Source organism: Onychostruthus taczanowskii, unplaced genomic scaffold (assembly GCF_017590055.1).
Source record: "Onychostruthus taczanowskii isolate IOZ18803 unplaced genomic scaffold, ASM1759005v1 scaffold33, whole genome shotgun sequence".
Taxonomy (NCBI): domain Eukaryota; kingdom Metazoa; phylum Chordata; class Aves; order Passeriformes; family Passeridae; genus Onychostruthus; species Onychostruthus taczanowskii.
In genome coordinates, this window is record NW_024500683.1 from 2,182,299 (window position 1) to 2,703,232 (window position 520,934).

Consider the following 520,934-nt stretch of genomic DNA (forward strand, 5'->3'; position numbering starts at 1 on the left):
CGCCGGTCCCCGCAGCGCCGCCCGGCGTGGCTCCGCGGCCCGGGACGGGGAGGAGGGAGGGAGGGCAGCTCCTCGCGGCTCCGGCGGAGAGGCCGCGGCTCGGCGGTGCCCGCCGCCGCCCGCTCCCTCGCTGCCTCCCGCGTCGTTTGTCTCGGCCGGGCCGGGCAAGCTGTTGCTCTCGCTCCGAGCGGCGGAGAAAGTCGGCGAGGCAGGCGGGCCGGTGCGGGCAGGCGGGGGCCGCGCCGCCGGGAGCCTTCGCGTCCCGGGGCGCGAGCGGCAGAGACAGCGGCGGTGCCCGCGGTGAGGAGGGCGGCGAGCGGCTGGCGGGACGCGGCGCCCGCGTTCTACGCGCGCTCCCGGGAAATGTCCATGTAAGTCCGAGAAAGTAACAAAACTGCCGTAAGTCCCGGCGGCGGCGCGGGGGAGGATCGGCCGGCGGCGGGACCCCACTGCGGGCAGGGAGCGCGGCCGGCCCGGGCGGGGCAGCGCAGACGAGCCGCCGGGTGTCCCCCCCGAGGGGGCGGCGCGGCCCGGCACGCCGCTCCGGCGCTTCCGCCGTGTCCCGGCCTCGTGCGGCGGCGAGGCAGCAGATCCCAGGGGCAGCGGCGGGCCTGCCCTTCCTGCGGGCTCCCCCACGGCCCCCGTCAGCTCCGGCCCCGGCGCGGTGCGGCCGGAGCGCAGCGGTGCCGCCGCTCGGTGCCCGCGCTGCGCCGAGACAGCGATGCTCCCCCTGCCGAGCGCGGCCCTTTTACGCCCCGCCGCATCAAGGTGAGCTTGCGGAAAAAAACACCACCCACCCCGGCACCCGCAGGCGCGGCCGCACCGCGCTGCCCGCCCGGCGGCCGCACTGCGCCCGCTTTGCCCGTGGGTTATCGCCCGTGCTCGGCGGGCGACCCCCGGCCATCCCTCAACACTCCCCCCGCACCCCGCGGCCGCCTGCTGCGGGCAGTCGCCGCCCGTGCCGCTCGTGGGGCCGCAGCTCGGCAGCGCCGGCCGTCCCCCAGGATGCCTGGGAGCCCCGCGCTGCCCCGGGGACAGGACGAGACACCCCCCGGCACTTCAGCACCCACTTCACGAGAAATAGCTGCATGTCACTGGTTTTGCAGGCTGAGCGCCACGATGTGCAAATGTGACACTAATTCCTGAAGTGTTAATGAAAAACAGTAAGGTGTATGCTAATGTTAAGCGAAATTCAATAGAAACATTCAGAAAATAATTTTCAGATTTTTTTTTTCCTTTGTGCTGTGTAGTTAGAGGCCAGGCTCTCAGGCTTTGATTAACACACAGTCTTCAACTCCCAGAAAAGAACAAACTGTAAGACTCATTTCACGTTCTGGCAGTGAACATGAACTTGTGCCCCTACTAATGCAACATGGACACATCACCAGTGCTAATTCATTGCTACGATGTGTCCAATGCCATTCAATCGGATGTCTTTAAATGACGAGTTTAAACTTCTTCCTGTCTTCACTGCACTTTCTCCTCCACTGCAGTCCAGTTCACACAGGAACTTTCTAACATGTGAACTACAGTGGCCACTCAGACTCGTGATAAAGGATGGCAGAAACAGCACACATGTCAAAACAGATGTTAAGTAGTTGATACAACTATCCACAGAAATCCCATTAATATTTAAGCTTTCCAGTGGCACATATCTACTCTTCTTTCTTTGAATTGTAAATTGGGTTAGTTAATCCTTCATTTACTACTTGTTTGCATTTCCCTGGTTTGATATACGCAAGTGTTTATACTCTTCATTTTTCTCATCCCTGTGAAAATCATTTACAGCTAAAGATGTACAGCATGCCTTTACCATCAGCCACTCCTCCAGAACCATGCTTAGATTTAAACTCTAGTGGCCTTAGTCACTTGATTTGAGGGCTGACACTCAAATTCTGGAAAGCCAAACTTCAACTGAGAGCAGATAGTCCAACCCACTGAGCCAGGCCTCTGCCCCAGGGGCACTAACCCTTGAGCTTTGTTTAATTGCTGGGGTGGGCAATGGCACAGCTCACAGCAGCACATGTGCATCACTGTTGATAGGACTGAGGCTTTAAACTGAGGATCTGGCCAATAAACTATGAACATTACTGAACTCCAGTTCCTGATGTACTTTTTGTGATCCATTAAGAAATATTGTTATAATTCTGTGCCCTCTAGTGGTGCTTAAAATCATCAATTAATTTAAATAATCATAAGGAAAACAGTCTGTGAGCACAAGTTGAGCCAGTATTGAAATGTAGCCATAGATTCCAGAAGAACTAGAAGCTAACAAAAGTAAAACACTTAGTGATGAATTATTTTATTTTTTACAGTGTGGGAACAAGTGTATTTTCCCATCTGTTATCTGTTATTAAATAAGCCCTTCTAAAATTATGTATTATGAGAAGACATTTATGGTAATTAATATAATCCCTACTTGTTCATATGTCAGATAACCAAGGCATGGTCTGCTGGTTGAATACAGGGACCAGGCAGCTGCCAGCGTTCTGGCAGGCAGAGGGGCTGTGCTGTGTAACAAAGCCAGTCCTCATCTAAGTATTTATTGCAAAATACAGGTCTGCATTTATAGGACAACAAATTCCCCTGATATTTTGCCTTCAGACTATATAATACCTACAGAGATGAGTCGTGTGAAATTCTAGCATGTCCACATGGTCCAAGGTCATCCTGGGTTCAGATGTCAGTAAGAGGATCTACTTGACGAAATCTCCAAGGCAAGAACATCCCAAGGAATCTTGGCTTCTCAAGGCTGCAGGTACAGTATATCACACCTGCAGAGGGACAAGGAAAATGGCATGCTAAAGTGCAGCTTTAGAGTCAGTGTCACTATACTTTATGGCAAATATCAACAACATATTCTTTTGGATTTTAGAAGACGGGTTTCAAGATCGCATTGCATTTTCCAAATGTGTACATCCAAATGTGTTACATATCCTGCCTTTTGGAAGGATCAGCTGATATGTATAATCTTTTTTGATCAGGAACCAAATGTCACATATGTTTGGTATTTTCAGGGTTTTCTTTCCAGTGAGTTACTGTTGATATGTTGTCTTACATCAATGTTTCTGATTTTATATTTTAATTAAAGAAAGGAAGTAATTTAAACAGCAGTGGTAGTCTCTTATTCCCTTATTTATAAATATTTTTTTTCTGTAGATATACACTTCTTCTCTAAGGCATCTATTAGGGCAGTTTTGGGGTTAGCTACACTGGAATTTTAAGCAAGCCTTCACAATGACTACGTTTGCAAATAGGTAACAGGAATACTGAAATACACTTGGTTTAATTGTGATGTAGGGTAGATACTAATAGAAGGACTTTGTTGCAGGGTAAAAAGAGGGAAAGGAAGACCAGTCATGTTGCAGGACACTGACCAGAGTTCAGGAAGCCCAGTTCACTGCTTTGCTCCATGTTGCCAGGACAGAGAGGATCTGGAGCCTATCCATATCAAATCCAAAGTACCTGAGCTTGTAGTTGCCTCAAGTCACTGACAGATGCTTACTGAGCTGATGAAAACCAGCTGAGCACCTATATGGAGCTTTTTATATTTATATGGATTTGAAGAATCTCTCTGTCGTTGTGCCTGAATTACATATCTGTCACAGGGGGTGGTAGCAATTTTTTCACAGAGAGAGGGATTGTTAACATAAATTTATGAAACAGTGTAAGATGCTCAAAAGCAGGAAAAGAGGGAACAGTAGAAATCACGTACACACTGTGGCTGTTCGAAGCAGAAAAGCAGCCAGAGTGCAAGCTGGAGGGCCTCTGTAGCAACACCTGCAAAGGTCGGTTTACCATGGTATCATGTTTTGAGTTCATTTGAGTTCCTTGTTAATAACCTTTTTCACGTTATATAATAGTGCAAGGTATCATGTATGCTCTAGTTTTGCATCTCTTTGTAAGATTTTTAGCTTTCTACCTAATTGTATGGAGGAGGGGATACTCATAGCCATTCTTGGTGACAAGCATACAAGAGTCAGGAATAAGTTGTCAAAGCACATAGCTGTTAGGAATAATTCATTTATTTTGTTGACCTGTTGTGTAGCCTATAATACACGGTATGCACCTCCAGGAAAACCCAAATCAGGCATTACTATTGTATAATAAACCATGAGCAAAATGTCAGATGAGGTGAACAGCATGATAGGATGCACATTTTAAGCTGTCCAGTCAGCACATGGAACATGCTCGCAGCTGTAGTAGGGCTCTGATATTAATATGAAAAGTGTTGGAATACATTGCACTAATATTCCAAGATGTTGGGATATTCTCCTGCAAGCTTTTTCACATAAATTAGAGAAGCAAGACTGTCAATAGCATGAGGCATTCATACACTGAACTTAGGAGAAAGGATGGCTTTCTTTCTCAACTTTCCCTTCTTCATGAGATCCCTTAACCCTGAACTCAAGGGAGTACCTTCAAAAGAACTGTAGTTTGGTGTGTCATTTATGTGTTGATTTATGTGTTAAACTGCTATGAGGTGCAAACTTTGAGGAAGACCTGCCTCCACAAAGAGCTGTCCTGTGACCAGACTTTCATTCCAAGCAGTCCATCTCTGTGTTACTACCAGCACAGGCTAAATTTATTGGAAGACAAGACATGGGTGGCTCACTCACAGTACCCGTGCCTACTTGGCTGCAGGTATGCTAGAAACTGCCTGGTAACTACACCTATGAAAACCAAGGCCAGTTTCCAAATTGTTAGTAATGGACCCTTCCTCTGCTGGAAGCTCTTTGCTCCTTCCCAGCTAGAGGAACAATTTAGCCTCCTCTCCTCACCTGGTCGTGATCAATGGCAGAAATTCTGAGCCTTATTTCTGTGCTGACTAGCCTGTCTGGAAAAATGTTCATTTTACTCCCCAACTTCTAGTATTTCCTGTTACTCATCAGATATTAATCACCAATAAGGGAATTAATTAATTCTATTAATTCCTACTTAAATAAAGAGCTAAACATCACTCTCCATTAACAAGGCAAACATCCCTCTAAAGCCATTATCTGACCCCAAGACATGCTCTCCTAAATAGCTCTACTGTTCACCTCCTTTATTTCCTCTTTTGCCTTCTGGGGGTTTTTTGATGGGTGTTTTGTTTGTTTGTTTGTTTACTATTTTGTCTTCCTTCCTTCCTTCCTTCCTTCCTTCCTTCCTTCCTTCCTTCCTTCCTTCCTTCCTTCCTTCCTTCCTTGTCTGGTGACAAAACAAAACCATAACTCTTGAAAGGTGCAAACCCTGCCACAGACCACTACCATTCTTTAATCTACCAAAACAGGTTATGTGACAGAAAAGAAAAGAAAAAAAAGAAAAGACAATAAAAAATGAAAAGAAAAGGAAAGAAAAGAAAAGAAAAGAAAAGAAAAGAAAAGAAAAGAAAAGAAAAGAAAAGAAAGACCAAAACACAGAGTTTATACCAAGAACTGCAGAACAGTTTACAGTCCCAAACTGGGAATATAATACAAATAGAATAGAATATGAATAGGAGTTTTTTCTAAATAATGGTTTGTTTTCTCGGAATACATGGATTTTCAAAATAATACTCCCCAAAATACCTAGAAGTTCTGAAAAAAACATGCCAATCAAAAATGTCAACATTTATTGCAGATTTTATAACCTAACACTGTTTCTACATATGAAAATAGATCCTTGGGATATTGTCTTAAAAATTGCTTGTTTTCAGGCAGAACAGTATAATTTGGTTAGCTTGCATGTCAGCAGTTCCTTCCAGCAGGCATGATAACAACCCACAGCAGACCTGAAAAAATCCTGCAAGGTCAGAATACAGATACTGAGAAATTAATCAAGAGGATTTTTTTCCCCCAGATTTCTAGTGCAGGAAAATAAAGATCTTGTTGTTTGGACCTATTTCTGGTTTCTTTTGGTATGGAGAAAATATTTTGTGAAAGATTCATTTGATCCATAGAGTTAGCAAAATCCTTTAAAACACTGTGATATCTCATCTTAGGCATCCAGAGATGTACCTGAAAAAAGCTGGTGGCAGATAAAATATCAAAATATATGAGGTGTATCTCATTATGAGCTTTTCCTTTAAACTACAGTGACCTTTATTATTTACCAAACATGGACTTCTGGCCATCTCCCCTCTCTCCATCTCTGCATGTCTCTTCCACTTGTACTATTGCAGCTCTGATTTTGAAAATTCCTATCCAACTATGGCCTAATCTTTGAAGCATTGGCATTTTTGGACATCAATATTTTAGAATCACCTTTTTTTTTTCTCTTCCAAAAAATACAGAGGAGCACCTCAGTCTTCAATTGATTCAACTGGAATCTAATTTGCATTTATGTTTTGCATTTGTTGTTTGTTTCCATTTGCATTTGTTGTTTGTTACTATATACTAAATAGTAGATGGTGGAGATGTGCTGACCTTTACTCTCCATGATCCAAATAATTTTTAAAAAAGTCTGTGCTGAGTAGCATGGAGTGACCCAACTGCTTCAGGTGCTCTTGCCTCAGAGATCTTACACTTCAGAACTGCTGAACATCTCCAGGTGCTGCTCCTGGGCACCAGAGCCATGTTGAGGCTGGAGGGAGTGCTCTGACCACTGACCACTGGGACAGGTTGGCTGCATCACTAATTTCACCTATGGGACACAAGAGGAGATGCTGTCTGTATGCTTTTGGAGAGTTTAAAAGATTCTGTGTTTGGTGCCCTGGCTTCTCTGACCCTCCTGTGAAGATGCTGATACACTTCATGTATTATTGAGATGGTCTAGTCCTATCATAGGAGTCTGGTTTCTGCTCTTGAAATAGGACTTGAAATTTTAGGGGCTAAAGCACAGAGTCTACTGTCATCTAAAGTCTTTCTGAAGTTCTAAGAGGGACTTTATATTGTCTAAAGATCATCAGTTGTTCATTTACATACAAATGCTCTTGCCTCTGAAGTTTTATTTATAGCATAAATATAGGACTCAAAACCAAATTGTAATTCATTGTAACTGAAGTAATATTCTTTCTAAATGACATTTAATCACTAACCTAATATATTCTGAAGGTGCATTTTGAAATAAAAAAATAATTTATTGCCTCTTTTCATAAAATTGTAAAGACATTTGGCCTTTTTGATGTGCTGGTTCAAATAATTTGACAGCATCTATGATCCTCAAAGAATTTGAACAAGATGTGTCCTCTGAGTCACTCAGGTGACATAACAAGAACTTACTCATAAGCTAGAGGCACCACAGAAAGCAGCAACAAATGAGAACTCTGGCAGCATGTGCTTCCATCAGTGTATCAGAGGACAGGTTGGAAACCTTCAGTAAGAATGGTATGTGTGAGACTCCTCCTTTCTACCACTGTGTTGCTGTTGAATTCAGTGGGATTCATTCCTGCCATGAGGTAAACCACAAAGAGATGGAGGCAAGAGTGTCTAAGGTTGAGAGGGCCCTCAAGAGCTCTTGTTTGATGAGTAAAGACACTCAGCTGGAGCTGTTGGAACCATGGCACTTCAGAAAAGAATACCTTCTTTTGCTTCTACAGGCATGGTGAGGCACTTACACATGTTCCTAAATCTAATCCTCAAGCATGCACTTCAGAAGTCTTAATCAGGAGAAAGGTGAAAAACAAGAAAGGAAATGTTAAGAGGAATCTAGGTGATCTAGTGAGGCTGTAAGATAGAAACAACAGCGAGAGAATTTACAACAGATAAGCAGGAATCATAAACATGGGGAATGAGATGATAGTTCAGAACAGGGTTTTTCCCCACAATGCTCAAAGGGATGATCTAACAGTATTACTGAAAAAGGTTGGAATTAATTATTTCACTTCAAAGTGGAACAAAATTAAAGCTGTGATATATCTAAAGCTATCTTGTTTTGTGTATCCACATATATCATTGTCTGCAAGGAAACATAGGAGCCAAAAGTGGGTTTTAATATCTTTGTAGGGCTGGGGAGAGGATGATTAAATGCTATAGACCAGACTTACTAGGCAAGTATTTGCATGAAAAACAAGATGTACAAATATAGGTATAAGGAAAAACCTTCAATATTTTACCATGAGGGTGATCAGACACTGGAACAGGTGCCCATATAGGTTGTGAAATCTCTATCCTTGGAGTTTTTCAAAGCTTAGCAGGCCTCAAGGAACCTGACATAAACTTGCATTGGGCAGGTTGAAGTAGATGACCTCTAGAAGTTCTTTCCAATCTAAAATATTCCATGAGTCTAGATGACCTTGGGCAATGAATACTTTATGACCTACCCTGTGAAATAAAAACCCATTGATAAGTTTGACCTGGTCAATACTCTAAGGACACGTAAGCATCTATCACTGCTGATACCCTGCCCTGCTGCAAAATCACAAACCTTACGTGCAGGGGGCAGAGGGTTGAAAGCATAGCAGTGGTATCTGCCTTCCATGTAATAGCTCCTCCAATTGCCTCTCTAAAAAGGAGAGAGGAGCAGACAGAATGACAGGAGAATGAGCAGGGAGAGGCACCATAGCACAGTCCCACGTGAGCATAACACTGAAGAACAGCACAAGACCAGGTGCCTGCCCTGTACCTCTACCATGGGTCCCAACTCCCTGCAGCCCACTGACTTCCCATTCCTTTCTCCAGCCCTCCCTGCCATAGCAAACATCCTTCCTTTTCTCTCCTTCTTTTAATTGTGAGATGGTTTGAACTTGGCTGAAATTTTTGCAGCATGAATTTTCAGTATCAAGATATTGTGGGTGATTATTTGTTGGAAACCTTATCCACAAATAAAAAAGGAAACATTTAATTTTATTTTTTTAATAAGGGACTAGTTATTTTAATTGCCCTTCATAGTGGACCATTCAAAGAAAGCATTGAGTGCTCACAATTTGAATATCATGTTTTTGTTAACATTTCCCTGCTAGGGTGTTGAAATCTCTAGTCTTTTTGAAAATCCTGATCAAACTTTACCTCTGGTTAATAGGACATTCCCATTAAACCCATTTATGTTGTTTAATTTAAATAGGGGTCAAATCCTGACTCTATTTTGTTATTCTGCCTTAAGATTTTTATTCTGCAGGGAGGTTCATTGGTTCCAACTAATGAGAAGAAGAAAACTACCAGCTCAAGTTGATGATACCATAAATGCTTGGAATGAAAATTAAACATTATTATTAGCAACTTTCAGCAGGGTTTAAAGTGTTGAAACTTAACCTTGTCATGTGGATCCCTACCACTTAACTTTAATGAGTAACCAGTAGCTGGAGAGTTTCCTATATCGTGTGTGCAGTAGCTGCTGAAGAGAGATATGACATATTATCTAGATTGGTTTATAGAAACAGCTATCCTATCACTGCCATAAAGAGGGAAACTAGAAATTTAAGCCATTATCTTCTAAAAGGTTCACTATAAAACTATGGTTCTAAAATTGCTTTTATAGTGTAAAGATCATGTACTGGAAGCAAAACTCTTACATATTTCAAAAAGAAACGATGGCCTAAGTGATAAACACGGGTGGTAAGTAAAACCAACAAGCTGCCTTTATAACTCAGTCATAAATGGTTATCATAATTATTCTATCTTCTTTATGTTACATACTGATAGAAAAACTTGTTTTCATTTTTTTTTCTTCTTCTTTAAAATGTTTCACAGAGCATTTGGAGCAGAATGGAGAAATAGCTGAAAGCTTAGAGATGAGTGTTTTGGAACATTTTGCAGAGCACACTGTCTGGGGCCATAAACACACGATTCAGTTGTAACCTAAAATATCTTATTGAAATTGTTCTTTCCATTCACCGTTTCTTTCCATATTTAAATCCATACAGATAAGGATACCTCTCAATTTCCAGAGTGAATCTGTACACTTGAGTAGCATAACAGTGGAGGCAGTTTCCTGCTGAATCAAATGGGCTTTGGAAAGTAATAAACATTTTATTGCTTATTTCTGCTCAACTGACAAGGAATTACCAACTTTATTTTCAAAAGAGGGGAGCATTTGCAACACTGAGGATAATTTTGGAAGACCAATGTTGCTTTAGACCCCAAGTGATCTTGATTAGGATCTTATTCCCTGTTACAAAACAAACAGGTTTTCTTTCATTAATATGGTATGTGACAATATCTTTTGCACATTGCTTTTGCTTGAGGAGCCTTATTAAAGGCATTTTGGGTTCATGCACCACATTAGTTAGTAGTAATAATTTCCACTGTGTAACCTTACCTTGTCTTGCGTAATTATTTGCTGCCCACTGAAGCGGCACATTCTCTTCCTAAAGAACATCTTTGAAAGCAAACAATGTGCTTTTTAAAAGGAAAAAAAATGACAGTAAAAACACACATTATGGAGATGCTCCACAGCCATGAAGACACTAAACATTTCATTTCACTTAAGGCATCCCAACCGTCCGCTTTAGAAAGATGGAGCTGGTAAACTGAGAAGCTGTGGGGAAGGAAAGGAAAGAAAACCAGTGGCCCTAAATCTATCTGTATGTGACACCGTCTTTAGCACTGCGATGCTGCTGGATGAACACTTGCAACCGAGTGCGGGGCTGAAAGCATCCTCCGCATCCTCCGCATCCTCCGCACAAACTGCGACGCCCGGCCCCGGTGGTGCCCCGATCTGTCGGTCTCTGTTCCGGGGGCGGCCTGGGGGGCTCGGGGGGCTGCGGGGGGCCGGGACCGTCAGTAGCTCGGTGCCCTCAGCAGGTGGCAGTGGCGTCCCGCGGCCGCCCGGCTGCGCGGACCCCTCGTCTCCCGGCCGCGGGGCTCCGCGGCGCGCAGCAGCGGAGTGCGCGGAGAGCGGCACGCGTCCTGCTTCCCCGCTCACCCCCGCAGGCAGCTGGGTATCGTAACAAATGTGAAGTAATTCCTCAAAGGAATTTCAAAGAAAAAAATCATGTAATCGCAAAAAAAAACCCAACCCAACCCAACCCAAACTAAAAAAACCCACCACCCCCCCCCCCCCAAAAAAAAAAAAACAAACAAAAAAAACCACCACCAAAAAACTTAGCACGAAAAACTCCACAACCCCCACAAAACAAATCAGAAGTATGGCTCCTTATCCATTCGGTCCTTTCACCATCATGTCTGTGACTGGATTTATGTGTAAATGATGGTAAAAACATAATTGGAAAAGGCAGGGGGTTTTGTTAATTTTGCTCAACATGAATTTAATGCTGCTGTGGTTAAACACTTCTGTGGCTACTTACACAATGATTTAACAACATTTCTAGTCTTCAGCTACTACCTGAAGGGAGAGGATATGCAAAGAAATATCAGTGTAAAATGTATGCTGAAACAATTACATTCAATTACATTTCAGACAGGGAGTTCCCTATTTATTTAAAGTTCCAAAATATTAGTCATATGAATGTGTTGAGTTTACAAAAGCACAATGAAATCTTTTGTTTTCTATTTCTTTTTCACGTATTTCATATGGTTCTGCAACACCATTTTGTATGGTATCTTATGTGTTGTAAAGTAGTCTTAAGTTTAACTTCTTTTATCCTCTCCTCTCCTCTCCTCTCCTCTCCTCTCCTCCCTCTCCCCTTTTCAATTTTTTGTTATTTTAGGGGTTTTTCTAATACATATGGTTCTCTAGTTAAGAGACAATAAGGCAAGAGTGATGGAGTGTTGATTTTTGTAGGTTATATTTATTTGCTAGCACCTGTTTATGAATTATGAAAATACCTATTTTTGTCTATTTGGCTCATTTGCATATACTGTCTGACAGTTTTCTGCTTATTTTCAGAAGTATCCTCTACTGAAAACTGTGGCATTTTTGGGCACTCATCTGCTGGCTGGTAAATGATTTCAAGTGAGACACCATTTAAAAAAAAAAAAAAAGGTAGTCTTGTGATTTGGGGCCTCAGGCAACCAGGAAAACATACATATTTTATGGGGGAAAGAACAAATTTTCTTTATTGACAATCACTTCAGGAACCTATCTCTGGAATCCACAGAGGCATATTGATTGACAGTTCCTCTCCACCTGTTCACTGATGATGATTCATTTCAAGACAGAAGAGGAAGTAAGCAGGAAGCAGAGAAAGGAAGGAGGCGCAGTTTTGGGAGTTCTGTGTATCCCTCTGAGGTTCTGTGCATTCCATCAGAGAGGAACTGCTCATGGTTTCCATGGCTGCACTGCTCTGTTTGCCTCCTGCAGCATTCAATAACACCTAACTTTTGTGTATTCTAATTGCTTCCCACTGGAGAATATTTCCAGGCTTTTGCTTTTTTTAAGGTCAGGTTCTATCCCTGGCTTTAAGTCTTCTAAAACTGATTACTGCAATGCTTTTTCATTAAAATGCATGATCTGATGAAAGAGGCTGGTACAAAGGCAGCAGAGTAGCAGAAGTCTGACTGGTAGGCTGTGGAAATGCAAATTCCCACACATTTTCTGTGTTACACTTTCCAGCTGTCAAACCATTGCACTAGATCAGATGTTTGCAATTACTTAAAATGAAGTCTGCAGCTTAAAGATTTCTTGAAGAACATGAAACTGCAGGTAAACAAACCTAAATTATGAATTTAATATTTACATGCACTCCTTCTGCCAGAATAATATAAAGAAGACTAAGCATTTATATATTGTTAGTTTAAATGCAGCCTTACCCTACAAACTTTTACCACTAGCACATATGAAATATGTTCCTCCAAGATTTTGTCTTTCAATTGTCTGTGTAAATGTGGGTACCTATATTACTTCCTCCAATCATCAGAATTTGCTTCTGCTTTGGGAATAATATTTTAAAAAAGACAGAAGGTCTGGAAGACTTTGTCTCCCTAAGGATCATGGGTTTTGTGATTCCTAATGTGATTATTTCAGGGTCTTGTCACAGAGTTCTGACAAAATGCTTAAGAGCAGACATGGTTTTTTTACACATAAAATAAATATTCCCGTACCACTCCTGTGATGGTTACACATTGTAGATCTACTGCACTGCTACACCTTTAAATTTGTTTATTAATGATTTAAATTCTGAAAAGTTATAAGACTCTATTTACAAGTGGCATAATGGTATTGAATAGCAATTGTGAGGTTTGTTTGGGTTTTTTTCTAATTTAAATAGAGAATTTCATGGCATTTATTGATCCCTAAGTTGTCCTTTTCTGCAGAAAAGAAGCCCCAAACCTTGCTTTTCCTACCCCTAACTTTGCTCAGTTATTCAGAGGGCACTAACTTTTTCCAAGGAGACAGAAAGGCAAAGATACCTACAGGAGATATCTGGAAAGGAGCTTAACTGTGAGCGTCCCACCACATTCCCTCATCTTCAGTAGTTGTGTTACTAAAGTTGTGTTCAGCATTTGCCATGCTGCCATTTAGCACATTTCTGTCCATTTTGTTCCAGACAGCTTTGTCTGAGTAAAGTTGAGATTTGATACTAGCTTCAGACATTTTGTTCTTTCACAGAGACATGCAGAATGGGGCTTGACTAAGCATTTTTTCTATGACATGAGAACAGCAGGTTTGTGGCCAGATCACTAGAGGGATTTCTCTGCAGTATTTTTAAGAACAATTTAAGATGGAGGGTTTAAAAAATAAACAAGGGAAAAGTTAATACTAATATTAAATAATTTTTCTAGAGGAGCTGTGAGCTTTCTGCATTTTTTATCATAAGAGCATTTGTCTGAGCTAGTAATTCAGCATACTGAGGAGTAGAATATTCAGGATTTTTGTTTCAGCTTTGTTGAAAACTCTGCATTTTAAGTACTCTAGTTAACTGCTCAGTTGGAAGTTATACAGGCAATATAGTGCGTTGCAGGAGAGAACACAAAAATGCACAGCTCCCCTTTTCTAAGCTAATGGGGAACAGGACCTAAAAGAAACTCAGAAATTGGCTAGAATTGTGTTAGGGTCTCAACTTTAAAGTACTTGTATGGAACGAGTTAAGAGTGAGAATTAATTGAGGGTTTAGAAAAAGGTAAGACCTTATGAGAAAGCATCAAAATTAAGACTTTTGTTTTCTTTTGTTTTCTTTTTTTTAAAGATTTCTTGTTTTCTTATTTAACTGCTGATGATTTTTCTTGGATGCCTTGTGTATGAAGGACAGTACACCAATCCATTAGTTTGCTAGGAGCTCAGTGTTTTCTTATCGGCACTGCCAGCAGCCTCCCTGAGAAGATGTGTAGAAATTACTCAGCAGGTCTATATCCCTCATTTTCCCAAATGTTTTGGAGTAATAATTTGTTATTTAAGATTATGTTAAATGAGATCCCCATCAATTTTTGGCAGTTTGCTGCTATCATCCTTGAGGTGATTTAACAGCCTAGGATTATACACATATACTCTTCCTTCCTATTCTGAAACAACAGTTTGCTTGCCTCTTCAGTGATCTACCACAGATGGAGAAGACTGTTCTCACAGCCAGGATAATTCTGACACGAGAGGCTGTTAGTGAGATGTTTTTTATATTTGTCATTGTGTAAAATACATCTATTTTAATACATGACTGAGAGTAAAAAAAAAAAAATTATTACCACAAAGTAAATCAATTAAATGTTCTTCTTATAACAAATATGCACCTCTAACAGAACATTTTGTATTATGTTGGTATTTTGCTCTACAGTACTAACATCTGTTATTAAACACAACCAATCAAAATCTGGCTCAGTCACCCTGGAGATAATTTTAAAATGCCTTAAAAATTTTAATTATGTATCAGTTGAGCACCACTTTAAAAAAACTCAACAAAAATCAGCCCTGAGTTTGACTTATTGACTAGTTCAATATAATATCTGAAAGACTGCAAGCACGTTGTCGATATTTGAACAAACCAAGGTTCTTCTACCACTTTGCTCTTTGTCCCTTTTCTTATCACTCACATGGCACAATGGCTTAAGCTGCCTGGCTTGAGCTGTAAGAGGCATGGGAATTTGCCAGATGCAGTTTTGGGGAGGTAAGATAGAATCCCCAAGTACATTTCTGAGGGACTATGAAGGGATGCAGTAGATTGTGCCTCTGGCCCAGTGTCAGGCTCATGGATTTTGGTGAGCTGGCCCTCTTAGTTTACTGTGCCACAGATGCTCAAACACTTCCTTCTGCTTTGGGCCACTTCAAGTTATATATTAAATACCTTTTCCTGTGAACCACAAGGGAATATTAACTTTCAGCTTGTCAGTAGGAACTATTGTGTGTGCAGCGCTTCTGACCATTTTACCAGCTGGGAATATGGACCTGGGGACTTGTTTCTGGCCATAGTTCATTGGCAGATTACGCCATAGTTCATTGGCATACAAGGCTGTTATTATTAGCTTTGTGGAGAAATTACTGAGCAATTGCTTTTGTTCCAAACCACAAACCACACAGTATGGATAGTGTAACATAAAGCATATAGTGTCTATGCCTTAAAATATCTATTCTCTGTGTTTATTTTTTCCAGAGTCTTGGTATTCTTTATTAAATCTGTAGTTACATTTATGAGAGACAGGTGAATTTAGTTTTCTGGGTGCAGATCTGCCAATCCAGTGGAGTGCTTTATCTTTCCCTCCCTGGAGATCTACTTCTAAATGCAGTCTGTGTAACTGTACTGTAGTTTGTTTGTATTTCTCTGGTAGAACTGCATAGTATTAAAAATCAACATGGAATGAGTTGTATATAGGCATAGTTTGTAGCCTCTCCCCACATTTGATCCAGTAAAGACTGGATGTCAAACTACCAAGTATCAGAATTCAACTACACAACTACAGTTACAATGTGTGGGAAATCTTTCCAATGCCTGAGTGCTATTATTATAATATAGCAGGACTACTATAAACAGCAAGTTTTGTACAAGTTTCTAACGGGTTCTCCTGATAGTTTTCACTGCAAACTTCTTCTAAAGTAGAATTTATTTCCACCATTAAAAATTAAAAAACCCAACTCAACAACCTCCCCACCAAAAGCCAAACAAACATACCCAACAAAAATACAAAGAAAAAGTAGGCATTTCACTTACTATGTAGTTTTTTATTATTTTCTATAAATGTTGCTTAAATTATTGGTAAAAGAGCTTATGTGCATGTGTTAGTATATATAAATACTGTCAGAACTTTGTTTACTTAGCTAGTTTATTGGGTAAAATAGAAAGGGGAAATAAATTTGCCATATACTTTACAATAAGCAGAAACCAAGAAAGAACATAAAGATTATCTCAATTTGTTTATATAGTTGGCTTTATATAACACATTTTAAATCATTTTGGTTTTCCTACTGGCAGGCTGATACTCAGCCTGAGGATATCCTGTTCTGAGGACAAAACCAAGAAGAATCACATTATAAACTAGCACTGTGCAAGCCCTGATTTATTCCACTTCTCAGTTCTTACAGATTTTCAACAAGTCCTGTGTATCTGATTGATCTTTGAAGACAGAAGGGCACAGAGGTTTGCACAGCCACAGTTTGCTTTTGGAAACCCTGCAGTAGGTTCTGACATGCTCAGCACATTGGCAGCTTCCATTTTTCCTGACCAGGAGCTTCATTTGGGCATGCAGACTTGCCTGAGCCATTCCCTTTCTTGTAAGAAATGTCATACTGTAGTGTTGTCTGTCATCTGTTCCTTCCAGAAGCCCTGCCAGTTATCCTGCCTGGGCATGTCATCCCCTCCCCTTGCCAATGCTCTGTGAATGTGAACAGCTGCCACAGCAAGAGGGACACCATGGGCTGTCAGTGTTCCAACAGCTGGAGAATGTGCAAGTTTGCTTCTCATTTTTAATGCTCCACACAAGACTACCCATTGCTGGCAGTAGATGTAGTTCTAGGAGGGTGAAACCACAACATCAAGCAGAGCATTGACATCCTCTTTGTGTCTATTGTTGGCCATGGTCTGTGTTGACCTGTGCTGACCCAGAAGTGCTTCCGCAGAAGCACTCCTGAAAAGGTTTGGGATGAGGACATCAAGTGCATTCCTCAACATTCCTCAATCATGATGGTAAGAAACTTTAAACTGTGCTTAGATCTGCTCTGCCACCAACTCTGTTTTATTGCTGTCATATAGGAGTGGCAAGGTAGCAGGTCATGCCAGCAATTGAGTAGGAAACTTTTCATATTCCTTCCTTCTGGCTGGCATCAGACCTTTTCTGGGCAGTACTGGGTGCATGCAAACGGTTGAAGCCAACTGAAAAACAAGATCAGACTTGGTGACAGTTTGGACCATAACTTACCATTACTGTGGCCAAGGGGTCAGGGGCTCTGGATCTCTTTGGGAAGTTTGGTCCCTGACAAATCCACTGTGCCACCTCTGAAAAACATAATCTCACCTTCCCAAAGCCTAAGATCTTTGTTTATTTTGCCTCCATTTTTAGAATAACATCCCTAAATTTCACCTATTTCTGCTTCCCTTTCTCTGCTGATGCCAAGGTAACTTGGCAGAGAACCATGGGCAACCACTCTGAGACAGCTAAGACCATTTTGCACAAGCCAATGGCCACTGCATGGTTGCAGGAAAATTTGAAAGGTAAAAGCAAGACTTGAACTTTTCTCAGGCTTCAAATTTTCACGAGAAGAACATCTCCATCTCCTTGGCAGAGTGGATAAGAGTTGTCTGAAGAAAATACTCAGACAATGTGTAGTTCTTTTGTTTCCGTTCTACTCTTCAAGAATTGCTAAATGGAGCCACCAGAGAGAAATGTCTCTGAATTTCAAGCTGACACTCAAAAGCTGCTTTTCTTAAAGCTCTGGTGTCTCTTCACATTTCCAGGGTAGACATCAGGGAGTTATTAGAGGCCATTTAATCTGTAAGTCTGGTAACATGTCTGCTACATAACTTAAGGCAAAGCTAGAACTATAAGGAGAATCTAAACCGCAGAATTTTTTAGGAACATTTTGATCCCAGTTCTAGAAAACTTGAATATTAATATGTTCAGCATAAAGAAAAATACATAGTTTCAGATGGATCAATTCTTTCCAATTTAGATTTTTCACACATCTCACATATATCTATATGAAACACAAAAACTGAAGTAAAAACCCATTGCCAAAAAAAAAAAAAGACTTTCATTCAAAGATGTAAAAAGAGTTATTTTGACATTTTCAGTCTTCCAACCTGTTTTTTTCCTCACATAAATGAAATATGAGTGAAAAAGACAAGACTTCACAAAACATTTGAAGAGAATTGTACTATTTTAATAAAAACATGTTCTGCTAGTGGTTTGATTATCAAGTGTAATCAGAATAGAAGGGTTTGTTTTTGTTAAAATAAAATTAAAATAGGAAACTCTTAGGTAATTACAGTATACAGCAGCACTCAGTTAACTGGCAGAGAATCTATAATGGCAACTACTTCAGAATTTATTTCTCAAACAGTCATTTATGTTATCCATCAGTCACTGATTTCCCAAATACAAAAGATAAATTTTTGTGATACTCTTCAGCTCTGGAAGATAGAAAACAAATACCTGAATTTTGAAAGAAATATTTTTAATAAGGAAAATTTTCTTCTGCTGAGATTAGATACCTCACTGTGATTTTTTTAATTTTTAGTTAATTTTACTGGAATTTTGAATTTTTTTATAGCAGCATGTGTAGCTACATATTCCACAGAATTATTCCACAGAATTTGATGGAACTATGGCAGTTGCTTGCATATTTGAAGAGCAGGGATTTTACTAAATGAAGGATATCAATGCAGTTGCTCTAACAGGTAATTATGCTTCATGAACACTGGATTCTAATTAGAGAAGAACAAGTCCCTGGCAATAGCCACCTCCTTATACAGTGAATTAAAAAGACAACTAATTGGCAAATATGGTGTGATACTCTATTAAGTACATAATCTTCTGTATCTTTTTAGCCCTGTTATCATACCCAATTTGCAAATTTGATTTAGAAATATAAAGGACATGAAGTTTATTGGACCCACCTGCCCAATTCTGGAAAACTTGTTTATTGTGGAAGAAAAGAACTGAAAAATAAGTCTGTTTTTCCATGCCATGAAACACCTTGAATATACAACACCTCACTGATGTAACTTACAGAAGTGTAATGTGTAAACAGCAGATTAGGATACTGTAATTAGGGGGTTTTCATTGCATCAAAACATATCTTAATGATTAGTCTTATTATGCAGCCTTTTTTACATATAAGTTTCTTTCAATGAAAGACAAAATTATAAAGTACATCAGCTCTCCACATTCAAATTCTAGAAAAAATAGTTAATAAGGGCAGATATTAATATCATATTAATGTAATTTCTCCACACAGTAAAAATGTTCTTCACATTGAACCCTAGTTTATCCCATACAGGTAAACAAATGAAAAAGGTGTTCAACACTGAACAAAATACTTCTGAGGGAAATACAGTAATCTATTGAAAGGTTAATTAAAAGTAGAAAGACATTTAAACATTTTTTTTTTTTTTTTACAATTCCAGTGGGTTTTTAATGGGTACTAAAGGGCATAGAAGAAATATCAGTATTGTTTCTTCTACATCATGAGTGATCTTTCATGACTATTGAATAAAAAACATGTCACTGTCACATAGGTGTGATATCCAAATAAGACTAATCTACAAGTAGAAGAACACTCCCCTAAAAATGTTGTGAGGTCATCTCCAAGTTAGGCCTAAATATAAAAAACTATGTCTAATTTCTCTACATGAAAATACAAGATATGGAATAGCAAGTTAAGATGAAGGAAACATAGTAATTTGTTTCTTAGGCTTCCCACTTAATCTTCCTGCACATAAATATTAATTTCCAGTATTTTCTCATACTTCACTTAGCTTTCTTTACTGCAGCAATGATGGTAATCTTTGTTGTGTCAGGCACCAATTTTATCTTAAAAAGCAGTGTAACTTTCTGTCAGTAATTCCCATCCAAATCCCTGCTGATGTTAAATCTGGCATGAGTTCTCCACAGATTTTTTCAACTAAACAACTAGTAAACTTTGAAAATATTTCAATAATAGTGAAAGACATGTTTATTAACTGTGGTGCCCCTTCAACATCCTAAATATTACCCATGTCTTCCTACAAACAAACCAAGTGACTTGCTGGTGACCAACCCTTCCACCCTCCATCAGAAAAGCACTACTGCCATCCACAAAGAATGGGACGCTGTGGGCAGGGCTGTGGGCAGAGCTCCCTGCCTTCAGCACCTCTGACTTTGTGGAAACTGTCAAGTCCAGAAGAAAATACAGCATTTACAGAAACCCATCCTCCTTCTCGTCCTCCTCATTTCTTCTCCCTTCTCATTTTCTCCTTTTTCCGTGTTTAGGAAGAGGCCATCTCATTTCTGAGGAGCCTGGTGACCCAGGAGTGGCAGAACACATGGATATACTCCCTGCTTTGACTGGGACAGGGAAATGCAGTGGTAGGGACCCCTTCATTGAAATCCTGACTGCCAGCCACATCATGCTGGAGGCGAGGAGGACCTGGCTTGGGACCTGGCTTTGCTTCATGAGCTGACAGCTGTGTTTTCCCTTTCTGCAGAAGGAAAGAGAGAAACGGAAAAGGTGTTGTGTCATCTGAGAGAGCATCTCTGTCATCTCCAGCTGGGAATGGTGTCCTTTGCCTGCTGCAGTGTGCTGCAAACCAGCACTAGAGATAAAGATTGCCAGAGAGGTAATTTGTTGGCAACTTGTCCTCAATCAGGCCTTCTGTGAGCCAAGTTGCCTAAATTCCTCTGTCTACATGGACTGTTCCTGCTCTTTCCAGAACTGATGCTGTCAGGGGTGTGCTGTGAAGCACCCTGAGACTCCCAGGTCTTTATGCTGAGAATGGCAATGATTTAGTGAAGAGGTGCAAATGGTTACATGAGTGGAAAGGGGTGAGGAGCACCAGAGAGAGAATGTGTCTGTCTGTGCATGACCTGCCATCACTCTGCAGATGTTCTGTGGCCTCCATGAAGTAATGACCTTGGGAAACATGTTCCTCTGCAGCTTCTGCTTAGAGGTTTGATGCCTGTCCCTGTGCACTCTAGAGAATAAGCCACCCCTCTGACAACAGGGGCATCTAACAGGTGCCTTGCCCAGGGATTACATCTATCTACAAAAGGCATAAGAAAAATGTCAGTTTGTGATGTATCACTCAAGTTCTTAAATGATTGAACAATAATCAGCAGTGATTCAAAGGTTGGTTTAGACAGTTTTCTAGAATTATGCAATGCTTTTCACATCTCATATATATAAAAGATAAATTAGCATAACATAAATGTTATAATTTAGTGTACGTACACATTATTATATACATAACACATGCACACACACATTAGCATTCTTGTTAAAAATATGTACAGCTTTTTTATTTATAAAGAATGGAGAGTACAGTCAAATGTTAAGACCCTGAAAAACCCACATGCCAAGGGAATGCCAAGTAATCCACCAGCCCTGTTCTGTGGCAGGTGGCTTTGAGGGACTACCAGAGGAACCTCATGACAGTGAATAGAACTGACTGTGCAAATTGTGACTTTTCTTCCTTGGAGGAGTTCAATTTGGATTTTGAATTGCTTACTTGAAGCACAGGGTCTTCAACACACCGTATTTCTGGGTTTGTTTTTCCAATTCCTTTTGTTCCCTGTTCTGCATTGCAAATATTTTGTTTACAACAGGTAGCGAGGGCTACAGACAGCCCCTGCAGAAGGCAATCCAGTGAGTTGGTAGCAGACAAAGGGACTGTCTTCTCCAGAAACAGCAGCCAGGTTAGAATTGGCTTTTCCTCAAAGCTTTTCATGCTTCTCTTGAATTGGTTCCAGATGCCAGGCTGGCTCCAAATCAGGATGTAGAGACTTCCAACTGGAAAAACAAGCAGAAGAGGACACCCTCATATTCTCACATTCCCAGTCAACTCTTTTATTCATTTCTATTGATAAGCCACTCCCAGCTGCATGTATCTTCTTCTACCAGATAGAATCCTGTGTGACTGTCTCAGGCATTGTTCTGCCCTTGCTGCAGGACAGGACTCCTGTATTTTCATTTCTTATGAAAAAAAATAGTGTACTCAATTTGTGTTTTCCTTTTCGACCAAGAAAGCATCTGGGATGCGTTGTTCTAATCTGCAATTTTTATTTAAACCCTTTATTTTAATGGATATCAAATGTCAGTCTGTTTAATCACTCAAAGGATTTTACTGTTTCCTCTGGATTTTGAGCATTTGTTAGAGCTTACATGTGCAAGGACAATTTTCATTTTTTTATATCATGAAGGTATAGCTTCAGTTATTAATGGCTGAAGACTGTGGTGTCTTCATTAATGATGATGAAGCCCTTACTTCATGGACTATTTCAATACATTTAGAACAAAGAACTGCTCAGTATAGGAATTCTTCTTCCTTTTGAACTGACCAGAAAAATAGCAATCTGTTTCAAGAGGTGAGATTTTATCCAGAGTGGCAAAAGAGTACAATATTCTGGCCCTAAGATATAAGAATATATTTCATGCTAAAATATTGGAAGTTTATGATTACTTAAATCATATTCTGGTGACTTCTTATGAGGAATGACGCCTTAAGTTTTAGCTTTCATATTTTTTAGATTTTGTGCTGCCTAGGTGTATGGCTCTGAAATTCATATTAAGTGTTAGTAAGCTCTCTTCACAGAGTAGGTAGACAAAACAATCCTTTTCCAATTTAAGACCAAGGACAACCGTTACAAGCTTCAGGCCCAAAAAGCATAAACAATGACAGAATGAAGAGAGAAAACAAGAAGGATGGGACTTTACAACCTGAAGCTGTAATTGGACAATTAACCCCAATATGCAAATGGACCAAGACTTATAAAAGTGTGAAACTTCATGACTGGTCATCCATTTTGTGACCATTTTAGGTCCATCTTGGGTGTGGCCCTGGCCAGGTCCTTGTGCTGCCCAAGGTGTATCCTTTTAAGGTCTTTCAATAAATACCTACTTTCTTCTCGTTCCAGGTCAGCCTCTCAAGGCATCAGAAGAACTAAAATCTTTCTTAAAATAGGGAAATACAGTAAGGGATAGATTAATATATTTTTTGAGGGGGATGTTTTCCATCTGCAAAGGAATCCCAGCTAGTGCTTGCCAGAGTTGTCCTCCAGCTCCCATGGCAGCAAAAGTGCCAGCTACCGAAAATGTGCCCATATCAACAGAACTGGGAAACATTTCAGGATCCATAAGACACAAATTTCTGTAGAAGGATTACTATAGTAAATTGAGGAATCTAACCTTGCAATATTTACTGGGTACAGCATGACACGGATGACTTTTTCCCCTTAGCTTTCTTTCCTTTTCTCTCCCCACTGTACCTTCAAGGCATTTAGAAATAACTTAGTGCTGAGGATTTTTTATGGTTTTTGCTTATATAAAATACGTCTTTATAGTTTTTCTACCAAAAGTAATGACATAATATAAGTGGTTTCAAAATAACCCTATAATATTTGTTCTGAAGGAAAAAAATTTACCTAAGGAAAATTGTTTGGGAGTCTTTAAAGTGTATCCAGTATCCTCTGGATATTATTACTGTACAATCTCTAGTAATTTTCTGTAAGGGTGTTAGATGTTTCCTCTCTTCTGTGTTTGAGGTGGTTATCAGACTTCAGACTGATAACTAAATTAAGAAGACTTAAGTATTTTTAATAATTTTTGGGTGAAAATTAATGGAGTGTAACTCAAAGAAGAGAGGTTAATTGAGGCCTTTTTAAATATAAATAAGTGCTGTTAAAAAAAAGAAAATGATATGACAATTCTTTTAGAAGTGATGAAAATGAGATCACAATCTTCAAAGTGTATTAAAGTGTTTTCACCAAAATATTCTGCTGTTGGTTAAAATAGGAATCTAAAGCTATAGTTGTGCTCCCACAATTGCTTGCATGTTTTTCCCTAAGAAACTCACCACAGATTGAATTGGTAGAAGCTGATGTGCGTTTCTTTTTCCAGGACTGTGTCTGACTAATGTATTAAATTTAGAGTGTTTTTCCTGACCTAGGTGATACTATAGGTCTTTTCACAGAGTGAAATTGCAGGTGAACTTGTCTGATCATTTCACCCTGACATTTAGAAACAGTATGTCTGGAAGTTTTGCTGCCACTACAAAAACCTGAAGTAGGCAATCATCCCTCTTGAGATGAAGAACAAGGTTATGATACCTATTTCTGAAACCTCTTTAGGAGCTGAGTGTTGGGTTGTTACTAAACACATCATACTTGTATTGCATCCAGATTATCAAGTACAATAAATAATCATAAATGCTGTTTACAATTGAGCTTTGCTATTTCTCCTCATACCCGTATACAAATACTGGTATACAGATACCTGTATAATATATCAGTATACAGATACACTGTTTTCAGTAACTCTGAAAATTCCTCTGAAAGACAATTTGGTACCTACAAGAAGAGTACAGACATAAGCTGACATTAATGTGGCCTCACAGTGTAATGGAATTTCAACCATTCCCAAATATCAGTAACTTGCAAACTTGATTTGTCCCACAATTAAGAGTGGGCCATCCAAACTACTTATTAAAACAAGGGCTTAGTACCAGTCTTATTCCTTTTTCTTCCAGTTTTTGGAGGGAACTTACTTTAGATGTTTTTCAGCAGAATTTTAATATTTCTCTTTTGTCTTTGACAGTAACTCTCCTTTCTCCTTCCTTGTTCTTCAAACCCATATCATCCTGTCCTTCTTTCATCTACTTTTGAATACTACCATCTGACAGAAAAAAAAAAATCCAATAAAGGTCACAACAGAGTCACATATCAATGCCATCTTTGAGAATGATGCAGGATAAATCATTGTCTTTGATTTAAGGTTGCACTGTCAGAACCTCCTGAGTTCTTCAACACCATTTGCAGGGTTGGCAGTGAATGGTTGCCAGACATCATGGGCAGCCACAGGGAAGGGACTTCAGCTCTGTCAAGGTCAGTAGTTTCTGCTGTTCAGCCCATGGACATTTGTGTGCTAGGCACTAACAGCTCTCACCTTAGCCATGTTGTGAAGAAACGCCTTTCCTACAAGCCCTTCCCTTTCTCTCCATGAAGCAAGTCACACTCTTGGTGCATTAAGGAAAAAAGCCATCCAAGTCCAATTATTTACAAGTAATTTTGTTAGCTGTGATTCAATGTTAGGACACTGTTCACATCTTTCCAGAGAAAAAGTCCACAGTGCAGAAAACATAAGAAAAATGCTTTTCAGAATTTGTTCTGCTGCATAAATGTTTATTGAATAATATCTTCCCATTGCTACTTTTGTAGCAATGGGAAGATATTATTCAAACTTGACATTCCTGTGATGTACTGCATTTTCATAGATGGGAGTGATGTCTAAGAGTGGTTTTTAGCGTTCCCCTAGGAGAAAAATTAAGCTGGTAAAAATTATTTAGTCTGTTCACTTTTCTTAAGGCATTTCCTATGGAAAAATAAATTGATTAGTTCTTTGGGAATTGTTGGTTGTTGGGACATTATCTTCAGCATCTTAGTAATAATTATAGCTTTAAAATACATATCCGATATATATCTACTCAGATATGGCATTCGTTTACAACACCTAAGATGTGGATATATTTTAGAGGCTCAAAGCAGTTAACATGGTTCTGACCCTACCTATTCCCCATTTCAAGATAGACTGCATGATAAAAATGTCCAGATGCGATCCTCTCCCATCTTGACCACTTTTTCAAATTGTACCAAAATTCAGGTTAAAGTGAAAAGTGATATTTGAAATTTAATAATCCTTGAGTTTGGATCTATTAGCATACAAATCTTGGCAGGCCTAGCTGGGTATCCCTAGTATCCTGAAGAGCAAAACCTGTTTGTGGTGAGTCTGTGCCTGGCCCACAACGTTTCCACCTCCTGTGTCTGGCGCATGCTGAGCCCTCAGCTCTCAGCGGTGCTGTCTGAACCCTGTATCTGTGCCAAGGGCACTGCCATGCTCTGCTCAGCACATGAGGAAGTGAGGCATTGCCAGCCAGCCCTGCCCCAGGGCTTCCACCATCATGTGGCCAGACCTCTTCCTTCCTGGAAGTGCCAGTGTTTCCCAGCTCTGTTTTCCAGGGACAGTGCTGCTGCTGACCTGCAGGAGAAGTGTGGGAATCCACGATAGCCAGGACCAAGAAGGACACGGAGCCTGCAAGTGAGACTGTGCTGTGGGACCTTGCATGGTGGGATCTTGGTGCAACGGTTTTGTATGGCTCTGGCTAATTCTACAGCCCACCTGACTCGCAGCAAATAAATGCACATGAAAATCCACTTTGTTTAAAAAAGAGGACAATGGCACACTGCTTTTGGCACAGCTCTGGTTGAGGAGTGATTTCTTCCAACCCCAGTGTGGCATACAAGGTAAATTGCTGTGTTGGTTTTGCATGGCCTTGTTTTTGGTAGCGGGGGAGCCACGGAGGTGGCTTCTGTGAGAAGCTGCTAGAAATTTCCACCATGTCCAGCAGGAGATGGACATGCTACTGACGGAAGCTGGGCCCATTAGAGAGGTTGGCAATGCCTCTGTGATAATGTTTTTAAGAAGAAAATCAAAACGAAGTGGGCACACACAGTTTTTTTTCTAGTCAGAGGAGGAGGTGAGAACATGTGAGGCAAACAACATGGAGACACCAAGGTCAGTGCAGAAGGAGGGGAGGAGGTGCTCCAGGCTCCAGAGCCGAGATTTCTCTGCAGGCCATGGAGAGACCATGGTAAGGCAGCTGTGCCCTTGCAGCCTCTGGGGATCCATGAGGGATGCAGAAATCCACTTGCAGCCCGTGGGGAAGGTGCCCATGCTGGAGCACATGGATGCCTGGAGGAGACTGTGGTCCAGTGGGAGACCCAGTGGGGAGAGAGGGCCCTGTTTCCAGGCTGGAGCAGCCTGTCCTTGCAGGATTGCACCCTGTGGAAGAGACCCACGTCACAGCAGGTTTGGAGGGCTGTGGGCCCATGGGAGGGACTCACATTGCAGCAGGTGAGGTCTGGCTGCTGTTTGTGAGCAGGCCAACGCTGGAGGAGTTCCTGGAGAACTGCCTCCTGTGGGAGGGACCCCACGGCCCCACAGGGGAAGGACTGCTCTCCCAGAACAGCTGAAGAAAATCTCAGTGGTGAACTGACCAAACCCCCATACCCTGTCTCCCTGTGCTGTCAGTGGGAAGGAGGAAGGGGCCTGGGGGAGGAAAAGGTGTTTTAAGGGCTTATTTTACCTCTCATTATCCTCCTCTGACTCTGTTAGTAATAAATTCACTTTGTATCTTTAAGCTGAGCCTGTTTGGCCCTTGAAGTGTTTTCTCCCAGTCCTTACCTCTACTCATGAACCATTGTTAATTTTTTTTCTCTCCTCTGCCCAGCTGGGGCAGGGAAGGGTCAGGTGTTTGGGGGCTGGTGTTTGGCCAGTGTCAAACCACAACAATTGCATATTCTTTATGAAAATTAAAAATAAACGTGGAGTGACGTGCAGCCTTGGGCTGTGTGCCTCCAGCTACTGGTTTGAAAGGAGTCCTGCTGGTTCTAAAGTAAGCTTGGCACCCAGCTCCCACATAAACACCCATGTTCAGCTACCTTACTTCAGGTGTCTTAAACCCACCTCCTTGAGGTGGGAATCATTTACCTGAACGTAAACATTCAGTGTCATTGCAAGGGCCATAGAGTTTAAACGCCCTAGGACATTTGAGTCCTCTGAGCCATCTGCTATCTCAAATTGAATTAGCAGCTTGTACTTAGGCATCATTCTCTGTCTCCAGTCCAAAGTTTCAGAAATGAAAAGGGGTATAAATCCTTTCTTGTCCATCCCCCCAGTTTCTCAGACAAACTGGAGTCTCTTTGGGTTCATCCTAAGTTCAAAATAAAGCACATACATAAAATCCAAGAAGGATCCCAGTCACTGAAAAGAATTCTAAAGATGAAGAAAATTAACACGGTATCAGGAAAACCTCAAGTTTCATTTTTAAGGGTGAAAATAGACAAAATTCTGATAGAGAATAATGCCTTTGGGAAAAAAGAAATTTTAGGACTTAAACCAAGAATTTTGACAAGGCCTCAATGACAAATACACTAGGGAAAAAATTTATATTAAAGTCGTAAATAAGAGTCTCTTACTGCTAGAACTGACAGAAAAGAAAAAGCTGCAACTTTAAGGTTTTAGAGTAGCTTTCTGTACTTGGGGAATGTAGAATATTTTCAGTGTAAACAAAGAAAAATGGATTTAAATTCTGGGAAAAAGAATTCTTGGTGAGTTATCCAACTGAAAATTATATATGTCAAACATTGTTTTGAAATATAGATTCATGCATGATATCTCAGTGCTTTAAAATCATGCTGCAGTTAGTTTCCTAGCTCCCCATCATTTGAGGCTATTCTTCATCAATGTATACAACTCCAGTAATGGCAAAAACATAAATAAAATAAATTAAATTAAAATAAAACAAAACAAAATAAAGTAAACCAAAATGAAATTACATTTTAAAAAAGAGAAAGACCTTTTATGTTTGCTAAGAGAGAATACATACTTGTGACTGAATCCAGGATTGGCAATTAATATTTTACAGGCTAGTGATCAATATGCTTATCTGCCTGAGATCGAACCTAAATACGCTGTAATTTTATTTTATACTTAAAATTCATCACACTTGGCATCCTTGTATCCCCTTATCTGTTTGGATGCTCTGACTCACCAGGAACAAGAATTTAATCCTCATTATTTCCTTGCACTACTGCAAACTGAGTTCTCCCAGGTAAGTGGAACAAGACCCATAGGAAATATAAATATTTCTACCCTGCCCTGTGCAGTTGAGTGTGATGGTCTCAGGTGCAAGTCATATTTTTCTCACACAGGTCCAATATCAAGGATAATCACAGAAGTGCTGAACAAGTGAGGATGATGACAGCTAAGGGGTCTGCATCTGCTATCTTGACACATATTTTGGGAAGCCAATGGGTGAAGAATTGCTTGGGTAGGCTTGCCCAGCCCTAGTGTACCTCATGTAAAGGTCTAGTGGGGTAGGTTTAAGAAGACGGCATCAGCTGTTCAGCACATTGGGGCAGAGTGCTTCCAGAAACATCCATATTTAATCTAGGATAAAGTTTTAAACAGTGATTTTGAGGCTCTAAATTATAGACTCATTTGTAAAACCCCTTTGTGATTGCAGTTCCTGGACTCCTTTCTTAGAGGTAAAAAACAGATTGTGCATGAAACAATCTAAATGCAAAATGCCAGATTCAAAAGTGGTGTCAGCAGCTCCAATGCGTACAAGGATCTCAAGCTTATCCAACCAAAAAGAGCACTCAGAAATTTTGGAAAGGGAGAATGTCTCACCCTCTGGTCTTTGCATTAATTTGTGTGGCAGGGATTTGAGATGTTTCCAAAGACCATCCATGCTTCAAAGAAAGGAGCAAAATCATTCCACAGAAGACAAAAATAGACAAAATAGTTAATCAAACCTCAAGAGTGCATTGTGCCAAGATGCTGCCCAAAGCTACAATTAGAGCAAGCAGGGTTTCTTTAAACAGGCAGATGTTCAAACAATAACACATTGAGAGGAGGCCATGGCAGCTCACAATCAGCCACTGACTCTGTACCTGTGGCTTAGAAGACTGGTTGATCTATGAAATGGAAACAGTTAATTTCCAAGGGAGAAATTCAGAAAAAATCAATCACTATCTATCAGAGGAAACCAAGTGCAGGCAGCCACACCAGTGTGTAGGACATGGTATCTGGGAGCCATCTGTGCCCAGAGCTCCCAGCTGGCACTATCTACACTGCAGCCCTGCCGTGCAGTGACAGCCCCAGGCCTGTATGTGCCAGGGAGTACTCCAGCCTGGGAGACCTTGGAGTGTGCTGCAATTGCTCAACATCACTCTCAAGGAAGCTGTGAGGGTGTTTGCAGAACATGAAATTCCCAGTGGTAAAGGGTGTCAGGTGGCAAAATTCTTATTTAGTGGTTAAACTTAGGGTAGGAAGGTTTTTCTCCACTAATAGGTGCTGTGGAGAGTTAGGGTACCTTCTCCTCCTGGTGTTGTTCAATGCCTGTTTTTCTGCAAAAGCCAGAGGAAGGTTTTGGTTACAGTGCAGGTTTGTTGTATGGAAGTGGTCTTTGTGGGTGGAGAACTGGCTGACACATGAGCGCTCCTCTGAAGCAAAGCTCCCATCCTAAATAAGAAGGGTTGCTTTACTGAGGTCAAGGAAAGGCACCAAAAAAATTAAATATTAATGTCTTTAGGGTAAGAATGGAAACATATAGCTTGCCCAAAGAAGCTTTGCGTGCCCCATCATTTCCTTCCAGTATCTGGAGGGAACTTACAAGAAGGATGGGGCAAGATTATTTACAAGAACATTTAGTGACACACCAAGGGAGAATGGGTTCAAATTGCAAGAGTAGGCTTAAATGAAGATATTAGGAAGAAGTTTTTTACTGTGAGAGTGGTGAGGCACTGGGATATGTTGCCCACACTTGGCAGTTGTGGATGTCTCACTCCTGGAAGTGCTCAAGGCAAAGCTGGATGGGTCTCTGAGCACCTTGGTCTAGTGGAAGGTGTCCCTGCCCATAGCAGGGTCTTAGAACTAGATGATCTTCAAAGTCCCCTTCCAACCCAAGCCATTCTATGATTCTACAACCATCAGACATGCTCAAGGTCACATTGGATGTTGTCCTGATTAACCTAATGTATTGAAAGATGACCCTGCCTATGGCAGGGGGCGTTGGACTAGATAACCTTTAAAGGTTCCTTCTAACCCAAATGTTCTGTAATTCCGTATTTCAAGTCAGCATGCGTAGCTTTATGAAGAGGCAAATTGTGGTGCTGAGTGATGGAAAATACATGATTGCCCTTCAGAAGTAGAAACTGATTCATATTCTCTGCTAAGGTGGGGGAGTGGGTCATTTAGGTCTGCGTTGGAGGAGCAAGCAGGCAACAAATATTTTCTTTTCATGTTCACAGGAAACATATTCTTTCAGCATCACTTTGTAGGTCAAAATTTAATTTTCTTTCCATCTTGCAGTCTTAGACAAAGAAGTTTTTGAAATACAATTTTAAGAGACAGTAAAAAAAGACAGCAGGTTCCTGTCAATGCTTAAACAGCTCATAGACCAAAACAATTTCTACTAAAAATCAGCCCTTTCTTTAGACATGTTTCTTCATAGATGTCAGAGTCTGAAGGTTGATATTAGTCATATTTCAAATTTCTGAAAGTGGTATTCTTAGGAAAGTCTGAGCAATAGTAATTGAAAAAATTCAGGAAAGTTAAAATTATGTACAGTCAGTGTAGTATAGTAGCACATTAATTTCATATGTGTTATATAAACAACAGTGTAGCTATTGATTTTGCGTAATTTCACTTTGATATTTTCCTCTGCCATTTCTTGTCTTTGTCTCCATATGATGATGAAATTTCAGAGAAACAGGTTTCAACACACTAAGAAGTAAAAGGAAATGAAAATAGTTGAACAAGGGGTGACAGCTGAAGGTTGCAGCTTGGAAGGTATATGGCATTTACAAAACCACATAATAAATGATACATTTGAATTTACATGCAAGATAGAATCCCTCAGGACTCTTGTGGAGGTCCCAAAATTAACCTCTGAACAAAGCCATTAGATTCCCACAAGGAAAGGAGCCTACCTGACCAGAATGACATTCTTTAGGACACCTAAGCCCAGCAAGACAGGTAAAAGAGAGTGAGAAGGGATAGAAAAGTATACAAGAGCTCAAAATGAAATTCCACAAGGAGATAACACAAAAAGCTGTGTACTCTTTGCCAAATAGCACTGCCAATGTTAAGCATATGGAAAAGAAGATACAAAACCTTGGACACACATTTCTGTGGTACATACACAGAGGAGGAACAGCAAACACCACCATACTGATAGCTCAAACAAGCTTCATGGGGCAGTGATGACAAATGGACAGTAAGCCTGGGAGCTAATGGGACACAACAATTCTAATATGGGCAGAGGAGCAGAAGCCAAGGTGGTGCCAAAAGCAAACATCTGCTCTGGGGAGAAAACCCAGCAACAACCTTATGGACAGGAGAAAACAATGTCATAATCCAGTGTTTATATTCAGGGTAGCATCAGAGAGTTCTGTGTCAGTGTTCCTCATGTGCCTTGAGACATCACTGACTTTCCCCAGGAATGGCCCATTCTGCTTCCTGTTGAGCTCACTCACCAGCCAGCTTTTGGCTTTTTGGCTTTGCTGTCCATCTCCTTTTGCCATGGGCTACTCTCCTGCTGCAAGTCTGCAGCTCCCTTTACCATGTCTTTGCAGCAGATTTTTTATTTGCTCCTGTGGTGTCCACTTTGTTTACTTGTGTGTGGGAAAAAGCAAAAGGAATATTAAGATAGAAATATATTTTCATTATCTCTTCTCAGTTTCTTTATTGTATGATGTGTTTACACTCCATTTTACAGAGTATAGAAAACATGTTCATTTAATAGTAAAGACAACATGAGAAATGGGCCAAACCTCTTGGTTTCATCCAACAGATGCCTTGACTGGAGATGGCAGGGGAACCTGCTTTGTCAAACATGTTCTAAGATTCTGTTCAAAGGAGAAGGAAGTTCACATCTGTCTTCTATGTTCTCAACTTGAAAAATCCCAGCAATCCCACAAAACTTCCTAAGTCTGAGGCAAGAAGATAGGGAAGTAGGCTCTTTGATTCAGAACCACACAAAAGCAAAAAGAAGAATCAACAACCATCCAGGCAGGTGCAATTCAGTCCAGAAATAGGACCCTTCATTTAGACATCAACTCCAAGATGCTATATATTTACACTAAAACTGTCTTATCTAGAAACAAGAGGAATATTTCTTTAAATAAAAGGGTTTTGGTTTTTTTTTTCTGTGCTTAGTGAACCAGGCTGTAGTAAATTGGTATCTTGATAGAGACAAAATACTCATTCTGGCCCTTAAAAAAAGGAAGAGATTAAAAGGGTTGATGAGATTTCAGTTGTGAGTTGCTATGATGATAAATGCAAAACAAGTTTATTCACTTGTTGGCTCTAAGGAAAGCATTTCACAATGGTGTGGTTAAAACTTAAAAACCCCAATAGAATAATCATCATAGGAATGAAGTAAAACCAAGCTTCCAATAAATGAAAATAAAGAAAGTGGCTTTGGTCTTGGTCCATGAGTGAAAAACGTTTCATGTTTTTATTTATGGGAGGCCACTATTAGCTGACACTGACCATAAACCACATGTTGACAGTGCCAAAAGGGGCCTGGCAAACCACTCTGCTGCCGCTAAGAATAGAGCTTGGTTTTTTTTCAGCTACAAATGTATGATTTGCAAATTGAATGCCAAGTGGGGAAAGAACTAATGGTTGCAGACACACTCAGAGCATTTTGACAGTGCAATGAAGCTGTGTCAAGAGGTATGTTATGTCCTGTGAATCTGAGTAGAAATGTGGTCTGCTTTCAGGTGAAAATGAGGACTATTATTCCTGGCACCATTGTTAGGAACAAGATCCTACAAAAAATAGTCCTGGAGAATCAGAATGGTGTATTCCTAGACCTTATTGTAAGGCAAGGCCTTCAGTACTGTTGAGATTTTATTTGAAAGCACCAAGATAATGAATGCCAAGTTATTACAGAAAAAAGAAATGCTTCAAAGGACAGGTATAAGGATGATTTACAGAATCAAAATCCTGAGAGTAGGGCAAAACTTTATTGTTGACCTAAAAAGAACAGTTGCTTTCATTAAGGCTATTTGACTTACAAAAACTACAAAGAATACATATACAGGAAGGTGTCTGAAAGACCCAGTGCTTACAATGGGAGAATACATGGCCATTAAGGAAATACAGGTAAATATAATTGTTTATGACTAAGGCTTTTTTGTAGTCATTCTGCCTTCTCTGAGACTACAATACTAGACAATAACCATGCCTGAACAGATGATCATAAACATCTATTTTTGTGGAATATATTATTCATTGTCTGACTATAGCATGCTCTTGAATAGATATGAGTTTGCAGTGAAATTTGACTTTTAAAATATAATTAACTAGTTCAAATTGTCTCTAGCCTAAGTAGCTGAATAAGTTAGTGACAAAAATTTTGACAAGATGGTTACTTGGGATAGGTACATATGATAAAGGTGCAGACGAAGTGTTTTAACACAAAAGGCATGGCCACAAATTATTTACTCGGAAGAAGGCAGCTGCAGGCAGGCCACAATTACCTCATGATGAGGTAGCAGAACCAAAGCACAGCAAAGCCAGAAAGAGTGGATGAAGCACTGCCTTAGAAAACTGGGGTATTGCTGTGGGAAAGCCACAGGTCTAGCAAAATTGAAAATTGCAGATAAATTTTAATGTAGATGAATATAAAAGGATGGAGAAAAGCAACTCTAATTAGATACTATCTACTAAAAGACTCTACCTAGATCAGTTCTTACATCTCAGGAAATGGATCATGGAAGAAATGTTAATTTTTCCGCTAGGATGTCTGCTCAGTAGATAAAGCAAAACATTACACATTATTAGAAAAGGGAAAGAATAATTTTTTAAAAAAGATAAAATGCAGGAGATGGCAAAGATGAGCAGGAGTATGAAAGAGCTGCTTTATAAGAAGATAGATTAGCATGCTTTAGCACAGGAGAAAGACTCCTTAGGTGAATATTTTAAGAGTGCATGAAATCATAAGCATCATGGAGGACATGAAGAGGGAGTGATTATTCACTGGTCACAACAGAGGATGCTGAACTTAAGCAGCAACTTTAAAGCAAACTCATGCAGTCAAAAATGTGCTGTGGAATGATTGCTACAGGATGTTATGGAACCCAAAAAGGTAAATTGGTTCAAAGTGACTGATAAGTGCATGGGTAAAAAGAACATTAAGAACCATAAAAACTCAAGTAAAAACACTGACAACTGGCACGTTGCAGGAAGCTGATGCAGCAAAGGTGCAGCAAGGGTAGCATGACCTTATGACACCCTTTTTTTTGTTATTGAGAACATAGATGGGACTATGGACTATACAGACACCTTATTTTAGCCTGAGCATAAATCCACAGAGGTCCTCATTAGTGATAGTGTTCAGGATCTGTGCTTCAGAATATATGGAGAAACCTCCCAAAAACCCATGAAGAGCCTAAAGACCACAAATAAGAGATTTCTGAGCATATTTTAAAAGGGGGACAGAAGGAAAGAGCTGTAATGAAATCAAGCATCACTCATTTTGTTATCTGTAGACACTTTATTGCAATGTAAGATTCAGAGATAAAAAGTCACAGAATCCCAGAATCACTGACCATTTGAAGCTGGATGGCACCTCTGGAGATCATCTAGTCCCTGCTTTACAGCAGTGTCAGCTACAGCCTATTGCCTGGGATTGTGTCCAGCTGGGTTTTGAACATCTTCACAGCACCCATGTACTGCCAGCACAGAATGGGCCAGAATTACATCCACCCTTAAAAGCTAAATCTGATGTGTCAGGGATACATTTCCTGGGGAGCTGTGATCCATGCCCTGCCACATTTCACCACCACTGCAGAGGATATGGATCTCTGTTCTGAGCAGAGATACTGGCCCCCTCTGTGTGTTCTCCTTCAAAACCTACTGTGTCTGGGAGCAGACTAATCAAATCAGTAAACCATCACTTATTTTTAGTTTTGCTCTGGACTTTTAAGCAGAGTGTCAACTTTTGGCAGCTCTCCTTCCCAGCAGATGCATGAGCTGCACTCTGTTCTCCAAAACAGCTGGAAATGTAATTAAGTCAAGATGCTGTGAAGGTTCTCACAGATTAAAAGGGAAAACTCAAGTCCCTTCTTTCTACAGTATCATTAGTCTCCATAAGGAGACCTAAGTCTCTGTAAGGTTCACAAATGTTCACCTCTTCATTCAGAAGAGCACAAGGGCCCAGGACTCTGTTTGACAATGTTCTTAGTTGTCTAAGTGTAGAAATACAAAATACACAGTTGTCCTAAAAATTTCTTATTCTGTCCTTCACTTTCCTACTTATAAAATAGGCACAATAAACTTCCAGCCCACATGGTATCTGAAGTTACGAAATAATGAAAATAAATAATGTAATCTAAGTAGCATAGCTTTGTTCAGGTTGAGCTGCTCAACATGAATGGGTCAATTTCTAATTTGAAAATGTTTTGCTGGAACATTTTTTTTTGTTTTCATTGATTTTTTTCCTAGTCAGAAATTAAAAATATAGGACTACTCTATGCAATTTCGTGTAATGTAACATCCAATTCTTGCACAAGTCTTACAGTCAATACTACTAGAATTAATGATTATGAGAAAAACCTTCTTTGGAGGCTAATTTTAAGAGTGTGCTGTAAACAAAGGCTAAGGGCACATGCTGAACAATCCAGGATAAAAATTTTTCAAGTTCCTATCCTTTAAGTAAGATGTCATCCATCCTTTTGGGTAAGAAAGAAGTCATTTATTGAAGAAGGCATTTGTTCAGGTAATTAGACACTCTATGATAGCACATGCCACATGCACGTACAACATGAAACTAAAACAAAGTTGAGAAGGAAACTTTAATTAAGCTTCCTAAAGTTAAATAAGAAAAATTTTAAGGGGATCCTACAAGCAGCCTTCTAGGACCTATGACAAGGTCATCAAGAAGACAGAGACAGGCTGGCTGAGAGAGAATGAACATCAATTGCAACAGGACAGTGCTCAAAGCATGGAAATAGAACTTTAGCAATGTGAGAGTGGCCCAGCAATGGAGCAGGTTTCTGGGGGACTGCACATTTTCAGGACCTAACTGGATAAAATCCTGAGCAACCTGGTGTGACCTCCTAGCTGACCCTGCTTTGAACAAGAGGTGGGATTAGCAACCTCCTAGACTTTCTTCCCACCTGGATTATCCTCTGACTCTGTGAATTTGCTTTTTTCTTCCATTAGACTGCGTGACTTTGTAAACTTTTGGTTTTTATGCACAGGAGGATTGCAAAGGTAGCTCTTTGTGATTCCTTCTCTACCTAAACTTCTTTCAGTGAAAAATCTTCAGTCACCAAAGGCCATCTGAAAGAAACTGAGCACTGATTTCTAAGTGCTCTTTCTAGATCTGCCTGGCAACATAAAATAAATATTAATAGTGATCCCTGCCACTATGGATTGCTGAGGAATGGCCCTTTCCACTGAAGTTTTCAAACATGTCATATAGCACTATCGAAATGGATTACTTTCTTTGCAGCCTCTGCCTCTAAATTTGAATGTGCAACAAACTGTGCTAACTGTTGAGGAAATTAGGACTGAGTCAATTACAGCTTCAGCATTTTGTTTTATAAAGCTATACAGATTTAGGATAGGCCAGTGATCTTAGAGCATGTGATATCACAATCCTCCCCTCAGCCCCATGGCAAGTCAGCATCCTCTAGCTTCACTAACAGTGAAAGGGATAAAAGGATCAGGAAAAATAAATAACTCCAGAGGATACTTAGGGGATACTTTCCTCTTTGCTTAGGGAAGAGGAAAACCATCGTCTCTCCTTTCCTATGTTTATAGTGAAAGAGACCTTAGAGATGAAAAAGATATCAAGACCAGGGTGTTCTCCCTGAAATTGAACTTGGAGAGATTTTTAAAGTTCATCTGGGTAGAATTTTCTCCCTCTCAACACTGGCTGGGTAGATTTTTTTTTTTTCTGGTGAATATTAATTGGTAGGATTTCAATCTGCCTGCATTTAAATAACAAATTAAGTACAGTTGTATTGAAAGGTTTTAATAATGTTTCCCAGTCACAGAATGGCTCAAGAACCAAAGCTTGTCAGGACTTTTCAGGAATACTCAGGATATTAAAGATGCAAATTAAATTCCATTAACTGCCTGAGGGAACTGAAACCTGCTCTCTTATTTTCTTGAGGTAAAGTAATCAAACAATTTGGCCTCATTCACATTGTGATATGAAGAATATACATTTATCTTTATTGCTAATGAATGCAAGAACATCAACAGGGATTAGAGAGAAAGCTCAAACTAGAACTGTCCTACTAGGCTGGAGACTGGAGTGCTCTAGAAGGATATTGAGCATGGAGGAGAGAAAAGAATTCAGCCAGCCCTAATGTGGGTGATAAATCTGATCCCTGAACCTATGGAGCTAAAGCATGAATTTACTACATATTTTATGAAGCTAATGCTTTATTTCTTTGGCTTTTCTTTCAAATACCTTAATGGTTTTGTTTGTGCCAAATTGGAACATTCTGTGTCAGAACATCAGTTTTATATTCTTGCCAAAGTAAGAACGAAGAACCTGGTTGGTTTCAATTATATTTTTATTTCTCACTCCTTGTTTTACTTCAGAACTGAAACAAACACAAACAAACAAACAAAAAACCAAACAGTAATTCACGTAGAGCTCTGTGGCAAGTTTGCAAGAGTTATTCAGCTTAGAGTCAGAGCTGCAGAGTGGCTTTCAACCCTGGAATAAACAGGCACAGCTCCTGTTGGTTTTAAAGTTTGTCCTGGTAACTATCCAGGGCTGCATTGAAGCCATGGAATAAAAAATCACAGAATAATAAAATCATAAATCTGACTGAAGAGGAGCTAACAAAAGTTTTAGACAACCATTAAATAATGCACCTTTAATGATCCAGACACAATAAAAGCAGTGTTTCTAGAGGTATCAAGGGTTCTTTTTGCCCTTGTCTGACTTGCAATGTATTTCTATCTCAGATTACTGATAAACCCTGGAAATAAAAGGAATTTTCCTTCTGCATGTATCTTTCACATCTCAGTTCAGAGATGGTACATCCTGTACCTTAGACTGTGTCAGGATCTACTGTGCTTCTTTCTGATCTATTCATTCCTTTCAGTCTTTAATGTGCAAGATCCTCTGTTATTGCCATGGGGATAGCCATTAAGTCAGAAAACTGTTTATTTCATTTCAGGCACTTAAATGGTAACAGTAGACTCAGGTTCATTCTAGTTTTTTACTCCTGCTAAGGATAAAACAAATCCTTCATTTTAAAGCATACTTTGATTTTCAAGTGTGCATTTGATTTTGTTTGCTTCCACCAGCTTCTAGCAATGAATGATTCTCAGAAAAAATTATCTTTCTTTTTCATACCATAAATTTAAAAAGGAAAGATATGTTATCCTTTTTCCACTTCAGTTGTTTTCAAATTTGTACTAGATTTAAAAAGTCTCTTCAGACCTCCATAGCTACCAGACATGATCTCTTGCCAGACCAATCAGACTTTCTGTGAAATAAAGTTTCCTGTCATATTAAGGTACAGCTGTCATATTAAACCTCAGTGCTGTAAACAAGCATTTGCTGGCAGCAGATCATAAACAGAACTACAATCTATGTACCTCAATTTTCCACATGTCTGGCCAAGAAAGGTATCTCTCCATGACATCATTCCATCTCATCAATTTCCCTGTCTCTTTAGCCTTGCAAGGCGTTCATCCTCCTTTTTATTTCTTCTGCATTCACTTCCCTTGCAACCCCTTGAATAATTTCTCTGTGCCATTTTGGTTACCCTGTGCAGCCCAGTGGTGACTCATGGAAATGTCTGTGGACTCCTTGTCTATTTATTCTACCAGCCATATCCTGTTATTTGTCTGTCTCTCAACTATCCCTGTAACTGGACACCTTCTGCTTTACTTACAAATGCTTTTCTTGCTTAGGATTTTCACTTGTGAACAGGCAACCATAGTGTTGCCTTGGTGTTTTTCCTGCCTCTGCTTTTCTATGTTTTACTGACCATAAATCTGGAAGTGGAAACTGAATTGTCCTCTTCTTACCTCGGCTATGAGTTGTTTGCCCTCTTCTTTTGCTTCAGGGACCCTAGAGCTGACAGAGGCCAAAGGACTGTCCCTGTAACCCGTCTCATAGTCACTGTATGGTGTCTTCAGTGCACCCTGCAAATGGGTTTTCTTTATCTGTACATCTTGTATAACAAAGAAATTAAAATATTCCCCAATCATGTATATTTACAACTGAATGATTTTGTTCCTTTGTCTCTAAAGAAAGGACAGAAGTAAAGGAGCAAAGAATGAAAAGACAGAGGAAAGGAAAAGGCAAAAGATCATGTCTGTGTATTTTCCTTCTTCTCCCATAAAATTTCCTATTTCTTTTTCTAGACACTCATTAACTAGAATACCAATTGCTTAGATCTGAGGGAAAAAAGGAAGGTATTCTGCACTCTCCTGTCTCTGACGCTACTGAGACTATCGTTAGAGAGGGCATTCGTAGGATAGAAGACCCTAATGCCATGTCTCAGTACATCTTTTTTAGCATTTTTGCTACTAGTATTTTTAAATGATAAATCATATTAGGAGCAAGTATATTCTTTCCCTGTTCTATTAGCCTTGGCAGATATTTTCTTCCTCTGTTGTCATCTGTGCTTTCTAAGAACCACAGAGATCTCATCCTTGTGATGCAATTTTCTTCAGTCTGAGGTTAACATTCCACTGCACAAAGACTTCTGAATTAAAAATAACAAAGAAAGTTTCTAGGGCATTGCTACACCAACTGTACCTGTCAGTCAGCACGGCTCTAAAGAAACAAGGAACTTGATACTTCTGTCTCCCACAATCCTGCTTCAAAAACTACATGCTCTGGTAAGGACTTCAGAATCAGTTAGGGTCTTGAGCACAGCCAGAACTCACAGTTCCTGTAGCCTTCCCTTCCAGTCTGCCTGCAAAGACAATCCCACTAAAACACAGCACCCTGTAAAAAGCAAAATCTATTCTCACTTGCAGCTTTAGGCACTGGCAGAAAACATGTCCAAAAAAGAAACATTTATTATGAGTGAAACGTTTATTATGAGTGAAGTCACCAGGGCAAAGCAGGAACCCTCAAAGAAATCTTAATGTTTCAGTATTGTACTGAGACTATCTGGCAGTTAAAGAGTCTAAGATATTTTTATCTTTATGGTTAAACTCTTGGACATAATCACTTTTATGATCAAGAACTTCTATCCTACAAGCCCACTGTTTGTTAAATGCTGCAAAAGCTGTTAGTCTCATTCAAAAATATTCAAGGCTGACAATTATCATAATTTCCCCCATGGAGATTAAAATAATATCAAAATACATACTAACAAAAATTCAGATAGTAAGAAGACATGAAAGACACATCCATTTTGACTGAATACACCATACACTAGAGAACATTTTCAGCAGCAAGACTGGAGATTTCTTGTCACAAAAGTGAGAGGTCAAAAGTATTTCTGACACAGAGCTGAATGACATTAAAGTTGTAAGCCACTAGCTTAGCATGAACTTTTGTGGAGTTTCCAAATATCTTAAAATCAAAAATCCCACCTTCTAAAGAAACTTTTGACTTTTTGGATATGATTCACATAGACTTATTTTTGCCTAAGCTGGTGATAAAATGCTGCACCTAAAAATCAGCCTTTGAATTTTGCAAGGTGGTAAGGATGGATTTGACTCCACAAAGGCTAAGCAAGATCTAGAACTCAGGCCACCTACAACTAACATTTCTGTGTTTTCAATGATTTACACTCACACTTCTACACCATAGACAGGAAGCACCTCTTCCTCTTTTTAAAAGCTATGATCAGTTAGACACTACTGATATGTGTTGTTGATATTGATAGAATTACAATATGCTTGTAATTCTTCTGGATCAGGGGCATGTAGAGGCCTTTTCCTGAGCTTTTCTCTATAACTCTTGGAGGAAAAAGCAAAATAGAGGTATCTGTTGACACAAGCTACACTTGCAGGAAGGAGACAGGGAATCAGTCTTCTGCAGAACATTTCTTGATATCTTGCTGTTTTAAAGAATTAAGCTCTTTTGACCTCCCCACTTAAAAGAATTTCCTATGTTCACCTAAGATGTTATTTTCCTTCCATTGGGCTTTGTAGTAACGATATGCAATTCCTTCTCTAACTGCCATTCAGGAATACTTGTTCTGGCTTGATTCAGCACCTGAGACACCAAATTAAGTCACTGCCCAATTTCTTACCATTCATTCATCAAAAGCCCAAACTAAGTAATAAGCACAATGCAGGAAGCACCTATTAAATGTCTGTCATTCTTTCAAAAAAGAAGGGATGGATAGGATTAAGTCTGGAAGAACAAGTGCAGAAATGGATCCTGGTCATTCCTAATGCCCTGAGCTGGTGTTGCAGACACCATATGCTGCAGCTCTTAGACTCTGAAAATTCTAGGATGCTAGACATTTTTTTTTTTCCTTTTCTTCTTCTCAGTAATATCAGTAAAGTAGGAAAACAATAGTAAACTTCTCTTTTTCAGAGACACCCTCTGGCCAGTTAATAAATGATTCTTTCTAAAAAAATCTTACTTGTTCAATTTACATTCACATGGCTGCCTGAAGACAGCTCCTTTCCCTAGCCTGCATTCAACAAAGGAAAGTCTCATACTGTTCTCCTACTGATCTTGCACTTCAGACACCAAAACACAGTATTGATGTTTGCCTGTTTGACAGCAGAATGCGTGCAGGGAGTAGGGGAAACAACCTGCAAACAAACAAAAATAATCATTATACTAAGAGAACTATCCTTAGCCGAGTTTCAATACTAAGCACTCAGCAAAAGAGAAGAAAGAATAAATGGCATGTTTTCTGGGTTGCAAAAACAAAATTATTCACTGAAAGGGGGGAAATATGAGTACCAGGATGCATGCTGCCCTTTTTAAATATCAACATTGGATTATGGACTCTAGCTCAAAGCTAAGTGGACTGAAGGAGGGATAACCCTTGTCTACTTCAAGGCCAGCACTGAGTGTGGGCTGGTTCTCCTGCAGCAGCCTGTGCCTCAGTCTCCATGCCCAGGCAGACATTTACTCTCTGTACAGACCCAAATCCCAAACTAAAATATAAATCAAGATGGAAGGTACAGGTCAAACTTAAAACCTGAAGGCTTTGATCTAAATTATTGCAGGCACATGACAGGCACTACTGAAAAATAGCATTCCAGTAATACAAAATATCACCACCTTCTGTCATTTGTATAAAATCAATTATTTTTTCATATGTAAGCTAAAGGATGATGTACACTTTCACAGCAAATGTCTCACAGATTTACTCAAACACCAAAAACTTGTGGTGTTTTCTGCACACCTAAGTTTAGAATAATGAATATAAGGTGAGGAAAGGCCAAATAGAAGCTTTCTACAAGCACAACTAAACCAGTGCAAGCAAAAAAACCCCCAAAAAACCAAAAAGCACAAAATTACTTGCACAACTAAAGAAAAAAACATTTGGTGATTCTGTGATCTTGCGAGCCAACCCTTCATTGTCGTCAGTCCCAACTTCTTGCCCTAGCCTTCAGAGCCTGGCATTTCTGAAGGCTGGACCTGCTAGTAAAGACTAAAGCAAAGAAGGTTTTCAATATCTTACGCTTTTCTATGTCCTATGTCATCAGGACAATTGCTCCTTCCAATAGATTCCCTACATATTTTCCCTACTCTTCCTTTCATCACTTACCTACTTATAAAAAACCCTTTTGCCTTTGGATATCCCAAACCAGATTCCACTCCAGTTGGGCTTTGGCACTCTTAACCCCCATCCCTGCATGTTCAGACAGTGTTTCTATATTCCTTCTGGGCTACCTCTCCATGCTTCCACTTCTGTAGGCTTGCCTTTTTGTTTGAGATTTGCCAGAGGCTTCTTGTTTGTCCATGAAGGTTTCCTCACATTTGCCTTTCTGCTTTGGTATAGACTGTCCTTAAGCTTGCAGCTGGTGATCCTTGAATAACAACCAGCTTTCTTAAACTTCTCTTTTCCTCTTCATCTCATAGGACTCTTTCAAGCAGATCCCTGAAGAGGTCAAAGTCTGCTTTTTATTCTCTGTTGAAACTGTCAAATGTCCTTATATCATCCCATTTGCCACTTAGATTTGCACAGAAAATAGAAAAATTAAAAATTTTTCTATTAATTAATTTCATCAATTATTAATTAAAATTAAAAATTAAATTAAAAAAGAAATATTAAAAATTAAATTTAAGTTTAAAATTAAAAATTATTAATTAAAATTTAAAAAATAGATTGAAAAGCAGAAGAGAATCAAAGATGTGTCCTAAGTCATGTCCCTCTAATTTGTAATAAGATATCAAAATAAAGACATGCCATTAACAAAAAACCACATACACTAGATTTCACAGACTTTCCTCTTATCCATTATCAGCTTGTCTAGTATGCACAGCAAAATTAATTCTAAATTATTGACAGGAAATGACTAAGTCATTTAATGATTATACCATTTATGCACCTATAAGCATCATATATACACATATTAATATATATCAATATGATACACACACCCTCCCAAAATATTTGTACACAGACAAGTATGAAAATGAAACCATTTTAAAAATTGTAAGTTGTGGTAAAAAAAGGATGTGCCATTTCTTTTTCTGTTTGGAGGTAGTATTTAGAACAAGAAAAGTTTATGACAGTTTACATTATTCTTCTAAAATTCCAGGTCTAGCACTGGAAGAACAGATGGACAAAAACTGTAACTTATATTTTAAAACCAGAACAACCATACACAACCAAACCAGAAAAAATATCTGATGTATAATGTCTAAGCAGGACTGGCACATTTAAATCTATTGAGAAACACTATGGAATGCTTTAGAATTTAGGTCATTAGGTAAAAAGTAAAAGGAGTCTGATATTATATATAATATAATATAATATACAATAATAGATCTTTATGTAAATAAATGCAATTGGAAAAGATTTTCTAAAATAAATTTATTCAGTTCTTTACTGAAATTCATGCTGAAAACATTTTACTTATCCACTAGCTAAAACAAGAACTAGACGTAGAAAATTGAAATTAATGTGGCTGTAGAGTGTAACTCTCTATGCTCAAAATCAACAATTTTCTGTATCACTGTTGCTATTATCTAATAGGTGTCAAGATGAGATATTATGATAAAGATATATCTTTATCAAGATATATATTTATATACAGACATTATATATATATATATATATTTATATTTATATGTATATATGTATTATATTTTATTTTTATATATGTTTTTATCAAGATAAAGCCTGAATGAAAACTGAATTTTAGGACAGAATCAAAAAAATGGTGAAGGCTAGAAGGGACCTCTGGATATTATATGGTCCAATCCCTTGCTCAAGCAGGGCCACCTATAGTTGTTTTCCCAGGACAATGTCCAGATGGCTTCTGAATATCTTCAAGGAAGCAGACTCCAAAATCTGGCTGGACTACTTCATGTTCTCAATTTGTGATTATGAGATTATTATAAAAGGCATTTGCAATGATAATCTAATTAACCATGTTTTAATATACCCGGAAAAAGGAAATTAGTAAGCAAAAGAAGTCCACATGATAAATTAAGATACTATAGCCAGCAGCAGATCTATTACTAGAACTGTCAGAGTATATTTCTAGTAAGAAATGATTTCACACATGCATGGAATTATAGAGCAACTTAAAAGAGCACATTGGCAGAATGAGTCACAATAGGTGATAGACAATGAAAACCCAGAGGAACTGCAGGTAAATGTCTGGCCCTCTTTGTTGCAGTCACTGTGTGCTGATACCAGAGTTTTTACACCCCTATTACCTAATAAAGCTGAGTCTCACCAGTCTCAAGAACAATCTGTGCAGTGGTGTACATTTGGATCTGCAGAGAGCTTATATCAAGGATTAAATCCCCTGAATACCTTGACCAGTGATTTAGAGATAATTTTTAGTGAGCTGAGTGGGAAGTTCCTGTTGCATTGCCCAGTGGGTCCATCCTCAACAAGGACAGGGACTTGGCACCACCCAGAGTTCCTGCATTTGCCCCCAGCACAAAGAGATGAGAAGAACTGGGACCAGTACATGCATGAACCTAGCTCTGCTGAGAGGATGCAAATACTGAGACAAAGGCTAGGGATCACAAAAATCCTGCTGATCTGCCAGTTTGAACCCTACTCCAGGATATAGTACTATTTTCTTCAAAAGTTTTGCACTGATCCTCACTCTTCATAACTGCTGGGTTATTACAGCAGCCCTCTGCATCCTGATTTCTAACCCAGTTCCTCTCTTGTACCTTATTTGGGTGCTCTGGGCATGAGGCCAGTACTGACTTTGTTTTGGTTTTGAGGATCAAAAACCATGCTTGGTGGAACAATTGGGACTTCTGTCAATACATTGCCTGCCACTCCAAATAAAAGTTAAAGAGAACAGAGTGCCCAAGAGCTGTTTCAGGCCCTGGGTCAAAATGATTCAGGCTTCTCACACTTCTCAGCAGCTCTAACAGAATCTTATCAGAAGTCCCCTGGGCAGCAAATTGTTGTGATTACAGATGGCTTTAATACAGCAAAATTGAGAAAATATTTTAATATGCCGTTCTTATGTGCCACCAACTTATGTGCTTAATGTTTCTTCACTACATAATCTCCTTCTCTTTAGCTCTAACTGCATCTGTTGCAAATTTGCTTTTCTTAAGTAACATTCTATTAAAGGAAATTCTTGGCAGAACTGTGCACCTGAATTATCCTGTTGCAATTTTATATTTGATTGTCCAGAAACCTGAAGTGAGTTTGGCCATATCTGCTTGGGATAATCATCATCACTGTATTTCACCTCTTCTCTGCAAATATTTTTGTTGTGTTCTTGCAAGGATGAGAAAGAATTCTGTAGAATTCATTAGGCTATTGTACTTGGCTGTGCAAAGAGCAATGCAGAAATGTAAGAAGAAGATTAGGAGTTTGGAAGAGATGACTTTTTACCAGAAAAAGCAGATCCCACCTAAGAATCATAACTACACTTAAACAGCTAAATACTTTTTTAAATTTGGTTTTTCGTAATTCTGGCAGAACATATGTTTCATTTCTCCAGAGTCAACAGAGCCTTTTACCTATGTCTTAAAAAATGCTTATTATGCTCATAAAGGAACTAACATTAAAGGATCTGAGAAAATATTGCTTTATCCTGCTGGGAAAAATGTTCCACTATGGTAACTTAGGAAAAATAATCAAGCTTTTAGGAGTCCCAGTTCTTTGAGACAATAGGACTTGATGTGCTGCAGCTTCTGACAATGGATTGCAAGAGCCTGATAATTTAGAGACAGGCGAAGTAGAGAGTAGCCTCTCCCAAGATTTCCAAGGTAGGACAGGAAACACTAAACCAATTTAGAAAGATAATATGACAGAGATAGGAAACAGATTTTAAAAAGGTTACTACCCAGCTGTCTCTCCTTGGGAAGTCTCTAGTATCCAGCTGGGTATTACTTCAAAAAGCTGGTCCCAGCAAAGGTGTCTCTCTCTGCTCTTTACTGCTGATTTTTAAAACTGAAATACTGTTGCTGAAGCAGAGAGATTTATTCAGTGTAAAATAGTTTATTAATTCTTCCCTTATCTTTGATAGCTTCTTGTTCTGTTCATGGTAAGTGAATAACACACTCATTTCAGGGTCTGCATTATGTTTCTCATTACACACTGACCTTGGTTTGGTACTCCGTGACTGATCAGCACTGGTCTTTTTTCAGTCCCAGAATACAGAAAATGGCATCCTCACCCTTCTACTCTCTCTCCCATAGCTAAGTAACAAAACAGCAGCAGCCGTGCTAGCTACAGGCACAGCATGATGCTCTCTGCCACAAACTATGCACTCCAGATCTTTCAAAGCTTTATAGTGTTTTCTCTAGGTATTGATGTTCTTGGTCTCAAGGAGCATCTCTTTGTTCTTCTTCTGTACAGCATCTGACTGATGGGCCCCCCATCCAGGGCCAGCTCTCACAGGTTTTATAGTGATGTTGTAATAACAACAGTAGTAAAGAATAAATGCCACCAAGTCTCTGTGTTTGTTGTAACCAAATGCACAGAGATGTTTAATTTCTCTCTTGGAAACTATCAAGAAAAGAAGTTGCCTAGCAAGAAATATTAGGAAATATGTCAGTCTTAAATTAACAGTAAAGCATAACTTTCAGATTTCTTAGTTGCACAAAGTTGCCTGTACCTGAAAGACACAGCAGGAACATTTCTTTCTCTCCCTAGAACTGATTTTAGTCACTATCACTGGGATGTCCGGATTGATATCTTCCATTTGCAATCTAACCACCTTCAGTGTCTTCACCTTCCACCTTCAGTATCTTCTCTCTTCTGTAGTCCTAAGATGATTTAGCCTTTTCAAATTACTAAAGACCACAGAAATCTAGGGTAAATCAAGGCTGTACAGAATTTCCAGTCTCTTAAAAAAATATGAATAAGTCAGAATATTTTTTCTATCTGAATCCTATAAAAAGAAACATCAAAGCCATAACCAAAGGAATAAAAATATTTCTTACAGAAATATGTTCAAAATTCAAAGTTTTAATGTTAGCATCCAAATAAACTATTTAAAACTGTGGAATAATGGAATGTGATGGGACCTAGTCAACATTTTCAAATGGATTTACTTTTCCCAGTAGTAATTTCCCAGAGAGATCAGAAGGTGTCTAAACTAGAAAATGTGGGTCTCATTAGGATATAAATAATTAGAATCATAGAATCATTTAAGCTGGAAAATTAATTTAAGACCATCAAGCTCAAGCAACACTGCCAAGTCCATCACTAAATTAATAAATAGAGAAGCACTTGAAGTGACTGGGCAAGATGGAACCAAAGTAAAAGGGTTTATAAACAAAACTCTCTTGCACTCATTGTGCTATCATTTTCTGGATTGCTTTCATCCAACTCTAAAGCTTTCTTCTCGGAATCATACTGTGCCTGTTCCTTCTGGCTTTCCAGGAGGACTTCCCTCTCACCTCCATGGATGTTGGCTGTGTGCCTGCTGCCTGCCCTTTGTGCAGCCCCAGTGCAGAGGATGTCCTGCTCAATGTGTCATTTCTCCAGCTCCTCTAGTGGCTTTTCAGTGCCACCCTATGGGGCTGTGGGCAGGAGCTGGCCCTGCTGCCCTTGCTGGTCCCAGCACCCTTCACCCACTGCTCTGCAGTCAGCCAGATGGAGAGAAAACCAACCCAAAGTGTCACCAGAACCCACATGAAGGCGTTAACATATACAAAGCACCAAGACTACAAATCTGCTTTGTACATCTCCCAGTCTTCTGGTCTGATGCCAGGTGAGATCTGAAATTGCTTGTACTGCATGTATGGTCATTTAGGATACTGCTTCCAAAATTGTTTTTGGCAGAGGGGTGTGGAAGGTGGAGGAGCAGTGCTTGAAAGAAGAAATAATCCTTTCCTTGAAGGAGTTAGTTTTGGCTATAAGGATTTATTACTATAAAGCATACCTCTGTCATACCCTCTCCAAAAAAAACCTCACCTCAATTATTCCAGATAATTGCAGGAATAACAAACTAGCTAAATAAACAAATAGTCTGTGAACAGAAAGCTTGGTTGTGTTTTCATTTGTGCTCTGCACTTCCAGGATCTTGGCAGCTGGGTGTGAAATCCAGTGCCTGAGAGCACAGATCTGTGAGACCCCAGCAAGACTCTGTGTGAAGCAGGAGCTCCTGCCCATCTGCAGGGGTAACACAGGCATTGTTGGTGGGTCTCTAATAAATCAGCTGAGCAAATTTCAATATAAAATCTATGTTAGAAGTATTCTTCAACACTACCTGTTCCTCTTGTACCCAGAAGCTACATATATCTTCTGGTAGAGCCCAGAGACTGAGCATCCTGTCAGGGCAGTGTGTGTGGATTTGTTTGCTCTCAGGTTGCTAGGAGATCTATTCTTTCTCAGTTCTACCCTCAGATAAAAGGAGATGACTACTTCCACACTACAAAAATAAAAGAATATTTTTTGTCTTTTTTCCAGGGGTTGTGAGCACTGCTTCAGCACCAGACCCTCGGAGAGACAAAGTTACAGACTACCATTAGCCTCTTTTGCTAATGAGTTTTTGGGTGGGAACCACCCACACCTCAAAATCTCAGGACAGGAATGGGAAAAATCATGGTGGTGAGCTACTCCCCAGAAGGAACTGCTGTTCCACTTGCGTTTCTTATACTGTGAGTTTGAATCTGTGGACCAAAAGGCTACCTAACTTTTTTTCAAGTTCTTAGGAGAAAAAAATAAAAAGAAAAGACATGGGCTTAGATCTCCAGTGACTCCAATGGGCAGGACAGCAAGCCCTGAAGAACCAGATCACTAAGAAACTCAGTTTCTGCTGAACCCTTTTGGGAGAATAGTACCTCTAAAACATAAACTGCTCAACTGTTTGAAAAAGAGCATGTGTTTATGTAACTCACCAAACCAATGAGATGAGAGCTATAGATTAGCTGGAAGGGAAGGCAGAGGTGCTCTACACCGTATCTTGTTATTTCAAAATGAAAGAAAACATTTTCTGCATGGTAAATTTGATCTGTATATTTCATTTAGTATTAATCTTGAGGTTACATTTATATTAAACTGTTCACATAAATCCTTTTGCCCTGGATTTTTCAAATATTGTCACATTTAGGATTATATTTTGTCGTTGCTTATTTAATAACAAGTACTTTATCAAATTCTGCTGATCTTTTTAACAGATAGTACACAGTAACCAGGCACATTGCTCAATAAAGTGAATTGTTAATCTGAATGCCCAGCACTAATCAAGTATCCTTTCTCTTAGAAATAAAGATGCTACAGAATGGACATATTCTGATTTAACTGTAGGCATTAATTAGAAAACAAGCTAAATTGTGATTTTGAGTGGGAGTAACTCAAAATTTTTTTCTTTGTTAATTAGAAATAAAATATTTGTCTTTCAAGAAGGGCCTATAATCATTAAGTTGGGTGTTTTGGAGCTGCACAATTTTTTAAGTCATCATTTTAAAAATAAAATATTTTCCATTCCCACTGGCAAAATTACCTGACAATGAACCACAAATATTTTGTTTGGACTAATATTTTTGAGGTCCTAAATCTGACTTCTAAGCTTTGTCATTTGTAAACATTTCCATGCCTACTTTACTTAATTTGTGTTCAATAGTTCAAAAGAGATTTTTGCAATAGTGATCCACTTTTTCTCTGCAAGTTCACACCTCCAAGGAAGGACAATTGATGTGAGCTGGCTAGCTGTTTTCCTTTCTCTGCATTACTTGTCTTCTTCTTTTCTTTATACATTCAGTTATGTAGAATTTGCTTAGAGGTTTCCTTTCCGTAACTTTCTTTTATGAGTAAAGAACAGATTTCTGTCCTTGGGACTACATGGTATGGCTTTGTTCTGTTTGCATCATGTCAGCTTCAACCGGGGCATTTCAAAGAGTCACTCCAAGAGAGACAGACTGATATTTGAGTAATATCAGTGAAAGCCATAATAAAAAAAGAGAGAAAAATAAACTTGAGCCCTTTAACTTATGCCTAGGTACCAGAATACTAGTTTTATTGTGAGGGCTGAGGTCCTGATTAGAAAAGGTTTGCTTAACATTTTTGAGAGAGAAAGGGAGAGAGCAGCTCATACCACTGATGACACTATTATCTTGCATGTCTTTACATCTATTTACACTGCCATTTTATTGCATATTTGCCACAGAAAAACTAATAACTGCAATTAAGGAAATCAATTCCTTAAAACAAATTGGAAGGTGTGGAAAATCTGAACTTCATCTGATTATTTCAGCTTACTCATGCTAAAGCCTTAAAGAAAAAAACCCCCACATATTAACATTGTGACTAGAAAAAGCATTGGATGAAGCTGACTTAGTTAACCTTCTGGGTGGTTAGGGTGTTTAAAATCTTTCAGTGTTAATGGTCTGAAACATAAGGTCATAAAGACCATTTACCATGGAGAAAGAGAAAGAGGAGTATAAATGCTCTATTGTATTTATTCTTGAATGAATTTGTTCTCTCTGACTACTTTTCTGATGCATAGAGAAAACCTGAAAGTGACATATGCAACCAAAAATATCTTACTGACTGGGGCTGACTGTAGCAGCAAGCTTTCTATCACTAAACTCCAGAAGAAGAGGTTTAGGCCATTTCTCTGGCAGTGGGCAAACCATCAAAACTGTTTTGGTGCTGTCAGCACCAATTGACAGAGCTCTCATTTGCCTGTTTTTTTCCCCTCACAGAATGAGTTAGTTTGAGAGCTGTTAATGTGGTTCATTGCCTTTGTCACAGACAGACACCCGTAGGAAATGTACACTTCAAACTCCCCCAAACCAACTTATCCATGTTTGCTTTGTTATAAGCAGATAATCAGCTGAAAGTACTATAAATCAAAGACTTTGTAAGTACATTAACATAAGACCTTTCAATCAAAGTGGTTATTTAAGCCTGAGTTATGAGTGTGAACCATGTCTCATCCTCTTCTTCAAGACAGCTTTTCAAGAGCAAACTGAATTAAGAATTACATAGAAATCTTTTTGGCACTATTGCTTTTTTTAAGAGATTAAAAATTTGTTAGAAAACATTCTTTCCATCCCTGTGTGATCCTGTGTGTATTGGCCAATATTTTTAAACACAGAATCCTTGGGCTGAACACATTTGAATATCTACAAGTACTAAATATATGATCCAACTTTCAGATATCCTCAGTAACCAAATTCACAGATCCCATAAAACTGCAGTTTATTTTTTGCCCTAAGTAAATACAAGAAAATAACTGTAAGAGAGCAGGATTCAGTACAGGCATATTTTCTTTTGAAATTTCCATCTTGGCAGTAAATGGCTACTTTTTGTGTCATCCTGTTACTATTATACAGTTCTTCCAGACCTGACTGGGATATTGAAAAGGGTAAGATAAATTTTGTTGAACAGAGCTGTACAAAACCATCCAAAAAAATAACCTTGATTCTAAATACTTGGCAAAACAACCAAGCAAAAAAAGGTTTAATTTGGTTTCTCTATTAATTTCCTAAACTAATTTCTATATTAATATTAATTTCTCTATTAATAAATTCCATTTAATTTGGTTTCTCTAACTCTTTCATTGTATCTTAGCTCAACATTTGTGCTTTCAGTCATGAGGTCCTGAGAGTCCAGACCTCTACCACTGCAGTGAATGATGTTAAAAATCAGACAAATCTAAGCCAGCTGAACCTATGTAAAAGATTCCTATTATTGAAAAAATTTTGGCCTCATTACTCAGTCCTCCAAAAGCAATCTCTTTTTGGAAGTTCCAACCTTTTTTTTTTTTAGCCATTAAATATACAATATTAATATTTACCACCACCCCCCACCCCTTCCCCCACCACACATATACACCAAGTAACAAGTAGAAGTTTAGAAGCTGACTCAGAGTTCTGGTTTTTCCTGTAGAACCCCATTGCACTCCTTATCTCTGTCCTTGTTCCTGTCTTTTATCCCAGCTCCATCCCCTTTTACCTCCAGTTTCTCCCATATATGCTACCTTCTTATATTTATTCTCATATTTCCTAGTGCAATTTCTGTTTTATTTCCAAGTCACATAATTTCTAAAGGGGCAAGGGGCAGAATGAAAAGGGACTGGCTTGAAAGTCTTGACTGCCAGCCAGGAGGCCAAAGGCGGAGGGTGAGTGTTGAGCTCACTCAGCAGCCTTACCTTAAATCGGACAACAATGGGGACCATTATTCATTATCCACTGCTCAGGTTTCGGTAAAAACTGTAGGAGTTTAATATCTTCTGGACACCTAGCTTTCTATGACAGTTTACTGGAGAGTGAATTAAACTGGTCACCTCTAATCCTCTGGCATAAATTTCTCCTCACTGTGGGATGCAGTTCACCATATACTGGAGAGAAAACACCCTTCTGGCCCTCCTGAGGTTTGCTATTCTGTTCCATTCTTTGCTTGTCTGCTTTGCTGTCCTGCTCTGTACTCTTCTCTGCTGTACTCTTGAGCAGTGATGGGATTGTTTCTGAGTTCCCTTTGTGGGTTAACTCATAAATCCTACCTCTCTTTTTCTTTCCCTGTGCCATGAGAGAAAATGGGATGTAGTAAAGGAAAAGGAGTACGAACCACATGCAATTAAAAATATTGAACTAATTGGATGAAGGGTAGTGGGAGCAAAAGCGAGTGTAGAGATAGGAATCTAGCACCTGAAGTAGTTTACAGTAGATTTCAGATGTCATTATTGAGATGGCCCTTAAAGTGTTTCATAACTTAAAGTGTTTCATAACTGATGAAGCAAAAGGACACCATAGAAAATTATTACTAAAACTTTAAACTCATTCATGTGCAAGTACCTCTTTGTAAGTCAAAGATACCACTCATGGGTGTAAACTTACTAGCATATAGGGTGTTAGAAGGATCAAAAGCATTATCATGGAGAATTAACGGTGTTGAGTAGAAATCTATTGCATTCCAGACCCTAGTAAGAATCTAAAATACTCAGTTTTCATTGCCACACTAAGAGTTTGTCAACTACACCACCTTAGTCTTTTAAGATAAAGAGTTCTTAAATTCATATCCTTAAAGGATTTTATAAAGATGTGCAGGACTGTTCATAAAAGAACATTAGTGCCTGCACAGAGACGAAGGTATTTTTGGAGGATCTTTAAAATATAACAAAGCAGGAAACAAATAAAAACAAGAATGGGAGATATTCTAATTAAGCCTAAACTAAGAGAATATTCCACTGCTTGCTCTTCTTTATCTCTAAGTGTTAGAGGTGAAAAAAAAGTCTCATTAGAATTCACAGGCCTGGAGAGCATGGTGCTGACTCTGGTTTCAGTAAACCTATCCATCTTCCCCAGTGTTTTTCTGGGGCTAGCAATTTCCAAGTATTTTAATTAGTTCTTGTTAGTTTTGCTTTTGTTTAGTTTTGAAGGATTTTTAAAAGTTGTTAGAAAAGTCTGAAACACCTACTATTTTTTAATCAAAGCAGTGAGTTTCCTGTAGAGACCAATAGCTAACATTCCAGCAGAAGAACAGACCAGTGGCATTTCCAAGGTGGCAAAGGGGCAGTGCTGCAGGCTCTGCTAAGCCTGGGCTCTGCAGCCCAAGGGCAGGTGGAAACCATGGCTCCATGCAGCCCCGCCCCACCAAAATTGGGTGCTGCAGTCAGGTGCACTTGTAGACGAGAGCAGCGGAGGTGGTGTCCCCTTGTCCCCACCCAGGACAGTAAAGCAGCACTGTGGGCCTGACATCCCTGCACCAGGGGCTCCTCAAGAAGGGCCCCTCGGGGACAGGGCACACACCAAGTCCCCAGCCAGTGAGCACCTGCACATGGAGTCAGGCACAGGCACCTTGCACACCTGAGGCACACCTCTGCCCCTTCCAAGTGTTCGGAGATGGACAAGTAAGAACACCATAAATTAACTTTCCTGAGGTGAGTGACTTCATGTTGCCATAGTGACCAGAGACTTCCGTGGGCAGTCCTCAGTGCCTGTGCTGACTCTCAGCCCCCATCAGTGGCCAAAACAGCTTCACCCAGTGTCTGCACTTTTATGGAAATTCATCACAGACGCTGCAAAAACCACCTGTAAACCAGGCAATGCTGCTGCTCCCCACAGCATTGCCATCACACATGCTGCCTGGGGAGCACTGGATGACACAATGTCCTGCCAAAACAAGGATGGTGATAAGATCTAATTGCTGCAAAACTGAATAAAGCTCACCCTGTGAAGGAGCCAGCAAGTACCACATCTCTTACTGGAAAAAATCAATACAGTGAGGAGATGGGCCTGAGATTAATGGGATAACATTTCAGATGCCTCTAAAGCTGGATTCTGGGACCCGCTGTTGTGACTGAAGCAATGCATGGACTCCACATCACAGCTCTGGATGAGGGAAGCAGAGAGGAGTTGTGCTTCTCCCAGTTGCCCCATTGCTTGTGTGCCCTCAGGCAAATGCAGAGAGTTAAGCTGTACAATAGGAACAGGACACAGGCAGCAACTTCTTTGATAAGTACAGAAAAGGGCAGCCAAACACACAGTGACCTTATTTATCCTACCATCAGCACTAATATCTCAGGAGCTCTTTTATTTTAGGTAGCACCATAGTGTTAATATACAATATTAATACAAATAGAGCCAAAATTACTTTTGTCATGGAGTAAATTTTGCATATATGTGTATATATATTCTCCTTGGTTCTTTCCTAATAACCCACCTATTAAAATGAATAAACCAGTGCTTTTCTTCAAGAAAATGCTCACATTCATCTCAAGTATCCTTCCTACATGCGTGATATCTCGTGCATTTGCTGGCTAAGTGGCATGGGTGTGGTATATTTTGTAGCCAATGCTTAGCAATATGAATGAGAACATAAGCTAAGTCTATGACACTTAGCTAGTAAAATTTTTGCTTTATTTTGGCCTGAAAAGACAAATATCCAAAAGCCACATGACACATGCCTGCAGGGAGCAACTCCTGGCTCAGGCATATCTTCCTTTCCTGACACAGGAGCTCTGCACAGTCCACAGAGATGTGGCTAAGCCCTCAGATCTGGCAAGCTGGGACAGTGATCTCCAGATGTTGGAAGGATGCTTCTGGAAGTATGACTACCACATCAGTTTTTAAACTTAGGAAGAAAATTATTTTCTGCATCTCTTCTCTCCTTCCTTTCACAGCTGTCTCAATCTCTCACTTATGGACATTACCACCCCTTCTCAGACATTTTCCTCTACAGTTATGGATTTCCTTCCCTTTGACATGAACCCATATTTCATATTAATTTCCTATCCAACATTGTTTGTTTCTTTGCCCTGGGTATTTGCCTTATTATTGCACTGACCTTCATCTCATAGTCATCCAATTATTCACTTCTGTGCAATTAAACAATTGGATTATCTCCTGGCCACTAACACTCATTTTTTACATTATCAGACAGGAACTACTGTGCTGTCTTACACATTGTTCTCTTTTCCACATGCTTGGGAAACGTTCTCCAAATTTCCATAATGCCTACAAAAATTTGATAATGGCTATATTCCTGTTGCTGCTAACTATATCTACCTGTGTTATCCATGCATTTCCCCTTCATTTCTCTGTTTTATGCCTGAGCTGCATTTTTTGAGGTACAGGCAGTCCTTTTGGTTTTGTGTTTGAACACTGTCTATCATGACTAGGTACTGATAATGATACCCTGAGAACACCACAAAAAAACCTGTGAATTAAATTTCTGTTAAAATTATGATCATGAAACTGCTATTTAATTTTAACATGTCTCTTGGGACATTCTTTTTTATACAGTGTGTAGAAGACAGCAAGGTCTTAAATGAGACTACTGCCCTGCTGAGTGGAGGAACCACTAGATGCTCTTGGAGCTGGTGTAGGAATAGCTGCTACCCAGGGCTATTAGTACTTCACAGAAACACAGAGCAGCTGAGACTGAGACTGCTCTTTGGAGTGTCTAGTCTATCTCTTATGGTCAGAGCAAGGTCAGCTACAGCAGGTCACTCAGGGTCTTGTCCAGTCAGTTTTTAAATTATTTCCAAGAATGAAGAATATACAACTGTCCTGTGCAATCTGCTCCAGTGTTCAGTCACCCTCACCATGAGAACAGCTCCCAAATTAGTTATCATAGAGATCAAGGCAAATGTACCACTCAGGTCCTGAACCCAGATGCATTTTTAGCCCAGTTCTACTGGGAAGACTTCTCCCAATTTTCCAGAGAGGGTGAAAATTAAAACCTTTTAACATTACTCAACTGGTCCAGTAAAACTTGTCCAACAGTCCCATATCTGCATCAATTTCCTCCTCATAAGCTCCAGCAGCATCAGTGATGTGTGTGAATATCTGCTACTTATGAAGAATCTGAAAGAGAGCATTACCACAGATGACAAAATTGATGATGCCACACACCTCAGGTTCTAGCAAAAGAATCAAGACACTCACAATCCAAGTAAGAAAATCTCTTCACAAAAGAGCTGGGCAGTAGTGCAAGCTTCCCTGAATATTCGAGAGAGCTGATTTTCTTTAAATGTTTGGTGATATTTATCCTCATTGAGAAGTATATTTCTTTGACAAATACCACAAAACATTTCTCAAAATTTTGGTATTAAAAAGAAAGATCTTTTCTCATGAAAGAAAAACAGAAATAGAGATCTTTTCTCTACTTGACACTTACCTAAAAAGATACATTCCCTAGCTAAAATATTTTTATTTATGAGGTATTTCATTTAGGCAATGATTAATTATGGAATATTTTGTTCTAACATAGGAAAGGACTTCTGAACTCTGTTTTTCTCTGAAAAATTTTTCATTGTGTTATGTTGCAGTTTTAAACTGCAGAAGTCCAAACAGCAAAAGACAGAGCTTAGAACAGGAGCTCCTCTGTTTAAAAATAGCTTCTAGAATGCTGATCTTAAATTGTTATTGTTTTCAATATTTAGCAGCCCTACCCTGGTTTTATCAATGTATAAAATTAGACTTTAATAAGATGCACTTGACACTGCTTAACTGAACATTGCTAATGGCAAATTTTAAAGACAAATGGGGATAGTTCTTCTCTGTTCCTATTGGGATTTTATATTGAATAGAAGCCAAGCATTATGAATTGTGTTAGCTGGTGTCAATGTAATAATTTCACTCAGTTATAGATATTTTCATCTCATAAAAAAACCCCAAAACAAAACAATGAAATGAAGCATATGTAAACTTCTAGTAGTAGATGAGCTCTCTGTGGATATACTTTCCTGGTTCAGTTCACAGAGACAAGTGTTTATGTGATAAAAGAGGAGGTTTCTTTCTAGCCTGGGAAATCATGTGAAGTTGTTTTCCTGAGATCTCTGAAGTTTCATAAATAAAACAGATTGTGGATTTTCAATTTTAAATCATGTCTATCAGTCATAGGCTTCCACTTTCACCACTAACTGCTCTGCTGACTCACTGGCTGACTCATTCAATGAGTTTTATGCTGCTCAGTATTAATTTAGCTAAGAGAGAAGCATGCCATCAAGCATTTGCTACCTTAACACACATTCTCTCTCTTAACTTTGACTTGTAGTTAAATGACAGAAACCAGAATTGGACCAGAACAAGGAAATCCAGGATTTGCTGCCCCGTAAACTTTGATCCTGTCAGGATCAAAGGTCGTGCACTGGAGCAGCACATGGCCAGTCCCAAAAGTACTAGATGTGAAATGAAATGTCTCTGGGTGTTGTAGCTTGGTCTCAGTCCAAGCTGCCACTAGTTACACACTTACATTTATCATGAAGTGAGACTTATAAAAATGGTGTTGAAACCCTTCCAGAGGCTACATTGCAGACACTTTAAATATTTAATATAAAGTGATATTTTGAATATTTATGGATAGAATTATAATTGGATGTTTTCCTAAGGTTGGAACTTGTTTTTCCATTCTTTTTAGTAATAATGTATAAACAAATAAAATCTGGGACTATACCAAAGACAATAGCTCAATCCCTTGCTGTTTATGTGTTTCATATTAAGTTTTTCTGAAATCTTAACTTCATAAAGCACACCCAGTGAAAAATAGACAAAAATTGTTTCAACAAATAGTGCTGTTTGAACAGATTCTTATCATATAACGATGGTCATTTAATAATATTTTTTTTTAAGATTCCAAGTCAAGATGAAATCCTGTTACATTATTTACACTACAGCAGCTTTAACCTTCCTTCACCCCAACCTTAGCTATAAAAGGCATCCAAAGACAACAGGAGCAGCATCCTCCCTCTAATTAAAGTAGAGCTGGCCAAGATATAACTCAAACATTTTTCTCAAAACACAGTCAGGGTTGCAGGCTGATTATCCTTCTGCTTCTGCTTTTTGTCAGTTGCATGCCCACAATTTTTAGTGAGTGGGGGAATACATAAGTATTTGGAGACTTGCTGTCATCTGACCTCATTTGCTGATACGCTCAAGGGAGCAAGAAAAAGCAGCTCACAATGGAGGTGACTGCATAGATGACACAAGAGTTTGGAAATGGTTAATCTGTACCCTCAGAGACATTCCTAACACATTCAGTGTCCCAGGGACACTAAGTCCACTGTTCTGTATACAACAGATCTGAAAAACAGTAACATTTAAGTTCCTATCTCTTGGACTGACAGGCTTCAATTTTTCAGACAGTTACATGGTTTTGAGGTAACACCTTACACATGCTGTTGACAAGGAGAGTCTATCAATAACAAATTACAGAAAGAAATTAGTAAAGTGCCACAAACTGATTTCTCAGTTCAAAGCCAGCTTAGGAATAAGCCAGGTAACAATTTGTTCTACATCATAGGCAAGTACAGGAGTAAAACCCTCAGTGGCCCTCAGCACCCAGTGTGTTAAACTCCCTAAGACATTTGGGCACTGAAAAGTTGGAAGGAAACCAACCCAGGAGGGTTCAGAGCTATATTATGGAATTCAAACAACAACACTCTGCCTAAATCCCTTGTTCCAAAACCGCATCTTTTTAAGTCAAATATCCTTTATACAATGTAGACTAAAAATTTCACTCACAATCAAGGATCATATTTCTCATATACTGCTTGCTTGCTTGAGACCACAAAAGTATCACATGGAAGAAGGAGGAAGGAGTTGAAGCCTACAAGATATCAACCACATGTTACTCATGATCACCACTCAAACCTGGGAGTCTGGATCAATCTTCTTAATTGATGGTGGAGCACTGTAGTGATGAAAGCACAGAAAATGCCACAAAGAATTTAACAGTTTGAGCTTAGTGGAGAAATTGGAAAATGAGTTATAAAATTCAGTTAGGTGTGAATAGAAACACAGCACATTTCAGTACAGCAATCACAATCTATTGTTGTTGTTTGAATAATACTGGGTCTGGAGAAGAAGAATTTGCATTTATATAATTAGATTTCTACAATGAGCCCAGAGAAGTCAAAATAAGATTTTATGTACTTGATTTTTCTATTTTCTCCTCTTTGATTGTTTTTACAGAAGAATCTTGTATTTTAGGTACATTTAGTTGCACATATGAAAAAAGACAACTTTCCTGCAGATGCTTAAAATTATGCATGGAGCTGAAAATGCAAGAAGCAAAAACAGAACTGAGGGAAGGTCCATAGCGAGATTAATAGAAACTGAGTAGCTGGGGTCGGCCCTCTATAATGCCACAGATGTTGTTTATAACCTGCACCTAAATTTTCCTTAAAAATGGGTAAAATATCACTTCCTTACATCCTGAGCGTCCTCAGGAAGAAGAACAATATATTAAGACACTACTGTAATGAGGCCATCTAAAGGATTTATAGATAAGAAAAACATCTGCTGCCTTCTGTAACAGTCTTTCCTCTTTTCCCTATCTCCTAGGCAGCAAACTAGGCTGTGTTACAGGCAGAGATATTTAGCTCTATTCTAGCATGTGCAGAACTTTCGTCACATTTTGTCTAATCAAATATTTTATCACTGTATCATAAGCCACACCTGGTTCCTGTATAAGAAAAGCAAAATTTCTGGCAAAGTGTATTGTCAAGCTTTGAGAACATTTGGTTCAAAATAGGTACTCCTTTCCCATCTGGTCTGCAGACATTCACAGTCTACCTGGCTTCTGCATGGCTCTAAGGTAAGTCAAGAGGGAGAGAAAATCAGGTCAAGAGTTGTTTTTCTCTCTGCTTCCATTGCCAGAGGCACAGTTCAGTCTGACTTCTAGTTCACTTGCAAGGCTTTTACATAAAGCTTTACAGAGTTGTGCTGGTAGATGCTCTCACTTCAATTAATACAGTAGATTCCCTTTATTCATTTAACAAACTTTCTTCTACTTTATAATAAAAGTCCTGGTATGATAAAAGGTGCTGTGACAAGTTTGAGAAAAAGCTTACCACTCCAAAAACAGAGGTCAGTAGGAGAATTTGGGTGCCTGACAGCTTTGCAAGCTTTACCAAGATTTTCTTGGGCAATGTAGACCCTATGCTGGGACTCATGTGAAGTTCTACTACTGCCACACGTTCATAATGTGGTGTAAGCTGTAACACAGCTTAACTATGCTTCTAAATTTCTCAACACTTCTTAACTCTTAAGGAGTGGACTTTGCCAGCTTAATACAATTTTTAACACTGGTTTTTGGTAGTGGTTGTATATTACTGTATCAGCATAATGACATGAACTGAAGAAACAGCAAATTCAAAACAGAAACTCTCCCATGTGAAATTGTATTTATGCTGAAGAAGGTCACCACCAGGACTGGAAATCTAGCACACAGTGATGTGCCACTTGAGGTGCACAGGAAGGGAACAAAGTAACAGCCAGCAGCATTAACTTGTTACTTAGACAACTAGTTCTAGTAAGGATAGGGATATACCAGTATAAAAATCTGTTCATTGGGGATAGGAAGACTCAGGAATCACAGATTATAGTCGTCTGGAAGTCAGCATGAAGTAGTGGACATGGTTTTCCTGACTCTTTTTCATCAGCTTCATTTTTTCTCACCTTTGGCTTCATCCCATGCTCATTCTCTTTTGCCAGCCAGTGCATAACTTTTCATGTCCATGTCAGTATTTTTCTCTAGGAACATAAAGTGGCATGATCAGCTTTGTGGAATAATACATCTAATTATCAAAATTCTAATAGCAACTTTAAACAAAGCAGCTGATGAATGTTTTACCCCTAATAGCATGCATTCAAATAACGAAAAACAGTTTTCTTTCTGTGCATGCTAAATAAGTCACATGTCAACTTCACCTGAAATATTGTAGGAGACTTTGATTTCTGATTTCTCTGACATTTCAGCCATGATTGCTGGACTTTCAGGTCTAGGAACTAGAAGAGTTTGCTCTCCATTCTGTATTGTTTTGTTGGATAGCCCAGAGCAGACTAGAAAGAAGTATTATTCCTATAACAGACAAGTTGAATGCTATTTTCTATTGCATGAACCTTGGTACTTTCTCCTGATTAAATCTTCTGTAGAGTACAAAGTAACTTTTTAAACACAAAAAACATGCCATTTGGAAAACTTGGCTTGCTGATGTTTTTATCTCCTATATTCTGTGTCATGCTTTGAAGTCTAATGAGGCAAGCCGCTCTGCACTCCTTAGGTAGCAGTCTGGAAAAAAGGATTTGTGAAGCATTCAGGTGCTTCCCTTAGTTAGGAATTAGCTTCTTTTTTGCTAGGAAGATGTTAGATTTAGACTTTTGAAGACTGTTGAGTGACATTCCCTTATGTTCATACTTAAGAATTCTATGGAAAAGCACATGAAAAGGGATAGGAAACATTACTACAACTAAGAAATAAAGAGATTTAGGCTCTAGAAATCTTAGGCAGTCTTCAATGTAAATAATTCTAAATTCATATCTCCATATTTGCTTTTCTCATCATTAACCACTATCTGATTACATCATTATGAGATTCACATTATTCACTATAAGATTTCAGAATGGAAATCTTGGAAATATACCTTGGTTTACATGAGCATTATCTAGAATTCTTATAAAAGCACAAGGTACAATATGCCACACAGGAACCACGAGATTTCAGAGGCAAGGAGGAAGAAAGTGCCAGACATGTTTGCACAAAGCAGATGTCTTTCTGGGTCTGCTATTCATGCTGTTATTAAATGTGCTATATGTAGTTTTTAAAAGAAACTGGAGATATGGGTGTCACTGAACAAAGTATAACTTACTGATATTGTGTACCACAGAAGAATATTTTTGTAGCCCCAAAAGAAATTCAAGGAATTTAACATGAGCAGAGTGAGAAGGGACAATTGGTTAATGGGCTGTCTATGGAGCTCTGAAGTACTGAAGGCACTTGGCTCCAGCTAAAGCCATCTGGAATATTTCCATTTGTACTCAAATCTTAACAAGAAAGAAATGTCAGAAGGGGGTAGGTAGAGTCATATAAAACTTAGGGAGCCATCTGGATGCCCTAGGAAGTATCTGGAGCCCCAGTTTTTGCAGCTAGGACATGTCAAAGAAGAATGCAGGTGGCATGTATAGAAAACAGATAATAAGAAAAATCATTAAATACAAATAGAAATCACATTCTATAATTATCTTATTTGCAACTTTAGTCCAAAAAGGTCTCTAAAAACCTGATGTTAAGTCTTGCTATCATTTGTTTCCTCACAGAGCCATTTTTGTGTCAGGAACAAGATGAATCAGGATGGACTCAGCAAACATGGGATATAATAACAACAGTGACAGCCAGGAAAAGATGGTGTGCACAGGGCTCAGTTGTTCTGTGTGAGGCAATGGACATCCTACCCCATCCTCTGTTTGGACAGCCAGGAAAGAGCTCAGGGGAAGGCAGCATTCTTCCTCAAAGGAATAAGGGAAAGCTGCAGCGCACAGGTCCCATGCTATAGCACTGCCACAGCCCCTTACAGCATTGCCCTGATGTAAAGAAGGGAAGGTTCAGCTTGGAGCAGAAAGACACACTTGATGCTGGCTGTGCAAAATGCTGCAGGCCTCCCTGACCTGCAGACCTTGAAGTGTAGTGGAAATGTGGTGAAAAATGTCTGGATTGTGAGATTTGTGCTGTGTGGTGGCTTTGCATTATTAATTTGGGGAAGTAGTTCCTAACTTTGAATCAAAGCAAGTACAGAAGGCTTGTTCTGCTCTCCCCTGTTCTCGTCCCTCCCACATACACACTGCTGCACTGTCACATACAGAGGAGCTTTAGCAGCTCCAGGAGAGCTAACCAGGATCAAGCTCTCTTCACTTAGATTGCCTTGAGAACTCAATGTCAGAAGAAGGTGAATAACAGACAGCAGTTTCTTATCTGCTATGGGAAGTTGACACAATATTTCCCTAAACTGGATCTACCTTGACCGGTGTCTGGAGGGACAACATTATCAGTGATTTCCAAAGCTTTTCAGTGGAACGTGGGCATTCTGCCATTTACGCACAAATGAATAAAGCATACCCAAAACTCTCCAAATACAAACTCCAGGTGGACAGGCTGTATTTTGTGTCTTTCCCAGCTATGGAGTGCAGTCTACATTTTTTTTAACCTAGGAAGTACAAAACCCGGAAAGTACCACTCTCTTCAACACTCGGTCCATAGAGAAGGACACGTTGGCAACACTGCGTAGGCACAGTCAACATCCAACAGTCTGGGAACTGAACGTGTGCCTGTTCTAGGACTGAGTGATGAAAACCCTCTTTGCTGCAGCAAAATTTCTTGTCTAAATTAGCATAGCAATGGCCTTGTGCTCCAAATGTCCTGAAAAAGGTGTGGACTTCCCTCCATGCAGTGAATTCCAAGCTTGTGAAATGTGGCATCCTGCCATGAGAAGCTGAATCTCAAAGTGACCCTGTTTCACCTCCGGCTGGTCAGCTACCTCCCGGCCAAAGCTGATCAGAAATTGTAACAGCAGGGGAGGAGAGAAAGTAAGTGTATTTATAAAATCTTTTTCCACCTCCCTTGCTCAAAAATAGTGTCATCATCCCAATGCTTAAGAGCTCATTTTTTATTGTTCAGACAGAAAGCTCACAAACAAATGCCAAAACAAAGCCATTTCCTGGGCCAAAAAGACCTAGGGCTATTGCCCACAACCTAAGCCAATCTAGCTACATTGACAGGAAGGCAATCTGATTTTCTTCAATAAATCCACCTGTACCTCAATTTCACTGCCAATTGGGTTCACATTCCAGCTGAACTGCCAGAAATCATTGCTCTTGAACAAATTTGCAAGACAAAGACAAAAACAGGCCTTATTCACTTCAAGTCTTAGCACCACAGGGTTTGAGAGCCTGGTACGTCAGCCAGTGTCGAGCTTGGGCCTTGCTCAGAAAGCAAATGAACTTTTGCCCTTCCTCAGGGAATGTACATAGCAGTGTGGGTGCGCTTACCAGCACCTTGAAGGACTGGGCTGATCTTTGGATGTGGTGTTATATGAAGAAAAATTAAGTACAATGATAGGAGCACTGTGCTTGAAGTAGGAAAGCTTGCCACACCCCAGCAGAAAAACACAGAAATCTGAGTTCAGAATACCTGTGGGAAGCAATGGGACCAATTGTGATTTTGATGATGCTGCAGGTGTGCCAAATCTTACAAGCTGCCTGTGGAACCACTGCCATTGGCAGCTGCAGATGCTGCCAGCCATCTCAAGAGCAGTGATCTGCATCTGCCAATGAGAGAAGCTACCAGAGTGAATTATCACTGCTGAACTGTCAGGTTGCTGGGGGCTAGGGGGCACTTAAGGAAGGAGAGACACCCCAGTAGAACTGCCCCACTCCTCTCGAGGTCAGCAGCAAAGAAACAGATTTACACCCCTTGTTTCCTACCTCTTTTGTTTCTGTCCCATACACACTGTCCCATACACACAACAGATAACTTCAGTTTGGATTAAAAAAAAAATTAGAACATCCCCCCACAAAGAAAAAAATGACAGAGCATTCATGAAAGTGAAGTTCTAATGCAGAACAACAACTGCAGGAACACTGTGAAACCAAGTAAAAGCTATTCTGGGCTCTCCTTCCATGGTAACTTTACACAGGAGGTGCTCAGAAAGCATGAATGGGATGCAGGAGGCAGAAAGAAAAGGCCTAAAAGTGATGAAACAAGCAATCAGAGCAGAAACCTGACTGTTTCAAGTAAATTAATACAGATATTGACAATGTCAACTACTGCATCAATATTACTGATAGACAAATTATTTATTAGAGGTTTCTGATCATTTTTCGAAAGCAAGTGATTTTAAGTGCTGCACAGAAGACAAATCCTAGCCTAAGAAATTTTCAGTTTTGCTTGCCAAGATGTCTAGATAACAAGTGTCATTTGCTGTTCATAGCAGTGCAGCACATAGCCACATATCTCCTCTAGCCATGAACTGAAATCCCGCTGTGTTTAGGACTCTACATATAGTTGGAAGTGAAAGAGATGGGAAACAGCCAGATACAAGGAAAAACAACACTTTATGAGTAAATACTCTTGGCAGAGGAGCCATGATCATAATTTACAGTTCACAGAGGTTTTGTAGGCCCTCCTATAAAGATGGGCTGCCTCAGGAGCCTGACTCCGCGTTGCTTCAGTGCAGGTGAGAGAGCTCCTCCGAACATGAGGACCAAGAGGTAGAAGGTCATACAAGCTGGTATTTGAAAATTTTAGCAAGGAGCACTTGAAGAAACCAATTAGTGGTGGCTACTGACTTTCAAATTTAAAAGACAGAGAAGACACAGATGACAGGATAAGAGGCATATGAATCTGACTGCAAGTCCAAAAGATCAGATGCAGCAGAAAGAGAGATTGTGGGGTGCAACAGTAAAGGTGCTGACAAAAGAACTAGAGAGTAGGAAATGTGAAGCAATTTAATCTAAAATAACAATTTTTTTAAAAACTCAAGATGGTAGAGCATAACACAAATGTCCTTATTGTATGAATATAAAAACCCCTTTTACGATTTTTCTAATATGAATATTTCTTTGTAAGGAAAATTCATCAAATCACTAGCAATTCCCATAGCAACATACAGCCCAAGGTTCTACCACTACCCTGCTTCCAATCTGAAAAATTTCACAGTCCCTTTGGAGTGGCAATAATTATTTCCCCAAAATAGTTTCCAGGTACCAAAAGAAAACCTGATTCTCTATAAAATCCAACTTTGAATGTCCTACTTTGAATTCAAAGAATGGCATTCATATGCAGCACTAAAAAGACATAAAATGTGTTTTAAGGCAAATAAATATATTTACTTAGGTAGCCCAGGGGAACACACAACTGTGCAGTGTGGTCAGTAGCTACTGATGTAACTACTGCTACACAAGCATCTGACTGTGAGGGAAGAACTGCACTATGGCCTTGATGTGGAAGCCAAAGTAGTAATTTCATTTCTGACTGCTAAGCACTATTCGAAATAGCCACAATATATCTATAAAAAGAGGATCCCACTCTGTATTTTCATCCCCTATTAGAAGGTGAAGGTTTTTAATGTTTCTTGGCATTTAAAGATTTTCACAACTTAGGTTGTGGACTGTGAAAATGGAAGTATAAGATAAATTTGGGATATCCAGCTACAGCTCCATAATGGTAAGAGGTGTCCTAAAAGTTGGGACAAGAAGGAGCTGCTGAACTGGCACATTGCTCCTGCCAGCCACAAAGTGTTAGTATAAGCACTGAGAGAAGCCATTAAGCAGCCTTGTCTGGTCGAGGAGAGCTGCCAAGGGATATATATCTTGAGGCCTTGACAGTGACTCTTTCACAGTGTGCCATTTGAGGATGATGCATAGGGCTGTACTCAGTTCATCTATTTGCTGTAAGCAATGCCTGTATACCTTGCCTGTTTGACTCGGTCCTCATGATGCACAAGGTGGAGCGAGGCTGGCAGATGTAGCTGGGCTCTGCAAGTAAGGCTGGGAATCAGCTGGAGAGCAGAGGACAAGGCTTTCACAGGCTTAAAGTGCATGCTCAAGTCTGTGTTACCATTCTGGTGCCTTCACCTACCTCAGCCTGCTATGAAAGAAGCTGCTGATAGGAAGGATTGCAGACATCCAAGAACATCTGCAAAATGGGAACAATTCCACAGTGAAGAAGTTGATGTGTCAGCTTAAGGTTTCTAACCTCAGCCATGGCAGCAGCTTTTGTAAAAGAAGGCTTAAAAGCCTAATCTCCCTACAAAGCAAGGATAACAGCACTTATTATTCAAGGGTATTTTACTAAATACAAGTCTGGACAGGGATGGAAAATGAAGACTAAGTATTGTATTAATAATGATTAAGACTAATGCTAATCCTGCTTATATTTCCATATTAGCTTAGCTTCTGACTTGAAGCTCCACTGCTTCCCTGCTTTTAACCATCTGTTTTTCTCACCTCTTACCTTGACTTTTATTATGTCCTTCATTATAGAGCCTAGACTTGATGCATCTTTTGTTTATGTATTTTTCATTTCTCTATTTGTTCAGCAAAATTTTTAGAGCTCATTTTATGGAGAAAAACATCATTAGAGTCCAAGGGGCAAAAACATCATTAGAGTCCAAGGGAGATCTTCACTGATTGAATCTGAAGTTATCTGGCAGCTTTAAGGGGCTTTTGGTATGAGATTGAGTCTGACACAGAAACGGAATTAGACCTTGATGTCGCTTTGATTTTTTAAGATTTTCTAAGCCTTCTGATGTTTGCATTCTTGTATCAAACTTTCTCACACACTTTCTGTAAACAACTTATTGTTTTGCATTCTTTTATGGAGGAGGAGAAACTTGATGGACTGTTGGTTTGTCCAGTGTCCTTGGAGAATTGGCACTTTCACCTTCCAATCCACTGTCCCCTTTGGAAATCTATAAATGTTAGAGTCAGAAAATAAACTTTCCTTTTTCCTGCCTTGAGAGCAACAGTGTGTCTGAGTCGTGTTGTCTCATGTCCTATAGTAACAACTTGACATCAAACTTTCCATAAAATAGAAATCTCAGTAGGGGAAAGAACTTCTCTCTTTAAGATGGAAAGTTTTAACAGGAATAATACAAATTCATTGAATTGCTTGCATTGTAGGAGGGCAGGTGACTGACAGACAAGAAGTGTTGAGGTATTGTTTTCCCTCCTGTCTCACTTGGCAAGGTTTTCTTCACTACGGAGCTGTTTCTCCCCTTGCAAATACAACAGTGTCTTCATCATAGATTAGTCATAAGGGGATAAGAGAAATTCAAGTAGATCATGCCAGCACACCTGAAATAGCAATGCAATATCGGCATAAAAACCCTAAGAAATATCAACTGAGTCTTTGTCTTATGAATTAAGAATACTTTGAGAATCTATGGGTAAAATAATGAGTTCAATTTTTCCACATACAACAACTGCATAATGAAATTTATCAATTTTTTTTTTAAATCAGGGATCTTTAGTTGTGAGGGAATTGCGGTATACACCTTTTTAAGGAGAGAATAGCCTGATCCCAAAGGCTGGCTCTTGGACTGAGCTGACAGAGGCACACCCCAGCTTTCCCGCAGAGAGTAGAGGGACACTCCTCAAAAGCTCTTCCTCTCTAGCTGAGTGGCTGAGTAAGGGCATTCAGTGACTAAATGTGCTCATAGTTATGAAAACAGAGGCAGAAGGACTGCCTGCCACACAGCTCAGAACCCCACAAAGGAAAGCTCTTTCATGCATTGATTGACCCACATTTTAAAAGCAAATGGTCTTCTCTACTACAGTCATGAACTTTTGTCATGCTTCAGGCAACATTCTCCTCATAATTAATCAGAATTTCCCATATATAGGAGTCAACAAAAGTAGGGCAGGAGCTGAAAGCTTTCCAATAGCCTGGCTGTGTCGCTCCCTCTGAAGGAAACCTTTCAGCCCTTAGAGAAGTTACCTTCACCCACAATCTGCCAACATCTTGTTAATAAGCAAAATACTCCGAATTTGCTTATGTTTGAGATGTGAGGTATTACAGAATGCTACCTGCTTGATGAAGAGCATCTTTCCAGAGTACCTGGTCTGCATGAGGCCTTTCTGGAGAAAGCAGAAAGCTCTCTCTTACAGCAGAAAAGAGGGGAAATGCTCATCTAGCCTCCAATTAAAAAAAAAAAAAACAAAAACAAAAACAAAACAAAACCCAAAAAAACCCCCAAAACAAAACAAAACAAAAAACCAAAGCAAAACAACAACAGCAAAAAACCCCAAACATTGGGCTCCTCCAGTGTGACCTAGAAAATATAAATGCACTAGTATTTTGTGATTATTCTCCATCTTCCCTAAAGGAAGAAGGTAAAATCACAATACAGCCCATTAGGGCTGTTAAATCATGTTGATTTTACCAATGGCATTTCTGGTGCATGTATGTGAAAGACATGAAATGCATCTTTTATCTGGATGAATAGCATTTGGAACAAGCCAAAGAAGTTAATCAGAGACATTTTTGTATGAAGTAATGTGTGAGAATTTGCATGCTTTTACCTTGGAGAATGGGCAGTTCCATTTTCTTTCCACTCTCATTTTTTATGCCAAAATAATGATTTCAGGACTCAGCAGAGACAGATAGTTCCTATCTAGTTGCCTGTTTGTTTCTTTCAGTTGCTGAGGATTTATGCAACCGATGATTAACTCATGAGTTACCACAGCAGTGTGTTTAGTCTTCGAGGTGGACTGAACTTTTGCCATTTGAAAATAACAATTCTTCAGAGGTTATGCCTAAATAAAAAAAAAATCTAAACCTGAGATTTGCAGGAAACTGAGTCTCAAGAAACTTCAAATATCCTGCAGTCCACGAGCCCCACGCCTTCCCTCATCTTCATTCTCTTCCTTCTCTCAAAAGATCTCCATGTCACTAACCTCTCACAGCCTGTCCCCTGCTGCAGCTTGCCTTTTCCTCCGCCTTCATTCATTATATCTTGCAGATTAAGGTGAGGAGACACATTATCTGAAAACTTATTTTACACATAAAGGGTTGAGTGCCAGAATTATGAAAATCCGATATATTGGTCTGAAACACTAATGGTGAAAGACCAGCTACCACTGACAAACCCCCAAAACCAATCTAGCTGCCCAATGAAGCATGAACAAATGCAGCCCAAACGTCTCCAAAATAAATAAGAAATATTTCTTCACCCCCATATAAGATTCAATGTACTTCTTCTGAGTGGGACAAAGGAAGGCAACTCTATCTCCCAAGGCTTCAAACCAGCTCCCTTTACTGCATCCTAACCAGAAGCCAGACTCTAGAACTATTTAAGCCAGCAGAAATTCTGACATCCACATCCTCAGCAAAGTCCTGGACTGGATTTGATCCCGTTTTCCTGGCAACACATATTTGAAATAAATATTCAAGTCTGACTCTATTTTACCCAGAGATTCAGAATGGTAAAGTCAGTGTTTCATGTATTTGATTAACACATAAAACCAATTTCTCTTATCTTTTGTGGCTTCTTGAAACACATCTACTCTGCTATACTAGATTCCAAAGATATATTGTTTTGATATGAGACTGCAGTAACACTCCCTTTTGCTTCAACTCATTTTTTCATAATGTCATGTGACACAAGTTGCAGATGTGATGATGGACAGTGAGTTCTGTTGCTGGCAGCAAGGAATATTAGATGTTGCATAGGCAACATGTGGAGGAATAAAGCACAAATGGGGTAGTAAAGACAGCCTTGTCCAGTCCTGCCTTTTCTCACTCATTTTATATCAGTTTCAGGCTTCAGCACTTTTCTTTTTAGCACTGCTTGTGCTTTCTTCGTGGATGACATCCGGTTTACATCAGCACTTAGCTTAGTGAGACAGCAGCTACTTGTCTACATTTCTCTTGAGATACCAAAGGCCAGAGAGGCTTTTGGGAGTCCAGTAGGATAATTCAAAGGGAAGGGTAAGTCGATGAGGACAGGGAACAAATACAAGACACCCTCCTGAGCCTCAGTAACCTGAATGGTAAGGAAAGACAGGAATCCCTGCAGAGCCACAGATTGAACTGCAACTTTTGAGGGCTTTACTGTCCCTCCATAGGACATTTTAGTATTTGGGGATCAGGGTTGGAATGAATTACTTAAGGTACACTTTTACTGTAGCTTCAGAACAAAAGCATGTGTAATCTTCACGCTGGAAAGGCATAAAACCCCAATGGTGTGCCTGGTAGATCCTCTAAGAAATAGTTTTAGAACAAGAAATACCCTGAAGGAGAAAGGGTATTTCATCCACATGGGATTGTCATCCACACAATCCAAGGCATAACACAGACTCAAAGTATGTTCTCATTTTATATAAGAAAAAACAGGCAAGAGATATTCCATGAGGGGTCACCAGGATAGAGCCAAGAAGAGCAGCAAGAAGTCTGGCATCCCAATCTGGCTTCCCACTGACTTCTGGCACGTGAATTCTCACTAAGAATCTCAGCAGTGGCAATTTCATGTGCTGTCCAGGCTAAATGAGCCACCCTGGCCCTGATGATGCACATTTCATCTTGATGAAATCAAGCACTTTTAATCTAAATGTATCTAAAAAAATCCCCACTTCTGTAAATATATTCCTATATTCCTTCTGGACAAATGACAGTAGGCATGACACAGAAGGCATGACACAGAATCAAGGAATCATAGAATGCTTTGGTTTGGAAGTGTCCTTAAAGATCATTAAATACCAACCTCCCTGCCATGGGCAGGGCCACCTCCCACTAGAGGTGGGAGGGCACCTCCCACTAGATCAGGTTGCCCAAATCCTTTATAGCCCAGCCCTGAACATCCCCAGGGATGGAGCACCCACAACATCTCCAGACAAACTATTCCAGTGCCTCACCACACCCACAGCAAAGAATATCCTCCCAGTATGTAATCCACACCTACCCTTTTTAAGTTTGAAGCCATTCTCCCTAGTCCTATCAATAAATGCCCTTGTAAAAGTCCCTCTCCAGCTCTCTTTGTGCCCCCTTTAAAAACTGAACGGCTGCTATAAGGTGTCCCCAGAGCCTTCTCTTCTCCATTGTAAACAACACCAATTCTATCAGCCTGTCTTCATAGGAGAGGTGCTCTAGCACCCTGATTATATTCATGGCTGTATATGTATATATGTGTGTATGTACATATATGTGTTTTCACATATATGCTAATGATTTAACAGAGTCTTTGAACTTTTCTCCTGCTAATTGTGCTGCCATGTAGAATGACCTAGGTCTTTCTTGAAAATTTTAGTCATTTTGGCAACTTAACTGGCAATTGTCTTGCCATAAATAATTAAATTTCATTAGGACATAACAACAGAAATGCAATTTCTCTCTCTCACTGAAGAAGAGCCCCTGCCCCTCCAGTGTAGCACAGGCTTCATAAACCTCTTAAAGGATTAATTTTTTTCTGAAATTACTTAATTTGTTTCTCTCATATCATTAAAACTACTTAGTGCAGATCTTTATTTTTCAGCCAAGTTTATATTACTTGTCTCATAATCTAGAAATATTATTTATATTATATTTGCTGCATTTGCATTGTAGATGGGATTTTTTTGGGGGGTGGGTCAGTAAATATTGAAATAACCAGAAAACATAACCATTTGTTTTGTTCCTTGTTAGCTTGGCTTGTACCGCAAATATATCCTCTTATTCCTTCCTTTTTTTTTTTTATTTTAAGAATATATAACTAGGGTTCCTTCTTCTATTGCTGTATTTGTAAAACAATTTAAAACTGTACCATGCTAGCTCAGCTCTGTTACAAATATAGCTTAGAGCACTCTTCTTCAGGAAAGCCAGTAAGCAAGGACAGAGATTGCAGAGGGAAGTGGTAAGAATGATCAGAGAACCAGAAAATGTGATTTCTGAGAAAGTCTTAAAATGTTCAATGTACAGGGAATGAGTCTGAAGGAACAAAACGGTATTCAAGCATTTTGAAAAAAAGATGTTTCACAGAAAGAGGAAAAACTATTTTCTCTGTGTGACAGAGCAGACAAGGCAAGAATAAGTGGGCTTGATTGTAGAAAGGGAATTCATACTGGATATAAGAATAAAACCCCAATAAGAAACTCTGAAATACAGTGAAGCACTGGTTTCATTACCAGATGAGCCCTGGGAGCTCCACTACTAGACAATTTCAAAACAGATATTTTGGCAAATACCTGTGAATAATGTCAGAAATGCAACTGATCCTTCCTCAGAGTGGGGGTGAGTGATCTTTTGAGGTCTTTCTGAGTGCCTTTTCCTATGATTTAGTGTTCAGTCACATCACTTAAAACACAATATGGAATATCATTCTTTGTGGCAAAATCTGAGAAGGGAAATTAAGTGAAAAACTGGACCCTTGCTAAAAAGAGACATGGAAGCAAGAAAACAGTAGCATCAACAGACACACTAACCATAAATCTTAATGACTTGAATAGAGAGTGAATGGTTCTATGAAATGAAAACACGTAGTATCGTTTATTAGTTGTTAAAAGGATTTCAAAACTAAAACATAAAGCTAAAGCACACAAATTATATTATATTTAGCAAATTAAAATGGAATAATTTATGGTATTCACTGCAAGATATGTGACATGTACCTTACACTAAAAAAAACCAAAAAAGCCAAAAAAGTCAAGATAACAGTATCAGGAAAATTTGTAAAACCCACTTAGAGAGACAATTTTATAAGAGGAAGACAATGCTCAATTCCATCCCTTTGCACTTTCATTTCAATGAGGTTTGTCATTACCTGGCAACGCAGCAGGGGGTTCCTTTCCAAGGGCAGTGGGGGAGAAACCTGGTGCACACAGGAGCTCTCTGACTCCAACACCCTGCAGCACACCTGCCATGAGATTTCCGGGCTCTTTTTCTGCATCATATCGGAAAAGAGAAGGCCTGACCTAAGTTAATGTAAAGCTATGGAATTTTAAAAAATGTTGGTGTCTTAATGGAAAAGTATTACAAAACTGCCATTGGAAATTCCAATATTTGGAACGGAACCTGCCCAGCACACAAATAAGCAGCTTGCTCTTTCTTTCCTCCAGTCATTAAATTGATTCCAGAGACAATCTGTGATCTGAAAAATATTCTCTTCTGTAAGCCCATAAGCACCAATGACAAAATTTTGTCCATTCAGATCTGTAGACAACTGAAAACTGGGACCTGTGTTGTTTCTTATTTACATGAACAGGCTCTGGAATGGCATAAGTCTAAACAAAATGGAAAGATTTTACACATAATATGTTTCTTTTTAAGATACCAATGAAGAAATAGACTACTTTGTTTTTTTTTTTTTTTTTTTTTTTTTTTTTTTTTTTCTTAGCCATGTTAATTTGGCAGCTCTAAAGGAGGAGCTTCTTTTTATCACTAAAATTAAGTTCAACTCAACTCTTACAGGGAGCACATTACAGACAAAAGCAATTTCCCAGTCACTTTTCAGACTGAAATGGCAGTTAAGATTGAAAGACATACATTGTGTTAACAGTAAGAGAAAGCTGGAAGAGAAGTGAGAGAGGTTTCAAAACAATTTTAGTTTGGAAAGGAAGAAAAATTTCAAGTTTCCCTAATGGCAAAAGGAAAAGCATCATCATTTCTTTAAAAGTTTTGTAAAATAAATATCTGATAAAAAGGAAGGAAGGCATATTTTAATGGTAAAATGTACTTTAAGGTTATTTAAAGGTTGTAATTTTAAGGTTTTTCTGTAAAAATATTTTAAGGTTTATTTTTATGGTAATTCTAAGGCATTGTTTTAAGTTGCAATCAAGTGGTAAAATGGAGGACAGATGACAGCAGCTGGGCTGCTACTGGCTCACGAGCTCATGGCCACCATCAACTGAAGCAGCTCAGGATACAGAACACATCCACAGCCACAGGGCTATGGCTGCAGGAGAACAGGTGCATTTTTCTTCTTAAGTTCTACACGAGCCGTGAGTGTTACAAAAAAAACCTTTCAGGTTTCTTAAAACAGTTGTGGAAGTTCCTAATATTGCAGGTACTTTCATAAAAATCATTTTAGCCAAGTTCTCCAACATCATTTCAGCCTTGCTTTGGGTACACTAGGAGCTGGAAATGGAATGTGGCTTCTCTCACTAAATTACACTTACAGAGGGATGAAAGATACATTTCAGCCTTACCACACAACCCTGAATAGTCCTCAGCAAGGCAGCCAAATAGGCACTGGTTTTCTTACATCTGCAAAACTGAAACAAAATTCAGGCAGAAACAGCCACAGTGCTACCCCAGACCCTAAATGTCCAGTTCCATTATGGATCACCATTCCTCTCCACTACAGTCAGACCTTGAGCTGCTAACTGAAGAAGATAACCAGGTCATGTGTTTTGCCAAAAGGGTCAGTGTAGCACATAATCTATTTTTCTTTACATAAACCACCAAAATTCAATAAGTATTACAGTGCAAAGGTTCTCATCCAACTCTCCTTTCACAGGGGCATATGGAAAACACAATGCAATTGTGCAATGACCATGGTGGTTTAAGGGGACCATGCAGTGCTTCGCAGTGGACTCTCATAGTGGGCAGTCCAATTCCAGTAGCCTGGGAATACTTGTTGTGCCCAATGTCTTGTAAATTACTCAGGTGAGACCTGTGGCTCATGTTTATCACACAAGACCTTGAAAACACCAGAAAAAACTAATTTGTTAGCACTTTATTAGACATTCTTGTATGTCCTTTCATTTGTCCTTGGAGACAGGCAATACAGGAAAAATTTAGTAAAGAAAAAAGAAAAAATGACACTATTGACTGCTCCACTGTAGGTTTGTTAGAGGAGCAACACATTAGAGGTGATACCTGTTTCAAAATAAAACATTTTCATTGTGCAGCAATTGTACAAGGATTTACCATTCTTTCCCTCAGATTCAGAAAACAATGCCCATGGGAGTGCAAATCAAATGAACTCAGCTGGGAAATGCCTGACTTCCAAGGTGGGCAGAGACCTGGGAATGGAGTAGAGCAGCACAATTCTGGTGTACAGCATCCAACAACCTGTGGAGCCCCTGAGTGGATTATCAAGACCCCAGATGCAGCTCAGGTAATTGGCCATTCTTCTGTGAACCACAGAAACAAGGATCCACTGCAAGAAGGGGAGAGAACAAACCTGGATGAAGATACAACTCAAATACTCTGGATTTCTGGTCTGCTTTTAATAATTTTATCAAGCCTTCTCTCCTCTTTACATTAAATCTCTTCATAATATTTATGAAATATCTTGTTCCATGAAAATTTATGTTAATTGGAATTAGTCCAATTTCCAAATCTGAGTTGAGTATGTTTGGTCAAAATGATGGAGGTTGTGCAAAGAATAGAAAAAAAATACTCTTACCATCTGCTAAGACTTTTATTTGGACTTAAGAAGCACATTTCAAATCCCTCCTATTGCCTCAGAATAGAATGCATGCAGGATAATCTAAAGGAAGTTCATTTCAGTATCAACAGGTCAACCTGCTTCCAACTGTATGAAACATTTACTACTGACCAGAGCAGGGACTGATGGTTGGGCATCCCCAAGTCATGACTTGCTGATTGACAAGTGTTTCCACATCCTCTAAAATGGGACTTTTCAGCAGAAGAAAGGCTCTATAGCACAGCAGCTACTGGGATGACAAAGATCCACTTAGGATTTCTGTCTCTAATCAGGAAGAATAAGGGTGAACTTATCTCAGATATAATCAGCATATCCTGGCCTTATGCATATCACTCATAACAGCACCTTCTGAAGCTCCTTTAAAACTATTTGTTAAATTTCTGTTCTTCCCAAATTGTCAGTTGTTTCAGGTTTTTTGGGTGGGGTATTTTTGTTTATTTTTTATTGTTTGGGGGTTTTGTTTGCTTTTTTTTTGTTTTTGTGGGGGTTTGTTTGTTTTTTGCTTGTTTGTTTTGGTTTGGGTTTTTTCCCCAAATCTTCTATCTTAGAAAGCAGCAGCCCCACAAGCTCATTTTGCTGCAGGGCAACTCATATATGTTGTTTCTCTGATGATTAAAAACCATCTACTGCAGTACAGTCTGACAGCACACCTTTCAGGTTCTGTGTTAATGCTGACTTCTATTTTCAGTGGTTTTTCTCCCTCCTTAGAACCTACAGCTTTTATCTTCTGGTCAGAGCAACCTTAGGGAAAAAAAATTCACATTTTTCTGTCTTATCTGCCACTCTACTTTCTATGAAAAAGTTAGAGCAAGCCGCTGTCCAAAATTATTTTTTATACTCTGTATGTTTTTAAGGGTATGCACAGCACAATTCTCAAAGTAGCTTTACCAACAAAGTAGAAATCAATAATAAACTGTAACTTTCCCCAATTTTTTTTTCACATTCTGCTTCATTCTCTGTCCTGCTGCACCCTATATCTGCTCCATCTATGGATCCCTAAATATTTCTTCTTGCTCTGACAGTCCTTTTGCCCACTGGCATCAAGTGCAAAGGTAGTGAGGATGCTGTAGAGACCCAGCTGTGAAACAGCCTGTTCGACTTACAGATGTGGCAGTGTGGACTCACTGTGACACTGAATGCAGGCATAGAATAGAGCTCAGTCCCCTCACCTGCATGTTACTTAGAAGAGCAAAGCCACCTCTGTAAGCCTTGTGGCGTCCTTCTTGGTCTGGAGCCAGCAGATGCTTCCATGTAGCCCCTGCAGGGAGTGGGGGCTGAGCTCTGGGGTGAGCTCTGGGGTGAGCTCTGGGATGAGCTCTGGGGTGAGCTCCGTCTCAGGAATGCTGTAAACAATAGCAGCCCTTCAGCTACCACCACAGGACCTGTCAGGCACCAAATGGGATGGTGGCAATCAGAGGGACAGAAGGTCCCAGGATTCTCCCTTTTACAGCTAATCTGGTCATTGGCTTCTGCCACTCATGCCTCACATTCACTTAATGAAAAATACACAATATTAAATGAAACAGAAAATAATGGAGCTATTCCATATCTCATTTCCCCATATAAATTTGTATTTCGGAGCTACAGAAGGATCTTACTAATGCCAGCATCGCTTAGAGATCCATGCTGTGTTCAATTGCCTTGTACTCATCCTTGACTTTTTGGAAATGCTTTGGACATAAATGCTTTGTGCACCATGCACTTTAAAACTTAGCTGTGTGCTGTGATAAATATTTCATTTAAGCTTGGCTTGGGTCTCAGATGTCTGAATTCCTCTACGCTGTGACCAGAAAGCTTCTTTTCCTGCTTACCTCTGAGATTTTATCAGCACAGCACTGTCTTTTTCATCATCATCACTCTGTAAATATATTTAGAATTTTATTTCCTTGGTGGCCCATGTTCCCAGCATGATATACCATCATGGAAAAAGGCAAATGCTCTGATAAAATCTTGATGGTTTATATAACCTGTTTGCCAATCTGGTTCTTTACATCATAGATACTCTGACGAACCTATTTAACGAAATTGTTTCTGAACCTCACACGCCTGTAAATCAGATACATTTTCATTCGTATGATTTTTACACTGAAATGGAATGTGGCTCATGAACCTTATATTTTTACAGATTGGAAGCTGATATATCTGTACACCCAAAGGGGTACAATGCTTGATGCATAAGAGAAATATGACATTTGGTATACTCAGCCAATTCCTTCAGACAGCCAGGCTGGACTCCACTTTCAATCACTGCCTGTCCTTTATCCAAAACTCAGGTGCTTTTCCTATTATTTAATATCCATCATACTGACTTTTTTTACATAGATACCTATCTAAGGACACTGTTGGACACTTAGTGCAAATCAGCAAGTTTTAGCAGTCTAAACCAAGATCTGAAACACATACCCATAAAGGAATGGAGGAATTTACTCAGGGAACCCTTGATCTGAGTCCCAGTCACAGCAAAAAAGAGAATAACCCAGTCCTCTAATTCACATTTAAGATAATTGTTGAAAAGTTCAAATGTGCACAAGGAGTAAACCTGTCATGTGCTAAGGGAACTGCAGGAAGGTAAGCTGCCTGCATGTTACCTGCATGTTTTTGATAACACTCAGATGCAAGTTACTATGACTGACTGGCATCACATCCTGCTGCTTCTTATTAGTGTTGGTTTGTTCGCTTTCTGAAAAGGAATCCTACTAAATAAATTTCATTTTTTTTTCCAAATTTGTAAATTCAATTATTCAGCAGCATTATCCAGCTGACAACCATCAGAAGTGAGAATATTTTCTGAATGAGAAACAGAAGTAGATTTACTATTTCTTTATGCTGCTTTATTTTTTTTCAGATGTTTGACCCAGCACGAGAGAGATTTAGCAGACCATTGCACAGCCTTGGCTTTCCTACCCTCATGTTGATTTATCATCAAAGGTTGCTCATTTGTCATCTAACAATCTGCTTAGTGTAAATTAGATGTGGTACCTTTTAAGACAATGATTTATTTTAAACCTAACTTTCCAGATCCCAGCTTTTTGGTCACTTTTGGGTAGAAATTAGATAAATATGCCTTCAAAATTTGCACCATATCTGCTTGTGTCCAGATCTTCTGCAATGGCGAAATGAAGAGCAAGACAGTCCTCCCTCCTTCCCTTTAGAGAACTGAAACGGACTGAGCTTGGAGTCTTACTCTCCATTTTCATATCATGTAAAAGAGTTTAGCCTGGGGCTTCTACTTTTATGTTCTTTTTTTATTTTCCTCCACAAAAAGTCAGATTAAAGAAAAAAAAACAAAACAGCTTCTTTTTGAAAAGGGAAAATTGGAAAATGTAGGCAAAAAACATTTTCTGTAATATTCTTCCTAGCAGTTCTTTGGCTAGAATAGAAAGCAAAAAAAGGTCACAACTTATATTCTGATGGAGGAAAAAGCCCCAACCAAAGAACAAATCTCAGCTCACCTGTTTTTATAACTTTGGCAGACACAGCATTCAGCATTTAGACCTTCTCAGAAATCTTCATAGCATTTTCCTCTACTCCAAGTTAGCTCCTACTTAATTTTTTTTTTTTTTGCTTACACCAAACCAAAATTGAAATAACATCCAGTCACACTTGTAGACAAGCCAATATCCAGAATAATTATTTTTCCTTTCATAAACAAGCCTAGCAACTTGCAACCTTAACATGGTGGCCACCAAACAGTGACATTGGTTGGTGAGGTGATGGGAACAGCAATAAAGGCGGCCTGATTAGAAGGGGGAAATAACTTAACAGAAGAAAATATCTACTGGAAAAATACTCTCAGAGGAAATGCCTGCCAGCCTGGGGACTTTGAACCAGTGAATCAGGATCATCATCAAGGAGTGCTCATCTGGCAACTTTGAAGTACATCTGAGTACCTAGAAACTGGAAATCTCCAGAGATACCATAATAACTACAAACCCAAGGAACTGTAACAACAATTTATTATCTGAAAAGGTGACAAAATAATCTGGAAAAATGGGAAAACCTCCTGAGAAAGTATGAATTAGTACATGTCATTGGCTCTTCTATCAGCAAGAAGATGATAACAATTTGAAAAAAGAAAATGGGTCTAAAAGAACAGAAAACATTATCATCTATCATCTGCCCTAGATGAAAACCGCCAATTAACATCTATTTGCTGCTCAGGGTGGTGGTGCCCTAAGTACTTGTGTCTCTGTGATACAAAAATTACTTATATTTTTTATCAAAAATTGAGCTGTTTTCTCTCTGACAACTTCCTGTGCTGCACATACGTTTCATTCCCTAAACAGGTTGAATTCTCCACATGAACTTTCTGTGAAATCTTGGACTGTCATTGGTGTGCCTCTCTGACCCCAGTTTCCATCTCTGAAGACTGTCTCTGTTACATTGGTTCCCTTTGGACCTCCTTCTGGGGTTCATATGATTTGTCCTCCCATTTATGGACAGTTTTTCTCCTTCTGATTTGCTTAATACTGACATTATATGTTCACATAAGTAATATACAATAAATACATCTGCTGTTATACTGATAAGTTGCTTTACTAATGTTGAATTTTTAGTAACATGTAACAATATATACCTACTTGGCTACTGCTAAAATACTGATGGTCACTCTAGCTGATTGTTGCTATACTGCTGATAGATGCTATACTATTGATTGCTAGTCTTATTGATTGCTGACATACTAGTAATTGCTAAGAGAAATTTTTAAAACTTGGGAGGTACATATTCCCTTTATTAAACATAGGCTAATTTGCTAAATCTTTTTTTTGTGGTAATAAGTGGTATATTTTTAACAGGCTGCCCAGGGAAATGATGAAGTCATTCCTGGAAGTATTCAAAAAAACAAGTAAACGTGGCAATTTAAGATATGGTTTAGTTGACACTGTGGTATTCGGTTAAAGGTTGGACTTCATGATCTTGGATGTTTTTTTCCAGCCTTAATTATTCTGTGATTTTATGATCTGTATTGAATCAGGGAAATTTAGAGGATAAAGTCTCCATGCCTTTATGTATTACAGAATCTTAAAAACCCATGGTTGTGATTTCCACACGTCCGCAGGCTGGGAAGCCCTTCAGGCATGACATGAGGAGGAGAAAAATCAATTTCCTCAAAGAGCTCAGAGCCAGATGTATGGATGTGCTTGTGAGGTTGGCATTGGTGATGTGGCAGCACCACGGCCAAGATGGGTGAGCTGAGAAGCAAATGTGGAAACTGAGAGCACAAACACATATGGAAAAACTATAAGCAAAATGATATGAGTAAAAATATGCAGTATTTCTGTATTTGTGAAATAACTAAACTTGATTAATTTTGCAGATAAAATTGTGAAAATTATTGAATGTTGCTAGGAAATGATGGCTGGACTTAGCGCTTCCCTCCGCTACCTATGTGCATTTCATGAAAGGAAAAGCCAATTGTTTCCATTTGGATTTAACTCTTGCTTCTCTTAAACCATTTCAGGTTCAAAACCTATTTATTTACAATGCCAATTTGCTTTTAGTTCTCAAGCCCAGTTTTACTGCTCACCTGGTAGTTGTTTATATAGGCAGTTGCTAAGGAATAGGAAATGAATATTCTTCATCTCAGCATATGAAAAATCAAATCTGCTACCTCGCTGCTGCATTTGGAAGTCTACAGCAAAGACAAACATATGAGATAGGAGAGAATGAGCTTTAGCACATCTGAGCAAGAGCAGTGCTATGAGCTGATGGAGATAAGATGATTCTTTCACTGTCAACCTCCCAAAAAAGGTAAAAAAACAGTTTTAACCATAGCTGCTTGGAAAGGAGTTTTTTTTTTTTTTTTTCTCCCAAGTACTCTTTTTATCTGTTTAAATAAAATCTGGAGACCTGAAACTTTGACATTTGCTCATATGGCCCAAACATGTTGCTGCAGAGGAGCTTTCCACTGCTTGCTCCTGGAGCCAGGTTCTTCCCTCATGCACTCTCTTCTTTGCAAAGATGCCAAAGCAGACCCGTTGCCACAGTGCATTTCAGGAGACACCATCATCCAGCAGCTTGGTGAGGACAGCAAAGGCAAGAAACAGCCAAGGAGTGACTCCCACAACCATTGGCAACAGTGCCAAATGAATTTTTTCCACACATCTGGCCAAAATGTTTTGCCATTTAGTTTTTAGAGGGAAGAGAAAAAAACACATAAATTTTCCATCCAAAGCAAGTGCTGTCTTGTGAAAAGAAAACTCTAAATAGAACTTCAAGAGAGTTTTGACAGAGATTTTCCAACCAGTGGTCAGGTAGAATGGAGGGTGCAGAGACAATGGTCGCACAGGCAGTATCCCCTCTTGCCCTGGCAACTAAATGAGAGGGAACAGTGGAGGTTGCTGGAAATCTTCACAACTCCACAGCGTCACTCAGGAGGGCCTGACCTCCTTTGCTGTGGAGGCCATGCAGCAGTCTCAGCACCCTGCTGACTAAAGAACCTCAGAAAAGAAACTAAATTATGGCTCTTGGTGCCTGAAATCTGGAGTACTAAGAGGGGCCCTGCAGGTCAAGGGTTTCTTCCTGAAAAATCAAATGTTGATATTATTATCTTCTTTCATGTGTGTTTTCTGTCTTTTTATGGTTCTGATTAAGCAGCAATATTCTTCTCACTACAATTTATGGATAAAGTTGCCCTTGCTAAGAATGAAACCTCTACAGCAGGGATGTATGCCCATGTTGGTTATTTTATTGCTTTTCCAAAGTGCACTGTTTGCAAAGAAGGTGGCTGCTCAGCATTTTTTCCCCCACTTTAATATCTGCAAGATTTTTGTCTTGTCTTTTTCTTTCATGCACATTAATTTGAGAAATAAGCAGGAACTCTTTCTTAAATCCAGATAAAAAGGATGCATAAAAATTACCATCTGTGCAGCTTCCTGGGGTGGTATCCCCACCATGCTCCCCTAATCTAATAAAACTAAAAGTGAGCAAGATATTATTATTATCCACTCGCTACCATATTTGCTCACAATGGCCAATTTTTCCTTTTAATAGTATGTAGAGGTAACTCACAATGAACCCCAATATCTGTATCTTTGTCCATGTAATCATTCCAGTTCCTCTTGTGTACCTGCACTTCAAAATATCAGCTCTGAATCTCTTCTAGAAACAATTTTTATCAGGTAAACAGCCTTTCTTCATGGTCCTTTCCCAGGCAGATTTAGAACACCTCTTCTCAAGGCTTTAATTCAGCTCTCTTTCTTAAACTTTTTTTTAAAGAAAGACTGAGTTCCTTCTGTAAGTCTCCTAGGTATCATGTACTATATAATTTCCTTGACTTTTCTTTTTCTCTGAATTCTGAAACTTACTAAATAACAATATTTCAAAAAAGAAAACAGTATCTAATATAGTAGTGCATAGTGTGCATTCAGGCTGAAAGGGAAATAATTTATTACAAAGGAATTCTGCAAAAGAAAGTACTCCTAAGAGGAACATTAAACAACTCTTAAAAGATTAAAAACAACATATGGTATTTTTCCTTTCTTCCCCCAATACTAGCTCGACCAGACACGTAATTTAGCTTTTTATGATCTGGCATCAGCGAGTGCCAGTTATCATTGTTCAGCTCCCATCACACAGCTCCTTAACAGATTGCAGTATAGCTACAATTCATTAGGAGAACTTGCTGCTGGCATGGCCACTCCAGGTCTCCAGCTCTCCTGGGGAGTATGTGGTCACTCCCCAATGGAGAACTCTCAGCTGGCAAAAGCCAGCAGGCTCTGCAGGACCCTCAACACATATTTTACCAGAGACTGATTTCATTTAACACTACATAATGACAAAACCTCACCAGCAATGGAGGTGTGGAACAAGCTTCTGAGTACAGGAGACAGCTACAAGTGGTGAACTTAACAAAATACAGGAGCTCACTAAGTCTTTTAGCTGTCACCTAAATGCATAGCTGTCATAGAAATGTTCGAGTATCTTGCTGGAGCTACCACTCTGACACCATCCAGCTCCTCCCAGGGACAATTCAGCAGCTTCCAATGTGACATTGGCCTTGAGGGGGCCCAGCACAGCACCGGCAGAGCTGCAGCTTCAATGCTGTGGGATTTTGAACTTCTGTCTATCCAATAAATCTCATTAAAGGAAGCTAAAAATAGAATACCATTATTTCTCCATTTGCTTGACCAGCAAGTGGGAGGCCTGTGCTGGGGACTGGGAGAAGCAGCCTGTGTACGTGTCTGCAAAGACAAGGAGCTCTGTCCAAGATGGATTTTTATTAAGCTGAGTCTCAGTGAGAAAGTTGTTGAACTCTAAATAACCCAATAAAGGCTTTTAGCTGACATATTATTAGAGAAAGTACATCTTTTTCAGACTACTAGTGATTTAAACATTTGTGTTTGGCAAAGATAAAGAATTAAAGTTAATTGTCAGAGTATGCAGATTGTATCCTCTCTTACAGAGCTGGTCTTAAAGCAGAGAAGGCTTAATTCATACAGTTGCAATGAATTTTTGCTTAATAAATCCCTGTCTTTATGTATTTACAACAAGAAATGCTGAATACATTAAATACTTTCATTAGAAAATTTTCCTTCACTGTTGTTTCTTCTATTATGTCTTTGTTCATAATGAATGAAGAGGTAAGATCTCCATCACATTTTTAATACTATGTTGATATGTTGTCCTCTATAGTTTCCAGGGACAAATGTAAAAGTGAAAATGCCTACAATGCAGTCCCAGTTCAAATGATATGCAACAGTGTTTTCCCTAAGAGTAAAACGCTGCCTCCTATTATACTTTTATAATTTGGCCTTGTAATCCTGTGATAGTCTGTTCATGTGTCTCTTTCAGAAGCCCAGCAAAGCAGGAAAAGACTAGTGTCTTCACAGATCCTGAATCACAGAATGAAAAAGGATTGTTTAACTTGATTAAAACCATTCAGTGAGTCCAACTAGAATTAGAAAGAAGATCACAGAACTGACACCTATTATCCACTGTTCCTGCAGTCTTTCTTCACCTCTCAGTTCAGGGGATCTTTTCATTCTTGTATTTTCTATTCAGAATACTAATTTTTTTTTTCAGTGCTACTTTCATGCTCTTCAAGGAACTTAAGCCAAATTGAAAACAATTTCAGAAAAAAATAGATAAAGAAATCAAACCACAAAATATGAAAGGGGTCTTCTTTATCCACATGCATAAATTTTGTGCAGCTTCTTATTTCATCTTCCATCTTTTACTGGAAAATGTTTAAAGACAAGGGGGGAAAAGGTACTATAAATCATAGAAGGAAGATTATTTTCTGTAATACTGGAGATGTTTCTGCCAAAACATCTTTTATAATGTGCTTTCTAATGGATGTTGTGATCTTAAAATGAAATAAAATAGCATAAGTTAAAATTACATTCATTTTGCTATGAGGAAAATGATAGCTGAATTAAAAAAGGGAAATATCATCTGTGTTCCAAGGTGATTACTTACACATGTTTTAATACTCATGATTTCGAAAATGCTTATGATTTTCAGATCTGATAACAGACGGAGTTTTTCCTCACAAGAGAATTTGAGGCCTCTGTTGTTGTTTTTCTGGGTGCTACAGTCCAGAGCCATGAGGCAGATTAGCATTGGAGAATCTGGACAAGTGCAGCCCAGGCATACAGAAAAGGGAAATATAGGGTCTTTCATAAGCAGTAGAGAGTTTCAAAAGTCCTACAGACTATTAAATATTTCTCTCAAAATTAATTTAAATTACTTGTTTTAATGACATAGCTTGCCAATCCATCCAGCTGCAACCAGTAGTGAGTGAAGCACAGTCCAGGAGGTTCCTGGAAAGTACCAGTGACAATGTCCTGCATAGGTGCTGGAGAATCCTCCAAGGAATTGTGTGCTGTTACTACACTAGCAGGGAAGGCCTCGTTGGAGATGTGAATGTTGGCCACAGCCTTGGCTGCACTGACAGTGAGATCGGGTAAGGAGGGAACAAGCAACAAGTGAGATGACAACCATGGACTTCAGAGACATCATTTTAGCCTCTTCAGGGTTCTCCTTGGAAGAATCCCTTGGGAATGGGTCCTGCAGGGAAGACGGATCCAAGAGAGATGGTTGATATTCACAGATCACTTCCTCCAGGCTCAAGAAAGATGCCTCCAGATGAGCAAGTAATTGAGCAAAGGGAGCAAGACAACTGCAAGGATGAATAAAGAAGTCCTGTCATTACTGAAGTGTAAGCAGGAAAAACATAGGAGATGGAAACAGGGTTAGGCCATTTGGAATGAATACAGAGAGACTGTCAGAGTAAGGAGAAATGAGACAAGGAAGGCCAAGACACATCTGGAATTAAAACTGGTCGAAGATGTCAAGGACAGAGAACAAGAAAGGCTTTTACAAATACATCAAAAACAAAAGGAAAACTAAGAAAAATGTGGGCCTGTTACTTTGTGGAGAGGGGACCCTGACAACAGAGGATACAGAGAGGCAGAGTTATTGAATGCCCTCTTTGCACTGGTCTGCACTGACAAGATCAGCCCTTGGGAATATCTGACCCAGGAGACCAGGGTAAAGGAGTGTTGGAAGGAAGACTCCCCTTCATCGAGGAGGATTGAGTTAGAGAACACTTGACATCCATAAGTCCTTGAGCCCTGCTGAGCTTTGCTGTTATGCAAGGTCCCCTTAATTTTATTTTTTACCTTATGTTTAACTTTTGAACTGTGAAAAAACACTGTGTCCTTTCAATCAGAAAACTAATAAGCTCCTTCAAGTGGCTCACTAGTTTGCAAAACTACTGCACCTACCTTCCTTACCTTCCTCTCACCTCAAGTTTGCTCCTGATTCTTTGAGAAAGGATGGCTTGGGCATTGAAAGAGAAGCCAAATATAGAGAGAGATTGAGTACTATATAGCATTTTAATACAAATGTGAGAATAGCAACTTTTCATGTCAATGTATTTTAACAAAATGGTATGATTCAGAAATGAAATTTCTTGTCCTCCTCTCTCAGAGGACCTGAGTGTTCAGGATACGGTGGGCATCAGCGTAGACAATGAGAGAATTTAGGATTGTGCAAATTGGATTTTTGAGAAAAAAGACAACTATACAACCTTTATTCATGGGGCTGGAAAACCCATTTCATCCCTGTGCAGACATTGGCTGGTGTGGGGTGAGGGTGACAGCACCCACAGAAAGGCGAGGTATAACAGATTTATCAGATATATCAGCTACTGTCAGAGGAAATTGCTGTGTTAGGTGGCCTGGAGGTAGTGCAGGCAGTGGTGGCTATAGCCTGACATCTACAATATTATCTAATTATCTTTTCACAGAATCTGAAAGAAGGACATTCAGTCTTTTGCTGGGACTTTATAAACACCTCCTTTTTAAGTCCTGTATGAAAGCTCTCAGCAGCACACACCTCTAAGTAGCACCTGAAATTTCTTCCTCACAGCCCTCTGTGGTACAGGATAAAAGCATAGATGGCTCTAACTGCATTTTTAAAAATGTGGTTAAGAAAATTAATTGTGCAAATTCCTTGCCTTGTGATTAATATTAAGGAGGAGAAATCTCAACTACTAGTCAAAGCTTGTTCTTAATAAGAGAACATTTGTACTAAAACAAAATGTCAAACATTTTCTGGTCAGCTGCATTCTCAGCTTGATGTGCCTCCTACTCTCCCACAAGCTCAGCATCACCTGCTAAGCTCCAGAGTGAAATCAGGCCTACAATCTTGGTGGCTTTTCTAAAGGGTCCTGGTGCCACTGGGGAGTTATAGTGCAGTAGTGGGAACAGTCAGCCCCTGCAGAGAGTAGGAACAGTAGGAAGGCAGGAGACCAAGACTAGGAGGGACCTGAGGGGAAATGCACCTTTTGGATCTGCAACTTTGGAAGAAAGATGAGAGTTGGAGAATACAAGTGAAATAAATACAGATAATATACAAGACTATTTTTAAGAAGGTTTACTCCCCACAGCCAAAGGTATTCTTTTCTACCCTAGGGAAAGTCATCAAGGGGCACAAACCTAGAGAAGCTCTGGGCTCCACCAGCACCCCTTGTGCCCAAGGCATCTGGCTCCCTTGAAGCAGCACCATAAGACTTTGTGACCAGAAGAAAAGGCTGCACTAGAAAAGAAACGTTAGGTCAAACAAGGCATCTGCATTGACCTGTGTATTTACAAACTACATGTCCAACATCTGCAATTAACAGCATATACATCAATGACAGAAATTTGAAAAACTTTCATTGGAACACAATCAAAGAGATCTTCTTTTAAATATAACCCTCACCTGCAAAAAGTGTTATTACTGAGGAACTGGGAAGCATGAGGAAGTGGTAGCCTGAAAAAAAACAGATTACTCATAGCTGCAAGCAACAGAAAAGTGAGGCTTATGAAAACAACTGCTTCATAATCAAAATTATAGTAAGTGATAAGGCTGTGTATTCTCTAGTGTGGAAACTAAGGAGCTGTTTTCATATAAAGATACTTGGCTTATTAAGTTAACTGAGAAGGTCACAGTGAACCAGAATGATGTTTCCAAGAAACAAAACCCCAACAGTTTTCCTCATTATTATATCTATATTCCACACAGTGAGTAGGCACCTAGATGTTACGACTACATATTAGATTAGTTGCAATGATTTCATTGACACTCTGTGTTCTGCCTGGCTTTTTCTCTCTCTTCAATTCAGACACTAAACTGCCAAAGACAGCTGTAGTATTCTGTCAGTTTTACAGTCTACTGCAGGGAGAGAAAAACACCAAAGCTCAGATCCAGGTGCTCTGTGTCAGCTCTTCAAAGGCAAAGGTAGAAAGGTATTTCTGCAGGACCATATCTACCCACACCTTGTGGGGCATCTTTGCTGATTTACAGTGGGCACCTCAGCTGCAATTCACCACCAACAGACAGAGTTTACAGAGCTACTCAAGTGAAGGAAGGGTCTTCCTAAGCCCCTACAGCCCCTCTTAGTTTCATCCCATGGATCTGAGTTGTTCAATGATACCTCTTATGTTTTGGAAAAGCCCAAACGATGAGTTCAGGACCATTTGGATTTCAAATTTGATTCCGATTTATCTCCTTTTACTGACATCTGTTTTAATCTTTAATGAGGCAAACTGTAGTGTGCAATTTGGAAGAGAACCAAAAAAAAACCAGGGTTTTGATTTTCAGTTCATTTAAACACCAGACGGTCAAGAAACATCATCCTTCCAGCTAACTGAAGGCTGACTGCAGATTGCTGCTAATCTGGGCCTGACTTGTAAACTGTATTGTGATCCTGTGTCACCAATCTGCATGCAGCAGCCACACTGAAATGGAGGGTCACAAAGAAAACACATAATAGGGATACTTCAGCAAAACAAACAGGAAAAAAAAAACCACTGAATTGCAGGACCAGAATACTGCAACTGGAAACTTTCTCTAGCCAAAGCTTTAACCATCTTATCAAGCAGCTGTAGAATAAAAATTCCGATATGAAGAGCAGGGAACTCTTGGATTCTGTGTTTGTCTGGAAGGGCACATCTCCATGCTGCTGCAGGGGCGGCTTTGATTTATTCTAACATGAGCTGCCTTCACATGAGCTGAGATGGAGACCAGTGACACATCTTTCACAGCAACAAGAAAATTAATGTGACTTTATTTACCTGTCCAAAATCTAAAGCAACTACTGTGTGCAAACACACCCCAAGTTCAGAAACTTAGGGCACCATATGCTCCTTTTTCTAAGTACCTTCAATTGTGTTGAGCGCATTAGGCCCTCATTAAAAAAAAAATCTTGGCTTTATTTCCTGCTCAGAGGTTGCTACAGCACTGTGACAATCAAAAGAAGTAAGACTTCTTATATGGTAATTAATGCAGGGAGCCTAGTGAATTCATCGTGATTGCTGCAAATGTCATTTCTTGGGCCCACAGTTTGTTCTCACCATGGTTTTAATTTCTTTAATTTTTTTCCATGCTGATATCTGCACACTTGGTAAGACTAAATGGAATAGATGCCATTGTTTGGAAGCTGCTGTGGAGCTGACAAGTCCCTGGGAAACCTTTAACACCAGAATGATAATTTTAAATTGGAATCTGAGAAGACTATGGCCTGGCTGACAGTCAAATAGGGTAGAACCAATACCACATTATTTCTGGAAAAAGAAAACATCTTAATATAACATTCAGGGCTCATTAACATATATGTGGCAGAAAACTAATAAAACACACAGAACAGAATCTGGATTTGTTGGTCTGGACAGGTGAAGAAATAAGCTGGACATTCATGAAGAAGCAAACTGAGACAGATGAAACATTAATAATGTTTTTGTTCTCATGAGAGGTAAATATTCTGGAGGAGAACTAGGCAGGATGCTTTGGAAAGGCTGTGCAGGGGCTGAGGTCCTTCTCAACTGTACCATTCCTCTTTAGCTGTGCTACTTGGAAGGTACTGTTTAGCCTACAGGCAAGTTTACAATGCTGTGACGTGTTCATCTCAGTCTGAAAGCACAGAGGACACTGTAAGACTATAAACAGTACTCTTTTCTTTCTTTCTTTCTTTCTTTCTTTCTTTCTTTCTTTCTTTCTTTCTTTCTTTCTCTTTTCTTTTCTTTTCTTTTCTTTTCTTTTCTTTTCTTTTCTTTTCTTCTTTTTTTTCCTCTTTCTTTCCACAGTTAACTGCTGTCTCCATTTCCTCTTTCAGTTATTGCTAGAATTAATCTCTCCAGGGAATTCAACTGCAGAGCTCAAACTTACTGACTGTTGCCTCAATGGCAATGTGACAGACATTTGAATAAATATATAGACATGTAGATGTAAAGTGACAGAATTTTGTAAGTATATTTTAGTCCCTTAAATAATTTTTAGCCCAGCTTGACCTGGCCAGTACTACCAACTTAATAATTTTTTAATTCCCTGGGAAAGAAAGGCCAAGAATTATTTAATGATCTCTTTAAGTACAATATGTATTATATTTTACAAGAAACTGTATCTATGGTCTTTCCCAGAAAAGAACCCAAACCCATTGTGCTTTATAGGTTGTATGAGATTATTGCCAGAAAGACAGCTGAAGTTGTTCTGATATCCTTTGCCCAGCAAAGAAGGGCTGTCAGGGAATGTGGTGCTATCTCCAGCTCCTGCCTCTGCTGCTTTCCAACATCTGGTCTCCCCCAAGGAAGAGAAGTGGGATGGGAGGAAGAATGCTCCTCATGCCTTGCCTGGGAGCCATATGGAAAGTTTCTGATGGGAAGCTGGTTGGCAGCAAGGAAAGTTTATGGACCAAGTATGTGAGCCAGCAGAGAAGATGCTGGGTAAGTCTAAAAATGTCCGGGCAAAATATGCAAGCCAAAGTACATATACACAGGAGAGAGAATGCAGGGCAGCGGGTGGATAAATAGTAGAAGAATGAAGTAGCTGCATAAACATTACTGGAAAACTTCAGACTGGTACAGAAAGGGCTGTGAGGCCACTTAGACAATAGAAGGCTTCTATAGATGCACTGGGGTCTCAACTCCCACTATTGCCATGAGATCAAGGGAGCAGTTCAACACGTCACTGATGGGCAACTGAAATGTCCTCCTCTTCCAGGAAGGCAAGGGTCATATCTCCCAGCCTCTTACCAATGTCTGGGCTACCCTAAGGCTCTTCAAATGCTTTGACATGACAGGTACAGGCGACAGAATAAAGCTCTTAACCAGCAGAGCAGTGGAGCATGTCTTGGCTCATGGTATACAGCTGGGCTTCAGTTATGTTGATTTAAGCACAGTGGGATATGCCACGTGGTCTTTCTTGCATCCCACATTAGATCTGCCAGCCTTATAAAGCTGCTGGGTGACTGTGGTACCCCCTAGTGACTCCAGCTCCCTAGACATCTGGATTTCATCTCCCATGGCTGATGAGATTTAGGCTCCACTGACTACATTGACCTGCCTTCTCTGTTATGCTCAGAGTTTCAAGACCTATAGATTTAAAGACATTCAACTTCAGGTTTGCCATTCTTGAACTGAACAGCGTCCCAAAGTGGTTAACCACTTAATTATTGTTTTACCAACAATTTGAGGAAGATTGTATTGGCTAGATTGGATGGGGTTTTGTCTTGAAATATTTCTTGCCACTTAGTCTGTTAAAAGCAGTAAGACTTAAATCTGTAATGGAACCTATAGTTTTCTGTGCTCTGAGACATAGGATGGTTTATTTCAAGAATTTATCAAAGAAGCCTATCAAAGGAGAATTACTATTTTTTAAAGGTATTTGCTATTGCTTTATTATTTGAAGAGCTGTCTGGAAAATTTTAGCAAATTAAACTGTAAAATAAATAATATAGTAATTTTCAGTACATTTTCTCAGTTCTTGGAATGGTTGTAATTATTCCTTCAGAGAGAGCTCCTAGGGACCAAAATCTATTGCCTGTGTACAAAATCAGGCAAACAGTCCCAATCTCTAAAAATTTACAACCTGAATAAAATCCTAATCCAGAAACCCATTTACTCATTCGTTTTACAGTAAGTGTTTAAATAGCTAGGGCCTCTTAAAATCATGCTTCAACAGATGAGCTGTGTGAAAGTAAAATATGCTTGTCACTTTCTGAGTTTTGCCAGAATTTCCATAACTTATATAGACACAGAGCTTAGGAACATGAGAGCTGAAATTCCAAGCAGTATTTTTATACATACACATATACATATTCTGTCTGTGTGAGTGAGTGTAGTATAAGTATAGATCTGTGTATAAATATGTATTCATGTACAGATGTGTATCCAATCGCAAAGCCTGCACTACTGCTGAGAATTTTAGTCACTTCTGTGAACTGGAAAGGTCACTTGAGCTGCATGAATTCAGAGAACTTGCTCTGGGGAGAGAGTCTGGAAGCATCAGCCTATATAGCTGTCCAAGTATGGGAAAATAATTCTGGAATACTTTTTTCTTTAATAGGGATGAGCCTGAAAAGCAAAATATAAAGCCAAATCATCCCAAATGTAACAGAGTTTAAAAGTGAGTTATAAACTGATTTCTCAATAGAGAAACAGTCATTTGTCACTTGGAAGGGCAATCAGGAGGGTCCAGTCATAATACTGGGTAGGAGCCATCTCTCAATCTTTCATCCCCAATTAAGCCATTCATTAAAATACTTGACAACACTGTACTACATGCCTCTCTTTCACACTGCTCCTACTGACTCAGAAAGCTACAGGGGTCAGCTGAGTGGACAGAGAACAGTAGCAGTTTGAATTTTTGAATTATTTTCTGGATGACCCTTCATCCTTCTCTCCCACGTCAATGTGTATGTGAGCTTTCCTCCATGTCTGATGACTCTTTCAGGTCCTCAATGAAATTTGCACCAGTTACACAGGGCTGCAGATCAGATCACAGATCCCCACCTTTTGTGTCAGAGACTCCCATCTACATTTCACCCAAGCCATGACATTTGTAGAACATGTTAGTGAGCCATGATTACAGGAGCCTCCCTGCTCACCCATCTCTACCCAGTGCCAGCTGTATGGCCCCACAGGGAAGGAGATCAAAGGGAAACATATAATCACTTTGGGAAGAGTATTGCAGACGTCAGGAAATTCCCTCCACTGCCTAATGGAGTACAGGAGAAGGAGCAAAGTGGGCCGTGCTCGGTTGACACTGTCTGTTCCTTAAGAGTGTTAGCACAGACTGATGTTGGAGGGGACACTGAGTATGTAGTTTAACTGTAGTTGACATTTAATGCTCCAGGGCATTTACGTGCTGAGGGATAACCAGGATAGTTGTAATGTGCTTATTTATAAGGCACTGAATGCAGTACAGTAATCTCCTTTAAGGAATATTTGTTCTATTTTCTTCTTGTATTTTGTTTCCAATTCCTCAAGATGTAGTAGTTGCTCTTGGCAACGTTCTCCAGTTTCTTCCCAAAATTGATGAAGACAAAACGGCACATTTGAGGACAAGCCAGTTTGGAAATTAAACAAAAAATCTCCTTCCATTCAGTGGCAACGTCAGAGCCATAGGTCTTTTGCCTTGGTAGTTTCCTGAGATTACTGTCATCTATTACCAAAGCTACTGGGCCTTGCAGCAAAAAAACCAGCATGCCCCATTCCCAGGACAACCCATCTCTTAGCACATCCTGGGATGTGCACAGTCCTGCTACTCAGAAAACAAGAACTATTTCATCAAAATACTTGACGAAATTATTCTCTTTGAAGTTAACCATCTAACGAAAAAAAGAAATCCACAAAAATATTTTTATTTATTTTATCTTCATTCCAGACTAATTTAAAATCTGTAACCACATTGCTTCAAAAAAATGTTTTAAATGAATATCAGCTCTATATCGGCATTCACAGAAATTTTTATCTAACATTCCTGAGTGGATGACCCACAACTGAATAATGTTTCTGTGGTGTCCAGGTAGTTTAATAAAAACAGGAAAGCAAAATAGGCAGAAAACTTCACAATGGGGAAAAACAACAGTGAGAAAGACGAAGGAAAAAATTCAGTTATTCTAAATAAATCCTTAACTACATCTGCACAGTATTTAATTACAGGAAAAAAAGAAAATCAAACCCTTTAGAGACCAACATTTTCAGGCAATTGACCCATCTTGGCACTAACACAATCATATTACAGTGAAATAGAGTACTTAAGTCTGAAAAACCTTGGCTGTAAAACCAAATTTTCCTGAAGATGGATGGATGTGGAAGAAAAGAAATATTATTTGCTTACAGACTGAAGTACCAATTAGCAAAACTATATGCAAAATATGCCACATTGGTCAGAAAACATGTCACTTAAATGTAAGTTGCTGAAAAGAAAAATCACTTGGAGCAAGCAATGTGATAAAGAAGTTATTTGAATCAAGATTCCACCAATTCAAGTTAATAAGGGGTTAAATCTTGGTTTAGTTTTTTTAAAGAAATTTTACAAACAGTGTTGGCTTGAAAAAAAGCACATACTCACAGTGCCAGTTACAGACATTTGTACTTGTCAAGAAGGAAATGGAAACTTTCCTAGTAAAAAGATGTACAGCAGTGGGGCTAATGTTCTGATTTTGACCTCATATGTTAACATTAAAGCCTACTGTTGTGGCCTGGCCATCGTTTAGTCTTTGCCAGCAGTACAGTACATCTTCACTCTCTTGATTTTGAAGTCTATTATCTTTTTAACACATTTTATTTTAAGAAGGATCTGAATGCTTTTGTTGTAGAGCAGACAGGGGTGAATTTATCACAGGTCATCTTGCCAGAGATTTTTACCAACCTGCCTGCTCAGAGCTTGACCAATCAGACAGGGATTAAGTAAGAATTAATTAATAAAATATTTTATCCCTAATTTCTTAATAATTCAGATGGAGGTTGATAAATAGAATCAGTTCACAAAAAAACAGCTGTTAATTAAGTAAATGCAGTTAAATTTTACTCCAAAGAAAGATTATTTTCTTAGCTCCACATCCGAACCACTTAAAATTCCGTATTTGCAGTTTAAAGCTTACAAAGAAGCAAAAGGAGAAATGCTGTTCCAATAAAAACTGGACTCCAAGAGAGTTTAGGATGAAGTTCCCAAAAGCACTTCCCCATTACCTAATGGGGGTGTTACCACTTCTCTAGGAAGAGTGACACTGAGCGTTTCTGATCCCTCAGAGATGTCCTTCTCATCTCAGGTGGGCTGTGTCCTGTGTGGTTTCACAGCAGTACCCGCCACAGGGATGGATATGTCAAAGCTTGTTGCCTACAGTGTTGTAGTAAAGTGAGTCTGTAGTGGTTAAGCCACCTAGCCTGGCTGTGGGTGTAATACATCAGCCCAGTCTGGTTCATGGGCTGCTTTGCTCTTTGCTAGCTGACTTCAAGACAGGAGCATGGCTTCCCAGAGCCAGCCGCTCCACCTGTTACCTGTCCAAGAGGATGTTTGAGCTCTGCTCCCAGCCTGTCCCAGAAGGGTGGGGCAGCATGGCCACAGATCCAGCTGCAAGAATTTGCAGTGCTTTACTTCCCTGGGAGCCCATGGGAGCATACTGCAGCCTGTCACCACAACTCCCTCCTGCAGAACCTCCCCTGCCTCCTCAGAGCACTGAGTGTTCTCACCCAGATTAAGTACCAGGTTCACAATAACATTTGAATTTGAGCTGCTGACCCAAGTTAAAACTGAACAACCTGCTATTCACAACTCTTTGAAAACATCTTAGTGAACCTAGACTAAGAAGATACCCTATTTTCCTGTACTAGTAAAGGCATACTTCCAAAGATGCTCTCTCAATTGTTTTGTCAGCTTGTTTTGGTAGTATGGTCTCACCAGGTTTTATGTACTTAACACCAGTCTGATCCTTTTCCACCCAAAAGCAAATGAGGAAGGCCATTTCTGTTCAAGCTAAGTGTACATTTGTGTGAGATGTTTTAGTAACAGCAGCCTTGGAAGGTAAGGGCAACATGCCCAGCTCTATTTACAGAGGGGGCTGAGGATGTTACATATATTTACATATCATTATTGTAATAGGGAAGAGTAACTTTCCATACCTCTGAGAACTTCTCTTGCATCCAGAATCTAAAGAGACAGATCAAATGAGGAGTCTATCAGGAAAAAAAATGGTCTGATATAAAGGACATATAAACTGAGCGCAAGATATGACCAAAAACCCAGGGGTGGCGAACAAAAAAGATTATTTAAAATTACATCCGTAATTGTAACAGTTCCCCTTGTTTGTGTATTTGGCTCCTAGAGGAGATATTGTTAGGAAATTAAGGTGAACATACTATGCTGTTCCAAATGATAATTTTTATTTTTTTTAATACAATGCAGAGTAATTTACTTAAATGTAGGGTAGTTCACTTAAATGTGAACTTCTGAAGTTTCATACAATAAGAGAATCAGATATAAGGAAAAAAGTAAATTTGTCCAGGCTTGGCTGTAAGTACCCCAACCCCCTCCCCCAATTCAAGGACATGTGAATTAATCACAAAGCAACCTCCTCTGAGACTGTTCTTGCTGGAGAGGGGGACAGGCAGTAACAAGAGCCCTGCTTCTCTTCAGCTGGAAGACATTGGGAAGCAAGGGGAACACAGAACTCATGTAGGTAAGAGGGCTGGCTGGGGGAGCAATTACTGGGCACTGCCAGTGCAGTGGGCAGTGACAGATGTTTTAAAAATATGGAGAGGAATGTATAGGACATGGATAAGAAACATCAGATTAACAAGAACTGACTTTTATCTGTAATTGGTCTTACTTATTCATGCAAACATTGGTCATGTTGCAGGAGGAAACGCTCTAAGGTCTGGCCTCAAGTTCTCAGTGTCAAAGTTAATGGTGCCAAGCTCCAAGAACACTTTAACAGCCAACCTTAATGTCAAATATGTACTTTAACCACGTCCCAATAGAAATTAAAGGGAGGGGATTAAGTTCAGTCTCTCTGAGGACCCTTTTTCAAGAGTCTTCTGAGCTGAAACCTCCTCAGCTCCACTGTCAGAGGGCTTCTTCTCAACCCCTGGGAACAGCTGCAAAAGGAGCAGACAGAAAAGGCTCATGACAGCCCTAACCATATTTATGGGCAATGAAACATGCAAAACCCAGCTGGCATGTCAGGACGGTGATCAGCAGCTCAGTTAAAAGTATTAGTTATTGAGTTTGGTGAGGTCCAGGAGGCTTAGTCACACAGCAGCTTAGTCAGCTCTGAGTCGCTTCAGCCTGTCCCAGACCCAGAGGGATCAGGATCATTATGTGCAGAAATTCAGAGCCTGCAGGATGCTCTCCTCTCACTGAAAGTCTCAGTGATATTTATTGTCTCACGTGTATGCTCCATCCAGCACCTAGGTGGTAAGCATCACTCGGGCCAGTGACAGAGATCCAGGCCTATTTTCCCACATAGCTTACAAGTATAAACATCTGAAAATGGAAAGTTTTCAATAGAAACAAGAATACACCACATGTCATGGTGAGCCACACTTAGATTTGACCAAGCATTCTTTCCTGTGATTGAAGTGTACAATTATCACATAGATACGGGTTTCTCAACAGTCTCTGTTCCTTTTGGAAAGGATACTGTAACTTTCCAAATACAGCTACAATGACTTTCCCAAATAGTAGTTTTGTTCAATCCCTTGCCACAGGTCTTTGGCTGTTTCAAAATGGCTGCTGTGGCATAAGCTCACATCTTTGCATGGCCATACAAATTACTGAGTAGCTTATTAAGCTTAAAATAGGATCCAGAGTAATTTAGAGAGCATGTGAGCTTGCTTCAATACACACAATGTAGCTGCAGTGTTGATTGATTGACGTTTTTCTACAAGCCTTTTTTTTTTGGAAAGAACAAATATGTTTCTACAAATGCAGTGGAGGGGGATTAGCTCTGAAATCCACCACTGCTGCCTTTTGTCTTTCAGCCCATCCACAGAGTAACAAACAGAGCTGTCACTGTTCTGTTAGTTACATTTCTCTCTCTGCTCTTACGTACATAAATCCCTAATCTCGTATGTAAAAGCAGTGGTACACAGTAGGAAAAATCTTCTTTAGAGACGCCTTATGGAAGGTTTGGATTACAGCCCGGTTAGAACATTTAATAACAGCAGCAGCGTTCCCAAATTCCTTTTTCAGAGTTTTCACAACCCGTAAACGAAGCTTTAAACTCACATTGAAAATTGATACAATTTGTTTGTTGATATAGTTACCGTCATCTGCAGTTGTATAATTTATTATCACCTACTGCTGTTGGGGATAATAAAAGAGTGAGTGGGTTTTGAGATGTGAGTAAAACATGAGCACAAAATCTCCACTGGAAATACTGAGTCACTTAATAAACATGTAGACCACAAATTCATTGTACATTATTCATTACACAGGTTACAGATGGGTCTGAAATAGAGGAGTCTGCTTAGGTTTGTGTGCACATCTGCTCGAGCAGGGAAGAAAGGAGTCCAGCTCTGGATGTCACTTCAGCACATCCCCAAAGGCAGAAGCCAGAGGGAAAGCTTGAATGCAGCAGAATGAACTGGAGCCACCCCCAGGCCCATCAGCATGCAGTTTTATAGGTTTTGGGTAATCTCTAATGTAAATATTGTTAAAGATGTTGTTGAAGAAATAGTGATCAGCAGTGTCTATATTCTTATATGCAGCAGATAGGACATCAGAGATACCACAGCTTCTTTTTGAGAGCAGCAGCAGCAGCTGGGCCTGCACAGCCTGGCCTCCTGGTAAGCAATGCAGGTAGGGACAGAGTCCAGGTATGCCCACAAGGTGCTCTGGCTTGGTCATGTACATGTGCCAGTGCAATAGAAGCTGACCAAATGTCTGAGGGGACCATCATCCAACCCTCAGCTCCAAGGAACCTAATCCTGCCCTGAAGGTAGAGCCTGGGCAGCACTCACTCCCAACACAAGAGTCAGACCAGAAGCTAGAACTGCTAAGTTCAGCATTCATTTTAGACTCCTGGGAGACGAGAAGCATCTGCAGAGAGAAATGCAGGAGATGCAAGCACACTGGTGGGTGCACAGCTGCAGGGAACAGGGACAAGATGGCCTTAGAAAGTGGCTCTGAAGCAGGCCCTGCCTCAGAGCTTTAGCCAGACAAACAAGGGCAAAGCTTCTTCTTACCTGGTGCACTTGCCTAACCCAAAACAAGCAGCACAACCTGTCTTTTCCAGGCTGGAAACTTGCTCACCTGCTTGGGGGCGGGGGAAGAAAGCAAACCTTTGAAGATTACATGTAGCTCTGCCAACTTATGACACCTGTCATAACATGAATAAACTACTAGGAGTTTGCATTTGCCATTTGAAGTGCACTTTGTAGGAGAAATACAAGGAAATTGGTGCTCAGTATAAGCCCAAATGTTAATCCTGTGTGTGTTTTGGAATGGCGGAGGGAATAGGAGAAACTGTGGGAGTTCTATTCTAAGTAATCCCCACTGTTTTGCTAATTTATTTTCAGCCATGGACCATTCTAAGTTGTGGTTCCTGTGAGATAAGTAACCACTTGCAGATTTAGCCATCATGGCAGAACTGACAGACATCAGTAGAATTCCCCCAGACAGAAGCACTCATTTGCTTTTTCATAGTTTTGCTGCTGTATTAAAAAAGGCCAATTATCGGTGATTTCCAGGAAAAGCTCTGCAGTCACATTTTTGTTCATTGCATAAGCCTTTAGAAGTATCTCAATCATTAAATGTCTTTTATTGTTCTTTTTATTTATATATTTTTTCTTGTAAATGGTTATGCAGTGCTGCAGTCCAAATGTCTAGAAAGACTGTAATTTCTTTGGATCATCATAACTCTGTTGTAAAAAAATGGGCAAAACGCTTAATAGCAACCTTAGTACTTTTTTTACAGTCATGGTTTGACATTTAGATGAATGCTAACCTTGCTTACAAACATGAGGACATTCAAGCTCAGGTGCCAAGGCATGGCCATGCACTCCATCTGCGATCCCTTTGTGCAGCTGTCAGGGTGCCTACAAAATGCCAGTCAAAACGACAGGACCACCGTCTTACCCAGGAATCACATTACAGGCATTTGTATTTTCTCTGCATTTTACACTCTTCCTCACCTCTTGAAAAGCCACTGTACTCACTTGTAGTTGACAACACATCCATCCAAATTCAATCCTACAGCAGTTTCCTAGGTAACTGGCACAGAAACCCTCTACACAGCAGAACAAGCCAAAATACCCGTTAGCATTTCCACTTCTTTTCAATCCTTTTGAAACACAAAAAGATACAAAAAACCCACCACAAAAGCATTTAAAAAACCCAAAACTAAACCAAACCAACCAACAACAAGCAAGCCAATGACGAGGTAAGTTCAGCCACTCTGTTTAACCTTCATCCAGGACTTCCACATCCACCAAAAATTAGCTCAGATCTGGAGACAAGACCAATTTAATGTCTGAAATTATTTCTCAAGGGTTGGAATTCTTTGGGTTATCTTCACAGATCGCAAAGATCTTTCTAGGCTCTGACTCACACCATAATGTGGACAGATACTTCTGAATCATGCTGGGAGCTAACAATTTGTGTCTCTGCTCTCCTAGCACCTCTTACCGTAGCCAGTTTCCAGTGGGACTTTACAAGGGCTGCAAGGCAAGGACCATTAACTCCAGCCTACTAGTGTACTTCCAAGGAGGTGTTTCCTCAGATTGCCTTGTACTTCCTTCAGTTCAATACTCGCCTGGGATCATGCCAGCTCTCATCTCTAGTGCTCTGTATGTGGCTGCAGCTCACTTACCACTTTCCTCCATTCACCTCAAGAGAGACACTCTGCAGTCCCCACTCTGGGACTGATGTCTAGAGACTCTAGAGGAGGAACAGCAATAAGGGAAGGGGCAGAGGCCAGCAAGTGCATCTGGTTCGGCAGTGCAGCTGTGGTTGTGGCAGCTGTGGTGAGGCAGAATACATTTCCTTGTTTTGTGTGCAAGAGAAAGCCAATTCTTGCCCTTGCCTAATATCCACGTGTTGCATTTAAGCACTGGGAAAAAAAGCTGCAGCCTGAAGCCACAGGATCATAAAAGAGATTGGGCTGCAAAGCTACACTGACAGCCCTTCCTAGCATTAGCATGCACACACACACAGAGATGATCCCTACAGAAAGGTAATTAAGGTGAGGGGGAAACCTGGGAGTGGCTCTCATAAAATACCCTAAAGGGGAGGAGTGGGCTTAGGAATGTGCATCTGAAGGGTTTGGTCTGGTGTCAACTTTTGTGAACAAGTCCTGCTGAATCTTGCTCACATACCCAGGTGAAGCCAAGTCGGCAGGCTTTCACCAGCCCTATTCACAAGGAAGTAAGAGAGCTTCACAACTGGAGGCTGTAGCTTGCAGGCAAGGCCCTCCCTTCTCTGCCTGCAATTGTGATGGCTTGCTGAAGGGCAGCATGTGCACATCAGACTGGAGCACAGTTCAAAAGAAGTAAGTGTTGCCTGCAGCAGTCCTCACTTCAGAGCATGTTATAGCAGGTTGAAGGCTGCTGTAAGCTCTGCCAGTCGCTAACTAGAGAAGCTTTTCTAGCAACCAAGCATTGCCAGGACATAAGGATACACTAGCCATGTCCCCTGGCATGGCCTCTTTTCCTGGAGCTTGGGGGAAAAATTCCAAGGACACTTTCTGTTGACCTCCTGCATCTTACACAGGAGAGTGGAGCTCCAAGAAGATGGAAATACAGGGTAAAGTGTATGAAGTTTTGTCCTGTGATCTAGTGCAACACTGACACCGAGTCCAGCTGCCTTGTCACACTAGGTAATTTGTGAAATGGTAGGTTTTACAAGTGCAGACTTTTATGCTTGGGATCTTCCAAAGCATAAAAGGTAAGCACTTATAAAAAGTAAGCACTTCTCATTGCCATCTAACAGAGCACTGTTGCTGAAGATAAACAAGCAGGGGGGTAGCAAAGCATGTTGTTCCTTGTTGACTCTCAGTGTTACACCAAGTTGAGCAGCATTCTTTTAGTTGCGCTCCTTTTTTAGATTCCCAACAGCTGGGTTAGAGTCCTAAGCCAGGGTCCTGTGTTGTTACCCCACCGAGATTTGTGTAGAGAAGCTCTAGCATTGGCCTTAGGGCTTGGCCCTTTCACAGTTGCACTGTCTGATGGCCTTCAGCTGAACTGTAAGGTTCTCTGTGCCAGGTCAGTCTGAGCCCAAATCCCAGAAGAATTTAGTTTTTACTGTTTGAGGATGTTGGTGAGCTGAAGGCATAGACTTTAATCCATTCATTTGGCAACTTAAAGGCCACGCTAAGGTACATGGTGCTACACAAAACAGTCCCGTGCAGTTCCCTGCTTTAGGTCCTTCATGGTGCTGCATGCTTTTTTACCTTTTTTACAAGGTCAAACTAGACCTTGCTTCCCCAAATCCAGCCTGCTTTTTTGTCCCCTATGACTGAGCAAAATCTTTTGTTTTATGCCCGTGTTGCTCAGCTTTCTTAGATAGCAGCTAGATAAGCAGTACCTCAGTTTTTCTGACAAACTATTTTGGTTGTCAGCAGTAATATCTTCTGTTTTCTCCTTAAAGAGGTTATTATTGAAGTTTAATAATACTCCAGCACAAGGTTCCGCTGGTCCCAAGAAATTCTTCTGATGTATCTGACTTGCAGCTTAATCGGGAACTTACAAAGGTGTAGCGAGGGTACAGCACAGTCTAACAATAAAAGCAGCACTTGGAAACCAAAATGAGCCTTGTTGCCGAACGACACAGCAGCCTGACATTAATCTGTCAGAGCAGCCACTGCTAATAATGCAGGAATGGGGAAAAATGTGTTTTTTAAACACTCCTTAGAGGAACTACATTGATTTAAGTGAGTTCATAATCACTACTGAATCAGAGAACAGGGTGGACTGTTAAATGCAACCATTATTTCTTTGTATGCTTTATGATTGCCCCTTCAGAACTTTTGACTGTTTTGAGAGCTCTTACGTGCAACAAGCAGACAGGCACAGCCAGTGATCACACACCCGGATTCACTGCACACCCAGGGAACATCTGATACTTGGAAAAAAACCCCCTTAGAGCCGCTTTTTTTCTTTTTCTCTCCCACAAAAAGCGCCTGACAAAGGCCGACGCCCGCTGCCCGCATTCCCGCCGGGGCCCGCGCAGGGGCGAGGGGCGGCCCGGGCCCGGCCCCGCGCGCCTCACCCCCGTACGGGTTTGACGGCTCTTTGGCCTTTTCCGCTGCTCGCAGCCAAGCGCTGCCCCCGAGTGCGTTTCCCCAAGCAGATTTACGTCTCTACGTTGCTAACAGTACCTGCAAGGCCCGGGATGGGCAGCCCGAGGCGGCGGCTTTTCCATCCCGCTGCCGCTCAGAGAGCCCAGAGCCACCTGCCCTGTTACAGCCCAGAGCCCTGCCCTGCGGCTGCGCTTCTGAGGCCGCGCGTTTCCAGAAGATACCAGCTTTTGCTCTTACTTGCCAGGGCGTTTGCATTATGAAAATAAAAAATGAAGGGGCTCATCCGTGAGCCAGGCGATAGCCTTCTGTCATAGACGGTGGCTGTCACCTCTGCCGTTGCTGCACGGATCGTTGCCTCCTTGAAAGGCAGATGAAGCCCTATGCTTTGCATAGCTGGAATGGCTGGCTGGCCTCCTGCTTTGGGTGCTGTCACCAGAAGAGCTTTGCCACACTGTGTGCACTGTGTGTGTCAACCATCTTTTGTAACAAAAGCACTTTGAAATCAGTGGCCAAGTTCCACGTTCTGCCACACAGACAAAGCAAATACAGAATCCATAAAAATGCACAGTGTGCATGAGGTGCGTGAGGGGGGGAAATAGTGGTATTAAACCAGCCATGAGACCAGCCACGTCCAATCTGAAGAGCAGCCCCAGAGAGGTGAGGTATTCAACAGTGCTCCTCTGACTTCCTCCATTCACTTTCACTCTGTGAAGAAATGTAAATACGTGTTGTCAAATCCAACACGTATTCTTTGGAGATAACAAGATTCAGCTCTGAACTGGTATCACACAAAAAAATGATGGAGAACGAGACTAAGATGAGTGATGGTATTGGGAGGTTGGGGGGAGATACCCACCTGAAGAACAAAGAGAGAAGTTTAAGCTCTGCCATGGTGACATCTCCCTCTCCTCTTTCACATTTTGGACTTTGTTTGATGGAAGTATGATTTAAGAATGGCATAACAGACATCTAACAAGGAAGCCCACAGGTATAGTTGAGCTAAAGCTTTATATGGATAGCACAGCAGTGACATCTGTTGCAGCTGGAATTTAATTAAGTTTTGAGTTCCCCAACAAAAGAATATTTGATGTATTTCTTCCCTGTGTCTTTTCGTGCACATGGTGAATAAAAAAGGCCTGAGGGTTGCATTATTTGTTTTTAATATGAATGGCTGGTCTGTTCCACCGGTAGGCTTGGGGATCAAGTGAGCTGCTGGCAGCACTGGAGCAGAACAACTGAAAGCTGACTCTAGGCACCAAACTCCACTAAACTTTGCCTCACAGTTTTGCAAGAGCAATGATCAGGAAAAGGGCAAGAGGAGGGAATAAGAAAATTTCTTACATTTTTCAGAAGAGCAGATATTGTACTTCAGCTGTCTCACAAATCTCAGGGCTTTTTTCCTACCAGGTAAAAAGAAGCAAAAGAGGTCAAAAAGCCAGTCTCAAGCTGCTGTGAGAAGCTTGTTGGTGCTTCCTGTTCCCAGCAATTACAGACTTTATGTGCCTTTTGAGACTAGGTACAGAGCAACTCAAAAGATTATTTGTGCCACCAACTTACTTCTTCTGTTCTGGTTAACTCCTACAGAGTCACCTGTCAGAAAGTAAAACAGAGTCACATACAGAATCAACTAGGCTGGAAAAGACCTTTGAGATCATCAAGTCCAACCTGTGACCTAACACCACCTTGTCAACTAACAGTGCATGGTATCACTTTGACAAGCCCTACTGTTTCCAATACCAAACCAGTGAGGTTGGGCCAAATCCCTTGACCCTTCAGGAAGATGTGCACTGTGTCTACAAGGCTTCAAGGAGTGGCCACTTCTTTTTGAGGCTTTCAATCAAAAGGATAGGGCCAAGCAATTATGCCATAATATTTTTCCCTGGGTATCCCTTTTTGGTCTCCCCAGCTGAACAGAGGCACCATTTCTGTTCCTTCCTTCCTCCCCCTTTATGCTTCCCAAGCTTCTGCTCTGATGTTTCTGACTTACTGGTTTATCCATCACAGAGCACCTGACTTCTTTAACATCGTATGTGAAGCTTTATCAGAGTTGATGCAAAAAACTCTTTTACACAACATAGAACTTGAGATTAAATATACCCACCTTTACATCCCCTTAAAGTTGATCTCACAGGCAGTGCATGTGTCAGACCATTTACAAAGAAAAAAGCATGGGCAAGCTGTGTGTGAAAACTGCTCCATTAGAAAAAGCTGCCTCTGTAACACTGGCTGCTAACAGACATCCAGTCCTTCTGACCTGTAGTATGAGGGATCATTGCAAATATATTCTCTATCTGGTTCAGAGCTGCATTCTCAGGCCTTCAAAATCCTAATAAAGTATTTTTAAGCATTTGTTTTTAATTATAATTACCTTCTTTTTTTTGGTGTTGCCTTGACATTCCTATGCACTCAAGGGTTGAAGGGTTGCTAACTTAATCTCAGACCCTGTCTGTCACTGGAAGAAATGCTTCCCTTTCTAAAACTGGAGGATGCTGTTTGTGGGCTCTCTCTTTTGCTGCAGCTTTAACAGACAGCAGCCCAAGCATAATGCTGCTCCTGGCCTTGGCTTCTAACTTTGCTCGGTAGCTAATGTTTAGAAAACATTTCCCTCTAAGCTATCTCTCACTCTCTGAATTAGATAGCGTTAGATCTTTTTTGTTCTTACATGTTAGTGTAATATTGCTACATTTCCCCCTCTGTGTGGATGCTCTTTCTGCAGTACACAAATACAGTTATCAAACAGACTTTTAAAGAACTCTTTTTGGTATATACTGTAACATTTAATTGAATTGCTATTTTACAATATTTGCTGAATTTTAAAATCTTAATTTTTGATTTAAATTGCACGGCAGGAGTTCTTAAAATGTCTAGGATTGTCTTACTGCCCTCTGTATGAGCTTGTTCTATATGGAATTTTTATTCTGCCTTCCATAATCACTGGTCTAGTATGGACATGGGCTTCTTGGTTCTGTGGAGACCTCCTGAATGAAGCAGCCTAGGCCGGTCAGACCAGACAATGGGAAGGTGCTGGAAATGCAGAGGTGATAGTGCTGCTGTACTTCCTGAAGAGTAGGAGTCTGGAACATGAGGCATCTTCTCTATTAAAAATTCTTTGTATAAGTGTTGACATAAACTAAAAAAAAAATAAAAATCAATCAGCATCTTGCTTTGGCTCAGGAACTTTTATTTGGCTGTAGCTGAAATAGGGTGACAAGGTTCAATACAGAAGATATTCCTTCCTGATACTTGTCAGTGTAAAAAATGCTTTGGGAGCCAGGAGATGAAATCTTCTTATGTCATTTATATCCATGAGGACCTCACAAATGCTTTTTGAATATTTTTATTCTGCTCTGTCTGTATTTATGCAATATCTCTGAAATGGGGAATTACACCTACCCCCATGTAATTAATCACAAAATTATTAGTGCAGAAACCCATAACTATGTTCTCAAAGTCACACAGTATATCTCACTGATATAAATGAGAAGGAAATGTGAAAAGACTCAGTCTTCACGGAAATGAATGATTTCAGACTTAGAGAAAATCCACACAGAAGGTGATACCATACAGCCTTTCACTACAGACCACTGCTTTACCACGTGGGCCACTACTGAATTGTAACTGCATTTTGGCAGGGCTCTAAAGCTGTAGACATGTTAAAAGTAATCAGAATAAATAATTCCGAGTTATCCAATGGGCATTTGGCAATTTTTCCAGAGGCAATCTAAAATTTTCTGTGAAATTCTTAGGTGTCACTCTTCTAGCAGCAAGCAGCTGAAACCTCCCAAAGACCTGGCTCTTGAGAATGTGGTTCTTATACTTCCAGGTGTAAACATACAGCTGTATATTTGCCCTATCTGAATTTCCGTATTGGTAAACTGCTGTCTACAGATTTTGACAACTTTATGCTCTTTCCCTCAGTACCTTCTAAGACATTTTGAATTGACTAGGCAGAATTTGTAAGGTTTTATGTCTTAATTCAAAACTATGGCTTCAAAACATACCAATGACTATAAAATACCTAACTAAGGAGCATTTCATTAGGCCAGGGTCTGCAGCTGAATCACTACCATCACCTAGAAGGCAGTTTCCCCTCCTGTCTCTGCACCCCAGGAGGGAGTTTGGATCTCAAAACTTGGAAGACCATTTGATCTGTGCGACATGCCTGCCACACACAACCTCTTTCATAAGCATGGTATTTAACTTCCAGCATACATGGTCATTCCTGCAGACACTGAGAAAATTCATACATGACCTGTGCATTTCCTTCTCCTAGAGAGTAGCCAATGGAGTGGAAGTATTGAGACTCTACTCTTGATAGTTGTTGGAAGAGTTTTTAATCACTTAAAACAACCAGAATGCTCATCACCTGGCTGGAGAAAAAAGTCTCGTCCTTTGAGAACAGTAAACTTTCTTGCAGATTGCTTTCTGCTATGCTTGCAGAATGGGCAATGATGGAATGAGTGTTTGGGGCTTTAAAGGAAGACTGCTGTGACTTTCTTCGTTTAAGGCAAAAGAACAGCAAAAATCCTATAATTCTTTTTTTCCTTGAGTTAAATGGGCTGTAGATAGTGGAGTAAATGACTACACTGCAAACAGACAACTTCATAGAGGACAAGTTACAGGCTATAGGTAAAACCTTGGAGGACACAGAACAGCCACTGAAAGCCCTCTCTGAACTTGTCTTCTGTGTGTCTTCTGTAACCTATATCTGGGTTGAACCTGCCTTCTGAGAAAACAGGCAGCCAAACTGTACATGTAAATTTTTCTGTGAATTATGAAAACATGAGGTCATGAAGCTCTGTTTTTTCCCATACACTTACAGCAGTTCTGATGCCTCTCTGTGGTGAAGGCCAAAAGCTTCTTCCTCTGCCCACAAAGAGGGACATAAATTTGTATTTGAATATAAAATTTAGAACATTTACTCCTCAGAAAGAAAAGAACTGTGATTATATGACAGACATTTTGAGTTTAATAATATTTGCTCTTCTCCTGCATGACATATATATAAGGTGGTACTGCCTTCTTAAGGGAAAATCAAGAGTGAACTTCAGCTGATTTATTTATGTATTCAAATCCCAACACTCAGTTTTTAACAGGCAGCAGTCCCTGGGAAAGGAATCCAGCACAAAACTTGTCTGACCTAGCATGCTCTACTACCTCATTCCTGAAATCTTGGCATTTATGATCCCCGTTCATCAGAAACACCATAAATGAAATATTTTAGCATGTTCATTTGCTGCCATATTTTCTGTCCTCTAGGGGGAGATCAGCAATGCTGGATTTCATTTATTTCTCAGGATCAGAAAGGAAAAGATATCCTAGTATTAGACACAGTGGTCAACGTAATGAGATTAATAAAGTTGAGGGCTTCTTGCAACAGAATGAAAAATTCTGTATTTAAACAGATCACTCCCACCACACAGAATAACATGCCTTTTTTTTCAGAGATTACCATGTTTAATTAGTCATTTTTTCAGTATCTTAACCATGTATTCCGTTAAATAAAGTAATAAACAAAAGTGTTCAAAGTGAGGCAATACTGTCTTTACGTTATTATTAAATTGTGATCAGGTATCTGTGGGACATGGAAAACTAAAAAGAAGTACATAATCTTTGCTTCTCTAGCAAAATTTTAGTGCCAAATTCTGCTCTCAGGTAAATTTCTGTAAAGCATTGTTCATAACAGCATCACAATAGAAGGGCGTGTTCATGGTTTTAAAAAGTGCCAAAGGTCAGTAGTTGTTCTCGTATCTTAAAGGCTCAGCACACACCAAGTGCAGCCACAGCATCATTCCTCTCCAACAAACTGATTTGATTTCAACAGTTAATAATTTGGCTAATTTTTTTTTAACTTCAATTTGCCTGCTTCAACAAATGAGAGCACAATTTGGCTGCTTTCTCTGGGAAAAGGAAGCCAACCAAACATGACTTTCACCAGGCCTCAGTTTTTGGCCCCAGATTTCAACATACACTATTACAGCAATCAAAAGAACCATAGAAATTACTTATTTTACTGTTCCTTAACACGTATCACACAGTCCTGCAGCAAGCAGAATCACAGATGAACCTCAGAACATACAGAGAGCACAACTACTACACTGGACATGAAAAGGAAATTTTATTAAACATGTTTACATAACATGAGTTGGAAGTTCATTTAAAAGCACAGGGGAGTGTTAAGACAAGTGGTCAAAATAGAAAGATACTATCGAATTATAGCTAGTTGGTTTTTGTCCACTAAGACAGAACAGGATCTAGTAGTAGTGCACCAATGCTTGAGTTCTTCCTGCTCAGCAGGTCGAGCAGTAACCAATCTGTGCCCTATGGAAAGATGGGCAGAATAATTCCCATGTGTTGAGTAATAATAAATAGTTCACTTGGTGCAGGCAGTATGTCTATGAATTAAAACCTAGTGTGTACACAGTTTCTACATGTGTTACAGCCCCACAGTAGGAATCTACACCAAAATAGTTATTAGAAGGAATTTGGTCCGTACTACATCACGTTTTCCATAGGGTAAAAAATAAAGTCCATCTATAGACATTTAGCACCAGACCCACAGACCTAGCCTGGCTAAAACCTGCAAAATGTCTATAAGAAAAATGGATGGCTTAGATTTCTTGGATTACTTCAGTATAGTAATTACGAGCAAACTGTACAAGTACATGCAACATACAAGCTGGCCTATGTGGAACTAACATACATTATTAAATAACCTTTTTTCATCTCTTTTTACAAAACGTGCATGCAGCTTTGAACAGTTCCAAGTCATGCTGCTCTATTTGTGTGATCACAAAATTGAATGGCCTGTAAAAGGAGGGGAAACATATCAATGCACCTGCAGGAATCTGCAGTTCTTCGCACATTTACAGAATATCACAAGGGATTCAAGGCCAAGAAGAACTCAAATGAATAAAAAGCAAATTGAAATTTGATTTTTTTTTTTCAAAAAGTAAGATATCTTGCGTTAAAAAATCAAGCCTTGTGCTTGCATCAATCTCAAAGAAATGTAAACTAAAATTTGGTAAAAACATTAGTAAGTGCAGAATATTTCAACTGGAATCTCCAGTGAAACACTGAACAACTCATACCATGCTCTATCCAGGGCAGACAGGTGCGTCTGAATTGACACACATCAGAGAAGCCTGGGTACAGCTGAAAGTGTCATATGCTCAATTCATTCCTGGTCAACATTTTGGGAAGTCAAATATACATTTATACACAGAAACGTAAGTATTTCCTCTCCATTTCTAGGAGGAAAATTGCATTACCAGTAACATATTCAATGTCAAAATTAAGACTAAAGCTGCTTTATACCAGTCCCCAGCAGTAGTTGCAGAATTCTTCAAAATTCTTCCATGCAAAACATCATAAACAGAAAAGTTATATATATATATATATAATGCAAACATATCTGCTTTTTACAAAATAAAAGTGGCACTGTGATGATTTTTATTTTTAAGAATATAACTTAGATTGGTCATTTGTTCTGGGTTCCCATGTGAAAGACTTGTAAGTACCAGAACCAAGGAACGATTTGAATTCGCTGGAATTGTAACTGTGGCTGTTGAACACTTTAACGATGCTTACAGAGATATGCTTCAGCCCTTTTTTGTTTGGTTTAGAAAAAGAAAGGAAGGGTCTCTGTTAGCATTGTGAGGACTTCTACAAAACTAGCAGAATCACGTGGCAAAAAACTAGTGGAAGTGACAAGTACAGAAAAACTGCTGAAACACCAGGAAGGTAACACTGCTTGAGGGCTCTCTCAAAATGTGAAAAAACAACATTGTTAACAGAGTGAGAGCTTCCAGTTTGGGTCATCTTTGACTTAGGTCAAATCTAAATGTCCCTCTCTTTTTTTTTTTTTTCCTTTCTTTCCTTTTTTTTTTTTTTTTCATTATAAGCATCAGTGGTAGCTGCTAATAGATTAGCTGTATGTGATATACCTTTGTTCTGTCAATTTAAGCCATCTCTCAACAGACAGACATATGTTTGGATAACTACTACAAGCAAAAACGGAAGTGATTGTCTCTCTCCAACAATGTTTGTTGATCATGTGAATATCTGGTTCCAATTGTTATCCTGGGTGATGTTTTTGAATAGACAGCACCTGCTACTATGATCTAATGCAGGGAGGCCCAGTTGAACTTTCCAGAGATGACTGGGAAGCCCTACGTGTCAGGGGAGTCAATGTTGGATCCACAAGCGATGAAGGTGGAAATAATTTATACCAGCCTATTACCACGCTGGACAGATCCAATTCCTCCAGAAGGATCTGGGCAACTCCCATGAAGCATTTGTGGTCCATTCGGCCATAGTCTCCCCAGACTATTACCTGGAAGAACATAAAATTAAGGTTCATGATTGTCCCCAAATCCATGCTTATACAGGGTTATATACTTAAATCTGTGTATGTTCACTCTTGCTGTTATATGTGTTAGCATAAGGAAAATGTGAATGACTGCTCAAGAGTGAATGACTGCTTCCCTTTCATGGAAAAACCTCATGGCAGGACAGGAAGAAGAGTAACAAAAGAGAAATGTTTAAAGCAATGAGACATTTTGCAAGTCTCAAGCCACAAGGATGTCTGTAATGGTATTTATAAAATTAAATGTTTAGTGAGTTGGAATGGATTTACACATACTTGTTAAATTTAAGTAAACATGCAAGTGATTCCCCAAATGACAGCCTAAAATGGGATTAAGAAGAAACTGACCTGAAGGACTTTACCCTGTGGACTTTCCTCAAAAACCAGTGTCTGTTGGTACAGAGGATCAAGCGTCTTCCTTGCAATTCTTGTCTTCTTCTTAGCTATACATGCTCCATTTTCCAGTAAATACACTTTAACATATGGAGCTGCAAACAGAACATCAAGAATGTTATGTTTGGACTTACAGTGCACATCTGAAATGGAGGACAAATGCCTTAAAAGGAAGCAGAGTAGAAAGAAAATGACACACGTTATTTTCATTTCATCTTTGCAATTGTATAATCTGAATACAATTATATTCATAAAAAAGGTGACACAGCCCACAAGAATTCAATTTGATTTTTATAAACTTTGAATATAATGATCTAAGATCTTACTAACAACAATTACACTTCATGTCAGTCATTTTAAAAACATTTTCTTTTTCCAGGAGTTGACTGTCACTGACAGCTATTTTGGATTCTCTATAAATTCTTAGGGGTCAGAGATAGTTCAAAGCAAAAGGAACCTTTACGACTCTGCCACTCCAATGATACAGACACGAATTGCACTTTCATCTCTAGCTCTTAAAGAGATTGCAAAGTACCATTTTCACTAAATGTCATCTAAAATAACTGTTCCAGGTTTTAGAATAAGCAGTGGTTGGGCTATTGATTCTAAATCTTCTCTAATAATTGTTCCTATAGATAAGTAGAACTTCAGCAAATGTTCTTATAAAATTATACAGTATTATTACAATATACATTGTGTAAATTATTGACACTGACAGAAACACTAGCACAAGCTGCTCCCTTCTTGAAGCATTGTTGTGTATAGTTTTTTTCCCATACCTGGGGTAGATTTGGAGCCAGGTTTTTGTGTGAGGCCACGGGCTCTAATGACTTCTACTTCTAACTGGCCTTTTTTATCCACCATTCCAATCTGGATGTCACCTGAGAGGGAGAAGAAAGAAGCCCACATTTTAGAGAAGCAGTACAGCACAGGAGAAAGGTATAAGAGTGAGAAAGACTAGTTTTATATTATTCTTCTGCATTACTGTGCTTGTTGTGTCTCCTTATGATCCCTTTAGCTTCTCCATCCTTAAACAAGGACTAAATAATATACACTTAGGGAGCATGGTTCCCTTTCTAGGTATACAGTTCATACCAGCTAAAAAGAGGCATCTTTTTCTTCAAAAGTCTCCACCAAGCACACAGGTGACAATTTTTCAATTTTTATCAATATTCCATACACATTTTTGGTGTGACTAAAATGTCACAACATGTTAAAAAAAGAAACTGTTTTCATTTCTAAACAGTCAAACTTGTTTCCTTGCCTGAGTTTTGACAAATGACATTTCCTGCGGAAAAAGGGAACTGCTTACATTGAGACTAAGCACTGTTCTGATCTAGATCAATAAAACACAAGGGCAGTAAACTATGTACTGATGCTCAAAACATTGTATCTCTATGCTTTCATATATCATGGAATCAGCTGAGTAGAAATCTAACTTATATTAAAATAGATTAAAATAGGCCATTTAGAATAAAAAATGCACAGTATGACATGAGCAACTACGTGACACTTGAGCAAATAAATTAAATACATCCATGATACATGTGAGTATGTTTATATTTGATATGTAAGCTCTGATTGTATAAAAAAAAACCAAATTCACAAATAGCTGATCCTGAACTATAGAATTTGGAGTCTGGATTTAGAGAAACAGCATTTTGAAATTAATTGGGTGTGAGATTTTCACATGTTTCTCTAACAGCATATTAAAGCAGTGTTTATACCTTGGTATGTGAGGTATGACAGAACAGCAACAAAGATTTTTTTATCAATTAAACTTTGCTTGAATAAACACAGCCGTGTTTTGCACTAAAAATAGTTCAGAGGTAAATTCCAACAAGCCTTCTTAAGAGCACATCTCTATCTCATATCCAAAATAAAACATGCAACAGGTAACCAGAAGGGGGAGCGATAATCCAAACATCTTCAAATCATCACTAATGAAAGGATAGCACAGAGCAGATCTTCTAAAATTGTTCAAAAACACAGTGGAGTGCTTTTTGTGGGCCAAAACTTGAGCCTATAGTGGATAAAGGTCTAAAAAAAGTCAAAATAAATGTTTTACTCAAGTTATCTGCAGAAAAATCTTTAGTCACAAAACAAGATTACAGTAAAGAAACTGAAGAAATGTAGACACATATACATGCCAATAAAGCCATTTATATATTTATTGGACAAATAATCTCACTAAAAATTTTCTTCCAAAATAATAATAAAAATGCTAATTTAATAAGTTTACTGTTTATGAATGCTTTAGTAGCAGTCATTTGGATTTATACAGCAAGTTTTGCCTTAGAGGGTCCTCAGAGCATTCTCAATATAGGTTTCCTCTGCTCATCAGTTGGGAAGGGAACACTTTTTTGCAATTTTTTTTCCTGTTTCTCTCTCTTTTTTCAGATGTGTTTCAGTAGCCCTTCCTAAAGCTAGTTTACCATGACAGTTTTATTGAAGTACTGGCCATTATAATTTCCAGCAGGAGAAGTATTATTACAGTAGTGGATCAAGGACTCCTCAATTAGCATCCTAAAGCATGTCTAAGAACTGCTCATATATAAGTAAAAAACCCCCAAAGAACTCCAGCCCCAGATGTTTCCAAAGATACTTACACAGTTCTGCACTCTTGTACTTCTTATACAACTCATACCCTGTTCATAAAGAAGCTACATCTAATGCTGCTAAAGGAAATTACAGACTGGTCTGGAAAATAGAGAAGATCACAGACAGACCCCAGCAGCTGTTGTAGAAAAGGACTTTGTGTCTCTCACGACAAGCACTGGCTTTATCAGCGACTGATTATTGGTCATTGCAAATGTTTCCAGAAGATTCACTTTCTGGAGTTAAATGAACTAAACTTGGAAAAGTGCAGTTTGTCCAGAAGCCCTCTGTCACATCCAATATAATCTGTGTCAAGTAAATATGAACTCTGAACAGCTGAGATTTTGCAGCAAGCTACGATTGGAGAAGTCACAATACTTTTGTGTGGGAAGTAAAACCCCTATCTTCAAATTGCAAATAAGATTAGCCAGTACCTCAAATGGAGCAAATAGTTTCTCACCCCACTTTGGGTGCTGCCATGATAGGAACGCTGGTGACTGCAGATAGGACCTTCATGTTGACAATGAAGGAAGACACTTGGTAAAAATCCTTTAGGTGCTGTAGTCTGCCAGTGTGTGCATTAGTTGGTTGTCTTATTATTCATTTAACAGAGGAGAACATATCATTCTTACCCATGGCAGGGGTTGCTAGTGTTTGTCGGCCTACTAACTGTGCAGGTCCCAGTCCATCGAGGAAATCACTGAACTGACTGTCAGCACCCAACCGTACTCCAGGAAATATTAAACTGAAAAAAAAAAGAGCTGGTTAAGAATAAGAATAGGATTAATTTCTGTCATCCTACAGTATTTACCACAAAAGTACTACTGATAAAAGGCAAGCAGCTCAGGATGCACAACCACAAATCATTCTGCAGCATCAGGAATGATATGTTTCCCATGGACCCCAAAGCAGTGTAGAGAAACTCTGCACATCAACTCGAAGTAGTCCATAAATTAGGTCTTGCTAAGGAAGTCTCCAGGAGCAGTGAAGAGCTTGATAGGTAAATAGACCACAAATGACCTTGTATGAGAAAACATAATAAAAAGCTTAATGAAATTTCATAGCCTATACTTCATTAGTGAGTGTGTGATTTACATTGATCCAAACCCCATCTGTATCAGTTAGAACAAACAGGGAAAAGAGACGTACACACTAAATTAATCTGATTGCTGCAGCTGTTTAAAGAAGCAGTAAACTGGCAGGTAGTTAGCAGTAGTGGTGATCAGAGCTAAACCTAATGCCACTCTCGAAACAAAATATTCTGGCAGACAAATCTGGATCTGCAGTTGCTACCCACCCCTCTGTAACGATACAAACTGAACTGTAACACATCAGCACAGCGTATATGGAAACATTCAAGGCCAGGTTAGACAGGGCTTTGAGCAACCTCATCTTGAATACGGCCCTGCCCAGGGCAGGGGGTTAGACTAAATTACCTTTACAGGTCCCTTCCAACTCAAGCTATCCTATGATGCTATAATGTGTACTTTACCAAGCGGCTTCCTTATATTCCATAGTATCCACTTTTAAAAAAAATAGATATACAATCTCCAAACAATAACTAAAGAAAAAATCAAAGAGAGAGAAAGAGTGATCCATGGAGGGAAGACTCAGCTTTGACTTCCTTATAACAATTATGAGAAATAAAAGAACAGACTCTGAACCAAGTCTAGACAACGTATTCCCCAGCAGGTCATCTGCCACTTCTTCTTCTTCCTCAAATGAAATTCCCTATTAGACTGCAAAAATAATAACAAACTTCCTAATAAAACCAAAAGCACCTAGTATTAAAAGCTTTGGTTTCCGCACATCAGGCTTGTGTGCTTCAGCCATTCAATTCACAGTTCTTTGCCAATCCAGTAGTTGCATAGAAAAAGTCCATTCCTCTCTTGAAGACTAACTGTTCTTTCTATGCCTGCATTAAACTTATTGACTGTTGGTGACTGAAGCCGGTCAGAAAATATCATAGAATCATAGAATAGCCTGAGATGGAAGGGATCCACAGGGATCATCAAAGTCCAGCTCCTGGCCCTGCACAGGACAGCCCCAAAAATCTCACCAGGTGCCTGAAAACATTGTCCAAACACTTCTTGAACTCTGTCAGGCTTGTTGTTGTGACCATTCTCTGGGCAGAAAAACTTTTTCTAGCATCTAACCTAAATCTTCCCTGATTCAGCTTCATGCCATACCCTTGGCACTGCGTTTTTATTTAGAAAACTATTTATTTTTCAAAAGCTAAGCTTTTTCACAGAAATTTAGTTTTAAATTCTTTTTCTAAATATGGTTTCTTTAGATGGAGGAAGAAAAGAATCTCAAGGTTTCCAGTTCAACACCAAGATACTATCTGCTTCTCTCCCCAGTGGCACTATCCTTTCACTTTTGCATCTGCTATGAGATGCTTCTTGCTGTTTTATTGGGTTTTTTTCCAAAAAAGTGTTACATTTTGCCATAGGCTGACTAACAACATTGAAAATACTCACTTGAGACCACACTTCTGGCTATACATATGATAATGAAGGTTGGAAGTACATATTAATCTTAATGCGCATTAATTCTAATCCATTGAACTCCACGTAAGGGTCAAGGAAAAGAACATGACAAGGTACCTGGGGTGCAAGCACTCAGTTCACTTCTCAAGCTTGCTTTCCTCACTGCCTTACTCAGAGGATGATTCTCAAATCAGCAATTTATGGCTTTACCTTTCTGTCCTGCAGATGCCTGCTGTGACCTCCATATCCAGACCTTGGCTGCCCTAGCCCTGCCAAATCTATATACACACAATGAAGGTGGAACAGAGGATTAAGCTGTTCCCCTGAAAATGTGCTCAGCCTTAGTGCTGGGCTCCCACCTTTCCTCTCCACTGCTAACCAGGGAAACAGGCTCCCCCAGCTCCTCCCTAAAGGGTCCAGTTTATTTGGCCTTTTGTCACCAAGGTGAGTAACTGATGCCCTACAGATTGACACTCCAGCCTAAGAGAAGGGAAAGAGAATGGCAGGGTGAAGTGTTGAAAGGGTAAAAGTAATGGCCTGTCAAGGAATCATAATGGGGAAAACACTGGGATATTTTACTCTTGTCCCTCATTCTTCATCTGATCTTTATCTGCTTTGGTTTTGTATTAGTCATGATGGAGCCTGTTTTTCTTACATGGCTATTAAAATGCTTAGCATTATCACAGAACCATAAAATGGTTTGGATTGGAAGGCACCTTAAAAGTCATCAAGTTGTGATGCCTGTGCCATGCACAAGCACACCTTTCACTAAATCAGGTAACTCAAAACCCCATCTAATCTGGCTGTGAACACTCCCAATGATAAACCAATCCACAATTTCTTTGGGCAACCTGTTACAGTGTTGCAAAAAAAATTAGAGTGGTGAGAAGATCTGATGATAGAGGCACCTTTACACAGATCCTTGCCACCACCATCACAGCAGCCTCGGCTCTTTGTGCCTTATACAATATGCAGCAGCAATTGTGGTAACACAGTAAGCATACAAAAAGGTGAAGCCAAGAAGTCCAAATCTCTCATTTTTTCCCAGGTCTATAAAGGTGCGTTTGCCCACTCCCAATTTCCCCTTTATTTGGGAAGTCATCTTCTAAGAATTCCCTAGTAACCACTACACCTGGGCACACACAGTAGAGTCCCACTGTGAGGATGCTGGAATATTCCTGTACGTTTTTGTGTCAGAACTGCCTTTGTTCTCCTTTCCGACATATCAAATTGTTCAGCAGTGAATGGAAACAGCTGCCCTATTCCCCACAGCTGTATGTCTGACTTCAGCTGATGGGACAGCTGGGCTCTGTGTTTACAGCTCTTAAGAAGACACTTGGAACAACTCCAAATTAAACTTTCTTTGTATCTAGTACTACTGCACAGAGTTTCATATCACAGGGATTCACATAAAACATGTGAAGTTTAACTATGAGGTAATCCCAACAAATCTCAAAGAAAAAGCATTCCTGTGTTTTGTTTTGAATAATGTAATCTTAATTTAGTTGTCTTTTGATGAAAAAAATGCCTCACTGGGTGACAGGGAAAATAAGAATTCTTACGAAGCTCTGTCTCAGTTTCAATTTCCATGAAATTTGTGCTATGTACCTAAAATAGTTCAGTTTTTCAAATGTTTCAAGAGGAAGAATTTTTACACAAAGCTATTCCCCTCAGCTAGAATGTGGGACATCCCAAGTAATGGGAAAGAAACTTCTACTTTTAGAAACTTCTCCTACATTACTGATATTTTTAATGCCACTCACTTGCCCTCAGAGCTATAACTATTTATGCTGCCGTCAGTGGATTCTCGACTTGGCTGTCGAACCATACGACTTCTCATCTCTGCTGCCATTCCTGTTTCTGTGCTTCTCTGTATCGTGCTCTTTAGCTTCTTGCTGCCAGCCTCTGAAAGCAGAGAAAAAGAAGCAACAGTTAGAATAACTTACAGCAAAGCCTTGCAAGAATGGTGATCTGACTTGGTCTTTCTCATTTACTAACATAAAAAGACTATTCTGATTGAAGAAACAATTACTCTTCCTCAATTACAAACTGGAAATGACTTTTCTTTAAAAGGCTGCAATCTGAAGATCTTCATTAGGGCAAACTGTTACAAATTAGATGTCTTGTTAATAGCCTTTACACAGTTGATATGTAGACAGGTCATGATACTGTCTACTAACCACATACTTGGTAATATGCCTCTAGCCACCTTGCTAGGTTGAGTGACTGCAAAAGAAGATACAATTCTCACAGAAAAATTTAAAAAAGGGAAAACAATCCTTTATGCATTCCACAGAAAAATGTTAAATACTAAGATACATAGTATCAAAAATATAATGTATTTTGACTTGGCAAATTCTTACTTCTCACCACAAAATGTCTTCAAAGCAAACAGTGGACTTTACAGAACATATTATCTCAGTAGTTCTGAAACAGAAATAACTCTTGGGGAATTTGTTTGGAAAACCACAGAATAGTTAAGCTGGATAGGACCACAGTGGAGCATCTGGTTCAACATCCCTGCTTCCTAGAGCCCATTGCACAGGATTGTGTCCAAACAGTTCTTGAATATCTCCAGTGAGGAGACTCCACAACCTCTCTGGGCAGTCAGACTCTAGGCTTGCAACTGTAGGATTAGAAAGTAATGTAAATATTTTGAAATCGTTTAAAGACTTCATCCCTTTGGTCAAGCTTCTATCCCACGTCCTTTAAAATGCAATTTCATTTTCACCCAGAAGTTTTCATGTTTTCCTTGAGCAAGAAGAGCTTCCAGTCCTTTACAGGTTCTCTATGCATTATGGCTGATCTAGAGTGAATTCTGCTGTCACATGGCAGAAATCAGTCTTCTAGATGATGACAGTTGTTCTCAATGATCTTTAAATTTCTTCCACCAAAGCCACCATGTGATGCAATAACGTACTGTCTTCAAACTCATTGTCCTGGTTTTTTTTAAATTTAGTTCAAAATATGCCCAAAGTTCAATGGGTACATATTTTATCTTTTCTCTCAGAAAGTAATAGATATGACAGAGTTTCACATAAGTACATGCTACAACATTCTTCTGCATTTACCCCTTCATTTCAGTGCTCCTTTATTCACCCCTGGAAAATCTGCATGCATCTTTTTCATGGTCTGCTCAGGGAAACAGATGAAAAAGCAAATATTTCTTCCATCTCCACCTGCTGTGGAGACTGAATTGCTCTGAAAAATTTTTCACCATCCTGTTGCACATTGTTGATGTTTGAAACTGACAGATCTTGACAGATCTTATTCATCACAATAAAACTTAAGGCTTTTGTAGCCTCCACACAGCCTGCCCATTCCCCAGGGTGTTTAAACAGGCTGTGGAGATCAGCTGGCCCTTGCTCTTTGGGTCTGCAGAGCTGGTGGAGGGCAAGGAGAAATCATACCACAGAGCTATCAGAGTAACCTCTCTGAAGCTCTCAAGGAAACAGCAAACATGGCCAAAGTGAAAGAATTACTATATTGAGCTTAGAGAAGACACGCCCACAGTGAAAGGGGCTGAGGTTTGCCTCTTAAGCTTTTTGGACCTGGGTTTGTTTATCTACGTCTATTAAGCTGCCAAATGCCTCTGTGTAGAACAGATTAACTACTTCCACAGATCCTTTCCTCTCTTCTGAGGCCAACAGCTCTGAGGTTTTCCTATAGGCCACTACAGCTCATCCACATGGCCAGTCCTTGGTCAGCTGAAAACACATTAACCAGTGCTGCTGAATGTGTGGTGAAGTAGGGTAGGCAAGGTACACCAGGCAGACCAGGCTCCACTCTTACACAGTGCAGGTGGCTGTGGGAGGGATTTGTTGGAGATTCAGTGACTCAGTATGTAGAAACCCAAACACTACATTTGGTCCTGAACTTTCTCTTTAAAAACTGAGGGTGTGTTCAGCATGTCAATGCTGATAGGCAGGATCAGCCTGAAAAATAACTCAAACAGCACCTAGAAAGTATAAGCCACATACTGAGTTGTACTCCAAAGCAGGATTTTCACATTTTCTGTAGGTATGCATTTTCCATCCACATTGTTTTCTTAATCTCTCTCTCTCTCACTCAGCTGGATCTGCCTGAAAGTATGCCTTTTCAAATCTGCTCCTAACAACCTAAGAAAGCATATGAGATTATGTGGTTTACCCCCTGTCTCCATTCCCAGAGCCAGCCAGATCAGGAAGCATGACCTGGAAGATATAATAGGGTAGAGCCTGAAATGTGTTCAGCTGAATAGGATTAGTATTCAGGGCTCAGGAAAAGTAAATGAGGAGACTCTAGAGGTAGCTACAAAACCATCACGGTCCTGGCACTAATTGGTAAAGGTATGTTGTTCTGGACTACCTGGACAACATGGTGGGTGCTGAAATTTAACAGTGAGAGCCAGGTTGTTGGGACAGATAATAAATATAGCAACAGAAATAATAACTGTAAAAATATCCATTCACTAAATTACAAAAATTAATATTTTAGCTTTGAGCCACAGTAGAGATTGAAAATAGCAGATGGATTTTTTTTTTAAAGAGTAATGTTACATTGTCATAGATAACATTGGTACTCATCTTTAAACACACTTCTTTGCTCCACAGATTTGAAAAGCACAGACCCTGGAGAAGGAATCCTTGTGCATGGCCAAAATCTTGTCTTGCTGAGCTGCAAGTACCAGACTGTCTTTTTTCCAAATACTTTTCAAGTGACTGCTCTCTGTCTTACAGTCCCAGATTCTACTTCTTTCTCTGTTCTCAGCAGCATTTTTACTTTTCAGTTTGAAGAATCAAAAGCATACTTTTGCCTCCCCTTATAACTGCTATTAATACTCACAATGTTTCCCAGGAAAACTAGAGTTCTCCAATTTATTTACTTTTATAATCTCAGTCTTAATATTCTGAAGTACAATTAGAAATTTAACAGTAACCCAACAGAATGACGAAACACAGCAAGAGTTTTATGGCATAGAGAAAATTGCTTTTGCCCATTGATAAGAATCAAAATACTTATTGCACAGGTTTTGGAAGTTTTAACCTTGGTCACTTATGCATCTCATATCTTACATGATATAATACATTATATTTGCAATTTTAACACAAAAAGTCAAGAGATGGTTTATCTTGTTAGTCTGCTCCTGTAAGCTTTTCAGCAAAACCTAGTTCTGTGAGGGAGAGAGGCGCTTAGCATGCAGATGAGTTGGGAACTGCTTCTATTTCTAAAGGTATTTTGCTAAAGTGAACTCACTCTGGGGTACAATTCCAGTCCTGCCTTGACTGCACAATGAAATAAGGGATCCAAAACAACTACCAGTGTTTTCCCTGCTATTGATAATACTTCTTTGAGAAAACTTCCACTTTCATCTTGTATTACTTTCATTATAACAGCTCTGCATATATCCTTGGAATGCTGTCTTTACATGAATAATACAGGTTCATAAAATATTCAATCTCAATATCTATGCTATGACACACTGAGATTTTCTGCTCTTGTCAGGGTGTCTGTTGGAGAAAGCTTGATCCTGCTCCAAATCTTTATTAGTTTGATATGTGCAATTAAATTTTATAATACATCACAGTCATTTGCATGCACTGTGTAAATTACACTATATTCGTTCTCAGTAAAGACTGAGAATGTCTGTATACTGAATATCAGTCAGATGTAAAATTTACTCTGAATGGTCTATGTGCTTCTCTGCTGTGTCAACTGTGTAAGGATTTCTACATGCAGGAATGCAGACTGTGCATTAATATATTCAGATGTGCATAAATTACATGTAAACACCTGGCTTAACAGGTACAAGCTAGAGAAAAACTACTAAAAAGCAACTGTGATGAATATTTTTTCAGATTTAATAATTGATCCCAAAGCATCATAAAGCAGCCACCTGCAGCTACGAAATATACACAGCTTGTAAGCATTTTGCAATTAATCAACAGCAGCAGTCCTGCTGCAACACGCTGATGAGCGTGTGCAATGTGCTATTTCCATCTCTTATTATAAATACAGTCTATAGTGATTCCTGTTCGCTCTGACAAGAAACTGGCCCTTGATTTTGATTTTCCCTGACAAAAGTAAGTTAACAAAGACCAGCATCTGAGCAACAAAGCACAGCAAAAAGCAGCTGTGCTCTACCTTGTATCTGCACAAAATATCAAAGCATCTGATGTGTTCCAAATTTCTCTACAGCCTAATCACTCTGAAGTCTAGGAGCCAGGAGCTATTAACAACAGAATTATAGTGAGAGGGTCAATGATATTATCTAGAGATTTAAGGTGGCCTACTACAGATACTTCAAAGCTAGCTTTACATTCTAAATGTAAATCCAGTTCAGAGAGGACCATGCCAGACATTCGCCCCTTTCGGCCTCGCCCCACTTAGCAAAGGCATGGCTGCACATGGCATCACCATTGGCCTGGCTTTTCCTCTGTGCTCCATGTGGTGCCTGGAGGCAGTTACTACATTTTGCTCTTGTTTCAGTTCAGGAAGTCTGAAATGATGAGGGGCTGCTGGAGCAAAGCTTTCATCCAAGGTGCCAAGGTGCATATTACATGCCATGGGTCAAGCCTAGGGGACATACAAGAATGTGCAAGGACATGAGCTTGGCAGCTTAGTCAAGAGGATGGTATTAGAGACCACTGCAGGGCAGAAGACAATCCTGACATGACCCTCTATGTGCTGCCTGTGGAGAGAGGTGCCTTAAGTGAGCATTGCCCAGAGTCGTACCTGAGGGCAACTAGTTGGTTAGCACCCAAAAAAGAAGCAAATTTACACACATGCAGCACCCAAGTATGTGAAAATTCATGACTGGTTCAAAAGAACACACAAGAGAACAAAGCATACACCACTGCTAAATCTACTAATGAAAGGGATCATAGGAAGTGTCATTGCAGGGCTCAAGGGCAATTTATTTGCAGTCTCAAGTACACTCTTGCATTCAAAGAAAGCCTAAAAGGACTACAGATCCAAACCAGCTCTGACAGAAACCGGACAGGACTGTGACCATATGGCTGTTTTGTACACTGTGTGTGAGACACCAACAAGATTATGTCAACTGGAACAGTAAGGGTCAGCCTCAAAGATCTATAAAAAGAAAAGCCAAGGGCACATTTACTTCTGGACCTTTCTGATGTGTTAGTGATTTTTACAACTTCAAATTTAGCTGCTTGGAGACCTGCTAGGTTACAATTTCTGCAGAATCCCCCTCACTTGGCATGTAGTGCTTTTAAACAACATTGAAAAAGTGCCCGTTGGCTTATGGTCCTAAACAGAGACAGAAGAAAAAGAATAAACAGTTCAAAGAGTATTTAATTTTTTAAATGTGTACATATCTCAGATGAACTCAGCAGTGCATTGATCACTAAGACTGAAAGTACATAGTGACTATGGACAGAAGATAAATAGTAAAAAAATTGACATTTAAAAAAAAATTTCAACAATACAAGTTTCTAAACTTTATATAATGCAATATTCCCCTTTACTTTCAATTCTGTGTACTCTGCAATACTCTCCAGAATATAATTCTCTTTTTAAAAAGATGTGAAATATTATAGCAATTGTGCTTCTTCCAAATAGCACGCAAAATATTAAAAAAAGGGAGAATGCTGTTGATATTCTGTCAGATCCTGCATTTTAAAATCCAAATATAAACCATCATATACTTCTTCCCATCTCTATTTATTAAAACTAATCTACCAAAAAAATTTATACTAATATAAATTACAAAACCTTCTCAAAATAATATTTACCTTTTCAGCTGGAACAATTCATTGAGAAGAAATTTTATCAGAAGTTTGGAATAAACTGTATCTCAAAGCTGTATTTATAAAGTCACAAACTCATCTGGCAAACACCTTTCACTCCCAATAAATACTTTCAGATAATACACAAAAGATAATGCAATTAGCCCCTTAATATACACAATATATTTTTCTGACATATGTAGAGCAAAGGAACAAAAAGCACCAATCCCAAGAAAAGGAGACTTCACTGAATTCATGCCAATGGTTTTATCAATGCTTTGATGGCATTTTAGACATTGTACAGCAGAATCTCACCTTTTGACTGTATTTTTCACTGAAAATCAAACTTGCAGAGTCAGACTCTTAACAGTTTTAGATTTCAAAGCAACTTATCCAACAGCTCCTAGTGGCTTGCATGAAACAGGAGTAGCACATTGAGAGCAAATGACAGGAATAGTGCAAAGCATCAAAACAAAAGCAAACAAGAAGTGGAAAATCAGGCCATTTTTTACTACCTGACAGTGGTCTCAAAACTTTAAGCAACTGCTTTTACAAATTGTATCTCCTTTAAAAATCTTAGACATATTTACTGAAAAAAAAAAGTAGAAACAAGCATGTGTTTTATATGTTTATTCTGATACTTATGATTTTTTCATGTCAGGGAAGAAAACCTGTGTTTAACCAGGACATATGTATCTTAAGGCAAAACAAGGATATCTGGTCAGAAAAAGAGCAGTTATGGCTTCTGAAACTACTTTATGAAGATTAAGTTTTTTGTCCACATACTTGTAGTGAAGAGAAAAGAGCCCCTGTCTGTCAGCCAAAATGAGGCAATCAAAGATGATCTATAGCAATGAGTTTCTACTGCTGGGATTGTGCTAAGCATACTTTATAAACATACAGAAATGAAAGAATCTTAATTATCTTATTCACACATGTGCAAGAGCTATATAAAACCAGAATATGTCAGTGAAGCTGATAATAGGTACACGTGTTCTTCAACTCCTAAGCCATTTTCAATGAAATTCAATTATCAGAACAACAAACCCATGTTTCCAACAAATTATTTACTATATAAACGGTTTATAAAATATCAAGCACTCGCTTTCTCATATACTCTTGGCTTTTTTGTTAGATGGGAGGAGAATATGAGACAGAGCAAAATAAGAAGCTCAAAAGAGCTGTTAGCACTTCAACAATAACATTTTTAATTTAAAACACAGCCCTATATTACATTATTTTAACCAGCCAAGCCCTCACAGAGAACTGACTTATGGTATAGAGATAACATTTGTCCAAGGCAAGGGTGCTGGGACACAGCTTGCAATTAATACAGCAAGGGAAAATGAAATGCAATGCAGAAAAAAGAAAGATTTTTCAGATAAACTAAACCAACACTTCATTTTATTAGGAACTTATACATATTTAAGTGATTACTTTTGTAGTTTCAGACAGCCATTACAATTTTAGTAAATTTGAGTCCTTTTAATTAAGTCTTCACAATTATGAGTAGTTCAGTATTTATTATTAAACATAACACGACATTGTGATTAATAAAAGACAATATTTTACAAGATGATACCACCAATATGAAAATTTATAAGGCATCACTAATAAAGAAATTCATTATTATTGTGCATCTTCAAAAAATTTCCTAAGAACTATGTGCTGTACATGATGGCAGCCTAAAGTCTATTTTAATAATCTCCAAAAACCTGTCAATTAAAACACTGTCAAAACCACTAGTGCTAAAGTATCTTCCAGTAAAAAGATATTACATGCCTTTTTGTACAGTTGAAAACATTCTGAATAATAGCTCAACCCTAATACAAGTACACAGCATACTGATCAGGAGATATTACAGCTTCAGAAAGAGTCCCTTCCTTTTCATCTCAATTACCAACCAGCAAAACAATCTGAAAATGCTTTACCTTTCCCGTAGTTTGATTTGCTCTGACTGCAACTATCAAGCCATCTAAGTTTTATTTTACCACTACCAGCAACTCCCAGGTGGGTATCACATTTCCCTTTAAAAATGTTAATAACCAGCCTTTAAGAGATCATTTCTAATGTATCAGATCAGCATCGTACCACACCGACTCTGGATTTTCTTTAGTGACTGTAACATTGCAAAGTTGTAACTCCAGACTACCATACATTGCTAAATAAAGCAAGACTCATGAACAGGCTCACCACGGTAAAACACAGAAAATACAAGCTTACCTTTGGTTTAAGCAAAATTAAACATTGGCTACAATATAATCCTTAGCAAGCAGCCAGCACCTAAAGGAGCTTCACCTTTGTTTAAATAACTTGTGAGGTTTCTGGGTAGAATAAATCTTTGGGGTCCTGGCGTTGCCTCTCCCTCGTTATCCTGTAACCACTTGGCACCGCAGCACTGCGAGGAATGATCAAGTTGCTTCACTCACAAGTTCCTTTTACAACTGTGATTACATTACAGGGCCTTGCAGTGAAAAAAGGACTGAGCTACCTGCCAGCTAGCACTTCGTAATATATTGCTGAAAGGTTAAAAAATTCAGTCAGCAGTGCATTTTCCAGTTATGTGCAAGCAGAGAAAAGCATAAAATGTTCTTAGCAACCTTGGTCAATGGTCATGCATTTTTTTAATGCTGCTGGTCAAAATTTGATGAGGAGTCAGATAAATTCAGAATCACATTTCTCTGTCCTGGTGATTTTGACTTATTTTGCATGAATTTGGTACAAAACCACCTGAAACACTGCAAACCTGAGAAAACATCAAATTAGCCTTAAATACTAAGTTACAGTTATGCAGCAGAAAAGTCTAAATGATGTTACTGTCTTAGAGGGACTTGAGCACTGCAGAGTTAAAAAAGTTTCACTGCCTCTGAAATGCCCATGTGCATTCTGAGAACAGAATTTCATTTTTTAATTGTCTCTTTCATCTTTAATCTTCCTTTTGAGGAAATAGACTTTGCAATATTTGTTTCTATGTCAAATTTTTCAGTTTCTCTGATAGTCTATTCTGAAAATGTATTATAATTTCATTTTGCAGTTGGTTAAGAATCAATTCATTTAACACATCTTTATCAACTAGCATTTGAAATTGTAGGGACCAATGTGCCTTCTCAGGATGATTAGAGCCAGAATGGAGAAAGGAAATTACTCAGCATTTGTTAAGCCAAAGGAAGAGAATTATTTCAAATAGAATTATAATGAGGAAAAAATTTAAAACGTGCACAATACAGTTCTGTAGATCTTCAACTTATGGTAAAGTTCTGATTATTTCAAGTATCATTAAATAATTCAGGAGAAAAATGCCACAAATTAAACTGTTCATTTCAACTAATAAACATACAACAATTTAAGACTGCAAATACTGTAGAGGTGACAAACTCAAAATCCTCCCCAGTAGTGATGCAGTATATCTCATGTCAGTCCTATGCAGAATTTCCATGTATTTCCATTGCTTAAGCACAGATTTCCTATTTAGTGCAATAGTTTATCTAAAATTATCTAGAAGTTATCTTCTAGATAATTTTAGAAATCATGCTTAGAAGGTGATATTGCCTTTTTGAAAAATACATAGCTGTATGGTATGTAATTCTCTCATGATGTGTGTTAAATTAAAAAAAAAAAGTAAAATATTATTAAATTGAAAGATTAATCTCAATACAATACCATGGTAGGGATGAAATGCTGATGTTGGGAGCTGCTTATGTGTGCATGTCAGTCTCCCAAGACCTGTCTTCAGCCTGCACCTCGCAAAGGCTCCAGGACCTGCCTGCCACCTTGAGCAGTTTTACTCAAAGCACTGCACTTGTGTCAAGTGCACAGAAGTTCCCTCCCATACAGGCTCTTGCTTAGGGAAACTCAACAGAGGGTTAAAGTTGAAATAAAAAACACACACCGGGAAAGCTCCATGGCTCTGCAGCCTTTCAGAAAGCTCCTTGGGTCACAGCCTTTCCTCTTTTATGCTTCTTCTCCTAATCCCAGGAAAAATCATTCCAAATATTTCTTATTTGTAGGGCCAAACCCCCTTTCCAGGATTAAAACTGTTTGACTTACTCTTCTGGATGTGTAGCACAAAGGCTGATCAAAAACTTGGCTTGTTCTTCCACCACTGAATCCTGAAATATTAAACTTCACAAAGTCAATTTTTCTTGGCAGCCTCCAAAGTACCACACCTCAAATAACCTTTTATTTAACTTTCTACAACTTTAGACAAAATTTTGCATGTTGTTTTTGCAACCTTGTTTGCACTGCTGTCCCTTGTAGCACCATCAGTGATCCTACCGAAGTTTCAGCTATAGTAAACTATAACCATGCTCTTTTTCAGCCAAAGTACCTATGCTAATGCTTACTTTGCTCTTGAATTTTTTTTTTTTAAATGTAACTATCTAAAGTTCCAAGCCAGCTAGGTTGGGATGATGTGCAGACAATACCTCTCACCTTTGAGATCAGCCCAGGTAATAACTTCCAGAACAGAGGCTGAAACTCAGGAGATGCTCTTTCTTTTGATCAACTAGAGTTCAAATCCAGTTAATAGTGGTCCTGGTGCAAGAATTTATCTTTTGAAACAGCTTTTTATTCACAGTAGTAGTTAAGACAGGTAAGTAGTGAGCGAGACAGTCACTTAATGCTTCCATTTCCAAAGAGCTTTTTGTGGCATTACATTCACTCTGGTTTGCATTAGCTACAGCCATCTGTGGGTAAAAACATCTATGCCTTGGGCAGCGGATCTGTGCTAGATAAACACTGCATAACTCTAAGATATAATTGTTCCTTTGTGTTTATATTATTGAAAGTGGACAACTGCACACAAAGACCTGCTTCAGAGACACATCGTTCAGCCAAACTTCCCAAGTGAATGCTCCAGCATAACTCTGCTATGAAATCCTAAGGTTTGCATCCAGTATTGCTGGTTTATGTTCATTATCAAATACCCTCTGAGGAAAACACTACTGACAAGATATAAAAGTTCAGCTGTGCCACAGACAGACTCCAGCACAAAAAACCTGTCATCAGTACTGCTTTGATGTCTGGGCAAGGTAGGGAGCAGTGTGACATGGCAGGATTTTCTGTAACACCTTGCATTTTTCCATCAAAGGCAGTTATAGGTTATTTCTGCAGTTCCTATGGCTGCTCATTTCTCACTTTCCTCAGCTCTCCTCTCTTGGTTACAAACCTTGCTTAGCAAGGAAGCACTTGCCTTTCCAAATGGTGAAGCAGATGAGACAACAGTCAATAGGCACGAGGCAAAAAGCAAACCAATACAGGAAGAGTTGTTCTGTGATCTCCCTGGTAAATGACACTAAATTTTTTACTACAAAGCAAGATTTTTCACTGTGACTGTTGGGTTGTTTTATAATAGATTTATCATATAAATAATCTGTTAGAAACATGACAAAAAGCTAAGATAAATACAAGCACAAGGGAGAATTAGCCATATATATAATAAAATAATATTTGAGAGTATCTGAATTACAGCCAATAAATAGAAGCAGAGAGTGTGGATTTGCAAAATTTTAAAGCCCTTTCAAACATAAAGCAGAATGATATGGAGGAAAAAAAAGTGGTGCTAATACAGCCTATCTCTACAGAAAAAAAACCCAAACCTGATTCCCTCCCAAACTTCTAGGTATTTCTGAAGTGAAAACACTTCCAAACTGCTGTGCCAACTAAAATAGAACATTATATGAAAGACATGTTTTAATGCAACTGTGCATGAATGCCAGCAAGTTTAAGGATCAAAGGAACTTGTCTTGAACTAATACAATATCCAGAAATGTTGTTCCATGTATGCTAATAACAAAAATACAATACAAAGCTAATTTCACTACTTTTGAACCATTTAACAGGCCATTTTCCTCCCTGTGTATTACTCAAAAGCAGACACTATGATTGAGCATTAAATTTTCCTCCTGTATGGGTATAGAAGACACTAACAAACCTATCACAGATGAAGAAATAACAACCATTTAATGATAAACTGTAAAATAAAACTTGCACATCAGCATCAGCGCAAAAGAAAATGAGAAAGGACAGCAGAAAATTGCACAGCTCTGTACAAAGGGAAATTTTAAAATCCACATCATAATAACAAACATGAAAATCTGCAATGATCAATCAGCCAGTATGAATTCTGAATTTACTTGTGGGTAGCAGAGAAAAAGATGGCTCCCCAGAGCATACAGCACAAAATCAAAATGTAATTAACAAACCTTATTTTCATGGTTCTAGGCTTACTATTGGTTAAACAGAAACACGCCTTTTACAGTAACTTTAGACTCTATTACTCAAGCCAAGCAGTACTACATCTTTCCAGGGATTTCCATATATATTAGCTCATGGATGAAGATCATAAAATACAAAAGTAAAACAAACTTGCCTTTCATAGCAGGATTACACCATGGTGCTTGAATCTGGCAGAGCTAATGGTTTGAAGGTCAGGCTCTTTCGAACAGATGCACTAATCTCTTATTATCTCTATTACACAAATTATTTCAGATAGTATTTTTTATTGGAACCGAGAGATAAACCTCTATTTGCTGCCTAGGATTATTGTGATCATTAATGAGAGTGGTTCTTTTTGGGTGTGTGTTAAGTGTGAGAGGGTAGCTCCTATGAAGTACAGGCTGGTATAAAAATAACATTAGCCAATTAAATAGCAGGGAAAAGTAAAACACATAAATTCCACACAGGTAAGATGCTGTCAAAATAATGATTAAACATAATATATGCACAGAAAAAAAAAAGATTCCTATGTACACAATAAATCAAAATCACTTAAGGTAAAATCAAAGATCAGAGCACAGTCTTCCGTTATTATTAGGAAATACTATTTAAGGAAACATGCAGTTTTGTTATTATACCCTCTATAATAGGTCAGACTTTAAAACTCCATGGGTACAACAGAATCTAATATGACAGAAGATTTGAGATTAAACAACAAAAAATAAAAAGTGCATAAAGCATGGCTTGTTTATATAAAGCTGGTATTACTACCTTCCTGACTACGTAAGGTCTGATAGGACATAATACAATTATCTAATTGGTAGCTAACTTCTAATAAAATCACAGTGAAAGATGACATCAAGGGCATGCAAATATCATAAAACAGATTTTGTAAAGCTCCTTGATAAATTAAAAGAAATAGCTACTGCCAGAATAAGAACAATGTAAAAGTGAGTTTGAATAAACTTAAATATCATACATAGATATTTTAATAACTATTTTCCAGTCTTTATATCACCAGAATTATATGTTATTAAACACACCATCTTAAGGCTATGAAAAATATCAAAACTAGTATGTCAGGTATTAGAAAAAGAATATTTTTGAAAAAGAGTCTGCAATAACAAGATTTACCCTGTTAGTGACATAGCATTGAAGATATGTAATGAACACAATCTCCACCTTCTTCTGAAGTGAGTTTTTTGAAGTGAGAAGAAATCTGCATTTCAGTGGTAACAGGAGACAATGTAACTGAAAAATGACTCAAATCTATCATTTTTTTTACTTAATAATCCTTTCTCACAATGTGCCTGATTGCATACTTCTTTAAAAGAATATTTTTATTCATGATATCTCCTATTTTTCCCAGCTTCTAATATATGTATTTAATTTTTAACAAGAACATATTCTAGTGGAAAATTGAAAGCATTTCTCTCAAGTCAAGATCTTCCAATATATAGTCAGAAAAATTCTTAGAATAATTTATGTTTTTTCCATTGAAATGTTTAAGTAAAATCAATTTTTCTAACCCTTGCCCAGTGGTGGTCTTTCTCTGAAGACTGCACTATGTGAAATGCCACACTGGGAAAGAGGAAGATGCCCAATGAAGACCAAAACTTTTTCAAAGGCCTTAACATTTCTATACATTTTTCTGTCATCCTCAAAGGAAGTTTGGGCTACACAGAGTCACTGTGTATATCAAACAAAATATAAAAGCATGGGTTATTTAGAACAAATCTGAAATGCATGGTGTTGTTAAATATTTTCTTTTCCCCTACATCCAGAAGTTTTTTTTTTTGTCTTACATATTCACAAAATCATGCAGAATTTTCACCAAGTCCAAGTTCATTATGTATAGATCTCCATGGGGCAATTCCCCATGAAGCATACATAGGACTGGACCTCACCACTATGAAGATACTTAATATATCATTTTTAAAGAAAATTTCAATACTTTTATAATGTGACATTATTTGTTTCAACGGTAAGGAAAATAAAACACTCTAGAAACCAAAGTTAACTTGACTATAAACTCCTGTTCCAGCAAAATGGTGCCTGAAAATTTGAAATATTTGCTACTAGGATATGATTTATATAAAGAAGTCTTATGTTTTTAATATAACTCTCAATCTGTGAGTTTATATTATGTTCTGTTCTATTCATCCCAACAACACAATGATAAATAAAGCACCAACTCAGAATCAGGGTGAAATTCTGGTCTGCTTTTCTTCAAAATTACAAAGGGTAGAAGACATCTTGTATACACTTAAGAGATCTCTTATCATACCACCTTCCTATTCAGCAAGGCAGTTACCCACAGTATTTTCAGGTATTTTGTAGGGATCATTTTGACAGTGATAATTATTATTTTGGTAAAAAAACCCAGTAATTGTAATGAAAACATCTTGTTACAGAGAGTTCAGCACTGTGCCATCAAGGATAACAAATGTCACCATGCTATGTTCTGAAGTACAAAACATAAGCTAAAAGAACAGTCAAAAGGATGTGAGTATAAACATAACATTTGCAAGGCAACCCAGTGATGGATGAATCTGTTTTAATTTAATTAATGAGCTGTTCACATATCCTATGCATTTCTTCATAGTTCAACTGAGTTCCCAGCTTAAAAGACTTTAGGAATCTACTTACAGTCAGGTCCTGACTCAGCTTGTGGTCAACACACCTTCTATAATATAACAGTAAAGCACATCAACTAATCAGGTACTGCTATTTGCTCATTTAGCTAACTTTACACTGCAAGGAGTGATCTGTGGTATTTACCCTTAAAGCAAGTAACCTCTAAAGAGTAATTAACTAAAATCCCCCAAACAGAAACACTCTTACAGGGAGGACACAAGAAATGAAGACGCTAAATTAAGCCAGCCCACATTATACCCCAGCAGCACAGAGCTGAGTCCTACTTTAGCATGTTTGGGCATCAAACATTATATTGCTTTCAGCCACAGATCCCAATTTCAAGAAAGCTAACACTGTCCTGGTTTATACTGTAAACATTATTAAACATGTTTAATATGTAAGTGATATATAGATGCATTTTAAAGTAAGGAAATTTAATGTTCCACAGACTCTTTCCTTAAAACAATACCTCTGTGTAAAGATTACACACAAGTGGCTACACATATACATGCACACTATATTACTGTCAAACAGTTATAAATGTCTTTGAACCCCGCAGATAAAGTTGTAAGCTTTTTAGGAAGTCTTGGCTCTTCTGCAGACTGCGGGATTTTCAGAGGATCACTTGCAGTCCTGAAGTTTGCTCCTCAATAAAATGGAACAATGGCACTTACCGTTCCTTTGTAAAATGCTTTAAGGTCTATGGCTGCCAACAATGCAAAGAACAAAGAACCATTTCTACTAGTAAAGAGGTCTGACATGAACTATAAAATTCAGAACATGAATTAAGAGCACATAAAATAAATTGCACTACAAAGTCCAACAGTACATATTTAAATAGTAGCGATAGCAGTTCTTGCTCCAGTTGGGATTGCAAAATGACTGCTATACTCTTACTACAGCTCTAAGAGAATAGAAAACTTTGAACAACAGAAAAAAAATCTGCAAAAGGTCATCCATTTATTCCACAGAACAGTCTTATTGGGCTGCTAAATTCTTAAGCCTTGAAATCAATGGGATTTTTAAGCATCAGACTGTGAAGACAATTGATTTCTTAAAAGTAAGCATATCCCACCAGCAAAGAGGCCATTTTTATGCATAAAGAGAAACTACCTGTGCAGCTAACATGTTGACTGGCATGCCTGTGGGAAGCTCTTTAAGTGGAAAAAAGAATGTTACAATGCAAAGCATCAATGTTCACTTCTCAGTTTTGCAACTTCATTTCATACATAATTCTTTTAACAAAAAGTGATGATCCTACTTCTCTATGGTATATAGCTTCTGTCATAAGTACTGTCAATATTGTAGTCATGGGCACCACATGAACACAGATAAAGAGTAAAACATGAGAAGAAAGTCAGGAGATGTCACATCTGTCACCTTAAATTGATATCACAGAATCACAGAATTGTTGGGTTGGAAGGTACCTCTGGAGACCATACACACCACACCCCTTGCCACGGCAGGGTCACTCAGAGCAGGTTACACAGGAACACCTCCAGGCGGGTTTTACATGTCTCCAGAGAGGGAGACTCCACAACCTCCCTGTGCAGCCTGTGCCAGTGCTCTGCCACCCTCATGTTTGTTTATGGCCCTCACTCCTTGCCTGACACCCATCTTTGAGATATTCACAGGCATTGATGAGATCCCTCTCAGTCTCCTCTGTCACCATTTAGCCTCCCTTATGGGATCAGCCACTGATCCAGCTGGATATTTGATTTGCCTTCCTATTTCTCTTCCTCATTTTTAACTCAACTAAACTTCATGCTGTCCAAATATTGTTTGCTGTTTTAGCAACAGATTATTTGCATCTATAAGCAAAAAGTAATATTTAAACAATACTAAGAAAGCATAGTATTGACAAAAGCATTGGCACACAGCCCCCAGGTAAGAGTAAGATAACATTTTTACTGCTCAGTGTACCACCACCAGGCACAGGGCAGCACTGGGTGAGTGACAACACGTTGCAGCTTGCTGTGCTCCCCAGCCGCCCTTTCAAGACTAAGAGCATTATTATATTCCCATCATGCAAAAACTGGCAGTTCCATATCCTAGAAAAAAGTAATGTTTTTATTAATAGTACACACACGCAAAAAAAAATTAAACTACTTATACTTTCATCATAGACATTGTATCACAGGTGCTGGTATTACATATTCTACTTGACTGATGATGATGTATGAAAGGCTTGGATCATGACAGTTGTGCTGAGAGCACAATTAATTCAAGTCACAATAAATTTACATTTCACTGTGACATTTCCAAGTAGATGGTTATTCAGTTTTTGTTTTGACTGGAAAGATTCAAGTAATTACATAGTATTAGTTTTAATGATGACATTTGCTCATCAAAAAAAGTAAGATATTTAAGGAGATCACCAGACATTTGATCACATTTAAAACAATTAACCAATGGGCTTCTTAAACGTTTTCCACGGCACTACTTCTGAGGCTGACAACTTGACTTTCTTTAACATAAACATGTTAATGGTTCCTTTTGTGCAAAAAATTAATACAAAAATAAGAAACAGACACACACATAACTGTGCCTCTTGATTAGCATTCACACAGAGTCCAGCATTCACACAGAATCTTAGAAAACTACATCTTGTGGATGCTGAGCAATCAGCAGAGCAAATGAGAGAAACCACTTATGAGGTAGAGAGTTACAGCATCTCAGCAAAATTTACAAAAACAGAATCCAAAATCTTAATACAGTTGTACCTATGGAAAATAAATGTGCCAAAGGCACTCCTGCATTTGTAATTTCAACGTAGCTATCACCCAGCTATCACCCATCAGGTTCAACCCTGGTGCTCTGACACAGTTTGCTTATTGCATAGCTTTATTGCTTATCAGTGTTGCTTATTGTAGAGCTGCAAGAACAAGAATGTGGCTACTTTGTGTAGCCCAGAGGTGGTTATTTTTTAAGACCTCCTCTATTCAAGCAACTCTGCCCTGTACCTCTCCTCCGTGCAAGACAAGCAACAGAAAACCTTGCAGGATTCAGCTCCATGAAGGATTGGGGCAGCTGAAAGCCCTTGTTTCTGAGGGGGACCAAGGAAAGGGCTGGGAAATTAAGGGGGCTGGGCACAGCCAAGTAAGACTCAGCTCACTAAATTTCAAGTGTTTATAGATGCTGCACTGGAGCTGGTCATGCCAGACTCCTTTTAGAGCATATACAGAAAACCAGACATTTTAGGGGTCACTTAGTTTTTACTATTTCAGACATTTACTTGAAGATGGTTAAGCCATGCGTGGAAGTGAACATTTCTTTCTGCTGCCTAGAAAGCAAGCCTGAAGTGATGAACTGACAGCTGTGTTGTGGACACCTATACTTGTTTGGACTACTCCCAACCTTTCTGATTGCACCTCCTGGTCCACTTTGAAAAACGGCACCTTTCCAGTTGTCAAGGAGAGGGTTCATGTTCTATATCCCAAATCCCTCTCCAGCTCCTGAAGTACAGCTGTACCATGTAGGTCTATTGAGAAAAACACAATCTGAAAGAGATGGACTCACGAGATTCCTAGAAGAGCTAAGCAGTGGGAAATACTGGCTGGAAGATTTGTGCTCAAGTCTTTCTAGATGCAACCTTGGGTCTTTATTTTTTAAATTCAAAATGGAACAATACATGATATCAAATATTCAGTCATCAGCATTTGCACAGAAAGATGTGTCTCTGGACCACAAAGACTAGGACTGGAGAAGGGCTTTTTGCCCTCTACAGAGTGTCCCCTGGCCAAATCACTATACTTTAAATGGCATTATGGTAGCCTGCTACAATCTAAAGGTAGCTGACTGAGAAAAGTCACTCTCCTGGGATTTTGGCCATGGGCAAACTTTGGACCAGAAACTGCAGTGAGGCAGACTGGGAGAGCGTGCACCTTGGCTAAAAGGGGATTCCATCAAATTTCTTAACAATGTTCCCAAGTTGGCTATAAACATAGCTATCTCCAAGAAGCAGAGTATAGGGTAAAGGCCTATGTGCAAGCATGGAGCATAAAAATACCTCTTGTGCAAGAATAAATAAAACTATTTGCCACTATGTACATGCTGTTAAAGAAAACCATAAACTGCTACTAAAACTCATCACATTTTCTCCACCACCTTCTAAGTAACTTTTTCTCCTGGATTCCCCAGTCAATGACAAAGTTTCAACTCCTGTGATCTAATTCCTGATCTGTGACTATAATCCCTGCATAAATACATTAAAATTGCCTGTTCCAGCACATGCTACAGATGTTCCAACACATGATAACTCTCTTGCTGTGATATGTACCCAGAGCTGTGAGGTTTTCAACATCCGAAGAAAAGAAAGCACAATATAAATGCAAATCAGTTCTTCCAAACCCAGCTCTTGAGGAGGTTGTGCCTCACAAGGATCACTACTGAGAACTCTGGAGACAGGATATGGTTACTAGATTGGGTCCTGTGTGTGACCTTTCTGAAGTGATGACCCCTTCAGAATGCAGTGGAGTATCTCTACCTAGGCAGAAGAACCTGGTCCCTAACATGGTATGCCTCTAAGTTAAAGGCAACTGATTCCCTCAAAATGTTTTCCTGGTGAATTATTTCTTTTCCAGCAATAAATACTCCTTCAGTGGAGAACTTTAATTATGCAAAAAGCAAATCAACCCTACCAGTATAAAACCTGGAGGTTTTTTTCTATGCCCCTTGAACATCTTTCCCAGTTAATGTTTGGAGTCCAGACAGAAGAAAGCAGATGAGCCTTGTCAAAGAAATCTCCTCACCCTGCCCTGACCATGAACTCTAGAAAAGAGCTGTTCAGACAGAAGATCGTTAGTAGAATAACTTTTAAAGACAGAGTAATGGGTCAAATTTATCTACTTTTTTACATAAATCCTAGGTCACATCTATCTCTAATTAATTCAGTGTTTAAGTCTGGCTATGCTCTGAGAGAGACCACTTTACACTATCAAATCTAATCAAATGGTAGAACTATAAATAAAGTCACCAAGAGCCATGTGAAAACAAAACTAATGAAAACAGCGACCCTGATATTCTTGCCTGGAAGAGCTTTTGGGTATTTTAACATGCTCTGTAAACAGGAAATCCATTTGCAGACACCTGTGTTACGATAACTTGTCAATCTGACAAGTTCTGTTCTGAAACCAGAGAAGTCATCACAAATAAATGGATTGCCAAGACACTGATTCTTTTCCCAAAGACACAAAATCCACTATTAACACACCACCCCCACCCCCCCAGACTTTAAGTAGTGTTTCACACCGATATTTTCCAAGCACCACATAAAATCAAAGGTACCTAGTTAACCCAAGCTTCAAAGGCAGGAACTGTTTTGGGCACCCACCCTATCTTATCTAGCCATGAAATTTCTGTGCTTCACAGATCACAGAATTAAAGCAGAAAGACAACTGCCTCCTCTGGGCTTAGCACTGACCGGGCTCGACCTGAAGCAGAGTCAAGCTTCCATCACAAAGAGAATTTCTGCTAGGATGGCCAGACATGTAGAGCTTCCAAGAATTAAAACATCTAATTTCTAAGATTACTGGTAAAGTGAACCTTTTGAAGTGATTAGACATCAGAAACTGAATTTTTGCAATATGAAAAATGGCTGTATGGGTAAATGAAGTAAACTATATGTGAGTGTCTGTCTGTGAGCATCAAGAATGTCTATAAATATTAAGTAATTTCAAAGCCATTCTCAAGGTAACTTTGAGGATAAAACCACAACAGTTCATTGAACAAATACTGTAGTTTAATCTTTAGCCTTCTGAATGTCTTAATCATTCTATGGCACTACAGTTAAATATTTGTAGACTTCAGTCTGCAAATCTAAGCAAATTGTCCAATTTCAGTAAATTCAAGCAAGCTGAGACAGACCTGAGGATACACAGAAGCCACACGTACTGAAGTCTAAGTAACTGTACTGAGGTTTGTACAAAAGGAAACAACAATTCAACTTCAGCATTGCACAGTCTTTTTATGCTGTACTCAGAGTAAGTTATACCAAAAAACAGACATACTTAGCACCTAACACCACCAGAGAAATCAATACAGATATAAACAGACATTACTTTGCACTATTGGATGCCTTTTGGAAGTTATATGGAAATCACTTCTAAAAACTGCTTGTCAAAATAAAGAAAAGCTGGCAGAACGTTCAAAAGCCTAATGAAAATGGTAAAAACATGCCACAGTTGATAAAAAAAATATTTGTACTTTGACAACATGCCAGTGACTTAGAGATCCCATCATCTCTGACTTCCTGGGATTGTTTCTTTTCTTTGTCTTTTCTTGGCAATTTGAAGAAAATTTAAAGTGCAATAAACTGGCTAAAATGGAGCAGTCAAAAATCACTCAAAATCTAATTTAAATACTTTAAATACCAGTACATGTAAAAAGGAAAATACAGCATAAAAATAAAAGGATCTATTCAAATATGAACCTGTAAAATTCTCGCTAGTGAGACTGTTTTGCTGAGGAACCTGTCACTTCTGGTATGTTTTGGTGAAAGCCATTCACAAGCACAGGGAGCAGACGCTTCCAGGGGACAAAAGCCACTGCACATCAGCCACGTTTATGGATGAAGTGCAAGCAGATGCCACTGAAGAGCCAAGCCGTGTACTAAAGAAGAAGAAATTAATTGGGTGCCTCAATTCCCCTTTTCCTTCCTCCTTGTGTGTCAGACTGGTTGTTAGGAAGCAAGCTGGAACTAGCAAGTAGTATGAGGTGCTTGTTTTCATCTCTTCTATCTTTGTTCTATTTTAAGACTTGCCAAAGTGGTTATTACTTATGTTCATTTAATTTATATGCCATCTAAAGTATGAAGAGTACTCTGGGTAATAAAAGTTATACAATCAGAGATCTAATTCCTTTGTCTCACAGTTTACATTAAACTGCTGCTCCTTCTCTTCTTGGAAATAAAGTCAACATTGGACTGGCCAATAGCCCTGGGGAGCAGAAACGCTGCCTGACATGCCTGTGGGTGCAAGGCCAGGGCCTGTCCTTGTTTATCATCTGTCCACTCGTGTCCTGCAATGCTGCTGTTACCTGGCTCTCAGCCAGCTGAACCCAACCTCCCTTCCTGATATCTGAAAAGTACTGAAAAAATGCTTTTAAGAGTGTGCCTCAGCTGTGCTCAGACTCTTTCCTATCCATATGCAAAGCTCCTGCTGGAGAGTGTACATACCAAGAGGGATCTGTAAAGCTGGGTGAAAGTTTTCAGCTGAAATTTTTTAAAGAAAAAAAAAAAGATTCAGCAACACTGAAATGTTTAGTGAACTAATACCTGCTCTGACACTGGTAGCATTTTATTTAAAACACTCATATTCATTGATATTTTAAGAAATACTCAAGCTAGATTTTGTCCTTTCAAGATTGAATCATAAACTTTTAGGTTGGAAATAATCTTTCATCTACCTTAATAACTTGAAAAAATTATAATTTTTAAAAATTTATATTAATATTTTTCCATAACTATACTGAGTTCTGCGTATTTCATTACTTATTATACAGAATCTGGAGTATCTAAGGGCCATTAGCTGTATTGCAGACTTACATAGCTATCTTATATACAGCTTTTTTTATAAATATACTAACATAATCAGCTGCAGTAAAAGCAGCAAACTTTATTATTATTATTATCATCATCATCATCATTATTTTCCTTGGAAAACTCTCATAAAAAACATGTTTTTGTCCTAGGTTAGGTTTCTTGCTTTTTATTTGGATTCTGTTGCTTTATTATTATTATTATCACCATCATCATAATTTTTTTCCTTGGAAAACTCTCATAAACAACATGTTTTTGTCCTAGGTTAGGTTTCTTGCTTTTTATTTGGATTCTGTTGCTAATAGTTCTATCCCTGGCCAAAAAAAAAAAAAAAAAATTACTGAAAAAACTCTCAAAGCTTATCTTCCCATTCACATGTAAAAGTCCTAATAAGATTAAAATAATGTCTCTAAATCTAATGCTTCTTTGGATTCACTAAATGAATCTTTTTTAAACCCAGCCTACCAAAATCTTATCATCAAAAGTATGATTTTTAAAAATGTTCTATAAATGAAACGAGAAACAACCCCCCGAAAAAAAATAACTTCCCCCCAAAAAACATACAAACAACAACAATAAACCACCAAAAAAACCCCAACACAAACCAAAGAAACCTTCGAGATTTTTTACAAAGTCAGTTTTATTTTCTAAAATTTACCAAACTGCATAATTTCTTGGCTCTACTGAATTTAGGGATATGATACCTGTATCTGAAATATTGTGTTGAACAGGCTATCTAAATTAAAAAAAAAAAAATCAAAGTTTATGTTAGATAAGAAAAAGACTGCTTCTGAATGTAAAAAAAAAATCAGGTCTATCAAAATTAAACTCAGTCATCTGACTCTAAACAGAGAGAGATTTATTCTTCCATGAGAAAGGAGTGAATTCCTGCACCACAGAGGAAGAGCATTTTTCCTCTGAATCACTACAGGTACTCTAAAATTCTACAAGTTCCAGAACACAATCTGTGGATCTAATCAGGCATGAAGTATATGAAGAGTAATAAAATACAAGTTTTAGACTGACATTCTCTTAAAGAGAGGCACTTACATAGAAATTTTTAATGTGAAGATAGTACAGTTTTCTTCCCTCTTGGTAGTCCTTTGGCACCACTCTATTTCCTTTTTCTGTCATAACTTTGGTATCATTTCAACTCTGTGTTTATACTTGCACAAAGTAAAACTTGTGAACATAGTGTGAATCAGATAAGAAAGCAAATAAAAATCTTCTTTAAACAGAGCTCAGTTAGTCATAACTATAAGTAGGCCTTTTTCTACCTTTCATAAGAAAATACAATGTAAACATAGCAGTGAAGCTACACTTATTAAATACATTTGGCATATTTTGAAATTATACAAGACATGCATAACATAGTTTAGGCATAATCAAGATTATACTTTTGGAAAGCTATAAATTTTCCTAAACCCCAAGCTACATACATATTGGAAATAGCCCTAAGAACAGTTATGGCTGCAGTTATATTGGTATTTAAAAATCTAGGAGAAGCTGCAAATACAAAAGCGGAGCAATACTTTTGAGTACAAGTCAGGCAACTGCATAATAGGAGAAGAAGTCACAATTTGCATTTCAGGAAAAAGGAAAAGAACCACATGTAGCACTAATTCAACAGAGCAGTGGGACTTTGAAAATACTAGCCCTTATTAGGAAATCTTTTGGAAGATGAGTAACTGGAACTGAGCTGTGTTTCTATTCAGGGTAGCGAATTCCTCAGCAAGACGGCAACAGTAAATAAAAGAGAACATGCTTGCATTCACTCAAGAGTTTCAAAGAATTTAGTATCATTACTAGAAAAAAGACTTCCTCTCATGAAAATAATCTGGCATTTTTATTTTTTTTTTCAATATTCTTCATCTGTTTGCTCATTACCCTCCCCTTCTTCCCCACCCCTTGCAGCAGAAATATTTGGGTGTAGCAGCAGCTCAGAGTTTTTCTAGGACCAGGGTTGCTCTTTCCTGTTGGGTGTCAGGTGCAGAGCCCAGATCCTGAAACCATCCCTAAGGCACCATGACCATCCCTGCTGCCTCACTAAAGACTTTTTTAGATTGGCTGAAAAGATAAATCCTTCTAAATGTCAATCTCCCTACATTCTTCTTTTTGTGCAACAGAGCCATTATCCTCATGGATCATCACAACTGCGTAGAGCAAGCTCTAAGGGCCTGATCTGGCTAAAAAACCCAACCCAGATAGGGAAGACTGTCACAGAGATAATACTGAACAGACAAGCAAGGCTAATGAGGGAGCTGCAGGACAGACCACCACACTTCTGCTAGGCTGCTGAAACTTACTTTTCAAGTACACACAGTCTAAAGTTAAGAAAAAGAGTTTGAAACCCTATAGACTTAAGATAACAAAACAGAGATGGCTGTAGGTAAGGAAGCTCATGTGTAAATATGAAGCATTCTTGCAGAGATCAATGCCCAACACAAGCAGATATTTGGAAATGCTCCTCTAAGAAAACAGAAAACAACACTTGATTTACAGTAGACCAGGTTCAACCTGTGAGGTAAATCTATAGCTGTAAGAGTCATGTTAATTCTGAATTCCAAGCTAATTTTCTGAATCTGCCATTAGAAAATCTGGTATCTTGTAGGATTCCACTTGGATGAACAAGAGATGGCAATACAAAAATGTAATATCAGAAAAGAAATCCTGTGAAAACAGCAAAAGGGTATTATGCTAGATAAGAAACAAACAACAAGAAAAAAACGGAGCTTTCCCTATTGTGCTAAATGCTCTGAGAGGTTTAAGATACTTCTCTCTCTCTTCTGACTGTTAGAAACTTTATTGTAATTTTGATACAAATATAAAAGTTATTTGTAAACAATTTATACCAATTTGCTATTATAGCAGTTTCTGATAGTGCTGTCCTTCAGATTCAAAAACTCTTCTGCATTTTTTTATCTGAAACTTTTCATTACTCATTCCTAAAGGAATGAACTTGCAAGCTAAATTGACCCAGCTTTTCACTCAGCTTATTTTGTGAACATTCTGTGATTCAGTGAGTACTACTCAGAAAAACTATTCTGCCTTCAAGTTCACCCATCACTGAATCCCAGGATGTTCACAGAATAAGCTGAGTTGGAAGGGACCCACAAGGATCATCAAGTCTAACTCACAGCCCAGCACAGGACTATCCCCAAGGGTCCTTCTCCTGGATTACCAGGAACTGATATACTTTCTAAATCACTTTCATCATCATATTCTATCAGCATAAACACTAGCTCTCAATCAAATATCAACAAAATCTGCCTGTGGGTTTTGTCTTTAAATTCAACTAACAGACATTCTCTGTTTTAATAAATGCAGTTGATGCCTCCGTCCTTGCTGGTTTCTTCTTGACATCCAGTATTCCCTGATTCCCACGCTTTCTATCCAGTCTAATAAAAATAGATGATTTATTGAATTCTAGATAAAGTATTTTAAACTTTTGTCTAGCACTTATTTCTTATCAAATAAGCACAATTTCTTTCACTACAGTAATAAAAAAAATAGTCACATTATGAGATAAAAGAATCATGGTTAGAAATGCATCCTTGTCATTCAATCAATCAGTCAATCAGTCTGAAATGTCAGGAGAGAAAAAAGCCTGACCACTTCATGAAAAGGTTGCCACAACCCTTGTAAAAAAGAAACAGAATTATGCAAAGAAGCAATGGTGTTCCAAAAAAAGACAACAAACAAACCATCCTTATCCCAAAGGCCTTCCCCCTCTAGCATATTTTATTTCTTATTTATTATCTGCTTTTTGTGTCCATACTATCTAGACCTGTAGGAAACCTCTCATTTTACCATAAAATTACTACAAGGATGGACAGAAAAATAGTTCTACCAGCATTTCCAAACAAACAAACAAAAAAAACCCCTGAGAAAATTAAGAACTGATTAACAGACTGGGGGGTGGGGGGGAATGTGTGGTTTTGACTGTTTGTTTGTTTGTTGTTTGTATTTGGTTTTGTTTTGTTTGTTTGGGTTTAATTTTTTTTTTTTTTAATGCCAGTGTCTACTCTGAAATGAGGTAGCTCTGAGCCTGGAAGGCTCAATTTAAGCATTGCTTTGCTTAAATTTCCATGTTTCCCAAGCAAGCGGTTTTTTTTGCACAACATTGACTGCTTGTTAACAGTCACTAAGTACCTCCAGTGAACCATCACAGTCTCCATCAACAGAGAAATGGATGAGGTTTTATTTTCTAAATCTTTACCTTAACTTCAGTCATCCAGTCATGAGAGAAAGCTGCCTTGAGACCAGTCTTGGAAGGTCAATCTTGGAAGGTCAGGTGGGACAATCAATTGGATGAGGAAGAGCTCTTTAAGCTACAGTGAGCTCACAAAAAGAGCATAGATATACTGTGGGATGCACCACTATCAGAACTTTACTGCTCAGCAACAATTTCCTCACTTAGATGATACAATTATATCTGAAATTGGGAATTTGGAGCTTAATTCAAAAGAACATAGAGTAAGTCACTTCTTTTTAGAGCAAATTACAGAAAATGACAGAAAATATACTTTAGCAGGAAATTCTAAAGTATATTTTATTTGAGCAACCTGAGCAAGTTTTTGCTCAGGTTGCAAGTTACTTCCTGAGGAAACACTTCAAGATTCCCTCCAAGTATCCACTTCAGAGACACACATAAATGAAAAGAATTTTTCTTCATTCTGTTTTCACCTTGTGACAACACTTGATTTCAGCTCTGCTTCACGGTATGTAATCTGTCTCTGAAACATTAATGCCTATGGCTTCATATCAGGTTGTTGATGTTGAACTTCACCAACAGAAGATTGAAAGCAAATAACTTTGGTTCTTACACACAAAAATCTCATTGTGGTTCACACCATAAACATGGCAAGGTATGTTCGTTTAGAAAACTGACCTGGTGTCAGTGTAATGTCAAACTAGGAATGCTGCCCATTCTTCTAATCTCCTTAGCTCTCCTTCTCTACATCTCTTCCACCCTCATCTGTGTCAAAATAGTTGCAAGCCACTGCTGGCACTTAAAGAAAAGTGTGCTTCTACAAATAGATGATCTTTCTGAAGCACTATCTGCTGACCAGGGGGTAGAAAGCAAAAGGGAGGAATAATTTTGCTTTCTTAAGGTGCATGTCTGCACATAGCAGGAGAACTGAAAGGGATCCAGGGATCCCTTCTTTTTATCTGAGATTAGGGTTTTCCTTCTCTCCAGAACTCATTTTGCTGATGATAGCCCCCATATTGTCTCTATCCACTTTGAAATGCATTATTATGTCTCTATATATTGTACAAATTGTGTGATAAAATTCTTCCCTCCTATTACGCAAGTTTTCATCTCATTCAAAACAAATCCAGAACCCCAAATCAAAATGTGGTATGATCAATACTGTCACTCATTGATATGGAAAATACAAGGTAAGATTTTCTGTAGAAAGGAAGTGTTGTAACACAAAATCAAGACAATTAATGATGATTTTTTATTCTAAGCTAGTTCCCCATAATTTTTCTGTGATTTAAAGTTTAGTTGGTGTATTCAGAAAACTGGCAGTTACTTCTTCTGTGTATATGTGTATATTTATTTACCAAAATAAGGCTGACAAAGAAAGCTAGAAAAGTTGCATTACAGCTAAAATGGTTATGTATGCCTGGAGCTATTTTCAGTTTTCTGTGGTCATTTGGAGAGTTTTGCTTCTTTTTTCTTCCCTTTTCCTTTTCTTCTTTGTAACTGTGATAACATAAGAAGAGCTGGATTTTCATTATTGTCAGAAGAAGATTAAAAGCTTTTCCTGGTGAACTGTCTAATCTATCCAATTTGTGGGCACAATGAACAAATACATAGTAAGTAAGGATTTCACAGAACAGTTACTACAAGTTTTATGAAATCTTAAACACAAAAGGAAGGTGCAGCAAAAATACATAATGTCATTGCAGATTTACATAAAAATAGAAACCAATTCTTTCACTAATCATTTATAAGGCACATATTCTGAACAAATATTTTCCAACAGCACTGAACAGGGTGTGTAAAATAATGATTAATGGTCCCTCTAACTTCAACATGCAAGGATCTGCTCCACATGTGCAAAATACACATGTGTATATGTGTAGACACAAACATGTATGCACAGGCTCACGCACACACACTCCTTTTTCAGCTGAATAGAAAATCAAATCTTATAAATAATAGCTACCTTGCAGCAGTTCCATACACACCACTTCCATTTTTATATAACATCAAGCCCATGCAGTATGTTAAAAGGAAGAATTAGCTACAAAAAGTCAAATTCAGCCATTTTTGACCATTTCTTCAAGTGACAAAAGCAAGACAGTAATAAACTTTAGTGGCTTTGCAGACAGCAGTAAACTAGAATTTCAGATAAGAAATAAGAATATAGAACCTACACTTAAAAATAAAAAAAAAACCAGCGTTTTTATTTCTGATCTTCTATTTTGAGTTTTCAGAAACAAATAACTATGTTTGTTATGCTTCCCTTACTTACAATCATGCAAGTCAATGGAGGGCACATATTTACTTCTATATTTTTATACTTCCTTCAAAATACATATACTGCATCAACACAACACCTCCAGTTCCTGAAAATTTGTCCCAGAAGGTCCTACTTGGCACCACTTTTTGAGGCCCATAAATTTTCACACCAGTTCCAAAACTTCAGACCTTGACTATTAGAAAGAATTTACACATAATCAATTTAAAAGAAGTACCCAGTATATTTTATATTGCCAAAACAGAAATTTTCTATAATTCTCAATAGTGGAGACATTAATAAGTTGCACAACACATTAAAATGAAATAGACATTTTCAGGTTTCTCCTCTCATCTTGTATAATATAGGAAGGAAGGGAAGTGGGTCCCTGATTTAGAACATGAGTACTTATCCATTTGGCTAAGAACTCATGTTCTAAATGAGTTTTCCAATGTCATTTGGAAAATCTATCAAGTCTGATGTGCATGTTGTTCTAAAAAATGCATTAATTTAGTTCACTGATTTTTGACAAAACTCAAAATTAGTGACTGACAAAAAATGACACATTTTTATTTGCTCTGATTATGCCATAGATAATACTCTTAGCCTGAGTCAAAACAAGACAAGGTAAAGATGATTCTGAACTGTTTTACAATCATGAATAATACATAATCATGTTTTTCATATTTGATTTGCTCTTTGAGTTTCAGGAAAACTTTAGAAGTTCCATTCCTTGCAAAATTCCTATTGTTTTGAAATTTACTCTAAGCCAGACTTGGAGAGCTATAGTACCTTTCTAAGAGGATTAGGAAAACATGAGCTTTAAATAGAAGATACTGTGAAGTGCTTGGAAGTCACAGCTCAGATTTTAAGTGGATCAAAATATCAGCATAGAAATCCTTTCTACATGACAACACCACTTTTTATTACTTACAGAGCACGCCATTGATTCTGATACCTCTAAAATAGCATCTTACTGTGTACAACTATCTATATTCTAGTCTCATACTTAGTCACAGTGCATTCTTGAACAACACAACATTAATTACAGTTCTGGGCTTCAAATACACCAGTTTCATTTATCATTTGGTTCAACTGCATGATTATATACTTTGTGACTTAAAATTCATGAGTAGTGTAGAAAAGTATAACAATCTTCTTATTAGAGCTGACCAAGCTTTAACTGTGAAAGGATCAATTCCACTGCTCACCTGGCAATCAAAGAAAACCAGGGGAAAAGAGGGAAATATTTGATGATATAAATAAACAATATTGTTACTTACCTTATTTTAGATACCCTGACTATGTGAGAGGAATGCTGAAATATGAGTGCATTGCATGCTAGGCTGAAGCTTTTCCTCTTTGTTTTCCTTCTCTTAGTAAGAAAGGACCCTTAGGGTCAGGTCCTGCTCCCAATGAAGACAAAAGCAGGAGTCTTCACTGGGGTTCAGGAGCAGGACAGGGACTTTAAACATTCCTCTTCCCTTTTTTATCTTTCTGTATGGGCTTTTGTTCCTGGAGGCTATGCTGATATGAAGCTTTTAAGATTTCTGGAGTCACAATAAAGAGTTGGAAGGCTTATGCTCCTAATGAAGCATCATGTTATCATCTAATTTATCTGAAATCACTGACCCCAACTTGCCAGTATTACTCACAAAAATTAAAGTATTGTATTAACTCTTGACTTAAAAAACAAAAGTAATCTTTAAAAATGTATTTTATGCCACTACAGGTACAAGCTCTGATCCGAGTTGCATAACTGCCATTCATTTGCTCAGATTTCAGTTCCCACATTCATACATAAAAAGCTGGTCTTAGCAAACCATCATCCACTGCTGATACCAACATGTTGTCTCTTTGCATTTCCTGGCCTACCTGTAAACAAGGCTTCTAAGAGACAACAGTTTCCATTGATCAGGACAGAAAGTAACTACACCACATAATTCTAAAAGACATTTGTATATTGTTTCTTGCAGATGTTTAATAATCAAAGAAAATTATTATCTCAGAAATTTATTTACAGCTGGAAAATCTTCTCTCTTGAGTGGTCTATATGCACATACATGTAACACAGATGCCACAGATGAAATTATGGTAAACCACGTTTGGTGAGAGTCCTGTATCCAAAGAGTGTGTGTCTCACTCACCTGTTTGGCTAAGTTGAGATGTGCTTCTGCTCCTTCGAGACACTATGGCAACCACCTTGGCACTAAAGCTGGAACGCCTTTTCTTCCCACCTGTTCCAACCATGCCGACGGCCGTGTCCGACTGGCTCCCGTCAATGTGCTCCAGCTTGTACATCTCTCCGCTCACACTTGTGCTCTTTGTGATCCTCCCTGAAGTCCCCATCCGTCTGCCTTGCATTTTAGGAGTAAATGTACTACAGTTACAAAGTAAAAACAAACATGTTAATTTGTCTGTGTAACAGCATTTGCAAAAGCCTTACTTTTTTTTTAATCAGTGAATTAATTTTAAGCCTTGATACATTTCTGTTTATTTGGTTCACAAGTAAAAGCTTAATTTGATGCTCCTCGGAGTACATATTTCCAATACTATTGTTTGTCCTCCACTTTGAGGGGAACAAATAAAATGAACACTTCCCCATGTTTTTCAGAGCAACAGAGAGACACTTAAAAGTTATGTGAAGCTTTCCTCTCTGTATCCCCACAATACAGAAATAAATAAAACAGCAATTTTACAAGCAAAGAAAATTAATGTGGGGCAGTAGTTTAACACATGCATCTTATCAGTGCTGTTCACCAAAGCCTTAAGACCTAACAGAAATAAAAATGTCATCTAAATTTTCATACTTTTCACAGAGATCATGTAATATGTAGTATATTTTAGGTCTTCAGTCTCTCACTTAATTAAAGGTAAGTGCAATAATCACAGTATGAAGGCAAATAATTTTGAGGCAAAATCCCTAATAACCCACTAGAATTTTCATTGATTGACAGAAAAAGAATCACTCTGTCAGTTCTGTTTGAGTTCCTTTAGCTCTTGCATTGCATTTGAATGTTTCTATACAAATCCTTTTTCTGCTCCACTGTATAGAGGCAGGATAAAGTATTCACAAACACAGTTTAGAGAACAGTCTCAAATACACACAGGACATACTAATACCCAGTCCTAAGTCTGCTGTGACCAAGCAATGCCCTAGTTCTAAAGGCAATATAAAGTTAGTTGCCACTCTGTAGACAAGCAGAAATTTAAGTTGCAGCTGGACTCACTTCAGATGCAGTTGTTAAATCAGCCAAGCATGTAGGAAATTCCTTGACCTTGTATTGCTGATTAATAGACCTACTGGTAACATGCTATTTTAGGAATTTTTTTTTTCCTTCAGTTTTCAGTATTTTGAAGTCAAATTCATTTGTTAACCAATAGTCCTGTGGTCTCTCCCAGCAAGTTCTGTCCCCTGCAGATGCAATGGTCTGCTTCTGGCCCCATTCCCATCCACCCCTCACTACCTCTCCCCCAGTCAAAATTAGAAAGAGTGGGTTAGAGGCTTTTTTGTCATGGCAAGTTTCAGACAGACAGGAAATCAGGCCAGGGGAAAATGAAGGGTCAATGAGAGAAAATATAATATCCTGTAACTTCTATGGATCTGGGCCCTGGTGGAGTTTGAATCGGTCCTGTCCCAAGACAGAGCCAGGAAAATATAAAAAATTGTATCCCTAAACTACAATTAAAACAGTGTTGCCCTGTTTTACTGGCAGTTTCCAAGTTACTAAAGTGTGACCATAGGTAAGAGCACATAAAAAAACACAGTATCCTTTGAAAATGAAGTCGGAAAAGTTAAGTCTTTGACTAGACAACACTTAATAGAAAAATCACTATTAACCTCTTCATAGGCTTTTAACTATCTTCAGCACTTAGAATCTGCTCCTGTTAAGCTCAGATAAAAAAAACCAAAAAACAAAAAACAAACAAAAAAAAAAACAAAAAAAAAACCACATATACCATCAAACAGAAAAAGCTGCTTGACGCACCAAAGTATTCAAGAACACATTTTAGTGGACAATCTGATGTACACTGAGCTTAAAACAGGTTCTGTTGTGTTCCCTCCTGTCCCAGAGAAACTTGATTGACTGGCTTTTGGGTTTGAAAGGCAAAAATATGACATATGAATTTAAAAGTTTCTATATAGAATTCCTTTGTTTTATCACCATTCTCCCTACCACACACTCTCTCACATAAATGTGAGCGCAAACACAAACATGTTCAATCATTCTAGGAAGAATTTTAGATGGGGAAAAAACCCCAAACCTTCAAAAAATACCATCTTCCACACATATATACACAAATCTCAATGAAAAGTCCTCTAGGGTGAGAGAAGGCAACACGGCTAAATGGTTTCTTCTCTGGAGCAAGAGACACTTCCCTGTTTCAAGGTTCTAGGAGACGTCAGAATCACACAGGCCTCACTTTGAGAGATCTTGCTTCCTACTTTGATTACACTTTGATTACACATGGACAACTCCTTTCCACTCCTTTCCGAGATAATTTCTTTCTAACAGCACTGGGAATTGTATTTCAGTGACTGCTTCTACCTTGCCAACAATGGCCGCCCCGCAAAGCCCCTTCCCTTCTGTAGTCATTTTGTTCCCATTTTTAAGCCTTGGAGTTGTCAATTCTGTCAATTCTTGAATTTATGCATCAATATGTCAGTAAGAGAGAGGAAAGAAACTGAAAATACTTCTTTTGAGAGCATCTCTTGCTACATTAACATGTGTTTTGCTGACATACTAATCTATAAACCTATAATTTCTAGCACTAAAGTTCAATGGACTATAAAATCTGCCATGCAAATAAAGAATTATTTACCATATTATTGAATTTGCTCTACTCAATTGCAGGTGTGTATGAATACAATAAATACTAAAATAATGATGTTTTTATGCCAGCCTTCACATCTTTTTTTTCTTTTTTTTTTCTTTTTTTTTTTTTACAATTTACCTGAAATACTCTAATCTCACTCCTAAATATGTATTTAGGAGGCAGTGATGTCTATCAATTGAGAAATAACAAAAGATAGCACTGTAACTTCTGGAAAAAAATATTTTTGACACATGAATTCACTAATTCAGGGAACACAGAAAGCTTCTGAATAATAGAAAAAAATGCTTTTTTTTCAAAGACTCATATAAATTTCATTCTTGATTCTTTGCAGGGAGAGGGAACTAGAAGATTTATCTTAATTTAAAAAACTGAGAGAAATTTAGAATTCAAATTAATCTAGTACTTGTTTTTACCTTGCAAATATGAAGTCCTACTCTCCTAGGAAATATGTTCTAGTGTACTAGTACAAAATGGCTATTAATTTACTAGACATGGGCATAATGGGATAGTACCAAGGATCCTTCAGCTTCCTCTTGTCATAACAAAGCAAACAGATTAAGTTTTCTTTGTGTTCATCTAATCCCTGTGCTAGTTTGTCATTAACTAAACAGTCTCAAAAGAATGGGCATTTAAAATTCAGCATTCTTATACCATCTAATTGATTACCCTTAGAATACAATGTTTTACCATTACATTACTGATTATCACTTGAAGAAAAAGATCCTAGCTCACACTCTTGCTTTATGCACTACTGTTAGAGCTTAATTTATGAAGCACAAACAAGAAAAGGACCTGCATTAACATAGCCCTTTGCACTTAGCTGTTTTGATAATAACATACCTAAATTTTTATTTTGCTTTCCAGACTTGCTGGGATTGTTAAAACATTAGTTTAAATGCAGATGCAAGCTTTTGCAGGCTTATGGCTAATATTGGTAAATTATTAAATTATATTTAAACCTAATTATCCTAACAAAATAAATAAACTGTTTTCTGCAGAAGTATAATGAATATTTATCAGCATAAGTCATAAATTAATTAATTCACTAAATTTTTATTTACAATTATTTTATGATCTTTAGCAATTCTTCTGATGAATGGTTCAGCAAAAGTCTTATGTTATTTCTAAGAATTTCTAATTACAGTCATAACAAAATAAGTGATGTGCATATTAAGAATGACAATCTATATGGACCTGTGTATTACTTCACAGATATTCAGCATAGAAAAAGTGTAATTGGATTTCTAACTTATTTTTTTAATTTAAGTTAACTTTTAAAAAAAACTTCCCTCCAACCCCAGCAAGAGCAGAGGATCCTCCTCAGCACTGGGGTCAGACACTACCCCCAGGTTCCTGCATCAGCAGGGAAGACACTGCTCCCTCTACCAAGAGAAAAATGCTTATATTTGCTGCCAAAACTTATGCAGTTGAGACAAATCCCATCTAAAGTTGTAGCTGAACTACACAAGACATCAAGACTGTGTATTCACGTCAGCCATACGAGTTCTGAAAGAAAGCAACACATTCAGTTTTGCAAGCTGCCCCTAACTGAAAGTTGTATCTGTGGGAATGAAGAATGAACTTTTAAAGCAAAAAACTTAATCAAAGAGTAGTTTGAGTTACAAGATAGCATAAAATTAACCCTGAAACAAATTTTATGAGCACGCTATAAGAGCATTGTGGATTATACTTGCTTATATTAAAGTACAGCGCACTCAACTATTTAGAACTGACATCAAGCCAAACACCTCTATTAAATCATTATATATACATTTCTATGTACAAATAACTACTCTATACATATTAAAGATCCATAAAGGCATACTGGACAAATCATTTAATTTGAGAAAATTGGTGTATAGACATACACTCAGTATCTCTCAGTAATTACATAAAAAACCTGCACATTCCACCTGAAAAAGAAAGATAGTAAGACAGTGGTAAGAAAGCTAGAAAAATACTTGTCCATAAACTCACCAATGTATATCTGGAAGTATATCCTTTCACAGAGAAAATCTGAAATTATTAGCCATTGCTAAAATAACAGCATTTCCTTCATTCTCTGAGAATTACTGATGATGTATAAAAGAATATTTTAGGTGTTTATTTTCATGGGCCCTCATTTTTACTCCACCCATTTTCCCAAGAATGCAAGCCATGAGTAAATAAGTGATGCCCTGTGTTCCTTGCTGTGCAGATGATGCTGTAAGATCTTTTCAGGCAGTTGCAGCAACTTGAATCTTCCAGCAGAATCCCTGGCCCCCACCAGCACAAGCCACTGAGCCTCCCCTCTCTCCTGCCGACCGCAGCACCACTTTCTCACTCACAGCCCCTGTGGCAGCCTTTTGCAATGAGGTAGCTCATGAATACTAATAATCTCCTAAACACATAATAGCTCTGGACCAAAGGGAAGATATTTTTATAATGAGAAACATTACATTTCTAAAAATGAGCATCTTGTTATTAATATTATATGATATATAATCAATAAATACAATTAATTAATTATCTATTAATTTCTCTGGCATTCTAAGAAAATATTTATACTTTATATTATATATTTAATTTGCTGCAAGATAAATTACTGTAAATTTTAAAATAAATTTTTATTAATATTCATTAGCATTTAATAAATTAATTGAAGCATGGTGCTTTATGAACCAAAGGACAAATATATATTCTATATTATAATTATCTCTAATTAGTCAAAATAATATTTTAGACCATAAGAGTTAGTTCAATCAAATAATAATTTCGTACAGTCTGTACCAACTGGAACTACATATTGATTTTACATGCACATTGATCATATATTAGATTGTCCTAAGGCGAAATATGTCCTATGAAATAGCTACTAAAATCACAAAAAACCCCTTGCTTCTGCTGCCAAGTCACCATATTAAAGTCCTGTTGGTGTATTAAGATCAGTAATTTGTAAGTTCTATGTGTTACTGACAATATTCCTATATTGCATGGAAGTGCCTCTCAGTCCCTGTGGGATGACACATCCCCAGCCCCACTGTGTTCAGTGTGCAAATCTCACTGAGCAAAGGGCTGGAGAAGATTCCATTGCAGCAGCCTCCTCTGGGAGCTTAACTAGTTAAAATCCTACTTTGGAAGATCAGGAAATTTCCATATTGGAATACCACATACCAGAATCTGGGCTGTGACAATGCTTTTCTCAGGAGCATACTGACCGCTGAACTGCATCAGCTTCGCAGCTCTGACAGATTTCTACTTAAACTTGGAAAACTAGCATTTCTCTATGAAACAAAATAACAATTCAGAATGTAAGCCTGAGCATTACAAAAGATAAGCAGCTCTGAACTGTTTACCAAGCAAAAGATAAGAAGATTTTTTATTATTTGCCATGAACATTTCAACTTAATTTATGCTTTCTGAAACAAGCAGAGCAATTGTCTCTGTCTGTGGGAGCCCGTGTGTCTGCCTGCACATACCCAAGGCACCATCAGCCTGAAGCCAACTAATGGCACGAATCATAAAATGAAACCAACACAAAAGCAGCCACTCCAGGGGCAGTGCTCAGGGTTAACCATTGCTCTTAAAGCTGATGTGGAAAGGCTCATGTGAATCAAAGGACAAACAGCTCAAATGGCCCAAATTTGACTGCATGTAGCCATGCATATTCAGTTGAACTCTACCAAACATAGAAAGGATGTAAATCTGTATCAAGAAAATAGATATTGGGGGGGTGTGTGCGTGCATGCCAAACACAAAGATGTGTAGGTCAACACTGAACAAAGCTTTTTTCAGTATCAAGAAAGCTGAATTCACCAGTTTTTCTTTCTCTGCGTGACATTCAGGAGTAATGTTATTTTCCCTGTTGTTTTTTTTCCCCCTCTAAAACACGAGGCACTGAAGTACCTGTGGTGTAGCTGCTCTTCATGCAAAAAATGCTACATCATTGATAAGAAATAGATTGCTCACTGCTTCTTTTCAAAAGTAGATAACAGCAATAGGCAATAGCAAAAGAAAGGAAATGCAGGAGGAGAATCTGAAAAGCTAAATGGGACAGTGCAAGGTCAGGACCAACAAAAAAAAGCAGACAAAATTTTAAAAATATAGTAAACTGAGATGAAGATAAAGCAAGTGAGAAGTACTCTGAGGTCTGAGCCATGGCTAAAACTATTTTGCTACATTTCTTTAATCTAAAAATAACAAGTACTGATTGTTTAAAATATTAGCATAATGTACTTAAACTAAAAGTTTATGGATTACACTTCATCTTTATCAACTGCAGTAATTAAATGAAAAATCAATTAAAATAATTTTTCAGTCTTTTTGAAAGCATTAAGAATGACTGCTGGGGATGTGACAGTTTCTTTGAAAGAGGAAACATAATTAGATAATTAAAAATGCAGAAGCAATGCTCTGTAGTACATTTTTCATGTACAGATGTTCTGAAGGGATTAAAGACTCCATCTCCCTCCCTCTCTGACAGATATATAAAGCAGTTTAAAATGATGGATTTTCAAAAATCATTATCTTTAGATAATGAATAATTAGAACATTAATTACTCTGGTTTCACCTTGGTATTGTATATAAATGACCTCAGAACCAGAAGTTTCCATCTGTAATAGACTCTTTGGGGGCAAAGAGGATACATTCTATTTTTTAAGCAGCTTATCTAAAATGTTTTCATTTATATTGCCTTCATGGTAATAATTTGGAGGCTACTGCCCTCTATTTCCCCCTGAAAAAAAGCAGAAGTTGTGACTCAGGTTACATCAGAGTGCCTGTCCTTGGCCCAAGACAGATCACCTGAGCAACAATATTAACTGACCACAGCACATGCTCAATGTGTTTCTCTCTAAGGAAACTGGGAAGTGCACAGTTAATGCAAGTTTTTTGGAGTTTGGTTTTTAGCTGCAGTGGCTTGGACAATCAGAAACAAAGTAGGATTGGCAATTGACTTCAAGTGTTTCAGTGGATGCTTGCACTGTGGAGATTTTAGACAATAACTGCCTTGCCTGTTACCGGTATCTCTTCTGTTTGTCAAATGTGAAAAAATTAGGTAGAAATTTTTCATGCCTGGTTTCTGCCATGGTCGAATTTCTTCTTTAATTTTTTCTAAGTTCGAGCTGACATACCATGGCAGATTGCCTGACCTTTTTGAAGGAAATTACAAGGAAAAAACCCCAAAACCAAAACCAAAAAAACACCCCAAAACCAACAACAAAACCAAAATTACCAATTCACTTCACTTTGAGAAGTGGCCAATGCCTGACTGAAAGATTCCAATGAGGTGATCCTTCTATTTGGCACAAATAGAGTACCTGCCAGTTCCTTAGAGTACCTGTCAATTTGGTAAAACAACCTCTGTAAGTGACACCTCTCATGTTATAAGATTTCAAAGAGATCAACTGTTTAGATAGCAGGAAACTTTCCTGTTACAAAGTGACACTGCACTCACTCATAGGCCCTATTGCTAAATAGAGCATACATTTCCTGAATATTAATATTTTGTCTTCAGGTCAGAGGCAGAAAATCAGCACCTCCCAGGAATTGCACCTCCTGTCTGCTCTGCATTTGGGAGAAATTACCTGTACTGTCCAGGATGCAGGGAGGCTGCAATTGTTGGCCATCACGCATGACTCAAAACAAAGTCACCTAACTGAAGTACAGAGAGTATAAAAGACAATAATTCCTGGGAGGAAAGAGTTCATGGTGATACTGAAGTAGAAAGAGAATAAGAAAACTGAGGAATAAATTATTTTTATCACTCTTTCCAAAAACAGTTCCTAAAAATGCCTGTGGAAACTGAACAAAAGAAGTCTCTTCTATGTCCTATCAACTGTTTAGTATATTATGACCACCTCAAAGGATGGCCAGTTTATTATTTGTAGCCACAAAACGCTCACTATGCTCTCTGCTTTTGCAGAGAAAGCTTTTTCATGTGCCACCATCCCATTTTGCATGCTGAACTCAGCAACCATGCAACCTCTTACTCTGTCATTGGGTTAAACAAACCAAAACCCTAAAGAATCATATGTGTGAGTTTTGCTCCAAACTTCCCTCATGACGGGAATGCTGAATCCACAGCATCAAGACACAATAAAGCCCCATGCAACAGGCACCATATGAGCACCAACAAAGACATGTCTGGAATGACTTGTCACTAATCACATAAAAACTATGGGGCAAAGAGTGATTTCTCTGAGCAGTAATAAACTAGGCAAGTGAGAAGACCATTCTTTATCTTTCTACAATTCCTGCCTCATTCTCTAAACAAGTTCATACAAGACTTTATCCCTATGGCTTCACCTCAAAATCTTGATCAGGTTTTTTGCAATGTAAACACCCTTTTTTTTTTTTTTTTTTTTTTTAAATGAACATTATTACCATTCTGAAGTTTTAAAAAAACCCTCCTCATTTATCAGTTTTGATGACAGCTGAACGCAATTGTCCACATCTCTGAAGCTCTCAGTCCTTGCTAACCCTGCTAGGGAATTGGCAGTAACTACAAATTTAATTTTGCACTGTAATAAAACTGCATTATCTTTCAAGGCCTGCACTATTTGCTCTTATATACATGTTTCTTTATTTTAATTGTTGTATTTTAAGCAAAAGAGCAGTCATACTATTGCTACTCAACAGTTACATAAAGACTGACAAGTTTTCCATCAGCTCAAGCTTTTGGTGTACATAAAAACTATACAAGGAGTATAAAGTTTTGTTTGAAATGCCTCTCTGTGTTGGCAAAGATCATTTACTCCTCTAGGAGGAAATTGAATTAAGGCATCAGTTTGTTAAGCACACACAGAAGTCTCCCATCCCTGTTTTTAAATAAAGATATGAACTAGTTGTCTTTTTAAACCCAGATTTAAAATGTTACCCTTATGTCAATGTGTTCCACAGCCTGTTATTAATAACCATTAAAAGTGTATTAATTATTGAAAAAATGTATCACTGCCTTGAGTGTAGACTTGTTAAAGAGCTTAATGGGCTATCACTTTCCTGTGAAATTCACATTGTTTTTTGGCTTATACATTTCCAAAAATCCAGAAAAAAAGACTGTTATTTGTACATTTTAAAACAAAAGAAATATTGCATTGTAAATATACAAATTACTTTAATTAGTGTAGACTGGTTCTAGTATCTCTCTTTCTTAGAAAGGAGGAATTCCAATTTACATAGAAGAGGTAGGATTTCACACTTATGAGAAATATAGCCTAATCATCTTAAAAAATCTTGCACATTAAAATTGCAGGATCTACAATTTGTCACAAGAAGGAAATACCCAGGTCAATAAATACTCGATTTTAAATCAAGTTAAATTTGCAGAGACATAATTTTAAAAATAAATTGGGAACTTAGTATTTTGACCATTAAAAATGGAAACTTCAGAATAGAGAACAACAGCATTATGTCCCCGAAACCATGCCAGTTCACATTAAGAAAAGAAACTAGTAACTTCTCAATGAGCACCATTGCACTGGAGATTTGACAGCTGATTAAAACCAAATCATATTGAAGCATTGATTCTGGTGACCCATAGCCCAGCTGATAAACTGCAAGTGCAGCCATCTATAAATTTGCAAGACCTTAGCTATTCAGGCTTTGACGCAGGTATAATATGGAAGATAAATGGCAAATGAGAATTTGGATCAAGATTCTTTAGAAATGTGACAGCTGAAAAGGTTGATCTGATTCATAAGTGAAACTATACGCAGCAGAATTCATAAATTCTGCTGCTGCTGCAGGTATGTAATTTCACTCTGTGGTGCTTTAGGCCTGAGAAATATGGAACAGACCTTCCACAGTGATGCTTTGAAATGCTGCACATGGCAGAAGTTAAGCAGAAACCCAGGAAACACCCCTTTGAAAATGCCATTGAGGGCCAGCTTTCAACATGACACAGACTGATATTGCCACACCACTGCTTGTGCAGCTGTGGAGATTTGTAGGATCTAGCTCTTCATATATTGCTAACACCTACTTCTAAGCAAGAGACCCAGCTGCCAGAGCACTGTGGTCATGGTTACCTGATGCACACAGCTAGGCATGCAGGAGGCACGCAGGGGATTTGGTTTCTTTAAGCCTGCTTGGCAGTGCCACAGCACGTACAGCACACAAGGTGATCAACTGTGCCTTCTCCTATGACACCCTGAAGGCTCTCAGAATCCAAGAATGAGGAACCACCTTGACTTCAAGTATATGATGTCTCCTTTGCCAGACAAGGATCTGGGTTGATAACACCTTGAATAATTAAAATAGTATTTATTTGTATACAGAATACCAGTAATGAGAGCTATAAACCATAGGAATTTTACCTAGTATACACAAACAGATCCCTCTTATGCTGGGCTCCAGAACTGCACATTCCACTGCAAATTTGTATAGCTCAATCCTTCGTTTATATAATGTGAACTTACACTGGTTCGTTACGAAATATGGGATCAAACTTAGGCAGGGTACAAAATATTTGTTATACTCCACACATTTTCAGGATCTTCTCCCGGGTTTAGATAATGAGTGTGGCATAGTGAATATCTTCCACAAAGCCAGTCTGAAATTACTTGTGAATTTGTTCCTATTTTCCAGGAGATTTACTTTTACTGATGAATAAGCTTTAGTGGTTTGTTGTTGCCTCCACTAGTTCTGTTTGCAATATTTATATCAATAACTAAAATATTTTTCAATTTCATTTTTTTCATGAGTAAAGTGTCTTGACTATACCCTTAGTCACTGTAGCACAAATTCAATATAAAGATTTTAATTACTTTTGTAATTAAAATGAAATTAATGGATTTCTTTATTTCAACACAGACCTCAGTCTGATCAAATGCATGAAAAACCTTGGTGTGTTGTTTTCCTTCACTGTTATGACATGAAGTATAACTTTGCTCAGCCATCTCTGTGGTGCAGTAATGCTGCATTTTAGTGAATCAGTGTGCTGAGAAGGGTGGCTGCAGACCTGGTCTACAGAGAGGGTGGGAGAAGGAGTGAACAACTGTATTGCACCAGTCACATCACATACATTTATGATGTAACAAGCAGCATTATTGGCAATCCTAGAAGAGGTCAGGAGACCCTTCTCTCTAGCCCCTCATCACTATAAATTGTATCAAACTAGCTCCAATGTACTACATGGGGGGATGGAAAACCAATGGGAGAAAATCTATCTCCATTCCAGAGAGTGATCTCTGGCTAAATCATCTTGAGAGATCTGCAGCTCAATCCTGTTGTTTGTCCTCAGTGAGATGGCAAACCTCCAGTCATTTCACCTGGCTCCAAACTAAAGACACTGAGCATTTTGTGCAAGAGAACAGCATAATAAGCAGCATGAAATGAAAATCTGAAAGAGAGTCACAGAACAGGAGAGGCTGGAGAACCCTTTTGGAGATTGCAAGGTCTGACTCTCCTGCATACCGCAGCTGTGGGAAGAGCAGGTTGCTCAGGGTCATATCTGCTTGGGGTTTGGATATCCCCAGATACTGGGACCGTGCAAAATCTCTGTACCACCTGTTCCAATGTTTAATAAATTTTTGCAGAAGAAAGGTTTTTCTTGTGTTTTAGTGTGATTTGCCTTTTTCAGTTCGTGCTCACCCTCTGACTGAGAAGAGTCTGGCCTTTTATCTCCAGTCCCACTCTGCAAGCATTTATGCCTATTGACAAGACCTCCCTTGAGACTTCTCTACTCCAGGGTGGACACTCAGCTCTCTTGGCCTCTCTTTGTATAACAGACACTCCAACCCCTTCACCAGCTTGATGGCCCCTTGCTGGACGTGCTCCATATCCCTTGTACCAGGGAGCCAGCACGGGACTTAGAACTGCAGAGGTGTCGCACTAGAGCTACTCAGCTCTAATGAGTGGGAAGGATCAGGTTCCTCAGCCTGCTGGCAACACTCTTCAGCCCAGGATGGTATTGGTCTTCTTTAATGCATGGAGGCACTGTTGGCTCAGGTTCATCTCAGCCTCCAGAAGGGTTTTTCCTGAAAAGCTGCTTTCCAGCTGCAAAACTGTGCTCTAGCTGTGCGTGCCCAGTGTGCAATGGCACGTGGGGTTACTGCTCCCCAGGCACAGGATTTTTTCATTTCCTTTGTTGAACCTAATGAGGTTCCTAATGGCCCATTTTCTCCATCATTGAGGTCCCTCTGAATAGTGTCACATCCTCCTACTATATCAACTATTCCTATCAGTTTTCTGCTGTCTGTAAACCTGCTGAGGATGCATTCTACCCCATCATTCCAAACACTAATGAAGATGTTAAACAGCACTGCCTTAATATTGACCCCAAGCATACACCACAAACTATTTGCCTCCAAGTGGACTTTGTGTCACAGGTCACAATGCCCTGAGCCTGGCATTCACAGTTTCCAATTTGCCCCACTGCTTGCTTACCTAGGCTGTACTTCCCTAGTTTGGCTATGAGGGTATTTTAGAAAAGTGTGTTGAACTTAGCAGAGACAAGATAGAGAACATCTGATATTCTTCTTTCACCCATCAAGCTAGCCAACTAATGAAACAAGGCCATCAGGCTGGTCAGGCTCGATTTGCCCTTTGTAATTTCATGCTGACTATCCACAATCACACCCTTGTTCTACACTTATGTTTGGAAATAGTTTCCAGAATTATTTGTTCCATCACATACCCAGCGGTGGAGCTAAGGCTGACAGGCCTAAAGTTTCCAAGATCCCTTTCCCTTTTTGAAGATAGTAGTGATGATTCTTCTTCCAGTCTTCAAGAACATCCCCTGGGTGCCACGTTACAAAGATTATTGACTGGCTTTGCAATGCCATCAGTCAAAACCAGCTCATTTAGTATTCATGGGTACACCTCATCACATGTCAATAAGTTTTACATGTCCAGTTTATTTAAATGTTCCTTGATCTGATCATTCTCTGCTGAGTCCTTGCTTCAGACTTTCGCTTTGGTCATCAGTGTACTACAGAAACCTCCTGGATTACTTGTGCCCTACTGCATTGCTCAACCAGCAGAAACCAGGATGATTTATGTTCTCCATGAAAACCAGAACCTACAACTGGAAGAAGGCTTCATCTAATTCTTCCTGATCAAGAAGTCCATAGCAGACACCCACAATATCATGGCATTGGTTGGGCCTCTAATCCTGACCTATAAACTCTCAGCTGGTTCATCACCCATCTCTAGGCAGAGCTCCTTTCATATTCTGCTCTCTTACAGAAATGGCTTGCTATCCTGCCCTGTGCTTCCATGGATTGCAGCACTCCAGTAATATGAGCTATTCCACCACTTCTCTGTAATCATGATGAGACCATAGCCCTGTAGCTGTACAACAAACCTCTAATTCCTCTTGCTTGTTCCCCATGCTTTAGAGCACAGGCCATCCAGAGAGCCACACACTTGTGCTGATTTCCCAGAAAAAGTATGAGAGCTTTCCCTAAATGCTCTTCTCTCAATCACATCCTTATTCAATGTGCATAACTCTGGGTGGCTCCTCCCTGCCCTCTTTTGTTGTTTATGAGGTCCTGGCTGTCTCCATCTCTGCACCCATTGCCTATCAACACAGCAACCACTTCCTCACTTCATCACAATCATCATTTCTCTACTCCATCATTCCTGTTTTAAAGCTCAGGTGTACTGGAGTTAAGTGTCAGTGTACTGAAAGAACAACAGCTACACAGAAGTTGTATATTCTGTTCTGGAAATCAGGGAAGAAAATGTTTGTCAGGTAGAGTCTGACAGTACAAACTTCAGCGACATACAGAGAACACAAATCCCAAAAACCATATATGAGTTTGTGATACAAGCCATTCAGTGGCATGGCATAACATGTGAAATCAATTAGAACTGGTTTAAATCCACTATTACAACTCATTACATTATCCTCTTTCCTTGATAAGCTCATATAAGATATTTTAATTATACTTAAGCATTCAATTTAAAAAAGCGTGCAAAAACAGATTAAAATTTGGCACAGACATAATGATATTATATCACACATTGATCAAGATAAAAAACATAATTCTTAATAAGATCTGGCTTTCAAATTTAAAATTACAGATAACAGTAATATTCCTAATGCAGGGGCAATTTGTTTGAAATCCAGATACAGTGAGGCACATTCACCTTAAAAAAAAAAAGTTATTAAGTCTTTCATAAATTTAGCAGATTTTATTAAATCAGATTTAAATTAAACACCTTATGGTAGCTTGTTATTCCTCCAAAACAGAAGCCTCCACCCCACCTTTACCATGCAGGACAACTCCCTACTTAAGAGCACCAAGAAGTCCAGGTATCTTTCCATTAACAGGCTACAAATGAAAAGTGATGCAATGACAGACTCTGGCATAATTTTTTATTAAGTCAGTAAATGTCCTTCTTTGCCTGATCAAGTCCATATGGTGCTGATTAATTATCATGGGTTCTTACTTCTCAATCATTTGCATTAAACCACATTAAAAACATTTCCTTCACTTCATTTAGGATGTGAGAAATGTTTCAGAGCCATACACAGTGACGTCTCCAACACATGCAGGCACAAAGTACTGTGTGACTGTATCACAAATCCATAAAGACCATGATCAATAAAAGCAAATCTCAATAAAGAAGGACTGACTTCATTCATTAAATGCACACCAACTCCATATTCACAAATCTGATTCTGATTAAAACCAGAAGTCCCAGAACTTTTTGATCACACACCAAAAATTCCTGGTACATTTTTCTGCATTTCCAACTACAGAGCACAGCAGCTAACCAGATTTCCCAGAATGGTAACAAGAAAAATGCTTTGAATATTTTCATATACAGAGTAGCTTATCCATGCAAAGTCATTTGTTGTAACACATACCTGAAAATGCTAAACAAATTAGAAAGCAAGAAGCTATTTTATATACTTATATTTAGAATTGCACCAATCACTTCAGGTTACTAATCTGAACCCCGGACTACTCTTCAAGGTAAGGATACCTGTTGAATGATTAATTTAGTGAAATGGCTAGAACTGAGCTACCTCATTTGAGTTTCTATATGCTTAATAGCTTCATCTCTAGAATGTATCTGGAGAGCAAAAGTAAGTAGAAAAAGCAGTTCAGCAAACTTTGTCCTTAAACATAACATTATGCTCACACAGTTGCCATGGCCACTGGCCTGACACACTTCCAAATGAAGATGATGCTGGATAGGTGATTTCAAAATGACAAAAACAGGTAGACAAAACGTGCTACCCTCCCTACTCAACCATCCCACCCTATCCTATCCCATCCTATTTGATATATGTTAACACTGGGTTCTTTGGAGGCAAAAATGAAATTTGAATTTCAAATTACTAATCAAACTTGAACTTAAAACTTCTAATTTTTTGACCTCAAAGAAACTTTAGTAATTGAGAGAAAGAATCCTTTTAATCTTAAATGTCAAAAATTAAAGCAACCAATCTAAATAAGTCATCTAGAGTTTTTTCAACAATTAATACTAGAAAAGGATGATTCCCCTGCCTATGACACCCGTCTGAAGATGAGGGGAACCATCCAAGATAACGGAGGCTTACGGAAGCTAAAAAATAATTTAATAAAAACCCATTTTTAGGTGAATTCCACTGAAGATACATAGCTTTTAAGGCTGGATTTACACAGCATGAATCTTAAGATGAAAAAAATTGCTCCTAAAACAATCAACCTTTTCCCCAATCTTTCAATTTCTTCCTCATATTTTTACTGAAGGAACTGCATTGTATGTTATTGCTACACATTTTCTTCACTATGGAAATACTACCTGAATTTAGAGAAGATTAAAGCAAGCAACCAAAAAGCATCTAATTTCTGATTAATGATTCTGATTATTGATCCTGTGGACAGTATCAGGAAGGAAAGGCATCTGAATTACAATTACATCTCACTTTACTGGTCTAGAGTGAAGCTGAACTGGAACTCCCACTGCAGACACTTGGCTTTGTGTACTAGGTCACCCAATCCTGCACCCAAAGTGCCCTGCTACTCCTAAGAATGGAAGAGGTTGAGGATTTGAGTCCAGGTTTCACCCTTGCCAGGCTCACACAAGGTTACTGGCTCTCCCAGTCCTGATATTTATGATCAGGTATTTGGAACTCAAGGACTATTTCTGATAAAATCTGTTAAACATATCTGTGGGAAAAAATCCCATTTTTGTTGAACCTGACAAACACACTGTGAGAGAATCACAGAATTTCTAGGTTGGAAGAGACCTTTAAGATCATCGAGTCCAACCCACGTTCTAACACCTCAACTAGATCATGGCACCAAGTGCCACATCCAGTCTTTCTTTAAACACATCCAGGGATGGTGACTCCACCACCTACCTGAGCAGACGATTCCAGTATTTGACCTCTCTTTCTGTGAAAAACTTCCTCCTTAAATCTAGCCTGTGTCTCCCTTGGTGCAGCTTGAAACTGTGTCCTCTTGCTCTATCTGTTGTTGCCCGGAGAAAGAGACTGACCCCCAGCTCACCACAGCCACCCTTCAGGAAGTTGGAGAGAGTGATAAGGTCACCCTTGAGTCTCCTTTTCTCCAGGCTAAACAACCCCAGCACAATTCTGCGTCTATGAAATAAGGTATTTTGGTATGAAAAAAACCCTTGTAGGAACAATTCTGTGTCTATGAAATAAGGTATTTTGGTATGAAAAAAACCCTTGCAGGAGTCAAATACTGAAAAGCTAAGACATGACCAAATGCAGCATTTAAAGACATGAATTGAAATTACTTTAAATGTATTTATGGTTCCACTGCAGTGTTCTGCTGGATCATGGATTACTGCAGCTGTCAGCTTATACCTCCACCAATCTGAAATATGACTTTAAACATGCTTGTGAACATTCCTTGAAAAGAAAATGAGGTGTATCTAGCTCAAACACAGAGGCCAGTTTCTGAGTTTTCCTAACATTCCCTCCTTTTGCATAAACATACCAAACTCCTGCAGCTGATCTTCTCAGACACTGAGTCTGTCTACAAGTGTTCTGAGTGGCAAATGATGCCTTCCAGACTTATATTAGGCAGATTTCCTGGTAGGGATGATTTTGTTTTTTACAGTTCATAATTCTTCTTGTGTTTTACAATACCTAAAGTCAAATTTTTGACAGTTCAGGAACTGGCAAATGTAATCAAAGACTATCAAGCTAATCCTAGAGCCGTTGTAGTTGCTGAGAGTTTTGTCATCAAGTTAAATGAAAACAAAAACCAATGTGTGCATCCAAAAAAGCCCTAAGCTCAGAATAGAGTAGTATCAAGGATGAAAGATGTATTTGATTATTGATAATGGAAATGAATTAAACTACTTTTGAAAAAGAAATATCAAAATTACTACATGAATAATAGTTTAAAATCTAGTAATTTGTCACGCACATGAAAACAGCAAAATAAAGGCATGTAGGTAGGGAAAAACATATTGAGGAAGAAAAACCAAGCTTTTATGAAAAAACTGCTAAACCTAAAAATCTAGTAATATTTCTGGTGTAATACCTTACGGACATACTGATTACTCTCATTCTTAGCCAACAATGAGAGGATAGCCTGTGTTCAGGTTCAAGTGGGATATATACATTAATCTATCATCTTCTCATGGAAGTTTGCTTTCTGTTTAGGATGCACAACTGCAAAACTATTGTCATCTTAGGCCAGTCATGGAAGACAGTTTATATGTGCATAACATTTTTCACAAATTCTCGTGTTGTGGTTATCCAGTTTCAAGAATTTCTGGTTGTGTTCTGGCACTCAGTGAAAGCAGGAGTGGGATGCAATGGAAGCTGCATGGAGAACTCACCTGATCCTGCCCCGAGGGCGCTCAGATTGCTCTGACATAAAACTTGTGCTGCTGAGGCGAGAGGCACTGCTGGTTCGGGAAATGGCTGACACGTCACTGACATCACTATCTGATGATTTGGCAGAGACGTTATCACAACTTCTGTACTGATCTGTTTGTATATTATACTAGAGATCAAGAAAAGAAAGGGTGAGCAGTCTCATCAAAACAGAAAGCATTCATTGAGACAACACATGACCTAAGTATGACAATTCTCTTTAACTGCTTTTAGATATAACAAAATTGTATGATATTCAAAGATATGCCTACATTAAATAATGCCTTTATGTCTAGTGCAGAAATGAAACATGTTATTTATGGACAAAGAAGATACTCGGAATAAAATAACACACTGGAAATTAAATAGGCTGTTGGTTCTTCAGCGCACTAGAACTACAACAATGAAATATTTATATGAAATATTTATGCAGCAGACAGACATCTCAAGTATATGCATACCATCTATTTGGCTATAGACTATTTTTTACATTTTTAAAATATTAAAAATATATGCTATGAAATACCTGCACATAAACTGCATATGAACCTGAATTAAATGTAATGCTACATGAGGGTATTAGGGACTGATATCAGTTCCTATACTCTACAAAAAAAAAACAAAACCAAAAAAACCCAAAACATTTTCTATGTCAAAATTTCTCTTTGTAATGTGATACTAGAGGACTAGTTTGGCAGAATGCTAACTCAGTAAATACAGTCTTTTTTTCCAGGCAATTCCCTGATCTAGTTGCTTTTACATCTGCACATGCCTAAGAGCTAGAAGGAGGAATATGTGGACAGACATAGAAGATAGTTCACTTTTCAAATCAACTGTGACACCATCAGTCAGACAAGTACAAAAGGAAGCTTCAATCCTAGCAATGTCACACTTACCTAAATTTTCACTCATACAGATATGAGGACCAAATAGTTTTCAGGCTCACAAAACTAAAACTCACTGTCATTAGAGGAAGGTAGTCTTGGCTGGAAAGCAACTAAACCTGTGATATACTTCCCAGGGTACATTATGGGAAAACTATTAACACATAGGAGCACTAGGCAGTTTTTGACATGACACTCTAGGGAGTTCATTTTTTAGATCTGTGCTCTGTAAAATTACAAGTCATAAAAGTTTATTTGAGAATAATACACAAATCTGTGGCTGTCTGTGAATATACAAACTCCAACTAGGCACTGGGTTGCTGGCTGAATCACTCAGCAGATGCCATGACTTAATTTCAAAAACCTGGCAAACACAAGCTTGAGTTTGTACAGATGAATGTGTCAGGTCTCCTTTCCTTAAGCCAGGTTTATCTTCTCTTGCTCCAGTGCCTTTCAGCAGCTATGCTTGTGCACACTCGGAAACCTCTTGGTAAAACATTGAAGATAAAATGAGGAAGTCAATAGGAGTAGAGAAGGGGAAAGAATAAAGCAATTCTAAGCACCAATTGTAAATATAGACATCTAAAGGACAAATGGAGGTTATATACATTTACTGTCTCACTGTTTTTCAGGTGTGCATTAGAACACTGCTTAGCAGAAACTCAAAGCAGTACCCAGCGAAGGGTTCGCAGTGGCTGAGTAAAAACATCTGCAGGAGACAAGGCTGTGACTTTAAGAAAATGGGTAACAGAAAGGAATCAAGTACCATGATGTTCAAAAAAGTTTTCAACTACAGCAGGAATTTATCAGAAGGTTCTCTTTACAAGTGACTTCTGACTTTACTGAATATAAATGTCCAGTTGGGGGAGACTATGCTGATGTGTTTATTCAAATCACCTTTTGTTAATGGCTTGCAGAGTCTGTTAAACAATTTTGCTGATTGCTATCCTTCAGACTGCAAGATAAAATGGTAACTTCAAAATTGAAACACAAAGTATACTAATTCTTATCAGACCTCTTTCATAATAAGATATCATGTTTTCCTTCTAAAGTCTAAAAAAATATTCAAAGCAAGAATACAAGTTTGGAAACTTTTTACATAGGCTAAATATAAACATTCAGAGGCTAGAAAACTGAATGGTGATTTCTCTCCAGCTTAAGTTAAATCGCCCCAGTCCTGAATCAGACTTGATGTTTTATGCAAAATTCCTAAAGAATTCCTAAAGAATCCTTCAAGCTACTCTAAATGAGACATATAAAAATATGAAAACCATCTGAACACATGGAATGATCTGGCTTTCCATTAAGCTAAACAGATTTGCAATCTGTAAAATCAGCTCATTAAATATTAAATTTCTGTTGATTCCAGTGAAATAAGGATTTCACCCATCCCACAAATTGAGATTATATATACAAATTATTCCTTTGAAGTTGAGGTTTCAAAAAAATTCTTTGTTTAAAATATAACCAAACAACCTCTCTCAAATGCATGGGGTTTCTTAGATATAGTATCAGACTGTTTCAGAAATACCTCCATGCTTTTTTTTGTATTAGCTGAAGGCAATCTGACCTCTTCCCTCTGCCATTATAATGTCCAATTGCTTCTATTCCTCACCAATAGTCCATATTCTCTTTGTGGCTTTTTGTTTGAGAGTGTACACAGTGAACCTGCAGTAGTAGAAGACGTAGGTGGTCCCTGAGCAACCATGACAGGCTGCTGGAGAAGGCAGACTCCCCCACCAGAGAACCACCAAGGCCAGATGCAGCGACTTCTGGAAGCTGTCCTGCTGGAAGCATTTCTTCTACTTATTGAGGGAGGTTTTGGCTGCTGGCCTTTTTTCCAAGCCACACCTGAATCTAGCTGTTAGCATTCAACTTATGATTCAACAGAGGGACTGGGTATGTCAGGAAAAAGACTCTCTGTTTCACTTGTACTGAATTTGTTCCACCTTTCATGGGGTAGCTAGGTGGGCTGAGGAAGATGGGGAGAGGGGAGTGAGGGAAAGCATCCAGCATGGTTGTGCATCTTACTGGTTAGAATACTGGGAGAGAAGTTAGAAGTATCAGTTTGTGTATCAGTGGCTTTTTAGAGATTCAGCCTCATCAATTGACTGTTCAGTATCAATATGAAACCATTTACTGGAGCAGAGGTCTTCAGCCCTTTATGGTATCATCCTGTAAGTGGGGCTATGTAGATACCCTCACTCTGTTTTGCTCCCTATAGTCCAGCAGTCTGAAAAATTGAATTATTTTGTAGATATCAGACTGGCTTAAAAGACAGTTTTTAATATTTTGGTAAACAGAGAATTTTACAGTGAGATGGGACATAAAGAAAAAACTGAATCCATGTCTTCTACTTGCCTTGTATTGCAATTACACAGCTACTGCAAAAAACATGGAGCATCCCTTCCTAAATGAGATTTTCATGGAATGGCTGAGCTTTTCCTATCCCTTTATACTGTATGCCATGGCTGTGATTCCCAGGAAACTGAAAACCTTTCCCTTCACAGAAATAGAGATTAGCACAAAAAGTAGTGATGCTGAAAATTAATGCTGAGCGCTACAGAGTTTACATTTTACTACCACTGCTCCTGGATTTAGCTTTTTCTTATACCTGCTGCTCCTAATTAATTCACAGACTTCTACAGGAGGCATACAATTTGTCCTACTGATTTCCTACCTACCTCTGATACAATCTGACAATCAGTCATCATAGCTAACAGATGAACAAAATAAAGGCAATTTTGAAGTTACCCTTTTTTTCCCTTCAAATACAGAGAGAAATAAATAGCACTATTCCACAAAGCAGTGCTCATTAAACTGAGAATATTTTACTGCTGCAATACACCTGAATGTATAATTCAGAAGAAAAATAACATGGGCTAATATCCTCTTATATGGTACCTGCAATGAAGTAATGCTTGCAGGTTTCCAACTGAGCTCAAAAATAATATGATAAAGTTCTGCTGCAAAGCAAAAAAACTGCTGCTCTTTGAAACTGCTCATATATTTGCAATAAATTTCCCTGAGACGTTATATTTAAACATTACATCATTTTGAAGCTTCAAAATGAAGTATATTTTCAGTGTGACCACTTCTCTTTCAACTCTCTATCTTAAAGCTTATGTAACATTTCTTTTCCAAGGTGTGCAATTCATCACATTAAGAGAGTCAGTGAAGTTGGCTGCAACTTCAATAGCAATTACTAAAGAGTAGGTCTGTTTTTTTAAACATTAATAACAGCTAGTTTCAAATGCCAAAAATATCTGTGCTTTCCTTGCCTGCATTACAAAAGCAGACATTTATAAACAGCTGGAATGCAGTTCTTCCATTCACCTTACCACCTGTGGAGCTGCTGCTTCTTGCTCACCAGCAAAAGGAGAAAAAAGGGGTATGATGAACTGCAGATGTGTTAACATCAATGGAAAGAGCATAGACACAAACCAAAATAATGTACTTCACAAATTATTTTACAGCTTCTTCATGACTAACAATGTTAGCAATTTTACTGATTATAAGGCACATCTTAGAAGTTATTTAACAGTTCATTATAATTGGATTATCTTTCCTATTAGAAAGTATTTCTAATATGGAAGTATTCATATTCCTCGATTTAACTTCCAAAACCATGAAGAATGGTTTCAGAGCTTTGAAAATTAAATGAGTATGCTGTCCTTTGCAAAAAAAGCCCCAGGTGACTAACCTTGACAAATATATACCTCATTATGTGCTTAAAATGAGGAAATTAAATGAGAAAATAAAATGGGTTTAAAATGAGGTCATTAACATGAGGAAAGGCAAATACAGACCAGATGCACAGATTCATCCAGGGACTACACAAGTCTTGAGATCGCAGCTATCTTTTGAGGCAGACTGATCAGGAATTTTGTCAGAAAACACTGAATCCTCCACAAAGCACCTTCAGCTTTATGATTGCTCACATGGGGTTGCTCTGAATGCTGCTGGCATTCACAGCCCAGCAGCTGGCACCTTAGGGTGTTCAGGACTCACCACTGACTCCCACCAGCTTCTATCTCAGGAGCAGCTCATGCCGTGGTCCAGAGGCCACTAAGCACCAGTGATTCTAAAAACCCTTCCTACAATTGTATCCAACTCCTATGAACACAGCTCAGCTCCCAAACAGGGAACAGTAAAATTGAGTAAGTCAAACTAGGAGGAAATTGCAGTGAAGCTCACAGGTCAAATGAATGGAACTGACTAAATTCTGCGAAATCCAGCCAGCACTGGAGTGACTGTCATTTTAACACAACACATATTAAAGATTTTTTTCTTCAAGGTGGGTGAAGGGGACAAAAAGAAGATGTCACATCCATGTCCAAAAGCATTTTCTATATACAGCCCTAGATGCCTTACCCAGTATGATGTAAAACTTAATACAATCAGCCTCCTGTCAGCCCAAGTATCCTACCCAGCCCCTGCTTTAGACATTAACTGTTAACACATAAGCTAAGACAGCAACTATTGAGTTAAATCCACATTGCCACTGAACAAATGCCATGATTACACTTTTATGCTAAATGCTTTTCAATCACATACAGTCTTAAACCAGTACTGCATCTAAATATAGAGTGATATCCTTTTTAAGTACACATTACAGTGCTCTAATCAGTAACTCTCTTGAATAAACAGAACTTCCAAAAAAATGCTAAACCAGAGCAACTGCAAGCATCGTGTTTGTGTTCTATGTGGGCCATATAGAATAAAAACACTTACTGTATTTTGAATTAAAAGGATAATTGAGTTACACTGTAATTCACCTCTGTGCAAATCCAGAATTATGCCAACAAATGTTTTGATTCTTTCAAGCACTGAAACAGCACAAATATGTGCACACTAGCCACTACAGCCTCACCAATATATAAGAAAGAAGGCAGACATGTTTAAAGCTCTTCTTTAAATGCTTTTGAAAAATCCTCAGAGGTCTGGTGGTTTTTTAATTTTTTTTGGTGTTTTTTGGGGGTTTTTTTTTGGGGTTTTTTTTTCCTTTTTTTTTTTTTTTGTGTTTTTTTTTTGTTTGTTTGTTTTTGGTTTTTTTTTGTTTAGCTTATTAGAAGTTAACTGTTTCACATAAATTATGGAGTCTTTTCAGTACACTGGGAAGAAATAAAGATGTGAGCTCTGTGAAAATCTCAAAAGAGAGTGGAACAGCCATGAAGACATATACGAATGTTGCAGGGCAGACTGTTGCCTATTCAAAATCCATTAATGGATGTTAAAAATGGAAACCTGCATAGTGCATATTTGGAAAATCATTGCTTGCTTACTGTAACTAGAAATTTAAGAAACTGAGTGGGAAAAATTCCAAAACTGTAATGCATCAGAAATTGACAAGAAATTGCAAAGGACCAGTTACAACATCTCTGTTTAAAAAAGGCTTGTTTCAATATAAGAGAAAATTTATTTAACTTTCAGGAATTATTTTGTATATGCATAATTAACCATTGCAAATATGATCCAGTCCCATACTGAAGGAAAATTTTTGAATGGTTTAGAAAATTTTGTGTGTAATAAAACAAGCATATTTGCAAATGTAAAAATATTGGAAGAATCAAACCCATGTGAGCTGATTGCTCTGAAATGCAGAATGAACTATTTTCTCAATGTTCAGAACAGTATAATTTCTCTAATAAATATATTTATTTTCTGGAGCAATGGGAAAACACTGCTATTTAGGAAAGAAAGAAGCATTTTGGTTAAAGAGGGAAAAACTCTACTTGCAATTGCTATTTCTTGAATAGTCAGTAAATATTTCTTTTTCACTATTCCAGAATGCCTATTATACCACTTAATATTTTTTATTTTTTTATTTAAAGTCAGTCTTGTTTCTGCAGCTTTCAAAGATTTTTCACAAATTTTGGCACCAGAAATTGGGTACAGTCTTCAATTCTGAGAAGTCTCAGTCATCAGCTTTACCACAACAGCTGATATAACATACTACATTTTCAAATGTCCAAATCTTCATCTGTCTTGGCTATTTTCTTGACTCTTTCACCATTTTCTCAGGATAGAGAGACAGTAGCATAAGGTTTGCTTTGGTAGCATTTTTAAAGTGATGACTGTCACCATAGTGAAGTGAAGCAAAATTCTGAATAAAATAATTTCAGTGTTCTTTTGATTCAGTACTCATCATGATTTCTCTTTTGATTTGCACATGCATTTAAAACCAAAAGAAGACCCTAAAACCTCAAGATTCTAAGGATAAGAGAAATTTGTAACATTGCAGGTTGATGTTTTCTAACAAATATTTAACCATACATTGGAACTACACTGATCAAATAAGAAAAATATATTGGAGGGTCAAAACGATGCTTATCATAAATATTAGAGAATTAGGATTAAAAATATGTTTAAGAATGATAAATACAAAAATTTTAATCAATCTGTAACATATAATCTAACTCAGAAACCTGGCCTTTGACTCTGAACAAAGGTCTCTGGTCATCCTAGCAAAAGTCCTCAGATTGCGTATTGCCTCTCTCAAATGAAAATTTTACCAACCCTATTTTTTTTACCTTGTTAAGTGGTTGGGAAGTACCACAGAGACACTGCATCTCACCCTCTTACCCTGAGAGGACCTCTTTTGAAGGTAGCAGCAAACCCAGCAGCAACTGAGTTGTTTTAATTAAACAAATTCCTTCTTCTGAGAGAAGATCTCATTGGAAATTTCTACTGTTGAGTTTTTTAACAGCACTGATATCCCACAATTTGGCCACTCAGAACTTAAAGCCTTGTTTCTCTTGTTTCTCTTCTTTTTGAGAACTGTTCATTTAAGTTCTTATTAAAGTTGTCCGCATACTTAACTGCAACAAGATCTTGAACCAATCCTTCAAATCTGTTAGGTATTAAAATTTAGCTGCCAGATTTCCTATTTAACCATTCCAAAGTAAATTTGTGATTTTGCTTTAGATGAGTACCTCACTTATACATTATTTTAACCTGTATCTTCAGGAGCATCCAGCTCCTCACAGCTTGATTTGTAAGCAGCAGTGCAGATGTGCAAGACATTTTTATCAGTTTGCTTAGAACCCTATAGAGTTTAAATTACAAAGTTATGGTCTATCATTTTAGCCTTATCAAGAAAACAAAATCCCTCTTTACAACTTTGTTAACCTAATTTCAATATATTCTATTATCACAGAAATTCTTTATGCTTTTATTAGAAAAGGAAACCAAAGTAATCAGTAGGCACTTCAAGAAAGGAAATAATTTATCTCTGACACTATTAGGATGCAAAAACATTATACAAATATGTGAACATCTGCGTGAGATTGGACCTTGTTCTGTCTAGCTTTCTCCACATCAGACAGCAACAAGGGCCAACCTACTCTTTCATGGCCCTATTTTCCACACTCTAGGGATTGGAAATCTAACAACTTCATAAGCTAGATGTGATAAGCCTCTTTTTAACAGCTGTTGAAGGAACTTTCTTTCCTGAACTTTTTAATTCTGAAAAGCTTTCCTGAAGTTTTTAAACACATTGGTTTTTCCAGATTCATTTTAGTTGATGTCAAAGACTAATACACATCAGAAGGGGGCACAAGTGATGCTAAAAAGCTGTTACTTGAAAACATTTCTGTCAGGATTTAAAATACAGTGTTCTTGAAGGTTAGATAATATGTTAAATAAACAAGTCTACGCCTTCAATGTTAAAGCCAAAGTATCATTCCAAGACTACTGACTTTACCTTGGTATATTGCTCACGCTCATGTTCTTGGCTAGAACCAGACCCTGATGTCTGATTATAACGGTGCACTTTCATTTTCATCTGTCTCGTTCGCTCCTCCACTACTAAGCTTGCTGCAAAAACACACAATGAAAATCAATTAAAAATAGAGAAAAAGTTTTGGAAAAAGCAAATGGTTTAGCAACAATTTTAGCTCATTTCCATTTCAACAAAACAAAGAAATGTACAAACATGTAGAACAAGCAGGGTGTAAGCACAGAACAAAGGAACACTAATGTCAAGAAATCAACCACTTTTATTGCGCGAGTCTTTACCTGAAAATGGGCAGACATCCCAATTTCTACACATAATCAAGCTGGTGCAACAGATATGAAAAGACTGAAAAAACTTAAGTGGCAGGCTGAATGATACACCTGTTAAATATTCTGGATGCAAGGGATGTAAATCCATGATCATCTAAGCATGTGCTTGTTTAAACATAGAAAATAATACAGTAGCATTCTAATAATTAATGCATGAAACAGGTATTAAAATTTATTTTTAGAGTAATTAACTCCTCCTACTATCTTGAAACATAGCTAAGACTATTTGAGAGGAATAATTTCTCCATTCAACCAGTCATATCAAAACCACAGTAATTTTCTAGTAGTTTGGTTTTTTTTAACAAGACCTCCTTTAAAATCACTACTTTGTTCTGCAATGATCACCTTTACTTCAAATAATTATTTGTTGTGTTTTCAACTTCCATATGGCAGTGTTTCTTTAAAAACACGTATCTTGTACCTTCAAGGAGTTGTTGTGCTATAAAGAGCATCTTCTTCAACTTGAGCAAGTTATGGCAATTCATATTGGCTGTGCCTGCCACAGGCATTCGACCTCGCACTAACAGAGTGCTGTAAATGCCCCTGGGCCAAGGCTTCCTCCAAGCAACTTAACCTACGTGGTAGCAAATAAATTTCAGAGGGATCTATATATTCTGCTATTCTTAAGCTTCATAGCATTTTAAATTCAAAGCAATACAGGTAACATCAATACCATGAAAACTGTCACTTTTTAGCAGTTCTACAACTAGACCCAAATATTTATCAGCAACTATTCTAAATCACAGGAATTCGCTACGTTCATTGCGGTTTAACAGGTTATAACATCTCAGAAAAACTTCTTTTAAGTTGGAATTTTTTATGTGTCACAAATTCAATTTTATTTGAGGCACCGTCCACAAAATCTTCTGCTTTTGCGCCAATCGTGGATTTATATTGCTCTCTACAAAACAACTAATTTGTAAGTGAAAGAGCCCCTCCCCAGATCAGTGACAGGAGAGAGACACCTATATTTAAAGCTGCCTGTAATCAACTTGCAATCACAAAACACAGATAATTTTAAATTACTGGAAAATAAGTACTCTATGTATTTTCAATTAAGAAGTACTAAAGTTCTCATGTGTGGCTTTTATGGTGTTACTTATACATTGTGCCATTATTTACAGATTTTTTTTTGTCTGTCCTTTAGCAGCACAAAAATACAAGGCAAAAAAAAAAAAAGCACTACACTCAGGATTGGATATTTTAAACTATAAGCTACTGCACAAATCATCACAATTGTGCCTGCACATACCATTTGTAACATGCTCGTGGAAATGATAGAATGTCTCTGTGCTGATTGGGTATGAAAATATATACAAGGGCATCATTGTGAATTTCTTCCACATTTCTTATTTAAAAATAAGAAAATTAAGTACTTCAAACTAAATTAAAATTCTACTACAATTACAAATCTAAGGCATGAAATAAAATTATCATTATCTTCAGTCCCCCATAATGCAGAGTCCAATCTAGCAAATTCTGCACATGCAGAATGTCACACTGGGCCCAGCAATTATTCCAGATGACTAATTATGCCAGTAAATGTGTACCTTAATTGCAATGAGTCCAGTCCCACCATCAGATATGCAGGCACAGCTCCAATTACTTCAATGGAAGTTGCATGGAGGTATCTGAAGGCAAAATTGAGCACTTTAGGTGAAATTTTTAAAGATGGCCTCTTATTTTAAGGACAGATATGAAAGGATTAAGATAGATCAATTAGGGACTGAAGTAAAAAAAATTGGTATCTTAATCCTATCATACATGCATGAAATAGACTGAGGATATGAAATCAGAGGGAAAAATGAGACCCCTTTAAAAATTTAGCCCTACATGTGTATGGTGCACAGAGTAGAGTTACTCTCTAACTTCATTGTGTGAATTTTAGGTCCTTTAGCCTGTCAACTGTATGTTATATTAAATAATTTATATGATATGTTGCCCTGTATTACCTATGGTACCTGGGAAAGGATATTCTGTTATGTAATTTAGTGCTATTTCAGAGGTTACTACTTCAGTCAAGACTGAGTAAATATTCAATCTCAATTCTGTGATTCTTGATTTTTGTTATGTTTAAATCCTTAAGCTTAACACATTTATGCTCTGGTTTTCCTTTATATATATATGACTATATCAAAGAATGTGAGAACAATTAATGAGCACTGTGAAGTAAATCTAAATTCTCTAATGAAGAAATTTGATTTTGTGAAGTATAATGCAATTTAGCACCAATTAGCTGTGAATTTATTTCTAAGCATGCAGTTGCATGAAACTACTCTAGAAAATCCAACTGTGTTCTTTCCAGCTTTATTTACCATGAACATCTGAGCATATGTTAAATGTAGCTTAGTTGTGTGATGGAAAATTTTTATCTGCCTGACTAGTGGCTTGGGAAAACCTTTACAGGTTAATCATGAGAAGCAGAAAAAAGTCTAACACAGGAGCAAAAGCACATTAGCAAAACTGTAACAAGCATAGGTAACAACACCATATGATCACATTGCTTTCTTGGAACATGGCTGGTTACCACAGGTAACAAAAACTTGACATAAAAAGTACTTAGCTTGTCTCAGAAAAATATGGATCTGCTTTCTTTTAGGGCATCACTATTTACAGAGTGCTTTTCCTGGAGGTCTTGAGAGGTAGAACTACACAGTAATTTGCAGATCAAAGCACTGTAATCTCAAGACCTTTAGAGTGGCTCTAGCATTAAAAAAATGAAGATTTACCATAAGTTTCTCAAAATAGTGGTACAAGTACAATCAGTACCAGTTGTGCCAACGTGTTATTCTCTGGTGTCAGAAGTCACACTTCAAAGAGCTGTAACTCTCATGTCTTCAAGGGCTGATAATTCAGATGTGAGATTGATCAGTGTAAAAGTAATTGACAGAACTCATTGATCAGACTGCTTAAATAAAGGGTACAACTTTGTAGCCAAAGCTTGCTACTAACAAATCACGTGAAGGTTAACAACATGATGTACATAAACAATCAAGCCATGCAGGAGAGAAAAGACACACATATGAATGGAATCAAAATGTTATATTTCAATTCCATTAATCTAAACCCATCTGACTCCTGTAATCCCAGGGGTACTGGGTCTGGCTGGGATGGAGGCAGTTTTCTTCACAGCTGCCTGTTCTTCTAGTTGTGCCTAAGTGTTGATAACACACCAGTGTTTCAGCAATTGCTGAGCAGTGCTTGCATGGCACCGAGACCTTCTCTGTTCCTCATGCTGCAGCCCCCTGCCCTGTCCTGGCTTGCCCCTGCCCCCAAGGAGGCTGTGAGAAGAAAAAGGTGGGACAGGTGACCCCAACTGACCAGAGGGACCACTCCATACCATATAGCATCATACTCAGCAATAAAACTGGGGATAGTCTACTATATGCAATTCTGTAGGACACTACTCAAAGGAGGCATGGAATAAACTAAAGAAAATAGCTACAGATCTTATTTTCAGCCTGCAATCTACTCTCAAAGAAAATTAGGACAGACTAACAGGGGTTTTTTTTTTTCTTAAAGGAGATAGCCACTTAATTTTTCTAAGACTTCACCTGTTTACTAAGATTTTATGTGCTAGTCACATTCCTTTTAACATATGACTATAATGTTAAGATTTATAGAGTTATATATGGTGCCACTAACTACTTAACAGCCCTCATCTTTATTACTAACCTTAGAAAACTACCAAGGGCATGTTTCAACCCCTAAAGGATATTCAACTGAGGGAGAAGTTAGAAGTGGCTAGAATCCTAAATGCTCAGAATATACACTACCTTTTCCATTATGTACAAAATAACACAATAATCAATGTACTGTACTAATATATCAGATGTAGTAGGGCAGATAAAGTTTTCCTTTTTTCTTTAATGAAACCTTTCTAGACAGATGTGTCATATGGCATATTTCTGTTATCCACAGAATATGAATCTAACGATTCAAGAAATATGACTTTATAAGAAATTAAACTTGCATTAGCATTAACAATAGACCAACCCTACGAAAATCATTGAGAGCTACAAAAGCAGCACTAATAGTAGTGGCCAGTGAAAGAGAAGTAATTTTACGGTCTAGAGTTCTCCCTTTAAGGTTTAAAAGGAGGTCTAAACTCCATGCTAGATGCAAAATTCCCAAACGACGTGATGCCTTAAACACCCATCTATTAGGCTAACAGCATAATGCATGAAACTTATGTGGGATCATTTAAATAAGGATTGTATAACAGGCAGCAATAAGGAACTAGCAAGAAACAGCAAAAATGCTGTATCTGCCTTTCTAGTTCTAGTTTTTTTATTCTTGAGCTCTAACTCTTTGTAAATCCACTTCTTTCACATTGCAACATTCATCAAAGAGACTCTACATTCTGAAAATTTTGGAAAACAGTGTATTTGGTCAATATATAACATCTAATAAGAATCCCCTCATACATTTCAAAAAGGGTAGGTCAATCAGATAAGTAACAAGATATATGTTTAAAAAGTCAGGTGATTAAGCCCAGGAACAAATTTCCATCCCTTGCACGCATTAAGTGAAAATACCTTTCTAAAAGGACATTTTTGCTGAAAGCAAGTATGGGCTTAATGCCAGAATGACTGGTGACATTACATGGTCTGTGATTCAAACTGGTAACCATACTGTGCTTTTCTAGATGGTAGAGAAAACCTATGATGTCTTAGCACTGGCCATACCATTTTCTGTAACAATGAAGTCTACAAAAAAGGCAGACTTTTCTCTTGAGGCACTTCATATTTCTCTTCAAGATGGTCAAGACAGAACAAGGAGGTGCAGGCAAACATTATGACTTGGCAAACCTCCAAGTCTTGCCTGCACTATTGAATAAGCCACATAACAAAGAAACTGGCATCAAGATTTCAGATAGCTGCAACTCTTTCCAGAATATATCATACATCCATCCTTTATGATGCAAACTTTAAGAGAAAAGGTCTAGAAGTCTAAAATGACACAAAGATTTCTTACATAATGAAGTACTGAAAATTAAGTTGAAGTTAAAATTTATCTCATAAACTTATAATAACAATACTTCTGGGGCAAACCAAACAGGTTCAGGTAGGGGAACAAAGAACTTCACTTATTCCAGAAGACAAGAGATTTTGACCTATTCTTCAATTTCAGTATTCATATTAAGAGGAAAGGTTGAACAGTGACAAACAGCTACAGCTGTAGTGCCATCTAGAAGCATGCACACAGAATTTCTACACAGCAAAAGCTAAGAAATTAATCTGTCAGAGCAACTTAGATGCTCTGTGGATGGGAATCAGGGGGAAAATAACTATCTGGTTTAAGGAATTATATATAAATAATAAAAAATATCTGGTTTGAGAAGTGGCAGCTGAGGAAGAACCTAGGCAGAAGTTATGTCCATACCAAAGGCAAGGAAATAAAGCAGCAATGAGATTTGGATGGGAGAGTCCTCTAGTGCAGAGACGGCTGTGTGGCACAGAAAAGTCACACTGGTGTTGGACCAGGATGATCCATTTCAGAAATAATACAGAGAGTCTCTAGTTCATTTCTATTGATCCTGCAGGATGAGTTTTGCAGTATGCACACACAAAATATCCTTGCAATACATTTCATAAAAAAAATTAAAAATTCACAGCAAACTCTACCAAGAAATTTAAAAAGCACACAAAATCACAAGCAGATAAATGTTCTGAAATATAAGGTAAGTAAAACTGAAAAATCAGTTTGTTGCTGAGATGAAGAACTTTCTATGACTTCTTTGAGTCAACAACTTAAAAAAATAATAGCAACATGCAGATAGTGAGGGAGATGGCTCTGAACCCTGCTCTTCCTGATCAGAACCTACTGTAGCTACTTCAAGACTGTGTGCATGGATTTCCTTTCCATGGGAGCTGATAATTCTCTGGACCTCCTCCCAGTCATAACTAAGGCACATCAAGGCACATAGTCAGATTTCCAAGCTGGGAGATGAGCTCGGATCTCTCAGTACACACAGAGGCATGGTGGCCACCGTGAGATTAACAACTCACTCCAGAAGGAAGATATAGAAACCTGAACTGGATGATGCAACATTCAGTTCTTTCTCAAAGAGCTTCAGGGGTGATCCACAGAGAAGCTCCTATGTAAAAGGAAACAACAAGAAAACAAACACAGACCTCTTAAAATTAGGGGGGAAAAAAACCCAAAAAAGCAAAACAAAACAACAAACCACTGATTTTGGCAGCAAAAAACCCCCAGCATTTTCATAATCTGATGAAGACTTTATTGCAACCTTTTACATTGATTACATGGAACAGATGTTTGCTGTGTTGCAGACTCATATGGTCAGTGTTCACTTCTGTAGTATATGCTCTCCCTCACATTTATGTCTCCTTTCATAAAACATCCTGTAACTCCCCCATCCTAATCTCTAACTCACCTGTCTATTCTTTTTACCTCTTGTAAGAAGTTACAGTGGGCTACTAGTGTAAATCAGCTCAAATTAAGATATTTATGGTCCCCCAGATCTGCTGGCACTTCACTCTTCTGGCTGCTCTTTTTTTGCCCAGCTCTTTTTAGCCCCTGGGTTTCATCTGCCATCAGCTCCCTTGAGCCAGAGGAATCTGTGCATGTAAATATCCCACCACTTTCTACACATTCCCAGATATTGAGCCAGATCCAACCAAATCTTGTGTAAACAAGTTCTTTTACAAACCTGTTAGAGACAGTCTAGTTTGTCTGCATAAAGTCCATTGTTTTAAACAAAAAAAATCCACTGCAGCCCAAATCTTGACAGAGGCATAATCAACAAACAGGTAAGATTGATTTGTACTGTCCTGTTTGAGAGAAATATAAATACTGAGACAGAAATAATTTGAAAAATCAACCACTCTTAGCACTTTCTTAAGACATTTCATAGTATATTTGAAACACTGCAAAAATAACATATAATTGCTAACACCTAAGTTACATATTTCTTTTTAATCTCTTTTTAGCATTATCATGAAAACATACTTCTGTATGTTTGACATGGGTGTTGGAGTTCATACCTAATGGAGAAGTTGCTTTATTTTTACCTAAATATTCATTCCTTCAGAAAGTAAAGTAGTTGCAGGAAATACTTTGATTCAAGTTCAACTCAGCTTGGCTGTGACCCACCCAAGCCTGTATTCAGATCAGAATTTCCCAAGATGAGCAGGACTCTGGTATAAAGGTTAAAAATGTTAATCAGTGCTAGTAATATTTATGTAGCATAGTATTTTGATTTTAGCATTAAAAGGGTGGGGTGGGTTTTTAAAATTTTTTTTCTCTACATGCTTCATTTGGATTTTGAAGTAATTTCTACCTTCAGCTAAAAGGAAAAAAAATAGGACTTTTCTGCAATGTGGCTTGGACAGAGATGTAACAGACTACAGTTTCCACTTTATGGGACAAACCTGTTGTTTGAGCTCACTAATTCTCTGGTATCAGCACGGCATAAATTCATAGGAGGTGAGCATTGTATGTCTGCCCCTAAAACCTGCCCCACAACGGGAGTAACTTTCTGACATGGGACTTGCAAGTAGGACACAGCTCATTCTTCAGAATGTCCCTGCATACAAGAAATAGTTTCTGACCATCATCACCTTTAACTATTCCTAAGTCCACACCTAGGAAACATCCTTCACTGCTGCCAGGGACCATGGCTGCATCACTAGAAACACGTGCTGTGCAGAACTCAAGAACAGTTTAGGAAAAATCTTAAGTCTTTGAGTGAACATTAACTCAATCAAGCACCTTCTGAGCCGTGTAAAACATCATGATTACCTCTGTTAAATCCAGTATATTGCATTTCAATAGGAGCATGAGAAATCATGAGAGAAACCATTGTCAGATTCTAAAGAGGGGCATCAGATAGCATAGAGATATTTGAGAAACAACCTTTTTTGTACGTTAATGCTGTTAATTAAAACCTATACCCTGACATGGAGGATAATGAAGGAAAAGTCAGTATCAACAGTTGCCAAACATTTGTAAAAAATTACATAAATATTTACCTTTTGTGGAAGAGTTAAAATTCTCTTGCTCTTCAATGAATTAAATGCACGGAATGATGGAAACAGAAAAAGAAATCAGCAAATTTAAAGTTAGATAAAGAAATGTGTTACATGTGACAATGGCATGTACAGTAGGCAGTACTCCAGCATATGTAAAAGTAATGTAGAAAATTAAAGTGATAAACCATGACAAATAATAAAGCCTATGACTTTTTCTTTAAAATTAACAGGAACAATGATGTTACAGAGAAACAGATTGTGGAATCTTTAAGTATTCTACTAGAGAAATATCATCCTACCCAAATTTATGAATGACATAAAAACCTTGTTTTAAATATCACTCCTACTTCTGAACCACACAGCACTATTTGGAGCCTCTTCTCCAATAATGAGTATTACAAATTTATTTTCTGTTAACTGAAATCTATAATACTCAAAAACCACCAGACTATTAAAATTCCATTTTTAAGGAAAACATAAAAGATTATGAGCCTTGAACTCATTTGTGAAAGTTGGCAGTGCTGAGAAAAATACTCTTCAGCATGAGTAAAGATTCCACAAGCTGTCTCAAAATATGCAGTGCCACCTAATAATTTAAAAATAAACCAGAAATATGGAGACAAAACAAACAACACTGATAGGCTGAAATCTAAAACTGAAAGGACTTATTCTTTTTCTTCTGCCACTCAATTTTTATACTGATAGATTTGAAAAATTTTTTGACTGAAAAGGTTTGATCTTTTACCATTACCACAACCACACTCTCACTGCAATGACATTTCAATGATCAAGTACACAAACACAGAACTGTTTTCACTATCACTTCTTTTTCTTTTGGGATCTTAAATTGGTTAAATATGAAAAAGATACTTGCAACTCAAGGTATTATTTGACAACATACTGATTTTCTGTATGAAATTCTGATTCTTATTGGTTAAAAGAAAAAATACTGGACATCAAAACACTTTGTTCCTCTGCGACATCACCATTGTACAAATATCACACACATGAACTTTATACATGTAGTCCCCATTCAGCCCCAGCAGAGTCTTTATGTTCATGGAGTTTTCCCTCATGTAACAGCAGCAGCACACACACACACATGCACTTCACCTTCCATACAAGTGCTGTTCACAGCTTTTTCCAACATGAGCTAAGGTACAGCAACACCTAACGCTGGATGCACGTTTGCTTTGCTGGGTGCCACCACGTGAGCCCTACTGCTGCAAGCAGATGCCACTGGAAACACACACAGCCCCACTGCTCCAGTCAGCTTTACAGATGGTCTTTACATGGAAACAGACTGCTATTACCACAAACCTTACTTTCATTATGTGACTTCTGAAATAGGAAATTACATTGTCAAACTTATGTAAAAGAAACCCAATAGACCCAAATAGAAGGTAGATAGAGGGAGTAAGACCTGTTTTGCACAAATTACCTCTGAAAGATTGTTGCTATACTACAGCCACTGCACATTTATATTGCTGGTTCATTAATTTCAACAGTGTTGTTTTGTTTTGTTATTTACTTGCTAAAGTAACAATATAATCCCTACTATCTGCTGGTGTATTCACTTCCTTGATCAATACAACAATCAACCATTATGCAAAAGAGCAGAAACCCACCCTCAAAGCATATTCAAGCAAGAATCCCTGTGATGTTTGACAGCTGCAATGACAGAGGACGGACTGAGTAAAGATCACGGATGTACCCTTTATACGAAAGTATAATTTTAAAACCATGCAACTACACCACAAAGTTGTTACAGAAACAGCTAAAAAGCAAAGTGATTGCAGAATTCCCATCCCTCTTAACAATTGCACAGTTTCACTCAAACGTGATGCAAATAAAAATACAGTGATGCAAATCTCTTAGAGTCTAGCACAAAATGATATATTGAGAATACACCATTGTCCTTACCATGGCTTAGAATTTCACTGCTTTAGTCACTGAGCCAAAACATCTTCATAGGATTAGGTCCTTTTTTAAAATCATCCATTAACACAGGAAAAATCAAAACCGCTTCTTTAGTAGCATAAGTTAGGGAAATTACTATTAAATTGTGATGTCTTGAAAACACACACAGACACACCTATCTATACAGGATTAATTTTCCACATTGAAACTTCTCAGGACCTTCCAATACAACAGTGTACCAATCTTCCATTCTAAGAAATACTGCTGACAGGGTTGCAAAGGAAATAAATACAACTATGTTTTCCTTGAATATGACTGTAATAAAAATAAAAATCACATTGCCTAAAAATGACAGACGCCTACAGTCAACTGCAATCACTTTTTAAAACTTGCATGCCCTCAAGTTGCTATTATTTAGTTTGTATTTTCTCAAATATAATATAACTATGCCTCACTTGTACTCTAAAGTTATACAAAGTTGCTCTCCTCTTCAGAACATAATCACCAAGAAAACTGTTATTTTTTCACATTTTTTCTTTCCAGTGTGAATTATAACACTGTTTAAAGGTTTTAGTCCTTAAACTTGACCTTTTCCTCTACATTTAAGGTTGTTTCTCCATTCCTGATCAGTAGAAACTCTGTTTCTATAATGGAATAAGGATCACTACTTTGGTCTCCTCTGTAACAATTACTCCTGTGAGTTAGTTGTTTATTTTTTTTAAAGAAAGTATGTGTATTATGCAGGACCTTGTAAAACTACCTTGGTTTCTTTTAAGTTGAATTCCTATGATTCTCAGACTGCCAACTAGAGTAGTAACTAAGACAACATAATTTGGTAGAGATAAGGAAACAAGCTTTTGTATAGTTCTAAAATTGACAACAAAATGGAATGTCTGAAATACGTCAGCCAAGCCAATTGTAAGTGATTGTGAGCCAATCAATTGTAAGTGATCATGGATATGATCACTTAAAATTGATAGCTAAAGATTGGAGATTAGCACTTAAAATACCACTCTGTTTCTCCACATGAAAACTGCTACCAGTCAGTCACTCCTTCATTAAATCTCATTTGTTCCATAATGAGGACGTTAAAGAGTAATAAAATTACTTCACCGGATTCTTCTATGTCTCCTGAATGTGCAAGAGAGCAAATAAGAAGCCTATTCTTGATATACAAATATGCAATTTTTATTCAGCAATCATTATGCCTTGCATAACAGACTTAAATGCATATATGTATCTATATTTAGATTCATAGATGTATATATTTAGATGAGTATTTGACCCTCATAAAACAACATGATTCTTATGGAACGTAAAGAAGTACTTTACTATAAAAATGATACTTTATGGCATATCATACACGTTTTCCTTGAAATGCATGATGTCAAGATGACCATCAGAATGTAGGAAGAAAATGCATTTTGAAATATTTCCAATGACATTTGGATATTGCACTAGATTTTGACATCATCTGTATCTACAGTGACTGTGAATTTAAATCAATAAGGGTGCACACCTGTTCCAAGCACAGTTAATGCAAATCTTTTACAGACCTCAATATGTTTTGAGTTCAATACTACATTAAGGTTGGATCACTTCTGGTCACTACATTTGACCCTGGTACCCATTTGACAGGGATTATAGAGGTGAAACTAATATTAAAATCTGGTACTGTAAATCAGAGCAAGTACTGCAGTCTTGTGGCTTTAGTGAATTTAATTTCTAACAGTAGTATTAATTTAGACATACTAGTAGTATATGTACTTCAACAGATACTGACACAATTTTTTAAACACATATTATAAAATCTATTAAATTTAGTGCTCCTCTGCAAATGTTCTGAGCCTGAACAGAGCATTAAACATGGGTAAAGTAAGAAAAGTTCCCTTTCAGAAGCAAAGTCAGTCACGCAGACGAAACCAAATACCATGCAGAGAAGGAAATGTCTTTCAGCACTGATTCCATGTGCTGTGAAACAGCCCCAGTGACAGGCGGCACAATTTGCAACAGCAGCCAAAGCACGGCGCATCTCACCTGCTCAATTCATGTGAAAGGCGCGAGCGTAGTAAGCACAAGTGTAAACAGGAGTTCACTGAAACAGCATTACTTTACAAGTGTTCACGGCATCAACAACTTTATAAACCTAGAATAGTTTTGGCCTTCTGCTCAACTTTCATTTTTTCTTTCCTCTTCTGTACACATCCCATTTCTACTCATTTTCACGGTAAGTTCTACATTCATGTCCAATGCCTTCAACAAAACATAAACTGGTATTTTACTCTCACACACCAGTTACCAAGACCAGCAGAAAGATGATATATGAATATGCAAAAGAAAGCCAAATTAAAATTAAATTAAAAGCTAATTCATCATTATATATTGTGCCAAGTTCTGAACTGAAGTAGAAATATTGAAGAAAGTTGAAATTCATTACTTATTACATTTCCCTATAAAACTCCCAACTTGCTAATAAGCAGAAATAGAAACTCTGAATGTAGTTTGTAACTAGTCTATAATTCAGAAAGTACTAGAGCCACTACGAAACCAGAGGACCTGAATAGGAAGTGTAAAGTTAATAAAAGTCACTTATATCAGTATATTAGTCATTCAAAATAAACACATTTATAAAACAAGAGTACATTTTATATGTGCTAATTCAGGGGTTTGTATGTCATCACAGCTCAAAGCCTTAACATTAATGCAAACTGATTGCAGATTAATGCAAGCCATCATACAAGAAAACCTCATTGGTAATCTGCTATGATAAGGTGGTCATGGTCAGCAACTTTATCTGCTCGAGAATGTGATCTGCTAACAGTTCTGTAATGCATTACAATATTTCATCATTATAAGCATTTCATCAATTTCCACAAAGAAGAAAAGTTCTAGTATGTGGCAATCTCGATTGTTGCTTGTAGTCAATGAGAAAACAGGATTTTTTAAACACAGAAGAAAACATGAACGTACAAATACTATCCATTGTGCTACTTCATTTTACCATAACAGCTCATTCTCTGTGTGTAGTATGTTGCCATAAAAGGAAATAGCAATGTACATCCTTATTTGATCTTAGTATGTAAGAAACTTCTTCCATAACCATTGTCTTTTTCAGAAAAAAAAGCAGCACTCTTTGCCTGATCAGTTTATTCTTAAGCAAGAAAGAACTGGTGACCTGTGCTCTCACATTTCCCATGGTAATTGTTTTCATTGTTTATTCAGTGAACTACGAACCCCAGAAGAAAAACAGATCTGTGACATTTATTATTATTCTGTGTTAATAATGCACAACAATAAATATAAATCACAAAATAAGAAATTAGTAAGACTGTCAAAAAACCTTGCCCCAGGATTTTGTTTGTTTGTTTTTGTTGATAACATACTAGACATGTTGGAAACTACCATTACTCAAATAGAAAATTTAAACATGAAAAGGTACTAGAAAAGTAAGGCAATTAAACCACATGTCATAACACACCAGTCAAACTTCACTGGATTTCCCAAACTACAAAGAAGCTTTCATTCTCTTCTATTGCTTTACTGGTAGAATTATAGCATTGTACATATAGATATGCAAGAAGACTTAAAGAAAGGTAAGAAATTAAAGAGTCTGAGCTATCACAAGCTCATTATTTGATACCTTGCTCTATACTGCCACTTCTTACTGGAACTCGTGGTAGCTGTCTTCCCCTACGACTGCTGAACGAGGTGTCTGCAGGAAGAGACTGCGTGGGACTTCCTTGCTGATGTGTTCTGCAAATGATATTGAAATGAAAACGAAATAAGGCAAATGAAGACACATTTTATATTCTGACTTTTAAACACAAAACAAGTTGCAGGTACTGAAGATGGGTTTGAAAAAGTTCACATTTGGTCTATGCCATATGCACATATTCAGGTCTAGATACCTAGTGAACTTATAAGGTCTTACATTTAATTTATTTACCTACCTTCAGCTATAGAACTACTTTCTTTCAGTTTTTTTGTTTGTTTAACTTATTCATTTATTTGTGGGTTTGCTCTGGTTTGGGTTTTTTGTCATTTTGGGAATTTTTTGTTGATAAAGTAATATTGAAAAAACATTGAATGGAAAGCAGTTTTCTAAGAACCACTTAAGGATTATTACTCACAATTTATACACATTCTCCTGCACTGGCACAGGGCAATATAAAATGCCACTTTTATGTTTTATTAAATTTAGTATTCCCTTTACGGTGATGCAATAATTGCACAAGGCCACTGGACAGCAAGCATCTATTTCCATAGGACAGCATGTGTTTTTTCCCAGAACAAAATGAAGGAAAAAGATATTTAACATTTGTATTGGGGTGGGGAAAGGGAGGGTGTGTGTGCATGCAAAAGACTTTTAATCTTCATATCTAAGTAAATATCCTAAATCACTTTGGCTGAATTCTAGCTAGCACTGTTTCAGAACATTTTGGCTACTTGATGCCTTATTCATAGATACAGTTTCAGAGTGTAAAGCACCAAATACCTTTGGAACCTTAACATTTAAAATAAGTATGGGCACTTATAATAATTACAGGGAAAAGGTTTGAGAAAGTAAAACCAAGATGAGAAGCAGCAGGTTACTGAGGAGAGCTTACTGTGAAATGCCCTTGCCAGTTACAGTAATGTCACACTCACTATAGTGCACAAGCACTGTTTATCCTGTTGCAAGTAATAATTTGTAATTTAAAGTAGCACGTTTGTGCAACTTCAAAATACTGTTGGCTTTCACTAGGTAGATCAACTGATTTTCTCTCAGCCTGTAAGATCAGAGTTTGCTGTGTGAACACAGCAAACACGAGCTAACAAAACATAGAACAAAAGCACGAGCACAGAGTAGGCTATGAATACCTGGGTTTACCACACAAGCATTTCTATTTCTAAAACACACTTTTTCTTTTTATTAAAAATATTAACTGCACTTCAGTTAGTGACCTAAAAAAGGACAATATGGAAGCACACCTGTGATTTCCTTAGTTTCCTTTACAGTTTGAAATAGAAAATCTATTTAAGTACCTGTAAGTACTTAAACAGAAATATAGTTGATGAATGAAAGTATAACTAATATTATGCAGTAAAGTGATTGATCATGTTAGTATAATAGACCATAATTATTACTAGTTCCATAGACTAAAAGATAACCAGAAGCATTTCCAGTTTGTAGAGTGGCAAAATATTGTAATTGTACCTTTTTACTCTTGTTTGGCTTTCCAACAGGGCAGCCTTTTGTGAATGGTAATACTGAATCAGAAATTACATCAGAAATTTCAATCCTCATGCCGTCATTTCGTTGTGGGGTGGTGTGTTGGGTTTTTTTGTTTGTTTGTTTGTTTGTTTGTTTAATTTCTGCTGACTTACGAAATCTCCCTTCAAACACCCAGCACAACTTCCCCACAAGATACAGTCAAGGCATCCAAGGAACTGTCTGGTTCATATGACTATCATACACTAATAAGTAATCCTAAAAAAACCCCTATATATGAAATAACACAAGGATGCCTACCAAGGATAACAAACAGGTTTGGATTCAAAATAATTTCATCAGTAACAGTCCCTGTGGAAGACCAGTCACAATGCAAAAAAACCGAAGATTCTGTTGCTTGAGCTTGTATTCTTTCTTTGAAATCCTAACATTTCTTCAGCTAACTGCTGGCTTGCCCCAGTGATAACCATAACATTCTTGCAGATACTGAATTTCCCAATTCTGAAAGATGCTTACAATAACAAAGATGACCTGACTTCCGAAAATTTCTGTTTCTCTATGCTGACTACAAAAGTAATCCATGCCAACTATTGCACATAACCAGGTTTTAAGCACCCATCAGATGTCTAAACATCATAACATCCATAAGGTAAATATGGACCTTACTCTGCGCCAGAAAGTTCTTGTTTGCTTTTCCTATAGATAAATGCTTCCATCTAACAAAGTCATCATGTTATCAGTTCTGATGTTTTTCCTTTGAGAAGCTAAATATCCAGGAATTTATGTGAGAGCCCAACAAAACACTAGATGCCTGTCCTGCCATTACAGAACAGGACAGGACTTACCTGCAACTCAGAAACTTATCTCCTTCTCCAGTAATACTCTTTTTACACACATGCCCCCCTTCCAAGAAAAAGACAGAGGATCTGCTTAACCTAATTTGAAGACAAATCAGGCATAAGGTTTGCATTACCTGGGGTATTACTAGGAGATTAATATGCCTCTTGGGGTGCAAATAAAAAGAGAGACAAAAGGCAATTGGAGAATGACTAGAACGGCATTAAGGACTTGCTGCCCTAGGAGACAGATCTGTTGCTTGCAGGAAGAAGCCTGTAAATGGCTGATCAGAGGAATGAGACGAAGAGGAACATGGAACAAGCATGGAAGACAAAAGCTAGCGAGAAAATGAGACAGAAGCGAGATAAGAAGTAGAAAGAGGAATCTGGGAAAAAAAATGTTACCTGGTGAGCAGTGAGACTGCAATGAGCATGTACATGTGTATCTCCTGGTTCCTCACAGAGGAAGGAGACACTGCAAGCAGCAAACATATTAATTCAGCTGGAAGTGGCCTACAGGGGAATCCCACAGGTTCCAGCTCTGCCAGTACACAAGAAAACTCAAATTCCTTTCCTTTCAGACTGATGTCTCAGTGGCATGCTGCTACCTGAGAAACTCTAAAGAAAAACTAAGAATAAGTGAGGGTCACCAATCCAGCTCACCCCTGGAATAGTGTCCTATGCCAAATATAGAAAATACAGATCAAGACTGCATGTATCCTAAAATATGGCAGGTAATGTCACATATGGTAATTCTAGGGTTAGGGCTGAAAGAAAATATTTTTGAATTGGGATAAACAATTTTTTGCTCATTCATAAAAGAACAGAAAGTTATTTTTGTGTAATCAATTCTACTCCTCCAGAACAGATTACTGAATCCTATCTAGAAGGCTTATCTCATTGAATTAGAAGAAATTCTAAGCTTTACAAACTATATTCAAAAGGCAGTTTTTCTCTCTTTTATGTACATTTCCTAAGCAATCACACTACACAGAAAACTTAGTCTTACATAGCATGTTGAAATGCCTTATAGAGATGCTGACAGCATGTTGATAGGTTATTCCAGTAATCTGCTTAACTAATAGTAGACAGGATCTGCAAATGGTAAAATAAAGCCCAATTGTAAGAGAAAAATGAATATTTGAAGAAAAAAGAGTCTCAAGTTATATTTGATGGGAAAATTCATTGCCTGTCATATTACTAAAATTTTCTGGCACTAGTGCAATATTACGTCTATGATGGAATACTGAAGTACAGAATTCAGACTTATTGAAACATTTTTGTCTCACATCTAATGCTAGTGAATCATTTTATGGAAACAGAAACCTACACCAGGTACCATGGAGATGTAAAAAGAAGCAGTAAATTTGTGTTTCCCTATGCTCTTGTTCCCTGGGTTCATTGCTGAATTACCAAGAGCCAAACCCCTTAGGCATCAGTTAGTTTTCAGAAGTCAGAAAAAACAGTGAAAAAAAAGTTTTTAGTAATCTCCATGGCACAAAAGCCCCTGATTCAATCATAGCAAGGATTTCAGTCATCATTTAGGTAATCTCTCTGACTCAAATTGAAAAAAGCACCTGGGTTGTTGTGACAAGTGTCATCTGACTCAAGGAAAATGTAGCCATTGCTTTTGGATCAGGAACAATTATCTGGGACTAGGAGCAGTAAACTAAAAGAAGTGCTTAAGTTTTGTGACATAATGTGCATTTTCATTGAAAATAGAGATGTCTGTGCTGTTCAAGGGAGTTTTAATGCTCTCACAATGTAAACAGATGTACTCTCCACCTGTGTGAATCAAAATAACATCAATCATTTTCTGACAAAGGCAGGATCTCATCCCTCCTCCCTGTATACTTCAGTCAATATACAGGGTTTAAAACTTAACTAGATGTACTTATTATTCAGTATATACCTTTATTTTTTCTACACATATATCTTTATAATTTCTATATATTTCTATTCTATTTTATTAATATATTTATATTAATATATTTCTATTCTATTTTATATATCTATATTTTTTCTATTTTTCTACTTTTTCTAAAGATTTTGAACATGTAACCCCATACTACTGTAACATCAAAGTTAAAAGATATAATGACAATATAAATTCAGAAAAATTCAATTAATTAAAAAAGTACCAGTCTTTCTATTAATTTTATTAAGTTATAGATTTAAATGTGTAACTTAAAATTTTTATACATTAAAATGAAATTGATTTGATCAGGGGCATTTTGAGTTATTTATCTGTTATAGCTGTCTATCTATTTATATAATCAATTGTGGTTTTTCATCCTCAAAGTTAATGTAAAATAAGGATTTTTTTGAAAAAGAATCAGTGTTAAAATCAGTTTTCTGCACTGGAAGTGCAGAAAAGCACTTCCAGTCTTTGCCATTGAGCTTATCTGCAATGATGGAAAATGCCAGAAAAATTCCACATATATGCAACAAAGTGATAATAATACAGATACAAAACATATAATACTGTAAATTATGGCAACATAGCTTTCTGTCATAGATGTTCTAAAAAAGCTGTATTAGAGGTGTATTCCAAAATCTGGGATCAGACTGATAATAAGAGATGCTTACACGTCAATCAACACTCCTACCTTTCTGCTTCAGCTGCAGGGCCTTTCCTAGCTTGTTTTTGGCTGCTATATCTTTCCACTTTTCTGGACTGCCTGCGAAATGACATGTCAGAAAAGAAATAAACAGAGAAGAAAAAGAATACAGAAACATGAAGATTATTTATAAAGGTAATAAAAGAAACAGTTGGCAGATGAGAAAGTGACAACTATCATCATAAACAGGCTGGTGAAATCTAGGTTTAAGAGACATTGCATTAATTAGGTTTGATTGAGGCTCACAGTGTGCAGCTTATGAGGTACCAAACCAGGGAAGAAAACATTAATCCTGACTGAACCTGCAACTAGTTTCCACTTCACAGCCTGCATTTTACTATAGACAATGACTCCTCATAACCCTATAAGGCGTCTCTCAACAGCATGAGAAACAAGTTCAGAGTAGACAGCAGGAAAAAAACCTTGCAGAAAGAAACAGAAAATATTATTTGAAGGTTTAAATTGTTTTTAAATCTAATTATATCAGATTTAAAAAAGGCTGTCACCATATTAAGAAAAACTTGTTTTTTTCAAAAATCTCCTTCCATTACCTTTTAAAGTTTTTAAAAACAGATTAAACCAATTCTATTTTCTTCTTAGTCAATATAAGTAAGTTAGAAATTATTTCACTCCTTCATTCCTTTCCTACACAAATCTTTTACAGAATTCATCTGACATTTGGATAATGAGGCACTAGTTACTTCAGATAATCTAAGCAGTCCCTTTGATATTAAATAATAAAAATGAAGAGGAATAGAAGTCTACACATATAAGAACAAAGGTAAAGCCATGTTTCACCATTATTACCCAGGACTATAAATATAATAAATAAATCTCTGCAAGTCTTGTGTTCCAAAATTTTCTGTACTATCCACAGTAATGTTAGTATTTACAAATTAGGATTTACTACTTTAAACCTCAGAAAATCACCAATATGCATTATTTTTTTCAGAAGAAAAAGTGCTTACAGTGTTTCAGGGGCGGTAAAACCAGGGAGTGATGATTATTCAATCCTAGACCAGAAATGCTGACAAACTTTAATACATACAAGATCTTGTAATGATACAATCAATGTCATGTATTAGGCTAAATAAATTACTGTGGGCAAAACAGAGAGACAAAAATAATATTTAAAATAGTATGTTTTCCTTTTAAATCTTTGTGGCTATAAAGAGTAATCCAGTGCCTGAAGGGGAAGAGACCTAAACAGCTGTGACAACAAACTATGTCCAAAGAACATAATCACATTGTATTTTCATTATTTTTACCCACTGCAGTATTTGATGAGCATTTTATTGTGATGCAGTATATTCTACAAAAAAGAAAACACTGCATCAAAATACAAAATACTTTCTGCATGAGCAGAGGTCACTACCTGATGCTTTTGGGATTTTAAAAATGTATTTTCAGACAAAAAATAGTATGTCAGATTAAAACCAGAAATTCCTTTTATCCTCAATCTATTTTATTTTTTGTATATTCTCATTGTTTTTCAATTTTTTTTCTTTACAAGGACAAATATAAAGTGGATACAGAGGAAAATGCACATAATAAATGCTGCAGCTTTACTTAAAGCCTATAGTTAGCAAAGCCCTAAAACTTATGGCTAGATCCACTGTATGCATCAGCATTACCATTCAAATTTTGTCACCCTCTTCATTTTCTGTTCAGTTGGTTCTGTTTGGGGCTTATTTTTCCCTTACTCCTTATGTTGCTCGCCTAGATTGTGACATTGCATACAATGGAGAAAGAGCTCATAGTGAGTGGTTTCAGGTGGATGGAAAAGCCAAGAGCAGGATGTGCTTTGCTGTGACAAGTAACACAGTAATACACAGCACCAATGAAGCTGAGTACATTTATTTCTCTGCTCTCAGGACTGCCTTGAGAGCAGCACATACTAGAAATTATTGAAAATCAGTTTCCTTTTTGGTTCCTCCCTCTGTCTAAGATGATGCTGTGTACATTTCCAATAAGCTCAGCATGCTCTGACTTACTTCCTAAACATACTTCATAGGAGAAAAAATATTATCCATGAATGACACATGCACATATGTACTAGTACATAAAACCAGGGGAAAAAAAAAAAAAGAAAATGCGTGAAAGTATGCAGAACATATGAAGAATATACTATAATCAATACCTCTTTTACTTTGATCTATGATTTGAGCAAATAAGGATACCTCTGTGCTGCTCCAGGTTTAGCACTTAGGTGGTCTACACTGTCCTGTTTTGGAATGCAAGACTCCAGCGTCCTTGTTCTTCACAACATTTGGAAACATGGATGTGAATTTGGACGGAATGAGCAGAAACAGAGAGATGGTCACATGCAGTGAAGGTGGAGACATGCAGGCAAATATATAAACAAAAAAGCATTAAGTCACTATCTACTGAAAAAAGCTGTATTTTTCATTTTCCTATTCCAAACACTATAACATTTTAGATGTAAGATCAGCACTCTAAGGTGTAATGAAGTATAGAATGAAAGCCATGACAGTATTATTTTTAGAAACCTTTATGCTCTACATGCTGAATGGCAGCACTGTTATTTAATAGGTGCTATTAACCTTCTTGAGAATATATAAACATATAAAAAACCTCTTTGCTTAAGACAATGCATATTTTGTCATTATATTGTGAAATTCTCCTGAAAATGCAAGTATATTTCCTAATTTCATGCATTTTGATGACACCTTCATGTTCTATTGCCACACAGTCTGCTACAGTAACTTTTCAGTGACTCAAGAGCAAAGTAGAATAACTGAATCAGATTTTCTTCTAATAAAAACTGTATAGGAATATTTCTGAATTTACATGGAATTTTAATTTCTGCTGAAGCCACAGAATTTCACAGCTTTCAATCTGGCAAAAAATACTATTATCCTGATGGTTTATTATTGCTTTTTAATGAAGTATATTATAAGATCTATGAAGGAAATTATTTTTTTTTCAAATACCAAATTTGGATTTTAATGAGAAAACTCAGCAATATTTGTGGTTCACTAATAATCGAAGTTTTGTAATATATTTGCATCTATACCTCCATTAGAGTCAGGAAAGGCTAAAATTTCTCTCTAAGATCATAAATCCTCCAACTGTCACACAAAATCACTAAACAATATGTATCATATTTAGGCAAGCACTACATATTGTTTTATATACACACAAGCTATTTATAGTTCATGTTCCAAAGTTCTATGTGCCTCAGTGTATTTACCAGATCTGTGTTAACAAATCTACACAGAGAAATTTGACAATATTCCTACTGAAATGAAAAATTAGTACTTGTGAAATGAAAAGATAACATTTTTATACAATTCAGTGTCCAGTATTTTTAAATTATTTATTTCTGTATTGTAATTGGCAGAACCCTCAGTGGTTTGCAGTGAGTGTTACATTATGTAGCCTTGAAGCCACGAGGAATGTCATGTTCAACACTTCCTGACTTTTACTGAGGTTTTCTTAAAGGCTGGATCTGCATGGTACCTGCAAGTACCAGGAGGGCACTTGCTCTGCAGCTGGCTTCAGGAACTCTGGGACAAGCATTCTTACACATACATGCATGACTGACAAAAGCTACTTCTCCTAAATGAAAATATATGAGAATTCCTTTTTAAAAAAGCTTATTTTATCCAGTCTTGGTTATATGTTGATATTATATGCAGATTTTTCCAAACAAACAGTCTGAAAAAAAATTTTACCTACCATTAAATGCTTTCATTCACCTTGTTTTTATCATCACTTAAATTTCACAGACTCCAGATACCCATCTGTCTACACTGTAGACATTAGACATTTAGACTTCCTAATTTCTAATATAAAAAAACCAAAAAACTTTCAAGGAATTATGCTATCAAATCCAATAGAAAAAGCTATCCTTCAAAATATTTTATAGAAATAAATTATACCAAACATTTGTAAATTTTTAACACTGAAATAACACATAACTCATGTCTTCTTCTCATCAGTGTATCAAGGAGTCACTTCCTGATATGGCAAGTGAGCGAATTTCAGAAGAACAATCTTGCCAAAACTTTTAGCAAAACTTATGTTCATAACTATTAGAAATAAATAACTATTAGAAATAAATACAATGTTGCAAAAAATTAATTTATCAAAATTAGAAATAATGCATAAGTCATAGATTTAAGAAATGTGTTCAGAAACAGATCTTGATTCCACTCTATATGCAAATTAGACCTATTTGTAATATAAATCTGTAAGGTACTCAAATGAAGAGTAAGATGAAGTCTGCCAAAGTAAATTAATCTGTGAAATGTAATTCAAAAGCTGTGATAAGCAGTTAGTTTGTTACCCCTGCTGATCCATCAGTCATCCCCCAACAGCCACTACACTTCAGTTGTCAAATTGATATAAGCATATTTTGAAAAAACTTAGATTAATGAACTGAGCAGTATTGGCCCACTGCAATTACTATGTGAATTAATCAGAACAAATGTAAACTTACAGAGTAGAGAACAAAGTTAAAGCACCTTCGATTCCCCCACTGATGTTCTCTCTACAGATATGCAAAAAACTCAATGTTCTCAGAACATCTCTTAATGTCGGAGAAAATCCTGGAACTCACAGGCTGCAAACACTCATCAGCATTGAGGGTAGCTTAAATTCCTTCTGTGCTCATCAGTGCCTGACTGCTCAACACTGGATTTTGGTGACCAGATTGCATGCAAGACTTGCAAACACAGCTAGGCACTGATTTCACATAGAAAATTAGACTGCTGTCTATCCATCTCAAAAACCTTGCCATTTACAGATTCCATATCCTACAGATGTTTCACTGTAAAATGTTTGCTGGTGGGTGTTAGATGATTTCAGCCTTTCTGCACAAAATTTCAGCTGATGTAAAAAGGCTTACTATTTGGCATTGAGAATGGCAGCATTTAGATGAAAACCTTATTTCACTGATTTTTTCAAGTCTGATACCCTGAAGTCAAAGGCAATCCTTCAATTGACTCAAAAAATGAGAACCAAAATTACTTAAAAATGCCTAAAAGACATAAAGTACATTTCCAAACTCTTAATAACTGTCCCATCAAAGGGATGTGTTGGCAAAATTTCTGGAAATGCAGTATCTGCAAGGGAGGACAGCTTTAAAACCATGTTTCACTACTTTAATTCTGTAATTTGTAATGCTGTTTAACTCAAATTAAAAAAAATAAATACTACCCACACACAGTTACACTCTTCCCACCTGGTCTGAGTGGAATATTTCCAGTGTCAAGTAAACAAGATGAATCACAGTACAAATATCAGTACTGTGGGCAGACTTTAGCAGAAGGTCAGGACTGGCACCACTGGTATTTCAGTCTTACAGTTTTAAATGCAACTCCATAAACTCATGTACAGATTATTTACATTCACCTGTATTTACATAAATCTGTGTCCTGTCACTTACTGGAATATAAAATACTTAAGAAAATTTTTGAAATTGCACTTAAATAGAAATTAAAATTTCTGCTTAAAATAAAGCCAGATCTATCTGGAAATAAAATAACAAAGAAAAAATTACTGCTGCCAAAGCAATGGGACATCAAAACTCAAGTGATTAGAAAGCTTGTGAAAAGTAAAAAACAAAGGTGCTTCTGTTAATCACAGGTGATATTAAGCATAAGAATTTATTTAGAGCCCTGATGTTCTTAATCAAAACCTACCTTATTAGGGAACCCTGCTCCATGGAGGCCATCCTGATTTGGACAGAATTTACAAACAGTGCCAATTTTTACATACATCAACTAGAAAGTGTTAACAAGACCTCCAACATATCAGCCTGTGGGGTTTTTCTCCCATTAGGAACAGTTTGAAAAAAGGAAAACCAAAACCAATGAAAACAAACATAAATACAAGAATATGCTCTAGCAACAAGTATTTATCACATTATAAAGCACCACAGTGAAAGCACCAGCACAATTTACAGAAGCAGGTAAAAACAGACTGAAGAACATTAACACAGATGATGTTCTGTTGCATCAGACATCATATTTCATGTCTTGTGACTATTAAGACAAACAGAAAACTTGGAAAGATGTTCATTCTTCTGTGCTTTATAACAGTTCAACAAAACGCATAGATGATACCTAAACTGTTGTTTTATTTTGGGCTTCTGGAGGTTGTAAGTCTCCACACAAATGCACACTTCTAAATGTCAGTGTACTCCACTGAGAGTGCAAGATGCAGTAAGCCATTTTTCAACTGGGAGGAGTTGACTAGTACCTGTCATCCTCCGGAGATGCATGCTGGATATGAATCCTGGGACTAGTAGGTCGTCTCCTCTCTAGGGAGGGGGACCATCTACCCCTGTTTGCCCGTTCAATAAAACAGGAAAAAAATACGGTATTTAGTTTGTGGTAAAATTAAATATATGGGATTTGGGACTGGAAAAATACCCCAAAAAAGTAATGGAAGTGTGTCATTTAATTATTTTTTCTAACAGCTTTCTAATACCCAAGTACACTTTACTTAAGGCTGCTTAATGCAGACACATCACATTTGAAATTAAGAGAAGGCGTGCCCAAAGATGCAGAATTTACACCAATATAAATCTTCTATAGGGTGTACCATTAAGTTTTCAAATAGTCTCAAATACTTGACTACCTAAAAGTGTGTCATTTGTGTAAGAAGTTGCAATTCCAAATTAGCAAATACTTTTAAAGACTGTATGATGATCATGATCCTGGTATTTTGCTAATCCCATCTCTCCTACCTATTTACACAGGAAAATGTAATCTCAGTAAAAATGTAGGACTATTAATTATTATAAAAGTTCTAGGGCATAAAGTCACCTTTTTCTGGAATGCAGTGAAAGAATACAGGTAAATTATTTAGCTAAAAGTAAGCTACACACACTTGTGTACAAGTACGGGGGTAATTTTTTATCTTTTGTAAACATATACTGAAAGTGTGTGCAGCCAGCTTCCTCTTCTGCTCATTTCTCTTCATCCGTGAAGTACATGCAAGGACATTATGTTACACAACTAAAGTCAACAAAAAGGACCTAAATTGAGAATGAAAACGGATGTATTATGAGATTTTTTTTCTCAAAAAAGCTCACTCAATTCAGAATTATATATACTATATTATAGACATGCTTATTTTTTTGGGATGTCGTGTTTGTAATGCAAGAAGTCTATGCATAACGATTTACAATAACAAAACAAACTGAATCATTGACAAATAAAAAAATGTTTGCATAAATTCAGCACAAGTGTCTAATATTTCCCTTTCTGAGGCATTCTTCCAGTCCATGGAATAAGGAAAAGGGTTTTATTTATGGAACATGCAAATAACAAAGGTTTCAGGGACATGAACATTATTTGAACATTTAGGTAGGTCTTTCAGATGTTTTAAGAGCAAATAGGTTGTTAGTAGTTAGTTTCTTTTTCTCTCCAAAGCAAGAGCTAAAGAAAATGTTAATGCATCAGTGCACTCAGTCAAAGCCCTTAATATGCTGATATCCACCACAGATATTAAAGAGCATTTGAAAGAATTAACTAGGTAATTCAGTAGGAAATTTCAGAATATGCTCTTTTTCCTTGAATGCTGAATGACTGTGAGCCACAGTACAACACCAACACGTAACTGCCTACTTCTTTACATGGTTGGAAAGAAGCAGAAAGACAGCATGTCACAGACCTAATGCAAACAGTTATTTCACTGTAATTATTTTAAATGGAAATGGGGGTATTCGACATAACTGTTAAGGGCATGCAATATTAAAATCAACATGAAATCAGGACAAGTTTAATTGGATCAAGCTCCCTGATATCTGTTTATGATTAGGTAACAGGCAACTGCTGAGCTTTGTCTCTTGTTTAGATAGTAGTGGCCAGCTGATGGCAAACATCCTGTTTTGATTCCCACTGCAGTGAAGCACCTCAGAATAAATCTAACACAGCTGTGGGGCCATATTTTGCAGGTTTGCTGACCCTTGTACATGACCTAATCTCTGGGCTGTGCTCCTCAGTTTTATTTGCTCAGACCTCCACTAAGTGATGTCTCAGGCCAAAAGCACGCTAGAAGTACAAATCAGTGCAACTTTCTTGTGCTAACACACATACAACTGCTTGCAACAGCAGAAATTTAGAGGGTAAATAATAGCCACACTACATATTATTAACTATCACTGATGCAATCTTAAATCAGTGTGGGGAACATGTTATTATGATGAGAAACCATTCCTAAATCAGTTCAGAGTCTGCCCTTGAACCTCAGGTCTAAGCGTTCTCCTGAGCAGAGACTGGGTGTTGAAAAGAAATTTCTCCATTCTAAAGAAATAGCACTCAATTTACAAGAAAAAAAAGCAGAAATTTTGAGATGCAGAGAAAAGGATAATAATGAAAAAAACCCAAAGCATAATGAAGTAGTAGCAGGAAAAACACTTTCAATGGCAATATTATAAACTTAAAGATGCCTTGCAGATCATCAAAGGAACTTCAACCACAAATCATTTTGGAAAAAATACAAATTAAGAAACCAGCTTGGAATAAATAGAGGGTAGATGGTCGGAAGAGAGAAAAAAAAAAAGGCAGGCATGGTGCAACTGCATAGAGGTATTAGTAGGGGATCAATATTTTTGAGTGTCCTGGAGTATACTGTGCAAAAGAAAAGTACATGAAGGATTAAACTCTGTACAAAATAAGTCCATTTAACAAAAAACTTTATCAGGCCTGTGTCAAGGCAAGGTTAGTTTGCCAGTCAAGTTATATGGACTTGGTCAAATGATGGAACTTTTAGGAGGATAAAAGGATTTCTGCCCTTGTTGTTTTGGTTCTGCTATACTGAAACTAACTAGACTTTCATATCACAAATTCAAATATAGAGCTTAAAGTAGTTTTCTGCTGGTATAAGCAAGTCAATAGAATCACTTTTACTGGCAAAGCAGTGTATTAAAAACCAGTAACTATTCTGACCATTCCAAATGACATGAATTATATTGTATAAACTTCAAGGATCAAAACTGTTTCCAGAAAATCTGTGAGAGAGAGAAATAGGGCTCTACTGTCCATCTGTTATAACACTACCATTTAGTTAAAATGTGGATTATTTTAGCTCTTGTTCTCAAATATAATCTAATTCACACTCTCTTAAGTTTACAGGGAATAAGCAGAAGTAACTTTACATAGGTAAGTATATTCCTAATTTTGTTAAAGAAAATATACACATGTGTATTTAGAAGTCTTTATTTAGAGGCACAGAAGTCTAGACTTTTAAATAATACCTACAATGCTGTCATTCAGGGAGGGGAGAAGGAAGAAGAAACAACATGAAAACAACTAACAACATCTTCAACACAAGTGTCTCAAATACTGATAATGGGCTGTAGATTGGACTTCACAAAACCTTAGAGTGCTTCTCTTTGATGGACCAATACTAGACCTGACAAATGTATCATCTCCTCTAAGTGTCCAGTAATGAAATAGCCTTTTCCATCTCCTCTAAGTGTCCAGTAATGAACAGCCTTTTCCATCTTGTCTATTACATTCCAATTTTTATTGTGTTTAGTATTACATTGTAATTACTTTCAAAAGAGATTTTTACCGTTTAAGGTAAACTTGTCTTACTGTATTTTAAATCTTCTTTTCTTATATTGTCCAGCACAGAACCAAAATGCTTTCTACAGACCCTGAATTTAATTCTGTGTTCTTCAGACTGAAGATGACTCTATCATCACATGCAACTGAGGACTAACTTCACGTTCAAGTGTAAGCAGTTCCACATTCAACAGAGGAGAATTAAATAATCTAAAATTTATGTTCCCCAAAACAAAAGTATTAATTTGGTGGGGTTTATATATTAAATATAATATCCTCCTCCCAAATTTGGGCTGCATAGGAAAATCTCCTATGTCACAAGAAATGAAAAAAAATCCTCTGCCAAAGCCACACATACCTTATTATTTTCAATTAAATGATCAAGAAAAAATTGAATATCAACGTCCTTAACAAGAGCTTTTCTGCTCTATAAAGGATACCAAGTCAAAACCTCCTATTTAGGACTTCTAAAAGCTAAGAAAAACTTTCACAGTGATGGGGAATTTTTTCTTCATCAGACCCACTGATGATTTGGCAAAACCACACGTTCAGTAGCAACAGAGGCCACTTTACTTTATGAGGAGCTTGTGCAAAATTATGAATATTCTGCCCAGTGCCCAGTGGACAGAGGTGGACATGAATTCTCAAGGCATACTAGAACTACTTCACATCAGGACAGATGTAGTTTTGAGTACAAATTTTTTAATAGATAGTTTATAATTACCAGTTAGTGTTTGATTGAATATTCAACTTGATGGGTGGCATCTTGAAGCAAGTACAGAACACACTGCTCACATTTACGTGCAATTACATTAAGTAACTGCTTGTAGATGAAGGCAGCTGTATGTATGTACACATTCAGTTATTAATATGATGATACAATATTTTTTAAAAAGATCTAGAAAAATACCTGTATTTCATTCATTCTATATCAGCTGATTTTTTTGTTTGTTTGTTTTTTAATAACCATGTTCATAGTGTCTGTAACGTCTTGAGCTCAGACTTAAATAGGCATAAACTACTGTAGATCTATCAGGGATACCTCAGCAGAACATTAGTCACTTCTCTGTAACTGGAGCACAACTTAAGAAAAAGCACAGTTCCAGCCAAGGAGCAGCAGGAAGTGGGGAGAAAGGAAAGGGAAATTATAAACAAAAAACTCAGGTGAAACCCTATCTCAAAGAGGAAAGTGCATTCTTAGTGCTTTTCTTCAGGCATCCTGCCCCACAATAAAGAAAATAACACAACTGTTAAAACCACCAGTATTGACTAAAAAAGCACTATTAACTTCCATACTAGTTAAACATGTACTGGACAGACTAAAATTTAATTCTGTCCTATTCCCACTCAAAGGGAGCCTATTACTGCCCTTAGTGAGCCTAAAATCTCACTCTAAAGTGGTACAATTCTTAGCCAAAAATATGGATAGTGATGAAAAATTCTCTTGTGGAATCACCTTTTTTACACCAATAGTATTTGATTCACCTAAAATTTTGAATCAAGCTATTGTAATTGTGAAAGTACAGAAAGCATCCATAGCATGCCTGCACAACGTATGTGACACAATAATATTTCATTTAAATTGTAAACATGTCATAAGACTTATGTGCACCTTAATATAATATCAGAGCAAAAAAACCTTAATGCAGTTATCCACCTTGCAAAAGCAGATGCAGCAGATTAAAGAAAGCAATGATGTTTGGCTGTTTTGTAAAAAATATATCAGTATTGATACAGTTCTGGTTTAAAATGTGAAAGCTTTGTTGTATTTCCTAATTTATGCCACCGCTTTATTAGCAGTCCACAGAACAAGCAAGGAACAGATGTAATGCTTTTTGGCAAATGATGATGAAGATTCACAACCAAGTGGTAGTTTCGAAATACTTAACACTGCAATGCTATTATCAGCATACTGAGGACTTTTGTAAACAATGAACATCAGCTTGAACCAAAACAAAGGAAGTAGCCAGAAGCAGTCATAAACTCCAAGACACAGTTTACATGACATACATGAATACAGGAGCAAAAATGTCTACAAATACCAAAGCAGACAAGAATGTACAAGAATGTGGAATACTCATATGAAGAAAAACAAAACTTATAAAGATCACCAGCACAGATGACAAGAAATTCATAAGTTTTTATTTTATACCTTTCTCGTTCTGGTGAATGCAAACTAGTATCTGGTCTCAAGCAGTTGGTACTAGCACTCCTAGCCCTGTCAAGGGAGGGCTGCAGTTCACTAGTGCCAGTGCATTGCATCCAATGGTAGAAGAGAAAGAAAAAGAAAACAAAGAAAGGAATACAATGTTAGATATTAACTCATAAAATAATGCTCTCTTTACAGAAAATGTAGAACCACAATGATTTAATTAAGGAAAACGTAAAAGGGTTGACTGGATGAGAGTGTCAAGATTTGTTTAGAAAATAAAAGCAAACAAAAGGCTGCGAGAAATTTTTTGCAAATATTATTGAAATGTTTAAAACTGAATGAGACAGAACAGCATCCACTTGTAAGAAAAGTGGAATGAGAAATACCAAACAATAAAGTTATATCCTTATTAACAGCAGTAAATTTTAAGCCAACATAAAATAATGTGATCCACTATATGTCATGTGAAATCCCTTTACAGTGAAGCTCATTTATTCTGCAAAATCCATATTAGATACCAAACAAGTTGGGGGATTAATCCTCAGTGTCTTACCTAACCAGTAGATCATCTCCAAATTTCGATATTCGTAAGTTAAGGCAATCATGAAGGAGTGAAATATCCTGTCTAATCACGGGTTTGGTCTTAGCACATGCAGGAAGAGTTGAGCTTTGTAAATTAAAATTATTTAAACAAAACGAAAATAAATTTAACATGTAACAGAAATCTCATACATAAACAAAAGAATGTAATAGAGAAAAAAATGCAACATATAATTTTAACAGTGCAGACAACTCCAACCAATACAAAGTAGTTTGGTTTAGTTTTTTTTGTAACATAGGTGTTAATTTAAATAACTACATGAAGTTACTTCAGGATTTTATTCCTTATCTCTCAGTGACAAAAATATATTAAACATTTTGGGGTTTTTTTTCTTAGCAAGGGAAGTCTATTTATTTTTTTTTTTAAAAGAAGCTAACTACTTAAAGGGGACTCTAAACACTTCTTACCTGTATAGGTTCCAATGAGTACCATTTTCTAGTAAAGGCATCTTGGGTGGTAATGTTTTATAGTGCCTAACAGAACTTCTGGAATGTGGTGGGTCAGAAAAGAACACAGGACAACAAAAAAAAATGCCAGAAATAAAAAGACAGGTAAAGGCAAACCAAGACTGACCAGAACATAAAATAAATGCATAATATTGTATTATATTGTATAGCTGTAGGAGTAGATATCTCATCTACATTTTTCTCAAGTAGCGTGACAGCTATTAGGGGACAAAATTTAGTATTAACCCTTTTCTTATTAAAGTTCATAAACTTAGGCCAATGCTAGTACAGCTCAGATGTTTTCTTGAAATGGAAGTAATATATATTCCATTTATAGATACTTTTAATTAAAATGTACAGACTGTTTTAAGTTGATATTAAATTTCCTCTTTATTTCTCTTAGTGATGCATTACTTAGACCTGCAGAGATTTTTACCTCTTCCATAGCTAAGCATGAAAGTCTCACTAAAATAGGGATATATAGTATCAAAAGTTTAATTACATATGTATTAGCAGTTGGCTTTTTTGAATGTGGAAGTCTTTTGAAAATGGCGTATCAGCTTCAAAATTTACCAGTAATAAATATTATTAATTATAAGCTGATTAAAAAACTGAGGAGAAGTACTACATCAGCTAATACAGCAGTACTAAGTTGTCACATGACAACTGTTTAATATCATCACAGATTTTAGAGAAGGAAATGTTTATTTTATCAGCCAGCTCTACCCATTGAACAAGAGAGAAATTTAAAGACAGCAGCTGCTGAATGGGAATTATGGCCATTTAATGGCTAAGGGTTAGTAACAACATTCTAACAATTTTCCACATACCCTACTAGGGCACAACTATGGAACTACTAGGAGAAGAACCAGCAGGCTTGAGGATTTTGCAGCAGTCTGTCCTGATAGGACATTTGATTCCTGTTAAGCCTTGGACTAAAGCACAGCAGGATCAACATTAGAAACCTGGCTGTGCCACAGACAGGTGAATCAACTCTCTGCCTGGAAATATCAGTGTTGGTAAAACCCTGAGGGATTTAACAGAGGAACTTTGACCCTTCTTGTATGGGTTTAGTGGTCACCACTGGTGAATTCTCTATCAGAGGTCACTGTAACATTGCCCAGGAGGAATAAAGGAATGGCTGTCATCAGGCCAATCCTGGCACATAAGCACATATTACCAATCAAAGTAGGGGTGATCTAAGACATGGAATGTGGCAACCATGATCTATAGCATAGGTACACACCTTGCCACCATTTCTATTAGTTAATAATTGCATACAGAGCAACAGGATGGATAGCTAGGACTAGTATTCCAAACTAGTGCATTAAACTCACCATTTATCTTAACTCTGTAGCTTGTACTACCCAATTTCTTTCATTTAACATGAAACCATTAAAATTTCTTTCCCATTCTAAGCTGAAGTTGTCTCAAGGACTAATTAATTAGCAAGCTGCCTAGAAAACAAGGATAAAGCCTTATAAAATTTCTACCATTAATAAATGTCGAGTCACTAGAAATAAGAAAGGACAGAAGATGGCATAGAACAAATTTTTGCTGAAACTCTTTTCAAAACTATTTTTTGAGAATGTATATTGCCAGTCTCGGGGTATTATTTGGAATTGGGGTGTATAAGCATCAGAGTTACATTTCAAAGAATTAGTCTATTGTCCTCTATGGCTTTTATATTCATCTTCAATACATTATTATAAGTACCATTCTGTTTTATACTATACCACTACTATTACTTTTAAAGGGTGAAATTTTTGGGTTTTTTGATCACAAAAATGCTGTAACAATAAATGGAATAAAGAAAAAGGCAAGGAAACGCTGTAGGCTCTGAATTCAGTGTAGCTATTACCTAACTCTATTGCTGTCCTTGCAAAAAGGACACAGCTTGTGAAAAGTTGTGCATAACTGTTTGCTCTGACCAGACTGGTTTGGTAGATTTGTAAAACTATTGGAAAGCTAAAGGTTGGGCAAAGTGCACCAGAAGTTTATAATGCTGTATTTACTTCATTAATCAAGACTTTAAGCAATGTCATTGAAAAACTGTATTAACAATTATAAACTTTAAGAGTGAAAGGAGAAAGCACAGGGCTGGGGACAGGAAGAGAATGAAACTACAGAAGATGGAGCAAAAAGGACATGGAAAGGAGGCAGGAAGAATTGCTATTATCTGACTATAAACAGACATAAAATAACAAGAATTTAAATAAATTATTAAACCCTAAAATCTTGAGGAAATAGCCTTTTTAGCTGAAGTACAAGAATGAAAATATTTCTACTTATAACTTAAAAAAAACTTAATTTAGCAGCTTCACTGGTGCAGATTTTTTTGAAAGCTTACATATTTATTATTTTGGTTTTATACTACTCTGCTTTATAACAAAACCCTATCACAGCATCTTCAATACTGCTTCAAATTTGATGATGAAAATTAAAGCAAGCCAAGACATTTTAGAAAAGAAACAGTACTCTGTAGGAGAAAATCCTACATTAAATAAAGGAATAGTAGCACTAGACAACATGGTTTAACATTTGATGATTTTAAACATTTAGTACTGACACAAAACTCTCATCAACACCCAGATCCTAAAGGAACAGAGGACAACTACCTGATTGAATCAGTTGAATGGTTAACTACTCTAACTTCAACCAACATTTTTACTTATTGTAAATGAAAGACGTTCTACACAATGTCATGGATTTTTAACATAGTTAACAGACATGGTGAAAAAAAAGGTGGGAGAGCAGACTTTGATTTTTTAGGTAAAGATATTTCAGTCCTGTTTAGTTTCACAACTCTGTAAAGTAGTAAAACAGGGAGCTCCTAGCTTTGAAACAAGAGATTAATGGGCCCAAACGACAAAGTTTACAGGTGGATCCAATTTATGGAACAATTTTTAGATGTAAAAAAAATTATACAAAACCTCTCAAATCTGGGACTTCCAGTAAGCCCTTGTACTCAGTATTCCTCTGCAAGTGACTAAATCAGCATGAGATTAGGTGTCACACAATAAAGATTGATTAATTGTGCATGGCTGTATATAAACATAAAAATTCAAATAAAAGAAAACAAAACCAACTAAAAAGCAATGTTTGAAATTATTACAGTGCTGTCATGCATTGGGAGATCAGGGCTTTTGTGACTAGACAGAAAATCTACCACAAAACACAACTGCAAAACCAAAGTCTCTTCAGCTCCTTTAGTCCTTACTTACTGAGGTTCAAAAACAGATACACACATCTGAATCTGAATTAAAACAAAGACAAAAGAATGACTGACATCTAGATCACAATGTACTTGGAAGTTCTTTATGTACTGGGACTAAACAGCACCATGGAAAAAACGCTGGGCACACGAAGTACGCACAACTACCCAGATGTGTTTGTGATTCCCACACTCCTGTATTTACCTGATGGTGTGTAGGCACTCTGCACTTCTTCCTCGCTTTGCTCTGGGCAGCATAAGAAGCTCACTGCACAGACAGGATGGGTGGTGAGTGAAACAGATATAGTTATGAAGCATTAGATGACATGGGTTATGCCAATGATAAGCAAATGAAAACATCAAAAGAAATGACAAGCATTCACCCAGATAGATAGTCTGATAAGACTGCATGTCTCAAAAAATGAGTCAAAAAATGCATAAAATAACTACATTTTCAATAACAACATTTTAGTGTGGCACCTCCTTCTGCAATATTTTTCTTTTAAATTCAGAATTACTTTTTCAGAGCTCTTCATGATGAAACAAGTAAATAAAATGGCTGCAGTTTTCTAATAACCTCCTGTCTCATGAATTAATTAATGGAGAACTGCTTTAAGAAAAAAAAAAAAAAATGCCTGTTGTTTGTTTTGTGTTGGGTTTTGTGGCTTCCTACGCTGCAAAACCATACATGTAAAAGCAGTGAAGGTTTGATAATGATTTAGTGCAGGTTGGTTTATGGGAAGAATAACCAGTCACCCTTTAGGGAAAATCAAAAATATATATTCATTTGAAACATTGTGTTTCGCCAAATATAAATTCTGACTCGTTTCTCTCAAGAGGTATTTTGTAATGACAATCCTATTGAAACAAACAAAAAAGCTAATCAGCCATCAGACTTTTTGTTTCTTGTTCTTTCAAATTGAGGAAAATCAGTCATCTATTCTACTGTAATTATACTGGAAGCAAACACATACTATAGCCAGCAAGATGATAAAATTAATGTATATTTATGCCTATGGTAAATATGACTATGACATGAAATATTCCTTGAATTAAGCCTGTAGTTTTATGCACTTCAACACAATCAGAAAGACCAAGCTCCAAAACTCCTATCACTGTAAATATGAAATTAAAGATAAGCTTCATGGAAACATGCTAATTTTAAAAGAAGCAGGGAATCCCATGAAGTACTATGGCAAAAAAAAAAAAAAAAAAAAAAAAAAAAAGAGAGAAAATATTACAAAACAGATAAAGCAGCACTTGTTCAACGTGTTTCACACTTCATGTCATTATAAAATAATGCATTTCATTGATACACAATAGGCATTATTTACCTCAAATCTAAAATTCTAAACAGGTCAGATTGAAATAATGCCTTGTGAGTCATATAAGATTTAATTACATCTGGAGCCACTAGATTGATGCAACAATACTAGAGTTGAACTGAATTTTTCAATTTTCTTTCTAAGCCAAATTTCTATTCATAAGCTCAGAGGACTGGCAGAATTTATATGCATCTTTCCAAATTAGAAACAACCATGGATTATAGGAAAAAAGTTACTATTTTCTTTAGAGTTGCAAAATATATGCAAAGTCAACATTAAATCATTGGGTACTTTGTTAACATTTACCTTTCCTAAGCCAAAGAGTATCTATTGTAATCGGCCCAGAGCAAACACTAATAAAAAAGTCATCCTGAAAAGTGATATAAAATAACAAATCCACCATGAAATCTTCTAGTTAAAAAAAAAAAAAAAAGTTTAAAAAAAAAAAAAAGTAAAAGAATCCAACAAGAAGATTACCAGTATTGTGAGAATATGCAGTTCTCTGGTAAATTAAGTCTGTTTTGGGAGACATTTAAAGTAGAGATTACTATTCCCAAACAAATGTTTTCTATACTCATAATTAAGAGATTTTACTTAGGAATAAAATCTTTACTTTTAGGAATAAAAGAAACACAAAAAAAAAAAAAAAAAAAAAAAAAAAGGGAAAAAAGAAGTGTCATGCTCTTGAAAATTGGACAATGGTTTACTAATAAAAAGCTTTTCCTAACAGTTTATATATATTCATATATGTGTGTGTCTATGTATATAAATATATATAACACTGTTGAAGTGGACAAATAAGTTCCACTGGAAACTTATTGCAACAGATGCTTCTGTAAAAGAGTGGTAGTAACTATTTTTACAAAGACCTATATTATGATTTAATATTGATTTTGAACCATTAACAGATCATTGAGAAAATTATTGAAACTAAGCAGCAGCCATAATCTCTGGCATGCAATTATTGGGTAATTCCTCAGCTTTCAAGCCAAGTTTACATTAGATATTTATGTGAATGTACTTGTTTAGGTGAAGGGTTCAGTAAATGCACAACACACAATATCTACACTACTCTTGATACTAATCCATAATATTTGATGAAGTTGGATTTTTTCAATTCTTGGATGTGACAGAGGATCTTTCTTAACAAAACCTGGTTTGGATCTTTCATATGATGCTATTCTTTTCTACTGAAAGCTGGCAAAACCTGCCAGAATTAAACAGACTTCACAACTGGTGAAATCTGGAGGAAAAGATGAAAAGGGAAATGGGGAAAAGGAGACCACTGCAGACAGCATTATCCAAGGACATAAGGACATGGACCCATCTTTAAATCCTGCAAATAAGCCATGTACATCCCTCATGTCTGGTCTCTAAACTTCCAAAAAAGCTTTGTGAACACTGAAAAGAACTGAAGACTCTGAACAAATCCAGCAGCTCATTGCTCATTCCCAAGAAAGGTTCAGTGTAAACCCAGCTCCTCTCCAACCATAATCCATGCATATATCACCAGAAGCCTCCAGGTTTGAGGCTTTACTAAAAGAGAAATTTCTAGACAGATAACTGTCTATATTTATACTGACAAAAGGCTACTTTTAAAAGCCTTTTTCTCTTCAAATCTGATGAATATGAAATAAATTCAATAAATATCTTCCGGAATCTTTTGAATATATCACTGCCCAAAATAAATAATAACAGAAAAAAATTACAACAAGTGGATCTTACTTGAATTAGCCTAACTATAAATCTGACTACTATATTTAAAAACAATTTTAATTCACTTCTGAAAGAAAACTCAGTGCAAAAATCCAATTTAGTCAATTCTATACACACTTCTTGCCTATTTGAATTTTTAATGTACCAGATAACTCAGTAATTCCCACAGCTATGTTGCAACTACAAAGGTAAAACAGGAAAAATCATATACAAAACTGAACTAGCTGAACTACAAGAGCCATCTATTATTCAGTCTTTCTGTTGCTTCAAATCTGGCCAATGATTTCCAGAAATTTTTATGATTTAATGTTTACATTAAACATTATGTTTTATAATGTATGTTCCATATGGAGTTTACTGGATTATAGGGAAAGATTTTGTTATACTTAGTTCTAAAAGTAGTTACTTACTACCAAGAAAAAAAATCAAAGACATTACTGTGACAATTGATCTTATCTGAATGGTAAGTTTGCTATTATAGTCTAGATATGATTTTTTTAAAAGTAAACAACATCCCATAAAGATTGATAATCTACGTGACTGTCATTATTTTTCACAACTGCTGAGCTGAAATACCTTTCTAAGCTTTTTTTTTTCAGGTATAAACTAAAAAGAAATCCTAATTTCTTCAATTTTATCAGAAGACAGACACCTGAAAACAGTGCCTACGAGGGTAGGCCAAGCGTTCTTTGGGTGTAGCCACTCTGTGTATTTCAGGGAAAGATGTGTATGTGTCACACATCTAAGACTGGAAATTTTTACACACTACAACTAGTACTGCAACTATCCTTGCTATGTCTGGGTAATGTACAAAATTCACCAGAATGTTACATAAGATGCAGGGAGACTGCACTCATAGGTGTACAAAATGTATAAGCATATGAATCCAAACTAGCATGCCTCCAACTCCCAGCTAGGAGGAATTAATGTCTGGTGTTTTGCTCGCCAGCACAAAGAAGAGCTAGAGCATACATGAAGATGCATGGGTTTCTAGCAAAAATCTCTGGGCTTCATTTGGGAAAAAGCAGAAGAATATCTAGAAAAAACAGACAAGATTAATTTGTCTAGATACCTGCAATTACTGTCAATCCAGTACAGAGTTTTACCAAAAAAAAGGTATAGATAATTTAACCGTGGCACTAGATCTATCAGTTATGATGAATTCTCTCCCTTCCCCATTGCTATCAGTCACATTTCTAATGAAAATTTGAAAATTAGGCAAACTGACAACATTTCTAAACTTTTTTCCATGTTCAGGCTGACAATGTACCTTTCTTGATCAGACAAATACTGACTATCCATCTCTCTGGATCTGTAATCAACTGCAGTTCTGGAGGCATCATGGTGTCTAGTTGGAGAACGTGATCTTCTCATCTGATGAATTTCATCTAAACTCCTGAAAAGCAGAAGTATGTTTTCTCATGAATAACAATGGAATAACACAGTACAAGTTGGTTGAAGGAATTCTTTAATCATAAATTATTAATTCATGATTTCTGAAAGAATGCCATTAAAAACTACACAATTTATACATGCCACTATTATCCTAGAAATATTCTTTAGTGGCTTCATACAAGATTCTGACACTGAGTGAAAAAATTTCCAAACCTATGTATCAGTTATAGTACACAGATGATGAACCACAGATAAAATACGAGTAAAAAGAGGTAAGTCTCACAAAGTTATGATTTATCCCATGAGTGCTCTTGAGTGAATAACGAAAGCATATATCAAGTTCAAATACTAATAAATTCCGATAGAAAAACCAAGCTATAAAATTGGGAAAATTCCGGAACAAGAGAAAAGTTAAAAATTACAGAAACAATTATACAAACATGAAAGCACGTTGAGTTCCCCTTGAGGTGCCTACCTCTGTAATGGCACATTTGGTAAACGTGAACGGGGCCTGCCCTGATCGTCACCACGGTGAGGAGACACGGAACGTGAACGATGATGCGTCGTTGTTCTTTGCTGCTCTGGCACAGTTAGCGTTGTGGATTTACTTTCTCTAGTACTAGACCTATAACCTACTGGCAAGAGGGTAACAAAAGGCAATTAGAGAATAAAGGTCTGGCTTTAGAGAGAATTCAGATGACCAGTCTTCCAGGAGCAGCTATCCAAACACTTACACAGCTTTCAGGTCATCACTCAGCTGTTGTACATCCCGATGTATCATGCAGAATAAATCACTAGCATTACCATTAAATGTCTACATGTACAGAGACTGAAAAAATGAGACTTCTTGATGTACTGGAAGATGTGGAGCGGTTTTCTTATTTGGGGAAGAATATTCTTGGTATTTTGTGTATATAAAAAATAATTGAAAAGAACCTAAACAGTGCAGGTTTACCTCATCTAAAAAATGGAGAAACCACACTTGCATACAACAGCACAGACTCACACAGGGCTGCTCATATATAAAGGATTTTTCTGCCTCTTGTTTTAATTAAAGACTGAAGCTGGCCAAAGCCACCTACTTTAAAAAACTACCAGGATTTAGAGTATATTGTACTGAATAGTGGGTGTTGCATACTGTGCAGAATGTTATTTTCCAAACATTGTGATTAAGCAGAAAAATTTCTCACAGTATTTTTAAATAGGATTAAAAAACAGTAGAATGTTAGCACATTTTCAATATTTCAACATTGTTGTGACTGTTTCTAGGTAGCACATTCTTTGCCTTGTTATACATTTTGACTCCCATCCTAAAAAAGACAATGAAGATCAGTAAGATAACAGCTTTCAAAATGTACCTGTTAATTTTCCAAAAGAACTTAAGGAGATCTGCTCAGTCTTCACTTGCTCATTTCTAGACATTTAAATGAGATTACAAGAATCCCTTGACAGAAAATCCCTTAATGATACAGAAAGTCATACCTTTAATCATCCTTTAATCACTTTACAAATTCTTGCTTAGCTATTGAAATAATAATTTTTCTTCTTCGCTGAATTTGTCCAGAATTAAAGTTACTGTAATGTGTGATTTTGTTCAGCTAAAAAACCAGCTTCTATCAGAAATGTTCTTTTCATGCAGGAAAAGACTACGATTTTGCCACCCAGCTATCAATTGGAGAAGTTTAATAAATTAAATAAATTGCACTTTTTATGTATCTCATTACAGGGTTTTAACGTTGGGGTCTTTTTCATATTTTATATAATTTGTGTAATTCTTCTAGTTCTTCTCTGGTCTTCTACCAAATTACAAACAGTCCCTCTTTTAAAAAAGTGTGCCCTCTATGCAGAGTCTGCATGAGGCTTGATCATGTATTCAATGACATTTAATAACCTCTTTAGCTGCAAGTTTGAACCCTGACCACAAACATCAAAGTAGCATTCACATTTTTTTCCCAAAAAGTGTAAATGTTTATCAATGCATCTGAATGGCCTCTAGAAGTTGACAACATGCATGAAACTATCTACTGGGGTTTGTCAACCATTTAACAAATTAGGACTCCAGTGTTCTGCAGGTTTTGATATGTTGTGATGCTAGAGTACCTTACCTGCCAAAAAAGTGTTTCAGAGTTCTGTAATAAAATTATAAAGAAACATGAGGATTTCCCTGATCTCAGGACAAGGATTGGGTGCAAATTTTGAAGCAAAAGGGGGGCTCCCTCAGGACTTCAATAGAGATTCACAAACCAGAAATTGTCTGGGTCTTTTGTGAGAGGAAGAAAATATGACAAAAGGTGGGTGTATTCCCTTTCCCAGGATAACTAAATCTAAGCTGTATTTGCAAAAAAGATAATTCATTTTCCAAATAAGCTTGTACTAGAAAAAATCCTGTCATCTCTATGAGTAGGAAGAGCAGTTTACATACAATAAACACTAAAACCAAAGAAATCCTAAACATCTTTTCAATCTTTAGGCAATTCTACTAAAACACATACAACTTAATTTTAAAAAATGAAATACAAATTTAGATTTAAAATATATTTATAGAGCATTTCTAGTCTCCTTAAAAAAACTGTACATAGGATTATTCTGTAAACCCAGAAACCTAGTATAGAAAGATGATTTTATGTTATATACTTTGCACAGTCAAGCTATCTCGGGAACAATACCTGATACTTATGCAGTGTGTGCACACAAAGCTTACAGAACAGAGACAGTAATTCATACTTATCCCAAGTATTATTTCAAGAATTGTCAAACTGGTCACATCACACCCATACTTTCAGTGACCATGACAGTGACAGCAACAGTAACCTTTCCTCATATCCTCAAATACAAAGGCTCTGCTCTCTTCAGAGTGATGAGAGAAAAATTTTGCATGGACCAGCATGATAGCAGCAACCAAGATGATGGTAATTTATGCAGAAGTTTCTCACTTGCTCATGGGAAACTGTCAGGTGTGATGGGAAATGAAGAGAGGACAGATGATGAAAATGGATCTAGCAAATGTTCGATACCAGAATTATATTATTTTTTCTTAAAGACAATACAGACAAGGAAAAGGTAGTGTATTGATGCCACCCTGCTGCTACAGGAGGAAGGCAAATACAGGTTTATACATTTATACAGGTTACATGTGACCAGAAAAATAAACTGCTCTGAAGAGTTACCCACAGAATAAACAATGCAGCTTGTTAAAAATAGCACTGGGGATAATGCCAGATGTATATCAGGAGGTTTATTTGGTTTTGTTTTTGTTTTTTTTTTTTTTAAATTAAGGAAGTTACTGAAGTTGTTGTTAAACAGATTGGTATTAAAATATGTACAGATTTTATTAAAACCTTCACTGACCCTTATGGAGTACTGGGATGCCCAGTACAATACAGACACAGAGTGACTGGTGTAAGAACAGCTCAGGACCACAAACTTACTTAAGAAACGTGAGCATCTCTCATATATGCAGAGGTTGAGAGACTTAAAAGAATATTTTCTTTGTGTAAATGGATGTCAGCATACCACAAAAACACTGTCAAAATAATTTTTCTTAAATCTGAGCTTCAAATAAAGTTACTTTCAGCTGTTGATATAAACTTTTATGAACATATCTAAGAGCTGATTAAAAACATGAGATGTATATCATTGCAAGGTACTAGTAATAAGGGAGGATTGTATAATTACATGAAAGATAAGATTCATTAATTAGTGATATGACAAAGGAAAAATACATTTTTTTAAAAATATTTTGGAATTCATTAAAGTAGCATTTTTGATGCAATGATCTTTACTTTCACTGACAAGAAGTTATTCTTTACAGCTGCTGAAACTTCTAGGAAAATAGTTTTCTTTATTATTTCTAAATTCTAATACTGCAATTGCCTTAGCAATTGGTAAAACATTTGAAACTATAGTATTATGGATTTTCAAGGTTAGTTAAATTAGGAAAACTATTTTCCTTCATATTTTTAGCTTGTATGGAGATGAAGTGAAAATTTTGGTTTTACATTTTGTAGTTATGCGTTTATGTATTAGAAAATGAGCAACAACCTTTGTGAAAATCTTGAGATATTAAGGGGGCTAAATAACTTCATTTTTTTCTCAATACTTCAGGCAAAAGAGCAAATTAATAATTTTCAGGAAGATTCTGCCTGACTAGCCTGATCTTCTATGACAAGGTCACCTTCTTAGTGGGTGAGGGAAAGGCTGTGGATGTTGTTTACTTTAAATTATTACAATCTTGTACACTGTTTCCCCAGGATTCTCCTGGAGAAGCTGGCAGCCTACAGCTTGGACAGGTCATCAAAGGGAAATATTTTCTTAAGTGTCAAGTGTTGTAAATTCAATTTTGGTGTTCTTACTTCCCTTGAGGAGGAATATCTCAAAACTAGACTAATGTGGTTGAAGCCAATAAAGGCTATTCCAAAATGGCGCATCACCATATTACGTTAAAAGGAAATACGGATATTTTCTGCTCCTTCCCACATGCACGCTGTGCAAGAGAATGAGTGAGAAATCTGAACCATACAAGAGCTGGACTGCACTCTGGTGAGGACCATGGTACTGAAGGGCAGGAGGAGGAAAGGGGTAAAGGCTGTGCAGAACAAGAAGGAGCTTGCATAGAGCTTAGTTTTAACAACAGAGTCTATTTCATGGAGGAGATACTGCAGTGCTCATTCAGTGCAAACAAAGGGAGCAGTCCAAAGGCTTAACCATTTAGCCATTAGGCAAGTCAACAAGGTTGGACAGGAGGGTAGAAATGCATACATATGAACTTGATCTCCAGTCACATTTGTGAATCTCTGCCTGCAGTTCTCAAACAATTTGACAGACATTGGGAGTGGAAACCTTTTCCAGGTCTTATTGCAAAACACATTTCCATGCACTGTCCAGGCTTTCAGAGATTTGTGGCTGATGGCTCAAATTTTCTTTATCCCTGTGCCTAAAGTCTAACTCCCTTTAAAGAGTTCAGGTTGTATATGCAAACAAACCCCACACACTTATATGTATTTTCACTTCACACGGGAATCACCAACAGACAAACTCCACTTAGAACTGCCAAACAAACACATCAATTAAAGTCACAATGGACAAACTTGTGCATAGTCAAGTGAACTAGCAGAATGTTTCTGATTAGGCGGACTTCAGAAGGAGCTTCCTCACTATGCTGTTCCATTTTTAACTTGGAGACTCTCAGATCATTGTAAATCTTGTTTTAAAAATTAAATCCTGCTATTTTTACAGCGATTGCTGAAAAAGTTTGGATTTGTGCATTCATCAAAGGCACACCTGAGCATGAAGTCCAAAGAAATGTCAATAAGACTCAGTTACTCAAATCCTGGCCCAATCAACAAAAGTCCAACACATGCAGCTGGACCATTTTGAATGCATCCTGAGAGGTGGAAAATAATATATTTCAAATGGATGCAAGAAAGGACTGGCAGCGGAAAAAAGTCCCAGTTCTTGAAAGAATATACTGAAACTTCAAACATAAGTAAGTCTACAAAGATGTACCAGTATCTACATTTTCAACTACAAAAAAAACCCCAAAACCAAAAAAAAGAAAAAGCCAGGAAAAATATTTAGAGCCTTTTATTTATATTTAATTTTAAATTCTCACTCTCTCTGTTGATGTAAAAATATCAAATATCATAACTAGGCATACATGAATTAATTTCTCTCTTAGCGACTGAGGTGCAAAGTATATAAAATAAGAAAAGAACCCAATCAGCATCAAAGGAAGGACAATTTGTCCCAGTTAACATCAAGATGATATAGCATTAATAAGATATGTGATTTATTTGCACAGTTATATCACGGATAAATAAATTGTGAGATTATTTTAAGCACAGATTGTCAAGATAGAAAGCTTTCTGAATCCAACCACGATTTAATTCAGTGGTTTTCATCAGGAAGATCCACAGAAAAACTGATTTAGTGCTGGCAGTGACATAGTGACTCTCCAGTTAGCTTGTGACAATTGAGAAATATATTTATCTGACTTGTGGCAACAGTGAATGAGAACTAGAAGAATGTGGTATCCAAGATAATCGTCAAGATTTTCAGTAAGTAGGAATGCTGAACTAAAAGTCAAACCATGACAGTCTCTACAAGTAAATATTTGTGAACATTTAGGGTAATGATAGTTCATGAAAGCTTATGAAAACTATAAAAAATATAGCCATGCTACATGCATCTTAATCTATAGCCATGCATTATCAATAAAGTCCATGGACGACTGCATTAAATCTAAGTTTCAAGCAAAAAAGCAAAATAATTTTAAAAATGTTTTCAATAAAAACTGAAATCTTAACTATTTTAAAATGTGTGAGTCTTTTACATTTAACTTGCATTTTAAATAATACTTGGAGCACTACACAGTAAGAAATTAATCAGTGCATCCATATGAAGAGTGATATGCAAAATAAATATAAATGAATGAATAGAATCTTTTTAATTTGCCAGATATGGGACAGGTACCATGGAATAATCAGGAAAAACTGTTTTTTCCACAATGCACTATCCAAAACCAGTATCCTCAATATTCCAAAATATTATAAAGAAAAATAAAACTAAACAAGCAAAAAAGAAGAAAAAGAAAGCAGGACCATGCTGTTCATCCACGCACCTGGAGGAACAACTCCAATACCATCATCAACATCAAAATCTGAGATGTCACTATCACTGATTGGCCGAGATCCTGCACAACAGTAAGGTAAACAAATACCTGAACATCTGGTCATGTTATAATATGTAAGAATATGCTCATTCAACATAATAATGAAACCAAAAAGATGATTTTAAGTCAAAACAATAGCGAAGGAGAACTCAACTGCAGTGACAAACTGATGCTTCAGAAGATAGCTGAGACAATTTAACATCTTACAGCTGCTGCAGCCTCCTTTCCCTTTCTCTGCCTCTCCAGTCCTCAGTAATCCTCTACTAGGATAGTTTATCTCTGTAAGCCTCCAAAAGCAAAACTCAAGTAAAGGAAAAAACCATTTTTGTTCTACTTCAGTGAATATGCTAAATCAGCTTGCTGAACAGGAAAGGAGATGAGGCAGCATATGGTGAGAGAGAGGAAGAGGAAACAACACTGCCAGCTTTTAGAAAAGCTCAAGTATCTCACAAAAACTAACCTCTCATTTGCTCTCTTTATACACATCCTGCATTTGGGCACCTATGCAGCAATTACAGCAGTAACACATATTTACAGTTCATTCCTGAATATGCACTGTTTCCCTACACACTGGCTGGAGTGAATGACTTCCACGTTTTAGAAAAATCAGAAAAATAGCTTGGAAATGCATTTTAAAATAATTCCCTACATCTTTCATATTTCTAAGTAAATCTTAGTTTAAATGGACAGAGAAAAACTACAATGTTGAAATATCTCCTTTTAACGTGCCTGATACAAACCTGAAATCAGACTCTTGAAAACAACTGTACCTCCCAAACACATTCATTAATAAAATTTCTCTTTTTTGCAAAAGCACACTTTAATGAGCATATTGGAGGTTAAGACTAATTTTATGATGAAAAGTGGTTTTAAGCCTTGTAAGTCTTTAAGGACTTCTTTTTAAAAAATAAAATGCTTTTAATTTTTTAAAATTATCCAATAATTATGAATTTCATCTTTCTATTTAAAAAGAAGTTTATGAAAAAAAAAAATCTTTGAACAATTTTTTTTTGCTAATGAAAGCCAAATCAATTCCAGCAGGTTTCATGCACTTGAAATAATAAGTCACACTTGTAAGGCTGACATGTCATAATCTCATAATTTAAATTGCCTTTCTGCCACACATTTTCATTACTTTCATTACTTTTAAAGACTATGAAATAGTATATTTTTTATTTTATTTAGAATTTATGTACCATTACACCATATCCAGAACTTCTAATTTAAAATTTAAACGACCTTAATGGAATTTGGACCTACTTTGTAATTTTTTGCTAGTGCTCTCTCCACCATGAACATGTCTTCTTGGCATGAATGGTGATGGCTGAGGCAGAGGTAGTGAAGATTCATCATGTGTCTGTAGCTTATACCAATGTGGTTCATCATCTAAAAGTGCTGTCTCCAGCTCTATAAGAATCTAGCAGAAAAATCATCAGGTTTCAATTTTACTTTGAAGTCACACAGAGAAACACACACGCACAAAAAATATGCAAATATACTCAAAACCAAACAATGAACTCAGAAGAAATGTGATTGTACGCATCACCTCTCCAAGAAATTCACTCTCTTCTTCTTGTACTCTTGGCTGATCCCATACTGTGATTTCAAGCATTCGTTCTCTAAAATCTCTACGATGTACATGTGAGTAGAGAAAAGTTTGATTCCATTTTGGCTCTAGACTTTTCTTTACTGTTTTGGTCCTTCTTTTACTTTTATCACTGAAACATAAATATTTTTGTTAGTTATTCATAGAGATAAATCCAAAAATCCATGTATTCATCAGGATGTAACTGTTTTCATTTTCTCTTAGGTGATAATGCCTAAATGAAGTAAGCATTTTCTGCACAGTGGTTCACATTCTTACAAAAGACCACGAAGTTAAATTGATACTGACTTGCATGATTCAAGTGTAATTTTTTGTTATAAATAATCTAGCTATAAAAAATTGTAAAAAGGAGTTCTTCATAAGCATTCATTAAAAGTTGATTCAATATATGGTATATTAAAACATAATTTTATAAACTGGAATACTGTTACCTTCTGTCTGGAAGAAAATACATTTTTACATAGGGATTTCTGGGGCGTCCATCTACTCTTGGTGGCAAATCTGTTGCCTGCAGAACATTTACTATTAACTGATGTCCCACTTTGTCATACCAGAGTTTAACCTATAGGAATCAAGTTACCAGAAAACATTACTGAAAATATAGAAGAAACAGAATTTTCAGATTGTATCAAAAATAACCACAAAGCAAAAGTAACTGTTGTTTTCTTTTTTTCCCCAGAGACAATGACATATATTGCATTTAAAATCCCTTAATATTTAATTAGGTTAGATGGAAAAGATGATGGTATATACCAAAGCCTGTTGTATTTATCACAGCTGAATAATATTATGGTGCCTGATTATACTTCCATTGTTTATTGTACTCATTGCATAATCTTGGAACTATAAGTGCACCTAAACCAGCATGTCTTAGCTCTGCACCTTAAAAGCTACATTAAATAGAAATCTTTGCCTATCTTATTTCAAGGCATAGTTAAAACCTACTCAGATTTGTGACCTTTACAAAAGTGCTTATGAAAACTATAATATAGAGCTACATAATTTCTTAAGAGAATCATAATGTTAAGAAATTTTTAAGCCTGCTGTATGCTCCTGAATTAATATGATCAGTATAAAAAATAAAAGAATGTAGAAAACAAAGTTTAAGTACCAAGAGTATATTTAATAAGTAGGACTTCAATTAATATTACGTGAAAGTTTCAAGATGTATCTAAATTAAAATGCATTACTGAATAGTGTAATGCTTAATAAATATACAGGCCTTTAAGTGCTCCCATAAAGAAAACAGTGATACTATGCTTGAATCTGCAGATTACTGGACATGTACAGCAAAGTCACTATTCTCAATGCAGAAGCTACAAAATAACAAGTTTCAAGGCACTTTTATGGGCTCTTCTCAATGTAAATTCCTGCACTCTTTGGTGTACTAAGACAATGATTTCTTATGTCTGCTGTGATTACAGTCATGGCTTGTTAGTGCATCCAGAGGCTGTTAAAAAACTTTTGAAAGATGTTAATCTTTACCAACACTGAACATTTTTCTTGGCCTCCCAACAGGCCTTGGGAATGTGCAGGGCTGAGGGACCAGCACTCATAGATTTTCATTAAAAACCCAAGAAAAGCAAAATATGCTCACAGAAAGCTGCCCTGGTAGGACCTGAGGTGCATCCCGTAGGGCTCCAGGGCTAGTTGGAGATATAACAGAAATAGAAGGCCTTTCCATCTTCTGAGATTCAAAAGAACTTGAACCTAAAACCACATGAGAAACACATAAACTTACCATCCAAAATTTGGATAAATTGTGAACTGTTTTTTCTTTGAATTGTATAAAATTGATGTTGAAAATAGAGTGAAAAGACTGGGTTTTTTACCCCTATATCCCCGATTAAGCCTGTCATTTTTGGTTTATTTGAAAAAACATACAAAAAGAGGGTTCCTCATACATCAATGACAACCTATAGCAGGTGTTTTAAATAAAAAAGTACTGTTTTCTGACTGAATTACACATCTCCCTCCCCATGCAAAGTACTCTGATTCTATGATCCTAAGTTTTTGATGAATACACCACATCTGTTGTATGGATTCTACTCCCAGTAGCCTCTGATATTTTAATACGAAGAATGCAGGACATGAATCTGGCATGGAGGATATTTCAGCAACTGCTGGACATCCTCAGTTCTCCCCTAGTGAAACAGAGCCCTCACTAATGATATGAGCTCGTGACAAGGGATCACAGCTTCCCTCTCCCAGGGAAGGTTTCTAGTTGCATCTCAGGAAAGGCTCAGATGGGAAAGGACTGGGAGCCATGGCCCTCAAATACTCTGGCTGAAACCATTCAAATGACATAGTTAAAAAGAACACCACTCTTCTCAAGTATCAGCAAAAAAGTCACCTAACCAAGGTTTTCTTTTTTAAAAAAAAAGAGAAACAACTCTGGACTTACTCTGCTTGGTGCAGGAGGTGATATCCTGACACCATTTGTACCTTTGGCAGTCCCTTATATCTGTTTTCTCTCTTAAGTTAGGGGAAGTAAATTATTATTTTGGTAGTAACAACACAAGATACAGAATGAAAAAAATAAGAGTTCTGCTAGCATTTGAAATCTGTATATGTTTAATAAAATCCATATTGCTTCAAATTTAACACACAAGGCCAAAACCCATTGAATTTTGTCACACAAAAACCTCAGAGCCAATGCAATTTCCACAGATCATCTTCCAGAAATGTCACAGCTGAAATAGTTTTGCTGGGTTACAAGATCATGTTTAAAGAAAAGAACAAGGTGTGTACTCACTAGACTCTAATGGGGGGTGGGAAGTCTCAGGAATCCGTGGAATATCACTAAAATGTGAACACATAGTAATTAGAAACAACACAGACTACTTTTGGCTGTGAGAGATACATCACTTGGACAGTTTTTCAGAAACATGGATCTGTTTTTGTTTTAACAGGCTACAAGGAAAGAAAGAGGAAATATCTAAAGACATACTTTCCACTACCATTCATGAAAATCACACTAACACAAACTACACAATTCAAGTTAAGGAACTAAACAATATGAGCAATATGAGTACCACAATGTTAACATTGTGGATGGACTACTGGATACTTTTACAACTGGAACAATAAACAAAGAAAAATTATAGGAAGAGAAAAATATACAGTACATAGCTGTACTTCCTTTGCCAAAAGGAATTACAGCTATGGTTGTTCAATTATTTTTTGGAAGAACAAAAAATCAAAAAAACAAGACAAAGATTAACTCACTAGTAATATTTATATAAACGTCTCAAGGAGTTCAGAGAATGAAACTGATGAAAATGTCTTACAATAATAAAAAAGGAAAACAAAGATCATTAGTAATGTTAAACAAACAAGTGAATAATGCATTTCTCCAAAGGATAAAAGAAAATGAAACCATATTACAACTGGGTATGGACATTTTTCAACACATACATATCCAACACATATACAGATATAAGTAAGATAAACTGATTAAATCCACACGCATCTATCAGTGTTTTCTCATTAATAAATTTGTTCTTCCATCAAAATCTGGATGATGCTAGCTCCTGGCTCTTTCTATTCTCAGCCATCATTGAAAATACATTACAAGAGCAACAATCATCTAGTACTGCACAAATCTTAACAAAGCAGCAGAGCAGGGAAATGAAAACAAAACTCTTCAGTGAATTACTTGAATGTATTTTCATCCACATAGACTAATCCAAAATTGGAACTGTAATAACATTTCTGAAGAACATTTACAAGATTTTAAGTCTGTAGTTGAGAATTTTAAAGCTATTCAGGCAGTCTGCTCAGTGAAACACAGAAATCTTTCTAACTTGGAACTCAATAAAACTAAGACTCCTAGGTATATAAAAGTCACTTATGAAAAAGAAACAGACACTTGTATCAGAAAAAGAATGCAACAATGCCCAATCACTGAGCCTTAAACTCACTTTTCGTGTCCTGAAATTTAAACTTGTGGTGCCTGAGTTTTAAAATAGACTATTTCAGCTCTGCTTTAATGTCTCAAATCAGCTTAAACCTCACATCACTAAACAAGAACGTGCTTCTCCCTGTCTTGACTTCATGAGTCAAGAATAATGTGGTTTCCTCAAACTCATGGAATTATAGCTGAATTAGTCATTCTTGACATGGCACAGTACTACTCTACAAACACGTGAACAGATTAATGACCTGTGGCACAGCAGGGCTGCTGTGCAGTCTTCTTCCTCTTGACATTTTCTCTTTTTCAGGTCAGACTTTCCAGGGCATTTCTCACCAGTCTGAAGTATTTACTTACCATAATCAAACAGATTTTCCTGTTCAATACAATGTTAAATTTGCAATATTTTCTTGTGCTAGAATATGAACACTCCCATCTGCAGTATAGCACTGTTTGTAATACCATCACTTTTAGCATGTCTAAACAAAGGTCCACATGTGCAAGGACTGTTTCAACATGGAAAGTGCCAGCCACAGTGCCAAGTTCTATAGTCCTGGTGTGATTAAAGAAAGACACTAAAACTAATTCTGTTTGGATTTTTTTTTCTTGTATTGTCAACAATACAGTAGGGAAAAAAAGGCTAAAAATAATCTTCAAAAATTAATTACACATTAATAATAACTTAATAACTGATTCAAATTTCTGCTAAGGCACAGTCACACTGTTACAACCAATATAGAAAAATTTAATAATAAATCAACATGAGAAACAGATCCACATAGTTTAAAAGAGGATTAAATGTTAGCATTTTAATTAGAGAATGAACATTCTAAAAGGAAATTATAATCTAAAACTTTTCATGCAAGAAAACTAGTCTTATCTAGCCTGCTTTTAATTTTGCACTGCAGAAAATATTCTGATATATGATTTACAAAAAAAACTCTTTAGAAGAAATAGTAGCTCATTACTTAAAATATTCAAAATTAGACTAGTCAAAGAAAAATAAAGCGAAAAGTTGCACAACTGCTTATCTAATACAGTAACAAAATTTTACTCCCCTTTTGGAGCAATATGAACTTGAGAAAAGTAGTGTCACACACACCTCCAGCAAAGAGGTGCCAACTTCAAACTCTGTATTTCTATCTCTACCTTGTGTGGTCGTACATGATATTACATATTGTTATCTTATGTCTGAGCCTTTCATGCCTCAACGACTATGTAAATTTAACAAAACTGTACCTGAGGTTGAAACTCCTCTGTGCAGCTATATGGTTTGTGAGAATCACTATTTTGCACAGGAACAGCCATAATTTCTCTGAGGGATATAGTTAAGAGGTTGCTCACTAAGGAAGAACCAAATTCAAATGTGTTTGTAACCCACACTTTTTTAGATGTTCTAGGAAGAGATGTATCACATTCTTCACCACAGACAGCTTCTAAAGAGTTTCTGAGTACCTCTCCCCGATTATCATCCTGCTATTTCCAAAACCATTCCTTGCCATCAGAACCTGTCGATCAATCTGCAGTTTGCACTAATTACTTGGGCAGCTCTGGAGTTCAGCACTGCCTGGTTTATGACAGAGGTTCAACCTCCTTGCCAGGACCTAGACCACAGTAACCAACCCTGCACAGAGGAACTGAATCACATCAGAGAAACAACACTTTTGGCAGCATTATCTGTGGAAATCTAAGCAAAGATAGCTAGCATCTGACAAAGAAAACAGAGACAAATGAAAAAAACATTTGTTTTACCTGCACTATCCCATAGAGCACACAAGAGATGGTGAGTTAGTTACCATGCCACGCTTCTTCTCTGAAAAGTATACTGCCAGAGGACTTTCTGTACTGTCCTACGTTAACCACCTCTCACATTGTATGCATATTCATAGGTAATTCTTCTCCTCATACTGAGATAGCCAACCCATTAATTCTACTTTTTATAGGTTTCTTATCTACCTTGTGTTGCAGCCATTAGAATTAGTGTCAATTAGTTTCTATGGAGTTTCCCCGGTACTATTGCGGTTATACTGTTTATTGTTGTTATGCCTTTAGCTGCTAATAGTGTTATGTGCTTCACATTTTTCTCTAATAAACATCCTACAATTATCCATTACTTAAAATTACATTTGCTGGCAGAGAGAGAAATCCAAATTTACAAGACTGAACAAATTGTTTAGACCGCAGTTTTGTAACTGGCAGTCTAATTTGTGGGCAGTCTAATTTGTGGACTTACAGTCCTTCCATTATTCACTTAAGGCAAACTGTGTCATGTTTGGGCTTTTTAGACCTAATATGCTAGGAATTTTTAAATCAAGACCATTAAAAGTGCTGGTACATTATTTGCATTATTAATACTGAGAGATGAAAACACTTCAATTATCTAGATGAAACACCACTTTCAAGCCTTTTGGGAACTTATTTCCTCACAAGAATTTTTTGCTGTAATGGATTATCATTTAATGCTGTATCAAGCAACTTAAATTTTGCTTAGTCAGCACCTAGAAGTACCCACCAAACTTTGACAAACTAGATGTGTTGGATGGGATGAAGTAAAATTCCCTGTCATGAATCTGAAACCATCACACAGTTTGGAAAACAAGACAAAGTGGAGCTAGGGACAAAATCAAAGTAATTTGTTAATCAAGCAATTCATTTTCCATTATGCAACACAATTACATAAATCATAATTATTAAGAAGAAATATGAAAAGGGAAAAAAGAAAATTCTGTGCAGCATGCTCTTTCTTTTGATAACTACTATTAGGATTTTCTCTGTTGTACAATGTCTGAAATTTTTGGCTATTTTCAGATGACAGACAGGTAAATCCCAATCTAACATAAAACAACTGGACTTTAACTCATTACTGCAGGATAGAAGGGGTCTGTCTAAATTTTAAAGTTCTGTTCTCTAGAGATATTTATTTGTTCTCATAAAATCCCCAAAAAACAACCTGATCCTCAAGCAAAAGAACAAAAATATTAAAAATCTATAGAGACATAACTCTACAAGAAAAATGTTGTTCTAATATGCAAAAAAACTCCATGCCAAGACTCCATTTATCTCAAAACAAAAGCAAAATCTAGTGTGATCTACTTTCGACTACATATTACGTATGAAAATATATGTATGGGTCATCCAAAGAAAAGCTTTCCATTTTATTGGTCCTATTTCTGGTTGCACTGTTCTAATGTAAAATCCACTGTTCAGATTCACAAACATTCTTTGATTTTCAACAAACTTCAAAAAAAGGGTGATAATTCTTCAGTTTTCCTTCAGGAATGTGGCACCGGAATGCAGTCACCTTGTACTTAATTTTTCTAAACTAATAGATCTATCAAATTTGTAAACTAAAGAATATATTTGGTTTAATACCAAAGTTATCTTAGGAGTTTAAGGGCACGCAAAATTTGCAATATTGATAGCAATAAACATGTCTAGTCTATTGTTTAAAATGCTAATCTAGCTCTTTCCTTTTACATCAGTTCTACAGTTGTACAAATACATTTCCATGCTTTCTTCAACTGAAATGTGGCATTCAAGTCATTTCCAGTATCAACATATTTCTTTTTTGCTGATTTAAATATAAAAGCTAGACTTCCTAAAATCTACTTAAGGCGTATTATTTTTAATAACAATGCTGCACAACTGAATTTGCAATTTTCTTTTAAGAGTATCTCCTAATTTATCTCAAAAAATGCAAAATAAAGCTTCTACTTTCCCAGAGTCTTCAGCTGGGAATGGTAATTATAGCATTTAACAGCCACTATTATTGCATCAGATTTTCATTTTCCATTAGAAGGTCAAACTGATAGGTAGAATTACTATTAATGTCAATTTTTTAAGTACTTTTAATAGAGATTTCCATTAAAAAGGCAACATTTATTTGCAAAATACAGCTACACTCTCATAGCACAGACAGAATCAATAATCAAAAGATAAAAGGATATTTCAGTCAGAAAGAAACTGAATTGTTTTTTGTTTCTAATACTAAAAAATATCATGTTTGAGACAAGCAAAAATCATAATTAAGATGAAAATAGCAATTTTAAAAGAATCACTTCTTATTGTAAATCATGTGACTGCTTCACAAGGTAAATGTGAATTTACAATTAATTATTCATATTCAATTTTGTAAGACCTAGCTCAAAACATTCCTGATATCACTAATGCAGAGCCAATCCCCCTAATTTTATCAATTTGAACAGATATTATTTTCCTTCTAAGGTGTATTCGGGGAAACTGAGACTATTAGAATTGTTGTCACAAAACTCTGAACCTCGGTTCATAATTTAAAAAATAGAGATTATAAACATAACACATTTATGCTAATTTTTGATTGAATCTTTTGCTTCCATGTTTGACTTCAACAACAAAAAATTAAGGGTAAATACAGTCTTTTTTAATTATGAGTTTTGTGTTTCTTTTTTTTAGCTTTTTAAAGAAGGCCTGTTTAAAATCCTACTAGTATTGGCTTACTACAGTCCTGCAATGCTTCCCTCCACTCACGAAGACATTTATACTCTGATCTGGGAGACTGAAAGCCTGAAAACCAAATGTTTGTCAAGCACAGTGTACCTAATCCACTTGGAAAAAGCCTTTATAGTACTTTGACCACACAGAAAACAATATTCATGCTTATATGCCACTGCAAAGGTACAAATGGTAGCGAAGAAAACAGACTATGCAGAATGTCAGTAACAGAAGGAGAATTGTATCCCATTTTTAAGCAATAAAAAATAATTAACTCACAAATAATCCCTTTAAGTTTTCTGTTAACAGAAGCAATAACTATGCTAAAGAAGCAAGTCTTTAGCCTTACCCAATAGGCCTTGAAACAATGATTTCAACTTGAGGTTCTGATTTTGATTCTAAAATAATGTTGTAAACTTCTTCATTTGTAGCTCCAGGCAAGGGTTTACCATTCCATTCTAGAACTTCATCCCCTTGAATTTAAAGAGAAGTTTATCTCACTTTCATATTCTTTCACAAAGAATGAAATCTGTATTCTCAAGTAACATAAAAATAATTTAAAATCATGAAAGAGCTGTACTGAAACCTTCAGACACTTTCCTGCCAAGGTGGTTTTTAGCTGGTTGACTCCCAGTGCTTACTCTTGCACAGGCATGTTCTGTTTCTCGTGCAAGACTTCCTTTTTGCAATTATTAAAATTATTGAAGTTTGTACAATTACTCCAAGTTTTATCAACTACCCAAATTTTGGATGTTTTTTATAAGGAAAAAAGTGTTTTTTCTAACTGCAAGGATTCATCCGTGCCTTTTTGCCTTTTGCTCTAGTCCCATGCAATAGGACGAACAGACTTTAACTCATCGGAAACATGCAAAACAATATATTTTTTCTGGGAAATAATTATGGCTCTAAAACTTGAAAACTAGAAAAATAGCTTTCATTTAAAAAGCCCCCCCCAAAAAAAACATAGACCTGAAATAGAAAATTAGGATTTCAGCCCAAATGGTTTAAGATTAGTGGAGACAAATTTATTTCATATAACTATAATCTGCATTTAAAATCTATAAACAACTATAACAGTTGATGCTGGCTTGGTAAGAAAGAAAGAACTAAAAATGCCAAAAAAAAGTAGAATATTGTTAGAGACTCATCATCCTTTCTGGTTCCTTATTACTATCTGCTTCACGCAATTATCCTGAAGCCATCCACATTGGCATTGGAGCTTCTGGGTTATTAAGGCACTACATAGGTACTTTGGTTTGCTAAGACAACATTTGGAAAGTAGTCGCTTAGAGCTATAGTAAAAATATAAACCATTAAGAAGTGACTATGAAAACCAAATGCTGTGCATAATTCTCACTGCCTTTAGAAGCATGAAAAGTGCCATTAGCACAGTTATTTATTTGTACGTGCTATATATACATCTAATAGAAATGAAATATTTTAGGACCATTTTTTTTGGCTTCTTTTCCATTTTCATTTGTAACAGTTAACACCGAAAGGAACACTAATAAAATCCACTGTGTATGCAGTGTGTCATCCTTCAGTGATGTGAATTTTGTTTGCCACAATCAGTTAAAGAAAAAAAGTTTGCATTGCTTCTGTGGCATGTAATAAGCAGCTCCTGACCTAGCAAACAATAATCTACCAGTGTCACTCAGTGTCCTACCAGCATTCCTCAGGAGTGTCTTTTGTTTTGCTCATACATCCAAGCAATTAATGTTCATAATAAATTACAAATGCATGGCATTTCATACTAACATTACAGTATTGTTCTATATTTAAAAAATATTACCATAACACATGGAAAATGTTTATATAAATGAAAGGTTGCATGCAATAGGCCATTACTAAAAGACAGTATATTTCATATGCAACTGATTGATTTACCTGCTCTGAGATGCCCCACCACATCAGCCAAGCTACCTTTCTTCACTTTGGTAATGAAGGCACCGAGTCGTCCTAATTCTGTCATTTTTCCTCCAACAACCTAGTTAATCACAAATTTGTGAGTCTCCAAGCCACCAAGCAGATGTCACATAGAGCACAAATAAGTTTGTATGAAAACTAATCAGTTTTCACATTATTTTTTAAATTACACCTGAAATGTTCATAGGCAAACCTACTGTCAATTTGAGTTTTAGAGAGGCTTAAAGACAAAAAGAAGTAAAGCTGACACAGAATAAAATTAATATTCCTTTTACTGTGTTTGATGAATCAATCTTATGCAGTTTGCTAAGTACCTACATTTGTTGCAGAAAGAACACTTCTCAATAAATAACCAGGCAAATGCACTTTTTACAAATAATTGTCCGTCATGTACTCAAATTTAAATTGCAAGTGTGCATCATTTCAAGCGTATGAAATCCCAAAATGCAGCTGGCACATCAATTGAAAACTTAGCAAATACACTACCATTAAATATGGGCAACAAGTTCACAAGAATGCTGATGATGCTAAAACATAGGCACTCTCATCCAAGAACACGACAGGACAAACCAGCAACTTCTGGCTTTAGTAGAACAGAAGAGAAACTAAACTGAAGATCTGTTTTTGAAGATGACCACAGGATACAGAGATGAGGATCAGAAAAAAAACACGTGCGCTCAAGAGGGCCAGATTTTAAATAAAATACAAAGAAAATGTAGTCTTGCTGACTTGGTATCTCTTTAACTATCTTACTCTCTCCAGTCAGGTGAGGGTTTTTTTGTTCTGGTTTATTTTTCGTCAGGAAGATCCCAGAGTAGTTTTATAATAAAATGAAAGAGCAGGATGATGGTTCATTAGGTATTAGTTCCTCAGGTTGCAATCACAACAATTAGCAGGAGCTTTAATACCAAAAAAGTATCCAGAAGCCTATCTGCCAACGATATTGTCACATGATAGTGTGTAAAATTTATCAGTGAGGGCCTTAGACCATATTACATACAACTGAAACTTGAAAAATCAAAGAGAAACAACTCCACAACCTACATTTGATTTGAAAAATCAAAGAGAAACAACTCTACAATCTACATTTCCTACTTGGCCCAGCCTTTTTTTCTAACATATTCAAATTAAATTGTTTGCTGGCAGCAAAGATGAGCTTTGTGCTATAGACTACTCAACATTTAGTAGAGTGAAGTTGTTTTCATCTTTTGTATTACCATGCCACATTATCTCAGTCCAAGGTGGGAATATTTCAGATCTTGCATTCTCTCTGTTGTTCTCAGTGGAAAGGGGAAGGCACCCAAATTAAATTCCATCAGTCATCTTTGTTGCCCCATAGATTTAAAAATATACACAGAGAGAGAAATCCTTGAACCGGTACACTGTATTCCCCGCTAGCTTCAGAAACAGAACTCTCTTTTAAGTGTTCTGGCAATTTATACACATGAACCTAAAAGTCTGCTAAAAATGTAAATCAGGGATTTAAATCAATTGGACAATGTTGCCAATATATCAATTCTGGGGTACTAGATTAACTGGAATTACATTTAATATAACCTCTACTATGATTTAAGAGGATTTTTGTGTAAATATTTGGTTTCTTTCTACAAAATTTCTGTTTTCAAATGGCTGTGTGGCTTTTAAGAACTGACCTTGTACGAATTTGCATCCAGATACATTTATGTATGTGGATTATAAGATTAATTACTTGACTAAATTGCAAACAGCAGAGCTAGAAAAGGCAGGACTCAATTAATGCCATGTGTAGTTACATGTCTTGCAGACAGGAAGCTAAATAAAGGTACCCTTTTTGATGAAAATGGTTCAGCTCCTTTGTCATGGGTGACTGAAGACTGTACAGAAGGAGTAAATGTATTTATAGTCATAATTTATCTGTATAACTTTCAAAATTTAGGAAAAGAGAGGATTACATTTTTTGTCAAAAAAAACATATGATTGGAAAGTCCTCTGATTTAATGTGTAAGTCTAAGGTCAGCGGCACTTTTTTCATTTAGCACATAAATCATGTAATACTTACTTTTAGCCCCAGTAATGCACCTGATTCTTTGGGCATGGTTGTTCTCTTGTTAAGAATAACACGCCCAATTAAGCGGTCTCCCTCTTTGGAAGGCTGCCACGTTACGGGATGCTGTTAAAAGACAAGCAATTAAATTGAATTGGAATTTAAAAAGTGTGACCATCCTCCAGGATTTACATGCACATGTATAAACCAATAAAATTACTGTATCATCATGTCACAGTTGACACAATCATCCTTCAGATGTGTTACATAGTGCACCTGAATTTTCTATGAGTATAGCAGTTGGACCCCGGCTACAGTAAACATTTATGCCTCTTGTAAGAAAATCTCTGCATTAAGTCTACAGATAGAACTATAATCCAGTTCAAACTTCAAAACAATTAAACATTTTAAAAACATCTTAGATAATAAAATTAAATATTTATTTTTCAATTTCACAGCTCTGAAAAGCACATTCAGAAATTCTGTTCTTTATAATAAGACATGGTACGCAGGTCTACTGTATGAGGGTTCATTATATAATAAAATCAAAATGATGCTTTCCAACTCCAAGTCTTAAAAAATCTAATCTTTCCCAGAGCAGCATCACATTCATAACTGCTTTTCTTTTTTGGTTCATAGTGAAATTAAGTGCCATGTTTATAAAGGAATTAAAGTCAAGTTAAAATTCAGGCAATTTTACAAATATGCATTTTGATAAAACTTTCTTTCTGATTTCCATTTCCTTGTTAGTCTAAAACAAATTTTCATGTGATTTGTGTAGAATATTTTTTACAATCAAATATCTATGCTGAACTGAAATAATTAGAAAACATTTTAATTTATACTTATGAATCCCTATTTTTCTATTTCTTACCGAGCTAATAGGGGACGTCTCCCTGCTGTGCCACGTGGCAGGATCCAGCCAGTAATAATCCAAGTCACCTGGAAGAATATGAATAGAAAGAAATGTGTAATCTCTCAAACAGAGAAATATGTACGAATGATTATTTCTGCATGCATGAATTTTAAAGTGCAATCATTTGATGAAGCAAATACAAAACTTTTGCTATGGTTCAAATCAATATATCAATATATCAATTTGAAAACAATATAGTGTATTAATATAAAACAATGCATTTATTTGGACCTCTTCTTTTTCATGAATTGCACCTTAGAATTGGTTGTGCACGCTGTCTATTTTTACCTTTGCTCAGTCCAAGAATGGACCTCAAAGCATCACATTCACAGCCCTCCTCCTCCCCACCATCTCCATAGTAAACACACAGGACTACAGCTAATGATGACACGAGAGGGAATACTCCACAAAATGGGCACTCAGCTATAGTTAAGGACAGAACAGTCAACCACGCTCTAGAATCTGCAGAGATCAATGTTGTGACAACAGGTACTGTACAAGAGGGAGAGGCACAGGAGCAGGAAATAGAGTGCCAGAGGGAACAGCCACACAAATACAGCAAATAGTACAAACTGCAGGTACAAAGCTGCAATCCTCTTTCACTTGGGACAAACTTATATGCTCTGTACCTCAAGAAAAAGACCACGAATTACAGTGGTCTGGAAGTCTATCAGGACAAGGTGGGTACTTTTGGCAATATATCTTCAATATCTTACTTTATAGAACAGATCTCTATAACACTATTGTTAGATGCCTGTGTTCTAGTAAGAGCAGTGATCTAATAGAAGTCCAAAGAGACCATGCAAGGGAGAAGAAGATACCTTTATGTGCAGAGATTTTTTTTATTCTTTCTCTACAAATTCTTAGATGCAAATTATGAAATACAAGTTGCAACATTCTCTATAACTCATACTACCTTTAATAGCTTACCATCTACATGATCATATGCCCATGTTTATTTTTAAACAGCATATTACTATCATATGCATAAGTGCATGAGGCAGTTTGTGGTTTCATTAGCTACTGCAGTTCTGCAGATTTGGAAAACACATTAAATCACATTAATGATGTTTCAGTTTTATTTTTAGGATCCTTCCTTGTGCCTCTATAAACTTCAAAATTACAAGAACAACAACAAACTCACAAACTACCCTGACACCTGCCTGCAGTGCTGGCAGTAAGCTCAAGTCTATGGTACAGAGCTACCCAAGTTTCAGTAATGGACTCAACAGTAACCAAAAATCAACAGTCTCCTGTGTGGGCTGACCTGCCACATACCAAACACAACACACTTTTTTTTCTTGTTTTAGAGTTATTTGCTTAGCAATAGAGAAATGTTCAGGAGGGAATAAATGTCAGCTCCAACATGCAGATGAATGTATCCAAGTCCTCAAATACATTTCTGCTGACCCTCCTTGCTCCCTGCTTTCTTTTCCTCCCTTCCTAGTTTCAGCTTCTTGCTCTCAGTTTCCTTGCTGGTCTTCCTCCTGGTTACTGCAAATCCATGACCATTTAATTCACACACCTAACATCCTTCTCCATCAAGTCCCTGCTGTAGCAAGATCCTCTCATACATCTTCTGTCTTGTCTAACCTGCTGATTTTCCTATTCTCACCATCTACCTACCCTCTGCTGCCTTTTCTTCCCTGCCCATTTTTTTCTGTCAACATCTGCTTCTGCTTCAGGCTTTAGTGTCCTTTCTTAAGGTTCTGTATTTTAATCCCTCTTTAACCTCAAATCCTTTGATGCTAAGCTACATTCCTGCACCCTCCTACCCACATCTAAACCGTTAGGTGTCTGTCCCTTTCCCTGTCTGCAGAAGCTGGCCACAACAGCAATTCCCTCACCCTCTCCTTTCAAAAGCTGAGAGCAGGATCTGCACTGCAAATGCAGCTCTGCTGAGCTGGAACATGAAAGATATGCTCAGAAGCTATAAAGACAGCCATCAAATCAAACATCTTGACTGAATGTCACTGAAAGTGGTAAGTCTACCATTTGGTGAATACTTTAAAAGCTGCAAGAATATGTGAATTGGGGAGAGAAAAGTACACATTCTTTAAAAATGACTCAATTTTAAGATTACCATTGAAATTCAGTATGATACAGACCACTGGCACACAAACATCTGGGGCAATTTACAACTATAAAAAATATTATACAATGGAAAATGTCAGTTAATCTATTCATAAACACTCTTCAAATAGAACATAAAAGTTAAGACACAAATGAAAAAACTCCCCAAATGGGCATTAAAAATATTTTATGCCAGCAACACTGATACTAGGGACATCTGCAGTTCAGTACTCTGTTATATCTTTGAAAATAATTTCTCCTTGGTCATCCTATGCCATCGCTGCTTCCTTGCCTAATGTCTATTTAAGCCATGCTTGCACTGCCATACTCCAGAACTCACTCTTTGTTTAACTATGCAAAATATCTTCATTGCAGCAGCATTACCAAGATCCAGGAATAGGTAAATAACATGCAAACACTTGCTAAGAGCATAGTTTTAAAATTTCAGGTTTTCTCAAAAAAAACCCCACTAAAACTGAAAACAAAAATCCCTACACACAGAGAACACTCTCCATTGGTAAAAGTCATTAAAGTAACCAGTAAAACAAGAAAAATTTAAGACACTAAAGAGAGGGAAAAACTACTTTTATAAGGAGCAAATAATAGGCTTAAACTGCTTTTCAATATTTTTAAACCATTCTATAAAAACATGAACAACTTAAAAATAATAAGCCCCCACGAAAATATACATATACTGTATCATTATTTTTATACATTACTGATGCATTTCTAAAATATATTATTAAAAATGCATTTGAAGTTTTAATGTTTGATTTCCTTAACACCAACCGAGTAAAACAGAGTATTTGTAAATATTTGTAAAACCTAATTTCCTAAGGGAAGAATTAAGAAGTTGTATCCTAACAGCAAGGAAATGTTTCTCCTATTAACATGCTGCTGCTCAATTACTTTACTCTTGGATGCACATGGATGCAATAATAATTTACAAGACACAAATGTGTTGACCTTTTTCCATAAGTCTTTTGCAGCCTACCATCAAAATTCAAGACGGGGAGTAAAATTTTAATAAAATCTCATTGTTTCTATATCCACAATAAGTGTGCTTTCAAAATAAAGGGAAAGCTAACTCATACCACCAAAAATCCATTTTCTCGAAAATACTTTGTCTTCAACAGCACTCTCCATACCAAAAACTAATGCTGGGATACTGTGATTTCAAGTGACATGCTGAAAAGCTGAGAAGTTCTGGAAAAAACAGCTTTGCCCCTCTCGCAAAGCCAAAACAAGCACAAAATATGAAAGGGTCTGTTATTGTGTATGAACAGTCATGCTGATTTCCAAAGAGTCTTGAATACTGGGGATAAAATACCCCAAGATGTTTTCCCAAATCCATCCAGACCATATTCAGAGACTACTGATAATCAGCAAAGAATGTCCTTCAGTGATTTACTCAAATCCCTGTGTGCTGGATTTGCAGGGGCAAGACAAGAAGCAGAATCTAACGATAAGAGTCAGCCCATGTTAGGTACTTAATTGACCATTAGCAGCATGTATCTGCTAATTAATGCAGCAGTTCCACCAGATAACTAAGAAACTTAGACAAATATTTTTCAGAGGCTACATCTAAAATTACTCTGCAAAGTGAACAGTCAGACTGTTCACTTTGCAGAGTAGAATAACAGAATTGCTTGGGTTGGAAAAGCTCTTAAAGATCATTTAAATCATTCAACCACATCTTCCACTAGACCAGGATGCTCCTAGCCCCATCCAACCTGGCTCTGAACACTGCCAGGGAAGGGGCATCCACAACCTCTCTGGGCAACCTGTTCTATTCCAGCACCTCATCTCATTCACAGTCAAAATCTTATCTAAATATGCCCTTTTTCAGTTTGAAGCCATTCTCCTGTGTCCCATCACTACAACTGCTTGTAAAAAGTTCTTCTGCAGGTTTGTTGTAGTCCTCCTTTAGGAGTGAAGAGCTACTAGAAGGTCTTGCAGAGCCTCTTATTCTTCAGGATGAACAACCCTGACTCTCTCAGCCTGTCTTCATAGGAGACATGCTTCCATTCTCTGACCATCTCCATAGCTTCTCTGGACTCACTCCAGCAGGTCCATGTCCTGCGTATGTCAGGAGCATGTGGAGTGCTGCATCCAGACCTGGATGCAGCACTCCACATGGTATCTCATCACAGTGGAGTAGAGGGACAGAATCACCTCCCTCAACCTGCTGGCCATGCTGCCTTTGAGGCAGTCCAGGATGTATTTGGCTTTCCAGGCTACAAGCTGCCAGCTCAAATTGAGCGTTTCATCCACAAACACCTCTCAAGTCCTTCTCCTCAGGGCTGCTCTCAATCCATTCCCCCCCAGTCTGTACATGGGGTCTGTTGATCTAATCCACCTCTCCCCAGTTTAGAGGCAGGGATGCCATATATGAGACAATGTCAAATTCCTTGCACAAGTCCAGGTAGCTGATGTCACTCTTCCTTTATGCTGTAACCTCACTGTAGAAGGCAGCTAAATTGGTCACACACTATTTGCCTTTAGTGAAGCCTTGTTGACTGTCACAAATCACCTCCTTATTTTCCAGTTTCCTCAGCCCAGTTTCCAGGATGATCTGCTCTATGATCTTGCTGGGCACAAAGGTCAGGCTGGCCTGTAGTTCCCAACATCTCCCTTTTCAGCTCTCTTTTTAAAAATGAGGCTTATGTTTCCACTTTTCCAGGCAGTGGGAACCTCACCAGACTGCCACAACTTCAGAAATATGATAGGTAGTGGTTTAACCATTTCATTACCGGTTTCTCAGGAGAAGCAGATGCACCTCATCAGGCCCCATGGTCTTTTCCTAATGTTCCTTAGACGATCTCAAACCTGGTCTGCTAGAGTGGGCACTTTCTTGATCTCCCAGTTCCTGTGTTTGCCTGTGGCAGCTTGGGCAGTGTGGCGGGAGCACTTCTCAGTGAAGACTAAGGGAAAAAGTAATTAGTACCTCAGCCTTCTCCATATTTCAGTCAGGTCTCCTCCTTCCTTCTGGAGAGAGACTACATGTTCTCTAGTCTTCTTTTTATTAATAACACACTATAGCCACTTTCTTTGTTGCCCTTTATGTCCCTAGCCAGATTTAATTCTAGCTTTAATTCAGCTTTCCTAACCTGATCCCAGGCTGCTTGGACAATCCCTCTGGTGAGCTGCTGTTACAGATGTGGTACATCCTATTGTTAAGCAGGAAAATATCTCTACACCCAGGAAAAAAACATGGTATCATTTTATCAGAAAAATAATTCAGTGTATAAACAACATATACTAAAATCATTCTAGGTCAAGCTGCTAACTAACCCCATAAAGAGAATATGTGAGCACCCTGCCTTGGCAAACAGCCCTCACACTAATATGGCAAGCAGAGAATTCAAAAGCTACCTACGGCCTATTTATGTAGAAATACAGAAAGCTTCACAAAAATGCTCATTATCTCTTAGTCTCAAATCAACCCACTTCAGATGTGTACAGTTAAGAACTTAAATCCTTGCAGGACAAGATCTGTGTTTTATCTTCATAGTTCAAGGATTCAAGGACAAGCTGGCTCATAGCAGTTTGTGGGAAGAATGCACCACAAGGCTGTGAAATGTAGGATTTTCTTTTGTAGTGAAAATACATAATTGCACTGGACTTTCGTTCCCTGCTGGCAAATGTCCTAAGCACTGAATATTAACATACTGTAAGATTCCAAAGTTAAAATAAAGACTACTACTCCTTAGAAGTGTCAATTCTTATATATAATACTCCTATTTTAGATACAAATGTGGCACACAGCCCTCAAAACGAGAACTAGCCTCTTAAATTGCTCCCTCAATTCAGATATTTTCATTTAATGATGAGATATAAAATTACTTTTCTGTATCTTAATTAAATTTCTGAGTAACAAAAAAAAAAAAAACAAACAAACAATTGGAAAAGGCTGTACACAGCTTTATCAAGCTCCAGGCTTTCAGATTTAGATAACTGACAACTTGGGTTTATTGAATACAAACTGAAAATAAATGGTTGTTGCTTACTTTTGCATTTAGAAGATAAGGACATTTCATACACTTTCTCATACAAAATAAACACTTTTTTATTTTGAAACAAATCCCTTAGTTTAGAAATCTTTTTTAAAGTGGTAGTACATTGTGAACAAAGTGATGCTTATTGATATTTTCAAACAAGAAATACAGAAATAGTTAGGCAAGGAAGTAGTGAACTTATGAAATATTATGTAAATATTTAAGGGCACTAATATTAAGCTAAAAGCTAGTGAAAAGGAAAATCTATTTGACTTTTCCCCTAGCTACGATGGCAAAGTTGATCCTTTACAAGAGTTTTCAAATCCATAACTATTTTTTATTTTGTGAAGGAATGATTTGCCCATGGCTGATTATGAAAAAGTTTTTCAATGTATTCTTTTTTTGTCTGGGCATAAAGGACAATTTTCTGTGATCTCTTTAAAATGAGTTTCTTATCCAGATATTTATTCAACAAAGAATTTTTATGTCACAGACTGTGGTTTGCTTTTAACTACATGTACAGGTTAGACATGTACTTTTCTATATTGATACTGCACTTGTTCATTGATGAATGAAGCTTTCTCTAAAGACAGATTCCCAAAAGACCTTCCAACACAAACACAATTGGGCCCATTTCTATGTTTCACAAAATGGACTTCCCCACTTAAATTATTTCAGTGTTGTTTTAAGGCTTTATAAATTACTGAAAACAAGGGTTACTAATCTTGCCAATGGAAGCTTAAAACAAAAAATCACAGCCTATCTAGTAGTAAACAAACTGAGGAGTTTTGAATGTTTCCAAAATTTTTAACATGAACACAAGGGACATAAGGAGGCTGTTCTAAGTTTCCTGAATGTCTAGGGAATCTTCTCATGAACTCTCTGAGCCAACATTTAGTAACTTCACTCAAACACCCAGAGTCTTCAAAAGTTCATCAACCCCTTCCCAGCTAGATTCTTATTTTTACTTCAGAGACCATCTAAACTGCTATTCTGAGGATGTGTGAGTCTTATTGAAAGCATGTGAGTCCAAGAATGTGTATGATTCACAGAGGGATGGTCCTCAAAAGCATATTCTGTAGGGTTATGACAAAGTGTGACAGAATTAGAGATGTAAATACTAAGCAAAATGCATGAACTTCTATTAATCTGAAAGCTATTTTACAAGTTTCATTAAAAATATTTTCTTGAGGATACCAGAAAAAATGGTTAGCATTAGGAATTTAAAATCAACAGGAAAACATTTTGATTTTGATACTGTGGAATTTAAAGATTTAAGGAAAATTTTGCTATCTAATTGTTGTCTCTGATTTTGCTGACTGAGATCACTCTTTTGAGTGGAATCTAATTTTGCAGATGGATAGAAGAAGATGTCCTTCTGGAAATTTAGAGCTTCTCTGAATAAATTCATTATTTCTGTTTAATTCCAGTTCAATATTGACACTAACTTGTGTCAATAGTTTAATTGAATTCCTGTTTCATATAATTAACACTTTCAGTTTTGGTATGATTTTTTGATAGCATTTTTGTTCAACCGATAATGAAATTTTTAAAATGTATAGCAAGTCATCTCAAAAAGTCACATGGTCTCATAATTTTGGATACGTATGTACACAGCTACCTAGTACACTAAAGGCCTGACAAGTTCTTATTATTTTTTCTGCTGTTTTGAAAGAATTCCCAGCACTTCAAATACACCATGCTGTTCTTCAGCATAATGCAATTTTTTTTTCCCCTGTGGGTTGGTTTAGCTTTTTTTTCCTGATCTCCTGTGCACATTAAAACAATTGAGTAGGTTTTGATTGCAAAAAAGGTAATATTTCTATTTTAGTCTCCTTTGGTATTTTTCCTCTGAGAGTTTAAAAAATCTTAAGGTTTTTTTTTTTTTTTATTTCAGTATTTGTTACAAACTGATTTATTAAAAAAAATTGTCATAAAATCAAAGCTAAAAATAAACTCTCTTCAAACTCCAGGCTGTTTCTATACTCCCAATAGCTAGAAATTTTAACAAGGATGAAGAAAACACAAAAGAAAATGGCTGTAAGGCTGTAAAGCAGCAGCCCACACATTACAAGTACTGTGGGGTTTTTTGGTTTAGTTTTTTGTTGATTTGGGGGTGGGGTTTTTTTGTTTCGTTTTTTGTTGTTGTTATTGTTTCTGTTTTGGGTTTTTAAATCATCATTCATGAGTATCCTCAGTTATGCTGCATTAGAAGATAATAAGAGGTTTTGTTTCTTCAGTTCAGAGGGGAATACTGCAGGGAGAATCTTTGGAGTGCACTCTGAGGGATCACTGACACTTGCAAAACAACGAGCAAAGGATCTTTGGAGCTTTGCTTCCCACCAGTAGAGAGGAAATAGTTAAGAATGTGATCTTGAATAAGCTCATGATCTTCAAAAAGAGAACGAAGCTGAAAAGAAAAAAAAGCCAAAAACCTTCCTACACAAAAAACCCCCAAACCAAAAAATCCTATTGCCAAATAACCAAAAAAAACATTCCAACCTTAGAGAAAAATAGGAAGCAGCCACAACAGCAAAAGGAGTCCAATATCATGGAAGCATTTAAGAATTAATATCAACATTAGAACTAGAATCAGGCCAGTTCAGAAGAGGGAGAAATGCAGTCAAAGACTGACCAACTAAATCACAAATATTTCATTTTCTGGAAATATCAATGGAAAGTTCCCTTTGAGTGTGTACCTTACAGTGATCAGAGTACCAGGAAGCACACAGGAAATAATTAGAAACACAAAATACAGTGCAAACAGCTATGTATGCAAAAACAACTGAGACAATTCTGCAACTATTTAGTCCCTACTACTTAGTATTTGGTACCAAGTAGTTGCCAATCTAGAATACTATGTAAAGAACCTGCTACTATTTGGCTGTATAAGCAGATGTCAAATACATTCATTTAAGCAGGAGTTTTGTTATGAGCATGCCATGTTAAGAGCCACACCAGAAAGTGTCTAGCATAGGGTGAAAACCTATTTAGAAAATAATATTCTAAATATATTCTAACCATATTTGGCTAAAATTGGTAACAAATACCCCCTGAAGTATTCATTAAGCAGGGTCTGTTGTGTTTGTCTGGAACATAGTAATAGTCAACACTCACACAACTGTTCCATGTAATAAAACAGAAACATATTAGACTTGTAAGCGACTTGACCCCAAGGACAAAGGAATGGCTTTTTACAGTAGGCGAGAACCAGACTTCAAAGCTATCCTGACAAACAGGAAAAAAAACAATCTGGAAATAGAGGATCAGGTTCAGAGTAGCCAAGGAAATGGCTCCACACTCAGATCAGGATAAACAAGTGTAGAAACAGGGAGAAATCCACCAGTTGAGAACCAGCAGTGCAGAAGAGGATGAGGTGGATATAATTGGTCTCAATGGTAACAGGAGAGGATGGCATACAAGTCTGGCTGCTGTTGGAAAAGCACTATCCTTGCCTTTTGGGAGTTACTGGGTTGGCCAGAGACCAAGAGTCCAGTCCTTTCCTACTTTTGCTACAAAAATACCTCCAAAGGTCAGACTGGGAAGAACTGAAGGTTTTGTTGTTCATTTTGGGGACTTTGTTTTGTTTTATTGTCCATCATGGTTTGTCTTTTGGGCAGCCTTGTACTTAACCAATACTCTGACATAAGAGCTGACCTTGATGACAGCTCATTGTCTCAGGTTCTGTCCTTCCAGCACACAGTTCTGTATTCAGAGAGGAATATTTAGGATACTGTGTCATTATGGGGGAGAGCTGATACAAATTTAATGGACAGAGAGCTATAGATAGCCTGGTTTAATAGTCCATTATAACGCTATAGTCAGGGGGTGTGGGACTCAGTGTGATTTTGAAGCATCTTTTAGATCTGCCAGGTCCATGCTCTTCCAAAGGCTGGAGACATGCTGCTGATTGTCCACTGCCCACAGCACAGCCTTGAATCACGGCAGCAAAGGCTGTCACTGCTCTCTATTTCTCAATCCCAATCCTATTTCACCCTCTTCATCTACTTTGCCAGGATGTGCAAGAGACCTCTGGAATGCAGTTTACAGCCATCTACAGTGTGAACAGCTTGAAGAAGAAACAGGGATTTAGCTACTTTACGTACCTATAAACAACTTACTAAGTGTGAGAGAGTGCAAGGCTTTGACCTTAGCCAAAGGTGTTCTCAGCCTTATCCTTTAAACTCCATGAAGAGCAAAGGCTGACCATTGGCTCTCCCAACCTCAGCATTCTGTCTTCCTGACACTTCTGCTGCTGCTTCTGTTCCATCTCTGTTTTGATTGCTGTTAAATCACATCTTCTCCAATGCATCCCTCAATATTCTACCCTCAGTAAACTCTAATTCTCCTCTAAACTCTGTTGAAATTAAATAGATTTCTAACATATATATCTTAAAATATAGTACCTGAAACTTTATTTTCAAGAGCAAAACCTCTTTCATTACTTATTCTATCATGCATCTTTAGGATTAATTATTCTAGTGAAAAAACTGCTTTTTAAAATCAATTTTTATACAGTGTTTTCAACTATTTAGATGTAGGATTTTAAATGTATTTGTTATTCTCAACACACTGCATAATCCCCAAGGAACTTGCAATGGTGAATCTTTCCTCTCACTTTCCCCTGTGACCCTTCAGTGATTTAGCTGAGGACCTTATTTCAAATACAAAAGGGAAAAGCTGATGTCCTTCCCTGAGCAGAAAGTACAATGCATCAATATGATCATGCAGAAATAATGTACAAAATAACCAGAACTGTACATTTATTATAACCCATATATTATTATAACCATAACTGCATCTTATGATAAACAAACATATTTGTATTTTTGTATTCTATGTACATCAGTTTGATGATTTTTTCCCCCTAAATAATATGCAAAAAGAAAAGTAACAGAATCACATTCCATTCTGAACTTTTTAAAGCTCCTAAGAAATGAATAATTCAGGACACTGAGGACTTGTCATTTGTCTTCTGCCGAAAAGAAATAATACACAGGAATTTCCATTTGTTTCCTGAAGTAAATTTCTAAATTCTTTGTCCTTGACTTCTCCAAAATGCAGAAGTCATAATGCAATAGGACTATTATTACTACTTTTCAGAAACACATTTCTATTTTGATGTGCACTTTCCAAATACAGATTTTTGTTTAAAAGCTCATTCCATATAGCATCGCTACTGTCAAATTATATTTAACACAAGAGCTTTCAAAATATAAACATAACTGAAACACGGACTTAAAAGCAAAATGGTTCTTTATTTCCTCTTTAAGCTGAATATATGCTACAATTAACACTTTAACATTCTGAGGATACAACATCTCCAGTAAAACTGAACAGCTAAATAAATCTTTTCATAAAAGGACATAATTTTGTTTAAAAATACGAAATATGAAATTATAATTAAAACCTCAGCACTATATAACTCTTTATTTACCTGTCCCTGAATGCAACGTATGGAGCAGAAACTGAAGAAACCCAGCAAACATAGCAGCTTCAGCAAGAGAATGTTTAAAGCACAGCTGGCATCTAGGAGGTTGCTGAATCCAGCCTGCAACTGTAGCAAAACCGTAATGCCAGCAAAAATCCACTTCAGTGTGAAGGAGACGATGGAAAAGAAGTCATGAGGTCCTTGCGTCCTGATTCTAAGCCAAATTGTTCTGCAGTGTCAAACACTCAACACCAGTGCCACCAAACAGGGCTAACGAGAGCTCTTGTCAGCAAAACAAATCTCTGCAGTGTAGAGCAAGCATCGATTACTGCATTAGTTCCCTGCAATGACAGGGACCTTCAGCCTTTAGGAACAGTTAATGGTTTTAGGAATCTGGAATCAAGGAGTCCTCAGGAAACAAGATAGGGGGAAAAAGCTCCTTCCTCTCTGGATAGAACAGGAAAGAAGTTTCTTAGTGCTTTTAAGCCTACAGGAGACACAAGCTCAGCCACCTAAGTAATCAATACCACTGCTGCAGTTATTATTTATATTCAGCAGTGGTGCACTGAACAAGTTTAATCAACTGCATAGACGAAGCAATTGTGTTTAGGAAATGTTGCTTTTTAAATTTATGTAAAACATCCGAAGCTGCAAATTTACTTCTAGCACACTGAAAACACAAACGGCCCTTGAGACAAACGTACCACTTTTTACAAATTAATAGGATAATTTAATTCTTTTCGTATGTAACAGATGTGTGCATGGGAACACAATTTTATATAAGAAAAATATACTCCAAATAAAAACCCCCAGGAAATAATATTTTGTATTCCAAATTACATGTTCAAGATAAAAGAGTAAAGCAGAACTTCTATTTGCAAAAGCCAGATGATTAGAGAATTATGGCTAATAGAATTTACTAAAGTATTAAATCTACTGTAATCGTATCCAAATGATACAACAATAAAACTATTTCTGTGGTAGAGATAGACTTCCTCTGTACAAACAGATGGTTTTCTGCAGCCTATCTACATACTGCAGGACTCCCAAAATACAATGCAGGACATCCAAAATACAAAAAACCTGCTATTTAGAAACTAAAATGTGAGAAGGCAAATAAAGAGAAGCTTAGAAGGGATAAAATATAAACAGTAAAGCTAATGAGAGCTTACAGCTCTTTCATACTCAACAATATATGGATCTATTAGTAATAATTAAAATAAGCTTTTAATCAAGTTGTTTCCCTGTAATTCTGGACCAAACCCAAGGTACTGAACACTCTCTTTCACATTCCCACATGTCAGTCAACAACAAAAGCCACAGAATACCCCTGGCCACTGCTGACTTTAAGTGTCCCCAGTAGCACTGTATCAGCAGAAGGAACATTCAGCTGTCTAACTCTGCTTTATTCACAGACATGCCCTTGTTAGGAGATGGTTTTTTTGGAGGAGAACAGTTTCCCATCTTTATATATTGCAAGAGAGAGTGATCATCTGCTACTGACCAAGGAACATACACCCAGCTTTCTCCTAAAGCCAGAAACATTTCTTGCAAAAGAAACAAAAGACCGTGTACGCCAAAAGCCTGATGCTTCCACAGCACATCCACTGACCCTTCTGCATTCCTCATTGAAGGATGACCTCCTCTTCTGCCAGGGCAGGATTGAGGGCTTTGTGTCATTTTCAGAACACAGCATACCTCTGTCCTGAACACACACCTCTCCTCACCTGTACGTACTAAACAAGGCAGGGGATTTTGTCATTACAAAACTCAACAGATGAAAAATTCTTGATTGCTACAAGCTCAGAATTTGTAAATGAGACTGTACTGTGTGGGGCTTGTTTTCTGGCTTATTTCAAGTTTTACTGTCATTCCCATGGCATACATGTGTCTGTGAAAAAAATAATGAGCTCTTTTCCCAAACACATTTAGAAAAATTGTCTGTGCCTCATGGTGTTGTTAAAGTTCTCACTGTCTCCCACTCCCCTTTGTGATAACTTCTCCCTGCTCCTCCAGCAGGCAGTACTCTGTGCCCATTTTCTCCACTGCTATCCCTAGCCATGAGCTCTGCCCAAGCCCTGCCTAAGTAGCCCAGCCTAACAACTTCAGATGGCAGAGGTGTCTGCAAGTATTTGCTGAAAATATGGGAAGAGAGGAGCAACAGAAAAATGTTCTGAGGTCAGAAAGGCATTTTGCAGAAAAGAACACTACCACCAATTCCAGCATGCACTGCTCATCCATAAGGGTGGATTTCATTCCTCCCAGCCCCAGAGACATTGAGTCTTTCTGGCTGCCCCAAAGGCTCATCTGACGGCTTAAGAATAAAGTGCTGATAATTGGTCTATTTACTTTTACATCCATTAATAGCATCAAAGCATAGGAAACTAACTGTAAAACAGGACATCATTCCATTTTCCTAGTAAAAATACATAATTATGTTATAACACACTTTCAAACTTTGCACTGCCTTTGTAATCTCTGCAGGTTTTTACACTTGCAAATGATTTTATTGCCACTATCTTCTGAGGCATGTTACACTACACATCTGATAGATATTGACCACCATATTTTAGCTCTTCATAATCTTCCTGCTAATAGCTGGTCTAGATCTTAATCTGTGTATGGTACTCCTGCAGTTATAAAAATTTCTAAGACCATTAGAAAAGCATGAGATTGTTCAATCTTACACAACTCTACCATTATTCACGTTTTAAGAGAACAATTTTCAAGCTTTAAAGATACTGTTCAGCTTTATACATGGGTGAAAATGCAACTGTTCCCTAAACCAAAAGTTTTACAATTTTTTTTGGAAAGAGGAAAGTCAGAGAATGGCCCCAAGCTTAATTCTGTAGCACAAAAAGACCAATTCAAGTAAATAAACCCCTACGCTTAAAGTTGGAATTTAAATTAGAAAATCAGAGAAGCAACAAAAAAGATGTGTTGCAGTCTCCAGACCTCAAAGCCAAGTTACAGTGGGGAAGATATCAGGAGTCTCAGAAACAATATTATGTACTGTGTGTGACATTTTGCACTCTAGCCCTGTCTGATCTGCTTCAAAAGGTCCTGGCTATTGTGGGAGATGAACAGGGACTAGACAAACCACATTCCACACTTCTACAAGCAGGGAAAGAAAAGGACCTGTGAAACTACACACTGAGATGGTTACAGAACAAATCCTTCTGGAATCTAGTCCCAAGCATGTGAAGGCCAAGAAGGTGGCTGGGAACCACCTGCACAGCCTTACCAAGGGCAAGTCTTGCCTGACTAGTATGGTTTCTGGATGTGCAGGCAAAGAGGCAGCAGCACATATTGTTTAACTGTAGCACAGCTTCCAACCAAGTCTCTCACAATATCCTTCCAGCCAAATCAGAGATCTATGGATTGATTGGTGAACTGTGAAGTGGATGGAAAACTGACCTCACCACTTGACTCAAGTGATGGACAAAGGACTAGAGTTTGACTGGTGTAAATTGTTAGACACATAAAAAAGGACCAGAACAAAGATGCATGGGGCAGAAACAAGGCTTTCCTTTGCTCTGCTAGCAGCACACCAGACCACAAAAAGCTCCACTGAGATCATAGAAAACTTGAAGTAGTTTTTGGCTTTGCATCCAGAATTAAACTCATTAGAAAAAACATACTTGCTTCTAATAGGCTTAAGTACGTGTTTAGCTAAGACTGAGCTAATTAAAATCCAGCATAAGTACATCTTCTCTTCAGTAAAGTATTGCCCAGTGAAGAGAGTGAATGTTTTTCATTCTTTTTTTGAGATTCTTTGGCAAAATAGTTACAACTTTGCAAAGAAGATGTTTGACCATTTACCAGAGAAAGACTTCTATACATAAATATACAAATATATAAATTCACACACTTCTGAAGAAGGCGTTATGGATTGACATAGGATCAATTGTGAATTTTTTCATAACTACTGAAAAAAACAAGAGGTTAAGAACCTCTGGTGAAAAAGACATATAGCTCCCTAAAGGAATGTCTGCCTTTAAACACACATCAAACTTCTTAGAGATCATCAAAGTTCCTCTTCTTTCAGGCCTGAGCATATTCTGTTTATATTCCTAGCCAGGTAACAAAAAAAAAATTAAAAAGCACCAAAGGAGAAATTAGGATTTCAAATCAACAGAGTAATATGCTGAAGCCAATAAGTTTGATCTTTTATTTAGCTTGAGCTAAATCAATGTCACGCTGTTGTTGCTCCACAGCTTTCAATTCAAACCTTGGTCCAAGCTAATCAATTCAAAGTGAAAGCGAAGTAACTTGGCATCCATCTGAATAACACCATGTAAAAGCACCCATTGGGAGCAGGCTGTGGTGTGCCTCCCACTGGCATCCCAGAATAAGGGCTTGACCACATTGTTTCTGGATGTCCTCTGGGGGAGTTTTACAGAACATCTCCCACTGTTTTGCAGCAGACTGGAAGACAGAAGTGCATTTCTGCACAACCAAGTGATAGGAACCCCTTCAAGCGCACAGGTCTGAAAGAGTCAGTAAGGAAACGCCCTGCTGTTTATTGCTTTTGCAACCAGCATTCCAAATTCCACTGTCAATGGTTTAGTACTGTACTGCCACTGATGCTCCATTTCCCCCTCCTCCACCCGGGATGGACTCGGTTGCTCTTGACTCCTCTGAGGAAGATGATCGTGACAGTGAAACTGGAAAGAGACAAAATGAACTCTCACCCTAGAAAAGCTAGGCTGGGCCTTCAATCCCACAGGTGCAGTGGCTGAGATCTTTGCTATCCAACCTTTGTGATTCAGTAATTTTGCAATGCATTTATCTTAGTTACCTTATCTACTAAAAAAAGTCAACTCCTCAGATACATCATTTTGATAACTGGCCTTGACTGAGGAGAATCTACAGACAACCAAGAGAGAATATCAGTGCAAATCTAACAGTGCAGCCACTGCCAGATTTACAGATTTCTGGACTTCTTCTGACATTCAAGAATGATGAATTGACCTCTGTGTGTAAGGAGATTTTGTGGAGTATTTTTGTTCATGACAAGGGCAGTAAGTAACATATTAACTTACAATATCCATAAAAGATCTTCTGGAGAGCATTTTTTAGAGCCAAAGGTCATCTTAAACAAACCTAATTCAAGAAATTTTCTCAGCTATCCAACTTCTAACCAAAGCCAGATGTTTTCACTTAAATGGTGATGAATCTGCAGGCACTGACTTTACAATTTACTGATCAATGGCATGAAAATATTATTTTTGTTCCCAGCTAAACTACTGTTTCTAGTTGTTGTGTTACTGTATGCACAGAGCCAGCTATCCCCCAACTTCCACACCCCACAGCACAGTGGATGTGGAAGATCCATATTCCAAGCCCCTTCCCTGCCTGATGCAGGATAAGCTGGTTTGAAGGGTTGGTATGCCAGCACCACTTTTGACAGCCATGCTCAAGTACAGGCTTGAAGTGACAGAACCAAATTGCTGCAATCCATTCTGCCTGTAGGAAGAGGCTGCAGGCATCCACCTGCACTTGAGTTTTCCTGCCAAAAGAGAAGTGGAGCAAAACGCATTCCATTCAAACCCAACCACAGCAAAAATAGGAGCATCAACCTAAGGCGACAATGTCATTACAACTTATTTAATTCAGCCACATAACCTTACAAAAATTCCTCAAACCAACATTTTTTTCCCCCTTCAAATTCTGTTTCTGTATTTCAGGATAATTTTGACAATTTAACTCACATTATTTCCTGTTATTTTCCTTACTAACTAAGTGGATGTAGACATAGTTTAATTTCTGAAATCCTTCTACAATTCAGATTTCTCCCAGATCCTTTAATTCTAGAAAATGTCTAGAAATTAAAGGAGCAGTACCATATGTACTGACCATTCCAAAATGCACCTCTATTAAGCAGAATTTTATATTACCTTAAATGTTATATATCATCCAGACAAACAAAAAATAATTGCTAAACCACACATCTAAATGCAGGGTTTAACGGTGACCATGTTGTTTGAGCATTGTCAGAAAATTCACTCCTAATCCTTATAAAAATTTCTAGGGCAAAGAAAGATTAGGTGCACAATAGCACAGATAACTGATGTTATGATGGCAACATGCCTAAAATTCATATCAATATTTGTTGCAGCTTTTTTTTAAGGGAAACTATGCTGGTATATTAGAATTTTTAAGGATATATCTGAAGAGAAGTCAAAATGTAAATGGTACATTTGTTTAAGAATAAAACAACTGGAAACTGGAAAAATTAAATGTCTTCCTAAGTGTTTCAGTGACTTGTAGGAATAGTCATTCCCTAAGACTTTCTTAGCAGTGATCTTTAAAACTTGGTGACAGGAAAAGATTAACGAACTTGTTTTATAACTGAATTCAGAGCAACCTTTCTGGGGAAAAGAGCCAGCAGCAGCACAACTGGATTTATTCCCAAACATTCAGTTCCAGTTCGATTCATAGGGAACTGTTTTGCCCTTCCCCAAACATTGTCTGCCTAAAGAGAATGACAACTCCCCTGCTGCCAAATCAGTAATGCCTCTTCCATGGGAGATAACTGAACCTACCTGGGTAAACTGATAAGGTTCAGTTGCACAAAAACTGGCAGAAACAGCAAACACCAGAAAGTTTTGAGAACCTACATCTATCTAAAATTGCATTTTTGGGTTCCTTTGTAAGGTCCTATTTTATCTGTAAGTGCAGGTCACTGTTATACTATATTTTAAGTAAAATCTGAGCCTGTATAGAATACAGAATTCCTAGGCATACCATGTACTTTGATATAAACTGATACCAATTTGCTATGGTAGTGCTCTGGAACACGACAGGCAAGAGCTGGTATTACAGTGCTCCATGACCCAGGGCTTGGCAGAGTTGAAAGAAACGTGGCTATCACTAGCCTGAGCTCATGACACTGGTGAGGATTCACTGCCAGAGCAGAAGTTTTTGCTCACCTCGTAATTCAGCTGAGAACTGTACGAAGTGCACGTGGGTTAAAGGGAGCCAGCTGGGGAGCACTGCTTTGCAAGCATGAGCTTCCTGCTCTGCAATGTGGTGTGTCACTCCTACCCAAAGCTGACAGGACACCAGTGCCTCGTGATATTCCCACCTCAGAGGTGGGAACAGGGCTGAGGCACTCCAAGGACTGTATCCAGCTGCTTCAGAATGCTTCAGACCTTTCCTCTCTTGTGACACCTGCTGACGATCTCTAATGCAGAACATTCTGACTTTCAAAGACATGACAGAGGCAAAGCATAAAACAAAAATGTGCAGGATTTTATATTCAAGCATAGCTCTATTTCCTACCTCTGGGACAATGCCCTGTTAATAACATATAATGATCCTTGAAGTATTTAACTGGAACAGACTCACTGGAGTGCCTTCTAATAGCACACATACATTCTATTTCATATAAACATATATATTCACAAACTTGTGCAGCTCCCAGAAAAATCTTGTCTTAGTAATGCTATGAAACTGCAGCAAAACAAAGAATATGAAAACATTCCTGCCTATACATTATTGAATATTTTCTTTTTGCTCCTGACCCTACTTGACTGCAGCATTCCTGAAGCAGATAATGTGGTCTCCTTAAACAAGTGTTTCTTATGAATTAGAAAATCAGGTTGGAAGGATACTTAGGGTAAGTAGAAAGACAAGATGCAGCCTCACAAGATTCCTTAAGCACAAACATAGAGAGTCATGTGTAAATGTATAACTCTGAACTTCCCAAATTTTGAAAATCTGGTTTGTGATCCACAAACATGAGTATGTTTTCCTTGTTATGTTTTGTGTTTCTTCCCTGAGGATAGGACTTAATTCAAGAAATGAATAACTGCTTCCATAGAGCTATTTGAGTCAGTGTAATTTCCACATGCAGAATATGTCCCATACATCATTTGCAACATTAAAGCTGCAGGACAATGTAAATTGCCTATGGAAAAAAATGCACATACAGATAAGAAGATCTGAAAAAGGATTTCAAATTACTGGTTCGAATACTAAAGTGTGCTTGCATTTGCGGATTCTCTCTCTGCTGAGAGAGAAACTGTCTTGCACAGAGGCTGACAAAAAGAGTGAGATTTGACTGCTCCATCTGGTGGCTCATTAAGCACAATTTTAATGGTTTAAGAATATGTGGCCTTACAGTTTAAAAAGGGCCACCTCTGGAGTTTTTGTTTTCTTTGAGCAACAGAGGAATTCTTAAAATAAATTCTTACAACCTAATTATTTTAATAGCATAGCACAAAAAATGTAGAAATATTTACCTACTTTTAGAACATAACTATATTAAACTTTGATATAATCTTATTTTTATATTTTTAGATTATTTCTATTTATTAGCTGATTTATGCTACTTAGTTAGTAAACTTTATTAAAGCCAGCAAAGTTTTACAAATTGCTCCTTTGAATTTATAGCAAGTTACTTTTATATTTGAGCTTACATTTCCAGGAAAAAGGTACTTACGTTCTCACTAAAACAACACAATTAATAACAAGCCAACCATTAAAATATATACACTACTGACTTGTTACTACAAGAAGTAAATTTCAAAGCTCACATCTTATTCATCAAGTGACTTCTATTTGCGACTGACAACTTCTAAGCAGATCTAGAGTACCCACAGAATTTTAGAGGAAAAAAGAAGTGTGTGCCCTTAAGCCCACAAAAATCTATTCCATGAAAATTCTAAAAAATACTAGGACTTGGGTTCTTTAGAAAACTAGTAAAATAACATGACAAGTTGCTTTAAATAGAACATTTTTTCCCAACAATCATTTTGAGAATAGCTAACTAGACTTGAAGCCCATATTGCAGAGGAAAGAATTACAAAATTGAGGATTAGGTTAGAAATACTGGAACTTTAAATTCTAGAAATTATTGTGTATCTGTTGTTGCATGTCTGAAAGCATTTTGTCTTGAATTACACATGCCTGAGAGGCAGTCAAGGAATATAAGATAGAGGGAGAGTGATTTTTACACAGGCGGATAATGGTAGGAAAAGGAGGAATAGTTTCCAACTAGAAGATATTTAGATTAGATGCTAAAAAGAAATTCTTTACTCAGTGGGTAGTGAGGCACTGGAACAAGTTGCCCAGAGAAGCTGTGGATCCCCCATCCCTTGAGGTTCAAGGGCAGGTTGGATGGGATATTGAGCAACCTGCTCTAGTGGGTGGATCCCTGCCCATGGCAGATGATCTTTAAGGCCCCTTCCAACCCAAGCCAGTCTGTGAATAGAACCATTTTACTTATTCCTTTACCACACATAGTTTCCCCCACTAATATCATATATATTAAGCTAGGACCCGATATGCCATCAAAACCTCTGTGCAATGGTATTTAAATACATCCTTAAATTCTCTGCAGACCTGTATTGAAAACTGCAAAATAATCCCATGCTAATTATGGCCCAAATGAACCATACAATACACATTTCTCAACTTGCTCAATGGAACAAGTTAGACTTGGTCCAGTTTGCATGTAAGGTACAGCAAAGACACAGGTGATAAAGTAATGAATGCTGATATTTTCTTTTTTGAAATAGAAAAGTTCACGAGAGAGAGGAAGAAAATGCAGGAAGAAATTATTCTAAATATAATGTTTTATTAGCAGTTCCCTCATGGCTTAAAAGAATGTGTAACAAAATATTTAATTTTGAGGGTCAAAAACAATACTGATGTGAGCATGCATTTACTGCACAGCATCACAGTATTTCCAAGACATCCACTCTCCTACAAAAAAAGGCTGAATTTGTTTAACAATTCAAAAGCTCTTTAAATACAATTTTAGCAGTCACTCAAGGGTATATGCTGAGGAGCTCATGCATAAGAGAGAGGTATTTTTAAGACATTAGACATGAAAAATGCAGAGATTTAAAGTGCTGGAATACCTAAAAAAGTAACAAATTCAACTCTTAACATCTACAGCAGCTGGATATCTACAGAGGTAATGGTGAACTGACTAACAGCATGTGGGACCAGGTCCTGGCTCTCTACTGTGCTTTAGCCAACCAATAATCACTGTTGAAAATTACACTTTGCACATGTCGTGCTTGCAGACTTTCTATTCTCACAGCAAACTTACTCAGGAAAGACAAAAATGCCTATCAAACTGAAAATTGAACTGCAAAACTCTGCCCCCTCCTTGTGTGTATCTTCAAGCTGAAGCCTTTGAACTAAAACCTTAAAAGAGTCATTTTTTTGGACCAGAAAACAAACATGATAAGTTGTCAGAATCATTATCTTAAGGTCTTAAAAATTGCAGAGTGGGGGTGTAGAAAATGAAAAGAGCAGAAAGGTCCAATGTATACAAATATCACACTGTCCTATCTTTTAGAGGTGGCTCCATCAGTAAAACAAACAAATCAACAAAGTCAAAACAAAACCCTCAAGCACATTTTTTAATGGCTCACAAAACAAAAATAACCAAAAACAAATGGAAAAGACACCAACCCAAAGAATGAAAAAGGTTGTAAGGTCTGAAAGAATGAAAGAGTTTTACATTTATAAGCATAGAAATATACTTAGTATACATATGTTAATCACTTTGATACCTGATAAGAAAGCCAAACAGGCAAATAAAACGGTAATTTAGCTGATTATCAGCAAATTAGTATGTAGTGAAAACAGGCATCTAGGCTCATGGAGGCAACCTGCAGCTATCTATGAGAGAATACAAGCATGTCAGAGGACACTAGAAAGTAACCTGAAATTCTGCTGGTTGCTGATAAATGGACCAAAAAGGTACTTAGCAATAATACATCCTTGCACTAAATAAAGCATTCTAATTTATTATCATCAAGGCAAGTTGGAGTCTCAATCACCTACTGAAATCTCGCATAATTAGACAATGTGCAATCATAAAAAGAAAATCTGGACTCCACCGAACTTACCATTTAAATGCAAGGAAATAAACCAGCAGACAAATAGATAAGGAACAAGTGACTACAACTTATACCATTGTGTTAGCCAGTGCCAAATGGGTTGTCATTCATACTGTGCCTTTAGAGTAATCCCTGGAACAGCTGTGCCCTGGCCCAGCTCGCACTCTCTGTTTACTACTAGGCAGGACACAGGCCAAGAATAAACCCTAACAGGCAGCTTCCATACACTCCTCTCTTGAGGAGCTCCAGAATGCAATTCATTACTTGGCCAAACCACTCAAAGTACAGCCCTTTCATTTGCTAGTCAGTAAATATCACCAATGGGATGGGCATATTTGAAACCATAGCACATGTTGTGCTTATCATCATGGGAGAAATGGAGATAAGCTCCATCCAGCTTAAGAGATTACAAAGTGTAGATCAGGAGTCCCTGATTTTGAAGCCCCTTGAGCTGATTTTGAAGCTCACATATTGTACAGGAGAAAGAAGGAACAAAGAAACCATCAGAAGAATACAAAAAAACACATGAGCAGATATGGGAAAACAGTTTTCAGAGGGTTATTCAAAATGGACAGTACAGGATGAAACCATGCATATTTATTCAAAGAAAGCACAGGCATCTCATAATTATTAACCTTCTTTCTGACACAATCAAGTTTTTCCTAGAGCTGTTTATCAGTATACTGATTTTAGAAAACTCATATAGACCAGTCTATCTATTCAAATCAATGCTTAAAGAAAGAAACTGGAATGGTTCCTGTGTATTACAGTAATTAAGTGTGTTATTGCACACTAAAAATTATATGGAAAGGTATCAGAAAAATATTAGCCAATAATATTCAGTACCTCACAGTATAACCCTATGTTTGAGTTCAATAGGGTGATCAGAAGGAATACACTAAGAAAAGGACACAGAATGAACATCTTCAGAAAATAACAGAATCAGATGTTTGTTTGTTCTTAGTTAACTCATTAAAATTAAAATCAATAAGAGTGAACATATTAATCTAGAAGCCAATAATTAGTTTACCTTTTTCTTTCAAAAGCTTTCATTTTGCACCCAAAGTGGGACAGATACAGGTGGAAAAATGCGAAGGTTTAGATTTCAGTTCCAAGACCACAACTCATCCTTCAATACACTGTACAGACCATCCAGTTATGCAGCCTTACCAAACTCACTTTGGTTCATCTTTCACATTTCATCTTTTTCTCTGTGTTCTCAGGTCAAAAGAGTAACAGTAAACATTGAGTTCACATAACTTTTATGGTATACAAAAAACACATGCATATAAAAAATACTGAATGGCAGAGGTGTAGGAAAGAATTAACCTCTGGCTATAACACCATGCCATGTATCAAGTTACTGAGTTTTAAGTCCAGTTAACTTCATAGCAGTACTTTGAAAAGTACTGCTCAGCAGCTAAAATTAGGGCAAGCTTTACAAAAGCTTTTCCATTCTCTCTCTTAGACCCTTAAAAATTGCTCCATGACCCAGAGCTCATGCTCACATTCTCATGCCTGCTACCTGCCATGGCTTCTCTATTGAAAAACTGACTGATGAATGCTCTTGAGAATTGATCTTTCACAGGGAAACCTACAGATCCCCTGGGTTTCTCTACATGTTCAAACACTCTCATAGCTCCTGAAAGTAAAGGTACCCTGATGTCAAACATTAACTGTTGTTGAACATAAGACTTCAATCCAACCATGCTTCAGTATCTGCCCTCCTGTAATGAAAATAATCATCTTACTACTGGGAAAATTACTATCAGGACCAATTTGTAGGTTTTTCATGAATTAGATGTGCAGAAGTAAGTGACAAAGAACAAACAACTAATAAAATCATGAACTTGTGAAAAATCAAGCAACCCAGAAGACAGGGCATATTAATAGTAATGAAACATAAGGTCTTGCCAACTGTGAAAGATATGAAAGAAATCTAGACTTCATGGTTTGTGACATCATCTTGATAAGTCAAAAGGTGCATTTCTTTTTTCCTTTTCCAAAATCAGATTATTACAGAATTTTTTTACTGGAAATGGCTCACAGGCTGACAAAAAAAGAACAAGACACAGAACTGTGAATTTAGCTCCAGATGTTCCCAGCTTAGCTCAGATCCTGCCACAGGAACAGCAGCAACATTTCTAACATAGAGGAATCTCAGTGCAGGCTCTTAAGAAAATTATTTTCATTTTCAAGAATCCTCCATTTCAATTGAGTAAGCAATTATGATTACAGTTTTTCTTAACTTTACTTATCTACCCTCAGGGTTAACATAGTTTCTGGCATCAAGCTTCAACCTTCCCAGCAGTAACTCAGCCTTCCAGGGGAAGAGAGCACTCACTCAATCTCTCTCCCTCCAGCTACTTCTTTCTGTTTTCTTTTTCCCCCCGCCCCCCACTTCTTTCCTAAACTATTCAACCACAATACATCCCACCTTTCCTGATTTATCATCTTTTATAGACCTAGGTGACACTTTGCTCTTTCCTCTGAACTTCCTCCAGCATGCTCACAACTCACAGCCTTCTTAAGGTAAACTAGAAAAAGGGCTGTATTAGGATTTTTGAGGAAAATTCAGCCACATATCTTCCACAACATCCTCATTTATAAGGTTACATATTTCTTTGTAATGCAGGATATCTTGGAAACAATTTAACTTTTTCCCCCCACTCATGTTCAGTTCATCTCATTTGTATATGCACGTACTTTAAGTAATTTCTTATACACAAACCAGATTTTTTACTGCCCCGCTCTAATTCAACAAGTACTTATTTACAGCTCCACAAGCACCATACATAATTTCAGGTGCTCAAAAAGACTGTATACTGATAGCATTAAATAATGTTAGCAATGAACAAAACTCTGAAACTAGAGCCATTTTAAATTGTATTTCCATTAAAATCTGAATCAGATGTAGGTCTAAATTACTGCACAAGGACTAGAAGATAAATTTGAACTAATTTTTAAAAACCAGCAATTTTCCTAGGAAGGGCATTATATTTTACACTAAGTTAAATCTCAGCTGCACTTTTAAACAAATTCTGCTCCAGTTTTCAAACTCTATGCCCAACTCTCCAAACAAACAGATGTTAAAACATGCTAGCAGATGTTACAGTACAATTTGACTTGCCTACACTCCAGACTGAAAATACCTCAGTCAAAAGGTTTAACAACATTTCAACCCAGCCTCCTCTTCTCTACAGCCCTTTCCTGAGTTTCTTTTCGCTCCTTTACAGGCCCTGCTGCACGTGTGTGGTTTCTCTCTTAGCCCCCAAGCTACCTCCTGTGTCAGCAATGCCTACAGAACTTGGAACAGATCCTTGGGGCAAGGATATAATTTATTCTCTCCTTCCCCTGGGAGCACCCCCAAGCACAAGCACCCAAAGGGACCCTCTCAAAACACCAGAAAAGGATGGAGAAAGGGGCCAGATCCCTTCCTCCTGGAGTTGAGCCAGCACTGACATATTTGTCAGCAAACCACAGCATCCCTTTCTGCTCCTCGCCTCCATGTCCTCTCCTCCTGCTCACAACCCCGTCTCACACCTGGGAATAAACCAAGAAAACACCAAGATCCCTGCCCATTACATTTTCGAACCAGAAATTAATGTCTTAAGAATGAAATTAAATGAAATTGTGTCACCCTGTTCCTCACAGTACCGTGAGAAAGGCATTATGAACGAAACAGTCATGTCTTCACTGAAAGGAAACAAAAAGCCATTTCAGGAGTTTGTTTTTCAAAGAAGGTGCCAATTCTATCATGCTCTCCTCACTCCCAAATAAATCCATCAACAAGTACACAGAGTGAGTTTTACTTAGGTTTTCAACATTTTACTAGCAATTTGTGAGTATTAATCATAATTTCAAGCCTAAAGTGTGTGAACAAATTACACATGTAGGCAAATATGAACAATGTATGCAAAATGTAAAGTCATTAGTACATTTATTTACCTAAAAGTACTGGAGCAGTACCTCCTCCACACTTCTCCAATTTCCAACAATATCTTATCTTCCAGGTTTAAAGGTTGCATGACAAATTCTGAACTATCTCTTGCATCCATCAACGGATATAACAACGTTTATGCAACTGGAGATAAATCTATTATTTTTACAGAAATTCTTATTTTTCAACTTCAAAGAAAATACGTTTCCTCAAACTTATGCCAAATACAATTTGCATTCTTCACTGGATCGCAGTAGACAGAAACTGTTACTTTTAAAGTGAGGTCTGGATTGAATTTTTAATAGTCTGGTTTATGTTATTCTAGCTTGCCTTTGAAGAAAGTATGAATGCAATTTATGCCTTCTACAAGGATCTCTTTCACCTTGCAAGGACTTCACTGGAAACACAGCCCACCTATTCTTCAACTATTAGAGATTTCAGAAAAACGGATTCTACAGCCTCTGTTAATAATAGAATGAAAATGATTATCAGCATTCTGTAGTGTCCTGTAAAGGGTGTAGATAATTTAATAAGAATTTGAGATGACACTCATCAATTTTTCTTTTTGGACACTGCAAAGAGCTCTGTCTCTAGATTTACTCCAACAAGGAAACAATTTGACACAAATCTTTGGATCTTCCACCAAAGAAGTAAAATCCCAGCAGATTTCAAAAGACATTTATTTTTTGGAAAGAAATCTCCCAGTGCTTGTGCATAATTTTTTGGACAATTTTGAAGAAATACATATTAAATGACGACAGTAAATAGCAGGGGATCTACTAGCTAAATTAGGTTGCTTTTTTGAAGGTTTTTTGGGCTCAGAAGATAAGGTAATGCAATATTAATCTGGGAGATTTCTAGGAAATGCAAATGTTAAAAAATAACTCTTGCATAGTATCTGCTTTATATGACATTTTTGGCTGTTGATTTTCAATGCAGTCTTATCCACTCCACCTGTACCTGTATCTTTCTCTGGGGCATCATTTGCCTTTAAACATCCCTGTAAGCTGTTTCTCACAGAAACTTCTATTTTATTTGTTCAACAGAGAACTGAAAATAGTACATCTTTATTACTTAGTTGCAGATCATTTCACATTGGCATTCACCAAATGGAAACATTACTTTTAAGATCTTGGGGTTTTTTTATAGGGCCATTCAAAGTTTCTAGCTTCATCTATATTACTTTGGCACCAGGTTTCTGACTGAGCTGACATTTAGATAACAGAGGATGGATTCCAGACCCTCCTGGGCTTATAAAGTAAAGCACTGCAACTTTGAACCTGTGCAGTATGTCTCCCAAGTTACAAGCAAAGAACTGAAGAAATTCTGGTGAAATTTGGTTTGGAACAATGCTGTTAAATTGCAAAGAATGGGATTATGACCAGGGTCATAATAGCAGCATTTTAAAATTATTTCTATATATATACATCTTTAAATCCTTGTACTGTAGCATATTTTTTAAGACTACTGGGAAATTTCTAAAATATTTTCTTAGGTAATAAAATCTCCTGCCTTTCCATCTATTTTTATGAAATACTCCAGAGTAATTCAAGCACTGATGAAAATATAACTGTAAAAATAATTGGATACTTTACTATCAAAATTGCTTCTGCTTTCTCATTTCTATTCATATTTCCTATCTCTTTTTTTATGGGCTATACACCCCCATCTTCTAAGGCTTTCCATTTACAACCCTTGTTATGGAAAAGTCATATCAAAAATCAGGCAAAAAAATTAATGGCTAAATATCATAGCTATTAAATTAATAAATATACCTCTGTAATTAGTGCATTGAATACGTCTCCATATACACACATCCACACACATATACACATATTGATGTTGACAATTAGATACAAAGTCCCAAGGAATGCTCAACAATATAAATCATGTATGTGGAAGTCAGTGGTCAGACAGGTCCTTAACATACCCCTATCAATAATCTTTATCTAAATACAGTGAGGTAGCACTCTGATATGATACTATCTAAGGTCTCCACTCTGTAAAGGGGGACCTTAAACATGTGCCTAGGGGGTAACCAAGAACACAATCCAGTCATTGAGAACATAAACCTTTAGCAACATTCAAAATTCTCTGGAATTCATAACACTAAAGGAAAACAAATCCAAGCCTTAATGTTTTAACAATACACTGGGAAATTGGTCAAAAGCTGAGACCAGTGTCATGAGCCTGAAAGCAGCTACTGAAAGATTTTACTTATGAAAGACTATTACAACACCAACTATATCAATGTAATTCTATCAGTATAGTACCTTTCAGCCTGGACTTGACTTACATAACAACCTTTCAGTTTATAAGAATAACCTACACTAATTATGGGAAATTCTGTCTACTTCATAAGCAACCTCAAAATGATAAGCATAATGAAAGCAAAAGACAAAGATGAAAAGAAACACAACATTACTGACTTCTACTACCAACAAATGGAGTCAGGGAAAATTACACAAATGCAAATGTCAACTTAAAACATTGCCACAAAATGAGGGAAAGAGATGTATTGTCTTAGAAAGACAGAATAGTTGAGACTGGAAGGGACATCTGTTACGTCTCCAGTTCAAACACCCTTCCTCAAAAGTTGTGTCAGCAGAGCAGATTGCTCAGGGACATTTGGGTTTTGAGCATGTCCAAGAATGGAGACTGTACAAATCTCTGTACAAATGAAATACATTCCAGTATTTGACAAAAGTCAGTCAAATAAGTGATATTTTTTTTTTTTAGTGTTTGAGTGGACTCTGGAATAAAGTTTTAGAATATGATCACCTCCTTAGAATATGATCACCACCTTTCAGAATATGATTCCTCCTTAAAAATGAGCAGAAAACCAAGTTTCCATATTTTGAATGGAAAAGCTCATGCTTAGAAAGTTAAAACAAGCAGTTATTCAGATGGGATAGGAGAGAAATCTGCTATCTTTGCTATGTACTCCTGGAGCTTTAGGTGATGCTAGGAGACCACAACAGATAAAGACAGACAGACAGGTTAGCATATACGAATCACAGACACATCAGGAAACTGCCAGAAACTAAAAGGCAATGCAGACAAGCCTTTGCCATTTTCAGTATAAATACCAGCAAGAAACTTCCAAGGTACAAACACAGATAGTTAAACTAAGGAGCTAAAAGCCAAAGACACGGAAAGCTTTCAGCTCACTGTACTGTCACCGAAAGACAAAGCAGGATTCTAAGACTGTCGCTAAATTCTGCCACAGTCTTTTCTGACAATGCTTATTTTATCTGCTTACAGTTCCTAAATTTGATTAACTTCTTCAGCCAGAAGAAAGACTTTGTTTAAAAGCACACAGTGTACTACAGCTTACTCCTTGCTGCTGAGTGTTACCATCAACAGATGAAGACAAACCGAAATAACAGACTTTAAACATACTTCTTAGCTCAAGAGAAAATTCATCTAGACAACAACTTTGTCAATTCTCATTTCTTTTCTACATAGTTTGCCCCATATCTAGAGATATCAAGAGAAAATTCATCTAGACAACAACTTTGTCAATTCTCATTTCTTTTCTACATAGTTTGCCCCATATCTAGAGATATCAAGAGAAAATTCATCTAGACAACAACTTTGTCAATTCTCATTTCTTTTCTACATAGTTTGCCCCATATCTAGAGATATCAAGAGAAAATTCATCTAGACAACAACTTTGTCAATTCTCATTTCTTTTCTACTCCCTTTGCCCCATATCTGCTTGTCCTTAGTAACAATGAACTCTGGCAGATTTTTGATATTTTATTAAATGTGGTAAAAATTTGCATATCTTATGATGCTTTAGAATGGTCTCCTCTGATTGTTACAGAAGTCAGTTTTAATTTCAATCCATCCACAAAAAACTGTTCTACATACAGACAAAAGAATGAAGTAACGACCAAAGGAGTATAGATATAATCAAGAGAGTAGACCAGAACCCTTGAATTCTGTCACTTCCAGGTGAAAGAGGGAAGAGAATGAAAAGGAAACTCATCAGCTGATGCTGCCTGTAACCACCTCATCTAATGCAAAAGGAAACATTGTAAAGCACATGTAGTCAGGTATAAGACACTTCTCAGTTGGCAAAAAAAAGAAAGGCAAGGGGAAAAAGTGTATGATTAAAAAGAGGAAAAGAGAGAGAAAAATACAGATTTTTTTTTTTTTCCCCAAATCATGGCCATGTGCAGAATATACAGAAAAGTCCTTACCTTTTTCACTGACACTTTCACTTTCTATCTCCACATCTTCACAGCTAGTATATTCTGGTGTTGATGCCCCTTCTTCCTCTGAGCTACTAACTGACATCTGCCTTTTCTTTCCGCCTCTTTTTGCTCTATGAGGCTTTGGAGGGGATGGCCGCACTGATTCCGACTGGTCAGAGCTAAGGGAATCATTCCTTAGCATGGTCTCCATTTTCTCCCGCTTTGCTTTTCGCATGAGAATAGCAGAGCTAGGATCAAGGCGGCTCTGTTTTATAAAGGAATCGTGGTTCTTGTATTCTATGTGTTCTATAGGAACTGGACTATGCCTGGGAGTTGGTGGGCTATGATTAGTTAATTGTTTAGAAACAGAAATTCTTACATCACCTGTTCTGTCTATAGAGTACGACCTCTGAGTTTCCACAAGAGATTTTCTGTCCTGAGTTCCCTGTAATTGTGAGCGTTTTCCTAATTTATTCTCAGGTACCTCCGCTTCCTCCATTTCTGTGTGTGGCAAAGCTACATCACTGTGTCTTCTCTCGTGTCGTGCTTTAGAAACTTTGGCGTGCATGCGCATCTGCTGCTCCTCAGGGTGTGGTTTTACAGGGTATCTTGCCAGATTGGGGTCACTCTTGTAACGGGTATGATATTCATCTTCCTTCCTTTGTTTGTCATCATCAGGCACTTTGCCTTCCTCACGTTTCTCTGGCAAGTCTGGGTAATCCTGTGACTTGCCTTTCTCCAGCCTTCTACCTTCATGCCGCTCTTTACGCTCCCTGTCATCTGTTGGTCCTTCTTTTTGAAGTGAGGATTTTGGCACACGCTTACGCTCACTCTTTACACCTTTGCCATTCTGGTCAGAAACCAATACTGCCTTCTTCCTACAACGAAAAGGAGTACAGTAATATGAAGAATTGATTGGAAAATAGAAATATTTGCATACAGTTATGGAAAACAAATCCATAAAAAGGGTAAGCAATGGCAAAACAGAAAATACTGAATCCATTACTACAAATTAAATGTATAAATCCTACCATCTTAATTTTATTTTTCAATAGCAAACAACTTCCAAAGTCCACAAAAACATAAATTATGAATGGTCCAATTAATGAGTAAAATCAAAAAAGAATATTGACATGCATAATTTACCCACGTAAGCAAGAAGACCCAGAGCTGTCTTTGTAGTAACTGCAGCATTATGACAGAGTACTGGAGTATGTTCTGCATTTTAATGGCAGCAGTCATGAGAGTTACAGACTAACCACACAATTCACTTCAAGTGCCCTGACAGCATAGATAAAAATACCACCAAATGGAGTATCTACCACAATAATATCACAGAAAGAAGTAATATAGATATAAAAAAATTCAAAAGATAATATATCCAGAAATAATATTTAAACAAGTTTATCTTTGAAACTTTAAAAGTTTTGGAAGCATGCAAAGGAAAGCAAATTGATTGCTTGAGATAAATTAATGGTATTCCTTTCTCCAATAATAAAAGAGGATGAGAAGATTATTTCTCTATGCAGACATAAGTACAAAACAGTAAATAATGAAGTTGCGTGATTTTTTTTCTCTTTCATATTCTGCAAGCCAATAAGGAAGCCAAATAATCATAAAATTCCCTTATGCTGGATATTTTTATTTCTCTAATCATTCCAACTGCCCTTTCATTTAGCAGTTCACATATGAATCCATTGATTTTGAAGAAGGAGGAACACAGCTATACAATGTATTTGAGAAGAATACACACCAGGACAAAGTCACTAGGACTATGTTCTGTGGCACTGAATCTTGCCTTCCACAACTGACACATCTTTGGATTACATATCAAAGACCCTCACAAAGAACAAAGTTGGACATCATCCACATTAAGCTCCCTTCTCTTTTTTTTTTTTTGCCCATCTCCTGTTCCTCCAGAATTTTTGGTAATTAATGGGACCTGAGCTTACTATAGATAGTCTTTAATCAGAATGCCTGGAATTCATTTGAAATTCTCAGTGACAAGTAAAAAACACTAATTTTGTATAATGAATATGAACATCTCAATTTTGGACAGCAAAGCAGAAATCTAAAGTGTTTTCCTGCCCTAGAAGTTACAGCTGCTCGAGGTGCATTGAGGGACAAAAGTCAACAGAATTATGGGAGAGCATCACTTACACAATACATATATGTAACACTAACCTGAATTTAATACAGTTAAACCCAGACAGATCTCACACACACAGTAAGTTACTAGCCACTGCTCATCACCCATTTTCAGCTCCAGTAGTTAGGGGGAAAAAAATCATCAACCATTCTGGCCAGAATCTGGAGAATCTTCTATGGCAGACTCCTGTTTTGCTGTCACAGGCTCCCTCCTCAACTGCTCTGCCATCTGCCAGGCAGCAGCCAAAGGAACAGCAACTGTTTCATCGCATTAGCCTCTCCTGATTTGCTACTCCTCAACCCATTCATCACACGGAATGCAGCTCAGGAATTACCTCTTTAACTCATTTAAAATAGTTTGCTTCTGATTGCTTTATTCTTGCAAACTTGCTATGCATTCAAGATGGTACTATTGCTGTTCTACACGAATGTTAACTTCACACATGTAAATGAGGTCTTTTAACTGTATTGTTTCTAACAATAAAACTGGAAATATTATTGATGACAAGATAAAACATAAAGTTATCCAAAAGGATTCCACAGGGTGTTTTCTGATTGCTTAGGTGTGGATTTTTCAGGAGAGTGTTGCTTTAAAAACTCAAGAACGCTAAAGGCTTGCTCTTTGCTTAATAACATTGAAATACCAGTCAAATTTAAAATTTAAAAGTAACCTACAATTCTATATTCAAAGCGTACATTAAAATGCATCGAAGTATATAGGAATATCCACAAAATACTTTTTTCCCTCATTTTTGTTGCACAGACCAAAATAGACAATGTATTTGCTAGCAAAAATTTATCCTTCCTTGGTCAGTAAATCAATTTACTTTTTGGTTTGGCACAGTAGTAAACATACAGAAGGCCCAGCTGAACTAGCATTTAGCGCTGTAGGCTCTATCTAGACAGAAAGCATTACCTCTCCTTTGGAGGTTCACTTCTAGACCTTGAAGCTTGCTTTTGGTCCGGGCCCATAGCTGGCTGCGACACTTCTGCTCCTTTCCTACGGTCAGGCTGCACACTGGAAGAAGAGATTTCCTGTGATGAGGCAGCTGCTGTACTTAGGGGAGTCTGTGACCTCGATCGCTCTTGAAGTCTTGCTTTCTTTTCTCTGGGTGCATCCGAGCTCGCGCCCGTCGCCGTATCACTCAGCGTTCCGTCCTGACTGGGCGACGGCTGTGGTCCGCTTCCAAAAAACCACGCTCCAGATTTCGTTAGGATTTCTTGTTGCTTTCGACATAAATTGCATACCCACATAACCTAGTTGAAGACAACAAGAAGAGTCAGTGCAGCTGTCTCCCAGAGCCCGGCATGCATGCTCACTCCCGCCGAGCAGGTACGACCTCTGCCTCTCTGAGCTAGCGAGGCTGGTGCCATGACAGGACCCAGAACATGCTGCTCCACTGGCTAGAGCCAAGCATCCTACAGGCACATGCTATGCGAGCTTCTCCAAAATGTGTTGTCAATATACATCAGTCCTACCTGTGGCAATCCTCCCTCAGCCCAGCCCTAGTTCTCCTCTGAACAGACACCATGAGCAGTGCTTGTTGGGGGGGTTGATGCAGCGGGGAGTGGGTTGGGTTTTTTCCACTGGTGTGGATCGCTGTCAGGACAGACAAGCCCACCAGACTGTAAGCAGGACTTGTACCTCAGGGAGCAGTGTCCTGCCCAGCTAACTCCCAACTTCTGTGGTCACAGAAAATTGACATGGTATTTTCTTATGAATTAATTTTCTCACATTAAATAACTCAACATTATCCTGCAAATAAATTCATTACCATGAATGATTTTAGCTACACCTACTGCAACTACTTAGAGGTGTAAAGTAAAACCTTAAGACATCTACTAACAGAAAACCAAATACATCAATGAAAAGAATGCAAAAGTACCATATTTTGTACTACTTGAAAATTATCATCATTATCTCTTTCAGTGATAGCTGCAAATAATAAATTAACAAACACGTGCCCCTGTAAATCACAATTTAACTAAACTGTGGTGCCTAGGATTTTTTTTTTTAAATTGGGGGGTTTAATTCCTTACACACACATACACAGGAGCACACACATTAAAGAAAGACTCTGTGTTTCCAGCCTGTATACTGTAGAGACTGTCTTATGTACAGGAGCAACTCACCAGAGAAAAATAAACAGTTAATCAAGACTGAAGTATGTGAAAATTTAAGACAAAATTTAGACAAAATAAAAAGCAGTTTTCAGAAAGGAAAAAAAATAGGCAAAATGTATGAAGGATGTAGAAGAGAGAGGATTTTTTGTCAAAAATAAAAATAGAGATGAGAGGAAACAAAGCCGATTATTATTAAGGAAAATGGTAAAGAAACTCTCTTCATTTAATATGGAAGGTATATAGGAATGGGTAAAATTGCAATGAAGCTAAGAAGAATGGCAGAAGTTGGAAGGAAAAATATGCTTGAATTATTTTGTAAATACAGGAATGATGCAACAGTCACAAAATTGTACACTGCTGAAAATTAAAAAGAAGAAGAAAAAAAGACTTAATGGAAGAAACTGAAACAGGACAAAGTTCTGTTACTGAGCTCTTTTACTTTCTGGCCTGTGGAAGTAGGGCATGGCTTACAAGGCACAATGAAAACTTTAAGCATTTCACATATTTAAAATAATAAATTTAAAACCTTTATTTAAAACACTCTAGAATAGACTATCTTTGTAGGTCTGAAAACTACAACAGAACTTCCAAGTGCAGTCCTGCACTGTTTGACCAAACCACACAGAGAAGACATCCAACTCTCTACCCTCTGTCAGGATTGTACCTTTATCAAAAGATGACTGTTATATTTCTTCTTTTTAAGAAGGATAATAAAGTATCTGCTAATACTTTAATTTAAAAAGACCCAACCTTAATCAAAAGCTACAGTTATTCCAACAGGGGCATAAACATATATCATGATAAAAACAAACAACACTCAGTAGGATAATAGAAATGACAATTTTGACAAAGAGAAATTCTAGACCTTTAAAAAACAAAAAAAACCCTCGATTCCAAAATGTCTAATTGATTTCATCTAGTACACCTTGAAAACCAGCAATTCAGTTTATTAGACTATGTGTTCTAAATAGAACAGACTATCAGATTATTATAACAGGTATTCAAAAAAGCCAGCAAGACTAAAAGGAAAAAAGACATATTTTAAAATGCTTTTATGGGATCTGCCACAGCTGTTAGTTCACTAGACAGCAAAAGTGTGCATGCAAATGTGTCTGTGTATAAAATCTATGTCAATGTTATAAACCAGGGTCACTAACAAAAAATGTCATTACCTGAAAAAAGTGTTAATAAAAAAATTAATCAACTAGAGTTTGTTTAAAGGATAAGGAATAATTAAGTAAAAGTAAATTATCCTAATTAAATTGTATACATGTGTATATATGCAAGCCCAGTAACATACTTCCTTTACAACTTAATGTATTCAATAATTTTAAATATGTATAAATTATGTAATAAACGTCAAGAAAATACTGTAATTTGCATAATCACCCTTGATACTGTAATTAATTTTATGCAAAATATTATGAGATGCAAACAAATGAGAATAGCTAATGCACAAAGAGACTCGGAAAATACAGAATACTGAAAGAAGAAATACTAGACAAGTAAATACAAACCCATTTTCTTACAGCTATTTTTAAACTCTGCATCTTGGACACAATACATAGCAATCACCACAGATTACACACATAGGAAATCTGTATTATACTCACATAGAAGCTATACTACCACCCATGTTTAGGAATCTCTTCAGGAATTAAAAAATGCTACCGTCGCCTTGAGAGCTATTCAGTCCAAAAGGAAAAATAATAAAAGCTCTTCTTTGAGAGGAAAAAAAAATCAAAAATTGAGGTGACAGAAGAGTTTCAGTGACAAAACTGTATATTGAAAAACATTTTTAGAGAAGTATGTGGAGCAAGCAATTCAGCAGCATGCAGGAATTATATCCTGATTGAATATACTGGGATGTGGTCCAAACTAATCTAAACTAAAGCAGGTCCATGTAATAACTTATCTTAACAATCCACAGATGTTAGGCAACCAAACAAATGCTCTGATGAAGGATTACAGCTCTCTAATGTGGCTTCTGGACCTCCACGCGGTGCATCAGTAAAATGAAGAGTGTAAGACAATTTTACTCTGGCCTGTCACTCCAAAAATAGTTTCTGTTTACTCTCCTCTGGACAGTGAGCTCTGATGAAGTGCTACAGTAAGTCATTCAAGACATCTAGAGCCTGGTTTTTGTTTCTGTGTTTGTTTCTGGTTTATTGCATCCTTGCACATGTCAATGCAAATTCACATGTGAAGCTATTAAAAAGAGCCAGTAAAAGGGGGTTCTTCATTCAAAGGGTTCATATGCATGGCTCTGGAAAAAGGTGCATTTTCACAGCATAGCAAAGGGTTTTGGGCTTTACTGCTGCATAACAAAAAAGACCAGTGGCACACACAGGACTCAGCACACGTGGGTCAACAGTTCCCACACAGATTCATGTGGAAACTTGACAGGCTGCGTGAAAACATGCTAGAAGGATCCCATGCTTGCCTTCATGTGGAATACAGAGTATTTCATTCACAGAAAAAATATTCCTCAAACTTACTCTTACAGGTACTGCTGAATGTGATCCACAATGAGGAGGAACAGTATTCCTGTACTAACACAACATGAAATTCCAACTTGAAAGAGCCCATAGTAAGGAATATATATATATATATAACTACACACACAGAAAAAGCATTTTCATTTACAAAAATAAGAACATTTATACATAATTACGTATTTCAAACCTGCATTTTAAGATGCAGAAGAAAGGCTTTTTTCCAAATTCAAATTTGGAAACTTCCAAACATGCACTGGTAAGCTAAAGTCATGTTGTGGGGGGCACAAAAGCTATACCAAATTTATGTGACACATGCCAGGCAAAATTCAGACTGAGGTCAGAGCAAGTTCCCCAAATCCTTCACCCAAGCCCAGATTCTGAGGAGGGTCCATAAGGAGGTTTATGCTTCCTGAGTTTAGAAATTGAAATCCCACAGTTAGGATGTCTCCCATGCATCTTGCTTCATCCTTGTGCAGCAAGTTAGGTAACAAGTGTGCTAACAGAGCAGGCCACAAGCTATTCCTTACTGAACCTTCACACTACTTTAATTATAAATGTTGTACACACAACATTTTTTCAGGTTGTTGATTTAATTTACATTCCTTCTATGCACTTTTGGAAGACACTAGTTATTTCAGACAGACCTAATTAGGCAGACCCTCTACACTGCCTGAGGCACCATTAACTTCAGCAAAGCTCTGCCATCACCCTACAACTTATCTCTTGAAAGTCAAAGAGAAGAAATTATAACAATTACTTGCTACAAAATTTTCACTCATAAAATTAAGTTAAATTATGCACCACTTAATGTTTCTGAGATAATATAAAAACATGCAGCAAACCATGAAATTATTATACAGCATTGCATTTATCTCTTCTGCTATATCAAAATGATTTTTGTAATAAAATCCTAGCTAAAATGTCGCGCTCGCTTCACTCTATTAAAATATAAATAAATAAAGCTGAAAATCTGCTTGAATACTTACATTAGTCCAAAATCTTAATAAATAAATAACTCTGCCTTCCTAATGAATGTGTGCTCACGAGTCCAAGTTTACATTAAATATATTTTTCAAAATGTACAGACAGCTGGATGCATCCAATAGCTCCTGCTCAGCAAAAGGGAAGGTATTCCCCCCAACTCCCTCCTCTCTTGTTCTCCTTTCTTCCTGTCTGGCTTTGTTCTCTCCCTTACTTGCCCACAGGAGGGTTCCCTGTGCCACACACTCACTTGTATACTGTTTCTTGGTGGTCAGGTTCTCCCAGGAGCCACTTGTATCTAAAAACATTGCAGAAACCTATCTGTATTTTCTTAAACTGGTTTCATTCTCTGTCACATCTATTTTTTTTCATGGAGGGAATGATGAGTAGTGAAATCATGCGACCAGAAACAGAGGCAAATGGGGATAAGGGTATGTTTACCTACAGCCCTGTCTCAGCATCTCCCATTAAACTACATCTTGAAATGACACCAATTCTAGCACACCAGACTTGCACAGAAACATTTTTGAGCACTGAAGCCAAATGACACAAAATAATCAGTATCTGGCCAGGATCTCTGCTCTATTTCAAAGCAAGGTGGCTTCAAACAAGTTGCTTCCTGGAGGGGCACCACAGAGCACTCCAACTCCCCACTGCCCAGGAAAAGCTGATAAGAAAATGCTAAAGACAGAAGACCAAGAGTGTGCCAAGTAGCCTTGTGTCAGTTTACTCACACTGGTATTCTAAAACTTGGGAATAGTCCCAGATTATGTTTAATTTATTAGTATAGAAGCAACTGAGGAGTCTAGGTTCTGATTTTTCTAAAGCCTCTCCCAAGACTGAAGTGTTCAACAGGACTACGCAAATTCTCTGCTGCCCACCTCTCCAATCAGGGAAAGGACCACTTTGCCCATGCTGATGGTCATCAGACATACAGGGCTCAGCCATTTCAGGACAGTGACAATAAGCCATTTTAATTTAGTACTCTGTTCTTCCATTCCTATGGAATCTGCTTCTTCCAGAACAGATTTTCTTCAGAACTTAGGTTTTCAGCTAGATATTTTTATTCCAGTTTGGCAAGAAAAGGAAGATTTTGCAGACAGCTGATTGGGCTCTTCCCTATTTTCTGCCCACACCCTACAATAATGTGCTACCCCACTGGACAAAGGCAATAAAAAATTGCACAGGCATGGAAGTTTTCAGGTCATTATATTCTTAAAAATTACATAAAACATGCAGCTCTATAAAATTCCTATAAATATTTCATTGGTGCAATCTCTTTTGGCGTCACAGAATTGACATGGCAATTCAACCACAAGACACATTCACAAGAAATGAGGCTGCTCACAGAACTACCTGTTGCCTTAAAGCCTATAGTGCAATTTACAAGCTTAACTGAGAGCTTCCAGAAGGAATGTTTAGAAGTCTGCCTTACCAGAATTTTCCACTTGCACAATTTTCCTACACTTTTTCTGCTTGCCTTTCAGTTATTGAGATGTTACATTTTCAAATGACATTCTATGTGTACAAATAAGGATTGAATTAAGATCCCTAAATTGTTTCTGTCTGCACTAAAATGACTATAGGCATGTCAGGTATTTAGGTCTCCAGCCAAAGGGAGTCGACTCACTTTCACGTAGAAACAGTGAAATAAAATAAAATCCTATGTCTAATGAGTGCCTAGAGCCTGGAGCAGTAAGTCAGCACACCCCAGCTCACTGCCACAGGAGTCAGGTCCCATGTGCCAGTCACATGTACGTGTCTTATGTACGCAGGGCATAAGAAATGGCATCGGATGCCTACTTTTAGGCAACTGGGCACAAGGTTCATGTACTGATCCTAATCATGTTCCTGGCCTAGGTTCCTAAATCCACAGCTAAAAACTGCCTGTAGAAGAAGGAAGAGATGCAGTGGAGCAGTGATTCAAGGAGTTAACATCAAAAAGGCATTTCAGGCTAGTTTTGTTGCCATTGCTGTTAGCAACAATGTTACTAGTCATTTTAAGATTTTAAAAAGACAAGAAAAAACACCTGACTTTCTTCACATGCACTTCTGCCAAAATCTGTCAGCTACTGCTGCCAATCTTTCAGAAAGCTGCCAACAACGTTCCCAGAAATCAAACATTACTAGAATAATCCTGCAGCAAACTGAGTGTTGGAACTCAGACACTTAGGCAACTATAAGGTAACAATATGAAATATCACCTCTAAAACAGCACACTGCCATGTTCCAGACACTATAGCAATGTACTTCTCTGAGAATATCGTTGGAGTTCAAGGAAGAAAACAAAATCACTAGTGGTGAAGGTGGTAGTTGTATCTAAAAATTCACACCAGCACATTTACATACACTAATTTAAATATTCTTCCCCCGCAAGTTCTTTTCTAAATCTGCTACACAAAGAAATTAGTATTAACAAAATACCACCAAAACTGCATTGGCATAGTTACAGTGTGATCTTCTAAAGAAAAGACTATAGCTTTGGTCTCTTTCCTCACAGCTTAGATACTTTTTCAACTTTATTTCTCCGGGCTGAATTTCCTTTGGTTTCTTCTGATAACATAGTAGCCATGAATTGCTAGTCACATTTTCTGTAACATCAATCTCCATTTTTCAAAGACCATTAAGTTACCCTAGAAATTATTATCTCACAGATAATTTTTGTGTATTCTTCTAACCTTCTTCAAAAAAAAAAAAAAACTAAAAAGTTTTATGTATCTATTTGAACATTTGGCTGCCTTGATGAGCCACAGAAGCTGTTCTCCTCTTAATCACTGCATGGTTCTCATAGTTACAGATACACATAGAACACACTTTTTTTTTTTTTTTTTTTTTTTTTTACATTACAGAAATCAGACAAAATAAGATAAATGGCATGAAACAGCTTTACAGTCAGGATGGACATAAAGTTTTAGTTGCTATTCATAAAACAGAGACAACTCTGTTTATCCATTTCTACATTTACAAACTGCAGTAAAAATATAGAAATGCTCAGAACCAGACTGTCTTTAATTGTGGATGGGTATGTTCATCATTTCTGTGGGAGCTTTCATTACAGCACCATTATTTATCTTTTTATACTCTTCTTTTATATAATACATCTTTTATATATATAAACATAATTTTTTATAAAAAGCTCATGGAAAGGAAAGCAAGTGAGTCATGGACTGGTGTAGGTCATAGGGGAATTGATAAACATTAAATAAATTTAGATTTTTTTATTGTTAGTGATACACCAAAAAATATTAAAAATAGCATTATGGATTCTACATCTTTGGAAATATTCAAAACCCAAAAGAACACAGTCCTGGTAACCTGATCTACTTGGACCTGCTCTAGGCAAGTATTTGGACTCAATGATCTCCAGAGGCACATTCAAACATCAAAAACTCTATGAAACGCTAACGAATAAAGCACTGATAACAGCCTTATTGTTCTTCAGCTATGTTACATACTGTACTACTAGAAGGCCTGCCTCTTTCTTGTCTCACTATCTTATACAGGTTTCTGCCCTAAAGCAAACCATACATATAACCTGAAGATCTGAGTGGAGAGGCTCTGAGCTCACATGAGGGACTGTGGAAAGCCCATAGCATGTTGTCCCATTTTATTCCCAGAGTACACACTATGATATATGAACATAGCTATGAACAGAGCTGCTTCCTCAGCTATCCATGAGCTTAAGATTACTTCTACCAAAAGCTGGTGGAGTGACTGAGTGCTGGAAAACTTCCAATATGGTATAGTGAGAACCAAGTCGTCTTATATTTATATGATGTACGTGCCTGTCTGTGTATATATATGCACACATCTCCAGAGATTCCAGAGGTTAGGTCTCTCTATCCTGTGCTGAAGTAAGGTGTGCACAGCTGATGGCATCCTCTCTAGGTTTGAGAGGTTGTCTACCTAAAACAAGTATTTGAGGCTCCCAACCTGTACAATCCTATCACTGCTGAGTTAATGAGAAAACATACTGGCCTTGACAGCCACCAGGAGCATGGGGTCACCTGGAGATCTCTGCTGACACCTCTGCCTGCAGAGGCAATTCAGGGAAAAGGAGAAGGAACACAGGAAAGGAGCAACGCTTACAGACACTGCCTGGAACCACAGCAAGAGATGCTGGAGCTCAGACTAACAGAGCACTATGAAGACATGATGCAAAAACTCAGGGGCCGTGAGGAAGAGGAGGATTATTACTGGCTCTAAATAGGAATAGAAGGCAACAGAGAATGGCTGGCAGTTAAGGAATACTCCTGGTGGGAATGAGCTGAAAATACAGCAGAGTGACTATCATGCTAAGACAAAGATTTTTATGGATGATGTAACAAGCTGCCAAAGGAACATAAGGGAGCATGTGCAGCACATTTGGATCTGTCAGTTATAACAAATGCCCAAAATCCTCTTTGGAAGAACAAAATGTTTGGGAGAAGAAAAAAGCATGCTTTTGACATATTGCAGGATCATCTCATTGCAGAGATCTCTGCCATGCAGCTTGACAGAAATCTTCACTTGGATTGATCATCTTTCCACTCACAGAGAATCATGACTAATGAACGTGAACTCTGCTCAGACAGAATTTTCCTCTGTTCCACACCAATTCCTATGATGAGAAGTTCTGACTGCTGAGTTTTCTCAGAGCTCCCACACTCCCAAGTCACACAAAGCCTAGAATAAGTCCGTCAGAGCCTTGCAACCAGATTGTGAAATTAGGCATCTAATTTGTGAGTGATACAGTAGGAGGAGAGTGGCACCAAGCATATGCTTCCTCCTGTGCCTGGGCAGCTCCACACATAGCCCTGGCTCATCACCACTGTCTGGGACAGTCCTCCTGAGGCTGAGCACAAAGATGTGAAATGACTTCTGATCTGTTACAAACACTTTTTTTTTTACATCACATAAAGATAACAGTACTAAACAGAATCCAGATAAACCTGGAAATGTAAGCTTAAACAAAATCATTTTAAATCTCCACCAGATTGATCCTGCATGTTTTAACTTTTCTTGAGAAAACAAAAGAAAGCTCTCAGTGAAAGAAAATAAATTGTCAGTGAACGAGCAAAACTCACAAATTAATATTTGTGAAATATTTCGTTTCAGGAAAAAAAAAAGGCATCATGGTGTTAATTAATTTAGCTGGACAGAGCTTTTCATGTTGAGCATCATATGGTACCTTCAGTATTTGGCACAATTACTACTACCCAGCAGGATTTTGACAAAGCACCAAATGGGATTATGCCCTATACATGTCATATATATATTTAGGTTTCACCATCTATCCTTAAGTTTATAGTTCTTTCTACATAATTAGAAATACTTAAGCCTGACTTTTTGTTATGAATGTAAATGCTTATATCCTTATAATTATGTAAAGCATAATTATATGCTTATAATCCTTATAATCCTTATAATTACAGAAAGCAGATTCTTCCCACTGATATCATCACAGCAACTTCTCATATGTTTAAAACCAACACACACTTTATTTGTATAATATTCTACCTTACATGGACCAGCAACCTGATCTCCAAGACAAAAAAGCTACCAGAGTATCCTGAGGAAACACAACATTGAGTTTGCTCAAAATCTGATTTGCAGTTACTCCCTTACCAAAAGGATGACACAGGTTTTTCGGCTGTTTGTGGTTTGGGTTTTTTTTTTAAATTTCATCTTTGTTGATCCTACCTTCTGAGATGTCCATGGTCCTTTCTTTTAATTCTCCCACCTCTCGCTCCAGGTGCAGAGTCTGAGGCTAAGTTGATTAAGTCTGTGCTATCTGTGCTACCAAGCTCGAGCACAAAGGAACCTCAGTAAATCTGGGATGGAAGATTTGAGGAAGGGGAAGAGAGAATATCAGTGCTCTACAACAACTCTGAGTGGATATTTCAGATTTATTAAAAAATAAAGGGGGAAAACAATGTTTTTTGGTAAGGAAAAATGTAGATTTTTAGGAAAGCAAAGACCATGGGAGACTGAGAAAGGGTTAAACAACTGTGGGTCTGAATATGGTAGATTCCAAAGATAAGGAAAAGGAAAATGGGGCAGGAAAATGCACTAGGAATTTTGTGCCAGTGTGAGAATATTGCAATTTTTTAACTGATCTAAACAGCACATTGTTGACAGCAAATTTACAGACTATACCCAGTATTAATATCAGAGGTTTACTGTTCCGAATTTGCAATACTACTGGCAGGCCACACAAGGAAAGAGGGAAATTTCAACAAGGTAAGATGATGTAAAGCAGTGCAGAACAATACACTTTGAAAAGTCAAACAGGAATGACATTTTGTTATCTGATGAAGATACTGTTACAAAAACAGGTTAAAATTTGAGATCAGAACTTTGCTTGATGGGGAGAATCATTCTGATCTTCTGCACTTACCTGTATATTCTCAGATATCTAATGAGGCTTTGTAATTCCTAAACAAATAAAAGGCATATAATGCAGTGACAACGTAAGGCTATTTGGGGAAGAGGCAATAGTTAAGGATATTTTGCCTCTTTATCATCTGAAATAGAGGGATGCCTACTCCATAGTGGTACAAATGCAGGGACCATGAACTGGACTTGTGCTCACATGCCTCTTCAACAGAAGCAAGCAATCTTTTTCATCAGGTAAGGCATTTGTGAGTTGCAGGTTTCTGTGTGTGTCAGGAGTTAAATTTAATGGCTAAAAGAAAGAGAACCATGTCAGCAACTGAGAGAACTTTCTTATTCCCCGCTTGGTAGAAGGTAGTTTTGCCTTAGCAACATCTTCCAGAGCTGATGAGGTCCATCTACTGTTGCCTAAACTTGGATCACCTTTCCTGCATACTGATATTTGCTCAATATTCAACCATATTTGATGTATCTGAACACTAAACACAAACGTGGAGTTTGCAGGAAGCAGGAGTACCTCTGATCACATTGTATATCAAAAAACAACTTTCAGATACATCAGCCTTCTGCTGGGTTCAAACACTGTGCCCCTTTTGTGAACTGTAAAGATCATTTTCACCAAGATGTGTGATAAATATTCTATGCTCAGTTACTGCTCCTCTTAGTTTTGATTTGATCCTTGCATGTTCTTGTGACTCTATCTTCGAGCTTTTTTAATTCAGATTATGCAACACTGCCAGCAGAATGATCTCAGCCAAACAAATCAACTTCAGTTATTTAAATCCAAAACAGACATAATAGACAAATCAGACAATTCCACCCTCATCCACAGTAACAGGGAGAGGTTTTCAAGAATATATTATTTCAGTAGTATCTACTCTTCCCAGAATCTGAGTTTAATAATTTCTTTGTATTTCTCTCGAGTTTATAATTAATTTTAACTTTACACTGAAATCAGGTCAGTAGACTACATATTTATAAGGTTAGTTTTATTCTGGCTGTCTCTGTAAGTTTTAGGTGATTATACTAAAACCAGCGGTTTATCCCAGCTTAAATACAACTGGTTTACTGGAGGTCAGGCTCTTCCGGCCCTGTTGTCTTTAATAACTTTCCCTTAACCACTTCAGTTCTTTAGACAAAAGAATACAGGGAAGAAGGGAAGACTTGTGAGATGAGGTGGCCAAGAAGAATGAATGTCCAAGAGGACATGGATGAAGGGACAAAAAGGTCCAAAGTAGGGTGAAGAGAAAAGATAGAGAGGCAAGTTGAGGAAAAAAACTAAGAGATGGACATTAAGGAGAAAATAGGACAAATATCAGAGATTATGAGGAAACAAGTGTGCTGGAAAAGCAATAAAATTGGATTGCTTTGTTGTCACAGAGCCAAAGTTATTGCATTTGGAACAGAGATGTGACATGGGCAAATAAAACTTACTTCAGAGGAAACTATTTCCTTTTCTTGGTTTAATGTTTTTTTCTTTGGGTTTAGGTTTTTTTCTTCAGAAAAGAAAGAAGGCATTTGGGGATTCAGGGTTGTCTTTCTCTTTTAAGAGAAATCCTTTTAGGTGAGCTTTACATCTCTTCAGGCAGAACTGGCCTAAGGCCTTACCAAGCCTACACACACCTGCACTGTGACAAAGCACCTCACAAACGAGCTGACCAGGACCCACAGGGCACAGCAGAAAACAGCTCCACCTTGGTTGTGAGACACTAAAGCTCTAAATGCAAAGAAAGCAGGTCCAGCAGCTTTTGTAATAATCATGTGGCACTGCAGTCCTTTATTTGCAAATCCTTCACTTTTTTTTTCCCACCTGCTTATTTTAAAGAAATAACCTATTCTGAAGTTTAACATTCAACCACTAGAAGAGTCCTCTATTTTTCTACCCTGAGCACAAGTGATGAGAGTATTGCTACCCTTGTATGAATATGCTGCTTGCAGACTATGACAGAACTGAAAGGTTTAAGACCTGCACTGAATGTCATGCTCTGCCTAAGTCATGCTTAGTACCAAGTCCTCTGTATGATTTTAGTGGCTGTCCTTCAAATTAAATCAAAGCAGAAATGACTCTTCAATTTCTAAATCTACATATCGGTATTTCTCACCCTCTCCACTATGTAATTAGATCCAAGCATTTTGTTTGAAAAGGTTGCTGAGACTATGCCATGTCCCTTGCTGTGCAAGCACAAGGAGCTTCTGTTTTTGAAACGTTTATGGTATTTGCTAAACTTAGCCATCTCAAAATGTTTATTACACAGAAGCCTAAGAATCACTGTAGAGTACATTAATCTTGAGCAATGCACTCTTTCCTTGCTGTTTTAAGTACAGGAATCTAAGCTCTTTGCACTCATTTAATACAATAATATGTGACATTTAAATTGAAAAAGGAAATTACTGGGCAGCTAAAGTCAGCCATCCAGAAAGCTACCAGAAATAAGAAGGAAAAAATATTGAGAAAGTACATACCTTTCAGATATTCTGTAAGACATACTGCTAAGAAATAGTAATTACTGTTAAAATATATGCTGGAGAGGTTATATACTTAAAAGGACAGAAAAAGAAAACCAAAATAGAAGCAAGGAGGAAAAGGTGATTTTCTCAGCCAAGAAACATTGTGGTAGCTACATTTATAACATAGATATGGCAAAAATTAGAGATTTTATTTGGCAATGATCATCTAAGAAAACACTAAAAATGCAGATTCCTACCAAACAAACCCAAAGGCCTTAACTGACTGAAGGGGCACAGGGCACCGTGTCAGATGAGTTTTGAGAACAGAGCCAACTTACAGGTAATACAAGGTGTTGTACATCAGAAAGTTCTTCTAGCCATAATTTAGCACTTCTGAAAGAGTGGCTTTTAAAAGCAAATGTTAAAATAGTTAAACCCCAAATGTGATCTTTCTGGGGCTAAAATAGAAACACAGCTATTTAATGTTGATGTGAGTTTACAGTCAGCTCTGTGATCATCATTTAATTTGTTTTCATCCACATGATGCATACAAAGTTGCTTTTGTATGATTCTAATTTATTACACGATGTATAATGTAACAGTGGAATGCTAAGTGCAATGTTATTATCTACTAAATATTTAATTATAAATTAGCTTATAACGGAAATAAAGCTGTAACACTGCCTCAAAAATTGCCATCATATGGCTTCAAAATTTAATTGTAATCAGAAAAATTAACATAAGTTGAGAAAAAAATGAGAAATGAAAGCAAGTGAATAAGGATAATTGCAACCCATGTGCCACTGAGCGCATAAAGGATAGAAAATAAAGAAAAAAGGGAAGTCTTTCAAAATAATGTTTTAAAAATCTGCATAAATTGCCCTGAAAACAAGCTATTGTTTCATGCATAAATCCACTAATTAAACCCAGTCAGTTCACAGAAGACAGCAGTAACTACAGGTACTTATGGCCAAAGAAGAGAAGGTGATTAAGTAGAACACGGCAAGCTGAATCCCATGATATGCAGCGCTACAAAAAGAAATGGGCCTTGCCAGCCCCAAGGTGAGGGAAGGAAGAGGGGAGGAAGGTATTTAGGAGAGGAAGAACTGCAGTCCCTGAGCAGGGATTCCCCTGCATCCTGCAGAGAAGACCATGCTGGGAAAGGCTTTCCTGACAGCAGCTGCAGCCCCTGGAGAAACCACATGGGAGCAGGTATTTTTCCTGAAATGTGGCCCATGGAGGACTCCAAGCTGGAGAAGGAGGGAGCAATAGAGCAGAACTATTATGGACTGGTCCCAGCCCCTGCCTGATGGCCTGTGCCACGTGGCTGGACAAGGCAGAGGAGTCGGAAGTAAAGTTGAGACTGGGAAGAAAGGAGGAGCAGAGGGGTATTTTAGGTTTTGTCTTTGCTTCTCACAATCCAACTCTATTTTAGCTGGCAGTAAATTAAATTAAGCATCCCCAAGCTGAGTCTCATTAACCCATAGTGGTTGTTGGTGAACCAACTCCTTGTTTTTATGTCAGCCCATGAGCTCTTCCATCTTATTTTCTCCCCTTGTCCTGTTGGAGCCTCCAGGAGCCAGACAAGGTCAACCTACCACAGAAGTCTCTCTAAAAAGACTTTAAAAATGAAGAAATATGTAAATCTTATATTTGTGAAACAAACTGCATAACAGTTTTTTACTAATGACTGAAAGCCCATCTACAGTCCTTGGAATCTTAAATTTATCCGCATAGTTTTCAATGGGAGAAAAAAATCATCTGGATGCATTTCAGCAGCAGCTCGGACAGATTCAATAACCTTCTTAATCAAATTTATCTTAGTCATGAACTTCCATATCAAGACTTAAAATTCAAGTTATTTTCCATGTAGTTACAGTCACTGAAGAATTAATTTCTATTTATCAGTGGGCCTTGCAAATAGAGGGCCAGATTTGTCAAGCTTTCAACTCTCTTTTCAATAGATAACTTGGAAATTTAGGCACATGGTCTGGAGAGAAGTGAACCTAGCAGTGTGCAACAGATGTTGACACTCCATAAAGCTTTTGCTGCAGTAACTTTGGAAGGTGTACATCTCTCTCTAGCATAGCAACAGGAGCACAATTTCTGAGAAACACACACTAGGTTAGCATAAGACTGCCTGCCAAACCTGCCTGAAATTTTCATAGCTTGAAGCATTGGGCTTGCTCCTTGACTTGGCTGCATGGCTACCTGCACCTGCCTTCTGTATCTAATTAACTGCCTGTCGTCTTCTTTTTGTAAAAAGAAGCAGTTTCTCCTAAGTCAGCTAGACCAACTTGCTTTTTCTCCAATCACCATCTAATCCTCATGAAGGCTAAAACATTCTATCCTTGATTAAGGCTTTTTATTCCCTTAGCTGACTTGATCTTTATGAAGCTGAGTACTCAGCTGAACTCTACAATTCTCAGTATCTGAAAACTGTGTATAAGCAAATTTTCAACAAGAACTTATGACTGTCTCATTGCATGGTCAGAAATTTAAAATAAAAGATTTTGGTCTTCACAGGCCTATGAATTATACTCAAAAAATGGAAAAGAATTTACCAACATGAATAAGCATATCCTAAATTAAATATTGAAAATTTAAGTGTGGGTTAGTAAAATTTTCAATAATATAAAACATTTGCTTGTCAGTGACTGTCTGTAATGTAGGGGAAAAAAAGCCAGATTGAACTCTCTCCACTGGAATATATTCACAACTTTCCACATATCACAGACTGCATAAGACCATACACCCTCTTTCAAGGAGGTCAATTCATGTAGGTGACAAAAGGTTAAAAAAACAGCTGGTGCATGGATTGTCAGGTTGCCTGTAGAGGAGAGAACACGTGCGTTTGCACAGAAGATTCAGACTGAGCATGTAGAGTTTCATTAGAAACAAGACTAAATATAGGTTTCTAAACATGCCTACAGACCATTGATGCTCTACAATTTCCTAATGTAACTGATGAAAATCTGATGTAGAATTCAACTGCCTCAACACTGGCCTTCATTCCTACCTTCATTGCCCTAAATTTTCCAAAATACGAGCGTGGAGCTGTAAGGTACAATGTGGGTATCACCTGAGAGCCACCCTGACTGGGGCAGCTGCTGGGAGCCACAGTAAAACTCTGCAGTACCGTACAGGACACTTGGTGACTCTACCTGGCTAAACAGGAGCCACAGTTGAGAAAGATGCAGAGCTGATTTAGTCTAGTTCAGAGCAAGCTGAAGCACTCTGGGGCACGCTGATCTCCCCCCATAAGTATCACAAAAGCATAAACCCGGCTCACATATAATGAGCTGGGTGCTCATAATATGAGGGCTACTCATCTGGAACTGGTTCCTACACAGTCTGGCAGGTAAATGTATTGACTTAATCTCCTTTGGACACTTCACCAGTCTCCTCTTTAATAGTCTACACAAATGACCAAGAGATAAACTCCTCTAACATCAGCATTAGGCTCTACTAAACACTCACTGGTTGATTAGGAAAACATCAGGGGTATGGAATGAAGGGGTATAACCTGCAACACAGGACATTCACAAGAGTATGTTTATATCTATGCTGAAAGCTTAGGGGGCAAAAAAACCCCAAACAAAAACATAAAGTAGATTAAGTCTTCCTCAGTTTAATTCCCTTTTTCTGCTGCATTAAATTTACATGGGCAAGAAGCTGTCTCTGTGGTCTCTTGACCCATCCACAAAGGCAGTGAGTCCCTGAAATAGTCTAGACAAACAGGCTTCTTTACAGCTAAAAGGACTGATCCAAATAATCCTGAGGGGTACAGCTGTCAGGATGACAAAGCTCTTTAGAACAGTTTGCTGATGAACTTTCCACTGCCCTCTCTCAGTTTGTAGAAGCTATTTGGTCAGAGAAGAAAAAGTAGAAAGATTTACTTTGCTGATGCATACATAGGTATGAGCTTTGATCACTTACCACATGTTGCAGAGAAAAAGTTTCACTACTAGTATTAAAATCTCAGCAACATACAAAAACTTCCTCTAGTCATGACATCACAACCATCATTCCCATGCTCATCTATTTCCAGAGAGTCCCAGCAACATTTGCTCATCTCTATGATTAATCTGCACTTCTCAGTAATATTCAACTTATTAGAATGTAACATCCCAAAAAATTGTCCCAAAACTCACCACTTCAAAGTGTTTTGCTATGGGAGCCTGTTTTTTATGAACAAGTTAATAACAAATGTAATAGATTATTGAGAAATTAGCATTTAACTCCAAAGATTCCATAAACCATGTAAGTTATTTGACAGGTGTTTTAGCTGGAATACTGAAACTGCACAGTACATGATTAAACTTCAGCCTAAATAACATACAGCATTTTGGAAACCTCAGTCTGGATTAGAAAAATTATTGGGTTTTATCCACTCCTTAAGGAAATTCGGATTACATTTTGTCCAGATTTTCATTTATCTCTGACCAGTCATTAAACAACTGGTAACAGATACTTTATAATCACAGTTTTGGAGAGAGATTTAATTTATCTCCATAGGAAGGCTGACTTGAAGATGGGTCCTTATATTAAAGGAATTTGAAGAAATTCACAAAATATTACAGAAACTTTGTCTATAGATTTTCTTGCTTGAAATATACACTTCTATCTTCAGTAATAAAACCATGTACCTTAGGTATATGTATGACAAACTATCCTACATCCTCTCTAATTGCAGCACTGAAGATGTATAGACAGAAAGTGTCCATCCCTTAAGTAAAAGTACAAAATGCTCCAGAATGCAAAATATATAAAAACATAGATGGAAGTATCTTTTATCTAGGACATTACATGGCTAAAAATACAACGAATTTTAATCCTGGATGAGGATTAAGGTTATTTATGATAAAAAGAGAAACAGCAAGAGAGCACAGATTACATTTAGCTCTCATAATTACTTTGTTCTCTTGAAATTTTTTCAGCTACTTGTTGTTTTTTCATGCATAATAGGTCAAAAATCTTACCAAATCTCTCTTTGCAGTAGGATCTCTTTTTGGCTAAAATGCGTCTGGTTTTGTGGTGCCAGAATAGCCCAGGAATTCAGTTTACTAAATTTAGTTTTATTTAGCATTCCTATGTTATTTTATAACTACTAAAACCAAACAGTTTTGCCTCAGCAGTGTACATAGCTATGAACATTTCAAATATTAGGAGTCATACTTAGTCCTAACCCCCACATCTCACATTAAAAATCCCATCACATAGAAGAATCTTACATAAATGAGGACTACAATGATTCAAACTGAAAGGCATAAATTCCAAGAAGAAATAAAATGATCAAGTAAAGAATTCATTTGGCTTAAGGGTCACATACTGGGCTGTCAAATAAACCTGAGCTTAAATGAGTGCACTTGCACATGCCTGGGAGCTGGCAGCTGGTTTTTGTGTGACCACATGGAACAAGTGTATTCAGAGGCTGAACAAGGGGATTCAGTTAGTTTTGCCAAAAGTTCAAGTCTTTTAGGGAAGGATGATGCATGATTAGAAGACATCTTCCATTTTATAGGATCCTTTTACAAGAAGACTTTTCACAGTTATCACAGCTGGGCACAGTTTGAAATAAGGGACATGATGCTAGATTTATTGTCTTCTAGCAATAAAATAAACCCAAGTACATCTAGGAAACAGATCACTGCTGAAAAAACTGAAGGTGCACTGCTCAGATAAAAACAAGCCCCATCAGGTGCTGCCACAGGACTACTAGCTCTGACTGAGCCCTGCTTGGACATCAGCAGTCAGCTCTGCTGGTGCACCATACCCCCTCAGGCATCCCACAGAAGAACACATTTCTTCAAATCTCCTGAGCCTAAACACGGCCCTGGACATCTGCATGTTTGCTGCCCTGCTCTCCCTCAATGTTTTTGAGGGAGGGACAAAAAAAAAAAAAACAACAAAGAAACGACAAAGTGCCTGCAGTCTCTAAAACTAGGCTTTCATTGGAGTATCAATCGGAAGAGATATCACGATTTCTTTCTTCTTGGTGAATTAGATTAAAGTTTAGATGGTGTGAAATATTTGCCTGCCTGGTTTGTCTTTGTAAAGTGTTCCCTTCTCTTTAACCCTCCACAGCAAGGAGGGCTTCCAGATAATATTTTTCTACAATTCCAGACTATTTTTTTTGCACCACAACTTAAACTGCAAATGACAAAACACAAACCCACTTCTCTCTGTTTACCAATAGATGGCACATTTTTATGCAGCTCTCCATCCAGAAATAGATGTGTTAATTTTGGATACATTTACCTGAAGCATGCAAAAAATAGCTCAAAATTATGACATTCAGGGCTCTGTCTGACAGATGCCTCCTTCATTGCTAGGCCACCTCTCACATGAACAAATGCTGGGTGAGTATATCAACTGTCTGATTCTACACAAGTACACACATCTCATGGTAGTCAACAGTAATAACGGCATTTTTACTTAATTTCTATCTTCAAAGCACTGCACACTGCAAATTCATTTCATGAATTGAAATGAATATGATCAGCCCTGCCATACAGAAGCACATTGGAAAAGTGGGTTATATCCAGACTCACCCCACCCTCATGCAGATGGACTCGCCAGGATTCCCCATTGTCCTCCACTAACATTGCAGGCCACCACTTTCAAAGAGCTGCTAATCTACCCAATGAAATGAACTTATTCCCTAAAATGTTGATATAATAAATACATGCAGAGAAACCAGGCATCTACAAATTAAATTCACCTATATGGGTCACAATCTCTGGATTAGTTATTTATTCTAAACTGACACTTTATTACTCCAAGATGACTTCTTTATAAAATGAAAAAAAGATCGTTTGTAGCACAACTAAGGCAGCTAAATATTACAGGAAACCACATTCTTAAAATTTAAATTCTTAAGAGAACTGAGATACTTTTTCTATATCTTCTTCATTAAGACAGTTTATTTGCTTATATTAGTTCTGCATTCAATAGCAAAAAAATAATAGTATGTGTATTAAATGTGGTATATAGAGACATCTAATCTCTTCTAGGATTTCTGCAGTGCCAAAAAGTAACAAATTCCATTACAGAAATGAAAATAACAGAAATACAATAAATACACAATACCTTGCAAAGAAAATTTTTGGCTTAATTTGAAATGCAATAGGGCAAACTGAATTCAGAAATAACAATTGCAAATTTGAAGTGGCAATGAAAATGCCAGTGGAGATTTGGATTATAAGACACCATAAAGGCAACAGTCCAATATTAGTAGTAGTGAGATTGGATTTAACTTGTTAGCAAGAGGTAACAGTAAATTCAAAGCAATTCATACAATTAATTAGAGGACTTGAAAAAATAGGACATTGTGGAAAATTAACACAGTTAAATGTGCATAATACACTGAAAGGATGTAAGAACAGTTCCAAATAGTTATAGTGATCTCACAGCTGAAACTGCAGCTTGCTATCTACAGGTTTTGCAGGGATTTAAAGGCTGAGTTTGCTTTCTACTGATTGTAACATTACTGGAAACACATTGAAGTAATGAAGAACTGAAGGACTTATAAACAGATTCCCAGAGTGTCCATGCTTTGAAAATGATCATCTACACAGACCAAGCTAAATAGACATCCTAACTGTAGCTAACCAACCCTATTCCCAAAAATCTGGAAAAATATATAAACCTGAAATATTTACTGTATGATCCTTAAATATTTATAAGACTTATTTATGAGACTTATTATTAATTCAGTAATAATGATTTGTTCATAAGAATAAAAGGTTCCTCTTACAAAAAAAGCCCTCATTAAACAAGAAATTTCCATTTCAAATGGAAATCCATTCAAAACTAGGATTTTAATTTTATGTATCATTATTATTACAGTTATCTACATTACTGATGGCACAATTGCAAGCAAAAGGTGATAGAATACTATTATTGCATTTACAATCAATCAGAATTAATAACTATAAGCAGTAAGATGTAGAAAGAATATTTTATTTAAGGCATATAAAGATACAATTTTAGAAATTTTTAATTTATTTTTTTTTCTCCTGAATTTATAAAATTGTATACACATTCTGACTAGTCAGAGATGCTCAGAATTGTGTCTGGTTTAAACTCTTAATTTTTTCCTTTTATCTTACACCAGATATACATACATTATCATATTAAATCTATAAGGTCATACTTGCTCATTTTCAACACTGTATTCACCGGATAGACAAGGATCAAAATCTACTATAAAGTTACAGTCTACAGGATCATATTGATTATATTGAGGTATATGGACACATATACCTTTCTCATTACTTTTTACTGTTGTGTTGCACCACTAGTATTTTCTTTCATTATCCTCTTTCTTCTTAAGGTGCACTGCATAAAAAAAAATCTCAGATTTCAATTGTTATAACTTGCTTAATTTACTTGTTCTTTCAATATATATCTGCAGTTGAAACTAATTAACTAAAATTATCTTCCTTTACACACAACCTTGAATCGCATCTCTTTACTTACAGATATTTAGGTCATAGATTAATCATATTTGACAAAAAGTGAATAAAAATATTTCTATATTGTTGTATTTTCTGAAACCAGTGCTTATTATAAAAGTGCAATAAAATCATTTCAGCCAATATCTAAATACTAACTCAAAGTATACTTCTGGACAAACACACAAAAAGAAAAATAATTTCAAAATTTTGTATTCTGTCTTTGTAGTGAGATTGACCCAAGTCTGGTAGGAAGACGTTCCTCTTCAATATTGACAGCACTGTATCCCATCTGGAAAAGCAGCTTTTATCACAATGGAGTTCAACAGTGATCTCCCACACCTCAGATAGTAACTGAGCCAGTAGGATACACAACATTTTTGGGAGAACCACTGGAAGGCTCTCCTGCTTTTGCTCCTCAGCTTTATATCATCAACTAAATTGGACTAAACAGAATGTGAGATCATGAGTGTCAAAATTATAAAAATAGTACATTGAAGGAAATGAAAAATTTAACCCTAATTTGGTAGCTTTGGTTTTTCTTTCTCTCTGAACACTGAGCTGAAAAAAAATCATCATAGTGTTAGTGTTCTCTCTAAAGGATTCTTTAAAATTCTGAAATTCATTTGTCCAAAGCTGTAAGTCACAGAATTATTCCCTAACAGAATTTAAGGAGATTTTGTGTAAACCTATAATGTGTATAGTTACAACAAGCCAGCAAGTAACAAAAATGACATGAAATATCTTTGAGTTTTTCACTGTTCACCCTGCAAGTCAAAAGACACATGAATATGCCAAGCTGTAAGGACTAAGTTCCCTCTTGCCTGAACAGAGGGCATTGGATCAGATGACCTCCAGAGGCTCCCTCCAACCTCAATTTTTCTGAGATGCTATGGCACAACATCTCCTTCTGTCCAGATAAATGGGCACATAAATAATAACTCCTCAGGTGATTCAAATACCTTGAATCATTAGCAGATTTCAAAGGTCAAAAAATTGGGTTGCCCTGTACTTCCTGTATTAGGCTATGTAGTAGGATGCACATTTGTGGTATGCATGTATATTCACCTATGAAAAATCTGTACAATATATGCTTATACATACATATACTCTACACATATATATATGACACACATGACATTAGGCAAGCGGAGGTGGAATAAAGCTTCTCCTGAAATGCCTAATTGATCTTTACAATTTTTTTTTTTAATGCAAGTTTTTGGAGTGGAAGGAATTATTACACTCAAAGGTATTGCTTTAGCATTCAAAATAATTCCCATATTCTCAAATCAGTTAAATTGAAACAACAATACTGAAAATACAAGAGTAAAAATAAGATTACATGGCAAGAAATAACACTGTGGTGGATTAAAAGTTCGGGGCTTCTAGGCCCTGTTATACTAAATGGAATTTCCACTATTTTTTATGTCAGACATCCACAGATTGCTGTTACCCAGCCTGCATGACAACAGCAAGAACAGACGTGAAGGATTCAGGAGCCCTTTATCACAGCTAAAGAGAGAGGGTTGCAGTAGCAATAGATTTTCTTGGTCACAAAGTGTAGAATGACAGGACAAGTCACAGTTTAAGGGTTTGGCAAACAGGTAAACTAAACCTGGGTAAACCACAGAGCTTTATCAAGTGGTTATTGTTTTAGTGATGATTTAAGGCTATGGTAGAAGAAAAACCCAGGTGTCTAGTGACTCTTCTACAGTCCCAGTGCTAAATGAAGAAACTCCAATCCGGTTAACTTCAGAGCATTAGCATCACCTGCTTTCTTTTTTTTTATTTTTAAATATAACAAGGAACAAATAATTTTTGCTAGCTGGACCCTATAAAAATTGTATTTCAAGCCAAACATGTTTCCTCAGCAAACTTGGCAAAGAGCAAGCTAATTTTAAGGATTTCCTTAAAAATTTTATACACTTACATTTGTTTGAAAGCAAACTAACCTCCCAGAAGCAGAGGGCATTGATCCCCACCTTACTTGAAATTCCTCAATTTCTCGCTGGTCTTTGGGTTTTTTTTTCCTGCTTGAAACAGCAGGTCTAGGGAGGCATTACTGAAAAGCAGTGCTTCTTTCACGATGCATGTAAATTCCATATCTTTTGGGAAACAAATTATGTCACAGACGGAAAATGTATCTGCTATGAATTTGCAATTTGCTATGTAACTTATGTCCTTCTGTTGTTTTTTTGGTTTTGTTCCACAGCTGTGTTAGTCAGAGCACACAGAAATTAGCCTTTTATTGGACAATTTGACCGAGGAGTTATGTTCAAGTGATGTAAAAAAAAAAAATCCTGACAATCCAGACATTTTGTTCTGACAATATTACCAACTTCTGTTAAAGCATTAGTACACAGCTGAATTGCATGGCATATGTACTCAAGTTGGTAAGGCTTAAATTAGCAAGCCATTATGTAAGCAAATTTTAAGCATAATTTAAAGGAACTAAATGACGAACTCCCTGAAAAAGCCACCTGACATACAATTAAGCAAATCTTTCCAAGTTGTCTTTCTTTCCAAGTATAAATAACTGACATTATACTAAAATGAAAACAATCTCAGTGAAAGCCAGATCAGAAATAGGACTCTCTTCTGCACTGATTACCAGCATTATTTTCTGCAACCACATACTACTAAGTTCAGTGACATAAATTCTCTTATATTTATAATGTATTTTACATCCGGATTCCCCACCAGTTGTCCCTTACATATGTAAATAGAAAAAAGAGAAAACAAACTGCTCTATTCTGCAAAACACAGGAAAATTGTGAACACATTTACTTTTACCATTTGCTCCCAATTTTTTTCATTTGAAATTTGATAAAAAATAGTAATCCAAATGAAACCTCTACAATGGTAGACTGATTGCTATAGATAATTATATGGCCTAATCTGGAACATGGATCTTCCACCTAATTTTGTCAATGTCATACATATTTCACTTAGTTCAATACACCCACAGCACCTCACAAAATACTCGAATTTTGAGCCAAAGAAACTACCTTTGCTCATTCGTTTTTGTACCCTAAAATGTATCTCCTTTTCTATAAGGAGAATGAAATGCATATCAGGTATCACAAAGGAAATACGTATTTTAATGTATTAAACCTAACCGAATACTGTAAAAAAGTTTTACAGGAATGAGGAAAGAAAAGAAGTTGTATTTTCAGTCATTTTGCTGCTTTACAAGGTTGTGGTACCATGGCAGGGAAGAACAGAGAAAGCAGTGGCAGCCACGCCATCAGGAGGACTGAGGTTGGACCCTTCCCACCCCTTACCAAACTATGGGCAAAAACTAGTTGGGCATTTTGCTGACTTCTCCACTGCCCTAAAAACCAAAATATTTCACATCACAGGGCAGAGTGAATGGAACAGATGGAAGTAACTTAAACCCACTACCATTCTGGCAATTAAAATCTCGGTGTACGGAACACAACTAAAAGGATTTGAAATGAAAGTGTAGGCCCTCTATAAGGAACTAAAACCACCTAGAATATTCTGCCAAAATAGAAGTGTGAACTTTCTCTCAAAAAAAAAAAAGAAACCTACCTGACTTCCTTCTGAAATGTTATCTCACATAAAATTGAACTAAACCCATTAAATGTGGTCTGTCTGCAACTATATGAAAGGAGAGCAAACTCAGGTCAGAAGTACAAAGAGCTAAACAATACTCAAAAAACATGAAAGAACTTCAGAAATGTGTTTGAGTATGCATTTTGACATTTTAGAACAAGAATCACTGAAATTCATGTAACTCATTAGCCACTAGAGTATGCCAGTTATTGCCAATTAATTTTGGAAGTGTAATGGAGTAATTTCTTGATCAGCCTATGCCTACTAACTCTCACTACAAGATGTTTTGGGATGTCCTTTATGATTTTAAATGAGCAGAGAACATATTATGTTCTGCTATATATATTTGAAAAATCCTTAAGAAATATTTGGCACATACGTGAAAAGATCAAGAACAGCTTCAAAGCATTACATTTTTAAAATATTCAGCTACAATCATGAACTGCAAGGACCTCTTAGGGACCTTGTACATTGCCCTACAGCCACAAGCAACTACATCATATAAATCCTTTCCTAACCTCATTAAATTTAGCCTTTAAAGTTTTATTGGGCTCTTTTTCTTTCCAGTAAGCCACATGAAATAAATTCTCAAGGCTTTAATGCTTGTAAACATCTTTTTTTAAGCAAGGAGTGTTTAGGACCAAGTTGTACACATTTGGTCTCATGTATTCACTGTCTTCTATTCTTATTATTTAAATTTTCTGCATTTCTACATATCAATTCCATACTTCCAGGTATCAACTATAATTGCTTTAGGTCTCATCCCCTTAATCTCTCCAGCCTTCTCTCACATGAGCAGTTCTCCATTTCCTCAATCACCCTCTGATTGACTTTCTTTGTGCCTGTCAGAGTTTGTATTTCTAAAAGATGGGTAATGCATGGGAAACAACACCCCTGGTGAGGTATCATCCATTCTCCAACTCTTCAGGAAACACCTTGAATCTAGGTTAACACTTGACTTTTCCTGAGCTGACACTTTGGTAATTCACACTTCAGCATCCTTTCCAAATGATGCACCCTTAACTTGAAGACACTTGATGCATGTGTTTTGTGTCAATATAATTTATTGAATTTATTGTGGTAAAATGTTCATGTGGACGCTAAGGGATAAATATGTTTTAAAAGTTTTTATGGATATGAAACTTGCCATATGTAATTAGTCAGGAATGTTGAGCTATTGAAAATAATTAAGAAATGTTGCTCATGTTGCTCTATTTTAATTATAGCAATTGTTCTAAAACATGTTATTTTTAGGTATGTATTAATATTTTGAAATGAATTAATTCTATATATTATATTAACTTTTAAAGGGAGACACAACAATGGTATTTTAAAGAAGTGATCCCCATGTTTCTCACACACTCAGGACTAGTCATTATCATTAACTTTTCAGCTGTTAAAGTGAAGTAGCTCAGCTTTATCACACCATGTAGAATTTATTTTCACACATTACTATTATGACATTTTCTTGGCACTGGAAGCCTGAAGTTCAACACCTAAACTAACCTAAACCTTTAGGAAAACCTGAACTAAGACAAGTGCACATGACAAGGATGCATTTAATTGAATTTAGGACAATCCAAACAAGTCAGACAAGTCTTCAGAGTAGCACTAATACTGACCTATTAAAAACCTACTGCAATACTCAAATGTGATAGAAATAAACTTCTCTGGGAATTGAACAGTACTAAATTTCAGGTTACAGGTATGCTAGTATTTAAATGGGGGCATAACATCACTTCATATAAGAAGCATAACTCAACAAAGAAAGCATCAAAAACTACACTGGATTGTAAATAGTTTACACTTGTTTCAGCTGAGGTGCCAGAAAAGCTAGCTAACTTCCACACTTAATACTCCAGTTAAAAACCTGGGCTACCACTTCTTGCAGAACAGCCCCAGAAGAGGTGGTAAATGCCCAGGCACTGTTCTGCTCAAGCACTGCCACACCTGATGCCACGCACAGGGTGCAGACATGAACAGGGAGCTACCCTCACCTGCTTGAGACAAGGCACAGGCAATACTGGTGAATATGCCTGTACTTGATCCTGAAAGTTCTGCAGATTTTTGAAATTATAACTATGCATTCAAAAAGGATTTGTTCCACCTTGATCACAATACTTATGTCCAATTTGTTTGCCTATATATAGTATTAAAAATGTCAATCAAAAAGCTGTTTTTACAAGAATTCCCTGAATATCTTCTGCAGCCAGAAGTGAAACAAAGCAAACAATGAAAAATCACAATTAAAATACTAAATTAGATTTCCTGAAGCTGATGAAAGGACATTGCATGCAAAAAGTCAAAACTGTTAACTAAAGATGTATTTATGAAAAAAAATTGTATTACACTTTTCTTGTCTCCTCTACTTTTTAGGCTATAAGTAATTCTCAGTTCTTAATTTCTTTTATTGTCATAATTTTGACAACAGTCTTGGGTTTCCCTATAGAGCTGTCTTCAAGGCCTGTGTTCAGCTAAACGATGTGTAGGGCCTGGGTGTCAGGATTCCTGTTTTCCCCCCTCCCCTGTGGATGATTATGAAATTTCAGTTCAGTTTTTCACATTAATATGTATCCCAGTTAACTAACAACATTATAACAATAAATTATAAAAAGCATGGATTCTAACCACTTTGTCCTCCTGTGGGAAAGCATCCAAGGAAGCAGAATAAAAAGAGAAAAGAAAAAAGAAGAGATAAAGAATAAAATAGGCAAGTATTAATAGACAGATTTCAAAGAAATGCAATTCTAATAACTCTCTATGAAAAGACAAAAACACAAAATTAAGGGGGGAAAAAAGAGTTTTAAATAAAAAGATGACATTACAGCATATGTTAAAAACATGTTTTCCCACCCTGACCCACAGAAGCATAAACAATATAAGAAACAAAACGCAAGTTACAAATGAAATGACACTCTTCCATTTCTGTGGCTTGAAATAGGGGCTGAAAAATGGTTAAAATATATATTCAATTTTTTTTTCTGAATAAAGTTAAGCTGTGTCACATGCACTCATTAATAGAATAAAGTAATACATCAAAGTAAGCTATATTTTCAGAGACTTGCTCTGATGACACCCTCTACAGGTGACACAATGCAATGCATCTCTTTTTACTAATATTAATACAGGCACATTTTCATGTAGTTTTCTTCAGCATGTGAATTTAATTTAATTGACTCACAGGTACATCCATGCTATGGAAAACCTCTAAAATAACCATGAAATGCATATTTTTTAGGGGTTATTTTTGGTTTACACGAAATTGCAGAAGGCCTATTCAGCAGATGTCCATCTTAAAGAAAGTGAAAAGGCCACAAAATAGTTCTCTTGTGAACACAATTATCTGTTATACAATCTGTGTTCACTTTTAAGTGAATTTGTGCTGATACCAAGAACACCTATAAATTTACCCTACAAAAGCCTGGCATCTTAAAGCCACACGAGAAAGTTGCCTCATCTCATGACAGAAAATGAAACTGTTCATGTAATAAACTGCAGAAGCAGTCAGAGGTTTGGAAGGGACTGACTGACCAGAGGGTACTCTTGGATAACATCTGGCTTTGTGGAAAGCTGCTGCAGCTAACCCGTGCAGATCAGAGGGAGAACCATTCGGTTCACTTACCTGAAAGCACGATGCTTAATCCAGACTAATCTGAAGTTTCATTCTTTAAATAAATTTTAAATAAATTGGCATAACACTTTTCTGTGCTAAGAAAAGTGGTTGTTTTTTTGGTTTTGTTTAAACCAAAAAATTGACTGATTTCATGTAAAAGCAATCTATAAGTGTTTATGACACGCTCTAAAAAAATAAAAATGCAATATTAAATACGGTTTCAATAAGAATTTATTAATGTGGAGTTGTACCTGAGCAAAAGGATTTCTTCTTTTATTCTATGACAAACAGGTATATTTTCTACAAGCTTTCATTCAATAGAACTGGGCACTATTATTCTTTTCCTTTAATTAATTCTGTGATTTCCAAGTACCTTGGCAATCATTAAATACATTTGCTTTACTTGTATGATTTACATTGATTTACGTGTATGATACACACATTATAATGAAGCAATGAATGAAACATTTCAGTAAAATGAAGCATGAAATGCCCAACTTAAAGTGAATAACCTGCAGCATGACAATGTCACGAGGCTTCTTCTTAAGAGTACACATCAGAAGACTTACATTGTTTGATCGCAGAGAGACACGACCTCCACACCGAGCACAGAACTTGGTCCGGCAATAAGAGCATAAATGGCCACAACCATCTGCAAACTTTGTTTTATGACAGATTCCACATGTTGGAGCATCATCCTTGTGCTCTCCCTGGTAACGGCGGGCTTCTTCCCCTATCTTTCTTACTTGCTCTTTATAGCTTTCAAATTGTTGATGCAACCTCCTGCATAGATGAGAAAAAAGTTTATATAGCACGAATAGGAGGAAAGATTACTACTCTGTAGTTCTTTCAGTTTGCAACTCCACCTAATATTCTGGGCCTGTTCACAATGCTACATGTACCTCATATCAAATACACACTGCACACAGAAGATTGCATAGGGAAATTTAAAGGGAAAAAAAAATAGACATCTTTATTCTTGAAAGTTTACTTCAAAAACTACAAGCAAATCATTTCAATTGACCAGAAATTGATCCAAATGCATATACCAAAGAAAACTGCCTACCATGTACCGAATAAAAGAAATAATTGTGTGATCAAATTTGCATCTTTTTAACCAACTTAATTCATACATCAGGTGTAATCAAAATATGTAAATCAATCTCCAGGTTCAGTGCTTTCAAAATCTAGATTACTAACACATGTAACAAACACTTCAAAACATGGTTCAAAATGACCTTACAAGAACATGACAATATCTTTTTATTTCAAATGTATATATTAACAATCTGTTGTGTTTTCTCTCGTTAAGTATGACAGACTACTTAACGCTTGCTACCCCTCATTACAGATATTTCTTCCAGCTTAGCATTCGAGGTTCCTAGGATGAAGACCAGTGTTGAAAGAAGCAGCACTTCTCCTCCAGCTGCCCCAAACAACGAACACCCTGACGCTATGCCCACCACCTGGAGAAGCATGCTGCTGCACAACAGACTCACCTCCTAATCACAGCTCAAAAAGACCTGAGACAGCCTAAGGAGGAGATTCCAGAAGGGCAAAACATGGTCTTTGCACCGTGCTATGTAGAATCCAGGCTTTTCCAGATGTTGCTTCAAATATACATCTCCATGGATAAAGTTTAAAAATCATGAACAGCTACACAGATTATGAATAGAAAGAGGCAATCTTGAGTTTGATAATTGGAAACAGTAGGTGTGTTGTCAATAGAGGTCTTGGTGATATCCTTTATCTCTGCTCTGAGCTACCTACTTCCTTAATTAGCACTGACTCACACCATTTAACCAGTGTATTCTTAGTGACACAATTCCATGTTTCTGTGGGCTTGTGTGTGTGTGTGTGTGTGGAGAACTTGTCTGGAGTTTTAAGGTGTAAATGATCTGTGTTCTTTGTATGAAATACTTTTTTGGTGGTGTGGATATTTTTACTTTAACGTGATATTCAAGCCTAAAAATAATTCAACTTAACTCACAGGAATTGTGGCAAAACACACATAATTCAGTTGGACAGGAATATTATTGCTTGTAAATTGTATTTCAACTAGCTCTCACACTAAAACCAGTAACACCACATGAGTGCATTCTAGTGAGAATGCAGCAAAAGCTAAGTAACTAAATATTCTATTCTCCCTAACTACAAACATGATGCATTATACTTAATGCTTTATGCAAATCAAAAGCTTGGCAGGAGCAGCAAGAGGGTTTGTTTTGTTTTATTTTTTACTAACCTGCTTAAAAACCTTTGCAGTATTGAGTAAGATGAAAAAGTAGGTCAAAGAATTAGGCAAAATACTGGAGAAACTTAATACTTTTTACCATATAACTGGATTACACATATAAATTAAGTTATCTTACACAGCTTCTCACTTATAATGCATAAAAAAAACAGAAGACATTCAGGAATTTTTATAATAACCAGCTTAAAGAATGCAATTAAATAATGGAGAAGTCTGTAGGTAAATTTCTTATTACATCAAATATTCTATTCAAAAATGAAACCATGGAAACTAAATTCAGTTCTCCGCCACTAAAGTAAAACCAAAGGCCCTGGCTGTTCACTAACATGGAAAGGGAAGGTAACAGCAGGCACTGCCCCTCTTCCTGTTCTTTTCCAATGAGACCATCTTCATTTGAACTTTTTTTTTATCTGAAACGAAGCTTAGGAAGAGTATTAACACAATTATGTTTCTGTCCTTCTGTGTGCACCAAGGGGTAGATGAACATGCTACAAACTGGGCAAAACTTAAGTGAGATGAGATTAAAGTTCTTTATAAATAAGTATCACTTGTTTATAGATTTGTTAATTTCTGAATCCATGTAAGACACATTGTACTATGAGGGGTTTGAAATCTTTATCTTTCATATCATACATGGCACTACTGAGGAAATGCTGACATTTTATCTACAGCAAGAACGGAACTGGAGAAAATGACTGCACATTTCACAGAGCAGAAAGAATCTTGCCCTGCTCACAGCAGGTATGGTTCAATTGGCTCTTTTTTTAACCACTTTTCCTACTTTTTTGAGGAAAAAGCTGGATCTCTGTATCTTTGGCTCTTCTATAATGGTGGCAGAAAATCCTTCTCAATGGTTTTGCCATATATAGAAGTATTTTAAGCATTAAGCAAGAACTAAAATCCACATGGTAGGTTTTGATTTGCTCCTTAACTTCCAGGCTATTGAGCACATTTTCATCAGATGCAAGGAAAATTTTAAACTATTAAATATTCCTTAATGTAGACAAGCACCTAAAGGTTAGACTAAAGACCTAATAAGAGCATATGATATAATGTCATGGCAGACCCTTGAGGCAGACACCAATTCAATGCCCTCTAACAGAAAGAGCAACCAGACCACTGTGTAAGGGAGATATATGCACACACCCATGTGATTTTCATCACGCACCCCAGCATTTATCTGGTTCTGCTAGTGAAGTGAAGGGCACTTGCAGGATTAGCTTGCTCTGAGACATTACTGCAGCACTTCACTTGTGCAGACCTCCCAACACTCTGAACAAAAGAGCTGCATCCACACAAGCTGACGTGTCTGGGGAGGGCACTGCTATTTCACACTCACAGGCACGGCACATACGAGTGAACAAAAAAAGATCCCACCACGGCAGAATCTTTGGGCACACCACATCTCCTATGACTAAACCACTCTCTTCTGCTGCTAAAATACTGGAAGAGACTGAGCAGCTTGGAGAGGGACATCAGGCTCGGGGCTCTAGTGCACCTGTGAGGGGTCAGCATCACCACCCACAGTGCACAAAAGCCAATAAACACCTTGCATGTCTACAGGGAAAGACTTAACCTGCTCACTTTTACAATATACATAGAACCCAACATATGTTCAGTTTGCTGCTGGTTTTTTCTCCAAGAAAACATGATGGCTTCCTCCTCCCTTTTTTTTCAAAGATATTTCACCAAAACCCTGCTTCAGCTGTGCTATATATGTACTGTATTTTCATTTGAATATTCTGTATTTTATTTTGACAGTGTAAATGAGTAAAAAATTACTGATAGGTAATTCTTCAAAGCTTTACTCACATCTTCATACACTTAGCAAAAGCTGTAAGCCTTGGAGAAAGCTTGTGATAAATACCTTACATAATTTAAAGCTTTCAGACAGATATAATTAGGAGGACAAACAATGAACATTGAGGCCATTTATAACACTGACTGATCAAAAAGTGTTACATAAACACAGAGAATTTATCATGTATGTTGTTGGGTTCTTTGGAGCTGGACCAAAATGTATATTTATTTTCTTATCATGTTCATTATTTAAATTACAATCGAAAGCTGTAATTTTTTAACAGACTATATTATTGCTTCTTTTGCTATTTTAAATTAATGTATTAAATTATATTTTGCTGTTTCAAACACCTACCTAAATTATTTGCACATATATGCTGAAGAGTAGAAAGTTTCAAAATAGCACATCTGCATATATATACTCTGTATGCACAGATTTTATAAAAGATTTACTAAGATTTGTGTCTCTTTCATGTAGAGTTACGTTCTAAACGACTTTAAATGTAGCATGAAATTCTATTTTGTACTTCCTTAGAAATCCAGTAGATGGCAATGCAGATCGTATTTTCACTCCCAGTTCAACTCAAATGGTTCAGTCTCAAAATTAAACACCTGATGTAATGTTATAAAAATATTATGCCCTGTCATGGGTTCACGTTAGTTGAAAAAGTGCTGCCTTCTAAGTGGCACAGCCTTAAGTAACTATCCACCAGCAGCTACTGCATGTCTGAAAAAAAGCTTAGTAAAATGCAGTACTTTGTCCTCTTCACCCACACCACACAAACACATCACCACACAGAGCTCAGACAAGTTTTTCCATAAGATAAGCAGGCGTTTTACCAACGCCTGTTCTTGGCATTCTTTTTTTACGATAAATAAATAATTTAAAATGCAAACAGCAATACTGCATATGCCCACGAAGGCAACAGCTAGAGCTAAAAACCTGTTGGTGATCTTTAAGCATCCACATTGAAGCTGTGACCTGAAAAACATCGTTCAGCTGCTCCCTAAAGCTGGAATTACCTCAGTTGCACCAGATGCCTTACTGGTGTGCCAGCACTGCAGCACCCATCTATCTCATGGAGATGCTTCCAGAGGGAGCCTGGCTTTGCCCTCAGCCCCACCAGCACCTCAGCTGGGAAAAGCTGTCAACATGTCACGGCTTTTGGGAATACACACTTTACACAGTAAAGTCAAGACAGGCCATTTCAGCAAGTTGCTGTGGATAGTTTTGTCTCAATAAAGAGAAATGAGGGGTTTATGGGGAATCTAGCATGTGTTGACAAGAAAAAACAGCTGAAGTTGAGTGGAGAAGTCTAGATATATTTATTGGTTACTTCATTAATCATCCAAAGACATATAAATCCATTATTAATATTTATATCCTCTGTACAGGTAGGACAAGTTAAGGTTGAATAGTAACAACATATCTAACTCTTTAAGCTCCCAAGTTCTTGATGTAGTAATGTTACTGTGTTAGTCTATTTGAAGTCCAGGATATTTTTAAATGTTTGGGGGTGTGCTGCTTTTTTAGCATGGCAATACTTGGTTTGGTTATTTCATAAAGATGAAATAACTTCAGGATGTACTCATATTGCAAAATACTGGACTTCTGTGAATTTGGATGTTAATATTTCTGTGTTAATGCTATTGTAGTATTTTTTAATTCAGTGTGAACTGTTGTTTTAAGAACCAAAGGCAAGCAAGACATGGTTTCTGTAAGCTATGAAACAGGTAGCAATATGATTAATCAACTGATCTTTAGAGGTAAAAAAGGTCATGCTTCTGTAAAAGAAATACAAGCATTAATCAAAGGACTTCAAATGGTAGAGTTAGCGGCTTCCATATGCACATTTTCTCCTGCACATACTGACTGCTTCTGGTCCCTTTGCTGTTTCCTACTGTCCAACTTGTCACTTTTCTGTGACTTTACCTTGCCCTAATCACATTTCCTGTAGTTCCTGCCTCTCACTCCTATGCATTTTTAATAAATATATCAAAATAGTTACTATAAACATATAGTATGTTCTATATCCAACAATAAAAACAATAAATATTCCTCAAAATTTCAGATTTTACCTGGCCTGAAGCTTTCTTCATTCTTCCCTGTTCACTCAACACACAACTACGTATCAACTCCATTTTCTCTCAACATTTTTCATCTCACCAGCAATCACCTTAATCCAGCTGGACATCAGCCCTTCCATCTCCACATGCCAAGATCTCTTCTTCCTCCCTGTTTCATGGTGCAAACACAAATCTCACCATGATTGTAACTCACAGGTCTGTCTCTCTACCTCACATTAGTCTCCTCTCCAAATGGAAGTGTTTGGAATAGATACTGACTCGTGTCAAGGGTGACCTGTACACCAAACTTCATAAATTGAAACAGAAATTTCCTTCTACCTCCAGCACAAATTACCACCCTCTCCAATGTGTTTTGCACTGGGGACCAGTAACCACTGTGCTACACACTGGAGTCAGACCTACTTAAACCTTCACCTAAACTGTTGTATAAGTTGTGGGGGTAATTTTGCAAATTAAAATCAAACCAAACAAAAAAAAAAAAAAAACCAACCAACCAAACAAACAAAAAACCACCAAAACAAAAATCACACAGGTTTAGCTGATTTCATATCTTTCCAGCTTAAACATTCAGCTATCACCAGCTCATCCCTCAATTTCTTTCCTTGCCAGAGCAAGCCTGTCAGTCTGATAGTCTAATCACAGTTCTGCAACAAATATAATTTAATATATTTTACCTCTCTCTTTGTATTCCTCCGATGAATCTGCTTTTCTACAGCATAAAACATAAATGGCTTATCTTCACCTTCAAAGACTTTGACAGCCTATTTCCATCCTGCCTATAATTTCTCATTCAGTACTGAGATGCTTCTGCTCAAGTTAAACTTTCAAGCAAGAATCACAGAACAGTTTGGGTTGGAAGGGACCTTAAAGATCACCTAGTTCCAAGCCCCCTGCCATGAGCTGGGACACATTTCACCAGACCAGACTGCTCAAAGTCCCATCCAATCTGGTCTTTGAGGACTTCCCTTTGTTGCCTCTAGCATGGGAGTATTAGGAACACCACCATTATCACATTATCCTCCTTAAAACTCTCCTTCACCTTGATGCCTGCAAACATCTGGACAAAAATTAGGTATGTCAAAACCATGTTAAAACTTTTACTTAGCAGGCTAGGCAATACAGACTCTCCTGTCTGTTCTTATTGTTCTATTATTTGCCTAATAGCTACAGTGCAGGCTGCCCCTGTGACAAAGATCACCTTTTTTTCTACACATGTGAAAACCCCCACTCAGAAGGGTTATAGTCCACAAAAAGTGCTTCCAGGCAGTGTGGTAATACCAATCTCCCAACATGATTCAGAAACACATGAAGTTAATTTTTTAAATTTTTTTTCATCATGTTATGATTCTAGTTATTTACTTTCTGCTTTCCAGCCCTCAGGCAATATACTTAGAGCTTTCCTCAGGTCCATGAGGGGCAATGCATTTTTAATGACTTAGTATTTTCCTATAGGTCTGTGACACCAGTCCAAGAGAAGCAAAACCACGAAAAATTTTATTATGAGAATCATGATAAAATTCAGACTTGGCCAAGACAAAGGTTTCATTTACAGACCTAACACAGGAACTTAGACTTGGCCTTCATCACTGGAAAGTTGTTCACATGTAGCAGATACCGTTTCCCTCTACACAAGTTGTCTTAATTCCAATTCCTTCCTATAATCTATTATCAAACACATACTACCTGGCAGCATCCTCACAAGCCTGTCCAGGCTGTTGCAAAGACATCCCACACCTTGTCTAGAAAGTGTCCCTGTTCATCACATCAGAGAAGAGACACACCAGCAAAGTGGTGTGGGCTGCAGTTTATTCCCAGGGCTCTTATCTGGTGCCTTTTCACCAGCAGGAACAGTCATTTTCAAGTTAACATTTTACTTAGGCCAGGTTTTCTGCAAGCATATAAATGAGCTCATTAAATAACTTGTATAAAATGCAATTTTTCATCTTCCTGGAAGATTTCCTAATGTAGATTATTGGAAAACTTTATTTTCATATACTTCTATTTGTTGGTGGTTTTTTAAAATAACTACAGCCCACAAGCAGACTTTTTCCTTACACAACTGAAGAACTGTGAGTCAAAAATGTGCAATATCTACAATAAGGAATTTACATTCCAGCTTCCCACATTTCCTCCCAAATGACCGATATCCTTTCTGAGGTAAAAATGAGAAACCAGAGAACAAGGCAAACAACACATAATAGTACTAAAAAAAGGCATACCTGAGGAATTCAGAAGGAAACTCTGCATGTCTTGTATTAAAAAGCATTTACATGTTGAGCTATTCTTAGTACTGAAGGAATCAGTGCCTTCTGCTCAAACTCAGCTGGCAAAGTGACATTTTGACTGGAGCCAGTAGAAGGGTGGTGACTACACCTCACAATGTGTCAGTGCCTCTTCCTTTGGTCTTCACCAGTATGGCCATTCTAACACACCTCTTACCTCTGTGGGCAACCTCACCAGTATCAGTTATCCCATGAAACCACCACAGCTCTTCCTGTTTAATTTCTTCACCACTCAGCTCTCCCAAGGCAGATAGCACAACAGGAGAGCAGCTGGTTTGCTCTGAGAAATTGTCATCAGTTGCAAGTGAGAAAGTTCAAAAAGTTTCAGAAATTCATACAGAGCTGTTAGCAGCCTGGACTTACCAAATGTAACACCTAAGAAGTTATAGAAATGTCACTAGTTACAGTCCCACTCTTACTACAGCATTAAAACACACATTCAAGCCAAGCATCGTCTACCTAATAAACACAGTGCTTATGACCTATAAGCATATTCAGCTTTTTAAAGACTGCTGAAACTACTCATGCAACAAAACTGCAGAGCTAAATGGCTGTATTACTTTATTTGCCATTATTCAATACTATATGCAATACTTGTTGCAGAAAAAACAGCCATAACGACCAAGGGACAGCAATACCCCTGCATGCAAACACACGGTCAGTCACTCCAGGAAACTCAGTGGGGTCAGACGCGACTGAAAGAAAGAAAATCTGACTCCACACAGTTGCATTAATGTTTATGGATTTACAAAAAAGCAGAATAAGAAACTGAGGAAGATGATTTGACTGCAGTTTGACAATCTCTTGCACTTCTACTGTCAAACTCAGGCATTTTAAGAAACAAAGCTCTAGCATAGTACAAGATACTAATATTGCTTCGATGTGACTTTATCAGGAATAGGTATCTCCTAGAAAAAAAGGCTAGAAAAAAAAGCAAAATCAAAATAACATGATTTTCTACAAAGATTGTTTTAAAACCGAATTTGATTTGCTTAAAAACTGAATTTCAGTTCCCAAAAATTTGTCAGCTTAAGTCTCCATAAGATCCTCTGTAAAAAAGGCCTGAGAAATTTTCTCCTGTCTACCCACATTATCAGATTGATGCCTTAAGTTTTAGCTTTCATACTTTTCAGATTCTATACTGCCTCAGTGTGTGACTCTGAACTTCCTGTAAAGTGTTAGCAAGTTCTCTTCACAGGGTAGTTAGACAAAGCAATCGTTTTCCAGACTGAGAACCAAGAACATCTTTGCAGCTTTGGGGTCAAGAAGTGTAAACAACAGCAAATTGAGCAGAGCAAAGCAGGAGGATGGGACTTCATAACCTGAGGCTGTAATTGTACAATTGACCCCAATATGTAAATGGACCAAAACTTATAAAAGTGTGAAAACTCGTGACCAGGTGTCCATCTTGTGTCCATCTTGGGTCCTTCCTGGGTAGAGCCCTGGCTGGGCTCTCGTGCTCCCCAAGGTGTATCCTTTGAAGGCCTTTCAATAAATACCTATTTTATTCCTTTAACTCTGTCTAGCCTCTGCTCCAGGTAGGCTCTTTAGTCATCAAGACCACAACAAGGAGAGCATCTTCCAGCATCTCTTCAATTCACAACACTCTTACAATTTAACCCCTACTAAACTGGAAAGTAATCTCAAAATTCGTCTCTTCTCAGCCATTTCAGAAACAAAGATCTATTCACCAATAATATTTTATATATATATGTAATATATATATATATGTAGTTATTTTGCTTGATTTTTTTTCATAAAGTAGTTTTATACAAGGCTTACTTAAATTATGAAATCAGGGCTTACTCTAACATGAAGAGAAGACAGACAAAAATAATAAAGGCAATTAATAATATTAATTTGCCTTTGGACTTTCAATGAAATGCTTTCATTCTCTGTGTTTTCTTTATATAGCATAACAGAAGAACTGTTTTTTGTGTAGGTGTATGGCAGAAAACAAAGATCCCAGAGGCACCCAGCCATGCCAGTACCATTTGTGACATTACAGAGCATATCCTTTTACATTATTGCATTTGCAGATACAAATAATTTTCATACACAGTTGCTTATTTAAAAGAACAAGCCCTGACGAATGTTAGACAGAGCTTCTCTTACACAAACTTCTAAAAAGACTGCTGGAAAGTCCCTTAATTTTTTTTCCTTATCACTGACTAAGTGATGTCTTCATTTATTTAAATATTACTGATTACCAATATTACTGATCACTTAAATATTACTGGATTTAATCCATCACCCCACTCTCTTCCCCATGTTGTATAATAGACCACAGAACTTGTCTCCTGAATGAGCTGACCTATGTCAGCTTCTGGTGACATAACAATGCTTTAATGCCAAGGAGTGATCCTTTAAGTAGGAGTCTCTGTACTCCACAGGAAATTTCTGCAGTAAAATACTATTTTGTGAAGTGGCTCTGCCAGCAAATGCCTCTTAAAATACATTAAATATATGAGTAAAGAATGATTTGATTTATTTTCTCTTCAAAAAAACATCAGTTTCATTTTATTATGGAATACAAATATAATTTATTTAAGCTAAACTTCACCACAATCAAATTTTTGTGAACAGACAAAACCTAATCTGTTTTCAGACTGATGTTAAAGAGAATTAAATAGTGTTCTTTTCAATTTATTGAATTAATTTATTGAATCACATAATATGCTACTGCAGGCACTTTTTTCTCTAAGGATGGTCATCGTATCGCAACCAACCAGCCATAAAACTCAGAATATCAAGAAAGGAGCAGGGCAGGGAGAAGAGGATGCGGGTGGGGAGGCAGGGTGCTACAGTAGAAAAGCTCAATTTAAGAGTCATAGAATGAGGAGAAAAGATTAATGAAAATATTAAGGAAAAGTTTTTAAAAGGGAGGCAGAGATTGGCACCTGCACAAAATCACACACACAGAGGTACAAGTATTTAGCTCACTTGTATTGAATACAGAACTATTAACCAGCAGACATATTATTGAAGCAACACATGAGAAAGAGAAGCCCATTTATCCAACTGAACCAATTTTACAAACAGTTTCTTAATGCTACCCTATCCAAATAGCAGTTGGCAACCAGAGTAAGAATAGACCCTGCAACACTCTGACAATATTGGTTTTGCTACAATCACACAGTGGGAAAAGATGTTTAAACATACTATCATCTGCTGCAAACAGTACAATGCACATAAGGTGGAAAAAAGTTTAAAAAATCCTCAGTGCTGGAATAGATCCCTTCAGTAAGTTGGCACCTGGTAAAAAGTTTGGAAAGTTGAGATGTATGGGTCCTAGTTCAACATTAACAGGAAATTACTTGGGATCAATGCTTATCAAAACAGCATTCTGAAACAGTCTTTCTCATACATGCATTTGGAAGAAAAAAGAAATCTGAGTATTTTTGGCATCCAATGTGTTAAACAGATGATAGGTATCAGATGGCAATACAGGGTGAGTAGCAAAAATATGACAAACCACAGTGGTCTGTAAACAGAGCAAAGCTACTGAAATTCTAACTACCATATGGTGGTAACAAACAGGACACGTGCAAAACAGGAAAAGATCTCACAGTGAGGGGTGTGATAGGAGCCAGCAAGATGCAGAACTGAAAAAAAATACAATAGGACTGCAAGCGCAACAGTGATAATGTTTCAAATTAATTATATTCAGCTGAGGCTCACTGTGTACAGTATGTCTTCTACCTAAAAATAATTTAACAGCCTTGCTGAGAGCATCTCTAATTTATCATCCTGTTCACCTTCCTTTATAATTTCCATATTACAAGGAACAAAAAAGGCTCACACATCTATTTTAAATATACCATCAAAGTGCTTGAACACAAGATAATGATTAAGCTTGTCTCCAGCAATACTTAATTCTCTTCATTCTTCTGGATGCCTAAGTAAACACAAATGAAAAGCATATGGCATCTTAGTGAATTAGAAAATTAGAAAAGGAGAACATTAACTGGTTTATTTTATGCTTTAAGCATACCACATGGTAAAATTAAAAATGTCAAGGCTCTTTATATTTATGATTTATTTTAATTTCTTCTTTTAAGGTGTTCTCTGTTTAAGTTAAATGGCTGTGGTGGTCAGTCCTGGAAAGGACAAGCTGTGAAATAGCCACACTGCAGATAGCAGTACTTTGAGAGGCCAGGATAGATAAAATCTAGTTCGGTTATGGTGAGAGGTGGGTCAGAAGAAGAGAATGGTGGGAACAGTTATGTAAATTAAGTTATTCCTTATGAGGCTATGTTCTGAACCCTGCCCTCTGATTGGTTCCAAATAAGGTATTGTTTCTGTTCCTCTTTGTTCATTGGTTCCCTGCTCTGAGTTAATGTCTATGTAAGGTTGTGTTTGGCTCATTTTGAGGTCTTCTGGAGTGGCTCCCTACAGCGTACAGCTTACGTTTTTGCTGCTCATTGATTGCTAGTGCACCTTTTATTTTACTTAATTAAACTTTGGTTTTTGAGCACTCCAGTCATACCAGTCCCTGTTGTATTTACTGCCACGCTCCCAGCTGATCTGGTCCCAGGGCTACACTTGCCGGAGGCAACGAGGGCTCATCCACTGCACGACGCAACCAATATCCTCACAATACTACTTGTGAAAGAAAACCAATACCATTTTTCTTCACATTTTTAATGCCTACTTTTTCTCCAGAATATCACTGCTCATAACTGTTTTAATAACATTGTCTTGAGTCTGAAATTATACTCAGTAGAAAAATGGAGCCTCTTTTGTGATGAGCATCCTTGCTTCTTGATGCTCACTGAGACTGTACAAGCTAAGAAATAAACCTGTGTCAGCAAAAAAATTTTCTGCAAAATTGTCTCACCTGATGAAGCTGTTGAGTAGAAAGTGTAAGTCCAAAATTAGTGTACACTATTTTTTTTCTTTGACCTACATTTCCACAGCAAGACCTACAGAAAAACTTGACATTCAATTTTGGGTTTTCTTCTCCTATTCTTCCTGTATCTATCAACATTTTGATTGATTCCCAAGCCAACTATTTATGCCCAAACTCTTATGAAAAGACATTTCCATTAAAAAATCTAGTCCACACAGTTCAGTACTGCTAATATTTCAAAATATGGATTTTATTTCTATAATAATGCATATTGGAAAAATTCCATTTGGACAATATAGCAGAAGGACATCAAGAGGGATGCTTCAATAACCATGTGCTCATTCATCACATCCAGCAGACCCATTGCAGTTCTCTCCTAAGGAGTCAAACCCATCACAGGCACGATTTTAAGAGAAGAAAAGCTTCTGCCAACCTATTTACCATTTAAGTCCTAGCAGAAAACCCCTAAGGCTCATTTTAAACCAATAATGTCTTAAATAACAGGAGTGAGTGTCCCTTGGGAAACACTGCACAAAGTCTACTAAACTGTTTTATGATTCTACCTGCTACTCTGAAGTACACATAAATTTGGCAGAGAGACATTTCTCCAAAGGTTTTCCTTGGTTGGTATTTTTATGCTGTTCCATAGTGGTTCTCACAGCAGCCCACTAAGCAGTGTGCAGCCACAGAGATTCTGGCTCCCAGATCATTTTGGATCACCACAGAGGTCCACAGGCTGCTGAGCCATCACATGCCATAAGCTCAGACCTTCAGAAAACTTGGTTCAGTCCCACAGAAGGCTCCAGGTACAAATCTGATACTCCAGTGTAACTGTGTCTGTAGACAAAGCACTGAAAATTTTGGAATGACCAAGAATTTGTTCCAGGGCACTTGGATCTAACCATACCACCAGTCTCCTCCTTACTCTCTAGTAGGAATAGGTATTTCATTCCCCTTGGATAACCCTTTGCAGAGCCAAACACTGTAAAGATTTAGTTCCTGTCATAACTCAGTATTTTCTTAACCTAAAAATGGATTTCCATATGGAGTTAGATGTAAAGGAAGAATACCAATCTTTTACATCAGCCTTCTTATTGCTTGAGCCAGCAGCCTCTACGCAGAGTTCTTCTCGTTTTGATGACACTGACTTGCCTTTCTGCCAAATTCACAAATTTATCACAATAACATGGAAGAGTCACAGAACGCAACCACTATTTTGCAGCCTTGTTCTGCACCACGTTTTAAAAGGCACTCCCTCCCCTTACATGAGATACCTAATTTAAAATCCAAAGCTGTGAGTCAAGAGTGCTCAAGTGACATTTTTATCCAGTACATTGTACCACATTCTCTAAAAGCTGAACAGAATGATGAAGAGTGGAAGCTGTATGGGTATCCAGAGTGAGATCCTTCAAAATGGATGATAATGTCTTATCAGCTCCCTCCACCCAAGTGGAACAACTAAAAATTTCTTCTGTCAGCTATAATCCGAACAGCCACAGCGCATTTCTGTAGTAGAAGCGAAAATCTGGAGGCTTCAAGAAAATTCCTGGAGCTGGCCAACAGTAAAAATACTGAGAGTTTTTCCATGTTGCAAAGAAAATCACCTACCAAGCCATCTGTGCATCGCACCACACTTTGGTCTGTCGCCAGGACAGCAAAGAGGTGAGCTGGACCCAGAACACTGACATCATCCAACCATGTCACTGATGTGGCCTCATACGTGCCAGCTTCACAAGAAGTAGGAAGCTAGGTACTCTTTGCCAGAAAAAATTGTTATATTTAATGATGAGGCAAAAAAATCTGACTTGGCTGATGAAAGGCAGTAATTTTCCTACCTGAAAACAAAAAAGTAGTAGGTATCTCTGAGTAGCAGCCACTCTCACCTTTTTTTCCTCTAAATATATTGCCAAGATTATCAAAATATATATCCTGGTATGACCAATAATATGTGTATATTCAAAAATCTTTCTACTAGGATTGCACGATGTGAAATGCCATTTCTAGCACTTTAGGAAGAGGTGACTTAGGATATGGTGCCCTGAAGGACAGACAGGATCTGTGACAAGGACTGAGATGTATGAGATTTTTTGTGTGCTAGATTTTCTGTCTTTGCTCACTGCCACTGCTATTATAATTTAGTTATGTCACAGGTCATTAGAAGACCAAAATATATATGTGAAGAAGACTGCAAGAAGGCAGAGTGTTAAGAATAAAATGATAATATCTCTAGATAAGAAGTTTGAACCAAAATCTACTAGGTACTCTATTTTATGTAATTATGTTAGATCAAGTCACCAGGGGGATTATTTGGTATTTGATATGGATTCCTCAGCCAAATCACTACACTGTTAGGAGCCTGGAAGGATTACTTCTTTAGCCTGGAGGAGTGTGGAAGCATGGCTTTACACACTTTGTGTCTTTACCTAGTTGAATACCAGGGAGTTATGACTGGTGGTATGTATGGCTAAGATGGCTGAGAAATAGTGGAGTGGTTGCAACCATTATATTGTAAATATTATCATCACCTACAATTAAATATATTAAAGCTTTAAGTTTAGGTGAGTTGTCTTTACTAGACCATAAAACATCTATTAATGCTCTTAGGAAATCTCTTCCTGAGTTAGGAAGACGTACAATATGAGCTCATTAACATTCTTGCAATATGGTGACATCAAATGCTTTAGTTCTAGTTAATGTAATAAAAAATGGCCCCTTCTGTCTCTTCAAGAGGAATTAAAATTTTTTAAAAAATTGAAAATATACGAGAAACAAAACTAAAACCAATAAATTATCTAAGTCCTGGAGTTCAGGAAGTGTGTAACACTGTATTGATGTGATCTGAAGCTATGTAATGCATTAACTTGAATATAAGAAGCAAGTCTTGTTCAGGGAATACTGAGAGATCAACACCTACTAGGTGAATCACACTCACCATTAAAAATGCATGCCCTGCTTCCAAGGACAGTCACTTAAACTCCCATCCCTCAGTGCTTATGCTGCCTTTCACCACTAGATTAAAAAGCTTTTAGTGGTGAATACTGTGCGTGTATGAAAGTGTTTACACTTTATAATTAAGTCACCTTTTGATCTCTTGTGTGATAAACTAAAGCGATTGAAATCTCTAAATCCTCCACTGCAAAGTAGTTTCTCCAGCATCTGAAACATTATTGTAGCTCTTAACTGAACCTTTTGTGACCTTTCAACAAGCTTTGAAAATATAATGCCCTAAGAATTGTGTCCTTCCTTTATCCTTTTTCCAAATGCTGTACTACAAATGCCAAGGGTGAATGTCGGGCTTAATGGTCCAACAGTCTCCATGGTTATCCAAGTGCCCCTTTTGAATACTGCCTCTGTGTCAGGAGTCTAATAAATTTACAGACTATTCCAAATTCCCAAAATTTAACAACAGAAAACAGATTATGAGCCAGCCAGAGACTTCTGCAGCCAAGTCTTCAGTCTTCTTGTGCACAAATAATTCAGGCTTATTTATTAAAAAATATTTATCAGAGGCAGGTGATGGCACAAGTTTTGTTCCATTACTGTCAAAGTCAGAAATGACTTCTTGTCCTCACAGGATGTAAATACAATTTTACATTTTTCCCTATGTACAAAAAGAAAAATTTAGCAAATTTTTGTACATCTGAAAAATGGCCAGCATCTTCCTTAGGGTGTCTTCTGTCTAAAACATATTACAAAATTATTTATTTGCTATCTCTTACCAACTCCCAATACACAAAGGTATTTTGTACCTTATAATTTTAAACAGTTTGTGTTTATAAGGAATAAAGATGAATAAAGGCAGTGGGTGCTGCAAAATTTCTAAGGTAGATATCAGTTATTCAGTTAAAATATCACATTCCCTAGAAGATATTCCATATTAAACTTGACAGGATACTGTTGAATGCAAGCAAATGAAAGTTTCAAAGTCTTACATCAGTATTTTCATCTCTGAAAAAAACCCAAAAATATTACCCTATTTTCTTTTTTGTAGTGTCTACAAAGAACTGCATGAAATCTTTTCTTCACATAAAATCTTTCCTATTCTCAGTAAGCACATTTTACATTTATAAAGTACAAAAATTAACTTTCATTTTTATGATGCACAGGATTTACAGATGAAGAGTCCTACACAAGTACTTAATGAAAATTAAGATAAAAATTAAAAATGCAAAATGAAAAGTGGCAATAATTTCTTATGAAAAAAACCCCATCATTTTCTTGGCCAGTCAGGTGTATGTTTTTCCTGTGATCGTTTGTACTACTGAAAAATTTTCGAAGTCTGAAATAATAGCTTCTTTTAATGGAAAAATAAAAATCAACTGTCCCTCCTTAAGAAGTCTCACGCTTCTAACATAACTATTCTACCCCTCCCCGTCAAAAATGCTAGATAATGTGAATCACAATAGAATTTAAACAACTAAGCCTTATCTTACTTTCACCAAAAAAATTACATCTATTATTTGCAGCAAAGTGCTTCCCTGTGTTCTCCCATTATTTTCTTCTACTAATGTTCCTTAGCTAAATCCCAAAGTCTTCAGCTGGGAAATTCCTTAGAAACAGTTCTGCAATCCTTCCTTCACCCTACTTCCTATTTTTAGCTTTCAGATGTTGGTAGGTAGAAAAGTAGATTGCTTGCAAATCCTGAATTTCAGCAGAGTTCCTTTGATTTCCTTCTTCGAGGTTGCAACAGACAATTAGTACATCCCCGCTGTCAGAAAAGTTCTTAATTGAGTTCATGAAAAGGCTTTTGAATTCTTGACTGAAGTGGAACACTCTTGTTTATAGCTCGTGGTGCCATCATCGCTGCCAGGCTATGAATAGCTCTTCCGCTTCCCCTTGCGCTCTCCAGCAGAGAAGAGGCTGCGGCCCCTCGGCAGCTCCGCTGCCACAGTCGGCACCGCCGGCAAACCTTCCATATGCCTGGCAGAGATCACCCCTGTGCCTCTGCTGGAGACGTTCTCCAACAGGCTTGGGCCTTCATCTTACACACATACAGCTCCTACGAAATCCAACATGTCACCATAAAGAAAAGAAACCCTGAATAGCTGTTGTTCAATTCTTCTTGCCATCTTCTATGAACCAAAATGACCATTAGCAAAAACATCTAAAAAGCCTGACTCAGAAAAAGGATATTTCTATGAGTTACAGTTCTGACATTTTTTAATATAAAGTTTTAGACCTCCAAACAATAATGTGGCATTCTGTGATTTTCTTTAAATTAATCTCAGTTTTAACCTTTGAATATTTATTGTGATTTTACTTAGATAAGTGTTTAGCTCTGGAAAGGATATGATTTGCATTTTATTTGTAAGGACAGCAAATATGGATTCATACAATTAAAGAGACTTAGACTGACAAGAGTTGAGAGACAAAAAATAAAATTTCGAGATTAAACCTTTGTAGATGTTGAAAACAAAAAGGGAGTAGATGACAATACAAATACTGCCCTAGGAAAAAACAAAAAAATTTAAAGTACATTGTCAGACAACTTTTGTCACTTATTCATTTTTAGCACTTTTAGAAGCTTGTCAATATACTGCTCTGCTATTCAATTTTCTTCTTCTCTGTTTAGAAAATACTAACTGCACTAGCAGGCTTCCACTATGTCAAGCCAATATGGCTCTATTTGTTTTACTTCCTTCCTTATTCATTAGCTGAAATGATGAAGTCAAGAGGATTAATAAGTAAGAAATTTTCTGTTTCTGGAACTGACAGTGCAGCAAATTTCATAATGTACTAGATTATTCAGAGACACATTCATTTATAATGAGTCTTAGTTTTTTAAGAGACTGGTGACTGTATAAACAAAATAAACAATAGCTGCTTAACTCAGCACCTTAAACCACAAGCCCCTTCAACATAGATGTTCCCAAAAAACGCTCCAAATAGCATGTCAAAGGGATGTACTACATTCCCAGAGTCAGGCAGCTGAATCCTGCCCCTAGTGGAGTCTACTGTGTAATTGTCTCACACTAAAGAAGAAATCTGCTTTTGATTGCCCTGGCCCTGCCTGAGCTGCTTTCGTTTTAGTTCTGGAAACTACTGCCTAACAGTCAAAATAACAAGACAAAGCAAAACCCTGCTACACTTTTTGAAAAATCACTTATTCTGGGGAAAAAACCCCAAACATATCCCATGCACATAGTGACACAACTCCTTCTTTCTCCCCTCCTCAGAAAAACAACAACAACAGCAAAAATCAACCAAAACAAAAACAAACAAACAAAAACAACTACAAAAAACCCAATGAAAACAAGACATCCTCTTTTGAAAAGGACGAGTATAGCAGAATGCTTAATTCAGACAATTAAATTACATCAGCACTTTTAAAAAAATCTCATCCACACTTCAGAAATTAAGAAACACAGTAACAGCATTTGTGCCACTCCAACCTAAGTAGTGTCTGTTATCAAATTTGTTATTATTTTGAAACAACCTAAATTCACATTGATAAGGCACAAATCCACACTCAGTCTAAATATCGTCTTTCTGCTTGTGCTTTAATAACAATCACATATCATGCCATCCTTCAAAGTTGATAGTAATGCTTAATTATAAAGGACTGTGGTTTACCCATGCTGAAATAATTCTTCAGTCTAATGTTTCATACATTGAGTTAATGAAATAAAAATATTTCTGCCACTTTCTATGTCATAAATTCCATGTGCTTACAGTGTCTCTTGGGATGTTGTATGCAAAAATTTCACGCAAGGTATGTACAGAACATCTGTATGTCCAACACTGTTCAAGCACTTGATCATATAAATGAGTAAAACCATTCTGATCAGATATGGCTGTATTAGGACAACCAGACAATTACACATTCCACTCTTGGTGAAATGCTTTACTGCTCCCTCATTTGAGGTCTTACATATATGTAAATCCTCAATCTGAAAATGAAAAATGTTTCTTCTTGGGACAGCAGAAAAGTAAAAGTACGCAAAGATGTCACAACTAATCAAATACCTGATTCAGATGAGAAGAAAAACGGGGATCTCACAACTTCTGAATTACAAATGCACATGAATTTTGTTCTCCAAGATCTTTTATCCCAGGCACTCTCACTATGGTTAGCATATGCTAGAGATTTGAAATTACAGTAGTTTCCTCAAGTTCACAAATGATCCAAAGCCAAACCCAAGAATGTTACTTGAGAATGGATGGTCTTATCATGACCCTTAATTATTTCTCCAGCACAACTAGATCAAGGAATCAACAGCCTAGCACACAGCTAGCATCTTCGTGCTTAAACATACAGCTAAGTGTATTAAAAGCTGGAGGTGAAGCTGTGGCAGGTCTGCTCCTAGTCAAGGGGAGGATGGTAAGAATAGTAGGTTTTTGGTTTGCTGCTGAGTCACACTAATACAAATTGTGTCTTGTAGGTACAAGAAGAACAAGAGGTACCTACAAAACTGACTGCTATACTGGATGGAGTGGGAGGTGAAAAGGTGGACACAAGAGAGTTGATGAGTGAAGTTTTATTGCTTAGAACTTAACTTGCAGAGAAGAATTTTTACTGATTTAAAGGTAAAAGGGACTGACCCAAATAGAAATGCATGCTGGAGACTCATCTAAAATGAGATAAAAGGCTGCACATGGTCAGCTAGACAGAGTTTAAAATCAGGAGAGTGGACCAGAAAAATGCAGTAAGCAAGGTACTAAAATTCAAAAATATAAGATGGGGGGAGAGGGGCAGGGTTATGTGCTGCCTTAATCACTTAAATGCAGTTCTGTCATTTTTATGAAGTCACTAATTTTCTTCTATTTTTAAAAATAATGTATTCTTTCTTTCTACTTGGAGTCTAACAATGCCTAGACTTGTCTCAGAATCTTTCAACTAAATATTATTTAGTTTCTTCTGGTATACAAGAATATACAAACCTAAAAATGCCTACCTTCCTTAACAGTTAATTAAAAGAGGAAGGTATCAGCCAGAGTAGGTCATTTTATGAAAATCTCTTCTCCATCTTTTACATAAGGAATTAGATGGATATATGGATATCCATATATGGATATAAGTGGATATATGGATATATACAAAACTCCAAGAAACAATATGGATATAAGTGGAACTCCAAGAACAGGCACCTAGAATTTTAGCAAAGTCATACCTATTTAGTAGAAGCTGAACTAAGGAATCTGAACACTTTATTGGTCTTTGCTGCATGTTTCTTATGCATGCATTCATCTTTTCTCTTTGTGGGTCCTGCTGCTTTACTAGTCTTTTATTTCTCATCTTCATACAAGATGAGAGTTCAGAGTCATACAAAGTCATCCAGAGTCACACAAACCATCAGGATAAGACCTACAGGATCATGCAAATCCTCTGCCCTTCCCAAACTGCCATTCTCTAATATGTTTCATTAAAGAGCTTAAAATTAACCAAGTTTAAAAGAGCAGTACTTGGAATTTTTTTTCATTCTCTCACAGAGCTTTTTAACAATTAAAAAAAACCTCTTCTTAATATTACTGCCTAAAAGTATAGCTTGAAAACAGACCTTTTATCCTTTCTCTTGCTTTTCTTCATTGTAAATATTCACAGAGGACCTTTTCAGCTATTCAGTACTGTATAGTATGTGATATTTTTGAAATGAAATGACATTCTGAACACACCATGGGATTGCAATGTTACAAGTTACTACCAAGAAACATGAAGTCAGAAACCAAAAAGATGCCATTACCAACACACAGTCCATACCCCGAGAGAACCTGTAGTTGATAATTTATAATTTCTACAGAAAAAAAACTCTGAAGCAAGTGGTTTGAAGAATATCCTTAAAAGAAATGAAGATGAAACTAGATTTGCTTGAAAACATAATGAATGAGGGCATGCATTTTATTCAACTCTTTTCCCAGAACTGTGCTTCTATTCATGAAGGGAAAATACTAGAGGTAGTTCAAAAGTGTCTTTTACAACTTCCAAAGTTGTATTGGGTTTGCATGGCCAGGTTTTGGTGGTGGTGGGGTTGGGGTGGAGGCTGCAGGGGTGACTTTCATGAGAAGCCACTAAAACCTTCCTACATGTCTGGCAGAGCCAATTCTAGTTGTATCTAAGACAGATGTGCTGCTGGCCAAGGCTGGGCAAATCAGAAATGGTGTAACACCTCTGTGATAACAGACTTAAGAAGAAGAAATTATTACACAGTTGTAATTGCAGAGAAGAGTGGGGTGAGAACCTATGAGAGGAAAGCTCTGCAGACACCAAGCTCAGTGGAGAAGTAGGGGCAGGAGTTGCTCCAGGTATTGGAGCTGGGATTCCCCTGCAGCCCCTGGTGCAGCCCAGGCTGAGGCAGCGGTGCCCCTGCAGCCCATGGAGGACCGCAGGGATGCAGAGATCCACCTGCAGCCCATGGAGGAGACCCACACCAGAGGTGGTGGGTGCCTGAGAGGAGGCTGAAACCCATTGGAAGCCCATGGGAGCAGAGTCTTGCACACCTATGGAGAGAGGAGCCCACACTGGAACAGATTTCCTGCTAGGACTTGTGACCCCATGGGGAAAGCATGAGCTGGCTGTGCCTGAAGGACTGCACTCTGTAGAAGAGTGGCACATATTGGAATAGTTTGCGGAGAACTGTCTGCCACGGGAGGGACCCCACAGTGGAGCAGGGGAAGGAACAACCTGTGGTGAACTCACCAAACTCCTATTCCCTGTCTTCCTGCACCACTGAGGGGAGGAAGCAGAGATGAAGAGGAGGGGTGGGGAAAGGGGGTTTTAAGGTCTTATTTTACTTCTCATTATCCCGTTCTGATTTTGTTAGTAATAAATTCAATTAATGTCTCCAGTTAGAGCCTGTTTGCCCCACTATGGTATTTGGTGAGTGATTTCTTCCAGTAAGAAAGAAAATCCATAAACCCTTCATTATATTTTCCCTGAGCTGTCCAGATGTGGAAAGGAGTGATAGGGAGGCCTTGGTGGGTGCCTGACTCACAAAGAAGGTCAACTCACTACAGCAGAATAAAATAAAGACATTTCTATGATTGCTAAAGAATATCACAATTATTCCCCTATTTCTGATTTTCTTTCATTCTTATTACACCACAAAGTCAACAGTGGCTTCCTACTGCAAGTTAATACAGAGAAAGGTATGAGGGAACCAACCCATACCCTCCATCATGAAAACTTAGGATGCCATCTCTAACACGTTCCCTCAATTCGACTCTAGGGTGTGAAATGTATTCCTATGCACTTCTCTTTGACAGATTAATGCACTGAATATGGTAGCTCATTAAAACATTTTAAAATAAAGTATGGTTTGGGGATTTCTAATGTGAATATAATTTCCAGAATTACCTCAACATGGAATTTCTCCATTGCAGCATTTCCCCAGACATCACTGCAAGTACAGAAAAGTAAAGCACCAAAGAACACTTCCCATTTTAATTTGTAATTGCTCAGCACCATAAAGTTGCATAGGGAAGGCTGCTGGTGAATAACTGTTTGGTGCACATATTCAGTAACTCCTCACTGCAAGCAAATGAAATCAACAGTTTCTATTAATGGATAGAATATCAGCAGTAAATGATGAGCTGAATGTCCCTGTTGCTGCACAATACAGAACAAAGAAACGGAAAATGCATGAAGATGTCTCTGCAATAATGGGCAGAAATGCTCTGTAAGGTACTGCCTGCCATCTCTATACTTGTTTAGTTAACAAGTATAACTAAGCCTTACTGACCAAAAGACCAAAAAGATATGGTCTTAAACAGAAAGAACAGTCTGTGAATAGCCATCCATCATCTCTAGAGTCTTGGTAGGGAAAACTGATTTCCTTCAACTTTTTCATACCAGAGAAATGCATAGTGTGGAAAATACAAAGTGAAGGAAAAGGTGGGCTATGTAAAACAGTAGATGAACAGGGAATTTATGTTTCCAGCTATTCTGTGCTGGCCATAAAACTTGCTTCCAGAAGGCAATGATTTCAACAATCTCCAGAAGTTAAACCTTAGCTAATAAGACCAGATCCATGGTTAGGTAACTAGAATACAAACACTATTTTTAGATTAATTTTGCTAAAACTGGACCTTTATGTGAAAGAAATTCCCCATACAATAACTGGGAGAGTTAACGTCCCTGCAGCCACTTTCCCACATTGAGCAGTGAGCAGACGCATTTAATACTACAGGCTATTTGTTCATATGCAGGCAAGAATAAAATAAAGTGATACATTCAGGACTCTGGAAAATTAACTGCCTGACAGAAGAGGTTCAGGACCAACATTTGCTCTAATTATTCCTCCTGTAAGCAGGAAAAAAAATGACTGCCATGCCTTTGGTCTAAAAATCTAGAAGCAGAGTCTCTCCCCCTCTCATGCCCTCCTTATTTAATTCCCCTTTCCACTTACCTGCTCCCCCTCCTTCTTTGTTCTATTTCCACCTTCATTACCACCTCCTCCTCACCTCTCACATTCTCCTTTTTGTCTCCCTCACTCCCTCTCACTTTCTCTCCCCCTTTTCTACTCCTCATCCCACACGCCCTCCTCTGTTAGCTTCACTATGTGAGAAGTTAAGAGGAAAAGAAGAAAGAGAAAAGACAGAAGGATTTACGGAGGTGGAGAACTACAAATAAAGACAGAGAGACAAAAAAAGAAAGATGTGCTAAGCCATCCTATTTGTGTCAGTGAAAGCAAGGATATGAACCCAGAGCCCCTGATCCTGCAGACAGATGCTAACTAGTAGGAAGCAATTCTGCCAGCAGGGACACCATTTAAGAATTCAATCAATAGCAAATCTCTGGTGAAAACAAATAAGCATGCAATATTCAAATGTAGATTAAAAACCATTAAAATCACACTGGGTTTTAGTGGCAGAGTTGGAATTACAAACCATAGTACAAATGAAGTGATTCCCTTACTCAGAAAAGCTTCAAATACAAAAATGGGTGCACAGTCATCTTCCCCCAAAAATACCTGCAGCTGCTTATTTGTGTACAGACCATCACATGCACATCTACTTATTCATATAAATTATCTGGAAAACATGCTTTTTAATATTAAAATTTTACTGGCAATATTCATCATTACCAATCCAGTTTATTCTTACATATTCTCCGCCCAGGATTCATGAAGTATGTGTCAGAGTTTGCAGCAGGGATCCTCCAGAATTGCAAAGCTTGCCCATCTTTCATGGCTTTAGAATCAATCAGGCAGTATAGGGAGTGATGATTGGGGTTTTATTTTTTTTTTTTTAATTAGATCATATCAGGATTATAATTAGCACTGTGTAGGAGCAGAATTAAGGTAACCGCAAAATGCAGAATGATTCCACCCTGCCTCGCATGGCTAGTGCCAGCAGTAAACCAGCTATAAGCATCTGATCATTTTTTCTTGCCACACCTGCTTTCCTGTCCAGCATAATCCAGTGGAACCAGCTCCAGGAGGAGCGAGCAGAGGGTGCTGCCCCAGTCCCCCAGTTGCAGAGCTAGGGGGCTGCAAAGGTGTCAGGTCACTTTCACTCTGAGTATTTCTGGCTTCCAGGAGCAACCGCAGACCTGCTGTGCCATGCACAAATAACGTGACTTTGATATTAGGGAAAACACCTACTTGGCTGCAGGCACCTTTTCTCTGACATGCTGTAAGTGAGACCAAGGTGCTGGAAGCAGGCTATGCAGCACACACTCTTTCTCACCCTCTCCCACTGTGAAACACAGTTAACAGCTGAACAGAAACACACTGAGCTCCCTTGTTGGCAGCTAATCCCTCAGGGCAGCCGCACAAACACCACGCCATCACAAGGTGTAAGACATGTATGGCAAACCTCACCTGTTCCTCTGCCACACCAGGAGACAGGTCTTGTGGAAATGAAACTGCACTGAGAAAAGCAGCAATCATGACAGAGATGCCCCCTCACTACAGTTTGCAGACCACTGTCCTTGCAGCTCTGGCAGAGTGGGAGGCAGTCCCTTCAGAGCTCCTCTAGACATCTCCGTTGAAATCTACAGAAGAGCCCCCACGGCCCTCTTTCTTTATTTACATCTCATTATGAGATAAAGTAAAACGAAGCTCACCTTGTTCATTTTATTTCAATAAATGGCTGCCTGATAATCTGTATGTATTTTAACAAAAAATAACTAAATACCAACAAATAAGGCCTCACAAAGCAGTGAATATGATTTAAAGCAATGTGACTACTGTAAGAAAGGCAAGTTGGAACACAGCCACATTTCACAGAATAAAAAAAAAACATGTAGACTGTAAGGGGTCTCTGGCCTTCATCTAGTCCAACACCCTGCTGACAACAGCATGGTTTTTGAAGACGCACTGCTGTCTGTGAGCAGCAAGAGAAGCTCTGCAAGGCAAGGGGAGTCAGCCACTGAGCAAGAAAACCAGGCAGGCAGACATGGCAGCCTCGGTGACAAGGCAGACAGGCCCTGAGCCCAAACATGGAGAGCAAGAGGTTCAGTGATGGTAGCCAAGCTCAGCCAAGAGTCCAGTGATTGCCTGGTAAGTCTGTAGTTATGACACATGTCCCATTAAACAGCATTGTTCCCACTATCAGTTCCTGAGGGATAGCACTAGTAGCCAGTTGTCAGTTGTATTTTGGATGTAGCAACCTTGGAATGTAGCAATGGAACCAGCACTCACCAGTCCTCAGGTTGTTTACCAGAATACTACTGAAGACTTTTCTGGAGAACTTGCTGAAATACATTTGAAACAACATCCAATGCACTTCTGTTGTTTACAGAGCCAGTCATTTGTAGGAGGCAGTTATGTTGGTCAGGAATGACTTGTCATTAGCAAAGCCATGCTAGCAATTCTCAACACCTTCTTGTCTCTCATGTGCTCAGAAATGGGCTCTAGAATAATTTGTTCCATAATCTCCCGATACTGTGGAGAGACAAACAAACAACCCTATAGGTGTTGTTCTTCTACAGCATAGGTGCAACACTTACATTTTTCCTGTCATCAGGGATCAATCCTGACTGCCAGATGATAAAAAGCAATCTTGTTACATTTACAGGCTTCCTCAACAACCTCAGCTGCACCTGTACCAAGATTTGTAAGAACCACTGCAAAAAAATTCCTTCCATCATTTCTAAAATATGTTCTATATCTAGCAAAATTTCAGATCAATTCCATACTTTCCACTTTATCTGACCTGGGGTCCAGAAACTGACATTTTCACATGCCAGTAGAGACTTGAAGATCCTATTGATAAAATTAGCATACAGATTAACATTTCATCAACCAACAGCATTTGAAAAGCCCACTGGACCAAGGACAAGGATTTGTCTCTCTCATCTAAACAAAATCCCTTTCAGTTTGATGGATTACATTTGTTGTCAAACAAGTTTTCTCCAATGCCAAAGACGTCCCTGTGAAGTTGGATAAGCTGGCTTTAAAGATATTTTCTGTGAATGCATAGCAGCATGACATCTTCCAGTGGCTCAGATGTGGTTAATCCATGTCTGTGTGTGCAGAATGCACTTTATCCATAAATGCATCTTCTGGCTAACTTAGGCAACTGCCCATTTGCATATTCAGGGAATACTCCATGCCCAGTCTCTCCGCTGTGATCAAGTTCCTATGTACTTCCACGTAATGGAATTTCAGTAAGATATGGTACTTTTGTCAGATAATCAGTTAATTCCATTCCATTATTCTTTCCATTTTACTGAAGCCTGGATAGAGGCATTTTCTCCATCCTGTGGAGAACCGGCTGCACTTTTCTGCTTCTGTTCTGCCTTCACTACAAAGGGAATTACATTAGACTGGCAGCAACCGTCTCATGGCTTATTAGTATTTTCTTTGCTGATCTTTGAAAGGTTGTACCCAGAGAGGAAGCATTTAGCAGCTAAGAAATGAGCCAAAGAAACACAATACTTGAAGACAGTTCTCTCTTTCCCAAACTAAAAAAAAAATATTTTACTAGCTTAACTAACAGCATTATATACCCTATAAAATTAACTTAAGAAATCAAAATTTATCCAAAAGATCAAGAGAATATTCATGAGATTGCTCCACAAAGTCCATTGTCTGACATGACCTGGAAAATTTCTGTCATTTCTTTACATCCCATTTTCTCCCACATTATCCTCTTAAATCAGAACTATGGACTGAATCTTAAAAATTAATAACCAAGAAGCATATAAAATTCCTATATAATATACAAAAATATATAATATAACATACTTTGTGCCAAGTTTCCCACTTACCTTTCAGCAGATACTCGTGTTTTCATATTAATGAACCAAAATAGATCCCAGGTGACATGATTATGACTATCAGAGAAGTCATCCTTTTTCTTCCCTTACTCACTGTTTTCAAATACTCAGCAATAGTTTAAATCATACTACCTGATTTTTGCAATTTCAAACAACTGTATAATTTATACATTATTGGATAATCACATCACTTTTATTTAGCTTAAATTCAGATTCACAATAGCTCCTAACAACTAAGTGGGGTTTGTCGTCTTCTGATCCCACTGCCTAAGACTTGTCAGGAAAGAGAAATAAAGAAACCATGCAGGTGTCTTCTGGATAGAAATCCTGGAGAATAGTGGGGCAGGAGGGGCAGTTCACCTGCTGATTTTTTCACACCTCTTTGTCTCAATGTCAGGCACCATCACTACACCAGGAGAGCTGGTTTTTGGGTCAGTGCAACAGTTCTCCTGAACTAGGATTTTATTAACTCATAATCAGTTGCTGAGACACACCTAAGGGGCATCACTAGACTGACATTTCCTCTTCACTACTGCATGCAGGAATTTCAAGGAAAGCACCTTTTTCCCTGAATTGTTTCAAGAAGTCACAAAATGAGTACCCTTGGATGTCTGGCAGATGCAGATCTTCAATTAAAAAAGAAATTCTAGGCTGGTATGTATCAATCAAAAAACCTGAAGATTTTAAGTTGTGACTGCTGAAAACATCTGATTCTATTAAAAATTGAGTGGGAGGAGGAAGGGAAAAGAACACAGAGAAAATGGGCTGAACCATGAACAAAGAGACCAGTACTTCTGGAAAACCTTAAAGTTTGACTGTATCCTTCCTCACTTTTAGGAAAAGCTTCTAAATACCCTATTGTAGGCAGTCCTTACAGTATGTCAATTTTCACCATTTTCCTCTAACATGTTGAAGAGAGAGTTCCTGTCCTGGATTTTATGTATGTGACCCAAGCCCATAGTTCTGAAGGATAATTACATGCCTTCATTATACAGAAGAAGTTAGCCTAAGGTCAGCAGGGCAATACACATCAACTACAGAATACTAAAGAAATTTCAATGTATTTGATCTGCCTAGATCAATAAGAATTTTAAAGGTTTTCTCAAGCCCATGATGAAAAAGGCTGGAGAAGCATGTGGGCAGTGCCTGCACCATCTGTGGGACAGCAGTAGCAAAAAAAGAAGCTTAACACAAAAATGCCATGATATTGTTAGAGATAAGACAAGCCTTAAATCCTCTGTTTCTTCACTAGGCTTAGTAGCTGCTACCCAGATAAAAGGAGTCAATATCAGACATACTCCGAAGATACTGTGTCACATTATTCAGTGGCACTACCACATCATATAAAAGCCACTACCAGAAAACACTGATTTGAAGTGGTGGTTGGTTGATGAAAACCATTCTGCATGCTTTGAACAATCTCTGTAAGCTAGCTTATACCTGGTCTTAGTAAAAAGCCAGAAGACTGAAGTCCCAGGGTGTTGACTTAGTACCTATTTTGGTTAATACAGAAACCTTTAAATATTTTATTAGAAAATAAAGTCAGTGGGATGTTTTACAACTTAGAATGTTCTGATATCCAGTGTTCTCTAAAAAAACCTTCTCAGCACGCTCCTGTAAACTGGGCCCTCTGCTAAATGGCATCAGTAAAATGGCAACTCCCATGGAGAAAATTAAAACTAAAGAAACAATTCCTTTAAAAGATGGAAAATATAATCCAGAAAATTCACACTTTAATTTTACATATACATCCCAGAAAGATCAGAACTTCAGAGGTGCTTTAATGACATATGCTAATCCAGAACTCTATGATCTTTATACATATATTTAGACCATTCTCTGGGACTGGTCTTAAACACAGGAACCAAAGAAAAAGGAAACCATTTGCAGATTCATGTAAGAGAAGTTCACATTAACACTGACTTGGTGATTTTTTGATTGAAACCGTTAAGTGTGATCCAGGTTCTGCCAGAAGGAGAAAAAAATGTATTAAAAAAAGGCAGCTGATATTTCACCAAAATGAGCATCCAGCCTCCAGAGCTCAGCTCTGGTAACAACAGATAAGGCTCCACAACAGTATCAACAAGCTGGATCATTTAGGCAATAAGTACAGTCCTTATTTACACAGATCATTAACTAGCCATATATATACACACACACACACAGAGAAAACACATGGAAACTTTCTTTTGGCTAAGGTTTTATTTTACAATGAACTTGGGGAGAGATGGGGTTTCATATGAAGTTGCAGAAAAAGTGCTTAAAAAGCATTTTGAAATGAATGTCAGAACATCTTCTATTACAGATTATTTTTGATGAGTAATATTTTTTACTTCCTCCAAAATCTATTTTAAATTTTTTTTTCATAATAGAAGCTACTTCTAAATGACAACGCACAATTCCATCTTTATGCACGCCATGCCTTTCAGAGGTCACTGTGAAGGAGGAGTCAGGGGCTGCACTGGTTTTAGGCTAGCAGGAAAACACCTCTTGCAGTCAGCCCAGAGAAATCCTGGCACTGGCCACCTTAGGGCTGCCTGCACCACGATCCCAGGAGAGCCCCTAGGCTGCAGTCTAGCAGGACATGCCCTCCTCACAACTCTGAGTGAGCTGCACCCCAAAGAGCTGCCATCCTGTGCCCCAGCCCGGGGTAAGCCAGCCTGGCCTCAGGCACAGCGACAACACCCGCTGCTGACAGCTAATCAAACAACTTTATATTAATACATAATTGATTCTTTTTTAGAAAAGAAACTTTCAAAACATCAGACCATCTTTCTCGGTCATTAATTCAACCCTCTGAATATTTTATATCTCCAGACACTTCTACTTGTGCATACTTATTTTATTTTAAGAGCACTTCATCAGAGCAATGATGCTACTTGTATACATCCATTGCTTCTTAATTTCATTGTGTACGCAAACACAAATAGAAATGCCTAGAGTTTGATGTCATTATACCACCCAAACTGTACTGGAAAGATGTGAAGCCACTTTTGCTAGCAATGGTGAAACTTAGAAAACAAAAATCTGTCTGATTCCATACACAGAATAGCTAGGCCTCCTTATGTAAGACTATTTCTGGCAAACGGAACCTTATATTATTTATAAAACAGTAGTATAAAACTCTTTTTTCTCCTGAAAAGAAACAAAATTTTCCCCCGTGTGAACATCTTATTTTGACATAACTACCTTCATAATTTTTTAATTTACAGCATAAATCTTCTGTTTTCAAACACCAAATATCTACATTATTAATTCAATACAGAATAATTTATATGGGATGATGGATAAAAAAGCAGCCTGGAAGACAAGATCTTCTTTTGGGTTTTATTTCCCAAGTGTTCTAGAATTGATAATTTTATGAAAACTGAATAGTCAGTACCATACACATAATCAAACTACCAGCTTCATCTCCTGTATCACCTTCCTAGCCTGTAAACCAAATTCCCAAGGAGCAAAGCATCATCCACCCACTTCCACTCTTCGTGCATTTCCAGCTTCAGATTTTCTACAGATTAATGAGTTAGAGATGGGGCTCATGCTACTACCTCGATCAACTATCTGCAAAAAATATAATGCACTGTTTTCTTGGTAATCAAGGAACTACATCATAAGAAGAACACCCTGCTGAATTCACCTGCTGGCTTTTCCTCCAACTCATCAATTCAATTGCTTGCAACTGCTGTCCGAACTTTAATCATCTAACTTAAAGCTCAATAAGCAAAAAGAGGACCAGATATAATGAACATGTCCCCCAGTGGCTGCTTTTTAAAAGACTTCTTAGAAGTCTAATTTTAAGAGCAGGATGAGAACAGAGGAAAAAAATGACAGAGCAGCAATGGTGAGGAGTGGGGAAATAATTTGTATTCTTTTCTGGTAAAATGAGTTCTATGAGACCTGCTTCCAAAAATAGAAGCAATGCTAGTGGAAATAAATATTATGCCACTTATGTTCTGCTTTTCTTGAGCATCTTCTCTCTGAAGGCACTGAAATATTTTCAGTAATAAGACCAGCTAAAAATTAAGTGTTCCACCAATTTTTTACTCTTCTCAACTCTGCACAGAAAAATTTAGTGCCCTAGTATTGATCACACAGTGCATCATCATCAACGGCCACTGAGAAAATACAAGATGATGAGATAAACTGGTGATGGAAAATACAAGAGGATGCCAACAGCGGCACTGCATCATACCAGACTTGGTTGTTGTAAGAGGCTAAATTCTCCTCAGGGATTTAAATGTTTTCCCATTAACAAAGATCTACATCAGCTCACTAAGAAAACCCCATGGAACCTAGAAAAATATTCATGACATCAGTACACGCATAACAGAGTTTGGCAATTTGTCACATCTAAAGCAAGAAAAATAAAAGGAATAATCTCATTTGAAATTAACATCAACACACAGTTCTTCACGTTGATGCACATATTAAGAATATTTTTAAATTAATTCAATTATTAAGAATATTTTTAAAGAAAAAGTGCACTGAATTTACATGTGGTTCCTCTAGGAAAAACAATATTACTCTATCCAGGTAACATTACATATTAAAGAGTTAAAAAACAATATTATTCTATCTAGGCAACTTTACATATTAAAGAGTTAAACTCCAGCCCTTTGCTATTGAGACTGTTAGAAAAACAGAAAACTTAAATGAGAGGCTTACAAACTTTTTTTTTTTTTTTTTTTTTTTTTACATAAAAGGCCAGTTTTCTCACCTCACTAGTCTCTCCCCAGGAAAAATCAGCATGTTCCAGCACACTGGTGGAAGAGAATGCTGTAGTGCAAATAAATGACTAAAAAAGAACTTGTTAATGACTTTAATTTTTTCAGGTAATATGCACACCTAGATCACACATTCAAAGCTGACTAATCCTTGTCAATTGAGATAAATCAGAAAACTTTGCCACTATTTTTTAATTATTTTTTTAAAACCTAGCAGCCTTCCATAACACCTTCTAAAATGTTGGGATTGGCAATTTTTTTTCAGAAAATGTCTACAGTGCGGAACTGAAATCACATAACTGATACATAAATGAGCAGTTTTCAACATGATTCTCTCACAGACAGAGATGGCAAATGCTTTTTTCCAACTCTCTCACACTGCATCTTCTTCCTCCATTAATTATGCCTTTGATTTTCAGTTGTGCTATTTCTTCCCTATTGCTTATTCTGCCATGCTTTCCCACTTTGTATTTAATTTTTTAACATTCCTTCCCACTTTTTTTTTTTTAAACATTATTTTCTTAAGATTTCCTGCCTATTATTGGTAGGACCATAGGATACACCTACTCTTAGCAAACCATTGCAAAGTCTGAGAGAAAATTCGCATAAAATTACATATACCAACATTTTGCAAATACAAATATCCCACAGCTCTACCTTGCTACATCTTCCCTAAGTCTACTGACCAGCCTAAAATGTCTCTCTCTTGTATATTCCACTAACAAATTCTCCTAACTTCAGTTCCCCTTCACCTAAGTCCATCTGTCTCTCAAATCACAGTGTACCTGTCTCACTTTCTTTACGCTTCCCTCCATCACCCTGAAGATCCCTTCTTTCAGTTCTGCAAGGTCTCCCATCACAAAGTGGGAAAAAAGTCAGAACCAGAAGGCAAAAAATATTTGAGCTGGAAGGTCAGGAGAGAACCACAAGTGGCCCTTCCAATTTATTTCAGATACTTTCTTTAGCTGCTCAGAATCAGAAAGGATGCAAAACAAACAAATAAACAGAACCTAGAAGCTCCTATAAAAACCCAAAGGCCAAGCAAGTCTGGTATCTTCAGATGAGAAGAAATCACCTGTCAAAGAAATGTTGATGCTTAGGTCGGGATAAAGGATGGTTGCACCAGCAGTGGCAAGAAACCCACAGACAGAGAAAATACAAGTGAGCCCAGGCAAAAGATTCCAGGAGCATATGGGAGGAAAGTCATCTTCAAAGCCTCCATTTTACCAAATGGGGAATTCAAACTGTTTAGGAAGATAAGATCTCAAAAATCTCCCTTTCGTTTTGTGTTACTTCTCTGTCTCTTGAATGTATCACTTCAATAGTATGTGTAATACATTTTGGGCCTCATGCAGAATCATTTTGGTTGGTAGGGATATCTTGAGATTTTCTTGTTCAACCTTGCTGCTCAAGCAGGGTCAGTTAGTGCAGGTTTCCAAGGATGAAGTCTCCAGGTCCTCTTCTGGAAGACTGCCTTCTAGATGTTCATTCCCTAGCCTGTACCAGTGCCTATAGTTACTACTCTCCAGATGCAAGACTGTATATTCCTTTGTTGAACTTCATAAGTCTTCTGCCAGTTCTCAAGCCTGTTCAGGTCCTTCTGAATTGCAACACACTCATCTCATGCATCAGCTGTTCCTTCCAGTTCTGTGTTATCTGTGAACATGCTGCAGGTTCATTTTGTCTTGCAGTTCAGCTCGTTAATGAAGAGGTTAAACAGCACTGGACCCAGCACCTAGCACTGAACATGCAACATGAACTGCATGGGAGAGTTATGAAAAATACCTTAAGGTTAACTACTCACTAACTTTGCTGAATGAGTTAGCTGAAATAACCAAAGTATCATTTACATTGGGTTCCTGTTTACTAGAGAATTGACAGTACTGGACTGCCAAAGATCATAGGCAACATTTATTAACACCAACACTAAGCTTTCTATAATGCACATTGCAAGGCAACTGTTTAACAGGCTGGCATTTTCTTTGCAAAATAGTTCAAATACTAAACTCTGCTGTAGACTGCAGCAGGAAGTACTCCAATATACAACAAAAAACAAAGGAGGGTATGCACAGCTAAAAGGCTGTGCTCCTGTCATGTGTACCTGAGTGCACAAACTTTATGTCCATCCTTCCAGTTGACTGCTGGAACTGACAGAACTGGAGGCCAGCTTTGGCACATCTGTAAACCCCTCTGTTGAGGACAAACCACCTCCAACGAGGACAAGAAAATAATTCCTTCAGTTTGAGTAGACTAAAATAGCCTTTCCTTGAAATCATGAGAAATGATCATTCTGTATGATTCTCATTCACGAGAATCATCATTCTATATTAAATTCTTAATTCTTTATTAACAGTTAACAAGCAAGAAACAGTTTATGCTCTCTAAGAGACACATACTGTAGTTTGAAGACCTAATGGATGACTTGAAGAGCACAGAGCAGATTGGGTCAGCAATTCTTACCAACAGCACACTGTGTTACTTATCACCGCTTCCCTCATTTGCAAGTATGATGTCTCTTGACTCAGTCCCAACTTTAGCACCACCTGGCTTTCTTAAAATGGTTTTCGATTCATGAAAAATATGTTCTTAATTATCATAATGCAATAAATAGCCCATCTGATGTACTTTATGAATAATATTTTTCCACATCCAGACTCTTACTTTTAGGTTAGCAGTTTAGGATATTATTTTGGTTTTTTTGCACATACACATATTTCTAAATACAAATATTATTGATAAGAAAGAAATCTTCAACAGGTGTTATGTCCTTCTCAGTGAAGCACAATTAAATCTATTCAACTAGACAGACATTATTTAGTAAGTACATTCCATAAGCTACTGATTCTGAAATTATGCTGTAATACAAAGGAACCAATTTCCACATTAATTTGTATTAATGCAATGACTTAAGATCAAGAATTCTCTTTATCCTGTTTTTGCCTACTGTGAAACCATGGCCTGAATTCCAGAAACATCTCACACTTGAAAGGCAAAGCCCACAAAAAATTCCCATATTGTGAAGAACAGCTTTCACTCTTGAAGAACAGATGTTTTTTGTCATTCTCACAGGATCAACACTAGTTATCCTAACATTTTAGCTAAGGAAACCTTCTAGAAATTGTTCTTTGCCAAAATTTGTGTTTTCTTCAGAAGCAATCCAAAGAATTTAGAGTTCAGCAACATGCCTTTTTACAAACACACACAGAAATTGCATAGAAAATAAAAGTCATTACCCTGTAAAAAAATTTTTTTAAAAAAAGGAATGTAGAAGAGTTTGGTGAATAGCCAGGCCTTTGGTTACTACACTGCTCATAAACACCCTTAGTCTCTTTGAAACTTTCTAAAAGATAGCCAAGATTATCATAAGTAAACACATAACCAAAAAATCTATATCGCCACCACTGTAGATCATGTTTGATCTCCAGGTCTTGCATCTGAGTCTGTGCTAAGTCCCACTACAAAAATCCTTGTCCCATGACCTATTTCATTTGCATATCCTGTATAATACAAGAACAATTCTCTATATAAATTATTCCTATTCGTGATTCATCAAGCTTCTTATCACAGACATGGTTTTCTGCACCACTGGACAGAAAGGCTCCTACAGGGAGTGAAGTCAGCCAAAAGAGAAGCAACTCGAGCAGAAACAAAAAGATTAATTAAAACCACCCATTTATGGAAGAAAAGAGGGCAGCAATACCTATATGCTGCAATTTACAGAAGTTGTATTTGTGCATCTATTCAGGGAGAAAGGCACCTACAGAGCCTTCCCTAGCTCTCTGATGACAGTGACTATTTGAAATGGTATCTGGATAAATTTCTCCAATTCTATTTAAGAAGCTGTAAAACAATTAACACGTCAAAAATACATGACTTAGTTTTCCCATGGCAAGCTATGTTACATAAACATTCACCTGCTTACTCTCCAAACTGCACTATATTTTTAAAGCTATTATGAGTTCATATTTTATCCTACTTCTGTTTTGATGGCTTGTAACAGATGGTAGAATTATTTAGTTTGTTTTCAGTTTATCATGTACGTACCTTATATGTCTTTAACCCAGAAAGGAAGCAAGTGAAGAAGAGGAGGAAAGCCACCCCATTGCATTGCTCTACCTACTTCCCTGAGGCCACTCGAGAGGCTGCTTTGCTCCTCAGAGTTCCTCTGCACTGGCAGCTCCTGCTGTGGACCATCAAAGGGAGGGCACTGAAGACACCCAAATTTGAAAACCTGCCAGGGAGACTTCCAATGCACACCTCTGACAAACTGGAAGGAAGGGCATTTTTCTGGAGAAGAGAAGGAAACTGCACGGTTTGCATGGCTCAGGAAAATTCTGAAGTTGGACCAATTCCTCCTTTTTAAGAGGGTAAAATAAGATTCACCTGGCAGACCACAGTTTCCCCAGTTAAACCATTATCTTATTTTAGATTATCTAAGTCTGGCCTAGTCAAACATAAATTTAGCTAACTGGAGGGTTTCTGCTATCACTTAGTTTGGTCAGCTTGAAGAAAGTTGGGTACCTTCAACTCTGAGTAGAGTTTCCTGGTGGAGGTTCCCTACTTCTATGATATATTCATTCCAATTCTCCTTTTGAGTTGGAGAAGTAAAGACACAAATAAATTACCTACATAAATACAGCATCTGTCAGTGCTAATATACAGAAGTTTCTTAAAGCCCTATGGTTTGGGGGAGAAATAGTGATTCAGTTATTCTAAAATAATTCTGTTCTCTAAAAACAAGGAACTAGTCACCTGTAGTCTCTCAACAGTTAATGGTGAAAGATGAAGATACAAAGGATTACCATTCAACTTATTACAGATGCTTTTCTCAGTATACAAGCCCACTAAAAGTACTTTTTAACAGCACTAAGAAGAAGAAAGTTCAGATAACAAGAAAATGTGTGTGAGAAGAATCTCACTCCAAACCACCTACAAAGTTATGAGTTTTCAGACACTGACTTTTCCTTGCATTGTCTGTCATGTTATATTAGAAGCAGAAACAGAGGTCTACATGTGCTTTCATAAGTGGTAAGTGCTTTATTTGCTGTAACTTCAAAAAGATGAAAGCTCCTAAGGGCAGTTAAGGTCCCCCTAAAATATGCTTGGTTCATATAATAAAATCTACGACAGTAATAATGGAAGTAAAAAAGGTTTGCATTATTAAAGTATTTATCTTAAAAAAGAAACTAATATTTGAGGCCAACACTTACATTTGTACTATGTTCCAAGTTCTTCCAGTCAGGAGGTCTGGTAGGAGAACTAGAATTACAGCAATGGGATTTACCATAATGCAGACTTTAAGAAAAGGCCATTAGAGTAGCTGTTCTGAGTACAAGCACCATTAATGACTTCAGACTGGCAAGCAGCCTGACACAGACATGATCACTTCCCATGCCAACAGTATTAGTTGCTGTCAAGACCACCGCTAATGATGGTGTCTGTCACTTTTGACACTGTTGACTGTGACATCCAGTCAACAGTAAAATGGTTTATGAACCTCAGGCTGAATGTGAATCTGGCTGAGTAAAATGATTATGCATTATGTGAATTCAAAGCACAACACTTATTTAACAGGGCTGTAAGAGATACTAATGGAAGTTCCCCAGAAATAAAGCATTCTGTGTACCTGATAGTGAAGCATTACAGTTATGAGGATGCTGAAATATTTACACAGAACAGTAAAACTTTAAATATTGTTATCTTGATGATATATCTGAATGAAAATAAAAGTCCAGGAAAATATTTTGACAATTTCATGAAGAATTCCTCATTTAAGAAGACAGAGACCTAAGAAAACTAACGCATACAGACATGCCCTGATTTGGGTGAATTCTGTTGAATTTAATTTTAGAGAATCACAGAATCCTTGAGCTTCAGAAGGACTGCTTGAGGTCCCTCATCCAACCCTATCCTGCTCAAGCATGTTCTACTACAGCAGGTCATCTGGGACTATGTCCAGTCAAGTTCTTCATTATCTTCAAGGATAGAAACTTTATGAACTTCACATGGCATGAAGTTAATAGGCATTTGGTCTATTGTACTATATTTTTCTGACAGCTTTTTCATTCTTTGGTAGCTGAGACAGCCAGCTGTCCTTAAAAAAAAACCATGCACCATCTACCATGCAGTCACCAATAAGGGAGAGAAACATTGCTCAGAGCAGCACATCCCACAGCACGCTGGAAGGCTGGCAAGTCTTCACTTCAATGGGCAAGACAGTGGGAAAGTGGTTTATTTTCCATTTTAATGCTTTTCTATTTTGCCATAATTGCTTCATTGAAAAAAGTTTTTACATTCAGCATCTTTTTCATGTTTCTAACTTTAAAAGGCAACCAACATTCCAGCTCTAACTACAATCTTCTGACATCAGAATCAACCCAAGATTTGATACAGTATTACCTATGTCAAAAAAAAGCTACCATGATTGGTAATTTGTGTTGCCTCACACTATGCTTAAGGCTTAAAATATCATTTGACTTACAGTAGTACAAAACAAACCTAAATTATTTTAAAATAACTTCTTAAGCTGCACATAGCTTAAAGAGGCAATCAAATTTACCTGAAACATATACTCTAATGGGAAAGAGAAGTATATTATCAGAACAAGTAATCTTATTAAAATTTCAGCAGCTGTAAAGAGTTTAAATTATTCCTTTCAAGATTTATCAAGATGCTCAGAGGAAAGACAAAGACAGATAAACCACATACTGCAAGACAATAATAGATAATTCACCATACTGAGGAAGGAAGGAAGGAAGGAAGGAAGGAAGGAAGGAAGGAAGGAAGGAAGGAAGGAAGGAAGGAAGGAAGGAAGGAATTCACTATTTCAGATGGCTCTTATTTCAGTTGACAGATTTCAAGGTGCTTTAAAAAAATAGAATTATCTCCATTCTATTGATAAGGGCGTTACAGTCCACAGGAATAAAAATAACTCAGTGCATATGTCTGGACAATTGAACAAGGAAGAACAGTGTAATCCAAAAACCTGGTACCATCTCAGGAAATGGGAGAGTGCTCTATGCACAGATTTTGTCAAAGGGAATTTTTTCCTCTTTTCTCCAATATTGCTGCTTGCTTTGCTGGAGGACCACAGCATACAAAAGCAAGCAGAACATGAAATCAGATCACATGTGCAGCACAATAATGACAAACTGTGTGAATTTCTGAAGAACAGGACAAATATTTTAAAACATGTATGGCTTTGGTAGCCAAAGTGCCAAGCTGATGCTGCATGCAATATGATCTAAGGGCACGCCAAATAATTGACTTAGTTAGCTGCTGAAACACTCTCCACTTCTTGCAAAAAACCATGCCAGTAACTTAAAAGGAATATTGCTTTCAGATTAAATTTTAATTATGTAGTTTTAAATACTTACTTTTTCTGAATATATATATATAGTGCAGTACTATGAAATATGTCTATTACAATATACCACTCTGAAGTGCATAAGCAGAAGTGAAATACATACCTCGAGCTTAAAAAGTTACATTTTTAAAACATTCTTGAATTTATAAGAGGCAAAAGCCAGAAAATCTTGAAGCATTTATTCCAAAAACTGACAATCTCAAACAAAGTATCTTAATGAAATTTAACAGCTCTGAAGATATATTTTTTAACAATGTATGATCAGCAATAGCTTTGGCTTAAGGCTATGCAAAGTCCTAAACCAACAGAAATTACTTTGTTGTGTGTAGCAGAGTTTATCATCAAGTGAAGAAGCAAGCATGAAAATAAAAAGGTTACTGTATCAGAATATTGTTAAGTAAAATGAAGAAAAATCCTCTTTCTTGCTTATATCTTAGAGTACCTTCAGAACCCCACTCTCTAGGGTATCACTAAAATCTGCTGCTTAAGATCTCGTCTTGGTTTGATTCTAAGTATGTAGCTTACTGCTCTAAAAAAAAATTGGAAAAAATATTGGATAGTGTAATTTCTCACTCTATAACCTGTTAAGGGAGGATTCTTCCCCCTCTGAGCTCTGCTTCTCTTCAGCTAGCCCCATACATCCTGGACACTTCCCCATCTGGGCATAAGTCCCAAAGTAGCAGCAGAGGTAATTCTAGCAACTCTATTGAGATAACATCAGTGTAAAGGAAAATAGTGAGAAAGTGACTGCTTCCCCCCAACTTGAGAATACCAGCTTCCCAAATCAAAGATGTGAGTGGCACACTCGAAAAGAGGAGAGGAGAGGAGAGGAGAGGTAATTTATCTGTCACTTTACTAGCTTTCGGTAACAAAGGCAAATGCTGACAGGAGTCTCACCTGGTTTCTTGTAAGTGGAAGATGAGAATCAATACAGAATTACCAAAGGAGAATTCTGAGACATGTCAGAACTAAGCCCCAAAAACTCAAACCAAAAAATTCCATAATGAAGGGAAAGCAGCAATCTCTCACTTCAAATCACAGTTTGTAGTGCAATGTAATCATTCATCCTCCAGAGGTAGCCAAGCATTATTTTGATTCTTGTATTTCAGCTATTCTGAACAACTTAATTATCATCCTTTGCTAAAATGGATGCAGGAATGATGCAGGTTTAATTCTCTAGCCATGCTGTATGGTGTGTTTGGTTGTTGATGTGAATACTGCAATTCAGTAAAGCAAGCAGAACTAAACAAAAACTAAAGCTTTTTTTTGCCTGTGCAATGACTTTAAGAGATTTCTAAATAACAACACTGAAATGCAGAAGGACATATTGCAAAGACATGTTGGAAGCAAAACTACTGACATTTGCAAGACTTATATAGCAAATATCTCCTTCATCTTACTTCTTTTCCAGATCTACTCCCTTGCTTCAGCATTGGTTCGATGCTTGTAGTGTACATGTATGTGGAACACAGCAATTCAAAATACTTTGAAAGCACCAAATTTGATTTAGTAACTAACAGAATTTATCAAATGATCACTTCATTACAGAACATTCCCCCTTCCTCTAGGAATGTTGAGGTTTACTTATAATTTAAAGCACAAATTCAGATCTTGTTTCCAAAACACTTTATATATTACCAGGCATACTTAGTTTCATTGATTTATTTTACTGATACATTTTCAATTCTGCTTTATTTTATCACGTGATTCAAAGTGACAGCCTATTACTGAGTTCATATTTTCTGTCTGACTTTTCTGGAGTTTAGATTAATAAATGTATTTGTAGTCATTATTTACACTACCACTTTGGAATTACATTTAACATCCTCCATACAACAATACATATTTACCTATGGCAGATCCACTTTGCCTCTGTAAAATATTGACTTTCTATTACCACCATAAGAAAAGACAGAATTTTAGGAAATTAATTTCTCACTCACCCACAGTTTGCTCAGGATGCTCATAAAAGACATACCAAGTTACAAGATCAATGGAGTAAAAATAGACATAACTGTTTAAATGATTATTTGTCCTTCCAATGCTTTATACTCATAATAGATTATAAATTATTTATATTTGTGACTGAATCCTATTAACACAGACATGACTAAATTAGAATTACTAATTAGTTTTTTGGTTTAAATGCTAGTAATATGGAGACACTAATTAGTTTTTGTTTAAAATGCTAATAATATGGAGGCAGGAGTTGAAACTAAAACTGTATTTTAAAGTTACATGTGGATTTAACACTGAGAAGCAAAATTTTAAAGTGTGCTTATTTACCCAGAACACTATTAATCAATGAGTCATTTCTGTGATACTGGTCACAAGCTGATAAAACATTGCCTATTGCTTTAATTGCAATAAAAATGCTGATTTTCTACAGATTTTTTTTCTTAAACACTGACTGATTTCTTTATCACAGGGGGGTGGTAAAGTGGTTTAACACTTTTGAACTGTTCTCTTCCTCAGATATTTTAAACCCAAAAAATAATAATTATCTTGCACTCCAAAAGGATAATTGTGGTTTATAAGGATGTTTTTGTAAATTTCTTAGCTCTTTTGTCCACAGAGGACTGGAATATTTTGTTGGTCGACTGCAACAGTATTTTCATGAAGCACTGTATGTCTCCAGCATAGATGTGTAACAGGCTGTCATTTTTGTCAGAACCAAAGAAATTCTCAATCTGATTAATATTGTAGGTTTTGATGTAAAAGAACTTGCTAAATAGACCCTCAGAACAGTCAATTTGCTCATTTAATTGGCTCAGTATTCTTTCCTACTTCTCTTAATTGGGTGAGTAACTAGAATATAGATAATGCAGTATAAGGATAAAATTACATGCTGTGTAAATTCTGCTGCAAAAAAGTGATGGTAAAACAGTTCAAAATGAAGCACATTTCAATTATATAATAAAAAATACATTGCAGTGACATTGCAAGTCTCCCTGTAACTGTTCCTAGCATGTAAAAAACAGTGGAATGGTTACATTTGAAAATAACTTATTAAATCACATGGGTCTAAATGCAGAGTCAGAACACCCAGAATAGCATTAACTCTGACCACTGAAAACAATAGACACTTACATGACTAGTTCATTTTTTGTACTTGCAGTCTAAGAAAAAAATTAACTGGATTTTTTATTTTTAAAAAGCATTTCTCCTGGCTTCTATCATTACATGTCAAACTCACTGAATTATCTTTCTTAAATTGCAAGGTCCAAGTAGAAAAAAATAAATTAAAATATCAAATTACATCAAGACATGGCAGAAAGGTGGTGATAATGACAACCTAAGAAAATCCTCTAGACACTAAGCAGCTGAGTAATTACTGAGGCATTCTCTCCTTTTCTACTACCTAGACAGATCTCCTGGTTTTCTCAGATAATACAAAGAAAATATTGTGGTCCTAGGAAACATTATCAGATGCAGACAGTATCAAACACACAGAACACCTTCTAATCTCCTGTACTGCCCTGGAAATTCAGAAGGAGAGGTCATCATTCCTCTGCTAAGAAGGAGTAAAATCACACTGGAGAGATTTTTTTCTGCACTACAAAACCCTCCATCCATTAAGCCAAGCTGCCTCTGTTCACTCCCTGAAGGGAAAACCTTTTCCTACACGAAAGAGTCACAAACGAATCTTCTCAAACAGGCTTCCTGACCAACATACATGTACCAGTAGTACAAAGCCTTCCTCTGAGCTCAAGCTTTGTTACCATATGCCTTTTTTCAAATTACCTTTTTAAGGAGGGCTGATACACTGTGGATATGTACTCCTGGTCATGGTAAGTCCTGTCAGATATATCTGCCCAAACTTCAAGGACTCCAGGTACAAAAATGAAAAACCAAAATGTGGTCTAAGGCATCATAGCCAAACTCAGTCATTTTTTCTGCCTGACTTCTGAAACACTTTGGCTTGTGGGCATTTCTGTCTTCTTTGATAAAAAAAATATAATCCCTGAATATCAGATGATATTCATAAATAGATTTGCTTGACAGAAAATCCAAAATTCTTTCCAGAGAACCTTAAGGGGTTCTCCTTATCTATTGTATATAACCCATACGTATGAACTAAGCAATCAGTTTCTCCCCAAATTAATAAAAAATCACGCCCCGCCCCCCCCCCAATTGTTATCACTATATCTATTTTTAAATCTAAGCAAAATGCAATGATGATAAGTGCCTTGTAAGCACAGAGTAAGAAAATTACAGAAGAACAACACAGCATATCCCATATAATTTCAGGTAACTCCAAAGAAATGGCCTGCTCTTCTGTTCAGGTCTTGCTTTATGCAGATCCCTATGGTATCTGAAGGCTATCTCTCATCCATCAAACCTAAAACCTTCACAGTTACAGATGTGATAAGCAGCAAGTCCACTTCTTGACTCAAAGGTACACTTCATTTTAAAGTGCTTTCCAGTTCAGAATTCAAATGTGTTCATTCTGAACAAATGCATTAAGCTAAAACATGGTTGGCACTGCAAAAAGATTTAATGAAAAGATTTAGAAGTCATGTACGAATCACAGCTCAAATACCACAAAACTTCATTTGAAGAAGAAATACTACACAACATTTCCCAAACTTCTGGTGTTAACTACTTTGTTGTAAAATTTTGTATTTTGTTTCCCTTTCATGTTAACAAGTGTGGTCACACTGTTTCAAGCCTGTCACTCCATTACAGCTTGTCTTTTAATTTCATTGATCTTTTAAATCATTAGATTCCTACACTTTAAATACTACCTGAAATGTAGTTTTGGGTGCTAGCATAGAAAGACTTCAGAATAGCATGAATATTCCATGTGAAATATTTTCTTTCATTCATGCCTCCCTACTACTCTTACTAATGGATGGGGATTTTCTGTGCACTTATTCAGTGTTGCTGTTCCCCTGATTTTAAAGGTCTGCTTCATGGACAAATGGACAACTTGTGCACGTTTTAAAAACAAGCTATCATCACCATCACCTGCAGAAAAGTTTTGAGGTATTAAAAAGCAAAGTAATTTAAACTGCAGTAACAATACATAGTAACATATCACCATTGTTTTAAGACAGAACCATCTGACCAACTGAAAGCAATTTTCTCCCCTGAAGCGGTTTTGAAATCATGTCTAGAGGAGTCACTAATTCCACAGGTATCCAAGCTGAAAAAACAAGAGAAAAGTAAATTGCTTATAAGCCAGTAACTCTTCTTTTAGACCAAAGCATAACATTACTACTGCTACTATTTGATTGTCTTTCAGCATGACAAACTTTTAATCAGACAACTAGGTCCTGGAGAAGCATGTGGCATGGCGTATTTTTGTTGCAAATAATCAAGATAAATTATCTTTCCACAGACTCATGTGACAAAAAAAATGATGCCAGGAAATAAACTGTTTGGAGAATATAGGAGGAAAAGAAGTACTTCTTTGGTAAGCAATGCTCACAGAGATTCACAAGAGTCTGCTTTAAGAGGGAGCTTCAGAATGTATTTACAAGATGTAAATTAGAAGCCCAACTTTAATTTCTAAGGGCATTCTGAACAAATGATCCTTCATGGTCTGCTCCTTTCTCCAGAAATTTCAAACTTTAAGCTTTACAAAGATAATAATACAGAAAATATCTGTGACTTGTCAGCTGCCCTGCATTGCACTGTAGATTTTATACCAGACCAAGGATGCAAACCAGTAAATTCTTGTAGGGAAATACAGAAGGGCCTCCTCAGAATAGTGGTCCTTCCTCCTCAACAGCAGACAAAGCCTTCCAGAAAGCTTGTAAGCAGTTTTCCACTCTCCTGTCTAGGCCCCTCACAATTACAGAGGCTCTGCAAAAACATGGTACATAGATTTGCAGTAGGGTCTTTCTTCAGGCTTTCTTATATGCTGTAAATGAACAACATCACAGAATCATCAAATTGTTTCGGTTGGAAAAGACCCTTAAGATCACTGGGAGTGATACAGTCTCCCCTGAGCCTCCTCCTCTCCAGCCTAAACACCCCCAGCTCCCTCAGCCACCCCTCACAGGACTTGTGTGCCTGACCCTTCACCAGCTCTGCTGCCCTTCTCTAGACAGCACCTCAGTGTCTTCAGGCATGGCCTCATCAGTGTTAAACACAAAGGAAGAATCACTTTCCTGGTCCTGCTGGCCACACTATTGCTGCCACAGGCCAGGATGCCATTGGCCTCCTTGGCCAGCTGGGCAGACGCTGGCTCATGTCCAGATGCTGTTGACCAGCACTCCCAGGTCCTGTCCCACTGAGCACTCTGTACCCCCAGCCTGTAGCTCAGCATGGGATTCTTGTGACCCAAGGGCAGGACCCAGCTCTTGGCCTTGCTGAATCTCATACTGTTGGCTCCAGGCCCATGGATCCAGCCTGTCCAGATCCCTCTGCAGAGCCTTCCTGCCCTCCATCAGATCAATATTCCCAGCCAACTTGGTGTTGGCCACAAACCCACTGAAGGTGCACTCGATTCCTTCATCCATTGATAAAGATATTAAACAGGACTGGCCCCAGTGCTGGGCCCTGGGGAGCCCATAGTGATTACTGCCTGTGACTCCATTCACCACCACTCCCCTGGGCCCAGCCATCCAGACCATTTTGTAGCCAGTGAAGAGTGCACCACCAATCCACGGGCTGCCAGCTTCTCCAGGAGTATCCTGTGGGGGACACTGTTAAAGGCTTTACTGTGTACAGGTAGACACATCCACATTCCTTCCCTCATCCACTAAGTACGTCTCTGTCACAGAGGGACCTGCCTTTCCTAAACCAAGGCTGGCTGGCCCTGATCCCCCGGCTGTCCTGCATGCCCCATGGCACTCAGGAAGGTCTACTCTATGACTTTCTCTGGCACCAAAGTCAGACTGACAGGCCTGTAGTTACTCAGATCCTCCTTCCAACCCTTCATGTCAATCTTCATGCACATCCTTCCAGTCAGCTGTGATCTCCCTGCATATCCAGGACTGCTGACAAATGACACAAAGTGGCCCAGTAAGCCCAAATTTTGGCAGCTCCCTCAGTACCCTCAGGTGCGTGCCAGCAGGGCCCATAGGCTAAGTGGTATAGGAGGTCACTAATAATTCCTCCTGGATTATGGAGGTCTAACTGCGCTCCCCATCCCTCTTCTTTCAGCTTAGGGGTCTGGGTATCCAGAGAGTAACTGGTCTTGCTGTTAAAAAATAAGGCAATAAGAACCTCCGTTTTTTCTGTCACTATGTATTGTTCCTGTATCCAATAAAGGCTGGACACTATCCTTGGGCCTCCTTTTATTGCGGATTTTTTTAAACAAACATTTTTATTGCTTTTTATGGCACAACCAGATTAAGTTCTGCTTGGGCTTTGGCCTACACCAAAACATGACCTAGTCTGTGCTCCAGATAAATGTTACAATGGGCAAGAAGAGAAACCCAAACCACTCCCTCTACCCTAGTCTGACTGAAAAAGACAAAAATACCAGCCAATATTAACAGAGAAAAAAAACTAGAAAGATCAGGGAGCAGTTGAGGACATTTTCACAGTTTTTTTGGCAGAATATGATCTTTTCCATCCACGTCTGTTTTGCTCTGGTGGAGCAACAGCACTCGCAGCGCTCCGTTCTCCTCCACCTCAGAGCTGTCTTATCAGCTCCAACTCCCAAAGAACGTTAAGAGCCTTGCCTGTATTGCTGAAGTGCCCTCCCTGCATGTGCCTGGATGACCTGCTCATTTCTGACCAGCTGATGCAATGTGCGAGGCTGGGGTTTGGACTGCCTTAGTTGAAGAGGCCTTTGGGACAGACCTTGAGCACTACAGCCATGAGCAAAAAGAGCATAAACTAAAGCATGGGGGATTGAAGCATGAGTGATGGCTGCCAGACTGTGGAGAAAAGAGCAGCAGATATTCCACTGAGAATGATGCAGAAGCCTGATTCCCACCAACCTTAACTGTATAGTATTAATTCAGTATTATTTGTCCTTTTTGGGACTTTATTCTTCTTTTTGTTGTTGTTTGTACTAATAACTTAATGTTCTTCCTTTCATTGTGCTACATAAATTATCCTTTGTACTGAATAAAGTCATTCAGTAAATAATAAATGGAAAAAATGCAAAGTCAAAGAAAATAGGAAAGCAGCAAGATATAAAAATGGGAATACCCTCAAAAGCTAGAATGAAAAACTGAATCAAAATGGCATGCAGGACAATGTGAGGAGTGTTTTTTCACAGTCTTGCATACTCCAAAGGTTTACCTTCAGTCAAGGAAAAACATGTTAAAGTTTATTTTGTAGAAGAATTATGAAACAGATCTCTCTCACCACCTCCTTCACCATACAGACCACAAAACAACGAAAAATGGGACAGGACGAGAAGTGACTGGCATAGACTCCATGGATAAACTTAATAATTTAAGAGCAAGAGAAAACCACCATTGTTCACAATACCATATTTTGGTGCATTTAGATGAGATGCATTCAGAAATCTGTTTGTATGGCAGATGTCCCATGAAAGAGCCTGGAACAAAAAGCTTGTTTTAGAAATGGGCTAACAAGCTACTCAATTCTGAGTCAGTGACTGGCTGTTTAGGGCAAATGCCTTAGATTGCCTGGTACCATATTTTATCTGAACTCTAGGGTACTCTCAGCTGCTCTAAATTTATTCTGGCTTTGGGTTTTACATCTCAGTATACTCAGGTTCACTTTGTTACAAGGCACTAGAAATAAAAGCCACAGAATATGGGCCATCTTCTAAGAGGATTTGTTTTATGAATTGGCAACTGATTTTTCAAAAAATTGAAGAGATGTCAAAAAGAAGAGACATCTCTTCTTCAGTTGGAGAGACATCTCCAATCACTTCACTTTTATCTAGTCATTAAACCAAAAATCACTGGGAGCTAAGAGGCATTAACTACTCTTTAATCACTATTTTTTTTAATTTTATATGCATGATATGAATTACATTTTATAAAAATATAAATAATTTCTTTTTCCCGGGGGACGGGATCAACGCTACACCGGATTTTTACCCAGCAGCTTCAGTTTTTCAGTGCACTGAAGCAGCATCACCGATTATAAATTCAGCAAGTCACGTATTTTACTACTCCCCTGTTTCTGCTCTCAATGATGAGAGCTGGACATTATTTGGGCAAACTACAGCAGAAGTTTTCCCCTTCTCATCTCCCTGTGGAGGAGCAATGGCTTCACTTTTGTGTCCATAAAATCCCACGCATGCCCACGGATGCGTTCCTCAAAGAACGTGTGAAGTGCGACCACTGAGTGCCTCGGGTGGCCGGAGCAGGTGCGGGTGACGCGTCAGATCATTCACTGCACGTGCAGAGTGCTCGCCTGTGCTCTCTTCTGCACAGACTCCACTGACTCCACAGTGAGCATGAAACATCCCTGCACTCCACGTGGACATCTGGCTGATTGCTAACACATAGTAATTATTTGTCTGGGATTCCTAGTGCCCCGTCAAGAAGGGCAGCAGCCCCACAAACGTCCCACAGAAAACTGCCAATTCCTTCCTTCCCCATCTCAACCCGAACCTGGATGACGCTTTTTAATATTACACCTAAGCAATCAGTTGGGAAAAAAGGATGAAAGGGATGGTTTCTGTTTTTTCTGTTTATCAGGAAGGCTACAATTGGGGGGGGGGGGGGGGGGCCGCTGGAAATGGATTTTTCTTTTAAGTCCTTTGGTAGGAAAGGGAATTCTGTGAACAGAGAACACCGTTGCCATAGGAAGCTCATGGTAATGCAGGATTTTAACCCATGGTTTACATTTAAAATTCTTCAGGTCTGGCAGAGTCTAAGCCTTAGTCTAACCCCTAGCAGGCCTGACACCCTGAATCATAGTACAATGACAGTAAATGATTTATCAAAAGATATTTAATCCACAGATGCACAGAGCCATCATCTACAGGTGAATCTGTTGTTTGGAGAACTCACTGACTCAGTTGTGGTTTCTAGATGTTAAGTTCATGTAAATTACCCTTACACCCAGTAGATAGAAGGATTACAATTCAGGTCCCCATATTTATACAAGATTTATACAGCTAGGAATCTAAAATAAACATGATTTTCTTCAAAACTTAAAAATCTTTGCTCTATTAATTTGTCAGAAAAAATTATATAAAAGGTGCATTTATTCTGATTACACCTTTCGCCTTCCTCCCACCTTAGAATTAAAATAGCCATTTCTAATCACAACACAGTTCATGCAAAAGCATTGTTTTTGCAGGTTTTTCACAGACTGGTAGATTTCTCCTTGCTAAACAAAAACCCTACAGGTACCCTATGGTTCAAGGAGTAAAAAACCACACACATTCACACAGTATATGCCTTCATTCTTCCTACTCCCTATCCTTTGCATCCTCTTTCCATTTTCTCATGTGTGTCCCTGGGCATTCAAAATTATTCTTCACAATGCAGCAAATACACTTTTTCCTGCATCTAAATCAGCTTTTCTTTTTTTGGTTATTCATTTTTTTTCTCAGTAGTAAAGAACTATTGAGACTGCAATGCTTTCTACAACACGGCCAGTCTTCAACATTTAACTTAGAGTACATGAACAGAATGGACATTTTTGTACTTGATGTTCATCAAAGTTCTCTCGGATCAGACAGTATTATCATCTTCTCCTCCATCATGTGACAGGACTGTGGCTTACGTTTATGTCACTCACACTATGAAAAAAGCCTGGCTATCACTTTCCAGCTCCGTACATTTGCAGAAAAGCAGATATAGGTTTCCCAAAACCCACACACTACTGAGAGACTAAGCTATCTGCTTGTCAGATTATATTAAATAGTAAATATAAACAGAAAGAACTTGAAAAGGATTTGAAGTTCTGCCACTAGTTCATACAAACCCAAAATGGAAAAGGTGCTTAGAGGGTGCATATAAGGTCAGGCTCTAATTTCTGAATCTCAAGGAGGGTAATACCTGCCTTTCCCATCCACTCAACTGTCAGAGAGGGCTGGGTGCTAGAAGCAAGCTGGGAACACTGCCGTGGCACTCACGGTGCTGCTCTCAGCCACCACATTCAGGTGCTCCCTTGTTCCTCCTCATGTCCAGTTCTACTGGAGACAATTCTGCAGTAACTTCTAGAATCAATCAGATGAAGACTCTCTAAATCAAAAACAAGCAGCTAGTTTGTTTACCTCAATAGGCTCCACTACCCTTCTTCTCAAAACCACACAAGGAGATATTAGCTGTCTTAAACTTTAACTACTCTACTGTAACACAAGAAGAAAGGGTCAGCTTTCCAGGAGTGAAGGATTCTGAACCAGACTGCATGGCACTTCCAACAGAATAAGCTAAGAAAATAGCTCTTACTGTGGAGGGTTTCTTTATGGTTCCCCTGAAAGCCTCCAAATACAATTTTCCTGGAAATCTCCATTACAGCCATACAAGACAGAACTACAAGGGGAAGCATGCATAAACACGTACTGTCTTCACACAGAAACAGGTCCTTTGTCAATGGTTTTTGAAAGTAATCATGCTTAAAGGGAGGTTTTGGAGTGGGTTAGTTGCTTATCAGGCACATGAGAGATTTCAGTAAAGAATCTATCTGAATTTTTAAGTTCTTAAACACTGTCCAGATTTTTGTCCTTGCATTTAGGCTACAACCAATGACAGAACACACAGCTACTTAGCAAGATGGAGAAGTTACTTGGCTTAGGAAATAAGTTCACTAGTCTATCTCAGAATGGTTTGTTCATATATAGAGAGACTTGACTCCTGTGACTTTACTCATCCACATTAGAGCCAGTCTCTCTGTGGTTCTTGCATAGCCAGGAGACAAAGGCACATGTAGGAACATCACATTTGTTGTCCATATTTACTTTAGACTGAGCCACAGGGAGTCTAGATACAGAGTTTCCTATTGCTTTGAATTAACCAGCATTTTTTCTTTTCATAACCAACCACCCTAGCCAGTGATGTTGCAGATGTTTATACATAGTCTGAGGCATCCTATTTTAGCTGTCTGGATGGCAACTGAGCACAAGTCAGTTAGCCAGTACTACCAGGTCTTTCACATTTTCCCATTTTCACAAGCAGAAAACCACAGTAGTAGGCAGAAGCAATTTGTAAAAATCTGCACTGAGAGAAGATATTGGTTAGAATGTGTACTGGCAGCAAAGATAAAACATAAAAAATATTTCTGCAAGTAGATTTCTCAGCCTTGCAGCAGCCATGGCACTTCTGTCACAGAGGCATTTGTATGCTTTTTGGGTTATTTAATATTCCAAGACAGAGACTCAAAGAGTCAAGAATCATACAGGACTATGATTTTTCTGATCAAATAAATCTATTTCTGTAGTTAGTTGTTAGCACTGGACTCTAAGAACAACATATAAGTACAAAAAATACTTTACTGGGTTGGGCAAGTGTTCCATCCAGTCCTATATTTTGGGTCTAATACTAATAAAAGATGGTAGATGCAGCTACATGGGGAGAGCACTTGAGCTGCTCAGCTTCGCTTAGCCCTTTCCCTTCATTCTCCAGAAGCATCCAATGCCGTTGTTTAGGGGATGCAAAAATAAGATGGGCCTCCCAAAAAATTGAGAGGATATTAGCTATATCTGAAATGTCACAGAAAGCTGTAACATGCTACATGGGGAAGTTGCCAAGTTAAAAATAGAAACTGCCAATCTGACTACAGCTGTGAGATGCATTTCACTGACAGACTGGCTTTTATCTCTTTTATTTAAAAGGATGAATCTCTTAAAAAATCCCCAATATTGTAAGATGTTACCTACTTTGGAGCACCAAAACCTGCAGTGCTGACTGCAGAGACAAATTAAAAACAAACCAGTGTATTGCAATACATGTACTCATCAGCAGTAGGTCAGCAGAAAGTACTGTGATGGATCTGCTACTGCTCCTGCTTTTCTACTTTCCTACTGTTGCAATAAAAGAGATCATTAGGAATCTAAAAAGGTATCTTTAATGGCTGGATGCTCAATTACTAAAGTGGGACTAGCCTGCCTGGGTTTCAGTCTTTTCAAGGCACCACATTCCCCTACATAATGTTTAGAGCTGTACATAAACAACTATGTATCACTCATCTCTAATATCAGCTGCTCTCCAGTAATAGATGAGGAGTCCAAGCCAGCCTCCAAATATCACCCATCTGAACGGGCTTAAAATGAACAGACAATATATTACCTGAAACTTCCAAAAGATGAAATATCATTAAGGTGCAATGCAAGCTTACATTTGATTTCCTTCCTCTATTCTGCAATGTATCTTAAAATCAAAGAGAGATGGCTTTAAAAATTGTATTTGTACAGCACCTCATTTTCAAAATGCAAGGAACCAAGCACGCTCAATTCACACCCACATAATCTTATGAACAGATATTTTTTAAGCATCTGTAAATCACTTCACTTTGACACAGTAAATTAATTGCACATGTATGTATGGGTAAGAAAGGCATCAAATCCCTTGCATGCTGCTAAACTTGAGCAACTGGCCACTTCTCCATCTCAGAAGAGGAAACTAGTCTACTGCAGGAAAGTGTATTTACTGGTGCATGAGACTCTGCCAGTCCACTCTATGAGAAAAAGTAACACACCTGGAGAAGTCTCACCTCCAGCCTGATCTTGCATACGCTGATCTCTCAGCAGGTCACATAGAATATTCTTTCTTCAAGTGTGTATTTTTCTTTGATGTACATAGATTACACTTGTTAATACTAATGAGAGTACTGAGAAGTTCTTGAGAACAAAGAGAAACCAGAGCCCCAGGGGATATACACTCACTCCTACTGAAAACAGTGACTGCTATAGTTTGAGCCGCCTGAACTACAACATGAAGCTTCCTCAAAAGGAGATAAAGCATACAAGCACTTTCATTGGAACACTGCCATAGTGATGTTTAGCTTATATATATTTTAGCCAAAGCTTCTGAAAAAGCTTCAAAGAGCCTACAGTGTACAATTTAATTAGCAATTTATTAAAGAGAGACTGGGGTCGCTTTGAAATTCTGCCATCTGATAAGGAACAAGCACATTCAGTGCCTTCTAAACCATACACAGAACTTAATTTCAAATGAAATCTCCTAGCCCAGCATTATATTCTTCCAGACCATGCTTAGAGCAGTACTGGACACAGGAGTCCATCTGCAAACAGGTCAAATACAAGAAATTCAAGAGTGACTATCCCATTTCTCAATTAAGATTTTTGGTTCTGTAAAAGAGTAAGTGTTTTGAGTTTAGGACCCTCAGCCTCAACATAACAAACAAGGAGCTTCTACTTTTAGGTGAATTCTTGATATTTAAATGCAATGGCAGCCTGGACATAAACCCAGCCTAAAATACCATGTCCCAGCCAGCTGTAGATCAGCCTGCAGTGACAGCTCTGCAGCTTTCTGAGAAGGTGGGAAATGCATAGTCCAAACTAGAAGAGAGAGAACAGCTGATACAATAGCTTTTACTCACAGCCAGTTTTGAATAAATCACATTTGTAAATTAAAATTTAAGTCTTTTAAGCTGCTGTAACTGCCACACTTTGGATAAAAAGATAAAATAAAATCTTGTCGAGACCATCTATGAGATTGGCAGTCATTGCAGCGACGGGAAAAATATAGATGCAGCAATTTTTAGAGTGAGAACATAAAGGATGGCTTGCTGCTTCTGACACAGTCTCTTCTTTAAATTAAACGTTTGCTGTCATTTTTTGTCTCAAAATTATGAAGTACAATAATATATTCCCTACTCACCTCAAAATTTCCCTTTTATCTCTGGATCAAGATCCATTAATTTCCTAAAACTGCTTATTTTAAAGGCAAAAGACAGAGGTGTCACATAAACTAGAGGGCACTCCTTGAAAGTGATTTATTGCCTTTACCTGAACAACAGTAGATCTCCATGTTCACAAACCACTGTAGGCTTGAGAAGAAAATAATTGAAACATTTTTCTTTATTCTAAGCAGCTCCTTTTAATTAGATGCATTTAGCACACATCTTCTCATTACATTCATCATACCATATTTGAGCAGCTTCTCAAATCGCTTGTGATTGCACAAGCTCGTCTTCTGCAATAGCCTGAAAGGCGGCTGCTGCTGCTGGCTCCACCTCTCAGCTCTGCAGTTTTTTATGAATGACTAGCAATCACTGACAATGAATGACTGCCAACTGCCCACTCAACCCTTTCTACTCTTCCCTGCACGTACATACTAGAGAAGCAAACAAGCGTCGTGACTGCAAATGAGCCTTCAGTACACTTTCCAATATAAGGCATTCATCTTTCAAAACAGGAACTAAATGTTCTTCCGGATACTTAGAGTATAGAAATTAAATATTAAAAGCTTATGCAACATCCTTTTTCTTTCTGTCTTCCTTTTTTTTTTTTTATCAACCAGATAACTTTTTAAGCATTTAATCAAAGTGAAATTGTCTTTTTCTGAATGCTTCACTGCTTCAGCAACAAACAGGAAAACTGGAATTAAAGAGCCCTCACCTTCTTCCAGCAAACAGATTTATCTGCAGCCAAAACACAAAAATCTTTCAGTTGTTTTGAAATACTATTTGGTAAGGTTTCAACATAAAAGATACCTTCTATCCAGAAAGCACTTACTTCTATAAAACTAATTTCTTAATTTAATGGATACATTAAAAAAATCAGTACTATTTTGCTGGTTTATTACAATGAGAATGGCCTATAAAAAACAGTAAATGTCACAGCCACTATTATAGCCTGATCAATCTAAATTTATGACTGTAAGCAGAGGGTAAAAACCCACACAGGAGAAACATTTTAATTACAGAATAGTTACTAGGGTGAAATATAAATTAAGAAGTCACACACTGCATGCTCTGAAAAGGCTCTGCAGTAACTGAAAATTAAAATTAAATAATAAAATAAAATAAAATAAAATAAAATAAAATAAAATAAAATAAAATAAAATAAAATAAAATGCAAGGTATGCTCTATTGCCTACTGCTTAAGTTGCTCTATCAGTTCTTGCAACCCTGCAGCCCAGTATTGCCACTTCCAGGAACAAGTCATGGGCTTTGCACTGAGTTTTCAAGGCTTCAGGACAAACACTCGTCAGGCCTGCTTTGTCTGAACTGCCCTTGGCCTGTCTTCTGCTTGGTTTGACTCAGTTTAGCTATAGCAGCAAATAACAGAGCTTTGTATCTCCTGTTATCTAGAAGAGAAAACTGGACATATTTGGGACATGCAAAGACTAATGAGCATGAGCAGATTGTAATTAGCACACTCAGAAATAAGAAAGCAGCACAGGTACAGCAGTGCCTTCACCAGGCATTATTCAATCAGGACAAATATAAAGGATCTAGAACAGAAACATATAAAGTTGGCAGAAAATTCTGTGTTCAATGTCCTAACACCTAACAATTATCAAGAATAAACTTGAAGATGTAATTTATCATATTGGAAACTTTTACACCATGTTTCAGCTTAATTATTGCTAAATAATGATCATAAATCACAGGTACAGGCTGGGGGAGGATAGGAGGGACTTGGGACCTAAAGAGATCTTGTCAGTATCCTTAAAATATCAGTAAATTTAAGTAATTTAATTCTCTAACAAGTATTTTTAATGTAAATGTGTTGATAACCAAATAACAGTACACAGGCTGCAAATCCCATTCTCCATACACTTTCTCTAATTCCACTGGGCTAAACGAAGCTCCTACTCATGGTCTGCCCACCTGAGCATGAAGAAAATAATGTAAGTAGTAATGTAGGTAGTGACAGAAGTATTTCAACACTTTTATCTTCATGTCAAGGGCTTAACTTCAGCTGAGAGCCATGAAGTCATCACAAAATCTATCAAATTGTTTTAGTGAGCTCCTCCTTAGGTGCTGTGCCCTAAAGGAAATTGTTTCCTCTTCTCCAGTTCCCAGCAAATACTAATAAATACAGGACATGTGAAGTGTTATGAAGGAAGGACAGAGCTAACATTTCCATTATGTTCTGAGAAGCACTATTAAAATTAACCCTTAGCAGATTTTTTTTTTTTTTTTTTGCTGTGATTTGGGTTTTCTGGTGTCTGTTGTTCTTTTAAGCCTTTTTGCAAAAGAAATAAAAATACAAAGCTGAAAAAACAGACTAATAGTTTCCCTACTTAAGGAAGATCAAACAGCTACAAAGGAGTAGCAGTTAAGGAGGCCTGACAATAAGCATATTTTTACCCAATTAGTTTGTTTTCCATCGCTAGTACTTTTAGGCAGTGTTGTGATGATCACCACTTTCTTTTTCACCATGCTTACTTACATCATTACACTATCACAAGCTAGCACAAAACTGCTATCAGAAATGTGGAAGGTACCAGTTATAGACACAAGCTTTGAAGCTCTCTAACCCTGATAGAAGCTTTGTGCCTTTCCCATCCCACCACGCTGACGTCCATCTGTAAACAAAGCACGTCCCCTCCTTGATGTTTGCTGTGCACAATCTTTGAGAGCTGATCACTTTGCACTGGCTGGTTTCTAGGCCAGGCACCCAAGAGAAATGATCAGCCATTAAGACTTCAGTAGTCAAGTAAGATTTTTGCTTCTGTCAAAACAAAACCCAACATTTTCCACACAAGAACAGCATTACTCAGCTTGCAGTTCCACTGGTCATCCTCCAGCTTGAGGCACACCTGATGATCCCTACAGGTGTTTCACTCACTATCCCACAGAAAATTTCCAAACTGCTATTTCAGTCAATACATCCCCAAATTTGTTTTCTTTTGTATTGGTTCCCCTGGGTATGTTGCATTTTCAGTACAGCAAACATGACTGCTTAACACATTCACACTAGTGCTATTCATAGCAAGCAAATCTCAGTAATTCCACTTTTTCTTTTGATCTAATTTTGCAGGTGTTCTGATGCTGACATGATTAGGTTGAGAGCATACTTCTTTTTCTAAAAGTAATTCTGAGGCAAAACCAGAAAACCTTTATCACTGCAAGATCTGGAATACCATCAGTCTTAGGAACATAATTATGATTTTTTTAAGCTATTTAAGATTCTTATGACAGATTATGACTAAATAGTACTAACCATTCTTTCACATCCAATTCAAACAATATGATCACGGAGAAAGCCAGCATGTTAGGCATCCTAACACATTCAGGAAGACAGTTCTGTTAACATAGCACAAAATCAGCTCTTCAATTATTCTTGATTACATCTATGCTGCCCAGTTGGAAATATTTGAGAGATGCATTTATACTACATTAGGGGACATTTATTGTATGAATTATTTGCAAACTGTCAAACACCAGCATGGTGTTTACCTAGAATACATGTATCACCTTTACTGTCTTCACTTTAATAGACATGCAATAATTCAGGTGTTTGAAGGGTTGTCCCCAAATAGAACAGCTACACTGATATTTTGAAAGCTTTTTTTTTCCACCTTTCATGCTCTATTCACTACATAAATGATGTAAATGGAAGTCATTTATTAAATCTTTCACAGAGATGAATTCAACATGAATCCAGGCAAGCAATGTGTGCATGAATATGGTGACAACATTTCAGACTTTGCTGGTTCTGGGCTAAAATAAGATCTGCAAAGAAATGGGAAGGCAGAGAAGAGCAGATACAGGGGGTTTTTACATTTTATTTTTCCTTTCACGGAAATCTGAATATTCCTTATTTTAAAAAGTATGCATTACTTGTCAAAAGTGAACCTTTGTGGCCTCTGTAAAGACATTCCATATATAGTCCCCACAGAACTCATTCTGTACATAATCTATACATACTCCTATATACAGGATCACAGGATATTTGAGGTTGGAAGGGATCTCTGGAGATTATCTAGTCGAATCAACTGCTCACAGCTCTGACACCGTATCAGGTTGCTCAGTCAGTCTTGAAACCGCAAAGGATGGAGACTACACAGTCTTTGGGCAGTCTCACTGCTTGACTGTCCTTAGGATGAGAAAGCTTTTCCTTATATCCACTCTGAGTCTCTCAAGTTTCTTCTCAAGTCTCTTTTTCTCTCAAGTCTCTTCAGTTTATACCAAATGCCTGTCATCCTCCAATCAACACAATCCTTGGGAAAGCCTGGCTCCATCTTCTGAATAAACTCCCTGTAGGTACTAGAAGGTCACCAACAGCTCCCCCCTAAAGCCATCTCTTCTCCAGGCTGAGCCTCAGCCTCTCTCAGGACAAGAGCTCCAGATCAATCCCTGACCATTTTGGTGGCCTCTGCTGAACTCACTGCAGCTCATAATCGCCTCTCCTGTATTGTGGGGTCCAAAACTATATGTATTATATCAGGGAACATGGAAAAGGTACAAAAGATGCAATATTGTAGATGCCACCTAGTGAGTGCTGACTAGAGGACAATACCTCCCCTTGGTTTCCGAGCTGCTGCATGCTGTTGGCTTTTGCTACTAAGTACACTGCTGGCTTATATTCAGCTTCCCATCTGCTGGGTGGCCAAAGCATTCTGCTGAACTGCCACCAGTCAATTTTCAGCCCATGCTGGTACATTGTTTCTAAGCAGGAGCTTGCATTTGCCCTACTGAATTTCACAGGGATACCGTCAACCCACTACTCTTATTTATCAGAGTCCCTGTAGATGAAAATCCTGTCCTATCTACTGGCCCTCCCAGTATGGCATCATCTGCAAACTTAAACCAAAATGCATTCTGCTGCCTTTTTCAGGTCACTGAAAAAGACATAAATGGTAGAAACCCCTGTGGCACTCCACTGGTATCCAGGCAGAATATGAACCATTAACTGCTACACTCTGAGCCTAAATATCCAGCCGGGTTTCTATTTGTTGCTAGTTCATCCAAACAGTAAGGCCCCAGTTTGGACATGAGAATATTATGGGAAACTCTATAGTACTTTCTGTTAAAGCAGAGGTCAATAATACAGTACTCTCTCATCCAAAACAGTGATTTCATCATTGCAATGCAACTTAGGTGGTCAAGAATGATTTATCCTTAAGAAATATATTCTGACTGTTTCAACCACCAATTTGTCCAGAATCATATTACAAAAGGACTCACTCCATGATTTTCCCAGGGGCTGAAGTAAGGCTGACTGGCTTGTAGTTCTCCAAGTTAAAATTCTGGGATTTTTTGAAGGTGGCTACATTTGCATTTATCCATTCAACACAGAAATCGCCTGACCTTCCTTTTCAAGGTGAGAGAGCAACCTTGTAAGGACAACTTCTGACAGAAGTCATAAGCCTCCAGTGTTCCTCAACACAGTGTTCCTGCACTTATATAAAAACTGCCCACAGACTCTGGCTGCCCTGTTTTGCACAGTCAGGACATTCAGGTTCTCATCTCTGCACAGTCTCTGTGAAGACACTCTCAATCCTTTTTCCATCTTCCCTGATACCATACACAGTTATGGAGCTCCTTCAGCTCCATAACTTGGCCACAACCTCCCATCTAGCACCTCCAGCAGACACAGTCACCACCTCCAACTGCTCCAGCCTCAGTGAGCCTGCTAACAGGAGACTAACACAGATGGGTTCTTCCACAGGGATTCTCCTGCAATTGTTCTGCTTCCCTGGGCAGTCCCAACCATCAAGCAGGTGGGCTGCAAAAACCTCCTTCAGATATGATGTTTCCTTCAACACCCACAAAACAGCCTGAAAATTAATCCTGCTAGCCAGAGCATTCGTGACACTCCTCTGGATTCACTCCAATGAACTTGTGAGCTGTTTTTCAGCATTCTCCTAAACTGAAACCTCCAGAACAATCAGACAATTAAGTACTCTTTTAACCACTGGGACCCTCCTGGAACATGGGAGCCTGAAGTGATTTTTGGCCACATGCTGCATGAGAAAGAGCTTCTTAACAGCAATAGCAGACACAGAGAAACTCGGGCCCACGGGTAACACATTTCATGTGGCATGGGTTTCTTTAAGCCAGCTAAAAAGACTCCTCATCTGAGAGATTTTGCAAATGTTATGAGGTCTCCTTTGAATTTTTCAATTATATTTCAAATTAGAACCCAAATCAGACTACAATATGTTGAAGAAAAAGGAAGCAGTGCAATCATTTTGTCCAGTTCCCTTTTGTTTACAAATGCTCATTTCTTTAGTTTTGGCAGATCAGAATGGACCTCCAAGTATATAATCAGTATTGAAGATGTGAGACAGGAAGTAGGACCACCATGAAATGAAAGATCATTAATGAGGGCCAGACATAAACTTCTGACAACATATAATCACGGACAGTTATGATTCTGGGGGAGGAAGGAAGCAGAGAATAACTTGCTTCCATGCATGTTTTCAGATAAAACGTTTAGGTCCATAATTCATGTAAACAGCATATCAGATATCATACAAACAGAATGGTCTGGCTTCAAAGGGACATTAAAGACCACTAGTTCCAACCCCCCTGCCATGGACAGGAACACCTACAAATAAGACCAAGTTGTCCAAGGCCCCACCCGACCTGGCCTTGAGTACCTCCTGGAATGGGGTATCCACAATTTCTCTGGGCAACCTGTGCCAGCACTTCACCATTTTCTCAATAAAAAACTTATTCCTAGTATCTAATCTAAACCTACCCTCTTTCCTGTTAAAGCTGCTCCCCTTTGGCCTATCACTACATGCCCCTGTAAAAAAGCCCCCCTATAGATTTCCCATAGGCCCCCTTCAGGTACAGGAAGGCTGCTATAGGGTCTCTCCAGAGCCTTCTCTTCTCCAGGCTGAACGACTCAAATCTCCCAGCCTGTCTTCTTGGGAGGGGTGGTCCAGCCCTCTGGTTATCTTCGTGACACTCCTCTGGATTCACTCCAATAGGTCCATGTCATTCTTATATTAGGGTTCCAGAGCTGAATGCAGTGCTCCAGGTGGAGTCTCACCACACTGAAGCAGAAGGGGAGAATAACTCCCTTGCCCTGTTGGCTATGCCTCTTTTGAAGCAGCCCAGGATGTGTTTGGTTTTCTGGACTGCGAGTGCACATTGCTGGGTCATGCTGAGCTTCTCGTTCACCAACACCCACCAAGACCTCTTCAGGGCTGCTCTCAATCCATTCACCACCCAGCCTGTATTTGTACTTGGGATTGCACTGATCCATCTGTAGAACCTTGAATCTAGCCTTGTAGAGCTTCATGAGGTACACACAGGCCTGCCTGCCCACATGCTTCTGGACAACATTCCTTTATTCCAGCATGTTGACCTCACTGCATAGCTCGGAGTCATTGGCAAACTTGCTGAGGGTGCACTCAATCCCACTGTCCATGTTGCCAACAAAGATGTCAAACAGCATCAGGCACAACACCAGTCCCTGAGGAACATCACTTGTCACTCATCTCCACCTGGACACTGAGTCACTGATTACAACCCTTTGAAATGCATCCATTCAGCCAATTCCTTATTCACCAAGTGGTCCATCAGTAAAAACCATGTCCCTCGGGTTAGACACAAGGATGTAAGGATGTCATGTGGCTGAAGGCACACAGTAATACCAGGATACAAGTGCTACAAAATGTAGCATATAACCACAGGTATGAATGTTTCATGAGCTCCAGCAGAGCCTAAAAAACATATTGCAAATTGGGTGGAAGAGAAAATGGTTCTCAAGGAAGGGGAAAGTGGGTCTTCAGCACTCAAGTCCTTAATCACCCAGCATGTGGGGAAAAAAAAATCAAAACAGTTCTTCATCATGTGCTCATGACTAAATAACTGGAAGCAAGGGAGAGGGAAAACCCTCCCAACTATTTCTTACAACTGGCTTTATGCAAAGCCAGCAGCAGGAGTATTTTAGATATGTAACCAAATACAACTCTAATAGGAAGACAGTTATATAAAATGGAGCTTATACAGAGAACTCCTGCAGGCTGCAGCGTATTATTTGGTAACTGGGTAGCCTACTAGATGTCCTAGCCCCTTGTCCAATGCCATGCCAAGGCTTATTCCCAGGCCAAGAGATTTCCCAAGAAATACGCTCTGGTGGTTCTTTAGGTTGCTTTCATTGATCACTGAAGCCTCTGTGGGCAGTTGTCTCTTTCCCAGACTGACAGAGTCTCTCCTCTAGTTTACTAGCACATATTGTTCCCTTCACTGAGGCCATATTTTGAGGCCAATAAAAATTTAATTCAAGCTAGTTCACTCCTTTTAAAATTTTATTTCTCTCTAGTGAAACCTGCCACACAATACTAGACCATATAAGCTTCACAAAGAAGGTCAACACCATCCTGACCTGCATGAGGTGGGGGCACTGCCAGCAGGTCAAGGGATGTGATCCTGCCCCTCTACTCAGCCCTGGTGAGGCCACACCTGGAGTACTCTGTCCAGTTCAGGGCTTCCCAGTATAAGAGAGACATGGACCTACTGGAGCAGGATCTGCAAAGGATCACAAAGACAAGTGAGGGTCATACAAGGGGAGGCTGAGAAAGCTGGAACTGTTCATTCTGAAGAACAGAGGGTCAGGGGATCCAATTAATGTGTGTAATATGTGATGGGAGGGTACAAAGAAGACTGAGCAAGGCTTTTCTCTGTGGGAGCCTGTGAATCGTGAAGGGCCAAATGTCACAAACTGAAATACAGGAAATTCACTTTGAACATAAGAAAACCTTGCTTTTTTAAATCGAGACATTGATTGAACACAGGTTTCCTACAGAGATTGTGGAGTCTTCATGCTTGGAGATACTCAAAATCTAACTGAACATGACCCTGATCAATCTGCTTCAACTGCTCCTACTTGAGCACAGGAGCTGGTCTAGATGATCTTCAGAGGTTCCTTCCCATCCTATCTATTCTATGAGTCTGTGTGCACTGGATGCCTCACAGGTATGTGCTACAATATTTTGCACTGTGCTCAGATTTTCTCATTCTTAATGTATATGCTTCATTATTTCTCAGAGAACTAATCTAGAACTACAGCAGTAAAATACAGTAGTTCAAAACTGTTCATTCAGGAATATTGTTCCAGAAGCTGAACATGGCTGTTTCATCGGATGGTGCAGAAAATTCATGTTTCATTAGCACTTCTTTCAGTGGTTCCACCTCTATTGAATATACTTGTGAAAACATAGTCAAGAAGCCCCAGAACACCAGCACCAGCCTCCTGCATGGTCAACAATGCACTTACTGTAACTCTCATTATAGTCTCTACACTAAGTTCAAGTGGGGAAGGAGGGAAAAGGGCTCAAATCCCTCATTACCAGTCAACTGTACACTTACATCAATTCTGCATCCAGAAGTCTGGTGTATTCCAAGGAAGGAGGTCAGGAGACTAGCTTGCTGCTAGTTAATAAAAGTGTATCTTGCCCCCAAACCATAAACTGTCACATGTATTATTTTCAGGTAAGCAGTGGAATAACTGGTCTGTGCTTTCTGAGTTGTGATGGAATCTGGACAAAGCACAGAACAGTTCAGACGGCCAGTAGCATCTGAGCTGAGATAGCCTGTATCCAGAGAATAGGTTACAGTAGCAGCTGCTAATCTGCATTAATTCAAACCTTTGCCTATAGTACCTGGATCAATCAAGAAGGGTGTTAAAAGCACTGTCATTTTAAAGACAAAAGCATTGTATATCTTTAGGATCCAAATTGTGGCAACATCCAAGTTACCTTCCCAGGCTGAACACCCTCTCCTCCACATGCAGTGAGTGATCAGTAGTATCTTTAGCTAAATGAGATCTAAGTGTGCCCAGCTAAGTGTGTCTGAAAATGGTTAATAAATCCACACTTCTACACAGTTGATAACCAGGTTTTATGTGTATCAAAAATACAAGTGCTTTCCTTGCCATTCACACCAACTTCTATTGGTAGCAGAAGCTGGAAAAAACCACACAGTTTTCAGTAAGTATCATTTTGACTAATTGTCAAAGGTAGAACCAACTTAGTTTTTGAAAGCTATTTGACAAATATAAAGGACTAAAAACTTCCTTTTAATAAAATCTAAATTTAGCTTTAATAATTAGAATTTTTATAAAAAGGAAATTGTCTTTCAAAGCAAAGATTGGCACCAGTTCATGTTGTCAGATTTGACAGCATGAAATCAGGGAACAAATGATGAAGTTCTGCAGCTGCTAAATACTGTCAAATACACTTTACAATACACTTTACAAGTTTTATTCTTATAAATTCATTATTAGGAAGTCCTGTTCTTGCAAGGAACTGTCTCTCTTCCCAATATACAATTAGGGCAAAAATAGTTCTAAAACACTCCTCACTGTTGTTAAGATGGCTTGTGATACTTTTGACATTTTTTTAAAAGCCTTGGTCTGCACACAGCATTGCACCAGAGCCCTACAGAGTTGGCAATAATTTGGAAATAGTTGTAAGAGTTTAGGAGCAAGTTCCTGCAGTTGTTTTCCATGAGAGACTGAACAACCACACACACCCCCAGCAAAGGCAAAAGCTAACCCAGCTGACTTTGTACAGAAGTAGGTGACAGCAAACCCAACCCACTAAGGCAGCTCAGCGGCTGGCTGTGACCTTCTGGTGGCAGAGAACAGCTACTGATGTATTAAACCACTTAAGCTACATGAGCTAGGTAGAAAGGGAAAATATAAACGTGCGTAACAGATATTGTATTCGTGGAGTCACATCAGCATTAGCCTGATGCAGGCTAAACTGCTGTACCTGTGTGGTTGGACACACAAGGTAGCACATCTTTAAAAATGTAAATGCAATTCCAAGTATTTTAATATATAAATCAGATACAAATCCTTTGAATAATTATATTGCAAAAAAGCATATTTATTTTAGAATAGCAAAAAAGTGCTACATTAATTTTAAAAATCCCATTGGTTTCTCTTCATTGTTGTTAAGGAGAACTCAAAATCAATGTGGCAATAAAATCGTTTTTAGAAAGCACATGCTAACAAAATATCTTATTGGACTATTGAACCATTTTTTTCTGCATGTTCCATCTGATTTGTTGAAAACCATTCACAATTCAATGTTTCAAAAGTCACAAATATAATCCATTAATGTAAATCTTGAAAATGCATTCAAGGCAACTCTGGTGCACTTGAGCGGTGTCCTTGCAATTGTTATTTTTAATCAGCTGGACACAAACAAGCCCTGCTTCTTGCATTCTGCTCAAGACTGTCTAAGGTATTTCACTTCCTTCGACTAGGGCTGCAGATACAACATGCTTTTTTGCAGACCTCATTGCAGCAGTTTACTTCAGCATCTACTGACTACATTCATTTCTGCCTCCAGACATCATTGTGGATCACCTGACTGCTCCTGGAATTCCTCAATGAAAAAACACCAGTGCTGCTTTACATCAGTTCATGCTGGAAACTACTGCAATCACTCAGATCCTCAAGAAAGACTCTCACAGTAAACATCCATCCTTCTATCTCTGGGCAAGGAAACACAACCTGGTGTCCTGTAAAAAACTTGGACAGGTAATTCTTATACCCTGTGACACATATCCTGTGTTAATAGCAACAGAGAAAATAAAACAATATTTCTATAAGGTCTAGACAGGGAGATTTTGAGACACCAATAAAGAAAGCATGATGTTCTGGTAGAGGTTAAAAAAGTGAAAAAACATAAAATGTAAAAGAACTGCTTAAATTAAAAGCTCAAGCTCTATGATTTAAGCAGAATTCATATATGGAAAATGGAAGAAATCTTACCACAGTCACTATAATCAAAAATCACATTAAATCACATAATCAAGGAAGGTTTGTTGGTCTCTGTCAGATAAGCCAAGCATGAACATGGATTCAGTTCCTCAAGAACATATTTTATTTTATCACTAATAGAAAAACCTTCATTAGAAACCACACGTGCATTATTATCAACATGTTTTATTTAGTTTTATGTTGATGAAGATACCTGTTGCTTTAATAAAATCATCATTTCCTTTTTCTATGAAAGATGAGCAAATCTATTTTCTGTTTATGATTAAGCTTGCTTCCTGACCTCTGCATATTGAAAACATGGATTATTTTTTACTACTTTAAGTCACCTAATTTCCAGCACAATTAGAGCTAAATTTGCTATACTCTACCTGTAAGATTTTTCTCTCATCATTGGCTAAGTTGCTGCATCTACTCATATAATATTTCTAATGCTATCTTATATTAAGACCTATTGGGTAAAATTAAATGGCAGTTCTACAGTACTTTTTTGGAACTCCATAGCTCTCTAGGAGAAAACCCTTCAGCACTTGCACAGAAACTCCTCATTTGGCCTGAAAAAGGGTGTCTTAGGTAACACAAAAAATGTGTATTGTATTGCATATCTTTCCATATCTTGTTTCTCCTCATTCCCTAGGCAATCCATAGGAATCAGCATGTTTGTATCTAGTGATTTTTACTGTTATTTTGCCTGTTATTGTTTCCGTTTTTACTAAATTTTTTTTTTTTTTTACTAAACTTTGGGTTTTTTCACATTTGTCTCTCCTTTCTCCTTGGTGAAAGAGTAGGCCTTAAAACTAATGGGTATGTAGGTTGTTTTCTAGGCACCACCCTGTAAATTTCTTAAATCAACACAAAGACTTTTGCAAGAAATCAGTGCCTCATCCACACTATACTTACTGGGAACTGGAACTATAACAAGAAGAAAAAATATTTTCAAGGTCATCCAGTAAGATACTGGAGACTTCTAAGTTTTCTAAGTTCCTAGTCTCAGAGCTGTTAGTTTGAGGGATGGGTTACCTTGAGCATTTATTGGCAGTTCATGTTTCTTCTCCTTATATCATCACATCCAGCTCCAGGCAGTCTTTGCCAGATCTGTATCCATAGTCCTGACTGCAAATGAGAATGTTCCCCTTAATGTTATTTTTATATTTTCTCTAAGTGCTCATTAACACAGATTTTGGAGCAAGATATCCCCCTGTGCTGTAACTCTCTGATGCACAGGACAGGCATCCAGGAACTGCTTCCAATTTCCTGATCCTGAGAAAGAGGATTTAGCTGTGACACATAGCTACTGGCAAGCAGCTCCATGTTGCCTCACTGCCACAAGGAGGGAGATTCAACTTGCCTATCTTCACACATCTACAAAAAAAATGGTATTACTAGCTGAATTACTCACTCTAGGTTACTTTTGTAGTCAGCACAGAAAAACATGGAGCTTAGGATGAGATGAATCTACCCTAACAAAGGCCCACTCCTCTCCAATGACAACTACAGAGAATTTCACATTACAAACTTGCACAGAGATTTCAGGTACAGGCATGCACTTATACTTGTTAAGTTGAATTCCATTGATGGGTTCTAAGTGAGCACATACTACCATAGGCTTGGATTTGGATGTGGCATAGACAACATACCAAGAATATCTGGGGCCAGATTTTCTTCTTTTAAGGTGTCTGAGCAGCCAGAGGACTGCTGTATACACGCCAGGGAGCTCAATCTTTACACATGTAACAACGATCAGCTAACTCCTCTCAGCTCCGCAAGGTTTAAGTAGGAACAGCATTGCACCAGCCTAGAAAGACACTCTCCCTTTGATACCTCATATCTAAGATCAAGTTTTAAATGTGTCACTCAGTTTTTCAGCCCACAATCACGAATTTAACCTCCTATCAATCTGGCGGGGAATTCCACATGCCTGGATTAAATAAGCTCTTAGACAGAAAGTTTTAGACTTTCCTTTCTACAACATAAGAAGAAGCCTGAACAACATGAATCTAAGGCTGATCATCAGGAGTTCTATGAATTCAGATGGGAGAAAGGCTGAGAAAAACCCAAACTCTCATGTAAGTGAGATGTAAGGTTATTCACAAGTATGACAAATTCTCTCCTTTCCTACATCTAAATTGAATTAAATCTGCATTATTCCAAACCATAATTTTCTGTCTTGGGGCACTGAAGGCATATATTCAGGATATCTCCCTAACGAGGCCACAGGGATCACAGGGTGCCAACCCTGGATAGTGGTGAGGAAAAAGGTGCCTTGGTAACAAGGTACCCCAGAAGAGCAGCCAGGGACTGAAAACCCACCAGTTAGAAGGCTGGAGAGTGTGGATGCAGTGCTGGCACCCTGGGGGAAGGGAGCACCTTTCCTACCTTCCATCAGAGACTGTAGAAGTCACAGTCTCGTGCCACACTCAAGGAACACACGCATGTGTAGGAGAGGGGAGAAGTACAACCCTATTTTTTCCCTTCATACCTGGTCCTTATCCTCTCAACACACACACCAAGTCCTCTTTGACCTCCACCACTCCTGTTCCTGTGAGACAGAAGCACGAGTTGCCTTCAGCTTCTGCACCCTATTTTTAAAATCAGTACTGCTTTCTGATTTTTTCAGGTCAAGCCAAGCTGCCCACGAGTCTGTTGATGCTCCATATGCTGCTGAAAGCTGGAGAGGAAGAAGGGCAAGTGAACACTGGCAGAGATCAATCAGAAGGAGCCAGTATTTCAACAGCATCGCGTGTGACTGAAGGTGGAAGTCATTCCCAGTCAGTGCTTCCCTAGAGGAAAGTTTTTTCTTTTACAGATCTTTACACATAAATCCTTGGTGAATATGTTGCATACTAAATGTAAATGCTGAACACTGGAGGACTGGGCCATGTTTTCCACATACAAAATAAACAACTCCATTCAGCAGAACTACATAGCACACTGGAGTCCATTTTATTCTTCATGCATATGCGGCGTGTGGGAGGGGATACATGGATTCCTAAAATTGTGAAGAGAAGTCACTGCCACCATCACTAGCTGCTTAGATCTGAAAAGGAAAAAGCTGTTTTTTCACTTGGCTGAAATTGAAATCTCATGAGAACAGCTGCTGTCATTTGAGTTCAGGCCAAGATGGCAACATTTGAAAAAAAAAACAACTGATCTTGTGAATTTCCCACCACTTGGAACTGAAATTTAGAGATGCCAGCATCCGATATTTTTAAGTACAGAGTCAAAGCTTAGGCAGGAAACTGAACTATTGAAGCAGCTACGCAGCCACCACCTGTGTCATCCTCTCACCCACACCTCATCTCCAGGGTCTTTAAAGGCCCAGAAGCCCCAGAAAACTCCATGTCCAAAAATGGTGGACAACAACCACCATTGATTGTTGGCCACCATTTTGAACCATGGTTCCTTTCTGGAGATTGCAAGGAGCCTGACACTTCAACAGGAAAACTCCACTTGGCAGGAGCCAAATTTTTCATAGATCAGCTGAAATGAGGACTTTAAGTCTCACTAGATACATACACCATCATTGCCTTCTTGTTCAAGGACACGTGTTCAGGTCTGCCTTTTCTAATTCAGGCATACAGAAATACAATTAAAATTAACTCCACTAAAATAGTTATCCTACGTACCCAGCTTTCTAAGGCTGACAGTGAAGCACACACGACAGATGTTAATCGTGCCACTTAACACATGACTGGGTGGATGCTGTGGAAATGTGGGTGGTTTAAAACTGGATATAATACCAACCTACAGCTGTAGAAGTAACTGAACTCTGCCTCTGCTTTAACAGCAGATCCATTATTTATGTGGACTTATTCCTATAAAAGAAAGATCCCTTTAAAATGGCCTCATACCTAAAAAGTCTTAACTGAGCACTCAAATCACTACTGAAGAACCATAAGACAGGTTTTAAGAGGTAGTAATTGGTAATGCCAAAAAACAAAGATTATAACTGACACACCTGAAAAACTATCTATACAGGATTGAATGCATTCCTTTATTTTTGCTCATTACAAAATCTTACCTAAATATCAAAACTCTCTTTAAGACCTTTTGTTATTGAAAGCTATTCACATTGAAAGATCTGCAAGTAATTTTCACTTCAAACAAAGCTTTCAAAATACTAATTATCTTAAATTTGAGTTATGTGAATGATTAGAATGCATTATATACTTCTGCTCCCTCACTGAATGAATCTGTAAGGCAAGGCTGCAATCGAAATAACTGGGATAAATTCACATTAAATATCTGCATCAAATATTTGTAGGTATTTCTTTAAATATGCAGTCTGCTCAAAGAATCCTGAAGTAAAGGTGCATGGAAAGCAAAAGTAAAACGGTTATCAACGCAGTGAAAATTAAATTTGGTTTTAAATGGAAATGAAAATGTGTTGGAGATGGTTCACTCTTTTTCTAGTTCTCAGGGCACACAGCAAATATTCAGTGAAGAAATGCCTTTGAAATAGGAAAGAATGTAAGTTTTTCAGTGTTCCAAGTGGAAAACTGCGACATAGTCTTTCACCTGTAAAAGCTACCCTGCACTCTGTACCTACACATGCCAATACTGACTTTTAAAGAATAGTTATCCTAAAAGCTACTAGCAGCCATAAAATTCTCCATTTGGAATACAGGCAGCACTCTGTGGGCAATACTGTCTCCATGTCAAAATTTAAGTCATTTAAATTATGAGTTGAAAGTTCTTTCTTGGCTATATTTTGTGTACTTGAAAAAAACACATCAGATTACCATGATTTGACCTCAACCAGTCAAGACGTTCACTTTTACATCCTGTGGAATAGATGGCAATAGCAGAGTAAAACTAGATTTTAAATTTCAAATTATATTATAGCATAAAAGCTTACTTCAGAACTGTCACACTGTGTGTGAAACCTAATAATTTCAGACACAGTGGTAGGTAAAAACCTTTTTTCCTTTCATTAGAGATAAGCCATTAATATTTCTGTGATAACTACAGTACATCAAAACAGAATGCATTAATCTGATCAGTCTCCTGACGTGCTTCTAAATTTTCAATTGCTTTCTTAAAAAATGGCCAACGTAAATTGCATTATAACAGTCTATCTGTATTTTGGTTTTAATGTTTATATCACTGCATTCACTATAACAATAGGATATCTAGGTTTAAAGTATTATTATGTGAAAGTATTATCAAAATCACTACCAATTAGTGAGATTAATTAGGCATGAATAATCACTCTGATACGTTTCCTTAAAGAAGACTACTTTTAATAAAAAGCTATGATATTTGACACTATGATTAATTTAGTGGAATTTTTTCCATTTTTTGATCAAACGCCTAAAGACTCAAAGTAATTTTACAATCAGTTCTGCAGTGTGCACTTTTGTAATTAAGGGTCTCTGTTTCAGACAAACTATTCTAGGTAAGAGTTAAAAGCTGAGAGACTAAGATAGTGTATGAAATTTGAGGGAGGCTCTTTCTGCAATGTGTGATCAAAGTCTCACTGAAATCAGATGGAGCTTGCTCAGCATGGCAAGCAGGAAAGTCATGTAACAGACGCTTAAGGTTAAATCATTCTTTTTCTCAATTTAATACAATTGCAGGTGTGGAGAAAAAGTGGAGAAAAATCTACACAAAACTGTATCAATTTTTTTCCTAGACTGATTAGAAGTAAGTAAGTAATTCACATGGTTTTGTTCAGTGACCTGTAAGATAACCCATCAATACTAACTGTACTAGTAATGAATTACATTCACAATCTTTTAATATAAATCAGTGTTCTGTAGAAACAGATTCTGCAAATGAACTCATCAAAGTGCTTTAAAATTATTATTTAGCAATAATTTTACATTCAATATTATTAATTGCCACATAAACTAAGCTCACACTCCCCTTTTTTCTGCTGTGGAGGCTGAAGCAATACCCTTCTGAGTGGGCTTAAACTCATAGCCATTAGTCTATCATCTGACAGAGTCTCTAAAGAATCATGACTTCCTAAGTTTTATCAAATATGCAGCCAGAAAAAGATATGTCAATCCAATTATGTATTTTTATTTTTGCTAACAAAGTCATTAAGTTCACTTTTTTTAAGGATCTTGTTTTCTTTTTTTAAGGATCTTGTTTTCTTTTTTAATTGGCCTGAAATAAAGTGGGGGCAAAGTAAGGAAGCTCACTTAACAACTAATTTACTGCATTTCAACACATTCTTACCTTACTTATTTGCAAATAACCTGGTAGTTATAGGGGTTTTTGTTCATTATTTTCAAGTCAAAAGAGTTCTGCCTCTGCACAGACAATTAAAGAGTATAATTTCATTGCAGACCAGCTTCTAATGAGCCAGAAACTGGCCCTTATCAACCAGTTCAACAGCTGTTACCAGTAGGACATTCAAAGCCCTTGAGACTTATGAATTTTTCAGTGTTCAAGGCTTTGGACCCACACCCAGAACATCACAACCGTGAAGATCACCAGAAGCACTTTGCTCATGCTTCCTTCAAAGCAAGGAAGGTCTCATAGGATCATTCAGGTTGGAGAAGGCCCCCCAGGAGGTCATCGAGTCCTACCATTAAGCCAGCACTGCCAAGTCCACCACTTAACCACAACCCTATGTGCCACATCCACAGACATCTCATGGACGAGATGTTTGTGCTACACCTCACACACAGCCCCATCCTCCGCACAGGACACCACAGTGAACAACAGGAGACCAAAAAGTGAACAGGGAAGCAGCTGCAGTTCAGTGGGATTGCGCCTATTCCTTATTATTTGCTCCTGTAAGTACTTCAGAGCTCCAGAATTCTAAAACTCAGGATTCTTGACAACAGCCAGAGCCAGCATGCACACAATGCAGAGATGCCAGCCTACATATAGTTGAGGTTTACTTGCATGGCTTAAGTGGTTTTGTGGGTAGGATATGCTGTGTAAATACAAAACCAAAACAGAAAGGCAGATCAATTTTTGCCTCCTCACTTGATTTTGAAAAAAAATAGAATGTTTTTAATGCCAAAAGGTAAATAAAATAGGAGCATCCCAATCACTAAAGAAGAATTCCCCAACTATACTTCAGACTCAGTAAGTGAATTCTAATTACCAGATAAAATGGCAGCAAAATTGTAACTTCAGTGTTAGTAAATATTTTGATTTCATTGTTGTTTGAATTACAAGTTAAAAAATGTATTATTTATGACACTTTTTTTAATGCAGCTAAGAAATTGAGGTACTGAAATAGGCCTTCCTTTAAAAAAGGAACAGGTTTCCAAACACTGACAACCTTGAAAGTCCTTTAAGGTGTTGCATCTAAGAACTATCTTATTTCAATGACAGTTTTAAAAATCAAGGCCACCATCCTTAATAGGCACTTTTTTTTTCTATATTGGTGAACAACTATGGGGTTCTGGTCTGGAAAGTGCTAAAGGACTGTGAGGAATCATCAAAACCAATTGTCTTGAACAGATACTGCAACTATGTGCTGAAGTGAAGCACATGAAAATTAAAACTACAATGGTAATAACAGAGGCATGTTTCAACTGGGAGCAAACTAACATCATATTTCAAACACCTAATGGTAAACAGCAAAAACAGGTAACATACAAAGTCAGCAGGCTACTGAATTGCATTACAGATAAATGACATTTACACTTTAAAAAATGACAAAAGAATGATTAATACGGACATCTGTCCCCCTTTAACTTTCTTTGAATTCTAAAATAGTGGTTTTCTTCTCACTGATTAATGACATACTAGTATGGTGCAGGACTTTCAAACACATAGCTGATAAAGAGATGTACAGTTAGGTTAACACATTACAAAAACTTTTTAACACTATGTATCTTCTAATTTTAAGTAAACACACATTTTGTCCTTACACCTAACTCCCACTTACCAGATTTTCTATACTGAGAGAGGTGCTGTTGGCTGCACAGAATTCAACATCAAAGAGCTAAAAACCAGTCTCAGCTGGCAGAGACTGGCATATTCTCAAGTACAGGTTTGCAAAATGACTATGGTAACTTCCTGGGTGATGACTCTGTATGACTACAGGACAAACCTCCTTGCTGACTCTGCACTTTCAAAAGCAGTCAGATTTTGCTTGAGTCTCACTTGCTGCCCAGTGAACATGTGCATTTCAGAGAACATTGAGAAAGGCTTCTTCAAAATAAATTATTTGTTAACCTTTTCTTACTGCCCTTGGAACAAGTGGATTTTCTTTTATCCAGAACAATCTTTCTCAGGTAAAGACCATGAAGCTTCTGGATATTAAAGGTTATCTTCCTCCTCTGTGGAGCTAAGCAATAATAAGTTCTTGAAACGAGAAAGAACACAACTCCATACATCCTTCTCCAAAGATAGATGACATCAAACACAGAGGACAAACTTCTACCAGCTTTAGAAGGAGCTACTAAGGGAAGTAAAAGCTTCTCCAAACACAAGCCAAAAACCAAAAAAATCAAGATCTGACAAATCTTACTGATCATACCATTTTAGCCAGAGCTGTGGATGCTGTAGGTGTGCAGTCACAAAAGCACAGCCCCTGACAGCAGATTATCCAAGTACAGGGAACACCACAACGCATGGACACCAACAGATGGGAGAACAGAAGGAAAGCATGAGTCAGTATTGGCCCATGAGTCCAAAGAGCTGGCACATGAAATTCCAGGTATAACTGCAGGTCTGGCAGGGGACAGTCATATAATAAGGAATAAGAAAATTTGCAACTATGTGCAGAAGGGTGATTAAAGCTCTCAGTAGCCTGGGCATCCAATGTTTTAATACAACCTGTGCAGTACATGTGACTTTAGCCAGGCCTCAGTCATACACTTTGGAGGGAAATGACTGTCAAAGATGAAGAAAATTGAAAAGAAAGAATTTATGAAAGTACACGTTAGTCCTTCTAAATAAAGGGACATATAGTTGATGTAAATTTCAGTAAAGCATTTGATACAGAGTCAAATGAGAAATCATTGGTTAAACTGAAGAAGGTTACTTCAGCAACCAAGCTGAAGAAAAGGCAGGAAAACATTTATCTGAGAGGGGTACTACCAGTCAAAAGAAGGATGACTAATCAAGTTTAACAGAACTGGAATTGGGATTGCCTGTATTTATCATTTATCTCAACAGTATTTCCAGAATAAGTCTAACTGTGATGAAAAAAATTTCTTGTGATACAAATTTGGGAGGCAACGATAATTAAGGGAAAGACTGAACTGTACACGAAGTCAAATGACCTTGAGCAGCACAATAAAATTACATTCAGTAGTACAAAATGTATTGTCAAGCAGCTGCAGACTAAGAGCATCTATTACAAGCTGTGAGTTCATTACCTGGAAACGAGTGAGGAAAGAGAGAAACCAAACAGCCCAAGTCTGCTCATTCGTCAGAGCATGGCTGTGAACAACAAATGCAGACGCAGAATATAGTCAATATAGCTCATTACTGATAGGGATACAAGAATGCTACCACTGTAAAAGTTCTCTCAAAACCTCATCTGTACTGAGAAATGCTGCAGAAAACCCAGTGAAAGGCTAGCAATATACCCAGCCTTAAATGTAGGTTTTTGTATTAACACAGAAACAGTCAAGGATGGCCTACAAAACTGTATTGGACATCCTGTTAAAGCATTTTGACAATGTTGCATATATTGTTACCTTAAAAAAATAGGTATGTTTTATGTATTGTAATTATATACATATTTAAGTTCCACCTAAAGGCTTTCTAATCCCTCATTAATGCAAGGTGCATTAAATAAAGACAAGAAAATAACTAATGAGAAAGCAGGAAACAGTGGCCTGTGATGTCTTGCTGTAGAAGTGGTACAGGAAGGTTCCCCTCCCTTTGTTATGTTCACATACCAATAACAAGTAAGAGTTAGTGATTAGCAACATATACTCTCAACCAGTCCTTAAGAATTCAAGGATTTATGAATTGAAAAATGTAATAAAAAATATATGAGGTATAAGGGCAGAATATAAAACTAGAATGGAAAGAAATGAAAGGCACCACTGAAATCATCAGAAAAAAGCATAAGAGGAATGAACTTCCCTACCACTCTGAGAGCTTCCTCAACTGCAGTGATTATTTCAGCCTAGCTCAGATGATGAATCTGTCTGTAAGCTGCATATCTTGGTAGCCACCCACTGACGATTCTTGAATTTCAAGAATACATTATGACTCTGGCCAACCTCCTTCTGCATTTGTAGGAAGAAGGGAGACAGGAAAACCTCTTGGAACATTCTGCTGGGCAAAAAATGCAAGTAGAAAGACTTGGGAATGAAGCCTGCCTGAGCAAAGCAGACCCAAGGAGCTCATTTGGTCACCCAAACAAATCTTGCGAGAACGTAATACAGTCTTTAACTACATGAGGATAAAACACACAGAGCAGGAGAGCTGAACAATAAATAATACATATACACTATCTAGAAAATAAATTCAGCCTGAAATTTATAATATCTAATTAGGACACCAGATGTGATGGTCTCTTCTAGCCAGCATCTGGGAATGTGGGATTCCTTGTGACAGAGGAATCCTTTTGCAGAGATCTGAATAGTTATGAATGTATGCGTACAAAAAGCATCACTCCTAACACATCTGAAAATACCAAGCCCTCCTCTGCAGCTGAATACTGGAAAATGTAATTTTTAACCAGTTTCTAAAACTGGTATATATCCTATGAATATCAAAAATAAAAGTTACAGAGCTACAAGAATGGCCAGCCTCATGTATTTTACTCTTCCATAAGTACATAGCAGCCAGAAGTACACTGGGAACATCACTGAACAGACCAAATATTTAGATTGAGCTTTTCAGGTCAGGTAATAAACACCGCACAGAAAATCTGAATCAGGCTATAGCATGCAAGTGGAGGAGGACAGAGAGAGTATGGGAAACACCAACAGAATTACATGGTTACTCAGTTTAGATATAAATATTATCCTTCTGATTCAGATGTGTGATCATCTTTTCATTGCTGGTCCTTTGAAGTGCAAACACATATAAAATCATGAAGAGATATTTTTATCAGTTATCTGAATTATTTTCTACCATCATAATACCTGAATTATAAGGGAAGCCACAACTAAAAGCCTTTTTATCACATAAAAGCAGTATTCTGAAGTAGTTACAATTCAAATTAAGATCCACCAATATATAAGAGTAGGAATTTTAAATGCAGGAATCATTATTTAACAAGTATCTTTCAGAACAAAAATTTAATTTACTTGTGTATGTGTACAAACACATATATATGTTTTTTCTTCAGATAAGGATTTTAAAGACCAGCAAGTAATTCAACTACTATATAGTGGGCAGTAGTTTAGGAAGATGCTGTCTTATAAAAAGTCTTTCCTCCAACTAGCACAGACAGAAGCAGGCAGCATCCACACTGATCATCTGAGGTTTAGCACAGTGCCTCTCACCTGGAAGAGGCACATCATCTTTCCAGGGACTGGCAGCACTCCAGCCTTGCCTTCGCAGGCAGCTGCTGACACACTGATTTGAGCCGCTCGGTTCTGTGAGCCAGCACATGGCTGTCCAGGGCAGCTCCCACGGAAGGCTGCTGGTCTGGATCTGCCTGCCTGCCTTTGGCTTAGAGGTAAGGTAAGAAGCAAAAATAGCCTGCTGCTCACTGGTGATGATTCTGACCAAATGACTTGAGCACAAATGACTGATCAGTGCTGACAAAACACGAGCAGCTGGGAGAAATGCAGTGCTGTAGCCAGTCCTCAGCTACCTCCACAGCTTCAATAATTTAATCTACAGCATGGTGTTGAACTGATCTAGCCAGAACAAAAGCCAGTGGAGGCACCAATTTAATTGAACTCTCTCCTTGATTCAGAAAGATACATTGGGTATTTCAAACATAGATTTCATAATGGTTCCAACACTGCTCTTTTCTGAGGGCTTTCTTCTTTTTTGGTAGTGAGAGGATGGTAGAAGAAATGTTGGCATTGTCTGGAATTAGGAGGGTGTTGAATCCAGTGATTGTCCATCATTCTGTGTCATGGTAAGACTACAGTCAGGCCACATCTTACTTAGCATTGACTGAAACCTTGCATGTCTGGCTTCAAAACAGATTCAAAAGGATCAACAAAGCAAGGTGCCTTCTAAACCTAGTGAGACTTGGCAGGGAAAGATTTTCTCGGAATTAGGATCCGTGATCTGCAGATTTCACTGAGAAGACTGCAGATGCATTGCTTCTCATACACCATGGCTTTATTCATGCATGAAAATCAGCTGTGATTTACAAAGCTACCCAGAATATATCTCCAGGGTCTGGATCTAAGTCCTAGTTTGCAGCTTTGATAACCAGAGAAGGAGGAGCTGTGACCCTTGTGTTGTGTTACCTCTTTTAGGGTATCTGTGTATGCTGACTACATCGGAAATTGATGTGTTGAAATCTACTTAGTAGATCATGCTCCTCAGGCCAGGTGCCTAGAGTTAGGGGGTGCAAAAGCTCTATTTCTACCAAAAGCCATCTTTCTGGACATACTCTAACTACAGATCTAAGCCAAACAAGTTTATTCTCTCTATCAAGCAGAAGTTGCTCAGTTTTATTTGTGTCAGTCAACCATGCATATGGTTATGCATACAAAGCAGAAGCTAAAAAGGAACCATAAATACTCTATTACCGGGCTATCATTATTTGTCTTGTTTCATTGGCCATTTCTATTTTAATATCATTCACCTCTTTGTGGGAGGATCATATATCTCTCACCAGTGTTTTCAGCTGAGGGGACTCCACACAGATTTTCAGTGGCACCAGCACCACTTTGAACACAACTTGTTTCTGAGCCCACCCTGGCTCACACTCCACGTGCTGATGCTGATGATATATCAAAAAGTAAAGAAGGGAACACAGATTTCCTTTCTGCAAGTAGCATTGCAAGGTCTTCATATTCTCACTAGCTGACTGAAGACAAAGTTAATTTGAGGGAGACATATTATGTGGTTTGCACACAGAGAGAAGAGACTACCTTAGATGTAGCAGAAAGAGCTCACAGTTCCCTACAGCATCTGGAAAGCATCAGACACATCTCCCTAAGAGCAGAGGGCACAAAATTACCAAAGGTGACTAAACAAACAGTGGCACCATTACCTACAAAACTGATGTGCTGCCAAAGTTTTGAAAATTTCCTTACTAGAGTTTTTCAATTATTTGCTGATGCATACTGAAAAATGTACATACAGGAGAAACATGCTAATTCAATTTACATATTTCCTGATTTCTGAGATCTCACACATAAAAACCTAAAGTTGTCTTTAGTTTTTCAAGGAATTTCTATGTGGAAAAGTAGTGAGTTTTTTGCCTAGGACTGAATACTCACACAATCTGACAAAGATGTACATATGAGCACACAGGTATGCACCAGAGCCACGAAGTGCCATGTACCTCTCATCTAGTTTTTGGGGTGCAGAATGCAGCCATCACATTCCAGTTGTTACCCCAACCTCCTTTACTAGCCAAATGGGCACTTTCAGGCTATGAGTCATTTTGTCTTAGCATAGAGGTAAAAAAAAAATAGGTTCTTCAAGGGTGTGATTCATCTGTCCTGTTTCTCTCCATTCCCCACACAGGGAGCCTTGGGTGACTAACTCAGATGTAGATGTCTACATTTTGCCATATGAATCCCACTCACAGTCTGTAATTTCCCAAGCATATCATACAAGAGCATGATATTTCATATCCAAAGAAGGGAGGCAAAAGAGACAATTTCCCTATCCTCCCCTCACCTGCGCCAAATTAATTATATATGTTGCTCTTGTACTGTATGTGGTCGCTACAAGACTGACAATATACCTTGACTTGTAAGACTATCAAAATATTTTCCAAATACTACTTTTTTTCTGATACTCAAGTTGAATGTTATTATAGAGCCAAGAAAAAGCTCACAATGAATATCACATTTTCAGGAAAGGAAGGAGTTAGATGAAATTATAATTCAATTGACTAGATGAAAATTGTTTCAAGGGAAGGAAATCTGCATGTCAGAAGGTTTCGGCATCTCAGAGGACAGCCTAGATTCAGGCAATATGAAAAGAGAAAGAGGGTTGATCTGTATTCTCACAAACAACCAGAGTTAATCAAATTTTCCTAAACTGATTAATAGAAACAAAAGAAGAAGCAGGGCTCCCTGTAACTGCTCTGAATATTAACTTGAAAACTGTAATCTCAAGATGACCCTCAGTCCTCGCAAAGCTAAATTCTCAGTGACACTGGATTTTTAACCTTCCCTGGAGGTGGCAGCAAAGGGGGAAGAAAGAGAGAAGCCACTATTTCCTTCACTTGCAGAGACACGGAGAAAGGAAGAAGAGATAGCACCAGGTGATGTCTGAGGAAAGAAGGAGAATGAAGCATTTCAGAGGAAGTTGAGAATCATCAAATTTTTTATTTACAGCAACGAGGAGAAATTTTAAATCCTTCTATGCAGAATATGCTCACTCTAGAAGTTGAAGCAATATCTACTTGAGCATGCTCAACTATGAGAAAATAAATCCTTCTCTTTTGCCCCTTCTGACTTTGATGCTTTTTTCTTGTAATTTCCACTTATCTGAGTAAAATCACTACTTGCTTTTCTGAAATATTTAGTGCTGTTTCTCAGTATACAAAGCCAAACCAGATGAAAGATATTTCCAAGAGGAAGAAATAACAATAAAGCACTGCTCCACACAGGTATCTTTGAAGAACTTAAAAACAAAGACATCTCAGGATCCCAAACAATAAGATGTCTTCTTCAATAATCTGAACGCTTCTGTTTGAGGAAAGTTGTCAGATGAGAGATCCCTATTAGTGAGTATTTTCAGTGTTCCCCTGAGAAGAGGCAGACAATGAAATTACAATTCATGACTTTGGGAAAACTGCTGTCACGAAAAGCTAATGATATCACCATACTGTGTGAGATATTAGTACATTACCTATAAATATACTTTACAGGAATACTGGACCACCACCAGAGTCCATGTACACAGATCTTGTCTGGAATCTCTATAAGACAATACACCTCTGCTTTTCCTTCAAGACATTGATTTGAGCTATTTTACTTCTTTTTTCTTCAGTTTTGTCATTAATCTTACAAGAATTTCCAGAGACATTTCCATATTAACATACTTGTCATTTTTAAAGCGAAGCACAAGAACATTTCCATTTTTAGAGGATACGTAGAGCAATGTATTCCTTCTATTAAAATACTTTGCAGACTCATTTTCTTCCAGTACGCATCTGATGCATTTAGGTCCCAAACCTGCAATGAGCACAGATGCAGGGGTCTGCCCACACACAGCAGGAAAAGGGCCATAATTCTGACTCATCTGGTAATTTATGCTTCTATACTGGTGTTACAATAATGTTAATATTGCATGAAAATATTTCTATAACACTTATAATATTTGTCAAAAAATAGTACTCAGAAATTGTCAAATTGCCACCATCATTCCTACATGATCAGAATATCTCATCTTCCAGTAGGCTGCACTGGCAAGGGCATGTAGGAACGCAGCAAACGTAGCACACACACTTTGGTATTGCCACTGTTTGTAATGACCTGAGCCACACACAGAGCTCAGAGGGGCAAGGAGACAACATGCCAGCAAATAAAAATATCCAACTAAGTTGCTGTGAAATGCCTCCAAATTCCATGGCATAAAATGCTTTGCCTGCTGCCAACCATGCAGTTAGCAGCAGACCTTTAAGGTCTACCACCACTGTTTCTTGTTAAAGTGTACATTCAGCTCATGTTCTCATAGAAACGCAAAAGATAACCACAACTCTCAGAAAGTGCTTAGCAAGTAAAACCAATAAATTTACACTGACCTATGTGTAGCAATGACTATACAGCACAGGTCTAATGTATAAGCAGGACAAGTCATATGTAGAATAAACATGGGAGTTTTACATTTATATATATATACACTTGGTCTCAACTAGGATAAATTTAAAACTTGAGACCAAAATTTAAACTTTTGAATGGTATTCCTACTATCTCATTTAATCAATTAATTTGATCAAACTAAGAAATGTCCCCCACTAATTTTTTTCTTTTTTTTCACCTGTAGCATCCATTTAATCCATGATGAAATATATGATATAGGAAGTTTTGAAATTTTTACTTGGATGCACACAGCCAAATGTATGCAAGTTTGCCAGTTTGATTTCCTTTTGTATACTGTCTTCCGTGCCTGCATTTTAGATATCTTTAATCTTTTGTCATTAAGTATACTAGGAGTTACACAAATCCAGCCCCTAAACTCCCAGTAAGCAGTGATGGAATTGCTGGGATGTATTTCTTTTTATTCTATGCCAAGAACACAAAAAAAAAGGTTCTCAGAAAAAAAAAATCAACAAACCAAAAACCCACAGGATGGTCTTAAACTGCAGATCAAACTAAAAGGAAATAAGAAAATGCAGAGGCAGTGGAAACATGAACAAGTACCCTGAAATTCAGTTGTGTGAGGATGGGGTATGTGGGGCCACAGTGAAGCTGGAACTGAAGCTGACAAGAGATGCAAAGAATAACAGCAAGGCCTTCTACAGGATATTAACCAGAAAATGAAGATCAAAGAAGGTGAACCACCAGATAAACAATGCTGGAAAACTCTAAACAGTGGATGAAGAGAAGGCTGAGGTGCTCAGCAAATTTTTTGCCTCAGTATTCAACGGCAAGCTGTCAATGGGGTGGACTTCAAGATGGGGACTGGGAGAACAAAGCACTTCCCACTGAAAGTTGAGATCAGGTTCAAGATCACCTGACGAACCTGAGCATACGTAAGTCTATGGGACACAATTAGGGCATCCCGGAGTCCTGAGAGAATTGTCTGATGTAGTTGCCAAGCCATTCTCTGTGATATTTGAAAGGTCATGGTAGTCAGATTAAGTCCCATGTGACTGGGAAAGGAAAACACTGTACCCTCTTTTGAAAGAAGGACCCTGGGAACTACTGACCGGTCAGCCTCCCCTCTGTGCCTGGAAAGGTCATGGAACAGATTCTCCCAGAAGCTGTGCTAAAGCACATGGAGGTCAGGGAGGGGATTGGGACAGCCACCACAGCTTCACCAAGGACAATTTCTGCCTGACCAGCCCAGTGGCCTCCTATGAAGGAGTGACTGCACTGGTGGACAAGGGATGGGCTGCAGATGGACTTTATCTGGACATTCTGTAAAGCCTTTGATGTGGGTCCACACCACATCCTTCTCTCTAAATTGGAGACAGAAGGATTCAATGGGTGGACTGCTAGGTGGATGAGGAATTGGTTGGATGGTCACATCCAGAGGCTTGTGGTCAATGGCTCTGAATCCCGATGGACATCGCTGACAAGTCCTGTCCATTAGGAGATTGTACTGGGACCAGTGTTACTTATTATCTTCATTAGTGACAGAAACAAAGGGATTGAGTGCACCCTCAACACATTTACAGATGACACCAAGCTGAATGGTGTGGTCGACACACCTGAAGGACAGGATGGCATCCAGAGGGACCTGGACAAGCTCGAGAATTGGGCCTGCGAGAATCTCATGTGGTTCAACAAGACCAAGTGCAAGGTGCTGTACCTGGGTCAGGGCAATCCCTGGTACCAATCCAGTCTGGGGAAGGAACAGATCTAGGGCAGATCTAGATCTGCTGTGAAGGACAATCACTGCTAACCCATGTGTTGCTGCTGGAGAAGGAGCTGGACCTGACCCAGCAATGTGGCTTTGCAGCCCCAAAAGCCAGTTGTATCCTGGGCTGCATCCAAAGCAGAGTGGCCAGCAGGGCCAGGGAGGTGATCCTGCCCCTCTCCTCTGCTCTGGTGAGATCCCACCTGCACTGCTGCCTCCAGCTCTGGGGTCCCCAGCACAGGAAGGACCTGTTGGAGCAGGTCTAGAGGAGGGCCACCAAGTAAATTGGAGAGATTGAGCACCTCTCCTATGTGGAAGGACTATGAGAGAAATGAGACTGTTCAGCCTCACCTTCCAGGATCTAAAGGGAATCTTCAAGAAAGCTGGAGAAGGACTTTTTACAAGTATATAGTGACAGGGCAAAAGAGAATGGCTTTAAACTGAGAGTAGGTTAAGATCAGATTTTGCAAAGAAATTCTTCACTGTGAGGTTTGTGAGGCACTGGCACACATTGCCCAGAGAAGTTCTGGATGTGCCATCCCTAGAAATGTTCACGACCAGGCTGGATGCGCTTTAAGCAACCTGACCTAGGAGAAGTAAGTTTGGAACGAAGTGATCTTTAAGGTCCCTTCCAATCTAAGCCATTTGATCACTCTACAGCTGAAGCAAAACTCTTGCTTTGAATGACTGAGATGAGTTTATTAAAAGAATCTTTAACACACTCAAAGGGCAGACCTAAGTATAAAAGACTTGTGTGTGTGAATGCATGCATGTGGCAGAGTGGGAAGATGTAGATATGTATGTTACTGGATAAAACAAGATCATATTTGGGAAGAAAATAAAACAGATGCAATTTCTGTGGTCTTGAAATCTTCTCTTGGAAAGGACAAATCATTCAACTCTTACAGATCCTTCCCAAGTTTTGCAATGTCACTCAAGCCATAACACAATGAAGAACATTGAGTGCTTCTTTTACTTCCTCCTCAATTATTAGAAACCCTTCTCTGATTCATTTCTGCCCACATGAAATTACAAATAAACCAAACCAAATAAGGCAACACCTTTTCCTACCACTAGGTGAGCTGCAGCCCTCTGATGTGCAAACACAATCATTGTCATTATACTTTGAGGGTCCAAATGCCAAGGGAGCTGTAGTGCAAGGAGGAATGCAGAAAAGGTTACTTACAGGCTCATCATTCTGAAGCTAGATGATTACAAGTTGTTGCTGTAGTTTATTAGTTCTTCAATCAGTCAAAGTCATTACTTGACTTTTTTACTGACTTGCATTAAATTAAGATTGCTTGAAGGCATATGGAGCAATTTACCTTACATGAACTAAATGAATTAACAAAATTGCACATGGAGAAACCATTATCTGATCCCTGGTTGCAATACTTCACACTTCTTTAGCATCTGTCGTGCAAGATCTTAAAGCATTCAGAAGCCAAAATCTTCTAAAGATGAGTCCTACCTTGCTCAGAGGTTACTGCTTGCACAGGTTTGTGTCTACCTCTCCCTGAGGGTGTCTGTGAGGCCTGTAGAGGTCCAAGGTCATATTCACAACAAAAGTCTGAAAGTTTGAAAAGAGCAGATCTGCAGGCACAGGTTCATGCATGGCTGGCAAGGGGCACTAGGAGGGATGTGGGGACCAAATGCACAAGCAGAGCATTCTCCTTACACATCTCCACAGCTCTGCTTGCATAGGTCTTATGGCACTTGACAGGGAAAGCACTTGAGAGCAGAGTTTCTGCAAATGGCTGTATTTGAGACAACTGTTTTGGGAAGGGCAGACACACCCACCCATCGTGCTCCACTTATCCACACACACATATCTTTGGATTACTGTATCCCTTTTCATTTCCTGCAAACAAGTTTGTCCTTTCTTTTTCTCAATGTACTGTAAGAAGATAAAATTGAAAATTAAGGAAATTAATAAATAAGAAAGACTAAGCACATTTGTTAGGATTGTTTGGCCACAAGGGAGTCAAAATAGCAGTGTCCATCATAGGGTGACACATTATGAGGCTTCATGAATGTAAAAGCCATGGTCTCACAAAGAGAAGCATTCCTCCAAGGAGTGTAGACAGGGAACTGTGGGCAGAGGATTGAATTTTGCACGCTTTTAACTACTGGTATTTCACTTCCAACACTGAGCTCCCTTAGTAAGAGATGAAATTCTCAAGGTGTGACACTGAAGAAGACTCAGGATGGTGAAAGCTGAGGATAAATCTCTGTATTTCTGAGTGTCAATGTCATATCTGTAGAGTTGATTGCAATGTCTGAAACAATCCAGAACTGCACAGGTACAATGCTGACATAAAGCTTTAATAATTCTATCCTCTTTTATATGCAAATTATTTTCTGCACATCACAGAATCTCATCCAATGACCTGATTTCATACACTGATATTTCTGAACTAATTTACATAAATACACAGGTGGAGGCACACACACACACACACATATATATATGTATGTACACATTATATAAAACACACTTAAACATACCACGGAAAGACTGTAGAAATTGCCAGTAAGGAGTGGTCAAGACCCTCCTTATAGATATGATGAGTGACGTGATAACACTTTGCATCAAAAACAGATTTTAGGATTCAAATTTACATTCTTCTTGCAAGACCCTTAGCCATCAGGATCTAGAGTATCTGGATATATTCTCTCCCACAGCTGATGCAGCTGATATAAAAAATACTGAACTTGCTAACTCAGTGTAGTTGAACTTATCGAATTGACTCCATGGCTCACTAGTCAAGACATATACTTAGGAACCTGAATGATTCAATCAGAGAATGATTTGGGGGTTTTGTTCTTTGGCTTTGGTTGTGGGGGTTTTATCAGAGGGGAATATGAGTGCAAATTTTATGATTAAGCACAATTCTAAAATACACTATTTTTTGCCACTGTGTATCCAAACTTTCTTCTTTTCCACCTAGGGACAATATCCCAAAGAACAGCAACCAGCACACACACAGCAGTACTGCTCAGAGGGTGTGTCTTATTCTTTTTAGTCTACATGCACTACGTGACACAGCAGGGCAAACATTCAGAAGGGTTCGGTTTTTCTTTCAGACACCAACACAAGTCTGATTTCACAAGTATCTGGCCTGCTAAGTGAGCACTGGCGCTGACTCCTTGGAAAAACGAAGGCAAGGAAGGGACAGGCACCCCTATGTGTTTGCAAAGTTCAGCAGACTCCTGCAATTCAGCATGCTAGTGGTTTTATCAAAGCTACAGCACATGGGTAGATACCACCTTACAAGTAGATATCATATTACCACAGCACTCTCAGCAGAGGCATTCAGTACATTCAGCATTTAATTTCTCTTTCAGAAACAGCACAATTGCACTGCAAGTGGTGAGGAGAGTGCCTACTGACTTCAGTGGGCAAAGGATATCACCATGAGTCTCTGCAGAGAGTATCACACTTAACACACAACACTTTTCATATTTGTCATGATATATTACAAGGTAAACTTTCATTGTTTATTCACTATTAGATTTTTCAGAGACAGAAAATACAGTCAATAAATGAAATACAACAGAATATCCTTTTTAAAAAGCCTAAACAAATATCAGCTCTTATTAATAGGCTGTCTTTCTTTCCTTCCACAACACCACATTCCAGGATATTTTGAGTGATTTGAGTTCAATTTTCATTGAAGTGGAAGACTCAAGGGTGTCCATATAATGTAATTTAATAAGTACATTGGAAAGAAAATATTAACCCTTCCACTCTGTCTACAATCTATTCCTACATTATAAAATATTTAGCTGCAGAACACTGATATTTTAATTTAAGATAAAACTCAAAAACATCTTAATTTGAAAATAACTGGTATTTAATTGTATGTATATTTAGCCATTTGTGAATTCCTATAAGTTAAACTAATACAACTGACCACTTACTATGTTTGAGTGGATTTCTTCGGAAAGTTTTAGTAACCAGCTTTGAAATATTTCTCTTAGAATCACAGAATCCTTTTAGATTGAAAAAGACAATTTAAGATTCTCAAGGCCAACCATTAAACTATTCCAGCCAAAACCAGCACACTCAGCACTTGCTAAGTCCACCACTAAACCATGTCCCTAAGAACTGCATCTACCACACATCTTTTCAATACCTCTAGGAATGATGGTGATTCAACCACTTCACCTCCCCATGCAGCCTGTTCCAGTGTTTGACCACCCTTTCAATGCAGAAATTACTCCTAATATCCAATGTAAACACCTCCCCAACATATCTTGAGGTCACTTCCCCTTCTCCTATTTCTTATTACCCAGAAGAAGAGGCCAACCTCCACCTGGCTGCAGCCTTCTTTCAGGCAGTTGTAGGGAGGGATAAGATCACCCTTGAGCTTCCTTTTCTCCAGGCTAAACACCCCAAGCTCCCTCAGCTGCTCCTCACAGGATTTGTGCTCCAGACCCTTCATCAGCTCTGCTGCCCTTCTCTGGACTCACTCCAGCACCTCAAAGTCCTCCCTGTAGTGAGGGGCCCAAAACTGGACACAGCTCTCAAGGTGTGGCCTCACCAGCACCAAGTACAGGGGGACAATCAGTGTCCCGGTCCTGCTGGCCACATTATTGCTGACTCAGGCCAGGATGGCATTGGCCTTCTTGGCCACCTGGGCTCACACTGGCTCATACTCAGCCGCTGTCAACCAACACCTCAAGGTCCTTTTCCCTGCGTGGCTTTCCAGCCACTGTGCCCCAGCCTGTAGCATTGCATGGGGTTGAATGGTTTGTTGAATAAACAGTGACTAAGAAAATTGTTTCTAAGCAGTTATGGATGGGGCAATATGTCATTAAGTTTAGAACAGAGCATACTGGTATTGCAGAGATAGCTGAAAGAATTGTTTTCAACTTCTTGACTTCAGAGGAAAACAGTTTCCTTCATAGGCAAAGAGAACTAGGTAGGTCCTATGAACCAAATATTAAACAAATGATTCTACATAAAATTTCCTTACCTAAATTATTCCAGTGTGTTTGCTGTACACAGGGAACATAGGGACATCACTGTTGCTATCTTGTAAGTAAGGCACTCATCAAATGCACCACCAGAGACAATTTCCCTCTCTAGATTTGCCTTCTCAAATCCTTTCTTCATGTAATACCTTTGCAGTGGTTACTCCCTATTTCTTGCAGTTTATTGTAAAAAAGCATTCCCTACTGTTATACTGACTTTTCAGCTTTGGAGAGGCAGTACATCGTGTTCTGACAATTGTCACCAAGGGTCTCATTCCACCCTAACATAAGGTAGTCATCACTTAAAAGTAAAAAGGAAGGGGTTTGTTAGGAAGATAAAAAATACACTCTTCAAAACAAATTTGGTTTTCTCTGTAGCTTATAACTAGCTTATTTACACCTATGCAAATATTTGTCTAAAACCAAATAAAACTCCAACAGGTACCCGGCTGCTAGAGCAATAGCATAGGGGGTCACAGTAACACATCATTAAGTCTCTTCAGTGCAATTAGTGTTTTGATAGATATAACTCTCTTTATCCTAATAATATTCTTTTGTAGCTTTGTCTGGGAAGTGAATGCAGTCACTTCTGATGCCACCTAGCACTGTGCACCTGGAGATTTCAAGGACATCTCTCCTTCCCAGGTCATGTCCTAAATGATGACTGCATGTAAGGCCTACATAAATATACATGAATATTTCTAGAGCTGTGTATCAGGGCACTCTGCATCTACTTCCTCTCTCAATTTTCTTCTATCAGATATTGTTGGGACTAATTCCACTAAATTATTTAAAAATACATTAGTAATAGGCATACTGCTTCAATTTGTGCAGAATTCAGGAATAAAATAAAAACCCTAACAGCCCTCCTTTGAAGTTATAAGAGCAGATTTTAAGAAGTTCAGACCATCCTAGAAAATAGGAAAACACATGTATATTCAACCCCTCTTTTATAACAAGGATCAATAAAGTCATTATAACCCCTCTTTTACAACAATCTCAATAAAGTGATTGAGAGCATCTGGAGCCATTGAGCTTTACCTGTCAATACCCCAGCAGTAAAAAGTTCATGAGTCTGTTACTAGTCACAGGCAACTCTAACAGGTTCCTCAGGAAAAAAACACATTTTGGGTCCTCTTCTGATCCCAGCTTGGCCAAACATAAAGATTGTATCTAAGCAACTCTCACCTTATCCTGGCATGACTTATCAAAGCTATTTCTAAGTGGTTTGGTTATTTCATCTTCATTAAAGATTGACCTACAAATTCCTTATTTGTTTCATTAGAAACAAAATACTTTTTAGCATGTTTGGAAAGGGGCTATTTTTGGGAATACAAAGACACAGCTGTTCCTTTTACAGTTACAACAGAAGGATGCTTGCTGTTTAAAATGTGCATGGTGTTACACACAGCTGCTTGCCTCAGCCAAAGGTGTGGTGTGATTGGAGGAAGGATGGGAGTCTCAAGAGCAACAGCTTTCTCAGTCTCTAGCAGATTGTTCTTTGAGGAGCTGAGACTACACAAAAAAAAGCAGGAATTGTCAGAACAAGAGGGCTGAGGCTATGGAGAAGAGAGGATATCAAGCTGGACATGAAGAAAAGTAAATGGGAAAGAACATGAGTACAGAAACAACGTGTGATGAAAGATGAGGTTAAGATGACAGATGGCAAGCAGAAATGCACCATGGCTTATATCTGTGCCAGAAACCACTACAAGGTTTAATACAAGGATGCCAGCTATAGAATCATATATATGCATATTTTATATATTATATATTATATATTATATATACACACGCGCATTCAGAAAAATGCTTTGGAAGGCATTTAAACAATACCTGGACAGAGGTTTCCCCATCCCTCTGTTCCCTCAGCCACTGGTTACCAAACTACATTAATGAAGCAAGCCTCCACCCCAAACATGTTCACTTGAAACCAGCAGTAGCAAGTATCTTTCTCCCTGCTCCTTCTGGGCTTGTAGAAAACAAACACTCTTATGCATATTTTCCATGCCAGCCAAAAGGAAAACTTGGTGGCGAATTGAAAATATGGGGGAATTGCTGAACAAACAGCACACTAAAATATTTAGCAAATTGTGAAGGACTTTCAGAAGACTCCAGCTAGCACTTCTTAACATGCTGTATTTTTAAATAAATCATCATCTTAAAATAGAGCAATGTATGAAAAAAAAAATCTGGACAGAGGCTAGTAAAAGGCCCAAACTCTTCCCATTTCCATAGCATCCTTCATTCCCTCACTACCAAAGCATCCACTCTTATCTCTGCTTCTTACAGTTGTAAAAATGTATGCAAACACTAATGGAACAAGTGATTGCAAAATCCAATTTTCCTGCTCCTCATACAAATTTCCAATACACCAAAACACCCACCTATGCTATCTTACTCACAGCAGGAAAGCCCATGTGCTAGCTGCTACAAAATATATTTCAAAATACAAACTTGGACCTCTAAACACACTTAGACACACACACCACCACAGACCATTCAAAACAAAGAGATCAATTAATATGCTCCTAAGATTCTGTTCCATCACCATACTGTACTTTTTAAAATATCAACTTCTAGGATTATTTAATGTTTTAGATATTATATTTCTAATAAAATCCCTGCACTTACTAAGCCATCAAGTACTATACCCAGTACTTCATTTTCACTGCAGAATAAAACAAGAAGGAAAACGAAAGTGTGAGCACTATAAATTAACAATGGAGGCAAAAAAAGGACTAAAGGCAATGAGAACTCACTGGGTCCTTTAGAAGTCCATTGCCAGAGTCACAAACTGATATCTTTTTCACAGATTAAATATTTTGCCTCACACTTCTATTACTTTTTCATGCATTTTTCTGTTGTTCCAGACATTAAATTCTCTGGACATTGCTAAGTAAACCCTTCAAAAAGCTGACACAGTTTCATGGCTCCTTACAGGAGCTCTGAGGAACTCAAGGTTTTTAACCTTTAAATGAGACACTTAGTCACAAGTTCCTATTATCATCAAAATACCATCAGTATAAAAACACACACATGTATATATATGTATATTCCCTTAGCTGAGTGCAACACGGTGTACATTTGTTAATCTGCAGCATGCCCTCCCTGTTTTTTTTAAACAGAAAAATTAAGAAAATTCCTTGATATGTGCAGAACATGTTTCTCATATGCAAAGACTATCATTGGCTATGAGAAAGGAATTTTTGCAAGCACCACTGCTTAAACTTCTGAGCCACTTGTTAAACCGCTGAAAGCCTGTAAGGGCTTATGGCTTCTAAAACAACCACTAATTTTTCAGTAGCTTCCTGTACTTCAGGGCACAGAAGACTGAAACAGCTGTACTTGGAAAGAAAATTGTATTTTGGAGTATGCACTTTTTATACACTAAACCAAGGTTTATGGTGTTTGATTAAGGGCCAAATAAGGTCTAGAAAGTAGAGAAACCATTAATTCTAATACAATTTGAATTCTACATTTTAATACAGCTTTACTTTAAGAAGCAAGGCCCACAGAAAAAGAATATTAAAAAAAGAGAAGATCCCTTTGAGGAACTATTTTAGTTTTCCTTTTTAAGCAGACAAAAGAAGATCTTCATATTAAATGCCTCATGAAGAAGTGGGGCCTTGGTTTCAAGCTTTCAGTGAACTAAAACAATAGGGAAAATTAACAAGATGTCAACAGTATTTTTTAAATCTCTCTTTTTAAAGTTGGAGAAGCACTAATTCTTAGTGTTATCTGCAGATCCTGTGTGGCTAAAAAAAGTATTAAAATCACCTCTTTTCTGTATATTGATTAAATTTGTATATATAAAAGTCTGCAAAAAAGGTTTGTAATAACTCCCTTTTTTGGATGATTTGAAAATTAAATTATATTTTAAAAAAACAAAAAACTTGCACTTATAGAGGAACTGAACAAAGCAGTCCATTATCAGAAGAACTACATGGCCACCTTGACGAGCACGGAAAACTGCTTTGGGGATGACATTTTTCTGAAGGCAGAACCCCAAAAGGCAAACTCATGACACTCCACCAGTGCAGTAGGGATCTCCATTCAAAAAATAGCAGATATTGCCACTTCCTATAGTACGGGCTTGAGTAACATTAAAAATAGGAACTAGAGGAAAATGAAATATCATGGTATAGAGGACCAAGCCTGCACAATCATGTAAGAAATAACAATTTACCTTTAGATGAATAAATAGTGCAAATCTGCGCTGTTTAACAATTCAAAGATGACCAAAGAGCAGTACATGAATTAGCACTGATTGTCCCCTGTACTCGGCACTGGTGAGGCCACACCTCAAATCCTGAGTCCAGTTTTGGGCCCTTCACTGCAGGAAGGACATGAGGTGCTGGAGAATGTCCAAAGAAGGGCAATGGAGCTGGTGAAGGGTCTGGAGCACAAGTCCTGTGAGGAGCAGCTGAGTGAGCTGGCAGTGTTTTGTTTGGAGAAAAGGAGGCCCAGGAGAGACCTTATGGCTTTCCACAACTGCCTGAAAGGAGGCTGTAGCCAGGTGGAGGTTGGCCTCCCCTTCTGGGTAACAAGAAAGAAGACTCCTAAGAGAAGACGAAGTGGCCTCAAGATATGTTGGGGGATGTTTACACTGGATATTAGGAATGACTTCTTCATGAAAAGGGTTGTCAAGCATTGAGCTAGACTTTCCAGGTAAGTGATGGAGTCACCATCTCAAGAGATATTGAACAGATGTGGGACTCAGGGACATGCCTGAGTGGTGGACTTGGCAGTGCTGGGTTAAGTTGGACTCAATGATCTTGAAGGCCTTCTCCAATCCCAATGATTCTGTGATTCTTCTTGTGGAGGGAATTTTAATGCAAATTGAGTTTTGTTAAACATGCTGCCAGCTCATGCAGGAAAAATATTCCCTGCCATCAAACACTGAAGCATGAAATTTCAAGAAGAAATGTTGGTCACTAGCTGTTCCAGACGTGCATGCAGCCTCAAATAACTTCACAATATGTGGGGAACCCACCTATTATATCCACACCATGGGATCCTTTCCTCTTTGGGTACATTACAGCTGCATGGCTGGATGTACCAAAGTACAAGGCCCAAACTCTTCCCATTTCCATAACATTCTTCATTTCCTCACTACCACAGTATCCACTCTTATCTCTGCTTCTTTGGACAGAAAATGCAAGTGGAGAGATTCAAGGATATTCTCAGCAACACATTTTGTTAAATGACAAAATTATGTCTATGTGGAAGATGTGTTACCTAACTGAATTAGGTAACTGAGATAACTACATCAAACTTCTGAGTTTAAAAGCAGCAAACTTGAACCTTTCCCATGAGCTCAAAGTGTTGAACTTGCTGTTAAACTATCATTGTAAAATAGCAATCCCTAGTACCAGGTATCATATACAAGAGATTTATATCTTTCTTTGTCACCATTATTTATTATATATGAATATTTGTATTCATATCTGATTCTTAAGAAATTATCACCCTGAGCAAAGAATAAGGCTTCACTATGCAGGAGGTAGCAGGCCAGACAGCATCCCAGACAGAGTCTGTATTCTGGCACAGAGGGTGAAGTCAGATCCAGCTGCAGACATCAATGAATCTGGTTATCTGGATTTTTTATTGTTATTGCTTTGTCTTGCAGCAGAGAGCTCTGAAACCTCCACTGAGACCAGGGGTTCTTGGGACCAAAGCCTAGAGATTATCCAAACACATAGGAAAGGAGTGATATTGAGACAAGAAAGAAGACGGACAACTGAAAGGAAGAGAAAAGTATTACTCAATTTAGCAAAAGCAGACCTGAGGTACAGGCAGATTCCAACTTTCCCAGAGTGGCAGCACACACAAGTTAATTGTATCTCAAGTCTCTGTCCAATAACTTAACATCCAGACTGATTTTTTCTTAAAGCGAAATCAAGAAGTATGGATCTCAGAGTAGCACTACCAGAACAATGACAAATTTTCTGATTGATGTGACGGATAATTGCTCTGCCACGTGTTACAGGATTACTAGAAGTCTTACAGCTACAGTTACAGCCAGCATCACAGCAGCACAGTGCACCTCTGCAAAAAAATCAGATACTCTGATTATAATTTCTGGCAAACAAGCAGCCAAATTAGCAAAAGCCCATCACAGTTAGCACTTCTGGCTAAATCCTACCCTCTAAGTTCAACCAAAAGTACTGAAGACATGGGAAATAAACCATTAAATTGTGTTAAAGTGACCCCTCCAGAAGTGCTGGATCCCAGCAAACAATCCAATTGTTGCCTATCCATTGTGGTAGACAACTCAATATCAAGGGCTACTACTGTCCTGGGTTGACTATATGATGCTTTTATCCCCAATCGTCTTGTCTTGTTTATACTGAATAATAAGTTTTACACCTTTAAGACTCTCTTCCAGAGAGTGAAGAGGGGAGGGAAGAAGCGCGCAGTTTGTTTTCAGACTGCACTCACTCCTCCACATTCCTGCTCCTGGACTGTGTTGTCTGCGGACGTACAGACAGCAGGACAGAGCTCCTCTTTTCCCCTTTTTTTTGCTTTTAGTTAGTTTTAGCTAGCTGAGGCAAAGAAGTTCCCTGGACTGTGATTTTTTTTTTTTCCTTTTTCTTGGATCTGTTCAAGCCTGCTCTGGACTGAACACCCAGAAGAGCACTGGCAGCTCCACCTGAGGCCCCTTGGCCGGGCCTGGGCCACGGCATTTCCAGCATCAGAGAGACTGATCAAAAACTGAGTGAGACGAGCTGCAACCAGGGGAGGGGACTGTTCTGAGTTTGGGTTTTTTTTTGGAACAGGGAGAAGTTTTATTGTTTAATATTGTTTGTGTTCTATTGTTTAATAAACAGGTTTCTTTCCACTTTTTCTCCAAGGAGATATTTTCTCCCGAACTGGTTGGGGGGGGGAGGGGGCAATTGAATCTGCTTTCGTAGAGAAGCCCCTTTGGAGGTTATCTCCCAAACTTGCCCTAAACCAGGACAACTACCTTTCAGGTGTTTCACATAAATTAAACTATAGAAAAAAAATGTTTTCAGAAGATTAGTATCATTAATTACCCTACTCTCATGATGGATGACCACCCTGATAGACATCAATGATAAGTGGTGTCCATCAGGCGTCTGTATTGGGACCAGTGTTATTAATGCCTTCATTAATGACAGAAACAGAGATCAAGTGCACCCTCAGCACATTTGCAGATGACACCAAGCTGAATAGTGTGGTCGACACACCTGAAGGACAGGATGGCATCCAGAGGAACCTGGACAAGCTCGAGAATTAATAATTGGGACTGTTCATCCTGGAAAAGAGAAGGCTTTGGGGTGATCTAAGTGCAGCCTTCCAGTACTTAAAGGGAGCCTACAAGAAAGCTGGAGATGGACTTATAAGAGCATGTAGTGACAGGACAAGGGGGAATGGCTTTAAACTGAAAGAGGGCAGGTTTAGATGAGATAATAGTAAGAAATTCTCTGCTTTGAGGATGGTGAGGGACTAGAACAGGTTACCCAGAGAAGTTTTGGATGCCCCACCCCTGAAGTATTCACAGCCAAGTTGAATGGGGCCTTTGAGCAGTCTGGTCCATGGAAGGTGTTCCTGCCCATGGCAGAGGGTATGGAACTTGATGGTCTTTAAAGTGCCTTGCATCCTATTTTATGTTTCTATGATTCTCTGATTCCAAGATATGTGAGTGATCACTACCATATTCTGACTTCTTGAAATTACAAATTCAAAATTAATAGACAAAGGAGCAAGATATCACTGATAAACCTGGTAGCTGATGTAAAGTTTTGTTTCTACAAAAGTGTTTATTCTGTAATTTGGGGAAGAAATACAAAATTGTCAGTCCCAAGCTACAGCATATTACAGATTTGAAATACCCATCTCTTTCTTCCTTTTCTTAGTACAAACCCAAGGTATCCTAGGTTCCTCAACCTTCTTCTCCAACTTAACTTGTGTCTCCCAGCCTCTCCCTCATTTTATCTCACATTCAAGAGCAGGGGGATTTTTTTGGGGGGTGAGCTGCTGCTTCTACAAGTGCACGCTTGTGGTCAGCAGCACTCCATGAATAGTAGCATTTGCTTGTGTAGCTGTGAAGACATGATTGCTTCTATTTCAGTTTAAGATTTCATTGTGCATGCCTTATAAAGCACACTGGGGCAGACACCTGTTTCATATTAAAGCCCACATCCTGTAATCCTTAAGGTCATTCAAAACAACCAAAACTGAAGTTTAGTCCAAGACTGTGTCCTGCTGTCACCCCTCCCAAATATAGCACTGATATACTTCTTTGCTTCTTCCACATCCATCTTCTGGCTGCCAAGATACAATAACACTACTGCTTATCTCTTTCTCATCACTTTGGAAAACTCATTACTTTCTCCAACATGTAAAAAAGAAAGAGCTAGGCCAGCCCAGGAGAGTCAAGGCTTAGTTATGTGTTAATCACAGTATTAATGTGTGGCCATCTTTAATTGTGAAAATAAGATTCACAGTGTAGCCAAATGGGAGTTTCTACACTGGAGGGGAAAAGGCAATAAAGAGCTGGAAATGCTCCTCCTCCCCTTTCCATCTGTTTCAGAGGATGGATCACACAGTGCAGGATCAAGGCAGAGACTTCTATGTTACCTCGATGGGACTTACATGTTCTCTCCACTCCTCTTCCATTGTGCCACAGGGGAGAATGCAGAGAGGAACAGCCAGACGTTCCAGGTGGTGGGATCAGTGCTAGAAGTGGCCAACCAGCCCCATGATACCAAAGCAGGAGTAAAATAAGACTGCCTTAAAGCATCCCAAAGCTTTAAGCTTCCTCATCCCAAATGACACTATGCAGCCTATGAGATTATGCATCAATGTGGTTTATCTTAAAAACTGGAGCAAAGTTTTCTGATGCTAACTCCTCTATATGATAGCCATATGCACAGCCACACACACACCAGGAATACCTCCACAAACTGCCTGGGGATCAAAGAGTTATCCCTACACACCAGAGTGTGGTACTGGGGCAAAAACTACAGAAAAGGGCCAAGGAGTTTCCCCAGCCAAGAGGAGCTGCTGATTTAGCAAAGCAGGGGCATCTACACATTCTGATTAAGGCTTCTACTGTACAGTGAACTCTTTGGCCCCCATTATTCACCCTTCTCCTCACCTGCTGAGGCTTTAGATGTACTTGCCTCAAATATCAACATCCTTTACTCCTTTTTCTTTCCATTTAATCAGTTCTTTTTAGCTCTGTTCTTCACCTACCCAAAAAAGCAGAGATGCCACCTTTAATTAAAGACAAAAACACACAAACACACACCGTTCCCTCAGGCACTGAGTCTGCACAGATTAATATGTACATGCACATAATCTCCAATATGCCAGGCTGGAGATGACAAGGCTGGACAGACACAGGGGACATGGCACCCTGCCTATAAACCCTGAGACTAACAAAACAGATCTACTTGTGCTCTTTAAATCTCATCTCACTCCTCTCTGCTTACTCTGTTTGGAAGGTAATCTCCTGGTTCAGGGCATTTCTAAACTCCACCATACAGCTCCTGTGGTAGCAGGGGCCCTTTCTGAAACAGAGGGGGAATTCTTCTTATGGGTAAAAAGATTAAAGCAAATTCCAAGTACTCAAAGCCAATTCTGGAGCTTCAAAAAAGATCCAAAATTCTAAGACTGAATTAACATAGCAAATTGCTTTGAAAAATAATAATGTGGATTACTACCGTCAGGTTAGGAACTCTAAGATGTGGTTGAGCTTTGGTTTTCAAGTCCTCTGCTACAAACAAGGAGACCTAACCAATCTTTTTTTAAAATCAGACCAGATCTTTTATGTGGATCTATCTTTTAGTGAGAAGGTATGGGGCTGCCAAAGAGTCATCAGATAATGCTATAAAATTATTATTTTCTGGGAATGTTGAATTCAAATGAACTGAGTTGTGCACTTCCTTCTTCAGTCAAACTACTCTCTGTTTCTGGATGCTCTTGCTCTACCACCTGAGCCTGCTGAGATCTGTGAAAGCAGCTCTGCCAAGGCTCAAGTGTCTGAACCTCATGACTCAGACCCTTCTCTTCACAATCTTGAGGCTGGCTTACACTCTGAGGATTTCTAAACCTTTGTGTTTTCTACTTGCCTTCTAATTTATTTATTATCACACTGAAAATAAATGTTCACCTCCTTCTGATTTGTGCGCTTAACCATCTCCAGTTCAAGCCCAAAGGGAAACAGACACATAAATAAGCAAGACCCAGGTCTGCTACCAGAGGATCCATCACTTCTCATTACCCAATTCTCAGTGTGAAGAAGTGCTATTTTACACTTTGTTCTGTACTATACATATAGTCAGCTGCAGCACTCACAGCCTACTTCCTGACTCCCATCCCAACTAACTCCAGCCTACCCCTAACATCTTGCTCCTGTCATATATTCCTCCTCTTCTGATCCCCACTGCCTGTAATCCCCTCTGAGTCCATCTTCTTGTGCCTTAAGGGACAGGTACTTTCTTATAGTTTCCCACTTACTTGTGTCCTTTCCCCTTTCCTGCTGTCCCTCACAATGCCATGACTGCACTCTCATCCTCTCTCTTCATTTCTTTTCTCCCATAGCAACTAAGCAACCACATCTTTTCTAGTGAATAGCCTTGCCAGCACAATGCAAAATGCTGACTATTTTTCAGACTTTTCTCATTAATCTGGTGGTTACCTTCTGAGGGCATTTAAAACACCTTAGCTAACATGAAACTTATGTTTAATGCAATAAAATAAAATAAAGATGTTATCAAAGAATCTCAGTTTCACTGATGGCAGTTTAATGATAATTCACATTGAAAAGGTACTGCTTCTCATGTGGAAGGAAATATGCTCTAACCTCAACAGCCATAATGCAATCTGAGAAATGAAAGATCCCCGAAGGAAAGATAGTGATCTCAAAAATTATACAGGAGGGATCTGAAGTAGCACACTGCTGCACAGGTCTGAAAACCCAGTCAGAATTGCTGACTGAGCTGAAGCCTTTGCCACTGCTGTCTGTGTCCAGCAATGAAATATGAAGGGTCTGGGAACCACTTCCACTTGAGGAAATACCCAGGATGGGCTCAAGGGAGCTCCCTGTTGGTCAGCTCCAGAATCCAACACCTGCTTCCAGGCTCCCTCCACTCCCTGCTGCCCACAGCTACAAAATTGGGTTTACAACAGCAACCAGCTTCCCACCCACTCCTCACTCCTAAAGCCAAGGAGTAGTACCATTGGAGATCTCAATGCTGGAGATACCAGCAGTGTTGAGACAACCAAATCACCTCCTGGGAAACAACAGCACGGCTTCAGTGCTGTCTCCACACCCCCAGAGACAGTCAGACATACCCTTTGTCATGACTGGACAGTGCTTTCTATCTCTGAACACTGACTGCAGTTTGTCCTCTCAGCAACCTTTTATGAACTGAGCTTGACATTTGTATTGAACAACACTGCATTTTCCTTATAATTTTCCAGGAAGCTCACTTTAAACAGAAATGCAATTTATTATGTTAAGAATGGCTCCTTAACCCAGCTTGATTTGGCTAAGATTTTATTTTATTAAGAATATGATTCTAATGCCTGGAATGAGGAAAAAGAAAAACTGCACATGTTCCTAAAATATTACAGATTGAACTCTGATGTCCTAGATACACTGTATGTAATAAGTCAGAAATAGCTGTAATATATATCCATATAACCACCATGATTAAAACATCTGGAAGGTAAGTAAAGTTGAAAGCCTTAATGAAAAATACAGTATGAGATAAAAAATCATATATTCTAACTTTATAAACTGCTATGAATTCAGCTGGGAAGAACCATATTACTATAGGGCATGATTTGAACAGTCTTCTAGAGAACAAACTCTAGTAGTACTTTTCAGGCTTACAACATAAAACAAAACATATTTTGGGAACTAATAAAAATAGGATGCTGACAGCCCTGGCATGCAGCTCTCCCAAGGATATTTTGCTACCAAATAAGAAAGGCTTAACTTCACAGTATAAAAAAACTTTCAGACTGCTAGATTCTGACAAACTGTGGAACTGCATTGGGTTTGTGTGGCAAGGTTTTGGTACCTGGGGTTCTACAGAGTGACTCAAAGTCTTCCCCATGTCCAACAAAGCCAGTGCCACCTGCCTTCCAAGATGGACCGATCACTCGCCAAGGCCAAGCCCAAGCCCATCAGTGTCAGTGTTAGTGCTGCTGGGATAATCATGGAATCATAAAGTCATTAAGGTTGGAAAAGACCTTCAAGATCCCTGAGTCCAACCTTACACCAAATGTCACCCTGTCAATTAAACCCTAGCACCAAGTGCCACATCCAATCCTTTCTTGTACACTTCCAGGGAGAACAACTCAACCACTTCCCTGGGCAGCTCACTCCAATGCTTAACCACCCTTTCTATGAAGAAATTCTTTCTGGTGTCCAGCCTGAACCTCCAATTGTACAGCTTCACACCACCTCCTGTTCTCCTGTCGCTGATTGCCCTGGAGGAGAGCCCGACCCCCACCTGGCTGCACACTCCTTTCAGGCAGTTGTAGAGACTGATAAGATCACCCTTGAGCCTCAGGTCCCTCAGCTGCTCCTCACAGGACTTGTGCTCCAGACCCTTCATCAGCTCTGTTGCCCTTCTCTGGACTCACTCCAGCACCTCAAAGTCCTCCTTGTAGTGCGGGTCCCAGAACTGGACACAGGATTTGTGGTGTGGCCTCACCAGTGCCAAGCACAGGGGGACAATCACTGCCCTGGTCCTGCTGGCCACATTATTGCTGACATAGGCCAGGATGGCATTGGCCTTCTTGGCCACCTGGGCACACACACTGGCTCATACTCAGCCAATATCACCCAGCAGCTCTGGGTCCTTTTCCCTGGGTTGCCTTTCAGCCACTCTGACCCCAGCCTGTAGCACAGCCTGGGGTTGTTGTGACCCAGGAGAAGGACCCAGCTCCTGGCCTCATGCTGAGCCTCGTACAGTAGGCCCATTGATCCAGGCTGTCCAGATCCTTCCTGCCCTCCAGCAGATCAGCACATCCACCCACCTTGGCACTGGCTGTAAACCTACTGAGGGTGCACTCAATCTCCTCAACCAGATAAAGACATTAAACAGGACTGGCCCCAATACCAAGTCCTGAAGAACACAACTAGTGACCAGCCATCAGGTGGATGTAACTCCACTCACCACAACCCTCTGAGCCTGGCCATCCTGCCAGTTTTAACCCAGATAAGAGTTACTTGTCTAAGCCATGGGCTGCCATTTTCTCCAGAGGAAGTCAGTGTCAGTAGCTTTACTGAACTCCAGGTACACTACATCCACAATCCCTTCATCCACTAGGCAGGTCACCTGCTCATTAAAGGAGATCAGGTTAGTCATGCAGGACCTGCCTTTCCTAAACCCAGGCTGGCTGGGCCTGGTCCCCTGGTTTCCTACACGCACTGCATGATGGCACTCAAGATGATCTGTTCCACACTGGAGCAGGGGAAGACTGTGAGGAGTTCTCCCCTGAAAAAGAAGGAATGGCAGAGACAACATGTGATAAACTGACTGCAGGCCCCATTTCCCATCCCTATGCTGCTCTGAGGGAGAAGATAGAGAAAATCAGGAGTGAAGTTGAGCCCAGTAAGAAGGGAAGGGTGGGTTTTAAGATTTGGTTTTATTTATCATTACTACTACTGATTCTGACTGGCAGTAAGTTAAATCGATTTCCCCAAGCTGAGTCTGTTTTGCATGTGACAGTAACTGCACAGTGATCTCCCCTTGTCCTTATCTGGGCCCATGAGCCTTTCACTATGTTTTCTCTCCCCTGCCCAGCTGAGGAAGGGAACAACAGAGCAGCTTTGGTAGCCACCCAGCATCCAGCCACAGTGAACCCAGCAGAGCACACAGCAATAAAAGCTTTCCTGTACTCTCTGTCACCTCAACTTCAGCCTGGAGGAAAATGTACTTTTCCTTTTCCTTCAGGGAAAACACTTTTAATTTTCTTGTTCATTCAGTTCTTGGCCCCTGACAAAGGAGTCAAAAGGGTGGCAGTTGCCAAAGTCACTTATTGATTTTCTTGGTTTATTTATGAATTCCAGACATGCAAGTGCCTGTCTTCAAATTTTAACAACTGGTATTTCACACCATTAAGTAAATTGCCAGGAGGACTACTTCCTTTCCATCCCTGCAACTTCCTGCACATAACTAGTGAGCTGCCCTCACAGAAAGTTCATCAAACTTTGGCTTTCATAGAAAGCTTTCAAATTTAGGTCTTCTTCACTAGAGCTGTATGTGAAAGTTACCTGCCTTTTCTACTTTAAATAAGGCTTTCTTCTGTGGTCTTAGTCTACCAGTATATGTGAAGGAAAGCTTTGTATTAAGATGAAAAGTAATAGGAAGCAAAGGGAAAAGTAAAAAGGAACAGTATGAGATCAACAGGAGGTTTCAAGGCTAATCCCAGTACAATACTTTGCAGTAATCTAAACAGAATGAGACAAAAGCCATGAATCACTCTGTCCAGGTCTTGGTTTCAGAGAAATGTGGCAAACACTTATATGCAGGCAGAAAAAAACACATGAACATAAATTTTTCAAGGATAGAACTGAAAACAATCCCAAACTACAAACCCTGTAAAAAACTAAGGGGGCAAACCCCCTTCATAACAAGGAGCATTCCTGTTGTTACTGTTCTCCTCAAGACCCTTCCCTCACATTGTTCATGTCATTAATTTTACTTTACATCACCAAAATCTCAGTTTTGTTTTTCCTTTTGATCCCATACAGAGCAAAAACCAAGACAGAAAGACTCAGATCACCTTGGCTGAATGAAAGATAGAGCACTGTCTCACCAGCCATGTAACCAGAACTCCCCAGCTCCTTTTGTACATGAGCTGCCTAAACCTGGTCAGACAAGCTTAAAACTTGAAACAGAGCCACCAGAAAAAGGGAGATTACAAGTGAACAAACCTGTAAATTCTTGCTGAATCCCTGAAATGATCAGTCAACTCCCAAGAAATTGTGTTGATAGTTTTTTTTATGTTAAGTGGATAATTGTTTGAAAAATACCTTCTTAAGGGGTGATGTTTTGCTTTAAGCTAATGAATGAAGATATAAAAACCCTTTACAAGATAAATTATGAAGATATTTTGCTTGAAAAAGTGAGAGTTTTTAAATTTAAAAACTACAATAAATATAATATTATTTAAAAACACAAAATACAAGAATCATAATATATTAGTGAGGTTCTATATTTTTAGAATAGATTTCTCATCAAAAAATCAATATCTAATTTTGCTCTGAAATACAAGAAAAATGTACTGTGCATTTAATATCAAAGAAATTTACACACTTTTTACATATACACTAGCAGAATCAATTGATATAATTCTGCAATTTCCACCTTTGAGTAAATACAGTTCCTTTCTGTGAGTATATTGAAAAACAGCCTCTTGGAGAAACCAAAGGAAAACAAAATACACTATTAAGACCGCAGGAAGTTAGGGATATGCAGAACACAAAGTAATTAAAAAAATACAGGTACACTTCTGAACAGTGATAAGTAAAGTGGGGTGCTTTTATGTTTGGTTGGTTTTGGTTTTGTTTTTTTCAGAAAAGCAGGTAGCTATGCCTTGGTTTCACTTTTCTTAGGTTTACTTTCTTTGTAAGGCTTGGGGTGTAACTGAACAATTACTGGAAGCCTTTGGGTAAAATGTACTTTGGTCTGCAAAACACAAGATTTTTACAGAGATATCCCATTTCAACAGACTGAAGAACTCTTTGGTTTTACTCCAGTTAACAGATGTGCTTCCAGTGAGACTTGTTCAAGGCAGAGAGTCACCACAGTTAATCAAACTCAGCAGAGACAGAGGGCCACAGAAATATAATGTTTTGCTGGTCCATGGCAGCAACAGTGTCACTTGTCCTTAAGATATGATTGCAGGCAAAATTGTCCTTAATTTTCACCTCTTTAACAACTTTCACCAACGTACTCTGCCTGTTTGCAGCAACACTAAGCAACATAATGTTGCAATTAAAGTCCACAAAGCAACTTGTACTTATTTCTGTACTGCCTAGTTCCATATTCTTAGGCACAAGCACAAATACACATATAAAACCTCTTTTAATTCTCATCCATAAAATGCAAACCCATTACCCTGACACTTCGCAGGTAGCATCCTGGGCCAAAATCAATAGAGTTAACCTAGGATGATCTAGAGCCCTCATAAATTCTGTCCTTTCTTCTAAACTGCCTCAGCTCATGCTCCATGTGCTCCATCAAACAGCTGCCTTCCCGTTCTACGTCTATAGCTAAAAACACATGACCAGCAGAACATTAAACTGTACCGCTGAAGTTTGTCATGCAATGTCAAACTTTCTGCAATAAATAACAGTACTAAGGAGACTCATCACTAAAAGTAACTAAAATACTTACAGCTTTTTCACATTTTTTTACTGCTCAAGCTTTCACATTTTTCATATACATCTATGCAATATCATTTAATCAGTAAAAAACTTAGTCTCCCAATGTCAAATGTTAAAATAATTCTAAAGTTAATACTACAAATAAGCAAAAGTGCAATTTTACTTTGAATATAACTTCATATAAAAGGCTAATTAAAAATGTAGAGAATAATGAATATAAATTTAAAAATATCCTGCTTTCTTAAAATTTTCAAGTGCTAAAGAAATTGTGCAAAGAAACAGATGAGAAAACTCAGACAGTTATTACATGTGATTTTGCATAGGTCTTGATGTTTTTTCCAAGACCAATGGAATCACTAAAAGAAAATAGTTACACTAAAAAATCGTGGCTCAAAACACAAGTAAAATATTCAATCATTCAGCTCCCAGACTGGTCTTTTCTTACATAAACTGCTTCATTGTTATTTCTTTCAAAATCCTATTACTAAACATTTAATCTTTAACATGACTAATACCCACAGATGTAAGCAGTTCATGGTGAAAACTTTGGATTGTTTGTATAGTGTAGGACCATAGATTCTCTTAAGTATCTGGAAAAAGAATGATGTATCAATAGAAGTATTACAAAATCTAGTTTATAGATATGATTTTGAACCCTTCACAGTATATTCAAAGACGTTTAAATTAATATGTTACAAAAATGCAGGCAAAATCTTCATGAGCAGTGGTTACAAGATTTTAGTGTTTGCTAGGCTCACAGTACAAAGAAAGTTAAAAAAAAAAGGTATGATCTTTTATTAGACCTGCTAGAATAAGATGTAGACAGAGTTTTGGATACATAAATACTTTGATCAATTCAGAGTATGTCATATTGGTAACCTAAAGAAACACTTAAGAAGACACTTCACACTTAGGTTGTTCAAGCGTGTGAAGACTTCCATTAGCAATTTTCAGAACAAACAGAGTGCTCTGCTTCTTGCTAAAAGCAGTACCCTTTTTCTCTCAATATAATAGTACTTACACTAAAATAGTGTTGTTGGGCTGTGCTCCATTCATGACCAATGTCCTAATAAATTTCACATAATGAAGTTCGAAAAGTAACTCTCAATTAAGGATCTTAAAGTAAATAACTGTATTCTGAAGCAAGGCATTTAAACAACCATTCTAGAAAGTCACTAGAAGTTGGTGTTTATCTAAAGCCCAAAATACATAGAAAATTATTTTTTCATTACACCTCAGATCCTCAATATTTGAAACAGTTAATTTGCCAAAGCCACCACGGTTATCACTAAGAAGTGTAGTTCTGTCTGCTAGGCTCATGCCTGATCAAAAAGCAACTCTCAGGGCACATAGTGATCTTCAGTGACTCCAGGAGGCCTTAATATAGGAAAGACAGACGAAAACATTAGGAGATTTCTAACACTACATTTTTATTACAGATATCTGAAAAAACTCCATATACAGACAGCTACATTCCCTTATCTTCAATAGTATGAACAGTGCTTACCATACGCAAAATGTACAAAGTCCTGACACTGAAAATGAGACAGACATAATGTGAAGAAACTCCAAAAATTTGTACCTAAATAGGTGTTCTACTTCAATCTAGAGCTGTCTGGAAACAGTTACTCATCATGCCGTGTCTCTTCATGCCTCTGAAGTGGCAACTGCATGACGGTTTTGTATGTCATTATTCTGAAAATTGCAGCTAGCACTTCTTGCCTCTGTAACAGTGCCAGAAAATATATTTGGAATATGGCTTTCTTGCTTAAAACTGCCTGGACATAAGTATCTGACATGCAATCAAATTTTGAGGATGATTACTTCAGTTCTAAGTACAAAGAACTACAATGCTATCCTATCAATTGTCTTATCTAAGAAACCATTAAATCAGACTCATAAGTTGTATTATTTTCTGCTTCTTGTTGTAAATATCAAAAGTAAGTCTGACTAAAATTTACTGTCTAGATTCCCAAACTAAGCTACACATTGCACAATATTTTACCATATCTATGAAGTATAAAATAAGGAATAAAACAACCACAATTCTTGACAGATGTAGAGATCTGATAAGGTATCTGCATCCTTACAGATTTAATACCTGGATTTGACTGAGGCAAATCATACAGAGGTGTAAATCTGGTGAGGTGTAAATCATTTCAGTAATTGTAAATTTATGCAAGTATTTTCAAAAAGCAGAATGAAACTACTCACTCTGTGTTTGTAACTGATGACATAAGATTTTTTTACATGTTTTATCATTGCTGGGAACTGAATTCAGACTATAGGCATGCAAGCTTTTTCCTCTAAAACATAATTGCATGCTAACATCTATTAATTAAAACTGATAGGCCCAGGAGAGTAGACAAATGCAGCAGTCACCAGTGGGTAGAGCGAAGAAGAAGGTAAAATGAGCTAGAGATTATAATTGGCTCTAACTATTGGCAACCGAAAACGGAATTTCAGTTTTGTCATTTTCCATCCTCAATAATGCCTGCATTTCAACAAGCTTGAATACAAGGGCAGCAGTATTTTTAAATACCATTTTCTTAAGGCATTAATCTCAAGTCTTAAAATGCTTAGTAACCACTTGATGAAGGAAGCACACTACATCTTTGTTAGATGCTCTCCTACCCAAGGATGCAAAAATTCTTTGTATGAGTCTTCAGAAATAAAAGGGCATTGACAAGGCTGAGAATTTCAAATCTGTCTTAATGCTGTTCTCCCTCTGCTATCTTCCAGAAAAATAAACATCAGGATAGTACCCTCCCCCTCTAAGAAGAAGCCTCTTCTACATAATTCCTTTTAAGATAAGGTTTATAACAACTCTGTACTTTGAGAAGTTCCTGCCCAGAGATCAAGTTTTTTCACTCAGTCTTTGTCTTCACCCTTCTGCAGGGCACAGATAATGCCCTGAATTTGAAGAATGACAGACTTCTTAGTTAGAAAGTATTACTGCAATGTCAGACAAAGCTGGCAATGAAGCTCCAGCAGAATCTTGTATCAAGTGGAGAATAATGTGGGAAGACGCATGCGCAGAAATAATGCCCTGTGCATTCCAATAAAGCCACTTAAACTGGGGCCAGAAAAGAGCTCTGGACAACAGTGAGCACCTCAGACATTCCAAAAGCTCAACATTTGCTGATCTGAAGCCTGTGTCTAAAAGATGGTAGGAATGTTTACTACTGTCTGTCATCCCCTATCACCTCCCATTCTTCTGTACCTTTTAAGAAATGCCTATCAATCTGCTATTGTCTGCTGACAGTTTCCTGCTCCTCCTCAGCAGTGAGATGGCTGCCCAGTAGATCAGTCAATGACTGCCTCATAATTGCCTTGCTAGTGACTGTGTTCAGTTCTGAATACGTTTCAAATTCTTAGTCTCCTTAGAAAACCCAGTCCACCCTCAAGTGAAAAAATCACTATCAATTCTCTGAAATACCCTGAAAGGCATGAAAACACTCCTTGCAGTTCTGAGGTCACCACAAGTTGTCTGCTTTATCAAAACACATTTATGGCCATACCTGCCCTCTCAGACTGATGAAAACCTGAAGCTTCAAATGTTGTAAAATTCCTTCTGATGCTTCCATTGGCCAAAAGGCCACAACAGATTCTGCACTGTCCAAATTCTCTCTTGTCCTCTCTGAGCAAAGGCCTTGGGCAGTAAAGAGGACAGGGTGAGGAGCCATGACCAAGGCAATCCTTTCTCTGAATGATTTGAGAACATGCTTAGATACTGGTCTCTCTTGTAAGCCTGAAAACATCCAGCATAAGTCTTGCACTAGAAGAAAAATCCCAGGGCGCCAACCAGCTGGAAAGAAGCCCTGCAGAGAAGCAACTGAGAATTCCTGGTCAACACCAAGCTGAACGTGAGCCAGCAACACACACTTGTGGCAAAGAAGGCCAATGCCATCCTGGACTGCACTGGAAAAGCGTCACCAGCAGATTGAAAGTGATGATCTTTGCTTTCTGCCACATCTGGATGATAAATCTACTTCTGGGCTCCTCAATATAAGACATGCTGGACCCAGTGCAAGAAGCCATAAATACAGACAAGGGACAGAAGCACATCACATGAGGAAATGCTGAGAGAGTGGGGCTGTCCAGCCTCAGGAAAGAAGACCCAGAAGTATTTTTACACATGTAAATGCCCAGTGGGGAGGACTAAAGCAGACAGAGCCAAACTCTTCCCAGACTTGCCCAGTGACTGGACTAGAAGCAACAGACACAAACTGAAACAGTTCCGTCTGAATTATTACTGTGCAGCTAGCTGAGCACTAGAGAAGACTGTCCAGAGAGATTGTGGAGTCTCCATTCTTGGAGATACTCCAAAGCCACCTGCACTTGGTCCTGGGCTACCTGCTGCAGGTGGCCCTGCTCTTGGTAGGGGGTTGTACCAGACAATCTCCAGAAGTAAAATAGTTTCATCGTGGTTTTGTAAACTTGAGTGTCAGGATCAGAGCTGGCACTGCCAGGAAGAGGTGCAAGGTAATATTTGAACAGTCTTTCTAGGTGATTTGACGCTTAAAATACCCATGCACACAGTAAGCAACCTGCACTCTGCTCCCTACACCACCATAGGGTCTGAAACATCGTGGTTCCAAACTGCTTTAAGTACAAAGGAAGAAATAAAGGCTCTCAAGCAGAAGCCTCCATTCCTCCTGCTCCACTGCAGAGAAAGTGAGATTCATGCAGCCATGGTAAGAATAAATAAGAGCGAGGCTGAATCAGGTATTGTTTATCTATTTCATCCTTTAATTCCTTGGTGCTAAATGCACAACCAGTTCCCAGAACTCTCAATTCCTCCATTGTTTCTCAGTGGAATTAAAGATAGGCTTTCGACCTTTCAATCTAAAGATAAGATAAAGCCAGACTTCCTCAAGATGGCCCCTTCACTCTCACTTTTATTTCTGGAAAGTGGCCCAGTTTCAACAGAAAGGAGGAAGAATGATCCTACCTCTTCCTTCCCTGCTGTTTATGGAAGCACAGTTCTTACCAGGGACTTACAGCATGCAGGCTAAGAAGGTGCTGGAACCATACCTCCTCCTGCTGCCCATAGGTGCTATACAAAATGAGGATGGCAGCAGCTGCCCCTTTGAGCAGTATTCCGTGTTTTCTAATCATGTTAGGTGTGGTCCAAGTTCTAGAAAGGGAGAAGGAAAGACACTGTCTCCAGAAAACTGGTTGAGAGCACAAGCCTCCTGGTCATTGCTTAATCTTCAGTTACACAGTAGTGAAGGCTGGAAGCTTCCAGGTGCCCCAAGGAAATGATAGAGAAGTCACTTTGCAAACCCTGAAACAGATATTCTCATCAACTGCAAATGACCAGGATTTGGCAGCCCTGAAAGATGAGCAGCTGCAATATCCCAGTTGATTCTAGAGATCTGAGTTTTATTAAAATTATGCTTGTGAGCCAACTAGGTGGTCAAAATAGGGTGTTAGAATGAATTTTTCCCTGATTATTAACTGCCATGAAAAATCCTGAGATAACTTTTAAGATGGGAAGGTTTCAAGTATGTGCTACCCCTCTACTGAAGCTACTCAATTAGAGTTACAAAACTACAAAGCACCTCCTGTGTCTTAGTTAACTTTCCTACTACTGCCACTATCTCAGCCAACAATCTCACAGCCTCCTTATGTCCCATCAGAACCTTAGCAAGAGCTTTTATCCCCCTTAAGTTTGCTCCAGCAAATGAATGCCATGGTAACAAGGAACCACCTCCTAATTATTGGCCAAAATTTGAACAGAACTGCAACTCAACGAGCTGTGTTCTCAGCTGCCACTTTCCACTTAGTACTTGCCTAACCCAATGAGATAAGGCACACAACTACATATAAGCAAACTTTATCGTAATACACACATATATATAATTCTGTGATTTCTCTGTGATTGATGTTTGCTGTACATAACTGTGTTTTTTTCAGCTCAAGGCACCTTATACCCACAAGCAAAATAGTTCTCTCAGGCTATCTAGTGTTTAAATATACACTCTAAATTTTCAAACTATTTTTTCTTTCAATTTTACACACACACACTTTTGCAAATGACGGTTGGTTTTGCTCTTCAGTCTCATTGAAAATATACCCTTTCATGCTTCTTCACAATTTTTTAGTCATATCAGTCACCTGTTGGGCAATATCTGGACTTCAGGCTACGCATCAGCCACTCAACATGAAACTCTTCCCTTCAAGCTACAGGAGTACCTACCAAGTAAAAAAGGAAAAAATGCCTCCAATGTGAATTAGTCTGCAGAGGAGGCCATGTTACTACTGTTCTATGCAAACATTTATTCATACAAGAACAGCAAAAGCTTGGGTGTCTAAGGCCAAGTACTATTAAAAGAAATAATAAAGACTATAGTCTTCAGAGATATGCACAAAATCTAGCAAAGTCAGTGTGAAACAGGCAAACAAGAGTAGATGAGAGTTGAGCATAGCATGGTAAAGCCCCATGTACCCAACAGACTGCTCTCCATGCAGTTTTCAAAGGTGTGGCAAATAGGAAAGTGCTGTTCTCCCAGCCACAGAGAAACAAAATACAAAGCTCTGAAGCTCCAAGATGAGATAGAGGACCTACTTCCTACTCCCAGGCTGCGAGACTGCACTGAAGAGGTTTCAGTTTCTACTTAGTGCCTGGCAAGCGTCAATATCTTTATGCAGATTTGAGTCTTCAGTGCCATGCAATAGACCGGGACCAGAGTTCATTGAATGAAGGCATGGATATGGTCTCAGGAATACCTGGTGACACTGTCCCTGTTACAGAAGGAATGCAGAAATTGCCTTTGAATGCGAAGGCAAGTTCAAGGCAATCAGTTAATGGCAAAGTGTTCCTCAAGCCAAGGAACAACTGTTCGTAAAACATGCAAAAGCAAGAACCTTCACAAAAGCCCAAATTCCTCAACACATTACTCCATTGTATTCAACAAGTCATAGGACAGCAAAGTGCTCCCCTTCCACAAACACCACCCACAGCAGTATGAAATCCGGTATCAGAAGGGTGCAGGGAAGACAAGGTCCCTGCCACTGACCAGGTGTGCCTAGGAAAAAAAAAGTCACTCTGGCCAGTATAAGATGTACACCTTTATCCTAGGGGGGTGACAAGCTCTGTTAGCCCCACACAGCTGAAGGAAACTCAGCAGACCAACAAACTGACAGACAGGCAAGTTCCTGGAAAGCAGCGAGCAGGTGGTCTCAGACGGAAGGACGCATGTAATGCTCCAGTGCAGGCAGTGAGAAGAGCTCAGTGTCCATAGTCCTGCGCCTGCAAGAGCGCCCTGCTCGCGGCTGGCACGCTGCAGTACGTGCTGATGTCAGCATGAACTGGCAGAGAGGGTTTACAAGGAGGCTTTTAGCTCAGAGTCACAAACAGGGATCAGGAAGACAGAGAGGTACAGACCTGAAGGAGAGGGACACAGCCTCTTTACTGATGACCCTAACTGCTTCCACTTCTCCTGAAATCCATATAGTCCACTCACACAAGCACTTCAAATTCCCCTGGATCCACAATGTTGTCACCAATTTTATGTGAATAATATAGTCATTTAACCAATATTTCTTCCTTTTGTTTTCTGCTATGAGGAGTGCTGGAAAGGAAAATTACAAGTACTGTTTTAGAAACTTTCATTGCTATCAGGACATCCAGAACAGGAGAGAAATGCTGCACCCTTTTTAGCCCTTATGATTCATGAGACAGCACATATCCGGCCTCTGATCAGCCCAGGATTGAAGGTAGCCTAGTTTGCAGCACTGATTCTCAGCTTCACTTTCAGGGAAAATTACAGATTTGCATGTGGGTGTTACAGATGGAAACATTTCTCCACCAGGTGGTTTTAATGAAAACTGGTGGCAGTTTTGTTGAGACATTTGGATAATCAGAAAATCTTTTAACAAAGATAATAGGAAGGGGTGGTGATGATATTTGACTTTTACAATATAGCTGTGTCATCTGATAGCACCACTGTATATTTGTAACAACTCATTATAAAATTATGGAAGCAAATTCTTGTCAAAATTCCAGTCTTAAAAGAGTTACTCCATGGAAAGGTGTGTAAAACTCTTATGCCAAAAAGAAAGTGCTCAGCATACCGAAAAGGCAAATCATCTCAGAAAATCTAGTGGCTCTCTCTAAGAGTTGAATCATAACCCATAAAAATATATATATACTGTGACTTGATTTTTACAAACTAACAATACAGCTAAAGCGAGTACACAGGTCTGGTTTTCAATGTATTTTCCCTTAATTTCTGGCTCTTTAAATAAAGACAGAAATCTATTTAAAATCACAATTTCTCAGGCCAATGGAGAGTACAGACTGTTATTCTCATTATTTGAAAGAACTTTTGTAGGGAAATAAACTTTGAAATTTGGGCATTACAAACCTTTGAAGATAATGCAAAGTAATTTCTAGTTAAATTCACAAAGCACCATTTTTGTCCTCTTCTAAAAATTATATTTTAAGTGTCCTAACTTCATTTAGTGAAACTGCTGAAGATTCCCATAATCTCATAGGAAAGGAAATATCAGTCCAGAATTCAGAAACACAAATGCAAAAGAAAAAAAAAAAAAAAAAAAAAAAAAAAAAAAAAAAAAAAAAAAAGAAAAAGAAAGGGGGGAGGGAGAGAAAAAAAGAAGAAAATTTATTCTCCACTCAGTGTTAACAAGAATAGGCTGAGAAAATATCATCTCTACAAAAGGAAGTTCATTCTCACAGTGACTGTAAGATTTATAGCATTCTTCTACAACAATTCTCATCACAGAACCAGTAATCTTCACAGAATAAAAGCTGAATATTTGTAGAGAAGTAGCTGAGCTGCAGGACAAGGAACAGAAAGATACATGTAGTTTAGAGTCTTTGAGCTACTCCTTTATTTAATTTTTTTCTGATTAACAGAAACTGAGGAGGGATCCTTCACTCACGTTTCCCCACGGTGACTAACAGAATGCATTCCCACAGAACATTTCTCATTCCAATCACCCCACCTCCAAGGGTAGCCACACCCCAAGCACAATGAACTGCAACAGCAAACTGAACTCTTCGTCTTGAACTGAGATCCAAGCACCACAGTGCCGGACAGCTCCCAGCACTGGCAGCTGGGCCTCAGTACCCACCATCGCACGGATCTCTAGCAGCCCCTGTAAAAATTCAGAGTCAAGAAGGAATAGGAAGGGACAGGGACAACAACGTACTAAAACGCCGTCCCAGCTTCACCACGCACAGCGCACGGGGCGAAGCCGGGAGCCTGCGGGGCTTTGCTCCCAGCCGTGGGGACGCGCTGGCTCCTGCATGGCTCGAGAGGGTATTTCCGATGCAGCCTGAAGAAACACCCAGATCACGTCACACCTTCAGCGCATCCCTTCCGAGCACAGGTGCGCGCAAGCAGGCGGCAGTGAGGTAAGGATACACCTCCTGTGGCACGGAGGGTCTGCGTGGCGTCAGAGGCTCGCACTGTCACCTCTCCCACCACCTCCCGCCCGGAGCGAGCAGGCCTGACGGGCTGTCAGAAGAGGAGAAACCGTGACTCTCCTCCACAGGCCACGACTCCAATCTGTTTATTCTCATCACTCGCAGTAGGCGATTCAGCAACGTTACGTTTGAAGCCTCCGACTGACGGAGGAGGCTAAAAAATGTGATCACATGCGACGTTCGGCAGGGATGAGGGGGTGAGGGAAAAGGTTCAAAAGAGGCTGTGGGGATCTGGTTTCCAAACATGGCACCTACCCACACCCCGCGCTCCCCGCACCCCTCCCCGTGCCGCCGGCAGCGGGATAAACCCACTCCCCCGCCGTCCCGCCACCACGCACGCACGCCCGCCCGCTGGAATGAGCAGTGCGACTAATTCCATCTATTTCCTAATTACGAACGCCCTGCTGCCCCACAGTGCGGTGCTGCCCGTAGCTGCCCGCCCTGGAGCCGGCAGGCGGGCCGGGGCCGGGGCCGGGGCCGGCGGCACGGGCGGGCGGAGCGGGGGCCGGGGTGTGCCGGGCGGGGGCAGCCGCCCCAGCCCCGCGGCGGGCGGCAGCGGGGGCCGAGCCAGGCGGGGGCAGCACGGCAGCCGCGGAGGCTCCCGCACGGAGGGAAACCCCACCCAGCGGCCCCTCCTGGCAGAGGCGGGGTTTTGGGGACCCCAAAGGAATCCCACCTCGCCCCTCACCCCCGTGTCGGGGTTTCCGCCCGCCCTGTGCCGCCGGCTCCCTCGGGGCGGGGAGGGCCGCCGTCCCGCTCCGTCCCGCCGTGCCGGGCTCCCCCGGCGGTGCTGCCTCGGGAGGAGCTGCCCGGGGTGGGGGAGGAGGAAGTTACGGGCCGGGAGCGGAGCGGGACCGGGGCTCCGCGGCGCCAGCCCCGCCGAGCAGGGCGAAGCCGGCCGGCTCCGAGCACCGGCCACCTCCCGCTGTGGCAGCGCCCGCTCCGCCCGCCGGCGATCGGTGCATGAATGAGTGCCTGAATGAATGAATGACTAGCGTCTGCTTACTTGAGCATGGCCTCTTCTTTTTCTTCCTCCTCTTTCTGCCGGTCCATCACTGCCATGATGATGTTCCTCTCCTCCTCTGTCAGGTGGCTCAGGTCGGGCAGCTCCTGCATCGGGGGGGGCACCGTGGGCGGGCGAGGGCCGCGGGGCCCCACCGAAGAAGACATTTTCTTGCCGCCTCTCCCTTACACCTTCTACCTTTGCACGGCGAACCCAGCCAGCCTCTCCTCCGCCCCCTTCACAGGGTAGTCCTCCGAGCAGCGGCAGCCGGCAGCTCTCTGGCAGCAGCGGAGGAGGCGGAGACCCAGCCTTTCATGGTTGCTTGCATCCACCCCGGCCCGGTGCTGCCGCTGCTCGCTCCCTTTGTTTCCGCGGCTTCGGGGAGCTCAGGGGCTGCCGCGCCGCCGCCCGCAGCCCATCCTCCCGGCGGTGGGCGTGCGGGGCGGGGGTGCGGTGGCGCGGAGGGCTCCGGATCGCCGCCGGCGGGCTGCGTGCGGGAGCGGGGGGGCGGTGCGCGCCGCCGGCCGGCCGGGAAGGGCGGGTGCTGCCGCCGCCGCCGCGATGCTCCGCTGCTGCGAGCCTGGCGCTGGAGGAGGGAGCGAGGGAGGGAGGGGAGCTCGGTGCCGGTGAGGCGGAGTCCGAGGCGCGGCGCCGCTGCCTCTGCCCCTGCCCGCGCCGGGCACCCGGGCCGGCCGCGCCTCTCTCTCCCCGCCGCCCCCCGGGCTCGCCTGGCGGCCGCACGGCCACGGCGCTGGCTCCGGCACCGCCGCCCTCACGTCCTCCTCCAGCTTTCCTCACCGCAGGTGCTCGCCCGGGTTCCCGCCAGGGCTGCAGGGCCACTCGTGGGAGGCGGGTGCGGGTTTGCTGCGGGGCTGGCTGGGATGCTGGGAAGCCTTGGGCATCCAGTGCTGCCGGCGCACCCCCGGACGTGAGCCGTGCTGGCCCCCAGCTGCAGCCCTCTTGCCTTAAGCCAGCGCTGTCGCCGCTCGACCGTCCCTTCCTTAGAGTCCTACGCTTCAGCACTTTCTTCATACGCTTCTTAAACCCCGTTAGTGCCACCCATGTCATAGTCCACACACACCTCTCATGTGGGTGACAAGGGCTCTTATCGATCAGACCCATTTTTTAACTGCTGTGACCCACCAAAACTGTCAACGAAACATATCACAGTGCCGACTGTTCAACTTAGGTGTTAGTGCACAATGAAACAAAACGTCATGTCCAGACACGGATCGCTTCCCTGCCAGTTTCTGGTCTACTAGCTCTGAGTAACTTCATTTTGAGGGGCTGGTAATGAATGCAACAGCTTCTCTCTACAGGAGATCATCTGCATGTAATCCACTGGCCAAAAGCTCATGCCTCTAGCTCTGAAGTGTCCTCTGCTCACACATGTGCCTGTCAGTGAATGAAATCATTCAGGCTACTTAGAAATGCGAAGTTAAAATACAGAGAAAACTGCACTTTCAGGTAAAATGTGAGCTACTGCTAACAGACGCTGATACTTAAGACGTCTCAGTTATGCTTCTGCTGAGGTCACAGCATGGAAACAGCTCTGGTTTCCAGAGAGATCATCTGATGAGCACAAACCAAAGAGAAAAAAAATATATGCTGGCAGTGTTCAATGCTTCTTTCTGCCAAATTTGCCAGGTTTGGAATAGGGAGAGGGACCAGATTTCTCCCAGCCACACTAATACCTCTCACACAAATTCTGAAAGCCAGGAACCTTCATGACCCTTTGAACTTGAGAGGAATTACTGTGGCCATCTGCCTGTGTCCCCCCAAGAGATTTTCTGCAGGACACAATTTTGATAACACAAATTATAAAGAAAAAACATAATAAGCACTATGGTTACCACCAGAACTTTAGTAGGATAATGTCCGAGTTCAGTTCAGAAACTGAAGTCTCCCAACTTTTCCAGCACATGAAGAAAACAGAAACTTGAATGACCAACAGATGGCTCAGAAGAGATTACAGTGGTGTTAATAAGCACAACACCATGAAAGGCTGGTAAATATAATAATGTCACACTCAGTTTAAGACACAACCCCTCTACTAACTCGTGTGGTTATTTGTCCCAGGGCCTGGCCACATTATTACTGCTAGATGTAATCCTTCTAGCTAAGTACTGACAAATCAATAAAATCACTTCCCAGCATCTGTGACCAGCAGGGAAGATAGCCTTCATGTAACAGGCTGGTGCTGAAGAATTTATCCATTCATTAACAACAAGCAGCCACTTCAAGGAAGCAAAGGAAGCTTCCACTAAAGGAAGCAAGACTGAAAAAAATAAGATTACGAGAAGAAGGTGAAGTACCACCATATGTTTACCATCAGAAATAACTAAAACATGACTGGAATGGTACTACTAGATATGATGATCATGTTGTTAGAGGTATACATAGGTAGTCCATACTCAATCCTTCAGATAATTTGGGGGGATCCTGAATATGCCAAGTAAAGGATGTAGCTCAAGTAACTGCATTCACTAGAGCAAGTGTTCACGAATCACAACTTTAAGCACAAACTAACCAAAATATAAAAGGTCTAAGACCATAAGATGCAAGTGTCTCCAAGATAATTTTATGAAGAAAATATTACATTAGGCTATCCTACTCACCTTTCTGCTTATTAATTACTGACACAGTTATTTATATCTGTTCTGTATTTGTGTTAATTGCTTTATACTGGGTCAAGCACATGAAATCTTACTGCTCTGTGGAAAGTACAAAATGAACACAAAGAGTATAGGTTCTTATATACAGTTTCTTATAACTTAAAAGGGAAAGCTGAAAACTCTTGCAGAATACAGGTTTTGAAAGTTATGGGAGTTGGAGTGTAGATTTGCTCCAAGCCAATATTGTGACAAAAACTGTTTTGCTGAAAAGCACATAATCACAGAAACATTCAGACTGGAAAGCACCACTGGAGGACATCTGGTCCAGCCAACCTGGTCCAGATGGTCAAGCAGGGTCAGCTAGAGCAGGTTGCTAAAGACTTCATCCAGATGGCCTTGAATCTCTCCAAGGATGGGGACTCCACAGCCTCTCTGGGCTACCTGTGCCAGTGCTTAGTCATCTGCTTAGTAAAAAAGTGTTTTCTTGTGTTCAGACAAGACCCCCTGTATTTCAGTTTCTGCCCATTGCCACTTGCTCTGTCACTGGGCACTGCTGAAAAGAGCGTGGCTCAGTGTTGCTCACACCCTCCCATCCGATATTTACTCGCTTCTATAAGATACCTCTGAGCCTTCTGTTCTCTAGGCTAACTAGTTCCATCTCTCAGCCTTTTCTTATATGACATGCTCCAATTCCTAAACTATCTTCCTTGCCCTTCACTTGACTCGCTGTTCTATGTCCATATCTTTCTTGGGCCGGGGAGCAATAAACTAGAATTGTCACTCCAGATGTGTCTTTAACAGTGTTGAGCAGATGGGAAGGTTCACCTCTCTTAGGCTTTTGGCAATGTTTTTCCTTATGTCTAAAAAGTCCTAGACACAGCAAATTATTTTGCATTATTTTTGGCTCAAAGGCAGTAGAATTTATTAGAGAGAAATAAAGAAGAAACCATAAAAGTAATCTCATTTTTGATGGGTCTCCATGAAAAGATTGAGCTGTTATTGACAGTATTTCCAACTATAAGTGGTCATTTTCTGCTTTGAACACATTTATTTTGTAATGATGAAACATCTGACACTGCTGTCCAATCAACAGTGTGTGGGAAGCCCAGTGTAGTTCAATATATTATATCCCAAAGTTGGAATGATACATGAAAGCCTTCAAGAGAATTTCATTGCCTGGTTAGTATGAGTTACCCGTGCCTAGTAACATCCGAAGTCTTGTCACCTGCAGGCATTCTATTAGATCAATTTCTCTGAAGTCCTGTCTAGAGCAGACTGCTGTGAAATCTAGAAATGGAATATCAATATAGCTATTGTAACATATCATGTAAATGACTTTCCTACACTTGAACAGCCAATCATTATAATGCAATCCATGACCTTTTCTTCTCAGTACATAACAACAAATGTTCACTTGTTGTCTTGCATAGGGCATCATAACATATGCCCTTTGCATGACCAATGCATATTTCTTTATGATTCTAGACCTCCCCTCATCTTAGGAACCTTCCTTCTCCCCCATATCTTCCTTTTGTATTGACCAAATGCCACATTCTAAATTTCTCAGTTCCATCAATATTCCCTTTTCACCACCTGTAAGCAATCATGATTTTTTCCTTGCATGAGGCAAACTGAAAGAAGAAACAAACAATTCAGAGGGTTTTCCTGTAGGTTCCTTGTTTAGCAGAGTGGTGCTCTTTCTCAGACTGATGGAAGACTGGGGATGTGAAAGCTGTGGAGGAGTTTTCAGCTCAGTGGGTTTGCCATTTAAGGGACAGCCATGAAAGATGAAATATCCTGTAGCACCAAGGGCTCAAAGTATTTTCTCACAATATGTTAATGAAAGTGGAACACTGTGACTTCTCTCTCTCAAGAAGTTGAAGGATTTTAAAAATTTCAAAGACTAACCAAATCCAAAGGAAAATATATTTTATCAACATATCATAATTTTCAAGAGCAGGCATTTTTTTGGCATCTGACTCGTGACTTTTCATTTCTTTAAGGTTGGTGCCACCACAGTACTTTAAGAAAGAGAAAAGGGTCAGAGCTAGCTTTGGCATGAGAAGAAATGGAAACAGACCTTTCCACAGCAGAGAGAAAACACTGGCCCAAAGGGATTTCATTTCAGGTAGGAATTTCAGGACCTGTTCTCAACAAGATCGGGTATTGTGAATAATTTTATAAAGAGTGCCAATGTTCTGCAGCAATGAACATTTTAAAAATCATCTCAGGCATAAGCCTTGGGCTTCTTTTAAATATATATTATTTAAAACAAACAAAAACCCAAACAAACAAACAAGCAAAAAATGTCCCTGCCTCTAAATGACAAACAAGCAGTCCCATTGACAGCAAACCTTATGGAGCCTGCTTTTTGAAGACAGTTTTGGATTCTCTTGTCTCAAATAATGCAGCTGAGTTCACACTTCCACCTGTTCTTTACTGAGCACACAAATCTGGGTCTCCTCTATCTGGCTGCTGATTTTTGTAAAACTCACAGGAGTTCAGTGTTTTTAAGCTTCTCTTTTTTTGTCAGGCTTTTTTCAAATTGGTCAAGAGATTCAAATGTTATTGTGGCATATTGACAGAAAAGCAGGGCAATTGCATAGCTTGGTTTCCTTAAGAGAATAAACTCGAGACCCTGTCCCACCCCCACAGGTCTCTAATTATTCCCTTTGCTCTTCCCCCCTGTTTAGCTGTGTATTTCTGGCATGACAGTTTCCAGAAAATCATCCCATCCTTCAGGTGCAGCTTGCCAAAAATGCATAAACAGGAATTGTCACCTTCCTCCTCCCCAGAATGATGCTTCTGTATGTGCAGCTCCAAATCAGACCCTTTTAGTGCGTTTGCAAACTCCTATCTGATTTGAATCCATTAGGAGCTGATTTTTATTTCAGTCAGACTACTTTCTAAATGTGTTTGTTAAATCATGATTTTTTAACTCAGAAATACTAACAAGGTTTTAAGTTCAACATCATTTTCCAAGATACTAAGATCAGTTTCTACTTTATCCCCTTTAACTGGAAGAAAGTGGAAAAGTGATGTAACTGACACTACCCTCCATCCTAAAAAATCATCTGCTTTTTGTTTCTCTTCTGAACCTATTGTGTAAATCTGATAGTGTAGACAGATTCAACTGCATTTAGTTCAGGTATATGACCATTGCATAGAAAGACCTTACATTTGTGATATCATTTTATATATTACAGAAAGGCTGAGAAGTGTTAGAGCTCAGAGACAACAAACAGAAGCTCAGTACTTATAGTCAGCAATCTGGAAGTTGGGAAAGTTGGAAAATTTTCAATTCAAGCATTGAAATAATACAACATTTACTGTAGTTGCGGCCTATGTCTTTTTGGAATAAGAATTTTATTGTTTCTTCAGTTTTTTTTGGCAAACATGTCTAATAATAATAATAATAATAATAATCTATTTACTTCCAATTGAAGTATCTTAACATTATTTTTGCTCCAAAAGAAAATCTTCAATAAAATCTTAAATGTTTTATGCTATGACTGCAGTAGACAGTTCAGTAAGGATAAAATCTAGATGACCTAAATCACCAAATAAACAAAGTGCTAAAGTACACCGAGGTCTCTTGCTGTACATGTAGGCACAAGCCCTCCAAAAGCTGCCAGCAACTCAGAAATACTGTTTTTGAGAGAATACAAGAAACTCCTGCAGTTTTATCAAGCCTAATTGGCAGTAAACATCTGGTTCCCTAGACAGGCTGTAAAGAAGCAGCAGGTAAGAGGGCTGCAGTGAGCAGAGAATGGTGTCATTTTCCAAAGCTGTTCATACAGTGGAGGATGTGCTAGAGCACGTTCAGTTGTACAATTGCAGCCTTATCATAATCTCAGCCATCTCTATTCATAAATTGCAAGATACTTTAAAAGTCAGTTTTAGTACTAAAATGGGCACAAATATCCTGATGGAACAGTTTGCCTTAAAAAGAAGGGGGGCAAAGTTTTTAGGAGAAAGTACCTTTAATTGTCGAATGGATATGGTCAGAAGAGATGAACAAACTTTAAAGCACACAAGCCCTTTTACATTCAAAAATTTGCATACATACAGCATACAGCAAAATTCACTCTAAACAGAGCCTGGAAACAGTTGCTTTGAACTTAACTTCATTATTTTAATCAGTCAGATAACATGAGGAGAAAAAAAATTTTGAAATATGTGGAATAAATAGGATATTTGTAAGAGGAGTAAAGCATTTTTGGAAAAGAGAAGGAAAGACAGAAAAATAATTATTACCTGTGAAAGAAGATGTCAGATGGAAGGCAAGAACAACCAGATATCATAAAACCAATATGCATACCGAGTTAATGACTTCAAATGAAATGTAATTTCATCAAAATGAAAGCATTTGTCAGGAATGTGTCAGGATCATCTGCATTGTTCAACAGGAGAACAAACATTTTATTCCTGTGGTGCAGAACTTCTTAATTTTGATTCATTTTGTTTGAATTTTATACTATACTAAATTCTTGAAAGAACAACGACTGGTGAAAAAGACGTAACATACATATTGTATTTAAGAAGTCAAACACTTCCATTTAAGAGGCACAGCTGTATTACAGAGAAAGCATGAAAATCGAAGTTGTGATAATTCCAAAGCAACCTTTTGGCAAATGTTTGTTTCGCAAATATTTTTTTTTCTGTTCCAATTCCGTATCCTGGAAAAAATAAAATAATCACATGAGAGATAACCCCATTCTTATCTAGTTGTACCATCTTTATAGCTGGGAAACTGAGGCAGAGATTGAGTAAGTGACATTATCCAAGTCAGCAAATAAGTCACAGGAAATAAGAAGAAAATTGCAAAAGGTTACATTCAGTTCCTGAGGTCTTACTATTCATTTGCATTCCACGTCCTAGGGTGCTCTTACAATCAAGCTGAATAATCTATGCAGTTACTTCTGAATAATCTATGCAGTTACTTCCCTTAGTATTTCTTCAGTTGCTGTAATCTGAGTCACAACAGACTTGTAGTCCACCACCATATAGGGTAAAACATGTGATCTTAAAAAGGTGATTTAAAGTATTTGTTTCTGTATTGTTCTGAAATATTGATCTGTAAACCAGCTGTTTTCTTTTCTTGTTCAAAAATTTCATTTTTGTTACCAAAAAGCTGCTTCTTATTTACATGCTAAATATCTTTTAGCTACTTATATTATCCTCTCTATTTATTCTGAATCTTTAGCTACACACATACTTTTTAATGCATAAGGAAGTACCAAACTGTGAAGAAGGAGGAAATTCAGAACCATCACACCTAAATCAGTGTATCCCCACCAAAAGCCTTGCCCTGAATAATCTTGTTTCATCATTCAAACAATACAATATAACAGTTTTTGTGATGTTGCATGCTTCATAAATGGAAAACATAGGAAGAAGTTTGAAGTAAGTAGTTCACTGATGCCTGGAAATTATGTTCTGAAAATTACTTCCCATTGGTCTCCAATAGTCATTTTCTGCCAAAGAATTATGCTCACCGATTACAAGTCACTTTTAAAAGCTGAAATGCTGAAAGCAAAGATGAAACTAAAGCTGGTTTTTTTCTGCTTCTCATGGTGTACTGGACTTCTAAAGAAGAGGTCTGTGATGTCTCATCAATACTTGGGATTCAACATGGAAAGGAATATCTGTGTAAGTGTAGTTTTATGTTTAATATAGAATGAGAATTATATATGTTGAAACACTTTTTGTGGTGAAAGCATAATTAGAGAGGAGATTTTTGCAAGTAGCAGAATGTCTTCAGTTACAGTCAATATTGTTACCCTTTGGGCTAAAAATGAAATCAAAGTGCCAGAACAGAAGATTATCAGGATGAGGAGAATGGAAAAGAATTAATGATTTTGCAATGAAGGTGAAAGCATTCAGGTCTCAACAGAATAGTAGAGAAACAGTAGATGGAACTCAAAATATTGGTAATAGTAGAGTGAGAGTAGCAGGCTCCAGGGTCAAAACACAACAGCATAAGCTCTGCTGCAGTCTGAAAGCAAAGGAATTGTACCAAAATTACTAATGACATAACTGAATAGTTACCAGTTTACAACTGATTTAGTTCCTTATTTTTTCCTGATGGAACAAAAACAGCCAGTGGCCTGCTGTGATCCTAGTGTTCAAAATATAATGGGATGAAAAAAAGTGTACCATGTAATTGCTACAGTAGAATTCTGTTTAGTTAGAGCTTACAATCAGATTGAATTAACGAAGTGATCACCTTAAAAGGTAGCACAGAAGCTGGATTGAAGTGCCAGACCCAAAGAGGAAGGCTATAGAATGGGGTCAACACTATCAGCTTTCCAACTAAGAGCAGAGACAGGCTGAATTAAGTTATAAGAAGCCATCTGAATGTGAGCCAGTGTGTGTGCCCAGGTGGCCAAGAAGGCCAATGGCATCCTGGCCTGTATCAGCAAGAGTGTGGCCAGCAGGACCAGGGCAGTGATTGTCCCCCTGTGCTTGTCGCTGGTGAGTCCACACCACAAATCCTGCATCCAGTTCTGGGCCCCTCAGTTCAGGAAGGACACTGAGGTGCTGGAGTGAGGCCAGAGAAGAGCAATGGAGCTGGGGCAGGGTCTGGAGCACATCCTATGAGGAGCAGAAGCTGAGGGAGCTGGGGGTGTTTAGCCTGGAGAAAAGGAAGCTCAAGGGAGAAACCTTATCCCTCCCTACAACTGCCTGAAAGAAGGCTGCAACCAGGTGGGGGTCAGCCTCTTCTCCCAGGTAGCAGGGGACAGGATGAGAAAGGGCCTCAAGTGCAATGGGAGATTTAGATTGGACATGAGGAATAATTTCTTCATTGAAAGGGTGGTCAGGTACTGGAACAAGCTGTCCAGGAAAGTGATGGAATCACCATACTTGGAAGTGTGGAGGAATAATTTCTTCATTGAAAGGCTGGTCAGGTATTGGTACAAGCTGTCCAGGAAAGTGATGGAATCACCATACTTGGAAGTGTTCAAATGGTGTGTGGATGTGCTACTTGGAGATATCATTTAGTCATGTCCACAACAGTGCTAAGAATTTGACTCTGACAACCTTAGCAGTCTTTTAAAATCTTAATAATTCTATGATTCTAAAGTCAGAGAGTTGGTAAGGACAAAAAGATGCTTCAGTTACTGTGTAGAGGAGAGAAACCTCATTCAGAGTCATAAACTGTAGATGAAATTGTCAATGATTCTTTCCTGGATCAGCTGACTAGTAACCCCACAAGAGGAAATGAAGCCCTTGACAAGATAGTGACAAAGATCTGTTCCAAACTTTCCTCTGGAAGCACAATTCTAAAGATAATTTTAACTCAGATTCAACATCCATGACAAAAAAGTAAAAGATAAAATCTTCACCACAATTGTGACATCCATTAGGCAATAAAGCATTAACTCACAGGTGGTTTAGAGGCTGGAGAACACCAGAGTGGAAGCACAGTAGCATGGCTTACTGTATATTAGAAGAGAATTGGTAACTGGCAGAAGGAAGATGAAATGGCTAAGCCACATTCTTCAAATTCAGAAAGCATAATTTTAAAATCTGAGGTTTTATTTAAAATTAAAAAAAAAAAAAGAAAAGGAGCACAAATTTGGGTAGATTAAATGTGAAAATATAATCAAGCAGATCAAAAAAAGAATCAGACTACCTTCCTGAAAGAGCTAAAATAAATACTACATTCTTCTCTTAGGTCATTAGGAGAAAAATATCTGGCAAACATTTTGTGGCACTTCCTTAACTGGAGTAGAAAAGGAGCAGTCAGAAGGGTAAGACCATGGAGCGAAGCTAAATAGATTATTAGCATCCAGATTTGTTATAGAAACGACAGGAGATTACAACACAGGCCTCATTTTTAAAGAGGAACTCAGTTAACCATTTTTCTGAAAATTGAAGCAACTTTGGAAGGGATTATGATTCAAAGAAATACACTGAAAAGTAGCAAATACCAGGGCTGGGTGGTATACCAGTGGTATACTCACTTTTTTAAGTTTTAAAAACTTAAAAAAGAACTAGATTAATTACTAATGTCACTGTATATTCATTCCATCCACACCTGATGTAGATTATGATCTTGAAAAGAGAAAACATGGCTCTGCCTTGTAATCCTCCTGGCGTTCTCTGACATGACTAATAAGTATGAGGTTCTGGGCAATCCTGTTGATATAGTTTATTGGGATTTCCAAAAGACCTTGACAATGTGCTTCAGGAATGGATGCTGAACAATCATGGTAGAGATGGAAAATTCTGTCTTAAAGGCATAGAAACTGGTAATAATTCAGGTTTGAATGGATTTCTGGAGATCATATTGTCCAACGTCCTGCTCAAAGTAATGCCTGCTAAGAGCTTAAAGAAGGTGCCCTGGGGTCATGAACAGTAAAACACTGGATATTCTGAAGGCTAGAAATCCCTCAAGCTCTTTGGGTGTCTTGGTGCACTGTGAGAAAAAGTTTTTCTTTTATCTAATCAGAATTCGTCTTGAAGCAACTCATGTCTGTCACCTCTTCTCCTTTCTGTGTGAACCTATGAGTTCTCTATAATCTCACCTTAGAAAGCCAAACAAATCAAGGAGTTTTCTCTTTAGCCTTCTCTTAAAGCTGAACAACACAGCTATAAGCAAAATACAAGAGGAACTAATAGTCAAAATATTCCGTGAAAGAAGAGAGTTTGACAGAATTTTGTGCTGGGATCCAGATGCTTTAGAAAAGCCTGAATGACCTAGAAAAGGGGATAAGCAGTGAGATTCCAAAGTTTCCTGATGATACAGTTATCAATCTAATTGGCACTAGGGCTGAGCATACAACTGCTGAAATATCTTATGAGGCTTCACAACAGAAGAGGAAAATGGCTTCATGACAGAGCAACAAAACGTCCTGTGAAATGCTGTGGTGAAAAACAATCTTGGCTTCATATATCAAATAGTGGACTTTGACCTGACCATTACCACTCAGAAGTGAGAGAGTCTTCAAGGTTAGGATAAATAGTTCCAAGAAAGCACTATCTCAATGCTCAGCAGGAATCAAAAAAAATAAATCAAATGCTGCAAACTGTTAGGAAAGGAGTAAAGAACAAGACAGAAGACACTAGATTAATGCATGCTTCTTGTACTTTGAATACTATCTACTATCTGCAGTTTTGGTCTCCTCATTCAAGAAAGGACACATTAAAGTTTAAAAAAGATCCAGAGAAGGACATTTTTGACAATCAAATAGTAACGAATGGCTTCTATACAATGAATGATTAGGTGGGCTGGAATTCTGCAAGAAAAAAGGATGATTTGTGGGGATGTGACAGAGATCTACAAAATTGTAAGTAGCATGACTGCAATGGATAGAGATCAACTACCCACTGTCCCTTCCAAAGACATTAGGAGTCATCAAATTAATATTGGGATGCTAGTTACTCTCACCTTGAGTCCCAGACCTGTGGAAATTCTTGCAGAACACATAGTAATGGAAGAAGTAAATGTAAGTTCAGGGCAAAAAGTGCTTGGAAAAATGATTAATAAAGTGTTGCTAAATAAGCAAACTATAAAAGACTTGGGAAATTTAACTGTAAGAAGCTGGAAGACTATTAAAGGTGAAAAACATGTATACTTACGTGGTTCTTATTCTTCCCTAAATGTGAACTTATGATCACTTTTAGAGACAGACATTTGTTTTGAATGGCAGTTCTTACGTTCTTCCTACTTGCCTTTTTTTTTTTTCCTTAAATAATCATCCTCATAATTAGCCCCACATTTCATCTGGGTTGCGCAGTTGCCCAGCCTGTCTTGCTCCATTACAATATCAGCTGACATGTAGCCTAGAGTCTAGTCCATTTTATTGCTTTCCAAAACAAAGAAATACATATTTTATCACAACATAACAACTTCTGCTCCAGCTGCAGAATAAAATAAGCCAAAGTGATGTGTTTTCTAAGCACAGCCTGCTCCAGTATACACACAGAACAAAGAGATGTTCAATATCTCATTAAACACAATGCTTAATATATCTTCTGTGTTGACAGGATGGAAAAAAAAAACCCTTTGTAAGACTGGAGATAGATGAGATTTCCTTATTTAAAAAAGCTCAAGCCAGTCCTGTAAAGGATGTTTGATAAATTTTTTATAGTGACCTGACCCAAGCCAGATGCTCTGAAGAAAACCCCAGAGAAAACTGCCAGCTGCTGCTGGTAGAAACTAACAAAATGGATGTCAGACTAAATAGCTCCTTCTACTCTACGATGCAGTGGGGTTAAAAGACACATATAGGTCTTTGCCTTTTAACTGGTGGTACTATAGAACATAGGTAGGTTGATGAGAGACTTGTATTAAAGGAAAGCCTTGGTCAACAAGGAGACAGCAAAAACAAATTTCAGTTCCTTGGAAAAGATTGTAGCTTGGCCTTCTTACTTTGTGTTAGGGAGTCTATATGTTTCCCACTTTGATTTAAAAACCCACATTGTTTTCAATCTAGTGGCTGTACCACAAAGGAAAAATCAGGAAACCAGAAGTCAAAGCTATTATACTTCAAAATAAAATAACTTCTTTCTGAGAGGCAGAGATAGTTGTCAAAAGAAAGGTAAATCCATTTGTGTTGTGAGAGTTGACAGGATCAGCTGTCCTCAGAGAATTTCTCTCAGACTCAGAAGCATCACAAACCAGAAGAGTATTGGTGATAATGAAGAGAGTCTCAAGGAAATCAGAGACTATACTAAATCTGTCTCTGCATTAATAACTACCCACCACTACAACTTAATTTATATAGCTGTACTGAAGCAAACCTGTAGAAGAGATGTAATGTATGGACAGGGTGCTTTGTAACTTACAGTCTTATATACAGTATACTGGTTTAGGTTATAAGTCACACTAATAAAATGTATTTGCCTTTCAGGGAAGGGCAGACATTGCATCTGCTACAGCTCTACTTAACTATAACAGTTTCTTTGAAGCAGTTTTTTCATTTTATACTAGTGCACCTTAGCAAGAGTTCTCTGCTTAGCTGTTTCTGTGGAGGCAACAGCTCTTACAGAGGTGCAGCTACTAAAGAGAGTATCCCCAGAGAGGCAGCACACCAGCTGAATGTCTTCAGGCATAGCCATGATTTAGCTCACATGTTTCTTGCACAGCCTCATGTCCTTAGACCACCCTGCTAAGCTGACTGACTTCCAGCAGTGTAATTATGGCCAAATCCTGGAAGCACACCTGAAGTTCTGTGAGAGTTCTTAGCCTAGCAACTGCAAGTGGCAATTTGCAGGTCAGTAACTTAGTGGGTATCTGGCAGCATGGACGGTTTCCTCAGAGACATAGTGCAGGAATTGCAGGGATAGGGCCCCTTCATGCCATCCTGAGAAGAATCAGGCTGCCAGGCAGTCATGGTTGCAAGTGCTTTTTGGGCACTCATACTCCAGCCGATGCACTGGCTTGCAGCTGGTGGGCCTAGATAGGTCTGACTTGTTATGAATAGTGGCACAAACCCTGTAGAATTTAGCATTAATGGCAGTCTCTGCCCTGCAACAGCTGAACTACAACCTGAAGACAGGATGAATACTATATTGTTGAACCAACATAAAGATGTCTGTCTAGACTTCCTAGTGCTTTTTCCTCAGGGCTCAGAAACATGCTTCATTCTGACTCTTCTCTTCTTTGGCACTCTTTGAAGTGAAATACCCCTGGCATGCATCCCATTAGGCTCAGAGATCCCATTATTTTGTTTAGACCCTTACTTCAACTTGCCTCACAAAGACTCCATCTCTTCAGACCTCAGAAGCCTGCTTTACCTGAAGATTAAGACTTACAGCCTTGAGTATTGCCATTGAATCAAGGCTCGTGCTTCATCTCTCATGAACTGCTCAGAAGTTAATTCCTTCTCTGAAGAGTGGGACATTTAAGCATGCAGCCAGAGTGTACCAGGAGAGGGAGCATATCAAGAAACTGTATCTGCCAGCATGAGAGGTGATAAGTCTCAGCCAAGGACTGCTGCTAGTGTGGCAAAGGAGAGTGTAAGGAGACACTTTCAAGGAATTAATGAGTGGCTTTGTGGCTATTTACAGCATATTCCCTTGGTGTGAAGGGCAGGAGGGATTAGAAACCACAGGTGATGTTTAGGTTTTGTTTGTGGTTTAGGGTTTTTTTGTGTTTTGTTTTGTTTTGTTTTTTAATGTAATAGAAAGTGGCAATTGGCAAATTGATTGAAATGAGAAAAAAAAATAAAGTCTGAGTTCTAGCTATTTGAAAGACATAGTCTAGCATTTGTTGGAAGTTCCTAAGTGAAATGAAATGCTATTGATATGCCCCAAAACATTAAAAGGATCAATTTACATTATTTTGTTTCTCAGGAAATCTTCCTGTATGCTAAATTTTCACATAAAACAAGGTAACATGACAGCACACCTTTGACTCCCAGCTACTTTTGTAGCCAGGATCTACTAAGCCTCTGAGCTTTCTTTTAGCCTTATTCTATGAGACATCATTCACAGAGCCTATGGCCTGTGGATTGATTGACCTAATGGAAAGATTCCCTCCCTTCCAAATGTTAGTAATAAGTAGGGCATCTTTGAGAACATATCTCTGAATCTGTTTATTGAATTGTCTTCTGAACTCTGAGTAAAGAGATTGGAGCTACCAAAGATGAGGAAATCAATCTGTCTGGATACTTTAACTAGTTGAATAATCAGCCTTGACTCTAGTAAAGCAAGTAATTAATGTATCATCATTGCTTATAGGCTTTCTATCTTGCCAATTTTAAGTGGTTTGACTAAGTATTTAGTGTGGCAAATATCAGCCTCTTTGGTGTCTTAAGTATCTTAAGAAGTGTATCTTTGGTATCTTAAGTGATAAGAGGCTTCAGGAAGTCCATCCTGCTGCCCAAAGTAGGATCAATTATTCATTTATAGTCATCATTACTGGTAGACATTTGCCAATCCGGTTCCTCAGGACAGCTAAACTATTCCAAAGACTGGCCGTCTTAACTCTCACAAAGCTACACCTAATATCAAATCTAAGTCTGCTGCAATTTTAGCCCATTTTTTTCTGGTTTGTACACAGAGGGCATTCTCATCCTCTTTGCAGAGCTCTTAACACATCTGCAGTATTACATCTCTTCTCAGTATTCTATTCTCTGCAGTGTCCCCATCCTGGCAATTCAGATTTCCAAACAACCAAACTTTTAGAATTAAAACAGATTTCTCAATTTCCCTCCTCTTCACTTCCTAAAACATGTAAATTTTTTTTAAAGCTATCAGGAGGGAAGAGGCTACACAATTCTTTTGAGTCACTTGAAAGAAAGGTGCAGGAAAGTCACAGGCAAATGAAACAGCCTGCAACAACTGTACCTGTTCACTTTCTTATTTCACACTTCTTTGAATATACCTTCAGTATTCTAATATCATGGTGGAATTTAAGCATACTTTGCTTTTGACAGGTGAGATCTTTGATTTTAGATCCTCTGTTACAGTCTGATCTGTAATAGATCTGATCCTCTATACAGTCTGTGTTGGTGGAACTAAGACAATTCTAATAGGACCTCATGGAGATGTAATGATTTATCTGCACAGTCCATTTCAAAGTCTTTAGGTGTGCTGATTTACAACTGGAGTGGCCCCACTAATACTGAATTAAGGATCCTTTAAATATAATATTACAAGAATTACTATTATAACAATTTTTTATAACTGTTACCTAAAAAAATAGTGCATAAATATTTTTTTTTTATATAAACCAAGGAATTATTTTAAAAACCCAAGTGTTAGAATCATGTCTTAGGGTAATACAAAAGCAAAAATTAGATAGTTATAAATTCCACTCAAAACTAGGAAAGACTGGCATTCTGATTAGATATTTATTTCTCCTTATGATTACAAATGCAGCTTATTAGACCACAAGCCTGTCTTGCTGCTGCAGGTTACTGCTCTGCTGCAGCACTATGAATGCAAAGGTCAGCAATTGCTAGGGCCCATTCAATCTCTCTCCTCCATTTATACACTAGAAAGGGAAAAAGAAAAAAGGTAGAAAGAGATTCTGTTTCTATTCTTGTTGAAGTTAACACAACAGTATCCTGCAGGCCGTAGGTGTTGCTAGGAAAGTACTGCACAAGCTGGTCTGCCTCTTTTTTACTGTACTAGCTCTCTGCCTTCTACCAGCTGAGAATGCCATGGAAACAGAGGTTGGAAAGCAAAAGCTGGTCAGGCTGGGGATCGAGGATTTAATTTTTTTTAGTACCAGTATCAAAGGAGACTTTCTTTGGAATTGCAGTGTGAAACATTCTGCCCCATTTATAGTGATATCTATGGCAATGGCAATGTTCCCACTGGATAAAGCAGGACAAAAAACAATATGACAAGGTAGGTGCAGGAATTGTTTGACTTGTATCTCTGAAGCAGTGCTTAAAAACCTGAGAGTATTTAGAAAAGTGAAGCATGCAGTTGTAAAAACATCTTTGAATGCAAGCGAATAAACTCAGTTTAACTTACTCAGTACTGGTGAACCCAGTGGAAGTTAATGAACAGCATGCATTAGCAAGGGTGACCACCAACAATGAAAAAATGTGGAAAAAAGCCTGATTTTAATAGTGTTAGTTGTATTTTAATAATTATTTTTCTAATATATTAGCAAATATCTTGCAAAATAACTGTCTTTCTAGTTGTCATGCTGTTACCACTTCTTGTCTGTGTCAATAAGAGCCTGATCTTAATGGTTGCAAATAAAGAAACTTATCACTGCAGTATCTCAACCCATTTCAGAGTCCTGGAGTTGATAGGTCCATAGCTCACAGTGATTCAGTGATTTGTCCATGTCAGGTACCAATGTGCACAGTTTTAACCTTTGACAAATGTGGGACAACACATCTTCAGTGTTTTAATTTGCAGAGAAGAATAATCAAACTAAGTGTAAATACTTCTAAAATTGCCGTTTTGGGCCCCAATGAGCTTAGTTAGTCATTTCAGTGAAATTAAGCTCCCATGAGCCTATGAATCCAGATCTTCAAACATGTACAGTTCCTGTAGAATTGCTACAGCTCAGCTTCCATTATATGACAAACAGCTCTGTAACTTGCTACTATGGAGCTTCAAAAAACATTAACCATTAATAATGGTTAAAAAACCATTAACATTAATAATCTTATTTGGAAGTAAAACAGAACAAAAAACCATAGGAAGACCTAATGACATGAGAAGACTAAACCCCTGCACTACAACAGACTGTTGTCAGGGGAGAGTATATGCCTGATTTTGTACCAATTTAAACTTGTACAGATTGTCAAGGTTTTGTTGTGCCTGACATTGTCTTGAGCTGGCAAATCTGCTGTCATTCATGCTTCAGTATTAAATGGAAGTTTAAAGATAGCCATTATCGTTGAAATTGTTTAATGCTATTTATACATAAACATGCCATTAGTGGTAAAGCATAATACATTTAATTACAATACTTGTGACCAAAAAAACACCAAGAACTACTAGCTGGTCTTATGCTTTAAGGTTCATCAATTTCCAACTAATGAATTGTATTAAGCATATATTGGTGTCCTAAAACAGGCTGTTGATAAACAAAAAGACTTAAACCAGGCAGTCCTTGGAGTTGCTTGCAGAGATCTAAGAACATAGATCTGAGAGCTGTGAACAGTCCCATTTATACAATAAGAATTACTTTATACAATCAACAGCACTAATCAAATTAAAATGATTAGCTACATAAAAAGAAGTATCCAGTGGAAACCTGTAGGTGCTGCAGACTCTTGCATTGGCTTGACAGACATGACTAAAGGGTATATGGGACCCCAAGCAGAATATTCTGTGACATCTAATTAACATTAGATAAATTAATTTATAAATCTGAAGTTTGCCTTAACTGGTATATTGTAGCCTTTCCACTGGTTGTGAAAGACAGAAGATGGAATTTCACATTGATAATCCCAATCCCAACACAAGTTTATGATTGGTACCCGTATTTGGCATCGTAAAATGGTTCCTGGAAGAGCAGGCCTGTTTATTTTGCTGAACATGTTTTTGGTCATTCTGACCCACTAAGCCAGAACATCCAAACATGGATGTATAACTAAGTTTGAACTGTATCAGACCAGCATCACAAACTGTGCCTGTACTGATAAATTAGAGTGTCTCACAAGTGGTATAGACATTGGAGGTCAGTTGTCTTTACTTGCAACAATGTTTTCTTCTACACCAGATATCACCTTTGCCAAACAATTATTTTCCATGGTTCAATACAACAAAAGCCAGTCAGTTCCTACAATGAACTTAAATAATCCAAAGTGTTTTTTTAAAGTGTGAACTGAGCTAAACTTCTCCAGCTGGCCTGACCCAATACAGAACCTCTCCCCTGTTCAACCTACTCGTATCAAGCAGGTACAGGTATAGAAACCCTTATGACTTCTTGTCTTCCCATATTACAGCTCCTAAGAGCGGAAGTCAATCTGATTTGACAAGGACCAAGAGGCTTTTTTGCAGTCTTGAAATGAAACTGTTTCTTTCTCTGCTGGACAATATGTCCTGGCTCAGAAAGGCCTTTCATGTTTCCAGGTTTCATACAGTGTGAAGTCAAGAAGTAAGACTCAGGTACCTTCTCTACCCAGTATTACTCTAGCCTTCAGCACTTAGAGATACAAATACTGGGCCTGCTCTTTAATCTAGACAACACATCAAATGTTCATGCAAGGGGACCTGTGAAAGGAATGCAACATGCTTTGTGCAGTATCTTGCTTTGACATTTCAGGTAGGAGAAAATCAGCTTAAGCTGGATAAGATTTGACAGAAAACTACCAGTATCTTTTTTTCCAGTGTGAATGCTGAGTCATTTTGAGAGTATGCTGTTCACTGAAGAATTAAGCCTCTACCAGTTAAAGGTTGGATTAAGACATTTTGGTGGTTTAGGTCTCTAATCCAGAAAGCAAATGGGTTAAAGCCTCTTAAACTGCATCCTCCCTTGAAAAGCTTAAAAGTTGAAAATGTCAATAGCTAACTGCAACACTTGTTTATATAGCCAAAGACTAAAAAGCTCAGTTTGACTGCTTTGAAATTGGGATCCAACGACAAAACTGTGAACGGACTAAAAATCATGATTCCCATGCCTCTGGTTTAGATAGTAAAACTATATGCTATGTCAAGGAGCAACAAGAAGAGAGTCACTTCATGAGAGAAGACTAGGAGCTGACCACAGTGCAGGTAAGTAGAAACAATGACCACAGACAAGAGCACAGTCCCCCACTATTGAAGCAAGACTAACAGCAAGGCTGGTGACAGCAACAGGCTCAAACAGTCCAGTGGTCAGACATATTCAAAGTGACATGTTAGACTTGAGGTCAAATCAGGAAGTCCAGCTGATGCCCTGGACTTGGATCCAGCAAGCCTGGATCATCAGGGAACAGAGCTGGATACAGACCTACCTCCATTGTAGCTCAGGAAAAGCCTTGGGCCTGAGCCTGAGCTTAATGGAGCTAGTCGGCCAGAGGCTGAGGATTTAGAGGTGGAGCTACCAGACGTTCTCTGGGTAATCAAAGCTTATTGGTGCACTCAGGGCATACACTGTATTTCCTATTCCTAATGTCTATCAAGAGGAATCTTAAGCATTCCCATTGATACTTTTCTGGAAGGGACAAGATTTTTCATTAAATGTATGCACAACTTTGTTTTTACAACGTTACAAGAGCTTCCTTATTACACTTCTGCGATTATTCACAATTTAAATTAATTGTTAATTTAGTTAATTTAATTAATTGCTATAGTTATAAAATCCTTCCTACAATGTAAGTAGCAACAAAACAAATCTTTTGACCTCCCAGACCGAAAGTACTTGCATTTCCTGAAAGGTCATGTGCATTGAGAAAAGCAATAGAAGAAACCAATGAATGCTGGTGCCTCCTAAGAGATCTTACCTCACAACAAAATTGTCTAAGCATGGTGTTGGACACACAGAGGTGTCCTGAACATAGTAATGTTCAGGACCTGAACATAGCAATGAGGCTTCTAGAAAAGCAAGAGATGTAAGTTATCTTTCTTGTGATTGTAATTGATGCTGGAGTTGAATAAATACATTTGAATAACCAAAACACCAGCAGGTGCTGGAAATTAGAAGAAAGAAAAGCTAATCTGATCGGATCTGTCAGAGACTAAGTCACGGACAAAGTAGCATTTTCCTCTTCATGTGAGACCATTTCATGTGAACTGTTCTTCATTTGGTGTTCTGATGTACTGGCTGAAAGGAGTGAGGTTGTGACCTCTTCTTTTTACTAGCAGAGCTGATTGACAGCAAAGGGCACACCAACAGTGACAAAGATCCACCCTATACTGTCCTCTGACATCCGAAGCCTTTTGTTACATTTTTAAATCTTTTATATGACATCCCACTTGTTCTTAGAGCTTTGTCTGTAAAGTACATTTGTGTATAGAATATTTTATTTTTTAAAGCAGAGGATGGACACAGAGTGCAGATGTGATGGCACACTTGCATTAATGTGTTTACTTTAAAACTTGTACTTGGTCCAGGAAATCTCATTGATTTCTGTATTTGGCAGGGGACCCAAATCTTTAGTTGAACTTTGTCATCCAGTAGAATTTTGTCTGCTTCTGAAAGCTAAAGTTCAAACCTGCCTGGAGAGCTCCTAAAAATAGAAATTTATGGAGAAGTAATGAAAATTACTAGGGGAGAGAATGCTCCTTTGTAAGTGAAAATGAAAGAAATGTCTTGCAGTGAAGACAACTGCAACAGCAAGTATTGGGTTACGAAGTAGTTGTACTAGCCTTTAAAGACTTGCTCACATGCAAAGTGACTTGTGATGTAGGTGCTTCATCATAAAATATTCAAATTAAGATGCCTCAAACATTTTTCAATTTCACAGTGATTGAATACTTGCTTTTTGGAAATCAAATTCCACAAGTTATTTTGAAATAATTATACAAACCAAATGAATTCCCAAAATTTTAGGCCAAGTTTTAAATGTATATTGGATCACATGCAATGAAGTTATGAATGGACCATGGAGTGATGGTGAATAGTTAAGCCCTCTTGGCATCCAGTCACAAGTGGAGTTCCCTAGGTTCAGTACTGGGGACAGTTCTCTTTAATGTCTTTATCAGTGATCTGGATGACATGATCAAGTGCATCCTCAGTCATTTTGGAGATGACACCAAATTGGGCAGAAGTGTTCATCTGCTGGAGGGCAGGAAGGCTCTGCAGAGGGATCTGGATTCATGGGCAGAGGGTAATGCTGCAAGATTCATTCAACAAGGCCAAGTGCCAAGTCCTGCAGTTGGGTCACAACAACGCCCTGCATTGCTACAGGCTGGGGGCAGAGTGGTTGAAAAGCAATCCAGGAAAAATGGGGTGCTTGTTGACAGCAGCTGAACATCAGCCAGTGTGTGTGCCCAGGTGGCCAAGAAAGCCGATGGCATCCTGGCCTGTGTCAGTGTGGCCAGCAGGACCAAGCAGTGGTTGTCCCTCTGTGCTGGTGAGGCCTCACTTCAAGTCCTGTATTCAGGGCTTTCACTACAGGAAGGACACTGAGGTGTCAGAGTCCAGAGAAAGGCAAAGAAGCTGCGAAAGAGTCTGGAGCACAAGTCCTCTGAGGAGCATCTGAGGGAGCTGGGGGTGTTCAGCCTGGAGAAAAGGAGGCTCACAAGGGACCTTATTGCTCCCTACAGCTACCTGAAAGGAGGCTGTAGCCAGGTGGGGGTTGGTCTCTTCTCCCAGGTTACAAGTGAGACAAGAGGAAATGGCTGCAAGCTGCACCTGCGGAGGCTTAGACTGGATATTAGGAAATATTCCTTCACTGAAAGGGTGGTCAGGCTTTGAAACAGGCTTCCCAGGAAAGTGGTGGAATCCCTATCTCTGGAAGTGTTAAAAAGGTGTGTGGATGTGGCACTTGGGGATATGGTATAGTGATGAAAATTGGTTCCGTGTTAGTGGTTGGACTCAAGGATCTTAGAGTTTTTTTCCAACTTCAATGATTCTATGATTCTGTGATTCAAAGTTCATTATTGCAAAGATGTTTCAGAGACCTGATGGAACTTGGAGCTCTCTGAATGTATGAATTTCTAAATATAATATATCAAATAAGTTTTAGTCAGGAAAATATTCCTTACCATATTATCACACCTTTATGGGAATTGAAGACAAATTCTATGCCTTTCTATTAAATTTATGAGACAAGATATCAGAACCTCCACATTGCTTGCTTTGTTAGTCACTCTTCTTTGACTTTTTGTTTTCCAGTAAAGTATTTCCAATAATCAAAAGAATATCAAGACAATAATCCTTAAAAACTTAGAAAGTTTTGTCTTATTTATGTAAATGATTCTTCATTATATTTTCTGCCAACACCTAAAAATGCAGCCCACTAAGAATGCAATTAAATATAGGTAGAATAATAAGATGCTGATGTTGATTAAGAAGATATAGGTATTTTTATAGTTTAGTCTTTGGGTCTAGTGTTACCAGAAACCAAATAATTCTTTGGTATAGCAGCACATATGGCACATAATATCACCCACTGTTCTAAGGCACCCTGTTAGACAACCATATGTGCTGAAAAAAAGTCTCTGGTTGTTCAGGGGCTTATTCAAGATTGACTGGCTGCTTTTTCTCAAAATGTCCTTGATTTACTGTTTCACATCTAAATTAGAACCTTTAAACTGTAAGTATTCATGCTTAGTTATAAAATGCTACAGTGTGTATAATTTTGGCCTGAAACACCAATCTTCATTTCTACCAGGAAAAAGCAAGCAATTCCTTGACATTGAGGAGCTAAGAAGAAAAGTTTATATCCTAATACTGCAGTCTAAACATTATTAATTTTCTTGCCTAAATATTTTTCCCACTTTACTCCATACCAGTACAGACCTCTAGATGTGACTTTCTTCATGGTTGTATCACTACAGTCCTTATTTGACCTCTTATCTTTTAGTATCCAGTTTGCACTCAGTCTCTGAGTTCTCTGTGGTTTGAAGAGTGGAAACATCCCATAGGAAATGTGTGTAAATAGCAGCAGTTATGGAACAACAAATAATGAATCTTTCGTGAGTCAGCTTTGGCTGCTCTGAATATTACAGTGTAGAAGATAGCTCATCACAGTAAAAAGAATTTTGTAGAATATTTGCTTAAACAAAATGTTAAAGCATGGGAATATATAATGAAAATAAGAGTGGTTTTACAATGCCAACATAACATAAGAGCAGTGCAGAATAAAACCACACAATATTTGCAACGAAACCTTTCATAAACTATATTTAATGGGAATTAAAAGGTAGGAAGATAAAAATTTGAGTTAACACAAAAGTAGGTCATTTTACTTCTTTGACATAAGAATTCCTTTGCTAAAAGAACTGAGATGATTTAATGTAGGCTTTAGGAAGAGTATGACTTAACACCTTGTGCCATTCTGTTCAACAATTAGGACCACACAATACCTGCAAAGTGCATAATAAGGGGACTCAGAAATTATAGTCTGCAACATTGTCTGTCAATATGAAATCATCCCAGGGTAGAGTGTCTCTGATGGATTTCCTTATGACTAAATTTCACAGTATTCAACATTCTCCTCAGTGACCTAAAAGTAAATATAAGATCAGCATTAATAAAAGCTGCAGATGACATGAGGGTTGGCAGAATGGTAACTAACAGTGAATGTAGATAAGTTAGTATGATTTGGGTCAGCTGGTAGACCTGTCTATTCAAACAAACTGTAATTTAATACAGCAAGATACAGCTATGCCTGCAGAATACTGAATTGTCAGCTGAAAAATAGCAAGTGCAAAATAAATTGTGGAGTCACAGTGGACAAGAATCTGAGTTCTCATTGTGATCCTGTGGCACAAAGAGGTGGTACAAATGGTGAATGTGCAAACAAGTAGTGAATAGAAACAAGGAAATGTTTTTTACTCTGCATGCAGTATTGGTGACGCCGGTGTGCCACCTCCAGGTGTGCTACATATGTCTTAAAACTGGTGCTAAAAAAATAGAGGAAAGAGCAGAAAGGAACTGCAAATATACCATGAAAGACTTCAAGAGCTAAGTGCTTATTTTTAGCAAAGAGGATATTGTGAAGTGACTTGGATATGTTTTCTTTATAATGAAAATGCCAAGTTCTCTCCCCTAGTAGAGGAAGTAATAATACTTGGGGAAGGGGGAAAAAATATTCCCCTTTTTTAAAATTCATGCCTATCTTCCTTTCAGAAGGCAATTTTAACCACACCAATATCTGAGTTCAAGGCAGGGGTAAGAGGGTAAAATGTGAGGATTTATGAAAGGAAAAGTGTCAGGCTGAGTAATCTAGCACCTTTTTTGATGCTAAACAGCATGAATCCATGATACATAGATTAATTTGTTTTCTCCCAGCTCCATTTGGTTGTTCCACAAATAGATTTAATTGTTGTAAGTGTTAATCCCATTTCTTTCCAAAAAAGCACCGGTATTTTCAAATGGAAAAATGTCAGTTAATATGGAAAATCTTCAAATATTAAGTGTAAATGTTTACATTTACATCACCCTGAGCTGAGTGGGCAGGTGCCAATATCCATGGTGTAACATCATTAATATGGATTGTTGAGTGTAAGTAGGGGAAAATTTCATTTATTCATAGATAATTCTTGCACCAGTCGTCTAAGTATACAGTACTTTTTTAAAATTGCAAGAAAAGTGTTCGCTCTTTCAACTGTTAGTTACTCTCTTGGAAGTTGATACTTCAGACAGGAGCGGCGGGGTCCCGTTCAGCACCACGGGCAGCGCCCGGCGCCCGCTCGGCTCCTGGTGAACAGCCCGATCCTCCTGCAGGCCTGACGCTTCCCAGAACAAAACCCTTTCATTTATAACCTTCGGTGGATTAGTTTGGTTATCTTCCATTTCTAAATCTATAATAATCATGGGCAAAGTGCAAGACTCTGGTTCTGAAGTCCTTAAAGATTCGTAGGTGCATGTCAAACTGCCAACAAGGGGCGAGTGAAAACCTGGTAGCCACCACTGAGAGGATGCTGTGCCAAGTGTGGTGTGTGGTGGGATGGCTCCGGCCAGCCGCCAAGAACCCACAGTTTGCTCACTCTTTCCCTTCTCACAGTGGGAATGGAAAGAAAATAGGAAAGACAAGAATGAGAAAACTCATGTAATCAAAACAAAGATCATTCACCAAAACTGAAGTTATCATAGTAGACTCAACCTGGTGAATTTCATTTAAAACATTTAATTGCTGATTTGGAGTTTGGGAAACAAAAACAACACCTAAATACTTAGGAAAGACAGCTTTTCTCTCCCACTCACAGGTTCAACTTCACTGCAGACACCTCTCCTCCCTGCTTCCCCGTCTCCACTTCCCTTCCTTTCACTGCAGCTTACACTCATTTCTGACAGTGAGGCAACAGATGAATCAGGCTTCTGGGGCCAGTGCAGCTGCTTCTTTGTGCTGCTTTGTTCCTTTTTTACTCCACGGCCCCCTGCCTCTTAGTTTCTTCTGCTCCAGTGAGGACTCCTCCATGGGCCATAGTATCTTGAGGGAAGTACCTGCTCCAGTGCAAGTCCCCCATACAGTTCCTTCAGAGATGTGACCAGCTCCACCTTGGAGCAAGTCTTACGGCTATGGTCTTGTTGTTCCCTCTCTTTTTTCTCTTGTTCCATTACCCTTTATGTTTTCTGCCTTTTCTTAAATGTGTCCTCACAGAGGCACCCCAAATTCTTCTGATTTACTTTAGATTTGGCATGCAGTAAACTGGCTTGAACTGTCCATGTCTGGCACAGGGCAGTCTCTGACCTCCTCCAAGAGAGGCCAGTCACGCTGAAAAGGCCAATCCCAAAATTCTCCTATGAGCTTAGTGCCAAAGGAGGCACTCGCTCATGCTTTAAATTTGCTTAAGATCCGCAATATGGACCCTCCTATCCTGTTTATTACAATTAAATGCTCATTCTATCTTTGCTGCCTACCCCCAAAAGCAAACATCAAATCAAATGGACTGTTTAAAACATAATTCTCACTGCAATTGTATTTATTTTAATGTTACAAAACTGTATAACTACTGTTTCATTTTTTAATTGTTAATTATCATATTTCTCTTTATCTTTCTAACGAAAAAAAGGGTGAAGTGTCATATTGCATTTTATTGAAGTGGTATGCTCTGTCTCTCCCCTCCGAAATGTATGGTATATTCTAAGCCTGTGGTCCTGCCCTGAACCATCCTGTATCTGTAATCCCATTGGCCCAGTGTGATTCCGTGCCCACTTCAATTCTCCTCTTTAGCTGTGCTATGAAATCAGTCGCCCTCTTAGTCTTCCGCTCTCTCAGCCTCCTCCCCCACTCTTGCCCCTTCCCTCCCCTAGGCTCCCCCTCCTTCCCCCTTCCCCCTTCTCCCTCAGTAGCCATGCTGTTCCCGGGGGTGGGACCCCAAATAAACCTTCATCTGATCAGCACCCTCAGAAGCCATGTGGAGTCTCCTTGCCTGCCTGCTGCTGCCAGCGAGCTCACAGCCTAGGGGGCACTCCGGAGACACCCCGGAGTGCTCACACCCCAAAACGAACCACAACACACCCCTGCAGGTCCTCCACTAGCAAAACATTGCCATCGATACCCTACACATAATGTCATATCTAAGCTAAAGAAACCAGCTTGGGAAGAGGTCAAGCTGTTGGGTAGAGGCTCAGCAGTCTTTTTTTGATATGACAGGAAATGTCCCCTAAGGATGAGGGAAAGGAGCATTTAATTCACTGCATCTGTGACCAAAACAAATCCATTATTTTCATTTTTCTTCCACAAGGTCTTATGGACTCATTCCAGATTTAAAGCACCCAAAGTTAAAAGGATAATGGGAATAAAATTTGTTTCTTGTCCTTTTTGATTGAATTTCACCTGCATAGTACATTGGATAATTACTTGCAGATGTGCAAGGAAAATGTAGGATACTATTTCATTAATTTTCAAACATGTTAAAATCTATAAAGACTCAAAGGATTTGGAAATTAGGTCTCTTTCACCATTGGTAAGGTAAGGTGGAAGACCTTTTAAGAAATACAGGCATTCTTGATAACACAAGATATTCAGCATGGTGCATTGAGTCTCTGTAAGATCAGTCTAACTGTTGCAAGGAACATGCAGCACTGCCAACTTTCAAAAGTGCACTCAAGAGATGGAAGGAATTTGTGTTGTAGAGTCCAGAGTGCATGGAAGACCATGCTATTGTATCTTCAGTTATTACTGGAGCTAGCTTGGTTAAGCTGGCACTAGCACAATTGCAAATGCCAGATCCATAATTCCACTTTGTTTTTAGACTCTTTTCATGTATCAGACACTAGTTTGGTGCAGCTCTGTTTACCTTTTGGGATTCTTTGACTTAATTTGTCTGGAATTTATATCAGTGCAGCTCCATTAATTTCAGAAGCATATATCCAGACTTACACCAACATAAATGTCAGACCCATATTTATGATGACATCCATATATTCTTCATTATATTCACGGACAGTTGTCTACTAACAAGTCAATCAACTTCTTTCCAAACAAACAGACTAGTGAGAGTAACTTGAAAATATCTAGCTATTATTTTTTTCACATACAAAATTAAATTATATCAAGCAAACTAAAAAGCCTCAATGCTTCTTGTGTCTTCAACACAAGAAAAGAAAAAGGGAACTATTTGCTGTAATGCATCCAAAATTCTGCTTCTAATGGATTATATGATTTTACCATGAATTTTCAGTCTGCAGTATGTGAGTTATAGAGTAATTAACTACCATTTAAGTATTCATGAGTAGAATTTGCATCATAAACAGATCAAACTACAACAGAAGAGTACATCATTGTCAAGTATTGTTCTACAAAAAGTATATTGGGTGTTATCTATAGAGAGCTGTAAGTTCTGTTGTAAGATTGAGATTGCACTGAAATTGGGTAATACATAGAAGGTGCAGAAGCCAAATCATGACAAGCCTTCATGGGGCATTATCACCATACTTCCATCATTGCTGCTATTAACTCACACATATCTCTGTGTGAGTCTCTTGCACCTAAACCAGGAGAAATAAATTTTACTAGGACCAAATGTTTTTATTTAGCAGCAATTTCTGTCACTTTTGCATTCAAAATACAATGATTAAGCATGATTCAAGTCATCTGTGCCTAGACAGTCGTATGCCAGACATTCCTACAGAGTATTTTATGGGGTTCAATTGGGTTTTTTTCCCTTTTTTCATCATAGCAATGTTTCAGTGAAAATATTGTTGGGGAGTGAACAGGTTGAGAAAAAAATTCAGAACATCGAGTACCTCCATTAACACAAGTTCTAAAGCTCTGGAGCAGCTTTTCAAAAATATTCAGGGTTCAGTGTTTCTCAGTGTTCCCTGTAGGAGACAGGATATGAATAGGTTGTGAGAAAACAAACTTAGCCCAGGTTCTGGTAATGTTCAAGTAAAAAAATGCACTGGTAGCATCCTTGATAATTATGAAGTTACATTTCTAGCCTCCTCTTCTCCCTCTCCTCCCCCAGTTCCACTTTCATTCTCAAAAAAATCCAAAAAAACACCTGATTTTTAAATGAACTTTCCAAAGCTCTGATTTTCCTGCCATGGCTTTAATGGACAAACAGGTGAATTGCCAATAGGTAAAGATAGTGGCACAGCAGAAAAATTTTGATGATTAGCATTGCTGTTGTGGAAACATACCTCTATGCAAGAGACAAAGGGTTTTGTTCAAAGGAAGTCCATTGTTTCTATAGAAGATGAATACTTTGGCAAAACATTACAAATTACTACCTTTATGATTTTAGTAACTTTTCTTACTGTCATTTTAGCTAATGACCAGAATTCCTAGCTGAGGTGTTAAAATCTCCACAGTTTCAGTAATATAGGCAGTTAAGCAGAGATCATCTCTTTCACAAAAAGTACCTGCGTTTTTAATGAGGCTGTGCTTAAATTAGGTACCTAATAGAGAAAATAACTGGATTTTGTAAAAAAAAAAAAAAACATTCTATACTTATTGTTTTGACACTTGTCAAAGTTTTGTTGCTTTAAAACTTGTCAGGCTTTGGATTTACTTTATTTCAGTCAATAAGCTCAATCTTGTGATAACCAAGTCTGCTTTCTTATACTGGTGGGGCTTTTCAGCTATTCTAAGTCTTCAGATAGCATATTCTTAAGAAATTGACTTTGCCTCCTCCTCCAGCAAGAGGTTCACCTTTCATTACAGAAATCCTCATTTTTTCTTTCCTGTCACTTTAGTGTTCTGCAGAAATGCAAGATCTCTAATTTCAATATGGGCCTTACATGGTGGTTCATGTGGGGTTTCACCTGTTGATGTTGACATGAAGCAGCTTCTGCAACAGCCTCAAAGTGACAAGACACAATGATAATGAAAGGTGAAAACTGGCCACTAGAAGCTAATCAAATAAAACTTTGCAGTTCTTCACTTGCTCTCTGTAAAAAGGCTAATTACAGCCTCAAGAGGTTTTTTTGGTGTGTCTGAATCTCCATCTACATCTAAAATTAAGATAGCAGATTTATATCTACTGTTTTTCGCCTGCACTGTTCCTCTTAATATTGCATTATGATCATGCTGGAAGAAAATGGAAAGAAATACAAACAGCAGGAGTGAAGAGAGTCAAGAGGAGATTTCTGAAAAGAGCACTTGACCTTAACAAACCCTTGTCAGGTCAGCAGGTATCTCGCTATGTGCACAATGGAAGGCACTGTGGGTAGCGGAATAGACAAAATAGCTGCATCGAGGTTATTATTTTCAATCTCCTGAAAAGTATGGACTTCAGCTGATGAAAAACTAAAAAAGGAATGCTAAAAATTCCAAAAAGTTCAAAAATTTCTGATGTAATGTCTAGAAAATTTTAGAAAACTTTCAAGTCTGGGAGTGGAACATAGATTCCTCTGACATTTTTCTATTAATTAGCATAATCAAGTCAAGCTTTGTGAAAAAGTAAGCATTACTCAAAACCACAAGCACTACCACAAATTATGTTCTCCCAGCTGTCCCATGAGTGTATCAGGCATGGAGGTCCAATCTAAAACCAGATACCCTGTGCACTTTCCTGTTCATTCAGATTTGCTTCACAATTTCCCATGAAATTTTATCAACAATTAGAATGCCAAATTTGGTACAGAAATATCTCTACTGCACTATAAAGTGTTCTTGATGCTCTTTTATCATTCTCAATAGGCATACCTCTTTTGTCCATGGTAGGTTGTTGTGGAGGTTTTGAGGGTTTTCCTAATGGTTTGTTCCACTGTTTTCTATTATTTATCTTGGTTAACTGCTTCCATCCTTCTCCAACCTGTTGTTTCTTGGAATCTTCTGTTTTTTCTATCTCACTCAACAGCTTTGGTCTGTTACTCATATATTTACTTCATTCACGGGATATTTTCTCTTGGCAGAAGAGAAACTTCTCTTTTCTCTCGGAGCTCGAAGGAAGGGAATGCTCTTCTCTGTTGCTGTTCCGAAAGCAGCAGAGCTCTGACTGAAATGAAAAAGACATTTCTGATGCTGATTTCCACATAAATACAAAAGATTTCTTCCCTAGAACCAGGATTTTTACTTCTTATTCCCTAGTTTTAGGTGTTTAGCCAAATCTTTAGCTGAACTTTGTCATCCAGTAGAATTTTGTCTGCTTCTGAAAGCTAAAGTTCAAACCTGCCTGGAGAGCTCCTAAAAATAGAAATTTATGGAGAAGTAATGAAAACTACTAGGGGAGAGGATGTTTCTTTTTAAGTGAAAATGAAAGAAATGTCTTGCAGTGAAGACAACTGCAACAGCAAGTATTGGGTTACGAAGTACTAGCACTAGCCTTTAAAGACTTCTTCACATGCATTTTCAAAAGGAACTGTAATGTAGGTGTTTCACTCCTTGTTTTCTAATTTTAGCTGTTAGCTGATTCTGACCTTTCCATAGTAATTATTGTCCCTTAGATCTCATAAAGGAGTCCAAATTTCTAAGAAGGATTTCTAATACTGCATGCTTAAATCTGTATTTCTTTGCCTAACTTCCAGCTGAGCAGCATGGTGACCTTCTGCCACACTTGCTCACCTTCCTGCACATATGAGTAGACGGATTTTATTCTCTGGGGAAGTTCAACAAGCTCTCTTGTGTCCCGGTGTCCTCTGCTCCCCACTGGATACTGCCAAGAAGATCACAGAATAAGTCAAAATCTGTTCTCCAAATGTCTAATATTTGCCTTCTTCATTTCACTTATGATTTTAAACTCAACGATCTCATGGTCACTGTAATCAATATGATTCTCAACTGGTAATGGTCTATATATTAGTTTCCCATTTGGTGGGATGTTTTAGGTTTTATCAACCCCTTCAACCCCTCAATCATGTAAGAATTGTCTCTACCTCATTGACTGATACTGTGTTTTCTCTCAGTTTTAATAAAGACATTGCACAAGATTCAACAAAGAGAAGATCCTTGCAGAACCTGCTAAAAATACCACAACAGATGATTTGCAATTTACGTATATAATAAATTTTGCAATATATTACTTGGCTAGTTTTTAATTTGTTTGAAGTCAGTTGTATTGATTTCATATACTCTTAATTTTTATCAAAATGTCATAAATTTAAAGATATTACCCCAATAACTTGTATTAACCATGCCTTTAATCCAAACATAAGCAATATCAGATCTGCTTGATAAGACACAGTCAACAGAGCCATGTTCATTGCCATTAATTAAACACCCCAATTTGCTTCCTTGCTGATTGCATTCTGTGTGAGCGTTTTTGTGATTCTGCCCAAAATTACTGTAGAGCTGATGGGCCTATTGTTTCAAGGTGATGGCACTTAAAAGAGAAAAATATGGAAGGAAGACAAGAAAAAATCGTAGAAACAAGTATTTGACATCTGAATGTGTGTTTTCCTCCTCCCTTGGGCACTGGCCGTGTTGGAAAGAGGCCCAGCACACATGTTTAGGATAAAACCTGTGTCAGTCAGGAAGCCTCAGCAGAGAGAGAAGGGAAACTTTATATATATATATATTTTTTTTTTTTAACAAAATGCATATCCCAAACTAGCAGAACAGAAGAAGTAAGGGTGATGTTCTGTGTTCTGTCCCCTGCTGCCCTAAGGGGTTAAGGGGTTAAGATGCAGACAGCACTCCATGCCTGTTGAGCAGAGCTGGCTACTTCAGAAAGCTTCCTCCTCTGACAATGCTAAATGAGACAGAACTCAAATATAGAGGATAGGAGCTCACAGTTACTATAGGTCAAGTGTCTTATTGCTTATTCATTAAGTTTTGTGTTTTAAAGTATAGGTTATTCTTCTGTGTAAATGTTTAAATCAGGAAATGGAGCCCAGCTGACACTTTCTTGATTTAAGATGTTCCTCACCACACCCCTCTGTCTACTAGCCTTTGCAATTTCGATTGAGGTGCATAACAATCTACTGCAGCCTAGCTTACTCAGCCACTACCATACCAACTTCTTTTCCATTAATAAATACATTCAATGCAATACCTCTCTGAATAATGCAATGGCTTTGTTTATTAGAAAATTGAGCCCGAGACATATTCTTGAAGATTGACAGGTAACTTAGCATCAATTTTCATTGTCAAGGAACAAACATGGCAAGACCCATGCTAACTAGCCATATAAATGGGTAAAAAATGTATTTTGAAAGTTATCTCAGTATTCAAATCTTTACAAAATATTTGTCTGGGACTTTGTGAAAACTGTATTTCAAAGTCAGGGTAGACTTGGATTTTAAGGAGATGCTTTTGTCTTCTCTTTCCAGGTGAGTTTCACTGCCAATTACATCCCTAGAGTAATTCTTATCATCCTTAAAATTTATAGTAATTCTTATCATCCTTAAAATTCATCAGGCTCTTTTCAAGGACTAAAAGTCCCTCACAAAATCTTCTGGGACTGCACTGTTGTGTGGCTCTCCTTCCTCATGTGCTTGTAGCCTGCACATAAAGCAAAGGCTGGTACTAATAGTCTTGCCTGTATTACATACTAATTACTGTCACTAAATTCCCTAGAATTCACCTCCTCATCCTCCTCTTTCCTCAGTCAATCAGTGCCCACCAATAAATCAACCATATCTATCATATCACTGGAGAAATCCTGATAGAAGATCCATGAGGATGTTAAACTCTTCCCTCAAGAGCCCATATCCCAGTCAAGAATCTCTCCATTTGGTGGGTTTCTGAGTTCTTGGGCCCTCTGAAGTTACCAAGGATTTTTTACAGATTTCAAAAGGAACAGGATCAGGATAGTAACATAGATGCTCACTGTCCAGGAGAATCATAAATATTCACATCCCTTCTGGCAGGTATATTGTCTGGTTAGGCAGGATAGAAAATGGCAGGCAAAGAACTCTTTTTGTCATTTAAATGCTAGTGGTTCTTTATCTCTGTTCACCAGTAGACTTTGCCTTTTTGCTCTTCCCAGGGAAGTCCTTCAGGCCACATCTCAAAGATTTAAGACATCCCTTGCCCAACAGTGCTGCTATCAAAATCTTCTCTCTCCTTGCAAACTGCCTTCCTTCTCCCCCGAGTTTAAACCCCACATTTTTGCTCTCTCATTTCTTCTCCTAGAAAAACTAAATTATAAAAATCCATCTGAGATTGCCAAAATACAGGAGGTAAGAAGTCTTGTAGAAACAAGATACACAAATGTTCTGATGTAGACCACAACCCTTTTTGACCTGTAGAGCATGGGGACAAGACCTGTAGTATCAGCTTAACTGAACTAAAAACAATACCCCATTCCACCGGCATCTCATGTGAAAATCACCTGGGTGATTATAGCTCCTTACACCTTCCACTCAAACTTAAGGGAAAAAAAAAAGTTGTTTATTTGGCTCTCACTGGTAGCTATTTTCAGATGATATTGCTTTTTCCTTTACAGATTGGAGTCACCCTTGATAACTTGGCATCTACAATTTCCAATTCTAAATTCTTGGAGCATTACAAGAAAGTCTGTGTGTAAAATCTTTAGAGAAGCTAAACTTTCAAAATGCTGTCCAAGTAAAGCATAGCATCTCTGCATGGGTATGTATTTTAATTGTCTTATTTGTTTCCTAGTGGCAATAACATTACTAGTTCTTTTATCTCTTGCTGTCTACTCCATTGCTTCAAGCAGGTTGAAAAATAATCTAACTACAAAGGAATTCTAAGCCACTCAGTTAACATGCTTTCCAATTTACTATGCTTGGAATACTGCCATTTGAAAATAAAGGCCACAGAATTAGAAGGAGTACTGTTCCTTGATGCTTTTTTTCCCCCCTCCCTTATATATAATAAATACTTATTTCCTCTCTACTGATGAAGAGGAAACTCAGAGTGATTAGCTTAGCAGTAAGTGGCTCCATTGTAGACATCTAAAGTTAGATGAGATGAGACCCATCTTTCTTCATAGTGGAATATTTCAACGCTGCTTGCACTTGCTGGGACTCCTTCAGCAGGTTTAAGTGAGATTGTCCTTTGGTGACCTAACATAAGCTCAGTGAATATCTACAGCAAAGCAGAAACCTCTTTCCAAAGTGAGATGTTACATATTACACAACATGGACTCTGTGTTTGGAAACGTCAACTTGAATTTTCAACATTTTTGGTTAAGAGTGTACCTTTATGTACTGGCCAAGATAGCAAATTATATGCATGTCTGAAATAAGCCTCTCTATTATTGCTGTCCAACAGGCCATGGACTAGATTATCCTCCTCAGAGAAGAACAAGATTTTTATAGAAATTCCTTACTCTCAATGGTTTTGTTCATGTTGCAGTCACACAGCTGTTACGGGTATTGCTTTCTCACACTTTGAATCTGGATATGGCCAAAAATCATGGAGATGGCCAAAAAACATACCAGAAGAACAGGAATTAAAACTGGGAACAACTTTCTGGTAAAAAAAAAATCCAACTACATCTACCTCAAGCAACCATATAACAAAATCTCTTTCATAACTCAATCAAGCACCAAGCTAACACATTTTCACTTTGTTACTGTAAGAAGATTCTTCCAGAACCTGAATGTTTTGAGTACTAAAATCCTTTGAATTTCAAGCCTGGAATTAATTCATGCCAAATTCTCTTCATCTATGCTGTACTGCTGCCCCTTAGTTTAAACAGCTCTACTCCTACACTGATCTTCATATTTATAGGCAGTGATCATTTCTCCTTCTAGCTCTCGATTTAGTGCACCGAGAGCCAATCTCCCACAGGCTCTCCATCACCCTAATTGTCCTGTTAACCATTTCAAAAATGCATTCCGCCTTCTCTTTTTGCACACAGATGAACAGGGCAGCATAAAGTATCCTGCATGAAAACTCATCAAACTATTCTAAACTTGCATTAATATTTGCAGATCAAAGACAGCATGGCTGGTGAAGATTTTTGCCAAGACGTAGGCAAGAAGGATGCATATTCTTTTTATCTAGGATATATATAATAGCCACACCTTCTTTCAAAACTAAATGGAGCGGTTAGAGACAATGTCCATTACACACTGGCCTGATCAGGAGTTAGAAATGCAACCAATTAAACGCACTTCATGTTCCAAGTCATTGCTGCTGGTGCCCTCCTCAGGGGTTTTTGAGATTGCACTGTATACTAAGTGCATATAACAACAGATAATAATGCCAACCAGATAAAACTTATTTTCTTGAGTATGGAAAAGTGATTTAAATAACCACCGAAGAGGATCCACTGTTCAAAGAAACTCCAGCACTGAGGTGCTCAAATGCTTGTACATTTTGGCAGAACAAAATGCCGACTTCTAAAGCAATCCAACTCCACAGCCATGAAATGCCTCAGAAGACTCTAGAAATTAGTACTTATGTGCAGGACGTGGCACAAACTAGAAATGAAATTTTCCTTATTTTACTGACATGCTTTGAAGTGAAACCCCTGGCACGACATATGCCCATACACAGACATTGATGGCATTTTTGCCAGGCACTGCAAAGGCTGCTGGAAAGGAAGGCTGTGTTTTAACAGTACAGGATCTATCTCTACAAGTCAGCATGTCTGTAGAAGGAGATCCGTGATGTTCAGAGTTCACAAGGTAATGAAAAGGATAGTGGGACATCTAGGTGAAATATTTTCTTGTCTGTCAATCAATCAAAAAGGCAAAGGTCCAGTTGTTGGTCCCCAGAGTCATTCTAGTTACTTGCTGCTGATTCAAGATACACCACTTATATCCCAGCTGACATTTCTACTTGGACCAGATCCAATCCATTTTATGCTTATTCCATCCTTTCCAGTATATGAGGAGGCAGCAATACAAAAATCAAAGTATAAATAATACAGAAATACCTAAGTATATGTACCTAATTTATGCCATGAAAAATGCATTTTAATTAATTTTTCAAGAAGGCAAGGATAAATTAGATGAGCAGAAATAAATATTATACACCAAATGACATAAAATTTAGACTATTTTATAATCTTCAGTTTAAAATGGGTGATGGCCTTACATTTTAAAAAGCTAAGATATAAATATTCCCCTCTCAGCTTTTGAGAATTTTGATTCAACTGCAAAATATGCATAGATAAAAAACACCTTCCTGGGTCAGAATCATGGCTTAACAAGTCACTAGTAACAGACAAAGCTTCAGAGCATGATGAAAATTCCTTGGATAACCAAATTCTGTGATTCCGTGAAACAGTAGGAACACTGAAATATAAAGGCAAAAACATCCCTTTCCCTTGAGAATTCTTCTATATAGACATCCAATGGTTTTCTCACTGAAATGTGAAAATTTCTAGACTTTATAGCACAATTATTTCTGTTCAGTTATCAAGAGTTTTTGAATTTTGGTAGATCTTGAAAGCACTGTTTTGAAGAAGTAACTTTGGTGGATTAATTATGTACACGTAGAAGTGCAATAATGTGTTCCCCTTCTAGTCATCTTTACAATTATGAAATTGTAGCAAATTTTAATTTTACAGATTTTGGTAAGAGGTTTTACTGAAACAATAAGAAAATTTTATTGATAGAATAAGGGAAGAATTAAATGTATGGAACAAGGAGATAAAAGAAAACTAAAAAGAAGAAAAGCAAATGGTCTTAAGATAATTTGTAAAGTAATTATAATTTTGGTGACTCCAGTCTTCATGTGACCAAAAATCTGTTTATATGGAAATGTGATATTAGGTTATAGGAGGAGAAATATTTTTCAAAATAAAATATTTGCAAAAATTACTACTCAAGAAACCAGATGGGGTTGAAAGTAATAACATTATGTATGAAAAAAAAAAAAGCTTTAAAACAGATCTGTATTAAGGAAGAAATTTGTTAACTGATCAAAAATGGGCTAATAAGAGAATGATAATACAGAGAGTGGAGAAAAGTATGAGAAGGCTGTTTTAAGAAACAGCTATTATTATGTTTATGTAACTCAGACAAGAAGAGAGAGGAATCTTAAATGTAAAAGGTAGTTCAGTAACGAAGCACTAAAATAGTTGAAATGGGAGAAAATTGATCTGACTAAAGACAGGAAAACTATGTATTGTTAAGATTCAGAAAACAGGAGAATTAGAAGAAGAGACTACATTCCTACATAAAGGTTGCTGAAAATTAGGTGAAAGAGAATGACATGGAAGCTTAGACTGCAGAACTTCTTATAAATAAATGTTTTGAACAAAGTCTTCTCATGTCTGAGAAGAAAAAAGCAGACTTAAAAGCAAATGAAATGTTGCTGGTTTAGTCACATCTCTTTGGCAAAAAGATCCACAGCTTTTATAAGTCATGCATATTGTCATGGAAACAAAATTGGAACTCTTGCTTTGGTGAAGGATATTTCGAGCCCAACAAATGCAAAGATGCACATTTGCTTGTTTCATTTATGCGAAACAGAGGAGGTCTGTTGTCAAGTTATCTTTGGATAACTGTGTAATAAAGACAGCTTTACCTAATGCTTTTAACTTATCCTCAAATACAGAAGGAAGAAAGAATAAATAAGAAAACTACTTATTGTAAACAAATATTACTTTATTTTCACAATTTCCATTTAATTTTCCTGTTGGATGAATTCAAACAAGTTTACTTTCTAGATTACTAGGTTTATATTACCATCTTACAGAGAAAGAAGTGTTCAGATATTCTTGGATGGCTGTTAAAAACTATGTTATCTTTTAGATAAATCACATATAAAGGGCAAATGCAACTTTGGTTTCTCTTTGCACTATTTAATTCACTGATGGAAAATACTATGGATGGCATCTGAAGTTTCTGACCATTCTGAAATGTCAATTGATTAATGCATTGTTTAAAACCCAACTGATGTGACATAATAACCATGCAATCTAGCAAAGTTATTTTGTCTAAACAAGACTCTCATTAAAAAAGAAAGAAAAACAGGAAGAAGAAAAAAGTATATTAACCTAGAAGTGATTGAGAAAACTCTTGTATGTCAGAGATGTTTAGGATTTATCTAGGCTGGAGTAAGGTATGCTAAGAACTGTGTCTTCCTCCTGAAACACTGAATAATGAGATACTTTCAAAACAGACCAACAATGATATTCAAACTATGGAAATGTCAAAATATTTAAAATTTGCTGTCCAAACAGCTTAAAAATTTGAGGTTTCAGTGAATACTGTTCAAAAGGCAATTTTATCTCATTAGGCAGTCATACATACCTACAGACTTTCATCTCTAATAGGCATTCAAAACATTTTCCAAGAAAAGAATAGAACTTTAAATGAAGAGAATAGGAATCTGGTTCAAAACAAAACATAGAGGAACTGTTTAGGTGCAAGATGGCCCCAGATAGAGATTCATTTGCCAGTGGGGTCTGGATGTTTCCATTAGCTCAAAGGGCCACTATAAGTTAATTGTAAATAAAATCCCTGAAGCAGAAGTCATATGAAGCACAGGAAGTTCCCAAGATGAGGATGGATAGAGTCTGGTAGATTGTAAGGTGTAAATATCAGCCTTGCTCTTATGTTCTCTATTTGCTTATGGCTGCTATTGGATCTGTGAAAGATAGCCAGGGTGATCTTTGGTCTGTCATACCATGCCTGTTTATGTGTTCTAGTCTAAGCACTTCCTCCTCAGTTAAGAATCTTGCCTCATTGCCATGCTGCCATGTGTTCCAGACATTTAAACCTTCTAGTCACAGGTTGTGAAAAACATAAACCTGTTTATACAGTTTCTTCCAATACCATTTTTTCCTCCATCATATTAATTTCTGTTCCATATCAGCCATTAAGCATTTTTTTGGTGTTGATTCAGTAGTTTCTGTGTGTTTGAGTTACTTTTTCAGTAACTGCTGTTTCTAAAACAGTTGTGCCATAGCAGTTCTGCCATGTTGCCCATCTTTTAAATGCTTGGGAACAGGTTCATGTCTGAACTGTAATTCAAAAGCAAAAATCTTTATTACCACTGCTGTGCAATCTCCACCTTCTGGAAGTCACACCTCTGACATCTCCATGGTAGTTGGCATGACCAATTCATGCCAAGCATTGAGAGCGCTGCAGTGCCTGCAGCTCTGTCCCCTTCTGGGAGCCAAAGATATGGCTAAGGCAAGGATCTAACTCATGTCTTTGCGTAACAGGCAAATCACTTTTCCCAAACTTGCATAAAAACTAGCACCCCGTGCTCATCTAACTACTTTATCTACTTTTCAGGCATTTCTGATGTTATTCCAGTGAAGAGATGTTTTAAACAGCCTAGGAAATTGAGAACTTTTCCTAGCCTGGGCTTGTGAGGGGTTCCTCTTTTGCCATTTCAGGTGAAAATGCTCCAACTGTGTGTGCTTGCTCTGAAATAGAAGATCAGTGCTTTCTTGTACAAAGAGCCTACACAAATCAATGGCAAGCAGTGATCAGCAATGTTTTAACCTCTCAGAGGACACTGAAGAAGATGACACGCAGGGTAGCAGCAAGGGTCTGGCTGCTCCCTCAGGAAGGAGCAGAGGGTGAGCCCAGCATAGGCAGTGCTCTTGCCAGCAGGTGCCATCCCACAGCGGCTGAGCACATCGTGCAGGGATGGACACGACCATTGACAGCCCCAGGCACTGCAAGCAGCCCAGCAGCTCCAGGAACATGGGGCCACAGACAGGACTGGAAACTTGCACATCCATCATGTAGCTGGGCCAGGGACTGGCAGGCCCAAGACAGGATGAAGTGGAGGTGCTGGAACTCAGGAGAGGGCTGGGGGAGGCCCTGGAAGGCTGGGCTAAGGTATGCAGAGCTATCTGTACCTTCCAGGCTCAGGCATTGAGTTAACCTCGTGTCCAGCAAATATTGCAGTACTATACATGGGAAATGGAGATGTCATCGGGGAAGAATAATACAGTACTACGCTAGGAATTATAAGGAAAAACCTTTTTTATTTAATTAGTATGTTCTTGTTAATAATTTGTTTATATCCTGGCAAAAAGTCAAAAGCATAGAAGCTGATTAGATTTTTTCCTCTTCTGGCCAGTCTAAATGCATAGTGGTCAAATTCTTCCTAACTAGGACATCACATATATATTTCAGATTTCATTACTCCCTCAAACAATTAGCTAATTAATTCATAGAAAACATCTGGCAGTGAATTAAATCCAATGGACTGATTAAACAAATCAATAAAGTAAAAATGGAAAAATTAAATACAGAACACTCTATAGCCAGTGGTTTAGTTGATCAGATTCTCAGACTTTTTGAAGATCTGTGATGGGTCCATTGTAACCATTGGCATCTAAACTAGTTAATCTGGACTTCCTTTTAAATCTGGCAAGACAAATACATGTTTTTTGGGTGTGTTTAACCTAAACCTTGTATCTAAAATGTGTTCTAGAAACATGTACTTCTCTTCTTGGACCATGAAGTGTGTTGGCTACTTCAGAGTGTAAATACTGCATAGTAAACTATTCATGATTAGGTGAGAGAATCCCACATTGTCTGAATGAAGACTAAGATTTCAGTCAGATTTTCCTAAAAATGTTTGTTCCTTCTTTCTGGTGTGTAAATCATCCTATCAGCAAGATATTTACGGAAGTGTGTTCAGTTCTGTCTAGCTCCATTTAACATCTGTCTCTCAGCAACACTGGAACATGCCTTGCAGAAGGAAGCAAGTTAGCTAGAAGTCATTTGTCAACTTTGATGTCTTCCTTCCAGACACGCAGTTCTGTGAAACTTTCCCTTACTCAGTTAGACTGTCACAGCTCATTATTGTCATGCTATAGCTTTGCAGTCTCAGATGGCCTGATAGCCATCAATCATTTGTAATACAAAACTCAAACCCCTGGCTAATTTTTTAATGGGGGGACCAAACCAAATTCTTCTTATTACAATGCCATTCTGCTTGTTTTCTTTGTTTGCTTTTGGTCTCATGAAAGTAGGGACTATATGATACTTCCATCTATTGGTCACACCCTTCAAGAAAATGGTGAACCAAATCAGCCCAAAACAATCTTATATGCCTAATTATTTTAACTCTATTAGAAGCTTGCCTTTATAAGACATTTCTCAAAACTATGCCACAGTTAGCCCTTTCTTAAGTGAGAGCTACTTGTTAGGCCATGGAAAGTTAAAATAACTTTGGTAATTGAAAGCAGAATGTTTTTGTAAAGAGGGTATTGAGATTAAAAACAGTTGTTTGTACAAAGTTCTGTCTGCTCACACATAAGTTGTATAGCTGCTTGAAAAAATTTTGTTGTCACATTTTTCTACAAAAATGCTATTCCATGGAAATCAAAACTTTCTGTAAGAATGGACCAATTTTGGTGACCTTTCATAAAGAAAAGACAACTCAAGTTGAAGGATACCAATGAGATTAAAGTATTCCACTTTGATCTCAAGTTTCAATTTTTCTTATTAAAACCTCTCTTCATTTCCAAATGTAATTTTTCCATTGTGAATTATAAAACATAAAGGAAGAAAGCATGAGAAAATAAGCCTTTCATTTTACTAAGAGGGAATTTTTAAATAGGTAATTTTCATGAAAATTGTTGAAAGTGTTTTTCTTCATTCTAGTATCGAAGAAAACCAGTTCTTTAAATCCATTTCCCACAGAATATGAAAACCCTTTCCCGAACAACTCCAATCATTTCTGAGGCATATATTTCAGAAAGAAATCCTTCTCCACTTACCATTTCTTCTAAGATAGACAGATGAATCATGCCCTGGAGGTGCCTCTTTCTTTCAGCTGGCTATAAAGGGAATCTAGGTTGATGAGTCTAGACATCGACAACCAACTATCAGATATTTACCCTTAGGCAAGATGACTACTTTCTATTGAAAAGATGAAAATAGTATACAATTATTTTTCAATAAGCATGATTTTTTGAATCATGCTTAAGGGAATGTTTATCAACAGTTTGTCTTCTAATTATATGCCTTGAAAGAGATTAGCTGGGGAGGTGGTGGAATCCCTGCCATCCCAGTGTAAGAATTTGCTGAGAATAACTATGGATATCTGACACTTTTGTATAATTTCAAATTTAGGAACCACAAATTTGTGAGAAAGCTTAATAAATAGAGATATACTGTCCTCCCTCTCCTTCCCTTGGGGACAGCAGCCCTGGGAAGGCTGGAAAAAAATCCCAGTGTCCTGCTCCCAATGAAAGTAACTGCAGCAGGCGGCAAGAGCAGCATGGGTGAGCTGTGGGTCCAAGGGAGGCATCAGGGGATGTTCTGTGCAATAACAGGAGCTCTACCAGACCTTGACACGTGATCAGAGAAAAAGTGATGTGCTAGTGCCTTAAGACATATAATAAACTACATTTGGAGTTATTTTGCCCAGAGAAAAGGAAGCTCAGGAGGGGCCTTAGCACTCTCACAACTACCTGAAAGGAGATTGTAGTGAAGAGGGGTCAGCCCCTTGACCCAGGCAGCCACTGTCAGGATGAGAGGAAACAGCCTCAAGTTCCACCAGGGAAGGTTTAGATTGGATATTTGGGGAAATTTTTTCACTGGGAAGGTGGTCATGCATTGGAACAAGTTGCGCAGGGAAGTGGAATCAGCATTCCTGGAAATGTTCAAAAGGTGTGTGAATGTGGCACTTGAGGACAGGATTTAGTAGTGAATATGGAGGTGCTTGGTTATTGGCTGGTCATTTTCAATCTTATTTTTTCTGCACATTTTAGAAATTTCATGGAGAAGGATGGGTAGAGTCAGGTTACAGATATTTTTAGTCAAGATTTTCAACATGGAAGCTGGAGAACAATACAGTTTGTGTAGAGGCTAATTGAAAAAAGAAAAACAAATAGTGTTATATTGTACATGTGCATCCAGACAAAGGTGACATAGCTGAAAAATTTAGCAGGTGAGTTGTACTTTTTTGGACTAGGGCAAATATGATCACAGAGAAAATATAAGTGGCTTCTCTTCCCTTACAGTTTTGGAGACAGAAAGAGAGAAGTTATATGTTTATTGGGTCATTTTTCAAATAAATTAAGAATTAAGGTTATTTGAGAACTGAAAATAACTCTTCATTGTGTGGTTTTCTTAGAAGTCTAGTATTTGTTGACTTTCTCAGTCTGAAAGGGCAGAAGACATGCCTGGGATGCCTTTACTGCCTTAGCAGAGTTTTGCAGCAGTGAATTATTTTGAAGAGAATGCATTTGCATTCACTTTTGTACATGTCAGTTGACTTTCAAGCAGCTGCAGACAGCCATTTAAGATGTGGCTATGGTGATGCAGTTCAGGTATGCAAAATCAGACAGTGTTTTTCCTTGGCACTTACTGGAGGAGAAAACACCACTGTCAATATCACACAGAGAAGGAAAAGGTCACAGGGCACAGACACATGTGTCCCCCAAGGCCAGAGAGTGGCTGTAGGGATACCACATCACTCTTCTCCCCACTAGCTCCAGGGGTGACAGAAATGCCCAGTGCCCATCCCTAAATTTCTGTTTGTTATAGCACAATGGAGATTGGCTAATGGTTGTCTGAAATTCTGTCTCAGAAAAGAGAAAATAACTTGGTCTTATAGCTGATGATGTCAATGACCTTTCATGACATGACAGTTACAGCAATAGTAAGCACTTAAAAGCAAGTTGTTTCTGCCCCTGTCATCATCTACTTCCCCATTTCAGAATATAAAAGTTATACCCACACTGGCCATTCAGAGCCTGTTCCTTTCTTTTCATCCCATTACAGCAACAGTTTTTAAGAAGCAAAAAACATTTATAGAACCTCATAGTTGTTATAAAAGCTTGCTCTTGCTTTCTCCAAAGGCTTCCTTTGGAGAACCCCAGGACAAATTCCCAAAAATACATCTCAGAATCTGCATGTCTACAGTACAATCAAAATTGAATAAACATACATATTTCAGAGCACTTACACCAGCTATCCTTTGCACACGAAAAGCTTCTCTGGGTTATTCATCCAAACACTGTTAAATGAGTGCAGCTACTCCTGGAGCAGGAACAACATGGAACAAAACCATCTCTGGCCATGTCCCCCATGCTGGGTGAAGGAGGTCTGAGATAGCCCCTTGTCATAAGCTTCTATGGGAGAAAGGTGCAATGCTTAGCATTGACTAGGAGATATCCTCATTTACACACAGGGAAGAAAATGAGTAACTGGGGAGGACAGCAAGCCTACTGTCCTTCATCCCTGTTGCTGCTCTATCCTTTCCCTCCTCTCTGACCCGAACTTCACTCTACTACCTTTCCTTTACCGTAATGATGTCTTTTGGTTCCTGCTCTTGCCTCACCCTTTACTTTGTTCCTGTACCCTTTACCTTTCCTTTGTAAAACACAGAGATTGTCACATCAGTTGCCTTGTTATACATTGGATTCTGTTAAGCCTCTCACTGATCTGAGAAATCTCCATGGGCTTCTATAAGTTCTTGCTCGTGGTAGCAGCTCTCTGGTCACACAGAGAAACTGACAACTTTCCCAGGCATCATTCTGGGAAAGGCTGTGAGAAGATCAGAGAAAAGAATTATAAACAATTCTTATCTTAACTTGCTGCACCTGATGTAGTGAACATATGGAATGTGTTATGGAGATATGTTTACCAAAAGGCTGGTTCTTAATTAGCCAATGGTGATGGTGTTTTAAGTAAAGGACCAATGAGGTCCCCCTATAGCAAACTAGAATATAAAAAGCAATGGCTTTCTTAATAAAGTGAATTAGCCTTCTGTGAATGCCCTGGGAAGTCTATGTCATTTATTACCCGGTTCTGACCTGATACTTGCTCAGGATCAAAATCTGTTAGATGTTCTAATGTTAAAAGCCTCTTTTCCACCCTGTGAAGATGTGCTTAAACATCTGGTTTTGTTGCCTGGTAATGTTTTCATCTCAGAGGAAAATTAACAGCAGGTGAGCTCTTATCAGGATTCTATGGTGAATCTATTCAATTTAACATATGCATATTTTCTCTAAATTTCATTTATGCATAATATCTATGAAAAATTAATTTGCCATGTATGTACCTCTGAAATACTTGCTTCTTTGGAAAAAAGAAAAACCATAAAATTAGCACTCTATTTCTATAAGAAATTATATTCTGTTAGAATGCTAAAAATAACTAGATTTCTTCATTATATGAAGCAAACAGCTCAGATTTATTCTGGGAATATTTTATCATACCTTCAAGTATATTAATTATAATTAGAGTTCAATGAAAATATTCCTAGATTTTTTAATGCATTTTGTCTTTTTGCTGTTCCTAAGTTGTTTATGACTAGAGCAAGCCTTTCTGGAATCACTCTTGATTTACATTGCAAAACTAGTCTGAAAACATGGCATTCTGAAATCACAGCTGAGGAAGTGTAACCACTAAGGTTTGGATACAGCTACTCATGGGTACCAGGAGGCTCACCTAGATATGGGATTTGCCATCCATTTTTCCCAACATTCCCAGACTGAAGTGTGAAGAGGGGCAGCCACTGAGCCATCAGGCTGTTGCTTCCAGTTTCCCCACATGATTGCTGTTACTCATAGGTACCACCTCACATGCAAGACTGAAAGGTAACCCACTAATATATATATCCTTGGTTATTTTCAATAATAATTTAGAGTATGTTGAGGGAAGGATGTTTGGGGAAGGAGGTAAATCCATTTTGTCATCAGTCCTTTTGAAAAGACATTACTGCAATTCCTTAACAGTGTTAGATAAAATATCAGAGAACCTTTAGGCTCATTCTGGTGACATCCTTCAGCACACTGCTGTTAGCCAGAGATCAGCACTGCCCAGGAGCAAGGGTTGTTTGCTTCACTTATCTCCAGCAAGAGCCCAGTGCCAGCTGATCTATCCACCATCAGCAACCTTGGGAAGCTCTAGCACTGCTTAGATGATACTATATTAGTGAAACCTCATCACTGTGAGAGCACTTTATTTTATTAAAAGTGCAATTAAAATAAAATCAAATACTTTCATTAACTGCAACAACTAAAAATTACACTCCCAGTTGCTTTCTTCTCATTAAGAAAATTTGCATTTGAATAACTTTTTCAACTGTGTGTATTTGTAATTAATGCAATTACAAGCCAGAGATATGTTCCCAAAAGTAAAGAAAACTTCTTTATCAGTTTTACCATTTTAATTGAAATAAGACTTTGTATAGTGAATTATTTAATGTCTGTTATCTGAAGAGTACATATAGAGATAACAAGTCAGCCTTGGTATTTGGGACTGTGCTCATTTATTTCAGAGCTGGTGTAAGTCCTGGGAGCCACAGAGGATGAATTGTTGGGTTCAGCCCTGGAATACTGAGTATTTTGACTTTGTTCATTTAAAACCAGGGCCTATTGTTTATTTAACTCTGTAAAATTATATTTTTCTTTTCCAAATTAATATATGAGAGATAGGAAGATAAAAATTCATAAAAGGAAAAACAAACTTTAACTAAGATAAGGGAAGATAAAACACGTTCATGGCAAGAAAGGGAAAAATTATATAGTTTATAAATAAAATAATGTTACCTGGAATTGTCACATAGTCAAGGCTTTCAGACATAATCAAGGAATATCATGCTGGATGCTGTACAAACACATGATGTTTAGAGCCTTTACTTAAAATAATTTATCATCTCTGTGTTCAATCCTGAAATCTTTTTCTTCCTGAACTTCAGAGAGCCTCTTGGTCAGGCTTCAGCACTGACATTAGAGTACATGTAAGTACTCTAGCAGGGTCCTGCATCTTCATGACTGTATTCCATGATGAAGCCTAGTTTGAAACAGGAGCCACAGGTTCGCTACCAGTAAACTGGCATGAGGCAAAAATGGTTAAAAATATATAAGTCCATAAATTAGACAGTTCACAAACAGCTTAAAAGGTTTTAAAAAAGGTCCAGCCATTGCTATGATTGCTTGGGTAAGAACTTGTCACCAGGGAATTTTCATTAAATGCCTTCTTTGACTACACAGAAACATCTTTCTTAATTTTCAATTTTTTGTTCTGAAAATGTATTCAAGATGCATAAAATTCCTATAAACATCTTCTCTCCAGTAGTGAGAGAATACACATCTTCCACTAGTCCTATGACAAAAATACATTAAGATTTTTCTTATATGTTTAGCTGCAAAACAAACCATATGCAGAGAGTAAACAAATAGAAAGAAAAGACAGATTGAATAGATAATTTTTCAAACTTTTATATTCCCCCTCCCTTTCCTCCGTCACAAGTACAGGACTCACAACATGCTTTAAACGGTCTATCTTCTAGCTTTGGTTCACTGCTGGAAGAATATTCCAGGTGAAGAATATTCCAGATGAAAAAGAAACCCAAACTGCATGATGACCTGAACACCAAAGTTGCAACCATATGTAATGGACAAGAAGGAAATCTAACCCAATCAGGAATTGCTCCAAGAATATCCTCTCTGCTACACAGTAGGTCAAACAATATGGTCACATCAGCTCCTTCAGGGTTATATTGTTGTTAAACTAGGAATTTGCCATGAGTTACATCCCAGAATCATAGAAACGTAGAATTGTTAAGGTTGGAAAATAGCTCTAAGCTCATGAAGTCCAACCATCAGCCCAGCCCACCACCACGTATCCATACAGGATTGCTCATTAACTGGTTTTTTTCCCAGTTTTTTACTGTTTTTTTTCTTTTTTTCTCCAGCCATTTACTGGTGTTTTTCCATAATAGAAGACTTCCTCCTCTTCCCTTGAGGGCATTGTTGCAAGAAGGAAATTCAGCATAGCAGGAGCTGAGTTCTAGAACTGATCAATGCCACTTTTCTTAATTTCATCCTCAATTCTATACTCTTTTCATTGAAGTGTGTAATTCCCATCTTTTCCTGTACACTATTCAAGTATATATATATTGTTATTGTGCCTTTGTAGAGTTTTGGCTCCCATGTAGCCAGGTGATACAAATTTAGTCTGACTCTTTCTCTCTTCTGCTTCTACAATGTTTTTTATTGCATTTTTGGTGTTGCTCTGACTTGTTGACACCTTCAGGACACTGACTCGCCCAGAGCAAAACAGACTACACCACGTGTCACCAACTCTTCAGCTGCTCTGTGTTGTTCCCTCATATACATCAGGTAATTTGAAGGTCCCTGCAACAGCTCTCACTGAATTTGGCTGTCTCTGTCACAAGGATTTCCATCTTGGATCAATACTCTCATCCTAATAAACCAAGAACAAAAATACTTACACTGAATTTTGTGATTCCAGATCACGTATAAGGAACTCCTAAAATATGGCATTTAAAATTCTTCTGCATGTAAACACATTTAAAAATTTGGCAGCTTTTTCTTATCCATTAAATTAAATAAGGGCAACATTGCAATATCTTTTTCAACACTCACCAGATTAAATTAAAATTTGAGCGCTTTACAGGAACCCATATTCCACCAATGCAAATTTTAGCTATGACACAGCGCTTCTCATTTCCATTAAATTTCTACCCCTGTTAGCCACTGATGATGTTATCCCTCTTTATTGCTACTGTCCTTTAAGTAATAGTACACTAGCTCAATATAATACATAAATTATTAGAGAACTTAAAATTTGCATCACAATCTTTGCTAGAGACTTTTCCACAGTTTCATATTATTTTACAGTGTTCTCTCACTTATATATAATTTGGAGTTTTGACTTGCAAATATTATAATAATTCCACTGAAATAAATACCAATGAAAGAAATTTAAAATTAAATCTAGGATCCTATAGATATACCTCTTAGGTTTGAACAGCAATATGGCTTCTTTGATAGCTTTTCAATAAGAATGCTCTTATACACAATCCTTCCTTCAACACTGCTCAAGGCACTCCACTCTTTGAACATCTTAATTCATGAAACTTGTAGAAAATTACGTCAAAGTTTTGCCTCTTCTCAAATTTTGTTGAAATGGGGCACTAGATTCAAAGGTTCTGAAAGACAGAAGAAATATGTCCTATCAAAGCATAATTATTTCAAGGAATCTACTGTTCAGTTAAAGAGAAATTATATTTTAGAAGAATTACATAAAAAGGAGGTAAGAACTTCTAATGAGGAAACTGATGATTAACAAATGAGTCTGCTGTCACCTACACATAATGGGGAAAGTATATTTTGTCTCACAGGAAATTAAAAAAGGCAATCAAATTCCTCAAATTAAAAAAATTAATGACAGGTTTCCAATATTGTTTTGCAGATATTACCAACTGTTCATACTTCAGCCTTTAATTCAAATACATATTCCTTTTACAAAAGAGTTACTTGGGATACTGGTGTGCAAACAGAAACAATCTCTGTGCTGCTTAAAATAGATTGGGATCACTTAAGCTGCATCAGTTTGTTAAGTCAGTCATTTCTTGATAAAAGCTGTAAATTCAGTTTCAACCCTCTTTATAGAATATACATGCTGTGGTTTTTTGTGCTCTCAAAAGTCTTTTGCTTGCACTGAATTGCTGTGCAAAATTCAGAGTCATTTAAGCCTGGAAAGATCTTTACCCAGTGGTTTAAGGTGGTGTTACTGGTGTGAGGTATCTGAAGGCATTACATATGAGAGACATCATATGAAATCAAGTTTGTGCCTTCTTGCTTGGAGACACCTTCTATACTGCAACCACTCTGTATTTATGGAGGTGCATTCCTCTTCTTTAGCAAATGGCATTACTATCAGATAAGTAGAGGCTGGAGTCAGACAAACACAAACACTTCGAGGTGGAAATTTAGAATTTTGTGCTTGTGTGATACCCAGCAAAATGCAGCATATTGAAGATATCACAATATAAAATAAAACACATTTAATAGTCCTTAAACAGTCCCACCTCACATTGTCTCTCAGATTTTTTTCATCTAGACTGTGGATTGGTAAAAGTATTTTGGATCAGGGAGTTAAAGTAAAAGCACATATTTGGTGCTTATTCTCATATTACAGTCTAACCTTAAGCATGTTGAGGCCATGAATGAAAGAATGCAAGTGCCTTATGAACCATCCTGGTCTGTGTGTAGCAGGAGCAACCACCCTTCAAAAAGTCCCCCATGAAGAAAACACTGCGTGTGTCCAGCCAGACCTAATGATACCAGCATATGGTGCTCTGTCAAGAAAACTTTTTTTACAAAACCTGTCTGCTATGTTCTTCTGATAGCAATCAAGTACAAGAGCAGCATTAGCACTGATCTTCTGGATGCTTCTTTTCCACTGTCTTTGATATTCTGGGCACAGTGAATGAAAGCAGGGAGGAAAAAATAGTTGATTACAAATACCAAAACCAAACTCTATTAAATATTAGAAATCACAGATATTTAAGTTAGAAATTGTCACAAAAAATTCTGTTGAGAAACTGAATTCAGCAAATCAAGATCAGCCCTGAAAAATATTTGGGTAACCTACTTCAAATATTTTCCAACAAGAATGTTAAAGAAATAGTAATATAATAGAGCTTGTCTCACTTTAGACAGAAACTTTTCTGGAATATATGCTTTGATAAAAAATTACATTGCTGTCCTCTTGCTTAAGTGGCAGCTCCTGCCTTTGTAACTGCTTTCTACAGACTGGAAAAGTTAATTATTTTCCATTAAGACATTATTTATATCCATAGATATATACATATACATCTCATTAAACACTAAACATTATTCACTAAACACATACGGGTAACAGCATGAGTCAGGCACATCAATGGGAGGCAGTGTTCTCCACTCCCCATTTCTATACTGCACTCTGCTCTCTCTTACAAGTCATGTTTTCTATCATGATTGTATTTTTTGTTGCCCTCTGTATTCTCTTTAGTGGTGTGGTTTTTACCCTCTAGTAGCCCAGCTGATGCCACACAGATCACATACCTCCAGTGCTTTACATATGATATTTATTTAATGCACCACAGAACAAGCTTTGGCTTTTCAACAGCATCATATTGCCAACTTAAATTGAATTTGCTGTCCATGGTGCTGTTTCCTTTTCTGTGTTGTCCCAACTTACTGAGGAGGAAGGTGAAAAAGGTATTACCCTGATACAGGAATCTGTGGGTGGGATGAGATATTGTGAAGAAGGAATGATACTGAGATGACAATATAAAATCAAAGCTAAATTAGAAGCTTGACTATTTACTTCTCCAAAACCAGAAGTAGTTATTAAGTTGGAGAAAAACTGCATATCTCATGCAGTGCTTAGTGTCAAAGGCTTTATACTCTCTTTGAATTGTACCTTTATGCATATTTGCATGAAACTAATGGTGAAGTTTTATTACCATATTGAATAATAGAGTCCAGAGCTGGCAGGAACCAAATGACGTATCTGGTCCCAAAGCAGTGTCTATTATCTCTGACAGATATTTGTCTGACCAGCTCATAAACAAGCAGTCCCAGTGCTTTCAATATGCCTGGCAAAAATAATGTAACAACAATATTTAGCCTGAAATTTTCCTATGATTTAAGCCCATTTTATATTTTCCTACTCCCATTAGCCCACAGCACAGCTTATTCTCTTTCTACTTTCAGGTCTTTTAAATATTTGATGTTTGTCATGTCTCCCTAGCACAGTTACTTTTTTATAGTAACACAACGCTGTTGACTCATGCTCAACCTAAGTACTACTGTCCATTCCTCATACTACGTTTTAGATAAGAAATACCATCTAAACAGAGTAGTACTTTGAAATTGTCCCTGAACTGCATCCTAATTTTCTCTATTTTTCCACATCAGTATTAAACCTCTCTTGGGCGTATTTTGGTCCTCCTAGCTTTAAATTTTCTGCAAAGATAAAATAACTGTAATCAATATTGAGAAACATATCTCATGGATACCATAAATACCTGCATTGCATACAGGATTTTCTCCTGTTTGAGATCAGTGTAAGACAAGAGTAGTCACACCAAACACATTTATTCATGAAGTAAAGACTGGAGAAGCGATTCATGTAAGGAACATATCCCTAAACAATTGTAATTTATGTATCTTACATTTACAGAACATGGCAGAAATCCACTCTTTAATGGTATGCACATCCATATGCAAGCCTAGCCTTAACTATGCTCTTAAATCTCTTTTCTACAGGTGTTTAGGAATGTTGAATATTTTGCATTTTAGTAAATATCAAATTTAATAGTTAAGCCACTGTTTCCAAATACAATCCAGCTAATTTCTTGTTGCTTTAATCAAATTGGTAGGTATATGTTCAAAAGACACACTAATAAATCAGCAAGGCCTTTTCTGTATCTTCTCCAAACCAAGGCCCATTCCATGCTACACAGTTTAAGGCTTCTTTTCATCTCTCCAACCATACACACAAACTCAGCCATCTGAAAATGTGCTGTTTAGTTCCCAAATACAGTTTTTTATCTTGCACTTACCCTTTACAAGTTTTTTATATAATCATCCCAGAATGATTTTACTTTTCATTCTGTGAGATAACCATGGAGATCTGAAGGGGTTGACGTTTCACAGCAAGGAGGAGTAAGGCAGTGCTCCAGAGTCTTTGTAGAAAAAGTAATCCAAAACTAATCCTGTTTATTGAAGCAATAGTTGTTCTACAGCCTTCACAAGTCAACATTGTTCAGAATTTTTAGCAGAATTTTTTCCTTAATCTGGATGCAGTTCTAAGAAAAAAAAAATTAGAGAAAAATGAACATTTAATTGTTGTGGACAGTGAGCAACATGAGCAACTATGTCAGAAAAACTGCAACAGCAGCTTCATGTGTTGTTCCCAGGCGTGTTAAAGTGAGCCAATTATAGCAACCCTTACGTATTCTCAGAACATGTGTTCCTTCTTTATGAAATTGCAGAATATCTTAGTAGAGGGAGTTCATGTAAATTATTTATGATTAATCCTGTGGCTTGGCTTAGCTTCTGTCCACTCTCAGTGAAAGAACTTTAAACTTTTTAAGTAGAAGCATGATGTGAAATATTAAAGAGAAATATTTATATATATATATTCTCTTTCTATGGATTTCAGACATGAGATAAAAGGTTGCTATTGTTGATTATTTCAGCTCTCTTGGTACTACTGCAAAGCACTTACTGCTGAGCTTGAAGCTACAGCTTGGGGATTTCAAACTGCCAGAGAAATGCTCCAAACTAGCAGTCTCCTTTTGATTTGCCAAAAAGTCTTCTGAGCTAGCAACAGCAGTATTCTGCTATGAAAAAGATCAAATATAATGAATCACTCTCATCACCCTCTAGAGAAACAATTACATTGCTCTATTAAATAAAAACAGTTTGTAAGAGGTAATGATTTCAGGAGTCCACAACAGAGTCTGTCTATATTATGCATCACTTAAAGTTTTGCTCCAGGTAAAGGAGATGTTAGCTGACAGCACAGCCAAGTTTATATTCAAAACCAGGAAACTTCTCACAGCCTTTTTTTAATAGATGCACTCAGATATAGAACTTGCAATGCTGTCCAGCCAGTTATCTTTAGAGTATGTTTAAAATGAAAATTAATTCAGTGGCTGCTCAAGTAATTTCCATTGCCCTGTTTAATGCTCCCTATTATAGACAAATCTTCTTTATGGAACCATACAGTGACAGATTGGCTTTCCTTGTTATCAGGTATCTAGCAAGTGAGTCTCATCAAACAACTCTGGCGACTACAAATGATGTTCTTGTTCCCCTGGATACACCCTTGTGTCCTTTGCAATTTTACCTTTCTTTTCTTTTATAAGAAGAATTACCAAAGAACAGAATTTGAATTTATCCACCAGTTTATTGTCTTAGATAAAACATTCACTATTTCTTATGGCTACCATATAAAAGCAATTCTGTCACCTGAACTCCTTCATTCGGCAACAATTCCCCAGGGTACAGCATTTACAGTTGTTGCTTGTCTTTTGTAACATGCCTGCATTTCTTCCTGAAAGACTGGAAACTCCTCCTCCTCCAGGTACTAACATAATATTGTCCTTTATCTCCAGGTGAGAAATGAAAATTAATCAAGGCTGATTTGCGTTCATGACTTCTCTTCACCCTTCACTGATTTTGTGTTTTATGCATAAACTTAGGCTTCATTATTAAATGAAAGGAAAATCCACAGATCTCAACTTACCATGACAATACTTTCCCAAACTCTGTAGATGATTTTTCAAACTGTAGCAAATCAGTTAACATCCTGAATTTCGAAGCCCTGTGGAATCTGCATATAGCAATACATAACCAGTTATTATACTTTCAAAGCTACAGTAGGAGTGTAGGTAAAACAGCTGTTGAACAACAAAAAAATAGAACAATTGTGCTGTTTGATCCAAAGCACTGTGTTCTGACTCTGAATGCAAGGGCAGGTGAAGAAGGCCTTACAGTGTCTGTTCCAGGCAGCAGTTTGCTCCTCAGGGCCTTGCAGACACAGTCGAAGCTAGAACTGTTTATCATTCAACCGCAGAGCACACAAAATGAAAGCAAATTTTCTGAGAAAACCAAACAGGTTTTGCTGATTATCCTGGACATCCAGGGGAGTGCTCAGTTAACCAAGTTACAAGAAAATAATTCAGAAGTCACTATGCTATATAGACTACATACACACCACTACATTGTACGCTACTACATTAACATTGCTGAGCACACTATGTACATTAACCATGCCACAGGCTCTTCTAATGCACACCTGACATTCAGAAATATATTCTCAATATATTCAGAAAAACATTGCACTCTGATTTGACAAGGTATTACTAACCTAAGAATTAGGACAGAAAACAACAAGGGCAATATTCATGTTACCCACTTCAACAGCCTACAAAACCAGACTAGGCTTCCTCCACAGTAAATATAGAGGGATAAATAAGTATCTCAGAGATTATTTCAGAGGACTCAAGTTAGGCAGCAGCAGAAGTCCTCTGGAGAGCAACCAGAGCACTAACTTCCTGCTTACCTGAGCTGCTCCAAATTGTTCGCTGGAGGTGTCAACTCTACTCTGCTGATTACAAACAGTGCCTAGATTCCTTATTTAGAAATCTAATTTGGTATCTAAAATCAGATGTGGTGAATAATTCCTGAATATTCCTAAGACCTCAAAATTTTCAAATCAGGCAAGCAATGGTTTTTAATTAAATAGTAGTGAATTTAAATCTTACTTTTTGTAACTTCTCCAAAAAACAGCATCTGAAACAGCCACAATGAAGTTAATGCCGTGCAGACTACAGATCTTCATGCTGTATTTAAGTAAATCCATGCTAACAATCTGTTACACCCCACCTAATGGATTTTACATCCAATATCAGCGGTATAAATACAAAGTTATTTCAATACAAAGCAATTTCAATAATGGAAACTGATGCAGAATAAATATCAAGCTCATTGTTTCATAGATCTGTGTACAGTAAATAACACTTATCCCTTTCCAGTGGGATTTTTAAGGTTAAAAATATCTTCTTTTCCTCACCATGATATAGATTAATTTAGCAAGAAATAAAATCAACATATTTATTAAAGATACAGGAAGATAGCAGTGCAGGTCCATCTCTCTTTCAGCATATACTGCATGATCAGTGGTCATACAGACTTTTTCATAATGACTGTATACTTGAGCCTCTTTTCATTAAAAGAAAAAGACATTGGTACTGAGCTTTCCCTCCTACTAACTACCAGTCCAAAATTTAGCTATCTACGGTAAGTTAGTCATCTAGGTCTCCCTCTGTCGTCAGCAGAGTGGCAGGTACTTCCACAGGATGAGTCATGTAATCTATTTTAGACACATCTTTTAGAACTGTATGAATCACTCTGAAAATTCCTCTCCCCACAGTTCCAGAGGAAGCCTAGACAGCTAGCTTAGCCAGGACACTTAACTTTTTGCCAGCTAAGGCAGGTGCCTGCTACTTGATGTTCTTGCAAAAAGGATGTCAGTTAGGAAAGTGGCTTTCTGAATGTAGACATGTGTCAACTGATGCCAATATAGAGTCATGTTCATGCCGAACTACCAGACCATAACAGCATTAAATCAGTATCAGCCTGCTTTGTTACTGACCTTGAGGCGAAAAATTCCCTATTTCTCTGCCAACTTTTTGTGCCAACTAATTCACAGTTGAACATGTTGATAGGGCAGGTGCAGCTAGGCAAATACCTTAGCAAGCATCAAGCCTATAAATTAGTGACCATGCAGTAAATTTTTTCTAGCCAGTTCAGATAGTCTTTAATCTCTATTGGTTAATACCACATATTGTTTTTATATCATCCTGATTTAAATTAATACAGGAGTGCTTTAATATAAATTCCATTCAAAATATGCAGTTAGATTCAGAAAAGATTCAGTATTATGACACTGCTATATATATATTCTTTTCTTTTTTTTTTTTTTTTTTTTTCCCCACACTTCAAAATGAGCTAGAGAAGGAAAAGGAAATCTGCTAATTAAATTACAAAATTTTGAAGAGGTCAAAATAGTGTAACACCAAGCTCTAATTCAAAGAACACAGGAAGCAGAGCAATTCGGATTTGTCATCCTTTGACACAGACTGTAACAATGTAGTCAGAATTTTGAGAGAAACATGCAGTTTTTTCATTCTTTCTCTCCCTCAAGGGTCACTGCACTGTGATCTATTTTTACACAGAAAAAAAGAAAAAAAAGGAGTTTTCATTGTTAAAACAAGTTGGATGCTTCCATATCTCATATTTGATCAGACAGCATTTCAGAAAGCCTAGTGTCCTGCTTTCAATCAGCTTTGAAGCATTTCTACTGGTTATAGACAGCATTCATCCACAATATTGTAATCATAAAAACTTATTTTTTTAAAAAAGTGGGGAGAAAATGTGACTTCCAATGACTCAAGAATAAATGGTATTGAAATTATTTCTTTTAAAATGCAAAAGCTAGGAAAGGAATAAAAGCAGCAGAAAGATAATACATCTAACCACATATCCTCAAAATTTTAGGGGTACTAATGTTCAGATATTAACTACTTTTTCTTCAAAATTCCTCTGCAGAAATAACTCACTAAATATGATGAATCTAGTACTAGCTCATGTTCCTGAATTTTCCATCAACTTGACATACCAACTCTGCATTGCCAGTTTTTTCATGAAGCCCACTGTACAAAAAAAGGAAATTTGGAGGAGGAAGGTAGGAGACACAAAGATGAAAAAAGTGGAGGAAAGGAAAGGCCGGCAATGGCAGTTGCCTTGGAATTGGCAATGTCTTCCTGATTACAGCAGGAGTCAACCTGGCATACCGAACACAAAATATAGTTACAATAACACAGATCACATTTTAACCTTGACATCCTAAGAAGGAACACAAGCTCCATCACCAACACTGAGAGTTCCAAGCACTGTCAAGGCTCACGGTTGTGCTACCTAAGGTCCATGCCACAAACCTCCTTCCCAAACACCGGTCAGAGTTCAGTTCTCCCCTATGACATATCCAACAGCTGTAGAAGACCACAGTTCCTGAGAGTCTCCTCTCCTTTCCTTTACTACTAGAAACTATCTGATATTCAAAACTGGGTGTTTTTTTGCCTTACCTCAGCACTTTTTTCACAAAGCCTGTTCCACTTCTCTAGACAAATGTGACACCCAAAACTAAGTTTTTAGATTTATATTGAAACTTTGCCCTTGAAAACCTGGCATCCATTGTTCTGAACATACAAGACAAGTAAGTTCTATTATTGTGCAAACATTTGGATGAAGAAATAAATGTTTCCTGCATAGCCCAGCAAAACCCTCAATATAATTTCAATGTGTGAATGCCCTTAGCAGATCTGTTACATATTGTGCTAATTTATACCCAACTGAAGGTGGCTACTGAATGTAACAATATGCATGATGATTTATTTCAAAATTCCCTTAATAACATTTTAAATTTAGACTGTATTATGAAAGAATATTAAAATAAGGACTTAACAGACAACATCAGAGGCTATTCATAAGTGCGTGAAGTAGAGAAAAGGAGAATTATTGGTTCATAAAGTACTTGATTAGCAGGTTACAACTCCACCTAAATCTGGCAACTTTAATATAAGGTATCATGTTTGTATTTGTCAAAATGTACCAACATTTTGAACACTACTCTCTTGATCTTTTCTACACTCAATACTCATCTTAAACCAGTCCTAATTACATTCGTTCATATGTTTGTGTTTTGCTAGTACTGCAATAATTTTAGTCCCTTCAATAAAACACACTGTGAATCCATACCCATTCATTTTCTTTACTCAAAGATCAGATGAAAAATTGCCTCTTTTTGCCACCTTAGAATAACACCTAATCCTGAGTTTTCATATGAGTTTGTGTAGGAATATGCTGGCACCACCAACACGTTCAAATCTCCAGGAAGATCACTAGTTTTGCAGCCATCTAGCAGTCCAGTATGCATATGTAAGCTGCATTTTTGCTTACGTGAAGGCAAACAAAGTTTGCTGCTCTCAGCAGCTTTAGGAAGCTTCCCAGATAATGGTACCAAAATAAACAATATTCCCCACCCGTGATCAACACAAGTGACACTGGAAATCTGTACATCTGGTCTTGAATGCTCCAAGCTTTCATGGGATTATCACTTTCTGTACTGCAGCTGGGGGCAAACATCACTGCTTTCGTCCCCATGACCGAGAAGTAAGACAAAGCAATGCTCCCCCTTTCATCCAACTCCACTGGTTCCCCATTCACGTCGCAATCAATTTAAAAATGCTTTTTGTTTCCAGTACCTTTGCATGGCTTATCCGAAGATCTCACACAAATTTCATCACCTGTTACATTGCATTTACAGAGACTTGACATCAATTCTCACTATAATAGATATCTGCCTGCCAGACATCAATTGGCTGTCTCATTTAGCATTCTCATTTTAAAATACACCTTTTTTCTTTTCCCTGCTTGATTCGTTTTCCCTGCCACCAGCCTTATGATTGACTGATTTGTACTGGAGAATTTTCTGTTAGTACACTATTCATGGCCTACTCTCTGCAGTATTTTTGCATTTGATAAATAATTTTATCAACATCCTAAAAATCCATCCTGAAATATGGCTTTTAGATATATATGCAACAACATAGGTTTTAGTTACTTCAATTAGAATTTAGTTACTTAGAGTTGAGGTGCTGACTTAGGGATAGAAATAAAATAGAAGGTGAAGTATTCAAAACAAAATCCCTTCACTCTTGGCATTTCCCTTGTATTATTTTCACATCAAAAGCTACAATTACAATGATGTCTTAACTGTAAGCTTTTCCAACTGCATTTTTTATCAATTATTACTACAGTATTACACATATTGTATGAGTTTATACTTAGGTGGAACTGAAGGGAAAGAAATGCAATTCCTCATAAAAAAACCGAAACATGATGTTTCTTCAAAACCAGTCTGACAGCACATAAGATGTATGAAAAGACCTGAAATTTTCTTAAGAAATAAACTGAGGAAGAACTTCGGAGAGTAATCTTTCTAAGCATGCCGTTGAATCTAGTTTTAGGTACATGGCACATATTTTTTCTAAGTATTTCTTAATGTTAATTACTGTAGTAGGAGATACATTTATTGGATACATAAACCACTTGCATTAAACTAACTTTATCACTTAAAATTCCATCGTTTGTCTACTGTCACATCTCAGCTTTTTATTTCACTAAGAACAAACATAATTCTAATAACACACTAAACATTTGAACTAAGCAAAACTATCATGCCTTTATTTTTCTTTCTAATGGCCACACATAATCCTCCTGATAACTGGGTAACTGCTACATATAAGCATACCTGCAATATAACGCAAAGCCAGCAAACTTCCAAAGCTTAATTCTTCCCTGCCCACCTTTCTGCAGAAGTAAATACCTCCACAGGGTATACTGTATTACTACAGGTAATGATAGTGACTCCCTGGAGCATCACTTACTAGGTTTTTATGATTTGAACCCCATCAAATCACAAGAGGGAATCTTTCATCTGACACAGGACCCCTGTGATTCTCTCCAATGCCTGGCAACTTGGTTAAGCCTTTAAAAAGTTACTCAAAAGTCATTTCTGTAATTCCATGGCTGTGAGTCCCAACTGAGTTTCATTTCTTCCTATTTCATCTCTCAAGTACAAAGAGCATCTCAGGTACTGCACATACACTTGATATGTATCTGCCATGATGATGTTCTTTTATTTCCTGCATTCTGTGATTATTTCCTGCATCCTGCAATTAGGGTTGCTAAAGGTCCATACATTTGAGTGACAAGAAGTCAAAAAGAAAGGACAAACTTGAACAGATGTTCATTTGTCATTTGATTAATTTTCATTCTGTTCCCACATGGTGACAGGAAAATCCCCTGCGAATTATTCTAAACTGTTTTGTGCTATCTTTTCTCCCAAAGATGTTCTGTATCTTGACAAAATCCAACTAAAATCTTTACTGTGGATACTTGTCACTCTCAGTAAGCCTCCACGCATGACAAAATTCTTAGAATTGTTACTTTGTTAGAGCTAAGGCATATTATAAATTTTCCTGGAAATTCCTCGAGTGTTTGGAAGCTTGAGTCCTTACCTCAAGCAATACTTAAACAAGCATCTTCTAATGTACCTTAAAAAGTAATGATGGTTCTGCCTAAAATATGGGCTAAGCTGAAATATTGTTTTAATTGTAGCCTTTAGCATGTTAATTGTATATCAGTAAGAACTAAGAAAACTGCATTTTCCCACATTATAAGACAGAACAAATCTGAAAGTTACATAAGAGAAATCCTTCCTAAATTCCTAAATTCTGGGGTTTAAAATGTTGCAATTGTTGTGGTAGCTATGGAGTTTGCAAAGTTTTTTTGTCAAGGGGCATGGGATTGAACCAAAGCAATTGTAACCCCTGCTAGCCTGAGGGTGTCATTTTCTCTGAATGGATCAATCCAGAAGCCCCCTGCACTTGCTGGGAAGTTGTAAGCCTCTGACAGACACACAGACAAGTTTTCCAACATGCTCTTGTGTTTTATGCCAAAACAAGAACAACTGAAAGAGTTTTACAAAGGGGATGTAAAGCTTGGGATAAACAGAGAATTGAAAATAGTCTCAAAAAATTGAACTTGATCAGGCTTCTTTGAAGTTAAAGTGATTAGAATGGAGCAGACTGGGATTTATTGACTTCACAGGCTATGGGAGGGACTTCAAAAGCACAGAGGTGACAGAAGAAAATATTTTTTTTCAGCTGTGCAGTGACAAAAATGCAACATGGTTTCAGGGTTCTTGTAACAACAGGAAGAATAGGAACACAAAAAGTTCTAATTTTAGTCTCTGCCAGTCACCCATGTGTCAGTCTGGTTGTCTTCTGCTCAGGATACTCACCTCAAATGCACCTTCAGCAGAGCACACAGCTGACAGATGTGATAAAATCTCTGTAAATACACGGGACAGAGAAACAGGAACCACCAGGACCATTTTTACACTTTAGCTTTGAAAATTGGTCAAACACACGATGTGCACAGTTCAAAACTAGGATGTGAACAGGGATTTCCCATGACCAGTACCACAACCTGTGTCACTCTCTCCTCTTCCACTCACACAGGTTTCTGAGAGTGGTCTGGTACAACCATCCCCCTGTGTGAAAAATGCTTAAATACTAGGAGCAGTAAGGCACTGTTAACTTCTTGTTTGGGACAATCCGCCATGGGGAAGATATCTACGTTCTACAGTTAAAATCTCCCCAAAGTGGGAAAATAAACCCACCTTCAATTTAATCTCACTTCTGCGCAGAAGAGGAGGAAACATCATGGACACTGGTAAGTCTAGTGCCTCTTCCCAAGAAAATATTTCCAGCTGAACTATTCAACAAAGAGCTCACTAATCAATTAGAACTGATCACCACTGTATTTTAGTGAATACCTCATCTACCATTTCCTGTCCTACTACTGCAAATTTCACTGCTGATCTTACCTGAACATAACTTTTAACTTTGCATAAAAAATTAAACTCTCAGAGGAACTGTTTTTCCCAGCTCCCCTAAATGGTGGCACACTCTTCACAGTAAGAACACAGTAAGAAGTGGTTTACAGACTTTAATTGTGCACATGAACGAAGTTATTCAACATGCATGAGTTTTTCCAGAGTGTGACCTGAGCATCCTAATGCCGCAGTGATCTCCATATGACAGCTCTGTATAATACAAAAAGATCCAAGTTTGCAGACTTTGTGAACAGCATTCTGTTTCTGCATGCTTGACACTTGCTCAAGCAGCCTTAGCCTTGATCAACTCTGCATGCTCCTCCAATCCAATTAATAAAATATAGAGCACTGCTTTCTGTGCTACACCAGATTTTGAAGATTTTTAAATAGTTTATGGATAAACACACAAGTTTCTACATAAACATTTATTTTAAAAATAGTTCTATTATAAATATGCATCAAACCAGTTACTTTTACAATGTATTTCACTTGCTTTGCTGGTTCCTAAAATTAACATTTCAATGAGATTCTGGGGGAATTCTTTCTCTAGAAGGAAGGCATGTCCTTAATTTATGAATTCTGCAGGAAAATAGATGGCACAAGTACAGCTGTATTTTAGTCACTGGAAATGCAGGGTAGACCCTATGACATCAGAGTATTTTCAGACACATGTTCCCTATCCACATGTGCCTGGATCTCTTACTTCCCTGCTTCAGCCCTTACTCACCCATGATAACGTGTTCCCACCTCTTTCAAATAAGGCACATTCAGCTTACAAGCAGGGAAGTTAATCTCCACATGGTTCCACATGCAATCCCCCTAATTTACTCTGTACATTATAAAAAATATCTCTTGGGCAATTATATTACACAAATATCTCCTATGAAAACTAGCAAGAGCAAAATCAATAGATTTCTAGAGCAATTATTTAAAACTTATTCTAATAGTTTACATAGCTTTAGGACAGGTTCCTGATGTGCAATTCAATGTGCTAATTTAAAAAAAAACCAAACTAAATAATAATCATAAAACTAAATACTAATGCTTTCCAGTCTGCTCTGATAAGCTTTACAGCATTTTTAAAAGCACATAAATTATTTGACCATAATGACAAAGGCAGTGGCCAAAGTGGGCTTAAGGCAAAAAGCTGATGTAGAAACAGATTATTCCAGTTCTATCAAGTGACACCCTTGTTTTGATGAATCATAATGTTAGACTAATATTAAAATTTCAACTTAAAGTTACTAAAGTTATAAATTTTGTGTTCAGCTGTCCATGCAACCAAAATGATTCTTCTAAACTGTTTAATCTAAATAGTATTTGTTTCCTGTCTTGACACTACCTGAAAACAACATAAATATTCTACAAAAACAGGCAGCACTCTCAATAATTAATGTAAGAAATTTTAATGCCTGTCTTAAGCCTACTAATGACAAAGAAAAACCATCAGGAGTATTTCCTTTTAATTAAACCACACTAATTAGTTTTCAACAAACCTTCAGGATCAAAATAGTTCTTAAATTGAGTGACTTCACACTGCCATAAATCCTTGCCCTTTTTGCACAGCCATGTCCCCTTGATGCCCTGGGTGGACACAGCATTCCCTGTCTCCCTGCAGCCTGGACTACAGCACCTCAAACAGACACGGGAGCAGAGAGGCAGGGAGCAAAGCAGGAATGGTCAAGACGCATGCCATGTAGTGGGTACAAATGTTGAGAAATCTTTGTTTACACTTCCAGTTACACAGGTAAGAGAGCTCAGAATTACGGGGTTTTTTTTCCATAAACTCTTTTTTTAGTTTTCAGAAAGAACCTTTAGCAGCTCTACTGTTTGTTCCACCAGCAGCGTATAATTAGAAATAAAGCAAACATCAAGCTCAGTTCTTGTCTTTGCCGTCAGTTTGGGAACAGTGTGGCCACATACAGCTTATCCTCACCTATACATATACATATTTATGTATATAAAATGCAGTCTGCGCCAACCTGCCTGGGACGATGATCCCCACAGACCGAAGCTCCCTCAGCCTACAGCACCTTTCACCCTTTCACAGAACTCCACAGACAGCCCGAGCTTTGGGAACGTGAATAACCCGTCCCGGCCAGAGAGAAGGGTGGGCCCGCGGGAAGCGCTGCTGGGCATCGATTTTGGGGAGAGATGCCATTTTTCTAATTTAACTCGAGGGGAAATCAGGCGGTGGCAGACGTTGAGCTGGTGTGACAGCGCGGCTGTGGCTGTGCACAGGGCGACGGCCGCAGCACTGCCGGCTGAGGGAGAAACCACACCGGGATGAGCGCGGTGCGGCCCCACCCGCTGTCGGCAGCCCAGCGCCGGGCCGCCCCATCTCAGGGCCGGCGGCCGCGGCCCGGCCCCTGCAGGTGCGGGGCGGAGACCGCGGGCTGCGAGCGCCGCCGCCATGTTCGCTGCGGGCACGCCTCGGCGCAGCCGGGGGCGCCATGTCTGTTAAGGGCGGCTGCCGGCGAAAGGTCCCTGGGCCTGCGCCCGCCCCGCACTGCCGCGGGCTCCGGCACGGGAGCGCGCCCAGGGCGGCCGCGGGCACCGGCACAGGAGCGCGCCTGGAGCGGCCGTGAGTCACTGCGAGGACGGGGTGCTCCAGGTGCGATCGGACCCCGCACTCCGCGGGAACGCCGGGGGCGGGCGGGAGAGCGGCGCGGGCCCGCCGTGAGCGGAGGTGCCGCCTCGGCAGGGCTGGGTCTATGGCCAGGGGTAGCCTGTGCTGAGTAAGGGAAGAGCGTAACTGCTGGCTGGAATAAAAACCTGAAGCGGCCTCCCTTACAGGAAGATGTGCCCCACAGCGGCCCTGGCTGGGATTTCCTCTGCTCCCCGCCTGCTGCCATCCTGGCCGGCCTCCCCTGGGGCAGCAGGGGTGCGAGGGACCGGAGGAGTGCGGGAGGCTGTCGGAAGGGGTTGCTTGTACGATGAGAGGAAAGGCTGTTGGATTCTGTTCTTCGCATCCTCCAAAAATAGCCGTCCACGAGAGGAGTTTTCTTTGGGAGATGCCCCAGATTTCAGTGGGAGATGAGTTAGCTGCTGCTTCTTTGCCTTTTTCTGGAAGCAAAACCTGTGATTTGCATCACCAAAGATGTGTAGCAACTAGCAACAATGGCTTTCGCTCGCAGGAGGCCATGAGCAGTCACAACACCGTGTTGGCTGCCAGGTGTGAATGAGCACCTTGTTTTCCTGCTCGAAGTTCAAAGTATAGTGAGAGGTCAGAGGTCTGGTATCCAGGTGGTTGAGCTGGGTAAGCCTTTAACTCGGGTCGGGTCAGGTCAATCTCCTTTTCTTTATTGCTGGTGATATTACTGTACTCTGACAACAGGCTACCAATCTAAAACAAAGAGCAGTTGGCAGGTTCAAGGGTTACTCAAATGCTTATTCCCATGTAATTTATTATTACCAGACAGGGTTCATACTAAACAACCAGATTGTAGAGTAACTTAGCCTGAAAGGGGCCCTTCCTGTCCCACTTGACCCAGAGCCATCCTCAAAGCACGGCTGGCCTCGGAGTTGCACCAAGTTGCATGGGGCCTCATCCAGACTGAATTAGGAGCTCCTCTTTGTGAGTATTTGGCTTCCCAGAAGGTAAAATTGTAGCAAACTATCCCTATGTGTTACTTAATCTGCAGCCACTCTCCTTGTAGAAAGAAGCCCATGCGAAAGACTACCCCTTCCCATCAGCTGACCTGTGCTCACAGCTGACAGCCTGGGGAGGAACTTGGCAGGATGAAGCCTGTCATCGTGGTGCACGGTGGAGCTGGCCGGATCTTCAAAGAACGAGAAGAGGGATGTCGTGCTGGCGTTGTCAGAGCTGCGCTGCGAGGTTACGCTCTCCTGAAGCAGGGAGGCAGTGCTGTGGATGCAGTTGAGGAGGCAGTACGGTCAATGGAAGATGATCCTCATTTTAATGCAGGTAATTTTTCTAAGAATTAAGTGGACTTAGAATCATATTATATTTCAAGTGTTTTGCCCTGATGCTTCTGAAAATCCTAGCTCCTATTATTACTATTGCATTATTATTGATTTATGTACATTGCAGTGGAGTAAATACTAGTGTCACAAAATAGGTGGTTTCTCAGCATGGTATGTACTGTAGTTTCTCATAGTACACTTAGGAAGATTATGCTTTTACCATTCTTCAGTGTTATATATCTGCCATTTAATTTGAGTAGCGCTGTTTTACTTTTCTGTAAATCTTCTGTTACTGTGTTATGTATATCCAGTTTTAAGACATGGAATCTTATGGAGTATATGTTAAGTAAATGTGTCTCTGTAAGGCTCTTGGCTATACCTTGCAGCATTGTTTAATCCTGGGTGCTTGACCTTTACTTATTGCCACAGAAATAATGGTGTTAAAGGATTTTAGGTGGTTTTCTGTTAATTAGTGCTTGCAATTAGTTATTTTGTAAGTAATACTAGAGAAGCAAGGCAATAATGGTATATGAGTTGTAAAGCTATACCTTCCTAAGTAAGTGTTCATAACTGGATTTCCTAATCAGTAATGTGAATTAATGTTAGTGGTAGTAATCAAATACTTTCTCCTCTTCTTAGGACCTCAAGTTTATTATTTTGATGAATTTCAGCAGAAATATTTCCGCACTCCCACCATGGTATGTCAGAACAGAACATGGAATGAAATGTAGGTGCTCAGTATTTTAGGTAATATAGCTGTTCGTTTGCCGAGGTCCATTTGTTCCATCTCACCTTGCAGTCAAGAGCAGCTTTTATTTAATATGAGACTTCCATTGTTTTATTATTGACTTGGGTTGAACATTTTGATTTTTAGAGCATTCAGGCTGAAATCATGAAGTGGACTTGATGGTATAGTGTGTACTTTTATATAGTTAGCATCAGGGTGACATGCTGTCATTTAGCTTTTACTTAACTGGACTTGAGCCTTCACCCATTGTCCATGTTTAACCACGATGATCTAAGTGGCAAGTAGTCTGCTACTTACAGATATATCTAATTGTGTTAATGCTCATTAGGTACAGCTGCTCTCAGAATCTGGCAAAATTGAGCTGAAAGCTATGTGAAAAGGACCCTGATTGGAGTGGCTGTTTAAAACTCAGTGTGTAATATTTATCTTCATAAAAGGATAAAATCAGTTTTGCTGTAATATTTTCTAGGCAAGCAGACATTGCTAAGAGACAACAATAAAGATGGGGAAGAATGGGCAGAACAATCAAGTTTTGTCCTTTTTTTGCCTGATAGGGTGTAGCCATGCTGTGTAGGGTCATCTTGATGTAGGCTTGGTGCAAGGGCTCAGAAGCTATACTGGTGTATAAACTTACCATTTTAGTGACTTGTGCAGCTTAATAAAGTAATCAAGTTCTACTTGTGGCGTGGTTATATTTCTCTGTGATCCCTTTGGCTAGCAGTATGAACCAGCTTGGCATGACTACTCCAGGTGTAAGAACTGACACTCTACTGATCCTTGCACACTCTTTCCTATGCAGCCTTTGCAGGACAGAGGACAGATCTTTCTATCTACAGACAGAGGGAGTTGGAGTACTCCTCTCAGTATCCCAACTGTGATTAGGCTGATGTCAGACATGTTGATTGTTTCCTCCTAGATTTTGTGTCTTCTGTTTTTCTGTCTCTTTGTTTTCCCACCCCTTTGCTTATTAAGAAGCCAAAGACGTTATTTTTTCAGCACTGCTGTCAATGGATGCCATGCCTCAGAGGCTGATAGTCCCTACCCATTGCTCTGGAAGGCAGGTGAAAAGACAGCCTGTAACCATGGAAGGAGGGTTTCATGCTACCTGAGGTCACTTGAAGTTCAGTAACTAGCTTTGCCATGGTATGCAGACTTTCATGGTGACTAGTGGAGTGAGAAAAGTTGGCTGTACAGCTCTCAAAGCTGAAGGAGTTGTGGATGCCCCACCCCTGCAAGTGTTCAAGGCCAGGTTGGATCAGGCCCTGAGCAAGCTGATGTAGTGGATGGCATCCCTGCCTGTGGGAAGGGATTGGCACTAGGTGATCTTTAAGGTCTTTCCAGCCCAGGCCTTTCTGTGAGTCTATGGCAAGTGGGATGAATTGTTCTTAGGAGGTACCTACTGGTCTTTCTTTACCACCTGTAAAAGGAGACTTGTTTAGAAAGCTGCCTTTGATTACAGAAACTGTCTGCAAATGTTTTCTACTCAGCAAATTTCAGAAAATCCTAAAGTGTATCCTATGAGATATGTCCAGTAGGCATGGGACACTCTTAATGTGATGATGAAGGGGCCTCGTTGAGTTTCCCCTGGAACATGGTTCTGGTCACTGATGCTTGAGAAAGGGGTACTCTAGTTCTAGTGAGAATTTTGTGAACATGGGTTAGAAAGCTAACCCTGTCAAAGGAAGTTCAAAGAGCATGGCAGGGTTTATCTGGAAAACAATTCCTTACCAGCATAAGGAAAAGCTGGAAGAATGATGTTCACATGGGTGGCACGAGGCAATTAACCTGTAAGCTCTTTACAGACCAGTCTAGAAGTTAACATATTGTGAATGATGCAGGACTTAACTGTGGAATAATTTAATTAGCTGGAGACAGGTAAAAAATAACTTTGGGGGGTGTGTCTTTATGTGGCAGGGGCAGTGTTTGAGATTACAAGAGGAGGATTACAGGATTTGGCTGCCTTTTGTCACAGGGGATTTAATTTCATATATTCAGGTCTGAAGTACATTGGTATAAAAGTTTTATGTCAGTTATTAACAGTGGTTTCTGGACTGCTTTAATGTTGGTGTAACAGAAAGGAGAAAATCCCTACTGGATTCGTTATGCATAGTGCACAGGTCTTTTTACCTGAGGTACTGTGTACATCTGCCATGTTTTGGTTTGGTTTTTTTATTTTTCAGGTTTAGTCTTCACCATCTGTATTAGCAAGGCTTGTGCACTTGATGACTTACAGCCTATTATTCCTCTGTGGTACAATTATTGGCATTGTTTAAAAAAAACATCCTATTTGCATTGTCTCATTTTGTATGTCATTAATTTTCAATTAGGCTAGTGATAGTACTGATAATTATAGAAGACGATAACTACCTGATGTTTTATTACTTAAGTTTTATTTTATAAAATTACTTTATATACTGTTTTTATTTGGTAATGGAAGAACTTCTTATTTCAAGCTTTTGCTGCAGTAGTGAGGGGACACTTACTCTGCTCCATTAATTTTGGCAGTTTCTTGGAGTGCTGTGTGATGTTCATCTGTTGATAGGATCAAACACACTATACTATTTCTTTGGATGGTGTTGTATCCTCCTTTGGAAGAACTGCAAAGGCAAAATAGTACACATAAAAATGATCTGAGAAGTAAAGAATTCTGTTCATGATGGTTTGTTCATCTAACTTTAATACCAAGCATATAATTTGGATGGGATTGGAAGTGTGTTTTTCATCTATAAAAAAACAAAACTCAGTTTTAAAATAGGTGTTGTACTCTGTGAGACTTCTGTTAGTGGCTGGATTTTGTGGTTATACTCAGCAGTGTTTCTGCTGGGTTTTTTTGGATTTGGGAGATACTTTCGGTAAGTCAGCAAAGTAGGAAAGACAAAGGCTGCTTGCTGAGAGCTTATAATTGAATCACCTGGGTGGTTAGCTCTTAATGACTTTCTTCTTTTTCTCTTGCCCCCTATTTTTTTTTTAATTGTCATTAGGTTGTGGATCTGTTCTAAATGAAAAAGGTGAAGTAGAAATGGATGCCATTATCATGGATGGAAAAAATTTAGACTCTGGAGCAGTGTCTGCAGTTAAGTGCATAGCAAACCCAATAAAACTTGCTCGACTTGTTATGGAAAAGGTATGCTGATTATGTACTTGAGTATGAAGCATTTTCTTGTCCTTTGAACTTCATCCAGTATATTGATACACCTCACTGATGGTGTTTGTGTAGTGCTTTAAAGCAGCAAGGAAGGGAGAAATGGATTGGAGTGTTTGGAAATTATGGTCATGACCATGAAGCACTTACCTTAAGGGGTTTTGAGAAATAGTTATAAACAATAGCATTCTAAGGAAGCATAACTTGACCCATACATGTTGGTCTCCTGTAGTTCTGCTGCTGGTATTCGAGGTTGGTTTTTTTGTTGTTGTTTTTAACTTGTTTTTTGAAGAGCTTTTATGTTGTCACTGAGTGTTGTGCTTGATCTTGCAAGATTAAAGTTAGGTAATACACTGTTCACTTTGCAGTGATGTGGAACTGAATTAAATGACCCAGTTACATATTTGGCTATGTAATGCACTCTTATGTTGTTCTGGGTAGCCTTCTTCACTGTGACCTGATCAGATGGTAGCACCAGCACAGTTGTCATCTTCCTCCAGTAGAAGATAACATTAGCTCTATGTGGTGGTGACAGATAATCAAATTTATCATGGCAGTAAAATATTACTTGACCTTCTATATAAGATCAATGACCTTCTATATAAGATCAATCCCATCTTACTTCACTAAGAAGTCCATCTAATCTTTGCCACAGCAGACTTCTCGTATTTTTCAGATGTGGTGCAACTGATCTGTGTGATATCTGTGTCTGTTTTACTATTACAAGGCTGATCACTATTACAGTGATCAAAAAGTTTGTCCTGACTTTGGAGTTTGCATTTTCATCCTACTAGTGCAGCTGCCCCGTTGTTGAAAGGGTTCATATTTATAAAAACACTTATTGATAAAGAAGACCTATGTTGCTTTAACCTTTCAAAGTTGCTTTTGAGGGAACAATGCCTGTTTTGGTGATCTATAAAGATGATTGACATTTGTCTTGTCCTCAATGGCCTCCAAAGCAGATAGAATTTTTGAGTCCTTAATTGAAAGATAGAAGTTCTGCTTTTAAGATTAGAACATTTCACTAACATATTGAATATAAACTTCCTTGAAATGTATGTCTACTAAAAAACAATGTTAAAACTTGTGATGAATAAGGATTTTTTCCTTCATACGGATTTTCTTTTTGTTATTAACTAGATCAGTAAATAAGTATAGGTGGTAGAGAGCTTCACAAGACAAAATTTGAGAATATAGGTGAAGAGTCGGGGGAGAGATGTCTCTATCATGTTAAAGTGAATGTTGTATTTTATTTTATTTTCTTCTGTAGAGAACTTATTTTAATGCCTCTTGTTTATTTCTTATTCCAGAGTTGCTGATTTCTTTTCTTTGTTGTCTTGTCCGTGAAAAAAAATCCTATTTAAGTCAGCAAGAGTAGAGTCAAAATCACACTGTTGGATTCTGAGAATATAACTTTGCAAAATCTGTTTCAAAAATTAAACAGAAAATCCCAAACCAACAAACAGAAAGCCCTCTCCTCTGTCTTGTTGAGGCTAAATTTGAAATGAAATCATAAAATTCCACTGTACAGGACGAAGTATAATGGTGTAGCCCTAACGCCATGACATTTTGTGGTATAGGCATTACTCTTTACCAAGATGCAAAAAAATCTGTGCATAATGATAAATTTGAAATGTAAATGTTGGCCTGAATTGCTTGATGTATCTTGAGATGAGTTTCTTCGCTTTTCCATCTCCCATAAATGGGAATACCAACTGATGTTGCTCTTCTGCTCATTGTTGCCCATCTGTTCATCTTGGACAGGAATTTTGGGACACCAACCCAGGGTATTTCACAGTACATTTCATAGTGTGTTTTGTTGTACTGTGCTTGATTAAAAAGCATTTAACTGTGAGACTTGGGGGTAATAAGGGTAGTTTTCCTGGGTTGTTAAGTCTGTGTGCATAATTCCCAGTGGTTTTTGGGTGCCTTAATGCCATAAAGAATGTTGAAACATGCAGCTCCCGAAAACAAACAAACCAATCAAAACTACCCTGTATGTCTGCTTGTAGTTGTATTTCCATCCTATTATGGAACAGTGTGGGCTCCATCTGGTGGCCAGAATAGCTCCTCTAGGTTTTTGCAACACATTTGTCCTTTTTGGCTGTCACTTTCCCACTGAGCTCAAACTTGTCCAAATTCATGAAGAAAAGGAGGGCAGCAGAATCATTTCCGTTCATTATTTACTGTACTGTTGTTCACTGGAGCTTCTAGAGGTGGAAGACTTTTAGTACATTAACTAATGTGACACATTCTTGAAAAAGCACTTAAATTTCTCTTGAATTATTCCTGTTTGTATTGAACATAAATAGAATGATACATTGATTTTTATTTTAATTTGGAGCATGTAACCCTTCTCAGCTCCAAAACTTCATTGTATAGGCTTCTCATGAACATTGGAGCACTAATTCTTTAGTATATATAAGCTGTGTACATTTCCCCTACTCTTATTGTGCAGGACTACATTAGGTAAAAAAGAAATTAGCTTAGAACACAGACTTTCTAGGCAAAGGGCCAGGTTGGTTTTTTTTTCTATGCTGCCAGAATTGTTAAATGAGGAACTGTGATGGTTTGAACTTTAGGCCTGGCAGAAGTTGGGGGTATTTTCCCCATTTCCAGTGAAATTAACTAAAAGTGCCAGCTTTTGTGGCTTATTTGTAAGCTCTCTTGAACCGTTTTCTTGTCCTTTTAGATTACTTTATGTAAATGTTTTCCAGAAAAAGTAGGCACTTCATATTAGCAAACAAGTTAATGAAACCAGCAGAATGAGACAGAAAAATGTGCTTTTGTGTTGTTTGGCAGTGTTCTGCTAGTTCTTTTGATTGACAACATCTGCTGAAGAGAATGATAAAAATCACCTTAAGACATCTTCTTTTCAGTGAGTACTGAAAAAGAAGGAAAAAAGAAAACCCAAACACAAAGTCCTATTGTAGAAGTTTATTTATCAATATGCAAGTATTTCTTGTTTTTGTAGCCTAGGAAGGTGCATATATTATGCAAATTTGAATATGGGATGGAATCCTGTAAAAAAGTTTTTAGAAATAACTTTAATTTTTTATAATAAAACTTTATATTTTTAGAACTTATTTAAAGGATGCTATCGTCTTAGTTGCTGATGAAAGTAAGGGATGTAGGACACAGCCTTCTGGTCACAGATCAAGACTAAAGCAAATTGCAAATTTCCTACAAAAACCCACCAAACAACAAAAAAACCCCAACCCACACCCACAAACAAAAACCAAAACTATTTTGAATATCGCATTGCGTGCTTCTCGTGGGTTAGTGGTAGTGGCAGAGGGGGGCAGTGTTGCACAAAGAAGTTGGCTTTCAAGTCGAAGAGCACTACTCATTAATTTTGTTAGAAATAGGCTGGTCTTACATTGTCTGGTGATATGGGAACAGCGCTCAGCATCAAAGCCTGATGTCCACTTTCACATATACAGGGGACTTCTTGTCACCCTTAGTATTCCCTAAAGCAATGCTCTCCTGAATTAAAGATTCATTAAAAAGGCATTTAAATTTTCAAAAATGTTTGATGTCGTGGCTGCAGCATCAGAGATGTTTCTAAAGTGTAGTCCTCTGTCCCTGTCCAAAGGGCTTAATGAGGACGTTATAGCAAGCTTAAGTAGAGATCAGTGTGTCTGCCTTGGGAAGAGGTTAGTCTGGAATCCTTTAAAACAATGCAGTGCTGTGCGTGGTCATAATAGTGATTACTTGTCATTGCTTTAGAAATCAACAGCAGGTGATGGTCTGCAACATCTTAACCTGAAGCTTTGAGACTCTAAATGTCCTCTAGAATGGGACAGGAATACCCAACCTCTGCTGTCCTTACTGCTGGCCGAGAGCTGGCACTGTGCCATGTGGGTGCTTCACAAGGCGCTGCAGGCCTGCTGCCTCCAGCATCATGGTTCTGTTTGGACCTCAGCTGGTCTGGTGTGCTGTGCTGCTGCAGGGACAGAAAGGCTGCTGTAAGTTAGTTGTAAGTTCTCCTCTAAAATTGTTCTGTGCTGTATAGTCAGACCACCACTTCTCTAAAACCTTCCCAAGCCCTGATGAGCAATTGACAGTGTGTAATTGTGCAAGAAACTGCTGCTTACTTTTTGACACATTAAAACAAAAAAAAAAAAAATCAGATTTCAGAGCTACTACTAAAGTATAAGGATTAATTAAACAAATTTATCTGGCAAGTTTCTCTAAAATATGAATTAACCAAGCTCTACAGACTTTAAAGCATGGAATTAACTAAGGTTGTTGAATTAAAATCTGATTTGGAGTGCTTTGTAAATAAATCACAATAGAACTTTCAAGTATTGTTAGAAGAGAATAAACATTTTTTGGTCAAACCCATTAGAAAGTATTCTGTTCTTAAATTTGATCCTCTCAGTTAATAAGAATAGCAGCTTAGAAGAAACTATTTAAAATGAAATTGTTCAGCTGATGATAAGGAACATTTTAGTTTTATGCTATTTACATTTGTAGGTTATTTTACTAGGTGTAATGCCTTTAAACAGGAATTTATTTAGCATTCTTATGAATAAAAGCCTTCTAAATCTCTTAGTTAACTGGACAAAACAGTTAGTTATGTAGTAATTTGGTGATTCGTTTGAAACAGTACAAAACAGTTGCATACAAATTAGCTAAAGAACAAATTTACCAATTTTCCCTCTCCCATTATAGTAAGTGTTAAATAGATAAGTACAATTCTTTTCTATTGATGGTTAAACTTCATGGTTTGGAGAACTGAAAGCTTCTTCTGCTCTAGTGGAAGGGCATATGGACAGAAGTTTAAAAATTTTTTAAATAAATTTTGTAATTTTCTTTTTGCGGATACTTCTAAATATAGCAGTTCTATAAAACAGCTCAGTACAAGACAAAATAAGAATTGTCAAGGAATCTCTTGTCTTTCTGCAGACAAAGCACATGCTGCTGACTGACCATGGTGCACACCTGTTTGCTCAGGCCATGAGTATTCCTGAAATTCCCGGGGAGAAACTCGTAACTGAGAGATCCCGGGAGAGGTGGAAGAAGAACCTTGAGCCAGATTCCAACCCTGAAGAGTTTCAGAAGTAGGTAAAATATATTTTATTTTCAAATTTGGGTAATTTCCTTTCGGCTGTCTGGTTAGAAAAAAACTCAAAAGAAACCAAAAACTCCCGAATGGACAAAGCGACCAAGAAAAACAAAACCCCAAACAAAGAAACACAAACCTCAAAGGCCTGTATTCCAAATGTTATGTGGCTTGACATAGTCTTTACAGTATGTCTTTCTTGAAAGCTGTAGAAAATCAAGCTTTCAATGAATTTGTTTAAACTTAAATGACTGGAACAAACTTGATGAAACTTGTTGCTGCTTAAGAAGATTATTGGTCACTTTGACAATAGCATAGGTTTGGTAGCTTTATTGGAGAACAAACTTAGAACTTGTTACTGCTCTTAAAATCATCAGTTACAGAAGTGCATAGAGTAGCTTTAACAAACAGCAAGTATTATTTTGTATAGCTTTTTCTGTGGAGGAACTGGTTTTAAAAAATCAGTGTACATACTAAAACAAGTTAATAAAAAAAGCCCCAAAAACCTAAGAAAGGGGATCTTGGTTAAATATTAAGTAGATTATCAGATTTGTTTTTAAATTGGATTAGATAGTTAAACAACATCAGAGTTTGACTAGTAATTCCTTCTGAGTGGTGATTGTGGCTGTTGGTTATGAAAAGGAATGAAAAAAAATGACCAAGTTTAGTGGTGGGTGGGAAGAGAGATGCTGCTGGATACCCAACAGCAAAATGAACATCATTTGGAAAAGAAGCCAGTCTCATATAAAGTAGAGGGGAAGGTGAGGGACAGTAAAGGAATGAAAAACATCAGGTGTCAAGAATTATTTCTGCGCCTTTGAGGTAGGCATAATCACTAAATTGTTTTAAGCTTCCATTTGTACATCCATGGTTGTGGTGTAGGAAAACACTGTATTACATTACATAGATGAACAGCAAATAATACAGCATTTGTTTTGTGAAACAGGAGTAATGGCAGGAGCAGAGCTGCATTTGTAGATCAGAAGGAGGAAATTTCTTCTGTGAGCATGTTAATTAAAGTCCATGAAATGAGACTATAAATCACTACCTGTATCTTAGTTTCAGTAGATTGCTGGAAGGAAAAACAAAGTAATGAGACAAGCATGAATATGGTCTTGTAAACAAAGCAATGTTGTTCCTTGACCATAAGGTCTTGGTCATTGTTAGTTTTGTATCCAGCAGAAGTTTTCTTTTGATCCGTGGTCTGTCAAAGGACTGTGTAGTATTATCATTGATAGTGAAGAATTTTAAGGTTGGTGTAGCCACCACTGTCTCTTGAACATACCAGTTGGAATAGCATGGCATTTAAGTCTTCATTCATTCCTCATAACTGCTTCATTTTTACTTTTTTTTTTTCTGTTTTTCCTGAAAATAGTGTTAGGCATCTTCAGTTTCAGCATGGACTACTTCTGGAATATCTGACAGTAAAAAGCTTGTGTATTTCTGAAAGGCTGAAGACTTTTTCTTGTCTTGGGCTATGCTGTTCTTTTTCTGAAAACCAAAACATCAGCACAAATCCACAAAGTTGAAAACAGGTCTTTTTTAATGCAAACCCATTTCATTCTGTATCACACGTGGAATGTTCTTTTTCCCTGTTATGTCCACAGTGATTATGCAGAAACTTGCCTGAGGCGAACAGACAGAAGGTGAAGTAGTATTAGTCAGAGGCAACATAATACCAGATCATACTGGGAATTTGAAGGTTGATGTATATTTTACTTCCAGTCACCTGATCCTCACAGTGTTGGAAACCCTGGGGTTTCATAGGCTTTGCAGGTAGAGTTTGGTGTCTCCATAAGAGATACCTTTCTCCTCTGCTGGTTAGAAGCTTGCATTGATTTACACTGAAAGCTTAGGATTCCACAGTGTGCGCAACATTCCATCTTGCACACCTTTTGCTGAGAACAAGGCATGATTTGATTTATCTGCACACTGCACTCTGGCAATACTCTTGTAAAGAATTACTGGAGTTTGCCTGAGAATCCCACAGAAAGGGTGCTGAGTCTGGCTGTAAGGTACTAAATGGGCTCCTAGCCCCACTGTGAATCACACTGCTAGAGTAACTTGAGGAGGTATTAACTAACAAGGACCCTAACAGTAATAAACAGAAAACCCTACTACTGATGCAGGGCTGAGAGACAGAATAGCAGGTAACTCCTTAGTTAAACAGGGATAGTGTAAATACATGTCACTTCATGGGTATTGGATAATGAAAAATTTAGACAAAAGGAAATTAACAAATCCAAATAATACATTCTGTATCACAGTATATGCAATATATAGGAATAATTCTTGATTGAAAAAATCCCTAATAGCATCCTCTGGTGTACCACAGGTACTTGTTGAGGTTCTTGCTGCTGTCAATAACTAAAAATAGAGAGATGGTTATAATTTGATAGCAGTTTTGTCATCTTTGTTAATGTTTTGGAGTCAACTAGCCATGCAAAAAAAATTTACCTTCTTTGTTCTGAAGATGATCAAAAGAAAGGTTACACTGAAGCAGTAAAAAAGGGACCGTAAGAAATCAAGTGTGGAGGTCTATTTGCTGCAGGTGAGGTGTGTTGGACGCATTCACTTTGTTATTTATTGCCAGTTGTGCTCTCATACCAAAACAGGTAATTACTGACTGTGTCATCTGTGTGCTTTTACTTTCACAGTTGCTTAAGGTAAGTACTTATCTAAGAAAATATAACTCTGGATACATCTTTCTTAGTTTCTCATGAGGATCTAACTTTAGTTGGTTGAAGGGTGCTACATGAATGTGCAAGGGAGTACTGAATTTACTAATGTTCTTTTCAGCAAATCACTTCTAACAGATGGATGGGTGGGAAGCCCATCTGCACCATCATACCAGTTTGAGATGAGGTCCGTCTCTACATAAATGTCAGAGCAGCCTATAAGGCCTGTGATTCATCAGTCAACTTTGAATTGCTGTGAATGAAGTGTAGGGACTGACAGTATGATATTTTACATAAGCAGGAAGGAACAGGAAGTTGGGTCTCTGAGAAACTGACTGTGGGTTTCAAGGTACACAAAGACTTCATCTGACTTAATTAGCTTAGATTTTGCACAGCTATAGAGAACCTCACCAGTGCCCAGGCAAATTTGGAAGGTATTCCTTTTCCAGTTGGGTAGTTCCTTGAAGGATTGTTACAAATTATTTTCCTGTGTGGAGGGATTTAGATTATTTTTGGGGTTTGGTATACTTCTCCTAGTCACATACTGGCTTATGTTCCTATGAGAATTGCTAAGACTGGAATATATGGGTATTTAAACTGTTGCTTCTCAGTAGTGTCTCACTTCTCAGTGCAGCAACTGTTACAGTAAGTCACGACAGACTTTTTTTTTCCATACACAACTACTAGTCTATTTTGAGCAGGCTATTGTATATGTCTTTTCTGTGTTGAAGAAATAAAGATATAGTTGGGACTTCTGTTTTCTTCAGTGCCTGAAGATTTTTAAACCAATGTGCAATTTCAGCAGAGTTTACTGGCCAAGTGATTTAAACCTCAAGATTACATAGCTACGGAGTACAAAGACTAAAGTATGTCTTAATGATGCATTGTGAGCAATACTAGTTGAAAGGAAAATAAATAAGCTTCTTCTTTTTTTTTATAGCATTCAAATATTAAGGGGAGTAAGGAAAAGGAAAGAGGAGGAACAGGAAGGAAATGATTCAGTGCATGCATAACATTACTGTCCTTTTCTGTATTCACTCATTTACGTGCATTGTCATTAATAATTCCGGTTAACCTCCTGTTGAAACAGTGGAGCCAATTGTTGCATCTTTGAGTTGCCATTTAGGGGAAAGTTGTGTGTCAGTTTGTGTGTCAGCCAAAAAAGTACTCCAGAACTATAATGACTAGAAGTATTTCTGCCCTGTGTGCTTTTGTTTTGCGGGTTTTTTTCCTCCCCAAGTTTCCATGCTATGAAAGTAAACAAGTCATGGGGGAAAGATTAAAAAAAAGTGTTTTCTACTCTATTAAATAAAAAGCTTGTGAGAATTATTGCATGTTTCTTGTTATTTTTGTAATGAGAAGCATGGCAAAAATAGCTTTATGATGAGTAGTTATTCTGTTGTAGAAATCTTCTTTAGAGCTACCTGGGAAATAAAGGCAACGTGCTTTGGCAGGTATGCTTTAATTCTGTCTAATTTTATGAACTGTTTTTCTTGGCAGAGACCTTGGAACAGTCGGTGCTGTTGCTATAGACAGTGAAGGCAATGTAGCTTGTGCAACATCCACGGGAGGACTCTCTAATAAAATGATTGGCCGTGTTGGTGACACAGCATGCATAGGTATGGGGTGTGGGGATCTTGCCTTTCACTTTTTGGGGGTGTCTCATTTAAAGAAAGTAGAAAAAAAAAAGTCTCACAATTCTCCTTTTTATTAGTGAAACAAAACATAAATACTAATCCATCTGAAATGGAGGTCTAACATTCAAATCTATCAAAGCTAAAGTTCCTTACAGCTTGGAGATATGCAGGAAAGAATTGGAAAACGGGGATGGGAGTTTGTTTTTTCTGTCCTTTCTTCAATGCTAACACCTGTGTTTCCTTTCTGTTTGTTGCTTCTGATAAAGCTCTCCTTTTTTATGGTTCTGTTTTCCACTAAGTCAAAAACTGTAGCCTGCTCCATATTGCAATGCTGTTTCCTCAATACTTAAGGAAGTAGGTATAATTGCAATTACTACTTGTTGTATCAGTGAGCAAAAATTATAAAGTAACTCGCAACTTTGAGTAAATTCCTGTTCTTAAGAGAGCTCTGATAAGACTGTCTCAGAACCTAATGAATGTGGTGTGGAATAAAGGAAATATTTCAAGAGATTTCTTATCCAAGTATAAAGAGACACTTGAAATCCTTTCCTCAGACTTACTGGTTGATTGCTTCAGGGTTCTACCATACAGCTGGGATTAGGAAAATAATTATTTTTAGTAAAACATGTTCCAAACTCAAATAGCATTGCTGTTGGCAGTATATGATTATTATTAAACTGTCTTTCTTTTGCATACAAAGTTGCTGACGTTTTGGTATCCTCTGGATTTTGACTGGTTTTCAGTTTTGTGTCTGGCTGCAGCCTTCTGGCTGCAAATACCCTCCTCCTGTGTAGATCATGTTCACTGTTGCAATAGTTTGGGACATGGGTTTGTGAAGGAGAAGTGAAACTGGGCGCTTATGAGCATATTGCTTGCAACTTTTGGTCTTGCTAGGCATCTTCAGGATTTGATGCAGAAATGTCAGCTGTGCTTTTAAACATCAGAGGCTTTGGTAAGGGGGCATTGACTTAATATGGCAGTGTTTTTCCACTTTACTCAGAGTCCATTAAAAGGGTTTGATAAAGAAAGTACAGAAGGGAAGAAACTTCCCTTGCTCTTCTAAGGCCTCTTTCCCCTCCCCCAGTACCTTGTTTATAATGCTGTGGTATGTTTCTTTCTAGCTCCTGGGAAATATTTTTCTTAGGAGATGTGCTAGAAATATGGGTATTGAGCAAGCAGAAGCTTGGTAGAGAACAGGGTGTGGAATGTGCCAGCAAAACAAGGATGGGAGAAAAAAAAAATTGGGGGAAGGGGAGTTCAACAGAAGAAACACTCTATTTGTGGTGAGAACATCGAAGATTCTTCAGGGGTGCTTTGTGAAGTTTTACTAGAGCCCATGCTCTTCAAATCTCTCATGTGCTGTGGAGGGTAAGTTCCTCTCAAACTGGTCAGCTCACGAATGTCCTTGCTAGGTCTTCCTTTATATCTTCTCAATTGATATGACCTGGTACTCTGCATCCTGACCCTATCTTGCTGATCTTCAGTATACCCTCCATTGCTCTTCTGGAAAATATTTTTGCCCATTCCTGTGGAGTGTTGGCCTGCTTCTGCCTCTTGTACACAAACAGATCACTAGTCTTCTCTCTCAGCTTGGCAACTGACTTGCTCCAACTGTTATTCATTTCTTTCCTATATTTTCCTTTTCATATTGTGGCAGAAATGAGAATGAAGCTTTTCTGAGGCTTTGCTCTCAGAAATGCATGGAGCTAATGGACCTAAAGGAAGAAATGTTTGGTACCTGTTTTAAAAAATGCAGGGCTTTTAAATCATATTACAGAATATTGCCTTCTTTTTTTTTTTTTTTTCCCTTTGAAAAGGAAGTGGAGGTTATGCTGACAACCATTCTGGTGCCACTTCAACCACAGGACATGGGGAGAGCATTATGAAAGTGGTCTTAGCCCGACTGATTCTCTATCACATGGAGCAAGGTATATTCCAAACTTGCTGTAATCTGAAGTAAGGAGGATAGGAAACATTGCCTAATCACAGGTTTCAGTGATATACTGTCATCCTGGAACAGCTGTCAGAAGAGTTGCTCTAAGGGGTATGTGGATGGGTTAAAACAAAAACTTTAGAAACAAAACAAAGTATTATTAATAAAGCTAAAATAGCTGAAGTAAACAGAATTATCTCTGCTGCCTGAATCATGCTTTAGATCAGTGTACATTGAAAGATATTACTCTACTTTGTTTAACAGAAGTTCTCTTTAATAATTTTTTTCCCAATTCTAAACTAAAATTGAAAAAGAAAACAAGTAAAAATAAGATACATTTAAGGGAGCAGTAAGGGAGGGCTAGAAACAGATAACTAGAGCTGAAATAGGAAGTATAGTGTATTGCCTTTCTAATAAACTGTAAAGGTCATTATTGTAACAACTCTGATTACAGCAACAGAAGTTATTTTGAGACTTTTTAACCATGATTTCAATTTGCATTTTGTTTTGGAAAATGTACTAAACATACTGGTGGGTATGTGGTAAACAGCTGACACAGTATGTCTTATGTGACTGTAATACAATCTGACTGTGGGATGACCCTTTGTAGCTTTACCTTCATGACTTAGTCTGTCATCTAAACCCTTGATTATGTTACAGCCCGTAAACATAGCCAGACAACATACTTGTGTTGCATGCAGTTCAAGAATCATTAATATATAGATATTACCATTATTTTTAGAAATGAATAGCTCTGGGGCAGTATAGTGTAACTTGCTTTGAGATCGACCAAAGTGGAAATAGTTAGAAAACATTCAATTTATATTGTCATTGAAGAAGCAGTAAGTAGAGAGACAAGTAACAGCTGTAAATATTTTTTTTTGTGCTTTACAGGGCTGTTTGCATATAATGGGTGCATTCCTCTAAATCTCATAGCTGACATGACAGTTTCAGCATAAAATACAACCTACAGATTATTTCCCAAAGCTTTTAACACATTACGCTCTCCCTTTACTCTCTAAACTACATCTCTAAGTATTCAATTTGTAAACAGCTTTCTAAGCTCTTGTCTAAACTGTATAAACCAGTTTCTTCTCTGGCTTGAAGTTAACTGTATTGCAAGACTTACACATTGATAGCAGTTATCTCGCTTGTGGTTAATCAATTTGAAAGGCAAATGAGGCTCAAATTAAAAAGTTTACTGGAAAAAAAGAAAAAGAAAATTAACCCACATGTGTTCATGTCTAGTTTGTTTGCACTTGTTCACCCTGTCCATGCTTGCTTTACCTTCATTCATCCTGCCCAGAAGTATAACTCAGCTGCCAGGCAAACACGTCAGCAATTAGATTCCCCCCGGCCCCTCCTCCCAACATATTTCCATGAAGGCACTGAAAACAAACCCTTAAGTTGTTACAGCTTTTTGAGTCCTTGAATAGTGAGCTGAAGTTGCATGTGTAAGAAAAACTGCAGAGCCCTCATAATTCTGTTCAGCTATTTGGTAATTCGCATACTAAATATCCTCTTTTGGACAAATGCTGCAAAATTTACTTCTGCATTTCAGGAGCGAATTGCTTTGCCAGTCTTAACAGCTGTTGGAATTTCAATCTTATGGTGGCAGCTGTTGTCTTGGTGAAAAATCAAACAGTGCAATACTAACCCTTTGAAGACAGTGCCACTGACTTGAATAGCCACAGTGTCACCCGTGCGTCAGAGTAAGGAGCTTTATCCTGTCAGTCACCAGTGCTGTGAATAATTCTGAATCTGCTGGTTTTATTTGGTTTTAATTCAAAATTTGCAGGGAAGGCATGAAGGTCAGGTTTTGTTCTATAACCTAAGCTGCGTAACATTATTGAGGGTCTATATCTTAGGGTAATTAGGCCAAGCCAACTGCATTCCTGAATGTATATTTAAACTTGTAGTGAACAAATATTTCGCAGCTACTACAGCCCTGTGTGTATGATGTACCTATTAAATTTGATTTATTTAGAAAATACTCCTGTTAATACAAATCAAGTAGAGAAAAGCTAAAGTTGCATTGCTGGTCCTTTGTCTGATATCTAGTACATTGAGACCTCATTTTGCCTGATAGTTTCAGAAGTTTCAGGAAGAGTCATGCTGATGTCTGCTTTTGATAAATTATGACAACATGTAGTACGTGCCTTGAGCTCTGTTGCAGCCAGTGGAACTAGAACAGATGATGACTGAAATTTTTGATTGTTTTGATGTGTGTTTTTTCAAATTGTAAATGCTTTAGATCTAGCTTGTCATAAACCTTTGATGAAAACCTTGCAGATGGACTTTTTTTTCTAGTCAAATGATGGCATAAGAAATTGTGTATCTTGAACATAAAGTTAGTGAGTTAGTTTGTATTAAACAAACTAACTAATTGTGAAACAAACTAATTCTGAAACTGAAGCTATATAAATAAATACTTGGAGCAATACCACACCATAGCAGCTCTTCGCAACTGTCCAGAGCCTTTCCAAAAATGCATCCTTTGTTAGACTGGAAATCTCTTGCCAATTTAGTTGAAAGAGAAGTTAGATTTGACTGGTTCCATGGGGAGGGGTGAAATTTGAAGGGAATTTTCAAACTGTCAGTACAAGTACTATGAAGTGATTTTGTTTTTCTTTTCAGGAATGTCACCAGAGGTAGCAGCGGACACTGCATTAGACTACATGAAGACACGAGTTGGGGGTTTGGGGGGTGTCATTGTTGTCAACAAGGCAGGAGAGTGGGCAGCAAGGTTCTCCACCAAGCAAATGTCCTGGGCTGCTGTAAAGGATGACAAGCTGCATTATGGCGTTTATGCTGGGGAGAAGCATATAAAGTCTGTTGAGGAAGCTCTTGCATCCGAAAGGGAGGGATTCTGAGAATGAAGAAAGTTGACTGACAGAGAAGTATGAAGATCTCGAAGATCTCCAGTTTTTGCTGGAGGACAATGACAGTTGATTTTGTCTTTCTGAAAGATCTTTTGGTTCACAGGCATTACCACATTTACAGTAAAAACAAAATCTGGACATTGTTCTTTGGTGGACAAAGTCTTTTAATACCTTTGTGAAGTCAGATCCTCCTTTTTTAGATAAGAAAGAGAATGGTCTGTAGGTTTCTTGGTTAGCATGCCTTAATCAAAGGGAGCCTGAGTTTCAGTATTAGAGGGACTCCTTTCCACATCCATTTTCAGAGACTGCTGCCAGGATGATTTGAGAGAAGAATACCTATTAAATAAAAGCTGAATTTTGAAAATCCAGGGTCTTTTGAGCAGCCATCTCATGGTACCAGCTTGCTAACAGTCAATGAAATACCACCAAAGAGCAGTGAAGAGTTGAGATTAAAATTGTTCTCACAGGCTTGAGGTAACTTGTCACAGGATATAATGAAGTAAAGAAAGTAACTTTCTCCAGGGAAGGGAAAGGTGATGCTAAGGAGCTCTAATTCCATTCATTGACATCACAACCAAGTAGGCTAGAATGTTTCAAACTGTATGTGGACAGTTAACCGGAAAGATGCTATGAACTTAGTATCTGGGGTAGAAATAGAGAAGGTCATGCTTTCAATAAAAATAACAGCAATCTTTTGTATTCAAATACAGAGGTGATAGGCACCTTTTAAGTCAAAACACGAGACAGAGATGATTAACGGGAAAAATAATTATCTGAAAGTAAGTGATCAAAGCAAATTGTACTAAATAAATAAAACTGCCTGTTAACAAGCTTGTTGTGTGAAGTCTGAAACATTGCAGAGATTTTCTTTTTTTAAAAAAATTGATGTTCTGTTACTTCTAATACATTTTCTTCATTAAGATTTTGTACTTTTAAAAGGGAGAGAAAAATTCCTTTTTTATTTTCTGACTATATAATATATAGTCAACTATATAATATTTTTGTGTTAAGAACTGTAATAATTTTTATGCATTTCAGCTGGCGACTAGATTTTTCTCTTACATGCCATCATTCTGTGGAATGTTCCCTTCACAAGATAGCCCAAATAACCATAACAAATATCTTACCTTTTGGTTTGAAACCACTCCTACCTGAGTTCCAACTACAATAAGCTGTATTACTGAGTTTGCACATACAGAATAGTAGGGTTGCCAAGACTGTCTAAACTTGCTCTATGCTTTGATCAGTGGTTTCTTGGACGTTGCAGATTGTTGGATGTGGACAGCAATGGTTCAAGAGAAGATGGTGGATGCAAGCCATGACCCTGGAGTACTTACGTACTTTTTTTCAACAGAAGATCATGTTGAAAATGGCTGCTACCTGGTAATCAGAAATTCATAAAACAGTAGCAGTAATTCTGATGTGCTCATTGGTAGAAAAAAGTAGCCTTCTATTGAGTAAAAATTGTTTCCACTTCAGTGCATGAGATACCAATCCTACAGGGCCAGGCTGTTCTCTGGGGGTAAAAAAAAAGCTAGCTTCATTTCCAAAATACATCCAAAGTATTTGTCATCAGTAATCTGCTTTGTTTATCTCACCTGTCCCTAGTAGAAGATAAAACTGAGGACAGGCAATAGAAGAATAACCTCCACGAGTTCAGCTGAAATTCACTTTGCAGCATGATTTTCATGAAATTGCTCAATAGGGTTTTTATAAAATGAAAAATAATCCAACTTGAAGTATGTTTTGTAGAGCTAAATGGTGATGCACATAGGCATGGATGTAGACCGCACAGAAAAATACAGATATCTTGTCATAGATGCTGGCTTTGTCAGATGAAAGAGTGCATGGAAGGCACACTTCTTATAACCTCTCCTTTGCTTGAAGTAGCTGGAGGGAGACGTGTTTACAGTACTGCTGTAACCTGGTGTACCTTCTTTGTAAAGCTGTTTGTGCGTTAATATTTTTTGTTCTGGTCAGGCTCCAAGCTGACCAAAACCCAAGTGATGGTCAGTGTAGCAGCAAGCATAAGCTGATACACCTGCTGGGTGGTTGATTGGCAAGGATTTGGTGCTATGCTAACCCCGCCAGTTGGCTTTGGGTTAGCTTTGAACAAGTTCACATCGACTCAAAAGGCACCAGCAACCTCAGCAGCACTACCCACAGGATCTCAGGGATGTCAGAAGGAATAGTAAATGGCTACTAATTCACCTCAGCTGTTCTCAGTAACACGCTGTAATAAATTGCTGGCACTTGGCAAAGTCATTATCCTCTGTGGGTTCTTCTGTCACTCATAGCTAGAGTTGCTGGGCGCTTCCCAACAGTGCGTTAAGCACTGTGGCTACCATCTGCTCTCTACAATTTCTTCTGCCTAACCTACCCCTTGGTGCCATGCTCTATATGCCTTTCCTATAAAAACTCTGATTTTCAAAAATATGCATGGGCTGTTATGTTGCCTAAAATCAAAAGACAAAAACTTGGAACTGATAAAAAGCTGACTTTTAATGAAAGCTTTCAGGTGCACAGAAATGGCTACCTGCACACGTGATAAAGGATTGCTACAATTTTTTATATGGTTAATTAATTAGTATATCTAGCAGGTACATCCAATAGGAGACCAGTCGCCCCAGTAACCAACCCTTGGGTCAGCCCCTTGGAGTTGGTACAGGGGCTTCCTTGCCCTGTTTGTTACATCTCTTAAGTTCTGGTGGAGAACCAGATATTCTTGTCAGGAATCCTCTTCCTAAGAATAAGACTAAACAGGATTTCAAAAATGTGTTAGAAGGAGCTAGCTTATTATTCTAAAATGTGAGAAACAGCAAGAAAAGTACTAGAAACCATACAGCAATAGATAAAAATCTACAAAGCTATGAATATATAAAAAAGCTAAAAATCTTCAGCTATCAGTTATACCTTTCCAGTTCATGTGGGGCTGGGAATGACTACCTGTGCCTTACATATGGATTGATGGCATTTGATAATCTTCAGGCTGTAGGTTGCTCCACAGTTCAAATGATGACAGCTCAGGCAAAGCACTAGTCCAGGCATTCAGGGCTACATGCTTCTCTTCCAGGTAACTGACCAACACTCAGGAAAGGTATGTGATTTCCTCACCTGATAGGTGAGGAGATAGGTGAGATAGCAGGTAGACCTCTTACAGGACAGTGTTCCTCTCCCTCATAAGGGGGGAATGGCAGCAAATGGTCAGGGATGTGGTAGACCTTATTTTCAAAGAAGCTTGAGAGCTGGGGATGGAAGAGTTTTCCCCTTCTGCTTTAGCCCCTTCAGTCATGTTCTTTAGCTAGAGCAGGGTGAGACTTTGTTGCAGATGATGTAAGATGTTGCTGGTGTTGCACAGGACTCCCTAATTTTTAATATGCTTACATGTCACCTGACGTTTGTGAATATTGAGAAACCGCCCATTTAAGGGCTTTAACATTTAACAGCTTTTATTAATGTACTTGCAAGATGCTGAACTAAGGGGGGATACCAACAGTAGGACAGGAAGCTGTGTGCCCCTGCTGTGCACTGCTGCTGGAAATGAGCCTCTAATCCAAATGGCTGTGACCTGGATATCAAAGAAAGAAAATTAGAGGTTTGTTGCCAAGAAACTGGGTGTCCTTGGCATCTAGCAAAGCAGAAACAGTTTTAATTATCTAATTAAAGTGGGGCATCCTGTTATTTTATATCATTTAGAAAGCCAGTTGTGGATGTTGTCCTGTTGCTTTCTTAGTACTCTGTAGAAAGGGTCCCTGACAGCCACAGATAGCTGTGATGGGTCTACATATCAAAGAAAAGATGTTAACAAAAGCACCAGGGTGGTGACCACTGACTTTGTGCACATATTGTTAGTTCTGTGTAGGTTTTGCTTCATAATTTTTGCAAGTTACAAGTAATCAAAACCTGCTCTGTAGGACACTAGCGTTTGGAAACTTGTTTTTTTTTCAGTGCTCTACTTTGTCCTGCATTTTAGTTCTTTGTCTCTGGGGTGGTTTTCATTGACTTTGAAATCTAACTTGGCAAAGTTTAATGGCACTCGCTGTTGTGCTTGTTTCTCTTCTGGTCTGCTTTTCCTTTGATATGCTCTGATAAATATTTGCTGTGGGACAGATTTCAATCTCAGTTACGTCAGTATAAATGAAAAGCAAAAAGCACGGTCACTGAAGTCTGTGATTATGCTAAAGGAAGTGAAATTAGACATGGGCTCTCCTGTCCAAAGTCAGTAGCTCTGTATTGAAACAGCCTTTGCTAATGAGGGAGAGAAGAGAGAGGACACAGAGCCTGCTGCAGGGAGTCACTGCCTGGAACAGGACTCTGGTCACTGGCAGTTTCACGGTAAAGATGATGGCCAGGGAAATGGCTAAATATGCACACTGCGAAATAAATAAGTGTCAAATGATTCACATGAAAGAGTCTTAAGAGCACACAGGATGAGCAAAGAGTCATTTTGTTTTAGATGTGTAAACCACAAAGGATGAGAATCTCATTTTTCTTTCCACTGCACTCCTTACACTTGGTTTACTGGGGGCATGTAGATACCCTGCAACCTCTGTGTAGTTGAGTTTTGCCAGACCTGGTCACATGTGCTATAGCTTCAATTATTTTTTACATTTACATTTTTTAAATTCTTGCCTTTTGGCCTTTAAAGTTCTCCTTGCTTGGAACGAGGCTGTTTTCTTGTGGTTCCTCCCTAAGTTCTTTTCCGCTGAGGACAGGATGGGTTACAATGAGGTCTGCGTGGGCTTTAGCCCTCCAGCCCTGCACTTTTGACCCTTTCCTGCTAGGGCTTTACTACAACTTAAGCTATGTAAATGCACGGTAGCATGCAGCTTATTAAATACTCAGCCTCTTCCAGACTTAATGGCTGTGCCGGGTCCTGCCTGCTTAGCAGCATAGCAGGCTGCGTGCTTAGCAACCCCGCTGCTGCGAGGGCATCGTCCCCATGCACTGCCCTCCCTGCTGCCTCACCACTGAATACAGCAAATATTTCCAGCTTTTTCTGGAACAAAACCTTGCCTTGGTTCTGGCATAACTACCACCTGCCAGCCACAGCCTGTGTGTTTTAACAGCATCATGAGGGCTGACTATGACAGGAGAAAAAACCCTGGGCTTTTAGAGGTGCTCAACCCCCTTCTGCAAGTAGTAATGGCTGTAAAACAAATATACATAACAGTAAATGCAGACCTGATTGTTTTTGCACTTGTTTTTCTTTAGAAATTTCAAAATTTAAAAAACTCATAGTTTCAAGTACAATTCATAAACCTGCTCTTTTGGGCTGGAAAAGTGCACAACTTGCTAGAATATGGGTGCTCTTGTCCTCTGTAGGTGGAACTAATTTCCTGCACGGAAGAGATACAGCTAGTAAATCTCTTCATTCCTGCATTATAGAAGATAATCTGTGGTGTCATTGGTTGGTGAATTTCTTTACTTGTTTTGTTGGTTTTATTTCTTAAAAGCTGAAGAAGGTTATTGTGACTTTACCTATCTTTTATTTCACCTCAGCTAAGCATTCTGAGATCCTCAGACACAAGCACAGCTCAGCTAAGCCTCCAGTAAGATGATCACTCAGAAATTACTATACTGGGGCAAATGAGTAGCAGATTTTCAAGTATTTTAACCCAGGAGAAATCACAACTATTTTCTAGTCTTAATGCCTAAATAAACAGGCCATAGGTCCTTCTCTCTGTTATTTCTGCATTAAGCAAATAATTTCTGTTGAGGCGTGGTCTATTCCAGCCATGGTCAGAATGAAAATGAGGATGCTTTCTGGGAGAAAACATCTGAAAAAGGAGGAGGGAAAAGATGGTTATTATGCCAGATGCCATTGTACCTTCTGGGCTGCCACCAAGCTGTGCTCCAAGCTTCTATGGGGCAAGGGCATCTGCTAGTGAACCGACCTGAATTTTCAAATCCAAAGATACTTGGTATTTTCTCGGAGACAAACCTCCATAAGTCCTGCATGTAATGGTAATATTTGTATAACAATTCAAAGAACTATACAGAAGCTGTGACCTGATCTGCACAGCAATTCAGTGGAGTTTATTATATTTGAACTGTTTTATCTCTGGCGAGCATGCAGGGAGATTAAGCAACTACTCCAGAGCTACCAAATGCATCTGAGGTAGGGCCAAGATTAGAATATTGATTTCTGGCTTCCTGAGTCCCAGGCTCAGTTCACTACATTATGTTGTCTTTACAGATAACATTTAGACAAATAGATCTTGACATATCAGAAGCTCAGTAGCCTCTCAGTAAATTGAGGAGGACTTTAGCTGTTCAGTTCCTGTGATTTTTGCATGTCTCATACTTGGTCCCAGTAATGTCAGTAGCTATTGTATATTTACAGCGAAGCCCACTTGTATCCTGAGGCATACTAGATTTCTTTTTTTCTCAGAAATAAGTCTAATTGTGATACATTTTCCTCATGTCAGATTGAGATTTACGCAAAAAAATAAATTAAAGAAATGTTGCTTCAGTCCTCTTTACAAAAATCCCCATATTTGTAGAGGTTTTCAGTCCTGACCAGGGGTAGCTTGTCACTCTTTCTATTTTCTTGAGTTAGAAGTCAGAAAAATGGGAAAAGTTCTACATACCCAAAGTTCAAATCCAAGTACATTTGAAATCACCACATACCAAGGATACTCAGTTCCTGATATACAAATGCCAAAGTAAAGGCAACTATGTACTTGAAAGCTGAAATACATTCTACAGAGAGAATAACACAGGTATATTGGTACTAGAAAATGTTTCTCTGAGTATTCACAGAGGTGTAAGAATATTGCTGTTGCTACAGACCAGGAAAACTTCCAAACTTCACCTGAGCTTGCTGAGGTGTAGGCCAGAACCTTTTTTTTCCATTTCCAAACTCCAGGTATCCCATCTGCAGCTAACAGGACCCTGCTTACCATCACAAAGCCTACTTGAAGTTTGACAGTCCTGCAAAAGCTGTACTGGTGTTTCAAACACATCAAGTTGTCTAATAGTCTTCTCCACCCTTCTTTGTTACGTGATGCAGCAGCACAATGTCATTTGTCAGAGACCCAAAACTGGAGACATGCTGAATATGTGAATACCAAGGAAGTGGTTTCCTTAGCAATAACAGGCATGTGAAAGTCAAAACTTCCTTTCCTCCTCATGTGACCTTTTTCAAAGCAATTCAGCCTAGGGACAATAGGAGTGAATTCCAAACACCCACAGTGTTCCTGCATGGCTCGGCAAGGATCCGCTAAATGGCAAATTTATCTTACCTATTTATGAAGGTAAAATTATATTTCTCTTTAGATGTTCTTCTCTAGGGATTCTGTGTGTTTTGTACAGGAAAATGCTTCTTGAAAGCAGAATTGCCTAATGCCACATAAACAAATATATAGAATATAAGTAATTTTCTTGCTGTTGTGGACCAAAATTTTGTTATGCATAAAATCCAAAGTCCTGTTGGTTGTCAGGAAATAAGAGCATGAAACTTCTTACCAGTTTATTTTAATAGCTGGACTTCCTGATGGCATCTTGCCCATTTTATTTAAGGTGAAAATCAACACTCCTAAGGAAAAAAAAAAGAGAAAGGGAGATGATTTATGAAGGCAAATAAGAGAAAGATGACATTCATTTCACCCATCCTGCACACAAGAGCAGTATCAGTCCTCTGTTGCTATTCTTATCGTATTTAGTACAGCCTTTTCTCATCCCTAAGGAGACAGCAGTGATAGCCAGAGCGCTTGCACAAAGCTGCCTGTCCAAGAATCCTGAGGTATTTTCTAAAAGTAGCTACTAAATTTAAACCTGAGCTGTCTACTGAGTTAGGGAACTATTCTCTCATTTTTTTTGAGCTGGAGAGGTGACATAGCAGGTAGCTGTCAGAAGGTCAGAGAAAATTCCTGTTGGAGCTGGAAATGGTCACTGAGCACACTTTCTGTATTATAATGTGTGACAGACTGTCTTGGAATTCAGAAAGTCAAGGAAAATTCTGGTGTTAGAGTTCTCCCCAGATTCGGTGTTGCTGGACCACCCATACACATCCTGTTGCCTTGCTGCCCATTGATGGGGTCTGTATTCAAGTCCCTGGTGATTCACAGACAAGGATTTAGGCCTCAAGGACCGCTGATTCTCACCTCACTTTTAGTCACACATGCTGTGGTTTGCTTGGGTTTTCTCCACCACTTTCAGTCTTTGGTTTTAAACTCTAGAGCATAAGTTTGCAGAAATGAACAATGCAATGTGAGTAGCTGAGTTTGGAGCTGGTCCCATCAGGCAGGAGAAGAAATTTGACAGGAGACAGTTCCTCTGCAGCTTTCTGTGAATCTGAGAAAGAGATGTGCAGTGGATTTGGAGCCTTAATGTCTGGAGGAAAACAGGCAAGCCATCTGCTCCCACAGGTGCTGGCGCATCGGTGCTTTGTGCCGGTTCCTCCAAGGCAAAATGTATTGTCTAGCCAAGCATTCATGTCCAACAGAGTGTGTAAGTACCTGCAGTGAGTTATTGTATGAAATCCCAATCCACTCTTGGCAAAACGTCACACCAAGCATGTTCATGTTTAATGCCAGGAGCTATTCAACTGCTCTGCAATATTCCTGTGGTTTCTGAAGGTGGACTGTCATGAGGATTCTTGAGGAAGGATGCAAATGGACTGTTCTCTGTACACAGCAGCAGCCTCTGTCACTGATTCAGTGCCCAAGGGGGTGACATTCAAACCAATTTTTGATAACACCCTCATAGCCAAAGTCAGACATGATCAGAAACAGGAGCAGCTGAAGCAAAACAAACACAACTGTGGTGAACAACTGCAATGAGCCTTTCGGGATATAGGACACCTGTTCCACACAGGGAACAAAGGGTTGGAAGACCAGGCCTGTGCTTCCCATGGGGGAGCAAGCGAGCAGCAGCTGGGTCACAGCTCCAATGGCACCATGGAGGTGGTGCAATATGAAGGTGGGCTTTCTGCCATCAGGAGCTTAGCAAGTGATGCCATAACCCCAAAGTACCACATTACTCAGGCTGTGTGAAGTCAGTACAGACTTGGAACAGCAGTGGTGGTGAAACCAAAGACAAGTGACTGCTCCCAGACAGTGTCTTGACATAAGAAAGGAGTACTCAGAAAACGGTTAATGCATTTTTTTTCTGGCATGGCAGAAAAGGATAAGAAAAAGGTGTAAGAGAAGCCCAGAGAAATGCTCTCTAGCAGAGGAAAGGTGGCACAGGGTGGCCCACAAGTGGCACCAATAGTACTCCAATAGTAACTACATAGGCGGGGTGAAAGTCAAGCTAGGCAGTATCCGAGTGCCACAGTAACACCCAGCAACCTACTGCACTACCAAACTGCTGATTTTATTACATGTTACTGACAAAATGAGTAATTCAGGACTTACTCAACTGTGTCCATGTTGGTGCTCTGCATGCAGCACTTTCCAAACTGCTGTCACCTTGGCCAGGGGTTAAGGACTGTTACTGTCTCTGTGAAACTGGAAAGGCACGGTGAGATTCTGGGATGAAGGTGGGCACGGTGAGGTTGGGGTGGGCACAGGGTTCCTGGGAACCCTGGGAGAACACAGCGCTCAGGAATGGTGCTCCCCTCCCAGTAGAGTCACAGCAGAGAAGAGGTCCCTCCTGCCTCCAGCCTGCTCCACACTGGAGGATGTCTCTGGCCAGGCTGGGGGTTTACAGAGGTGCAGATCAGCACAGGGAAAAAACAGCTTTGGCCACCACTTCCCCTCCCTCAGACACCACCAGCCCACCACTATCCATGCGTCTTGCTGCCAGCACATGAAGAATTCAAATGAAATTCAAAGGCTAGAAGTCTGCCAGTGGGGAAGCAGCACTGTGCATTAACCACCCCGGATTACAGGAAGAAGCACAGACTGGCGCAAAAACAGAAGAGCAGCAAAAAAAAGTGAAAGACGGGAGAGTTGTGCCTGGGGCTTGGGGGAGACTGGCACCAAGCTGCCCGTGTCTGGTTACAGACTAACCTGCTGGGTCTCGGGGAACTGTTTTCCTATCAAGGACAAATTTGAACACACAGGCTCAGTGCGTTGTAATTACCCAACACAGAGCAGACTGCAAGATGTTTGTCTCATGCTGTGGGACCAGGCACTATTTACAGCAAACCCATAGAAATGTCATAGGATGATACTCTCAGCTACATCAATTAATAGGCTTTTCTTTATTCCTTTGTTCATGTTAAGACATGCTCTATTTCTTTCAATGTGTCATTTAGCTTGATAAATTTAGTTGAAAAATTACTCAACAAATGTTTAAGCAAAGATTCATTCAAAGTTTTTGTCCCTTTTGGAGAAAATCTGGCCAAACACCTTTCTGTTTCTTTGAAGGAGAATAATACAGTCAGGATCTGCCAGCTCCTCCTGTGTAATCCAGTTTGTTTTTATTTCACTTAGTTTTTGCATGCTTCAGTTTTAACGATTGCTCCCATGGGTCATAATAAACCAAGATATAAAGAAAATATATTCAACATATTTTGAAAAATAACAAGTTATACTCTTTACAGGAAATGTGGTCTGAGGCATACTATTAGAAACTTTTGTCATGTCCTTTAATCTCACTCAAGAAGGGCAGAGTTCAGTCATGCTGGTTTCTTTAGAGCATGTGCTGATAGGATTTAATTAATAAATCAGATTTCAGATTCTGTGACTATTACAAAATGTTTAGCAGCAAAGTCACTTTGACAGAGCTGCTTTTCAACACATTATCCTTCTGGTGAAAGATCTCCCAATGAATCCAGTATTTGTCTCAAACACTGAAGACAGCAATGACCTGCTATAAAAAGCAGTGTATGGTGGTCGGACCTTGCCATAATTAAGTTACTGCTACAGCAGCTCATTTGTAACCTTGATGAATAAAAAAATGTATTAAATCATTCAGCTGATGGAAAAAAAATGCAGATTTTATTCAAATTATATGTACTATGATGTTACTAGACTTCAGTTTTTTAGTTGTTTAACAAAACTGGCTTCTAGGAGATGACAGTGCAAGCTAAGGCAGTGCTATATGCCTTAATGCAGCAATTTTCCAGCTACTCCAGCACAACAGAGCTGTCAGTTTAGTGCACTTTTGAAACTTGTGATGAAATGATTATGGCAATAATGAGAATCAAGCACATCATTCTGGAGCTGTTTCAAGTGAAATGCTCAGCAAAATGAAAAGTTGAGTGGCTGAGAATGAGGGCAGGATGCAGAAGCAGGGTGGGATGTGGAGGCTAGGGTAGGTTGCAAGATGAGGGTGGGATGAGCAGGTCTGGACAGACATGCAGCTCATGTGAAAGGGCTCTTTCACCTAACACCAGTTGTATCCTTTCTCTCAGCACAGACACACAACCTTGTCTCTTCACGATGGATCTTTAGGCCCTTTAGTGTTTGAGAGCCATCAGGTACCAGGACTAAATTAAAAAGCATCTCTGCAGGAAAGCAACAGTGTGCTCCAGAAATTTCCTGATTAGCTTGGAAACATGCAATCACCCACAAAATCTATTTGCTGTTGCAGACAGCTGAAGGACACACAGAAATTCAGCATCTCTACTATTGCAACTACCAAGACCTGAAAAACTGGTTTGTTACCTGTTCTACAGGTGTAATGAGAGGATATGATCTCCCATCTGTGGTTTCACTTGTTCTCGGTGCTCGTCACTTGATCAGGCAGATTGGTCCCTATTTCTGGTTCATTCTTCCTTTGTTCCAATCTGTTTCACAGGCAGTGTTTGGGAAAAGCACCTGCCTCTCCAGCATTGTTTTGCATCAGCAGATCTCCAAGAACTTTACAAAATGAAAATAAATTGAAGGAATGAGGCAGATTTGGGCAGTTGGCAGGGGCAGGTGATTAGGGAAGCACTGTTGATCAATGGATCACCCTTGAGAGGAGCAGATGGAAGAGCTGTCACATAAAAACAGTGTGGCAGGTTCTGGAGTGATAGCCAAGTTCCCTGAATCCTCTGTGGCTGCCACTACTGCTGAAAACCACTGAGCAGACCTGTTCTTGTGGTGGTCCTCCTACAAAGAATAAGCTACTGCTAAAACAAAACAAATGCTGCTTCAAGCAGGTGTGATTTCTATGGGGAGCCTAAACATTTCAGCCCTACTGTGCCAATGCTTTGGGGTTTCCTCCTCCAATTTTTAAAGAAACTTAAAAGATACATTAAAAGAAAGCTGCAAAATCAAACACTCGTTTTAATGTAAGAATCACAGTTATGCTCTTTAATTATTTGTCCCTACATGATACAGTCTTTAACTACACTCCACCAGCTATACTTTTAATAAAAATGCTGATGTTTACTTTTCCTGGTAATTTGCCATGAATGTATAATGAATAACATGTTTGATGATTTAATATTACCAAAGTAAAAATGTGATAAAATATTTGGCATTACTTGTTTGTTCCTTATACTGTAGTTACTGTACAAATGTTTTAGTGAACAGCACAGAAAACCCGAAGCTTGAAAGTATCTTCTGAGAAAAAAAAAAAAAAAGACTTCTAAACAACGAGAAAAATTATCTGAAAAAAAAGCAAAGAATATGGACTAATTACTTTGCTTTCTTGTCCCACACATTCAGCTAGAGAAGAGGAGCCTTGCAAAACTCATATGATAGTAGCAGCTTGTCTTGCAAACCAAAATTGTTAGTTCATGCTGTTTGATGGCATCTCCCCAATGTACACAGGGCCCTGATCCTTACGAGCTCATGCACAGTGCGTCTGTTCATGTTACACACATTAACCACCACACAACTGTCCAAAAATGAGTAAATCACAACTCCTCCAATACAGTATTTTATGTCCTCCCTTCTCTCGTTTCTAGAGGTATTCATCTGTACTCCAAATTTTAATTTGTTAGGGAATTATTAATTTCATAGTTTCTGGTCTATTCCTGGTGAAAGATGCGAAGAGCTACAGACATTTACTGTTCTCTTACAGTATTACAAATATAAATTGCTTTAAATTTAAATAATTATGTAATATCTTGTACCAGAAGAATTACTTTTTTTTGTCTCCAAAGACATTTGTTAGAAATATTTATAATTATAATTGTTTGCCTCTTACTACTAAACTTTTTTTTTTTTGCTTTTTGCTAATATCAAGTAACTAACTAAATAGTCCCGTTGTCTTTAGCAAGACAGCTTAAGGAGAAAATTCCTTTGATACCAGAAGGGCAAAACCAGGCCCTTCATTCTTTAAACAACGATTCAAAGTCACGCTGCCCTTGTTGTTGGCCTTCAGTACTAAAGATTTTTCTCATGCCTGGCTTCACTTTGACTTCATGGTTAAGGTTTCAGCTAGTGATGCTATCAGACAAAAGCAGAACGCAATTCAAAACACCTACTGGAAAAATCCCTACACTCTTCCAAAGCTACTAGGTTAGGGTAAAAGAAGAGCTGGGACACCACCTACTGTGAAGCAAACACATGCATTGAAGCTCTATGGCACATATCTGTACTTTGATTTTCTCATTATTCTTTAGGGTTTTGTTGTTTCAAATGCAAGTTGCAAATGGTTTGGTAACAAGGCTTGAAAACAGATAGACCTTCTGCATATTTTAAAAATTGGCTACGGTATTTTATTTTATTTCATTCTATTCTATTCTATTCTATTCTATTCTATTCTATTCTATTCTATTCATTTTTCAACCACAGCATTTCTCTGGAATTGCATTGCCCCATGAAGCACACCAGAAATGACAAGCATATGCTGTCATGGTCAATACATCATATCTAGTAATTTTCTTAGGGAACTCAGGTATTTTTAATATATACTTCTTCTACTATGCTATATGGAGGTAAACTGTGGTATTAATAACTATGGAGAGAGAAGAGAGTAACAGGTAACAGGAGGGATATATATCATGTGCATCTTTGTGAGGCACTAAATTGAACCCTATCAGTGCAGATTAATATATTTTATAGCTGAGATCTGAAGTCTAAAAGTCACCTTTGTTTAATTTGTAAAATATTATTTTCTAAATACTTTCTAATCTGTGTTAATTTTACTTTGAAACTCAGATGTAAGACAATATTCCAGTTACTCTGGTCATGTGTTTTGAAGGTTAAAGACTACATGCCTCTCCCTAATTGTATCTCACCAAGAGCACGATACAAGTACTGAATTGGACATCTGCAGCTGTCCTCTTTACCACAGAGGCCACTTTAAAAAGCTGTCTGCTGTGCTTTCAAAGAAACCCATTGCTGTGTTCCAGCACTGAAGACAATAGTGGAGGGCAAAGATGTAACCTCTCTGGTCCAAATGTGATATATTCACATTACATCTCCTGCAGATGAAAAACCTTCTTACAATGAAGAAGAAAATGAATTTTGGAAAAGTGTATTTTTTGACTTATTGTTGCAGTCAGAAATGAAGTGGCAGAACTGCCCAATCTTAGTATTATTCATTATGCAGATTCATTATGGTTATATCTATCAGCCAACCCACATCAGATCCTCTTGTGCTAGACATTATAAAACCAAGAGCTGTTCTGAAAGTTGGACTATGCAGAAAATCATTTTGTACTGCTGAAATGTGTTGCTTGGAGGGGTGCCTAGCTTCATCACTTTTTTAGTGCAAACAATTTTAGAGTAAGAATAATGGTGTAATATTAATTTCACTCAAAACCTCAGATTACATAGGCCATGCTTCAAGAAACAGAACATCAGCCAGAATGTGTTGCTTGTTTGTGACTGGGAAAAGCCAGATAAAAGGTAGAGACAAGTGGTCAGAGCTGCAAGGGAAGGGTGGAGTGTGTTGACTGAGGGAAACACGAGGAATCAGTCCTTCTGACAGAAAATAGACTGGAAGAGTGCTAGGAGTACTGAACAAATATTGGAAAAGGTATGTTCTTCCTTAAGGAAGCAGAACTTTGTCACTACTGCTCCCAACTCTACCCTTGACTTAGTTTTCTGGTGGAAATAATACGTGAGACCATGAATATTGGCTCAAAAGGTATGTGAGGAACATTTTTTGTGTTTGGTTTTGCCCTTAATGTTGCAATGTGTTTGTCCTTCATTATAAAATAAAATTAAATGTGCTTTTTTCCTTCCAGCCTCCTAGCCGTCATCTCCACTGCAAATCAGATGACATGTTAGGGTAGGTACCTCTTCTTTCCAAACGCCTTGTTTAATCTCCTCCTTCCCTTCTGTTCAGTTTCTCTTACAGTGCAATAAACACTGGGCTTTGTCCACCAGTCTGTGTGTGTATATATTAGATCCTCAACCTTATTTGTATCCCTGATGACCTCTGGGGGAGAATATATCACCACTTTTTCATCTCACTACAGCAGTGAAAGTGAGTAAAACACAGTTGTTTTGTCTTTGAGTAATGGATTTTATGAGGTGGTTATCTTGGTAATTAAAAAACCCCAACCCCCTCCACCCCAAGAACTCTGAATGGCTTCTCCATTAATCACTACAAGAGCACCATTGACTTACCATGTTCGTAAGAGACATGCCCCTAACAAAGTAGACACAATTTTTTTCTATCTCAAAGAACATTTTATTTGGTGGCCTAATAGCTTTCACTCACAGATATTACATTAATAAACTGTGAGTGAAAAATATGGGCCTGCACATCTTAAATATATGGCTGAATTTTATATGTTTACCAATCCACTTTAAGTGTAAACCAGTAATGTCCAGGGCTGTTAGCCCAGCAAGACCGGGCTAACCTAGCCTTCTAACTGATCCATCTGGGTGTTAAAGGCTGGTGAGAGTACACCTCTGATGGGGTTACCAGATGTCAGCCGAGCAGCAGTGCCCACGCCTGCCCTTAGTCCATGGCAGTCATGAGATATGACACTTACATAACCCTCTTCCCCTGTAAAAGTGGATTAGGAAAAGTTTTCTCACATTTGAAACTGTTTATGAAGAACATGCCTTATCACCCTGGGTCAGTCAGAGGTAGATCATAAAGGCAATGCAAATCACTATGTGTCTGCTGTGACCAGTGTCTTGCTTCACCCACATTTTGTGAAGCTGGGCTTTTGTAGGAGGGATTTGTGCACCATGAATATGAGTGATTCCAAAGTTTTTGCCCTGTTCCACTGCTGAGATTTGGCTTAGTCCTGAATTATCCCAGTAAAAATGCTAGATGTCATTGGTCCTTCAGCATCCTTTACACCTTGTCCAACTTGAGCTGTGAGTTGTTGGGGGCAGGTTTACCCTTGATGAGACATTTGTAACAGAATGGCACAGCAAGGCTCTGTCCTGGCTGTGATGGAAATGCAAGCCTTGCAAAAAATAGTAATGCCTGAACCTCTGTGCTAAGATCTGCAGAAACCAGAGAAGTACCAAATCAGATCAGTAGGTCAGATCTTAATTGAGAAACAGAAATACAGCAAAAAAAAAAAATCTAAGCCCAGGCTCTGTTTTAAGATGCACAGGAGGGATGCTTGCACACTGATATTCATCTCTCAAAACTAAAAGCTGAGAAAGCAGGACCTACATGCCATGTACAGGAGAAAATCCAAGTTAGCCAAATCTATGTTTGTTAATCATAATATTGGTGAGTCTTTGATGGTCACAAGACACAGTGTATGGCATACAAGCAGGAATTAGCCTCTGTTACTGTCATATCTATGGCATGGGACTCCTACCATGGCAATTGTCATCAAAGGGCAAGAGGTGTTCTTCCCAGGAGGAAGCCCACATGGGGTACCCACAAGTGAGCTTTTACTGCCAGCATTCATAATCAGCACCAACAACTGCAGACTCCCTGTGTGCTGCCATTAGTCACTAAGGATTGAGAGCACGTATATAAGGAGAATACAATTAAATAGGTGCAAGTGGGATAAAATGCAACAGGACTTTACCGAAGGTAAGTTTTGTGAAGCAAACCCAGAACCCTCTGTGAGCAGAGGAATGATCCTAAATAAGGAGAAGGCAGGAGATTCAGCTTGGCTAGACCTCAGTCAGTATTTGGTACATGATTTCACAGACAGATGTTACAGGGGTTGATGAGATGCTGCAGCATGGATAAGAAGTTGATTAAGTAGAGATGCCATAGAGGAAATGCTGCCTCACTGAAGAAGCTCCAGAAGGATCAGGCATCACACCTATCTAAAGTGTAACAGGTCCATCCATGCCCTAAATTATGGACTCCACCAGTGACATTTCTTGATGGTGTGGCTGGAAGGAACAGCCAGGAGAAACATCAGAATAGCGTGAAAAAGTGTTTGCCTGAACTTGAGGACAGGAATAAAGACAGAAGTTCAAGCACCAAGCAACAAGAATATGTATTTTTAAAATAAACAATAAATATATCCAGTTTTGAGGCGCCTAATTGCGATTTACAGGTTAGGACTGAGTGGTTCACACTTGTGGGTCACCAAATGAGCCTAACATAGTGAGAAGACTGGAGGAAGTGGCCTTAAGGTGAGACAGGGGAGATTTAGATTAGATAATAGAAAACGCTTTTTCACAATTAGGGTGAGTCAGGCACTGGAATAGCTGCCCAGGGAGGCAGTGGAGCCACCATCCCCGGGGGTGCTCCAGAAGCGTCTGGCTGTGCCGCTGGGTGTGCGGTTCAGGGTTACAGTGGCAGTACCAGGTATCCCAAACCGCGGTAATTCCATGACACCTTGGTGAGACAGTGAGAGCCCAAGGTGGCGGTTTCACCTCTGAGTTATCAATACTATTTCTTCTGCTCACTTCTTGGGTATATAAAGGACTTGGTGTTCCCTACAATACAAAACTGACATAGGGACGACTCAAGGAAAGCTTTTGGTCTCCACCAACTCCTCTCTCAGGACCCCCAGCTCGGGACGTCACTCAGCTGCTTCGCAAGTCCTTTTTCCCTTCCAGCCCTGCCGCCTCTCCGAACACGCCTGTGGGCAGGCAGGCGAGGTACGACAGGACAGGACAGGACGGGACAGGACGGGCCGTGCCGGGCCGTGTCGCCGGGGCCCTCATGGACGCGCAGCCCAGACTCAGCCGCGCGCCCCGGGCCGTCCCGCGCGCTGCCCCCGCCGGCCG

The 520,934-nt window shown here is 38.2% G+C and overlaps 2 protein-coding genes across 21 annotated transcripts; one reads left to right on the forward strand and one right to left on the reverse strand.

Moving 5' to 3' along the window:
• Positions 1–112,763: 112,763 nt before the first annotated feature.
• RIMS1 (regulating synaptic membrane exocytosis 1) lies at positions 112,764–418,477 on the reverse strand. Of its 17 annotated transcripts, XM_041410580.1 has the most exons (41): positions 418,314–418,477; positions 416,029–416,039; positions 404,850–404,866; positions 403,494–403,544; positions 386,960–387,009; positions 362,601–362,612; positions 339,399–339,407; positions 302,462–302,675; positions 300,908–300,919; positions 272,732–273,072; positions 269,674–270,545; positions 239,117–239,184; positions 238,258–238,368; positions 236,181–236,280; positions 234,643–234,766; positions 229,139–229,195; positions 228,666–228,712; positions 227,508–227,620; positions 226,342–226,472; positions 225,851–226,022; positions 225,565–225,721; positions 224,254–224,325; positions 218,110–218,269; positions 217,510–217,635; positions 213,404–213,466; positions 209,946–210,023; positions 209,491–209,604; positions 208,938–209,027; positions 203,469–203,552; positions 199,421–199,498; positions 197,229–197,300; positions 192,212–192,324; positions 186,652–186,681; positions 178,293–178,405; positions 169,667–169,833; positions 151,236–151,468; positions 120,259–120,400; positions 116,639–116,751; positions 114,188–114,289; positions 113,364–113,503; positions 112,764–112,982 (listed from the first exon to the last, which is right to left on the reverse strand). In XM_041410580.1, exons 1-41 carry the CDS (start codon positions 418,475–418,477, stop codon positions 112,764–112,766), a joined length of 5,142 nt encoding a protein of 1,713 aa, XP_041266514.1. The 17 variants fall into 17 exon arrangements, with proteins under 17 accessions (XP_041266514.1, XP_041266521.1, XP_041266517.1 ...); XM_041410587.1 differs by lacking the exons at positions 199,421–199,498; positions 203,469–203,552; positions 209,491–209,604; ... (12 more) ...; positions 416,029–416,039; positions 418,314–418,477 and having other exon boundaries at positions 151,236–151,441; positions 238,258–238,308; XM_041410583.1 differs by lacking the exons at positions 186,652–186,681; positions 199,421–199,498; positions 209,491–209,604; ... (12 more) ...; positions 416,029–416,039; positions 418,314–418,477 and having other exon boundaries at positions 238,258–238,308.
• A 64,905-nt stretch (positions 418,478–483,382) lies between these two features.
• ASRGL1 (asparaginase and isoaspartyl peptidase 1) lies at positions 483,383–503,813 on the forward strand. Of its 4 annotated transcripts, none has more exons than XM_041410703.1 (7): positions 483,383–483,582; positions 484,613–484,896; positions 488,625–488,767; positions 493,697–493,851; positions 498,032–498,150; positions 499,986–500,096; positions 502,739–503,813. In XM_041410703.1, exons 2-7 carry the CDS (start codon positions 484,710–484,712, stop codon positions 502,972–502,974), a joined length of 951 nt encoding a protein of 316 aa, XP_041266637.1. In that variant the 5' UTR covers positions 483,383–483,582; positions 484,613–484,709; the 3' UTR covers positions 502,975–503,813. The 4 variants fall into 4 exon arrangements, with proteins under 4 accessions (XP_041266637.1, XP_041266638.1, XP_041266639.1 ...); XM_041410704.1 differs by having other exon boundaries at positions 484,628–484,896; XM_041410705.1 differs by having other exon boundaries at positions 484,682–484,896.
• Positions 503,814–520,934: the final 17,121 nt, after the last annotated feature.

Bases quoted from the DNA above. Each gene is read 5' to 3' on its own strand.
- RIMS1 (XM_041410580.1), bottom strand. From the start codon at position 418,477: ATGTCTTCTTCGGTGGGGCCCCGCGGCCCTCGCCCGCCCACGGTGCCC. The intron at 217,636-218,109 runs GTAGGCACCTCA...TCTGCTTTTCAG, and splicing joins CCAAATGTGCCATTACAGAG to GAGTTTAGATGAAATTCATC. The intron at 120,401-151,235 runs GTGAGTGAGACA...CTCTGCTTTCAG, and splicing joins ATCTCAACTTAGCCAAACAG to AGGCTGGCAGCAAGAAGCTA.
- ASRGL1 (XM_041410703.1), top strand. From the start codon at position 484,710: ATGAAGCCTGTCATCGTGGTGCACGGTGGAGCTGGCCGGATCTTCAAA. The intron at 493,852-498,031 runs GTAGGTAAAATA...TTTTCTTGGCAG, and splicing joins AACCCTGAAGAGTTTCAGAA to AGACCTTGGAACAGTCGGTG. The intron at 498,151-499,985 runs GTATGGGGTGTG...CCCTTTGAAAAG, and splicing joins TGGTGACACAGCATGCATAG to GAAGTGGAGGTTATGCTGAC.